Source organism: Mastigoproctus giganteus, chromosome 8, assembly GCF_048544385.1.
Source record: "Mastigoproctus giganteus isolate SK-2022 chromosome 8, ASM4854438v1, whole genome shotgun sequence".
Lineage (NCBI taxonomy): Eukaryota > Metazoa > Arthropoda > Arachnida > Uropygi > Thelyphonidae > Mastigoproctus > Mastigoproctus giganteus.
In genome coordinates this window covers 133,908,668-134,485,383 of record NC_143582.1, presented here as the reverse complement: position 1 = coordinate 134,485,383, position 576,716 = coordinate 133,908,668, and the positions used below count along the sequence as shown (strand labels likewise).

The 576,716-nt window shown below is 38.1% G+C and overlaps 1 protein-coding gene across 1 annotated transcript; it reads left to right on the top strand.

Annotated features, from left to right (window-relative positions):
• Nucleotides 1-102,542: 102,542 nt before the first annotated feature.
• Nucleotides 102,543-550,542, top strand: LOC150081831 (protein CASP-like). Its single transcript, XM_090380333.1, has 8 exons — nucleotides 102,543-102,752; nucleotides 236,094-236,201; nucleotides 350,774-350,882; nucleotides 369,871-369,937; nucleotides 384,438-384,486; nucleotides 510,427-510,591; nucleotides 542,766-542,840; nucleotides 550,300-550,542. The coding sequence occupies exons 2-8, from the start codon at nucleotides 236,187-236,189 to the stop codon at nucleotides 550,540-550,542; spliced, it is 723 nt and encodes a 240-aa protein (XP_090236459.1). The 5' UTR covers nucleotides 102,543-102,752; nucleotides 236,094-236,186.
• Nucleotides 550,543-576,716: the final 26,174 nt, after the last annotated feature.

Below are 576,716 nucleotides of genomic sequence, written 5' to 3'. Positions count from 1 at the left end.
AGAATATTTTCACCCCTAGTATTTTCTCTAACATACTGGTACAAATAATAATCAATTAGTTTCTTTAAAAATCTTGTTCCCACTGATGAGTTTTCCTCCCACTTATTCCAATCAATTAGGAGCAGATCGAAGTCACCCATAATAAGACATTCACGCCAAGTGTATGGATACCTCATTTTCACTGTTAAAAAAAGAATTCCAGAACGAGGAGCCATAAATTCAAATTACAGGGGAAGAAGCTTAGACTAGATTATAGAAAGTTTTCTTTCAGCCAGCGAGTTGTTAACTACTGGACCAAATTCCCTCCACGTATAGTTGGGCTAACAGTTCAAAGAAATTCACAGGTCAACTGGATAGTTACCTGCGTGAGGAGGGAAGGTCATAATTTGTATTTCTTATCTATTTTTTTGGCCAGTGCAGCAAAAGCCTGTAACTTCCTATATGGTTATACTAATACTAAACATTGTTCCTCTTTCCAGCATAAATAGCCCTAGAAAATGCCCTGTAGTTTTTTGATTCAGTCATGACTTCGCAGTAATGTGCAGGCACAGATTCTTCAAGTTGTTAATGTGTTTCAAGTCTCCATACACCAGGAATAAGCAATTCACGTCCTCAATTTATAACATTGACTCATCAGCTTTCCTGGTCTGCTTCTAAACTATAGTTGCAACAAGTGTACTGACCAATTGCTCTCCACGAAAGAAATGTCCACGTCCATCTAAAGTGAATCCCTTATAGCTTTCTTTCGTATGTTAGCAGTTTAAAACATAGCAATTCGAGTGTTTCATTTGTACTTGTCGAAGTCTAATTTCAATAAGTATCATCTTTGAACTTCCTTCTCAACCTTCAACTCATGCACGGTACTGAGTTGTTATTATTGGTTTTTAGGAGCATCTGCGACTAAGGCCATGTTGCTCCGTGTATACTGTCTGTAAATTGCGTCTGTTCTGAGGCCGATTTTCTGTTTGCTGGAAGAAAAACGCGAGTTTCCGGGAGAAAAAACCATGCTATCCTCGCCCCGTTTTGAAAATGGCTCATAAAAATTCTTCCCGTCATCGACAGGATTCGAACTCAGGTCTTTTCTACTCGGTGTTGGGAGGGTGGCAATCCTACCAACTGTGCTACCCACGAGGGCATTGTACTAAGTACTATAGGTTCTAATACCTCTCGTATTTGAGACTTTCATAAAAAAAAAAGTTAATTTAAATAAAAGAAATTTCAGAAAAAGATAAACGCCGATTGGCGAAGAACTGGAGGTAGGAAGGAATTTTTGGACTTGGACTTCATGAATAGTTACGTTTAATTAACAGTTCATACTTTAATTTTGCACAGTTAAATACTTTACCACAGTTAAATGAGAGGAATATTACTGGAAGCTTGTGTGCTCGAAGGAAGGCGAAATTTGTTCACCAAATCAGCTATGCAAAAGTTGGGTTTATTTAAAATAATTGCTTTTAAAATGTCTAAAGGTGTAAGGAATTTGTGTGCATTTTTAAATTTTTTTATTAAATTTAATAAAAATTGAAATAAAATTAATTCTTACAAAAATTCAGTTTTAGATAAATATTTTAGAAACCGATTGGTATTTGAGTTCCCCTACGTTCATTCTAAGTATGCACAGACTTTCTGTACTCAAAGCCATTCTTATAATCCTAGTGATTTAAAATTTCATTTCCTCACGATCCTCTTCCGGATATCGCTGCATCCTGGAGAAAAATTAGCGTAGCATTACAAAATAGGATAACACAGAAAAGCTTATTTCTAACTGGTGCAGCAAATCTTAGAAAGGGCGACTGCCTAAAAGTGGTAAATCAATTAACGAGGATGAATGTAATAAAGATCGGCTATTAGCTTGAAAACAAAAGAAGATAATGAGACTACAAGCAATCCATTTCGTTACAGCGATATGCTTTTCAGGGGCGTGAAGAAGGACGCGCGCTGTTTGATAACACACCCTTCCATCTCACTTAATACACTACAGTTCATTGCCGGTATAGAGAGGTTGTCGAGTAATTGGTTGCAAACCGTATTAATTGTACTGTAAAGTTTCACCTCTTCGGTCAATAACGCTTGAATATTTTAAATAAGTGAAATATTAATCGCACTCGCTGGGAAACACTCCGAAGACAAAAGTGCATCTGTAAATCTTACCAAATTTACCCTTCATTCCATTACGCCTGCAGTTTTTATCTCTACACTGCTTCTGTGGGAAACAGCACGTGCTCTTGTTCACAGATTTATGTGATACTCTGAACGTCCCCCTTCCCCCAACTCGCACGCACACGTACATATCAACCATATCGACGTGTTTGTTGGAATCCAATTAACGACCTTTACCGTATTATTCTTGGCACAGCTGAGAAGGCTTCCCCGTCTGCTAACAGCACTGCTATAACAAATCGAAATACGAGAATTTAATAAAAATCTTTTTATTTTTTTTCTCTTTTTGACTTTATGGTCCTTTTGCAAAAGTTCTTCCAAAAGCTTACTTCTGCCGTAAGTTGTCATTTTGATAAATAATTACATAACAGTCAGCTCTGTGTTGTTATAGGTTTAGTTTAAACCACTTGGGCTTGAATCATCTTGTCGCACATGTATTGAATAATTCAAGAAGTTTTATAATAACTGTTCTTCGAGATTAAGCCTTTTACGCACATTCCCTTTGAGGTTCGATTAATCTGCTTATTCAAGTCATGTATGTAAATATACTCGGCACTTCGGTCTGTTAAAAAAAATAATAAGAAGAATTGCAGCAGTAATGTATATTCTGAAGTATGTCCTAAGAACAATAAATGCTATTAGAGCTACTTCTAGTATTTAAACAATGGCCAGTCTCAAGTCTTATTTTCATAAACAGCGAATTGCAGAATGTAATACTTTGTTTCAGATTTCGTGTCATTAGCGTGTAATTATTAATTGTAAATAATTTACACAACTGACTGAAATATCTGCGTGATTTAGAAGAATAGGAGTAGTAGTAGTATAGTTTTAGGAGCTTAAAGTAATAAGAAATAAGAAGTAAAAGTAATAAGAAGAGAGATACGGGTTACTACGTAACCCGTATCTCTCTTCTCCATTGGCTGAATAAATATCATTAGGAGGAAAATCATTTTAATGTATAGAAAGATAATAATTATTGATTGATTTTCGTATTTAATTATTAAACGTAAATACGAACGTAAAAATAAAAATTAGTTTCTAGGTTCATATTTAACTTCTATTTTGAAAAATGCCTAATCAGTGGAAAAGAACTGGCCTTGCGGCCTGTAATCCGCTTGCGCGACAACGGCTGGATTAAGCCATACAAATTACTTGCACCATTAAAGGGATTCGAACTCGGGCATTTACCACCTGGAGTGGAAGTGTGATTATTATGAACATGAAGATAAATAATGCTCAGTGGCCGCTAACCGATGATTGCCAATGGAGATTCTACTGTTAATAATGTAATTTACTCTTTTCTTAAGAAAAGAAATTTTATAAGCATGTTTATCATGAAGTTCATAATTCGGCAACATGTGGCATAAATAGGATACGGCGAATGTGACGAGGCTACAGGATAAAATTTAAGGTAGGCACCGAATGAAGTAGGGAAAAGACTCAATTTTACTGAATTTGTAATTCTTTACAGCAATTGTTATTTTTTAAAAATATATATTATAAAAGCTAAAGTGCTATTAGTAGTAGTAGAGGCATGTGATGCAAGAAAGCAAGCTTATGTAGCTTCAGCCAAAAAAAAAAAAAAAAAAAAAAAAAAACATGTCACACATCCATTCCATCTAAAAGCTTGTTCAGTTCCTCCTTGAATTTATTTAAGCTATCAACTTCCACAACGACAGATGGAAGTTTGTTTCCAGCAATCAACTACCCACTGGCTAAAGAAAAATTTCCGCACATCTATTCTACAACTGTCTTTCCTCAATTTGAATTTATGCCCCCTCAGGTTCGTAATCTGAGAAAGAGGAAGAATCCCATCAGAATTGAGCCTGCTCAACCCATTCAAGGCCTTGTACGCCTCAATCAGATTATCTCAGACGTGCCTAGTCTCCAGACGCTGTAATTTGTAGAACTTAAACCTTTCTTGGTAAGAGGATCCCTTAATCCCCCCTCGCCAATCTTGTAGCCCTTCTCTGTATTCGCTCAAGCAAGTCTACATCCTTCATAAAATGAGACCACCAGACCTGTATGCTGTACTCAAGGCGTGGCCTAGCCATTGCCTTATACAAAGGGACAATCACCTCCTTTCCCCTACCAGCAAAATTCCTGTATATCATTGACAACACCCCATGACCTGCTCTGGCTCCTGTGTGCATTGCTCAGAAAACTTCACATCTGAGTGCACAATTACTCCCAGGTCACTTTCATTTTCTACCACTACCACTCTAAGTGTAGTTACTACTCAGTTGGTACGTTACCCATATGCATTAATTTGCATTTGTCAATGTTAAAATTCAGTTACCACTTCTCAGCCCATCTACTCAACTTTTCTAGATCCTGTTGCAGTAGCACACTGCCAATACTGTCATTAATAACCCTCCAACTTTAGTATCATCTGCAAACATCGATATTAAGCCTGATATGCCTTCATCAATATCATTGATAAATATACAAAACAACAGTGGGCCCAACACCAAACCCTGGGGTACTCCATTAATAACATTAGTCCACGCAGAGCAGCGTCTATTGATTACCACTCCCTGTCTTCCCCCACTCAATCGCCCTTTTATCTATTGTAGCAACTTGCCTTTAATACCATTAAGGGCAAGTTGGGATAATAATTTATCCCTTAATACCATTAAGGGCTACTCATAATTTATCCCAAATACTCGGGATAAATTATTATCCCGAGTATTTGGGATAATAATTTATTGATCATTTTAATTTTTGTTTTATTTTATAATTTAATTTCAAAATGAAATTCTTTAAATATGATACAATTATAATATAAAATTACTTTAACTGGAAACTAAAATTAATTTCAACTTTTATTAAATTCTTTAATTTAATAATGTAAATTAAATTATAATTCGTTATTCGAATCAAAAATTAAATGTGAAGAAACAACATCATTTGATGTGGCCATCGGCGCCAGCAATCCTAGTTCTTGTGCTAACTTTAATCTGACACGTGCTGAGTGAGAATGACAAAAGACAAATGAGGGTGGGGGAGGAGAAATAAGGGAGAACAGTGAGAGCCATACCAGAAAAAATTGTAAGCTATAACCATGAAATTATAACACGACGGTATAATACTTTCACTAAAACGCAGAAAATAAATACACTATGACCAAAAAATTGTCATCCAACTACCACAAATATTTATTATTAGCAAATGTTTAAGACAGCTCTATTCTTTTATTCTGTTTAAAAATCATTAATAAAAGAAATACTAATATAGCACACATTTTAGTGATAAATAGTCCAAAAAATTAACAGTATAATCAACTTATAGAATCTAAAACTGATTATAACTTTGGGCGATTATTATACCTAGGGTGATTAGTCCACAAATTTTGTCAGCACTACTTACCTTGTCAACAACTAAATGACGTCATTACAGAAAATCGATGTTTTGTATACTGACACAAATTGCTAAAGCGAAACACGTATACAGTTACATTAAATAATAAATGTTATATAGACTGCGAATAATAAAATCCATTTGACTAATAAATATGAATAATGCTTTCTCTTATAACATGACATACACAACGTATGAATTTTAAAATAAATACATAACGGGTCACTCATAAATTAGGTTGCATTTTTTTTTATTATTATTTTTCGATTTTTCGGTAGCTCGTAACATCGCAGTAACATCTTTGACCAATACCCATTATTACGCAATGAAATTCAGTACTAAAATGAATTAAAACGAAGATTCTATTTACTTGAATTTCCGATAATAATTAAATATTCTTGTAACGTTCGTAAAACCACATATTAAGTGAGCAAAGGCATCATAACTTGTCATCTTCCATACAAGTTGCGTAATTTGTAAATGGTTTCAAAATAAATAAATTACAATTAAGCAGTAAATTGATAATCCACCAATTTCACATTAATTTCTTCATTCACTTCTATAACTTATTTCTGTTCACTGAAAATACAAGTCGAAATTAATAACCTTACCTTAACCTTCTGAATGCGACTTCCTCAATATTCCATAACTTCTTGAATGATGTCAGTGTTCTACAGTTAACAAACTAGGCCTTCAAGTCTTGACTTAATCTGAATCATTCTACCTGAGAAATAATTACTGGCAAATTAATTTACTTATCTCGAAGTCGCTTTGCACTTGTCTTTGATTTATACTAAACACACAAAGTTAGCCAATCATTTCTGTTGACAGCATATAAATGCGTCCAATATTCAAATGTAAAGTTAAATTTAAGAACGTACGAATTCTCTGAAGATTAATTATAATACAGTCCTACTAAATAATATGTCAATAAACATCAAAATATAAACTAGTTACACGTACTTATGATAAAAAAAACGTTTACACAGAAGCGAAACACCAGACGACAACATACTAATAACAACTATAAAACCTAGATGGAGCACTAATAGCATAGCTCTCAGAGATTAAATAAATGAATATATTTAAAACAGTTATTAAATAAGTACGCACACAATATCGCTATTAAAATAGGAACAATAAATACGTGTTATTGTATTTATCGTCCTCATTTAAATAAAAAAATTGGACTCCATCAAAATTCACCTGATTTGATGACAAGCATACAAGTACTGGATTATAAGTCACATTATACTTTATGTCATCTAATAATATCAATTCAGAGCTTTCCTTCGCCAATTTATCATGCTCAGAAAATGAAATTTCTTGAATTTCTGTTTATCTGTTAATATTTATTGCACAGTACAAGGATAATGACTATGTAATAAATAAATATAAAATATATACGTATTTGTCAGTGCATTTACCATATTCGCAATCAAATAATGTATTAATTTGTTGCTGTATACAAAAATATATTGTTTTTGAATACGACAACAAATTTATTAATTCAGTATAGGTATCCATTTACGAAAATAATTTAGTTTTTTCTTTCGGATTCTGCAAGTGAAATCCGAAGAAATGTATCAATAGGTAAAGAATACGTATTCCGATTGCTTCGTGATAAAAGCGATAGTGCGTGAAGTACTGAATCGCCCACTGCTAAATTTATGACATTTGAACCCTCGTGGGTAGCGCAGTGGTTTCTGTCATTGTTGATTTTGCTATTGGAGTTCCTAGCGAAAGTACAGCTTAAGTCATACTGTGCCTCCAATGGTTGCACATGTAATTGCTATCATTCCATTCTGTGTGGAAAAGGGCTGTCTTAACGGGAGACGTTATTTGTCACACAGTGCGGAGTTAATCGATCTCCGCGAGGTTGCAGGTCCCTCCAACCCCCTGAAACTCATGTTTTTTTTTTATTGAAAACAGATAAACAAATCAGAGAATATACTCAATTTATGGACATAAAAACGCATGGGTGCATAAGATTGCAGGTTGTATTCGAGTAAATCTAAATTGACCTCTCTCTCTCTCTCTCTCTCTCTCTCTCTCTCTCTCTCTCTCTCTCTCTCTCTCTCTCTCACCCCTCTACTTCATCTCCATCACTAGATGAGGTGGAAGCTGTTCTCTAACGTGTTGGTAGCTATTGACAAACAGCGGTAAGGTTAGATTAGCAAAATTCTCGTGGTAGCACAGCACATATAAGCATAAGGTTGTGTTAGTTTTGTTAGAATAACATTAAGACGCTCACTGCATACCACCCTGGTGTGTAAGTCATGTAGCAGGGGCTGTGCCACAGCTGAAGTAAGCTGAGCTGCCCAGGGTGGTACAGTACAGTTAGCAAGAAATTGAGTGTGTGAAACGAATGCTGAATGAATGGAAGTGTGTGAGTCAGAGTGAAAGAATGCACATCTATATATTTATAAAAATAATTATATCATTTATCAATTATTAAATTCTATGTTAATCTATATTTATGAATACTCTCATCATAATTTAAGTTACCCTACATACCATTGCATTCCCCTGTGTGAAAGAGAATTGGTACTTGAAAAAAAAAATTACATAACTCAAAAAAATTATAAAACGAAAATGTAATAAAAAATCATTAAATAGTATGAATGAAAGCCGAGTGATTGAGTGTAATAAATTGTGTCTTCTCTACCTCGCCTTAACTGGACAGACTGATGGGCATATGGCCCTTTGCTCATCCATGCAGACACCATGCCATGGCTTCTTAGCCGGCGTGGTGTGGAATGCTGACATTGGTCAGCAGGGTTGGACTGCTGGCCAGTGTGGAACAGAGTCCTTTACAGGCGCTCCAACATTGGGACTCCTTTCCCTGTGATCTTTCACTCTTACCACCTGAGGTGGTTGTTCTCTCTTTCCCCTACCCCCACCCTGGATGGCATCCTTTCCCCCTTCGCCTGGTGGGTAAACCCACTGTCAGCTTTCACTTCCCGCCCCTGGAACAGGATGGGTATCCTGTCCTAGGGAGCCCCCTTGCCATCCTCCCATTCAACCAGCCGGGCGCGTTAACTACTGCTCCTCTCTATCCTTCTACCATCTAACCCACCCACTTCTTATCACACCTCTACTCTTTCCCAAATTTAACTTTTTTTTTTTTTTTCTTTATACTGGTCTCTCTCTCTCTGCCTTGGCTACCTCAGGGTTTGTCCAGCCAGTACTTCACGCTTTCTATTGCCCAGCCCGTCTCCTCGTGACACTGGACGGTAAACAGAGGCGTTTGAGTCAAAATACAAGCTCCTAGGCTAAGAAGCAGGATGAACAACCCAAACAACATAACCCACATTAATGCTGCACGAACACGCACTAACCTACGTAAATCTGGCCTTTACAGAGTGTAATCGTCAAATCGCTAGACGCGGAGTGGAAGAACCCCCGGCGCCGCATTACAATTAACACTATACACAATAGCACATATGACCAAAGTCCTCCCCAACACAAATGGAAATGCCAGGGTTTGAATCCTGTCAATGACTCAAAGAATTTTTATGGGCCTTTTCACAACGTGGCTGAGTTTGTCGGTCTCAGGCGTGGGTAGCATGGTTTATCTTCCCGGAAACTCGAATTTTTCGTCGAGCAAACAGAGAATCGACCACAGAACACATAATTTACAGACAATATACACGGAGCAATATGGCCTTAGGCGCTAATGCATCTAAAACTCTACTACAATAACAATAATAACTGTGCTACCCCGAGGATTTGCTAAGAGGGCAGCCTCCGCTTACCCTAATGATGGAGATGAAGTTGTAAAGAGGGGTGTCAGTGTGAGAGAGAGAGAGAGAGAGAGAGAGAGAGAGATGTCATTTTAGAGTTACTCAAATACAACCTTATGCACCCATGTGTTTTATGTTCTAAATTATGATATTAGGGTCACCCGTAAATGATTACATCTACTAGTATATTTTTTTTTTTCTGTAAACTGCGTGTGTTCTCTGGTCGATTTGCCTGTTTTGCTGGACGAAAATACACAAGTTTCTGGGCGAAAAAAAACTTTGCTATCTACGCCTGAGACCGACTAACTCAGCCACGGAGTGAAAAAAGCCCATTAAAGTTCCTCGCGTCATCGACAGGATTCGATCCTGGGCTTTTTCCACCCGGTGTGGGGAAACGGGTGACGATACCACTGTGCTACACGTGCAAACTGTGTTTTTTGTTTATAAATTTTGTGTATTCTCTGATTTGTTTGTCTGTTTTCAATAAAAAAACATGAGTTTCAGTGGGTCGGAAGGATCTGCAGTCCTCGCCGAGATCGACTAACTCTGCCGCTGTGTGACAAATAACTTCCCTCGTTGAGATGGGACTAGTGGCATAGTTTTGGGTAAGGCTCCACCTGTGGTTTCCCATATCTGCGCCATCAGTACTCCTGTGATGAATACAGAACCCTCTGTAAAAGCCAGAAAAGTGTGGTGCGTTGCATTTGTAGTTTAGCGTTGGGTTCTGCTGTTATGTGATAGCCGCAGAGCCCCTAGTGGGACTCCACGTTGCCCGCCACAACCACTGGGAGGTGAGCCAGGCTGCCCACAGTAATCTGGCTGCTCTCCATCAGGGGTCGCCTGAACTTCCTGAAGGAGAACAAAAAAAGAAAAAAAAAAGCATGAGTGAGGGAGATAGCTGAAGGATGGGAGTTAAAAGGGAGGATGAGGAGGAAGAAGGGAGGAGGAAAAATTCATCTTCCAGATGAAGTACGTAAGGAGGAAGCGAGGATTGGATACCCCTGGTGTTGGAATTCCACCCAGAGCCAGGGAAAGAGAAGAAAGCTTGCAGGGTTAGAGTACCCTGAAAAGAGGTGTGCCATTTCGCCTGACCCACCATATGGTATGCAGGTACCATGCATCCCACACCCGAAGGTGTTAGCAGTAGCACGAGACCTACTGTACAGTAGGTCTCGTGCTGCTGCTAGAGACCTACTATACAGTATGCAAGTGCATGTGTGCATTATAGCCATAGTAGCTTATGCATCGTCAAACATTCATAGCAACAACAACAACAACAACAACAACAACACAACAATAGAAACAGCAAGTGCATGCAATAATCGTACCCCGGATGGGGTTAGCGGATCCCGCACCGGATACTGGTGCTAGCAGCAAATCCTACCTCTATTGAGGTTAGCGTTAGTTATATTCTAAACAGGGAGGGGATCACTGAGTTCCCGCACCGGTGGTTCGGTGCCAGCAGAAATTCCTACCTCTAATTAGGTTGGCAGCGTAGTATACAAGGTAGTCTCTTGATACACGGTAGAGAGAATCATATCCAGGAAGTTCACGTCTGAGATTAGGTTGTTATCTTCGATATGAAATATTTCTGAGTAGTGTGTCATATCCAGGAAGTTTCTTATTTTGATCTTCAGTGGGTGGTGTTTGAGCGCCTAACCCGTGTAGCAGTGAAGACAGACTGCGCAAACTCAGTGAAGGTGGCATAGTGCTGCTCGTCCATTATAATCAGGTGCTCACAATGCCGGAGATTATCTTGAATTTTAGTGGCAAACCTTATCTGGAACGCTTCATATTCATGACAGTCGTACATTACGTGATCCCACGTTTCTTCACTTCCCCAGTGACACAGTGGATTATCCTTTGTGGATAATCTCCAGCATGGAGGCCTGGTGCGTACCAGAGAGGATGCTTTGGACTAGTGAGGTTCACAGAGGGAATAAACGTTTTGATTATTAGTCCTTTATTGGTGGTGTCCCATGTCTCTTGCCAGGTCCTGTACATAATTTCAGTGATTCTCTTCCTTTCCTGTTTGGGGTTGTTATCAAGGTTAAGAGCGATGCCTGCTGTTTCGGTGGGAATACTGTTCTTCAACCTTTGATATAATCCTCTTCTTGTTACTTCTAGGCGTAGGGGTATACATCCAGCTAGCACCTTTAGAGCTGGAGTGTTAACTGTACAGCATGCCCTAGTTACAGCAAGGAGCATAGAACGCTGTATTGAGTCCAGTTTACGGCAATTTCGGTTGAGGGAGGCCCTAGTACACCATACTGAGGTTTCATATTAAACTACTAAGACAAATACGGCATTATAAATGAGGGCCAGAGCCCGGCGCTTAAGGCCCCAGTCTGCACGACTTATACGGATGACATAGCCGAATATTTTTTTTGATTTTCGCTGACGAATACTTCAGGTGAGAGTGGAAATTCAGCTTTATATTTAAGACGATACCTACATACTGGATTTTTGGGTATAATCTTATGGAGGTGTTGTCAGTTTTGATAACCGGTGGTCTTCGTAGTTGAAGGTTGAGCAATATAGATTTTGTTTTCTCTCCTGAGATCTTTAGTCGGTGAATGGGACACTAATGCATCCCCCTTTTTATATAACACGAATGTTATATAAAAAAAATAATATATTTTTTTATATAACAACAAATTTAATACATGATTTGATTGCGAATATGGTAAATGCACTGACACTGTATATCTTTTACCTTTATTTATTACATAGTCATTATCCTTATATTGTACAATAAATATTAATAATTATACAGAAATTCAAGAAATTTCATTTTCTGAGCATGATAAATCGGCGAAGGAAAGTTCTGAATTAATATTATTTCATGGCATAAAGCATAATATGACTTATAACCCAGTATTGTATGCTTTCATCAAAGCAGGTGAATTTTCATGAATGTGGGAACCAATTCGTTATTTAAATTCGATATTATGGGTGTACTTATTTAATAAGTGTTTTAAATATATTCATTTATTTTATCTTTGAGATATGTTATTGCTATTAGTGCTCCATCTAGGTTTTACAGTTGTTATTAGTATGCTGTCGTTTGTGTAGTCGTCTGGTGTTTCGTTTCCGTGTAAACGTTTTTTTTTTTTTATCATAAGTACGTAACTAGTTTCTATTTTGAAGTTTATTGACATATTATTTAGTAGGACTGTGTTATTATTAATCTTCAGAGAATTCGTACGTTCTTTTTACATTTGAATTTAACTTTAACTTTATATTTGAATATTGGACGCATTTATATGCTGTCAACAGAAACGATTGACTAACTTTGTGTGTTTAGTATAAATCAAAGACAAGTGCAAAGCGACTTCGAGATAAGTAAATTAATTTGGCAGTAATTATTTCTCGGGTAGAATGATTCAGATTAAGTTAAGACCTGAAGGCCTAGTTTGTTAACTGTAGAACACCGACATCATTCAAGAAGTTATGGAATATCGAGAAGTCGTACTCACAGTTCAAGGTAAGGTTATTATTTTCAGTGAACAGAAATAAGTTATAGAAGTGAATGAAGAAATTAATGTGATATGGCGCGTGTTGGTGGATTATCAATTTACTGCTTAATTTTAATATATTTTTTTTTATTTTGAAACCATTTTAAATAGTGCAACGTGTGTGGAAGATGACAAGTTATGATGTCTTTGCGCACGTAATAAGTGGTTTTAGGAATATATAATTATTATCCATAACCAAAGTAACCATCTCAGCTTTAATTCATTTCAGTATTGAATTTCGTTGCATAATAACGTGGATTTGTCAAATGCGGGGGTACCGTAAAAAAAACGGATAACCCAATTTATGAGTGGCCCCTTATGTTATTTATTTTAAAATTCATATGATGTGTACGTGATGTTATAAGAGAAAGGGTAGTTCATATTTATTAGTTAAATGGATTTTATTATTCGCAGTCTATATAACATTTATTATCTGATGTAACTGTATGTGTTTCGGTTTAGCGATTTGTGTCAGTACACAAAACACTGATTTTCTGTAATGACGTCATTTAGTTGTTGACAAGGTAAGTAAGTGGTGCTGACAAACTTTGTGGACTAATCACCCAAAGTTTATAATCAGTATTAGATTCTATAAGTTGACATCACGGAATTGTGGACTATATTTGAATGAAATATGTATATTAGTATTTTTATTTTTTATTAATAAATTTTTAAACAGGATAAAAATTATGAAGCTGTGGCAAACGTTTGCTAATAATAAATACTTGTTTGGATGACTTTGTTTTGGCCGTAGTATATTTATTTTCTATGTTTTAATTAAACGTATACATCGTTATATAATTCAATGGTTGTAGCTTAGAAATTCTTCCGGTATGGCTCTCACTGTTTTTCTCTTATTTCCCCTCCCCCCCATTTGTCTTTTGTCATTCTCATTCAGCATGTGCCAGATTACAGTAGGATTGCTGGCGCCGATGGCCACATATCAAAATTGTGTCGTTTCTTCCCGTTTAATTTTCTATTCGAATAACGTATTATAATTTAATTTGCAGTATTAAATTAATTAATAATGTAACTGTATGTTAAATTAATTTTAGTTTCTAATTATAATAGTTTACATTATAATTTTATTACATTTAATAAAATTTCATTTTGAAATTAAATTATAAAAAAACTCAAATTAAAATGATTAATAAATTATTATCCCAAATACTTATATAATAATTTAAAAAATAACAATTGCAGCAAAGAGTTACAATTTCATTTATTTTGAGTCTTCCTTACTTCATTCGGTGACTACCTTAAATTGATTCCTGTGGACTCGTCACATTCGCCGTATCGAACTTATGGCTAATGATAATAATAATACTGTTTGACAGTTGCCAGTCTTAATAATATTTATTAATAAATGCTATGGCTGTAGATATATTTTTAAGGTTTCTAATGTTATTTTGATTTTAACTAACCACGTTTTTTCTGATTCTGAACCAACGAAATATGGGGAGGACACATTCACCTCCATGTGATACTGAATGAAAATTGGAAAAACTTCAGTCTCGATCCCACTTAATTAGCAGCTTCCGTGATCAATCATAATGCATGGTTCCCCTTATATCCCAGGCAGTTCTAAACTTTACAATGTATGTAGACACGATATACATGTTGACGTCGTCATCTGGGATCCGTCAGATTCATAACCTGGTAAACCAAATGAGTAGATTTTAGTTTAGCGTTGTCTTTATTTATTTGTTAAGTGTTGTGGATTATTTATCAAGTCCATGTGTAAAATTAGTGTTGTGTGTGTGTGCAGGAAATTATAATAATATACCAAAGTTTCACGTGTTCAAGATGTTCAGTTAAGAGTTTAAAAAAAAAAAAAGTGCAGTACCTCAATCCGTCTAACATATTTCGGGGTAAAGATTTAATTTTATGTTTTGCATGAAATCAAAAGCATAATATTCTGAATAAATACAATTTTTATACATTTCCATATAATACAGAATTATATCAAATTATAGCTTAAAACTGAAATATTCTTTAATTCGTTTCATTCCATTCTCATGTAACGTTTTGAGTTTAAAATTTAATGAAATTTCTCGAAATTAAATTTCTCCTTTACTATAAATAATTCATGGAGTAAAAATAAACATACAGTTAATATTCTTTAATAAAGGTATGGGTGAATTAGTTTCCTTTCATCATTTTGGAAATTTTAATAGCAGCAACTTGAAGTGCTAACTCCAGGTCAAGTTATTACTGATCCATATGCAAATATTTTAAACAGTATTTCTGGCCGTTGTATTTTTTAGGAAACTAAATTCGTTATTAAATTTTTTTTTTTTTTCAATATACATGTATGCATTCGTATAAATACGTGTGTGTGTTGGCACACGGGAAGAATGGCAACAAGCAGTGAGAAAGTCTTTAATGGAGAAGAAACAACTCAATTGTAAGTATAAAGTAATTCTGTGCATCTCTATGCACGATAGTCTGGTAAAAAGCAATTAAAATAATGAAAACTTAAAATTTATTAAAACTCAAAATAATTCCGATGATTGGTTGCTCAAATAGTGGGCACTAGACTTAACAGAAGTATTTTGGTCATTTTGACTAGATTTAATATATGACAGGCAGTGTTAGGTGGGTCGTAAAACTGCTAGCCGCAGGCAAAGGTGAAAGTGATCGTTTCACTGCTTCTATTGGAATGAGCAGCAGCCTGGAAACAAAGGTGCTGGGAATTTCAAGAACTGCTGAGAGACATCATGGAAGAAGTACATACGTAGATTGTGTTAGGGTAACTAAGAGTAGGAACAGAGTGCATGTACACCAATGCTAGGAGTACAGTAAATAAATTCCATGGAGTTGAAGCGCAGGTCAAAAGATCAAATGCAGACATTATTGGGATATCAGAGACGTGGTGTTACACGGACATAAGGGATGCAGAATTCGAATATGGGGATTGCAATTGTATTGAAGGGATAGACAGGCAGTGATCACAGTGTACTGATGTGGGATTTACTCAAAGATGTAACTACAATCAGAGGTAAAGGGAAGGGTTTTTGCTCTCGGAAAGATGACTACAGTGATTTTAAATTCATCATGGAAGAAGTTGGGACCAACCGACGATGTTATCAACAGCAAATTCTAAATGGGAAACATTTAAGAAAGTAATCTTGGAGGCTAATAGGCTTTTCATACCAGCCAAGAAACACTGTTCAAGGTTCAGGCCTAAATGGATGTCAGATGAACTAATGAGACTCGTCGCAGAGAAAATAATGCATGGGATGCATGCTTATGGTAGATATAAGCTAGTCTGTAATCAAGTCACAAAGGAGGTTAGGCAAGCGAAGGCAGATTACGAGAAAGCTTTGGCAAAGGATACAAAGAAAAAGAAATACAAAGACTCCTTTACTTATGTAAAGAAGGAAGACGCTTCAGATTAGTTCACTCGATGTCAATGGTTCGACTGTTCATGATCCTGCTCAGATGGCTGACAAGCTGTATGAGTATTTTGCATGAGGAATTCTGTGGGGAAGTGGAAATGATTTTGTAATAACTGAGAGAAAAGTGGAGGAGAAATTGTTGAAGTTCAACATAAGAAAGGCACCGGGGATGGATGGAATCTATCTAGTTATATTAAAGGAGGCGACAAAGGAAGTAAGTAAACCCTTAGTCATAATTATGACAGTATCGTTTCCGCACAACTATTCTTCTGCAATCATCCTTCCTTCCTTCGAATTTATGCTCCCCTCAGTCAGATCACCTCGCAGGTGCTTAGTCTCCAGACGCTGCAGATTGCAGAATTGAAGCCTTTCTTAGTAAGCGCATTCTTTTGTTCCCCTCACCAATCTTCTTGTCCTTTTCTGTACCCTTTTCAGCAACTCTACGTCCATCTTAAAATGAAGCCTCCAGACCCGTGTACAGTACCCACAATGACTGTTGCCTTGTAGAATGGGATAATCAGTTCCTTATCCCTACTAGCAAAATTCCCGTTATCATTGACAAAAGCACATGAGCTGTCTTGACAGCCTCTGTGCATTGCTCAGAGAACATATCTGACTGCGCAACTATCTAGGGTGTTTTTCATTTTCCTCTACCCTGGGTGTAGAACCACACAGTTGGTATGTTAATCTGGGATTACTGCTCCCCATATGCAGTTCCTAGCATTTTTCAGTGTTAAAACTGCAGTTGCCATTTCTCAGCTCATCCGACTACTTTTTCTAATCTTGTTGCAGTAAGCATACCTTGATTACTGTCATTAACCAACCTGCCAAATTTTGTATCATTTGCAAACTTAGACATTAAGCCTTATATACCTTCATCAATATCGTTAATAAATACAGAAAAGAACAATGGACCTGTACGAAACCCTTGGGGAGGGAACTCCATTAATAACATTAATTCACGAAGAGCAGTGTCGTTGATAACCAATCCCTGTCATCACCTACTGAACCATCCCTTTATCCTTAGCAGTAACTTGCTTTAGCAAACTTTCCTGAAATCCAAGTAGTATGTGATATCAAAATTATTTTTTGTATCCAGTTCCTGTGTTACTGCATCACAGTATTCAGCCAGATTTGTCACATAAGATCGCCCCTTAAGAAATCTATGCTGTGTCTGAAGTATAATTGCACTCATGTCTAGATGGTCCTGGATTACTTCTTTACTAAGTGACGCCATTATTTTCCCTTAAAAAAGAAGTAAGGCTAACAGGTCTGTAGCTGGTGGGGGTAGCACAGTTGGTAGAATCGCCGTCCTCCCCACACCGGGTGGAAAAGACCTGAGTTCCAGTTCTGTCGATTACGTGAGGAATTTTTATTGGCCTTTTTCACAATGGGGCTAAGTTAGCCGTCTCAAGCGAGAGTAGCATGATTTTTTCCTCCCGGAAACTCGGAGTTTTATGTCCAGGAAAGAGAAAATCGACCTCAGTATTTACTAAGACTAGATTTCTCAGTATATATTGTCTTTAAATTGCGAACACACAATTTACAGACAGTACTTACGGAGCAATATGGCCTTAGTCGCTGATGCTCCTAAAATCCTACTATAACAAAAACAACAAGTCTGTAATTACTCATGTCAACCTTTGATCCCCTTTGTGAATTGGGGATACATTCGCACATCTCCAATCAACAAGACCTCTCCTGAATTCGAAGATGCTCTCATAATTGTGGCTAAATTTTTAGTCTACGCTTGCGTACACATATCTTTGCATAGTACTCAGAATGCTGCTTTAACTGGTAAATTTGTATTAATACCTACCCTGTGTGTTAAATTTGCCTTATGTTGTTATCAAGAAAAAGAGAATGTTGTTATCAAGTGGCAAAGGAGTGTTTTTAGTTTCATGAATCGTGTATATGAATTTGCGTATATAACAATGTATATATATTTAATGTGAAAAAATTAAAAACTTTTTTTTTGTTCTTGTTTTGATAACAACTGTTTTTAAAATCTACTAGCATTTTTCCGATTGCGGTTAGATTTTGTATCTTTAACTGAAATAAATGATAAAGTATTCGACATTAAAATATTAATTAATATATTAATTTTTTTACCCTATATTCGTTGCTACAACATATAATGTACCTTATGAATGAAGCAAAAACAATTTATTCAATATCGAATACAGTATATAGAAAAAATATGAGAGAAGTCAAAAATTAAATTCATAAGCATGACTTCGTCTGGCCTTTCAGTAGCTGACGTCACAGACATATGTTAAGGCTCTGTATATCTAAGTGCCGCTAGTTGAGTCCCTTGTGAGAAGAGCATCATCACTTTGTAAGAAAATGAAGTCGGAGCTACGACACTCAAACGAAGTCTGTATTCGTTTCAAGTCGCGTGCTTTGCGTTTTTCTTTTTTGCTAGTCAAGGTTCTTCAGTGCAGCTGTTCTTCGTGATACCTTCCTTGGACCATCAGACTATCGCCATGATTGTGGGCCATCTTCTGGATGTTAAAGGAATTAGAACGTATTCCGTGTTCTCTCCAGATGAGAACAAACCTAGGATCAGTTTAAGCCCGAATCTTGACTTCTCTGAAAGAGGGCATCGACCCATTGATCATCTCACATACTGTGCTGCCGCATTATTAGGTCACCTACCTAGTAGCGTGTTGAGCCCCTTTAGCCTTCAAAACAGCCTGAATTCATCTAGGCATGGACTGAACAAGATGCATGCTGAACCCTGGAGGCAATGCAGGAATGGAGTGCCATGCAGACATGAGTGTGTCACGCAGTTCCTTGAGATTCGACGGAAGTGTAGGCCTGCAGCGAACAGCCCTTTCCAGCTCATCCCAAAGATGTTCAATAGGATTGAGATCCGTGCACTGAGCGGGCCACTGCAGCAAAGAAAAGTCATTGTCATGTTCCTGGAACCATTCCATAGTGATTTGGGCTTTCTGCACCGGAGCATTATCCTGCTGGAAGTAACCATCTGACTGAGGATAAACTGTCAACATGACCGTATGCACTTGGTCAGCAACGATGTTTAGGTATGATGTGGCATTCAGACGTGAATCTATGGGTATTAATGGACCCAACGTATGCCAAGAAAACATTCCCCACACCATAACACTGCCCCCACCACCTTGCACAGTTGTCGTCAGGCATGACGGGTCCATGGATTCATATTGTTTTCGCCAAATTCTGAACCTTCCATCAACATGATGCACCAGGAACTTCGACTAGTCAGATCAAGCAACTGTTTTACAATCCTCGATAGTCCAGTGCTGGTATTGCTGTACCTACAGGAGGCGTGCTCTCTTGTTCTTCATTGATAACAAAGGTACGCGATGTGGTCGTCGACTGTTGTAGCCCATTCGCGACAAAGTGCGACTAATGGTCCGTTGCGATATTTTGTTCTGCGCACCAAGGTTGTATTCTGACGTGATGTGCGACATTATGGTCCATCTGTTTGCTTGCACAATTCTAGCCATCCTCCTCTGACCTCTCACAGGAGTGCCGTGGAAAGGATGATTCTCGATACACCCTTGAAACTGTAGTGCGTGAAAAGTTAAGAACTGCCGTTTCAGAGATACTTTGTCCAGCAAGTCTTGCACCTACTACCATGCCACGTTCGAAGTCCGTTAGATCACTCCTTTCCCCATTCTTGCTACGGTTTGTACGCTTAACTGATACTAGAAAGGTTGTTCTGCTGCATTTATATCCACAACTGTGGTTATATGACTTGCGACGTTGTGGGACAAACTATTCGTGTGCACTGCAGGGGTGTACCTAATAAAGTGGCAGCACAGTGTAGTTTACCTTTCTTGAAGCCTCTACAATTTGCCTTGAACTCTCTTTTCTTTTCTGTGGCCTCATAGAAATAGATAGATAGAGACCTGGCTGTCGTTTCCCTGGCGTCTTCCTGTTAAGGTCGGACAGCGATCGTTCTAATATTTGTAATTCTTGGTCGACCTTATTATTTCTGATATTGCCATAACCATTCCTTTTTTTTTTTTTTTTTTTTTTTTTTGACGCCGTAATAAATAAATGCGATGCCCTTTCGTTCTTCCACACTGTGTGGAAGAGAGGTTAAGCTCAAATCCCTTCTTGCTAGGAAAAACCTTTGTAGCCTTTTTCGTACCGTGGCCGAGTTAGTTAGTCACCGGATATATTAAGTTTTTCGTCCCGTAAGAATGAAACCAGTCAAATCAACAATAAAACATACAGTTTACAGGCAGTATATATTGAACGTCCATGGTCTTGGTTTCCTCAGTGCATATTTTACAAAAATTAACACAACCGTCGTATTGAGATATGTGTAGGGGCAGTCATGTGGGGTGATTAGCGTATGCAAAGTTGTCAATTAAATTGGCGACGAACTGGAAATTCGGGACAACCATGAAAATGTGAGAGAAAATAGCAAAAACATTTAAAATAAAATAAAAGTATAAAATCCTAGTTTAGGTAAAAATGTTTGGCCATGAGCCCAAAATGTAAGATTCTAATGAAAGAACTATTGAGCCAGTTGTTGTCATTAAGTTTTAGACGTATAAGTCATTTAGATTCTATTGCACCGTTATATTATATTATATTATATTATATTATATTATATTATATTTTGTCTGTACAAGTTCGCGTGTGTTTACGGCCATTTTCTTGATCATGGAATACTGAATATTCCATGGTCTCAAATACACCCTACCCTATCCACGGTAGGGTGGATTTAAGACTTTTGCAGAGTCAGTAGTTGTTTTGAACAAAAGTAACACAGAGAGAGAAAAAGAAAACGCCGTTTTTCTGTTGCAGCGGAAGTAATATTTGTGATATGCTTATGCCAAAAAGAGATTAGAAGTCAAGGAGATCTCTTATAGAGGTATGCGATCTTGTCTAGAAATCTGAGTGTCATCAAACGTGAACACAGGGGCAATATACTCTTGTTTTTTAAGAGAAGTAAGACAGAATTGAAGTTAAATTTTCTTGCCCCATTGGAAAATTATCTGGAGATTGGGATTTAAGGAATTGGCAGTGGCCAGTGGGGGAGTTGAAGATGTTTGTGCCGAGCAAGGTTTCTGAAACCGGAAGGTGGAGTGCAGTATGCTATCATCAGCAGAACTACGGGTAAGATTTCCAGTCAGTGGAAGAGGGTCATTAATATACAAGAGGAAAAGAGTGGGGGAATACGATTGAACATCATCATTAGTGGAGAAGTTAGAAAACAGAGCCGTCTACCAACATCCGCATCGAGTGGTTAGATAGAGAAAATTGGCTACCTAATTTGCAAAAAACAAATGACAATCCATAAGATGGGAGCTTGTTCAGAAGATCAAAGGCCTTGGAAATATTAAGAGAAATTTGTCGAGTCTCGTCAAACTTTTCCATCTAATTTCTCCAAAGAAGAGTGAAATAAGCCGTAATAAGTGACATAAATCCATATTGACGATTTGATGAGATGGAAGGTTTCCAGGTAGTGTAAAAGTTGGTGAGTTTTGGAGTTCTCCATTATTTTGGAAAGAGCAGTGTTAAGTGCAATGGGACGGTAACTGGAAGGAAGGGATTTGTCACTGTTTATAGGAATTGGCTGGATATTAGGAGGTTTCATATAGAAGAAAAGCACCAATGGAATCAGAAAATATAAAAAGGCCGCAGAATAGGAACAAAGTGGGGATAATAGGTTTTGAGAACAAGTGATGAAATGTAATCAAGACCTGCAGCTTTCTTGGAATCAAGACTGCTCGGAATTGTTCCAACATCCTTCTGTCGCAAACCCACAGGTAGCATTGAGTGCAGTGTGTTTGGTATGGTACGACATCATCAATACAAGATTTTTGGAAGTAAAGTAAAATGAAGTAGTATCTTTTGCCTAGGGTGCAAAAGAACTATCAAGTTGTAACAGAGGTGGAAGTGTAGGTTGACAGAAATCAATAGTTTTGGCAAGAAAAGAGAGGGTTTGATTACCATTTGGGCAAGTAGAAAGTTTTTTCTATTCTTAGCATGTTCAGAATTTAATTTGGTCTCATTGGTTTTTTACAATTGTTGTGAACTTTAGCGCAAGCAGAAAATGGAGCCGTACATTCGGATACAAGCTAATTGCGATATACTGTTCTACATTTTTATATCGACGGCCTTAGTACATTTATTAGAAGACAAAGATTAGCTTGGAACGCAAAATAAAGGTTTTATTTCTACAAAAATTTAGCGTTCCTGTAATGCCAAACAACACGAAGAGATTAGAGACAGTCGGGTTTCAAAGAAAGGAAGTTAAAATGTTTACAATAATTGGTTGAGTTAAGAGAACGATAGAGGCAACATCTACGACAGAATGGAGAAAAGATATTTTAAGCCAGAAGAGATCAAAACGAGGAGATTGCAATTTCTCTGACAAGGAATATCAGAGTGGACCTGTGCACAAATAGACAAAATGAAAACCAATAAATAGCCTATTAGAAAAAGTAAGTGGGACGTATAAGGTTGTAGATGTAAATACACAACATTGAGATTGTGACTGAGACCATGTATATTTGTATTTGTGAAATCGTTTGTTTGTTGTAAGGTTTTAAGCGTATCAGCAACTTAGATCATATTGCGCAGTAAATATAATATAATTTGCGTGTGTGACACGTCGTCTACTGCCTATCGTAATGTTTAGAGTTCTGTATAAACCTAGCAGTTCCTTTATTCTCAAGAAAGCGGTCGATTCGCAATTAGTTATCAGATTATGATGGAGTCGTTTTTTTAAGTAATAGTATTTAAAGCTTTCGCTATATTCATCTTGGTGGTTAAATATCCTTGGCTTCAATCATGTTAGTGTAAAAGGACTTTTTTGTGCAGAGGATTTTGATGAAGCCTTTGTCATTAGGGGATTTTGTTATTTGGGATATAATTTTGTAAAAATATTCGCTGAGTTCTAGTGGGGGATTGGAGAAATCTGCCAATTAGACAACATTAAGTTGAATAGTAGTATGGCCTACGTAGCCAAATGGTCAGGAGCGGGAGTGCAGTGGCACACGCTCTTTGAGTAGACCGGGGTTCAAGCCCCTGACTGCTAAATACGGTCGATCTGCCAACTCGCACTGGACCAGCGTGGAAAATTATGGTCCATTTCCTTCAGCATGAATTGTTGAGGAGGCTTCCATCCTGCAGTGGGTTGATAATGGCTGCAATTTACTCTATTTTACTTTTCTATGGCAAAATTAATTCACTGGGTAGAATTGCAGCTTCGTCTTTAAGTTAACCTTCCTTATAGATCATCTTGATTTATCCAAAGCGGCTGGGACTTGTGAATGTTCTGATAGTGTTTCGTGCCTTTGCCCTCATCTAATTTCTTCGATCTCTTCTTCGAAATCTAGTGATTATATTGACCTTATTCGCGAGGTTTATCGAGGGCTGGTCCATTCTTATACGTACATATGTTAATCTTTAATAGCCAAAATAAAAACACACGGACACATAATGGCTTCACTCGTACAGAACTTCCAGTGGAGTTTACGGAAATAAATTTCTCATACAAGCCGTGCAAAATCTCTTGCACACTTTTATTAAAAATAATATTTTGTTTAAAAACTGTTTGCAAATCTTTTGATAAAGTTGATCAGTTTCCGCGCTTTGTTATTTTTATTAATAAACAATCTCGTTTATTATTTCTTCAATTTCTCATTCACCTTTCCTTTCACTTTTCCTGTTAAAAAAGCCTTTAGGCTTTTTTTTTTAACAGGAAAAAGCCTTTCTGAAAAAAAAACCACGCTTTTTTTTCGTTCACAAGGTCAGTAACTTCTGCTGTTTGTCCATCTTCCGTGTTTTCGGTTTTAATCAGTCTTTTAATTAAAACATTATGAAATGGCGATCGTCCTTCCCTCCATACAAAGCTCAGTCCTATCATGAATTGCCAAAGGTCGTGGACAGCTGTCACAAGTTGAGTGAATTTATTTTAACTAGGTTTTTATTCCATCCCATTATGTATCCAGTTAATAACATTGAAAGAACTAGTGGTTTTCTTATGTTTAATTAACAAAGAAGTAGTGCCTTAATTAGCTTTGACTCAATAGTATCATAGTTTGTTGTTCGGTTCCTTTCATCCCCTATTTTATTGAAGTCCATTCAATCTTTGCTTTCATTGGGCAGAATTGCAGCTTCGGAAGATATTTCATTGTCATGTCAGTACCTATGATCTAATCCATGGAGTTCTCTTTTTTATGTCATTCTCGTAATGTGCCTAAGTTAATTCTTATAAGCAGTTTAGCTGAGTATTTAAAAATGCCATATTCCTTCAGAGGTTATGATTAAATGGTGAAAATTAAAAGACTTGTGTCATCGTCTCTACCTTTTCAACACAATTAATGCAGCGAACACAGTTTTTCGTCTTTTAAGGCGAATTCCTTTAAACTTAATTTGAAAACATTTGCAGCAAATATGTCCTGAGCAGGGCTCCCACTCACAAATTTTAAAAAAAACTTAGATTGCAACTTAAATAAACCCAAAAAAACCCTAGTTTTCATCATATAGTATAGCAACACAAATAAGATAAAACTTACCACGCAAAAATATCTTTTATTTAATTGTAATCAGAATTTTCACCCCATTTAGTTCCCTCCACATTTATTTTTTGAAGTTCTTTCATTTTTTTCAAACGTTCTTCGTATCTTTTATGACAAGTTCCTTGTATGACTTCTTTTACCAATTCTGATTTAGGTTTCCATGTATAGCAATTTTGATTAGATCTATTTATCGCCTGTTTTGCCATTAGTCGATTTTTCACAGTTTCTGGTTTAAGGGAGTTTGTGGCTTTTGTTTTTATATGGTTTACCTGGGAGAAGATTCTTTCTACGCTTGCCGAAGAGTGAGGTTAAATAGTTAGACTGGTCATAAAGTTAGATAAAATCTCATATTTAGAATTATTGAAGCCATCTTTTACATTACGTAACAGATACCAAAACTCAGGGATGGTTTTGTAAGAGAGAGAGATCTAAATCTTGATTTAAACGAAATGATCTCCATTCATCATCTAGAAGATCTAGTTTGTCTTCAGAAACAAGGTGAGGGAACTGCATTGCTAAATGGAAAATTGAGGATGGCGATTTGGCACGATCATGTATCACTGCTGGGTCAAGAACATTGAGACTGGCGATAATTCCATCGTCATTTAGAGGAAATCTTTTTCTGATTTCCATACAAAGTTCAACAAGAAATTTTAAACAATCATTTTTAAACCTGCTTTCACTGTCACCAAGTGCTGTTGAATTTAATAAGGCCATACAATGGCCTCCCAAATATATTTTATTCAGAGGCTTATGATTTATTGCATTGCTTGAATCAATTTCAACCAGCTTGCACGAAGTAATGACTTCTTTTATGAAAAACTAAGAATATTTCTCCAGTACATATCCTAAAAACAACAACATATGCTTAGTTCCTTTGGTGATCATAGTATTGTAAATATTCCCTGCACCATCGATTTTGTCAATTTTTAATTGAGACTGAAAATAAAGAACTAACGCATTCCACTGCTCAATAATAATTTTTATTGCATTGCCACGGGATAACCAACGTGTTTGTGCTAATTTGGGGATTTTATGCTTAGCAGTATCTACAACATCTTGAATCATTTCGAACTCGTTTAATCATTTACTACTACGGGAAAAATAACAAGAGATATCTTTTATAAATATTTCTAGATATGATGGTAGTACCTTGACTGAATGACTAGCACATAATGCAAAAGAATGGCAAACACATCCCATTATAAATACTGATGGTACATCCTTTTTTAGCAATGGCTGGAACCCACTCTTAGTACCCATCATAGTGGCACAATTATCACTTCCAAAGCCAACGAGATTACTTATTTGAATGTTTTTTCTATGAAAAGATCTTTTACAGCTTGATAAAGCCCTTCTGAAGTACCATTTTCGACACAAACAGTGTCAAGTAACACATCTAAAACATCAAGTTTTTGAATATCAAAATATCTAACAACAACAGCTAGAACTTGCGATAAAGATAAATCTGTACTTTCATCTATTATCATTGAAAACTTGTTGTTTCTGCATATGTTAGAAATGTATGTTTTTTCATGATAGGCTATCCCATCTTGTATAAGATAAGAGACTTTGGTTGCCTTCATCTGAACTTGTTTTGCAATATTGCTATCATGAAATGCTTTCTTACATGCTTCTGTAAGGTGATCACATTGCGCAAATGGAATATTATGCTCAGAAATGAGTGCAGCGATTGTTAACTCTGCCTTTGCTACTTCTTCTTTCTCCGTAGGTTTACATTTTGTGAAGAACGTGTCTAACATTGAACTTGTCTTAGCAATATTTGCACTTTTTTTATGTTTAACTGTATTTTTATGCGCTAGTAACATTGATTTATTGGCATTCTTTAATTTCATTTCACAACAAATACAGTAAGACGCACCTTTTTCATTACTGTCTTCTTTCAACCGATCCTTTAATTCCGGATCTTCTAACCATTCATTTCTAAAATTTTGTGTATACCACCATTTACTCATCTTTCTCTGTGGGGAACTAGTTTCAGCCATTGTGGGCAATTTGTGGGTATGGCTAGTTAGCAGTTATCTTATTTAAAATGTCCTATAAAATAAAAAAATAAATCACTAATCCATTAACATAAAATAGAAATAGTCACTGCAATTTAAATTTATTATATCACTGTATGTAGTACATGCATAAATATAAAAATCACACCAAATAATGCAATAATACCACGAACGATCACGAAAGACTGTGCAGTAAAGATCGCCTTCCACCTGCTCAATAGGCTGTGCATACATGTTAGTACCACGAACGAAAACCATAGTGTAGAACCCTGTGAAAACTTTGAAATCCTTTTACATTTGTAGTATTTTGTACAAGCACTTGAGATATTACAAATTATGATCAGTATTGTTAGAATATATAATTAAGAAAATTGTAAACTGTTATTAAATGTATTAAATTTTATTGTATTTACAAGAAATAAAAATAAATTTGGACTGAAAAATTAAAAATTACCGGAAAAACGCAGATGTTGAGATATTTTTGTGAAAAAAACCTATCACCCCAGATGACAATCAAAAAACCCAGATCTGTGTGGAAAAACCCAGGCGTGCCCTGGTCCTGGGTATCACGTTTGTATACGAGAATTTTGGTACTCTAAGAACCATAAACTTCTCTTCGAGAAAATATAATTTTAAACGTATGCTAATCAGTTTTTACTGTATTTAATTGAAAAACCATCGTAAATTGAAGACAAACATCTTAATTTTTAAGAAGCAGTTTATCCCTGGGGTTCTCAAAGTTTGCGATACTGCGACCCCCTAAAATGATAAATGAATTTGCAACGCCCCCATAAATAAAACTAATGATTTGATTCGAACCGAATTCAGCAAATGTACAGATTGAACTGTTTTTCTCTGATAAAAGTGTTATATATTCAAAATGAAAGGAAATAAAGATTTAGTGAGTTCTTCGTACACACTTAAGTACTATAAATGTTATTGTTATTCAGATTATATATGGAAATACTGAGTAAATCATTACCCCAGTTTTGATAGTTTTATTTTATGCTCTATTGACTGCATGTAATCTCCTGTGTTAGACTTTTAAGGAATATTAATCGCTCCCTTAAATTCTTAAATCGATGGAAAACAGGATAAATGTGGGTGACCATCTTCTTTCTCTATTAATGTCATAAGAATATCTAATTATAGTTCCAGTAATTACTTACATTGCACATTAGATAGCATGTCGACCGAAGAAGTGTCGCCTGACTTCCTGGTTTTCATGCCTAATGTGTTGCTGTAGGTCGGAAATTGTTGGCAATTATGCGATTCATTACATTAAATAAATATGTCTCTTGTGGCGATTATTATGTGACTTTCTTCCGTCCTTTTGCAAGGACAATGGTAGCCGGCACTTAGGATGTCTCATTTTAAACACAAAAAATAATAAAATAAAATAAATTTTCAGTTTTCAGCCCGGGAGGCTAGAGGAAATCACAAGATAGAGAAAATACAAAAACATCTCTGCATTTATCAGTCATGGGTGCTTGAAATACGGTGAACTCAAACGTGTGTACGAATGCACGCTCGCATTTAAACTCGGCTACGGCCGCCCCTTGCCCATCTGTAGGATATTTTTAAAACCTTGGCTGTTGCAATCGTACAAATTTTCCTGATTATTTAAGGTTACTTTATGGTTCGTCGTAAATTTTAGCAGTTTCTCCCAAAATCTCTATAAAGTACAGTTATTTGCATTTATATTCTAACATTTAATTGTGGAGTACAGATGGAGATGAAATCACTGGATTAGGTAAAAAAATCATGTACAGGTTGCAGCATATTTAAATAGTTAATATTTAATGACCTGCTTGTTTATTTTAATGTTAATTGTTCGATCAAAATAATGTTGTTTTAATATTGTTCGATCAAAATAATTGCTGGTTTACTTACCCGTTATCCAGTGTAGAAAAGCACATCGAGTGGTTAAACTTTTTGATTCACACGTAGCTCAGCTTTTCCCTGGATGGGGGAGGAAGTTATGCCAATTTTGTCGCAGTGTGGAGTACACTTATATAGAAAAGATTAGGAAAAAACTTCAAAAAGAAATAAACACTTTCAGATGTTCATTAAGCACTGCCCGTGCATATTAGACATCAAATTCTCAAATTTTAAACGATAGATACTGACAGTCGTTAACTCATTTATGTTGATAGCAATGACTAATAGCATATACATCTAAAAATTAACAATTGCAAATAAAACTTTGTACCAACGCATACAAACCAGTATCAAAAACATTATACAAAAATATAAACAATTAAAAATAAAACTATCTGCATTGTAAATATCGTTTAAGTAGCATAACAGTAAAATTACTTAAGTTTAATGCTCAAATATGCGATACCTTTTAAAATTAATAACAGCTACAGAACGTAGTTCTAAAACATGAAGCTAACTTATTCCAAGCCTGTTATCAAAATCGTTGAAATGTAAATTAAATAGCTCAAACTGAACTATCTAAAATCTAAACTAAAATGAACTATCTAAACACAAATAGAGCCTGCAATTTGAATTCACTTCTGCTATTAAAATATCCACTTGTTGCTTATCAATCAGCTTTATTGAATAAAATCAAGAGCTAGAAGGAAAATAATTAGTATGAAGGAGAGGCAAAGAAAAAGTGGAGTAAGACAGAAATAAAAACAAAGGTTAAGGGCAGGAGAGTAGGAGGATCAATGAAATTATTTACAAAGTTCTAAATAAAATAAAAACCATGACATTTGCACCGAGACAGAGAGAAAGTAAACGAAACAGAGCACGAAGAGAAATGATATTAATTCAGTGAAATACTATTTGATTCCTGTAACAAAATTTGAATATATTAAGTAATTTTTTGCGAGATGTACGTAATTGACGACGACGCATAAACTAATTAACTCTGACTGAAATTTATATAAACGAGTAAAGGAGGGGGAGGCGGAATTTTTATGGTCTTTTTTAGGCGTGTTTGGCATATATGCCTAAAGTGCCTATTGTCTTCGTCATGTCCGTCGTCCGCATGTAACAACGAAAATTCACGAAATTCAACGAAAATTTTATGAAAATTCATCCACTAGGATGAATTTTCATAACATTTTTATGTTTGGCTCTTTTAGTAGGAAAATATGTCGATCCACCTCAAATATTAACCTCGGATTAATAGAAATCTGGAAATTATTTCTTTGTCCGTCCACATATAATGACTTGACGCTCAGTGGATAGATTTTCATGACGTTTAATATTTAGCTCTGTTTGAGAAACTTGTTGAGTCCTCCCAAATTGCATTAAAATCAGACCAATAGAAATCCGGCAATTCTGTTCTTTATTTTCATTAATATTACATAAGTATCCGTATACTGAATATTAGCTGAGGCACTGGATATAATATTTGTTATCTTGCGCTGATTGGAGGAATGAATGGCCAATACGGGGGATGCGCAGGAACGAAATTCTCTAGGTTCGCACATAAGTCGTTGCTTTTGCTCTTTCTTTGATCACCAATTATAATGGTAACATTTGCAAACGCCTGAAATGTAACGCACTGCGTACATTAGTTAAACGTATTCCACACCATGATGGCGAAGTTAGTCGGTCTTGGGTGAGGGCATAGTTCATCTCCGCCTTGGTACAGTGATGATACGGAACTATGTAGAATGGACAGAAATGGGTGTAATGTTGTGTGTGTGTGTGTGTGTTTAGTTATTTCTGGCCACTCTGCCGCCAGGAAGGCGATCACCTGGAAAGCCTGCCCAGTGCCTGTCTGCACCACGATGAGGTGGGCCGCAACTGGCCCACCTCTTCGTGATGTGGGAAAGCTCTGTTTCGTCGAACTGCTTAATGAATGATACCGACTGACTTAGCCACATTGTGAAAAAACCCATAAAAATTCCTGGGAGGAATTTTTATGGGCCTTTTCCTCGAAACTCAGGTCCTTTCCAGCCGGTGTGGGAAGGATGGTGATCTTACCAAATGTGCCACCCACGAGGGCGATTAATATAGGTGAAAATCATTCCACATTGACTAAGTGATTCGTAGAAAACTTTTATTAAGAAGATATGTTTTTTTTAGCTAGTAGTAAGTGATACCACTGCATTGTCCCTATTTATTGCAATTTGTGTAGAGGATTTTCTCTTCTGAAGAAGGAAGACGCAAAATTTTGAAGCATTTAAAAGCATCTTTGTTATTCATGAATTTTTGTTCATCTCCAAGGGAATTGGTTCCAAAACTTGAAATCTGTGGAGAAACAAGGACGGTGGTAAATTATATGCTTACAGTCTTCAATACCACTGCATATACGCAGATGAGCAGTTACAAGGACAATGTGAAAAAACTTACAATTTGTGGAGCCATGGCCAGTTAACAGAAACGATGATGCTTAGTGGAACCAATTCTTGGTTGTAAAGGTGGTGGCATCAGAGAAAAAAAAGAATAGGTGACATGTCCTTTGATACTGTTATATCAGCGAGTTTTCCAGATGCTGAGGCACTCGTTCCAGCATCTGAATTTTTTACTCTTGATGTCAGCATTTAAATCAAGTTTAATTCCAAGGAAGTCAGTGGGAATTCTATTTTTTATTCTAATAAACCTTTATGAACCAGATGAAAGTCCAGATGCATGTGTCCAATCAGGATCTGAAGCGCAGTAGTAGAAACTGTTCTGCAAGCCGTAGAAATTGCGAGTAACATTTTTGGTTCGGAAAGTGGATTTGTTTGTCCTGTGGAGCCACGCACCAGCACCGTACATGGCCTTAAGGGCAAAAACAGCATTGTAATAAAGTTGGACTGTTCTGTGATTAAGCGCCCTGTTCTGTTTACAAATCCTAATTAGGGAGCCTGTAATATTTTATATCATTAAAAAAATATATATATATTTTTTGATTATTTATATGTAAAATAAAATTGAGTCTGTCATCTACTGTAATGCCCAAATACTTAATTTCAGGAACCAACGGATCAATCATAAAAGCAGTCAACCTCAGGACTTAAGCTTTAGAAAAAAGACGAAGCTGTGAATTTCTGAAATTGTTTTTTTTTTTGTTTTGTTTAAATCCTGGACTTCATTTTGGGAAAAGGAAGTAGGGATGGTTTGGGATTATTCTTCCAGAGATTGTGTCTGTAGTTTGTTTACCTCTGTTTTAGAATACTGTCTCATTCGCATTGTAACTGAAACTTCCAGTTTTAAAAGAAACACTGAATTAGACGAATCCATGGGTCAACTGGCAGTTCAATATACATTAGAAAATCAGCGATGTATATTAGCTTTCTGGTTCCGTTACAAAACAATACTCAAAATTACCAGATCCATGTAATACACCTTTAGGATAATTTTTTTAAAAAATTTCTTTCATTCCATCGTTAGTTCACTTCACATGTAAGAGGGCCTCTGCCTTTCGCTGTGAAGTGGATGCGCGCCTGTCTGCTCTGATTGATTAGCAACAGTTGCTCTTTAACACCGGAAGTCTTCAATGTAATCACGTTCAGATCAGTTGGGTTGTAAGGAGCCGGCATGACTACGCTGTGGCATTTCCTACAGGGCTCTAACACTTAAAATCGCACCAAAAATACTGACGGAATTACACTCGGAAGGAACAGATAAAAAAAAAATAATTCAAAGAGGAAATGGAAAAGTTAAAGAATGCTTTATAAATTAGGTTTTTGACATCTTTTCAGATCTAAACTATTATCTTCTTCTTCCTAAATTATCTTCTAGCGTACAAAATTAACAAATTTATTCGATGGACAAAGGCTAAAGTCAATTATTTATATGGAATAAAAAACTGCTTGTCTTTTAGAAGCCATATTTTCATCCATCCCAAAATACTGTTTAGCACTCGATCTTGACATCTCCATATACTTTCATCTTCGACTAAATTACTAACTTAGAGATTTATAACTTCTGATATCACAAAAATTTTAAGGCCCTTGATGCACTGACTGTAAAGCGTGTAAGATTTCACGACAAACACTTCCTTGGTATGAAGAGTGGGAGAAAAAGGGTGAAGGACCTGTTGCAAAGACGGTGCTTGCATCAGCTGGCTAATAAGCATCGTGATACTTTAAACCCACAACCTTATGTTTTGAGGTAGCCATTATGCGTGTAGATAAAACTGGGAGAGAGGAACCCGATAGTATCGAAGGATAAATCCAGACAGGTCTGAAATAAATTCGTAGGCTGACATGGAGATTATTAAAATGATTCGCTAACGTCCCCGGCATCTATTATGGTTGAGCCAAGGACCTACTTGACATGTTATGAGAGGGTTTGGAAAATCTTCACTGAATCATTTTGAAAGGGGTTGGAAAACTTTTCAGATATGTTATGCTATTTAACAAAATATATAACATAATTAACAGGGTTCGTGACTGTGGTTGTGTACGTCATCAAGGTATCCTTTCTTTTAAGTAGGCGCGTACCGGTACAGAACAAAAATTGTCCTGTTTGACTGCACTTTTCAGTTCTCGAGTTTGCAGTTTATGGAAATTAATAATGGTTGATATTAACGCGCAGCTAGATACTTTTTTTCAGTGGAAAAGTTATTATATTGAATTAATCGAGGACAGTCGTACTATGTTATTTTATTTCTTCCAGCGTATCCAACTCGTTATATTTCCTGCAAGAAAAATGTAAGGTATTCTTTATAGTTTTCATTATTTCTAATTAATTTAGAAATAATGAAAACTATAAAGTGAAAAAATAAATAAATAAAATTCATCAAAATCAAACTTGAAATTTTCAGTTTCTTCATTACCATTTCTTCCTGTTTGTTTGACTAGTAAAAACTTTATAGCTTACGTATGTCTGCTGCAGCTGAACTTTGAATGCTGATATAATAGTTAGCGCTTTGCTAACTGGTGAAGAAAGTTGAATTCTGCAGAGATTAAAATAAACATTTAACAATGATAAATACGTATAAGTTCACTTGCAACATACATATTTAGCACTGTTACATATGGTTACTTTCGGAAGTGGAAGACTTTAATAGGCAGTCAAATAAATTCTATTGAATGGATGTTTCAAACTTCGAATTACGATGAATCGCAAAGCATATATTTAATAGTTTAATGAGGTTATTCTACCTGAATAATAATTACCATCATCTACAGTAGAGTGACTAGATTTTCGAGAATGAAAATCAGGACAAAACGCAACTCTGAAGAAGAAAAATCGGAATATTTTCAGGACACATTTATAGAAAAGCCGGAGTGATCTAACTTTTACCTCCTTGTATTTTATAGGGCACTTTAAGATTAGCAACGCTAATATTATTTCGTAAAACAGTACACAAAAAGATCTGTAAAATTATCAGTTAACAATAGATAAGAACTCAAAAAGATCCAAATGCAGGTACAGGTATCGTGTATTAGGTATATAAGAACGCAAACATCAAAACAAAAATGTGTAAGGCTTGTGTAACTGTGAGGACTAAACAGATAAAGGGAAAGCGGGGGGGGGGACACTAGAGAAGTCCATGTTGCTTGTTTTACGACAAAGCCACCCGAAAGCCACAGTTTTGAGAGTGGGATGAGGTGATTTGCTTACTTAGGAATGCTAGAAGCGATGAAATTTAATGTTGATCTCTATTTAGCGGAATTTTAATTAGACTAATTCCTGTCATTGGCTGTTTTCTCTCCCTTGTAGATTAGCGCCTGCCATTTGTATTTATGTAATACAGCTTTAGGCTTGTTGATTCATTCTGGTTATTCTTACTTATGTAAGATCTTACTTATATAATATTATTCTTTCTTATATAATAATCTTTACAAGTGTTTCAAATGGTGGAACCCTGAATTAGACAACCAGAGAAAAGCAGCAGTACATCATGCCCACAAGGCATTCCAGAGGTCTCGTGCTTCACTACCTCTCCCTGAAATTGACGCTGCCAGAGAAACCTACAGATTGCTCAGAAATGCCTACACAGATAATATCAGAAAATCCAAGAAAAAAGTCCTGCCAGGAATTGGTTTCCTGGGGAGTGGTATACTGTATCGTGACCAACAAACTCCCCAAGGGAGAAGTCCTGTGTTCATCATTGAAACCAAATGGTTCAGTCACCTTAACTTGGGAAGAATCCGTCAACAATACGTTGGACTTCATCTTTCCTAATGACAGCGACCCCGTGTCTGCTAATCACCAGTGTATTTTTACCAGGAACGAGGAATATGCAACCAATCAAACTGAAGCGCCCTTTTTATTAGACGAACTTCAAACTGCTCTGCACAAAACCAAAGACAAAACTCCTGGAAATGATCTTCTTGAGGTGGATGTCTTAAAGTTTGCTAAAAGATTTCCTCACCACCTACTAGCTGCCTTCATCAATTGTCTTGAGTCTGGATACTTTCCCAAAATCTGGAAGGGGCCAATATAAAACTTATCAACAAAGGTCCTGAAAAACCTCCAGAAATTCCAAACTCTTACACACCAATTGCCTTGCTTCCTGTCCTCTCCAAACTACTTGAAAGGCTTCTACACACTCGCATGGAAAGACACTACACAGAATCAAACCTGGGATACTCCCGCCAAGTCGGATTCAAACATGGAACTAGTACGGAGGATGCTCTTCAGTATCTCATCGCTTCGGCGAAAAATAGTCCTGTGTATTACTCCCTCGCCATCACAGCGGATTTTGCTGGTGCTTTTGATTGCCTGTGTTGACCAAGCATCCTCAGGAGGCTTAGACATGCCAAAACTCCTCTCAACCTTTACAGATGCATTTCCACATACCTCAGTCAGCCCAAGATCATGCTCACCTCCAAGTACCAGCAAGTCTCCAGGCTGGTCACCCGGGGTTGTCCTCAGGGCTCTGTTCTTGGACATTCTTCTGGTCCATTGCTGACGAGTTCCTGGAAATGGACCTTGAGCGTGCTGTGTCTTTGGCCTTTGCAGACGACCTAGTCTGTTATCTGTGTTTGTTCTCGAGCCCATTTGGAAGTCAATGCCAAATCTGGCCCTCAGAAAGCTCCAGAGCTGGGCCTCCACACACCAACTCACTATTTCTGGTGAGAAAACCTTGAGCAAAAAGTCTGTTTTGCTCAAGGTATAGTTTCAACTAACCAGATCATCAACCATAAAAATTAATGGTGCACCCATAAAATTGTTCCCTGAAATAAAGTACTTCGGCTTCAACCTCGATATGAAGTTGGCATTTTACCCGCATCTCGTTCATGTCGCAACCAAAATTGGGAAATACACGGCACTGATTGCCAGAATTAGTAGGCCAGACTGGGGCCTTAAACGACGGGCACTTGCACTAATTTATGAAACCATCTTCTTGCCAACTGTCTGCTACTGTGCGGCAGTGTGATGTATCGGAGGCAACATTCAGCGAAACAAAGCTAAGTTGGTTTATATTCAGAGAGTTATGCTCCTCACAGTTACTAGAGCCTGTCGCACTGTTAGTACTCCGGCCCTTCAAGTCCTTGCAGGATATCGACCCCTGTATCTTGAGGTGATCAAGAGAGGCCTATTTCAAAGACTAAAGAGAGGCATCCTCCTTAACATCCACCTTGATCTGGCCAACGATCCCAAAGAGAGAGAAAATGTATTGCAAACAACTCGTCGACATTTGGCAAGACGCATGGGATAACATAAGCAAAGGAGCTATTACTAAACTTTTCCTACCTTCTGTTGCTCAAACTTACCCAAAGTCTCCTCCCTGGTTTTCACCGGTCCTACAAGTAACTTTCTTACTTACTGGACACGGACTCCTCAGGAAAAAATTAACAAATCTGGGCATCGAACAAAATGCACTTTGCACGTACGGACAACCTGAAAGCTGGGAGAATGTAATATACTACTGTCCTTATTATGAGGATTACAGAACAAGACTGATCACAAATACACCCGGAAACCTACACCATCAGGAAATCTATTTCTGCAAGATGAGCTCTATTATCGTGCCCTTACCTAGTTTGCTCAATAAACCTTCCAACTCAGACGTATTAATCAGACAACAATCGCCTAGGCAACAGTTCGACAGTAGTACAAAAAAGGGAATCCACCTAAACGCACTGCAAACCCCTACGGGGTAGGATTAACTAATGCCTCTGCCGTGGTACGATGCGCTGCAAACCCCATCCGAGGTAGGATTAACTTCAAACCCTGCTGACACCTTCGGGTGTGGGATGACTTTGCACCTGTATACTTGGAAGGTGGGTCAGGTGCTACAAACACCTTCGGGTGTAAACGCCATATGGCACCTCTTTGCAGGGTAACTGTTACCTACCTTGCAATCTTTTTTTCTTTCCTTGGCCCTGGGTGAGTGGGCTCCCCAGGCCAGGGGCTTCAACCTTCATTCCCTTCCTACTTCCATCATCTGGAGAACGCCTTCTTTCCACTGCCGCCTTCTTCCTTCCCACTTTAACTTCCCCCTCTTTAGCTATCTCCCTCGTTTTCTTCTTCTTTTTTTTTAATTTGGTGTCTGTCAGGGGCTCAGGCGACCCTGACAGAGGCCAGCCAGAGTATTATGGGCAGCTTGGCTCACCTCCCAGTGGTGGTGGCGTGCAACATGGGGGTCCCATTAGGGGTCCTGCTGCCAAGAAACGAGTGACATAACAACAGAACATAGCACTACTCTGTCACAAACCAGATACTACACTTTTTCTGGCTTTTACAGAGATCCTGTAATTCTTCACAAAGTACCATGGCGCAGATGTGGGAAACCACCGGTGGTTTCCCACATCTGCACACACTATGCCACTATGTTTCAAAGAGAATTCAACGGCGCATGTAGACTTAATATGATACAAATTTGCTATTTTCAATGTGTTGACATTACATGTGGTAATTGCTTTTCTAGTTTCGATAACTGATGCATTTGAAAGCTTAAATAAATCGAAATGTAACATTTTGTGGGAACTATTAATTTTTTTCAGGTCGAAAAAGAGTTAAATCTTTTTTCTGTGCAAAGTTTGTGTTGTTGTTGGCTGTGCAATTTTTGGTATCTTTCTGTACGAAGAATTTCTGTATATAATCATTCATTCTTGACTTGCATCCAAATATAGAGAAACTGGAAAAGGCCTTTAGTGTGTGTGAAGGAGCCAAACTTAGTACAAAATATTGCTCTGGAGCGAACTGTACAGAATCCGAACCTGTACTGTTTCTGTGTCATGTGGCTGTTTTCTGATGTTTGGACACAAAAGTTTGCTACAAAAGTGGACCTTGCATTGTCTATAGTTTTTTAGCTGTCATTATGTGTCCGTTCACAGGTATGCTTACCTTCCATTTAGACAGCCCCCCCCCCCCTGGTGCAAGTTTCCCCGTGTAGTCTTCCTGGGAGACTTCTTCAAGTTGGGTGGTTAATTTTTACGCCACGGTCAACAGTATTGTGTCGGGTTTAATAACAGTTCCTTTCCCTCCCTCTTAATTAACTTTATGAAGTACTGGTGGGAGTGATGTTATTCCGAACTTACTGAGGCATGAGCTGTTTTCCGCAAAACTTGAAACACACACACACGTATGTACGTACGTACGTGTGTGCGTATTACATAGTTAGTGGGGCTTGTTGCATATGTTAAGGTAATGAGATGCACATGCGACAAAAAATCTCCAGGTGTCGTGTTTTCCGCTATTATTGTTTTATTATCCACTGGTTGACAGTGCTACCGTAGTAATTAAACCGAGGCGTGTAGGGTCACAAGGGCATTAGATCCATCTTTTCTTCTAGGGAGAAAAAGATTAAAAAAAGAAAGAAATTATAATTTCCTTTTTGAGAATGAAGTTAAAAAAAAGAATGAATGCGGCTATTACAAAACTGAGTTTGATGTAGACGACTTAAATTATCAAACCGTTAATTTATTATTTTGAATAATTCAGATTAATCGTCGCCGCTGAAGGGTCAGTGCAGTATATGGGTGGTGAGCGGGCATCCTCCGTTCGTGCATGTGAAATCCGTAGCCCAAGAGATCGAAAAGATTTTTGATGATCGAGTCCACAAAAACACACACATGTTGTTAGCCGAGTTCTAGATATGGTTGCTGTAAAGGTAAACTTGTTGATGTTATTCCATTTCACAATTTGAATTATAATTACAAGCTTTAAATAAATTTCCAGTTTTACTGAAACCAAAGAATTTACATTTTGCTGTTTAAGAAGGAAATTGGTAAAACGATAAAGCCTGCTTCTTTACGTGGATAATAATAATAGTAATTATTCGCAATAATTATAATTAAAAGTATCTTAAGTTTGGGGTTATTTCAAAAATTGCAGTAAAAGGATCCGTGCGTCCAGGCGGAACGTGGGAATTAAGCGAGACGCGGTGGAATGTTAGACTGGTTTGTGTGACAGTGAACTTAAGTTTCCAGGAGTAGTCATGTCTCGGGTCGTTTGAGTGATAGCCATGAAGGTGCACGTGGCACTTGATGAACGTTTCAACACATCTACTACCTTTTAACTTTCGTTCGTGCTTATACGAATGTCTCGGACAGGAGAAACGCCTATCGACTTGTTTCTAATCCTTGGTTGGGTGTCTGAAAATTTTCCATATTTTATACACGCTATCATGTAATGTCGTGATAGCCATGTTTCTGGTTAAGTTTCCACACACACAATTAATGCGCACATACAAACGAGTGCTGATTTTGATAGGAACATACAGTTTCTGTGGATAACTGGCATTGAACAAAAACTTCCTAAATTTCCAACTTACCAACCCAGTCTCAATGTGATATGCCCCTAATGAACCCAGTACATACATGCTGTTTAATAAAATAAACATAGAAAAAAGTTACTTGCAAACATTGCTGCTGCGATAACTGTCGGCTAGTGTTACGCTTATCGGAGTATACACTATGTTACCAGATGTATAGGAACACTAAAAGAAAAGAGAGTGGTTTGTAAGTTTTAATACGGCTTTTGGTACTAATTCGGATAAAACAAAACATTTATTGTACAAACAAAGATAATTTGCATATGCATATATGATGTCCATGTGTCTTATAACAAACATATAAGACACGTGGTGTATACATACGCATATACACACGCACAATGAAGCGAAACCTTCAACTTTCCAACCAATAACTTCCCCGTCTCTCTTTTTCACTCTTCTATTTTATCACTTCCTTTCACTCCTTTAAATTCTCTTAAATCAATATTACAATGTGAGACTAGATTAGTGATTGTGTTGAATTCGGTTAGTGATTGTGTTGAATTACACCAGTATGTTATCTTAAAATGACAATCAATATACACTCATGAACCAAAACATTATGGCCACCTGCATATTAGTGTCTTGGGCCGTATTTCGCCGTGATAACCGCTTACACCCGGCGTGGCACCGACTCCACGACACCGCGGATGGTTCTCAGGTATCCTGGACCAGCTGGACCAGGAGGAAGTCTCGCAGTTGGGCAACGGAACGAGGCACTAGCATGGACCGGGAAATGCTGCGTTCCACCGCATCCCACAAATATTCGATGGGATTGATGTTGGGGGAATTTGGTGGCCAAGGGAGCACACGAAATGCTTGGACATGATGCTGGCCTCGTGACACGGGGCTTTGTCTTGTTGAAAGAGTCCAGTGCCATCTAGATACATAGTTACCTATAAGGGAAAACTAGGTTCGAAACGATGCCGCGATAGGATCTGGCGTCAAGGACATAGACATGTGTATATTAGAACGTCCGTTCAAATCCGCCTCGTGTCCATGTTAGTTGAACAGACTCTATAAAATAGGCCTATTTTATCAGTGTGTGTGTGTGTTGTGTGGTGCTGGCCTCTTGGCTACCCAGAAGCAGCAATCACTAGATGAGAAAAAAAAAAAAAAAAAAAAGCTGTGGTGTGGTGGCCAACTCCGGAGTTAAAATAAATTAATTTAAAAAATAATAAAATAATATATATATACACTGTATATATAAATAAAAATAATAAAATAATAATATATAAAATAATAGTAAATAAAATGAAATAAACTCTCAACTATGTCTGAACACTGCTTTTGAGAATTCTTGAAAAAGATCCAAATTCTTTTGATCAGCCAAAAATAATCCTTCCTGGCTTGGTATCAGATCCTCCATTATTCCTCGAATTTGAATTCTTAAGTTCTCATAAATAGCACAATCATAAATTATATGGTCCCAACTTTCCTGAGCACCACAAAAACATAAATCAGTGACCGACAAACCCCAGGCAAACAACTTAGCATTAAGTGATCCTTGTCTCGTCATTAAAAATAAGGATTCCAAACTCGGTGTAAACCATTTTGTAATCTGTCCACTGTTTAAAAATGTGACTTCAGGTATAAAACGACAGGTAGCTCGCCCGTCCAGCCTCAACATTATCCCACCTATGCTGCCACAATTTAAAGATTTCATTCAAACATATGTTCAGGCGGCGAGGATGTGTTCAATGGGGACAAAGGGACTCAGTGGTGTTCACGAAAATACCTGTTCACTTTCTCGTCCTGAAATACGTACCCGTCCAGCGGCATGATGGAGCTGGAACCTTGATTCATTAAACCAGAAGACTTTTTCCCAGTTGTCCAATGTCTGGGAATGGTGCTCCCGTGTGCACACTGCAGGCGGAGGTGTGGATGACAGTAGGTCAACTTGGTCCCATGAATAGGTTGTCTACCCTGTATGCTTATCCTTAAGCGAATTCGCTGGATGATTTGCTCGGAAACTTTTCTTTGAGCGCCCTGATGATTGTAGTCTGTTGTCCCGGACAGCACGTGCCAACCGCCGTTCACTTCGCCTGTCAATCAGTGGTGGTCTCCCCATCTCGGCACTTTGGATGGTTGTGTGTCCATCTTCGGACCGTTCCCGCCACACTCTTCACTATGGCGGTCATCAAACCACCGACAGTGCCTGCGGTTGCTGACATGCTGGGCCCCGCGCCTTCCTAGGACTGCAAATCATTCCCCGTTCAAACTCCGTCAGGTGTTTGAACTGACATGCTGGGCCCCGCACCTTCCTAGGACTGCAAATCATTCCCCGTTCAAACTCCGTCAGGTGTTTGAACGGGGAATGATTTGCAGTTCTAGGAAGGCGCGGGGCCCAGCATGTCAGCAACCGACAGTGCCTGCGGTTGCTGACATGCTGGGCCCCGCGCCGTTAAGTGTGCTAGTCTGCATTTAAAACTAAAAACGCAGGATAATAGCACTGGTCTCTATAATGTGCGATCATATCACAGTAATTGTGTGGAAGTGGCATAACTACCTTACTCCTAGGTCCGCCACCGCTGAGGACACCCAAGGGTCTGGGGGGTGGGCCCAGAATGTAGTTTCGTTGCTATTGTGTGGTGAAAACATCTTTCATTAGATTAACTAAATATTATGTAAGATTTTAGAAGACATATATACGCAAGATTTTCCATATTGTAAAATCTGAAAAAGGTAACACGTTTGCTTTGTGTATCACATGTAGTTGTGATTTTTTTTTTTCAATTTCAAGCGGCGGGAAACGCGACGTAACCAGATATTTAGAAATAAATAAGCATAAGTACAACGTGCAGTGCATAGAAAGAAATGCAAAAATAGATGAAACATTTCACTGTGATCAATGTTTATTTGCATCTTTTATCGTGTGAACATAAATAAACATTTATTGAGTTGCGGTGATCATGCTGGCTCGTGTTGAAATACAAGGGGCGGACAAAATAATGGAAACACCTGTGTCTCCATTATTTTGTCCACCCCCTGTATTTCAGGTATGCCCTAATATGATGTGGGTCACCCTTTGCTATAAAGAAGCTTGTGGAATAGATTTATATTAATCTTGAACTGTCTTAAGAGGAATATTGGAGCATTCTTCTTGCAAGAACGTTTAAGCTCCTTGAGTGATGAAGGTGGAGGAAATCTACTTCTCACTCTCCTCTCCAAATATGCCCTCAGTGGCTCAATAATGTTTAAGTCAGGTGATTGTGCAGGCCAATGGTGATGCATTTTATGCCTCTCAAACCATGATTGGACACATCTGGCTGTGTGTATTGGAGCATTATCATCTTAAAACTTGGCACGGTTTGTGGGAAACAATTTTTGGACCACTTGATTAACCTGGTTGCTCAGAATATCAAGGTTATTCGCTCGTTCAGGGTGATGGCAGGACCTAAAGAATACAAAGATATTGCTGCCCAACCTATTGTTGATCCTCCTCCATGTTTGACGGTTGGCACAATACAGTCAAAATGATGAGCTTCCTTTGCCATTCACCAAACGTAAACTTTCCCTGAAGTTCTGAGGATAGAAATTGTGTGAATGATGATTCTTCTGAAAATATGATGTTTCCAAATTATCAAGTGTCCAGTTTTTGTGCCTCCTTACACCATTGCATGCTGTTTGGCAATAGCGGCTCTGCCATAAATTTCAGTTTCATAAAGCTGAAATTTTCCATCGAACTGTTCTGCTGGAAAATGGATTGCTGAGACTCGCATTAAGTTCTGCAGTTGTTTTTGAAGCAGTAATTTTAATGTTTTAGGGCTACAATGATTTCAGTGTCTTGGTAGTCTCTTTCAGTCATCTTCGATTTTTTTTCCATACTTAATGAATGCAGACATCAATTTCGATACAGGTGCTCTGGATACATTAAACAAATAAGCAGTTTTAGTCACCGATGCTCCTGCTAAACGTGCATCAAAAATTTGACCTCTTTGAAATTCAGACAGTTCAATCATTTTTTTTTTCATGTTCCTTTCTGTATCACCTCTAAATGAATACCAGCTTTTATCGTCTTTCCTTCACAGTACTAGCAAGAAAAAAAATCATCACCGCATGTTCATAAGTACGTCATATATCCAATACAAAAACTACTAATTTCATATCAGGTGTTTCAATTATTTTTGTCCTCCCCCCTCGTATGTTCCCGATAGTGAAATAGAAAAAAAAATCGTTGTGAAAGAACAACAACAGGCATTGTTAATTGACCACTGGAAGTAACGGTAAAAATGGGCTATTTTCGATTGCTACATATTGCAGTAATCAAAGTGATTCCAAGCTATAATCCCATTGTGGTGACTTTTTTTTTTTTTTTTTTTTTTGTAATTAAAAAATATCATATCGTCAGACTGAAAGCCGCTTGTTCTGAATGCCAGCATTGGAAAGTTACAAAGTACAGCATTGGGCATCTTCTTTTGAACAATCTGAAAGCATGTAGGATTCCTTAAAAAAACTGTCTATGACTTAATGTTGGTAATGCGTCTGTTATTCTAGGCCCAAGAAAAAGGAGATTGAACATTTGGTGGTAACAAGCTGTCCTTGTCATCTTATTATTTTGTGTGCTAAAAAGTGCGCTGCATGCCTTTCTGTGAAAGTGGATGAACACTTGGTGGACATTTAATACTATCTAGAAGTGTTGAAAGGAAAGACAGGTTTAACCAATTTTTAAAGTGGTAAATGCCCTTAAGTAAAATTTGAAGCATCATGGGTACACGTTGGCTGTCGAAATAGACTGGTAGAACAATAGCAACAGTGAAGCTCATACTTACTAATATCCTCTGGTTCATATCCAAGTCCACTGCATGATCCGAAAAAAGACAAATTAATGAAATCCCAAGAAAATGAACTCAATTTGCAAACTTCTGGTAAATGCAATCCTAAACAGGCCAAGCAAGATAGTTCTAGGCATGTTATCCTCACACATGCAGAAAGTGTTCACGTTCCTCTTTTCTAGCTTGAATAAAGTAAGTGCTTGTTTCTTCTAAACGTTGCGGCAACGTTTGAAATCCGAATATAGCCCTTCAGTCCAACATCCATGCCCTGAGGTCGTTGCTCTTAGATATGTTGAAAAATATTAGGCGCAAATTTATTACACTAATCGTTTTCAGATCCTCCGCTTCCATTTTGGAAGTTGATTACCATAGTAGACCAAACCAAAAGAACGATTCTGTTTAGTCGTAGGCATTCTTACTGCCATGGTCATTGAGAGTCTAAAACAAAAGGAGAAGATCCTGTTCTGTTTTTTTTGATGAGAAAGTACTTTATTGCTGTATGTGATTACATGTCGCACAATAACTGCCATTGAAAAATGAAGATGTTCTTATAAATGCCGAGAAAGCACAACTTTCAATTGACAATGCATCATTTTCAAATGTTCAAGTTTTTGTATACAAGTTTCCAGTAGTTTTGGTGTTGTTAAAGACAAAGAAATATATGCTTTGCAACTTCAATTCTGTCAGTTTCGGTTTTTTTTGTCAGGTTTTTTTTTGTGATCTTAACATTAGTAGTCGAGTGATAATGACACTCGGTGTGTATTTTTGATCTCCGTAGCCGAGTGGTCAAACGAGGGGATACAAAGGTGCACGCGATTTGATTATATTCTCTCCGTATTGTGAACTCCTCTGACCTTATGTGGTCGTCTCGGAGTGAAACAGAAAATGTATTTTTTTACTTTATTTATGTTCGCTCTTCCGTATGGCGTTTAGCTGTACGAAGGCGGTTTGTGCTGTGAAAGGTCACACAGTGAAGTGATTAAAATTTAATTTAATTTAAACTTTTATGTAAAATAAAACAACGATAGAACTTTTTAATTTTATGAAATAAAACCTGACAAATCACCATATTTTAAGAGTTAATTTGACCGTTTTGTTTATTTCATAGGAAATAAACAAAACTGTCAACCTCGGATAAAATTTTAAAAAAAATTGCGATCCTCCATGAAAAGTTTAAGAACCTCTATGCTAACTAAATCGAGCCTGGATTTATAGGTAGGCAACTGCCTACGGAGCCAAATAAGTTTCGTAGTTTCTTAGGGCTTGCCTAGCTAAACCGAGAGATGGCAGTAGTGCTGGCTGGTGTTGTAACTGCTGATGTACTAGCCTGTTCCCTAATGAGAAATATCATATACATGTACTGTATATGAATAATTGGCGTACTGTGACTTTTGTTGCCGGTTCGCCATTAAACCATAAACTAAATCAAGTATATGAATTTAAAAAAAAAAAACACTTGTGCGTGTGTGTGTATATATAATACGTGTTTAACGTTTGTGCGCACATAAATTTTAAAGCCTTTCCTGTGCCAAGTCCATATGAGCAACAGGACTTGCATCTGTCGGTTTTAGATGGTTTTGAATCGACTTTAACTTAAAAAAAATGTTTCAGTGGGCGTGATCCTGTTATTCGTAATGGGCGTGTTATTCTGTATTCGTAATGAAGATCATGTTCTCATATTCAGATGGTCCTAAGCCTAAAAGGGACTTGGGGGGGGGGGGAGGCACTTAAAGTAACTAAATTGTGTCAAACACGGAACGAATCAAATAATGCAGGTTTGATTGGCTGGCTGTTCGTAATCAGTTCTCATGATTCTCCCTTAAGGGTATCTCTGCAGAGATACCCTTAAGGGAGAGAGGGAGATTGTATGAGCTATTTTTCGGAAATTTATTCTAAATATTCGTATTTGTTTACTTTAATATTGAAAATTCTGTTGATTGTATACACATGTGCGTAAATTATTTAATTCCTACCATCACAAATGCTCTCATAGCTGTCTAGGGGTGATATATCAATTAATAAACTGATTTAATACAAACGATAATTATTATATTTATTATTGTTGTTACTGCATATTAGTATTACTGTAGCCCACATAAATCGAAGTCTTTCGGGAAAGTACAGCCGCCCTTTTGCCGATCTCACCTTGCGAGTTGCCTATCTTTGGGTCCTTTCAAGAAAAATGAGTTACCAAGTATGGTAACTCATTTTTCAGATGAGTTACCATACTTGGACACAGTATTAGAAATGCGGTCTTACAATTGCCTTACACAGTGGGATTATGATCTCCCTATCTGTAAGAATAGTATTCGATAAATAATCGTTTGGACAATATGGGTTTCCTGGCTCCAGTTTGCACTGCTCAGAGAACTTATATTGTAACTCCCAGATATCTTTCTTCCTCTACTGTTTTTAATTCAATCTCACCAAGTGTAAGGGGTGCTATTCCCCCAACCTTGCGTTTTTCTGCATTAAAACATAGCTGCCACTTTTCTGACCATTCTTGAAGCCTTTTCAAGTCACCCTGTAGGAGCATTGCGTGGTACTGATCGTTAACAACTCTCCCAATCTTTACATCGTCTGTAAATTTTGATATCACGCTCTCTATCTCTTCGTCGACGTTATTTATGAAAATCAGAAAAATAGTGGTACAAGAATTGATCCTGGGGACCCATTTCTGCCGTTACACTAATCTGAAGAATATCCATTAATCACAACCTTCTGCCTTGCAGCCACCCTGCGATTCATCTTAAGATCTTTCCAGTAATCCCAACATGTTCCAGCTTATATAGTAACCATTCAAGGGAACTGAGTTAAATGCCTTGCCAAAATCCAAATTCCCTACATCCAGCTCACGAGTAACTACGTAAAAATAACTTTTCAGGTTAGTTAAACACATCACACCTTCTATTCTCGCATCGATGTTGTTTATGAAAATCAGAAACAACAGTGGTCCAAAAACCGAGCCTTAAGGAACCCCCACTTCCGATGTTGTACTGATCAGAAGAATATTCGTTAATATTCGTTAATATTCGTTAAGAAGAATATTCTACACGGCAGGAGACAACTCTGTCTCCTGCCGTGTAGCCATTCTGCGATCCATGTTAAAATCTTTCCTATAATTATTCAGAATATAAATAATCTCCCATGAGGGACTGAGGAAATGCCTTTCTAATATCCTAGTAAACTATGTCGAAATTATTCTTACATCTAGCTCATGAGTAACTGTGTCGAAATAGCTACCGGGCCAGTTTTTCGATTGTCCTTTAAGAAAACCATGTTTTGTGTTCTTCAGAATGCCATTTCTATCTAAATGTTCTTGAATTGCACTCTTAATAATTTCCTCCAAGATTTTCTCTACTGTTGAAGTTAGACTAACCGGCCTGTATTTACTGACTTCATTCTTGGAATCTCATTTATTGCATTGCCAATAATTCAATGATGACCTCATAATTAATCTCAATGATTCACTACACGCTCTGGCCGCCTCCCTCAAAATTACTGGGTATATGTAATCAACTTCAAGAGCCTTACTTGCCTTTGGACTCCAAATGTTTTCTAATAAACAGTCAGATGTTATTTCTGAATCACTAATTTCATATGTCTTAGGGTGATGGGTCTTTCGTCAGTGAACACCGATGCTAAGTACCTATTGAATTCATCAGCAACATCAGCTGGGTTATCTAAGACTTCCCCACACCCAGTACACACTTTGATCTTAGCCAAAAGGCCGAGAAGCGATATACCCAGTACACAGGAGTCCAATCTGATTCGTTTTATTCTTTGTATTCACATACATGAAAAAGTCCTTGTCTCCATTTTCTCTCTCTCTCTCTCTCTCTCTCTCTCTCTCTCTCTCTCTCTCTCTCTCTCTCTCTCTCTTAGCCACTGCTTTCTCATACTCAGCCTTAGCCTCTCGAACCTTATCTGTGGTACTATTGCAGATCAACTTATAGCTGGTATAGGCTTCGGTTCTTTTCATAGCTCTGTAACTTTTCCGTGCTATCTTTTTCTGCTATTAGATCACTGGATAAAAGAATAACACTCCCGTGCTATTCCTGTTTTATTAGACCGGCAGTATTCGTCAGATGGACGAATACGAAGCTATATTTCTTTAATGGAATATATGTCTTCATGGCTTCTGAGACTATTGCTTTAAACGTATTCCATAATTCAAATGTATTCGACCTCTCTCTACAATTTGTCCAGTTAATAGATGCCATGCAGTACTTTAAATGTCATAACTCTCCCCTTTTCTGAAATTAAAGCCCTTGCCTTTAACTACTGCAACGTCTTTTGACTGCGTGATCATAACTGCCAGTAGTTCTTGTACTGTAAGCCCTATGATGTAATCGAATTCGCGAGTAATGATGAGGTCTAGAATATACAGTGTGTATATATATATATATATATATATATATATATATATATATATATATATTTTTTTTTTTATCATGCTGGTACAAATATCAAATAAACTAGATAATAATCATATAGTTTATTTGTAATCTCTTTCTGGCTGAGTGCACAGTGCGTTCGGAAATTTGTAACTGTATACCGAAGGGGCATACTCCAGGACTTCTCTTCTTAGCAGAGGTGTACATATGAAAGTGAACAGTTTTTCATCCTTCTGGATGAAAAACCGTTCTACGCGAATGTGCGTCAAGCAGAGTATACTTGTTATGGCAGGCGGTATAACAGCGCTGCAATAGATCGTGCATTTGCGTTCTACAGGTAATACTCACAACATGCATACCACACATGATATATATACTAAACTAGGGGTCAACCCTTAAATATTTTCTGTGTATATTTCGGAAAATTACTTGGGGAGTACTGTCATATTATCATATTAACAAGAGTATTTATTATATTTTGCGGATTCAAGAACTATATACATGGTATCCACAAATCTCCTTTGCAAACTATGTGATGTCAATGTGTGAATAGGATACAAGATAATATGTGGAAAAGGTACAAATTTGAAACCACTTCCACGTGATATAGGATATCTTCAAGTTTTTTTACCCATCGAGAAATGTGCGCGTAGTAGATGCCAGCGTAATCGCAAAGCTATAATGATAGCAGAATGCAGAATTTACCAACAAAATTCCATCTCTTGCTTTTGTCCTTAATTGACAGCTTCTGTGAGCTGTAGTTTTTATGATTTCAACCTCAGACGCTGCGTAAAAAGTCACTGTTAACCTGAACGTGTTAAGTCATGACTGGTACGCCGTATGGAGTTTCTTGGGTTTTATATAAAACCTCCTCGAACCACTGCGCCCTCACTGACTTTTATTTGGCCACCATCTTGGCCGAGATGATAGCACAATCATCCTGGCAGGCATCCTTTATGAATTTTCCGTACCATTACAAAACTGTAAGCCTACTCGGCGGCTGCTCCAAGATTAACTCGGTGACTTCTTTTATACCCTGTTCGAAATTTACAGTTTAAAAGGGTTCGAAAGTTTGCGACCGCTTAACAGAGGTGGCAAACTCTTGCTCATTGAATCAAGGGGCGAATATGCTGGCATTTACGCAGCTCGCACATTTTCCGGTTGGTGAATAAAAACGTGAAGATATTCCAATCACCCGGAAGTAGTTTCAGGTTGTTATCGTATACCCTATTCAGTAACGTTTTAGTTTTGCAAAGGAGGTTTGTAGACCTGCTTTAGCACATGAATTCGGCACATGACTTGCATACCTTTTGTACTTTTACCATTGACCACTCACTCAACTACGGTCGAGCTTTTGAGAAAATATGCATACAGCAAATAAAATTAAAGTACAAATTCACACATCCTGTAACTTTGGGCAATCCTTCTCCTGGATCTGAAAGTTGTATCGCCTTTTCTGACGTGATACTGCATTTCCCTCTCTGTTTTTACTTTGCATGCATCAATGATATTCCAAATTAATTTTTTTTATCCCATTGTACCATTATTTGTGTGAGAAAATCGCTCCCGATTTACAAATGATTTCTGAGGTCCGCATGGTACAGTATGTCCCTCACAGAAGGACTAATTACAGGATGGAGAGATGCGACCTCGGCCTAGGTTTGAAGCTCAGCAGGTGTCTACGTCCCACACTAAATAACGTAATTCATATTAAGGGGGTGAGATGATCCATTGTTCTATTTGGTACCTAGTCCCGCTAGTTTCTGGTAATACTGCTGGATTGCGCTAAGCTTTTAAATACAAATTTAAGCTAATTATTAAAGTGTGTCGAGTCATAAACTGTATTCACCTGATTTACTTAAAATTCATTTTTCATTAAAACTCGGAAAAGAGTAAGAAAGCTTTAGCTGTTTAACATATGGAGACTTGAAGGAGTAGTGGATGCCCTGTAATAAGCGAAGTTTACAAATTTTAAGTGGTAATGTTTAAAAAATAAATTTTGGTTTCAGCAAATCCCATTTCTTTCTGTTTAGATAAATCTCAAAGCACTTCAGGACATTTATCGTTTCTTATTGTTTAGATATTTGTTAAATATAAGAACTAAGAGCAGAAATTTCTTCTAAATTAGTGAAACTCTTTCTCGAATAATTAGATAATAAAATGTTTTAAAACACTAATTCGGAAGAGATATTTAGAACTGTTTCATATTATAATTGCGGCGAAATTTTCAACGAAAGTGACATAAATGTTAATTTAAATAAACTTAAGCTAAAATTGCCTAAAATATTAAATAATTAATTCTCGAGACAAAAAAATATTACCTTGGCTGAAACAGTAAGAAGAAAAGTATAAAAAATACATCATCGTTCTGCCAGTGAACTTGAAGCCAACCATCACGTGAAATACACGCAAAAAAAAACGTAACTTATTTAATTACGTCATCTGAGGTTGATTATTATAAAGAGCTACTCAGATAAACAGGCAAAAAAAAAAAAAAAAAAAATTAAATAAGCATTGCTGGATGTGAAGCGCCAGAAAATAAAGAATTATGTGTGGAGTCGGAAAATTCTGTGATAATTTAGAAATAATTGGATTGTTTATAAAAATCGAGCTCCAAAAAGGCTTGAAGTTAGCATCGTTTCTTCTGCATTACAGTACAGTAATATGTTGAACGAAAACTCTGGGGAAAAACATTGAAAATTAAGTTTTAGTTTATATTTTCAAATTAGCAGGCTTTAGTTTTCATTCATACCAAAATGCCTTGGTCGTGTGCGATATGAATTTGCTCGCAGTTCTGAATTATTCTCTCGCTTTAAAATAGAAATCTGACTTGTTCCGTTTGCTGAATAAATTAAGGTTGCGAACACAGCACCTTTGAAGGGAAGATAATAATAATAATAAAAAAAAGAATTTTTCCATAGAATAATAAAATGGTGCGCTTTTTAAAATTACCTAGGTAAATATTTTTTTTTCTTAAAGCGAATAAAAAAAACTTCCACAGTGGCTAGCGTTGTAGGTAGGGAATTTCACACGAAGTGGTTGAATGTGTATGACGTCACAACTCCAGGCTCGGGTACAACGCACTTTTAACTCCTCAAAATGCATATTATTTCATCTGTTGCCACGTTATATCACAATTAGATATAGGCCCTGCTGAAATGAATTCTATCGATGATTCTGTACCAACAGTTTTTCAAAAATATAATACCGATTGTATTTTGCTGTACTTAGTGTAATGCTGATAATTTTGGTTCTTATCACGTCTAATGAAAGATCTTAGAAGCAACAGCGAATTTGAAGCAAATTACGCTGCTATGCGACCGCATGATTTTACTTATAATCAGTCGATTATACTCGCGTGTTTGGTTTTGGCATGTAAATTATTGAAAAAGTGCAATATTGTAAAACGCTTCAAGTAATTAACAAATTTAATCGACAATAATTATTGTACAAAGATTTTTTATTTATTTAAATAAATATTATCATTAATGACGTGCGTAGAAGTGAACATGATGCTTATGGCGAAATTCCCAGCCTACTTTTATAGTGTCTGATGTCCTTGATTTTTTTTTTTTTTTTTTTTTTGTAAAAATCTGTGTATTGATTTTAGTTAAAATTGCTGATTTGTTAACAATTGCTTTATACACGTATTCCGTTCAGCTTCATTGATTCGTAATGGCATTAACGTAACTCCTGGTTGGAATTTCTCCCCCGCCCCTCCATTTTTTTTTTTTTTTTTTCTTTTTTCACTTCGTGGAATTGTCTTTTGTTGTTTGTTCATAGAAGTGTAACTCTTAGTCGCTCTCAGCTGGTAGAATGAACGATATAGTAGTTAACGAGACATCTGAGCTGCTCTGGAAAAGTTACAGGACTGCCGGGTAATTATTAGCGAAGTGCAGGATGTTCTGTGTGTGTGAATTATGATATATAGATGACAACTGACAAAGGTTAGGCCTGGTTTATATCAAGGCGGACAGCAACGAGCCCTCAGGTAGAAATGGAAATAGTATTTTACTTTCCCTCGTGACGAGAGCTTGATGAAGATTTCGCCCTCCTTTGACCCAGCTCCATTCATGACGCGAAGTAGAAGTGTATGGGCAATAATAAGACGGCCGTCAAGTTGTGGGCGGAAGGTAACGCCATTCTAGCGAAAGCATAATTCAGGGTTTGAGGCGTTCACGAGGCCAGGTCGTGACTGCAGATGGTGATGCCTCTGCTCCCCACTGTCTGTGTCACTGATGGTAATTATATCTGAGAGTTCGATGCCACTTTGAATTCAAGATGGACGTGAGTTTCTTGTACGGCTATTTACAACACAGTTTCTGCTCCACCGATAATTCTGGGATCCCCTAGTAGCCGATTAGGAGAAGTAGATCACGAACCCGGCCTCCCGATGTCTGATAGCATCATATATTTTCCTCCAAAAGGGATTAGCAATGCGGACTGTGTGGGAGACGATGGATTTTCTCCTCTGCGGGAGATATGAAAGCGCGTATCGGTCTTATCTACACTATTGTGCCAAAAGGAGTTGAAAAAACTCAAACGCGGATCAGATCCACAATTCACATTTATGATTGGCCGCATTCAGGGCCTTGAAAAAGTTAAAATATCAATATGGGAATTGCGTTCATCACGTTTGTCACGTTCTTCGGGAACACCTTTTGTTAGATGGCTACTGCACGCAGTATACGAAATACCGAGAAAGATAACTTTCAGAACGTGCCCATCCGTTAAAACTCGGCGTGTTGAATAATTTATGGCATCTGATAAACCAAATGACTTAATTCGCTGCTCCCCTCAAGTAAACTCTCTATTAAGATTTGAGGACGCAGTGGAAGAAGAGTAAATTGGTCGGTTAAAAATATAGGAATTTGGTAAAGACATCGTGAACTATCCATAATGTGCATGTAATAAATCAGGACTGGTATTAATCCATATAAAATTACGAGTGCTTACGAATATTCGTAGCGTATCTTTTGATTTAGATCAGAAGTAATCGTGGGCCGTACAAACTGTTCTAGAAGGGCTCGCGGGCCTTACAAGTATGCATACAGCACACTAATGGCATGCTGGGAGAAATCTATTAAATATTTTAATGCGTTTGCCCTTGCGAAAAAATATGGTCTTCATGATAATCAACATTTGTGATGGCTCGTTTAGTTATGAATTTTATTTAAATCATGCATTTCCTTTCATTATCACTAATTATCATTATTTCATGTACGTTGAGCCCTATTAACCCTGAAAATGTTGACATCATTTGGGGGGGGGCGCACGACAAACGTTAGAGGCTGCCTGTGGGCCTCGAGTTTGAAATGCCTGATTTAGATGATTAATCATGCATATTATGAAATATTAAACTATAATAGAACCAAAATTTAAAAAAAAAAAGATGTGGGCGTTTCTTAAAACTTTGTTTTGTTTGAGCTGAATAAGATATTTCCCACTATTCTTATAGCTGTGTAATTAAACAATTCATGCTGTACTCCAAGACTCGTTCTGGAGGGCTGTTTGTAAAGTGACATATTTTCTGGACCCTGTCTTCGCTATTAGCGAAATCCTTTATGCATGAAGGCATGTGTGCCAATTTCTTTGCTCTTATTACGAGATTTCTTTGCCAACTTCTTTGCTGTTATGACTTTAGGCAACTAAAATGGCTGTCCTACTTGAAACCTGGTTAAATGAAATGCGTGTAATTATCCTATTTCTGCATGCCAGAGGAACTAAGCCCACAGGAATTCATCAGCAGTTGCTAGCTGTTTATGGTCCAACAGTCCTGTCCAAGAAACAAATCTGTTTTTGGTGCATTCAGACACCCATATTGTCTTATGCATATTAGTGGTTACCTAGAGTTCGGATTTCAGTTATCGTGCATTCGAATGAATAAACGTACCGCTCAACTCGTCAGAAAGAGGCCGTGGGCCACTGGCGTTTCCCACGGGGCCTTTCAGTTAATTTTTCAGTTAATAGTAAAAATATAATGCATAAACTTAATAGGAAGTTGGAGAGGGCGCACCAAAAAATCTCTCACAGGGCGCTGATAGACCTGGGATCGGTTTTGTTGGTTACACAGTTAGGGAAGGAAATACATGCCATAAACCACACAGTCTGGCCTTGTTCTTTGATTTTTCATCTTCTCGTGCCTCCTTTGAAATTCGCTAATGAAGGTTAAGTTAAACGGTGCATTGAAAACGAGTTTAATGTAAATTTTCCCGATAAGCGTATCTGTCGAAAAGTAGTACACTATTGTGCCTTCATCTGTGTCTTTTTCGTAATCCTTGATTACATGGTTTCATAAAATCTAATACCTTATTTTCAAACAGCCCTTTTACATATAAAATCTATAGTTAGAAATTAAACGCTCTAAAAAGATGCTTTAAACGAGGTCGAGTCGAGCAGTCTGGAAGGAAAGAATATGGCTAACTATATCAGTTCTTACGAATCATTGAATTTACTCGCTTTTAAACATGATCAACGATTGGAAGATGACCCTCTTGCCAGTATAAGTAGGATTTTTTTTCATTTCAATTCAGGTTCGCGCCTCTCTTTTTAAATGTAGATGTAGTTCCATACTAATCTAAAGAAACAGATGACAAAACTCGTCAAGTTGCGCAACCTTTGTCGCATAGTTTTACAGCACAGGGCAGCTGGTAAAAAGTTAATGATCTGTCAATAAATTATTCCGTATTTGCACTTTAGTAGGTCGAAAATTTTAAATTCTTTTACTAAAATGGAATTTTATTTTTCTAAATGATTTTTAGAATAAAATTGAGTATTAGTAAGATCAATACGATAGATGTTTTGGCCTAGTGGATTTACTCTCTATAAATGCAGAAACTGTGCTCCTTTGGATATCATATTGTGTATAATCATTACCTAGCAATTGAAAAAAATGTTTCTTGTCTTTTGGTCTAAGTGAAATAATCAAAAATCGTGTCATCTCACTTACTCCAAAAAGAAGGCTCCTTTCCTAATATCCCCAATATTTTTGGACAAATAATTCCAAAAGCTATTGTGTTATCAAGATTGGAAATATTGGGAATAAAAAAAAGGAAATATTCTTTATTAGAAAAATTAGAATTTTTTTTAAAAGTTTTAAGAAGGTTTTAAGTTTTTTTACTAAAAAAAAGAAATTTAAAACTTAAACTTAAAACCTCCTCTCTAAAAAGAACCTGGCTATTACGGCAAAAAGCTGGTGCATATTAACAATTCGACTATTATTCAAAAATAGATTATGGCGTTTGTTTACTCCTCCATTCTTTATGGGTATGCAATTTGGTCTGGTGCCGCTCATTCCAATCTGAAACCTACCAATTGGGTATGAGCTCCTCGAATGGGCTAATCTTAAATAAGGTTTCATTTACGTATATTTAGAATTCAACTGAGCCAAATCTTTGGGGTTTTCCTGACCTTAGGCGTCTTATCAATGTATGAGCTTTATTTTCCTTCACTAAACTATATAAACAGCATTGGCTCCCGCCTTCTACGAGAAAGACAACCCCGTAGAAGGTGAGAGTCAGTTGTGAAGGTGTGGAACAAAATTGACTAGCATATTCCGCCCTCAAAATACCCGGTCCGATTCACGTACAAATAAACATTTATTATTATTTTTTTTATAATTAGTAATAGTATTAGTAGTGGCATATGATGCAAGAAAGAAAGCTTATAAAGCAAACACCCCTTTCCACATCACCTGTCCATCCTCTCCAATAATTTGTCTAGTTCTTCCTTGAATTTATTCAAACTTGAATTTATTCGAACTGTCCTCTTCCACAGCAAGAGATGGAAGTTTGATCCAACAATCAACCACCTGCTGGCCGAAGGCAAATCTCTGCACAATTGTACTGCAGCATTAGAAGTACAGTGAACCATAGATTTAACGTACATCGGTTTAATGGGCTACAGGACCCTGTGAAGTAATTGCCGTTATCTGAAATGTTTCATGATAAAGCCAGAGAGCCAGGATTTTCCTCACTCCCATCTTCGAATGGGACAGACATCAACAGGGAGTCATTTACACTTCCACAGGGTATCCGAAGACTGTGGTATTTGGAGAGACTATGCGGATATATATATATATATATATATATATATATATATATATATCTTTCGTGTTCAAAGGACAGGCTTTTTCCATATGCTCCATTAAATCGAGGTTTTACTATATCTCCGTGTAGGTTGCTGATGACCGAAAAACTTATTAAAGCCTTTTGATGTCCGGCTACTTAATAGGAAAATTTTCCTGAGATTTGACATCATGGAAACAGAAACAAATCTGTGTAGGACGCACCCAATTTACAGACAGGATATTGATACTCCAAGGCTCGATTTGCCATGGAGCCGATTAAAAAACAAACAAAACAACAGTAACTCCCATTTAGAAATGTGCGGTTGCTTCCAACTAATAAGAACTGTTAGTTCATCTGGTCATTTGTCGGATATTGGGTTTTAATTGCGACCTGCTGGCAACCCTCTGTTATGCATAATCACATTTCCTGCGACTTCTGCAGTTATCAAATGTTTATTAAGAACATGGGAATTGTTGGAAATGGTGTCGTCGTAGGATGTTTACTGAACAAACATTACACTGTGAAACGTACTACCATTGGAGCAACTGGTAGCAGCATTGTGATGTTTTCGGTTGTTTAAACGTTTGGGAGGAAGACATTCGATGTGATTATCTGCGTGGAAATAGTCCCAACGGTCCTGCAGAAATTAGATATTTGTAATTACACGTGATTGGTGAGTTTTCCTTACAACATTCGGGCTGCTGCTGCAAGATGGCGTGTGTGTCCTCTTCCATTAGCGACCAGTGGAATAATATGCAGAACAACAAAAGAGTGATCGGTGATTTATAAAGATGGATAATGTAGCGGAATTATGCCTCTTTGCGAAGGGCTGTTAAGTAACATAAATAACATTTCAGAGCCACAAGTGACGCTCTGCCATAAATAATCACACAGGGTTTCTAGAGAATTCGGTAAATGTCTAACGACAACCGTAAACGGAGGCAGTTGATATCTTCTGCTGCTGTGCGGGAGGACATATATTTATCGAGCAAACAGCCAAATAATATATCTTTGCTTACGGAAATATTTGTGAAGTTTTACCTGCGACAATTTTACCTGCAGAATTAGGAAGCGAGTTGGTAGACCGTGATGCCGTTAATGAAAAATTATAACTGTTGTATCAGTGACATTCAACATATTACTGCTATTGCATCTTTATTATCGCAAATCACACTTCACTGAAATGAAAGAAGCCTTTGATGACTTAAATCATTTGATACATTAGCAGAATCTGTTTATTTACATACTCTTTGTGGGACTTGACAACGTACTAGGGCGATCCAGTTATTGCGCAGCTTGGATGGAAGCGAGTATTACTCGCCCCAAACTTCCATTCAAAATTATAAAGAAATTACAGAACAAAATTATAAACAGGTTCAAAGTTGTAAACAGACAACTGGCGTATATGTGCATCTTGACTTTTAGATAGCATGATGGTGCTCACAGTGACAGTCATGGCTAGTGCCATGTTAAGTTTAAAGCGACTGCCTTCTAGCCAGAGAAAAACGGGCAGCCTGGCTACCTCCTAGTGGTGTGTGCGGGCAACGTGGGGTTCCACTAGCGGCCCCGCGGCCAAATGCCAGGACACACAACAGAACCCAACACAAAACTACACATTCAACACACAGTACTTTTCTGGCATTTTCAGGCGTACTGTATCTCTTCACAGCGTACATATGCCGGCGCAGATGTGGGAATCCACAGGCAGCGCCTAACACTATACACTATGCCCTCTAGTTGCCAACTCTCAGTGGTGGCAAAATGTATAGGATTAGTGGGAATTTTCATGTCGTTAGAAAGGGTGGAATATTTTCTTGTTTTTATCCTGGTGCTTAAGTCTTGACACCGCTCGAGCACGCCCATTATATCTTGATGCGGTTTCTTAAATAGTAAAGCACACCAGCATAAAAGTATCATCATTCATGACAGATTGAAATACAGGGAGAGTTGCGCTTGGGACCCAGATGCCTTGATGACCATCGGAAAAATTTCGAATGGAAACGAAATAAAATGAATTTATGCAGATGAAGGGAAACGCTTAATTTGACAGAATTGTGACGGTGGAATGATGCACTGTGAACTGACGGACAAAAAATGCAGTGTTCACCATAAACTTTCCCCATCACCATGATGGGTAGATGTTCTCAACGTCTAAAGCGTGGAAAGATCAAGCTCATGCTGTTCTTAGATTTGTAAAGTCATTGCTTGTCGTGTGAATTTGCGCTAAGGTAAATAGGGCTGTGAGCCGTAAATGTATTGCCGGATGTATTTAAGGTCGGTGTGCTGATTCTGCGGGATGAAAAACTAGAGTTCCGGACACAAAACTGCAATCGTGCTCTAATTTTAAACAGCTAACTAGTTTCGCCTTCGGTAGTTCATAAAAATATTATCAGACCTGAAAATTCTCATATATTTAGTCTTCTTTAAGGATAATGAGCATGTAGAGGGGCGGGGGAGTGGATATTAGAAGGTAGGATGTTTAACATGGAAGCTTGAACAAGCGGCATCCGGGAGTCATTTCTCGGGGAAGCGAGAGGAATACTGGCCTTTCATATTTAGGAGTTAGGGGCGATAAAGTGAACACTGAAACCTTTTATAAAACTTAATCTGTACTATCTATCTTTCTAAAATTTCTTTGATAAAGAGCTTTTTTTTTAATTCACCGAACTCTTGTTTGCTTTTTAAGCCATCGTGGTTGGCATGGTGGCCTACGATCACTATTCTTCCTTTGCACCACGTAAGACCATTCATGACTGACTGCACATGCTCGAAATCTAGACGCCAATTCCCAAAGCCATGTAATGGAAAATGTTACAATAAAATCAGCATTATCCTTGGTGATGTGCAATTAGCATGTGACGAAGTAGACACAATAAGGAACCTCTCTCATATGCACAGAATAACATTTCTTATGCCAAAATTCACGCATTGACGTGTTTAGGAATGGATATATCAGAAGTATACTAAGTTATGTTTGGAAGTTAAATGATTTTGCGATAAACTGGGAGGAAATTGGAAGATATTGATGTTAAAAGTGATTGATGCCAGAAGATCTGATTGAAGGTTTAAAACTTCAAATAGAGTGAATAAACTAAATGCTGATTGCATCTTTACTCTTTCTCGGACATGCATAAGGGGACATAAACCTAAATTGAAAAAAGATGGTTGTAGGATAGATGTGCGAAAATTTTCTCTCAGTTCAAAGAGCAATACATATGACCATCCTTACGTATCACTCTTTGATTAAATTTACTTAAAAGTACTTAAGGTTGACAGTGAAAACAAACTTCCATTCATTATTGTACTGTAGAAGTATAGTTCAAAGAAATTTTACGAAAGAATTAAACACATGGAGGGGATGGACAGATGAGGTGGGTGGTGTCTTTGGCTGATGCTGTATCGGCTTGCTTCCTTTGCATCATTTGCCATTGCTAATACTAATATGAACATTCTGTACAGTAACTGTTTATGACACGTAGGCAGATAAATGGCATAGGTAACTTATAGGAGGGAGAAAACTCAAAATTACCGTCTACGGGCTTATTCAACTATATCACAGCAGATGGCACGGAATGGCGGCCCATTGATGCTACAATAAGTCTATATATCTTACAGATGTGACAACTATAGAATACAACCTGTGTTTTATCTCAACGCTCTCTTCTTATATGTATTGAGTGGCCACTTCATTAGGGTAGGTACATTTACCTTTTTCATGACCTTTTTCTGAGCTCTCAATCAGTTACAGCATCGCGTATTTGTACCATGCGATATAAAACAATGGACACATACGTAGGGATTGTATTGTATTGTGTTGTGTTGTGTTGTGTTGTCTCTGTATAGGAGGCCCGGGAGGTGGGAGGCTCCATTCCGTGGTTTCACTGAGAAGCGTTTCTTAGCCAAGCCGGTTAGGTGTGTTATGTAATATCGTGTATTAGTACTGTGTTGTGTTGTTTGTATCGTATGACTGGCCACTTTAGAACCAGTGAGCAAGCGATCACTTGGAAGGCTGCTCCCTGGTTCCTCATGCTTATTCAGGTGGAGTCAGGCTAGGCTGACATCTCTGGCCTATGCCTCACAGTGAGGAGCGCTTGAAAATACCATTGAAAGGAATGGGAAATTGTGTGGGCTGTGTGATGAAACAGTGGGGAATAGACGAAAGCAGCCCAGAAATGCTGTAGAAACTGTAGGATGAAGTACAAGACACAGATTAGAGAGTGGATTGTGGGAATGCAGAGGAGTTATTGAGTTTTAGGCGTATCGGCGACTTAAACCATATAATATAAATATCTTTAAACCATATACATATAAATTTATACGTATACCGTATACATATCAATTTACCATATACATAAACCAAATACGTATAAATTTAAAAAGCTGAACAGCTTTATACGTTAGTGCAGTTGTAATATTTCTGTTCGTGCAAGTCAGAGTAATAAAGTAGCAATTATGGGACGTAGTAAAGATATCATGGAGTTTCAAAAGGGCATGATTATGGGAGCTTGCATCGGGTGCTTCCATATCAAATCAAATTATTATTTCAGGGTTCCCGTAATTGAATATATTAACCCGTATTTGTATCTATAAATTGCGTGTGTTCTATGGTCGATTTTGTCTGTTTTGCTGGACGAAAAAAACCCAGTTTCTGGGGAGAAAAAAACTTTGCTATCTACGCCCAACTAATTCAGCCACGGAGTGAAAAAAGCCCATTAAAGTTCCTCGAGTCATCGATTTGAACCCGAGCCTTTTCCAGCCGGTGTGGGGAGGACGGTAACGATACCACTCCCCGCGCAGACGGTGCTTCCTTATCAGAATAGGCACGTGTTATCGGTTGCTCAAGGCCCACGCTTGTTAAGATGTACAAAGTAAGGTATGGAACAGGTCAAACCGCCTTCCGCTGAAAGAACTGTAAAGGATTATGCAAGGTATGTTCATGATAAGCGAAGGGTGCAGCGCGTTGTACGGGCTCAATGTTGGCAGGTCACTGTGCGACAATTGACATTGCAGTGCAAAGTAGAGAATGCAAGAACAATGTCCCAAATGAAGATGCGCCGCACACGCAGACGTATGGGTTTCTCAGCAGACGACCCAAAAACACCTATGTCCCAAATGACTATGTTCCCCGCACTCAGACTTATGGGGGTCCACAGCAGACGACCCAAGAGACACCTTCCCTCATCGTCGATAGAGCGAATGCTGTCGTGTCAGCAGTACGCTAGTTGGACACTAGACAACTGAAAACGAATATGCTAGGCGAATGAGTCCAAATACTTGGCAACACGCCGCGGACACTTTCATGTGTGGCGCAAGCAACACGAGTCCATGACTATCGTGTACGGTGCCCACTGTCCAGGCAGGTGGCGATGGTTGCTTAATATGGGCAAGTTTTTCTGGCAAGAACTAGACCTGGTACGTATGGGCTAGCATTTCACTGTTCAGGTCTGCATGCAGCTCTTAGGAGATCATGTGCGTGCACCCTGCCATGTTGGATTTTTTCTTGAACAGAAACAAGCCCATTATCATTTTCCAAGACCATAATGCGCCATGTCGTCAGGGCCGCATTGTGCACGAGTGATTCGAGGAAAACAGTAAAAATATTACCTACTTGACTGGCCTCCAAATTCGCTTGACCTCAACCCAACTTGAACAGCTGCGAGAGGTTGTGGAACGGGAAGTGAGGCATATGGACATGCAACCGTCATCTGTTTTGACAATGTGGAAAGCCTTGCAAGCAGCATGACTGCAGATTCCTATGGACGTTTTCAGATATCTAGTGGAGTCAATGCCTAGGCGATTAGCGCTGTTATCCGTGCGAACGGCGGCCCAACATGGTATTAGGCTGGTGGTCATAATTTAGTGATCACTCAATGTGTGTGTATTATGCGCGTAAATTGCGTGTGTTTTGTGGTCGATTTATCTATTTGCTGAAGCCACCCACGCCTGAGACCAACTAACTCGGCCACATTATGAAAAGAGGCCAATAAAAATTCCTCACATCATCGACAGGATTCGAGTTCGGATCCCCTCGATGACGTGAGCAGTTTTCTTCTAGCTTTTTCCCTTGCATACCCTCATGCTACCCGCGAGGACAGGCAGGGAAGAAAAGCTAGGGTAGGGGTGATTGAAATAAAGGATAGGGGAGGACAGTAGCTTGTTATATGGCTTCCTCAAAGAAGAAGAAGGTTGATATGTAGAGCTGTTGTATGTATACGATTCAGTGAGAGAAGGGGCGAATCGAAAGATAATTAAAAAATGTGTCTTTAACCGCTAATCGAAATGAAAGTCCTCAAAAAACGTCATCGACAAGTCAGCTGTTGTTCTCAAAATATGGACTCCGGAGTTGCTTTTTTTTTTTTTTAACATTATCAAATTTATTTCTTATTTTCTCTCTTACGAAAACTCTAACCGAAGTAGAAAAGTGAGGACGTTTCAGGTTTGGTTATAGATGAGGTAGTCAAGCAGAATGAGTCGCGATGAACAACAAATGTTTTATAACCAAAGAATCGGAAAGAATTATCTTAATAGCGCCAATGGCTGCAGTATCCAAAGCATCGACATTGATTTTTTTTTTTTTATGAAATCGCAAGTTTTGGCATAAAGCGCACCACATAACCGCGTTCTCGTCAAAATAGGTGCAAGAAGAGGAAGGACAGGTCGCATATCTTTGTAAATATCTATGCGTGTAGGTGCTTTTACATTTTTTTTTTTTTTTTTTTTTTTATACAAGAAACAATTCTCTCGAATTGTTTCGTCAGTCTTAAGTTAAGCAAATAATGTGGATCGGGTTTGGATAGAAAACTTGTAATGCAGAAACTGCTTTTATCATACATTCACGAGCAGCATTACAAATAAAAAAGCTGACTTTTTCTTCATTGGTCGATTCACGATCTGGACATAATAATTGAAACTATCATTCGCATATCTTGCAAATGAGAAGCAATTAACTCTTTAGAGAACCTTTTAAGCAACCAAATACGGACGAGAAGTTTCTGCTTATCAAACGTGCAATATAACAGCCACAGGATGTACCATTTCATCGATGGACGTGCAGATGAACTGTTGTTCAGTATCAAATATCACTGAAATAATTCTTCCTCACAGTAGATTTACTGGAATGTTGTGCAGTATGGTCTAAGTAGCCATTGCACTTAAAACCCCATCAACAACAACAACAACAACGACTGGAATGTTTTGATATTTACTAGCGATCGGATTATACATTGGTCGGCACCAATTTCCCTCCCTGAAATAATTTCGACGGATTCTCGTAGGAAATATGTTCAAAAACTCAGATGTGCTTAAAAAGTTCTCATCATCTTCAGCTTTCAAATATCGTAGGTTAATGACCGAAAACCAAGACCTGTAGTTGGTTTAATCATCTTTTCCATCAATTTTATCTATTTATTTTTTTAAAGCATTCGGGAGCTTTCTATAACATTCCAGAATGTTCCGGAACGTTCTAGAATATTGTTAAGTGTGGAAGGAAGATCGGGATGTTTCTGGAAGGGTCTAGAACGTTCGACGGAGTTGAGTCTTCTTGGAACTTCTCTACCGATATATATACGAGTGGATTCCGCACCAAGCAAGCATTTTCGTATTTCAAAAAATATGTTTCAGAGAGCGAGTGTGGTGAACAAGTGTTTTGTAAATAAATGTTGTGTGCATAAGTATGTAAATCGTGAGCTGTATTTAAATTAGAAATAAAAATCTGCAGTTTCTTAATTGTGTCCTTATGTGCGAGTACCTCAAACCATACATGAAATATGTCGCGTTCTTGCCGAAATTAGCCTGATAGCTTTTGCTACATTTGCGGAGAAGCGGTATTAAAATCGCAGCGTAAGCCCACTGTCACAACTTGTGAGAAAAGACTATGAACTCTATTTTGGATGTGAGATCAAGATAAAGTATGCACTCCAAAGATTTCCTGTAGCTCATGTTCAAGGACTTAGAGGTAGTCATAAATCGATGCCTTTTGCTATTTCGGTGATATGGCGGGAGCCTCGAGACCACATAATCGATTGTTACTTTTTCATGACCAATATCTGTTTTTTTTTCTGGGAAATCCAAGCATAAAGTAGGGTATCCCAACATACTTTCTGCTCTAAGACCGGTTCCTCACGATGATACGATGCCAGTGCCAAAGCCACCAGAAACTTATGGGCTAGACTGATTCAGGATCGGAAAAGGGGTCTCCAGAAGATGAGAGACTTATAAGGACTCATTATATACTGCAAAGCCGCATCTAATCACTCAGGCAGAGTTGAACGATTTTGTCAGAGATTTGGACCTCTCCAAAACCCAGGTTAAATTACTAGGATCATGACTTCAGCAGTGGAATCGTCTTGAAAAGGGTGTCAAGGTATCTTTTTTATAGGAAAAGGAAATCTAACGTAACGACCTATTACTCCATGGATGGTGCTTTGGTTTATTGTAAAAATGTCCAGGAATCAATGAAAGAGTTACATCTGGAGCACGTCCCCAAGCAGTGGAGGTTATTCATTGATTTATCCAAGGTCAGTTTGAAAGCAGTTTTACTCCATAACGGAAATAAGTATCCGTCTATACCATTGGTCCATGCAGTTTACATGAAGGAAACGTACAAGGTTTGCAAAATATATGTTATCAAGAATACAAATGGAACATCTGTGCCGACCGAACAGTGGTAGCTTTTCTAACTGGGTTGCAAGGTAGATACACTAAATATTGCTGCTTTTTATGCGAGTGGGACAGCCGAGCGAAGGATTGCCACTACACGGTAAAAAAATAGCTAGACTGTTCAGAAACTACACCCGGCCAGAAAAAATGTAGCACATCCTCCTTTGGTGGATAAGCCAAAAATCTGTTTACCTCCTTTGCATGTCAAGCTATGTTTGATAAATAGATTTGTGAAAGCGATGGACAAAAAAGGAGAAGGATTTTCTTGTTTGAGGCAAAAGTTTCCTCGTATCAGTGTGGCCAAGAAAAAAGAGGGAATGTTTGTGTATCCTGAAATTAAACTGCTATTCCAAGATGAGGAATTCACTAAAAATTAAATGCTACAGCAATAAGAGCCTGGAAGGCATTCGAAAACGTCTGCCGAAACTTTTTAGGCAATGAGAAATCACAAAATTACAGTGAAATTGTGGATGAGTTAATTTTACAGAGAGTTTGGATGCAACGTGTCGTTAAAGCTTCATTTCCTACGTTCCCACTTAGACTATTTCCTGAAAACTTGGGAGCGGTCTCCGATGAACACGGTGAAAAGTTTCAAAGATCTTTTTCAAATGGAAAAAAGATACCAGGGAAAATGGAATCCGGAACGGATTCCATTTTCTCTGGTATCTTTTTTCAGAATTTTTGGCAGACTACTGTTTGAATCTCGTACGGGAGACACCAATGACGATTATTAAAGGGCAAAAAACGAAAAAATAAGTGTTTTGTTATCAGATATACATTTTTGTAAATAGAATAAGGTTAAAAGACCCATTGTTCAATGTTTAGTACTGTAATGTTATATTTTCTTAAAATATGACATCTCTTTTTAATGGAAACTTAGTGTTTCACTTTAATACCTTCTTCTTTAAAATTGGTGGGCGTTACAGCAGTATGGTTGCCATGTTTGAATTCATCACGATCTGCAAGAATCACCTTGAATTTTAACAGGGAGCAAAAAATAAAATGGCTTTTTTTACCCGACTATTATATAATCCGATATCTAGCAACAACAAATACAACACGTGATTAAAAGTATACTCATATTTCTTTTAATGCCTGGCATAGACTTCAAATGGAAACAACTTTATGGTACCTCAAAATTCAAAAATATCTCTGACAAAGTTATCAGCCTTCACTCAACTTTGTATATTTTAAAGAAGTTGTTTCGCTGTTATGTTCTACTAATTTTATTTAATTTTACTCATCGTGATCTTTTATTGATAAAATATGATTTGTTACTTTAACTCTGGGACCAGCATTTGACATCATGTTATAAATAATTACCATTCACCAAGGTAGGGGTAGGTACACGTCGATTAGACTGTGAAGCCTGCTTAGTGTTATCACCTCCGAAGATTGTAGTAAAGCTGGCAAATTAATAAACATGAAATAATAAACATGAAACGTGAAAGAAAGAATCTCGAGTAACTCGGAAGTTAACATCTGTTGATTTTCTCACTCGCGCGCGCTGCCATGCTTTTCGAACACTTCCGAACTTTTCCCTTAAACTAAGTTGCCTCGTATATTTTTCTGATACTCTTGATAATGATTATAACTTTCATTTAATACAGTTTCGTGACAGCGTAATAACATTATACGCGAAAATCAGACTGCACTTATTTGTGATAAAACGTATCCAGTTGACCAGTTTAAGAAATAAACCATTCATTCCACTTATCATTATACCTTTTTGGTTGACGTCACTTTTTATTGAAGTCTCTTTCCTAAATTGATATTAAGACATTCGTAAAGTGATTTGATCCTCAATGCCCCAGGACAAGATGGACGGGGGGGATAGTTGTCGCGATGTACCATAATAAACGAATTGCATAAAATATGTGGTCAAACAGAAACAGGAAGTAAGCTTGTTATGATCGCAAAGGGGATTTCAGAGTTTGTTTAGCTGAAAAAGTGATTATCAGAAATAGAATTTGAGAACTGCAGTAATGTATAATAATTTTTATACCTAATTGGAAATAACTGTTAAAAAAAAGATTAATTTTGTGCTTCATTATCCACCAGAGCTGAGTTTCTTCCTGAAGTGCAGAAAAATTAGAAGGTATTATTGAAAGCCAAGAGGAGAATGAAAACTTTATCTTAATTTATTTATTATTAAATAATTAAGTGGTAAATATTAGCTAAAATATAAAAAAATGCTGATTCTGAAATGAACTCAGTCTAAATTTTTGTTTTAACTGACAAAGCAGCAGTTTTGCGTCCTTTGTACTTTGTTTCGATTTGGTTTTGATGGAGTCCACTGCACTGATGCTCTAGCCAGCCTAATGTACACAACTGCTTCCGTATATATATTGTTGTTTTCCCTGCTCCCACTAGAGAACTCCCCCCCCCCTTTACTCTCACCAACGTCTTCACTGAAATTAGCTCATTATCAGTTTTTTATAAGAAATTAGAGTTTGTTATTTTTTCTTATAAAGATACTAAGAAAGAGGGGAAAGAAGTGTGCCATGTTTTCGTAAATAATTTCATTGTGGGGCAAAATTCCGGAGTTCTTTTCAGCGTAGTTCGATTTATAAGTAATACTTCTACTTTATCCTCTTTCTGCCGTTGTTTCTTAATTAAATTTTCCTTGATTTGGAGGAGCTAATTTATACAAATTTCTATTTCTCACCGAGTGATGTCCTCAATTACTTGAGGTTTTTATTATCTAGTCCTAATTCTTTCCCCAATACAAATATTGCATCCCTAAGGCCACATTTTAAACACGCTCCATTAGTTTTTCTGCATCAGTATTTTCTAACCGAATTAATGGTGCAAATCTGGATAAAGAATTTTAAGAAACAACGTTTTTATTTCATGTTGAATAATTACGCGGTTTTGTTTTTGTTGTAACGCGTCTATTGGTTTATCAGCACCAACTGTGTACGTGGTGATACTGCTTTTCTTTCAATATCTAGTTAATAAGAATATTTCTTACTTTCTTAAAGCTATTAATTCGGTAAAAATTATAAGCTGCGCAATTACTGTTTTTTCTTTCTCTCACATTACCTACTTGCTCGGTGAAGTATGCCTGCTTGTTTATTTAATACATATTCACCATAGGGAAATGATTTTTTTTTTACAGTGTATGATGATAACTGAAATGCTATAGAGTGACTGTACAGATGATATATACAATCTGATACAACATAAAAGTAAATTTTGACATGCAGTCCTTTGTTTCCATACCCGTCTCTAGGAGAAGATTTTTTCTCTCTATTAGTCGGTCGAGGGACGGTCTTTTCCCTCTTAGAAATGAGAGGAGTAGTTCAGTTCATTGACCACAACACAATACGTTCACCAGAGGCGGAGGAGGAGGAGATATGTTCGTCCTCCGTGACGTGTTGCACTTTCGCCACTTGTTACTCGTTTGTAGAGGTTTTGGTTCGGATCCCATTGGAAACTGGAGAAATTTTTAAATTCCCCATCAGTCGGGTCTGTAGTTAGCCGGTCTTAGTTACAGGGAGTAAGATTTTCCTCCAGAGTTTTTATATTATAATAATTTCAACAACAAATACGATGTTTACTGGATCCATTGTTTTTTTGTGGTTTCAACCACGCCAGTCGACATGATTCAGATGACCACATTTATGAATTTCTGCTGTTTCAGTGATAAAAAGTAAATTGTTTGTTTATACTCTGGACGGCTCTATGTGCCGTCCAGAGTATACACAAACACGGCCCCTCCCCGTGGAAACTGGTTTTTTTATCCATAAAAAAAATCTAGCAAATACTGTGGAGAAGGTCTGTGTTCAAATTCCGTCTAGATGGGAGGAATTTTTATGCATTTTTTCACAGTTTACGACTAAGTCTTTCTTGGGCAAAGATTGCACCACTATTCTTTCTGAAAATAGCGGTCTTTTATCCAGCAAAACAGACAAATCGACCAAAAATACATGGGCAATTTACAGATAACCTCATAATGAATTTTATAGATAGTTAATTCCTTTAATACATACAGTTAATTCTTCTAATGTCTGGTTCCCCAACTAGAAATAAACCATTGAAACGATTCAAAGATTAGATTTATAAAATATACATACGTTTGAAATGTATTTGACGTGCTTATGCTTTGAAAAAGGTACAACCTTCATTTAAAAATATTTTATTTTATTTGTTTTAAAAAAATTAATTTCTACATCAAAGCAAACAATTTACTATAGTAAATTGACTTCAAAATTCCCCCTTCTATGAATAAACTTACACCACTTTTGTTATCCCACAATTTAAAACTAATTTTCATTGATACGATATCTTTATTTAACAAATAACCATGATTTAGATGTTTTAGGTGCTAATACGCTGTACTTACTTTAAAAAGAAGCAATTTCTAAACTACTGGTAAATTGTTTTGATGCTTCAATGTACACTATTACTGAATTATATATATCTACCTTCCATGACGTTACCCTTCGAAGTGATCCCGTTGTACTGTTGTTATACCTTATCGGGCGATTCTGCCATTTCAAGAATCACTTCTGGAATCCGTGTTTCGTTATCTCTTGCACTGCTGTTTCCATTTTTGTGGGATTTCTATCAGAATGTCAAAGGAGAGAGATTTAGTTTGTCTTCCATTAAGTTTAAATTTGGGACAAAACAAAAAGTCTCTTGTTGCCAGAGGCGGACTGGGTCAAAAATTCTTACCGGGGAAAACAAATAGAATGTATCGGAGGTCAGAACATAATATTGATAATCACATCGGCCTCCGGCCCACCGGGGTTTCCCCGGTAAGTCTTATGACCAGTCCGCCTCTGCTTGTTGGAAATTTGGTCATATCCAGCAAGTTCCTAAAAAGGGTGACAAATCCTTCCCATATAACTATTGCTCCATTGCATTTACCTCTATTCTCTCCAGAGTAACGGAGAAATCCAATAACCGCCACCTCCTGAGTTATCTCGAAACCTTCTATCTTCTGATCAACGACCAATATATTTTTCGTCAGTGTCGATTTTCTGGTAATGTATTGGCCTACGTTACACATCTGTAGAAAAATTCAAATGAAACGTGTGGTGTGTTGCTCTTGATATTTCTAAGGCTTTTTACGTATTTGGCATAAAGGCCTTGGAAGACTGCAGGCTTTCTGTCTTCTAACTTCTCCACTAACGTTGGTGTTCCCCCAAAGTTCAGTTCTTTCTCCTACTCTTTTCATCTTGTATATTAATAACCTCCCACTGACAACAAATACTATCCATACGTTTGCTGATGATAGCACATTGCATTCCACCTTTCAGTTTGAGAAACCATGGCCTGCACAAACAGCTTTAATTTCCACCACCAATTCCTTAGATACTGATCCCCAGGTAATTCACCAGTGGTGCAAAGAAAAATTCAGGCTTGTCGTATATCTCGCAAGAAATAGTCTACTGCTTCTATTCTTATCTTTGGTGACACAGATTTCTAGACAAGATCACAGATCTCTATTAGGGATTACTCTGATTTCGAATCTCTCTTGGGATATGCACATCACAAATATTGCTTCCTTCTTCTTAAAAAAACTGAGTTTCCCTTTTTGCTTCCAACTTTACTTTTATTCTAAACAATCATTGATTCTGTACAAATCTCAAATCCTCGTACCATGGAATATCGTTTCCACACCTGGGGTGGTGCCCCAAAACCTTCTCTCAGGCTTCTAGACTCCATTCAGAAGAGGGAAGTCACGTTAGTCAGTGACTTATCTCTTACAAAGTCTCTCCACTCCAATCCACTCTCAGATGTTCTGTTCCTGCTGCAAGCATTTTGAGTAGATACTTCCATAGACACTGTTCTTTTGAATTGATATCTCTCTGATTCGCCAACTCTCTTCGAAATCAGTTTAAATACGTGCTGCAGCCAGTCAGCACCTATTTATTCTTTTTCTTCCTCATTTATCCCTCAGCTTCTGTTTTCTGGAAAAACATTTATTCACATATATCTTCTGAAAATTAGTCTACAGAAATTCAAGTCGATGTCAACATCAGTCATATTCAGTGTTCTCAGCCTTCACTGCATGCATGGTACTAATTATTGTAGGTTCTAATACTTTTCGTGTTGGGGGTTTCATAAAAAAATCTCAGTGCACTGCATCCGAAGATTACGGAAGGTGGGAGACCAGTGGACCATGTTGTTCTTTCCCATAAATTGTTGCATAAGGAGGGTGCTGGCGGGTACGTTTTTTGTGCTTAATTTGCTACGATGCAGAAACTAATTCCCAACACAATTTTCGTGTGAGCCTGAAAGCGTCCTATAGATATGCTGCAGACCCCTTTATAAACTTTCTGGTTAACATTCTGATCTTTTTGAATTCGTTCTTTCAAATCCCCCATCCTAATAAAACACAGAAAACACACACTTTTCTCATTTGGAGACGTAAAATAACACTGAAGAAAACTACAAGAGTGTTCTGTGCGGTTTGGGGAACAATTCTATACTATCATATATGTTGCCACAAGGGGAATTCGGAAACTTCCAGATGGCACCTCTTGTATAAAGTTTACTAATGAGCTTTCGTTCTTTACTCATTCTACAAATTGATATTGGACACAATTGAAAAACAAAAATTATAATTTATTCCTCATTCCATAATTTATGTATTTTGAATTGAAAATTGATTATAAGGTTCGCTGATATAATTACAGTAATAACCAAACATTTTATTATTGACAGCAATCGCTCGATGTTCACCGAAGATTACCATTCAAAAACCAGTTGGATTAATGAACTTACTTGCCTAAGAGTGGTAAATTACTTTCTGGTCAACCAGTTTTTCCAGTATTTTGCTGGTCTTTATTACTTCTATAATAGCCTCTTGGTAAAGAAATAATATTAGCACCGAGAACAAACAGGTTGCTTAATAACATTTTAAATGGGCCCCCGTTCATAAATATCCGTTACAAGACAGGATCACTGTTAAACTTGTTATATTAAGCGATTGAATTTATGGTTACGTAATTAAATTTATGGCCAACGCTGACTTACACGAGCTGCGGGAACATTCCACGTGCAATTTCTAAGAAGTCATTGTTTGTTTTTTTGTAGCCTGTTGTATACGTGGATGATTTGTGTCTTTTAAGCTATTGAGGGAAGGTGGACGCAATATTTTCCAAGTATTATTAGCGGTATGAGTGTTCTTCCATCGACATTTAATATTTTGATGACTTCATAGAAACATATGCACGGAAATAATAGCTCTCAAGATCTTATTTCATAAATTATTTAGCGTTTAATTTATATTTAAATCAGTATTTAATGTTGCAGTAAGTAAGGAGTTTAAATAGAGACATCTAATAGCAGCTGTATTTGCTGAATACAAAACAGCTGCTACTCAAGGTTCTTTTCTCTGCAGAATGCATTAACTCTAGACGACTTATGCGCACTTAAAAGGTCACACTGTTTGAAGACAACACCAAATTTAATATCGAACCCAGTTCGGAGGGAATAATTAAAATGAAATAAATTAACTCTGCATTTTGAATATAAATGTTCGAAGTACTGATCTGATCAGTTCATAAATCAAAGCGTGTTTTGTCGAAGACTGAATCAGTAAGTAAATTTAAGTATAACTTCCACAAGGTGTTTGGAAAACATAGTAATAGACTGATTTTCTATGTAATGACTTTATGCCTTTGCGCATTTATTGCAGCGATATATTTTTGATTCCATCAGAGAAGAAAAGAGATATAAAGAATGTAGGCGATTATTCTGCAGTTTGAACTGTCGTATAATTCTTGAATTTGTGTCCCCCTAACTGCTCCAAACGTGTGAAAATATCAGGCTCTAGATCAGAATATGGCGGATGTGTTCAGAGGTCTGAACTTTTGGCTCCCGAATGCTCTCCAACATTGGTCTTATAACGTGGGTACGTTAAAGATCAATTGTCCTAATGTAAGATAACTTCCTCTGTTAGAGAACTAGGTCTTAATAATCTAATTGCTGGATAACATTCAGTTGATCACAAGTTTCATCCCAGTTCATGCGTTGACCATTTTGAATAAGTTCATTAATACCGTATTTTGAACCATATTAGGTGTCTTTGCTCTGACTGGCCTATCTATCCGGTGTTCAGCTGTTTTACTTGAGTGATCTTTGCTGAAGAGCTTATTCCAGTTGCACATGCTTTTCGTTTGGATACGATTATCATAATGCTGTTCACGCATTATACGAGAATAGTAGATTTAATTTAATTTAAGTAACTGGGACTAATAGGGAGAAGGGATAATCCAAATTAGTGAAAATTCCGAATTATAGAATAATTATATGTTAATACTTTCCAGTCATAGTTCATAAAAACAATCAAATTTATTCCCAACCCAGCAAAATATGATAATTTAGATGGTATTTGGTCATATATATCACGAAAAGAAAAAGAAACGTAAGAAAATCTTTATATTTAAAAGCAAAATTGAACATAGAGAATTCGGATCAGATGGAACATGAAAGTTACCACAACATTTTTAACTATAAATTTTAATGAATGTGTTAAACTTTTTAACTGCTAATATGACCCTATTGTATTATCATTTCATAATTCCATCGCTCATTTCTCTTAGAAAGTTCCCATCCATCCCATACTGGGTGGAAAAGGCCTAAGTTCGAATCCCATCAAATGACACGAGGAATTTTTACACGCGCAAACACACATATGCACATAATAAATTGTTTTTGGTACGTATTTTGATTTTCGTAATGAACTACACTGGAACTCAACAAAGATTTGGGGCTGACTGAAAATTAACAACAAATTATTAACAACAGGCAAATTTAACAACAGTTGAAGTGACAGCGCAATTTAACCGGTGGTTGTTATGATCCATGTTGATGGATTGAGTTGTATTATGCCATTACCGCTCAACTACTGTATTGGTTTGCTTCCCAGAAGTTCGCACTTCTTCTCGATCCCACTAGATTCCCATTAATACGAGTGCACATGCTCCCCTCAAGTGACTTTGATTACGTATTTCTCCTCCTTGCTTAGTCAGTTGACCCTGATGTGTTTCTTAAATTGACCAAACGACCCTCATGGGGGTATTATGCCACATTCCCCTTGCTGCTGCGGCGGACATGCTGGCACTACCTAATTCTAATGGACGACTTAGTTATCACTGACCAGTTAATTTATGGTTGCCGCAGAGGTATTTGTATCGTTCCAGGCTGGCGCTGCTGTATAATGAGGAACACAAAGGTTACACTTGCAGGATTTACTGGTATTTCTGCAGACGAAGACAGAAAGTGACCATAACTGTTCTCATTATATGAGGAAACAATTTGCACGCCCAAATTAGACAAGAAAATTCCATGAATGTTAATATTAAAGCGGCAGGAAATCTTTAAGACAGAAGAAGTGTTTCCACAAATTTAGTTTCTACTGTATGTGTGCGAGGAACTTCAACGCACCCTCTCCGGTTCTTCTCTCTCTCTCTCTCTCTCTCTCTCTCTCTCTCTCTCTAATGAGATGATGCGAGATAAAATACAAGTTAAATTAATTTTCTCGCTACGAATATCTAATTGTAGGAAAACCTAAGTAAATTTTCCAGTATTCACCATACTTTTAATGGCATATTGGTACATGTATAGAAGCAAACTGGGCAGTCACACAAGCACGCATTTATTTTATTTTATAGAGCGATATATGTTGCAATACGTGAGAGTGCAGGTATATTTATTTATTCAAGTTTAAATCGGTTAATATAAAACAAATAATCAATGCTTCTAATATTAGGATAAACTTCACCTCGAACACCGCTTGCTTTAATTGAAACCCATCTCCCCCCCCCCACCAAAGATGCATCTTCGGGGGATTGGGTTCAGTTTAAACGTTTTTTCTTTGTTTCCTTTTTTCCCCTACTTCATCTTAACGAATTAAACGAGGCGCCTGATATCATCTTAAAGAATATCTCTTCGTGTGGTTTCAAGTTGCATTAAAACTACTATTATTTGGACTGATTAAGGCATTGCTCTTATTGTTGTCCCACCATATTCCAGACGTGCGCATTAATAAGGGAAAATCTGGCAGGCCAGGACAGCATTTTGACATTGCAGAGTAATTGACAGCATTTTGACATTGCAGAGTAATTGACAGCATTAGCAGTATTGGAATAAAGAGTTTGTAATTGTTAGAGAAATGGGTGAAGGACGGATCTTAGTACATTTTCAAATTTGTGAAGCCTAAGCACATACTTCTGTTTTTGTAATTTAACTTACTGTGCACAATATTTGCCTGTTTTATTTGGCCTCTTTAACTAGAAAATACCTTTTTTATTCATGAATTTTTAAGAGAACACATTTCCATATTAAACGAATTTTCGGTTATCTGAGGTTCTCCGTCCTATTTCGGATACACTTATAAACTCCTCAAGTCCTATGCTACTTTCCAGTATATAAAAAACGAAAATTTAATTAATGTCTTTAATGCGCTACTGAAGATGAAATTACGTAATGAATAAATCAAAAATCTGAACCCTTCACCAGAGACCGACTAACTCGGCCACGCTGTGAACAAAAAAATCCATAAAAGTTCCTCTCATTGTTGATAGGATTCGAACCCAGACCTTTCCATCCGCTGTGGGGAGGACGGTGATTATATACACTGTGAGTACGCCCGAGGGCAGATGCATAAAAAAACTTGAAATAAAAATACACCCCTTCCCATCAGAATATCCTCCCCACAGCGGATGGAAAAGGTCTGGGTTCGAATCCCGTAATATAGTGAATTGTATCACAGGTCACTAACCATCTTGGAGTGATGGCTGCCACTCAAATTATGCGCTCTGTTAATCAAATGCTTTTATGTTTACAGTCCGATTTAAATTACACGCAAACATGGGGGGGAAAGAATACTAGAGTAATCGGACAAAGGAACTGTGATTACAATTCACTATATTAGAACAAAGTTGTTGCTAATTACACTGTAAGCAACACCCACTCATTTAAAACCTTTGTTTTGATAGTCTACTCCACATAAACTTTATACACTACGACCAATTTTCATTATTTTCCATAATGTAATATTCAATATTACATCGTGAAAAATATTTTTATTTTGATCTGTTTTCATGAATAGTCTTTATTACTCACTATGTTCAAATAAATGGAAGGTGAACTCCATTAGTTCTACAAGGCTGGCTAGAAATTCAACGTACCAATATTTGCTTTTGTCCCCTTCAAAGTAGTTCCCTCGGATGGCTCTTCCTGAAAACATTCTCTTCCTCCAAAGACCCCAAAGATTCTTCAGATATAATATTTTATATTGAGATTATATCATTTGGATGTCTTCTCAATATAAAATAAGTGCACCTTCGCAGATTTCTCAGCTGTCATAGCCTATTTTATTTATTAGTGATTATTTTATTTTATAACATTTCCATTAAATAGGAGTAATAAGGGACATTTTCTAATCTTGTCAACTTTCAGCATCGCACGCCTCTGCTATCACCTTAAAGTCTCTCTCTCCCCATGGGTAGTCAGCCAGTTCGTCTCACTTTCCATTCTTTCCCGCTGAGAGTGTCTCGTTCTTGAAGGAGGGAAGTGGCCGGACTTCTCATTTCTGTAACAGCATTCGTATATCCTTTTCTTTATAGCGATTCTCTGTGGTTTTTGGCTGCCTACCTGACGCTGACCTTCCTCCTTGTTGATCCCAGCTTGGGACCGGCACAAACAGGAATCAATCACATTTTGCGTCTTTATTAAGTCCCACGTATTTCTTGTCCCTATATTTGCAGATTGTTTTTTTCGCTTCCTTTTTTGGGACACTCCCACATGAGTGTGTATATGCCTCACTCCCATCTCTTTCCATGCATTTTCATTTCGGCATTATTCCAATCATTTCCCATCCTTTTATCTTTATCATATCTGCTCGCCACTGTGGTTATAATCACACCGGTGGAAAAGGACTGTGTTCGAGTCTATTCTATTACGCCATGAATTTTTATAGTTTTTCTTCACGTCGTTGAGTCAGTCGGTCTCAGACGAGGGTTCCATAGTCCCCCCCCCTGAAACTCGGGTTTTTCGTCCAGCAAACAGATGAAAGATGCACGAAATTATGGACACGATATACTGATGGCTCGTGGCCTTAGTTGCTTTGTCGTTAAACACACTCACACATTATTACATCATTTATGCTCTCTTTAGCTTTTTTTCCTTTTCCCACATATTTCTCATTGTCCAAATCGTCCCCACATACCACTACAGTCTAATTAGTGTGTGTCGTTCAATTTGAATATTTTACTTTCATCGGCGCCTTCTTGTCATCCATCAATCATTCAGCCTGCCTTGATCCTACTCTCAAATCACTCTCGCAAGTTCTCCTCTGTACTGTCGTTCTTCTTCTCCCCTGAGCATTTAAAACATAAACCGTTCCACTCCTTTTATCGGTCCTCCATAACTGTCCTTAAAAATTATTTTCTATTTCCCCTCCCCTTATTCTTCATAAGCTCTGCTCTCCCAATATAAATCTTTCGCTGTCTCCCATTTCTGGGCTTTATTGCCACTTTGCAGACCTCTTCCTGGTTCCATCTCATTTTCATTGGTTCCTTATCCATTGTGATGTCTGTTTTTGTATTTTATTAAAGTGACGTCACAGAGTCTTTCTTGTAAGTTGTTCGAAAAGTAGAAAATAAAATCCGCTTTTTGATTCTAAGAACGAATTTTTTTCATTGTTCTCATCACATGCACTTCTCTCCACCCTTCTTTTTAGCTTTTCTCGCCGCTCGGTTTCTTTGGTAATTTATTTTATTCCGCCAACTTTTCTTCTTCTTGGTCTTTCCTCTGTTTTTCTGCATGCGTCCAGGACTATCTTCTCTTCGTACCTTACCATACTTCAAGACTAGAGTTTCCTTTACATTATTATTAAACACGTCATCCATGATCAACCAGTGTAAAAGGCTGATCATTTAATTCGCAGAAAGAACCCGCCTTATTAATAATCATCGTCGCTCACGCCTTTTCAAAATAACCTGCCTCGAAGTGTATGCACCTGCGCCATTGATGAATCCACTTGAAGAACCAGTCCCGGAAGCGATTTTTGATAAGTCTTTTGGCCATTGTGACCACAGATTCTCGACCTTCTTTAATGCTCCTGTGCCATGTGAAAATTTCAGTTTTCTTTAATAACAAACTTTCTCAGTAGACCTTTGACGTTTTTCTCGCAGTCTTTACAGCACTTCCAAACACAACGAGTAAGAAAAGGTTGCTGTCTCCAAACTTCTCTTATGTGCAGCTCACAAAACTGTTCATACTAATAGGTCGTTACTTGGGCCATTTTACAACTAAGAGACACTACCAGTCTCTTAACTTGTAACTGTGTCAGCCGTACTCTTCGATATACGATCCTCTGTCAGCTATTCGAAACTTAAGCGGTTGTACAGTGGTGATACCATTCCTTGAATAAAAACCATAAGCCTGTGCATATATCTGTTCGGTAACTAATTCTCCGTTTGACGCTCCAATATGCCGCTTATCTTCTGTTATTTTCTTTAAATTTCAGTTCTCTTGCTGTGTGTCCTTCATCTTCACTCTGATTGACTTTGTTCAAGGTTATTGTTATCTGGTTTTTAGGAGCATTAGCAACTAAGGCCATATTGCTCCGGGAATATGCGGTGGTCATTCCCTGACCTTTCCGCATCCTCCGTATTTGGTGGTGACGGGCTCGAACCCCGGTCTAATCAAGAAGCGTGTGCTACGCACTGCTGCTCCTTCCCACCTGGCTACGGAGGCGCCCTGTTCAAGGTCAATCAGAGAAAGAGACCATGAGAGTCATTTGGTCTGGATCTCAAGCTCCAAAGAAGGCTTCAAATGGCCTAATGCTAAAGAGCGCCACAATATCAGATTTCGGCGTCAGGGTGGTACAATTTTTATTTGGAAGCTTATTTGGATTGTTCACGCAACTCGTGGTTGCGTGAACAATTCAAATATATTTTGTCCATTTGCGGTTATTATGTTATGGCGAAACAACGGCTGGAATTAGCATACATCATTTGCGAATAAATGTACAGTATATGCCCTATAGTTTGGATTTAAATTATGTCACCGAAATAAAAGTTGATCCCATCTATAAAGTGTGGAGGGCTTGCTTTGTGGAAAGATGGTAAAAAGAAAGTCATGACATTTGCCATTCCCATAGCGCCGAGGGATCATGTTAGCGACTGCTATTTTTGTTCCATAAATGTATCAGGTTATAAGCTGTTAAGCCAGTACTCAGGGACCAGAACTACTGGTGGTACCGGTAGTTCTTTGTGTAGACAACTCTGGACCACAGCTGTTTATACAAAGTTAACTCGACGATCTAGTGAGAGGTTTAAATCTATCCAAAGGGTCTGCAGAGCTTTTAGGGTCAAGACCTAAATCCAGAATTTGCTGTCCCCAGAAACAGAAAATCATGGTGCAGACATCATGAAAAAGAAACGGTTCCCATTTTTCCGAAGAAGGCTCAACGATATATTGCCTAAACATTCCTGCAATTACTTTTTGGAATTTTTCTACCGACAAACAAAATTACAAATTATTTTTTGGAATTTTCTACCGACAAACAAAACAAGAATAGTATTAGTATTAGTATTAGTAACGGCCGTATGGTGCAAGAAAGCCTATGGCTTATGCTGCACCAGCCAAAAAAAAAATCCGAACAAAACAATGATAAAAACAAAAAATAAATAAAATAAATAACTAAATAATAATAATTAATAAATAAAAAAAATAAATAATAAAATGAAATAAAAAGGAAATTAATCCTATCATCCTATGCGCTTCCCTTACCCGAAAGTACTATCCAGATGACCTTTGAATTTCCCCAAACTGTCGGCCTCTACCACCCATGAAGGCAACTTATTCCAGTAATTTATAACTCGCTGGCTAAAATAAAACTTCCTGCAGTCCAATCTAAACATTTCCCCCCGTAACTTGAATTTATGTCCCCTAGTTCTAGCATCATTTATAATCTTGAAAATTTTGTCCTCATTCATTTTACTGATGCCTCTCAGAGCCTTAAACACCTCAATCAAATCTCCTCTAAGGTGTCTAGTTTCCAAACTCTGCAACCCACATATTCGAAGTCTTTCTTCATAAGGACGCCCTTTTGCCGATCTCACCAGGCGAGTTACCCTTCTTTGCACCCTTTCAAGAAGCTCGATGTCTTTCTTTAGGTGCGGTCTCCATACTTGAACACAGTATTCCAAGTGTGGTCTAACATAAGCCTTATATAATGGGACTATCACGTCCCTATCTCTACTTGCAAAAGTTCGATAGATCATCGATAGGACACCATGGGCCTTCCTTGCAACCTGTTTACAATGCTCAGAGAATTTAAAAACCACCAAGTGAATAAGTTATTTTAGGATTACTGTTTCCCAGGTGTAATACCTTACACTTTGTTGGATTAAAGCACAGCTGCCATTTTTCTGACCATTCTTGAAGTCTATCTAGGTCTCTCTGAAGAAGCTCAGCTTGACAGTGATCATTAACTACTCTACCAATTTTAACATCATCTGCAAATGTAGACATCACGCCCTCTATCCCTTCATCAATGTCGTTTATGAAAATTAAAAACAACAGTGGTCCTAATACTGATCCTTGGGGAACCCCACTTCTTACATCAACCCAATCTGAGGAATAGCCATTTATCACAACCCTCTGCCTCCTGCCCTGAAGCCATCCTTCTATCCATCTAAGGATTTTCCCAGTGATTCCAACCTGTTCCAGCTTATAAAGCAACCGCTCATGTGGGACTGAGTCAAAAGCTTTGCTGAAATCTAAATAAACAATGTCGAAATTATTCCCTAAATCCAGCTCGTGAGTGACCCTTTCGAAATAGTGAACCAGATTTGTTAAACATGATTTTCCCTTTACAAAACCATGCTGAGTATCCTTGAGAATTTCAATTCTATCCAAATGATCCTGAATTCCACCCTTGATCATTGCCTCCATGATTTTCCCTACTACTGAAGTCAGACTGACAGATCGATAATTTCCAACTTCACTTTTAGAGCCACCCTTATGTATGGGAGATACATTTGCACTTTTCCAATCCAAGGGAATCTCCCCAGTGTCTAGTGATGCTCGCATAATTAGCCTCAGTGGTTCAATGCACTCGCTTGCCGCCTCTCTTAAGATTATAGGGTATATTCCATCAACTCCAGGAACCTTACTGGTCTGTAGGCTCGAAAGTTTTTTCATTAAATAATCTTGCGAAATTTCAATATCATTAATTACATATTTTTTAACTTCGCTCCCACAATTTCCCATTGCCACAAAAGGCTTTTCATTTGTAAATATCGATGCAAAATAACTGTTGAGTTCATCTGCAACGGCAGCTGGTGTATTTATTACTATCCCCTTTCCCTTACGTAAACGTCCGATCTGGTTTGTCCTGCTCTTCTTGGCATTTATATATGTGAAGAATTCTTTATCCCCCCTCTTTGCTCTGTTTGCTAGTGATTTCTCATAAACTGCCTTTGCCTGTCGAACCTTTTCTGTGGCTCTGTTACACATCACCTTGTAGCTGTTATAGAATATAATGGACACAAGTATTCATCCATTCCTGTAGATTATTCAGCACACTTAAAAGAAAACTACGAAAATGTTAAGCTAATTGGTAGAAGGATCATGGTTGCCTAGTTTTTATGGCTAATTCAGAAGAACAGTGCCCATGGAAGTATCTGTAGAAAAGGCATGCAGCAGAAACAGTACGTCTGTGAGACAGAGAGTGGAGAGACTCTGTTAGAGAGGAATCATTAATTAACCTAAATGCCCTCTTCTGAATGGAATCTAGAAGCCTGAGAGAGGTTTTGGGGGCACCGCCCCAATTGTGGGAACAATATTACATGGTAGGGCGGTTTTGCGATTTGTACAGAGTGAACAGCTGTTTGGAAGAAAAAAACAACGCCGAGAGCGAAAGAGAAAACAAATTTTTTTGATGCAGAGGAAGCAATATTTGTAATGTCCTTTATGCTAAGAGAGATTAGAAGACAGGATAATCCCCAAAAGAGATATATAAACTTGCCTAGAAATCGGAATGTCACCAATGATAAGCATAGGAACAGATCCTTTTTGCTAGATATAAGACAAGACTAAGTTTCAGAAGGATTGAAATCAACTAAGTTGTCTTTACCCCACTGGAGAATTACCTGGAGAATGGCATTTAAAGAACTGCGGATATTCGAGGGTAGCGGATATTCGAGAAGTTGAAGCTGGTTGAGCAGGACAAGGTTTCTCAAAATGGAAAATGGAATGTAATGTGCTATCATCGACAAAACTATGGATAGGATTTCCAGTCAATGGAAGAAGGACATTAACATACAAGAGGAAAAGAGTAGGGGAAAGAACCGAACCTTGGGGGGATACCAGCATTAGTGGAGAAATTAGAAGACAGAGAACCATCTACCATCACCCTCAGTGAGCGATCAGAGAGAAAACTGGATAACCAATTACAAAAAACAGTTGGCAAACCATAACATGGAAGCTTGTTTAGAAGACCTTTATGCTAAACACGATCGAAAGTCTTTGAGTTGTCAAGAGCAACTGCTTGTGTTTCACCGAACTTTTCCATTGAATTTGTCCATAAATGGGTAATCTAAGCCAGAATATCACCAGTAGATCGACACTGACGGAACCCATACTGGAAATCCTTGATCAGACGGAAGGTTTCTAGGTAGTTTGAGTTGGCTGTTAATTGATTTCTCCATTACTTTAGAAAGAGTAGAAGTAATTGTAATGGGGCGATAATTGGATGGGAGGGATTTGTCATCCTTCTTAGGAACTGGCTGGATATTAGCAAATTTCCAAGCAGAAGGAAAAAAAAAACCTTTGTAATATGAAAGGCGGCAAAGAATAGGAGTAAGTTCAGGAGCACAGGTTTTGAGAACACCATCAAGACCAGAGGCTTTCTTAGCATCAAGATTCGTCAAAATGCTTCTGACATCCTTTTGCTGGAAGACCGCAGGAGGCATTAAATGTTGCGAATGGTGGGAGGTGTTTTATAAAGATCATTAATACATGAGTTGGAACAAAAATGGGATGTTAGTAGGTCAGCTTTATCCTTGACTGAAGTGACAACAGAACCATTTGATTTTCACAGAGAAGTGGGAGCAGAGATGGGCAAAAGTTGCGATCAATAGCTTTGGCAAGAGACCAGAATGCTCGGCTACCAGAAAAACGGCTACTCGGTTTTCTACCCTTATCCTGTTTAAAACCTAGTTTGGACTGATTAATAACTGCTTCACAATTGTTGCGAACTTTGGTGTAGGCAGAAAATGAAACTGAAGAATTGGAAACAAGCCAATTACGATATGCAACATTCTTCTCTTGAACAGCCCTAGCACATTTATTGGAAATCCAAGGTTTAGATAAAGGACAAGATTTTAAAGTGGATTGTGGGATAAAGGATTCCATTCCTACAAGAATAATTTCACTGACACGATCTGAGCAAACGTTGATATCAGAAGTTTTGAAACAGTAATCCGACCAAGGAAAAGAAATCTTGCAGGTCATCCCATTTTGCATTCTTGTAATGCCACACAACACCAGGTTCGGAATAGCTATGAGATAAAGGCTCAGATAATCACCAAGATATTATCTGAGGTGCCTAAAGATCCACTCACTTCGACCGTGTACTTGGGTTGTTTGTGAGAAAAAGATCAAGCGTGATGTCTGTATGGTTAGGATTGTCCGGTATTCTTGTAGGTAAATGAACAATCTGTGCAAGGTCATTAGTAATTAATTGCAAAACCCTCAGCATCTCGACCAGCTGGGTCTGTGTGACTAGAAAACGGAAGCCAGCTGGAGTTGTGAACATTAAAATCACCAAGGAAAATAACCTCACTGTTAGGAAAGTTGGACTGGAGAAAGTCAAGTTGCAAAGAGAGGAAGTCAAAGAGCTCCAAGTGATTAATGGAGTTGGGAAAACGGTAGAAACAGATAAATAGATAAATAAATTTGATAGAGAGAAGAGAGATAGATAAATTTGACAGAATGAGGTAGAGAGATTTTAAGCCTCTCCTCGAAAAGAGGAGATTCCGAATTATCAAGTCTCTTCCAGGGAATTATCGGAACGAACATATGCGCAAGTACCACCTTTGAGGCGAAAGGAATCATACAGGGGGATAATTTGGGCAACTGAGATGAGTAGTAGTTGAATCAACCGATAACTGAGATTCTGTCTGAAAAAGTACATGAGGTTTGGCAGACTGCAAGTGGAAATGGACATCGTTGAGATTAGAATTGAGACCACCTATATTTGTGAAATGAACTAGGAAGTGTTTGGGAGGTTTAGATCTTTTCGCAGATAAGCGTACTTTTTTGGATATGGCGTACACATGATAACAATATACTCAGATCCTTGACATAACGTGGCCTCGACAATGCCCCGCGCATACACACTACTCCGACTCCCTCCAGTCACTATCTGGCAGAGTAGAAGTAGCAAGATTATAGACTAGCTGATTCAGAAGCCTCCTAGAGAGTTACCAATAGGTTTGGTCCGGTGTACTAACTAGTGGCCGGCCTGCGAATACCGTTTTAGAGCTGTACCCTCGAGATGTAAGGAAGAGTAGATCTCGCCATGATGTCCATCATAACCTCAAAAGTCATCAGTTGGGTTGACCGGAACTTAGCTCTGGAGACGAAACATGGGTTCCACCACTTCAAGCCTCCAATAAGCAAAGTGGTGGTATTGCATCGGTTGATGAGAGTCATCTACCACCTAGTATTGCCTGTTAACACAGAGGGGTGGCATTCCTCCATGTGGTGTGGGCGTCGCACCTAGACTCCTGCTTACGTTTGTTCACACATGGGTGGTCATCCACAGCGTGCTTGTGCATGGAGGTTATACTCAGGATTACTAACAGTCCCACCATCGTGAAGGTGTAACGTCAGGAGTGGGGTCCCCCCAAGGATTGCTTCTTGGATCACTGTTGTTTCGAATTTCCATAAACGACAGCGACGAAGGGATAAAGTTGTGACGTCAAAATTTCAAGACGACGTAAAAATATGCAGAGTCGTTAAAGATCAGTGCCAAGCAGCACTCCAGGGTGACTTGAACAAACTTCAAAAATGGTCAGAAAAGAGGCAGCTGTGTTTTAGTGCAGAAAAATTGAAGGTCTCACACTTGGGGGATAGAAATCCCAAAATAAATTATGAATTTAAAACAGTAGAGGAAGAGCCCTCTTGGGTAGCATAGTTAGTAGGGTCGTTGTCCTTCCTATACCGGTTGGAAAAGACCTGAGTTTGAGTTGAAGAATTTTTATGGGCCTTTTTTCACGTGGCTGGGTTAGTCGGTCTCTCAGGCGAGGTTAGTATGTTTTTTTTTTCCCTCCCGGAAACTCGAATTTTTCTTCAAGCAAACAGAAAATCGATCATAGAACACACGCAATTTACAGACAGTATATACGGAGCAATATGGCCTTAGTCGCTGATACTCCTAAAATCCTACTAAAACAACAGTAGAGGAAGAAAGGTAATTCAGATTTACGATACGGGCAGATATGAAGTTTTCTGAGCAGTGAACAGTCAGTCGAAGAAAGCCCTCGGTGTCCTATCGATGATTTATCGAGCATCATCCTGTAGAGATAGGGAGGTCATAATCTTACTGTATAAGGCAATTATAAGACCACATTTGGAACACTGTGTTCAAGCATGGAGATATCATGGAGCTTCTTTAAAGGGACCAAAGAAGGGCAACGCGTATGATGAGATCTGCAAAAGGGCGACCATATATCTCTGTAGCCCACATAATCGGAGGAAAGACTCCGATTATGTGGGCTACAAAGCTTGGCAACTGGGCACATCGAAGGTGACCTGATTGAGGTTTATAAGACTCTGAGATGGGTAATTACAGGGGCTGAAGCTTAGACTACATTGTAGGAAGATTTATTTTATCCAGAGAGTTGTTGATTGCTGGAACAAGTAGTCTTCGCAAGTTGTTCAGGCTGACAGTTTGAATAAATTCACAGGTTAACTGGATAGTTACCTTATGCGAGAATAAGTGAAATTATAAATGAGAAATACAATTTTTTTTTTTACTTTTTGACATCCAAAACTTCAGTTTTTTTTTTATATCTGTGTCATACACTGAAATATTATGATCCTATATTAATTATCCTGTGGTCCTGTAGAAAGCAGATGTGAGAATAAAAGAGGGAAAATCCATAATACAATCTAGGAATAGACAGTATTTGGCTTGTAATACTCCCACACCCACTTTTACTTGTTATTAGATGTTCATATTTCTTTGAAAGGCGTTCTTCTTTTGTGATACGTCACTCGATGCCTCTGACAACTGTAATACAGTACTGTACTTGTATTTTTCCCTTTTACTACTGCCCTTCATTGATTTTAACACCACGTTTAACAGTTATGGAAGTCAGTTTAAGTCTTTGCTACAATTTCCGACTAATCACTCAGTCAGTATTTTCTAGGAATTCTTCTGTGTGTTGTCATAGCCTACCGCGTGAAGCATTTTAAGCACCCTCACCTCAAAACAATACTTGCTGCTGTTAAGCGTCCAGTTAGCCTTTTGTCTCCAACTATTCTCTATTTTGCCTCTTTCTAATTCTCTGAGCTACCTTGCTAGTATTCTAGCATTCCCCTTGTCAACTTGAAATTACTTTGAGGGTTATAGGATACCACCCATTTGGGTATATAACTTAAAACATAAAACGAACAGATGAATCGGACAAAAAAAGTATAAGGTCATACTGGGAAAATGTTTGTGTCTATAATTCTGTCCAGACATGACAGGAATATACGATGAAAGCCTTGTGGATTAATTTTAGACTAGTGAGACTGTGCAAGGTTTATGGGGAGAATTGTTTTCAGCTTAGCCTGCTGTAGTTAATAGAAGAAATTTGTTTTGTAAAGATGGAATTCATTTATACAGAGGCGCAAGGGTTTTTGCCATTGTCATTTAGAATGACTTAGGGGTCCAGGGAAACTACCAGTTCCAGGGGTTAAGATGTCAGCGGGTTAATGATATGTGCTGAAACCACACTTGCATTCTCCTTATGAGTATTTGTTAGACCTATAATTACCTTATACACAGAAAGAAGTATTGAAAAAGGTGCAGAATCCACCACTAGTCACACAGCAACGGAAAAGAATTATTTAGGCAAATATAAGCAATTTTTCAGGGTTCTAAAAAGCCAAAAAAATAGAAAATTTTGTTTGTTTTTATTCCAGGAGTATTGTAAATGAATTTGAGCTTTTGATTAGATCAGTCAATGCTGATATAATCGGACTAACAGAGACAGTGCCATCTAGAGATAGTGGATAAAAAAATTGATTATGGATGAACATAGTGCTCAGAAGGGATAGATAGGATCAAACTTGAGTAACAGAAGCTAGATCTCATAAAGTTTATTTTCGGGCAGCGTGTTGTAGGTAATCGGTATGAATTTCTTGCCATATTGGTTGAAGCGGAGAGTTTGATAAAGCTCCGAGCAGAAATGGATAAAAACTTCTTTTTTTTTTTTTTGGCGATGAGGAAGATATGACCGATAGAGAAATATTTTCTCTCTTTTTTGATGATTTTTTCGAGGTCGCAGAAAAGGTCCTTTTCTTTATATTATGTAGCCTTTACAATACTAATACTAATTGATGCCAAAGAACAATTGATTTGGAGCGAATATTTTTTATATCAAATAACACACTAGTTATTTCCTGTGTTCCAAATTTATCCCCCATGCATGATAAGTACCCTGCAAATAAAAAAATATATGAATATCGAAGGGAAGCTCGTGCTTCTCTTTGTAAATAAATAAATAAACTTGTTTAGAAACCCATATCAAATGTTACTCCGTCATTTAGTATGTGTCCTATTGGCAGTATAGTGGTTTTGTCACTGGTCATTCGTTTAGAGTGGTCTAGGTTCAATTCCTGTTGACGACTAGAGGACTAGAATTTTCTAAATTCTTCTTCAATTGATGCTCTACAAACATAGTAGTAGTAGAGGCGTGTAATACAAGAAAGCAAGCGTATGAGCCAAAAAAAAAAAAAAAATCACACATTCATTCCCTCTAAAAATTTGTCTAGGTCCTCCTTGAATTTATTTAAGCAATCAACTTCCACAACGACAGATGGGAGTTTGTTCTAGCAATCAACTACCCGCTGGCTAAAGGCAAATTTCCGCACATCTATTCTACAACTGTCTTTCCTCAATTTGAAGTTATGTCCCCTCGGGTTCGTAATCTGAGCAATCGGAAGAATCCCATCAGAATTCAGCGTGCTCAACCCATTCAAGGCCTTATACACCTCATTCAGATGACCTCGCAGGTGCCTAGTTTCCAGCCGCTGCAATTTGCAGAATTAAGCCTTTCTTGGTAAGTGGACCCCTTCGTTCCCCTCACCAATCTGGTTGCCCTTCTCTGTACACGCTCAAGAAACTCTAGATCCTTCCTAAAATGAGGCCTCTAGACCTATACGCAGTACTCAAGGCGTAGGCTGACCATTGCCTTATACAAAGGATAATCACTTCCTTTTCCCTGCTAGCAAAATTGCTGTATATCTTTGACAATACCCCATGACCTGCTCTAGCAACTTGTCTGCAATGCTCAGAAAACTTTCATATCTTACTGCACAATTACCCACAGGTCTTTTACATTTTCCTCTACTCTGAGTGCAGTACCACAATTTTGGTACATTACTCTGGAGTTACTTCTACCCATATGCAGAACTGTGCATTTGTCAATGTTAAACTTCAGTTGCCACTTCTCAGCCCATCTGCCCAACCTTTCTCGCTCCTGTTACAGTAGAACACTGCCATTACTGTCATTAACAACCCTGCCAACCTCTGTATCATCTGCAAACTTCGACATTAAACCTGATATACCTTCATCAATATCATTGATAAATATACAAAACAACAGCGGGCCCAACACCGAAACCCTGAGGGGACTCCACTAATAACATTAGTCCACGAAGAGCAGCGACCATTGACTACCTCTCTCCTATCCTTTTATCCATAGCAGCAATTTGCCTCCAGTACCACACTGCTCCAGTTTGTGCATCAGTCTTCCATGTGCAACAGTGTCAAAAGCTTTCCTGAAATCCAAGTATATGATATCATAATTATTTTTTTCATTCAGTTCCTTTGTAACCACATCATAGTATGCAATCAAATTTGCCAGCCAAGACTTTCCCTTAACAAACCCATGCTGTGTCTGAATTATTACTGCTGTCTTGTCTAGATGATCCTGCAATGCTTCTTTAACCAGTTACCCCATTATTTTCCCCAGAAGTCAAACTAACAGATCTGCAATTACATAATACACTAATACGAATATAAATTACTTTGGCAGCCGTATAATTATGAATATTGAACTTCATAGGAAACGCTGTATATGCTGGCACAGTGTAGTATAGTATAGTACAGCGGCTAGAAATTTCTCTTAAATGTTGCGACCACAGGTGTAACAGAAAGAGGGAGTAGCAGAAGTGTGTAAGATATGGTGTAGTTCAATGACTGCCATAGTTCCAGAATTTTTCCCTCAAGGGTTGTATCCTTGGTCTCAAGTGTAAGAGACTGAAATAAGAGACAGCATGGATTCGTACAAGCTATATTTTAATAGCGTTGATATTTATGCTTGCTCTCCCTACTTAGCAAACTGAACTTGCTGCTTGGCAACCCAATAGAAAAGGCATTCGGATTCAATACCATTTTTCAGATAATTTTCGATATTCATAAAAGAAATACAGATGTTAATAAATAGATAAATCGGCATTTCTCTTACAATTTCAAAATTATGAATTCTTTTAACCCAAACTTGTCCAAATTGGAAACAACAACAACAACAAAAAAAAAAATGTTGGAATTTGGAGTTTCCAGTTATTTAACAGTAATATTTGGAATGTAATGAATTTCTTCGAACTAAACTGTTAGAAAAAATAAAAAAATAAGCCTACCCACTTGTGAGTACACTTATTTTGTGGTTGATGATTATTTCAGAATGAATTTCTAGAGAGAGAGGAAGGAATTAATAATAATATCAAAATTCTTTACCTCCTACATATTACACTAGAAACAGTGTGGGGGGGGGTCTATTTGGATCTCTTCCTATAGGAAAAAGGCATGGGTGCCGAGCACGCGTGGTAGATGGTTTTATGTGAAATATCCTTGGGGGCACCTACAATGGATTTATGATAACTGAAATAAGAGACGTTTGATTGTAGCAATTTGTTAAATAGTATGATTGCAATAATAAATGTATTTGTTACATGATTGATTGCAACATTAGATGTATTTGTTATATGATTAATTGCAACAATAGATGTATTTGTCATATGACTGTAACAATACAAAATTTGTCAACAGTTTCTTTGTTGAAGTCAAGGGAAAAGAAATTCCGCTATGTGACGTCACTTCCGTTACGCATTTTTCGTTACCGATCAGATTTACGATCCTCGAGGATCTATCACATAAAAAAAAAATAATAATAATAAAAAAAAATCCAGAAAATATAAAAATGCAGAAAAAGGCTCTTATATAAATTCTAGTATGTTTTAATTTTCCAAAGGTTTAAATTGCAGTGCTACACTGCTGATTCTAAATAATTTAATTAAATATATATTAAGAAGGCCAAAATTTCTGAGACTGCACAAACGATAATTTTGTATAAAGGCTGGATGTGAGGGGAAGAACACTGGTGGACGCTTGCACTGACATTTCTGGGGGTTGGATCTCTCTCTCTCTCTCTCTCTCTCTCTCTCTCTCTCTCTCTCTCCCTCTCCCTCCCCGAAACTGCATGAAGTTCTTTAAAAAATTTGTAAAGCCTTTTCCATCTCTGATTTGGATATTTCCTCACATGAATTATACGTTATTCTTAGCTGGTGCTTGTACTTCACACTGCATCTAATTGAGAATGTTTTATTCGATGCTAATTTTATTGACCAAGACGTCTGTAATGATCAATAAAATTAGCATCGATAAAAAGAATTTTATGACAAATCATTCAAGATAAGTCCCCATGGGACTCTACACTTTATACGCGTCTTTTAATAGTTAAACGCGTTCTTGAAATTCTTCCAAAGTTTTCTCTTATTAGATGTATATCTCATTACTGATTTCTTCTGGATGGTTTTGATGTCGTTTCCCTTTCATCTTCATTTTTAATTTCAGAAAGAGAAATAAATCAGCCGGAGCCAAATCTGGCTGATGTGGGAAGGGATTCATCTCAGTAATTTCTTTTTCCAAAAGAATCTTCGAAAAATGAAGGCAGAATGCGCATATGCATTGTTGTGCAACAAAACCCATTTCTGCTTTTCATGAACGTCTAGTTGCATCGTATAATGCCATTATCCTCAATCTCATTCCTTCAGCAATGGCGTAGAAAAAAAAACAAAAAAAAAAAAAAAACGGAAGGTCCAGCAAAATTGATCAAGATGCCTTCTTTAAGAGTAAATAGGGGCCCACTGTACTGCAAGATCCGTGGGTCATTCCTCTACGCCACTGCTAATAAACTAGTCGACTTCTTGTTAGAATTACGAAGAACTTCATTTACTGGACATTTATTTAAATCAACTTGCTATAAACCAAAGGAAAAAAACCAGTTTCAGAATGTCATTTTTGTCGTTTTGACTTCTTATAAATATTATAATGAGCTGCCTTACATTAAACAAACAAAACGTTTTGCCATTATTGTTAATAACCATAACCATAGATTGTAACGTATCGGTCTTTCATCTTATTTTATATTGCGCTGCAGCTTCTTTCTCATGTCCTCTGTTTAGAGCGCGGTGTTTAAGGGAATATTGGATGTAAGCCAAGGACGTACAGTTATGTGTGATTTTAAAGACCAACAGGAAATTAGATTATTCAAATTAATATTAATTTGAATAATCTAATTTCCTTATTCACACCATATTGGATACGAAATAATCTTTAGGGGTTGGGATAATAGTTAACGTCTCGATCCCCAAGGATTATTTCAGACAAGGATCATTATGGACTATGGTCCACATCACTTAATGCTTATGCCGACCAACTGAAGAAACTAAACACAAACCCGAAATAAGCTAGTTTATAGTAGAAAATTCAGATAATATTGAATAAATTAAGAATTAAAATTTCCACGTACTAAAAACTGATAAAAAAAACAAATGAGTAAAAGCGATAAAAGAATGAATGTACGTGTATTCTGTTTTGGTGGTATTTAGTTCTGCTATCTCATTTTTCTGAATGTCATAAACACTATCAAATCGTTTTAAATCTCAATTTCAACTTGGGAAACAGAAAAAAGTCTGCTGGAGCAACTCAGGGGAATAAGAAAGGTGGTTGAGTACTGCAGTCTTCTTGTGATCCAAAAACATCTGCAAGTTGATCGCTGTGTGAGAAGGAAGGCTCATTGCCATTCAACAAACGCCAACCAAAATTTTCAAATTTGGCCGCACGAGCTTGATCCTCGCTAGTAAATGTTTCGGTAACACTCTAGTAATAGTCACTGGTAAGAGTCCTTTCTGTAATGAATTCCTTATGGATTGTCGCTTTGTGATAGAAGAATACGATCAGCATGGTTTCCATATGTTATTTCTGGAAACAAATAATTTTTGGTTTTGTGAGCTTCGTGATTGCCATTCTGCACTTTGTTTTCGGTCTCACAAATCATACTGGGAACGCCAACTCTCATCCTCAGTAATAATATTGTCTGGGAAACCAAGCTCACTATTTGTTTGAACAAAATCTTTGTAAGCATCCAATAGTCGGAGTTTTTCCTCATCACGCAAACAGTGTGGAACGAACCGCGCAATTTTTTCTTTTCCCGAGGCCTGTGGTAATTATGGACCTAAAAGATTCCTTATTCACATTTAACTCATTTGCTAAGGTTAATTGTTCTTAGTGTTAAATGGGCGGTCACTTGATAGTAAATCGCGCATTTTTTCCACCAATTCTGAGCTGTAGATCGTTGTCGGTCGTCCACTTCGACAATCGTTTGCTACATTCTCTCTCTCTCGGCCCTCTTTAAATTGCTTAAGCCATCGAAATGTTTGAGCTCGTGAAGAGCCTAATCCCCCATAAGTTGTTCGTAACATTTCGTACGTTTCAGTGGAACTTCCACCCAGCTTTACAAAACTTGGTGATTGATCCGTTGTTCCATTCTTTGGTTTTTGACGGTGACATTAGACACTGTGCACAAAGAACGTCAGTATAAAAAAGCCGCTTAAGGCCAACTGGTTTGAGGTGGCGAGACTGCCAAGGTCACACTTCTGTACTTCTCTAGCGCCCTCTTGGGGAGCAAGGTATATATATACTGTATTTAAAAATTCAATCGCATTACTTTTTAGCCTCACTGTGTATAACAGGTAAATGTATGACGAGAGGCAGATGAGGCGCATAGATTGGACATGTGAGATGCAGTGAGTGCAAAGCCTTTAAACTTTAAACGCTTTTTGAATTGTTATGACAAAAACCAACAGCGCTATTACATTCAGAAATGCAGTGGTTTCGTGGGCCAGGGCTCCAAAATCATCGGTGGAACCTAATAATATGACACTTTTTATTTTGTACGGTGGCCGGCCGTAAGGGTTTGAATTACAGGAGCAAACAGCAGAGGGACTTTGGTTCAAATTTTATCTTGTTGGGAGGGATTTTATGGCCATATTTACACTTCCTGAATTAGTTGGTTCCCTAGAAATGATTGTATGTTTTTTAACTCACGGAAATTCAGGTTTTTCATCCTTAAAAACAGGCAGACCATAGAATACACACAGTTTATAGATATATAGATCTTCTGTATTTATAGATGTTATTCTGATCCCAATTCACTTTAAATAAATTCTAAATGTTTTAGTTTTCTTCAGATGATATAGTGATTTTTAAAGAAATGGCATTAAATGTAACCTGTTTTTCAAACCACGTACTAGCTATTTGCCATCCCAATGTTGCTTTCGCTTCCTATCACCGCTAGTCAGTCAGGCGTGTAACAGTTCAGAAGTTTCAAGATAAAGGTAAACTAACAAAGAAACAGAATAAGAAAAAAATTCGTATCATATACTTAGATTTCAGAAAAGCTGCTGACACTGTTCCACATGAAAGACTGCTCTACGAATCGGAGCAGTGTGGCATTTTAGAGGCAAATTACTGCTATGGGTAGGGGGATGGTTGAGTGGCAGAAAGCAGAGAATGTTATTAATGGGCACTTTCCTTCTTGGACTAATGTTATTAGTGGAGTCCCTCAGGGTACAATGCTGGGCAGCCTGTTTTCAGTGTTAACTATATTGATGAAGGCGTATCAGCTTTAATGATATCTAAGTTTGCTGTTGATATAAAAGCTGGCATTGCGGTTAATAACAGCGTATAGTACTTCAAGAGGCTTTAGGCAGATGGGTTGAGAAGAGGCAAGTGAAGTTTAACATTGGTAAATTTAAAGTACTTCGCTTGGGTAACAGTAATCCCAGAATATATATTTTGGGTGGTACCACACTCAAAATGATAGATAACGAAAGAGACCTAGGGGTAATGTACAGTCCTACATGAATTTCTCTGAGCACTGCAACCGGCTGCTAGACAGCTTTTGGAGGGTCTGTGAATAATATTTAGGAACTTTGCAAGAAGTGATTATCCCATTGTATAAGGGAATGGTTAGGCCACGTCTTGAGTACTGCATACAGGTCTGAAAGCTTCATTTTAGGAAGGATGTGTGTCTATTGGAACCGATGCAGAGAATAGCAGCAAGATTAGTCATGGTCACAAAGGGATATTCTTACCAAGAAACACTTCTGTTCTGCAAATTGCCGCACCTGGAAACCAGGTACCTGCGGGGAGAACCGAATGAAGTTGTTGAAGGATTTAAATGTATTGAATAAATTAATGATGCATATGTACTAAGCAATGTCATGGATTGAGCGAACTAAATGTCAATGGCATCCTTACTCTTTTTCGGATGATACACATAGGGAAAAATAAATTAAAATTGTAAAAGTACAGTTGCAGAATACAAATCTGAAAGGCTTAGATTATTAGAGGAGATGGGCAGATGATCGGCTTTCTTTTCAGTTGATGCTACAGAAGCCTGCTTCATTGTGTCATTTGCCACTACTAATACATTAAAGTTCCAACCCGTGTGGATTCTCTGGCTACCTAAACTATCCTCGTGGGTAGCACTGTTGGTATAATCGCCGTTCTCCCCACACCAGGTGGAAAAGACCTGAGTTTGAATCCAGTCAATGATACAAAAAAAAAAAAAAAAAAAAAAGAAGTAATTTTTTGGGTCTTTTTCAAAATGTGGCTGAGTTTGCCTCTCAGGCGAGAGTAGCATGGTTTTTTCTCCCGAAAACTGGTTTTTAGTCATCAAACAGCAAATCGACCACAGAACACTTAATTTGCAGACGAATTATACACTGGTGTGCAAAACTTAAGGACCAGTCAGGTTTTCACCTGTAGCTTCTCATAGGAGTGGCCAGGATATGGGAAAAACATACCAAAGGAACCTCGTGAGGTACAGAAATAATGAAGGAAACAACATCGACACAATAAGGGAAACAAAACGGTACAGGGGATTTTATTCAAAAATGGCAACATAGCACTGGCTGCCATGACGCAGAAACATCAATACTTAGAACAATGTTGTTGATAAGTTCTTGCGGTAATATCGTCCATTCCTCTGTCAGCGCCACCTTCAGCTGGTGAACATTTTCTGGTGGGTGTGGACGTGCCGCTAGGTGTATCCCCAGAACGTCCTATATGTGTTCGATGGGATTTAGATCGGAAAAAAAAGGGGCAGGCCAAGCCATACGAACAATGTCCTCGCGTTCCTTGCATTCAGGTACAACCACTACTGTCGTCTCAGGCGCTGAACCAAAACTTTTCTTTCACTGAAATCAGCCGTCTTCTATATCATACGCCTTACTTGAGGTAATTGTAATGGATTTCTCGTGGGCTGAAGCACTACGTTACTACCTTTATGTTAAAATATATATATATATATATATTAAAGTTCCAAACGTCACTTTAACAGTTGAAGTATACTGAACAAAAATCAATTCACAGTTTAAGGCGAAATACCAGGATTCATAAAAGCTATCGCTCTACCGAAGAATTCCGATACTGGTTCTAGACTGACAGAATATCATGGGAGCACTTGCGATACCTTTATATTTATGCAAGCTATGTGCAGCATTTCCGGAAGTCTTGGTATCCCTGAATTGTCATATTTTTTAAAAGAAAGATTCCTTAAAAGTATCGGGCGTTATAGTGACAACGCTGCTCAGGTTCCGGTCAGGTGTTTGGCAGCTGTTTTAAAACGACGACGAAGCACCATGGAAGAGTTGTAGATTATTGTTTGCTTTTTTCATATTTTATTTTCTGAAATCCATCTGGAGATGAATCTCAGAAAGCCACCTATTCACTATCAAAGATCCATATTGATACTCAGTGATTATAACTTGATGATAATACTTCAGCGGTCGTATCATACCAGCTATTAATGTTACATAAATGGATTTAAAAAACTCTAAAGTTGCAGAAATAAAACTTTGTGTGTGTGTGTGTATGAGTTTGTCAGGCGTCAAGATAACTATGGTTCAGGCCGTTTGCTGGAAGAAAGACTTCATCCAAGAGCGACAAATAAGGCTACATTGTGGGAAAAAATAAAAATTTTGTCGGTTGTGACGGGATTTGAACCGAGGTGTTTTCACACAGTGTGCTAACTATATGAAAACCCCTGATCACACGGTTTGGTAACCATTGTGCCAGCCGCGAGATTTATTCTGCAATACCATTAGGTATGAAAACTTCCTAGATATTTTAACAGACTTCTAAACAGGTTACTGATCTATCATGGTTTCTTGAATTGAATATAATATCTGTGTTCGGCTCATTCAGAAATGAGCCGAATCGGACAAGATGAAGAAAAAGGAACCCTCGCTTTTGAGCGTTATGCTGTGCCAACCAGTTTGCGTGATATGGACGTTGAAATATGTACTCAGCATGCGTTAATGCAGTTTTTAAGTGCATAAGGTGAACGACCACTGAGCATTTAATGGTCCTCTGAAGAAGGAACCCAGAGGTTTCAGCTTTTACACGGACGGTGAAGTAAGGGGCTCATTACATATTGGGCCCTCGTGGGTAGCACAGTTGGTAGAATCGCGGTCCTTCCTACACCGGTTGGAAAAGATCGGAGTTCGAACTCCGTCGATGACGAGAGGAATGTTTTCGGGCCTTTTTCACAACGTGACTGATTTAGTCTTGGACAATGGTGGCATTGTTTTTTCCTCCCGGAGACTCAGGTTTTTTTCGTCCAGAAAACAGAAAATCGGCCACAGAACACATGCAACTTAGTATACAAGGAGCAATGTGGCCATAGTCGCTGATGCTCCTAAAACTCTACAACAACATCACATTTGTTTCACTAACTGCCAGGGGAGTTATACACCGAGGCATGTTTCGCCTGGTGACGACAGAGTTGTGGATACTTGCTTACTTTTAATAAGATACCGTCTGAACTGTTCATTCCAAATGCTGTTGCATTTGAATGACCTCTTATAAACTGACAATCCTCGCGACAGTCAGAGCTAATATCGTAAATGTAATGAAACCTGTTCTGTGCATGATATATTGGACATGTTGCTTTTCACTGTACCGCCAAATAAAATAATAGTTTTAGTATGCGCGATAGTAAGAAAGTTTATTTCTTTTATATATATACAGGGTATCTCAAAAATATTGGTACAAACGTTTAGGGGAGGTAGTAGTAGTAGTGGCATGTGATGCAAGAAAGCATGTGTACGAGCTTATGCAGCATCAGCCAAAAAAAAAAAAAAAAAAATCACACCATTCCCTCCAAATGCCTGTCCAGTTCCTTCTTAAATTTATTCAACCTATCAACTTCCACAACGACAGATGGAAGTTTGTTCCAGCAATTAACCACCCGCTGGCTAAAGGCAGATTTCCGCATATCTATTCTACATCAGTCCTTTCTTAATTTGAATTTGTGCCTCCTTAGGGTCGTAATCTGAACAAGTGGAAGGATCCCATCAGAATTCAGCGTGCTCAATCCATTCAAGCCCTTATACACCTCAATCAGATCACCGAGCAGGTGCCTAGTCTCCAGCCACTGCAATTTGCAGAACTTAAGCCTCTCTTGGTAAGAGGATCCCTTCATTCCCCTCACCAATCTTGTTGCCCTTCTCTGTACACACTCAAGCAAATCTATATCCTTCCTAAAATGATTCCTCCTGACCTGTATGCAGTACTCAAGTCATGGCCTGACCAATGCCTTATACAGAGGGACAATCACCTCCTTTTCCCTGCTAGCAAAATTCCTATATATCATTGACAAAACCCCATGACCTGCCCTGGTAGCCTGTCTGCATTGCTCAGAAAACTTCATATCTGACTGCACAACATCTAATATCTGACAGGTAGGTAACATCTAAAGGAATGTGAATCGCATAGGAACCCATACCCGGAAACGTCACCGTAAGTCGGTACACGGCGCTGTTCATCAGTTCGCGAGAGGGAAAATTTCTGGTTTACATATTCAAGCAGAGTCGCCGCACGAAGAGCATGTATCGATATACGAACTGTGAGCTGCCAGACATGCACCTAGTGTCTGGATTAGCAGAGGGCCCACACGGTGTGCGCCCCCATGCGGCATAACATCGCTTCGCAATAAATGTGTGGGCAGGTATGGTCGTTGACTGCTTAGTCGGCCCATACCTGTTACTATCCCGCATGAACTCCGCTAAATATCGGATCTTTCTTGAACAAGTTCTACCAGGGTTACTTGACGATGTTCCAGCAAATGTGAGACGCATGAAATGCATCCATCTCTTACTCCATTGTTAATATTATGTCAAATAAATGTTTGCCACTAATTACTGTCTTGTGTCATTTCTGCTTCTTGTGCCTCTGCTACTACTTTCCCTTGACGTTTCCGGTTATGGGTTCCTCTGCGATTCACATTCCTTTAGATGTTACCTACTTCCCCTAAACCAATATTTTTGAGCCACCCTGTATATTTTAACAACTATTCAAAAAATGGACCTGAGTAGTCGTAGGTCTCTTGCACTGTCCAGTGCCCACTTTGATTTCATTAGAGAAGAGTGAACTCCTCTTACACACATACACACTTCATATTGAAAGCAAGAAAATCAACTGAACAGGACTGTGCCAAAGCATGGGCAAATTGGGACTAAAAAAGTTAAATGAATTTCGATTTGTAGGAAGCGCAGTATTGTTAAAAGTGTGAATTGTTTTTCCCAAGTGCCTTTCTGCTAGGGGCGCAAAATTGAAAGAAAATTTTCAGTTGTAGGGACACAATATGAACTGTTTTCTTAATTATCTAAGCACGGTTGGTCAAGTGAGTTGGGGAGTAATTGATGTGGCAAGTCAAGAAAGAAAACCTTGCACAGTTTGGTGCATGAAATGTGTTCATATCAATCTGTCAGATTCATAGGTATCTTTCAAACTTCACCTCCTGCAGCTTTGAAGGCTTACTTCAAATTTTAAAAAAATCTGTTTATATTTTGGAGCTTTTATAATAGAACTAAAGATGCCTACATCTACCATCACATTACATCGTGCAGATTTTAGTACATGAGGTGCAGAACTTTCAGTAGCACACCGGGTACTTAGCGTAATTTGAGGAAACTGTGAATATCTTGCGATTTTGTAGACGAGTTGAAATGCGTCTTACTACTGCTGATGTCCATGTCATTGCAGACCGTGCCTGCTGGATATGTTGCACAATTGTTGCTTGATTGAAATTCAGGTTGGTTGGTTTCTGCTGATAGTTAGTTGTCTAGCAACACGTGTTTTTCTTAGCGTGTCCATAAAATTAACAGAACACGTAGAAAACATGGTGTCACTCTTGCAGCTTGCGATGAAGCGGGACAAAATTTGGTAGTGTGGTGTACCATAGAATAACAATGAAATGAGGAGACAAGTATAAGTGACATTTATAGGAGTTGTATAAAAATTACCAAAGAGGTCAGATTACAGAAGTCGATACAAATACTCGAAAATATGGTCACATGACATCAGTACGTCGTATGATCCCGTCTAACGGTTAAAGAGGCTTGGCAACGGTGACCATGCTCGATATAAGAGTGTCTATAAGATTCTTGTGACAACAAACCCCATTTTTCGACCAGCCGCAGACCTTAGCTCATCAGATGACCGAGGAGCTGGCTGTTGGTGTGCAATGTGACACCCAAGGGCGTCCCACACATGTCGATCAGATTTAAGTGTGATGATCGTGCTGGCCACGGCAGTCCCTGGATACCTTCATTTTCAAGATATTCCTCCATCACTTCAGCTCTATGTGCAGTGGTGTTGTCGTGCATGAAAAGAAAATCTGGGTCAATCACAAAAATCGCACAGATGGGTTCGATGATCTGTTCTCAGTACCTCTGCGCGGTTACAGTACCTTATCATAAACATAAAGAAGGGTGAGCCCATTGATCATTATTTCGCCCCACACGAGAACACTGCCTCCACCTTAAGTGTCCCTTTCTGTGATGTTGAAGGGCTGGTATCGCACTTCTCGTTGTGTCCAGGCGAAATAACGTCTGGAATCTGTCCGTAGTCTAAAACGGGACTCATCAGAGAACAGAACTGTACTCCATTTGTCAGGACTCCAAGTCCCTTGTTCGTGGCACTAGGTTCGACGAGCTCTGCGATGGTTTGGGGTTCATGGGACACACACCACTGGCTTCCTTGCGTATAGGCTACTTGAGTTGGGCCTTCTTAACACAGTTAAATTGTAAATGTTTTCACCTGTGGCTGCAGCAACCACAAGAGATAGTTGATAACAGGACATCTTATTGGTACCGCCTTGCTGTTAGACCAGATGGCGGTCTGTTCTGGTTGACGCAACATGTTCGTCCAGTATGATCAGCAGGCACGGTCTTCAGTGACATGGATATCAGCTGTTGCAAGACGCATTTCATCCGGTCTAGACGTAGCCCTCGGGCGACCTTGGTCAGCTCTTCTTGTAATGGTTTCTGTCTCCTGAAACTGCTTCCATAATGCGAAGACGACACTAAGTAACACATTAAACCAAAGTGCCACCTCCTACGACTACCCTTCTTCAAGTTGTCCGACGGCCCGTGACCTCAAAGAATCGTCTAAACGACGATTACTTGCTATCCTGAGTACTGGAGATGTGGCTATCCCACTGAGCAAAAAAAAAAAAAAAAAAAACGCAAATGAAATGATGTGGTCCCAACCCCTGTTTTTATAGGCATGTATAATTTGCATAATGTGCGGCTTTGTAAGGTGGTAGATTGGTTTCTGTTGGATACTCGGAATTTGCAAGCTAGGATGCCTATTATAATGAATATTCGGCGACTCTGTTGTCAATAAATATTCACGAAAAACATTTTGTGCTGTTAATTTTGTCAAGTAGTGTACTTCGTTCGCCTGTTGATCTGCTGTTCGTGAACTATTCCTGCATTATTAATAAGCAAATGTCTATAAATTCTAGATGTGAAATTGGGCAGAAGAGGTATTTCCAGTAATTTATAATAACCATTACGACTTCTATTTCTTTAGAGGAAGAAAAATAAAAATACTAAAAAATTGTGGGCCGGATTGCATAACGGGCTTCTCTTGATCCTTAGCAGTATTTTATGCTACATCAAGAGCGACTCCTCTTAATACAAGTAATGAGTTCTCGCTCGTGCTTACTTTCTCAGACATCCATTCATATCGAAATCGTCATTGAATATGGGCATCTCGACAAAGCTGGAATGCGCGTCTCTTCCTTCCCCTTCCTCCCACCTTTATTTTTTGATTTTAACTGCTCTGTCTACAAGCTACCATAAATAAAACCACCCTCGTTTATTATTCTGGCCACTTTCATTGCTGTCTGAATGAAATTAACTGCCTTTCCTCCAAAGAACACTCTAATATTTCTACCAGACTCAGTGGAGAATAATTATTTTATCAATCTATTAAGGGTTCACGAGGCTCAGTTCCAAATTGCAAATTCAAACATGCATTGTTTATATCCCCCCCTCCCCGTCCCCATTCTCCCTCTCTTCAATTTTCTCTCCATTCTCCCCACCTCCGTCATATGTCTGTCTCCGCCGTCAAGCTAGCCAGCTGACCGTGCCGCACTTCCGTAGCTTTATGGTCATTCATGCTCCATCAGTAACAGCCCAGTCTGCACAGCGTGGAACCCTCCGCACTCTGTTACTGTAGCTGTTGCGCATGCGCACAATACTCCGATGCACGGCTCAACTGCCTCGCTATGTCACGTGGCTAGCGCCTGGGTTTGGGGTGTTACGATAGAACATAATTAGGACGCGTGTCAAACAGGGAAGGTTGTCTATGGTAACTACAGGAAACACATTAATGATGTTCGTCAGAAGACAGCTCTAAATAAAGGCCGCTACTTCTCGGAGGATAGAGGTCCCAGCTAGGAAACTGTACATTGATATCTATCCTTTCTCGCGCCGCACGCCCACATGCTGTAGATCGCTGAGAAGCATCGTAGTTTAGGCGGCTGGAGACAGGAAGTTAACGGTCGTGGGTCCGGTCTTGTTTTTTTCAGATAGGTAAGAGTATTTGTGTTCTTTTACTTCAACACTTAAGTGTAACGTGGGGTGGGGCTTGCATGGTCTTTTTGGTGTCCTCGGCACAGCGGCATACACATGTGAGCGAACGTGCGTATTGTGTCACCGTGTGTGTTTGCGTGGTGTATGTGCGTGCTGCCCCCTGTCTAGATAAATCTATGAATATATCCAGCGTTCATTGAGGGTACGTGCCTCGTATCCTTAGATTTCGAGGCAGTTTCGTTGTTCTTTCTGTCTTTCTCTCTGTCCCTTATCTTTGTTGGCGAAGGAGTTTGGTTCCGAGTCGATCCTCGAACGTCGAATTACGTTAGGTGGTCGAGGCAAAAGGCATGGCGTCATCGGAAACTTTTCTCGTGCTTGCCGAACTTAGAGCAGTGTAACTTTTGCAATATAATCGAAACCTAAGCGATTATAAACACTGAAATTTTTTTTCTTCTGTTTATTTTCTGGGAAGTGCAGTTTGAAGGGTTTCTCGAGTACTTCGGTTACGCTCTGGGGTTGGGGAAGAGTTCGATATACTCTTTTATCAGTGAGCATTGTTGATATCTTCTGGTACTCCCTGCTGACAAAGATCCTCCATTAATAGTGGACTTCCTGGAGCTGAAAATTATTTTTCTAGAGATATATAACTCTCAAGAATAGACATATACTTGTCAGTGTTCTATTTTTCTCCTTTAAAATAAGATATAATTATAAGAAAAACCTAAGAATTGAGGTAAGCATCGTGAGATCTTAGAAACTGGATCCAAGAAATCTGAAAACAATAGAAACAAACCCAGATGATTTTCTGTTTGAAATCTAAACAGACATTTCGCAAAGCGCACTTTCGATTGCTGTGTTTATTTATCTGTAGAAGCAGGTCCTCCCCCTAAGCTGGAAAGTTTTGCACAAATCTCGTCTTCGGTCATAACTTTTCTAAGACTTAAGGCAACTCTTTGCTCCTTGTCAAAAGCAATGAAATAATTAAAAAAACCTTTATGTACTGTAGATGAACTTTATTCGAAACAGATACTGCGGTTTCAGTTCAAAAACTACACCTTTTTTGTATCTCATTAAAATAAAGATTATACGTTTTCTAGTCTTCTGAACAAACTATAAAAATACTCTGCTGAACAATGCACGTGAACACATTGCCAGGAACTTGTAAACTAATATAATTTGGATTCTGCAGATGAAAATAGAGTGCTTTTGATGAACAATATTACTCCCGCAGTCTTAATAATACTTAAATAGCATAAAATGTGCTGATGTCACTATGATGTCACGGCATGCGTTTTGTGACATAACAAATACAGCACACGTGAGTGGGTGGGATATCACCAGGTACACAACACGTGATATGCGCACTGACAGAAGTTCACAACACGTGATGGATTATGGTAATAATAAATACGCACTGTTGACTTCATTTGGTGTAAATTTTGAATACGCAGTGGTTCTATGAAAATATTCAGATCACATTACACATGATTATATCAAGTACATGTGAAAGATTTCTCAAATCAGTTGAGATGTAAAAATTCAACACCCGTGGCTATCAGCTCATCGTACGACATCATATTAATTGTACAGTTTGTAAAATATGGTACGATAACTGAAAATTAAATGATATTCTATAAACAAGAAACAGAATTTGAAATATTTGTGTAATGAAGGGAACCTTTGCTACTGATCCTCCGTTCGCATGTTTTATACATTTTTTCAGTAAGAGTAACTTGGTTCTTTTTGACTTAGATCAAGAGTAAACATTGGGTAAAAAATGGCAGCATGTACTGCTTAATGAATTCATAACATGACGTGCAGGTTACTGTCAACGCAGCATTAAGAATTGAGCATGAGGTTTGTTCAATCATCGATCATAAAACCTAGAAAATGAAGATCTCTGATGTCCACTTTTATGACCAAGCTACCGCAATATTTTACCGAAATAAACGTGTAGGATTCAGAAGTGTAAAAAATATGCAAATAGTAAAAATAATGGAGTTTTATTATTATTATTATTTTGAGGCCTGTTGCTTGATAGTGTTTTAATAACTTGAATTATTAGCATTTAATGGCTGACATGTTATTTGAGTTACTTTAAGCGAGTAATAGTCAGGAATAAAGATCGCATACGATGCTTTTCTCTCCATTTTGGTTTATGGTCAGGTGAAGTTTAGTGTAGTGTCCTTCTATATCACTGTCAACAGATTAAGGTGATTGGTCTTTTTAAATTGTCCTTGCGAATTCTTTAAATGCAGACAACATTTTCCTGGGGCTTTAGTCTAGAAAAGCCGTATTTTGGAGCAACAGTTGTTGGAACAGTGGAGCCCCCATGCACATGCTGCTACCTGTAGCTACAGATGTCGCAGGACAGTAAAGGGGTTGGTCATGTACTTAGATTACCTGTGAATAACAGCGGTTGAAAAAATTCGGCCAATGTATGGTTAATTTTTGGTAATTTTTTAATTCTATTCGTCGTCCTCCACCTGCTGCATTTTATTATGAAATATTTATAGTTTAATTACGCAGAACTAGTCAGTACTTGTTATTTGGGGGGGGGGAAGTTGTCACATTAAACAGAACTCTCTCTCTCTGTCCATAGTATAATATTTGTGGGACGCGAATTTCTTTGTTGTGGAAAGAAAAGTTAAAATCGTGAACTTAATTCCATTTGCCGGATTGATGGCAGGCCAACATTCCAGCAACAGTAGACGGAGATGACTCGAAAATAAAGGACCCAGTCCTTTTATTTGCAAGCTTATGCCCCACATTGCACGTGCATCGATTATTAATCTGCCTTCAGCAACAAACAGAATAGTCGAATCTCGTTCCTTCTGTTATTCTTCCTCTTTTATGGTTCATTTTTCTAACCTTCTTATAACAATTTATTGAATTTTTCTTAAGACGCACAAACGTTTTTAGCAAAGGCATCTCATTCTTGCCCCCTTCCCTTTCCCCAACGTCTCATTATATTAAATGTTCGTTACTTAAGTGTCAAGTGAATTTTGTGTACTCATTAAGATACATTAGTTTCTTGATTTGCAATTCGGGGTCGCGTATTTTGTTCGGTTTTACTCAGAGCGCGTCAATAGACGGTATTTATTCAAGGAAGGGAACTGAACACACACACACACACATCCATCCCTTCTCTTATGTCCTCTTACAAAATAGGTTTCAAATTTTCATTTCATGCTACGATTGATTTTATGCTAAGAAGACCAAAATATTGCTTAGCTATTATCATTCAGTACCCCAAATGGATTCTCATTTTCGCTGTTTTTTAACGTTTGCTGTGGTGACGCTCTTTTTTTCTCCTGTTCGAGTCAATTAGTGTCCTTTACAAATAAAAGTTAAGTAAGATATATCTAAATATTTACATAAGAATCAGAAGCCAAGATAAGTGTGTAATGAGTAGAAGGAACAGAATTACAAATGACTGGATGAGAGATGTGGCACAAAAATGCAGTAAAGAAACTTATTGGTTTTCGTCGATTTCCATTAAAAACTCGAAGATTGGCTACTCTGTAGTTTGTAGTCATTGATGTAGAATTTTCTTCAAGGAAACCAGCGTGCTCTTTATTTTTTTGCGATCTCTATAATGTGTATTTTGATGATAGTGATATTTTTTCTTGATGGCTGTTTATTCTTACTATGTTCTTATTTTACAAGTAGCTTTATAGCTTAAAGTTTTAATCTTAAAACATTATACGTATTACATATATTAAATTTTTCAAATGAAACCTTATTTACTTTAACCGTACCTTTTTTTTTTTTTTACAGTTCATTTCGAAACTTAGGCATTATTCTTGAGCAGTGCGACTTCTCACCTTCTTTTCGGATTTGTTTTTTGCCATTCCGAATTCTGATTGGGACCTTAGTTGTCCTTTCTATTTGTTGGTTTATTTTACTAAAAGCACTTCTTCTTTCCTTTCTTCATATGCGGTGTATGTACCGATACACATTATTGCACCCCCCCTTACCTTTATATTTTTGAGATGGGATTCATTTCAAAAATGCAATGTTATATGAACATCTTGGGATTTTAGGCAATTGTTACATATTTACTTGCCCCCGAGTGACTCTCCTTTCTTAGTTAGAATGCATTTCTTCCTGTAAACATGTAGCGCGTTGCGAGGTCTGAGTAGTCGGTGTCTTCCCTTTGGTACACGATGCTATGGCTGCCTGTTTAATGTCCTTGTCTCGCATATCATTCCATGCTATTCCATGTATGATGATGGGTTCCGTATACACTCTCTCTAGTGTATAAATATGGAAAATAAAGCAATCGTCCGTTTGTTCGTGTTGTGGCTGACCCCTCTATCATGCATCTGTGCAGTTGGAAAGAATAGATTATTAGAGGGGGAAAGCGGAGCACCTCGTTTGGGCATCATAATGTTTTCTTACTTGCAGTCTTTCTTTTACATTCAGATTAGTCGGGAAACTTTCTGCATAATGCTACGACCCATCAGTATAGTGAGATGGAATAAATGTCACGAGGCCACCTGCCAATACAAAGTTCCTTTCCCACAAGCAGAGTAACCTACGGGCATCTTCCCAAGCTGGAGAGAAAGAGAGAGGCGCTGTTTCTACAGTAAATTACTGTAACTGAATACTTAATTACAGCCGAGTAATTATGCATATTACATGTTTACGTGTCTTTACATCATTGTCCACTAAAATGAGGTTTTTGCATGAAAGAATTTGGGCACTTGGCGTCTCATGCAGCTACTCAGCATCAACCTAATGCCTTATGTGCACTGCTGCGACCATATTATTATTGCTGTTTCTTCTGAACTGCTGTTGTGCTTTTTATATTCCGAGTTTCTTTTCCATTTTTTGTTTCTTTGCTTTGGAGCTTCGGCACATGCATTTCAGCTCTTCCCTTCCCTTTCCATCCTTCCCTTAAGTGTTAAGTTCAACAAAAGCTGAAATTGAGTAGACATCAAATTAAATGAATTAAGTTTAGTTTTTATTTACAATTAACTATATTTCTGAAGCCTTTTTTTATGGGAGGTGTTAAGTGACCAATTTACGAAGGTAGCGCTTAGTTTTAGTCATTAAAGAAAATATATTCTGCATTTTGTCTGATGGTCCTCTATTAGCATATATAATGCTTGCGCTGCTTATATACAAGTTCTAATATATTTTTCTATAAAGTAGCGCTACTATTTCGTGAGGTCGTAGTGTATGATCGCACGAAACTATTGGAAAATTGCAGTGGGACTCGCAGAAATTTTCCATATTATTTCGGGAATTATTGTATACCAAAGAAAATACAGCGATTTCCAATAGGCAATCTGTTGGATGTTGGACACCAGTTGTAAGACAAGTTCTGGAGATCTTTATCTCATCAGCTGGAGGTGAAGGCCTCGTAGACCAATTCTAAGTCGAAAAATAAGTTGAATTGTTGTTTCCCATTAACAACAAACTTCCATCAGTCTTGAAAGATGAGTTTAAATGATTATACGAATAACTTGATATATAGTTCGTATAATCCTAATTATACGAATAACTTTGGTCAAAGGACACGATGAGAAGCTATCATACGAGGAGGTATCAACTTTAGAACAAAGAACGATTAATGTGAAGTCTTTGATCGCAAAGGTCAGCAAATTGAAGAGTATGTGATCTAAGATTAGTCCCAAATGATCATGATGTATTAAATTACATGTGATATTTAATTGATGATTCAATTAAATATCACATGATCCAATGCTTTGCTACCCTCCTGCATGTATAAGGTATAGATTCTTCCGGTATTGAGTACTAAGAAATTCTGGGATCAAATGATAACAATTTATTTGTTTTTGTTTTTTTTTAATGTCTTTGATAATGATGCTTTCGTTTTCAAGTAATTTTTTGAGAGAGAGAAAGGTTCTGAACGTAGATAATTTAAAATATAAGTTATTGCTATAAACCGTTCTAATAACTGAAATAAACTAATAGCTTGGAGCTTAAGAGATACATAACAATTCATTTTCAGCGAAACTGAGCCTTTAACTTCTAATAGTTGATTTTCCAATAGCAAGAAAACATTGTACGCGTTTTTTATGTATTTGTCTACCTTCACTTCCAAAATATGGACTTTTGGCTAAATAAATTTTACTTCAGATACTTGGACAGCAATTAGAATGATTGAGCACGGTTTTGATCTCCTAGTTTTCGTTGATTTGTAACAGTCAGAGCTTCTAGAGAGCCACGGCCAGCACGGATGTGATCGATTACTTCTTCTGATTGCTTCTGTAGAAGAAGAAATCTGAAGAAGAATTCTGTAGCCTCTGCGAAACGTTTATACAATTGTTATCCAGAATGGAGTCCTGTGCTGGAAATTGTTATAATGAAATGATTATTATAATATTTATAATTATGAGAATCAAGTCATAGGTAGTTTTAACCTTTATCTCGTTAATAATGTCTTTTATTTATGTAGACCACATCATTTCCTATGAAGTGTCAAAAATTAACTGTTATAATGGTGAATTCGTAGTGTCGATAACATATACCCTTTTTCTGACATTCGTGGTAGCAAAACGCGTTTATTTACAAAGACAGTAGTGCGGGACAGTGAAATAAATACAAGAAATTGTTACTCTCAATTTAGATTTAGCAACCGCAACGTTTATAAGTAGTACAGAAGTTACCTAAACCATATAATTTCTATCTGCACATATTTTTTATATGTGCAGATAGAAATTGATGTCGCATCGTGGGACGAGTGAAATCTGAGTGTTATTTATAGATATCAGTGGTACCATTCAAGTAAGAAGGGATAAAAATATCAGATTATAAAATTTGTTTTGCAAATTGTTGTAAATTATACGGGATAATTATACGATAGCTTTTCAGTTCAGATATTTATTACTACTTTATTTTTCATACGGGAAAGCGATGAAGAGAAATAATTCGTTTACAGATTCGTTGTGGGCTCCGAAGGTGATTCGGCAGATAATCCAGCGAAATTTCGATTTATTTCACACTTCATGGTGTATATTGGAAGTTATTTCTCTGATAGCGATAACGATCCTATTCATTGGTGGGTTGCGGTAATAAGCTGTATCCTTGGTGAAAAACCAAAGGTGATAAACTGTATCTTTGATGAAATTATAGTTGTCATATTGTGGGGCAAAGGAACTAGGCAGTGAGGAGTCAGTGTACTGTGTCAGTAAAATTGCGTGTGTTCTATGTTCGGTTTGCCTGTTTCACTGAATGAACAATAATAATATACACACACGTCATTGTCTTCCGAGACCGACTAACTTGGCCACGGTTGAAACAGCTCCTAAAATTTCCGCCTGTTGAGAAGGATTCGAACCCAGACAGTTTGCACACGCTGTAGAACCGCAAAAGGTTTTAACAGACTTCGATGCCAGCAACTAGCTTAATTCATCAAAGGTACATATTTAATTTTGGAGACCCATCATACATAAAATCATCATGATTAGATTCATATAAGATGATGACGTGTTTCTTTGTTTGTGGACCCTCCTGATTGTATAACGGATGGATTCTTCCGGCACTGAGTACAAAAATTCTAGGATCAAATGGTAACAATTCATTTTTTAAATCTCTTTGATTATGAATAATTAAACAAATTATTTCTTTAAAAATTGTCACTTGAATATTTTATCATTTCTTCGTCACAACTGACAATTAACCTTCTTAAATATCGCAGGAAAGATATGGACACAACAGCAGAAGTTCGCGCAAGGTATCCGTTTTTCAGGCTAGTGTTCACATATAAGAAGTCTCTCCCTAATTTATATTTAATTTCCCTTTTCATTGGCGAACGTAGTGAAGACGTTTTACTATTCAGTGGGGACCCATGGGGATGTGTGCGAATATCCCGAAGAGCAGCGATTCTGAGTCGCTGCTCCTCTGTATTTCAAGGGTCGTTCGTTTATATATTTTTAAATTTTATTTTATTGTTTTTCTGTGCCTCATCTTTGCAGTAACAGAAGAAAATTAACCTATAAGAAGAAGAAGAAGAAGAAAATTTATTTATCTTGTACTGTTATCGTAAAGCTTATCCTATTAGATCGTATTTATTAAGTAGTGATTAATTATAATTTGTCTATAGGAAACCTTTGTATACTGGACCGAGAGTTCTTCAGATAACTGGAAATTCGTTTAAATTTCAAACAGTTCCATTTGTAGCCTCGGCTGTTATTGAGGTATACGTTAAATGTGTCAAGCGATGTTCAATTATTAATATGAGTATTAAATTTATTTTTGAAATCTTAGTTATGCTTGAATGCATATTTGCATAGATCAAAAAGTAACTGTAACCAAATAGAAAATTGCTGTGCACATACAAAATAGATATTCTGCAATAAATTTCATTACTGCGAGTCTATAGTTAAAGAATCTGCTTGGTTTTCTTTTCGAGATCACGATTGCTTCTTCGCTGCTGTGTTCCGCCACCTCTTGAACAACGAAAGGATCAGGCCGCGTGTGCCTCCTGTTGCTGTTCTGCGCAGTGAAGGGTGTTCGCTGTGACTCATTTCGTCCCTTCCATCCGCGTTTGATGATTTAGCCTGATATAACCGTTACTTGGAAATCGCGCGTGATTATGAATTTCAGTAATTTCTGTAGTACGGATTTCAGCAGTGTTCATTCAGAATCAATGCCATAATTGTAAAAATTAATATAGTTTAGCAAGTCGAATCTACCAAAATTTGTATTATGAATAATTTGAAAGAGCAGAAAATGCTCGGTAAAGCCTTTGCAAGTGGCTACATTTAAGAAATTTTCCTTTGACAATTGTATCAGGCGTTTTATCAGCAGTTGTATCAGAAATGCGTTGATTAAGAAGTATATGATATCATGTTTTAAGAACTTTTTTGAGTGGTCTTCTCTATCCAGAAATTGGCCAAGAAAATACCAAAATGTGTCCACGTCTAGAAGACTGGCCTGTTTTTTGAGTTTATGCTTCTGGGTCAAACAAGTCAACACTGCTACATTTTTACATTTTACATTTATTTATACACACAATTCTATATACATTCTCAAGATTTATATACATCCATTTATATATACATGATACAAGATTTATATACAATTTATATACATTCTCACATATATATCCATTCGCGACATGTATACAGATAAAGTGTATTTGTAAGTTATTAGCGGCTTCCAGGGTTTCCCCTATATCCGCCGTTTGTTAGGCTTTTTGCCAAGTTGCCGGCTTAGAAAAGAACTTAAAAGAGCATCAAAATTTCACGTATATATTTAACACAAAACAAAAAAAAAAAAAAAAAAAAAATGCATCTGATAGATGAAATATGTAATTAGGTGTGCATTAGTGTTGTGTTTGCGTTGTGTGTTAGCCGGCACCTGGCATTTAGCAGTAGGGGGCTGTGGCAGGTTTGTGTCACAGCCCCTCACTCCCATCCCTAGCCACATGGAGGCAGCCAGGATCTACTGTATCTTAAGAGGACACGGACTGATCCGGTCCTGTGGTTAAGTTTTTGGACGTCTGATGTCCCATCAAGTTAATCCTGTGTGGCCGGGTAATGCATCACGGAAGGTCCCCTCAGAATTACCAGGGCACACTTTTTTGGTTTTATTTCCCCTTAGATATGAAATAAAATAAAATAAAATAAAATAAATAAAACAATTAAAATAAAGTAAAGTAAAATAAAATAAATAAAACAATTAAAATAAAGTAAAGTAAAATAAAATAAGATAATTAACATAAATAAAATAAAGTAAAATATATTAAAATAAAATAAATAAAATAAAATAAACTATAATAATATAAGGACTATCATTTACTTTTCGATATCCCTATACCCCATCTCTCACAGGGCTCAGTCCTGGCCAAGAGTGGGAGGGATGTACTATTCCATCTCTTGCAGGGCTCAATCCTGACCAAGAGTGGGAATGAGGGGACAAAGTTTCTTCTCTTCCCCTTCCCTTCTTCTTTGTTGTTGTTCATGTCTCAATCTTTGCTTGTTGTCCATGTCATACTATTGTGACCTGGGAATTTCACCCCATTACCTCTGCTCACTTGATGTGCCTTTGGCTTTGGCAATGTTAGGGTTAACTGGCCTTATTGTGCCTGGTACTGTTGATGTGAGGTACAAAGTTTTCAGCCCTTGGTGTAATTTGTGATGTCAGTGTTGCAGTCAACCTGCTTTGTTCTCATTGGCACTTAACTACTTGCAGGGTGAGCTGTCTGAGGCATGGGCACTGGGAATGTGATTCAGTGACCTGCCCCTTGATTTTATTCTGTCTCTCTTCTTCCCCTTTTCCTTCTACTCTCTTTCCTTCCCTTTCCTCCCTTCTTGTTGTCTTCTATGCCTCAATCATTCCTTCTTGTTCTTGCAGTGCTACTGTGATCTGGGACAAATATTCACTACTTCCTATGCCTACCAGATGAGCCTTGGGCCCAGGCACTGGCAGGGTTAACTGGTCTTAGTGAGCTTGGCACTAATAGTTTGTGGTTCATACTGTGATCTAGGACACTTATTCACTACTACCATGATCTAGGACAATTATTCACTGCTTCCTATACCTACCAGATGTGCCCTAGGCCCAGGCACTGACAGGGTTAACTGGTCTGAGTGAGCCTGGTACTGATAATTTGTGGTACATATAAGGTTTATGACCGTTGTTGAGGTTCCCTAAGAAGATACTATTGTAGTCAACATGTATTTTCTTAATGGTGCTAAACTACTTGTGTGGTAAGTGCACCGTGTTGTCTGAAACATGGGCACTGAGGATGTTGTTCAGTACCATGCCCTTGAATTTATTTTTGTTGTTTTCCATGTTGCAATCATTACTTCTTGTTATTGTCATATTTCTGTGGCATAGGGTATACTCTCCATTTCCCTTACTCACTTGTTGTGTCTTAGACTTTTGCCATGTTGGGGTTGACTGGTCTTTTGTTCCTGGTACATGTACAGTTTATGTCCATTGTTATGACTATCTGAAATGACAGTGCTGCAGTCAGCATGTATTCCTTTTTATTGTGGTATTTTTAGCATGGGTACTGAGAATATATATCAGTCCCTTTCCGTAGGTTAGTCTCCATCCATGCTGTGTCCTCTCTCCCAATTTTAGTTATGGGCTTGTGTGTTGCCTCTTGCTTTACTCCGGCATACCGAGGAGGGTTCTTCTTCTTTTGAATGCACTTGTTGCAAAGTTTACTAATGCTTGAAAGTTATCTGGTGATTCCAGCACTTTGGGGAAATCCTCAGTGTGATACACTTCTGTTACAAGCTGGAATGGTTGTCTCAGGTCTGTGTAGTTTATGCATTCGAGCATTATATGTTGTACGGTTTCCAGTGACCCGCATCTGCAGTTGGGGGAATCAGCCAGCCCCAGAGCATGCAGTCTTGCATTTATGCTTCCATGACCCGACAGGAGGAAGGTAGTATATAAATCTGGGCTCAACCAGGGTTTATTGTTTTTATTTATTTCCTGTGCCAGGGGGATGAACTGGTATGTTGTTCTCCCTTTGGTGTCTTCTCTCCATTCTCTTTGCCAGTCTGTAATGAACATTTCTCTTAATCTTCTTTTTTCTTCCTTATCTGTCTCATTTGGATCTGTTGTATATTCTCCTAGGGAATGTGGGGTTCCTTGTCTTCTATAGTATTTTAGATATACCTGTATAATTTCGTATGTTATTGGTATTTTACCACATATTATCTGGAGTGCTGATGTAGAGATGGTTCTACATGCTCTGGAGGAGGCCAGCAGGAAAATTCTCTGTGCCTGCATTAAGTATTTTTTTACTAGGCTGTGTTTAATGCTGGGTGCCCAAGCACCTGCTCCGTAGCATATAATGGGTAGGAATAGACATTTGTAATACATTGCCAGTGTAGATGATTTTATGTTCCACTTTTTCCGGGCAATTCTCAATAATTTTCCTGTTAATTGTTGGGTTTTATTTCTTAGATATTTTGCGTGCTCTACAAAGTTTAGTTTCTCATCTAGTATGACTCCTGAATACTTGTAAGTGGATTCCCTACCTATACTCTGTTCATTGATTTTTATTAATGGGGGTCTGTTTCTGTTGAGTTTTCCCTTAAAAAGGACTTGTTTTGTTTTTTCTGCAGACAATTCTAGTTTGTTTGTTGCACACCAGGAGATTAGATCATTTAAGGCCTCTCTTGCTCTGGTTTCCAGCTCAAGCCGTGAGTTACCCTGTAGGAGCAGAACAAGGTCGTCTGCATACCCTATTTTAGTTATTTGGGGGAAATCTTTTGCGAGCCACTCATCAAGGACCATGTTCCAGCAAACTGGGCCAAGAACAGATCCCTGTGGGCAGCCGCGGGTCACCGGTCTTGTTACGGAGCATGCTCCACTTGAGACCACAAGGTGCCTGTTTGAGAAGTAGTCTGTAATTAGACGATAGATCGGAATTGAGACCTCTGCCTCTCGAAACCTTGCCAGCACACTTTGCCACCATAAGGTGTCAAAGGCACCTTTAAAGTCTACAAAGAGACCTAGGACATATTTAAATTCCGATGAAGTGATAGTATTAAGAACTTGTTTGATAGCTCCCACAGCTGACTTGCCAGGGGTGAAGCCGAATTGGCAGTGTGAGGAAAGATTTTTTTTGGTATAGTATTGTAGGAATCTGCCTACTATTAGTTTTTCTAGGACTTTGCCTATGACAGGAAGTAGGGCAATGGGGCGGTAGGAGGAAGCTAAGTTGGGGGGCTTATCAGGGTGTTTAATGAGGACTTTAAGGTTTGCTGTTTTCCAGGGGGCAGGGAAGGTGCCCTCATGTAGACATGTGTTGAAGAGGATTTCCAGTACTGTGCTATTTGTTTTCCACAGTCTCTTCATTATTGCTACCTCTATCAGATCTAATCCTGGGCATTTTCCATCTGTGAAGGAGAGTATTGCTGCATTTATTTCCTCATGTGTGAAGTCATCCTCTCTATCTGTTGCTTTGTAAGTCAGGTGCTGAATTCGGATGGTTGTCTGTGTGGGGCTCTCAGGGTTTGTTATGTCCTGCTTTATTAACCCATCCAGGATTTCATTTATTGACTGTTCCCATGTCAGTGTTTCATTGTTTGGGGAGCTTCGCTACACTGAAGTTATAAGACAGCGGCTCGACATCATATGAAGGCCGTCTGTATTGTGGAATGTTTGAGTGGCAGTGTCCAGGGCGCACCGCTGGATTTATAGAATCACAAGTTACAATCGTGAAATTAAGATATCAAGACAACCGTGTACATCTTAAGGATGTAGTATGAAGTTTACCCAGACGATAGCGCATCTGGGAATTTTATCCAAGTTGAAAAATATAATATTTGATGGAATTATATCAAACACTGTGCGCAAGACTGTTATTACAAGACACAATTATATCGACTTTGTAAAGAAATACGCATCTGTTTTTCTTGAATTTGGTTAAGGCTGCGAAACACTGAGGGGTTTCATAACTCAAGCGTTTAATAGGGAATATGATCACTCCCTAACAGCTAAACAGCTTTCGTGTCTATAAGGCTGATGATAAGATCCTGCTGTGATTAATCCAATTCTCTACCAGAATAGATCTTAGCAAATGGAGAAGGATGTGAGAGGGATTTTATGTGCCCGAAATTATTTCCCTCTGTCAGAGTTAAGTCTACAGGTCTGGTTGGCTATTCCATCCGAAGAATATCCTCAAATTTATGGAATTCGTTCACCAGTCAGTTGAGCAAGCGGAAATGCATTCTTGTCCATGAAAATAAATTGAAGGACTTAGGGTACTCCATAAGAAGCCGCACATAGATTTAAAGGTCTTGTCCTCATATCTTTGAGTTCTGAAGATCCCTTTTTTCTGATATTAGAGCTACAGGAGTGTGTTTGTTTTTCTTCTTCTTCTTCTTCTTCTCTCTCTCTAAAAGTCCCATTACACGAATGCAGATTTACAGTTGAATGGTATTCTAATAAGTATGTTAAGAAAAGTCAATAAAAGATAGGACTTTTGTTTTGAAAAGTTACAGGACAGTTAGAAGTGAGTAGCAGCATGAGTTAGGTATGAAGATTCTTACTCATTTCTGTTGGTACCCATCCGATTCCGAAAAGTAAATATTGCTTACATCAACTTCTTATCCATGAAGTATGTAACCTTTGTTTTTCTGTCGAAACATTGAAACAGAGCAACACATTGATCGTTCGTTCAATTAATCTGCTATCAGTTGTTATGGCAGACCATAACAAGGCCATAGCAGACTTGACTGCCTGCTGTAACACGTTCAGATGCATTACACAGGTATTTAGTAGGGTTTAGACTCGGAAACTGGAGGGGAAAGCGAAAACGTTAATGAATTTATTATCATGATGATAATTCGGATAACTATCACTATCGCTCTTTGGTGGTAAAAGTCAGACATTGCAGAGTCTAAGCTGGTAACCTTTTAAGCATAAGGTTTTTTTTTGTTCCTTCAGACATACTAGAGAACCAATTCTATGATCAGAATGCTGCCTAACCTATATCTTGATTATCAGAATGCGTGTGTACTATGGTTTGTCAAATCTCGCTCATAAGACAGTTTCCTATGGAAATATTTAAAGCAAAAGTGTGTTTCGAAGTATGCGCATCTTTGGAGAAGTGACGGTGGTCGTAGACCGTGAAGTCTGTTCCAGAGCCCAGAATATCCCTTTAGTGTGCGGAAATACGCCACTTGCCTACGGCAAGTGATTGTACACAAAGAAGAGTGAAGTGGGCATGTTCTAATCACATCACAGTCCCGCATCACTGCGGGACTGTGATGTGATTAGAACATAGTTGTCTATGGAAGCGTGGAACCTACAGGGAAATACGTATAACACTTTGAGAAATGCTTGAAAAACAATTTGCTTTCTGAAACTTTGTTAAATAATCTCAGTTTCACTCACATACAAAAATAAACCTACAGTTCAGATTAGACGAACATATTCTGTATATTCTTATATTATTTTCGGGGGGTGCGTGGGTGGGGGTAATGCATGCATGCATAACTTTCCCTAATTGAAGTTGGCCTTCAGTGTGTGTGTGTGTGTGTGTGTCGTAAGAGTTTGACATAATGGGCTAGGTTTACTGCTGCATGAGAAAAAGTTAAGTTCTGATGAAGAGGACCCATTGGACTCTGTCAAAAGTTCGCAAAATATTAACGCGTGCTTTGCTTGTCTGGAAGACGCTGAATTCTGTATAAAGGATAAATGAAGTTCTTCGCCATTACTTGCAAACTTTGAGCGGTCAGACTTTTAATTAAGATCATTGGAAAGTCGAGTGAGTGAGATCTGATTCACGGCGTGTATTTTGAAAGGAAACTAAAGACAGGTGGAAAGGTGTCTTCCGAGGAAGTAATCACGGCTTATGTGAGATGTCGTAAATGCCAGAAACAGTTCTTGCACTAAGGAGACCGCCGCCTTCCTTAAAATTATCTCCATGTTTGACACAAGTATGCAAGCTGCTCTCTCTTTCTACAGGAGTCGTGTAAAAATTCCACAGAATCTTCAGTTACAGCTTCAACAATATTACGAATATTTTTTCACTAACAGGCATAACATCAGTGTCTTTGAATGTCTAGTGTCAACGATGTAATTACTGTAGCACGTGACATACACCGCATGACTCAACAACCACCTTCCGCTATCATAATAATAATAAAAAAAAAAAGAAAGAAACTCGACTGTCCCTCAGAACGCGAAGAAAGTGAAGCTTATACGACCAGCTGTCAGTGACACCTACACGTCGGGTACCCTGTATCGACTGAGAAAGCTAATATGTTTGATGGCAAGGTGTGTGTATCACATGACTCCACTTTTTCTTCGCCATGCCATCTTACCGCATAAAGTATAAGATAACCCACACTCTTTTAGAACATAGTACCTAATGTTCGCTTTGAAAAATATTGAAATAACTATAGATGTCGCCAAAAGCAGTTTCGCCATGAAGACAGTTTTCAGAAATAGGAAACTTTGTGTGATAGTTTGCAATATTTCATTACGCCGTAAAATATCTGTAGTTTTATCCGTTACTTGTTTTATTAGTTAAAGTTATAAAAAGGATACAAAGTGCATTTCAATATTTTCCGTTAATGAGGGATTTGAATACCAGTTACTTTACAGCTTTTCTCCCAAAATTTGAAATATCTTATATTAATTTGTGTAATATGATGTCGCCCAACCCCTCCAGTAGAAGCCAGCGCCTGAATAATTTTTAATATAAAAAGAATTGTTATATATTTTTTCTATTATTAAACTCACGTACACACCCGATTTGTACAGACTTATAACAAACACCAGCAGAATTACTAATAAAATTCACGTTGATAAAAAATAACTATTGAAATTCTAAAATTATGATAGAAAAATAGGTTTAGTAAAGACATTTTACCACGTGAAGTATTTTAATTAGTTTATTGGAACGAGAAGACAATTATTATAACAGATCCAAACAATCTCAACAACCAAATTGGCTGTTTCGAATGTCTATGTTGAATTACGTCTTTGGGACTGGATTTTTTTGTTCTGAAATATATACAAAGAGATGTTTTTTTTTTTTTTTTTTCATATTCTCTGTATCTTGTGAACTCCTTTGACCTTGTGGTCGTTCCGGCCTACAAACAGAAAATTTATTCATTTATTTATATGCAAAGAGATCCAAAGATACAAATTTTAAGAGTTTTTTTTTTTTTTTTTTTTTTTTTTTTTTTTTTTTACAATGAGATACTAAATTCATTATACAAAGAAAGGTTAACGTATGTTTTTGAAACATGAATACAGTTAAGATTTGTTTAGTTGGAACAAATCAATAGAGAAATCCGAAACGTAGTCAATTTTTTTGTTTGTTTGTTGGGACTGTTAGGGTCTGTTGTAATAATTGTGCTCTCGTTCCAAAAAAACTAATTAAATTATTCATGTTTTAAGTGTCTTTATTAAACCTACTTAATAGTAATTCTTTGGCCAATATACTGATCACCATCAGGTTAGTTTTCAGAAATTGGAAAAGTTGTGTGATAGTCTGCCTTATAGACTTTTAAATATAATGCTAAAAATTAAAACTTGAAAATTAGATTCACACGATTCTAATTTGGCATGATTTCTGAAAGGAATTGTAATTATTGGTCCCATTATGATTTGGAGAACCGTAAAGACTCTCGGTGATTCATATCCAGTAAAAAAACAAAATAAACAAGCTCATATAAGATAAATTAGTCTCGACTATTTTCGTTTTACATTCCACATTATCAAATGCTTCTGTTGTTATTATTTGTATAGCACGTACGATTATTTTGGTACGGTCTCGCTACAGACATAATACACACGCACAGCATAAGGTCATATTGTTCCATTGTGTATTATGTCTGTATAAGAGTGTGTTCACGAGCCAAGTTGCATGCTGTGGAGGCTGAAAAACCAGGAATAATTCACGTGAGAAAACCCCTAATCCTGAGATCGGTTAACTACAGCCCCAATTCAAGAGTTCTTTAGAAATTCCACCAGTGTCCGGCGAGATTCAAAGCAATACCTCTCCAAACGAATGACAAATGGTGAACCACTATGCTGTCAGGGAGGATTCAATTGCTTCTATGTGTCGAATCTGATTTTTATGACAGCGCTTTGCTTTCTCAATGTAACCCATTTATAATGTTTCTAACCTAAAACCACTTTCTTTATAATGTCTATCTTTATCGCTTCTATCTTCTCCTATATAATCGGTCCCGCTTGTTATTATCACTAGTTATTATCATTAGCAGATCATTGTAATCAAGTATGGAGTTTCAAAAGCAAATATATAAAACATGTAATTTTCTTTGCATAACGTAATAATTTCAGACACCGTGATAAAGATTTAAACACATCTACTGATAAATCCCGATAAGCCCTTCTTGGAAATAAATGTGGAACTCCTTGAACCTTAGGTTTAATCTGTGCAGCAGTCTGTTTTTCTCTTATGAAAAAAAATATGGTAAATAAATCGTTTCATTGTCATTTTAGGCCTATACAATCTGTGTTGGTTTAAAAATTGGCCCTTGAACTGGTGTGGTTCATGATTGTTTGTATTTTAGGCATAGTTAAGTAGTCAACTGTGTGTAGTTCACGTTGCAACTTCCAAGGGGTGTTACCAGAATATTTCTGGGAAAAGAGGGAAAGATCTACGTTATGAAAACTCGTGTTTCTGTAGTACAAAGTTATAATGTTTAAAATCCAGGTGGAGGCTAAAAGAGACGCCTTTAAAATCGATTACAAAATATTGTTAACACGCGTTTAATTATTAAAAATAAAATAAATAATAAATGTTTTTAATTACGGTACTATTAGTTTTTAAATAATCTATATATATATATATATATTGTGTGCGCGCGCACGCTCGCTCGCTCGTTCATATTGCATTTCGTGTGCATGCCTATGTGTTTTTCTGTAGTAAAAGTTATTAAAATCCAGGTGGAGGCTAAAAGAGACGCCTTTAAAATTGATTACAAAATATTGTTAACACGCGTTTAATTATTAAAAATAAAATAAATGTTTTTAATTACTATTCGTTTTTAGATAATCTCTGTGTATATATATATTGTGTGTGGGCGCACGCTCGCTCGTTCATATTGCATTTCGTGTGCATGCATATGTGTTGAAATATGATAATACGATGTATTTTTCCAGACATAAGATCCAACGATATGGTCTGATCACTAAAGATTAAAGTAACAAAGTCCTCTGACATGAGAATGGAGGACTACAGTGGGAGATCAGTACTAAGTCATTTTTATTCATTATGATAATCGATGTACTCAGTGAGGGAATTATAAGATAAAAAAAAAAAAAAAAAAAACATCCAGGGAATTGCTGTCTGTAGATGCCCTAGTCATTACGGCAGAGAGAGCGAGCGGGTGAACCACAAAAAAATGTAGATTTGAGAAGTGGCAGGGAAACTGGAGAGAGGAGGCCAACAGATTACTATTGGGTAAACAGAGACTGGTTGTGAGTTGGAAAAAAGAGAAGGAAAGATAATGTCTTCGAAAGATTGACATGACAAAGAGAGCATGTGCAACGGTTTAGATACGTATAGACGAAAAGTAGTTGAGGGGTTGATGGTTAAGGAAAAAGAGTGAGATTCGCTGAAATGAAGAGAAAGAGGGTGGCTCTGATAAGGGATTCTGAAAACCAGAAATTCTTAATTAATCAAATATTTTTGATAAAAACATTCTATGAAATGATAATAGTAAATTTCGATGGTTCAACTTAAGAGGCCAGAAGCAAAACGCAAAGGAAAATTAAGAGAAATTTCTTGGATTTAACCTTCCAGAAATAATGAGTTTTCAGAATATTTCGCGTTATTTAAAATTTTAAATATCTTGCCATTTACTGAAGATCACATGGAGATGAACTTTCTGCAGAACCCTCCCCCTTAGAATTAAAGAACTAAATGCAGTGAAGCGCACATTTTATTTCATGAAAAACTAACGAATTTAAACATCGCTTGATAAAGATATACTGAGCATGCGGCATGACATAACCAGCGGTAGCCATAGTTTGCATATGGTTTATAATGGTCTAGTTGGTGGCCGCAGGTCGTCAGCGGGACATTTAGTTAATAGTTTAATCGTCGTGAGGTTATGCTGTGAAAGCCGAAATCTGTCCCGTTTTCTATATATAAATTATATCGCTGGATTGTACGCTATGTTAGTGACACGTGGGTGACGCTGGCTCTTCATAAATATGATCGATTGTACGTCTTTAAATGACGTATTAGTAATAGCATTACAAATAATAAATTATTATTAATATACGTACGATATAAACGAACCACACTCGCTGTTGGCTTAACATTAATGCTCTTCCTTGTCATGTCGTATTATATGACATTGTATGCATTTCGCTGTCTTCGTGGTTCGTTTTCCATTCCAGTGATTCTCCATAGCATTCTGTAATGCGCTTCTGAACCCTAAATCTTTCTTTCTGTCGCTATTGAGTATTTTACATTTCTTTTTATTTCTTCTCGTAGTAAGCACAACATTGAGTGTACAAGGGGAGGGGTGAATACAAAAAAAAAAATTGTATTCACCCAGAAGTAGTTGTGATAGAATGTTGGAACACCGTGTATATTTCAGTATAGTCACCAGACAAAATGACACGTTTTTGCAGCCTCTCAATACGCTCCCGCAGACCAGTTTAAGTAGAAGTCCTCTGACTGTCCTTCAAACCACGACTCGGCAGCAGAAATCACCTCATCATCAGCAGCAAAGTGCTTTCCACGAAGAAAGGACTTTAGGACAGGAAAGAGGAAGAAATCCGGGGGAACAAGCATGCTGCCACAATATTTCAACCCCCCCCCCCATTCGTGAGCACATATCATTGCAGTATGCAAGGAATGTGCAGGGACATTATTATGGAGCAGGCGCACAGCTTTTCCCCTCTTATCTTTCATAGCAGCAGTATTGAAGAGGTTGTAATAGTACTTCACCGTCAGCCTTTTTGAAAAGTAATGTTAGCATTACACCATACTGCCTCTCCCCCCCCCCCTCCAAAAAAAAACCTGACAGCATCACTTTGCCAGCACTTGGTGCACGTTTGCCTTTTGGGGGAGCGGTGATTCTGCATGCTTCCATTGTTCTGTCATTTGTTTAGTTTCGTGATGGATCCAAATTTTATCCATGGTGACTAGCCGTGAAAAAATGCCTCTTGTTTTTTCTGGCACACATCGACATTTCATGTGCACGTTGTGCTTCCTTTTTCTTCTGGTAAGGGCTCAGAAGTCTGGAGAACACATCTAGCAGACACTTTATTCATAGGCAACTCTTGATGGGTGATGTTCTCCAAGAGTCCCTATACTAATTTGGAACTCTGCACCTTGTTCTTTGACGCTAATACGGCGATCCTCCAGGACACTCTTCTGTTACAGCAATTGCTGGGCGTCCTGGGATTTCTTCATCATGCACGGAGGTTGAATTTTTTATACCAATGTGCAAAGCAACACATTGTAACCTGGGCAATCTTCTCCATAAACACCTAAAACATTCAGTTTATTCGTGGACTGTTTTGGGTATTTTCCTTTTCAGAGAGAGCAACCGAATCACTGATCTGAATTCTACTTTATCCATTATGACACTTCACTTCATTCAAAGTTGCAAAGAAAAAACATGAATTGTCAGATCGAAACCAAAATTTGTATGGTTGCTATAGAGATATCATGGTATCAAACAAAAAAAAAAAAAAATCATCTTTCTATCACAGCTACTTCTGGGTGAATACAAATCTTTTTTGCCCCTCACCCACGTATGATTCTAAACAATGCAGAACCTCGGAATTCTCTGTGTTCGCGTGAAAATCTCTCATCCACTGCCAGTCTTAAACTTGTAGCGCGGTTTGCCATAACTACAGTCCTACTACTACAGTGACTGCTTATCGGCCAAATGCGTTTGAATTTCTCATGGTTCTAGCTCACGTAACTGCTAAATAGGTGCCGTTCTTTATTTTGTCTAACTTAGCTGCTCTAACCCCATCTAGTGGCCCTGGACTATAAACAGCAAATGCGTATTTATTTATTTATTTTATCCACATTTATATGATGTAAACATATAGGAAAAACAAATTGGTTGCTGTTGTATTATATGCACCATTCAAGAAATAGGTCTTTAAAACAGCTTTTCAACATGACATAACCAACGTTATTGACTTTACGTAACTTTTGGTTGATACTAAACCGACAGTATAAATTGCTTTTATTAAAATAAAAGCACCAATATATAAAAACCCCAGATCCCATTTTGTCTTTCGGCTGATCATTTTTATTACTCAGTAAGAAGGATGCGAAAGTGAACTTCTTATATAAAATGGTAGCCTAGATTGTTCAGTGTGGGTCAAATTAAATTTCGTTGTAGGTATTTTACGCTATTCTGCGTTGAAATGGGAAGGAATATTTTGGAAAACACATATTAGATGTGATATAATATAAGAAAGTTTTCATTTCAGTATGATGTCTTAGAGTCAAGCTGCTGGCTCTTGCAGAGAAAATTTCAGCTGTTGTGTCGGACTCTTTAGATTAGTGGTTCAAAAATATTTTATTTGTCACCTATTGAAACCTAAGAGTAGTTGACATCTGCTTTGAGTTAACAGAGCATAGTTTTGCGCTGTTGGATCAAACAGGAATTTTTATAGGAACTTGTAAGTTGACTTTGCCAGTTCCCGTATGAACGGGTGATGCAGTACACAGATACGACACAGAACATAGACATAGCAATTAAATAGGATATGACATTTAAAATAGCCGTTGGGTTAACTGCTGTAGAGTTTCGATTCAGACCAGCACCGGATGACATCTTCACAATGAAGATTGTTACAAATCATGCCGTATCTGAGTTGCTCATATCTCTACTTGGTTCTAATAGGAATCATTATAGCATCTGGTCGTTTAACAGAGAGTTACAATTACAACATCGCGTCACAACTTGCGTTGCAACTGTAGGTTGCTGGAATGTGTAGCCTTTCATTTATCTAGAATGCTTGGTCCTTCGTGGCAGTATAGTGGTTTCTCTCCTTGTCACTCGTTTTGAGAGGTCTGGGTTGAGTCCCGACTGTGGGAATTTCTAAAGATCTCTTTAATTGGGGCTTGAATTATTCCAAGTTTTTTTAGTTCGCAATGCAGACAGCTCAATGGCGCAATATTGACTTGGTTGCTGATGCGCCTAAAAACCTTCTGAAAATCTGTCACCAACCACGCTCTTGGGGATCAAGTAACAACTGTTGAAATAGTTCTGTTTCTTGTGTTAGAGTATGTAGCACACATTACAGGTTGCACTCAATAATAAACGGCATTTTTCGAAGGGGAAGTGCTGTTTATTGGAAATGCAATCCCGGAAAACTCTTGGGGGAAGTGTCGTGATTTGAGGGAGAACGTACAAGGATTTTTCTTACAAATTTACGTATTTTGCAACCAACTTTTAAAGCAAATGCATGTTTTGATAATTTTAGCGTAGATTTGACACTGTATCGATGCATTTTAGCCTTAAAACACAGCCCAGTTTAGAGATACGGTACGACACGACGAGTGTTTTGATTTGCTTTGGCCGTAATCCTCGCAACAGCACATTATAGAATATAATTATATCAGCATTGCATTTGATTATTTCTGGTGCCAGGAAATAATCATGGTTAACCGATGTGTCGTGTGCAGTTTGGTCAATCCAGGAAATACTCATATTAAAACCGGATGGTTTGTAGCTTTTAGTGACGACATAGTGATACATATGAAGATTTCAGTAAAGCTTTAACAGCGTTTATTCGATCTGTCAAGTAAAATGGATGAAACTGCATTACTAGTTGTGTAAAGGGAAATTATTAACAATCAATAATGGTCAGCTCCTGTTAGTATCTGTGTAATACTTCTTGATGGTGCGTTGAGATATTCAATGTATGACAACCAGTGTTTATCTAGATACGTGTGCAGTGTTCCTATTGTATAGCAACTGTTTATCCTTTTTTTCCCTCTTGTTCAAATCTGTAAAAGAGAATTGTGATCGAAACTCGTGATGGTGGTTGCCTTCTTCCTGAACTTTCTGCATGTTAGTTTTGTTTGTATAACTAGTCGTGATGGAAAACCATGCCTGAATCCAATAAAGCAGTGAAACCCGATAGAGGATCAACTCAAAGTGTGTGTGCATTTAATTATTTTCCAAGCTTTGGTCTGTGCTGACGAATTTCAGCGTATATGGATAGTTATTTAATTAAATAAGAGTTCAAATACCCGCTATCTGGCCCTGTTCTCTCAAAGTCATATGTATACTCCTTGGGCAAGAACAGAAACGCTGTATTTGGTGTAAAGTGATTACTCGGAAGAACCAATATAAGCAGGGGTATGGCGTTCATATATTGCACAGAGGAAAGTCACCAGGCAATATTGGGCAGTTGATGATTCTCATCATCCGGTGCAATACCACCTTTGCATACTGGAGACTTGAAGGGACGAAACCCATATAGTCTGCAGACAAAAGTTCTGGTAACTCCTATTTCTTCCAGTCATGCACTATGAATGATTGATGTCTTTTGCGGTTATGATGGACCTGGTGAGATCCAATATTCCTTATATTTCGAGGGTATAGCTCTAAAGTGATTTCGAGAGATAGTCCATCCAGCGTATAATCTCGTTGCATCTACTTTTTTAGATAGTGACTGGAGGAAGTTGAAGTAGTGTGTATGTAGGTGGCATTGTCGAGGCCAGTGCTTTCTACATAAACAACTGCATCCTACTCTTGTTAAACCAAGCTGATCAGACCAAGTATGCAAATATATTTTTTCAGCTTTGGAATCGATTTGAGACATTGCAGTGAGTGGATGCGCAATTTTCACAAGGCAGTGGTTTATGGCTCGATTCTCATAACGACAGATGTGTGTTTCGTGACCACGTTGTGAAGGTTAGCTATTGTACCGTGTATTTCCTCTACTTACAGTAAAGATTTGTTTGTTTATTTATCATCAAGACACGTTCAAGAGTTCAAAATTAAAAGAACAGTTGCATTTATTTTGAAATAATACACCGCGAATAATCAAAAGGGAGGGTAGGATTACTTTTTCTCTGAAAACGAACGTTGAATTTTATAAGTTGACAAAAAGAACAGAGTCGGAACACGAACTTGAAGAGGTAACTGCAGATTATAATGCACTTTAGTTGGCGGTGGTTGCTCTGTTTTATAAAGTGGCTAAGAATCCGATGTGTTAACACCTGCAATTTTGGCCATTTCCTTCATTTCATTTGTGCTCGCTGTTAAAATAATCTTCCCCGTGATTCGCTCTAATGTTTATATTGGTTTTTCTTGCTCTTCTCCTTTCATATTACCTCCTGATAGAAACAAATGCAGATCGTGAGTCTGTATACAAATTAAGCATTTTCGTGTAAGGAAGCCCAAATGATAAAACAAGAGAATGCCTCTTAAAAACCGAACCCTATTCCAGATTCATTACAATTGTAATTACTGCTTTTGGTGTTCGTGATTGCACCTTACACGCAGCCCGTAGGAGAAAGGCACATAATGGGATGCTATTCTTCATTTCGATCGTGAACTAATAATAATAAATCACACACTGCACTGCACGCGGCAGGGCGAGAGATCTCCCGTACAAAAGTGGTCTGATTTTTTTAAATGAACAAGCTGGCACTTGAACAATATTTAATCTTTCCGAAAATAGCATATTGTTTTCGTGTTCGGTGTCACGACATGTGTTCGTTAGTTGACACCGGCTTCTATTTCATAGTGCGGGATCAGAGATGGGACTATTAACGCCTTTGTATGACCTGTCTTTGGAAAAAGGATGCAGGAGGAGCTCTCCACCTCGAGTAAAGTACCCCATTAGTTTCCCATGTTAACCATTCTTCGCTGTTTGTGCAAGGATAGTCGGAGGATCCCTTCAAGCTTGTAAACAATGCCTACGAACGTATAACCAACCCAGCCCCCCCCCCCCCGAGTGTCTCTTGATAGAACCTGCGACTAGTTTATCACCAGTAGTGGTGCGTGCTAAAATCGACGAATGTGTTCGAAAGAGATGAGTACGAAAATAAAAGATGACGGATTCGCCATCTTACATTTTTGTACAAGATGACCTCGGGTTTTTTTAATAATGTTTATATTGGAATGACAGGATTTCTCTCATTTTGGACCAAATAGTGGGCAGTAGAGTAGAATATTTAATCAGCGATAAAACAAGAATATTATTTTAAAAATGGTAAAAAGGCTCCTAACTACAGAAATCGGCTCATAAGCTATTTCTGGAGTGAAGATTGAAAGTACCAGCTTGAGAGTACAATGTTGGACTCTCAAACCATTAAGTTTCTGGTTATTGAATAGTAAATCGGTTGAAATCCCATTTATTGAAAACATCTACAGCGGCACCTAACAATGGAATGTAACGGAAGTTTAGCAATCACGTGACACTAGCCAAGCGACTGGTGAGACATGTGATTGCTGAATAGCTGGTCGAGGTTCGATTCTAGCTGCTATCCTTAAGGGGATTTTCCCAGGGGCATTCAGCATTGAGTTTGGCGGTTTCAAACCGTAGTCGTGAGGTTTTTCACCGGGATTGACTCCGGTTTTCCCCTCACAACAGGCAAACCACCCTTCGCGACGAGGGGTACACGAAAATTTGATAGGAATAGGGACTCGAGTAGACTAAACCCCGCAGCGTTTTCGCTGCAGACTTTACTCTTGAGGGAAGGGGGTTAGTGGGACAACCGCGCTCCCATCATAAGGTGGGTTGCGGGCAGTCTATTTAACAGACACATTCTGTTCCTTGAAAGAATGCTTTGCTTTCACTAAGGCACTAATTTTAGCTGCAGCTAAAATCCATTGATTAAAATGCGAATGATTAATGATGAATGAATGAAAAAAATAAATAAAAATAAATAAATAAGAAAGAAACAATAATGATTGTTGGAATTCTATTGGTGTGATTCTAATGAAACGCAGGAAGGGTCGACAAATCTTTCTTACAGACAGAGTGAAATATAAAATTTCCTTAAAATCCATCCACTGGGAAGAGTTATTACATGCAGACGGACGGACCAAGAAATAATAATTGTAGCATTCCTATTTTAGTCCGATTTTAATATTTTGAATGCTGAACAAATCTTTCTAAAAGGTCCAAATATAAATTTCGTGAAAATCCGTCTTGAGAGTTGAGTTACGTGCTTGGGGGCGTGGGGAGGGCAATCGGTGTGTTATGCATATATGTCAACGTTCTTCGAAACGGGACCATATTTTACAAATCGGGCAGTTAATTGCATTCTTAAGGTAAGTGTACTGGCTTGTATTTATTTTTGACGTGAAAACATTTACAGCGGTACCTAACAATGGAGTGTAACGGAAGGTATTTCCGTTACACTTCCTTCACAATATTTCCAACAATGCAAATGTTTTGGTAAAATATTTGTATTGTTGCAATCATACTTCCTGCAGTAGAAACTGCAGAAAGTATGATTGTGACGTTATACTATTCTAGAAATGGATTTCGCTAATCGCTTCCAAGCCAAGTGTGTTTTCACATAAAGCATCTTTCGTTCGTACAGGGTACACACCGCTTTCATTTTTCAACCTAGTCAACACACTTTCTGGGACGATCCACACTAACTTTCATAACCCGCTCAAATAAAATTCAGATTTTGACTTAAATCAATTGTTGACTGCATCCATCGGGGCATTGTGACTGTCGAATTTCTTCCTTTTCCGACGGAGCCAAATCCGATGAGCAGGGCGGATGTTGTAATAGACTGAACGTACAGTCACGCAGTGTTGTCGAGTCACAAACGCTGTTTGCACCAGTGCATTGTCTTAATGCAAGGTGACCTTTGGCCATGTTCTCCGCCTGTTGAGTTGCAATTTCTTCCGGAAACGTTTCAGTGGATTAGAATAATACTCGACATTGATAGTGGCACTTCGTTCCAGAAAATCAACCGTGATCAGTCCTCTTGCATCCTATAAGACGGATGTCATGACTTTCCTAGCCGGCTTATGCCCTGGAAACTTTTTTAGGAGGGGGGAGAGGGATGTTTCGATTGTTCTTTTGTTATAGGGTCGAATTGTTGCATCCATGCTTCGTCCATAATGCCCTCAAAACTGAGCTTCATTAGCTTAAAAATTCTGCATAATCTCGACATCTCATTCTTTCCCGCTTCTGATCTGCTTTAGAGACCCACCACGAAGAAACGTTCTTCATTCCTAAAACATTCAGACAAAACTGCGTGACTGGAAAACTGTCTAATGTTGTCTCGATGTGCTTCAATGTTATTCTGCGGTGTTGCATGATCAGGTCATGGATAGCATCCACATTCGTAGGTGCCGGCATGTTCAGGCCTCCAGCACTGTTTCGTCAACTTTTAAATTCTGCAACTCAGTTTTTTCTACCGTGGCTTATGAAGGATAAAATTTCCTTAATGTTTGCTGCATGTCTTCACGAATTTCTTTCAGCAGCATTCTCTTTAAATGAAGCTTCTCAATGACTGCACTGTGCTTGATTCTCTCAACAGTCGCCATCTTCATTCACCTTCCACACTTCAACGCCCTCTGTAAAGAAGAATATATTTACAAACCTGAAATTTTCTGTGAACACAAAAGAAGAGTCACAGCACAGATTGGTAATATTGTCTTTCGCGTTGTTTTTAGCCCAATATAGATCACGTTGCGATCTATATTGAGCTGAAAACTTTGTATGTCACTCAGATAACAGAAACTTTTCATGGAGCAGAAATCACAGAATATAGAAAAGTGGGGAAGTAAGGAATACCGAATAGTGCAGTTGAACTCTAATGCCTTCTTCCCCATTGTGCTAACCGCGTTCATCTGTGGAAAGCAACTGGCTAGCGTAAACCTACCTGCAGCAGTGTTTTTTAGCGGCGGTTTCGTTTCGATCTATCTCAGCTGGTGTCGGGGAGCATTCATCCATTGTCACAGATTTGTCCAGCTGTGTGACCGATCAATAATTGCCGAAGTTATAGAGATGTGAATTTTGTAGAGGGTGGTCGTGTTTTTTTCTTACTTGCTGACGGCCTTCTGTATAGGACTGACCAGGACACTATAATAAAGATTGACCGAGTAGTCCTTAAAACCAATTCTAGAACTTAAGTCCTTTCTTATTGCTACCTGTTTGTAATTGAAATGGCAGGGATGAAAAAACACACACGTGCACGCAAAACTCTAACCATTTACAGCGTGTTAGTTGATAATGAAATGCTTTAGTTTAATTTAATGATTTTAGGTCATTAATTATATCGTTGACGATGAAAATAAGTGGACCTAATTAAAGAGTGAATGCTGATTTGTAGTGATAAACTCCTCTGGCCTTGATAGCCAGCCCTGTGTAGTTATTTATTATTTAGCAGAAAGATAGTCTTATATCAAGGTAGGATTTTATCGTAATATTTGGTTAGTATTTAATCATAAATACTTCTGCTTTTTAAATTCGCGGAAGATATTAGAAAACAGCAAGGAATTTAAAATCAAAATAATAAACATTTAAGAAACATTCAAAAAGAAAAAAATATAATAAAAGCAAAGGCATTAGCCTTATTTTTAGACTATTCTGTCCTGGAACTAGTTAGTGCATGCTTATGACTTCTCTGACACTGTACGCAATTGGTAACAATGATAGCAGTCTTCTTCAGTGGTAGCTTTTGTAGAAAACTGAACCTTCAGGAAGTTACCACATGCACCATTTAGCTGTAATTTCACAAAACTTCTCCAATTAGTGCTCTTTAGATATCCATTATCTTTTGTTTTATGATTTAAAAAAAGAAAACTTTCAGCATAAATTATGTTTTGTGACTCTTTCCTAAGTCCTTTAAAACTTCAATTTTCTTTATTGAGCCGTGCGGCAGGAAATGAGAATCAAGACTCGTAGTGTAAGAATTTCGTGGTTAATTCATTTCATTTCTGGAATGATGTCCTCGAACCCAGGATGGGTTATTTACCATCCACAACGAGGAAATGGTTGATTACTGAAAAGATTTATGGATTGCATTTGATATGAAGCTGGAACAGACCATAAATAGTATAACTGGTTAAAAGATTTAATAATGATTTCAGCTGCCAAAATTATTAGTTATTCTCATCATTATTTTCTTATTAGCCTACGAGATAATTATTCAAGGTACATTAATAATTTTCTCAAGGTATTTAGAGTAAAAATTTTTCCACGATTTCTAAATAACATTTGAATTCCGTAATGAAACTTTATAGTAAGTTATTTTGGAACTATCTTTGAAGACAACATGTGTCATCTGAACTCCTTTCTTGAATAATCTGTTGAGTCCTCGTGGTAGAATTGTGGTTTTGCTACTTGTCACTCTATTTTGGTTCGAGTCCCTTCGATAATTGGTGAATTTCTAAAGGTCTGTTCATTCGGTGCTGTAGCTAGCCAATCTTAGGTGGCGAGCTTTTCCCCATCAGATTTTTCAACCCTCATAACGGAACAATATTGTCTGAGTAGCTGATACTCCCAAACATCAACAACAACATAATCAGTAAAGATTTTGATTTGTTAAATATTCACCTTTACACTATTAAAATTTCGCCTGTCCTTATTAAAATCAGCTTTCTTTTGTCTTCGTGGGTTAATTCATCAAATATGTTTTATAATATTACAATATTCCATGATGTGAGATAACCAGTTTATTTTGCGATAATAAAATTACACCAAAACCTTTTGAAAAAAAATACAAAAAACAAGTTTTCAGTGAAGTTATTGCAATGATCTGTTTATCCAATTTGATGCTGTTCTGACCTCTAATAAAGAAGGTTATATAACTGAAATTGCTGAAGCATCATGTGATAGATACTTCAGATATCTATTCTATTACAGTTTCTACGATAGCATTAAATTCTGGCGGGTTAATAAGGTCGATACTTTGCCTAAAAGTTTCAATAATTCCCGTCTTGATCACTTAATGAATGGGATAAAATTCTTCAGGAAAGTTTTGCGTAGTTTGTTGACATATCCATTCTATCAAAGAATGGATATGTCCAAATGGATAAGATAATTTTTTATCTTATCCACTCTGGGATGACCACATAAGGCCAGAAGGTGTTATCTGATTGTGTTAACAGTTTGAAGTTAATGATTGGTCCATGCACCGTCTAAGAGAGAAATCTGTTGTTTTAGTGTTCATATATACTTGCTGAAAACCTGCTTGCGTTGCAGTAGATATAACTTATACAAGTACAATAGTTCGTAGCAGGTTTCGAAGCCAAGGTTATCCAAAATTATAGTATTTATTTTCCATATATCCTCTTTTGATGCAAATCCGGAAAGTGGCATTTTCATTTCTTTATTTCAATTACTGTGATGAACCTGATGATATAAGTTTCATGTGTGTGTCGGCTGAAGAACATAAATTTATTATGGCAATTTCCTGTATATCTTTTAATAAAACCAGCTGCCTTCCTGTTTGTGTTTTTAATGCGAGTCTTGAAGTGGCACACAAAGAACATCCCCCTCCCCCTACAAGTCCTTGAATTAAAAGAGTAATTTTTGTAATGCGAGTTCCTTCAATGTTATTTGGCGTGCAAATATTCCATTTGAGTGAATGATAGTGGAAAGCAGCGTTACACTTTTAATGGTCAGGATAAGAACATTAAAATTACATTCCTCGTAGGATCTCGTATTAATAAAATATTTCAGGTTATCAGCATATATGGCATGTAGTTTTGGTTTTTTTGACACCGATTGACATCGTTGAAGTAAATAAGTGCTGAATCGGGTTCGGCATCTAGGATACTTCAGTATAGTGGGAGAGGAGGGCCGCTTAGTGCACCGTTATCATAGTATTGACGTTTTGTTGTTGATATCAGATAGAATACACGATTTAAAGATATCATGTATTGACAAGAAACTTAGTCAAATCCAACTTCCATAAGGATCCCGTGAGTATTTGAGAGGAATTTTGAACATTCTATTGTTTAAGACCATGAATATCGTCAATATATATCACTGTTTGGATTCTAGGCTGGTGTTTAGGGACCTTGAAATGAACTAACTGCATTCCCGAATGAAAAAGTTTCTTGAGAATTTCCACCTATAAATTGGAAACAAACGGTGGCAACTCAGTGACAATACGCTTTCCACCTTCTTCCACGGAAGTGAGATTAATATGAGGAGCGAATGGGTTGTCAAATATTTCTCAAAAAAAAATCGAGATGTTCTCCTCATCACTCTTACTTCGAGACCAGATGAATCTTTGCGTAAATAAATATTATATTATCCATTTGTGCGCTCCAAGAAGAAGTTAAGAGATTTAATAAATTTCGAATTTAATTCTTTTGCTGAAGTTTTAAGGAGTCAAAAGTTTAAACAAAATTCCTTTTGTGATTATGTGAAACGCCGCCATTTTTATAGTTTTTATGGTAATCACGTTGGTCAAGTGTTGTTTTTTGAAGTACCCCTGCCAGGATTGCCCCGTCGTGTACAAATGAAAATCGTGAGACTGAGAAGAGTCTGATCACTTCCCACATTTAGGTGTACATGCTCAGAGCGTGCTATTCCATCTGACAAATGCAGGTTTCGCCGCTGCTATTGTGTATAAAAATGTCAACAGCCCGGATAATACGACATGACAGGATTAAATCTTCTGGGACTTCCTGGAGAGATTAAAGATAAAAGGTAATCTATCTGGTGATTTATTACTTTGCGGTATTAAGCCGGATTTAATCAGATTAAGCGTTTTTAGGATACACGTAGCTTCGTGCATGGAATTCGCCTTCAAACAGCTGCTTGTATTTCAACTTCCGATAACTTATGATATCCTATTGTAAGTGCCGCCTTTAAGAGAAAAATCCAAAGATAAGAGGGCTTTGACAACAGCTTTTCGCCGCATGTACTTTCACCCAAGAATGCGTCGCTCTCTCTCTCTCACTTTCCCCTTCGTAAGTTTACACCCCATGTGCATGTGACGCTGTTACAAATGAAGCAGTCGTCAAAAAATGAGATTTAAACGTTGATGGAATGAAGCAGTTATGTTGGCCGACGGGAGGCTTGGCCTACGAGATGCGGAGATTAGAGTGGCAGCGGTTTCTCTAAGGCGGCGGTGCCTTTCTAAACGACCAGACCACCAAATTAAATGGACCGTAGCTGAGCGATACCGGCTGGTTCGGTCCATTCCGTCTCTCCTTTTCTCAATTCACGCTGTCTGTGTGTCGTAACCGGGCAACGGCGGCCTTTGTTGCGCCTTGACAGCATAAGCGACCTTTGATTCCCCGTGTCACTCTGACCCAGTGAGCAGCTACGCCGGCACAGCGCCGATGTTGTTTTTATCCAACGATTCGTCGGGCATCACGGTAAATTAACTGTGAAGATTATTACTGCTTTAATGGCGATATTGAGCGTTTGCGATGACATGCAGCGAAGGCATTTCCTGTGACGATTGGCGTTTTTTGCCTCATATCTAGCTTTTGGCTTGCCTCTCGAGATGCGATAACGTGACTCAGCTCGTGCTGTGCACAAACCATGTGACCTTTTTTATTGCGACTCCTTCTAATGGCAGATGTCTCGCAATCGGCAGGCGATCACGTTTCTGCCCCAAATTACCGGCTCCAGAAATAACGGAACGGGTTACCGGTGGCTGCCTTATGGCCTTGCTGCAAGAACACGATATATTTAGGGCTAATGATTGAAGATGGCAGAAAAACGCAAACACACAAACGCACGCACGCACAAACGCTTCAACATCTGAGCCGAGGCTTTGCTTGAGAGACGTAATGGTTAAATATTTTTATGTGTTTGGCTGCTGTCGAGAAGAACTTCTAGGCGGTGGAAGGAATGTTTAGCGTGTCCACAACGGTCACTGAGCACCCCCCCCCACCTTTGGGAGTGTGTTGTATTAGAGGCGTTTCCTTTAGGCCTATTTTTGACCTTTGCTTATTGAAGGGTTTTTTTTTTTTTTTTTTTTTGGCTTTAATTTGAAATAAGTAAATCGTGGAAGATTTGTTGTCGTGAAATCAATTCGGATTTGTTTTTCGAATAGATTTCATAAACGTGCGCCAGATTCGTATAATAAAGTTTTTTATATACTTTAAGTAAGATTCGATGAGCAAGTTTTAATTTTATTAAGAATGTGCGCGACAGAGAGAATTCGAAATTAAATTAAATGTGTATAAGTGATATTTGTTTCACCAGCAAACATACGCTTCAGTAGAGAGGTGGATGCAGATACACATTTGTTTATAAATGTGTTTATTCTAGGCCGTGCGTAGTGATGGGATGAAAAACTCAAAATATCCTACGAAGGAAAAACCTACACTCCCGCCTGAGACCGGCTGTCTGCAGTGGTGAGGGGAGAAGGCTTTTAAGAAATGCTTCTATCGTTGACAGAACTTGAACCGAAAATTTTTCTGACGAGTGGTGAAGCTAATATTCTGCTACAGAGAGCATATTGCTAATTGATAGCCGATTTGGCTTCCATTTTTTATTTTCATAAACAGCTCTGCATGAAGTGAATACTGCAATGTTTCATTAGTCTGTGTTTCTAAGGGTTATTGATCAGATTAACAGATGATAACATACCACGAAGTGAGGTGCAATCTGCCCGCTGTAGTGCTTAAGTGTTTTTCTTTATTATTTTTATTATTATTAATTTATTTGTTTCTTTAGAAGTTCTTTAGTGCTAAATTTAGAAAGAGAAACATGACCTGCTTTGCATTTATACGTATACTACTAGCATATGCAAAATTTTGATTTTTTCTTTTCGATAAACCCTCCATTTTACAGACTAATAGGAGGAAGGAAGTGACGTATTTTCGAATGTCCGTTAAAACAGAAGTTATTTTTCGAGACAATTTTGTACCTCACATAATTAAAAACGTAAACTTATATTATTTTACTCTGTATGTGTTAGAAACACAGATAAAGTTTAAAACTGTAAAAACATGCTTTTGTTTTCCTTGATTTTATTGACTGATATGGTGTATAATGAGTAGAAGATCGTGTTGGTTCTGGTCAAATTTTGTTGTCGTCCGTTAAAACGAAATATCCCTAAAATCGAGGATTTACTGTGCTATAAATACGACAGTTTCATAAGTCCTCCCCTTTTTTATTTTTGGAAATGCTGAAAATGAAGTGTGTGTCCTCTTAGATTCATTTTCGATGAGAGTGCACTGAAGACATCAAAAGACTTGTACGAGGGCATTGTCCCACCTCATGAATTGTTTCCCCTGCTCCTTGAATACATTTATTGGATTTGAGTGATGAAAAAACTATCAAAAGTAAAATTATAATGAAGCCATTTAAAATATTCCTGGAGCAAAAAGAAAGGCAAAAATGGCAAAATATTTTCATGGTGGGGTAGTGAAATTATAACAGCTTCAAACTTCCTGCGCGTTTATAATAAACATAGTTATATGCGAGGGGCGTTTGAAAGGGTAGCGATACAACGTTAAAAAAATCTCTGTACTTATGCATAATACTATAAACAGTAAACCACCAAGTTTCATGAAGTTTCAATAACGTTTTTTTTTTTTTTTGTTTAATTACAGGTCCTGAAGTTATCAAAATTGTGCAAATGAGGAACTGTGGGGGGTGGATAAAATGTTATTTTTTGTGGGGGAATAGAAGTTCTCTGTTATTATTATTATAATTCCTGTTTCTGGTTAATTAATTATAATTTCTGTAATTAATAAATCTCTTTGAACTTTCAGATCCACCTCTCTTAACTTTGTATTTCCCCGTTTATTTTCCCCCTAATTTACACCCTCCCACATTAACACCTGACTTGTATACTGCACAGAAGATCACAGATTCTGGGGGAATAGAAGTTCGTGTATGTCTCCTCTGGACTGGCTGAGTATTCAGAATGACTCATACTACACTTGGTAAACATATACAATATTGTTTATTCACAGTATATACATTAAAAGAATACATCATCGTTTGGGGATTATGTTAATTAATAGCATTATACGTGTGCTAAGATGTATTGTTAATTAATAGCATTCATATATCTTCATGTCTTTCTGCCTTTTCTTCTTCTGGTTTAGGTTACATCTCATAACATTCTCTTGCCTTCTAACAATTGAATTTCCCAACTGGGATTACAGCAGTGAGCATAACACCTATATGTGTATTTTCCTAGATTTATAAATCCCCGCTATAATCTTTCTATAATTATCCCTTCCAAAATAATTACATGTGCATAGAACATAGTCTCAACTTAAAACATACAAGTCTCGAGTACATACATCTAAATCTTCCTTGCTTAATAAACTTATCTTTGTGATGAAGTACATATATCTATATCTTATGAACTTTTTCCTTCCTTTTATGCTAAACAATACCAAATCTACTATCAACTAAATAATATCAACTAAATAAAGACATTTCCTAAAGTCCTTTCCCTCAATTCAAGCTTAAAACTATTATCTAGTACTTACATAACAGCTTAGGGGATCACTCTTTACACAACCTTTTTCTCACTCAGGGGCGGCCATCATCATCAATATAGGGCATCATCAGACTCCTACTGGAATTAGTCATCGGCTAAGGAACTGCTGCTCATCTACAAGAACTCACTCTTTCTCCATAAATGGGTTGCTCTGGCCTGCTTTGGGCGTCTGGTTAGCTCGACGATACTGGGGTGCATATTAAATTTATCAGGACTCTCCTTACTGCTCTATTGAGAAGCCAGACTGTATAACTCTCCTTATCTTTCTATAGCGGGACTTTTCGATCCTTCTCACTCAGCTCCAGCTTATGTGTTTCCACCTTTCATTGGGCATCTCCTTCCTATTTCTACGTTGCGGCTGACCTCTCCCAGGACTTGCCTAACGAATTGTCTTTGCGACAAACTGCTTCAATTTCCACTACCACATTCCAGCGATTCTCCCGGCACTTCTCGGGATTTCTTTCCGGCCGCACATCACTCAGGCACACCCACAGGAACTCTCAAACTTCCCAAAACTGCCCAAACTGTCAAAAACTCCCCCTCTTTTTCTTGTTCCATCTCCTTTTGTTTCAGCCACCCCTTCTATTCTGATCCAATCGCAGTTCGTTCTTCATCATCTCTATATTCTCATTTGCTCTCTCCCACTTCCTCCGTTTTCTTGGCCCTTCCCTTTCCTGGGGAAACATCCGAGTTCTCGAAATTTCTGGAAGCTTCGATGAACTTCCGGAAGTCTAGAAATTTCTAGATATTTCTTTGTGATCATTCCGAATCACTTACCGCTATTAGTCCACTCTGTTTTTTCTCTACCGCTCCTTGAAATCAGTAAGTGCTCAAGGAGCCGGTTTGTTTTATCTAGCAGCTAGCCATTTCTACATGGTGTATGCAGCATCCAGGGTTCCCTCCACCCTTTTAGTCTTTAAAATTCTTCCTCTCCACAAGGGGGAGTCGGTTCCCTTGTTCTTTTCTTCCAAAGAGTTGCCCACCTTCTGTTTATACCGACTTGAACTGCCCTTACGTTGCTCCCATTGTACTTTTGTGCCTTGTCCAGCTACCCCTCGTTGTTACGCTAATCCTCCCCTACTTAACTGTATGGTACAGAGCGATCGCAGTCTAAGCTGAAAATCATCCTATGTAAATAATATTATTTAATATATACATATATTTTCTTGTTATGTTATAATATTTATAACATAACATTCCTTAGGATAAGTGTAAGAATTGGGTTCTTACAGAACGATGGACTCAATCAGTCGCCGTGCAGTCATTCATTATTTGAGGGGAAAAACAGGGACTAATGCCTTTGGCATTAGTTCCTTTGGTATGGTTACAACATTTGAGGAGGATGCCTCTTCCTACTCCATGAAGTAGGGAGCAGAATTTATACGAGAGAGGGGAGGGTCTAAAAGATGCTCCACGCTGTGGAAGACCTGCACTGGCCATCGCTCCAGAAGTTGTAGACAGTGTGCATGATCTAACGATAAATGGTCGACGAGTGACAGGTCGGTACATTGCCAGCGCCTTGGGCATCTCATCTGAATATGTGTACCATATAATAACAGAGTTTCTCACTATGAAAAAGTTGTCAGCACGATGGGTCCCAAAGATGTTCACAGCAGATCAAAAACGCACACAAGAGTTTCTTGACAGCAGATCAAAAACGCATGTGAGTTGTCAAGTCAAGTGAACATTTGCATAATTTTCAAACAGATCCAGCAAATTTCCTTGCAAGGTTTGTGAATGAGATGTGGATCCGTCACTCTCAGCGAGAGACAAATCAGTCCAAACAGTGGGAAGCCAGTTCTCCTCCTGCTCCAAGGAAAGCCAGGTTGGTTCCTTCTGCTGGCAGGGTGATGGCATCAGTTTTTGGAACGCTCATTGAGTATTGCTATTGGATTTCTTTCAGAAAGGTTAGACAATCAACAGGGGCATATTGCACAGACCTTGTGAGGCGTTTGGGTGAAAATATCAGACAAATGTCGAGGAAAACTTAGCAAAGGAATCTCTTTCCACCTGCACAAGATTCCTTTCGCGACTACTCACAAGTCTGCCATTGTCATGGTTGCACTGCATGAGTGCGGCTTTGAAATCTTGGACGATCCCCTATATTCACCTGATTTAGTGCTATCGGACTTTCATCTGTTTCCTAATTTGAAAAAATACCTGGCTGGCATGCATTTTTCCACCCACAGTAACGCCATTGCTGCAGTGGAGGTCCAAGAAAAAATTTTCTTCACAGCTGAAATCAACGCATTGCAGCATCAGTTGCAAAAGAGTATTGACTTCAAATGGGGCTATGTTAAAAAGTAACATGTTACCAGACTCCTCAAATAAACCTTTCATATCCAGGCCACGAACTTTTCAAACACCCCTCGCAAGAATTGATAATTTGGATGGGAATAGGATAGACAAATTAATGTAATCAACACCGCAAAAAGAAATAAGTTAAAACACGGCTGAAATTAATAGAGCAGAATTTTTTCGAATAAGTTTAACATTTTCAAACGTGTGTAAATCTCAGAAATAGACTTTCATCATCACGCTCCTACACCTACTTTATAGCTATACGTGATAATATCTGCAAGATTAAAATAATTTTGAAGAAACGTGTAAAACTAATTGTCTATCCAGCTGTAGCAGTAATATAAAATAGATACCGTTAATTAGGATAATGTTTTGTCCTAATAACCGTCATAGTTAAATTCAATTAGTCCAACTTATAATAACCATTTTACAACCAGAAATATACCCGCTATCCCAATAGGGGTTTGCGGATTTTACCCTAACCATGTACGACTGTTTTTAAATTTTGATGAGAGTTGCTGGATGCTTATCAGTCATCAGCGAATTTCAGTGCCCGAAATAGTCAAGGCCTTTTCAGGCATTTATGGATTACGCCACAAATGGTGGAAATATTAACCAAGGATGCATTTAAGCCGACTTGAAACTGATAGGCATGACGTGTAATACTTTTGTATATATCGTACACTGCGAATCTGTGGACATGTTGTAGTTAAAAGGAGCAATAACAGTAGCCTGTTATTGCTCTGTTATCACGTTCTCATTTTTAAATCTTTAGACACGTTCAGGGGAAATATTCACAACAAATTAATTAGTAAGTATAACTGAAAAGTTGAAATTTAGATATGTACCCTTCTGAAAACTGGCAATGCAAATAAAGTAAATACGATAAAATACCAAAGTTTTTCTTCAAAATCATCTAACGATTTGTTTTTTTAATTTTACGAAAACTGTTTTTATTTTATTTTATTTTTTCAAGGAGGAGCACTGTTTCTTTCAGGGTCAGCGATGAGAATATGAACGGTGTTTGAGAACCGCTGTCTTAGGGTCTTCTCAGCCGGTTGTATTATTCTCTTGTTTTTAAGAAGTCAGTAATTTAATTAGTAAGGTTTTAACCTCCTCCACGTTGATTTTAATGATCCGATTTAGGGCCTTATACATTCACCCCTTCCCCAAGATGTCTAGTTACCAAACTTTTTTAGTTCTCACCTTTAAACGGTTCTCCTTAATAGACATCGATTAGTACTGCTCACCAATCTGGTCGTGTGCTTTGAACCCTCTAAATGCTCTGCGTCTTCTTGTTGTGTAAACTACGATTGTTGACATGCCCGTGTGCGTGATTTGTGGAAACGAGGTGAACTTAGAATAACTGCCTGGGAAAAACTGGCACTCTCTCTTTTGTCTGCGACGGAAACGATTTTAGGCCTTCCAAATGGATAGCAAGTGACAAAGCCATTACGGCATGGAAGCTCCTTCTTTTGCAGCAGTTTAATCTAGCTCAGTTCATAGAAAACAAGTCTTTCAGTCTGTCCTGTTCTACTGTAATAATTATTTCTCCGTATAATGATTATTGGCACTAGATGGATTCATTGACAACATTCATATTAGTCTTTGCATCTGCGCAAAAAAAAAAAAAAAAAAAAAAAAATGGGGCAGCGGAGCGGGGGGAGGGAACACTATTCATATAATTCCCGTTGTCAAAAAGCACCTCACCTATTCTTCCTTGAATTTTACCGAACTCTCTGCCTTGACCACCCTTGCGGGTAACTTATTGCAACATTCCACAACGCGCTGCCCGATGATATTCACTGTAGTCGAGAATATTTCCCCTCATTCATTGTACTAAACTCCCTCTCCCCTCAAGGCCTTATACTCTTCTGTCAAATTCCCCTTCCCCTTAGGTGTCTAGTTGCTGAGTTCTGCAGACCAGATTTTCTAAGCCGTTTAGGGATGATGCTTACTGCTCTTCACTAATCTAGTGGCTCTTCTTTGGACCTTCTCCTGAAGTTCTACACCACTCTTTCGATGTGTTGTCCTCCAGATCTGGATACGGATACAATATTCCAAGTTATTTTTAGACCAAAAGGTTTAACCTTTTAGTTCTTACTTTACCGAAGATATTTTTTTTCCTCTGTTTGCATTCAACTATTTTTTGAAACGCCATGCTGAGTATTTTTTCATGCTCATCTCTGAGTTAGGTTTATTTGTTTCCCATCCCTTCATTACATTCTTCGATTTTATCCACGTTAAACAGGCAAATTGCGCCTAAAAACACGAGAGCCTGTAGTCCGAAAATATTAATATTAAAAGGCTAAACGTAGTATTTCACAATTTCTCTGAGCGGGGCATTCCTAAAACAGCCTGATTTTCCAAAATAAATAAATAAAGGATGTTATTTTAGCACTTGTGACGAATATGAACTTCTCCATTATTTTATGTTATAAAAAATGCTTCTGAAATGAACGATTTAGGTATAGATTTAGGGCTTTGTCACTGCAAATGCTCCTTTACGCGAAAAGAATACATTTTACGACTGCAAAGGTATACTGCTTATAAACACTTGTAAAGTGCATTAGAAAGGTTACAACAGCTATCGATCCAGTGATTCATTTTCATCCACTACGAAAGTACTGCTGCGAATCTTTTCCTCTCAGTTCAGCTTAAAACCGAAGGCAACGTTTCTAAAGAATGGATGATACTCTCTTTCGGTTTTATTAATAAAGTGAGTGTTGGAAATGGTAGAATTGAAATCCACCACGTTAAGGATAAGGGATCACGCGAAAGAAATTTGTAATCAGAAGACATTACTCTGGGCAATGGTAAGTGTGTCAGCGACAAAGCTGTCCGCAGTATATTGTGCGAGGACACAGGTGTAGGAAGCAAGCTCAATGCGAACACACCATTCTCTGATTTCCCCAGAGGATAGCTGAACGCTCTTGACCACTGTCGTATGTCGTGCCGCTGGGAGAATGTGTCTGAGAGAGGATGGTCCAACCATGCTATTAAAGTTCTAGAGAAGCGTCAGGTGGAAGGTCGTTGTCACAGACCACTGCTATACCCACGAGCAGAAAGTTATACATAGGAATTATGGGACAGCAAGGAGCGTCGGTCAAGAGAAGAGCTGTTCATTCCAACACGTCCATTTGTTCTTGTTTTTCTTTGAGTTCCCCCCTCCCCTTTCATGAATGTATGTGTATGGCACAAAAAAAGTTTTTGTTATTTTTTGTCGTATTTTTTTTACAAAACGTGTAGTAGCAGTTGTTTCTATTAGGACAGTAGGGAATTCTTCATGTTTAATCGCACGTAAAACTCTCACTCCACTTAGTAAATTTCTTTAGAGATTTCCATAGAGGATTCTGTACGCAAATACTTCGTTTATAGATAACGCATTAAGATTTATTATTTCTCCCATCACATTCCAGGATATCTTCTGAACACTTGCTTCCAGCTTTATATTATTCTTTATTCCAAATCCTAGTGTTATCATTCCCAGATTGTCTCTAAATAAATAAATAAATTGTTTCGGGACGACCACATAAGGACAGAAGAGTTCAAAAGATAGATAGAGACAAGGATATTACCGTATTTAGTAGTTATGCGGTCTGGAACCGCGGCCACTCAAAGTGCGTGTCCCGATTGACTCTTTGGCTACCTATCTTCTGTCCTCTGTATGCCCTTTTAATTTCAGAATCCCGTTAGTGAGCAGATTTTTCACTGTCCACCTGTTTGGAAATATCCTCTTTCGAACCCCATCAGTGATACATGGAGACTGATTGTATGCTTCAGGCGGAGATCGAGAATTACCATTTCTGTCATCTGAAAAACAGAGAACCCGACATTATAACTCGTGCAGTTTTCTCGTGTGATACACATGAGAAAATTGCATATATTCATGACTTGTCTCACCTTAGCACCTAAGTTTTTAATTTCATCTAGGCATTAGGACCTTGCGTTTAGGATCTTCTTTACTTGTTTCGGTCATTGACAACTGTGATCATCATTAACTGTACCCGTCTTGGTTTGGTAATTATCTGCTGGTAAAGAGTTTAGCTCATCGCAGGCCGATTTGAGTCCGTCCTATACCACAAAAGTAACTCCATTATTCCGACCACAAAGGGTAAATAAAAGTATTGCATGATATGCAAGGTTCCACTGATTGGCATTTTTCCCTCATCTTCCAAATTGGGGACGGTAAAATTCGAAATGGCCACACCATTTAGCTCTTTGTACTGTATAGGATGCCATTTAGATGGAATCGGCAATCGAAATAGTTGACATCTAGATAATCCGTTCTTATGCTTCTTTTTTAACTTCTATAAGCACAAGTGTTCTCTCTTAGTAAAAAAAAAAAAAAAAACACGTCGCATATGAAAAAAAAAATAATAATGGCATTAAAACACTGACATTATCAGCTTGCGGTTTTTGCCAGTGCGAAGGGCACTCGAATTTTTCTTCCTACTCGAATGAAATTCCCATGGGCGTCCTCCGGCGCTGTTATATGTCGCGACAATTCGGAAACTGACGGTAGGGTTGGCACACAAACGGGCGCGTCTTGTTTTTAGCTAATATTCTACATTCGTTCCTGTTATTACTAATGTGTTGCCTTTGTAGTGAGGGGTAAATATTTGTTGAGATAGTCATTATCTCTGCGATCTATCAAGATGGCTAAATTTTTGCCTTTTTTTTTTTTTTTTTTTTTTTAAGCAGATGTAAGTTTTATCACAGCTTGAATTTTCAAGAAATTGAATGTATGAGAGAGGGGATTAGGTTACCCTGACGGATTTTTAATTCGGTCCGCCATCTTGTTATAAGATGGCGGCCATAAAAATTATAGGCACCACTTCACTTGACATTCCGATACAAACCAAATTTTTTTCATACATGAGGTAGTTTTACTCTTGATGAAAGTATTTTTATTTATGCACGCCATCTTGTTTCAAGATGGCGGACATGCAGTTAAACGCATTGCCAGTTTAGAATGTATTTTTGTCTTCAGTCCTATAGTCATAATTTTTACCAAGGGGTTCTTGAGTATCCTGAGGATCTTGTTTCAAGATAGCGGACTGAGTTTTAATTTATTTTGGCACATCTCTCACAGCATTACGGCGAATAACTGTCTTAAATAAATGAAGATTAAGATAATTGTAATTTAATCGTTAATTGGGATGGATATCAAGATCTGCCTTCATTTAAATTGATTTAGTTATCCTGTTCAAATGGTTACTTGTGATCAGTCAGCTAATTACTCTGATTTACTTTGAGCATACAGTAGATTCGCAATTAATCTGGGTGGGAAATAAATTTTCCCAGATAATTCACATCAGTAAAGAAAAAATTGTAAATGAAACAAAATCGTAAATTTGTAGCCGAGTGGTCAACACGAGTTTTCAGAACTGCACGCTCTTTGCGTACCCATGGTTCGAGCTCGTGTGACTACTAAATACGGCAATGTTCTCGCATATTTCTCTCTTGTGAATTCTTCTGACCTTATGTGGTCGTCCTAGGGTATAAAGAGAAAATTAATTTATTTATAAAATATACTACAGCTTAGAAAGATCTGACGTAAAATTTAATACGTAGATACTTTGTTGAAAAATAAAAACAGTGAACTTTTGGAGTTTTATCTGAGTTAAACCTTCCTGTGAATGGTACTACTTTAGTTTCGAAGAGAGCAGCGTCTCTTTTATACAATTCTACACAACTGTGTAGAATTAAAAGTAATTTTTTTGCTTTTCTTTGTTCCTAAACCTCACAGCCCCAACTGGTTATTGTAAGTTAGTCTTTGCAGTCCCAAGCGGGATCAAGAATTCTGTTTTAAATTTGTTTCTTCATATTTAGCTACATCATTTATACGAGCAGTTTTAACACTGCTTATATGACATATTTGCTGCGTTTTTAGTTTAAGAGAATCGAAGAAACAGTTTCTCTCATACCTGGATAAAGATTGGCCAATTATTACTTTCACTTGAATGACGCTACTTCGATCTTTTGATTTAAAGGTAGTACAGGATTAAAGTGTTTGAATTGTGCTCATTTAAGATTATGTCAGTATATTGGATCCAAGAACAATAATAGCGTCAGTTTGATCACCCGCATGATCGGCCGTCAACAGCATCGTTGACGGTGTTCATGCGTGTTTGTAGAGAATCTATTCCGTTGTAGTTTGGTATCGAGACAACAGTACCTTCTATTGTCCCTTTGTCCTCAGCTACCTTCCTCTCCACACAGCGTTCATAATTTCATAGTAAAGTAAAGTAATTTACTCTTCAAAATGTCTTATTATTCATTTTAAGTCAGCAAATCACAAACAAGAAGCTAAAACGTGCCCATATTTTAGATAATCGCGCTTTTTTTTTTCTTTTTTTTTTTCTTCTTTTTTTTTTTTTCTTCTTTTTTTTTTTTTTTTGCAATTATATAAAATGAAAAGCCAAGGCTTTGACACCAAGCTGAATAACTATATTACTGGCCGCTTTTTTTCATTCCTCTTTTATTGACGAAATTCGATGTTTCTCAAGACACAAAAGTGAAGCAAAGGCCATACAAAATGGCTCTGTATTTTCGTGTGTCCAACCACACTTTCCGTTTTCGTTTAAACAACGCTTTCCTCCTGAACATTACAATTAACGTCAATAGTTTCTGTCCTGAAGTTTTGACAGAGAAAGCGATAGGGGGAATTATAGAGAAAAAGAACTCTCCTTGCCGTTTTGCTTCTCCAGCAATCTCACAGCCATGTAAATCATCTGATGAATTCCCATTAGTTTCAGGGTCTTTCTTCACACATTCCAGTTATGCTCCACGGTCACTATGCTTCTTCCTCCTCGAATACACTCCTCCTCCTCCTGTTTAATTTACCCTCGCAGCTTTAGATAACTCCCTCTGTCTTCGAAACGTGTCTGAGGATAGAAAGGCGAATTAAGGATAATTGTTTTTATTTTAGAAATGTCTTTCTTTCTTTCCTGCGTGTGTATGTATTACTCGTGCAGATCGTAACGGTGGTGATGGGAGAGGGGATAGCTTTGTTGTTTCCGAATGGAATTATCAAGCTTTGGGTGAATTCAATTGTATCATCTGCTCCTTGATTCAGCATGCCATGTGAGTCCTCTGCGAAACTGACGTGACTGTGCGGTCTCAAATTTACATTATTAAGTTGATATGAAGGTTGTTCATTCCTGTGAAGAACTTTCTTACCAAGTGTATGTATGACACAAAGAAACTAAGGACACATAACTTTCCACATTTCTTCCTCGCCATCTATCCTGGAAAGGAAGAAAAATGCGTGAAACACCCTTTAAAAAGCCAAGAAATGACATGCACATGGCCAACAGTGTCCAATGTGCATGTCGCTGTTGGTTGCAAATCGCATATCAGTCACTAGGTTAGAAAGAATCATTTGATGGATGGTCCAGAATCTTCAATAGTAACAATGGCATGTCACCACAAGTTTGGGCCCTGGTGCAACTTAATATCTATGTTTTTTGTATGTTTCTCTTTTCATTTTGGATGAAGTTTGGCCTTACGGCTCCATGGGCGCATTTGCACAGTCTTCGCTAATACACCACTGGCCGTAACAATGACAATGGTGGCTTGTGCGGGATAACACCTTCATGCAGCAGCTCAGGCTATTTGGGACGAATGGCGATCCGTAACCGATCCAGCTTATGAGAGCAGTATTTTATCATAGGACAATCTGGTTAAGGAAATCACAAGTGACAGCGACATGTCCTTGAAACAATGTCTTCGCTGATGGCGTTCCTTTGAATTTCTTTGCTGGTTGGAGATAATGGATGTTTCAACGTCATAGATGCTTTCTTCATTTGTGATGTCAGTTTTCTGAATGAGCCGCGTCCCTTCACGTTGGTAATGCTTTCAGTATATGTGAAGTCCACCCGATGAGCTTTGTCATCATCATCTGAGAGTTGCTTTTACACTCAGCGTTCACATTTTTCTGCAGCGATTTCTAAACCTTTTTGACACTACAAATTATCCCCGTGCCAAAAAGAAAAAAAACAAACAAAAAAATCCTCTGTTTCGGATCAAATAGATGTAAACAAGAGGTAGAGGTAGAGAGAGAGAGAGAGAGAGATGTGCGGTACTAAGCACAAGAGAACGAAAGCGCTTGACTCACCGGCCCCGAGTAGTCAAGCACGTGGAGAAATAAATGACGCAACCTTTTAATGTAGCAATCAATAATTGTATATGAATCAATCAATTACATCAATTGAAAGGAAATAAGAATGAAGAAAATGATATGAGGAAAATATGGCGACGTCCTTTGGGACATGACGCGACACCCACTTTGTAAAGCTCCGCTGCAGTCCAAGGTAATGAAAGATGCTGCGCATACTTCCCAGTGAGATGTTAAGCTCTTCGGCGATGCCCCCTGAGTTTAATGCGTTTGCGCAGCAAACATTGGCATCCTTAGTGTTCGTTCTTGAACTCCCTGGTTGCTGTTCGTTTTGAAAATTTGTTCCGCCGTCAGCAAAGACATTTTACCAAACCTGTTTCCGTGAAAGAGCGCTGGATCCGTACACATCCATCAGTTAGCAATGAATTTCCGGCCCTTAACATGCAGAAATTAGGTCACGCTGCACACTTCAACTTTTGATCATGTTTCCAGTAGCTCTGTCATCTTTTAACTGACGGTCCGGCGATACAAAGTGTACGGTGCCGTCTCGTGGTTCTATGAGGAAATTGGACCATGTACTCGTTCCCTTTACATTGTAAACATTCTTTTTCATGTGCAACGAATTGATACCTTATTATTTATTTATTTTTTGAAACACCCTCGTAGCTGGACATAATACAGTATTTCAGTTTGGCATGAAGTGTTGAGTTATATTAGCTAATCAAATAATATCAAGAGATGTTTAAATTTGAACTGATCGGAGATTCTTTCAAGGTTTAATGTTCCATTCATACTTCTATTTGTATTAATTAGAAATGGGCTGATATACATGCAGGTATGTAAAAGAAATACATGCAATCATCAGGTGCGTATGTTAATCAGAAATTTGTGGGATGCTTCCATTACCCAAGTAATGAAGCCGAAATATACAAGTTTGGTGAGCCATCGCCTTTACATATCTCAGCGTTATATAGTTATTGTTTTAGCTTTATTGGGCTTTATTTTGATCTGACCATGATGCAATTCAACTTGACGTTATGGATTCATGAATCGATGTTATGCAGATTACCTGAAAGGTAGCTTACCATTTATTACAGGATTTATTACTCGTGGCCAAAGAACTCTATATCAGCTAATTAGCGGATGTAAAATTCTTTGGTCCAATTTGTAATGCATCATAAGCACAGGATTTACGTGTATGTCTGAATCCTTTGCATATATTGACTTTACATTCAGCTGGTTTGCGATAATACAAATTAGATGTAAATAAACAAATAAATAAAAACAACTTGCGGGATAGAATACAGATAGTTTTTAAAAAAATTCTGGATAAAAACTAGGACAGCCACAACGAAGGAAACAGGTTTAGCGATTCGTCAACGAGCATGTCAGCAGAACTCCAGCTAACAGAATGACAGAGACAAACGATTAGACAGATCTAATTGCGTTTTGAAATGAGAGTATCACTGGACCTTTAATTTTTAAGTAACAGTGTAGCAATTAAGGTATGCCGCACCCTTATAATTAAATCACGAAATTTAATTAATAATAAGCTTGTTAATATTAATGGACAAAAACGTAAACGGCTTGCTGATGAAACCCACACCGATTGACGCATTAAATTTCGATCTACTAAGAATAGAGGTGTAACAGCTCACTCTCCCCTGTCCTTTGTGATAGTACAGCGATTTTGATATTCGCATTCAACGTGTTTTATGGAATAAAAAGTATACTTTCAGGCAACGTACTGATTGGTTGTTTCACACGGTGAGTTCCCCCGCTTTCTGACTGGAAACCCAAAAGTAACATTGGAATGCCCCGTTATATCTGCCTTCGGAGTGGACGAAATAGTATATTATTTAGTTATCCATTCAGTTAAAAGCGTTGGAGGTGGCAAATTCTGGTGTCGAACTCAGTCTTATCTATTATTAAGTAACCTTTATGATCTGGTCTTCATTTTGGATCTCCAGTGGGGAGTAGTAATCTTTAGAGCCTTATATAAATAGCTAGGGAAATTTTTTTGCTAAATTAGCAGTGGAATGCAAGAGCAAGTCAAATGAAAACAATTATTTTGGTATAACACACGTTCGAGTCAGACTTATTGTTGATAGAAGTTTGATAAATTATTTTCCGTAGCCGCACAGTGGATTAGACTGCCACATACTTCACCACAACTTTAGCTGTGGCGAAGCTGGTCTGTGTGAAATGAGTATGCGCATTTTAAAAATATGATAGTATGTGTTGTGTCCACAAAAGTTGAGATGCGACGTGTTATATGATTTTTAGTAGCCGAAGTTAAAAACAAGCGCAAGACAAAAGCCATGTATGGTTGTGGGTGGTATGTACTTGGCTAAAGATCGCGTCCAGAAGTGAGTGCAGAAGGAAGCCCATAAAATATCTAGCAGCACCGTTGGCATGCGGACATGGTGAGAGAATTTATGCTGAAAGAGTTCACAGCGAACAGCTCGCGAGACTGCAAGTTTCTGAAGAATAGTCAGCTAGTTCAGAAGCAAATGGCGCAAATTTGTTGGTGTCCGTTTGAAACTCTCTTTCTCTATGGAGGTCATCCTCCGTGGTAGCTTAGTCTGCAGGGTACGTCTCCGTGCACACTCGTTTGGGGAGGTGTGGATTCGATTCTCGTCGACTGGAGGAATTTCTGGAATCATATTCATTGAGGCTGTAGTTAATCGATGGAGTAGAGTTCACCCCCCCTTCAGTTATTCCGGGATTTTCAGCCCGCACAACGGGCTGAAAATCCCGGAATCATTCGAGGGACACGACACGCACTTCCACAAACAAATGCACAGAAACGGATATGAGCGACAAGCTCCGGTGCCGTTAAAATTATAATTTGAATTTGGCTTGGAGTTCATCCCATATTTTCCCCAGAATTCGTACTAAGCGACTGCCACCTGCTTGTCACCCGCTTTCGAGGACGTTCCACTGACTGTCCTTGAAAGCGGCATTCAATGGAACCTGTTTGCAAACTGACCACCAGGTGCATTGTGGGGAGAAGTGGTTCAGTGACCAGCTTTTTTAATTTATTTTTTTTAACCAACAGTAGCATTTGAGCATTGGTAAATCGTTGAAAGAGATATGTGAAGATTGGAGGGCGGGAGGAGTATTACAAAAATTACATTAAAATCAATTGAATGATCAATCGAAAATCAATACAGTAGTCCAACGACCATAAGGCATGAAATACTTTGTGCAATTTTTGTCGTTAGATTTATATAATAGGCTTAGTTTATTGCCCAAAGCTTTTAATTTTGAAAATGATCGGTTAATATTAATGTGACTCAAAACTTCCTTGATTACGTCGAGGCTCACCTTTAGATCCGTAACGTCATTACAACGTTTGAATGTACAGGTAGGCTTAATCATAGGTTTGACATAATCGGGCAAGTTTTAGACTGCATCAATATTAATTGAATTCCTTTAATTTAATCACGAAATATTGGGCCATTGATAACTGAGTGAAGTGTGTGGTTGCTTGCAGCAACGACTGTGCAATATTATAAATAAATATCTGTTTTCTTGATTTTCAAGAAGAAAAATTACACATTTTTCCATGCGAATCTGCTCTGTACTTCAGGGGCAGAGAGCCTTACGTGAATCATAAATACTTTTTTAACAGGCTTATTCCCATTATCAAAATTACGAATTAAAAAAATTAGAAAAATCCAATAAGTACGATGAACTAGTAAGAAAACAAAGAGAAGGAAAACGACGCAATAAATAATGTACAGTATTTGAAAGGATAGTGACACATTCCAGCTGATATACAGACTAAGGAAAGTTGAACGTAACTTTCACACAAAAGTATTTAACACAACTCAATAAGCGCGCTTAAGGTCACAAATGGCTTTATATACATACACACAAGTAGATGTTGTATATACATACATTGCTTTTCATAACACAGCATAAGCATATCCACTAATATTATAGGTACTAAGTAACCTAACAGAAGGAATCGGGGTCAAAAATCCAGAATGCATTCTCAGAGTGAAAAAAGTGGCGAATTAAAATGCATATTTTTGATATTGTAGTTTTGTTTAATGCATTTATAACTCCTAACTTTAAGGCATAGTAGTTGATCGCGTAACGTGGAGATCTCGCGTAATCATCTCACTGCATTCTGCTTATTGGAAGTGTTAAGATTTCGAATGTGTGTGGTGTAAGACGTCTTACTAATTTCACTTTCCAGATGCGTCACTCACGACAAGGAGCTTCTTGAGTGGTGTTCGTTTAAACGTCTCATATTGCTCGGCGATATCATTGGCTACGTGAATCCCCCCGAAGGAAGGCCACTGTTCATTAAGTTAACTTTGAACTTTCTGCCCTCCCGTGATATGTGCTCGTTTAGGCGGTTGAAATGATTGTGCGGTGTAAAATGAGTGCCCTGCGAGTCTTCAATGGAAATGGGACTTGGGATGAAAAGCGAAGTTTTTTGTTTTTTACTTTGTTTCCGTTTAATTCTGTGATTTGTGTGTGACGTTCATAACGAAACGAGCCTGTTAGTGATAGCAGTATTAAAGTTAGGCAAAAGTACTTCGTTTTGTTCCATTTAAGAGCAAACTGCTTCGCTCATTTCAAAAAATTGGTAAATTTAAGCGCTCTGTGTGATAGCATTAGATTTTAGGCCAACTTTAATATTAATAAAATACGTTATTGCATGCAATTTTTTGCTCTTTTAGAACAGTTTATATATTATAATTTAACGTGCTTATACAATGTTTTCATATTAACAGATGAGTTCATGTTCCGATGACGTTTCATAAGGTTGAAGGGCCCATACGGACATCCTGGCTGGCTGGCTGGCTTCTGTGAGGGTGTAACAGTAGGAGTTAAAAATACCAGTTTAAAATTGCCCGTTTTGGAACGCGGTACCAAGCCTCGGGTTTATCCGCTGTTTAAAAGTATTCCTTGATATTTGAACGGCGGAGACAGATTAAAGGAGATAATTGCAAACGCTATTAATTACGAAAGACTGTTTAGTGATTATGATCTGTTGCTATAACGCCTGGAAACCGTTTACTCACTGGTGTAATCCCAGCGTGTTGTTTCGGAGTAGTAGGTGTAGTGCAGGATATGGCCATATTCACTTAACACAAGTGCTGCTATAATTCACGAGGAACATTCATGCTTCCTTTTGCTATTACCCCACGTCTCCTCCCGCCCCTAGGTACCTATAAAAGAGCCGCGGGCGGAGAGCCCTCCCCAGACACCGCTCCATGTTGTTGATGGCCATCATTGTGCCACCGCTACCCTCCAGTGTCCATTTGAGCTGACCCACGGCTCATGCACTCTCTTCTTCATTCGGCCATCCGACTCAAATTTGCTTCCCCACTTTATTGCGGAGTTAGCCGCGACCACTACCCTCCCTCCCCCATTCACCGCTGGCTTTAATGTTCTCTTCAGTATTGCCCGCTCCATCAGACAACGAGCTGAGCTCGCTGCGGGTGCTCCTTTCAATTGTTACTGCGCCGGAATATTTGCACTATATATAGGGGTGATGCCGAAATATTGCCGCTCTTCATCAACTCCCATACCTTTGTTAATGTAGTCGCGGCGAGGAAAAATAGAGATGAGAGTGAATCACATAACAGTGGGAAAACAGTGTTGGCCTCTTGACGTATCACGAATTATTTATTCATTGCTTGGGTTAACATTTCTTTCAACTTGGCTTAGCCGAACGTTGCCACTCAGCATATTTTCTTTCCATCCCCGCGTGTTACTACATCCGCATTCATTTTACCCTCCCTATCCACTCTCGCCTTCGTTCCTCCCCCCTCCCCCTTCCTGCTGCAAGCTTTTATAATTTTTGTCATCGCCATTTAACCCCAATTTAAAATTAATGGCGAAACGTTGAATACTCATGCGCACGTTCAAAGTACCTCACGTGTAACTTTTTTTTCTCCACCCTGTTCAATGAATGTCAACACAAAGAAAATTAACGGAAAGCTTACACTGTGTTGACCCCCGTACGATACGTCGGCACAATCGGCAAGTATATATATATGTTTTTTTTTTTTTTAATTTCCGTTGTTCGTCAGCCGAAATAATTACTTTTTTCTGTTATTTCTTACATACTTCTTAGTTGTCAGCATAAAGTCATTTCCACCTTCCTCTCCCTCGTTTCCGTAGTGACGACCAAACACTTCGTAGTCTTCATTATTAGTAATCACTGCGGCATTATCGGTACGGTCTCAGCGCGTGAAGCACACGGCGACGGCTCAAGTGTCCTCAACAGGCACAATCGTCCTCTATAACAGCGACACCTAATTGCTGTACCATAAACGGAGACGCTTGGCAGGTGTAGGTGGCGTCGAGAAGTTCACTAGCCGTCTCTGTACAACTGAAGCTCTCCTGAAACTACCCCTCCCCTTCCGCCTATAACGCCGATGTTGGCCTCGTGTTTACGAATTTGGGTTCATCTTTATTTGGACACACACACACAGACCGTAACGTGGACTACTCTTTGCAAACAGATCTTCGAGAAACCTTTGGGATATTTAAAGCTCTGCACTCGAGATCGGACAGTCCTTGAACTGGCCATATTAAATACACAAATAGCCGGTTGTTCAACTGGAAATTCATTTTAAATACAGTACAGTACTTAAAAAAAAGTACCTTTTATGAATGATGTGTTGAATGGAGAAAAAATTATCAGGAGAGAAAAATTCAAAAGGCAACTTCAATTTTGGTTTCAGAATCTCGTCGCATTTGCTTAAACTGCTGCTAGGTCAATGGTTCCCTGAGTTCATTGGCTGCTAGAACTGTAGGAAAAAACAGTGGCACTACATGAGTGTGCGAGCAAACAAAGCTGATTTCCCACGTTAATAATCTAATGGAACCGGACAAGCATTTTCCAGACTGCATCAGGCCGATCAATTACCATAATATCGATCTTTCTTTACCTTTGAAAGAGTTAAGCAACAACTAACGACCTTATTAATTAATGTACCTTTATATAGTGACGGCATCACTACTCTGTTGATCCGTCTTATATTTAGATCACAAGGTGACACCATTGTCTGTCTTAATTGTGTAATCAATTGTACAATACAACGAACTAACGAATCAAATGCAAACATTTGTTGGGATTAGCGGGAACATTGTGTTGCTCAGACATAAGCGATGCTGAATTTGAATATAGGGAGCACAATGTGTACAGACAGGACAGGAGGTGGAGTAATGCTCTTAGTTAAGAAGAATATTAAATCTAAGGCGGTGCATCCAGTCGACATGGGTGACCAGTGCAAGGTTCAGTCACAGTTGAGTGTGATTATAAGCACTGGGAATACAAAAATTAGAGCAGGAGAGTGTTGTAGGTCTAATGACTGTGATGAGTGTACCAAACAGCTATACGTAGAAATAGCGTGGGCCAGTAAATCAGATTGTTTCATAATGGGGGATTTTAACTTTCCAAATTTGACTGTAATTTGTGGCTTGGTCACTCACACACTGGCAAGACTTTTGTAGATTTCTTGGATGATTATTTTCTACAGCAGCATGTTAGAAAGGCAACAAAAGGAAGCAGTACTCTTAATCTGGTTATCGGCAACAATTCTTAGTGCATTAAGAATCTGCAGGTGAAAGACCAACTGGATGGCAGCGATCACTGTGTACTAATGTGGAATTTACTTAAAGATGTAACTACGATCGGGATAAATGGAAGAGATTTTGCTTTCGTAAGGCCTTTACCCTTGACATCACTTGTCTTTGCAGTTTAACATTGACAAATGCCCTTGCATTTGTCAATGTTAAATCTAGAGTAACTTATCAACTGTGTGGTATACTACACTAAGGGTAGCAGAAAATGAAAGTCTTGTGCAGTCAGATATGAAATTCTCTGAGCAGTGTAGACATGCAGCTAAGACAGCTTATGGGGTTTTGTTAATGATACCCAGAAGTTTTGCTATTAGGGATAAGGAGGTGATTATCCCCTTGTACAAGGCCATGGTTAGGCCGCACCTTGAGTACTGTATACAGGTCTGGAGGCCTCACTTTAGGAAGGATGTAGGTCTGCTGGAACGAGTGTAGAGAGGGACAACCAGATTGATGAAGGGAACAAACAGGTTCTCTTACCTAAAGACTTCAGTTCTGCAAATTGCAGTGTCTGGTGACTAGGCACCCGCCGAGAGATGTCGTTGAGGTGTTTAAGGCTTTGAATGGATAGAGTAAGCTAAATGTTACTGGCACTCGTCCTCTTGCTGAGATTACACACGTGAGGCATAAATTCAAGTTGAGGAGGGATGGTTGCAGGATGTGCAAAAGTGTGCCTTCAGCCAGCGGTTGATGGAACAGGCTTCCATCTGCATTGTGGAAGTGGATGATCTGAATAAATTCAAGGAAGAACTAGGCAAATTCTTGGAGGGATATAGATGGGTGAAGTGTGTGTGTGTGTGTGTTTTGAACCTGGTGTTTAGAAATCTCTAGTACATTTTCTCTATCAGAATGGTAGTAGACTTAACATTCTGCCAGTTCACTTTAATTCAGTGGCTCTAACTTAACTAGTGGGTCGCTATATCATGGCATGGAGGATGTTGTCGTTGTTACATTATAAATTATAAACACAAAATATAATTTCGCATTGGCACGAGGATAACGTCTGATGGCAAGTAAGGGATTTGCGGAATGTTCGTAGATTTTGGTTTACTCAACAAGGGACCGCAAGAAGTACGTTTGGAAACACCTGCTCTGATTAATGGTAATCTTTTGTCATTTGCTTTGTTACGATATATAATGTTATGTGAAGGAATCTCATCTAAAAACAGTGGCCTTCTCTTTAATATCCTTCCTTGCACTTCATAACCAAAGGGGAATTTCTGCGGTCGGTGTTCACCTATGAAATGAAACTCTGGTGTTGACAAAATACCTCTCAGTCCTCTTTGCAATTTTGCATCTGTTGTTTTTAGGGTGGTAGAAGTAGGGCACTAGACTGTATCAACTAATCGCTTTGTCATATCACACATAACAACACACTAGTAATTAAGAGCAATTTATCCGCGACGCTTTTAAAAACTGTTATCTTCCCTTAGCGCTGAAGGCTGTGGAGGAAAGTGATCCTCCTGACCGTGTCCCCTCTCGTATACCGGTTCTGCTATTGAGAAACATTCTCTTTTGTACGCACTTAGCGCTCTCTCTTTCTTGCCGATAATGAACCGTAATATTAGGTGTTGGGAAATGCCCCACCACATAAGCATATAGTGTATAGCCTAATTTCATTATTTGATGTTTCACGAAGTTTGAAATTTTGTATTGTTGGCTAAAAGTCTTCACTGAGATTAAAACTTCAACTGTCCAACAGGTTATCATTCAAGCTACGACGCCTTTTTGAAAAAAGGATTTTTTTTTATTTTAGCTGCTCTTCTTGGAGGCTGGCCGTAACCCTTTCAGCATATCTATACAAAGTTACTCACCTCACGTTCCATTCTACAGTACGTCACTAAATGTGTTGCCCATGACAACAAAAATTGTAAATGTATCTGGCTCTAAATTATTTTAAGTTAGGGTTAATACCTGAGGTTAATGAGCTTTTTCCTGGTGTCAGACACACGTGATTTTTCCCAACTGAGTTCTGAAAAAAAAAAATGATACCGAGCTCTGTTGCTGGTTGTCTTCTCTCTTGCACCCAACACTTCCAACTCACGAGAAAGGCAGAGCTTAGCAATTTAAATCCAAACGTGAACTCGTTCGTTTGGATTTAAAGGGTGTTGTTGTTGTAGGCTAAACTAGCAGTAATCATTTAACATCTGAGAGACTGTCTTTGCAGAATACTCCAGACCATAATCAGTAAATGCCATGTATCAAACTGTAAGTATCGCCGAAAACAGGTATTAAATCACATTTATGAAGTCATCACAATTTATGAAGCAGACTGAATAATAATAATAGTGATGCAGCATGTCGAAATCAAGTTTCACTTGAAACGAATAAAAAGGAGTCAGCATTTTGTTTTATTATAAGAATACCTACTGTCCATTGACCAGGAGCAGTTAATATTTCTTTATAATTTTAATGAGGTTTTAAACGTTTGGATGAACTTTAATAGAGTAGACATAAGAACTTGGAGCTATTGAGATATTCTGATCTTTTTATTAACCGCATCATGCAAACTTTATTCTGCAAATTTTCTTATTTTTTTATTTAAAAACTAATATTAAGTTCAGTTATAGCAGAAAGCGGGGGGTGACTGTTGATATTCTTATATAAAAGGCCATCGCAAAACGTTTGAAATATCTTTTCTCTCAAGTTTGCTGCGCGTACTTTCAGCCGATTGAATAATTCATCTTTTTTTTTTTTTCAAAACGGGAGAGAGCAGTCAACAAAAAAAAAAAAAAAAAAGACTACTGAATGCAAAAAATGACAGATTCCCTTACCTCGAATCGGACTCTTTTATTTGTATGTTCTGGAAAAGACTGGGTTTAGTAGATGCATCTTTAGACTTAGCAGGTACGTCCTGTAAGGTTAATTTGAATACGAAGAAACTGATTTTCTGTTTATTAGCGTTTTGAAACATTGGTTGGCGGATATTGGCTGGCACCGCCTAACCACAACACATACATTGGCATTCAGTAACATGTCGAATGTCTAATAGCTTCCATTTAACGATAATGTGATATAATCATTTGGAATAGCGCGACAGTCGCTACATAATTAATATAATCGAAATATTGTTTACCATATTGCGTGCACAATCCATAAACTTGAGTGAATTTTTTTTATTTTCAAACACTCTTCCTATATATATGAAAACGCGAGCTTTTTATTAGCAAATGCATGAGAATGTACGCGATTCACAGAAGGTAGAGTGATGCTTCACGACCTTAGGTTTTCCTGATGCTCATGCTGATAAATCCATCCCAAATCAGAAGAGGCTTGAGGTGAAAATATCAGCCTTCAGTAACTTCATTTTTACTCCCGCAACACAGACCTCAGTGTTGCACTGCTGTCCTTAATAATTTGTTTGGTATCGTCGAAGTTCGGACTGTATCCTTCTGGCCTGCCATGAAGCCTCATGCGTGCATACCGCATTGCTAAGATTTAATAAAGATTAATTAATACTGGTGATGGACGTTGGTTTTGAAAACCAGAATTTTTTTGGATATCCAATTCAGCACGAGTTATATTATGTAGAAGAGAGGCGAGATCAGTTTTGAAATACGTTTCTGGTGATGAGCGCGAATAGCAATATAACCCTTAATCGGAGTTAGCTCGAGAATGGACAGAGATATAGACAGAAAAGAGGGATCATATTCGAATTGGGTGTGATGCTGCTTTACGGTGGTGAGAGGAATTTTATCAATCTCGTCCTCTCTTTCTGCAGTGTCGATGCTTCCATCTGTTTGATAGAGTGCGTTGCTGGTGCAGCTGGGATATGAAGTATTTATCAATCAACAGCAGAACGGTTATTGTACGTTATCTCTCCGTCCAACTGCACTTAGCCTCGTCGTCTTCTGCTTTGTTGCACTCTCGGGTCTCCTTTCCTCCTTTCTATTACGTCATTCTAGTAAGCATGCTTACGGCGGAGCAGACAACTTTCTGGACCCGTTCTGCTATTATTTTTTGACTTCGTTTATAATATAGTTTCTCCTGCCTTCCTTTCCTTCCCCTCCCACCTCCTCATATGGATGCTATTTAAAAAAAAGAGGGGCAGAATGTGTCCCTCCAAAAGTTCCAAGAAGATCTCCATTCATTTTGGGAATGATCATTAAATTAAGTATTTCTAATTTGAACGAACCTTTTATTTTTTTATCTTTGAAGTCTTTCACTCTTTCTTCTTGCGGTGTTTTATAGACCAATACCAATTGGGCAGGTTTTTTCCCTTCAAGGAGCTTTAGATCACTAACAGCTTTTCCCTAGTTAAATATCGTTGTGTTCTGTATTAACTTAAAATTTTTCATTCCTCTAACCTTCCTGACTGATTTATTTTCACAATGTATCCCATCTGCTTAATTAACTTCTCCTTCCTTACTGCATCTTATACTTTCATATTGCAATATTCTATCAGTACCATCCCTCTCATCTCCATTAGCATTTTCATATCTTCGTTCCATCTGTTCCTTCGCCCTCGTAGCACATCCTTTCCACACCGGGTGGAAAAGACCTGAGTTTGAGTCTCGTCGTTGACAGGAGGAATTTTTATGGGCCTTTTTCAGAACGTGGCTAAGTTAGTCGATCTCAGGCGAGGTAACGTGGTTTTTCCGTCCCTGAAAAACGGGATTTTCGTTCAACAAACAGGCAAATCGACTACAGAAAACACACGCAATTTTACAGACATATATACGGTTCAATATGGTCTGAGTTGTTGATGCGCCTAAAACCTTATAACAGCAATAACAATCTGTCCTCACCTCGCAATCAGAATCAGTGATTCTGCTCCATACTTCATTCACTTTAAATTTTGTTTTCAGTATCGCTCCTCCACTCTGGACAACCAAATTTTCTCTATATTCTATACGAACACAATTTTTCGTATCAAAACAACATAAATCTTAAAGAAAGGTCCCAGTCTGTTTACAAAAGCGAAAGAATGTATAAGAATATCTTATTCTCCTTCTTTTACCTTCGCCTTCTTCCCACGTTTATATGGGGTCGGCGTTTCCGTCCATAATTCTTTTCCTCCATGCCTCCCTATCCTGGGCTTCCCCTCTCCTCCATCCTCTCTCTTTTAAATTCTCTGCCGCCTTGTCCTTCCATCTCAGCTTAGGTCTTCCCCTCTTCCCTATCACCTCCAACTTTTTGCACCTCTTCCCCACATACTCCTCACTTCTTCGTTCCACATGTTCAAGCCACCTCAACCTAGATTCCTGCATTTTTTTACTCAGAGGCCCCCCACCTTGACCGTACCTCTGATGTAGTCATTTCTTATCCTGTCCTTCCTCATCACACCACACATCCATCTTAGCATCCTCATCTCCGCCACTTCCATCTTCTTCTCCTGGGCCCTTGTAATCGCCCATGCCCCAGCACCGTACATCAATGCAGGTCTAACCACAGTTTTGTACAATCTTCCCTTCATTCTGAAACTTACTTTCTTATCACACAACATCCCACTCATCTTTCTCCAGTTCAACCATCCACATTGCACTCTATGCTGTATTTCTGCACTCAATCCTCCACCCCCTCAACGTTCGATCTAAGATACTTAAATTGCGAAACTGATGGTAACTTTTCCACCTGCAGTTTTATAGAACTCTCATCTTCTCCATTCAATGCCATATATTCTGTATTTGTTCTGCTTATCCTCATGCCTCTCTCTTCCAACACTTTGCTCCATTCCTCCAATTTCTTCTCTACCTTTCTTTGGGATGGTTCGCACAGTACGATATCGTCCGCGAAGAGCATACTCCATGGTGCTCTACTCTTCACATCTCTCACCAACACATCCATTACCAGATCGAACAGATATAGGCTGAGAGCTGATCCCTTGTGCAGTCCAACTACTACAGAAAACCCCCTCAGTCATACCTACGCTACTCTTAACCTGAGTCACCGCTCCCTTGTACATTTCCTTCACAAGCCTTGCGTACTTTTCTGATGCACCCATCTCCCTCATGCATCTCCATACGTCTTGTCTGTGCACTCTATCATATGCTTTTTCCAGGTCTATGAATACCATGTGCAACTCTACTTCCATCTCCCTGTACCTTTCCATCACCTGCCTTAAAGCAAAGATCGCATCTGTTGTTCCTCTTCCCGGCATGAAACCGAACTGTTCCTCTCCTATTTCTATCTCCTGCCTTTTCCTTCCTTCCACAATTCTTTCCCAGATCTTCATCGAATGAGACATTAACTTTATTCCCCTGCAGTTCCCACATTCCTGCACATCGCCCTTTCCTTTATAGATTGGCACAAGTATACTTTCCCTCCACTCATCTGATATTCTCTCCTGCTGCCAGTTTTTCCATAAGGTCCCATAAGATATTGATCCCTTCTTCGCCCATACTTCTACTGGTATCTGATCAGCACCTACTGCTTTCTCCCTATTCATTTTTCTGAGTGCACTTTCCACTTCTTTCCTGCTTACGTCTTGCACCACTCTTTCATTTGCCTCTCCATCCTCGCATAATGCTCTTGGGTTTTCCTCATTTAATAACTTCTTAAAATAATCTTTCCTTAACCTTCTCCTGTATCACCACTCCCCTCTCATCTTTTATCAGTTTTATTGATGGGAAGTCCTTTGATGCCTTTTCTCTCGCCTTGGCTATTCTCATCAACTGCCTATTCCCATCTTTCCTTTCCAGTTCTCCATAGGCCTCATCCACTGCCTTCGCCTTTGCTATTTCCACACCTTTTTGCCTCCTTATTTGCTAATATAAGTTATTTAAATCTCTGAAAATTTCTTAGTATTTTTATGAAACTTCTGAATATTTTTAAAGACATATACAACCATAATTTTATTTATTTATTATTTTTCTTTTATGGACAGTTGAAAGTACTGTCCACCATCCCTTTCGATGACACGAGAAAGTGAAAAACTGCATCTCTGGTCTCGGAAACTAATGTGTAGCTTCTAAAAGAGACAAACCGCCTAAAAACACGTGTAATTGACAGACAACTCTGACGCGTCATGGCTTGTCCCATCTTACACCAATCATAAATATCCATTTATTGTTCCATTTTGTCCTTAAAAGGAACTTGCTGAATGTAAAGAGGCAATCATATGTTACAATCCATGACTGATTCTCTTTCCATCCGCCATGGTCAGTTTTTCTAATGTTAATTTCTCCTTCTTTCTATTCGCTTCTGTAACTTCTTAGATTGGCTGTAGTTAGAGGATAGCTGGTCAAAGTACAGCCCATTGTTGAATAATTGCCGTGAAATCGGCTACCATAAAAACAGCGAGGTTGTAAACTCCACTCTGCCTGTAATAAAGTGGAGTATACAAAGAATTTTGAACACCATTTCTAACAACCATTGTGCCATTATAATCGAGTACATTTACAGTATATTTCTACGGACAAAAATGGTCATACTCTGACTTGAGCCAGAAGAGTTGATTTTCATTGTAAATGTTTTTTGCATCCTCTTTATTTATATGCCCGGTAATTAACAAAATCAGCGTACATATTTTTTGGCTACGTATGGACTCGATGTTGCAGCATGTGTATCCGTGTCATTCTATGTTACCCTGGCCTTCTACAGGTATGCCCACAGTACCTACTGAGATAGTATCCTTGATGAAGCTCCTGTATTTTTTATAATATTAACCTTCACGTCTTGAATGTTCTGTAGTTATATTTCCAGGGTTAATAAAAAAGTCACATTTCTGTTGGAGAATATAATATAAATTCTGGTTTAGACGCAATGCGGTTTGATGTCTATACTGCATAAGATCGAGGAGTAAGTTATTAGCATCACTTTAGACTTCTACATAACCTTAGTTGCGGATAAAAGGCGCTCGTGTTTGCAGCTCATAAGCATATTTTTTATTATTATTTTTAATAATTCAAGTTTGTTATCTACAGTTCCACCTTCAGTACGTGCTCAGCCAATTTCATACTTCTTTGCCCAGGTGGTTAACGTAGTGTTCATGTACACTGTTTTCCAAGTTTCCATTCTCTTTATGGAGTTTTCTCTTTAATTAATATATTAATTTATTTTAGAAAACGTAATGAAAGTTTTATTTGAGAAGCATAAAGCAGATACTTCTTTGAGATGCAACTTAAATAAACATTTTCCTTAATAAATTTTCTCTTGATAGTTTTCTTTTTTGGCTTTTTAGAAACCGGCTGTCATGAGGTATTTGGGTATGGTTTTAGGTACGTCAGCGACTTGCCGTATAGAATATTTCTGTAAATTTCGTGTATTCTATGATCGGTTTGCTGGACGAAAAACTCGAGTTTTTGGGAGAGGAAAACTATGCTACCCTCGCCTGAGACAGACTAATTCAACCACGTTGTGAAAAAGGCCCATAAAATTTCCTCATGTCTTCGATGGGTTTCGAACTGAGATCTTTTTCACCCGGTGGGGAGGACGGTGGTTCCACCAACTGTGATACCCACGAGGGCGAAAGACATTTGCGACAGAACAGATAACAGTATAAAAAGCACTTTAACAGTTATAGATTTCATAAAGTTCTAGATGGATCTGTTCTTTTCTAACAAAATTATTGCTTTTATCTTTAATTTCATGGCCTTCTGAATACACTAAACGAGACTTTAATCACCAAGAAGCAAAGCAGCAGATTGGTAAGATGATCGAGTGACTTCCTTGCTGAGATCATACTTTCACTGATTCAGAGTCCTTGTTCATTCTCTGCGTTAATTATTACACAAAGGTTGAGGAGGAGTTTGGGTTCGATTCTCGTTGCCCGACTGAAATAGAGTACTTTCCGTTGGGAATTAGGAACCTTTTAATTAGGTCTTTCATACGGCGACCGACCTTAGAGATCCATATTTCTTAGAGATATAAGAAATTTGGATTTCCACAACAAACAGATGCCTCACGAGTAGCACAATTGAGAGAATCGTGTCCTCCCAATACGGGATGGAAAAGGCCTAGGTTCGAAATCATGAAGATGCAAGGAATTTATGGGTTTTCCACAACATGGCCGAGTTAGTCGTTCTCAGGCGAGGGTTGCGTGGTTTTTTCTTCCTGAAACGTGGGTTTTTCGTCTGTAAAACTTCAGATATAATATATACAGCGCAATATGGTCTCTTAGATCTAAGTATATGATGCGCCTAAAACCCAACAACAACAGTAACAAGTATCTGAACATAGAATACACATAATTTACAGACATGGTACATTGACACCTCATGGGCTAAGCGCTTTCTGGAAAGGATCCAACCCAATTCACAGTCTTTATAATATTCCAGTCGTGCAATAATATAGAGTTGAAGAAAAGAAGTCTTTTTGAGATATTAAATCTAAGGAAGTTTTTCTTGGAAAATTACCCGGCAGTGCCACATTAGATCCCACTTTCAGTACCTAAACGATATAAAAAAATAAATAAATAAATAAACAAAGAAAGAAAAGTGGACATTTAGCTAAGAAAATATTCCTCTCGATTCATCGCATTATTATATAGTTCCTCCGCAAGATATTTGAATAATTTAAATTTTTTTTAAAAAATAAAGCTGTAAAGTAAACTAATCTGTAGTATTCAAAAAAAAAAAAAAAAAAACTTATTATCAACCGATGAGTACAATTGAAACAAGCTTTATTGGCGTTGGCACGTAGTATTAGAATTCGATTCCTTATCACGTGTTAGTGATATGAATCAGGGAAGACTTAATACTGTCCTCGGAAAGGAGCATCTTGCATAATGAAAACCATGCCGTTAGAAATCAAAATGAAATTAAGTTTTAAATTTCTCTCTCGAAGTTCCACAGCCACGTGACTATATTACAGTCTGGGGAGGCAACGAGGACATTAATACTGTGAAATGGCGCTTGCAGCGCATTCACATTTTAGGAACTGAGAAAATGTATTCGCTTTTCCTTCGCCTGATTCAACTCCTCTCGCCAAAACTGGAAATACAGAAATTAAAGCAATTTCCCAGAAGCCTCCAGTATACATGTTTAATATGTAACCCTCCGTAAAAATCAAATAAAAAACGCAAATGAAATAGAACGCTGTGGTTGTACTTAACCATGCACCAAACACACACACACACATACCTTGTAATATAGAGGCAGTCTGGCCTTTGTAATGTAACATTATCAATCATCGTTAACCTCGTCACCAGCTCCCTTTTTGCTTATCAGCGAGACTAGGGAATTAGTTGAACATGTTCGTCTTGTTCGCAACAGTCACACACGACTGGGAGGTCGACTGTAGGGGAAGGGGAGGGGAGGGGGGACTCGCAATAGACTGAAGATGGGGATGCGGCTTCCTGACAGGGAAGGAGCGATTTAGCAGGTGGGTGGAAGACCAACTGTGCTAGGTAAACGATCTGTGTTTACAGTTGTAACAATTACTGCTTTTGCACCCATCAACCCAGACATTTATTGCACAAGTGTAGCAAGATGCTCTCCGTGGGTCAATAATGTCCATTTTTTGTTTTAATGGTGGTCTCGATAACAAAAGGGGAAGGAGGACGCCAGATTTGAAGATTGTAATTTCCAAGAAAGGCACGTGAAGTGCAGTTGCTTCAAAGAATAGAAGTATAAGGAATGAACGATAATGAAGAAAACATTTTGGACAAATTAGGTTTTGATGTACTGCGCTATTTATAGCAATGTTTTGTGTAGTGTCACTAGAATTCAAATAAAAAAAGCAAATAAACACCATTCATCTCTCTCTCTCTGTGTTCATCAATTAGTCATTGCCCATTTGGACGCACGAGGATGTTAGAATTTCAGCGTGAAGGCTTCTTTCGTCAAGTCGTATAGACTTTCCACGTTTGAAGCTTAAAACTCCTGTCATTAATAAAAATCCACTAATTGTTTGGCTCTACACGAACTACGAATTTGAATTAAAATTTCCAACTTGAGGTTGCTTTTTTTAATAACTTAAAGTGGCTATATCTTTGAGAAACTTTTCACAAATTATTTTAGAGAAAGACATTCAAATTTTGGCGTTCGCATTGCTGGTTGCGATGCACCTTTCGGTATTTTTAGCGTTGAATGAAACTTGGCAGCAAACTTAGCGGGGAAGAATAGAGAAATGGAAGATGTGTTCACGCTGGAGGCGACTCATTCATCTTCCAGTTAATTATATGTTTTGCGCTCCTTTCTAATTAGATTTTTGAACCCAGAAGAGGTCGCATATAAATCTGATTCAAACGCGCTTAAATATCTCTTTAATAATTTTGACCCTGGTCTATTTGGGCATAGATTATAAGAGCCTTTCGGCATCACTCTGATCTGTCACCCTTTCCTTGGCGAAACGATTCGTATAGGATTTGGAGGAAAAGAACTTGGGTAAGCAGGCGATATATTTTCAAACGCATTTCCAAAACTGATGTGTGCTATGATTTTGCTTTCAGGATTTATCACCATTATTACTTTGGATTCATTTTCGTCCAGTAAATTATTGTTGTGTGATGTAGTAGTAGAAGTGGCATGTTATGCAAGAAAGGAAGCTTATGTAGATCAGCCCCCCCACAAAAAAACAACATTTCACACATCCATTCCCTCTAAAACTTTGTCCAGTTACTCCTTGAATTTATTTAATTTAAGTTATCACCTTCCACAACGACAGATGGAAGTTTGTTCCAGCAATCAACTACTCGCCTAGATAAAGGCAAATTTCTGCCCATCTATTTTATAACTGTCTTTCCTCAGCATGAATTTGTCACCTCAGGTTCGTAATCTAAGCAAAAGGAAGATTCCCATCTGCATTGAGCCTGCTCAACCCATTCAAGGTCTTATACATCTCAATCAGATCACCTCGTAGGTGCCTAGTCTGCAGGCGCTGCAATTTGCAGAACTTAAGCCTTTCTTGGTAAGATGGCCCCTTCGTTCCCCTCACCAGTCTTGTTGCCCTTCTCTGTGCTCGCTCAAGAAACTCTACATCCTTCCTAAAATGAGGCCTCCAGACCTGTACACAGTACTCAAGGCGTGACCTGACCATTGCCTTATACAAAGGGATAATCATCTCCTTTTCCCTACTAGAACAATTCATGTACAGTTTATTATTGACAATACACATGACCTGCTCTAGCAGCTTGTTTGCATTGCTCAGAAAACTTCATATCTGACTGCACAATTACTCCCAGGTGTTTTCATTTTCTACCACCCTAAGAAGGTTGCTATAAGATGTATAATATTTTTACATGTTATTTACTGAAGACATTTCATCATCCAGTTTGAACATTCGGTGGGAATCAAAATAGCCTACATATTCTATATTTTGAGTAAAGTACAGTTATACTTGTATTATTCTCCCGCAACAGTTGTACATCTGTGTGGGGCAAGGGTTGCCTTTTCGTTAGCTCCATTGAAGTTTGCTTTATTTGAACTGATAGTAAAGGCCACCATACTGAGGCATTTATGCCACTGAGCCCTACAGACGAAAAGCCTAGTCCAGTTGCAGGCTGTCATGGGTGGAAATATGAGGATGAGTACTGCTGGTTCAGAATTATATTGCGGGAGAGTGTACTGCTTGTATGCGCTTACGGTGATGCTCTGCAGAAGCCTGATAGCGTTCACAGTAAGAGGAGCAACGAATAGCGTTTCTATCAGTGCAAGTGTTCCACGGTTCTGCGTGCACCACCATTCATGACAGACTCAAAGTGATGGATAAAATGGGCAGCAGTGACTGAGTCTGCGACATTTGCATTATAATTGATGGAAATGCATTTTGTACTTTTTTTTTTTTTTTTTTATGAAAACCCCAAACACGAAAGGTATCAAAAACCTATAGTACTTAGTACCGTACATGGGTTGAAGGAGAAGTATGGGGGGGAAGGGGATGCCGGAAACTTTGCTCTAGAGACTAAACATGGGTTTCACCACTTCAAGTCTCCAATAAGCAAAGTGGTGGTATTTCACCGGTTGATGAAAGTCATCTACCACCTGACTGCATCGTGACTGTTGGTGAAACATGATGGATAAGGGCGGGGAGGTCAGAATTTCGATAGGATTGAGCGGATCACGCTTATGCTGTTCTTTGACTGTCTGGATCCTTGGCGATTTCATCTGTTTGGTGAAACAGTCACTTCGTTTGAATACTTAAGCATTCTTCAGACTGATCTTCAGTGTGACATCAGAAACAATGACCTGGACGTTTGAATAGCGTAACATTTTGTTTACGCTATCACAGATTCTTGAAATCTGTAGTAACTCCTCAGAGGCTCCATTGGGAAGCGCACAATTACCCTCCGTATAGGTCAGACGTGCTGCGACTTTCACGTGTTTGAGAACTAAAAAGTGGTTTAGCCAGCAGTCGATTGGTTACTGATCGCTGATGAAATGATTTTTATTTTTATCTGATTCGCTATCATACTAACATTCGTTCATACAAGGCGGTTTTTAATATCCCTATATTCCCGGCAATCTTTATATTTTTTAATCTGAGAAAGTACCGTAGAAATGTTCGTCGATTTGTGCAAGACGTAACGGAATTCATCAAAGGTGGAATTAACAGCTTATACTGTAATTGGAAAGATTCACCAATTCTGGCACGCTTAGAAATCCTGACTAGCACCGAATATTTTGGCAGGTCGTGAGTGTGTGTGTGCACGCGCGCGCTGCGTACATGCATGCGCTCCGTTCGGTATCGACGAGTCCCACTCTACTAAGTTTTATTCCTTCAGTGTTATCTTGTTTTTGTAATAGTCCCTCTTTCTGTCTGCAACTTAAGTTTTTTTTTTTATTTATTTATTTTCTTTAATCAGAGCTCTGCAATCTTTGTGCGCACCGTCACTCTCGGCTACTTAGATATATATTTTTTTTCTTAATCTACCATGTGGCTCTTGCTCTCCTCCGTAATTCGAAGCTCGAGCTGCTGCTTCTCTAATAATTCTCTTGTTGGTTCCAGTTTTCTTTAATTCTGCTATATTAGAAAAATTTCTGATTTCATCTCGTATTGCTGTGTTCTATACGTTTGCTAAATTTCACTGTGTACGCATCCTACATAATCTTCTGCTATAATCCCTTTGTAACTCGTTCACTCCTATCATCTAATTTTTTTTCCTTCTGTTTTTCATTTCTGCGCTCAAAACGATCTTCTGTTTGCTGCTGTGTCACAGCAACAGCAATTTGGTAACTCCTGCGATTTTGTTCCTCAAATTAGTCACTCCTAGAATTTATTTCGAAAAGAGAACACGGAAAGACTTCTTATTTCTTTGGCGTTTGACTTTTTATATTTCCGCAAGCCACTGGAGAGTCCCGACTCGCAAGTGCTGTCCACCCGTTTGAACGCTACGTTCAACTCTCTGTACACGACAAGAATGTTTTCTAATCTAGCTCTGAGATAGCGATTTACACCAGGTGTTGGGTCCCCAAAGTGTGGATACAATTCCCGCTGGGATTCCAGGGCTCTAGAAAATATTTTATTTATTTTTCCGTAAAATATATACACGAAAATACAAAAATGTTTAATTTGTTCTAGACATCGTAAGAGATCTAATAAAATTATTTTAAAAACTCGCGCCTTGAAGCTCGGTTACCACAACGAAGGAACAAGTTTTATATATTGTTGTTTGAAATTTCTTTTCTTTTTTTTTTTTTTTTTTTTTTTGTGGGGTGTCAGGCTATTTATATAAAGTAGGTAAAGATTTTTCCCACGAAAGTTTGGAAAAGACCAAAGATGGTAAAATATCTATTCAAATGGTTTAAAGCAAATGAAATTTTATAATAAATATGGAAATGTTTTCAATCAACTACCGGTTGCAAATTTATTTCTCTTCCAGCCCTGTTGCTTCAGAAAATTTTCTTGTGTCTCAATTATCATAGGAGCACATTTCAGACTTGTTTCACTTACAATCACTAATTTAAAAGCGCCCGCTATATAGTGTGTTTAGGGTCAAACGGCACCAGGGGTTTCCCCCATCTCCGAGTAGTATACATTGTGGTGTGATACAGAACACTGTAAAGGCCAGAGGTTTAAAAGTGTGTGAATATTGTGGTGTGTAATGTTTTGTACCGTTGTTCATCTGGTCTTTTAGCCGTTGGGTCTCAAATGAGACCCACCGTTGCCCACACTATACCTCGTGGAGGCAGACCAGGTACACCAGTATTTTAGAAATTTACTATTTGCTCTGGCAGGTCCTGCCACCTAATTTCCTGATATTTCAGTGGCAAGGACCTAAAAAAACAAGTGTGGGAGAGAAACACTAGAAATTGGGTCAGGCCGAAAGCGATATAAGTTATGCTGGGTAGAGTTTTTATATATATATATATATATTTTTTTTTTTTTTTTCTTTTTTTAGTGTGGGGCTTGTGTAGTCTTGACAAGGGTTAAACGCTAGTCACAAGATAGCTAGAGAGGGAAGGGAGACTGAAGCCTGGGGGGGGGTGAATGACAGAAATATGAGGTCAATAGTGAAGATAACTCCAAAAGTCGGTGGAGCAGGCCCATGCCTCACCAGATGAAGATAGGGGATGGCAGGGGGGAGGGCACAGAGTAACCATCCCCCTGCCAAGGGAAGGGAAGGGATGGAAAGTGAACCGAGTGAGGGTACCCGGTTCAGATCGCCTAATGATGTTTCGGCAGCAAACTGCACAATGTCTTTGTCAGGTCTTCGTATGCCATTCCTGGGACATGTTGTCCCGTCCGTGTGAGTGGTCAAGTTCAAATAATGACTCCAGGTTAAGCCAGTGGTCAGATCCAGGTTAAGTTAATGATTAGTTGTTCTTCAGATTGTAGCTGTTAGGTTTTTGTTTGGTTGACACATCTTAGGATCTTTATTGTGGATGACGAGTGGTTAGTTTGTGGGAAAATTCCAGCTAAGGTTGTGGGTATGTTCTTCTTCTAGTAAAAAGATCCTGCGCAAACTGCGTTAAGACTTTATAATTGTCCTCGCTCTCCAGGAGATATTGTTCTTGGTTTATTGGCGAGAAACGTATTCTGGTTTATTAAGAGACAGCGGAGGTCTTCGTATATTTGGCAGTGGTGCATGAGGTGCTCCCACGTCTCTGGCTGTCCACAGTGGCAGAGAGGGGTGTCACTCAAACCGAAACTGGAGAGTTTTGCTCTTATTGCGCCGTGAGTAGGTAAGATGTCAGCAGTCCCGGTGAAAACCAGTTTAGGCTTTTGGGAAACACTAGTTGATTATCGGGTATGAATTTTCGGGTGACTTCCCCTTTTGTCGAAGTCGTCCAGGCCTGCTGTAGGTGGGTGAGAAGGCGTTTTTTTCTCGAGTTTACGATTGTTCACCGGATCAGTTGTGTCGTCTGGGCAGGTGATTGCTCTGCCTTTGGATAGTTGATAAAGCAACCCACAGCGGACGATCTCCAGATCCAGGGGGAGAGCGCCCAAGAGGATCTGGAGGGCGTGGGTGCTTACAGTACAGCAGGTTCTCGAGATTGTCAGTAGGACTGAACGTTGAATGGTCTCTAGCTTCCTTTTGTTTATTGCTGTTACCACCTTGTGGAACCAGATTCCTGATGCGTATGTTATTGCTGGTAAGAAGACTGCCTTATAGAAGCGGGCTAGGGTCCTCTTCTTAAGCCCCCAGTCGCGACGAGTGACTCTAGCTATTAGTGTGGTGCATTTTTTGATTTTGCTTCGAGGTAAGTAAGATGGAGTGTGAATGACAGATTTTTATCCAGCAGAATACCAAGATATTTAAGTTCGGTGGAAAGCTTAATTGTTATTTCCTGAATCTTTATCTGGGGAGGCCTTCTGATATTGAGAGAACCTTTAAGCAGGATGGAGCAGGTTTTTGTTGGGGATATTTTTAAGTGGTTTTGGGTGGCCCAGCCTTGTAGGATATTTATAGCATGTTTTGCAGAGATCTCTAGTTGAGCTCTTGAGTCTGCCGCCAGCATCAGGATCAGATCATCCACGTAGGCCTGTGACCTCACATCACCAAGGTCGAGGTTTAGAAAGCTGTCGAGCACAACGTTCCAGAGAAGTGGGCCAAGTACTGAGTCTTGTGGGCATCCTTTATAGACTGAGCAGTACGGAGCACTGACGGTTACTGTTCTGTTTGCGAGATTGGTTTTTATACAATTGTACAAATTAGCTGGTAGTTTTGCTTTCCGGAGTCTGCCGAGGACGCTTGGCCACCAGAGGGAGTCAGACGCCTCGGCAAAATCCACTGAAATGACAAGGAAGTATTTATGGCTGGTAATGGTAGCTGCTTTGACGATATTCTCTGGCGTCCACCTTGGAGCATTCCCTTCTAAAGTCGTATTGGTTTTCAGAGTGAAGGCCAGCCTTGGAGTAATGAATTTCTATTCTATTGCTTGGAAGATGTTCTAGGAGTTTGCTTAGTATGGATAGAAGAGCGATGGGCCGGTATGACTCCGGAAGTTCTTGTGGTTTTGTTGGATTCTTGAGAATAAGCCTTAATTTTGCAGATCTCCATACTGCTGGGAAATGGCCTGCTTCAAGGCAATGGTTAAAGAGGTTTAAGATCTCATTTGGGATGGTTTCAACAGCCTTCTTTACGATCTCGGGCTCCAGCATATCTTCTCCTGGAGATTTCTTGTTTTTTATTTTTGCTGCAGCGGTGTCCAGTTCTTCCTTGGTGAAGCTGTCTTCCACTTGGGCCGTGGTGTATGTGCTGTTTTCCTCACATAGTAGTATTTGCTCTGGGGTGCTTGGTGGCGTGCGCCTCCGTAGCCAGGTGGGAAGGAGCAGCAGTGCATATCACACGCTTCTTGATTAGACCGGGGTTCGAGCCCGTCACCACCAAATACGGAGGATGCGGAAAGGTCAGGGAATGACCACCGCATATTCACGGAGCAATATGGCCTTAGTTGCTAATGCTCCTAAAAACCAAACAAACAACAAAAAACTTGGTGGCGTGTGTGGAACATGGCGTCAAGGGTGTTATTTATAGATTCGGACCATGTCTTTGTATACGTGCCTTGTGGCTTCTTGGTGGCTGGGATGACTTCTCCCCTTTGGAGATTGTTTGTGATCATCACTCTGTAGACCACTTCCCATGGAGCAGAATTTCTAACTGTGGAGACTAGGTGCTCCCAGGAGCGCTTCTTCCTTTGTTTAATCAGGGCTGTGTATTCATTTCTTGCCGTTCTGTGCTGCTGCTTGAGATCCTCTCTACTTCCGCTTCCGGCTATGTCCGTCTTGCGCGTTAAAATTTTTCTGTCGGGTGTAAACCTCCCGTCGCAGTTGTTGGAGCTCTGGACACCCCCAAGGTACGGCTCCAAGAGAAGGTTTCTTCCTTTTAATAGAGTTAATTGAACTTTCAGCGACTAGGCTTATAATTGCTTTTTGGTGCTGGTCCGCGTCCAGTCCAACTGTGCTGAGAGAGTGGGCGGCCATGATCAGTGAATCTTTAAATTGCTGCCAGTTTGCCTTGTCAGTTGCAAATCTATGCAGAGTTTGCCTTATAATTGGTTGTCGGCTTACTGATCGGTGCAGTTGGAAAGTTATTACACGGTGGTCTGAAGTGGTCCAGCTTTCTCTAACTGTCCACGATGAAAGGTGTCGTGCAACGGATCTTGTGGCCAGGGTCATATCAATTATGGCTTCCCACATTGTACTAGAGAAGGTCGGTAGGTTATTTGGTTGGTTGAGAATTGAGAAAGAACTGTTTGAGAGATATTCTTCCAGTCTTTGTCCGTTGTTTGTGCCTCGTCTATCTTGAGTTTCACTGAACCACGCTGGCGACCTGCAGTTTACGTCGGCGGCAACGATGATTTTCGCATTTGGGAATTCCAGAGAGATGCTTTGTAAGTATCTAATAATCAGGAGAATATCCTCCCCCGGCCGAGAGTAAAGAGAAACTGCGTAAAATTCCCCCAAAGGGGTGATGATATGGGCACAGGCTGCCCAGGGAAGGCAGTAATGTGGTATTTTGGTGACAGTGAGATCAGGGTTTCTGACCAGAATAGCCGCCCATGTGGTCTCCCCGTCCATTTGAACGATCTTATAAGTCAACGGATACCCTCTGACTGCCTTACTATGCGAATATGGCTCTTGAAGAAAGAGGATATCGAGGTTCTCCTCAACTGCGCTGCAACTGCTTTAGCTCGCCCTGTGTATTTTTATCCATCATTGTGAATTATCATTACGTTGTAGACTTGATTCGTGTAGTCGCAGGATGAAAAAATTATGCAGGAGCACGTTCCAGTTCCAGCATGTGCTGCATTGTTGTCATCGCTCAGCTTATTTGAGCATGCGCATTGAAAGCGCATAACTTCTTTGGCGCCTTCGAAATTAAGTACAATTATAGGTATGTTCTGTTTACAGACTTTGGTTATCGCACAAATGTAGAAAAAAATAATAATAAATTTCTTATTTTAAGTTGAAATTCGTTAAGAGGTCGGTTAGTTCGAAATAATAATTCTAAACGAGGATTTGAGTGAACATGGGTTCGAGAAATTAACTATTTCGGAATCGGAAAATTAATTTTGGTTTTGACAACTGATTGTATCAAATTAAATGATTACCGGACCATATTCTACAAACATTTGCCGCTAGTAATTTAACGATAAAAACAATAATAAAAAAGAACCACGAAGCTCTAGAAATGCGTAGTTTAACCGAAGCGTGCATGTGTGGGTGGACATCAGCAAAGTTTCATAAATACGTTATGATGGGTTGACCGATAACAAGTACAGTAACGTATTCTCTGCATAATGTGATTGTTGCAGAGAGGTTTGGTGAAATGCGTTTATGTTGTCAAGCGCCAATTTTCATTCTGTCCATGCATTACGCTTTCCATCAGTCATTAGCTCCGTCTGTGTCTACTATTTTTTTTCCCTCGGAGTACTTCTCCCTTCGTTCGTGCCGCATTATCTCCTTCACATATGTGTCGTCGTATTAAGTCCGGACGATGTCATACCTGATGTATGGAGAGTGATAAAATCAACATACGAATGTCTATGAGAAGTCCGAGGTACTGAGTCCATTAGAAACACCGAAATACTTATAATATTTTACACTTTATATCAGCTTTCTTGCAAATAAAGAATAAATCTGGAAGTTGCAACACGCGTAGTGATTGTAATATCCTAACAGTTAAAGTTTGCGTAGGAAAACTAACACATGCATTCGACAGTTCTAAAAGGATTCTAAGAGGGATATAAATGGTTGGTACAGGCGATAACTGTGTAAGTCGAGCGTATGGAAATGTTCAGAACTCCGAGAATATAAGGAACTACAGGGAAATCAATAAGTAGTTTCATGAATTATGAAAAAACTCGATTTCTACAACAGTGTCGCGTGAGGCAAACGGTAGGCACCACACGGAAATAACTACGGTGTGGTATTATGGAGGGCGAAAAAGCGGCACGAACTTCATGTATAATCAAGTGGCTGTCTTGCACATTATCACTGAGAGGACTCATCTGACAACATCTGATTTACTGGTAATGGCATACAACTGGTATTGTATTTAGTCAGATTCGATGTGCAGCTTTCTTTTTTTTTTTTTTTTTTTTTACATGCATAGCAGATGACTCGCTTTTCACGCGCAGTACGCAAAAGTGTAATTAAAGCAGTTTAGTTAAAAGCTTCGCTGCGAAATACCTTTAATTAACTGCATTATAATACGCTGAATTATGCGACTTCTCTTTTTACCTTTACATACTTCTCAAAGGTGTTCCAACTTCGTGATTTTAAATAACGGGAGGAAGAGTAAGATGTTAATTTTAATTCTCCTCTATATATTTCCTTTTTAATTGTAGTTACAATTATACGGAGAGAGAGAGAGGATAGAGAAAAACCCAAATTTCTTCTATAAATGTCGTGGCAGCGCCACCCTTCTCATCGTTTGGAATTGATTCTCACCGAAAAAAAATTCTTTATTCTTTCTAAAGGCCTTTTGGAGTCAAGGCTGTGGTTATAAAGTCTCAGACAGAGGTGTATAGTCCTTGAGAAAAATCCAACCCAAATATTTTTATTTCCTTTTCTTTATTTGAGCAAACAGTGGATGTCAAGTGTTAGTAGGTCGGACTGGTGTCATCGCTGTAATCAGCAGAAGCAATCTTTAATTTTAAGTGGATAACAGGGTTTTAATTTTGGCTTTACTCGAAGGACTGATGGAACCTTAACTTGGTCTGTATAGGTTTAAACGTCCGTTTTGAAAAACAATTTAAAAAAAAAACAAACTATAATTACTGTAATGTACCTGTTTTCCCTTGTGTGGCTTTGCACCCGGTGCTTGAAACCAATATTTATCGATTATAATAAATTACAATTAGTAGCTTTTGCTCAGTTTCCAACTTTCAGATATTTCTCGGCGTTTTTTGTGGCAGTCATATTTTGGATACATCCATAATTCAGAATATAAAACCATCCATAATTTCAGAATATTTTCACAAGGAAGATTGTCACACAATCTTACACATGTGACAATTATTATTTACATGTTTTATGATTATGTAAGAATAGGTGACTAGCGTATTTACAATGGGCGTTTAATAGTCAGGACCACTGCGTCGAATGCACTTAAATGCTGTGAGGTACGCTATATAAACCTTATCGGTCCCTCCTGAAAAGACCTTGGTCAATCTCATGCAAAATTGAAAAGTTTTTAAGAGTTCCATCTCACAAACAACAAACCAGCTCTTAGAATAAGTGCAAATTTAATAGACCAGATACACTTTATACTCCATAGCCTGAGTTGCCTTGAAACTAATCTAAAACAGTCTAGTTCTAGCCGGTTTTTCGGAGTGTGTTCAAATAAATGAATATTTTAAGGATAGAGGACTTGGATTAAATGAGAGTACAAGTCATGAAATGCGCACCTCAAGTTACAAATCTTAAATATAGGGTGGGCCAAGACTTATGTATATTTTATGACTCCGTTTCTTTTATTTTCGTTTTCGAATGACGATTAATTGGAATTTTTAACATCACAGAAACTTGGGATTGTCGGAAAAACCACCTGTTTTTTTTTTTCGACAACCCCAAGCTTAATTTTAAATGCACAATATTAATTTGAGGGAAACTTGCGACTTCGAGATACACTCGAATAAAGTATATTTAGGGGGACTGAATAGAAGAAAAGCAAAGAAACGAAGTGCCACAATGAAAAATATTGTTCTGTCAAAATGTTCTTGTTTATACTCTGGTATGAACAATTTTACCATAGTATAATGTGACCTGCTGTAATATGTCTAACTGCAGAATAGAACGAACAAAACGGTCATCAACAGTTGCCATGGAAGCGGGATGCCCAGGACAGTGCAGTTTACAATAAATCGTCAATAAAAACTTTAATCGTATTTAGCAGTCACCGGCTTGAACTCTGGTCCACTCAAAGGGCGCGTGCTACTGCACTTTCGCTCTTGACCATTCGGCTACGTCAATGCTGTGTTCTGGTTAATGGTCATCGAGCAGGTCATTTTCCATAAATGACTTCCCAGATTCGCCAAGCGAGTGATGCTAAACAAAACTTCAAAGTATATTTTACTTCTTGTACAATTTTAATCTTTCAGCTGCAGTGTCCTATTTTATCGTAAAATCAATTTGTAACATTGGTCCACCGTGTATAAAACTTCGGATTTTTCACGAAATTTCCTTCTCAGGCGATAACAGGATAATTTAGAATTAAGTACCTAAAGATCGGTTGCTTTGTAAAATATTTGATGCAGGATTCCCCACCCCCTTTTTGACGTTCAGTTAAATAAGATGTGCGCATGCTTATGTACCTCAAAGTACAGCACCTGCACATCCTTATTACGTTACTGTTATACACTCGCCAGTATAATGTGACTCGCTGTAATATGTCTAACTGCAGAATAGAGCGAACAAAACAGGCATCAACAGTTGCCATGGAAGCTGGCTGCCCAGGAAATAAAAGTAATTGAATAAGTGAAGCCAACGATTATTTCATTCCGTTGTATAGAGCTGTGCCGTAGTCGGTCCTCAGGCCATCGGTCCGCGTATTTGTGTAGAGTGTGTGTGTGTGTGTGTGTATGTATGTGTAAGTGCGTGCATGCATGCATTTCGAGCGTTGCTGTTTTATCTCACCAGTACATGTACAACGGGTGAATCAGTGGAAAATAACGTTTAAAGAAATATGAAACCAAGACGACATTATCTATTTGTAATGATTTATTGCCGGTTTTTAGAGCAGCCCTTTGGAAGCAGTTATAACGAGAGTGCATTTATCTTGTTTGTATTGAGAGGAAGGGGGTTAATCTGGAGACCTCGATGAACAGGTAATTGCCCGTGGCTTTTTTACCTCTGCTTCTCACGTGCACATCCTAGATCTGTCAGAAGGTAAGGCTGGAGACGTTTTCATAATTGACAAAAACAAAATAAATGATGGCGGTAATAACGTGTTTCTGGAAAGTGATTTCATGGTTGTGAAGAGTGATTTTTTTTTTTTTGTTTTTTTTTCTTCCCTTTTCACTCCTTTCTTGTCTGATCGGTTAACTCTATCGAAGCAAGTGGGAAACGATACGGACTGCGTTGATTACTGCGGCATTTTTACGCCCTCCCGAACGAGACAGACAATGTGATATACTATCGCGAATGTAGAATTTTCAGACAGTCTCGTCGGCTTCTTTGTATTATGCATGATGTCACTGACGCAGGTAGGCAAACAGAAAGAGGACTGGCAACAAATCCTGTGAAACGCTTGTATGTGCGCGCACGTACGCGCTTATCCTTTCAAACTGGTGTCGCATACCAATGTAGTAAACGTTGGGGTACGTATCTAATTGGGCAGCGATGATAGGTGTGTACATAACTGGTAGTGTCATCGTAAGAATGAGCAGTAGTGGGTGGTGGTACCAAGTTAAGCCGCATCTCGACCCGATCCTCCCATCCCCCGCTCTAGGCACTGATGGTTGTTATAATTCTTGCAGTGATGTAGGCGTTGTAATGATGTGGCGTTGTCAAATACTACGTAATATTGGTAACGCGGTGATATTTTAGTATATGAGTTAAATACACAATTTGGTTTCAGTTGTGCGTGTACGAGTTTGTTGGCGTCTTGTGTGACTTCCAGGCAACTGGATGCAATCGCAGAAATCATACATTTAACGCTGTTCCTTAATGTAGTCGATATTGAAAAAAAAAAAAAAAAAAAAAAAAAATACCTATTTGTCTTCGTATAAATTGATCCCTGCTATCTCTTCACATGATAAGTTCGCTTCCTTATATTGATTATGACATTTTAATACTAATATGCTGTTAATTGGGCCCCCGTCGATCCTTCAAATTTTCCTCTTCTTTCATTTAACCATTATACCCACTGGCGAACGGGCAGGGTTCATATTATGGATCCACTGAAAGTAGATATTCACTTAAGACTGAATTCATAAGTTCATAAATTTGTGTGGTAAATTTAGCGGAATATTGCTGCTTTCTCCTATCTGGTTATTTGTCCATCTGTCTCTCAGTGGATTCAAGAATAGGACAGTGCGAATTAGATTTTTTCTCTCGCTTTCAGAACAGTTAAGTAGCGGAATGAAAAAGTTTCTTCTCCTAAATGGATAGTCGTAAACAAAACTATTTGTTGTTTCAGTGACCATCTTCACAATCCCTCTCCAACCGCATTAGTGTCATTATTCGCTTCAGAAACATCTGTCACGATCGCTTTAGTCGACGGTGTGGGGAATTATTTCCTTCATTTTCAGCTATTCTGATATTATCGCCCAGTTAATTTGCAGTTAGTCATGCGCTGTACAGGTCGCTGCCACATTCTGTTAACTAGAAAAATATATAAAGAATGCGTTTTGTCCCATCATAGTTCAGTTTATACAAAATGTGGTGCTCGTGGAACTTCTAATGTCGTGAAAGCTGTTCTGCTTCGTGACAAACAATAACATGATTGATGGTAAGGACTGTAGGGTTGTGGCTAGTATTGACAACTACCCACGCAACTTAATCTATATTCCATTATGTTATGCGATTGCCATGCGGAAAAGCGTCCTTTAGAACATGGCAAATTTAATGATAGGCATGGGAATAAAACTGAAGTATAATCTGAAGTGAATTTTTACGACGAAACAAATCATTTGAAATAGAGAATTGACAGAATGCAACGGATGTGGTTCTCTGCATGAGTGGCCAAGAGGAAGTACTTCATATGAGGAAACTCAATTTCTTTGAATATTTCAGACAGCTTAGAAAAAGATCAGTACATGAGAGATTTAAAGATAATTTTTGAATGTTGAATAATTTACATGATTGACTACCTTGTGTGAATTAACAAATAGAAATAAAAACGATCAAGATTTTCTTTCGAGCTGTTAAGTTTTAAAATTCTTCAATCGGGGAAATTCTAGTCTTCCATTATAATTAACCAACAATACCATAGTTGAGAAAAGAGAACCTATAGTATATTTAGCAGTTTGGTTTGCTTAATCAAGGGGCATTTTATGGTTGCTGCACTCAAGAGATAAGTTGTGCATATTGTTAACAGATAACCGATATCCGCCTCAGTCATTATTACAATATGAATTGCCTGAGAAGCTGAGAGTTTTGCAAAATTCAAGGAAGAATTGTATAGGCACATTTTGACTAAGTCAGTAATATAAGAGGTTCTTTAATCCGTCGAATCAAGCATTTTAAAAGCTCCCGTCGAATCGAGCCTTTTAAAAATATTTGTTGAGCCAATCCAAATTTAATTAAAATTGGACAAATAGAAATCCGGCAATTAATATTTCTTCTTTTTTTTTGTACAAATTATATGGGGAAAAAATAAATTCATATTTAAATATAGTTTTAATGTAGTATTGTTAACTTTAGGCTGTCCGTGCACGCTTCGCGTGTACTGTTATGTGAATGTGGTGTCGCTTGTGACTTGATACGTATACAGAAAGAAAAAGAGACTTAATAGTACTGTATATGGGAGAGATTAATAAATATTATACAGCGGTAATTAAACAGAACCGGTTTACGTTCTCTAAAGAACGTAAAACTGTGCAGTTTTTTTTGTTTTTTTTTTCAACGTTCTGTAAAATTATAACCTTAGTAATTAATTGATAAGGAGATAAATATATTTACTTTTCATTTATACTAATCATACCAAAATAAAAAAAAAATCAATTAATTTTAGAAAAAAAATCGAACGCAGCTGAAATATAACGTATTGTGTACATTTAATTAACTTGTTTTTAGAATAAGTTCGCTTCCTTACATCATTATGCTCTTTTAATACTAATACTAACATGCTCTTCATTTGCTACTGTGCAAATATTGCGAATGTGAAAAGTGATTGAAGAATGCTTCATTCACTCTTGTGGAAGGGGAAGGCGGCAGTGTTTTTCTCAGATGATCGTGGAAAACTCTGGATGAAATGGGACCAAATAGTACCATCTAATGAAAATTACGTGGGTACTTTTTGCTAGAGGAAGCTCTAATACTGATTTTATAGATGGCAACTTGAATGTTATTATGCCACACAAGCGAAGGGTCAATAAAGTAAGAAAAACGATTGGTTAGTAAGATTTGGGAATCATAATGCGCAATGTTTATGTAAACAGTGATGTATTTCTGTAGCCAGAATTAGTGAGAACCCATTGTCTACGTGTAGTCTGTACATCTCTACTGTCACTGTATTATTGAAAATGTCTTGATAATTCTTTAACTAAATACTTGTTCAGTGAAGCTAAACTCAAGCATATTTCGAAATTTAATAATGCTTGTCATGATGGCGCTTGTAAAATGTTGAAAACTTATCTAATTTTTTTCACAACAAACTCCATCATTTCATGTCTTCTCTTTCACAAGATATTAAGTTTGAAAATAACGCAATTCTTTTTCGATGATTTCTTTTTACTAGGGCAGCGCTTGGTTATATACATGATATTTCCTGTATTTCGAATGTCGCATTGTCGAGCAGGGATGTACTAAAGGCCTCAAATTTATGGTAGTTATTTTAATATCCAGCTTAAAGTTTGCCACCAACCTTAATTATTGAATCAGAACACTGTTTCATGATATCGGAAAGATTAATAATGCAGTCATTTTAATTATTATCATTTGTCACTCCAGAGACTCGGCCTAATTTATCAGATTCTGAAGTTTGGTATCTACCTTTTATATATTTTTCCTCATTTGTGAAACATTAATTTTAAATTACTCGGAGAACTCTGTTATCTTGTCAAAATCTACCCTTTCTTTCCTGTTTCCAGCAGGTGTCGCTGCTGATTTCTTAAACAGGATGTCATCTTATCGCATTTCCGTTGCTGCGTATCATTTATCACAGTTATCGAGGTGATCTGAGGTTTACGTACAGCTTCTGTGCATAGCGATGCCATCCACCCAGTAACCGACTTCATTTACATATCTTCGGTTTTACCGTAAAGCACACGAGCTTATTGTGTGAGCTTATTTACTTCAAAACCACCGTTTTGTTTTGATAGATTTTGCTTGTTTGTCTTTTACTTTTCCTGCTTGCTACGACGTTGTTGTCGGAGCACGCAGTGCGTTCTCCGGTGATTTGGCGCGATTTATGAATACGTAAGTCGATTGATCGCTCGCTGTTTCGGGTTTATTTAGCAGAAATCACGACTGCCTGCGAATTATATTTGTGACGATATGCTGACAATTACAGCTACCACCACCACACATGTGTCATGAAATCTTATGATGGAAGACGCGTCGAGTGTAGCTGCTATCAAGGTTGTAAGTGAGGTGTGTGTGTATATGTGTATTCAGCTCCAAAGCAACAAAGGCAATGAGGCATTAGTCAATGTATTGCGTTTGTAACTGAGTGAATTCATCAGTTGGTTTGCTGGACAAACAACCAGAGTTTGAGAGATAAAACCATGCGGTCTTCGCCTGGGACCGACTAACTCAGCCACGATGTTAAAAAAAAAAAAAAAAACCCATAAAAATTGCTCTCTTCATTGATGAGATTCGAACTCGGGCCTTTTCCACCCGGTATTGGAGGGAGGCGGTGATTATGTCTACTGTGGTCAAGATGACAGTATGTCGTGAGCTCTCTTTGAATTTGCATTTCATTTTTCTGCATTATTTACAACATTCCGTGTCTATCAACAGTTTTCTCTACCGCTAGTGTCGTCTTTGCAACATTTAATTTCACGTTTCTCTCTGATGAATTTTCTGTTAAGATATATGAATTTAGATGCAGGTTTCCTTCCCATCCAATCATTATACGAGTAGTTTTTGAAAAGTTCTTAGACTGGCCGCACTGTGACACCGTTAAGAAGCTTTTGAGTAACAGGCTAGTGATAGGAGTATCGTCGCGTTAGTAACGTACGAGTTACTATTAAACTTTGTTTCCAATCACGTGGAAAGTAATGTTCGTTTCACGATGCCGGATGTGAAAAATATTTCTTGTTTTAAGACACTGATTGAATTCTCTGTGAAACAGAAAAGGTCAGCTGAAGCTTGTTTCGTAAGTTTTTATATAGGGAATAAACTGTTACTAGTAGGCACTCCTATTCAGGTAGTGGAAGATGACGAATAAAGATGGTTGGGAAGAAGGATTAACTTCCAGCAGCTGTGCCATTGTAGAGTAACTCCTTGCATCACTGGAACAGTCAATTCTCTCTACCATTATTTATTTATTGTATGAAGCGGTACCTGCCAAAACTTAGACTGGCAACACCGCTAGTCAGTTTACATAATTACACCCCCCCCTGCATTGCCCAATTGTGGGATGGAGGACCTTAAAAAGACAAAAAAGCAAGTGAAACAATAATAAGTAGAAAAGGAGATACGCATACATATAGGAGACAATTCAAGGTCCAGGTTAAGGCATCCAAGTGTAATCCAAAGCCTGCCGAAAGTAGAACTACCAGCACAAGGAGCTCGAGTTCTTCTAGAATCATTAATTAGTACAAGGAACTGGAGCTCCTCAGCGTCCGAACCAGTACTCTGAGTTGTCAGTGAAAATCACAGCAATGCTGACAGCACTATGACTACTAAGGGACACCAAAGAGAAAGCCGAAGATCTCTCTACCGCTAGACATGTATAGTATCATATGTAGGGTGGCTCCCAAAAGCCAGTTCAACTCTGCCATAGTACACTGTGATGATACAGAAACTCTGCAGAAAGGCCAGAGGTGTGCGTAATGCTAGGTTTGTGCTGTGCATATGTTGTTTAGTTGTTTCTGGCCACTTTTGCTACCAGGAAGCAACAAGCACCGGGCAGGTGCGTCCTGATACCCGTCTACGCCACGAGGAGGGCCAGTTGAGCGCAAACCGCAGCAAACCTCTAGTGTCACGTATTGAATATTCAAACCATTCAAACAATGGGAAAATAAAATAAAAGTAAGGAATTGATAGCAAACTATCAAAAAATCTGGAAAAAAATATAAAGATAATAAATAAATAAAATAAAATTAAAAAATCCTGCACCAGTGCAAGACTGGTGACAGCGATAAGAAACACAATAGAAGAAGGAATCGCAGTAAAAGGAGGAGGAAGAATAAAAAGTAAACACTTGATAGACAGACAAAAGGAAAAGACATGAACTAAAAGGGGTTTGAAGGAAGAGATAAAGACTCCACACCTGTGTCAGCAGATTATCCCGCCTGTGAGGTCAGCATGCGATGGAAGACCGGAAAATAGTAATCATTCAGCATTGTAGAAGTAAGATTAGGAACTGTCCAAATCGAAGGTCGTGGTGAAGATGGGCACTTGAACTGAAGATGGCTTTAGTGACGATGGTTGTGGTATCACGAAATGGCGGCAATGGAGGTGATGGTCTGAACTGGAGGTAGAGCTGGAATAAGAGTAGTTCCAGGAATTGAAGAACTAGTGATGAGTTGTCCACGTCTGTTGAAGGCCTTATATACAAAATGTTGCAGAAGATAACGTTTTTCTTTGCAGTCCAATAGAGATTACTCATTTCCTGGAGAAAATAGTTGACACACAGCAGACAGAGACTGACGAAGATCCAAGTAATATGGACATAGTGTTTAGAGTAAGGCGCCACCTGTGATCTCCCACAACTGCGCCAAGTAATATGGACAGGTGAAAAGAACATGCTGCCACAGTTAGAGGGCAGAATCAGACAGTTTAAACTTAGCAAGTTTAGCGCGAAGGGAACCATGGCCAGTTAGAAGCAAGGTATGGAGACTCGGACTGAACCATTTTAGAACAGACTTTTGTAAGGCAAAGGATACAGATGGTATAAACTTTCTTATGACCATACATTTGGTAGAAGAAGAAGACCATCGATCTTGCCAGAGTACTAGGTGGTTCAGGCAACGGTTTTTTTTGGTTTAGGATCACAGTGGATATTAACAGTTATGTCTAAAAATTCAACGGTAATGGCATGCATAAGATAATAGCAAAACCGTCAATAAGCGATTTGGAGGTCCAGAGGTAGGCAGCCATTTAAAACCGGTAGCGTTCCTTTTGCACTGTCGAGACAGTGCAACAGGAACGACTCATCATTAAGAGCATACGTCTTTGGATAGAGGAGAGTTTCTTTTGGATAGAAACCTTCTTAGTATACCAAAACCAGGCGCCAGCACCATAGGTACAAATCGGAACAAACATCACTTTGTGCAAAAGACTGATGCCTCTCGGAGACTTTCTTGCCCTGCACCGAATTTCAGTGCTGTTCGAGGATTCGTTCACTGTCTGGAAACCATCAGAGTTGCGCACTTTGATTATGACTCCCTGTTTACCGTATTTGTGTGCTCTGCTCGCGCAAGCTAAATGAAAGCCATCCCATGGCGACAGTGGACTAGATTTCAGTAACTAAGAAAATTAAAAATTTTGTACTTCAGAGAAAGACTAATGGTACTTTACAAAATTAATATCTTTTCTAGACAGACAAAAATCTCACTAAAGCAATTCAAATGCCACTAAATTCAAGTGTTCAAAAAATTAAGTATACGAGAATACTAGACAGAAATTTTGAAGAAAATTCATTAAATTTAAGGGTAGAGCAAAAACAGGACGAGAAGAATTGAAGGAATTAATTTTCTAAATAATGAATTGCTCAATAGAATAACAGATAACGATGAAGAAGAAGAAATGGTACAAGACTGACCGTTTGGAATAATCACATTGCAAATGACAAAAAAAAAAAAAAAAAAAAACAATTTAAAACTAAATTTAGGGATTCCAAAAGAAAATACTGTAGTACAAAGCAATTACTATTTCTAGAGTAGAATCTTCAGTAAACCGAAACGTGATATTCGCGGAGGATTTTGCATATATACCTACGGTATATTTAATAGGGTTGCAAAGAAATACCAAGGTATTTCTTTGCAACTCTATTAAATATTCCGTAGTTGCAATTCTTGCTGTTAAGTACAAAAGCCATGTTATGTTTATCGTGATACATGAGATGGAATAGTGAGTATCAATAACTTGGGCGATGACATAATTCTTCTAGCATCAAGACTGACCGTTTGGAATAATCACATTGCAAATGACAAAAAAAAAAAAAAAAAAAAACAATTTAAAACTAAATTTAGGGATTCCAAAAGAAAATACTGTAGTACAAAGCAATTACTATTTCTAGAGTAGAATCTTCAGTAAACCGAAACGTGATATTCGCGGAGGATTTTGCATATATACCTACGGTATATTTAATAGGGTTGCAAAGAAATACCAAGGTATTTCTTTGCAACTCTATTAAATATTCCGTAGTTGCAATTCTTGCTGTTAAGTACAAAAGCCATGTTATGTTTATCGTGATACATGAGATGGAATAGTGAGTATCAATAACTTGGGCGATGACATAATTCTTCTAGCATGGACTAACCCGTAAATGTCACACCATGATAATCGAACCACTTTCTTTATTATCTCTTATTTATTATTTTATGAAGTATCCATTAACTGAAAGAGCATACTGCCTATTTGGCAGAGTTCATGCTCGAACCTGGTATATACAGAAGTTATCTGCATTTTACCACGAGGATGTTTGGTTTGCTGTTCCACAAACGAAACAGTTGTATTTCTCCTACTGCATAAGAACTGTCCGGAAAGCTAGCCGACTTTATAGGGGTGTAGCGAAGATTAAAAATAATAATAATCTCGTTCAATCTTATAGCAAACTGAAGTTTAAATTAGTGGTGAAATTATATCCTGTTCATTTACACGAATTCCGAGAATTTCAAGAAAAGGAAATATTTTTAATATAGTAGTGGGAAGTGCAAGCTTTTGCAGCATCTTTTACAAGCATTATTATTCTGATTTTGGATAATTTATTTTTCACTTGGCTCTTAGTTTACCTTGGGTCTTTTTTATATATTTTCATTTTATGCCTATTGGTTATAGTAATAAAAAAAAATAAATAAAAATTGGAGCTGATATTTAATTAGAATATTGCTGCATTCTCAAAAATGAATTATACTGAATCGGCCATGTTAATTAGTGGAACAGAAACTGTAGCTGTAATAACGTGTTATTGCTTTCCGAAAGGAGAGAGAGAGAGAGAGAGAGACCGTTATTCTAAGTATTTCACAGAAACTTCATAAGTGAAAATTAGCATATCTGAAAAGGAATCTTCGCTTTATTGGCTACTAAGAATCTTATCGCAGATTAGAACAAAGTAGTCAAAGTAAAATTAAATCAAATACTAATCACTTCATTATTTAGGCTCTTGGATGTGGGAGAATTAGTTCGGAAGGTGCTGCTGATAAATGTGGATTAAAACTTTTAGATATGCACCAAACGAGATGGCTGAATCAGGCGTGATTTCGCAGGTCAATCAGAAAAATGCCTTAATTCAGTTAATCCTTTCCTGCCTTGGTGAAATAACGTATGCGCTCTAATAAATAAGACTGAAACTCAGCGCGCATAGTTCTATAGTGTTACCGCTTAGCGAACCATCAATGTTTTGAAGCCATCGCAGTTATCGTTTCTGTAGAACGATGCATGGGTTTGCTACCAGAAATAAGTCAGCAAATGTGAACGGACAGTATTAACTTATTTGAATAGAATAAAATTGATTTTGAGGTTAAAGCTCTTAGCAATTTATTATGTACTGGAAATTTTCTTTTAGCAAAGTAAGACTCTACTACAATGATATATTACCGTATTTACCCGCGGATTTTTCCCCTCTTTTTGGAAATGAACTCAAGGGAACATATCGGCTGATTTCACCTTTTCATGGCAGCACAATGTGAGATCTTTTTGCTTATTCAGTGATTTCACTGTCCCTTACACGGTCACGTAACTCCTACATACTACAATGAGAAGAAATTCAATAGCAAATAAGCTCTCTGTTGCTTTAAGCAAGTTGCGCTCACAAAACTGGTATTCTTTCTTTCACTGATCAGTAGTAGTAGTGGTGGCATGTGATGCAAGAAAGCAAGTGTATGAGCTTATGCAGCATCAGCCAAAAAAAAAAAAAAAAATTTACCAAACAATTCCCTCTAAATTTTTGTGCAGTTCCTCCTTAAATTTATTTAACCTATGAACTTCCACAACGACAGATGGAAGTTTGTTCCAGCAATTAACCACCCGCTGGCTAAAGGCAAATTTCTGCACATCTATTCTGCATTTGTCTTTCCTCAATTTCAATTTATGCCCCCTTAGGTTCGTAATCTGAACAAGTGGAAGAATCCCATCAGAATTCAGCGTGCTCAACCCATTCAAGGCCTTATACACCTCAATCAGATCACCTCGCAGGTCCCTAGTCTCCAGCCGCTGCAATTTATAGAACTTAAGCCTCTCTTGGTAAGAGGATCCCTTCATTCCTCTAACCAATCTTGTTACCCTTCTCTGTACACGCTCAAGCAAATCTACATCCTTCCTAAAATGAGGCCTCCAGACCTGTACGCAGTACTCAAGGCGTGGCCTGACCATTGTCTTATACAGAGGGACAATCGCCTCCTTTTCCCTGCTAGCAAAATTCCTGTATATCATTGACAAAACCCCATGACCTGCCCTGACAGCCTGTCTGCATTGCTCAAAAAAATTCATATCTGACTGCACAATTACTCCCAGGTCTTTTTCATTTTCTACCACCTTAAGTGTAGTACCACACAGTTGGTACGTTTCTCTGGGGTTACTTCTACCCATATGCAGTACTTTGCATTTGTCAAGGTTAAACTTCAGTTGCCACTTCTCAGCCCATCTGCCCAAATTATCTAGATCCTGTTGCAGTAGCACACTGCCATTACTGTCATTAACAACCCTGCCAACCTTTGTATCATCTGCAAACGTGGACACTAAGCCTGATATACCTTCATCAATGTCATTGATAAATAAACAAAACAACAGAGGACCCAACACCGAACCCTGTGGGACTCCACTAATAATATTAGTCCACGAAAAGCAGCACTCATTGATTACCACCCTCTGTCTTCTCCCACTCAACCATCCTTTTATCCATTGTAGCAACTTACCCTTAATACCATTCTGCTCCAATTTGTACAATAGTCTTCCATGCGCAACAGTGTCAAAAGCTTTCCCGAAATCCAAGTTTTTTTTTTGGTCTCCATTGCACCTGAAATTGGTAAATTATTATACACATTATAATTGATGCATAATTTTTGAAAGCAATGCTTTTAATAACTCAGACAAGTAAATTAGTCATATAAAACGCTCTAAAATATAATCTAATAAATAAAATACATTTATGTGTTGTCTGCTGACATGACAAATTGACAAATTTGTTCCGTGAATAACTGTTCCAATAATAATGAAATAAATATTGCCTCTACCAACGAGACAGGCAAATTAAGTAAAGTTTATTAAAAATAAATTAAGTACAGGAACGCCGATAGATAAAATAAAATATAAAAATAAATACACTATGTACAAATTAAAACTGAAATTATATGCAGCCAATAAATATACAAAAAAAAAAAAAAAAAAATCTTTGGATTGGAAGAGGTTAGCAAAATACATACATTTGTAGAATAGTCTGACTGTGACATTGAGCTACATCAGCACAATCATAAGGAAGTATGATTTATTGGGCGTACAAGTTATGTGATCGAAACAAGCTAATATTCGTAAAATCGGACAGAGGCTAAACTATTGTGCTTTTCTCTTGTAGAGAATCTGAGTCCTCATTTTATATTTAAATTGATTTAAATATAAAATCAATTTATATTTAAATTGATTTTAAATATTATAGCTATTTTGCACTGATGAGTTTTTATTTACATTAGCAATTGCTGAGTTGGAAGTTTAAAGTTTTATGTGAGTTTACAGTTTTTAAGGAAGGAAAAAAAAAAAAAAAGAAAAAAGAATGAAAGAATTATAAAATTAAAAAATACAAAAATATATTTTTAGTTGTGTTTACTAACAAGAATCACAATCGTTTGCAGTTAAATGCTTTTACGTTTGCCATTAAACAAGAGTTTACTGATAGCAAGTAGAGATCAGCCTCCCCAGGCCAGGAGCGGTGACTTTTCAGGCGTAGGGGGCACGACAAAGGATAAATTAAGAATAAAATTATAGATTAAAGATTTTAAGCGCGGATGAGCTGTTGCTCAGGTAGCGCATTATACAAATAGTGCAGGTGTTAGTGATGATGATGATGTGACATCACAACCTTAATTCCTTAGTATGATTGCAACAATACAAATATTTAACCACAACATTTGCTTTTCCGTTACATTCCCGTAACACTTCCGTTACATTCCATTGTTAGATGCCGCTGTAGATGTTTTCACATCAAAAATAATAGACAAATTATTAATATAAAGAAAATAAAAACTATAAAAAATACATGAAAATAAAAGCGGTATCGGTGATTACATGATCATGTATTTCAGCATGAAGTGGCTATATTCGCCGGGCTGATTTCGCCAATTCAGCCATCGATGAGCGTTATTGGTGAGAGCAGCATTTTAATTACAATCCGCGACCCAATATTGAAATGCTAGACCGCGCCCATGATTCTCCATGACCGTGCCAGAGTTTGACGGTTGAGTATTTCGTTGCTCCCCTTCCTTTCCTGCTTTTCCTTTCCTTTCTTTTTTGCCGCACACGATCCACCCCTGTTGTTGTTAACTCATGTGTAGGGCTATACCTCTTCATAATATAAGGACTTGTTATCGTATATCTTGTTTAAGTTGATAAAGAGGCTCATCGTCTTTAAAAAGGTTTTTCGTGCTTGTTTTATCGCTTTTATTTTCTTTATATTAATAGTTTTGTCCTTTAGTATTTTTTGTATATTTATTGGCTGTATATAATTTCAGTTTTAATTTATACATAGTGTATTTATTTTTATATTATTTTATCTATCGGCATCCGTGTACTTAATTTATTTTCAAAAGCTGTACACTTACTTTGACTGTCTCTTCGGCAGAGGCAATATTTATTTCATTATGACTATTCCTGACGCTCAAGGCCTCTTTAATGTTCCAATAATATTTAATAAAATTAAATAAAAAATACTTTAGCAGCTATGAACGAGAGAGAGAGATTGCTATCGTATGACCAGAGAGAGGCTTATCGTTCACCTGTTTCGTGCTTTGTGGTATTTCGTGGGATGGGCTGTAGAAAGCAACCAGTTTATTTTTGATCGGAAGTCTTTAGTTATGAAGTCCAATAATACCTCATAATCTGTTCTGATGCTATCACTTCAGAACAATTTCCTTCTTTTCGTTCTTGACCTACTTCTCATTCTTTCAGTCCCAGAGATCGATGTACTTAGTCAATACATGAATTTAAAATAGCTTTCATTTGTTTCACGTTCCTCGGGTACACTTTCGCGTGCATAGTTGTTGGTCAGATGATGAGTTGATTTTATGCCGATGGTAATTTTTGCACTGGTTATCTTATCTAGTAGGCCAAGCCGATAGATTCAGCAGACTGCTTTTTGGTTTCCAAAGGAAAGTATTGGGTCAAAGTAATCACTATACGATGGCTTCTTATCGTAATATTCTGTATATTTTTTCTTATTGCAGATTAACGAATTCATATAACATCCGTTTTAAATTTAAGCCTCCTATGGAACAAGGCAATAATGTAGCGTGAAAAGAAATATTACCGACCTCTTGGTCCAGTTATAATATTACATAAATGTTTATGTATAATGAACTTTTTAGTTTCCGTGTTCAACTTATTATCATTTTATTTCTCTGGTTAATCTCCCAAGTACGGCTTCAGACACACACGTGGGCAAAACTAAAAAAAAAAAAAAAAAAAAATTACTAATCTGCTTACAGAATTGCACAAAACGGAATAATTAATTAGACAAGCTATTAATATGTAAATGAACTTAAAAGTTCAAAATGGTTTGTTCTGTGCCTTAAGCTCGCATACATATCTTTTCCTCCAGATAAGCAACAGTTTTAAAGAAGGCGATAATTTGCTTAAAATAGTTTCTTATTTGTTCACCCGAAAAATAGTTTCAGTAATAATAGCTCGTTTAAACGCAGACTCCGCACACGCGCGCGCGCGCGCGCGCACATACAGACATTCGCTCGCACGAGCGTCACAAAAGTCGCGCTCCATGCTTTCGGCGGGCTGACGCCTTTCAGGAGTAACGTGTCAGTAACTGTTCTTCTTCCCCCCCCCCCCCTCCGCGCGCTCTTCGGGACTACAGCGTATAGCCTACAGCGGTGGTTTCAAAATTGCAGTATGCGTATCCCTGCAGTTACTCACGCTGTGGGGGTGGTGGTTTGGGGGGCGAGAAATATTCAATAATGATGGACGAGATACGTTGTCGTTCAGATGGACAAATGTGAGCATAATTTTTGGACAGTGTATTTGGGTGTGTGGGGCATGGTAATTGGGCAGCAGGTTATATTAACTTGGATACCTTTCTTCGGATAAGTGGTTTCAACATGAGAAAAGTTATATCTTAGCTGTTAGATTATATGGTAAATCTTTATTTGTCCTACCAAATTTAAAATATAGGTGTACATTGGTAAGTAGCAAATTCCCTTCGCGGCAGAAAATGCCAGGGGATTATCATAAAATGCGAATAAAATAATGCCTAAAATATACAAGAAAGGTTAAATATACACGAAAAGATGAAATATAAACTGCATTACTCTTCACTACATTTCTGTCTAGAGTCCTGGCAATTGTAATACAAAAGTTCATCTTAACATCACATCCACTGATCAACTTGTGCGAGATATACACTATTCAACTGCGTACACACAGTTCTTGACAGAAATTCACACAACTACTAGGCAACAGTAGCCTCAGCGAACCACACTGCGGTTTGTTTCCTATATTTCGAATCTTCTATGAGTCTTAGTAGGTCAATTCCGATATGTGTTAGGCACTGAATTGATTCTAACGCACTGGCGGGTATAAACCTGTCAGCCATCTTCAGTCTGTTGGTCTTCATTCTCAAGGATTTTGTGCCTCTTAATGCAGATGGCGGGATGTGCCACTCACAAAGCTGCGAGAAGCATGGTGATGATATCGTGCCAGTCATCATTTTGATTGTGGTTATTAATCGTTTCCAGGCAATGATGTCTGGTAAATGGTGCAGTTTAAGCTGCTCAGAGAGCTGTGTGATTCTTAACTGTTGAGGGAGATGGTGCTTATGGTTTTCCCACTTCAGCAGCCACAATTCACTCGCATATATTCTCCTAATGTGGGTAGGGGTGGCTGACGCCCACAATTCGGCGCCACACAAAATGGCCGAATACACTGTGGTTCTTAAATATCGTGCGGTTGTTGTAGTCTGTTTCACGTGCAAGAGGTGCTGTTTTGTTGCTCAACGTAAGTAGTTCATTTTCTTTACAATCAGGTCAATATGAGACTTGAACTTAAGTTTCGTATCAAATGTTACTCCCAGATCTCTATGCAATCTCAACAACTGGGATAGGTTTGCCATTAAGTTTCGGGTGTACGAGCATAGGCAATTGTTTTAGCGAGTACACCATGATTACAGTCTTCTGTGGATTTAGTGCCAAGCCAAATTTGTCTAAGTACACGAATAAGTTCAGAAACGTATAATTAATCTGTTCACACAATGCACTATTGGTCATGGATCGTTGGATGGATGTTAGGATCTTAATATCGTCCGCATAAGTGCATACATTATCCCTACCCTTGCAGAACAGGATCATCATGGCGGTAAAGAGGAGTCCAGAGAAGACTCCACCCTGTGGAACTCCTGCATGGAGTTGGCATTGGAGGATCTGACTATCTGTATGGTAATAAATGGACCGACAAGTAAGTAGGGCCTGTAGGAACTTCAGCAAATTTCCTTTTATTTGGAAGGCGTATTGGAGCAGATGAAGTAAGGCATGTACATCCAGACTATCGAAGGCTGCTTTTATATCGGCATAAATTATTGCAATTTCCTTTCTGGCTTGGAAAGCATTTAGTATCGCGGCTTGAAATGTCAGGAGGTTACTAATTGTTGATCTTGCAGTTATTGAATAATGAACTTGTTGAGGCTGCCCAGCCAGTATCTGATTCGACAACTTTGGCAATAGAGCTTTCTCCAGTACTTTTAACAGGGTAGATGCAGTAGATATTGGCCTATAGTGCTCCACGAGGTTAGGCTTTGTAATTTTCGGCATTGGAATGTTAGCGTACTTATTCTAGTTCTCAGGGAAAACTCGGCAAGCAAGGATAGAGCTATAAATTGCTTGGAGTGGTTCAATTAGGTAAGGGCTGAGACACTTTACCATGAAGTGGGGGACTCCATCAACTCCAGCTGTCTTAATTGCCCTGAGGGAGTTAATACTGTCTATTAGTGCTTCTTTAGTGATAAGAACAGGCTCCATCTCATTGTCAACTAATTGATCCGACTCAGACTCCCTGACTTGACACTCATGATATATGCTGGAGAATCTGCTGATGTGGTCCATCCACGCTTCTTTGTCAAGCCCCTGATTTGTGTCACTTTTATGTGTGCAATGAGGTAGCTTTCCCCTCCCTGTCAAGTGTCTCTTTCATGTAGCGGTTGATTGCTCTAGAATTTTCCCTATTAAATATTGCTCTGGCCCTCGAGTAATTAATTCTGTTTTGTTTATCATTAGACAGTTTCCATTTTCTGTGCAGAGTTTGCTTTAGTTTAAACAATGCAATTTGGCTAGAGTTCTACCAGGTTTTCGATTTTGATGATATCCTTACTGCTTTGGAAGCCGCAAATTCTATAATAGAGTTGATCCAACTGGTTAGACATTCCCACGGGATACAGCTGGCAGCAAATAATCATTTATTTGGGTCCAGAAAGGCTGGCGAAGTGACAAGCTGGTTCTTAATTTTTTCCTTGGGATTGAAGTCCACATACGGTAGCATTATGAGCATTGCAATTGGGCTATGATCGAATGGAAAGAACATTTCGGGGGGGGGGTACATCAATTATACATTTACCAGAAGACAGAATTAGGTCAAGTCTATTTTCACCTCTTGTAGGTTGGTCATTGATAAGAGAGATGGGGCATGCCGCATGGCTGTAGTTTATTTAACATGGTGTCCAGTAGATTGAGCTGTGGTGGAAGGTTGAAATCTCCACATGCTATATGGTGGCTGACACATGTAATTTGTTGAGAAGCGAGTCTACTACATTATTTATCATTTCTAGACTAGGGACAGGTGGAATGTAAACGACTGCTATATCTAAGAGTGCTGAGTGGACTTTTAAAGTGACAAGTAATGCCTCATAAAGCTCTGAATCCGAGTAGGCGACCGAGATTATTTGAAGTGCTATGTCACGTACAAACAGGGCTACTCCTCCACCTCTCGCTACAGATCTGGATTTGAAGTAGGCATTGTATCCAGCAGCGTCATCAGCGACTAGAGACTCTTAATGTGGCTGGAGCCAGGTCTCGGTGAGACATAATATCAGCAGACCGTGACAAGAGCATTTGTTCCAATGTGTCCAACTTGTTTCGTATGCTCCTAACATTCTGATAAAAAATCTTCCCTATGGATAATGGTTTTATCTGTGTCCTAGTAGGTCTTCTACGGGGTATAGTCTTACTTTGTATCATGTGTCAGGTGACTATTGTAGAAATTCGATTGACATCTGACTGGCGATCCGGTAGAGGTTCATTATCCTGTGTAACTGACGGGGTGCGTATATTCTGCGATAGCCTGGTTTCCTTCCTTTGGCGTCATACTTGTGAGTTTGTGGTTGGCTTACTGGGATATATATGATCTGTCTGTTCAGTCCAGTAGTGTACAGCCGTCGCTCACGGCCAAACAGGTCACTCTGTGAATACATGGAGTTGACTTGAAATAAAATGTATATTATTAAAATATTGTTGAAATAAGATTAAAAGTACACTGCTTAAATCATATCATCTATTATAGAATGCAAGTTTTACTATTGATGACATATGCGCAGTTCAAAACCGAATTGGTGCTGTTGCGGTACTATGAGTTTGAAAATAAACGGAAGTGGCATGTCGTGGTTCCAACTTCTTACAGCAGATGGTGGTACAGAGATTGTCCAGTAGGCTGACAGATTGCAAGTAACAACTAGTTTCGTTAGCAGCGTTACCGTTCCCTGTCACGATTTTGCAATGGAGCAAAGAAAGAATATCAAATTTTGCTCTAAATTGGAAAATCTGTAACAGAAATTTATGAAATGCTAAAAAACTGTTTATGGTGATGAAACGTTAAGTCGTACCAGTTTGTTTGAATGGTACCAGCAGTTCAAAGACGGACGTGAGGATGTTCGCGATGACCAAGAAGTGGGCGTCCGTCAACCTCTCGAAATGAGGACAGAGTTGCAAAAGTTCGGGGAACTGTGGCAACAGATCGTCGTGTGACCCTCAGAATGATGGCTTTGGATAGGAATAAGGAGACGATTCGTCATCTTCTGCATGAAGATTTAGGGAAAGGAAGGTTCGGGCACTGTGTGTGGTACAGCCTCACGGATGAGCAGAAGCAACGAAGAGTGTCATCATGTGAAGACTTTATCCAGAGAGAGACATCTTCGTATGTCTTTCGAGTTCAAAGGACAATCGGATTTAACGGACAGGCTTTTTTCCATATAGCTCGTTAAATCGAGGTTTTACCATATCTCCGCGTAGTGTCCGGAAAGGTTGCTGATGACCGAAAGACTTAACCACACTTGTAGATCACCCTAATTTCCTGGACTGTATTGTCACTGGAGATGATTGTTGGGTGTTTCAGTGCGGCCCCGAGACGAAGCGTCAGATCATGCAGTGCACTTCAAAATCATCACCAAGGATTAAAAAGTTTCGTTAACAGAAATCTAGGAGCAAGATTTTTGACAAGCAGAGTGTGATTCACAAGGAATTGTACTTGAAGGGAATAGAATCAATATTGCACTCTGCATATACAGGTGCTTCAAAGACTATTGAAACTCGTTTCCTGGAGATGGACGCAATTTCGTGAGAAAGGCAGCTCGTTCTTGTTGTAGGACAATGCCTCTGCCCATTCTACACTTGTTGTGAAGATATTTCTGATGAAATGTGGCATTGTAGAGATCAACCACCCATTCTACTCTCTTGGCCTAGCACCAGTAGACTTCATCCTCTTTCCCAAGGTGAAAACTGCCCTCTAAGGAAAGATTTCAGGATGCTGAGGCCATAAAGAAAAAACGCAACCGCCGAACTGACCATCCTCTCTTTGGATGCCTTTGCTGACTCTTTTCAGAAACTTTTAGAAAGGTGTAATAAGTGTATTCAAATAAAAATAAAATCATTTCTGAGCTCCTTCGCTTTGTGTTCTTTTTATTGCCCCGGTCCGGGAACGTTATTGCCATATCTCATATACAAGTAAAACATGTGGAACTGTTCTGCGATTCCAGTTTAGTTTTGTGCGTCGTCAATAGTTCAGTATGCCAAGTTCTCTTTTACTTAAGTTCGTCAGCTTAACATTTTTCTTATCAGTCTTCGAAGAAATAGATATGTTCTTTAATGCAATAAAAAAAAAAGAATGAGGAGGTCGCTACGAAGATGCGAATTTGGCTTCTTTTAACACATATTTTTTGCTCGTTTAAATAAACTGAATCTCAGATTATTTAGAAAGTCAGTTATATGTCAGAATCTGTAAAATTAACATTGTTTAATTAATATCTTTGTTTTTGTACACCTTCCTAGCCAGCGCGTGCGTCAGTGGTCGGGGGGGGGGGGGGGTGAATCCCATTTTGAAATAAACAGATAATAAGTAGAAATACTTTTCCTTTTCCTAATATTCAGTCTATTTTAATACAAGAGGAATGAGTGAATAGATTGCCGGTCATATTAAACAGCTATAACAGAAATTTCAGTTATGTTTTTCGTTCGACTTTTTCGAGCAAGACAAATGTTGTTCAGAATTTTCCCTTTTTCAGATTGCTTTGCCGTGGTTGTAAAAGTTTACGTATTGCGATATACCAATCTTTGATTGAAGTACATGAAATAAGTACGAAAATTAATTAATTTATTTAAAATTACAACGCTCCCATCCTAAGAAAAATATCCATTTCCAATTAGGATTGGAAATTAATATTTCATTTCATACAAAGACGAAGATATAAAAGTAACTAATTAGTTATCAACTAAAACCCTCATAACGGCAGTCGGATTCTGCATTAATTTTTCGTACTTATTTCATGTTTTAATGTATGAAACTATTAGATGTTAAATAATTATAAGAATTATGAAATCTTCAAATGGTTTCAGTAAGTAGATATTTTTTTTTCGTGTATTAAGTTTTGTTATCATAACAGGATAGCAGTTCCTTCATGGTAATGAGAATTTGCCCCTCTTAGGAATTCATATTCACCGGATAATCCTCGCGGATAGCACGACGATTATGAACGATGTCTAGAAGAATGAACGTGGAAGTATAGAAGAATTCCATGATCGGAACCATCGTGGAATTCTTCTTGGCCTCTTCAGTGATGGAGCTGTATTTGGTCGCTCTCAAGTGGTGGGAGTAGGGTCCTCCCCAAACAACAACAGTAACCCTGCATGATGGGGTTGTATTCTATAACATCTATAATTAACCAATACTTATTTTACTACTGAATTTTTAACATGTATTTCGTGGGTTCAATTATTGCTAGTGGATTTAGAGCGTGAAATAGGTTTTATGAATCGCAGTAAAATATTCCTTGATTAATTAGAAAGGAACAATAAGTTGTAAAAAGTAATGTATTTTTCCATTTCGATCAACTAAATACTGGATTATCCTCGCGGATTGCACGATGATTATGAATGATGTCTAGAAGAATGAACGTGGAAGTCTAGAAGGATTTCACGATCGTAACCATCATGGAATTCTTCTTGGCCTCTTCAGTGGTGAGGATTAGATGTCCTGTAATAAGGTAGCCTTAGATGTTTTGAACTTGTTAATTTGCGATCTAATCCATTATTAAATGACGTTAATGTAACCATATTTATCCTTTTAAACTGTGTATGTAGTCTCTTTAAGTAAATTTACATTTGATGATGTTTTTTGTATGAGAAAAAATCTTTCATCATGAGCTTTTTTTAATTACAAGTTCATTTTTTTCCCCTCCGGATTACTTCATTTTATTGCGATTTCTTTGGGTAAAATTATCATATAACCGACTTAGTTTCATTGTTTTAATATTTCGGCAATGCGATTCCTTCGCGTCAACAAGGGCTAGCATTAACTCGAAATATTTTTGACATACCATAAGAGGGAAGGTCTATTGTTAATCGTAAATAATAAGATAATCATAAAAGAGCCTTGAAGTCAAGGTTGCGTCAGGTCAGGTCGTGTCTCATTTACGTACACCTCTTGAGACGTGGATCGCAAAGATTTCTGAAGCCTGCGCAGGTCGTGGGTACTTCAAAATAAACACATTCGGTCATGATGCGACATGGGCTAACGAAGTGTAAGGCTTTTCTCTTGAGATCATCGTCTGGAGCGCTGCGATTTATTGACTGTGTGTGTGTTACGGTATAATTGTTCATCACTGAGGCTAATAACGTTGGATATTTCTAAGACAATAGTACAAGGCCACGTATATATGCCCCATACAATATGGGGTCGTGGTAAATTCCCTCTGCCACTCTGTGGTAATGATACAAGGGTTGTTCATATGTCTGAATATCATTACTATTATTATTCGTAGTCGGTGGTGTTCTCTGGCTGTTCTGATCTCGCCAGACTGAGCCCTTTAGCTGGCCAGATAGAATCTTATTCACTAAGTATGGTGGAGTCGACGCGTTCCGCGGCATATGTAATAGCATTGTCCCCCGGCACGGGTTATCTTCTGTTGCCATACATAATAGGGCTATTTGGATGCGATTAGCCGTGTTTGAATTACAGTTTACACCGCCAGGAAATGGAGGCACGACACACATCCCCACACAGCGACTCCTTTATCACGAACGTGAACTGTAATTTCCCCTCTTTTCTTGGAAATGATTTTACTTCCGGTTTATTGATTGTGACAGGAGATAGCACATCCAGAAACTGTAGAAACTGGTGTAATTCTCTCTCGTAGTGGAAACACATAATAACGACTGTTCTGTGTGGGATTCCCTTTGTCCACACACACACACATACACATGGTGTGTGTGTACACGGACCAGCTTTCTAGATAGGGACACACACACACACACTCGCTGATCTTTCACCCTCTGATCCGGAGAACGATACTGACTGCCGTACTCTTGAAGCGATATTTCCGACGTCTCGCTGTCCGTGTCCGCATAAATAGGAAAGGAAGCGGGATTAATTGTGCCAGTCTAGTTTATCAAACTCAGTTACATTCATGTCGTAATGAAAGTCTATCCAAGTGCTGGCCGAACAGCACAATCACTCTATCCACAGAAAGGAGTCTGTAAGCTAGAATCCCTTCTGCACTATTTCCAGTTTGTTAATGTTTAGGTTCTGTGTGTGAGGAGGGGGGGGGAGAAAGAGACACGTTTCTCTGTGGGCCACTTTATTCATTGTTCAGTATGTGACGTTACATTTTGACTGGAACTTATCCGGAACCTATACTTCCGATATGGAGATTCCAGAATCTGTGTTCTAAGACTAGGAAGTCCAAGTGAGGGCCTTCTGTTTAAAATTCATTGTAAAAGAAAGTCTTCTCAGTTGAACATCAAGTCCTTATAAGTTTAGTTTGAAGTTGTATGTTTAGTGGAACTCTTAGTCATTGAGGATTCAAAAAAAAAAAATCTTTCTTTTACGTTAATCGCACTGATCCCTGTTCTTGTCTTGTGTTGCTCACCAAACGGGTGAACTACTCCATCCCTTATCTTTATCCCCGTCTTTTCATTCCCCTTTTATGTATTCCGCACATTTCAGTGCATAATATTACCGAGTGGGGAATATTATTATGCCACGCACTTGAATACGAGCAGTAATCACCATATTTATACGCATTATACAATTTTTTGTTTATTTTGGGTGAATCTGCACAGATCTAAGATGAACTGTCAATTCTTGCCAGATTTTCCTTTAGTTTCCCAGTGAACAAATTTGCATTGGGCATGATTTAGATCATTCCACGTGGCTGGTGAATTCTGTGCAGAGAGAGAGAGAGAGAGAGAAGATCTAAATTTTCAATTCTTTTTCACTAATTATAAGATATTCTCTACCAGTATGACCTTATTTAGAATATTTATATACGTGACGCGTCATCTCTATGAGAGAAGGTAGAATTGGAACATAGTTCACTGTAGTTGACAAGAAGACTTTATCCTTGTTATCTCCAATTGCAGCGTCATTCTCCAGTTTCATTCAAAATTACTTCGGAACGTTTTTTCATTAATTCAAGCTTACTGAAAAAAAAAAGTCCAATTATTACGATAATAATGACATAAGGTCTCTATTTATAGTGTACGAATTGCATTGATAAGGAAAGTTGAGCGCCTCCTGGGTACCACGTACTCATAATGAGTGGTTTTAAATTCCTTATGAAAATATTTTCTCAGAATAAGTGATTGAAATTGTCATCGGAATTTTCATAATTTTCAATGTATGGGAGTCAGGGGTGGAAGGACGAAAAATAAAATAAAATAAATTAGCAAATTAAAATTTCCAAGTACAGTAAAATATGACGCTTCGCATTCTGCAATTATTTAAAATTCGACAGATTTTACAAACAGATCGATAATTTAAAACCCGGAAATGTTAAGAAAGCAGTCCGGCACTATAAGATGCTTGTATTTCCATCTCCTTTAAATTGTTTTGTGGCCGGTAAGATTTTAACTACATAGATAATGCAATGTCCTTAATTCTTAAGAAGAACAAACTTGTCTTTGCAATGAGTACTACTTTCAAAAAGATGGTCTTGCCAAATCGGCCATTTAGGAAATTTGAAACTGCTGTGACGGCCTGTGTCAGGTTTAACTGGTCCCTCATCAGAAAGCAGGTGGTCTTAAGTGGCCACAGAAAAAGCAGTTGTAAAATTTTTTGGTGTGAGCTGCCATGCGATATTGTTGCCACTGGAGACCTCATATTTGGTAAGGAACCAGTTAATTTTGAAACAGGTTGTCATAGCAGTGTCTCATCTTTTATAAAAATGGCCAGTTAACCTTATGGTCAGTCCCTCTGTTTGAAAGTAGTGCAATACTGTGGAAAATCTTAACAAAGGCAAGTTTATTCTGCTATGAGAATTATGACCATTGTATTATCAACGAAATTTAAATCTTCTTTGTGCAAAAACAGATGAAAGAAGAAGGTAGTCCTGCAAACATCTTATAATTTCTCCAAGGCCGTATAGTTTTAGTTATAACTTTGAATATCTCTCTTTTATTGCTATCACTTATTCAATATACTTCTTAACGCAGTGCGAACTGCCCTTAAAAATTACAGATATATGGACGGTCATTTAGGGATTGCTTGGGTGGTGACCAATTTGACGTCACTTTAGAACAGGAAGGAGAAATTGAAAATGCCCACTGTGAAAAATTTGTTCTTCATTAAATCTGGAAAATCTCTTAAATAGCGACTTGCTGAGTGCACAAGCAATGAATTTAATTTCACACAACCAAGTCAGGTGTATGACTAAAGTACAGAGAAAACAGCAGGCAACTCAAGGTCACTCGTTTGGCTACCCACTCCGTATTAACGCTATGGAAAAGAAGGCCGAGTGAGGGATCTTTACCGCCGGTTGTTTTTCTCTCTGCTGTAGTTATAATTGCGGTAAAGCGATCTGTATTTACACACGCAAGAAATCGATTGAATTTCTCCATACATTATTAAAAGCAAAGTATCATGTAAACTGATAAACACGCCTCATTATAATAATTATTTCTTAGAAGAAGAGTAAATTTTTTTCTTACTTTCCATTGCAGAATTGCTTTTTTTGTCTGAAGCACATCCATTGATATGCTAACAACATTTGCTGTGACTATGCTAATTGCCATTTCTTTGCGTTTAACAAATTGAACTGTGGTTTACATTTTAAATAGTAGATTAAAGTGTTAATATTCAGTGAATTTCTTTAAAACTGCTCCTCTGAAACTGTTGCACTAGATTCCAGAAAATTTGCTATAAATTCCATAAAATTTTAAAATCTGGCACCTCTCAATCCTAGAGGGTATCGGATTGTTTTTTTTTTTTTTTTTTTTTTTTCTGTTAAGTTATGCAACTTAAAGGAACCACCCTGTTTTATCTTTCTTGGGTTATCCGAAGTATGAAAGCGACTGTTAAGATATGATTTAAAATAGATTTTAACAGGAATGTTTTGTATACAGCACTTCCATTACAGTCAGGCAAAAACAGGTTAATGTCTCGGAGACTAATTCTTCTAGTTAGGGATCGCATCACGGTAATTTAGGAACGATAATGGGGGCTCTCTTCATTTTACAAAATACGAGAGTCATTTCTTAATAACTTCTTATGACGTGTTGGATATTAACCAGATTTGAGTGTCCCCAGAAACCCCCTTTTAAAGCGTTGATAGTTACCAATTAAAACAAGCTGCGGCTTCACCAAATGTGCTTGTCTGCCTACATGCCGGGGTTCCTTGATGAATTGCCGTCGCCTGCAGAGTGCGGGGTGTGTGTGTGTGTGTGTTCAAGCCTCCCTGATCCGCAGGGAATTCTCGCACATGGCGTAACCACTGGCTAAAAACGCGTGAATGTTTACACGCGCATTGAAACTTCAGTCATCTTCCTCGGACCATTCTCATCTACTCCCGGGCCAACTTCGCGTGCCGCTCGTACCGCAGAAATGAGGCGGTAAGGGAAGGAGGAGGAAGAAGAAGAAGAAGTGGGGTTTTAAAGTTGTTCGGAGAGAAATGAGTGGCGGTGCAGTTAGTGTACTGAACGTTATTTATGGACCGTACGTGTATTACGTATTTTAACTGAGATTTTCAAACTTTCTTGACGTTTGATTGAAAACATCCCATTCTTCCAGGAACTTGGCAGGGGATTATGTCGCGGATGCACGGAAAGTTCTGCGTTGTGTGTGCCGCCGCCGCTTCGAAGCAACGTTTAAAAATGTAACCGCGCAGAAATGCATGCCGTTTGCGGTGATTGAAAGTTTACCAAAAAGTACAATACGGAGGACACTTTTGGAAGTATTTTATTAAAAAACACGATGGAGTTTCCAAGAGCGTTTTAAGTTCGTATAAGGAAAGTTGCACAGTTGGTGTGGTGTGCTTTTTGAAATATAATTCAGTGTAATAATCGCAAAATTCAATTGTCAGTGAATGCTGCAGTTTGAATAGCCGCTTTCTTATTAAAAACCAGTTTTGATATAATAACGAATTCTGTACTCGAGGAGAGGAGTCTTCTCTGGTATTACCGATAGGGTTAATTGAATGTATAATCTCTCTTTTTCCATAATAAAACACATTAGTTCAACCAAAAGCCTTCAACCTTGATCTATTATAAAACAATTTTATATATATCAAAAAATGAAATGCCCACACATGCCCCTCGTGGGTAGCGCAGTTAGTGGGATCGCCGTCCTCCCCACACCGGGTGGAAAAGATCTGAGTTAGAGTCCTGCCGATGACGTGAGGAATTTAATGGACCTTTTTTCACAACGTGGTTGAGCTAATCGCTCAACAATCGTCCAACAAACAGAAATGGTACTCGCTTTCCAACCTGCCTATGAAAAGAATCGGCGGGAATCCTTTTATACAAAATAAATGGATAAAAAAATATATTATTTTTTTTAATAAATTTCTAAATTCATCCTTTCTAAGTCGCCAAAAGTTTTCTAAACATTTTACTTCATTGATTTTGTTAATTTCTGCTCTGTGTGGTATACACCTAATTGCCTTATCCACCAATTGCCTTTCACCAAATTGTCACGTACAGCGAATTGTCGTGAACTCTTAAACCTTTAACTCCCTCAAAAAATTCCTCTTTCAAGACGTAATCCTGCCCTCCCCCGTTTAAAAAACCGCACTGTCTTATTTTATAGATTTCCTTAACTTCACTCAAAATTCTTGAGGACAGAATCCACTCTGTTTTCGGTATACGAATTTAAAAAATGCTTATAATTCCTACGTTGTAAAGAGCAGGGTGGAATGTGATGAATATACTATGTAATGTAATACAGTTCCTGTATGAATATTGATAATGAATGATGAAAACATACAGTCTGCGCGGGTGACGGTTTTAGAAGTTGCTCCTTGGAATCATTCTTATACTCCTAATTTATGCTTTTTTTATTATTCTTTCAAAAACTAGGATTGCTATTGAAACAGCGGTACACTATACATAATTAAACTTCATTAATAAACGGCATGTGACAGTCGATTCTCACCTGCACGGTCACAAGTTGAACTACACTCAACTGAGTCCACTTGCACAATCGATGAATATGTTAATCTGATGAGACACTCAGCAGGATATAAAGGTGTTGCACAAACTGCATATTCGAATAAACTATATCAATCTGTAGCGCGTGAAGATTTGCACGTTATTTATGCGTGGTACAGAAGCTGATTACCACCCATTTATGATAAACTAATCAGCCTGCACTTTCAGTGGATGCATTTATGGAAATGCTTAAAAAAGAGGAAGTAAGAAAAACACAGAACTTGAGGTGGGACGTCTGGACCTCTGTGTCGTTATTAACACTGAGAATTCATTAATGGGACGTTTTCTATTTCAATAAGATAACTCAAACTATAAGGTGACTGCCCTAAGGTACCTGTATCCTGGATAACAGATCCTACATCATCACCCCAGTACGGCTAAAAATTCAATTCCCATTCGAAGAAGGCTCATTGGTGGTATGTACGCAAGCTAAACCTTTACAACCTTTACATCGCCACTGATCTGTCACGGAGGCTTTAGTGATCACAGTAAATATGTTCCGATTTTAAATAACTTGATTTTATCTGAATAATATTAAGCCATTGGTTAACTTAAAATAGTTCGCTTCTTCAGTCTTGGAAATCCACGAACTATAAAGTACATTATAGTTAAGTACGGCATGCATTAGCTAAAATGTACGCAGTGCTTTACATTTCCGGCTCGTAAGCAAATCCTGATTTGTAACGGGGGGGAAGCAACGACTTTTCTGTATATCTGCCACGCTGCCCATTCATTTCTCCAACCAGCACATCCACAACAAACATCCAGTGCTTCAGCTACTCGTATTATATATGGATAGCCTATATGACATGTATGAAAAAAAAAATAAAATAAAATAAAATCCATCCACTGGGAGTCGAGTTGTTACATGCGGACGGACTGAAATGGTGGACAACAGGCGCATTATGCCTATATGCTAACGCGATTAAAAATTAGTGAATAAAAAAGGTTAACGACAAATTTTCATAAATAGCGCGGTGGATTTCAACGTTTTTGTAAACTTATTCGTAGTGCCCGTAGTTGTGAACTCTTTTCACATGTTTATTCTTTCTTTCGTGCACTTTTTCCTGGGTATCACTTAATTTAGCTACAACACATGCAGAACAGAAGATTGATAACTCTTAGTATGTTCTTTTTAACATAAAAGGCCCTAAGAGCGAGTTAAATTGAAGGATTAATGACACTGTGTCGAGTTAAATGTTACTACAGGTAGCAACAATTTCTAAAAATGTATCCGAGACTGCGATGAGTGACGAACTGGCTGGAGATGCTTAATAAAATAATTATTTAATTAAAATATAAACGTGTCTGTACATAAGTTACATATGATATTTAATTTAAAGTGAATTAAGTTGATATCCGTAATTAAACAGTAGTCTTGTATACGGCACAATCAATAACACTAACGATGACACTTGGAACAGCCACTTTCTTTGTGGGTTGTTATTAAAGTTCAGAGAAGCTGAGTTTCCTGTTTCCTTCAGGTGCGACTCTGGGATCAGCTGATGTGCAGGGTAATAGATGAAATAATAACAGGCTGACTTTCTGTTGTAATTCGTCCAGCACCAATTTTAATTCATGCTTCCTGCTTAGCGCATTTATTGGGAAATTATTATAGCCATTGCGTAATTAATCAGAATTTTTTTTTAAATTAATCAGAAAAAAACGAGCGCGTAATTTCATTCTGGCCTTAAATGATATTAAGATTACGGAGTTATGATTCAGTGTACATCATTATTGTAAAGAACACTTAAAAACTGTATGGATTTTGTTAGTAGCACCCGGCTGGCAGTGGCGCCGTGCTTGTTATTGTGGTCCCGCTTTAGTAATGAGTTCTGAGAACCACCTCCTTGCATTGTCAGCTTGACATCTTCATTCATTCAGAACGGATACAGAATTTCGCGACCAGTGGGGCTACTGAACTTAAACGGTAAGAAAAATAATCACGGTACAATCATTACTTTTGCGATGAAGCAAAATCTTTTAAGTAGTAGTACAAGTTGACCTAACCTGGCGTACCGCCTGGTAACATTTAAATGACTTCTAATATTTACCAGCGCAAATTCTCAAGTATCTTTCGATAGTCAAATTTGAAAAAATTATCTTATTTCAAAATAAAATATAGGCTTAACAGGCCTCCGTAGCTGAGTGGTCAAGCGGAGGAGTACAAGAGTGCCATGGTGACCGTGGTTCAAGCTCGTGTGACTACTAAACACGGTTAAGGTTCTTGTTATTCTTTCTGTCTTGTAAATCCTTTGATCTTATGCAGTAGTCCCAGAGTATAAAGAGAAATCTTATGCACATTTTTGTACGTTGTAAATAATAACAGAGGTCAATTTGAATTGGATTCGATAGCTTAAAACAAAACAAAGAAAAATGGTTGCGCATCACTTCTTTAAAAGAAGAATCGTAAGAGTTTGAGACATGGCGGGATGGTTGGGGGAGGGAGGGATGTGTACTGAAGATGATCCCAAAGTTACCGAACAGCAAAAGTTATGGTCTTATGCCATTGCATCTTCACTTAGGTCTAAGTGAAGAAACAGAATAAATAAAATAAACGTTCTATTTATACTCTGAGATGACCATATAGGGTCAGAAGAGTTTGCAGGATTACAAGAATATTATCGTATTTTATGTGATTTCACGTGGATTCGAATTCTCGGTGCTGCAAACTGTACCTTAAGTGACCGCTCGGTTGCGGCCGTGCCGTGTATGATGATATTGATGCTGAGGATATTAAGAATGGATTGGGACAAGAGAATGTGGGAGAAGGATTAATAGAAACTGTTCTGTGAAAGATTATTTTTTATTATTCAGTTGTTTAAGAGCCCATATGTTCAAAACGACATTTTAAATTGGTATTGAGGATATTTTCTTCTCATAATACTGCTAGATACACAGAATAATAGATATCTAATTATAGTTGTCTATAACTATAGTTCGTTTATACAAATTATAGCGTTTTTCAAATAAGGTTTGTGATTCCTTATAAAATCAAATCTCCGTGTGCAGCCGAAGTTTTCAGAGATTAAAAGTGCTGTAGTTTCCTGGGTATGTGTTTTTACAGCCAGCCTGATGTTCCTTCACCAATTTCAAACAGTTAATCTTCAGTCATTTCTTACAAAAGTTCGCACTTGAGACACGCTTTCTCCTTTAGTGGAGGGCCGCCCAGATCGTGGATCATTTTCGGCAGCGTCCTATCCTCTTTGAAAACGACGGTGCCAATCTAAAATGTCTGTACGGCTCATTGCAGAGTCACCATATGCTATTTTAAGATCAGATTCTTTATTTGCGGTTTTTCCGATTTTTTAACATAAAATTTAACTCACACACGCACACTCTTCAGTTCACTCCGACATTTTTTTGGATTAGACACGTCTAAACACATTATGCTTTGCCGCAATGCTCTGTTATTTTAACCTTGGACAACAAGTAAAATCCGGATACTTTTTTTGAACGAACCTCCTGTACTGGCTCGATGAGATTCTCTATGACTTCTCAGCTAGCACAATCATAATCGTTGTTCCCCTTCCACACTGTGTGGAAAGAACTTTTACGGTTATTTTATTTTGGACCGTAGCGAATTAGTTGGTCTTACCTTCAAAACCTAGCCCATCTTGCGTTTCGAAAGCAAATGAGCATATTCATATTCTGTTTCATTCAATCCTTCACTTATATCATAACGAAGTGAGTTACACTTAAAAATTTAAATATTAAGCCAAGGAAAGTTATTAAAAGATTAAATTCCATAGAGTAATAAAATACAAACGGAAGAGCCTTAAAGAAGAGTCCTGTAGACCAGAACTAGAAATAACAGACGCCCTTTCTTTCTGTTTTCCTATTTTTGTCTAAAGAGGTACGGGGTTGGCCGCGAATCATGCTACACTTTGAAGCGAAGACGTCTTTTATGAGATTAATTCCAATTGATTTGTTTGTTTTCGGTTGAAGAATAATGATCGAATTACTGTTGACACCTACGATTTGCCAGATTGGATAAAATTTTGGAGCTCTATTTCTCGAGGGATTCCGTTATATGAATGCGAATTCGAGAGATGCACCCAGCAGGTAGTCAATGATATACTCCTTCACAGAAGGAAGTGTATATATCGAAGAACTTCAGGTGCTTCCATAAACCTCAACTTGTTGAGAAATTCGAACACTGCAGATTATGGGAACCGATTACACTATTGTAAAGCAACGATAAACATCTTGCGAAGAGAGTAGAAATGCCGAAACGTCGCCCTTCATGTCCATGCTCATTTCGATTTGAATAGCAAATTCAGCAAGCCGAATAGAGGATGAAGAAAATCCTCTGATTATTTGAAAAGGACAGATGCAGGAAATTTGTGCTTGTTGACTGAATAAGTGATCTTGTCTTTTTTAAGAGATTGGTGGCGTAGTTACGATGAGTGAAGCTCATTGTCAAAGAATGTCGTAACAGTCTTCTCCCCCCACTAAGACTTTTCATTAAAAAAGATTCCTGTACTCACTACATAAATAAACATTTTTCTTTTTATACACTCCAGGATCAGAGAAATTTACGAAATAGACAGAATACAAGAACAGTACTGTATTTAGCAGTAACGAGGCTGCAATCACGGTCAACTGAAATGCATGTACTGCTTACCTTCATTTGATCACTCGGCTTGTTTTCCAACGAAGTTTAGCAGAAATTCAGTGAAAGGCTAATTTCAAGGAATAGTTTGCGCCAATTCTTTTTGTTTTATTTTTTTTAGTAGTTTACTATGGGGTTTTTATAAAGCTTGCATATACAAAAGCAAACCAAACAATTCAGAAAAGCTGAAAGAAATAATCCAACTATTTAAATAATGCAAATTAACAACAAAACGCGTACCGATTTTCATAGTGAACAACGTTCTGATTCAAGTCAGTGCACATCTCATACAAGTCGCTTTCCATCAAGGACTTTGCAGTTTGCCTATCAAATAACACTAAATGAATTTCCAAATTAAATTTGTGTGATTTGAATATTACAACCACAAAATATTTAATTTTATTATAAATCAGCTTGTGAGATAATTGGTGGCAAAGAATTTAGCGGTGTTGATGAAAAGAAAGATGGTATGAAATTTTGGTTTAAAAATCGGACGACAGAGGTTTACGAAAGCGCTTTTGTGTCTTGGAAAGAATGTACAGTATTGATACTATTCACTCAGTGCTTGGTTGCTGTATAATTATGTTTACTTAGTATGATAATTGTAGCCCTTAAATAAAGAGTATTACGATCCAACAGGATTTACATTTGTGATCAATCCTTGTATGCTACATCTTTTTCTGTTTAAATTGTTTGGAAGATTCTACTGAATCAGCTTATTAGAGTGATGATAAGAATGCGAAACACGTAAAGGAAGCTAATAAATAGTGGATTTCCCACTTCTCATGCGTGTTTAGGTTAATATCTTCAGATAATTTTGCTTTGTTCCGCCATTGGCATAGTCAGGTTTTTTAGTTGTTCTTATTTCGTCCTAACACTGCATGAGGTCGTAGTTCAAAATAATTAGAACAGAGTTACAGCACGGTACTGTTGGTTCCACTTAATCCTTTTTCCGTATACGCTTGGTACCGATCCTCCCCACAGTAGTGCAGTACTGTTATTCATTGATCCTTTTGAAGTGTTTCAAATAAACTGCAAAGTTTTCCGACGAATCGAACGATTGAAAAATCAAACAAGTGATCGGTTCACTTTAGTCAAGGAAGACTGGCATGGGGTTTGTCATTTTGCTTTTGAGCTCAGAAGCGTACAGCCGGTCGAAATTTGTAGTAAATGTGTGTTCATTAAGATGAAGTCTTGATGAGTCAGTGGAAACCCTACGAATTAGTGAATAAATTCAAAAACGACATCGAATTCGTCGCCCTCATCCGTTCATTCTGTGCTGAATGACAGAGGAGAATCGGATTGATTTCTAACTTCGCCCTCCATACTCACAGATAGTACCGTGCGATTTTCGACTTTACTCGTTACTTAAAGAAACACTTGGAGGATCACTTTTCATCAAATGAAGAGGTCAAAACAGCAGTTCATGCGTGACTCCGAGATTAGCATAAGAAGTCTTTTCTTGAGGAATCCTATTATTGAATTGGTTCTGGAGGAAATGTTGAAGACCCAGATGGAAGACTGGAATATGTTTTTGTGTGATTAATACAGCTAGATTTTATTTTTATTAGATAATAATTTTCCCCAATTCATCTGCAGCAGTTTCACTGTGCTGTGCATTCCTACAAAATATATCTGATATATTATCCCATTCGTACGGAATGAATTAGCATGCTTCTGCAACGTGGTTCGCTAAGGTAGTTGGGCCTTTTAACTCTATACATTTTCTGAAAAATATTACCTTATCCTGAAATTAACCTGTTTACTAATGAGAAATGGGAATGGTTGGCTGCTCAGTTGGCGTGCTAACGGGAGTCGAAAAACCCCTCTTATTTTTAGTACCTTTTGCATTTTAAAGACTTCTGAGGTTGAGGACCCGGCGAAGATGATTTAGGCATGGCTTTCATTGTGTGGGTTCATAACTAAACTCATGTTTCTGTCAATAGAACTATCAGATTCCATTTACAGAAACAATTCAGGTGTGGATTTTTGCAGGATCTATTCCATATCACACTTTACTCTTTCAGTAAACCAGGGAGAATGGATAATAGTTGTTCTTGGTACATTCAGTACCAACTTAAAAATCTGTGCAGATTACATTATTCACATAGGGTAAAAAGTAGGGAATTGGAGGACAATAAGGTTTTATCAAGTAATCTATTACTTGATGTTAAAATTGAGACCAGTTCTACAGGACTAGTCTTAATTTTAACATCTCCTTTTTCTCCTCACTCTTCTTCCCGAACTAAACGTGTTTATGACAAGTAAAATCAACTGGATGTCATTATTAATGGTATTTAACATATTCTAACATTTATTATCATGGAAAAGACCAATTTAGCAAAATGTGTGACAAGAATTAATTTTTAAAAGCAACGTGAGAAGAGAGGCTTCTTGACTACAATTATCCTGTATAATCACGGTTTTAGCGACCATTATCTTTGATTATATGAACATGTGCATCTTCAGTATTCGGGCAAAGCTGATCAAACTACTCCAGTTCTTACGCGCACAATTTAATTTGGAAAAAATTATCTATCAGAAGAGCTCATCAGAAATGTTCTAATGGATCCATTGTGGTCGCTGCAAACTTTGGGTCCAAGGATTGAATTGAAGCAAAGGGAAACTGCTCCCTTATTTGTGGAAGACGGGTAGCTGCAGAAGCAAAATAAAAATTTAAGTCTTTTACGTTTCACGTAATAGAAAACGTATCCCTCACAGAGCATATGAGTTTATATAGTACTTCATCCAAAATGTCACAAAGTGCAAACAATCTATTCCATCAGCTGAATCAAATGACTACGTTTAGAATGATGTAGTAGTTTGAGTTTTTTAATTTTTGTAATTTTTTTCATATAATATATAGTATGGATATGTTCAATTATTTGATAATACTTCAATGCACATTTTTGTAACAATTTTATTGGCATTTAAAGCATAGTTATTACATTCATAATTGATGATTTTAAGGGTGAACATGGATATTAGATCGCCCACTCCCCCTTTTCACTCTCATCAATCGAAAAAGCATTCTATAGCCACATCCGGCACATTTTACTGTGGATGGTCTTCTGGATCCAGAGGATTGCCCATACACATTAGATATCTCCTGCGCCATCTGGAGATTATTCATAACTTTATTAACAGAACTTATTTGCAACTTTATGGAAAGCGATTTCGAGGAAGACGCATTCGCAAGTTAGAAAAGAAAGTTTTCTAATTTTACAACTTCCTAAAATATGAATTTAAATTCGCACAACAGAAGAAACTATTTTCCTAAAAATAAATGTTGTTGGCTACGTGCAGACCGCTTGAAACAATCTTATTTATCTTAAACCGTGCGTGTCCTTGTCCTTAAATATGTAGTACCCTTACAGATGACTAAGGCACCTGGTGCTGTCACAGTCACAGAAAACAGCACGCTTCTGGTGTCCTAATGGAAAACGTGTGGTTACCTTACCAGCCCTAAACAGAACAATACAAAAATACTTTTCAGTTATCATAAAGCTCTGATTGTATATTGATATGGCTGCAGTACGTGAATTTCTCATGATATAAATTAATAGAATAAATTTCAAAGACAACACTTTTAATTTTTGATTTCTTTCTGGCTACAGTCTACATTCGAGTTCTCGACATTTTTTTCGGTTTCCCCCGAATTTTCCAGATGAAACTTTACTATACTTACCGCAGATAAGCTATAAGACATTTCTACCATTCCGCAATTTATGTATTTGAATCCAGGTCGCGTGCATAGTAACAGGACAGTTTATCTGTTTGTGAAAGAATCCTAGAGGATAATCTCCTGCATGGTGTGAGTCCGACATTCAGCGAATTTGGATCGCTAAGTTGTTCCGCCCAAACATTGCTTAAGATATAATCAGATAACATTTCAAATGTATGAGACAGAACTTCCATTTTTCTCTCTTCATTTCTCTAACGTGGGAATTTCTCATTATCTTGCAGCAACATTACACCTTTTTTCGATTCGCCAATGTTGGTTAAATTAGTTTGAAATAGTTTGGTGCAATAAAAGCATGGACCAAACTATTCAAATTGTTGATGGTTAACGTTCATCAGTGTCAATCCGATTTAATTGCAAAGATTCACCAATGAAATTATGGTATTCATATTCCACCACATGCAAAGCATTATCTTTTGTCAGAACAAGTTTTTTTTTTTTTCTGCTAGGTAATTGCGTTTGCGGAGAATTGTTTACTGCTTTTTACGATGGATTTTTCTATTCAGCACCTACATTTCATCTCCTTCACGATTCGTTCCAGATATGGTTTATGAGCTTGCCTTGCCCCGAGAGAGGAACAAATGGAGATTCCCTGCTTACGGTTGTTATCTTCATAAGAGTAGTAGGCGGTAACTTTTCACAAGCTTGCGACGATACGTACAAACATTCCTATGTACTGTAGGCAAATTCTATGCTGTAATCCTGACATTCGCTTTCACCAAAGCTGATGTCCTCGCTGTTGTACAGTGGTTACCGTCCTCTGTACATCGGGTTGAAAAGGTCCGGCTTCGAATCCCTTCAGTGAAGCGAGGAACTTTCATCAGCTTTTTTCACTCCATGCTGAGTTAGTCGTTCTCAGGCGAGGATAGTGAGGTCCCCTTCCTCGGGAAAAAACAGTGAAACTGGCCAGAGAACACGCGGAATTTATGGACGTAATACACATGGGGTATATGAGGTTTTTCTCCGTATACCATGTCTTCTAAGTAGGTTTAGTGAAAACACTTAACCCTTGAAGTATTGGAACGAGAGGACGATTATTACAATAGATCCTAACATTCCCAACAACCAAATAAATTGGCTTAGTTTCGGATTTCTGCGTCTAAATCCGTCTTTCTGCCTAGATTTTTTGTTTTGTTTAGGAAAAGTTTATAACTCTATCATGGAAGACACTACCTCTTTTAATTAGTGACATGTCTTCAATAATTGATCTCAGTCGTCGACCCAAAGACATCAGTAATTGTGAATTAAAGAACGGGGTAAAGTAAGACTGATAGTTCCCAAAGTGGAATTTTGTTTTCAGATATTCAAGGAATTTTTTCCCATATAATACAAAAATGTTTTCGCTGCATCAGCAGCTCTTTTGAACTGGTTTTGAACTTATAACGTATGCGGAGATAATTCACAAATGAATATTATTCACGCTCATTGTGTTTATTAAGAACCCTACTTATTTCTTCTGTTCTGCAAGAAAACAGCATGGAAAACATATCTTTCATCTGGTTTCATCTTAAATCTGATTATTATAAGCAAAAGAGTTTTCTAAATAAATGTATCTCTGGACTACTGACATGGGACGGAAGCTTAGCCTTACAACGACAGTTTAATAGAACAAAGACCAAAACAAAATCCGGCATATGGGCCATCAAGCAGGAACTCGTAGGAACATGTTCTGTTCTGATGGCTCAACACATTCTGAAGTGCCTAATTCCAGTCCCGATACCTTGGTCATTTGGACCTCTGCTCCCACTAACTGAACAAGTTTCTGGGGCTTGAATACTGGATTTTCAAGCAGATGATAGAATTGCTGGGAAACCATCCATTATCTCCAAGTTCATGACGCTGTCTAACCTCAACATCACTCCATGGAAACGCGTCAGCTTCAAAAACAACCTAAGAACGCTGACTCAACTCCAACATCAAGAATACATGATGTAGTGACCTTTACACAGAAAGAGCCCTCTAGCACAGGCCAACTACTTCGTAGTAGCCTCAATAACCTCCAGTGCCTAGCGAGGATATTCCTAAACATTAAACCGGAAGTCTAAAATGCCCAAGAAGTCGACTCATGCTTGTTTTGCGACGACAAATTCGACAGAAAGAATACCTTACAAAAACAAAATAATAATAAATAAAAAAAAATAAATAAATAATATATATATATATATAAGAATGCAACCATAACAGGCAAAAGTGAATAAATATTACGAGCTCGAGAACAAATGTAAGCGCAGTTCCACCCGTGTGATTTTGTTACCTGCTGCAGAATGGGTCATTAAATACGCCTAACACGGAAAGAGGTAATATACAGTATAAAACCAGTTTACAAACTGAAGTTAGCTAAGACACTTGTAAAATTTGTAAATAACAGACAGGAACATTTAATGGAAATTAACGCGTGAATGCGGCAAAGAAAAACTACTGTATACTCGTGCGAGCTCTTCTATACAAACTTGTTCAGTTTACGCAGATGCAATCTTAAATATGCCAATTTAGTCCAAAGTATGTATATATAATTTCTGTTGTAAATGGCACATCACACTCTCACTTATTGTACTCGTTGTCTAAGCCAGCTGGCTACAGAATGGGAAATACAGAAACCGAATAAGCCAATATTAATAACAATAAAATAATGTTTGCATTTTCAGATAGTTCATTATCTCTCTGTCGGTATACGACTTGAAAGTGGTTTAATTATCGGTTAATTTTTCTGTTTTAACTGTCAATATCTTACCCTACCACCACTTGTGTGACGCCACCCCTCTCGTTATACGATTCCAGCAATTTCGCCCTTATAATTCACTATATAATAACGCAACATCCAGACGAGTAGCAAAGAATACCACGCTCGCATGACTTCATATTTTAATACGTAATCATTCGTCATATGTGCGAAACCCCACAGTGAAATGCAATGTAAATAATGTAATGTGGTATATTATTAACCCTCTGTGAGTAAATAATGAAATATTCGATTACGAAGCCGAACTACTATTAATTAGTTATACCGAAAGCTAACCAAGACATTTAGCAGCGTTTGTTATTTATTGACGCAAGTCAACACAAATAAAAGAGTGGCTGTGTTAGAGCTGCATGCTTGGGAACAGATTCGGAACAGTTGCCGATTATCCTTCTGTGTGTGCAGAGTAAAAGATGCCTATTAGAACCGAAGCGGATCTACACTTTCCATTCCGAATTTTGCTCCTTTTGTACACCTAAAGGAAGTTGTCTATCGCCAAGATTTGAACATAACATCGATAAACGGAGAGCGCTCGCTCTTTAAAATTTTCGCTGGTTTTCTTAGTACCCTTACCTAATTTATAACCTTTGACCTCCGTGCTTAGTGTGATTTTTATCTCCGAGCAGGGGACACGATCGTTATAACCACGCATATCTCTCTCTCTCTCTCCTTGCGTAAGGATAAACTTACTTACCAAGAGTTGCTACTTTTCCTCCTACACTTTCCTCCAAGGTTTCCGTAATGTACCGTCTGAGGGAGTGCTCTTTACCAAGCGTGCATGATAGCGAGGATAAGATTGCTGGTGTTTCATCAGCTTTCAGTTGTAAAGGGAACCTTAAAAGCGGGCAAATAACCCTAAGTAAGTATTTCTGGAGGCTGATGGACTGTGGTTCAAAGTTTTTGTTTATCTTGCATTCGTAAATCAGATCTTTCCAGTCAGACCTGTGGCTTCTCTTGATTACATCTGACTTCGTGTAAATAGCACCTGGCATTACTTTGCCGTGGTCCCCCCCTCTTGATAATGCATTGCCAATCGGCCTCAAAAATACTACTCTGCGAAGTGACGGGTTCATTCCGAAGACGTTTCTTAGTGTTGTGTAAGAAATCAGCGTAAAATTTAAAATGAAACAAGTTATGTTACCAAACGTAACAGAAGACCAACAGATTATTTTCTTCATTCGCGCTTGGAGGACAGAAATCGTCTGCCAAGCTAAATAAATGACAACTAAACAAGCTAAATAAATAACGAACTAAGTTTCCACAAAATTATTTCTGCTCAATTCATCTTTAAATATATTTAGATTTTTCTTAGACTTGCTATATGGAATTTGTTATTTATTAAGGAGTTTACTTATTGATACAAATTTATAATATAATATAGCGTGTAATTTTGCGATGTTTAAATAAATTAAACTTAATCCTTATGTTGTCTGGGAATTTGCTCTAGTTTTAGTTGCTAGAAACAGAGAAAATTGTCAACCACTTTTCTTTATAAAGCTATATTATAAAGGAAGCTACAAGAATGATAAAAAGATTGCATATTAACACTGATAATTAGGCAATGTTTAAAATTGGGTAAATAACCTTGAGTAAGTGTTTTTGGAGGCTGATGGACTGTTTTGTTTTGTTTTTTTTTTTCAAGTAGAAAGGAATTAATATAATAAGCGAAATTTTATGCTAATGCGCAAAACTACAGGTGAACTTTTCTGGAAAACACAAAAACAAATTCTCGATAAGATTATTTAGTGGAGACGGAAGATAAAAATTATTTTTTTTTGTGCATACATTCCAATGCAGCTGTTCAATAAGTGGCATATAAATGTCCCACTTATTCAACAGCAAATTTATCGCATTTCAAGTAACGAATTTTAATCTATTACTCAAAAATCTATAAGAAAGCTTCGAATATAAAATTCTATAAATTTATATTGGCAGGTGCACAGACAATATATTAAGAACATTGATGCCTTAAATATTGTCAGCATATTCAAACAAAATTCAACTTCGAGATGGGCAGAACTGCCACAGATTTCCAAAGCGGACATATTATTACTGTCGTTGCTGCTTGGGAATACAAAAAATCACAAGATTGTTCAGGGCTAACGCTATTCTTAATTTAAATTTAATTTAATTTCATAATTTAAGCTTGTAAGGAAATAACTGAGGTTTTTCTGTAACGTCTTCTTGAAGTGAATGCCTTGTCTTTCCTCTCTTTATATTCCCTTCCCCTCCCCAAGGACCGCTCTACATAAAGCAGCTTTATAGAACAGCGAGGTCGAATTGCCGATTTACTGTTGAAAAATTGCGGATTCTTTCAGCCGAGGCCACACGAACCCACATCTGCATGAACAGCGCTTAGGGGACTGAGAAATTTCGCATCTGTCACACCCTCCATAAGTGTTTTAGTCAACAATCGGAAGGAGACTCCATTGGTGTTTGAGTTGATTATTAGACTGCAGAGGATTGGAAATATTGGCCTGATGAATCCCATACACCCTTTAGTACAGATGGCAAGACTATAATATGGAGCAACCGCACGAGATGTTGTGTATGGCTCCTACCGTACTACATTCTGGGAGGCGGAGTAATTGTATGTGCAATATTCTCATGGCATGAATTGGATTCACTGATGTGTAAGGAAAGGGGAGGAGAGAAATTGCATATTTAAAAAATTTATCAGATCACGTGCATGCCTTTTTAGTGCTTCATTTTTTTTTAAAACTCTGATGAAGATAACCATCGCACCAGATCTGTAGTGATTTCTACGAATGTAATAAATTCAATTCCATTGAGGATCTGTGGGCAGATTCGAACATAGTATATAGAAAGACAGTCTACTACTCTCACTGCTGAAAGAATTAGAGAAATTTTTGCCACTGAAGTTAAAATTACATTAAATATCTTTGGGAAGCTAGCTGAATCGTAGAATTCCAGCTGTAAGTCAGGCACATGGGTCTCATGCAAAATAAAGCGGTTTCTAATATTATGGCATTGCAGTGTGTATCTCGTAACTGTTAACATTGATGTGGTCCTTCTTCTTGATACCGTTAGTAAGTAATATACTGAAAATATAACTGACGTTCTAAGAAAAAGAATTTTTTGATCTTTTTTATAAGAAAGGTCACCAGTCTTTCATCAGTCTTTTCCATCCATCTATTAAAATCACAGTAGCCAGTCTTTAAATATGAAAAAAAATCGCATATTAGCTTTCCTCTCAGTATACGAAATGGTTCAGAGTTTAATTTCTTAAGCATTTCTTAAGACAAAATTATTTGTCTAATTTCTTATAAAGAAAAGTTCGAAAGAAAATCTCAAGTTGCGCAACAGTTATTTGTTCAGTTCAGTTTGCTTCTGAAACGAATCCTGCCTAACAAGAGTCACATTATCAGCATTTCATTACTAGGCCATTAGTTAAGTTGTTATTAAGGGAGAAACGATGCGCGTAATAGCAGTTGTTTGGAATTCAGCTTCTTAAATCGTTTTCCTACGCGAAACTCAATGAAGTCGCTACTTTTCATGGTCCTTACCGAACGAGATTTGTATTCTGCTTAGAAACTTGCCAGCTGACAGAAATGACATGCAAACGATTATTTTTGATTATAGACGAGGATGTCTATACGTGCGCTGTTTGCTGGCGATGACAAAGAATTAAAGCAAGATCTGCCCGCTCCTTACAATACTGTTGGAGTAAGCAAAGAAATGACAACGTGATGGTTACCGTGATGAACAGCGTCCCTTCATTTTTTCCCTCCTAATAATCCAGGGAAGCGTCTGATAATTGTGTGTGTAAGGCGCAGTACGGGGGTGGAGGGAGGAAGGAGCGTACCGTATAAAAGTATGTTTTAGATTATACTGACACTAGTTTCGCATAACGCCTTGCAGTGGACATGTGGCAGGGATGAAAACAAACAAATGGAAACGCAATAACCTGTAGCCAATGTAGACGGGGTTCGGTGATTACATCGATGCTGATTATGTACTCGGCATTCGGTACCCAGCCAACGTCCAAACAGGTCGGAGATAATGATGGGGAAACATGAAAACTTGAGACGAGTACTCCATTCGACTCTTTGTTATTCAATATGTCTATTATACATGAGGAAAGCTCTTCTTTGTGTACGACAGAACTTTGCAGAGATTTTTTGCATGAGTTACCATTTTTAATGCAAACCATCGAGCAAGCATGAATAATCTTATGTAGCGGCACGTACGGGCAGATGAAAATAACTGTTCTTTGTGGTTCTCCGGACGTACGCAGGGAAGGTAATTGAAGCTGGGCCATGACAATAGTTTAATCTTTTCCTTTGCTCACGTGTAAGGAATTCTAGGCCTCAACGTTGCTATTATGGCGCCATTTTAATATACATGCAGGAGAAGGCTCCTTATCGGTTTTGCTGGAGCTGCCCATTCCAAACTTCTCCCCCAAGTGTTTAAAAGACAAGCTATAATAAAGGCTTAGAGGCAAGCAGAGCATAAAGATAATATAATAAAAATGTACCATCTGTACATCGCTTCCATAGCCTACTAATAAAGGAGGTAAGAATGTTCGGTTTAATAAAATAGAGTAGCGAGACGCCATTGAAGCCTTTAAGTAAAACCTTATACGTCTCACTAATGATGGGGTTTTTAGATGGTTTTTATCTACGCCTGCATGTAGAAAGGCAAGGGACAGATAGATCTCCAAGATATCTGTCTAATACGCGCGGCCCTCGCAGCGTATTAACACAGCCATAAGAAAACACCGGAGTAGCTACTAATCTGTGCTATATTATGGTGGCAATTTGTGTTTGTTTCAGGCAATCCGTATTGTTTGAACTGTCGAAGTCAAATGAAAAGCTTTCTTAAGAGCTGAAAAATGCTCTTAGCTTTTCTTTTTTTTTTTCCAGAAAACTCTTGAGCATCATTTACTGAGTTGCTATTATGAGGAGATTTCTCGCTTTCCCAGTTTTAATTTTTCATTTCGGTTATTATTCTTCCTTCTTGATTCTGAACAAGCAGGAGAGGTGGGATCACATTCTACTGCCTTCTCCAAATAAATAAAGATAGAGCCTACCAGCTGTCACGTTGTGTTTTGCAGCAAAGTACTTGCTATCCACTGTTCACTAATCTCCTACAGGAAGCCAAATTTCCTTTCTTTTGAAATTCCAGACGCATTTCTCTATTTGCAGCTGCGTACTCTTCGGATCATACGATTTACACCTCAGCTTGCTTATCTTTTCTATCAACAGTGACTTGATTTCATCAGATAACAAACTCGGGAAGGGAAGAGAGAGAGAGAGAATGCTATATATATAAAATTTAGGTGCGCATGCGAATCCATGAAATGACAAAACATGATGATATAACAATCAACATCTCTCTTTGCACTTTTTCGGTGCTCGCCAGGCTGTTTATTTGAATTAGTGCAATGCCAAGGCAATTCATTGTGATTATCCAGGGTACTTCAGATGACAGATCAATGTTCTTACAAAAAAATGCAATATATGTATATTTTTTTTCTATTCGGATTAATGTATTATGACTTGACAGAACCTTAGTAAGTATTCTTAAGCCTGATTTATTAAAAAGTGAGTCTAACCACTACTATTAATATATTTAAACTTTCTCAAGCCACGAAGTTAAATTCTTTTTAAAGCTCTTTTATGTTAAAGTTGGTTTTAAGCTCAGCAACCGAATCAAATGGAGTCTGAAGTCTGAAGTCTCTAATCCAGGCTAGGTGGATGGCTGATTTCATGAAGTTCAGTCAGAACACTGTTCTCATAGTAACTTGAACTTTGCATGACTCGATCGTAGAGCTATTAACTACATATTTCTCTAGATATCTCAGAATTTATTATTCAGACTTGAAAAAGTTATAATAAAAATATATTTCTAAGAACAAATTCACTATAAGAGGTTCCGAATCTCTTCGAATTGTCGTCCGGAGTATCTGTATCTGGAAGTAAATAAAATTCGGCAAAGGTGGTCTTAGTGGCGAGTAATTCATCTCTTTCAGCTGTTTTATAGATTCGTACGTTTTTTATCTACTGTTATAAATCCTCGCATTTTGAAAGAAACGGCTGTAGTAGGTGGTGGAGATTTTACACTTCTATCTTGCTATTCAAAAACAGGGCCATATCTGGTGAGGATTTTTTAACTGCATTAGCTTATATGCATAATATCTGTTGTCTTCACCATATCTGTCCGTCCGCATGTAACAACACAACTCTCAGTGAGCGGATTTTCATATTTTATTTTTAGGCTTCTTAGAAAGCTTTGTCTATCCATCCGAAATTTAATTAAAATATGACTAATAGAAATTCGACGATTATTTCTTTGTCCGCCGTCTGTTTGTCCGTCCGCATGTAATAACTTGACTCTCAGTGGCGTCATTAGATTTTATATTTGGTTCTTTTGGAAAAATTTGTCGAGCCTTCCCAAATTTCATTAAAATCAGACTAATAGAAATCCAGCAGTCATTATTTTATAAATATATATATCTAGAAGAATGAATGCGCAATATGACGGATGCGCAGAAACGAAATTTTATCGGTACGCGTATAAAAAGTCGTTGTTTTTTGCATAAATCACGAATTATTGCTAATAAATAAATAAATAAATTTTCTGTTTATACTCCGGGACGACCAAACGGTCAGAGGAGTTCACAAGATAGATAGAATACAAGAAACAGCACCGTATTCAGCAGTCACGGGCTTGAACCCCGGTCACTCAAGGCACGTGTACTTATGCACCCGCGCGCCTGACCACTAGGCTACGGCAACGTGCCTGAAATTTAACGTATTTCTTAAAAACAAACAATCCCCCCCCTGAAGTCTGTGACAAATGTACTTCTGCATAGGACCCGTCCATTGGGGAGTTTTTGATGATGATTGGGATTGACCTTCGTCCACCATTTTAGTTACACGAAGAAATTTTCGATAATGAAATTATGCGAACTGGTGTAAATTAATTTCCTCTTTATGTGGCGAAAAAGAGACACCACCAATCGAAATATTACCTTTTGTTTTGTCTTCTTGCTGTATAAATGCTACATCATGTTCTTTAGTTTGAATCAAGAAGTTATAAGAATTATTAAACCATACAAACAGAGAAAAATAAGAATTGCATGTCCCTGCACCATTTTATTCTGTAAATCACCAAATTTGGAATTGATTCCAATCCTTTATTATTATTAATTTGAAACGTAGGACGCTTTAACAAGACAAACCAGAATTCAATACATTAAATGAAAATGAGTCATTAAACGCATTATTTTTCTGCCTGTTGCTTATTAAAATAAAAGAAAATCCTTTTCTGATAATTCTAGGTACAATCCGCAATTCTTCGTTAACAAGAAGGGGATTTCTTCAGTGGAGCAATAGAAAAGGCAGAAAAAAATTACACGGAGTTAAAGATGGTTACGGATGCTTTACATGGCACAAACACAGGTGTAAATAGCAATAGAAGGGGAACTTTGAAGATATTTTACGACTCGGGGGATCCCTTAACCCCTCCCCCATATAATAAACAGCCGTTTCATTATATCCGGGATGTGTGTGTGTGCTCTTCATCCTTTATATACTCGACCAGTTTTCTATAGAGAAAGACCGTAAAATTCCATTCCGATTCAATATTTTACTGAAACCAGTCTCGGAATTCGAATCTCTCATCTGATAGGCGTCTTTATTTCCCAGAGCGATGTTTGTTTTGCCTTCATGGCTGACGTGCCATTCTCCGAATGTTCAGGTACCACAAGGTTTAAATTCCATGAACCCCGAGTTCTCTCTCCGTCATTGCCGATAGACAATCCCTCGAACGACACTTTAGGTGGGTCTGGAGCGCGAGCTTGTGGCGATTACGTCAAGAACAATGTAAGGCTGCTGAATGTGTCGGCATACCACCTCAAAGAGACTTACGCTCCTCGTGGCAGCCCGGGGCTACAGGATCGTGTATAAAAATTTGCTCGTGTGTGTGTGTGTGTGTGTATTAGTTTGAACTTGCAAGATATGCAATCAGGCGTCGTCATTTAATCGTTTGTTGAGAAAGCACGCCGCCCGTGCAATTAGAACATCTCTAAGCTGTACACAATAACGCCCGAGGGCGGAATTAAGAAACATTATCCCAGAAATGGCTCTCGAAACAAAGGCGCTCATGGTTTGCGTCTGTGTCGGCGACCTCTCTCGTGGCGGCTGATGTTCCCCATGGGGTCATAGGTCAGTAAAACCGCCTGCGTTGTTTGTTCGAAAAATTACCTCGAGTAGCAGAAAGCCATGTGTCCTTATAACAGCTGCCTGCGTCGGTTCGGTGTAAGTTGGCTTCCGTACGAGCGGCGGTCGTTGGATGTCTCACGGTGGACTTTATTAATCACCGCTGATCGAGGAGTCAGCACCACGGAGTTGTGCGCTGTCATTAATGATAGAATTAGACGGCGGTGCTGCAGCTGCTGCTGCTGCTGCGTGGCTGTTCGTTGTGGTAAGAACACGGCAAGAAACTCGGTTTCATCAGTCGGGTAACGAATGACACTTTTAACGCTGCGATTGAACTTTATAATAGCGCTTCGCCCGAAGTCGTGGAGTTGCCGAACTTTGGGCTAATCTCTATCGGAAAATGATCAGAAGGTTGATAAAGTGACGCAACTTAAAGGTGCTTTCTTCTCTCTAACGCCTCACCTAAGTAAGGCGTTTATTAAGTCATGGCTTAGAGGGGTTCGTTGGGAGGGAGGGGAGAAAGAAGCTCTTCACGCAGATTACATCGGACTTACAGGTGCTGTAAGTGTAATGTGCAGCACCACCATCCATGACTTTTGCAAATTTTTCTGAAAGATTGTTTTCTTTCTGAAAAACATTTTTTTTTTAAATAAGGAATTTAATCTTTATATTTAAATGTTTATTTGCGGTACAAGATATGAATTCCTGATGTATTTGATTGCGTTTTTGCGTATATTTTATTATTTCTAATTTTATATCTTACAAGAAAACTTCTCCTTTTCCAACCAAGATTTCCACCCGATTTGACCACATAAGTACTGGATAAGGCAACTAACTGCTGAGTAGTCAAACGCAAGTTGTATGCGCGTTTCAGTTGGTTGCGGTTAAAACCAGCTGATAAATACGATGTGTTCCTGTATTCCCTTTATCTTGTGAACTATTTGTAAGAATTCAGTATAACTCAATCCACCAAGAGTCTCGACTATTGGACACTCAGGAAGAGTACACAGCACTAACTAACTTTGCAATAACTGTTTTCCTTCTTGTGATTGACATTCACAAGAAGGAAAACAATTATCGCAATGCAACCTTATCCTCGGGAGGACAATAACACCCAATAGATATATCACAAACCAAATGTCATGGACGAAGTAAAAATAAAGGAGAGACACAGAAGAGTCAAAGCAAAGAGCAAAAGAATAAAATCTCAGCATGAAGAAATAGACACGCCATTTGAAACTCAAGAGACCTGCTCAGGGATACTCCTCCTGGGAGAGACCAAAGCAAGAATCCTGAGGCCGACCATCTGTGACTCGATACAAACGCGCTACAACGAAGTTCCTGAAAATGATGAACTAGAGTGCCATCTGGCTATCAAATCTCGCACCTGCGAGATTTCTTTAAAATCCTAATCCCTGGTGGGGGGAGACACACGCTTCTGGAAAAACGGGGGGGGGTCACCTTCCCTATCGACCCCTCTGCTTCCTATTTCACCCCCAGCCTTTTGCCTCCCCATCCAAATCTGTCATCTCACACAGCGATTAGCCCTACATCAAAATTCTAAGCCACACCAAAAATCTTGCCCGACCCAATTAGGCATTATCAAAACCTTCAGCACTAAAATCCCAAACAGTGTTCTTAAAACAAAAACCCAAATTCGCAATAAAACATCCTCGCGACTATTTATTTTTCTAATTTTTATTTTATTTATTTTGGTCCTGCCACTGAAATCCCAGGAAAGTAGGTGGCAGGACCTGCCAGAGTACTGATTCAATCACTGGTAACACCCAGCCGGCCTCCCCGTGGCTTAGTTAGCCCGGGGGCTAACAGGCCGGATGAACAATGGGCACTACGTAGTCCCACACACTTTTAAATCTCTGGCTTGACCGATACAGAGAACATACGCGGAGATGGGAGAAATCCCAGGAACCGTTAGACCCCCAAAATACCAATACTGTGACCCTGTATCTTAGTCCTGAGTATGAACAGAAAATTTAGCCGCGTGGTCAAGCGAAAGAGTACAAATACGATTTTGAGTGACAGCGGTTCAACCCCACGTGACTCATATACGGTGATGGATTTTATATTCTCTTTCTTGTGACCTCCTCTGAATATAAGTAGAAAAACTGGCTGCCCCGGAATATAAGCAGAAAATTAATTTTTATTTTATATAGGCGTATAAAAATCTGGGAAAAAAATTGCCATTACTGACTGCAAAGAGTAATTTCAGTGAAGTTCGCTAACATTACTGACTGCCAAGAATCCATTCTGTTGTGCATTATTTTGTCACTCAGGTTTCAGAATTTTTAAGGCCCTCTTATACAGAGCTAAACTGGTACTGGTGCAGTTTCTTCTCTGAGATTCCTTGAACTTACAGCACGATCTTCAGTTTTATTATAGATATAACAGATTTCGCATATGGAGTTCCTTCTTCGCTCCACCGATCAGGCAGTTTGAACAAAAACAACACTGAAACAGCTGTTAGGTTAGTGAATTGCTCCCTTGTTTATAGGATGAAAGTTACCCTTTTTTGAAAAAGAAGTACTGCTTTTCATAATCTTGCCGTTCATGTAATAAATTATGACGTCAAGGCCTTTAATGTACGATGCCCTTAACGATTATAGAACAGACGCTGGTTTAATCGAAACAATTTTCTTTCCATGTGGTTGTGCAAATTTCGTTTTGATTTTTGCTAGAATTTGGGCCCAGCATATCTCTTAAGCTTTAAGTTACCCTGCAGTTCTGTCGAAGTATTTAAAGGGAAATTAAATCTAATCTTACTGGGCTGTCTTTGAATAAATAGATTCATATACAACTTAAAAGGGCTAGCAGCCTCGCTGCAGCCAGAAGGATCTGGTGTGCAAATTTCTTGATAAACCCGACTTCCGACATTTTCAGGTAGTTACCCCTTCCGTTGCCTTTTATTCTTCAACTGCTCAATTTCCTTAATTCAATTTAAAAAAGAACACGCTGTCTTCATTTGGAAGGCAATCATTAAATTGTTTAATGCCAATGAAGTCAGGTCTTGGTGTTAGAAGTCTTCTCCCGAACAGGCAACGTTAAGTGTTTGTGAAATATTAGCTGACCAATAATTGCGGGGGTCATTCCACTTAATGAAACAAGTGTCGCTTTATTTCTGTCTTTGAAAAAGACAAAATATACGACTGGCCAGCACAGGAAATGTGTATCACATCCAGATAGGTTTAAGCAATGATCTTTCGGATAAGAAAGAAAGAATGTTTATATTTCTGGAGTGTAGGACTCTTACGAATAGCCAACATCTTGTTTTAGTAAAGTGTTATAAATAACTAAATACCTTAAACGTCACGTGTATAGAAACGTTAAAATGTATGACGCAGACAACTGTTACAACCCGCTGTGCCGTTGATAAGGTGTAGCAAACAGATGATGTCAGGGAAATAACTCTTTTGCTTCTCAGAATTTTTTTTTTCCCGTGTTCATATTGGGCAAATATAAATTACCAGCTGCTAGTGTTAATCAGTTAATGAAGTCTCGATTTCTAGGCTACGTGAATTGACTAGATGAGTGAAATAGATCACAGTACTGCTCCTAGATTTGTCAGCCGTAGTGGGCACATTTATAATAAGGATTATTTTTTGGAAAACATATATAAGAATTAAGGCTAGTGAGCCCCAGACTGCGGAAAATTTCAACTGACATAAGTTCATTGGTGTCAAATGACATGAGTTAAAACTTGAAATATTAAAATTTAATAACTTCACCATCATATATGCGACTGATAATTTAATGTATGAATGCTGCAAATATTTGGTAAAAAATCAAATAGAATACCTAGTGCAGCTCGTGGCTAAGTACAGGGTTATTAAAATTAAAGTATCCCTATGTAGAGGGCTCTGGAGCGAATTCTAAGGCTCGTACTGAAGAGAAATTTGGACAACAGGTACAATAAAGAATGCGCCCGCCATTTATTGAAAAAAGTTACAAAATTTGTCACTATGTGGCGCTGTGGCAATACAAATCACTTTAACAACGCTACAATTGTTTAATGTGCCCTCCATTTTGGTCAACAACAGTTTCCATTCAAAGAACAGCATTTTCTACAGCAGAACGTAACTTGTGAACTGGAATAGCCAGCACGTGACGTCTAATACTGTCCTTCAGACCTGCCAGAGTTTGACATCCTTCCCGATACACCTGGTTCTTCAAAAAACCCCACAACCAGAAGTCTCATGGTGTGAGGTCCGGTGATCGGGGTGGCCAAGATATCTGGAAACAACGGCTGATGATCCGTTCGTCTGTAAAGTGTTGCCTTAGCAATCTTTGGACACAACGATGGATGTGGGGTGGCGTATCATCTTGCGTGAATATGGTATCCTGAAGGCACCCACGTTGTTGCAGCTCTGGTATTGTGTAAGTTACTTGCATAATCGTAACTAAGATGGTTACGCGCCATACAGTGATACAGCGCCATACGGTGACAAATTTTGTAACAAATTTTTTTTTTCCCAATAAATGGCGAGCCCATTCTTTATTGTACCTGTTGTCCAAATTTCTCTCCAGTACGAGCCTCAGAACCCGCTCCAGCGCTCTCTACATAGGGATACTTTAATTTTCACAACCCTGTACATTATTGCATACACCATGTCGAAGTGAATGCCGTATTTCACAATAGGGACACGTGTCGTTATTTGGGCGCCATCAAAATGTTTGTATTTAATCAAAACAAAAATGTCTGATTAAAACTGAAAAAAAGTAATCTTTTTGGCTCCACGTTTGTTTCCTGTTAGCCGATGAGCATCGGCTGATAGTTACAATGTTTATGAGTTAAAAAATCATAAATATCGTAACACGTTAGCCAACTCATAAATGAATTGTAGTTTTCCTGGAGTTGATGCAGATATTTCGATTTTTTCCAAGTTGTTCAAATACAAACCTGGTGAAAGGGGCTCTGCAGAGCAAAGTGGCCATTTTATTTGTGTCAGAATCAGGATCACTTCACGAAGATTTAATGTCATAATGGATGACGTATTTTTTTTTTTTTTTTTTTTTTCTGAAAAGCATAATTAAGTCCTAGCTCTCATTGGTTAAAAGTTCTCCGATAGTAACTTTTTTTCCGGATGAACATAGAAATCACTTGCATTTCTCCTGAAAAGGGAGGTGGGGGGGGGAGTCTTTTATGTTTTCTTTACATTCCAAAACCTTCTCTTTGACTTATAGTCTGTCAACTATCCTTCTACAAAACAAAATGTAACAAAAGATTTAGAGATAGTAGGCTATCGCGCACAATGGATTCGTCCCCAGTAAAGAAGTACAAGATTTGTTTGAGCCCTACTCTTTAGTCTGTCCGCTTTTACCGTGACTCCATTAACTCAAGTACTTACTGTGTCGTTGGAAAAGGTTTAACAAGATCCTTCTAATTACACTAATTATCCCTGTGCTTAGTTACAGTAATTTGCATTTCTTTGATGAAAAGAACATCTTTGAACCACGTAAATCGATTCAACTTTCTATGTGAGTGTAAGTAGACCTTAAGTAATCTTCCAGACGAAATGGGCTAAAGTAACATAACACGTGTTTTCTTCATTTTTCAGTTAAATCAAGGCACGAGGTGCAGCTTTCGAGTACAAGGTTGAAATACTTGGACTGCACTAGCAAATAGTCAAGTGTGCAGAGGTGAGGAGACAACAGTAACAGTACAGCACAACCCTGCCAGACAGATAAGCAATTATACGCCCAAACCGGAAGTTTTGATAAAATGGAAATACTCGTATATAGCCTACGTCACTAACCCTCACCATCTCAAGAGATGCCCTCTCGAAAACACGAATGTTATTAGATTGCATAGCAACCTCTTAGTCTTAGGCCAAAATTTCAGTCAACTTAAGCAATTCTTGCTTTGGATAAGAATTTTGACCGATCCAACATCAATTTTCAGTCTTTTTATTCTTTCAAATTTATTCTTTTTATTCTTTCAAAGTCAGCATTATGCAGGAGAAACTAAGTAAGCTTAAAATAAAGCCTCCACTTTGAGAAAAGTAACTCTTTATTCAACTTTTTTATTCTAGAGGGTGGGAATAGAAAGGATTATTGCCATACATTTCAAGTAAGATGCCTTGATAGCTGTTTCGTTGGTACTGCGATCTCACCAGAGCATGCAACCTTGGCAAAAATAGTTGCTGCCAGGATGCCATCAACCCGTTAACCATCCAGCGCGCGATAAAAGGAAAGCGAGGTTTTGTTGGAATAGAGACAGAGGAATTTTGGAACACATGCCATATGCAGATATGATATGTTGTTACCTCATGGACTTACTTTAATCCATCACTTGCAATATTTGAGCTTGGAAGAGGTTGCTTAAACATGAAATATGACAGTGAAGTACGCAAACTCCTCTGACCCAATGTGTCCGTACCTGAAAACAGATAGAAATTTTTTTTAATTTGTTTTATTTAAGATTTAAAAGGCGAATTCATTGCAATCAGATCTCGGTAAATTATAGTCCCCCTGCTAATTTCTTTATAAAGTTTTTTTCCCCTCTGATATTAATTTGTTGGAATGCATTTCTGTTTAAAATTTTATTTTTCCCTAATTTACTGATTAAGTTTGCGTTCCATTATTTGAAACTTCCTGTTATGTATTATAAGAGTCAAAGAATTCTGTTTGTTATTCAGCTTTATGTCCAATAGAAGGTCCATGACTTTCTGCTACTCGTAATAGTCTAATCTGTGCTTAACGTATTAAAAAAAAATGAGACACAAAATCGACATTGTTTCGCCAAATAATGACTGCCGAAAGGATTATTACAAATATTCTTTATGTAGAGTATCAAACATGACTAAGAATTCAATTGAAATCCACATTTTAATCTACCTGTTCGCATCCACTGGAAATCAGTATTACAAATTTAAAAATTGGAAGCTTTTACTCTAAAAAAAAAAAAAAAAAAAAAAAATTTTTTCCCCCCTTCTCCTCCTGCAATGCTGACAATGAAATTTTACTCGCTGCTGCTGCTGCTTCTTCTTCCGTTGCCATGGGAACTGAGAAAGGATAGAATAATACTGTAGTGGATGTGAGGATTTTTAGGGAAATAATTTCGGAGACGTGGAAACACTTTTTTTAAATCTCAGTATTTCTGAATGTAACAGTGTGGTACAGCGGTTTTTTAATAACGTGCGCGCGCGCACTAACACGATAGGGGAGTGGGGGGGGAGAGATTCATGGGATGTTAGTTTAGTGCGGCGAGCTCTCTTCACCAACAGTGTTTGAACATTAAAGTTCGATACAGAACTGTTTAGACTCCGGGATGGCCAGCAGGATCAGAGGAGTTAGCTCTTGCACGTAATTCGTTCTTGTCTTGAACCTCAAGTACAAGGATATGTTCCACTTAGCCCTTAAATTGAAAATAACTTTATAATGACATTTAAGTTTTGTTTTTTGTTTCTTTAATCGTGTCTTAGACTACCTTTTATTTCCACGCTGCACTTATAATCATCCTGTAAGATATAATTTATGTTTTTAACAATTTGTATCTAATAATTAAGTACACGTGTCACGTATTTTAACAGTTAAGTATACAAAAGTATGGCAGGGGAATTCCACGAATTACTTTATGCGCAAGTTAAAAGTGAACTTACTGGTGTTTGCTTTTATCTCCTTCAATATTGGGCATTTCTATATGAAGCTATTTATTCTCTTCTGCTGCGAAGATTGCAGTTATTTCTGGAACTCATTACTGGTATCGATTTCAGCACCTCCACATACGCCGGACTTCCTCCAAAGATACCCAAACTGTGCCCCTTTCAGCAAAGTTTTGATATTTGGAAATAGAAAGAAGTCAGATGGAACCAAATCTGGAGGAAGGAAAGATGTTCCGTCTGAGGGATTCGTTTTTATTCAGAAATGGCTTTACTGATAACGCATTATGAAACTGATCGTTGTTGGCGAAACAATTTCTGATGTAAAAAAAACAGATCCTTCATGGAACATCTCCATACTCACCCAGTTTGTCATCGTCTGAATTCTTTGTATTCCCAAATATCAAAATTCGCTGACAGGACACCTTGCGAGTATGGGATGGGGGTTGTCAGTGTACGTCAAAGTTGCTGAAATCAATATCAGTAAATAGTTAAAGAAATGATTCCCAATATAGAGCTGCCCACAGGTACTTCTACACTGGTAAGTTAAAATTGAACTTACTTTTAACGTCATATCTGGAACTACCTGGTCACACCTTGTATACTTATATAGGCGTGAATTGCAAATTTTTCGTATTTGAACTGCACAGTTGTGTATTTATTGACGTTTATTGTACTGCGTTTCGCACATTTAGTATCACTCTGTGCGATCTTCAATGTTTCATCTTCGTACTTAACCAATTCTGGAGTATCTCAAGGTGCAATTTTTTCTCCTACTCTCTTTCTTTCGTGTATGGAAATATAAATGCGGGCAACAAAATTTCCAACAACTCGTCTTTGTGGTAAAACTAAAGAGCACGGGGACTGTTAACCACGTAAAAAAGATGTACTTTTTTACGTGGTTACCACGTAAAAAAGGTGTAAGGAAAAGAAAGTTATGAAGTACTAAAACAGTTCACACTGTCAAAGATGCTTCCAGGTCGCTCAACAAAGCGTGTTCTCGAGAATAGTGCGTGAGTCAGTCAGTCAGTCAAGTGGCTTGACTTTTAATGGACATAAAACGGTTTTATAATTTTCGCTAAGGTAAATAATGATATGAGGCGCATTGTACTTTGTAAATAAGTTGCATGTGGTCCGCGATATTGCATTTTTTTTTTTGTGCGGATGTCAAGAATATTCATGACATTCATTAATGTCATGAATTTCTTCAAGAGATCCGGAACACCTGTGGGCTTTTTCATGCGAGAATTCCTTGAAAATATGGACTGTTTTTAAACCTCGAACACGGCTGGATTTCTGGAAGATGTATATCTTCTTCCAGAAATCCAGTAGATGGGTAGAAGATATAGATGGGTGGGTCAAAAATGTAAAGGCAATTTGCACTTTAGATAGTGGTAACAGACAGAACACGCTCTTGTGGACATCAAGCGAACAATACATAGGTAGATTTAAAGCGCACTGGGTTGCAGTACGTTTTGCCTATCTCGCGTTGTTGCAGTCTAAACACCAAGCATTGCTGAAGTTTAGGCTCTGGTTCAAGAAAAATATGGATTACCGTCGATGATATTTTGCTATTCTTTCGCGCCGAGGCCCGCTCCTAAAAGTGGTTGTTTTGCATCATAACGCGTGACCTCATACGGCATCAGCGACCGTTGAAATCTTACCAAAATTGGAATTCGAATCGGATGGTGGCTAATTATGCTTTCTTATTTCTTATTGACTAATACTTTTGCTGTACGATAGAGGTCGCTTAAACACAATAAGTGTAAAATATAATGTCATATTTTCGGACCACTTAATGGTGCTCGCGTAACTCTGGTAAAGTGTTACGTGAGCACCGATTATCAAATGAAGTAAAAGGCGCAGTGCATATTGAGGTCCGGGCATAAGCGAATATGATTTTCGTGGACGGCATTAGTAAGGTGGATCTCTGCAGTAAGGGACTGGAGAAGCTGGACATTGTTTATTACGTATATTAGGACATTATGAACAATACATTAGTGACATGTGATAGTAGCGCATCGATTTATATCTTAATATGATGTCTGCATACTGCATATTAATTAAGCATATTAATGATAATAAAAGCTTTATTATATATTTATAAAATGTTTTTTTGTTGTTTTATAATCAGTGTCTTCTGTGCTGTACGAAAAATTCCGAAGAGGAGGAGGAATGACAGCTTTCATCCCAGCTAAAACATAAGCGACTGTAATTTCACCTAGCGATGAACCGTAACAAGGTACAATTACAATTCTTTTCTTTTGTTTTATTTCTCAAACATTTATAATTTATTGACGCCTCATCTTACATTCTAAATTTGTACACACATTTAGTGTTCACTGTAGTTAGTTATTCAGTTTTAAAGCATTTGTTTATCAAATTAACTGCAGAAATCACGAAGCCAACTACTGCTTCTCTTAAGTTTTAATAAATGTGCCAGTATCTTTGGAGTTTGTATTTACGTTCCAAACAGTATCCAGTAATACATTCCACTTATAGATGCATAACAAATACTGACTCCTTCTGAACTAGTTGTTTTGTTAGGCTTGATTTATCTCATACGATTTATTGCCAAATTCCAGGTCGGCCACGACCTTATGGTAATACACAAATCCTGCTCCTGCAGCTGGCCTGTCATTAATTGAGCTCTTGTATGGCTGTGTTACGATGAAGTTGTTAGCACTTCTTATTGAATTATGCTGTCTTAGCCCCGAAGTGTTAAAAGATCATGGTATGCTTGGTTCTAGTTGCATTGGCATTAAACTTTCAAGCGAATTCCTCTTGGATGCAAGCAGTTCGTGTTCTTTTGCGTTAAACCCTGTTTGTTTTCCAACCTTGTCAGATGGCATCAGTATCTTTCTCTTATTAACATCGGATCTTTGCTATTATTTTGGTCTACTATGGTTATTTAGCAAAGAAGTATAGAAATTGTGGAATTATTAAAAATAAGAAGTACGAAAACTCAAACCTGATGAATACTGTCATCTGAACTCTAAAGTTACAAGCGTGCTATCATATTATTCGCGTGATCTCTCTCTCTGTCACCTCTTTTGTTTGTACGACTTCAAAATTCTTTTAACATTTCTCAGCTCTGTATTGGAACATTTACAGAGGACCGCAGTGACTTTATTATTGCTCGTGCCTGCAAATAAGCTGACAGATTTTACACGTGTGGCTGCTTGTTGATTTTTTGTTCGTGATAGAGAGAGAAACTGTTAGATAACTCGGATAACACATCTGTCCGAGCTACAGGATGCCGACAAATTAAAGACAGTTAGGGGAGTATACAAAGGCGAATAGTTGTTTTAAATTGTGAACAGAGCCGGTCGCCGTCAGCCTCCAAATATTAAAGTCTAAATGTCAGAAAGTAAGTGACAGTATTTGCGAACCCGCACGCGCACGCACACACACACTACAATTGCTGCCTTTGCAAAATTACAAACCTTATGACGGAAGGCATAATAACTTTCTTCAATTTCCAAGACGTCATTTTGTGCCGCATTCACTTCTTGCGTTTTGTACAGGGACACGTTCATTTTCGAGGGAGTTGTTATTCTGTTCTGTCTCTATGGAAACTGGCGCGGGGTTCTTTATTAAAAGGCTGTTAGTCATTTGTGACAGAGGTTATTAACAAGGAAACGTTTCACTTACCTGAAGTCTTGTAATAGGTTTGAACCTGATGGCGAGACAGGATTTTATGTACACATAATCAGTTTCTGTTTCAGGGCCAGGGAGAGATAATACAGCTGTCGAATAGCGAGACCGTGTTGAGCGTGCCAAGGGTTCGACGCTGCCGTTATGCCACACACACTTTTACATACCGACTGGGGGAATTATGGGGGGAGTGAGAATGGAACTGAATAATGGAAAACATTATGTAAATTTTAAAGAACTGCTTGAACACCTAAGTGTTTGTAATGTTCGCTGTCTGTCGCATTAGCACATTTCGTTGGTGACAACTTACTGTAGTTTGCATATTTATTCATAAACTCCTGCAACAAGGAAATCTCTTCCAGTAATCCCCATGTAAATATTGTCTCCTCGGAACTAACGCAAACTTGATAACAGTCTCAGATTAATATAATATTACCGTTTCACCTCCTTTCTTCCTGCCATGCTTCTAAGCAGTCTACTTCGTGCGATATAAGTCCGTGAGAAGGACGAAAAGAGAGGCCTGGGGGTCGTTACATTTCGTACACCGGAAAGTTGAAGGAATTTTGGCTTACTAGTTCTGACCAATTATCGAAAGGCTCTCTTAGACAGAAAGCAGTTCATCAAAAGGACAAGCGCCGTTTGCCTTCAACTGCTCCTGTGAGGGCAAATCGGAGTTTGTTTTTTCTCAAATTTTCACTATTTCAGTTTGGTTCTGAGTTACTGGTACTCAACACCGTGAAAACGTTGTTCAACATGGCTTCCAAGGTATAAAAATGTCGTGTGACCATATTACACCATTGTGTATTATGTCTGTACAAGTGCGTTTACGGAAGATTTTACACGTTGTCCGAATAGTGGTCAGGAGTAGTGCTGTCCAACTTTATTTTTTTTTAATCAATGAGAATCATTGAAATATTAGAACTACGTTTGGGCTTTATAAAGTATATGAATGAAATGCATATGGGACTTCAATAGTTATGGGTTGAAAGTCATGGACCAGGGCATACCCTAACGTGTATATAAAAAACACACATTTGTTTTGTTTTTTTTTTCGAAACAAATTCCCTCATTAGACAGAATCCAGTTCATATTTTCTGAAGCTGCATCTGTACATTACTCCAGTACAGAGGCGCGAAGGCCGCAGCAAACTCTTCGATGACCAGTTTCAGCTGGCTCTCAAAGAGTTTTGAAGATTAAACTCTGATGAACAGAGCAGGCCATTCAAGAGTAGAAGTTCCCCAATCTTCTAACGTTTCGAGAGCAGTCTGACCAGCTGACTGTTTTCATTGAATCGCTTTTGCAACGGCTGCCCATTTGGAAAGATTTAGAACGACATGTGAAACTAATTAAGGCTAATTTGAAGCGAGAGGGGCTGACTTTGCTGGTATCTTCCAGAAAAGGTGAGATATCAGCAAAGTCGTGATGCAATTTACAGATATTATATACTGATTTGTCTCATGACCTCATTTACTTTTACTCTAATCCAAAAATCCAGTGCAGTATTCTGATTGGACTGGGGTTGGACATTATCATGCACAAACATAAGGAACTCCACATCTTCGCTGATTCACTTCTGACGACTGAACATTGCCTTTATAAGAAGTAATATTCAAGTTTTCTCTCTCAAGTTTTCTAGCCCAATTCCAGATTACCCTTTAAATATTATGGTTCGCTTCTGGGAATATTTACTCTACATGCCGAAGATAAGCGGAAGGGGCTTCAGGGTAGTGGAATCGACAATCAGAGGAGTAGCGAAATCGGGTTTCTCCAAAGGTCACTGATGTCCATTGAGCATATGTGAAGTATGAACAAACTGGAGACAAGTTGTGTGGTTTCTGAACTGAATTGTCTTCTCATAGGTGTCACTACATTTTTACGACATACTTTGGGAACTCCGAATAGTAGTGGAGCATAAGTCATGCTTGGTATACTTGTCGTTTGTTGGTATGCATGTTAATCGTTACTTTGTGGATTTTGATGCTTTTTAATTTTAATGCGCGATTACAACCTGCTGTCAAAGTAATTTAGTGGTCTGGGAGTCGCAATGGACCTAGGTCATATAAGGTTTCAGAGACATCCTGGGTGTCTTTTCTACCGCAAAGCTTGCTGAAGGTGCCTTAATTTCAAGTCTCTTGTCTGTTTCTTTTGTAGTGTCACAAGCATCTCCTCTTTGGAATGGAGTTGTTCCATACCCAGACAGCGAAACATTTTTCCATATACAATAGAATCTTGAGATGTTAATCAAAACCTAATCGGTCGTATATGGCATTGCTGATATCTGTTCCAGTCTTAATGCAGATTCCACGCTGTGATATCATTTTCATACATAAAGGAAGTAGTGCTTTTCCAATATATTCCGTTGTTATTATTATTTCGGTGGAGGTTGTGGATGCTTGCCTGCCTTATAGTTCGGTAAGCCAGCAAAAGTTTACAATTCTGAATTCTTACATTTTCAGTTGATTGAAGTATTCGAACCATTGTTTCCATCTTGCATTTTGTAGATCTGCATTGAAGATATTGTTTTAGGCAATTGTATCGTAACCGTGAAAGCCGTTTGAAAGTGACATACACTCATTCTGAGTGTAGAGAGAAATTTTCAAATTTGCCACGCTGTCTTTATAAAGAAAATAGTTTGACTCAACATTATCACGTGATCTGCATCTACCTGCAAATGTTTGTGGGTTTTGTTTTTTGATGTGCAACGGTTAAGTCAATATTGTTCTTTCATCATTTTTCCAATTGAAGATATTCCTTAACATTTATCATCATTTCTGTTGTTCCTGCAGGACTCTTGTTTAAATAAACGATACTTTCTCAGATCTTTTCTTTGCGCTTTCAAAAAAAAATAAATAAAACTAAACGATAAACTAATAGCAAAGCATCACCTACAACGTCGTTGCTTTTGAAAGATAAACTGATTCTAAAACTGTCAATATTTTTCCAGTTTGCAAATGATGACATTTCTTTCTCGTATTAATCGTCTAAGGTACTTTGTGCGCGATTTTTATGTTTAAAATTCATAAATGCAAAAGAATAATTTGCAACGCTGTAAATAATTATTGATTAAATCAAGTGAAAAAGATTTGCTTTTGTTTTTTTTTCATGTTTCGGTTTGTGCCATGTGAAACTGGTGATAAATAAAACACGTCCTCTGAGTTTACAGATATCATGTTTTATTTTTGATATCTATATATGGTTGAATGGCGTTGACATTGATGTGGAATCTATAAAACTTAAAAGTTCAAGAGAAATTAATTTCTGGATGCAGCACAATTCCTCAGAGAATAGTTAAATAGATTCCAAACAGACAAAAAAAAATTCCTCTAGTATTTTCCGATTTGTCAGATATTTTAAAGCCATGAAATCAGTAATAAAATAAAATAATACCAAATAAACGAAAAACCTAAATCTTTAAATGCTTTTTGCAAGGATTATTTTATATGAGCTTCATTCAGCCAAGCAGTAATGATTTATATATACTAAATCCCAAGGTTTTCCTTTTGTCTCTTCTTCTCCCTTAAAGAAGAAACATAAGCGTTGGATCTGGCTATTACTGCTGAGAATCGCCTCGGATTGCAAAGTATTCTCTTGATATCACAAAGAATAACCCCCGGGGACTCACATCTGGTGAGTATGGGCTTGGCACACCCAGGGTCCTGAGCTGGATATCATCATTCTTCTCTTTCTTGGTGATTCCTTTCTACTTCTCTCTCTCTCTCTCTCAGGGTAACTTGGGAATTTTTTTTTCGCTGGTGCGGTATAAGCCTCGGGCTTCCTTGCACCATATGGCTAATAATAATAATAATAATAATAATAACTTGATGTCAGCTGCTTATATCAGGAAGTCATCAAATGAGGCAGGAAAGGGTTTCAAGGCTGTTGCCAAAAGAGTACACCACCTTGTAGAATACCTTTAGGATATCTTCTCGGGTAGCTCGGTGGCTATCATTGGCCTCCACACACTGGGTGAAAAAGGCCCTGGTAAAAATCTCGTCAATTACGCGACGAATTTTTATGGCTTTTTTTTTTGGGAAAAAAAAGGCTCAGTCGAGGATAGCAAAGTTTCTATCCAGGAAACTGGAATTTTTCATCCAGAAAAACAGGCAAACCAACCAGAGAACACGCGCAGTTTACGGACATGATACACGTGGGAGGAGGGAGTTGTTCTCGAATTGAAATAACGTTCAGGAGCCGTCCTAAATAATACCCCCCTCCCCCCAGCGATTACTACCTTTGTACGAAGATTGTGTGTTGTGATGAGCTTCCTCTTGGAAAGTAGTGTGTATTTGCGTTTCTGGGTGGCTCATTGGCTAAATGCCCATCTCCACCTTGTCCTCTATGTTGGTACAGAAACTGTACAGCTTGAAAAATTTAAATGTTTGAGTGTTTTGTGTCAGGCCACTTTTTCACCAGGGAGCAGCTAACAGCTGGGAAACTGCTGCCTGGTACCCAATCCACCAGGATCCAGGCCCGGGTCTTTTATCACATGTGATGTGCGAATAAGCACTAAATCCCGCACCCACTGGAGGTAGAGCAATACCAGTGGGTGTTCATGGAAAGTAGTGACTGAAATATAGTGATTGGTGGGTGGGTGAGTTGGTTTAGTGTATAATGGCGCATTGACAGCTAAGAAATAGTGATAAGCTCGCCAGAGAATCTAAAATGTTTATTTAAGATTTGCATATAGAAAGGATACAAGTTTTATCAAACGCTCCCTTGACATCTAGGAAAATGATGTTAAGCTGACTTTTATTACTAATGGAATATTGTTTATAAATAATGTTTTCTGGAGTTTGGTAGTAGTCAAGCATCCCTGGAGTACTGTGTGAAGGTGTGCAGGTCTGGATGAAGAATAGCGTTTTCAAAAATCTTCTGAAAAGTGTATCTCAGATATAAGCCTATAATTTTTGTAGCACCTTTGGATGCAGGTGCGACATAATATGAAACCCATTTAGACGGAATCTCACCGTCGCTGATAATGTTTCTGTATGTTTTCAAAAAGGGGTCATGGATATGAATGCTGCACACTTTAGCCATAAACTGGGGAAAGTCATGTGGTACTACAGTGGGCTCATTTGGGCATCGATTACCTTAATAAGATCCTGCTTACTTAAAATGATTGTACCCACAAGTGTCTTATAGATATGTGAAGACTCAAGAATTTGGGGGGAGGCGGACAGGATGCTCTAAATGATCAACTGAAGAATTCACCCATTCCTCAAACATGTCTTCCCCATCAGTTTCCCTTTATGATGACGGGCACAGATCCTTGACATGTAGACTTGTAACAGTTACCTTATGTAGTACGGCACCTGAACGAAAGTTCAACTCCGCCTTGGTACACTGTGATGATAACAGAACTCTGTAAAAGGCCAGAAATGTGTATAATGTTATGTTTGTGCAGTGTGTGAGAGTCCTCGATTTTCTTCTGATCCAGTCGTGAGGGGTTTTCTTTTTGCTCTGAGAAGAAGGTATCTTTTTGGGTACATAGAGACTCTGCTGGTCAAAGTAGTCGTCCAACGAATAATAGTCTGATTTTTTGAGCACTTGTTTATCAAAGTGGCTTTCAACTTAACTTATTGACATTTTTGTTATTTAATTGTTTATGAGTATAGCGCCACAAGTCTGCACCGTTGTGTGCGGATGGATACTCGAATACTATTTATTAGTAGGACTTGCCTCTTCCTACAGTGTAAGTTGTATGGTGTCACTCTGATACAAGAAACATTTGGGCTTAAGTAATCACTTTTTCCTGAACTCTTACCCCATTGCAAAAGGAGTCAAGAGATGCCAGGCATTCTTCGTGCTTTCTCTGCTGCGTAAGACGTGTTGGCCAGATGATAGCGGGTAAAGAGAACCTTTCTTTTCGCGAAACGAAATGAGGGAGGGTTGCACGTGTTACTAACGAGATAATTACCCGTTGTTCAATGATAAGAGGAAATATCTTAATATCTTCCTTTAGCAGTACATGTTCAAGTCGAGTTGAAACACCATTGCCGAGTAGATACGTCTTATGGATATAAGAATTCTGTAGTAGTGTAATTTTATTGGAGTATGTCTATAAAATTCGGTGCAGAATCTTAGATTGTCTCTTAAATTTGTTACTTAGAAAAAGTTTTTTGGAAAAGTTGAAGCGAGGTATTTTTACAAAATTTTGAATATGTAATTAATGGTTATAGACATTTTGGATCAGAATTATTTCAAAAACATAAACGATAGAATTTATATAAACTTCAAGGCCGACATTTGTGTAAGGATAAGGATTACAGAATGATTGTATCAATAAAGAATCCGAAACTCGAACAACTAAAAAAAAAAAAAAAAAAAAGAGGACGAATTGAAAGTAAGAGTAGAGTAAAATCCCTTTACAACGAACTTCTCTGGAGTGCACGAATGATTTCGTTGTATCGAAATTTCATTCTAATAAAGATTGTACTTGTTTAAAACGAACTTCATAGACTACATTAATAAAGGACTTTATTAATAAAGGATTAATAAAGAATTATCGCGAAAGATGGCCAAAAATCTTTCTAACGAATGAATCAGTCATCATGTACCATCTACATCTTGGAGGTTGAAAGCCATCAGACACCAGTAGTTTCTTTGACGAATCAATAGAAGAAAAAATTCTCATGAGATTGGAACAGGCAACCAGATTTGATTTTCTGTTGCGAATAATAATGAAATAATGGTGCTTAATTTCTATCATAGTTGGAATTGTGACGGTTCTCAAAGGATACTGATCGTTCCTTGGAATAGTAAATGTGAATACAAATTTTAATTGATTATGTCAAAAATTATTTGAATCAAATTTTGTGCCCCGTACGAGCTATGGTTTAAACATTACAGAAAAGTGTTAAAATAACTGTTCGCTCACCAAAAAAGAGGCACTCCCTCTGAAATGACTGACTGTATGCCATTTTTTGTTTTTGACTATTTTGTGTATACACAAAGTCTGGGAATTCCGTCGAAGAGAGCACAAGATGGAGTCCTAGTGGTAAAATAAGGCTTGCTGAATCCTGGGAATGCTAATTATCACCTTCCAGCCCAAAGAAGTGAGCCAAGCGAACTGTGTACAAAGGCTGGCATCATACCACTTAGCATTAAACCCCCATCTCTTTCCCTTACCGACGACTTGCATCAAGGTGTCGTAAATCTATTGCATTTTCTCACTGCTGCCAGTTGGGTTCCAGCAGGTGCTTATGTAGCTAATTCTTAGAATATGCAGAAACACCGGGCGAGGGTAGATTTATTTAAACTGTTTAAAAGTTGTTATTCAAATAGCTATTACTTGTAGTGTGTTCGTTCTCCGTCACAAATATAAAATTCCCCTCTTTCTACCGGAAACTCGTTCATCAGCCTGAGTGTTCTACTCTCCCCTCGCTGGGAAATTCGTCATGTAGGCTTCAGAATGATAAGTTACCATTCCTGCTAACAAAATGCTCTAGTTTACCACTGCAGTTGCGTGCTCCATTATCTCCCGCCGTTCCTCTCATGTCGAATTCCTGTGATCCCAGTATTCTGCTCTATTAATAATCACCGTGGCATGCAGCCTTACAATACAAGCTGGAAGGAGCTGGCTTTTTAAGATGCTGCTTATGCTTTAAACGTTGAAGACTGCTACGTATTATAGTAGAAGTACATGCCCTGTGTGTGCTATGAAAAATGCCTGTCAAAACAGAAGTGCAGTTTTGTTCGTGCTAAACAAGCGTTCCACTTTGTATCCTTCAAGTCTACATTTCTTTAAGATGATATCGGATGCTTGAAAACTGCGTATCTCTATGGTAAACCTGCTCGTAATGTCCAGTATGCGAATGATGTAGCGAACGGCTCACAATGCACATCCGCCTGTCATTTAGCTCACCTGGGCGAGTTCAGAAGTTCAACATTACTACTAGGCCAATGTCTCTGTCCTACCCCCCCCCTCTCTCTCTCTCTCTCTCTCTCTCTCTCTCTCTCTCTCTCTCTCTCTCTCTGATACCGTCTGGTGTATCTGAGGCATGATCTCGTCGCTCACGTCGCCCAAGAAATAATCTGGGAATAGCAGCGGAGTTGTATAAACAATGTGAATATCCCGCATGAATCTCTTCTGGTTTTTGCGTTTTCGTGTCTAGTCTTGATTTGAGGTTGCTGTTGATTCCGAAGTTTGCTGCTTATTTACAGTTAGCCACAGATGCATCTTTTTGTTTTTTATAACATTAATTTATGGAGGTGTTATTAACACTTGGAAACTCTTCCCTCACAAAATAAGAATAAAAAGACTTACGTTAATTAATTGCACTGTGCGAAAACCTGTTAACTGGATTAATATTTCAGCTCATAATCTTGATAAGATGTTTTAACACTGGGCTTAAACTTAATCTAATTTCACGTTACTTGGAACTTATAATTCAATTTGAAAAGTGCAGTGTGCAGACTTGACGGTAGTGAAGCCTGGAGTCTAGTGTTTTAGATCCGATATTAGATTAACATTTGCAATTTTATAACAAAAAGAGGCTTATCTTGTGTATCTCTGAGTTTGTAATAATAATAAAACCAATTAATTGTAATAGGTTTATTGTAATCTGTTAATTTGTAAATACTTAGTATGGTAAATAATTAAAATTAAAACATAATATTTTCCGTATTCCAAACAGCAAATTCAAGCAGAATAAAACAATCAGTAGTGGTATTGTAACTGCTAGAATAATTTCCATGATGTGGGAATTCTGATGGTTAAATTTAAGATTTCTGGACAAAAGTGCCAGCAAGTCTGGGATCCTGTGAGAAATTTATGTGCAATGCAGAAAACTATTTCATCCTCTTGTATTTTTAAAAAAAAATATTTCTGGACAAATTTTGTTAGTCACAGTTCTTCAAGAAGTTGCAATTCAGATGCTATATCCCAGAATTTAGCTCAGACTAACTGATATTAAGGGACTAATTTATATTACAAGAGTGTTTTGATAACCTTGTTAATATGGAGACAAGGCGAGATAAAGAATACCCCTATTGCTCGATATAAATCAACTGCATCACTCACCAGCAAATCCATTGGAGAGGAATTAGTTTCAGTTAATCTTTGGTAGAACAAAAACATTTCAATATTCGTAGCCTTTGTAGGATGAGAAGTAATTAAACAAGTATCTTTTACAGTTATGCATTCAGACTCCACTTTATTAGGTACACTTGCCTAGTATCATATATGGATCCTCTTTGTTTTCGACAGCAGTGATTCGACTAGACGTGCGTTACATCTTACAATTGCTCGATATTATCAGCAAGTCCCAATTCGGCGAGATACCGGTAAACCTAGCATTAATTCGTCTTCTTTTTGGAAAAGTTTTTTATTAAATCACAAAACGTGCTCCATAGGGTTAAGTCTCTTCCCCCTTTCTATTTGTAAACAAATTAGTGGCTTCAAGAATTTTTAACCAAAGCGAAGGAGGACCATTGGATGTTTTGCTCGTTAATTTGTCATATCAGGAATATTTTGATGTTGTAATTTTTCATTGCGATCGAATACACACGAGATATCTCTCTACAGACTTTTTAAAATCTTCCCTGTATTTGCTTTCTGTTGTTATTTATTCAACCTTGTAGACAAAATGTGTCTCGTGTAACCAACGTAAACAAAGCAATTATGCAGAAGAAAAGCTTTTTCAAAAAAAATCTGAATAATAATAATAATGTAATTGGCGATGACTTTTTATGAACCGACTTGAATGAAATTTAACCATGTTTTTATGTAGCCTAATTAATTTGTGATTGTAAACAGTTATTAGATGCAAGTTTATTTAGATGCTTAATTTATTATTTATTTATTTCTAAGACGGCACGTTGAAGTTGTTTTAATTTTGTACTGTTATAAATTAGCCAGTCTATAACTTGCAATGGAATGAAGGAATAAAAAAAAAAATAATTTAGTTGAATTTTTGAGAAACTGAAATTTTATTCTAGTTGGATAATAAACATACGAGTTTGTATGCTCCTCCAACGTGCATTGGAACACTAATTGAGTTTAAACATTTTTCATTTACTGCCCCGAAAATTTTTATCGTATTTAGTATGATTTAGTATCTTATTTCGAAAAAACTTCCTATAAGATTTTGGTATGTGGAGACTGGAATTTTGCTCCACTTTTCTTGTCAGGCTGGTAGTCTCTGCATGAATGAGGACATCTTGTTCTTGTTTTCAGTTGTTGTTCCAGACCATCCCGGAGGAGTTCACTTGGAATTCTGGGCTGGAATTGAAATTATGGTGTATCTACACCGATATTATGGAACTTTCGTCACTCGTTCTTCACAAAACACTTATTACATCGACACTTGTTACAAAACACTTGTGTTTTGTAACAATACACCCACCCCCTCCCGCTCTCCAAAGAATCATCACAATGCGGGTAGGGCAGAATTTTTCCGAATATAATAATAACTTGAAGAAAGCTGCAATCACGGTTTCATCAGTGACAACGGACTGACTAAGTGGAAACCACGTAAAGCAGGCCCACATCCAGGGCTCGGAATAAACTGGAGGGCATCGGAAAGCTGTTGTGGTTCGTTGTACGCATTGGTACTCCCTATCTACCCATACCATCAGATCTCAGCCAACGAATTTTATTTATTGTTGGTGCAATACTAACAGTGAAGTTCGCTGATATATTGGGACTGCGCCATACCATGTGTGCTTATCTGATGCGTAGATAGTACAGAGTGTTCCCCACCCCCACATCGCCTTCATGTCTTGTCATAGCTGCAATGTCCAGTCCTTTCATTCTCTACACCAGGGCGGACGGTAACATACATTGCTGGGGATCTACTTCAGTTTACGAGCAGCCATGGTAACCAACCCATTCTGTAAAGAGTTTTTATTATAGTTGTTGACCCTACACTAATATCAGTTCTGTCAACTATCTATAAGTTAACTCATTAAGGTTGCCTTTGCGATTTATTCTCATTGTAAGTTTAAAAACCGTTAACGTGCTCTTGGAATCATTTATAGTTGTATTACCTGCCTTGGGATGAATGGTCGCTATCTTGTATAAGCGCGATGTTCCCAACAGTTTATTTTGGGTGCTCTACTCTTTCTACTATCTGGTGGTGGACATTTTCTCTTCTCTCTATGGTGCTGCCATCTGCCTGTCGTGGACCCCTGAAATTAACCGTTATTTCCCATGGATAAGATCTTTCAGTCAGTACCTGTTGGAGGATAGTATTCATTATAATTTGTGAATATAATTTAAAATATATATTAATATAAAAGCAAATTTGACGTTGCACTCATTTGAAACAATTCGTGTATACAATAATAAAAAAACAAAATTAGCGTCAATTTATTCGAGATTCAGCAAATAACGTTACGAACTCATCACTGCAGCTTGATCTAAGACCACAATGGATATTGCTAGGCCTAATAGACTTCGCGAAGGTTTTATCTAATGTAGAGAAATGATATTTTCCACTTACCACTAATTTCATACCTTCGTAGCTATGGCAGTGGTCGCCATTATGATCTCGATCTGTTCGAGTTCCATCGAGAGGGGAGAAATTTTTACGATCCCTTTTCTCGTTCCAGTATTGTTAAAAACTGTTTTAATAAAAGGGCTGTAATGTGAGGGTTTTTTTTTTTTTTTTCGGATGATAAATTTTTAAACCTTACTTTTATTTTACGATTTAGTAGATTCTATTTATATTAAACAGATAATTTACTCCTAGATTATGCAGCCGACCTTCACCAAAATATTACATTAAGTAATTAAAATAAAAGTTCGCTTTAAAGCCGCTTCATGCCCATGAAGGTTAATATGCACATAAATAATTAGACTTTCGCCCATTTGTTGTTAAGACTGTTATCAGTCCAAACTTCACAAAAAAAAAAAGAAATCTTTTTTTTTTTTTTTTTTTTTATAATTAAATATTTTTGTTTTATTTTAAGTACATAACGGGGCCAGCTCTAATTGTAATGTATGTCAGCAATTCACTCAAATACGCACAAATCGTAATGCTGGTAATGAACAGCAAAGATTACATTCCAACTAGGTAAGACCAAAGAAAAATGTCATATTGGCATTTTGAATTAAAAAGAAATTCAGTTAAGGAAGGGATTTTAACTAATTATTGTTTGCATTCCTGAAGTACTGTATGTAAAATAATATTATCAATTCCAAATAGCATTTATATCTATGTTTAAAATCAGAATACAAGTATAATTACATAGGAATTATATACTTATAGGAATTACATTTATAATATGGTTTAAGAGCCAAATTCTATAAGCATACATGTAAACGACATATATATATACTCGTGATCGATACAATACATGACTAAAATAATTACAAAGCAAAGCTGTTTAAAAAGGAAAATTATCATACATTTTCCTATTTGAACAGCATTGTCATGCTGAAGCATCCAATCATCAATATGGATATTAGAACGTCTCCGGCTGTTAAGTTTTGAAGAACCTTAAGTTTAATAGCAATGCTGAAAAATGCTATAACCTATTTTGTCAGTAGATGTCATCGCCATTTTTCCGTGTTTGCTCAATAGATTATAATGGTATAACCATGTTTGCTCTTATAATCTTTTTCAAGAAGTCATCACCAAATTCAGCTACCATTTTGAGCTCAGCTTGAAGAGAGTGCTTTTAAAAAATGGAAACATCTATCATTTTGCCTCGGTAGTATATGCTGAAAATACACAGGTGCTTTTTTTTAAAAGTATTTCCTGTGATAAATACTTGTGGAATAATTGTGGTAACCTGAAAGTGGACTCTAGTCTAGCTGTACTCCAAGTAACCAGCACTTAGAGTATAATATTAGTAATGGCCGCATGGTGCAAGAAGGTCTATGGCTTATGCTGCACTGGCAAAAAAAAAAAAAAAAAAAAAAAAAAAGAATAAAAGAATGATAAAAAATAATAAAATAAATAAATAATAATAATTAGTAAAAGAAAACGAAATTAAACCTATCATCCTATGCGCTTCCCTGACCCGAAGGTACTGTCCAGATGACCTTTGAATTTCCCCAAACTGTCGGCCTCTACCACCCATGAAGGCAACTTATTCCAGTAATTTATAACTCGCTGGCTAAAATAAAACTTCCTGCAGTCCAATCTAAACATTTCCCCCCCGTAACTTGAATTTATGTCCCCTAGGTCTAGCATCATTTATAATCTTGAAAATTTCGTCCTCATTCATTTTACTGATGCCTCTCAGAGCCTTAAACACCTCAATCAAATCTCCTCTAAGGTGTCTAGTTTCCAAACTCTGCAACCCACATATTCGAAGTCTTTCTTCATAAGGACGCCCTTTTGCCCATCTCACCAGGCGAGTTACCCTTCTTTGCACCCTTTCAAGAAGCTCGATGTCTTTCTTTAGGTGCGGTCTCCATACTTGAACACAGTATTCCAAGTGTGGTCTAACATAGGCCTTATATAATGGGATTATCACGTTCCTATCTCTACTTGCAAAAGTTCGATAGATGATTGATAGGACACCATGGGCCTTCCTTGCAACCTGTTTACAATGCTCAGAGAATTTCATGTCTGATCGTATCGTAACACCCAAGTCCCTTTCCTCCAGTACTGGGTTTAGTTGAACTCCACCAAGTGAATAAGTTTTTTTGGGATTACTGTTTCCCAGGTGTAATATTTAGTGGCACAACATAAATAGCAATGCTGAAAAATGCTATAACTTATAACTTTGTCAATAGATGGCATCGCCATTTTTTTCCGCTGTTTGCTCAATAGATTATAATGGTATAACCATGTTTGCAATGTACGGCTTTTTTGTACGACTCGTAAATTCTAGGGTAGGAAAAATGTGTCTCTAGTACAAACAGATTTTTTTTAGCTTCCCCTTCATATTAAACAAGGAGTAAAATATTTACGAAGGCCGTGAATAAAGCAGTGGTGAATTTTCATATTTAAAGAATAAATTCGAGAGAAGAAATGAATCTAAAATCAAAGGTGTTTTTGTTGACCTACAAAATAAAAACCTATATACAGAATAGTTCATTTAACTGTTTTAAAATATAGTTAGGGAAGAAATATAGTAATAATCTTAATGTTTTAAAATAGTCATGCCAACATATTAGGCAGTGTTTGGGCAGTGAATTGTGGTGGTATTGCCAAAGATATGCTGAAAATCTTTAAAATGAGCTGAAATACGTATTTAATGATACATGTCCTACATCGCATTTAGATTTTAACCATAAGATAAGTGAATATTCTTTTATAATTAGTAAAGAACGTTACGTGGTGCTTTCCGTAAAACTTTCTATCTCTCTCAGTAACCGCTCTTATACCACGTGAGTTTTTTTAGTTAGTTTATTTAGCCTATCTAATTGTATAGTGCATACAGTCAGTAGGCTAAATAAACTAACTATAAAACCCATGTGGTCTAAGAGTGTTTATTTAAAGAGAAAATTTCATTAATATTCTTTATTGCAGTGTTAATATTCTTTAAGTTAATATTCTTTAAGCTTTATTTCATTAATATTCTTTATTTTATACACACCTATCAGTGATGAACATAGCGTGAGGTTTCGTCAACATTATTTGATAATGGAAACGATCCACCAGGAAAGGTGGAATAAAAATTTGCTAGCCAACTGTTGGAGTTTGATCAGAGAAGCTCCAGCTATAAAGAGGGGGAGGGAGGCACAAAAGTTCGTATTTAATTTGTTCATCATCATCAGCCATTTTCAATCCACTGCTGGATGAAGGCCTCTCCAGCAACTTTCCAGTTCCTTCTGTTTTAAGCACTGGCCATCCATTTACTACCCACAAACTCATTAATTTTATCTATCCATCTCCGCCTTTGTCTTCCAGGTTTTCTTCTAGCTCCTCTTGGGTACCATTCTGTTATTTTCTTAGTCCATCTGTCATCATGTCTTCGAGCTATGTGTCCTGCCCAAGACCGTTTTAGTTCTTTAGTTTTGATAAGAATGTCCTTTACTTGAGTTTGCTGCCTAATCCATGTGTTTCTCTTCTTATCTAACAGTCTGATTCTCAATACAATTCGTTCCACTATTCGCTGTGTAGTTCTCAGCTTCTCTTCCATTCTTTTGGTGAGTGCCCAAGTTCCACTTCCATAAGTCATGGTGGGGAGCATACTTTGGTTCATTATTTTACGTTTCAGACAAATTGGGATATTGCTCCTCAGTATGTGACTATATTTCCTAAATGCTATCCATCCAAAATTTATTCATAAAAATTTATTCCAGCCATTTATCATTATTACAGCTAATAACTTGTCCTTTTAATTTGTTACATTATTAATTACAATAAAATTTTATTCTTATACAAACCTTTCATTTTCTTTTAGCCCTCGTGGGTAGCACAGTTGGTATAATCACCGTTCTTCCCACACTGCATGGAAAAGACCTGAGTTCGAATCTCGTCAATGACGCGAGAAACTTTTATGGGCCTTTTTCGCAATGTGGCTGAAACAGTCGGTCTTAGACTGAGGATAGCATAGCTTTTTCTCTTCGAGTTTTTCGTCCAGCAAGCATCGACCACAGAACACGCGGAATTTACGGACATATTATATAGGGCGCAATATGGTCAAAGTTGCTGATGCGCCTAAAAAATCCTACAACAACTTTCCTTTAAAATGGTGGGTGCAATAATATTTTAAAACTCACATTTCGAAAATCGTCTGTTTTGCTTTACAGAAGAATAAGAAATTTCTATCCTCTTAGCTAGCTCATTGGTGAGGAAAATGCCTGGATTTGAATGTCTTCAAGGAGGGAGGAATTTTTATGGGCCCTGCTTAGCATTGTGACCTAGTTGGTGAGATGATCGCACGATCCCCCTCCCCGCAACTGAGGTTTTTTTTTTTTTTATCCAAAAAGCATTGCAAACTGACCATACGTCAGAATACACTGATGCCTCATTGTCCATCTTTTTTATTCTTTGTTTATTCGTTTATTACTCGATGTTTTAAAGTAATTCTTTCAGATAACATGCTTAGCCAATCATTACGTTCAGCTAGTTATTTACTTTACGTAGAATGATGTAATTTCACGAAAATTTTATGAAGTTACTTGTAATAACATTCATGCATGGAGGTTTCCATCAAACCATACACAAAGTCCTTTATCAAGGTAACCCTTTGGATCAGCGCGTCATCTAAAGCGTATGGGGGTGTTGTTAAAAAAACAAAAAAAAAAAAAAAAAGACTGCTCTCTTTCTCTCTCCTTCTGCAATCCGCGTGTCTTAAACTTTATGTTTAACTTTAATCTTTGCTCGATAGACCAGCCGTAAATCTCTCTAGAGCGAGCTGCAACTGTTTGCAATCCTTGACATCTGTGACCTTAGTATCGAACTTTATGTCATCAGAATAACCGCATTCCCTTCTGACGAACGAACGTGACCTGTTAACATATAGTCGCATTTTTAATATTTCTCAAGAAAAGTATCAAAATAGGCCTGGTTATTGTTCCTTATACGGGCATTGTAGTGCGCATCATCACACCTAGCAGCTGATATTTTCTAGACCTGGTTCCTTAATGGAATCCTCGATGTGTCCTTTGTGCGTGGTTATAAAGTGAAATGCGTGTCGAGCATAAATGGGTTGTCAAATCTTTGCATTGTATTTATTAGTTGCACTGAGTCAATGAAAGAATCTACATTTCTTCCAGTTTTCTTTCTTTCTTTTTTTTTTTTTTGTGGAATTGGCGTTAATATTCCCCAGTACACTTTATCCTACAGTGTATTTACTAGATAATGCATTTACTAATGAGTTGGGAATTTTTACCATTTCTATTGGAAAAATCCCCTTCAGCGATGTACCCAAACAGATGGGGAAGGAGGGAAACTCAGCCGAATAATTATTCCTAAAGTATCACACATTGGACTGGATAAGCCTATTACTTCGTTATTTGAAATAGGGACGATTGTGATTATTCACTGCAAGTGATATTAATATAGAGAAAGACACAACTGAACTCACGTGAAAATGTGTAATAAGTTTATTGAAACGGTTACAAGAAAGCTATATAACCACTATAATACAAGTACTTCAAGACGACCTTTCGAAACTCTACTGAAAATGTCAAGTTTGGAGAGCAGAATGGTACCGGCACGAAAGGGATTGAATATAGTATCATTTTACGCTGCCTTGCTCTGCTTATTTGAGATTGCTGGCGTTGTACTATTTTATTTCATGTTATTCGCTTTCTGTACATTCTTCTCTTTTGTCATTTAGTGATTTTGTTCTAAAACTAATTAATTCTTTTATCATTGATTTCTGTCTCTCTCTTAATGCCGATCGATTTTAATTATTGTATTCTGCACCTAGCCATACACCAACACATCTTGGATTGTATTTAGTGGTGATGAAAATCGGTTATGATTTTCATCGCCACTCGGTGTTTTCACCTGTCCACTCTTCCCCGATGCAGGTTACCATTCTTTTTTGGGGGCTCTTAAGACGAAATGCTTATTCTAAATAGTTTCGTTTCATTTGAACTATTAATTAAGAACAGACTTGAGAATAGGAACTTTCATCTGCTGCATAAGCGAAATGTACAAAATTCGAGCGACGTTATTGGAGTGTGCGTGCGTGCGCGCTCTCTTTGTTGGGCTGGGGACTACTAAGTTTTCTCATTGCGAAGCTACAATAGTTGTAATGAATTGATAATCAATGGGATCTCGAATGTCACTTCATTTTCATAGGTAAATATCCTTTATAAAAAGAATATTTTAACTGTATGGGTCACCACCAACTTCTTAATGGCGTCATATTACAAATAGATACTTCAGAAAGTGTTATTTGTTTGTAGTACAATATCCAAACAACTCGTTGTGGCTGCCTAACATTTCGAAAAATTAATACCAGCTATCCAGATCTTAGTCTTTATCGGTTTTCACTTGGCCTGTCTATTTAATTTTTTAGCAAGAAACGCATACAAATGCAACTCATTATTTGTTTAGTAGATTCAGAAATAGAAGAGTCGCTTCTTACACCCTAATTTATCATTCGTTAAATTAATTAATTGGTTGTATGGGTGCGTGGGCCACATTTCTATGATGTTTGTGTTCTGTGTGGATTCTATTCAGTTAAATTGATATGATTTCTTAGTCCATTTTGCCAAAAGACATGAGAGCATAGAATGTCACTAATCTTTCTTTCTGTGCTTGATAAAATAATTTCATGAAGCTGACTTTTCGACAGATTCATGAAATTATTTACAGGTTAGAGTTAGAGGACTATTGCTCTAGGGTAATAGTCATCTAACCTGTGTGTGTGTGGTTTCTAATTTTGCAAACTATTTCTGGGAGGAGTACTCAACCATTTCATTTAGGACATTGGGATACTTAAGGGAGGTGTCGTGTTTCTTTAGATCGTCCAGTAGGCTATATAGCCGTGCTTCTACTGTAAATGGTCGGCAGATCAAGCCAAACCAGCCCTCATACAGATTTGGTTGTTTTAAATTTGTAAGTGAATGACGGCAGTTAAAATCGTGCTTTGAGATACAGGAGTAGTATCATGTTGCACTTTTTATTATCCCGAATATGACCAGGGATATCTTTCCGACATTTCTTTGGGAGCTGGGCTATTTTAGCTATGCCTTATGCTTGTTTGGTTGTCATAGTTTCTGGGTATTCCCAAAGTCAAATCTGTTGGTTAGTCCATCATCCGTCTTACCCTCTTCTATTTATTTATTTATTAACAAGAAAACTGGTTCCAGTTTTCTTGTTATTCGATGTCTAGATTGTTTTATGATCTAGCCACAAGACCCGCTATCAGAATCTTCATATTACTCTATGTTAGTAGTATCCAAAATAAGTTCTGTTTTTCTTGGCAACGCGAGAAATACCCTAATATTTCATCTTCGTCCGTGCTTATGATATAAGATCTCACGAAGAGGACATAAAAGATTTTAAGTTTTTGAATATCCATTTGCAGATGTTGGAGAAAAGTCCGATCCTTCTTGAACTCATCGAACTTCATACCAAAACATGTGCCAGAGGCAAATATAGTGACTATGAAAATATGCGCCTGCTTTCCTGCAATGCACCACTTCTTGATGGTTTTCCTGAAAGGAGAGAACATGAAATGCGAGAACACGAATAGCCACGTTATTGGCCTCTACCTATATTTGTGAACAAATGTTTTCACAAATACACAAATCAACAAGATCAAATTTATGCTAAGACAAGTTATAAAATTGCCTGGTACCCGCAGTTAGTTTTGCAGGGCTCATTACAGCTCCCTATCTAGCTCTAGTTACATTAATTGAGCTTTTATGTTATTTTATTTTTCATGGAACCTAGATTTCTATAATGATTACTGTTATACCACGTGAATATTAAGATAGCTAAATAAACTATTAACTACAAAATCGCTATATATTAAGATAATGTTTCGGGAACCTTGCCGGAACCCATCCTCAGACCAGGCATAGGTTGTTGCCAGCTTCCTGCTTGAAGAATGTCTCAATTTCGACTGTCGTTCTCTATTAACTAAATCACTATACATTAAGGTAACGTTTCGGAAATCTTACCGGAACCCGTCCTCAGACTATACATAGGCTGTTCCCAGCCTCCTGCTTGCAGGGGGGACTGGCAACAACCTCCAGTGCAGTGGGAATTGAGACATTCGGCAAGCAGGAGGTTGGCAACAACCTCTGTCTGGTCTGAGGACGGGTTCCGGTAAGGTTCCCGAAACGTTATCTTAATGTATAGTGATTTAGTTAGTAGTTTATTTAGCTACCTTAATATTCACGTTATATGAATGGTCATTATAGAAATCTAGATTCCATGGAAAATCACCTTGTCCTCAAGTAACCTCCTCCTCCAACTATATTTATTTTATTTTACTATTATTATTTTATTTTATAATTTATTTTGAAATTAATCCTGTGTGGGTAGTTGCTTTATAATTCGTTTTGCTACAAATTTGTGTTTCGAGCTTCATCATGTGGAAGTTTCTCCCCCCAAAGCACATACAGTATAACGATATTTTATCTAGGGCGTGTATATGTAGCTGTTTTATCTTCAGATTTATAAATGTGTTACTGTAAATCAAATATTAGATCATTACTAACAGTACTTACCTTTGTTGAATTAGAGGATTTATATTACAGAATTTGTATCACATCAAGAAAAATGCTGGTAATAAACGGCTTCAAGTTTTATGTCCGTATAACAGCGATTAAAATTTATGCTTGTACCGCTGCTGTAAACTCAATTATAATTTTGCTGTAGTTGATAAACAGTTACATTTTGGGAAATGTTTGATTCTGTATTGGCCTGTTAATGCCCTTATGAGTGTTAATATAGTACTAAGACTTAGTCTAATGGTCAGCGCGGAAATGCAGTAGCACGTTGTCCGTTGTTTAAGCGCACGTGGCTGCTAAATATGGTTAATAATTGTATTATTTCAAAATGATACGCGCTTCTGGCCTCTTTGGTCGTGCCTGACCGTTCACAGAGCATTTTATTTTTTATTTATTTATGTATACATATTTTATATGTATTTCTGGCTACTAGAAATACTTTGCGCTTCCATAAACCATGGTAATGTTGTGGCTTCTTGATAAGATAATACGTATCTTAGTTTATGACTATTTATTCATTTATATTTTATTTTGTACGGTGTTAGTTGTAATTCATTTAACCTCATATTATAACATAAATTTTTACTTAAGTAACCGCGCCTTGATTCTCTAAAAGTGTATTTTATTATACATATAAAAATAAACTCTAATAGACAGTAAAGAAAATAATAGAGGAAAGTAAAATGGAAAAAAGAAAATCAGTATAGCAGACATCGGTGGCTGCAAAGCATTATATAATACAGCAACAAACTATTCGTCACTTACTTGCCGTACGACTGACATATTCTTCATTTATATTTAATTTGTATAGACATGTATCCATAGCTATATAGGTATATACCTATGCGCTATATACATACTAATTGAGTAATGTACGCTATATATTACTGAATTAGTATATCATAAAATCAGTTTCGTTGATAAATCTATTTTTAGTTACTGATTTTTTAAAATATTTTATCTGATTATTGTCTAGCATTAAATATGATGTGCAACCGCTTGGCTAACTTCAGGATACTTTGTACAAGTTTTGAACTTTTTTTGCAACATATACAGTATTTATGGATAGCTCTAGTTAATTCAACCAGCGGAATGAGTTATGCCTTCAGTTATCTACTGCGTGTTTCCTATTTTTCTAAACGAAATGATAGATTACATAATCTTTCTTTCTTTCTTTCCCATTTTTTGAAGAATGCCTTATGTACTCGAACCCAACTTTCAATACAGCATACTACGAAGGTGTTTATCTTTTTTTTTTTTTTTTTTTTTTTTTTTTTCTGTCTGGAAAGAGAAAGTCCTTGATGGTGACAGAAAATTAATAAATTAAAAACGAATTTAGACGTTTGATTTTACATTTCAGTAGTGCTTACGTAATACTGGTTATTCGAGTGAGTAAGTCGGTGTTATCCGAAAAGTCCCTTGGATAATGAGGGAGTACTGCACGCTTTGTGTTGCAGGAATCTGAATTAGAAGGAACATAGCTTCTGTTTCATTCTGATTATGTCACAGCACATTTAATTTCACCTTTAAACAGAACACATCCGGTGCCTCTTGCAGGACGGTGTACATTGTAATGAGCTGTAATGAGGGTTAGATTTCCCTAGAAAAGTAATCAGTAGTTGTGGTGAAGAGATAATTTTACGCAAGGCTAGTCAACCTTTGAGGTGCACTTACTTCTCGTACATTATTTGTCCGAAAAGCGAAGGCAACACCCAGGAAACACGATGCTTATTTCTCATATCTGCTGCTTTCATATTTTCTTAAGATACCATCCGAATATGTGGTACGAAGGTAAGATTGAATTGACCTACTGATCGTGCAGAATGTTTTGCGAATATCTGTTTTCAAAATGTATTGTGTAATCCCTGAAAAATGATTAGACCTGGCGTTACGGTAGATCGTGCCCCCCGACGAATAACTTGTAATGAGTTTTAATTTTTTGTATTTCCGATCATCTTCGCTTTAATTGGTTGCTATAAATGTATTTTTAGTACTGCCTGTCATTCACTTTCAACCGTTATACTAATTTATTATTATTTTTTTCAATGCACACCACCTGTGAAAGTTATTAACTCGCTGCCGTATAGTAAGCTTAAATTCAGGAATATTTAAAAAAAAAAGTAACTGTCATTATGATAAATTATTAGGATTTCACGTTCCGAATACTTATTCCCTAAAAGACAATTTATTTCACTGTATTTTGTATTCAGCTCATCAATGGAATGCTGGAACAGACCGCCATTAATAGACTAGAACCCTGTTATTTCAAACAATTAAGCGTGTACTGTGGTTCCCAAAAGCACGTCATTTGCAGAAGTGCGATTAGTATATTGTATGTAGATCCTTGTTATTATGAATATGCAGCGGTGGTTGCATAGCAAAACCTTCACCGTCACAGGCTGGAGTAGCAGACACATGCACAAATGATCACAGTTAAAAAGAGAATTTAAAGACGTGTCTTGTCATCTACATCAAGATTTAAGCTTCATGATTTAGAAGACGCTTGTCTTAATATTTAGTTTTAGCCTTCTAGACGATAGTTAGAAGGGATTAATATTAAAGAACTAGTAATTTTAAATTAATTAAAAATATTATTTATTGCTGCTGGTTAATACACAGTCTTGCAGAAATAATTACCGCAACCTAGAAGCTAGGGGATTGGCTTAGAAATATAAGAAAACTGTTTAGAAATATAAAATTCACAGAGTAAAATTAAATATGTCAATTTACGAGGTATTACATAGAATTACAAGGGATCCTTAATCAGAAAGCCACGCAAAATTATTATTATCATCATTATTACAATTAGTACAAAGATATTAGGATTCAGACATTCCATCAGCATCCATCTCACTGTGACGTCAATATCTGATCAATGAAAAACCTAACGAACATCCAACAAAGATTGAGTCTTCACAGAACGAAGGTTGGATATGAGCATGGCATTGGTTTAAGGCAAAACAGTATCATCTTGGAATTGGGTCACTTCTTTCATATTTGCTTTGTGAGAGTTAACTTCGGCCCAAATTGTGGAAGATAGTTGGCGAGAAAAAGCGGCTTTTTATTTGGTTGGCTATGGTTTCCAACGTTATACACTATATTCAGCCTCATCATTCTTAGAATATTTTAAACTGAATACGGTATGTCAAATACAAGCTAGTGATATTCGCGTCTATAAAGAGGGCAATAATGTATGCCAGTGAAAAGGTGGACATAGATTAAAAGAGTTTCCGAGAGGAGAGAAGGGGAATACTCCAAGCAGCAGGGGGGGGGGATTATATTAAGCAGAAAAGTTCGATCTTGAAAATTATCTAAGGACCGCAGAACTAATCGAAACTTAAGAATTTTTTTTTCCCCCAGTAAGTGGCTATTGTCCTTTTGCTTTAATAATCAGGGAAATCTCACCATCGATGTATCAATACAGACAGACAATCACACATACGCGCTCGTATATTAATAACTCTGTTTGCTTCATCCGTCGCTATGAATGGAAAAAAATAAGGCTGCACGATTTATTCTACTTTTCATTTAATGTCAAGAACCAAGATATTCTTATTTGTTGAATGCTTTTTACAATTTTACTTCTTCCAGCTTCAAGACAATCAAGCTGCTTAATGCTAGTCGTCACTCATTGTCCAAAGCAGTGATCCTTTGCAATAACTTTTATTGCGCATTCTAAATGCGATTTGTCAGACCCACTTGTTGAGTCCCAATAAGAGCTAAATTAATTGACTACTTCCTGGAAAGCCACAAAAATTCGTCTAGACATTATCCTAAACTTTCTTCACCTCCTTAAATGTTCTGTTACCCTTCAAGTCCGTTTTATTGTGGTTATAATTGAATTCCATTCCCACATATCATAGATTTAGTTGCGAATTTTTGTTCTTTCGCGGCTTGGATGCTATTTCCGTCACCTTTGCTCTGTGATCTTGAAAATTATCTAAGGACCGCAGGACTAATCGATGCCTTCTGCACCGCTAGCTGTCATCGCTTACACATTCCATTATCAAGCAGATGCATGCCTATGCAGGGCTAACATTGATCACTTCCACGTTAACCCCACTGTGCTTTATAACACTGTTGGTGGGCACCTCACATTCTGCACCCCAAGACTTCCGAAGCTTAATTTCTCAGTTCCAGGGTCTCTGAACATTAATGAATTCCTAAGGAGGAGACTTTTATTTACCGCTCTCTCATTATGACTATTCATATCCTTGATAAACACCGTACTGTCGAACACAGAGAGAGAGAGAGAGAGAGAGAGAGAGAGAGAGAGAGAGAGAGAGAGAGAGAGAGAGAGAGAGAGAGAAAACGCTCCTCATTCTCCGTTATAATTTTACCATCGCATCATTTTATACTTGTTGATGTGAAAACATCTATAGCGGCACCTAACAATGGAATATAACGGAAGTTTAGCAATCACCTGACACTAGTCGCGTGACTGGTGAGACATGTAATGTGAAATACGAAAATTAAAGCGATAGATACGGGGCCACCATGGTAGCCTTGTGGCAACGTTGCCGGCTTGCTGAATAGCTAGTCGAGTGTCGATTCCAGCTGCTACCCTTATGATTTTCCTAGGGGTTTTCCATTTACAATTGAGTTTGGTGGTCTCAAACCGTGGTCGTGAGGTTTTTCACCGGGATGACTCCAGTTTACCCCTCACAACAGACAAACCGCCCTTCGCGACGAGGGGTACACGAAAATTTAATTGGGCTAGTGAGGCGTGTAGACTAAACTCCGCAGCGTTTTCACTGCAGACTTTACTCTTGAGGGAAAGGATTAGTGGGGCAGCCGCACCACCATCATAATGTGGGTTGCGGGCAGTCTATTTAACAGACATGTTCTGCTCCTTAAAAGAATGCATTATACACTAATTTCAGCTGCAGCTCAAATCCATCGATTGAAATGCGAATAATTACGCTGTTCAGCAAAAATCAATTGCTGGGATTTGCACCTGCTGCAAAATATAAGTTCATTACAAAAAACAAACAAAAAAAAAAAAAAACAGGTAGTAAAAATGCGCAGAACATTTAATTTAAAAAAAAAAAAATATATATATATATATATATATATATAATAATAATAATAATAACTGCTGGAATTCTATTGGTGGGATTTTAATGAAAAGCAGGAAGGGTCGACAAATTTTTCTTACAGACAGAGCGAAATATAAAATTTCCTTAAAATCCATCCACTGGGAAGAGTTATTGCATGCAGACGGATGGACCAAGAAATAATAATTGTAGCATTTCTATTAGTCCGATTTTAATGATATTTTGAATGCTCAACAAATCTTTCTAAAAGGTCCAAATATAAATTTCGTGAAAATCCGATCTGAGAGTTGAATTGCTAGCGTGGTGATGGCAATAGGCGTATTATGCATATATGCTAACGTTCTTCAAAACGGGTCCATATTTTACATATTGGGCAGTTAATTGCATTGTTAAGGTCCGTATGCTTACTTTTATTTATTTTTTTTTTATGTAAAAACATCTATAGCGACACCAAACAATGGAGTGTAACGGAAATACCTTCCGTTACACTTCCGTTACGTATTTCCACAACATTTGCATTGTTGAAAATTTTTTATTTGTCAAATATTTGTATTGTTGCAATCATTCTTAATTATATAATTCTGATGTGAGCCCGTGGCCCTGACGGGACAGTTGCAACTTCACTTGCGTCTATGTACATCTAGTTACAGCAAAGCTTTTCTCTCTCTCTCTCTGCGGTAGTAACTGCAAGAAGTATGACTGCGACGCTGTACTATTCTACAAATGGATTTCGTTAATCTCTTCCAAGGCAAGGATATTTTCACATAAAACATCGTTCTTGCGTACAGGGTACATACGTTTTAATTTTTAAATTTTTTTTAAACACCTGTTGTTCAAATGCTTTTATTAAGAGTATGCCAGGGATTTCATCTTAGTCATTTTAGGTATGATTTTTATCCTTTGAAGTTCAGCACAAAATTATGGAGTAACAGTAGTGATTACGACAAAAATTAAAACAGATTAGCTGACCCGGATAGAAGAGGGGAGCCATGTACCTCCAGTATCACCGAAGAGTTCCCTAAATGCACCAGAGAACTTCGTTGTTATTAGAAGGATAAATGCTAGCTAATTTCGGTAAAGATTTTGAGTTTTTGTTTGTTCGTTTGTGCATCATAGCAGATCCACTCTGGATTAATCGTTATTTTAGACTTGCTGACTATAAAAAGATTCCATCGAAATCCGATTTCTCAAGTGTAATGGAAAATATGAAGAATGAACTACATCGTAATGGTTAGACCATTACTTCTCGCATAGATAGACATAATATAATATAAGTATAGTCCAAAAGATGCAAAGAAGATAAGCATTTGCTGCAACAGCTATAAAAAATCTATATGACCTATAGATTGCCTTCATGTCTCCTACTTGCATCCTTAAAATCGTTGATGGGGATTTAAGGGCTCCTCTGTTCAACCGTATGTTGTCTCTTTGAATAAAATTTCTCATGCCCCTCCCGGCCCGATCCTGAATCAAGCCCGAGATATGAATGCCTCCTGAAATAGATATGATCCCTGACATGTCAATAGGCATTTGAGTCCATAGTCATTTTCCAGTTTTATTATGCTTCAGTGCATCAACCCTCTTTGTCAGAGATCCATCTCGTTTCTTAATGCGTGGACTTTTAAGATTAGATCGTCACACTGTCCATTTCACAACTGAGTCATCAGTTACACTAGATGTGCAAACGTGACCTTGGAATACATAACTTCTGTGCAGTGTTAGCTTCTGTTGTATCTGTTCAATAAGAATCCCAAATTTTCTTTAAGAATATACCTCCATTACACATGTGTGACTGTCCGAACAGTGATGATACATAAAAAGCAATATTTATTGTGTTTTTTATTTCCTTCTCTATTCATAATTATTGAAACTGTGGCAAATAAATCTTGATTATTAGGCTGGTTGAATGTAGGTTCTCCTAATGTCTGATCCTCTCTTCGAGCATCATCAGCTATTATTTGATAAAATATTATAATAAAAGAAAAGGGCTAATAATCGGAAAAATTTGTAAAGTGTATATTTAAACATAGCAAAAATTATTAAACATTATCTCGCAAAATCTTTTGATGTTTAGTTAATCAAGGAAATATCTATTGTGTTTAAAATCTTTCTCTCTCTGTCCATGGATTCAAGAGCGTGTATGTAAACAGCTCAACCTATGCAAACACACCTATTCAGAGCGAAGACATATTGCTGCGTTTAATGGATGCACTCTTCATTACAATGAAAGGGCCATAAAATAACAACAAGATACACACAATGTATGCATTACCTGGCCTCAGGAAGATATTACTAATGCCCTTATTGTACGTGCCATGAATTCCGATAACTTACTGTAAACACATAAGCTTCAGAAGTGAGTAACGTTCCAGTGGACTGGGAGAAGATGCTCGGTAAAGAAATATCACCGGTAGATTATCTGGTTGATCTGAATGGCCTTGGTATGGCTCGTTGAACCATCAGCTCTGCTGCGAGCTCTGTGGGAATATCAACTACTGAAGAATATTCGCGCTACTCTTTCAGAGAACCTGCCTTACCTCACCATGTAATATTTTAGAGTTAATACACGGTGTTTTAAGAGACCAAGTAAATCGCATTTGAGGTTTCTTGTATTTGAAATGTAACATCGAGGATTCTTAAAATAGCCAGAATCGTACGTATAACGGCTTTATAAAAATGGTTGGCCTAATTTGGTAAGACACTGATATTTATGATGTAATGGTCCACACGTAATCCTTTTAAGAATTTTTCAGCTTAAATACCTGGACTATCTTTCTCTCCCCCCTCCCCATTTTTGTTCTTTGTCACTGCGTTGTCAGTAAACCATCCTAATCTTATTAAATGGTACGTCGACTATTCATTCTCCCATCTTCATCGGAATTTACGACTAAATACCTACTCAGACTTGCAGATGAGAGAGGTACGCTTTAAATTCCTCACTGACTGCTAGTGATTGTGATGTTAGGAATATTCGAGTATCTGATCTCTTAGAAGAGGGATTATCCTTGACAACTCACCGATTGTTTCCATGCGAACACGTAAACGTTAATTCGTAAACAAGGTTGTGGTCCGCGCAGTTTCATTGGATGACCATATTTTCCCCTCTAGTAGATAGCGTGTGCAACCATCATTCCAGTGGAGATTTGTCTACTCAATAGCTTGCACCCCATTTGTTAAAGCTATATCCGCTCTTTTTCCCACTCCATTTAAAGATATTTACCCTAGGGGTTAAGATTTGGGGTGGGGGGAAGAAAACCGGATAGAAAAACCGTGATGGAAATTCGGACAAAATGTGTATCTTACAAGTCGCCATATTAGATTTAATTGTTAAGGTTATACTACAAACTTCATTAACTATTTTAATATTGAAAAACCACGTAGTTGGAAAGAAGAAAGCAATATTTGCCGAAACTTGGAAACAATAATACTGCTAAGTAATTTAAAACTCGAAATGAAGAGTTTTAATTGGGGAATCGATTAAATTATTATTTATAATGCAGCATATACGATCTCGTATTATTGTACTTAAGAAAAAGGTTTTACAGATTAAATATTTGTAACATTTCTTGTACAACAGCACAGGAATGATAAAGGAAAACTTTACCTCTGTTAATTATTGTACACAAATGTATTTGTCAGTTTCGTATTGGATATCCTCCTGTGGATTAATATAAATGCTTAATCGATAAGTAAACTTGTTATATACTACAAAAATCGGGCTATGCTATGGCGATGAAACATATAAAACTATTATTATGGCTTTATGCAAACTATCCTCTATAAAAAAATTCATTCAATATAAAGTATTCTTTATAGCTTTTATCTATACGTTTACTATTTTAATTTATTCTCATTGAAAGAATCGTTGTGCCAGAATGGAAGAACAATGAGTAAACCTAGATTCTGCTTAAATCTGAGTGAAAAGGGCAACCACGATACACTGACCTGCTGCATCGAACCTGCGCCAACGCAGCTTTATCAGATTCATTTACCATTTGAGTAGTGTAATTGCTTTTAGGATGTAAGGGAGGCAATGCAATATGATCTTAAGTTCGACATCCTGTCCTCATCACGCAGTGTTAAAAGTTCTGAGATTTTGAGAGACAACCGCCACATCACTCTGCGAGGGTTAACAGATGCACTGAATATTAACTCATTTTGACAAAATTGTGGTTATTATAAAATGGTTCCTCATGCAGATATCCAGCCGCCGCACATTTAAGCGTGATTGCCATGTTTTTACAGAAAAAAAAAAAATATTTTTTTTTCTGATGTTTCTTACTCACCAAATCTGTTCTTCGTTTCCTTGAAGTTAATAGATTATGGTATATCTTTGTACATTATAAATAAATATATTTTCTGTCTGTACTTCGGATGGTCACATAGGATCAGGTGAATTTGTAAGGTAGAGAATATAAGAGCATTACCGTATTTAGTGGTCATGTGGGCTCGAGCGGCGATCAAGCCAAAGGAGCGTGTTGTTCTACACCCGCGCTAATCACTTGGCTATGTCAGGCCTTTATAAGTAGTCAGAGCTAAAAGTTTTGGTGTAGAGTTAGCCAACCATATGTAGTGCAGGTCCTGTCTACGGTAATTTCAACCATCAAAAGGTATTTTTTCATAGTGAACTTGGTATAAAATTCCAATAATAATGATAATGGCATTCCATGACAAAGACATCACAAACCAGCGAAGTACAGACCAATCACCTGTCTCCCAACAATGTACAAGAATCTGACCAGCTGCATAACTAAGAAGCTATCAGACCACTTGGAGAGCCAGAACATCATAGCCGAGCAGCAGAAGGAATGTAAGCAGATGAGAAATTGACCATTGACGCGGTTATGGAGCAAGCTTACAAGAAGCATGTAAGGCAAGGCCTTCGACTCCGTGCCCCATAGCTGGCTGATAGAGACACTGAAGATTTACAATGTCAACCTGATACTGATATTCCTATAAGCAAATGGCTAAATGAAGGACCACTATCAAGGTCGAGGATCAGACTGATCCTCATCAGAAAAGAAATCATCCAGGGAGAGATGCCCTGAACCGACTGTGGTTCTGTCAGGCATCCACAATGCTGAACAGCAGCAAGTACGAATATACTCTCAAAGAAGGAAGGAACAACCTGTACGCACCCTCTCCCACCTAATGTACATGGATGACATCAAGCTCTACGGGGAAAGGGAAACCAAGAATCAACTCTAACAGCTACTTCGGATCAACGAAGAGATCAGCCCTGATATCAGGATGCAATTTGGTTTAAAAAAATGCAACATCCGTAGATTGTATCAGGGAAATTCAGTTGGTGGCAACTCCCAGCTGAATACCTGTGAAGAGATTGAAGACATTATAGAGGGAGAGACCTATAAATATCTGAGTATAATACAGGCTCACCAGTCAGAATATAAGATCAAGGCCCGCTTGGCTGGGAAATACCATCAGAGCTGAAGAGCCAGCTAAAATGAAAGCTGAATGGTGGGAACATGGTCAGAGCCATAAACACCTACGCAGTCCCATTACTAACGTGCTCTTTTGGGACCATAGATTGTACCAAAACCGATCTGGAGGAGATTATGAGCTCGACCAGGATAATAATGACCAAGTGCCATCACCTCCACCCGAATTCGGCTATCGAGAGACTGATCATAGCCCGGAAAGAAGGGGGGGGGGGTTAACTGACCTCATTGAACAGCAGAAGGTGATCAAGAACCTGCGGAATTACTTCCAGGAAAACACAGCGCCAATATACCAAGCCATAAGAAAGACAATCGGAACACGCCGTTCAACCTTAAAATGTCCGTGTGAGCAGACCCCGCTCACACGGACATTTTTTTTTTTCATTTATTTGTACACAATATTTTATATACAAAACTTACAGAGAAGATTTATGTACAATTTTATACACATTTACAGTCTCATTATACATATATATGATGTCATGTTACTTCCTAGTGCATTGCGTGCGCGTGTCCAGGTATCAAGGGTGGCAAATCCTAGGCAAAAGCCCATCTCCACCTCGTTTATCTGCGATGGCGTAGAACCTCAACGAAACTGGCCCGAAAAAGTGTTATTGTATACGATGTTAGTGGCAGGCCACTTCATCAGGAGCAGCCAATACAAGGGCAGCGCTGCCTGGCGACCGGCACGAGGAGTCGGGTCCGGGTATACTATCTCTGTACGCGCCGAAATGCACAAGTCCCACACCTACCGAAAACAGTGCAATACTGGTCTGGATACTGTGTAGTCTTGGTGGGTGCAAGGCATTCCTTTGGTTATATAATAGGCTATTCCTGGACATCATACGTACTGGAATAGCCTATTATATAACCAAAGGAATGCCTTGCACCCACCAAGACTACACAGTGGATAACAATGCAACCCACAAGGCTGAAAAGAACAGGCTGCAGAAATACCTAAAAGAAACCTGGCAATACCGCTGGACAAACACAACAAAAGGGAACATCACCAAAAAGTTCATCCCGGACGTAGACAGAGTATACCCCATTCTTCCAACCTGGCTGCAACCCGGACTTTACACGACCTACCTCCTTACGGGTCATGGGGCTTTCAATGCAAAGCTTACAGCATTGGGAATAGTGGAGGATCCGCGTTGTACTTGCGGGGAACAAGAAAGCTGGGTGCACATTATGTTTGAGTGTGTCCAATACGAAGACCTTAGATGCAGACTAATAACTAGAGTTCACTATTTACCGAGGGATCTCGAGTCACATCTACTAGATACACAAGAAGAATATTTAGCCTTAACTGATTTTGCCCAGGGATTATTTAGCAGGCGCCAAACACTAGCCGCCATATACCGAAGACCTTAACGGAATGAGACAAAACAAAACTGCAAATAGCTGCGAGACGACACAGAGGAACCGACTATACAGACCTTGGACTGACTACAAAATGCACTAGGAAAAGACAAGTGACAATAGATTGTCGAACTACAAGAGTCATGATTACCGCCAATAGAAGCGAAAAAACACCTTTAAATAGTCGTGACATCAGAACAAAGGGACACTGCCCCAAGTCCTTGCAGCATAGACCCACTACATAATGACAAAAGGTAGTGTAAGGACTAGCAAACATCACGGAAGGGATAAAACCCCATAATGACAGTCAGTAGACTTGATTATGACCCCAAGATAATGACCAGAAAATAAGCCCCAGACCACATGCAGTCTGAAAGGATGACATCCAGATTTAATCCCCTATTAGTGTCCCACCTAGATGAGACTCAACGGCCAATTTTTTAGGGCCTGCAAACTGATGGAGACGACATACGTGGCACTCTCCCGCCGGAACAGCCTATTGGCGACCCAAATCCGCACTCTCTTGAGCGGATCTTTCTTTCCAAACTCCTGGGGAGGAGAGGCTTGCCTCTCCTTGCCTCCCCAATTTTTTCACTCTGGTGGGGCACGGGCATGCCTCACTACCTGCAGGGGCCATCTACTCTGTCGGCCCCTTATTTCCAATTTCTTCCCCCCAGTCTTCATCCTCCCCCCAAACTTTTGTCTTGCACAGCGTTTAGCCCTACATGTCAAAATCAAAAGAGAACATCAAAATTCTTGCCCGAACCTATTTGGTTTTTAAAACTCACTTTCACCGCACAGCCCCACGTCGCGCAATATTAATACTAACTTGTATCACTAATATCAACCTCGATTTTTTTTTTTTTTTTTTTTTTTGGTCCTAGCCACTAAAATCCCAGGAAAGTAAGTGGCAAGACCAGCCAGAGTACAAATATTGGTAACACCCGGCCGGCCTCCCTGTGGCAGGTATTGGTAACGTCGGGTCTCACTAGGGGCCCGGCGGCTAACAGGCCGGACGAACAATGGGCACAACAAACTACACAGTACATATCCCACACACTTTTAAATCTCTGGCTTGTCCGATACAGAGAACATACGCGGAGATGGGAGAAATCCCAGGTGCCGTCAGACCCCGAACATACCTAATACCTAATACCTAATACTGGTCTGGCTTCTTCAACAGGGGTCTGGAGGTTAAACGGCCAGAAGAACAACGGTACACGACATTACACATCTCAAGATCAATACACTTTTAAATCTCTGGCCTTTACAGCGAACTGTATCAATCACAATGAAAACTACGCGGAGATGGGGGAACCCCCTGGTGCCGTTTGACCCTAAACACACTTTACACTATACTGGCGAGAGGGCCCCCACCCCTCCTTTCCTTCTGGTGAGGCATGGGCATGCCTCACTGATCTACTGGGGTCGCCTACTCTATTGTCCCCATATTTCTGCCTTACCCCCCAATCTACAGTCTCCCCCCCCTCTAACTTTACGCAAGCGTATGCCCCCACACCAAAACCATAAACAACTCCAAATTAACTACGCCCACTTTTGGCCTTTTTACATCTAAGCGATATTATCCCACGCAATTGAAGATACATGTATATGCGCATGTTATATACAGTATATATACACTGTGTTCAAAGAAAGTGCATCACCTAGGAATTTCACATTTCTAACCCTTTCTCGCGATGGTATGTTACCTTAATGACTAGCATCACAAATAGAAATATAAAAAAAAGATATTTATTAATAGTTAAGGCAAAGCTAAGTAATATTTGACAGGTGCTCTGAAAATATTCCAAAATGAGCATTTGCAACCTTTTATACAACAGTTTTAATAAACACGACAATTATGGCTGAAATGTTATCAGAAGCGCCCTCACTTTGCTTCAGTTTATCATTTTAAATGGAAAACAAAATGAAAAGGTCACCAGGTGCAAACTAATATTTAGTTGAACCGCCTCTGGCCCTGATGACAGCAGCACACCGTCGAAGCATTGACAAGATCAATTTCTGAAGATAATCAACTGATAGTTCGTGGTTCCAAACACGAATTATGGCTTCCTCAAGTTCACGAAGGGTCTTTGGTTTCTTTTTGGCAACTGCAAATTCCACACGATGCCAACAGTTCTTCCGTAGGATTCAGGTCTGGGCTGTTTCCTGGCCAGCTAAGAGTTGTAATGGACCGTTCTTCCAACCACTTTTTCACATGTAACAAATGTAAACACATTACTGTCGAACCTCTAATGCAGAAATGAATGCTAAAGTAACTACAGAAGTGCCTACTTACACTTTTCGTCCCCCGATGACAAGGAGAAGAATCGTCCTGAAAGATAGTTACTTAGCAGGTGGAAATGGTCTCTAATTGGTTTTTTGTGTGAGGAGAGGTCTTCTTCTTAGGCCGACGGGCTACAAATCCATTTTTGAAGAGGCGTCTTCTGACTGTTACTGCACTTGCTATCACTCCTGTATGTTCCTCCCATTCTCTTTTCAGCTCAGACAGAGAAGCTTTACGGTTTTTAAGACATGAGCACTTCAAAACGAACGCGGTCCTGTTTCTCCCAGTAGGGACTCTTTTGCGTCCGGTCCTTTTTTCTTATCAGCAGAACCAGTATTCTTCAGTTTGGAAAGAAATCTACTCGCTGTCGACTGATTACAAGACACTCTATAAGCAATATGACGGGAAGAACATCCTTCCTCACGTACGGCAACAATAGCACTCTTTCTTCGTGGCGTGAACTGCACGTAACTCGCCATCCTGGCACAAGCAAGAAATGAATGCAACTCGTATATAGCTTATGAAACTCTTATACAAATTTTTTGTATATAGCTGAAAGTAACAGCTGATGCAATATTACGTCATCACCTACGCGTGTCAATCTTATGTGATGCAATCTGTAAGAAATATTGCCACATATAATTATTGCCATATATACGTTATTCGGACGACAATTACAATTTTTCAGGAAATTAGGAGGCAGGGCCTGCCAGAGTAAAATTAGAGTCTGCTCCACGGGGCGTCAGTGGAACAATGTTGGGCCTCAGCAGGGGTCCAGCGGCTAAACGACCAGATGTACAACTGTACACGACATAACACAAATCCAATACCCATACGCCTTTAAATCTCTGACTTTCCCAGAAAACAGCACACCCAAAATGTAAGTAGCGCGGAGATGGGGGGGAACCCCTGGTGCCGCTACACATCAACACACTTTACTGGTGGGTGCCAGCTGCCCCCCCCGGTTGCCAAGACCTGGGAGCAAGCAAAAAATAAAAATAAATAAATAAATAAATGAAAAAATTGTACCCGTGGAGAAACCTCCACTATTAAAGAAACAAAAATAGATATATATACGTGAGATGCATGGCTGACGTAAGTGTAAGTGTTTTTAGGGTCAAGCGGCACCTGGGGTTCCCCCCATCTCCGCGTAGTTTACGTTGTGGTGTATTACAGTACACTGTAAATGCCAGAGATTTAAAAGTGTATGGATCTTGGATCGTGTAATGTCGTGTACCGTTGTTCTTCTGGCCATTTAGCCGCTGGACCCCTGTTGGGATCCAACGTTGCCCCACTTACGCCCCGTGGAGGCAGGCCAGGAACTCCGTAGACTTAGTTTACTCTGGCAGGTCCTGCCGCTTAGTTTCCTGAGATTTCGGCGGCTAGGACCAAAAAAAAAAAAAAAAAAAACTTTGGGTGGCATATTCCAATGGTCATCAAGAAAATAAAATAAAGTGATTTTTATTATTTGCGTTGACGTGGGGATATTATCGCTTTAATTTTTTAGGCCGAATGCTGGGCGTATGGCGGTTTTGATGTATTAATTTTGATGTGTGGGACTTCGCTAGCGTGAAGATAGAGGGGAAGGAGGCAGAAGACTGGGGGGAAAAGGCAGAAGTATGGAGCCAATAGAGAAGGCGGCCCCAGTTTCAGTGGGGCATGCCCATGCCCCACCAGAGAGGAAACAGGGGATGGCGAGAAGGGGGGACCGTGTGGCCGTCCCCTCCTCCCGGGGAGTTAGGAATTATAGGTGAAGAGGGCTAGAGTGCCCTCTTCAGGTCTCCAATATGGCCTTTGTCTCACGTCTGTTTCTCTTCATTGTCACTCATGGGGCAAGCTGCATCCTTGTGTTCCTCTTTCATTGGTTCAGCATCCTTCTCTGATGCATATTCCAATGGTCATCGATCATTGGTTGATATCCCCGTCCTTAGTTTCCCGTATTCCTTGGTGTCCATATTTGGTTTCATTACTCCTGTTGGCCTTGGTGGATGGCTATTTGTAGTTTTCTTCTGGAGAAGACGTCCTGGGCAAAGCGACTAAAGGCCGCAAATTCTTCTGGTGTGTCCAGGAGATGATGTTCCTGGGTGTTAGGGATGTATTTAATTTTCGTGATCATTTGACATCTGATGTCTTCGTATATTTCACACTGATGCATAATGTGATGCCATGTTTCTAGTTCGCCGCAGAGACAGTGTGATTCCTCGATTATGCCCTTGGCATTTAATTTGGCCTTGAAAGGCCCGTGGCCGGTGAGTAGAAAAGTAGTGTTTAGGCCTGGGTACAGCCATGCGGGAGCCTTGGGATACAGCTTGGTTACTTGGGGAATAAATTTTTTTGTTACCGCTCCTTTTTCTCCGTCTGTCCATCTTCTCTGCCAAATTTGTACAAGGTGGTCCACTATTTTTTGTTTCTCGTTTTTCCTGTTATTGGTGATATCAATGGTAAGACTGTTGTAGGTGGTTTGGGTTCCTTTGGCTAGTAGATACATAAGTCCGCAGCGGGTTACCTCTAAATCCAAGGGTAGGGTCCCCGCAAGGACCTGTAGGGCACTCGTACTAACCGTGTTACATGCTCTTGTTATTGTTAATAATATGTTGCGTTGGATCGTGCCCAGTATCCTTTTATTCGCTGCTGTTTCTGCTTTCTTGTACCATATGGGAGATCCATATGTTATTATCGGGATGAAGATGGCTTTATAATACAGGGACAGGGTTCTCCTGTTTAGCCCCCAGTCCCTGCGTGTAACTCTGGCAACGAGCGCTGTGTATTTCCGCAGTTTCTCTTTTAGATAGATTAGGTGCGGTTTAAATGATAAGTTCTGATCGATGATCAGTCCCAGATATTTAATTTGCGTTGACAGTTTGATTGTTTGTCCTGCCAGCTTGATTTGTGGTGGTCTTCTAAGGTTTAACCTCCCTCTCAATAGTACTGAGTTCGTCTTCGTTGGCGAGATTGTTAAGGTGTGTAGTTTTGCCCAGTTCTGCAAGGTTTCAAGGGCTTGGTTTCCAAGCGTTTCAAGGTTCTGTCTGGAATCCGCCGCGACCGTCAGTACGAGGTCGTCTGCGAAGGCCTGGGCCTCCACCTCCCCCAGGTCCATGGTGAGGAACTCGTCAAACACTATATTCCACAGGAGCGGCCCCAGGACAGATCCCTGAGGGCAGCCCCTGCGGACCGGCCAGGTCAACTTCTTGTAGGGCGTTATTACTTGGACGTTTCTGTCCGAGAGATAAGTTTTGATGCTCCTGTACAAATTGCTTGGTGTTCTCGCTGCCCTGAGCCTGCAAAGGACGCTCGGCCACCAGAGGGTGTCGAACGGCCCAGCAAAGTCGACGGCTATGACAAGGAAATATTTCCTGGTACACTGCATCGCTTTGGTGATTAGGCCTTGGACGGCATCTATGGTCGAAGATCCCGATTTGAAGCCGTATTGCTTGGGTGAATTCAGGTTTGCCTCATTATAGTGGTTGTGGATCCTTTTATGTAATAATCTTTCGTAAAGCTTGCTTAGTGTCGACAATAAGGCTATGGGTCTATATGAATTGGGATTTTCCTGGTGTCTGTTTCGATTTTTGAGGATCAGTTTTAGATTGGCCGTCCTCCAGCTGGTGGGGAACTGGCCCTCTTTGATACAGGTGTTGTACAGTCGGAGCAGGAGGTCCGGCATAACCTCCGCTGCTTTCTTGACCATTTCCGGCTCGATGAGATCGGGGCCAGGGCACTTTTTGTTCCTGGTTTGTGATACCGCTTCTTGTAGTTCGTTGGCTGTGAAAGGGGGTTCTAGTTGTTGGGTCTCATATTCTTCGTTTGCTTGGCAGATGGCTTTCTGGTCCTCTGTTAGTATGCCTGGTGGGTCTTGGATTAGATTGCTGAGTATATTCTTTATTGAGTCCTGCCATGTTGCAGTGAGTGTTCCTTGCGCCGTCTTTGTTGCGGTCATCACTTCGCCTCTGGGGAGTTTGTTTGTGGTGATTTTATACACCACTCCCCAGGGTTCAGTATTTCCTGTTACTTGGACAAGTCGTTCCCAGGATGTTTTCTTGTTTTTCTTAATAGTTTCTGTATAAAAGTTTCGGATCTGTCTATATTGTTGTCTCAGTTCTGCAACTTCCGCCTGGGGCATGGCTGACGAATGGGAGACGAATGGGAGGCTCTTCCGAAACCGGTAGGATTCATGTTCGCCATCCAAATTCACGTAATCAACACTTGAACTACAGGAAATACATCGCCAAGGACCCAGCAGTGACAGTGACATATATTGCCACCTTGCCCTAGAAACAATCCAGCACATCACCGCGGAATGCAGGGTGATCACACAGGCGGAGTACACTCACAGACACTACCAGGTAGCCAGGATATACGCCAGAAGTTAGCACAAAAATACCATTTGATCAAAGAAAGTGTACGTATTACAAGTACGTATCTCAGGCCGTACTAGAAATCCCTATTTACAAACTATACTGGGACTGTGCCATAATAACGGACAAGACGGTCTGCATAACAGACTGGACATAACCCCCGTTGACAAGAAGGAAATGGCTACCTACCCAATCGGCATAGCGGTGCCCAACACCAGAAACCTCCAGAAAAGTAGGAGGAATAGATTAGAAAATACACAGACCTAAGACAGGAAGTCAAAGAAACGTGGTATATGGAACAAGTAATGGCCACCTCGATCACCGTAGTCAACCACTGGCAACGTGCCAAAGAGCCTCCAAAATAACCTGGCAGCAATAGGCCTCCCAAAAAACACTTACATGGAACTCCAGAAAACCACGATCCTGAACATGTCTAGGATAGTAACAGAGTTTCTTGATTGATAATAGTAACCGGACATAACAACTATCCCTCGCACCTCATACTCATCGCGGAATGGGAGAAACCCATTAGGAGAAGAAATTTTATAGTAATAATACAGGGTTAATTATTTTGCTGGTATGTGTTTCACAGTATTCTAGAATATTCTTTTAATTATATTATCACTCTTCAGTAGTTTTGAAAACAATGAGAAATAGCATTGGTATTTGTTTTTATTACAACAAAAACTTGATATTTGCAGTGAATTCAATCTTCAGAAAGTGAAGTTTGCATTCTGAAAAAAAAAGGGTATTTTTGGTCTATGTCTTGATTCATTCAATTATCATTTGGTCCATCATCAAAAGTCAAGGAGACTCAAAAATAGACAAGTATACACTGTACATTTAACCAAACAGACAAGTATACACTGTACATTTAACCAAACAGACAAGTATACACTGTACATTTAACCAAATAGACAGCATACAATACATGTTTGCCATGATCCCTCTGATTAACTAAGTGCTTCAGAGAGTGAGTTGAAAACAAGTGAACAGCTCTGTGTTTGCAATGTACTTATGGTATTATTGTGTATAATATCGCATTCCAAGCTTTACGAACAATTACAGCTAAGAAGTATAATCAAAAGTCGTATACCCTACTGGAATATTTCAAGGATACATAATCCTTCTAATATCATTTTTTCAAATAAAACTGATTGCACTTATAGTCCGCAACAATCGACTGGTATTATCTGCAATTTTCGGTTTCTACTCCAGGATGACGACCACATAAGTAAAAGTAAAAGTAAAGTGCAGCCATTATCAACCCACTGCAGGATGGAAGCCTCCTCAACAATTCATGTTGAGGGAAATGGACCATAATCTGCCACGCTGGTCCAGTGCGGGTTGGCAGATCGACCGTATTCAGCAGTCAGGGGCTTGAACCCCGGTCTACTCAAAGAGCGTGTGCTACTGCACTCCCGCTCCTGCCCACTCGGCTACGACGACCACAGGGGTAGATTTATTTACAAGATAGATAGAATAAAAGAATAGCGCCGTATTCAGCTGTCATATGCGCTTTATGTGAGAAAACTGTCAACTCAAATACGGATACAGTTGTACACTCGCGTTTGATCACTCGGATACGGTAACCTCAATCGATGTACTCAGTCCAGTGGTCAGTGAAAAAAATGTGTTCAAACCCACGTGATGTACCCAAATTTGTTAATATCCTTGTCTGTATTTTGCGAACTTTTTTTTTGATTTCATGTGGCTTCATGAGTCATCAGCATGTGCTTGGAAATGGCTTGTATACTGTGGTAGTTTCGCCTCTTTGGATGGTTGAAGTTACCGTGGTTTTTTACCCTCAAACTGCGAAAAGGGTTTCGTGATTTTCCACTCGGAAATTACCCAATCCTTTTCCACATAGTGCAGAAGTACAGCCATCGTAACCACTCAGTGAGGACTGCTGTATCTTATGTATATCCTTTATCAACAGGTTCTGGTTGCAAATTTAATATAAAATATAGAGAAGTGGTTCGGTATTTGTTGAATCGCATTAACAGTTATGTTAATGATTATGATATAAGATGTACAGGTGACAGGATGACCGTACTACATGTAGGAAAGGGCGGGGAATGTCACGGGGCTATCGATGTATGTACGGCTGGAAAGATATTTTCATGCAGGTATGTACCATGTGATGGCCAATGATTCAGATTTGCGATGCATCCCGCGGGAGTATCTTATGATCTACAGCACGTGACAGATTACTTAGTAGCGGAGAATGAAATCCTGCTACAGTTCTAATCAGAAGTAATTAGCAATGTCCATTAACTTATGGATATTTCAAGCTTCTGGTCATGCGATGATATCGGAATAATTTTATCGTGTGCAGGTCTGTGCTCAGTTGGTGTGTCCGTCTTGAATGTTTCACTAACGTTGCCCTGTGACGTGACTGGAACCCCGAGTCCGATATTTTGCAGTCGGGCCACGAGCTGACAGCACGGAGTTGTAGCATGTGATGGATGGCTGAGGTTACTGATAATAAATTCACTGATAAGGAAGATTATACATTCAGGCCAGGCGACGACAGTAGCTTCCACTAATTTCATCCTTCATCAGGGATATCAGTTAGTCTACATCGGCTTCTAAAATACTGCGTCTGTAATAGTAATCGAAAATTTCATCCATTTCTTGAATTTGGTGAAATGTCACGATTTTTAGACAGTTATTAAAACACGAAAATATCTGCGTGTAATTATTCTTACTGCGTGATTTGAAGTTAATTTGGTACTTTCTTTCCAAGTATTTGGGTTAGCGTGAAAGCTTTCATGATCGGAATGTGTAAAAAGATGCTATTTTCTGATGTCCCTGGAGAACTCCATATTTACAAAGACGGATTGTAATATTTCTTAAATGTTCGTTAAGTTCGTCAGCAATGGGAAAGACGTTCACGAAGGATTTTCCAGTGATTTCATTTGACTGTTGCGATTAACTGTTTTCGAAAGTTTCTCAGAATAGCCCAACCACTTTCCGCAGTGCTGCATTTGTAATAAGACCACTTCAAATATCCTTAAAAGAAGAGTACATACTGTAAGTATCAGTGGGTAATCTTGAATTTTTGCTGCTCAGTTGAATTGATGATTAAACTGGCTTAGCCTTCATCTTTTGTTGATTTTTGCATTTGATGATAATAACACTATAGTTGGAATTTTTTAAATTATTTATTTAATTTATGCAGCACATAACAAGCAAAACACTATTATAATATACCACAGATATCGATATATATTTAGGTTAGGCGTCTGTTAATCTGCAAAGAAACATACGTCTATGAAGCGTCAATATATTGTATCTATAATTGCTTAAATTCTTCGTTCGGTTTGCTGTCGAAAAAGATGTTTCCAGGGGAGAGAGAGGAAGAGAAAGAAATAAATAAATAAACCCTTTGCCTAAGACCGATGAACTCGTCCACTTTGTGGGGGGGTAAAAGCCCATAAAAATTCCTCACGTCATCGACGGGATTTGTACACAGCTTTTTTTCCCACTGCGCTATCTGCGAGGGCATATATATTTGGTTTTTAGTATCTTATTGTGCAATCTCCTGTCATTTTAAAGAACAGCATACATTGCGTGTTTTATTGATATATTAAACTCCTGTTATATTTTAAAGCGACTTTCAGTACAGTAGCCGGGGTCTTGTCAAGACTCATTGTTTGATTTACCTGGGTCGTCAGGACACTTCAATTATGTGAGAGAAAATTTTTGTTTAATATTAACAGCAAGGAAACGTGTCCGAAAACCACTCAGAGACGTAATGAGGCCTTGTGCTGATATCACTTTTTTTTTTCTTCTTTTCTCATCTTTTACATTCCTACATTCGTTAATTATGTGAATCGAGAGAAAGAGAGATGAAAAATCCCATCTTGAAGTGATTCTTGGCATTTTGTTGACCGTTGACTCACTCGATGCATGGACGCATTTAAGAAAAGGTGTCCAGAAGAAACCAGGTTTCCGGTATCGGAAACTGATTGTTACACAAACACGCGAATTCTTCTGCTTAAAATTCTCTTGCTGTTCTTGAAGATAATTTTAAAGTCTGAAAATTCGTTTCGTTAATTTACAATCGCCGTGTCCCCTTTATTTCAGTTCAGTTCATTCTTTTATAATTTACAGTGATTAAATCCTTTCCAAGACGTGTGCACTTTTTTATATCGCATAAACATAGTTCAAGATGAAAATTTACCGATACAACAAAGTCACAAATAGTTATTAAAGTTTATTTGTAGTGACATCCAACCATCTCTCAGGTGGTGACGTCGAATTAAAAAAATAAATAGCAATTATACGTTTCCATAAAAAATAAACGTTTCCATTAAAAATAAATGGCTATTTATTTTTAATGGCATACCAAGGCAGCTCGTTGTGAAAATATCTCAACCTGAGATGTAAATGCCATATTTAAGGGCTTTTTTCCTTTTATGTGTTACAATAAAATGATTTACATCCTTCTAAATAAGTATTTTGTGCTTTTAAATGGGATTAAAGCATTTTTTAACAGTCGTATAAAAGCATCCTGGCTTTTTCTAGACTGGGATTGGTCGCATGTAGTCAGTTTGCTCTCGTAGTATTATCCTCTTGTGGAAAAAGACGAACTTAGAAGCTGAAATTATGCATTGCGAAATAAGTAATAAATTATTTAAAGAAAGTAGAGGTGTCAAATACTATCGTTGACACCTTTGGAAAGGAAAAGAACCATCAACATCAGATAAAAGCGGCACTGCAGTTCATTTTCGCATAATTAACTTTATGGCGTACATTGCTCTGCTAAGGATTACTGTAGGTGCATACTGCGCGTGTATGCGCTCGCGGTTCTTCCTCTTTCACAGATGTTGAAATGAAATTAGGTTATTGTGGAACAGTAATTTATCTCTGTTTCGAGTTATAGTATGAAATTGCTGCTGTATACCTTATATAGCTGCATACTTAGATTTATGCAACTTGAGAGAAATTTTATGAAGTTATTGATTTCATGAAATTTTATGAAAAAAAAAAAAAAAGGGCGCATAGGTGCTTTCGGTATAGTGTCCTTGATTTGGGCTCCGAAAAAAAGATATCTAAAGTGTGGATTATTAAAGGTTTCCCAATAGTATTATATACTGGTGGATAGTTAAAAGAAGATGCATGAACAGATGATCTTCGTTATACATGCAACAAATGAACGGTAACTACGCTGCTCGACAAAATTAACAAAAAACGTAGAAAACTTGAAAAACTTGTTTGACTCTTGCAGTTTGCGATGCGGGACAAAATTTGGTATGATGGTGTATCATAGAATAAAGATGAAATGAGGAGACAACGAGAAACTTTGGACAAGTATAAGGGACATTTATAGAGGTTGTATAAAAATTAGCAAAAAGGTCACATTACACAAGTCGATACAAGATGCTCGAATGTATGGTCACATGCTATCAGTAGTGCGTATGATCTCCAACGTCCAAACAGGACAACAACGGTGAACCATGCTCAATACAAGGGTGTCTATAATATTCTGTAGCAGAAAACTCCGTCCTTCCACCAGCGCTCACCATGTGACTGAATAGTTTGCCATCGGCGTTCACTGCGACGCCCAAGGGCGTCCCCACACATGTTCGATCAGATTTAAGTCTGGTAATAGTGCTAGCCGCATTTGTCAGGGCTCTAAGTCACATGTTCATGGCACTAGTTTCGACGAGCTTTGCGTGGTTTGGGGTTAATGTAATACAAACCAGTGGCTTCCTACCGTAAAGTCCACTTGAATTGAGCCTTCTTAACACAGTCCGGTTGGAAATGATGGTGTACCATGTTACACCTGTGGCCGCAGCATCCATAGTGCCGAGACGACACAGCGTGACACATTAAGCCAACGTGCCATCATCTCCTCCTGCGACTGCTCGGCTTTTAAGTCATCCAACTGCCCGCCATCTTAAAGAATCATCTAAACGACGATGACTTGCCATCTTGAGTACTTTAGATATGACTGTCCCACTGAGTAAGCCAAAAAAGAGGAATGAAATGATGTGGCCGCAACCCATGTTTGTATAGGCATGAATAATCTGGATAATGTGCGGCTCTGTAAAGTGGTAGATCGATTTGCATGCCAGAATGCCTATGATATCAAATATTCCCCTTCGGCGACACTGTTCACTGTAAAATATTCATGAAAAACATTTTGCTGTGTTAATTTTGTCGAGCAGTGTATTATTTTAACATTTTATGGTTACCACCGCATATTTATCCCATTACTGAGAAGGCTAAGAATTATAAGAATTGTTCTTTTGTGTAAGGGCTAATCGTGAAAACATTAAGCTAGCAAGTAGGTCGCAGCACTGAGTAGGGTAAATACCTTAGATAGATAAAACCACCTAAAACAAGTAGCTAAGACCAAAGACAGCAGGATTAACTGCAGACCTGGAGTAGAGCCTTTCCAAATTTAGACAAATATCTTAATTGCAACTTTAAGTGAAATTTCGTCTTAACTAATTGGCTGGTGTAGAATTAAGGTAAAATAAAAGATTGCAAACTAATGTAACCTCTCGAATGACACAGGAATGTGTTATCTGTCACCAGAACTCTGAGACCATCGTTAAGTGCAGTTCATGTAGATGTAATTTTTGTACAGCTCGCCTTGGACCATCATTTAAAAAATTAAATAAGGAAAGAGGACTAAAACGGTATTAAGGTTTTCCTCGTGACAGCGCCAGAACCAGCACGAAACTGGATCTGACAGAAGAACTACTAACATCTGAAGGCGAGCGAGGCAGTCAAATTACCAGATAAACCAGAAGAGTGGACAAATAACAATTTTGGAAATGGCAACCCCAAAATACCTTATACACTTGGTGAGGTCGAATTAAAAACACTACAGGAAGAAAGGGATCTGGGAGATACAATACGGGCAGATATTGAAGTTTTCTGAGCGAGTAAACAGGTGAAGCGGAAAGCCCAAGTGTCCTATTGATGATTTATCGAATAATATCTTGTAGATATAGTAAGGTCATGATCTCACTGTACAAGGCAATTGTAAGACAGTATTTGGAATATTGTGTCCAAGTATGGAGGCCTCATCTACAAAAAGACGTTGAACTTCTTGAAAGGGTCCAAAGAAGTGCAGCTCGCATAGTGAGATCGACAAAAGGGCGACCTTACGAGGAAAGATTTCGATTATGTGGGGATTAGCTACCGAGCTTGGCAACCAGGCACTTTAGAGAGGACCTGGTTGAGGTTTATATAAGGCTCTGAGAAGGGTTAGTAAAATAAATGAAGGCAGAATTTTCACTGTTATAAAGAATTCCAGAACTAGGGACCAGAAATTTTAATTACAGGAGAAGATGTTTAGTTTAGATTGTAGGACGTTTTCTTTTAGCCAGCAAGTTGTTGATTACTGAAACAGGTTTCTTTCGCAGGTAGTTGAGGCTGACAGTTTGAAGAAATTCAAACGTCAACTAAATAGTTATCCACGTGAGGAGGAAAGCGCATAATTTATATTTCTTATCTACTTTCTTTTTTGGGGGAGACGGCGGTCAGAAACGTTGGCTACCGTGCACTATAGGGCTAAAATTAATACTAATACTAAAAAATAATAAATAAATAAAACAGGAGACATTTGCCAAAAGTAAAATCCAACCACAGCAGATAACTGTTTTGATCCCTGATCAAGGCAATGGCGACAATAACTGCCAACCGATCTATGAGGGAGTTAATAAATACTCGCCTTCAGTAATCACTTTTCTCAACCGACAGAGCGGTATTTACCTCACATTTCTGAGCTCATGTGTGTCGCTCCACCACGATGCAACTGTAACTCTCTCTCTCTCTCACTGGGGAGATACGCTTACTTCAAGGAGTATAAGCGGATGTAAGCAGAAATTCAACAAATGAGATACTGTATCGAAGAACTCAACCTAACAACGTACAGCCGGTGAACGGATATCTTTACTCTACAAAGTAAAATCGACTCGAAATCCACTGGAAGATGAGGGGGGTGACCAATTCTCAACTTCATCTTGAGGTGCTCTTCTCCAAACGGGGGCTCTTCCTACGTTTCTTGCAAGAATCAGTCAACATGACGTGTGCACTCCTCAGAAACCTCACGGTTCCAGAAATCAGGATAAAGCAGTAGATATATACCTAATTGGCACTCCAGTACAGGTGATAATGGATACCTACAATCTAGCAACCTTGTCCTCTACGGACAGAAGATAGCTCGACAGATTCTTCCTCACAGGACAATCTTGGACAAAGTATTTCAAGTGATGGCAACCAGATGCGTCTACAACAAAATCAGCATTGCAAGGGCGAATCAGTTAACGAACACTGGGTACTTTGTTCCCCAAACATAAATCGCAGGTTCCCTATGCGCAGGTTGCAGCCATGAAGTTGAGAGGCAAAGTGGAAAACGCCCGCAGTCAGATGTCAAGATCAATAAATGAAATAATTAATCCACAAAGGTGCTAGAAAGACCAGCAAACACGATTGAGCATGATAGATACATCAATCCTGAGAGAGCATCAATTCGTTGGAAACGGAACAGTGAGGGTGGTACCCCTCCAGCCGAGGCCCAACATTCTGGACAACATTTTCGCCGTTCGAACACGGAGTAAAATGTTTTCATGTCCAAAAACTAAATCCTTCAACAAAAGGGGTCGGATATCAAGTTCCTGTCTGCTTTGGAATATGGAGTACAGTTGGAAGTGAGATCTTTGAGATGAGACACTCAAATTATTCCTGTTTCGTCATTTTATGCGCCCCCAGACAAATAACGTATTGTGTTAGACCTCGAGCGGCCAGGGACTCTGGTCAAACAAACTCAAACGCTTCGCAAACAACTATTCGTCTCTCTCTCTCTCTCTCTCTCTCTCTCAGTATGGCTCAGCCACATGTGCTTTAATGTCATTGAAGCATTTTTGATTAGTTGCTGAACCATTTTGTTCCATTCATCGCTCCTTGTTGTTAGTATGGAAATTGGGCTCATTTTCAAACAGGTGATAAACGCTTGGTGCGAGATGTGGGAATGATTCTCATGGGCATGTTTTTCATATCGTAGATGCCATCGCACATGTGGTATGGCATAGCCCATTGTTGCGGCGAAAACGAAACCCTTATACAAAACTGTTGTTACTGATGGCTGGTTTCAGACCGTACTTCAGAAATCTGCAATACCCCCCCCTCTCTCTCTCTCTCTCTCTCTCTCTCTCTCTCTCTCTCTCTCTCTCTCTCTCTCTCTCTCTCGCGCTTTTCACCGTGTTCCTTTCGGCAGGAAGTTTGTCATTATGAAGCCATTTATGCCCAAAAAACAGCCAACATTATCTTTCCAGCTGCGGAGTGCCTGAAACATTTTGGGCTTCGGCGATAAAGGATGGCGCTAGCACCCTTTAGTAGTTTTGCTTACCAAGGGTGGTTGCTTAATTTTAGTTTGAGAACGATGAGTTTTCTTACAGTGCGTGCAAGAAATTTACTTCTCTCGATGTTAGCTGCTGGGCAACCCAATGGAGTTGGTATGTTTCTTCTGGCTGGTGAGGCAAGTATCATCCAAATTGTACAGACAGTTTTGTATCCACTTACGAAAGCGATCTTCGGATAGGTGAGCATCTTAATGACCATCATTCTACTGGTTGTTCGCTCGTTTCCACCTTGAGTTGGTGAAATTATATAACTCCTTACATCACCACCTTGGTCTATGACTTGACACGTCTTTTTAAAACTTTCATGTGAGCATGCGCATTCTGCTATAACTGTCTCCTTTCACACGCATTGCGGGTAAACGTTTTGATAATACTGTAGAGAAAAAAATTCTCGTGGGAGAACGCACGTCATTGCAAAACAACTTTTACCTTTTGATCGACCCGCAACTTTTCAATTAATTTTGAACAGCGAAGCTCAGGCAATGAATTAGAAGGCTCTTATAATTGCTGAAGGAATTCATTTGACATATAAGCATAATGGTCGTACTAAATATATTGTTAAATTGACCTCTCGCAGTATTGACATATTTATTTAATGAGAATAATATTTTACTTTTAAAACAGGTTTTTGAGAGCCCCATTTCTGTCTATAACAAAGAAACGTAAAGCGAATTTAGCCTTCCAACGTGCTTTCTTTTTTCGTCCGTTTATGTGTGTATCCGAACAAGGAAAAAAATCTTGTGTAATTCCAGGTAATTTAGTTTTTCTGCATTCACGTGACCCTGACCATCAGAGAAGATATAGTAACGCACGTAGCGTGTATTTTGCCTTATTTATTATCCGTTAATCAGGCGGTTCTGTCCATTAGAAGAGCTAGTGAGCAATACACGTGTTATTGCAGGTACTGATAGTTCTTTTTCGCTGAGAAAATTCCTTTTCTATGTGGTCAGCGGAGTTGAACCACTAATGACGTACTATACAGACTGTGGCGACCAAGTTCTCCGTTGCTTACACGCCGTGCTGAATGTCATGATAATCAAAAAGCGATTGCAAGATGAATAAGACATGATGCAAGCACTGACTTAAACTGCCGCTAGGAACCATTTACTCATCAGCGCAAATGAACCAGAGTTGAACAGTGACTGCAGCTGTTTAATTATATATAAAAGTGAGCTCCATCCTGCAGACCTTGTCTGTCAACTGAAGTTCGTACAACTCGAACGGCGGGTCCTCTATCGTGACGCCAATAATTTACGTTTATTCACACTGGAATGCATTTTTGACCTACGCATCTCTTTCTCTTCTCTCCTTCTGCTTTTTTGCCCCCTAGTACAAAGGTTAGAACGAAGGGTCATACAAAGCGTTAGGGCCTTTGTACTGACCCTAAAATATGAACAGGTTGCTTGGTAAAAACGGCCTATAAAGTTTCCGGTTTCCTTTCATGCTCAAGATGAAAGCACTTCAACTGTTTTCAATTTTTTCTTGTCATTCATTTTTCTAAACAAATGCGTTATAGATAAATATGTGCTCCACATAATGGAAATGGTTTCAAAATTTGCTTAGTATAATAGCCAAATGGGGAGGGGGGGGTGCTGCCACAGGCTCAGTTGGGTATACACCCAACTGTTGTTAAGAAAAATCGTTGTGTACGTTGATGACGACAGCGATCAGATATTTCATTTCTGGAAGTACTGTAGAAGGATAGTGGCCGTGTTACTTACCAGTAGTTTGAGAAGACCCGAGTTCGATTCAGCGCAGTTTGCATCCATGAGAATATTCAAATAACACAAATCAAAATTATATACCACTGATTATAAAATACAATATAAACTCAATTATACTTTTTGAATTCATCCTAATTTATTTCATTGAATAGCACATTAGCCAAAAAAGTATCTATACAAATAAATGTAAATATTAAATATTGTTTTCATCCCGTCGAAAAATTGATGCATTTTTATGAGCCTTTTTCACAGTGTGGACGAGTTAGTTGGTCTCAGGCGAGGGTACCATGGATTTTTCCATAGGAAAATCAACCAAGAACACACTCAATTTACAGATAATATTTACTGTGCAATATGGCCTAAGTCGCTGATGCGCCTAAAATCCTTTAACAAACAGACCTACACAATTCGATCATGTCCAGGGAGATTCTAACAGTGTTGGAGGGAAACATCCCATTAAGGCATTTAACCTGTTCCCTGATCGCTGTAACGTGATTTGTCTGTGGCTTTGGGGGGTCTGTTTGTGGCCAGGTGATTAAATTAAACCGGGGTTCGAGCCCGTCACCACCAAATACGGAGGATGCGGAAAAGGTCTGGGAATGACCCCCGCATATCCCGGAGCAATATGGCCTTAGTCGCTAATGCTCCTAAAAACCAAATCACAAACAAACAGGTGATTAAAGAAGATCTCTTGGCGAGAATTAGAATTTTCATCCTGTCTGTGAAGAGTTTCGACAAGATAAGTTGTGGTGTTTAGTTTGATTATGGTAAATTGCCACGGGGTGTTCCAATCCAGGTTGGTATGTAGAATACTTCTTGAGATTGTAAACCGCTGAATCGTTATTTTTGTAAGGTAACAACAATTCGTCCACTTCAGAATCCAGTAACTCACATCGAGGAATTCCCTGAGATTACCGGCGAGAGCAGAGGCTCAGACAGGAGAAGCATTTAAGGCGACTAGGGAAATCATATCTTACTTTGAAAGAGGGACACCAGAGAGCTTAGAGTAACGAACCCCTAGGCTGCCAAAACTGAATCCATTGTCCTATAAAGGTTTAAAGGAGAAATAAATCTTTAAGGTCAGTTTTCTAATATCCTTGTCTGATCACTTTTATAACATGCGAAGAGATGCTTTCTTTTTTCAGGGAATGTAACACTCAAGGCCATAAGAAAAAATTCAAATTTTTAGGGCAGAGTCAATATCATATTTACAATAGGTAAGTTTAGCGTGTGTCTGTCGGCGAACATGTAGCTTTCGCCAGAGCTTTTCCATAAGATGTGTGGAAAAGGATGAGATGTCGCTCTCAGATGAGGGTCGAAAGACTTTCATCCAGCAAAACCGACCACAGAAAATACACGCAATTTAAAAATAAAATATTTAAAATATTTTATTTAAAATATTTTAAATATTTAAAATGGTTGCCATAACGTAAAAAATGGTTGCCCCTGGTTGCCATAACGTAAAATATAAGAGTAGATAAAGTGGAGTCGAATCTTGCTTCTCCCAATTTCTCTCTCGCCCGTTCTGAATATACTTATGTTTTGCACGTGACGTCTGCGAGTGGAGAATTTGAGAAGTGCGTCGCTGTCATGGTACAGCTGACAGAATTCATTATACATTCAGTAATCATCGAATGACGATATCCGGTTAGAATTATCAGATTTCATGCTGGATTGGTGAGGTATCACTTAAAGTATAACGATGGTAATTCATTTTTGTATCCATGCACAGTTTTATTGTAAATTAAATTTTCAGGACTTTTTTTTTTATAAAATAAGTATTTAGCAAACTTAAATTTATGAAAAATATCAATATCTTTAAATGGCTGTTTTAGTGGTTATTGACGCTCATCGGTGGAAGTTCGACGTCCCTTCAGCTAATTCTTTAAAAAAATGGAGGCAATGCAAGTGCCACGAATTTAAATTCACAACAGATAGGCAAAGACCTCGTTCTTGTTTATGCTCTGGCCACCAGGTCAGAGGAGTTCACAATAAATCATGAATTACAATCATTAATCGTATTTAGTAGTGACGCGGCTTGACTATGTTACTACTAAATATATATCTTTATTGCAATCAGCGAAAATAAGTAAATATCAATACAAATAAATTTAAATATTAAATATTGTTTTTATTCTGTCGATAAATTGATGCATTTTTTATGGGCCTTTTTCACATCGTTGCTGAGTTAGTTGGTCTCGGGCGAGGGTACCATGGATTTTTCCATAGGCAAATTGACCACAGAACATACTAAATTTACAGATTATATATACTGTACTATAAATACTCAAAGAGCGTGTGCTATTGCACTCTCGCTCCTGACTACTCGGCTACATCAGGACTCGAAGACCTCTTCTAAGTTCATTTTCTTAATTTAAAAATTTATTGTATGTGGGGTGGTACATGTTCGAAATTTTATACGTTCGAAAAGACACCACAGAAAAGACTTTTGAAACTCTGTCCGTGGTCGCCGTTCTGAGTGCAATCGGAAATTGATTCAAAATAATTGGAGTTAAAATGCGTAAAAATTGAATGCGCTAAATTAGGCTGCGGTTCTGAGATTGCTTGTTTTTTTTTTTCCCCGATGTGGATTACAAAATAAAAATGTCACACGCTCATCCAATGTTTTATATAAAATGGGCTCCTTTTCTTTCTTTTCTTTTTTTTTTATCCTTGTCAGAGTCGAAAACCTCAAATCGCACATGAAAGTGGTTGTGAATGAGAGTAAGAGAAAACCTAATCTTACCTCAAGACAGATATTCCTTGAAACTTCAGATCCAAAACGATTATAGTCGTAATGATTTGTGGCGTATGTTTGCAGGCGAGTTGCAGCTGATCGTTAATAACAAAATTAACAAAATTAAACTAATAACAGAACTAAACTTGATGGACTCATGCATCGAGTCTAGTTTTGTTATTAATTCTTGATTTTGAAAATCTTTTGCCTTTTATGATCTTTCACCCTACACGTCTTTAAGATTTTCATATCCTTCTGCTAAGAAGCAGTTGTCAAATTATCTGACAGATATATTTTTATTATATTATATTATATTTAGTTTCGACAATATTCCTAAGTGTTGGAACATGTCGCGCAGCCGGGTTTACCTTTTCAGTCTTGCCCGCAGTGTCGAATCCAATCATTGCTTCTTTATTGTAACCTAATTCATTTACTTTATCAAAATTTTAGAAAACATTATGACAACTTTATTGCTCGTATATCAGCCCGTGTTGTTGCAAGATTACAGTGGCATAGGACCGGTGTTCGTACTCTTGTATTCCTCAGAAAAGATTTTGATTTCTGAACATTGGGGCTTTTATAGGTTTATTCGTATCATGGCAAGTGAGTTCACATTCGCGTCTTCCTTACAAGAAAGACGCGAATCCCTGCATTGGGGGGGGGGGCGATTCACTTCTGATATGGGTCGGCATTATTCTATTCGCCCCTCCTGGTGACTACCCTCATGAGCAAAAGGCATCTTTGCAGTGGACATGTGTGTATATGTAAAGGGCGGCTCCTAGAACGTTTGTTCAACTCCGCCTCGTACCTCTGTGAAGAACAGTATCACTACAAATGGGCCAGATGTGTGTGACGTAGGTTTATGTGTATTATGTGTGTGTGTTCTGTTGTTATGTTCTGGCCTCTTGGCTACCCAGAAGTATCAGCCACCTGGACAGATGATTCTGGGTACTCGTCCACACCGCAGGAAGGTGGGCCAGTCCATGTAAAGTACGTACTGTCTCAAGAGAGACTCTGACTCACCTGATATTGCCAGAAGGTAGGTCAGGATCCTCTGGGGGGCCCATTCCAGAGGGGAAAAAAAACGACCACCCATGGTGCTGGATATAGAAAAGGCATCTTCGCAGTATTAACAAAACTGGCAGAGTACTCATAAAAATAATACAGGCATATGGGATCAGCATATACCTGTGCGATGCAAGGGATAATCGCCTTGCGAGCGATGCCCTAGAAACACCGATCTCTCTTCACTCTTTCCACTCGGTTACGGTCGTTCTCGTGTATCTTGAATTTAAATAAAGAAGGATCCTGCCATTTATTGTAACGATCCATACTTATTTTAAAACTTCTACAACCACTGATCTTTGTCTTGCCTCACTCTCACTTTTTAAGTTGGGAGATGTTTTGCACCTCCCTTACTTCCTTTCCCCAAAATAAAAAGACTATTTTTGAGCAATCGTGCACATGCATTTAATTATATTTCTTTAAAACTATATTTAAAGAAATATAATTAAGCTTATATTTAAAAATCGCACTTTGGAGTTTCTCATATAGATTATTAGCATTAATGCATGCTTATAGATGTGCTCGTAAAGCTGGGCGTTGATTGAGAACGGCTTTTTGAATATGAACAAGTCGCGAATTTCAACAGGTTTCTTCCTTCTGCCTTTCAGCTTTTATTAGGTTTTAATGACAGCTCGAAGACATTCATTTATATGACATCTTCTTGGGCAAGCATTTTCTCTTTTTCCTTAGTACCCAATGAAGTTGGGTACTAAGGAAAAAGACATTTCGGACAGAAGTCGCCATCAGCAGAAATAGCTTTTTTAGCAGCCGTATTATACGTTCTTTAAAATACTGCTGTAAACTTCGAAATGTTCGCCTACATTTTAAAAATTATATTATGAGATTTTGGACGGGAGGAATGTGCATTTTCATTATGGAATATATCACATGCAGGTTCGAGACGCCCATGATGCAGTTAATTTTAACCTTTGCAAAGACACGACTGATTTTTGTATAATAAAATTTATCACAGTGGATTCGTCATTGAAATCGATTTAACCAAACGGTAGGTACCTGGAACCAGCAACCACTTGGGACAGCGATCAACTAATTTATGTTCTGTTTCTTAGCCTGGTGTCAGTAAAGTCGTCTGTGATGATTTTATAATATAGATAATGTTTCCCCCGAATTGTAGATATTGCACAATCTTTTGGTAAAGTTCTTTTGGCGTTCTTACGTTGTACAGGTTCTGTATTTAACAGCAGGACCTGAGTATATTTCCATAAGGCAATCTTTGTGTCGTAATACAAAATGAATATAGCAGAAGCAGATATAGCTATTAATTTGTAATGCAGCATCACTGTCTGCATCAGCAGTTTAGGTGGGGGGGTCAGGCATCTCTCTCTCTCTCTCTCTCACAGCCCAGAGAGAGAGAGAGAAAGAGAGAGAGAGATGCCAAAAGTTTCTTAGAAAATTAAGAGAATAATATATTTCAGGTATATATAAATTATAAACTCGTCTTAATAGTACGTTTATTGTACCTGCGTACAATAAACGATTTTATAAGTTTTTTTAAGCATCGTAAAAGACAATCTTTGTTCAGAAAAAAGCCTTTCACTTCAGATTAATGGCCTCTTGTCAAAAGCGTACGCTATTACGCTTATTCTATCTAGATATGCTCGAAGCTTGAGTTATAATTTTATAAGTGTGGGACAGATTGTTAAAACTGATTGAATCGAGGTTATTAAAGCAGTATTTATTGACTTGTAAACATGGATGAACGGTGTTATAGACTTTCTTATGCTTCTGTAGGCGTTTACTGGAAGCGTATCTAAATGTGGGATAAACGGAATATTAACTGTTAGCGGGTGTATTCCGGTCCCGCGCTTTAAGTTATTAACGTAAATGAAACTGACGCTTCGAGTGAATCCACAATTTTGTCTAAGATTCAGTGCCCATTGCAAAATTTCCCAACGTCCCTTTCTTGATAAGCGGATGGCAACGTTGTAGCAATTATATTTCTTGTCCCGAATTATTGTATAAATTGGTGTGCTGGTTAAATTATGAGGAAGAATCTGACTTAAGTGGTAGCAAGGTGCATGCAAATTAACTGTGTTATTTTTTGACAGTCCAACTTTTTTTGGGGATTCAAAATTTTCTAAATCCAAATCTGTACGTAAACTACTTATTCTGCTTTTAGGAGGCATTCTCGCTACTTAAAAAAGTGTTTGAAATTTTCTGGGATATCTGCTCTTTATCTACTAAAGTGACAAAATATTAGGCATCCACTATATATAGGTGGCGAAAACATAATCAGTACAGCGGAAATACACGAAATAGTTATGTAATCTAATTACCCAATTTTGATTCTGCGTGCATAGTCCGCTAATTACAAATGCTCTTTTCATTTAAAGTGTCATATCGCTGGGGTTGCTTATAAAATATATAACTCCTTCCTATGAACTTGCATTTAATAGGAAGGTAGGGATTTCTATTGATGTCTGCTCACTTCTCCACTTCTTTTCTTTTTTATTTCTCATTGGCACGCACGCGATGTCTGTGGAAAAAGACGGCGATTCAATTCACGTGCTGTAGCGCTTACCTGCCCAGTATGTGTTAATGGACTTTTTCTTTTTTTTTGGCCCGCGATTATGGTGTGTTTAATTATTCCTTCCTTGCTTTATTTTTTTTCTTGTTTAGAATTTTTTTCCAGTTTTATTAGCTGCACTATTTGTGTTGGTTTTTTCAGTGTTAACTAGCTACGACTGCTTCTGAAGGCACTATCTAGTGAAGTCTTACTTACAGAGTGCAGTTTCTAGTATCTCTCCCTTGCGCATCCTTTGACTCCCGACTATAGTGTTCATTTCATCTTCAGCCACTGTTACTTAATTATCTTACTTAAGAAAACGTGGCAAAAACACAAGATTCCACCTACCAATACTAGGTGGAAATAGAATTAGACACGAGTGTATTTGCTAGTCTTATACATGGGCTTCGAAGATCTTTCAATGGTTTTTACCAACTACTGATTAACGATGTGCTCTGTGAGTTCCTCCATTTGGGATCGGAAGCTTAATATTCCTCCTTGGGTTCTGGAATGTTTAATTTATAACTGAGACATGACTTAGTTATAAAATGACTCTTAATCGCCTGAATATTTTAACTTCTTTTGATAATTTACAAATATTCCAGGTTCTGTTCAGTTAATTTTGAAACAGATAGCCAATTCTGAGATCTGCATTATAAGTGTAGATCTCACAAAGTGATCGAACACTTGCATGTTTCAAAGAATCTTTTATTGATACACTATTTAATAACGTTTTGGTCCACCTTGTCTTTAATTACATGTGGTATTCTCGTTGGCATGCTCTTAAAACCAAATTTTGATAACTGGGAAGCGGTATTTTATCTCATCCCTTTAACGCAGTGGTAAATCCTGCAGCTGATTAGTGGCGTGTCCCGAAGCTGTTCATCCAAGAGATGCCCATTGTGGTAAGGGCAAGGCATTAAATATTTTGCACAATCATGTCTTCAAAGGAACCAGTACATGCTGGGCGGTATTATATGGTGTATTGTCTTGCATGCTGGAACGGAAAGTACTCCATATGCTGCCACATTGTAGAAGAGCGAAATTGCCCGGATGTCATTCATTGCACCAGGAACTACGACTAATGGTCTAAACCACTAAGAAGAACACCATACGGAGATAGCACTCTAATCAAACTTCACTGTTTCACACCTTTTGAAGTTTGTATGTTCCACTCTGTTAAATAATGCTTCCCCAGCATCTTCCAGATCAAACGTGTACCCACCCGATCCGTGTATCACGATTCTCCATTGCAGAATACAGCTTGTTAACGTCCCATGAATATGATGGGTTTTGTACCAGGGACCTGCGTACTGCTTGTTGAGCGCTTTGATTTTTTTCTTTCAGTTTATACGGTTTACTCGAAAATTCACGCCGACCGGACTAGCCGAGTGGGTAAAGTACCTGCCCGGCAACCCAAAGGTCGCGGGTTCGATTCTCGCCTCGGGCTTGGATCAAAGTACTGCAAAAACCTTGGGAGGTGCAATATGGCCACAGAAGCCGATGCGCCAACAACTACCAAATCAAAAAAAAAAAAAAAATCGAAAATTCACTCCTGTAGAAGCATCATGACGTTTTCATTTGGTGATTGCATCAGCAACTGTTGATCTCGGGGGTTGTAGTTATCTGCAGTGGCACGAACAGATTGTTGACTAAAGTAAAGAGAAAAACAATCATAATTACAATAGAATTCCATAAACGACAACATAAATTAGGACAGTGGTCCCCCAAACAGTTGTCCCCGAGAGCTGTGGTGCCCGCCAAGGCTTTTTTGGCTGTCCGCGTTTTTATGGAAAGAGTTTAAAAATGAAGGCCGTTAGTATGAGTATGAGTACATTACGATTATAAATTTACAACTGGAGATTCTGGACTTCGAAACGACGTTGTTCTGGCATCATACGCAACACATAAGAGAATCTGGTTGACCGAAAAGTTTCCTTCCTTAAAAAGTGCAGTATACAAAATAAAATTATTTGTTTCCACTTATTTGCGTTATGTTTCAGACACGGTCATTATAAAACTAAAAGCACAGATGTCGACTTGCCAAAGCCCATCTACACGATCGCGAGGAGGAATGTAATCCTACTCACAAATTTGAAAAGTTGGATGAAATCCAGATGATCCCACTTGGGTAATAATAATTTTACTTATAAACTACATAATTTTTATTGTATGGTTTTGTGTTTTGGTTCATATTTTTATATGGATATGGATACTTTTTGTGCCTACGGGCCCGCCTCTCTCTCAAACTCTCAACTGTACCTGTAGGGCAGTTTCTTTGAAACAAAGAATATATATATATATATATATATATATATATATATATATATATATATATATATGGTATATCATGGAGTATAGATTTAGACCACTGCTTGACTTTTTTTTTTCTGAGATGCAGACTTGGCGCATCATGGCCATATGACCCCAGGGGCTCACATCTGGTGAATATGGGCTTTGCACATCCAGGGTCCTGAGCTGGATATCATCATTCTTCTCTCTCTCTGTCTCTCGCTGGTGCAGCATAAACCTCGGGCTTCCTTGCACCATATGGCTAATAATAATAAAAAGAAAACATGGCTCATGCACCATAAAAACAAAAATCAAATTTCTTAGATGAAGGAGTTTATTTATGCATGGGTTAATGTACACACACAATTCCTACTACCAAGGTAATTTTAATGCATCGTTTTAATTATAAATCATATTATGAATACCTTCACAACGAGTTGCCATGGCATTGCACTACCTCGAATAAGTAACGCTTTACCTATTGTTACTTATTCTTGGCGGTACGACCACCTGGACGGCACCGTTTCAAGGCATTCTGCCCTCCTCCTCTTCGGTGGGTGGGTGGGTGGGTGGGTGTCTATTGATGCAAAAGTGACAACCCAGTTATGAAGTGTAACTCCATAATATGAGAGATGCCTGATGGTGTGCATTGACCCATGCATAAGTAAACTCCTTCATGCTCTGAGGCATTTAGCCAAGAAATATCTTTTAGATTAACCCAAGTATGGTTTAATTTAAAAGCAACTGTGGTGGTACCCGCTGAGAATAAGTAACATTAGTCTTCTCCACAGGTGAAGCGTTACTTATTCGAGGTAGTGCAATACCATGGTAACTCGTTGTGAAGGTATTCACAATATAAGGTGTAATTACAATGATGCGTTACAATGACCTTGGTAGCAGAAATGATGTGTGTGTGCGCATTAGCCATGCATAATTTTAAACTCCATCTTTTAAATTTCTTAGATGTTTTTTAGACTAATAGCAGAAAAATATACTGTCACTTAATTACTGTCAAATCCACTGAGAATGCATTCAGAATGCTAATATAAATAACAGCACTTTTATTCTGTTGCAAAACTTTAGTGAAATTTCTTTGTTTGCTCATTCAAAGTTCAATATTCTCAGGAACTTTCTGGCTTATGTAGGAATAACTACTGTCATCCGACTTGTCAGCCACCTTGTTTCAAGATGGTATGCTATCAGTTTAGTATTACCCAGTACTTACGCGCATCGGGGACATACACAGACGTAGTAATCTCATAAGCCCGGTTTCTATTTTTAGAAAGTACTCTAAAAGTAGCCAATGTTCAGTAAGCTTTTTCGTTATGATTAACTAGCTGAATTATCTGGAGTTACGTTCATGTAAATCACTTCGAACTGCGAGTCCTCTGTGGAATTCCATTCATTAAAGAACTCTGCTTTATATTTTCTTTCTGTATTGGCTCCCTCACCGGGATTCATATACTTTGCCAATAAGTATCGATAAACCAGAAATGTACTTTCACATTGATAGTGTCTCCATCAGTTTTTACCGAAAGGCGGCCCCCTTTAAAGATGACAATAGATTAGCAAGAGTGGTGGACTAAATAATTCTCATTGAGGACACATCAAGTTCATTGTTTATTATGAGACCTCACCTATCTGAAGAAATTATTGCGAGAAAACAATTGCAGAGCAAAAGTTATGAAGTTGAGTGAATTGCACCAGTAACTTGATTTCCCTCAATGCAACTTTTGATTCTTCGATCCCGAATTGGTTTATATTCTTTGCTCCCTCCTTCCGTCCCTATACAGAAGAGATCTAGCTTATTCTCTATTATATCTTAAATTATAATATATCTGTTCGGCCACATGGAGAAAGTACACAGAATTTACTACAGAATTAATTAACATATGCAGTTGTCCTTTAACAGAGAAAGAACTTTAAACTGCATAATTTGAGTTGGAATGAATAAAATAAAATTATTGTAAACTGCCTAATTTCAAATGAAGTACATTTGTACTTCCAATTTAAATTAGATAGTTTCAAAGAAAACGTGTTATATGCCATTAAGTTTTAAACTTATAACAAGAGCATTAGTGATGCATCTTATTAGAAATAAACTTTACATAGTGCATATATTCACACATTTCTTGTTCCAGTTATATGACGAAACTTATCCGCGAAACTTATCGTTTGTTGGTTTTGAGAATTACATTAAATTGTGTATAGCGAGCACGCCTTCAACAGACTGCTTCGCAGTTGTTGATCAAAAAAAAAAGTACTGGAAAGTATTTATAACTTTGTTCGACAACATGAGGAACAATTTCTCGTATCTGTAAGAATCCCGGTGAGAGGGGACGAGGAGTAAGTAGAGGGAAGGTGATAATTTTATATTAATATGTTTAAACTAAGGTTGATGGCATTAGTAAGTACACTGGAAATTCTTTGGCATTCATAGGTCATTGGGACAAGTCTTATTTCGATAAGAGTGGTAGGCCATTTTTCACTGTCCAAAAACAACGTGGAATCTCTTCTGTGCCCACTGTGGAATTTCCTACTCTTACGCTAACTAATAATTTCTGCGTCCTGTGCGGTGTCTGACTTTTCAGATATCCGCCAGATAATAGATTCATTGCACTGGCCGTGTTGTTAGAGCGGATTGCAGTTATGGAATAAATATTTGTACCCCCCTCCCTCTTCTGCCGAGTCATATGAGCAATGTTTGTCATTACAACCGGATGTTAGTATGTCTGCTGTAACAGATGTACTGTAAGTGCCTCATAAAGAGAGTCGAATAACTACCACTTCTGAAATGGAGACGTAATGGAACTTGGTTCATCTCTGACCAAACGGAAAACTTAAGTGGGGTCAGAAGAGCACAGACTTTTTGGTAATCACAGGTTTTTTTATTGTTATTTCTATAATTTCAGGTTTATATATATATATATTTGCCTGGAGTAAATGAATGCAATAAATATTAATAAATAAAAAAGGGGAAAAATCAGAAATACAGGATTTTGAGGGTCTGATTTGTTATCTGATATTGTCTTTCCCTTTATATTTTACTCTTGTATGGTGACACTTTTTTTAAGACTTCAGATCACGAACTTATTATTTATTTGTTCACCTCTGTTCTGCTATTAAAAAATAGACTTATATTTTAATAGAGAACACATGTCTTACCATACTGGACGTAATTCTAAACTTATGACTCTCAACGATAGATTATATTTCTGCTAAACATAATACAGTATTTAAGAAACGAAAGAGATTGCACGGATTTTTGTGTTAAATCAGTGAAATTTATGTATTGGATCATATAGCGCTGTGCTTTGCAGTGAAATAAATGCTAGAGAATAAATAAAAATAGATATTAGAATATTATTAGCTATTATAATTAGATAGATATTGGAATAGAACACTGTAGCTCTTGAAAAGGGTAGTTTATTTAGGCGAACTTCTAGACTACTGTTTTTCACTTAAAAGGTCACTGAATATTACCTCATATTTTAAGGATTATTTTTAATCGTATTTTAGTGACCCTTTCCGATTGCATTCCTAGCTCATATTTGTATGCGTCTAGACTCAGGGGAAAGATGGTTGTGATAATTGTACTGGGGCATGGTAGGAGGTGGTTTATCAAGATCATCAATACGCGAGTTAGAAGAAAAGTAGGATACAAGCAGGTCAGCTTTATCTTTGGCTGAAGTGGGAACAGAACTATCTGGTTTTGACAGAGGTGGGAATAGAGATGGGTAAAAGTTGCAACCGATATCTTTGGCAAGAGACCAGAATGCTCGACTACCATCTGGACAAGAAGCAAGTTTTCTACTTGTAGCCTGTTCGAAATATAGTTTGGACTGATTAATAATTGCTTTACAATTGTTGCGCGCTTTCATGCAGGCAGAAAATTAGCACATTTATTTGAATATGTGCCAAATAAATGTGCTAAGGCACATTTATTTGAAAACCAAGGTATAGATAAAGGACGAGATGTTAAGATGTAGTGTAGAATAAAGGATTTCATCCCTACAAGAATAATTTTACTGACATGATCTAAGCAAACGTTGACATCAGAAGATTTGAAACAGTAAACCCACCACGAAGAAGAACTAAACAAGTTTCGCAGGCCATCCTATTTTGCATTCTTGTTATGCCAAACAACACGAGTTTGGGAAGGGCCACGACAGAACGGCTCCATTAGAGAAGAGACCATCACCAAGTTGTGATCTGAGGTACTTAGAGGATCACTCACCTCGACCGTGTACTTAGAAGGGTTGTTTGTGAGAAAAAGATCAAGCGTGTTAGCTGCATGGCTAGGATTGACTGGTATTCTGGTAGGTAAATGAATAATCTGTGCGAGGTCATTACTAATTGCAAAAGCCCGTGCATTTCTATCAGCTGGATCCGTTTTATGTGACTATAAAACTCCAGCTAGCTTCCGTTTTATAGTCAGAGTAACGGTAAAAATTACTCTGACTATAAAACGGAAGCTATATGGAGTTGTGAACATTAAAATCACCAAGTAAAATTACCTCACTGTTAGGAAAGTTGGATTGGAGAAAGTCAAGTTTCAAAGAGGAAGTCCGAGTGATTAGTGGAGTTGGAGAACGATGGAGGCAACAGATGAATTTGACAGAATATGGTACAGATATTTTAAGCCAAAGAAGACCCAAACGAGGAGATTCCAAATTACTAGGCCTCTGACAGGGAATATCAGAACTGACATAGGCGCAAGTACCACCTTTGAAGCGAAAGGAATCATGCAGCGAATAATTTTGACAACTGAGATTGATTGGCAGTGGTTGAATCAACTGATAATTAGGATTATGTCAAAAAGAGTACATGGTTGTTTGTTTGTTTGTTTGTTTGTTATTTAGGAGCATTAGCACTCAGGCCATATTGCTCCGGAATATGCGGTGGTCATTCCCTAACCTTTCCGCATCCTCCGTATTTGGTGGTGACGGGCTCGAACCCCGGTCTAATCAAGAAGCGTGTGCTATGCACTGCTGCTCCTACCCACCTGGCCACGGAGGCGCCTGAGTACATGGAGTTTGGCAGACTATAAGTGGAAATGGACATCATTCGGATTGGAACTGAGACCACGTATATTTGTGAAATGAACGAGGAAGTGTTCGGGAGGTTTAGATCTTTTTGCAGATGTTTATTCTGTTAGTTTGACAATTCATGATATATTCTGTTGTAAGAAAAGTTGGGAGGACATGCTGTGTGAAGTAATGAAATTCTTGGATATGGTGTACACATGGCAAGAATGTATGGAGCTCCTTGACATAACGTGACCTCAACAATGCCAACCCCCAACATATACACTACTCGGACTCTCTCCAATCACTATCTGGGGAGAGTAGAGGCAGTGAGATTATACACTAGCTGGTCTGGAAGCCTCTTACAGAGTGACCAACAGGTTTGGTCCAGTGAACTATCTAGCAGCCGGCCTGCGAAAACCGTTTTCGAGCTGTACTCTCAAAATTTAAGAAAGATTGTATCTCGTCAGGGTGTCCATCATAACCTCAAAAGACATCAGTCATACTGCATGACGAAAAATATTGAGGGAGGTTGCCCGAGCTTTGCTTTAGAGACTAAACACGGGTTCCACCATTTAATAAGTAATGGTGGTGGTATTGCACCGGTTGATGAGAGTCATCCACCACCTAGTATTGCCTGGTGACACAGGGGGCGGCATTCCTCTGTGTGGTGTAAGTTCCACTCTCGACTCCTGCTTACGTTGGTTCGCACCTAGGTGATCACCTTCAGTGTGCTAGGTGCCGTATTTCAGGACTTGTTTATGGGGGTTATATACCCAGGATTAATAACAGTCCAATTATCGTGAAGGTGCAAGAAAGAGGATTTGGCTGTCAGAGAACGACCGGACTTTTAAACTCCCAGGTAGCAAGCCCAGTTTGACATACCTGAAAGAATGTCTGTGACAGCCTCAAGCACCAATCATTGCAGTTATAAGTTTTACTTTCTTGTAAATGTGAACTTTCTGTTCGTGTTACCCTACAGCGTCACTGTGGCTAATTCCATTTTTGCTGCGTTGGCAGATCCCTCTATTAAATGGTCATCAAAGTGTACATAATGCTGGTATGCATTATATTAGACCAGCATCTGCATTAGTACGCACAGCGGTATCGCAATTGGCGGTCACTTAAATTCTTACCTTGTATTTTTTTTTTATTTATTGCGAATTATTGATAACATGAGAGGGGAACTGTTTTTGGTAACAGTTTTAACATTATCCATGTTTGATTCGTTGATAAACTTATCAACTCCTACCTTCTGTCTGGGTTATCAATGAATATCAGAAACACCAAGGGACCCAACAGTTAACTCTGTAGCACTCCATTTTTGGCATTGTTCATCCATTATAATTCAATTCTTATCCAGACATTTCAGCATTAAATCCTTGATAATGAACTCTATAAATCTCGCTGATCTTTAATCCAAAAAATGCTCCCATTATTATGGGCAACGATTTTAAGAGCTTATTCATTTATTAAATATAAATGGATAGGTCGTCTAAGCTCTTGACGCCCTCAGAAACAAAAATCTGAGTGATTTGGTTTGTGTTCAGTGTGGATGGGAGGAAAGCATACTACTGTCTGATTGGATTCAAAAATACAGTACACGTAAAATGCATATGAAATAAATAAGAAGTAAATAGAAAATATGACACAGATTACAATGCGTGAATTAAACCCAGAGTTTAATTGCTGTTGAAATATTTTGAAAGTGTAAGGGATTCTAAAAAAAGTGGACGAATTACTATGCTTTCTTTGGCACATTATTTTTTTATCTTATTTTTGGTACCTGCCTGTCCTTAGCTCATCGAGCATTGAACTCATCCGAATCACAAGCTAGTTTCTGGAATTCCCTTTCCTTTTAACTTTTTAGTCAATGACAAAAACTGTAGAAATATTTACTTTAGATGCATACTATTACGCACTCTTTTGAATAATTCGGAAAGGTGGCTTACGAAGACTAATATGAGCGGCAAAAAACATTTTCCGCGAATTTTTATGATATTAAATGAAAATAAACAAAGACTACAGAAATACTTGGCAAACATGCATCATCCATTGAAACAGTGCGTATTTATTTTACTCTTCAATAATAAAAATGTAGCCATAGTAATCTTGCTGTTGATTAAATACCGCAGCCGAAGAAGCTAACGGAATTATTGGCCCATAATTACTGGCCCTGGATCACGTTTTCCTCTATTTACATAGGCACACGAAGAAGGAAAACCTGTTGCGATTTCCATCCCAAAGCTAAAGGTAGTGGTAATTGTAGTTGCGCGTGGAGATCTGTGTTGTATCAGAAGTGGCATGTAACCATGAAAATTGTGCTTTAATGGAACAAAGAGGGGGGTTTCGTTCCACAGATTGGTAGCTGTTTAGCCAGTCTAAGATCGTAATTACAGAAAGTTTAGGTCTCGGAGAAACTTGGCTTTTCGGCTTCCGTGTAAATTGTTTCAAATCTATAAAGACGGTATTTGGAAAAAATAAGTATCTTATCGTTTCTGAAAGAAATATTAAGATATGGAATCTCTTAATATTTGAAGCTTTGAATGATTAGCATCTTGAATTTTTATTTTTACAGAAAGTATCAGCGCACCTTAAATAAATGCAAAAATGCTCTTTAATAAACAAAACAGAGGAATGGATATAATCTATATCAGTAATCTAAATAAAACATTGCTTTTTCCATTGTCTACCACCACCATTTGTCTTTACTAGCAACAGATAACCGACTAGTTGTAAGTCTTTGGAATTCCTTGCAAGTCCTTTGGAATCGTTTGCCAGTCGGTCAACATTAATACAAGTATTTATGCAAGATGATAACATTGAGTAGCAAATGGTTTTTGCCACTTTCATTCAGAAAACCCCCTCACAATATTAACAGGATGTCCGAAAATTAATTATAAGCTTTTTCTTTAAATGAATGATGATATAACTGTTTATATTTTCCACACCATGATTTAAGTTGTGAAGGAATTGCTTGGATCTCATTACAAAGCTGATTTTTCTGCTCTTTTGTTTCGACACGTCTGCCGATTTTTTTTTATAAGGCAGTAATATAAGATTCTTAAGTAATCACTTAGCAGCATGTCTTAAGTGATTACTTTATTCCTGTGATTAATGAATTGATGGAGTAATTATTGAAGCAGTTCTCGTTACTGACATCATTACCTAAGTTTGTCCCAGTACTGTTTATTATTGGTTTATAATATATAAGAAAATTAGCCCCAAATAAAAAAATAACGACAAAAACGATAACTTGTAACAAATTTTCAATAATCTTAGATTTTTAACACGCGTGCAAAAAGGAGCTTGACACGCGTCTACTTAAGCCGAGTTAAAGTGCGCTATTCAGAAATTTTCAAAACTGCTACTTCATTAAGAAAATTACTATAAGCTCCACCCAAGATTTTATCTTATCCTGCTCTTCTTTGACTTCTGTGGATAATGTGTTGAGCAGGAGATAAAGAGCTTCTTGAGGAACGTCTTGAAGGTTCTCTGTCAGTAACGTACAAGGTTTATATTAAACTCTGCTTTGTATAACAGCAAATAGGGTGCGTTAATTAAGGCTAAAAGGTTTGCAACCCATTATAATAGCACTGGCATATCATAATTCAGTCACATTGGAGTCTTGTTAATGTGAATATTCAATTTAATGCGAAATCTTTTTCTACATTTTTATGCCTTCACGAGAGTTCCCATCCTTTGGTTAGTTTTTTCATACCTCTATGCTGAATGAAATTATTGTGCCAGTCCCACAAGTGTGAATGCACTTTGTGGGAGGAGTATAATGTAAGGGAGAAAGGCAATATACTCTGTGCCTTGCACACTCTTTTAGTAGACCGGGGGTTCAAGCCCCTGACTGCTAAACACGGTTGATCTGTCAACCCGCACTGGACCAGCGTGGCAGATTATGGTACATTTCCTTAAAATGTATCATTGAGGAGGCGTCCATCCTGCAGTGGGTTGATAATGGCTGCAGTTTACCTTTTATCCAACCAATTATAATTATATTCGAATAGGTTTTATAAACTATTGCAGTTATTTCGGCCATTGTCATGCTGATTAGAACATGCTTAATCGTATATGCGAACACAAACGTGCTTAATCGTATATGCGCCTCCGCACTTATCTGTAGATATAATGAAGCTTCTAATAAACGTAATTTAAAACTATGATTAGTGTTCTGACTGATCTTCCAAAGAGATTTCTTCAATCTTAGCCGAAGAACAAAAATTAACTGACCTGTACGACCAATAATATGATGAAAGAGTCTTATAAGAGGTTCTTATAACTTCTTAAACAAAGTCACATTTACTCCGAAATTTTGGTATCTGGTTTTTACAGAGCTTTTCGGAAATTGAATTCATTCAAACATTGTATTATGATCGGATTTAGCACAGTTCGAAAAAAAAAAAAAAATAGATAATTTCATATTTATGAAAACTTTGTGGCATACCAAAGGCTTCTATGTAGGGTAAGGGTGATCAGGACTAATTTTCCATATGAAGAAAGTTTGTTGGGGGGTAAGTTTCATCCTATGAATTATTTTGAGTTTGAGTTTTCCAACCTCTTAACGCTTGTATACAAATAATACCCCATAAAGACCATAGAAAGTATGGTCTTTATTGAATGAACTGGCGCATTGTAAAGTGGTCGATGTGCGAAAAGCCCTCAGAACAACACCCTTTCAAGCAAGTACTTCCTCATTTTTAATAAATATGTCCAAATGTTTAGTGCTCGATATACGAAATATAAAGTTTTATAATAGTTTTAAAGTTACGCTTTCGCTTTTTTTGCGGATTTATAATAGCGGCCATTTCTGTTGCCAAGCTAAGTTCCAAAAACGTAGCCGATTTCTATACTCTTGCCTGGAATCACGTTTCATCTTTATTAATTTCATCTTCATAAAGTTTTTATGAAAATAGGACCAACTTGTTTACCAATTTTTATTAAAATATCTTCTATTATGTATAAAAATCGAAAAACTTGAAATAACAGTTAAGAAATATTTTATTTTTCAAACCTAAATTTAAAAAAATCTTAAAATACTTTGTGGCGTGTTTTTTTAATATTAAACCTTACATTGTCATTGCTAGTTTAAAAAAAAATAACAAAAACTGTTGTCATTCGCTGTGATTCCAAACTTTTAGGCGGAGTGTATGTTTTTAAGCTAAATATCAGTAAATGAAACTATTTTTTTTATTTGTCAGAGAAAAAGTTTTGAGGCCTCGCTATGAAATATGGGATAATAAAAGTATAGTAGGATGCAACTGCCAAAAGAGCGAAATCTCTTAATTTGCACCCCCCCCCCCCGTTTCTCACCATTCGGAAGAAAAGGAGGTTTGGAAATATCTGGGTTCGAATCCCTATCAATGATAAGGAACTTATTTAAAGCAAAATGCACTGCCGCTTTTCGAGTCACATTTTCATAATTCAAGTTGAAAACAAATACCATGGCCTGTAGGTTTCAGTTGCTTTTTTATTTTCTTTAACTCTATTTTATATTAAATAATATAAAAATATTCAAAAATAAAGGTGGTTAGTTTTTAAGTGGTTTAATGAAATCCGTTTCTTGGATGGGTGGATCAGGACTAATGCCCAGCGTATAAACATTTATTTATTATTATTTTTTTTTAAAGTCAAATGATAAGAAGTCTTAGATGTCTATCAGGCGACCAAAAACATTCGTGCAGTATTTTCTGAGTTAATATTTTGACAAAGAAAAAATATATGGAAGCCATTGAAGATAGCGGATTATCTGTCGATGCACTTAGAAATTAAAATTGACAACAAATCAGTTGATGACTAATAAAGCGGTTAAAATAATGAAAAGTTATCGAAAGATGATTGCTCTAATTACAGTTATTCCACAATGTTTAAAACTGGCCTGTTATTCACCTAATACGAGTATTAGGATTTTGTTGACAACTTAATAAAGCGGTTAAAATAATGAAAAGTTATCGAAAGATGATTGCTCTAATTACAGTTATTCCACAATGTTTAAAACTGGCCTGTTATTCACCTAATACGAGTATTAGGATTTTGTTGACAACTTTTGTTATAAAGAGATTTTCTCCTTTCCCCTTTTTCATTCGGTTCTAATTTTGTGCATGAACTGAAAATGGTTCAAGCACGAAATACTTACATGCATTTAATACTGTAATTATAATTATTTTTAAATCATTTATGTACAGAGACTGCTCAACCGTCGTAACATCACTATCAAGTGAAATAATGAACAAAATTACATTACTTTTAATACCCTTCAAACTGAAAAGTAGGTTTTCACGTACGGAAGATTGCGAAATCACTTATAAAATTCGCCTATTAAAACATAAACCAATCCTATTATAAAGAAAAGCATTTTATTTATAAGACACTATAGACGAAATCTATCAACAGCAGTGCTTCGCCTGTTGAACTACGAGACCGACGAATTTGAAAAGTCCGTCGACCTTCCTTATCTAGACTGGATGCAAGTTAATATTGTGGAGGATCAGGGCCTGTCCTTAAGGGATTCTCCGCATATATCCCCAGTAATCAATAGATTTCTTTAATGCGTCGACAAGAATAAGAAATAATTTCTGATTAGAGCATTTATTTTTGTTTTCCACCAGGGAGTGCGAAGTGGTTACACAGGGAAGAGCCACCTAAAAGAAAAGATTGCGACCATAACTGAGACAAGAGTAAGGATAGGGCCATTGTTTTGGGATTGTTTAAAATAACCTTCGAAGATATCCCTATAGGTCTTATGAACATGAAAGGCGTGTTCAATGCATCCATAATCCTATCTGAGCAATACTGGAATTATCAACCAATCTTCGAGAATAAACTGGCGCGTTCAGTGCTTGTAACCGTCTACCGCAGAATTGAGACCCCTGGGAAAAGGTATTACGGAATAATTGAATTTGTTTTTCTTCACATTCTGTGCGTTTAGCATCTATCCCTACTTTTTAATCTGTAACAAGAATATTATTATTAAATTCTGTTGGTACTCCGATAGTGCTGCGTAGGACTAAAGAAGTTACCATCTGCGCAAGGTTGACTGCCAAAGATTCGTCACCTCCCAAGAATACAGAACCAAATTTCTAGTCATTCAGGTGTAACGTAAACCGTGCAGCATCATTTTAATTCAGTATTTTCAATAACAGCGTGGCCGTTCAGAATGAACCAATTGGAACAAGAGAACAGCTAATCTCCCTTCAAACAAGCAACTATGAACTCAATAGACAATGCGGAATACACGTACAGAAACTGCAATATCAGTTTCGCAATTTGTAAAATACTTCAACGTTACATCAAACATTGAATCGTGTCCATTGACCAATGTGTTAAACAGGTTTCTGTCCCCCCCCATATAATACTGATTTTACAACCATATTTGCTCCTAGTCATGTGCTGTGGAGGTCGTTGCTCTTAAAATGCAATAAGGGTTATTTATTTACAGTAGTCAAGAGATCTTCTAAACGACAATAAACTGCGTATTTTGTAGAATCTTACAGATTCAAACACACGCAATTCTGTACCTGTTTAATGACCATTTGGCCACAGTTCGGCTGCACCTGCGTTGATATTGTTTTACAAACTGTATTGGATTTTATTTAAGCTCATCATAAGTTTTAAGTAGGTAATCTGATACATGTTCATGAATAATGAGATTATCTGTCCGCACGTTAAACACGTGCAGACGCCCCCGCCCCCATTTGAAAAGCTTGTGAATCCAAGTAGCGATGGAAGGGCTGAAAGTAGCCGCTTTCTGTGTTTTATTTTAGGAATGTGAGTATTGTGTCATTTGGGTGGCAGAATGTGAATCAACTTTTCAATCTTCCAAAAATCAACACATTTCCAAACCTTCCTTTCACCACTCTGTCGTAGAAATGACCTGGGGGGTCGTACATCTCTCGGAGATTATCTTGCCACATTCTGAGCAGGTATATTACCGCATTGATACACCCACTGGCTAAAGACGGGTTCCCTTTAACGACAGATGCACTTAAGTTAGGCAACTTTCTTTTTTTTGAACGGTGGCAGAGAATGATTTGTCTTAGACATCCAATCTCCTCCTCCTCTGGCACGAAAAGGGAGCGGGTTCCTTGGATAAAAAAAACAAAAGAACATTTCCGAAGATACTGCACAGCATCGGAGTAGTTTACTAGACAACAGCCTTGGGAATCACAAATAGCAACCACCGACAGTGGTACCAAAACTCCTACTAGACACGCATGCCGCGGTGGGGAGGGTCGGACAACAGACAAAGTTCCAGCCAAGATGGTAGTGTTCTTTGCGTGTGGCATTCGCACCGAATCATTCGCACAGACAAACCGACATCCATTGTAAATAGCAGTCGATGGGGGGAAGTTACTAGTAAGCTCGTCCCTCCCTTCCTCCCCTTTCCCGTATGTGGTTAACAAACAGATTGCTGTGTTAGCTTTTCTGCGGTGCTTCTCTGAAGGGCCAGGAAGAATCATTCACAGGGCCTTATGACGGGCCGTACGCCGAAGAACAAATATTTTTCCGCCCGTTCTTGAGACGGCGGCAGGAAGGCATTAAGTTTACGGGGTCTGCTATTTACACCAGTACAGTCTAGTACACGCGAAGGGTGGCGTGACTCGCTTGCTGAAGTGAGGCGGGTCAAGGCACGTCTTGTCCGTACTTTCAGAAGGTATTATTGACTAGAAGTGGCCTGTTGACCGGAGAGGGCGCGGCAGAGCGAGCCCAGTAGAAGAGAGAGAGAGGGGGGGGGGGCAAAAAAAGGAAAGAAGAAAAAAAAAAAAAAAAAGCTACGGTCCCCGACAACCATTACACGTAACCTCGACCCACCTGTGGCAACGGCCGCTCGCGTAATTTACGAGGGAGAGGATTACGGTCTTACCACCTAGGTGGCGGGCAGCACAAAGGTGGAAGGATTTTATGCCCCGATTTGAGCAGACGACTTAATGTGCAGCTCGCAGGCGCGCGCTCGCGCGGCGCCTTTGTTCGACTGGCAATGTTTCTCATGCATTATCTCACTTGTTTCGCATCTTGAGCTGACCGACAAACAGTTCTACCTCAAGGGAACAAAAGATGACGGAGAAAAGAGAGAACAGACAAGGTTGCTGGTAAGTTTCTTTTCTTTCTTTCTTCCTTTTTTTTTTTTTTTTGTGATTGCTCCGCTAAATTTCGTCTCTTTATATTTGCCGGAGCACTTTTTCTCTTTCGGTTTTTTTCCTGGCGCGGAACTGATGGCAGATACAGGTGGCAGTGACCAGGAAAAACAGAAGCTTTAATGTACGGACCAAATAAAAACAAATCCGAAGCAATCCCATTACATTTAAATACGATTGAAGAAGACTTTGCCAAGAAATTTGAATAATTTCTGTTATCTAAGTCGTTTGATAACACCAATCAGTTACTCGCTTCTTGTAGAAATGAAACGCTCCACGTGTTAGAACCGGAAGCTTGACTTCTCTTCGACCCGCAGTTTATTTGATGATATTTCGAAGTCATCTGGAAGTGGTGACTGACTGCAAGGCGAGCCGGCAACTGGTATTACCGTACTCTACGACGAGAACTTCAGTTCCCACTGCTTTCAGCCCTGCAAAATGTCAATGAATCTTTGTTCTTTTATAGAAGTTAAGACAATATAAACTTCTCGATATTGTCTTTGTTTCATTTTTTCCCCTTTTACGTCAAATGTTGGATGTTGTACAAGTCGCTGTTCATTCCCCTAAGCAAATACTTCGATTAGACTTTGTAGTAGTGACGATTTCCCTTACTATCCTATTCTTAAATTGCCACAATACTATTCTTAAATTGCCACAGACTATATCGGGAAGAAATTGCAGAATATGAATCTCATTTCAAAAGATTGCGCTCTCCAAGTGACATCCTGGCCTGCTACCTATCGATTTAGTGATGAGATCACTATTGTTTGCATTAGGCAAAACGTTATTGTACTTATATTCACCATTATCAACGAAACACATTATTCTTAATATTTCTATTTGCCCATGCTTTATCCATAAGTGAATTTTCCCGAATAGTTGATATAATTTTTGAACTTGACTTCATATTCTTTATCGAAGATGTTGTTGGTAATGAAATTCCAGGAGCTAAACGAAGTAGGAATTGGGAATTACGCTGAACCACATATTATAGAAGGACGAAGTAATTTCATACGCTTGTCATGTCTTCCAGTAATCTTAAATGCTATGAAAACGTAATGTTTTGAAGGGTAGTTGTGTGAAAAAAGGAGAAACGTGACAGAACCTGTTGCATTAGTAACAAGCGGTTTACCACTGAGAGGGCTATCTAAGTGGTTTTCGACTTCGTGTGATAACACTTCCATCTGCACTTGATCCGCTAGATAGTGGCACTTCTCCCCAATACCCGAACGAAGTTGTAAAGCAGAAGAAATTCATTCATACATTTCAATGTCCTACGAAGATTTGTTGCACTAGTTATATATATAGGAATTCTCTTAGGTTCGTCAGGAAGATTCATTGTACAGACGAAGTCTCTATTCCACTACCAATTTTCAAGATATTTATAGCTTTCGTGTATCTTTGTCTCCGAGAGCGAAACATTTGGATTAAACTGAAAGATAGGATAAATTCTCTGAAAATCAAAATCTTCCGTTATGGGATTAGACATATCGTTGTAGAGATTCTTTAAACCATGCAAGTATTTACTTTGTTTGCATATTGTTTTCACTTTTAGTGGGCAGTATTACCCGAATATAAAATGAAAATTTGTTTGTACAACTCCCACTTCAAGTTTTAGAAATATTTTCCCTGAAAAGATATGGAAATTGGCCTGCAGAGTTTGTTGTATCAACGTTTAAGAAGTGACATCAAACGGCACCAGAATGTTCATTTGTGCAACAGTTTTTGATTTGATGTTTGTTCCAGCGTAAATTGTTGTTGCTCTGAAGACATTCCAGAATTTCTCATGTTGGATTTTGCAGCGAACCTTTCTTTAGCGACTCTTTCCACAAGTTAAGTTTCTCGATATCTTTTGATATTGCTCCGAGAATGCACTTCCTATTCTTTCGACACCGGTAACATTAGGAAGCTGTACGCGAAACTGACGGATTTCCCTCGTCCAGTTTCCGTTCTCTTTATCTTAGGTGACACACCCACAATTTTTGATAGTTTCTTCCCACATCCTTTTGTTTTTCTAGAAAGCCCCGAAGACTTCGATGCTTTTAATTTAAGCACCAACCCATTGTGTACCACGCTTTCAGCTTGACTGAATCTTTTAAATTGAAGTACCGTATCCGTAAGTTTTGCGAGAGCGACTTGCCTTCCCTCTTCCCACCTTTTTACAAAGGCCATTTTCTCAATGGATTAATAATTCCAAATGTTGACTTTAAAGCCATTGGCTTCAAAAACCCTTTCGTGAAGTGGCTCAGTTATCGATTTGTATTTTATTATCTGCTTTCTAACGATACGTGTTCTCCATTAGTTTCATCCATTTTTATCTACAGAACCTATGCATATCTTTTTTTTTCTAATTAAATTTAAACTTTTATCGTTAATTGGCACAGCAGTTCTCGATTAAATCTCTCAATCAGCCTTAGTAGGATTAATTAGCATTAAAAGTAATCCAGCGAGGGATGTATTTTATATACGATTCTACATTTCAATGTACCGATCAGTAAGAAAGTATCCGAAATATTACTTTTATAGTTCAGATCACTGGACTGTCAGCTGAATCCCAAGCCATACTGGAGTACCAGGAAACGAAATTGCAGATGCTGCTGCCAAGCATCCATCCAGCACAGCCCCATCTTAAGATACTTAAGTTTCCTAAATGCCGAAATCGAATTTGACAGATTAATCACAACGCCAGTAAGTTGACTGCAAAATTTCATACTGGTTTTGTGAAAAACCATAATGGCACAGTTTAGTTGAGTCGAATTAACCTCACTTTGAAAAGAGAGGTGAGAGTAATTAAAATATACATCTGAAGGTTGTGGGAGTGGAAAACAAACTCGTTTTATAATTGTGTTTTAGTTGCCGCCGTGACATACTTTTTGCGCGCAGGTATGTCATTTAGACAACTAAGAGTTTGTCAGAAAGAACTTGATTCTTACTTAATTGCAGTCTAAGAAGAAGTTCGTGAATATCTTCTAATTTCATTCCTAAACCCTTTCAATTAGTCTAATGCAAATACATAAGTATTTTCTGTCCATTTATCCTATGCAATAATAAGGAATACTCGAGGATGCTACTGAAAACTTCGTAAGATATGTGATCGGGCCATTTTTCTTATTTTAAGCATGCTTTTTTAAGATCATAGCTTGAGCATCCATGTGACTAAACAAATTATTCTCTTTTCTTTAGAGTTCGACTCGTAACTCTTTCATCTTGGGTTACTAGCGGGTAGAATAAGGCATGTTCAAAGTTGTTTGGGCTTCGATCATCGTATTATGGGCTGAAATTGATAATAAAAACATCGTGTTAAAAAGGAATGAAATAGTATTTATTTATTTAATATTTAATAAATACTTATTAAATTTATTCATTTTGGTTTCTATTTCAAGTATTACTGATGAGGAATATAATGACAAATATTGATAGAACAGCTTATGAAATTGTCAGGATTGGGCACGCTTTGAGAAGCACATAATTTTATAGTGGTTGAAGTGAACAAAACAGGGCAGTGTCTATCACACTTCACGGTATAATTTGTTAGCGTCAGTTAAGATGTTGAAATACTGTGGGGTTGTATTTTATTTCATTCATTTTAAAGCTGAAAAAAATTGCACAATTTTATTGAGTTGGTGATTATAGTTATAATGCTTTGATAACTTACCTAAAAGGCCTTGGAGCTAATAGTAGCCACAATGACCACAGTGGTTACGACTACTATTTTGAAAAGACTTTCACAACGTTTTGAAAAGACCTTGTTTCTATTTTCCTGTCTTGATGGAAGGAACTTTTATAAGCGTTTATTCACACCATGTTCGAGTTACTCGGTCTCGAGCGAGGATGGTATGGTTTTCGTTTCCTTGAAACTCGGATTTTCATCGTGAAAACAAAAAAAGGGCTAACCGCCACAATGCACGCAGTTTGCAGACATGATATGATACTGACTGCTCATTGCCTTAACTACTTTGGGACTGATGCTAAATCAACAAACGAATGAACTTGGGTAATTATCGGTAAGCCAAGTATATTATTAGTTTAAATTTTAGCCTAATTTTAAAAGTTTAAAATTTAATCTTGTAGTTTACACATTAACAAAGAATAGTTGATATACTCTATTTCGAATAGGCTGCTGTTATTTTGTTTATTTATTTTTTTTAGCCATCGTCAGTAAACAACCTTGGTAGTTTTATGATGTTGCCTGGAACCTTAGTTTTTAATAACTAGTTGTCCGTTGACACCAAGCGTAGATTCATTAATTCATACTGAATTACATATATTAGGTTTCTGGCTGTATATTTCTTGTTTTATGAAATGTAGTTTGTAGATCAGGTAAGGGTGGGGGTGAGAACTTTCACAGCTTAGGCTAATGGCTGGGTATCTCATTACTTTAAAAGAAAACTCACTGAAAATATTCGGGTGAAGATGCTAACAAGTATCAGCCCCAATCTTCCTTTCATCCTGGAATTGTCGCCCTTCACCTCCGCTGTCGTGGTATTCGAGCTGGCACTTACATCTTTCTAAACATTTTTTAAATGGTAAAAATGTACGACGCAACTTAGTCTACCAAAGGAGACAAAATTTGGCTCGATATGCATGGCAAGTGTTGACATCTCTAAAGTAAGGATTAAAAAAAACCGCTTGTAGAAAGTAGCTTGTCTTGCTCATCTTAATTGAGAGTGGCAAAAATTGGGCTTCCCGGGTTGGTGAGTGTTGTATAGCAGTCTTGTGCACGAACTAAATCTCAGAATACTTGTAAATGTAATACGTGGCCAGCAGCGATTCACACTACAGGTCTATAATGATGAAATTCGTAGAAATGAATTATATTAACAGCAGAATTTGTGATGTGTGTAAATATTGCTATTAACAAGTCACCATGCGTGCGCGCATAATCGTAACTGTATTATGTTTAGTAGAAGTATGTTTTTACTGGCCGATTTGTATGTTGTGCTGCCTAAAAACCCTAAGAACTCACGCACGGAGGAAACCTTATAGCCTCTCCTGAGATGGGTTAACTACCGCCTCGAACAACGAGAACTTTAGAAATTCCTCAAGTTTTCGACGGGAATCGAACCCAGACTTCTTCAAACGAGTGGCGGACGGCGATCTGTTGTGCAGACTAGGAGAGATTGGAATTAGTTAAGCATATGAGATTATTATCGAAGTGTGAGCGCTTATAATTTATTCTTGGCTAGTGATGATCTCCATTAATAAATACTGCAGTGAACTCACCATCCTGATATCTTGGCAAACTTAGTACATCATAATTGAGCAGCCTGGATACCAACACAGTCCAAACTGAGCATGTGGTATTCATCAGATTTCTTCAATATAGAAAATAGAAATCTTAGATATGAATGATGTCTAAGATTTCTATCTTAGGCATCATTCATATCTAAAATTATCCATATCTGTCTATTTTCTGGCAAGCCAGCACCTTTAAGATAGAAGCATACTGTCTATCTCACGAAAACTGGACTGTTTACAGCCTCTTTCAGATTCAGACATTCCTTACAATAGGTACCAATTCAAATATTATTGTTGTCTTCAGTCACCAAAAACGAAAGAAAAGATTTCTCTCTCTCTCTCTCTCTTATAAATTTTAATATCTCGTTTTAACATATCTTTAAATATAACATATCCATTTTTAACGTATCTTTACTACTGTGTGTTTTCAATTTGATAGAGTGATCAAATTTTAAAATATCTGAGTTTAATTTCCGTAACCCTGTATAATAACTATATTGGCTAGTTGTCCAAAATGATATCATAATAACTAACTTTCTCATTAAGGAAATACCAAGCCACTCGGAAGTGAAATCACTTGAGATATTATTTTAGGTCTCTCTTCAGAATAAACTTTAATCACTGTGTTAGTGTAGCTTAAAAGATAAATTTATCTTATAAATTAAGTCTTAAGAGTTTTAAGATCACCTGAAAGTGGATTTATTTTGCCCCTATTCCGGAAAAGCGATATGCTAATTTTGAATAATTCTCTCAACTGATAGACCTGCTTTTATGTTTCTCCGAGTGGTTGGCCTTGAGAGAGAGAGAGAGAGAGAGAGAGAGAGAGAGAGAGAGAGAGAGAGAGAGAGAGAGAGAGAGAGAGAGAGAGAGAGAGAGACCCAAGCGTATAGATGATTCCATGGAAGGTTCTGTGGTGGGGAAGCTTGAAGGATCCTTCGGGGTGGCCATTTACGGGAGCTTAAAAGCATTTTCATCAAGCAAAATAGTATATGTTGTGGTAGCACGTGGGACTTTGTAAGTGTCACAGAGAGATGAAAAAATATCTAGAATAGGAGAAAGCACAAACTTGAAAAGAAGATCGGTCTCAGTAACTTAATTTATATGCAGGCCTGGTTGATAACTATGCGAGTTTTTTTGTTCAAATTTACAACTCGAAGTAAACGTGACGCCAATATTTCTAACTTCTGATATGTGTGCGATAGTGACCATGATGTCATAAAATGGATAGTGTCCAAAGAGACTACTGTGGTCAAGAGAAAAATGGAGAGTGTCAATTTCAAGAGAGGGGACTATAATGGAGTGAGCTATTTCTTGGGCTCTGTTAGCTGGCGAGAACTGTATGCTGACGGATACGAGTTCATTGTGGGAAGTATTTAAGAGATTTATCCTTGAATATTTCCCATAATAAACCTGGAGGAAATTACCATTACATTTTATTTCAGTGCAGAAGTTTCGCAAAAGAAAGATATCCAAGTGGATGATCGGAGAGGTCAAGGTTTCATTAAGGCGCCTCCGTAGCCAGGTGGGCAGGAGCAGCAGTGGGTAGCACACGCTTCTTGATTAGACCGGGGTTCGAACCCGTGACCACCAAATACGGAGGATGTGGAAAGGTCAGGGAATGACCACCGCATATCCCCGGAGCAATATGGTCTTAGTTGCTAATGCTCCTAAAAACCAAATAACAAACAAGTTTCACTGAGCTAAAGAAAAAAGCATGAGGTAGTGATAGATTATCACGAGAAACTGATTTATATGCGTATATGTATCAAAACTACTGATGGGCTAAGACAGGCATAAGCCGCTTACGAGAAATTATTAGCAAAGAGGGCTAAAAATTGAAACACTTTCTTTTCGTATGAATACAAAACGGATGAAAGTAAATCAGATTGGTCCCTTAATCACCCGAAAAAGTCATAGAAAGCCCAGCAGAAGTGGAAAATGAGTTGAATAGGTACTTTGCAACCATCTTTACAGTTGAAATATGATTAGATCCACGAGAGGTCAATGACAGAGAGTAATGCCGTAAACTAAGTGATATATGAAATGAGTGCATCGTCCTCCTGTTAAAACCACTTAAACTCGTGAAGGCAGTGTGACTGCTGTGATGGGTCAAATCATGGAGTCCCTGATTAGCTATAGAACACAGGATCATCTCAGGAGTGGTATCCTTGATGGATCACAGCGTGGATTCGTGAAGGGGTAGCCTAGTCTGACCACTCTAGTTGATTATTATGAAAAAGTCATAAAAAGTTGGATGTAAGAAACAACTTGGACATTATTTACCTTGACTTCACTGAGGCTCTTGATGCCGTCGTGGGTAGCACAGTTGGTAGGATTGCCGTTCTGCCCACACCGAGTGGAAAAGACTTGAGTTCAAATCCCGTAGATCACGTGAGGAATTTTATGTGCCTTTTTCACAAAGTGGCTGAGTTAGTCGGTCTCAGGCGAGTGTAACACTGCTTGCTACCAATGTAGTAAGTGGAATCTTTCAGGGATCAGTGTTGGGACCACTTCTATTTCCCCTCTTCTTTAATGATAATGATGAGAGAGTGCAATGGAAATCATCAACGTTTGTTAGTGATTTAAAGGTAGGAAGGGTAGTTAAGGAGCAGGCCATTTGGCTTCAAAATTACTTAGATGGGGTGCACAAATGGCAACCCAAGTTTAATACTTCTAAACTTGAGGTTCGCATAGAAATTCAGGAGTTACAAACTGGTGGAGTAATTAAGAGTTATCTAGGATGGAAAAGACGTAGGGATTACGATTCAGTCAGATTAAATTTTCTACGCAGTATAAACAGGCGGTTAGGAAGGCAAATTGTGTCGTGTGTGATATATATATAGGACCCTTGCAAGTAGCAAAAAGGATGTTGTTATTCCTTTGTATAAGTTAATGGTGAGGACCGCATTTAGAATATTGTGTTCAGGCCTGAAAGCAACACTTATAGAAAGACAGAATTTCTAGAATGGGTTCAGAGAAGGGTAATCAGATTGGCAAGGGATAATAATCGATTTCCATATGAAGAATGGCTTAGAAAGTGAAGGCTGCAAAGTTTGAGAACTAGACATCTTGGGGGGGGGGGGGAATTCAATCAATAGAATGAATGAGGGAGGTATATTTTCGCTGACAAATTAGAGAAGAACCAAGAGTGAAAATACAAAATTTTGTATCTGCCCTCCTAGAAGGCTGGATCTTGTAAAGTTTACAAGATCCAGCCTTCTACGATTTGACTGAATTGCCTGCAATAGCTACCGAGGTTGAGTTTGATAAATTTCAAAGAGGAATTGCATGGGTACTTTTTGGTGACGAGGAAAGTATAAATGACAGGTTTTTTTTTTTTTTTTTTTTTTTTTGACAGATGCAGGAAACCCCTTCTTCATTGCAATAGTCAGTTTGCGCTTATAGCTCTTAAACTATGTGGACGTTGGAGGACGTTGGATTTTAATTGTATGATGAGTAGTGTTAATGGGAAGAATAATTAAACATTTGAAAAAATCGCTGATGGAGAGAGTAAAAAGAAAGGGAAGGCCGGGAAATCTCCTCTGAGACTGGTAAAATGATTAGATATAGCTGCTTTAAGAATGAGGCCACGGCAGCGAATTGATGCTGTTTCCTTTATTTGAATCTTTGCGCAAATTCATTTTAGGGCTCTTAAATTATAAAGTAAAAGCTTAGTTTTGAAAGGCAAGAATAAAATTTATAACGTAGCCATTCATACTATTCTGTTCAAATTTTACTTAATTGCTATAAACCTTCTACACAAACTGTTCTATAATAATTTCCAGAGTTCAATAAATATTAATGTGACCCGAAATATGTTTATGCCTCGACAACTGTACTTTGAGAAAAGTGCTGCGTCTCTCTGAATGTCCTTGTAAATTGATCCCTTTCAGAGTAAAAAGCTATTGTGAATGAAGAAAACACATTCTGCAGGAGAAGAGCTGGTGATGTGGAACGGAACATTTTCATGCTGAATATCTCCTTCGACTGCTAACTACTGAGAAAGTACACATCTCCAGATGTTTCATTAGGTGTACGCTGTCTTCACATTGTTCAGACTACAATGACTCCACTCATTACCTGCCCTACTAAAGACCTGATTAGTGCCACGGCTCTACACTGTTTACCAATGTCTTGGAAGCGACTTATCCTTCTCCTAATTATGCCGAATCGCTAGAGTCCTCGGCATCACTGATAGCTTGACGAGGTGGCTTGAATGGAAGTAACCTGGGATGATTTTTCAATATAAAATGGCTTGGATTTAGGCATTGTAGTATCAAAGTTCTGGTTTTCGGAGCTCTAAATGGTATCTAAAGTTAAACTGTCGCAGATGCTAAATATTGTTATAAGTCAGGGGCGGTATTAAGTATAGAAAAAGTTTCCAGGAGAGTAAGAAAAGAAGCAGCTTCGTTAAAATGGATCGTTGATATTTTCGGCCATATAACATGCAAAGCAGGAAGGTCTAGCATCATGAGATAACTCGAGACACCATAAGTACCAGAACGACTTTATATCTATTTTTCTAAAAGGTGTAACGCAAAAAGTTGCCACAGTTAAAAAATAAAATGGGTCTATCTCACAATAAGTAGAATAGGTTTATATGATAGTCATTCAGGCCTAAAACATGTTTTCCCTTTTATTATTTGTAGCGAGAACATATCCTCGCTGAGCACATCAGAAATAGACTCGAAGTTAGAAAACTAAACTTCCTATTTTAGAGGGAAAAAATTATTTTTTTCTTAAAAATTCATGTTCCGATTAAACCTCATGAACCTTATAAAGAGTATGGAAGATGAGAGGTATTTTGATTTGATGAATATTTAAGGAATATTGATCAATATCCATATATATTCCCATCTTATTCTTATCAGCAAACAGTGTTTGGTAATTATGATGGATCAAGTACTGCATGCACTTTTCTCCAGTTTTTCTCCCAAAAATTATAGCTAAAATGCCCGTTATTCCTAAATGTAAACCTAGTAATATAGGAGAAGATAGTTTTGGTGACACATGCTCACTAGGGGGAGGGTTTAATCAAGTTGATTCGAGTTCAAGTATTTCGTATATCATCTCTCAAGGTGATAGCATCTTCAATACATGGGTATTTAGAATGCTGCCTGTTGAAAGTACCAAATAAATGCTCAGTTGTGGGAGAAATTCATATTTAATAGTCCAAAGTAAATACTCTCTTTTTTTAACACAATAACGAATACTGGGCCGTTACGAGTTAATTGTTATCATCTTGTAAGTAGGACGAATCTACGAGTATTTTGTAGATGCTGTTCGTTAGAGCAAAGGGGGGTGCAAGGGTTTTTGGCAGTATCATTGAGGATACCTTAATAATTCAGGGATACTGCTATTTAGGGAAGAGAAAGGTAATATAGACAGGCGTTTAATATCCATCAAAATAATGCTCACACACACACACACACACACACACACTCCAAGAATTCTTGTTTGTTGCCAAAACAGCCGACGTTGGCAAGATGTTCTAACGGAAGCAGTGTCTCAAATGAGCGGAAAGATAATAAGCCAAGGAATCAGTCAGGATAGTAAGGCCTGACGTAGCCCAGTGGTCAGGAGCGAGAGTGCATAACGCGTTCCTTGAGTGGACCGGGGTTCAAGCCCGTGACTACTAAATACGATAAATATTTGTATTGACGATTTATTGTAAACTCTACTGACTTGGTTGTCGTGCCGGAGTATAAACAGCAATTTTTTTTTTTTTTTAAAACTATAGAAGAATACTTAAGTCTTAACTGTGTTTACAGTATTGTCAGGTGTGTTGTCAATGAAACAGGACTAACAGAAACGAGTGCCACGCTGAAATTGACTAGTTCCACTATGGTGTATATAATATATTTAGGAAGAATAGGGAAGGTAGACGGGGTGATGGGGTGGGGGGGGGGTCATGCTTCTTATCGAAAGCAGCCTGAGCGCGAAAAGTGCTTTTCTGAGTCAGAAGTTACGCCTGTGAGCATAGACTCTGTGTGGTGTGAGTTGGAAGCAAAAGTATAATGAGAGTGAGAGTAATCTACGGACCAGAAGATTGTGAAAAGTATTACGAGAGTCTCTACATGCAGATGGAATGGACAAGAAAATGTGTGTGTGTCTTATTATGGATGACTTCAATCTTCCTTCAATCTTCCCCTGACTGATTTGGAAGAAGTGGGAGTGGAAACTTGCCATAGGGAACAAAATTTTTAAATAAACTAGATGATTATTATTTGTGGCAGCATGTTAGAAGGGTAAGAATATTCTAGACCTCATCATTACTCACGAATCAACTGACGTTACAGGGCGTATAGTACAGGAATCATTAGTAGATAGTGATCACGCAATTGGAAGATGAAGAAAGATGTTAAAGGTAAAGACGCGGGTTTTAAATTCAGGGAAAAGGGGACTGTGACAGTTTAAGCTCTATATGGCATCTCTTAATTGGACGAATTGCAGAGGGAGGGCAAATACATTAGAATTATGGAATACCTTTAAAGTAATAATCACAGAAGCCATGGACCCATGTATACACCATCTACAGTGAAGTTATCTGTTCTTCAAAACAATTTGATATAAAAAAATTAAATAACAAATATAGTAATGTTTTTATCTTTATATTCAGTACTCGCAAATAAATTTGACTACTGGTTCGTAGCATAATATTCTCCAAGTGGTAATAAAATTTGTTCAGAAAGGATAAAAATAAACTTGAACTTGGTTCAATTTTAGGCACTTCGAGACATTTGGATGCAAATAGTTTAAGACACTGACGAGTACATTAAAATTATAAAAAAAAATAAAGTGATTAATATTTAAAAAAAACGACAAGTTAATACTCTTTGGATTATTTTGAAAAAAATTACGCAGGTGAGACGTAGTAGTAGCTATGATATTAAAAGATTTCATTACTGCATTTAGATTGTCCGTGTTTAAATTTGAATAAGCTCTCCATGTCCACAAGATTAGATGGAAGGTTATTCCAGTAGCTGAATTATGCTTTGACTACGAATATTTTCATTTAATTTGCTGTTATCCTTTCTTAATTTAACTCTATCCCCTTAAGTAATTGTTGAGAAAGAGAAAAGATGGTTTAAAAGATCAGCTTACTTGCTCATTTAAAAACGTAAAATTACGGTCAGTGCATAGATATTAGGTTTCAGACTTTAACTTTTAAAACTCCCTGTAAATATTTTTTGCCCCTGACTGATCCTGTTGCTCTTTCCATTCTTCCCGAAATGCTAGTTTCCAAACTAGTATACAACACGTGATATTTTTATGGTGGCCCTAAACATTAAAATATTCTCGAAACCTGTTGCACTATTTGTGAATTAAGAAGCCAAAATAAACTTGCTGGCATTGAATTTCTGCAAATGTAATTTTATTTTTTTTTTTTTTTGGAAATACTCGTAAAAGAGGAGGGACGATAATTCGGAGAACAGAAATTGAATTGTGAGTTTGGGGTTGATTTGTGAGGTGATGCTGACTGATTTATAAGAAGAAAGGTGGAATTATTGATGCCATTTAAAAAATGAATGAAAATGAATTAAATTCGTTTATATAGAAAACTTGAATGTCTCTATAACGAAACATAACGAAACAGGCCTACGCGCTCTGGATTCATTGAGGAATTTTATTGTGGCTTAAACACAGAGCGTACAGATAAAGTAGAAATATATATGAGCTTTCGGCTATATGGTAGCCTTCGTCAGAATTAAAATACATGAATGGCAGTTGGAATGAAGATGTGCACTGCCAGGTGCGTGAGACGCGAGGTTAATTGTTTGTTGACGTCTGTGGCTGTGACGCATGATGACGTGGCCAGCGCTTGTCCAATGACAGAACTACTGACTCTGTGATCGGGTTGACTTGGCAACCACTGTTCCTGTTTAAGGATTTATCCGAAGATTTTATATTTAATGATTCCAACCAGGTACGCTTTAGGTAATGGTGGGATCTGTCTACCACCACGACATCGCGGTGTGGGTCGATGTCGTGGTGGGTTGTCCAGACATGTTCGGCGATAGCTGAGTGTTCTATATCCGCTAAACGGATCGCTCTTTTGTGCTCCGAGAGACGTTTCTCGAGTCGACGTCCAGTCTCTCCGAAGTAGCAGCTAGTGCAGTCACGGCAAGAGATGCGGTAGACTAAACCGCTCTGCAGAAGGGTGGGGACAGGTGTTTTCACGTTGGAAATGAAAGAACGCAGTTTCCTGCCTGGGAGCTGGATGCACTTTATTCCGTGCGTTCTCAGGATTCTACCGATCTGTTGTGACAGGTTGGGGTAGTATGGGATGAATGCCCTTGTGGATGGCTCGTCACTGTTGGTGTTGTAGCTGGTCGTCACGATGTCACGTGTCTGTAGATCACACCTGTCGAGGACGTCAATGGGGTAGCCACACCTCGTAAGGTCTACTTTGACCCTAGTCACCTCTTTGCGTCTTTCATCAGCGGAGCTGGAGTGTGTCCAGGCGCGAGTAAGCAAGGTTCGGGCCGTGGAGAGGAGGTGGCCTCGCGCGTGTGCTGACCGGAAGTTGGTAAACTGGCCAGCACACATGGGCTTACGATAAACTGTAGTCCTCAGGTATGTGCCCTCACGTCGGACAAGTGTGTCTAAGTATGGTAAAGAGTTGTTCGACTCCAGCTCAATCGTGAATTTTATGAAGGGCGATAGTGAGTTGAGGTATGATAGAAGTCGCTGACCTGAGTCTCTAGGGATGACCACGAACACATCGTCAACATAGCGACACCAAAAGGCGATGTGATCAGGTGCGTGTGCAAACGCACGTCCCTCTAACTCCTCCATCACGATGTTTGCTGTGACTGAGCTGACCGGGGAACCCATGGCCGTGCCATGTATCTGCTGGTAGACTGAGTCATTAAATATGATCGCACCCCCTGTTAAGCACAGTCTGAGGGCGGTGGAAATGTCATCGGGTGTGAGACCAGTTCTTTCGTTGAGGGTTCTATCATTGTCCAAGAGTTGTTTTGCACAAGAAATGGCAAGTTCCACAGGGATGGAGGTAAAGAGCGATATGACGTCGAACGATGCCATAACTTGATTCTGCGAGATGGATACAGTGCGAATCCTCTTTATGAATTCAACACTGTTGGAAACGGTGTGGGTGGTCCTGCCAACCAGAGGAGAAAGAAGTCTCGAGACAAATTTAGACAGCTCGTAAGTCGGTGATCCACAGCAGGATACAATTGGTCTCAGTGGTGTGTCTTCTTTGTGCACTTTCGGTAGGCCGTAAAACCGTGGGATCTGACATCCGGAAGCACGGAGGTGATTACGGGTTGACTGTGTGATCTTTCCTAGACAGATCCCACCATTACCTAAAGCGTACCTGGTTGGAATCATTAAATATAAAATCTTCGGATAAATCCTTAAACAGGAACAGTGGTTGCCAAGTCAACCCGATCACAGAGTCAGTAGTTCTGTCATTGGACAAGCGCTGGCCACGTCATCATGCGTCACAGCCACAGACGTCAACAAACAATTAACCTCGCGTCTCACGCACCTGGCAGTGCACATCTTCATTCCAACTGCCATTCATGTATTTTAATTCTGACGAAGGCTACCATATAGCCGAAAGCTCATATATATTTCTACTTTATCTGTACGCTCTGTGTTTAAGCCACAATAAAATTCCTCAATGAATCCAGAGCGCGTAGGCCTGTTTCGTTATGTTCGTACTATTCTTGGCCAACCAGCATACGACATGGTCGTGAGACTACAGAAAGATTTTATCTTCATAGCCCGTAGTAGACAACACCTGAGGTTTGCACATAGGTGCAAAGCTAACGAGATTATACCGAAAGGGTTTCGCTACAAACAACCGTTTTCTAATGAGCGCATGAGACGTGCCTGTCGGAACTTCGGCCTCAAAACCCTACGTATATGGATCGGCTGCCTCCATCATGACATACAACGTGCTTCAGCGAGCAAGGCAACCCTACTAGCCGACCTTAAGACTCTGATTCCCGATCCCGTTTACACCGATGTGGTCAACACTTTATGTCACCAGGCCATCAGAGAATCAGATCTTTATTGTACCCGACAGAAACGTAAGTTTTGTAATTTGATTAATGAATCCCGTCAATTGCGCAGCCAATGTAATACCCCTCTCACTAATTCCACGGACTTCGTATTGAACCTAAGCAGCAAACAGTTATCTGCGGACCAAGTAAACTTATTGACTCTTGGCATGACGTTTGCCGTTCTTCCTAAGCACCCGCCGATCACCGACATCGCCTTAGGTGTGGAAGCCAGCTTATCACGCCTCCCAGAAGATGTAGCCAACACAATCCGCTTGAAGACTGCAGCAGTTCTACACCGTGCTCGCCCCGCCTCTTCTAACCTCAACCGTACACAGTTCTCTGCCCTCAAGGCATTGAAACAGGATTCGTCCATCGTCATTCTACCGGCAGACAAAGGCCGCCGTACGGTTGTAATGGATCGCACTGATTACATGGCGAAAGCGCTACTACTTTTACGGGATACTACTGTATACAAACCCCTGACCATCAACCCCAACAGAGTTTTAGAACGATGGGAATCAGAGGTGAATATCCTCGTCAACAGTTGGCTGAAACAAGGGAAGATCACACAGTCAACCCGTAATCACCTCCGTGCTTCCGGATGTCAGATCCCACGGTTTTACGGCCTACCGAAAGTGCACAAAGAAGACACACCACTGAGACCAATTGTATCCTGCTGTGGATCACCGACTTACGAGCTGTCTAAATTTGTCTCGAGACTTCTTTCTCCTCTGGTTGGCAGGACCACCCACACCGTTTCCAACAGTGTTGAATTCATAAAGAGGATTCGCACTGTATCCATCTCGCAGAATCAAGTTATGGCATCGTTCGACGTCATATCGCTCTTTACCTCCATCCCTGTGGAACTTGCCATTTCTTGTGCAAAACAACTCTTGGACAATGATAGAACCCTCAACGAAAGAACTGGTCTCACACCCGATGACATTTCCACCGCCCTCAGACTGTGCTTAACAGGGGGTGCGATCATATTTAATGACTCAGTCTACCAGCAGATACATGGCACGGCCATGGGTTCCCCGGTCAGCTCAGTCACAGCAAACATCGTGATGGAGGAGTTAGAGGGACGTGCGTTTGCACACGCACCTGATCACATCGCCTTTTGGTGTCGCTATGTTGACGATGTGTTCGTGGTCATCCCTAGAGACTCAGGTCAGCGACTTCTATCATACCTCAACTCACTATCGCCCTTCATAAAATTCACGATTGAGCTGGAGTCGAACAACTCTTTACCATACTTAGACACACTTGTCCGACGTGAGGGCACATACCTGAGGACTACAGTTTATCGTAAGCCCATGTGTGCTGGCCAGTTTACCAACTTCCGGTCAGCACACGCGCGAGGCCACCTCCTCTCCACGGCCCGAACCTTGCTTACTCGCGCCTGGACACACTCCAGCTCCGCTGATGAAAGACGCAAAGAGGTGACTAGGGTCAAAGTAGACCTTACGAGGTGTGGCTACCCCATTGACGTCCTCGACAGGTGTGATCTACAGACACGTGACATCGTGACGACCAGCTACAACACCAACAGTGACGAGCCATCCACAAGGGCATTCATCCCATACTACCCCAACCTGTCACAACAGATCGGTAGAATCCTGAGAACGCACGGAATAAAGTGCATCCAGCTCCCAGGCAGGAAACTGCGTTCTTTCATTTCCAACGTGAAAACACCTGTCCCCACCCTTCTGCAGAGCGGTTTAGTCTACCGCATCTCTTGCCGTGACTGCACTAGCTGCTACTTCGGAGAGACTGGACGTCGACTCGAGAAACGTCTCTCGGAGCACAAAAGAGCGATCCGTTTAGCGGATATAGAACACTCAGCTATCGCCGAACATGTCTGGACAACCCACCACGACATCGACCCACACCGCGATGTCGTGGTGGTAGACAGATCCCACCATTACCTAAAGCGTACCTGGTTGGAATCATTAAATATAAAATCTTCGGATAAATCCTTAAACAGGAACAGTGGTTGCCAAGTCAACCCGATCACAGAGTCAGTAGTTCTGTCATTGGACAAGCGCTGGCCACGTCATCATGCGTCACAGCCACAGACGTCAACAAACAATTAACCTCGCGTCTCACGCACCTGGCAGTGCACATCTTCATTCCAACTGCCATTCATGTATTTTAATTCTGACGAAGGCTACCATATAGCCGAAAGCTCATATATATTTCTACTTTATCTGTACGCTCTGTGTTTAAGCCACAATAAAATTCCTCATTGAATGTCTCTGTAATAGGGAAAGAACAGGGATTGCTGGTTAACTTGAAGAGATCTTTTAGATGACTGATTCTCAGGAATTCTCGCCATATATGGAAAGAATATTCCATAATAAAGCGAATTTGAGATAGTACAGAGTTAACAGATTCTCAGAATAAAATAAAAAGTTTTTTTTAGATACAGATGAATTCACATTTTTGATATGATTATTATACAAAAGGTTACGGTTAAACCAAGTAAATGCGTTGTTTAAGATGAATTAAGTGCAGCAGATCCTGTGTTGCAAGAAATGGTACCATTGAAGTCCTCTGCTGGTCTATTTGATGATTTTATGCTTCACAGCCGAAATGGAGGTGTCAACATCAGTCCATAGATATTCATGTATCCGTATCGTTCAACAAGTATGCAGAAACCTATGTCTTGGGTCAGAACTTCAATTACAAGTCGGCACACACAAAAGAGGAACTGCGAATGGGGCCTTTACACATTGTAACAATACCAAGAATAATAAGAAACAGAAATCAACAAGCTAAATAGGATTTGCTAAATGCCAACCCCCGGTTAATGTCTTCAATCGTTTTGTAAGAAATGCCAGCAGTATACATGCCTCCCCTTGCATCAGAATTGCGCAGACCAAACTATGGTCTTCATTTATATTCCTCAGGTAACACCGAATAAATATACTAAAGAATTATAATACTGCGAAGCACTACATTTTGCACTTATTCAAGCAGGATGACTATAAGATCTATGCTGCGACCATGAAACGGGCTGAAGGTTGGGTGATATATAGTAGAATCACACAATATATTCGAATACTGTTAATTTCGACAGTTATACTCATATGACACAAAATCTACGCTAAGCTCAGTTTGCTCAAGGGTAACAGATATTTGATCATTTTTCTAAATCGTGTATAAAAATGGTTGTAAACCTTATCAAAAAACATAAGATGCAACCGTGCACTAAAAAGCGATAGAGGATTCCCAACGCATCCAATTTTTGAAGCGGTAGACCATAAGCATGGTGAACGATGGATAACTTCAGGTAATACACATGCACAAGTCTTCCCCTCCTTCATTAACAGTTTCTTCACAGCCTCCTTGGCTATGGAGCAACCATTAGTGAAGGGAAAGAGGTGTCCATTCCGGACCGTTTCGAATTTAACACAGCCCAGAATGAGCACACGGACCATAGAAGATTGGTCGACTCCGAAAAATGCGAAGTGTTTATTACATTTTAGCTCAATTTTAATTAGAAATACTTAAAAGTTACAGAATTCCGAAAAGTTTGTTCAATACATTTTCTGGTCATTTTTCACTGATATTTTCTTTTTCTTTGTTTTTTTTTTTTTTTTACACGGCCCTTCGTTATGTTTTTTTCACTAACAGAACTTTCGCCGTTCACTTCTCTAAAGGCTTTTCGATAAATTGCCACTTCATATTTAAAAAAATATATATATATATTACAGAAAGAAGTATTCAACAGAAAATTGAGTCTATATCTTTAAAACAATCAACTTTCTCTGCAGACCGGCAGAATTATTGACACTCACCAAATTCCAGTCTATTTCTGTTCTTCTTTCTTTTAGTGTAAGAACAGCTATTTGTGTAGCTAATCCTATTTTATACGACTATTTTAAGATAGTTGTCCTCCATCACTAGGAAGGTTATTGTTTCTTTACAGAGAGATATCAATTAGCATAATTCAATAAATAGTCAAAAAGAAAAACACAACCTTGGATTTATGGGCTAAGGATTCTTAGCTTTTACCGGTTAATTACTTTATATCAGAAACTTTATTCGGTTGTGAGGAGGCTGTTTTCAAACCCTTCTATACATAATAAAATCCTGTAAAATTCTTTTATAATCGTACGGTTTAATAATTAATTTTAATGCACTAAGAGATGCTGACTTTTTTTCTATTTTTTTTCACTTTTTACCTGTATTTCTTACTGTTAAAAATGGGTGAAAGGGAAGTGATAATTATATCGGTCAAGTATGGCATATTCAGAGACAGAAGAGAAGCAGTTTAGAGGACGGGACCTGCTTGACGATTTTTTATGTTTTTTGAAAAAAAAATCCTTATGGTCTGCATTCCTGAATAATATTTTTTCATTAAAGATTAATTTATCCACTTAGACACTTCTCTCAAGTTCTTGATACCCCACCACTTTCCTATTTCACTATTGATTATAGACAGTCTTAACTTTTTTTCTTTTCTTGATAGGTAATGCGTGTCTCAAGGGACTTCGGTCTTTTCAATAATTCCACAAGGATAAATTACATACCCTGTAGGGTATGTAATCTGAACATTTATCTCTTTTCAGTTGGATAAAGTATCGAGGTGCATCAACCACTTTGTTGCATCCCAACTTATTCCCTTTAAAGTTGCTACAGTACATCCAGTTGTAAATCTGATCTCTATTAAGAAGCGAGAGATTGCTCATTGGGTTTCCATTTCGATCTCTGGGGAAGTACTTGTTTATTATTTCAAAATAAATTTGTAGCGTTTTTTATACGATTATAGCGATTACTTGTCAACTGTTTCCTGGAAGGTATCAGGGAAACATTTGACAAATAATCGCTGTTATTCTGTCTTTCAGTTTTCTGGCAAAGCTTTTTGAAAAGAACATTTTTATGAATAATTTTCTTGATACGAATAACAGAAACAGAAAGCAAACCTCATCAGTAAGTCATGCGCTAATACGATGCAAAAGAGGTAAAAAGCTGCTTTAAGGACAACTCATGCGTTTCTCTTACGTTATCCATTTCCTCATATTTTGATAAATCTATACTTAGCACTCTTGTATTTACTTCTTTAGGGACTCGAAATTAACAGTAAACTGTGCACACAGTGCCACAAGAGCAAAGTAAAAAGTTGGGTGATTTACATAGCAAAAGAAAGTTTAGAAATGGAGCAATATTACATTAAACGATGCTACAAGTGTACGCACAAAGAGACCCCATTCGCAAAAAAAAAAAGGGGGTAAAAAAACATTTGGCTTCTAATGATGGAATTAGATATTTTAATAGTAGGAGCAGTAAATTACTTGCGAGGTGCCGGCTGTAAGCCTCTGAACTCTACAAAAACTATTCGAAACAAAATGAAAGGAAAAGAAATGTTAAAAGGAAGATGATATCTGAATATTATTACTCATAATGCACAGCTAATTTAAATGTAAAACAACGCTACGATGCGAACAAACATAAACATTAATTTCAGCAAAGGTCACATGTGACACACACACACAGCTTAAATACATATACGGAAAAAATGCATAAGTTTCTTGTTGAAATTTATGGAGAACCAGAAAACATATTTAGAAAATTATTTTCATTTAAAATTGGAGACAGGAGGACGAGAATTTTATAGCTGGATGAAGTACAGAAGTTACGTTCCAATTTAATACGGAGAGCAGAATTGGCACAACGAAACTTTCATTGCTTATGGTCTAGTTCATTACAATCTGATTAAACACAATTTAATCAGTTACCGGTCGCTATTAAACGAAGAAAAGTAATAACAACGGATTTAAATCTTTTAAAGTAATAAGCACAACGTACACTTTAACATAGTTTTAATTTTTAACGAAGTCAGCGGACAAAACGTATTTAATTGACGATATGATTGGGAGGGGCAAGCCATCTGTACTGGGGTCAAAAGGTTATGTTTAGAAAAGATGGAAAATGTATTATAGTAGGGAGATGAGAAAAGGGTGTTGTCTCTCCTCAGTACCGTGTACTGTTCAATATATATATGTAGACGTATATAATATAGATTTACAGTGATATTGGGCTGTACTTGGTGCAAGAGGGATTAGAGAATACGCTGGAAATACTGAAGAGAAGTTGTGAAGAATACGAAATGAGAACGAATATTGAAAGACAAAGTTATGGCAGCAAGAGATGGAAGGGAAATAATTATTAAAATGGAGGATGTGTGCAATATGTAAGATAGCATTTGAGAAGGGAAAGAAAATATTTACGGGGAGAATGGATAGTGACCGGTGAGTGGAGAGTCAAGCATTATGGGACTGAGACATGGGCAATGGGAATGCAAGAAACTGGGTTTTGGAGGTAGGGGGTGGAAGAGGCTTGAAAGGGGGAATTGATAGATAGGACTAGAAATGGGGAAATATCAAAAAAAAAAAAAAGGGTAGGAGAAAGTAGACACGTGATAAAAGTTACGAGGAAATCGAAGAAAAACTGAATTGAGCATGTACTGTGTACACCTAAATCTGATTTAAATAAAAGTTTAAAAAAAAATACTGGAGTAGGGATTTTAAGGGACGAAATTGATGGGAAGACAATCGAAAGAGAGGAACTGGAGTGTTTAATGATTTGATAGAGATTGATGGATGTCGTGGCTAGGGAGAGGGAGACACATAAATGTGATTGAGTCTTAGTTATAATGAGCCTGTCAGAGAATGTACTCGTATGATGATAATGATACGACACATTTATTCAGGTGGTAGGAACAGAGCAGCATATGCGCTCTGCTTGTAATAAAAATTAAGTTGTGATAAAGTATCGCAAAAAAAAAAAAAAATTCCCCAGCATGTGATGCTAATCGAACCCTAGACATACTGACCTAGACATACTGTGGCGCTGGTACTGCCGGATAATAATATATTTTTAATAGGAATTACGTCTGTTTTGTTTTTTTTTTTTTTTACAGAACATAAAAAACGGCACTAGCTCTAATATAAGACACTAATCTGTCTAACTGTGAAGCTGCAACTACGAGTTGCCCCCATGTTGCTTTGTTAATAACACTGAGAGAGAGAGAGGTCCGTGGTCCTCCTCCGCCCTCCATACGGCCGTTCTCGGTGCTTATTGATACTTCATTGATGGAAGAATATGCATCATCAGTATACATCATCCGATAACCCAGTGATGATCAACGCAAGGAGGAGATGCCAAGAGGTGCAAAAACATGTTTTAAAATGTAAGTTGATTATGCTCTGAGGCTGCCAATAAGTTTACTATAGACCCATATAAAATGGATCTACACGCTTTTTATTGAGCAGACAAAAAATACAGTTTATTGTAAAGGCATTGATCTCAAAATGTGAAGCTACTACCACAAAGTTGCTCCATGTATATTGTAAATTTAGCTCACTTTTGAAACATATTTTGTTATCTCTCACCTTAGGTATAATCATCACTTGGTTGACAGATGCTGTAATGATGAGATATCAACAACCACCAAAATGGCTCCCAAGGAAGTGACAGCACATTATTAATAAGTAATTATTAAGGGATTCAACATTTACCTAGAATGTTGTAGAATCACGTTTTTCATCAGTTGTCTAACCTCGAAGAAGTGATTTTCTAGTTAGATGGTCTCCCCGATACTGGGGAAGGAGGCTCGACCTTACCTTGATGCAACATTTCCAGATCGCTTTATTGGTGGGGGATCCAATACTTTGCCATTCACTATACAGAAGCAACAGATCAATGATTCTATTGCAACAATCGACGTGGGCATGCTTGAGCGAAACTGAGGGTGGGGGGAGAGACTGAATATCGCCTAGATATTCTGCGGATGACAAGAGGTGTTCATCCAGAAATTGACTAATCATGACAATGAGTGAACATAAATTGTCCTTCCCAAAGTAAGACTCTGCAAGAATGTCCTGGAATGTATTCAATCGCATGACTTAACCCTGAATGAAATCAGAGAAAAATTTGGGTTCATTTTGAAGTCCTCAAGTAATGGAAAACGACTGTATATCTGATACAGTTCGGCAGTCTTTTTTCCTTAACTTAAAGGTCCTTGATTGTAAACTATTTTAGGCGATTCGCAAATAAGGTTGCTAAGCGCCCGGGTTTGATTCGGACAGTCTTTGAGCTTACTGTCTGGTAAACAAATTGAGCAAATACCGAACATGTATATTATAATTTTATGCGTTTATTAGTTTAATTTTAGTTAATTTTTTTCTCGCGTTTTAATACATATTTTATTTTGCTATCGTTGTTTATGTAGAATGGTTTTCCATAATCTTTATAATTCTCTCGTAGCCAGAATGATAAAGTTTCAACGAAATTTTAATTATTATGGACGAATAGAAATAACAGTTTCCGATGAATCTGTATGAAGTAACTTTTTTTTTAAATTTTGAATATAGTTTCAGTTTAGTTCCATTGTATTTTAGATTAGTATTTCTTACTATTATCTACCTCTTCCCCCTTCGAAGAGAACTGTTTTTATGTTTGGAACTTTCCTCGTATGTGACCGGTGTTTATGGGAACCATCCGAACAAGCTTATCTATTTTGAAATATATAAACCACAGCTTCCAGTTTTACGCCTTTGGGCCAAACCGGATGCTGTGGATATGTGAAACCGATAGTTATTCGATGTTTCCTGAGGAGGTTTGGTAGCCCTACTTGCAAATGCGTAAAGCACCTGTTCTTCTCCATTCACTTCCCGCTTTCTGTCTGTCTGTCCACACGCATGTAACAGCTCCATTTATCCAGTGGAGTTTGAAAAAAAAAAAACCTATTCGTTAGATTTTAATGAAATTTTGTATTAATCGACCAATCTTTCTAAAAGATCGAATTATAAAATTTCATGAAACTCTGCCTATTAAAAGTCAAGTTGTTAAATGCCGAATGACCATTATGAACATGAACACACATTAGTCGTTTTACACATTTGCGAACGCGCGTACAAATGGGGAACATATCTGATCCACTGACATGTTTTTTCAAATGAAGAAAGCTCATTGTTCAATAACATATTTGTAGAAATTGAAGTGAACATTAAATTAAATCAAATTAAACTATTATTTAAAGGTACTGCAGCTTGTCGTTCATATAGATGCGTGTATATTATCTGTAGAAGAGCAGTTCACTGGTCATTTGCATATTGTTCGGGCTAAAAAACCTAGATATTCACGGAGAAAAAATCTACTCTCTTCATCTCAGATCGGTTAATTACAGCTAAGTTGAAGAGGACTTTAGAAATTCTTCCTCTAGTCGTCGAGGTAATCGAACTCAGACCAATCCAAACAGACGGCGATGTATCGTGCCTACTAATCTGCTACCGAGGGACACATTAAATTGAATGTAGACGCTAAGAGTAATTGTGCTCCCAAATATTTAATGTGAAAGTATGAAAAGGGTTTAAAACATTTATCAGTTATAGAAACGATCTTTATAGCTCCCAGTGTCTGATAGGTAATGTGGTAAACTGCTCGGCTGGAGACCGAAATAGAGTGTACATAGACCAAAATGTTGGAGTCCCGTGCGAACTAAAGTTTTTGCTATTTTATAATCTAAGCAATTCTTTTGAATTCCATGTAAGAAGATTGGTTTCGATTCATGCTCAAGGACAGACAGACAGTCAGTCAGAGTAATGTTGGCAACCTATTTCGTTTATTCTCTCATATCTAAAAAGCTATTAATAAGCATGAACTAGGCTCCCCCCGAAATTACGAATAATCATTTAAAGACGGGAGGAGAAAGAGACCTAGTTCGTATGGTCCTTTTGCGACTGCGAGTAATCTTAAAGAGAAACCTTTCACGTACCGAGATCAACGGGAGTAGAACTGATTGTAAAATACCTCGATTTTTCCCCCATCAAGCCAAAGGTAGAAGCTGGACACATGATCCTTCCTCTTTAGGGAGAATAAAGAAAGGTAGAACACCTTTGTTTGTTTGTTTATCCTTCATTGGTCTCAGGATTGGTGAAAACCTTTCCTTTCTCAAGGCAGGCAAAATTTTGTATTACTCTGCGGTCCGGTTCACTCCCGCCCCGAATATTTATTATTAATTACAGAGGGAGGGCCCAGACTGTGTCCTGTGTCTGAATTACTTCCTGTGCCAACGCTGATATTCTAGCAGGTGCTTGATCATATTTTACGGGAATCTATAGCCAAATATATATGAAAATGTAGAAATAAATTAACTTTTCTAGGAAATAATGCTGCAACATTATTGACTCCCCCAAATAATACATCAGTTGTAAAATACTAATATACAGTTATATTGACTAAATTATCGAAACTTAATGAATATTTTAAAAATGTATTGTTTAAATTGTAAAGTAACACATATGATATTCATTTGAAGACTTTAATCGTACAATTGAACCTAATTGAAACTTATTTTGATCCCGGTATTGAAAGAACCCTCTGAGTCAGGGATGCGATGCATATTAAGTTCTATGAAACACTGACTAATAACTAACTCCTGAAAATAGGATTGCGTACAATTAAAGTTTAAATACTTAAAACAGTGGGAAAATATTCCAGGGGAATTACTGTTTTTAGGGTAACTTGTTATTTTATACACCCACTGTCTCATACCTTAAAGTAAGATATAGCACAAAATTTAATTAATGTGAAACCGAAAGGGATGACTTAAAAAATTTTGATGAAATTAGTTTCAGAAAAGGATGGTTGGGATATCTACAGATTTCCAAAGACCTTTCAATCGGGAATGTATGGAGTATTTTGCAATCGGGTCACTTGGAGGGGGTAGGATAAGGCACATTATGAAAACAGGATTTTCCAGAGAAAGTCCAACAAAAATAGAAAAGAATTTTTTGCCTATGTGAACGATAAAAATTAAATGAATGAACCGTATTTCTATACTATAAAAGAGTAACGGGATCAGTACAGACGACCCCAAATGGTTGAGTTGAATAGGTTCTTTACATCTATGCTCACACGAGAGCACAGATGATAAGAATATAATTTCTACAATTTTAAATAGGTTCTTGTGCAAATTAATAAACTTGTATGAATTATTATCCAACTGTTCGACATTAAATGAATTTGCGACAGAGAATAAAGCTGTAGATGACAATGGCAGTTATTAGGTCTAAAAGAAAAGCAGCGCAAAGAGTTGTTTTTATCTTTCCAATTGTGCTGGAAGAAGCGACTAAGGAGGTCACTAAACCTTTATCTATAATAATAGTAGCGTTATTTGACTCAGGTTAAGTTCCAGAATATTGGAAATGTGCAAATATCTCTTCTCTGCACAAAGGGTGGGGTATTCTAAAAGTTTCATGTATATGTAACTTCTGGGAGCAAGAAAACAGGGTAACTTTTATAATAATGATACGTATCATAAGAGTGAACATGGTTTTGTTAAGAGAAGATCTTGTTTGACCAATCTGGTAAAGTTTTGTGGAGTATAGAAAATTTCAAAGGAACTGGATGCATTGAATAACTGATACAATTTAAGATACTGTGTGAAAAGTATCTTAGATTTAAAATACTTTGACACAACGTCACGTGAACATCTTTTTCATAAATTGGAGAATTTTGGGTAAGTTTCTACAGCTAATAAGCTGTTGGTTAACTGGTCGAAAAGAGTGTTTTTAAACGGTTTCTAATGTCTTTGGTGAAGTCTCTCAGGGTATTCTGCATTAGTAGGTTACTTTTAATTTTCTTTGATAATTATCTTGGTATTTCAAGTTTTGTGCCAATATTTGTTGATGGATATTACGGTGGGCAAGTTGTTAAAGTTGCTGCAACAAGATTTAGATATGATATGCAACTTGTGTAAAAATCTAAAATTAGCGTTAAGCTTTAATGCTAGTAAATAGAATGTTCTGCATCTAGTCACAGTAAACGCTCAACAAAAAAGGGAGGGGGGAAAGCGTTAATGGAGTTCAAGAACAAGAGGTAATTATCCAAGTTTACAGATCAGTGTTCAGATTTGAATGCTGTATGTGTAGCTTTTAGGGATTCATTTCAGGAAAGATACCGACTTTTCCTGAAAGAACACAAAGGAGGGGGAACAAGACTAGTAGATGCAAAGGGATAAGACTCCAGAAATCTCTGCAAGCTACAAATTTTCAAAATTGATCCTCTGCGCGGGTTTTTGATTGCTTGTTTAGAGTTAAAAGGTTTGAGCAAACTTAATGATGGAGGCAAATTTTATTTTATAAAGATTATACAAACAAGGGGACATATATTCATATTAAGGAAAGACAATTGTAAACCCGCATTTAAGAAAATTTGCCTTAAGTCAAAGACTAATCAGGTGTTGGAACAAGTTATCACCCGGTCTTGAAGTCGAAGCGTCTACATAAATCTTAAAGAGATTTATGAAAGTATTTTAGAGTAGATAAATTATGAAATTAATGGAAAGTGCAACATAAGATTTGCTTCTTGCATCATTCGGCTATTTTAATACTAATTTGCATATACAGAAATATATAAAAGTTTTTGCCACTGTAAAAGAACTATTGACAGTTAAGCCAAGTTAGCTGTGGATCTTTAGTCTCGTCATTTTCAGATTTTACATTTTCCCAAAGGTCGAAATGTAAAAGTAAAATTTTCCGGTGGACTTCGGTCCATTCTGAACAGTGCATTTCCTCAAAAACAAAGATGTGATTTCTTTACTATTCTCCGTATTTTTCTGTTACCCTTCACAGCTAATCTAGTCACGATTTCACGGTAGAAGACTGCAGTTTTAACCTGATTCAGCTCTTATACAAAGTTCTATGGTAACATATTGTTACCATAGAACTAATTTGCTTCCGATGATTGAGAACGATTTTCTCATTAGTGCCAATTTAGCTTAATGGAGGTATCAGATTAAAACGAGCCTTAATGTGCCGTAAAACCAGCAACAGTTTAAATGAATGCCGGCTTGTTTCACAGTTAAAACAATAATTATATATGGTATCATGTTCGGAAAACTCCATTTTTAAATCGTTTCACGTTTTCTGCTTTTTTGTATCATGTGCTTTGATTATTATTTGTAAATTCGCTACAAGCAAACATGCAATATTATCTTTGGTTGCAGCCTAATACATAGTTTTGCCTGTCCTGTGAACACCGGAATCTTGATATGGGTGTCTAGAAATTTCCCCCATGGCCTGTTGCTATGAATCGTTTTGCTGTGATTGTTACACCATTTGTACCCTCACCGCAACAAAATTTTTCTATTTGTTAGATAAATTTTCTTCCATTACCTTCTCTATGACCAGCCTTAACTATGGAAAAGTTGATGCTGCAGTTTGATCCTGTTGGATCTTCAGTTGCAACGAACTGGTTAATCAGAACACTACATTTCATAGTCTTTGACTTATCAGCCCTTGAGTAGTAAAACTGTTTCACGACAATGAGTGGTAACTATTATTAATGCCAGTATAGTCCGCAGCCCAGAACTTTCCTTAGAGCAGCGTGGCGTTAATGATCTTTCATTGCTATGCGTGGAGTAGTGGACATATAACGTGGTGGTAGATGGGATCATCAAAACACATAATTTGAACGCGTGTCCGAAACGGAAATCGTTAAAACACTAGATCAAGAGCTTTGTGAAGGGGATCAGTGCAAACAGAAGAGAACTCTTGATTTCCGAGAAATAAGTACTTCTTGATTCAACATTTAAAAGAAAGAACATAGCATTTGAAGCGAACGTGTTAAGTAATAAAATGTGCGAAACATAAGTTCGGTTGATTAACTGTAATCCACTTCTTGGTCGGACAGTAACTCCTATAAAAGATTCCGTAAGGGACAGAAATATAAAGTTATCTTCCAGCTCGTTTATTGATTGGAATTCCTCCTTGGTCACGTGCTGATGACTTACTTACAATGAAGTTCTCACCAGTTTCCTGATTGATCGCACAGTAAGTGCTCTCTTGGTTAAGCTGCCGTTAATCAGACAGTTGCCAACTACTCGCAGCTAGCCAGCCGACACACACAAACTTAATATGTCCTACTCACCCGGTAGACAATTGGTCCGATTAGAAAAATATTATTTTTTCTTGTGTCAGTTTATTTCTTAAATGAATGGAAGTGTCACATGGATTAATAGCTGATCAAAGTCGCACTCCTTAGATTTGGTCAAATAATTGCCATTCGTATTAAAAATGCGAGTGGAAATGTTACTGGATTTGTATATAAGAATGAATACATATCCAAGATGGAATAACTTTCGTATAGCTTGTCATTATTCTCTCTCTCGCTCTCTCTCTCTCTCAATATAATACGTACATAATTATCAGCTAACGTTAACTTGAAGTTCATCGCAACAGATGTTTGCTAAAGTATCCTTAAACTTGATTATTGCATCGTTCTGAAGAAAGCCTTGCTATGGTATAACAAGGATCTCCTCAAACCGTGAAGTCTCAAATAAGTAAACATAACATTTTGAGGGAGCAGGGAGTGTTAACCTTTGGAACTTTACTCCCCTCGAAAAATAGAGGAACCCATTCTTATAAGTCGCGGCAGTTTTACAGTTAGGTGAGGCTGTGTATGTGTCTACATTAGAAGGAAGGTGGGGGGGGGTCTCCAGAAATTTCTGTCGTCACAGTCGCCAAGACGCCGGAATGAATGACGGCTCATGAACGGTGTCGGTAGGCGCTGCAATGGTTGAATGAAGTTAACTCAGAGCCTGTGTTTACAATGCATACTTCACTTGTGAGTGAGTAGCTCACAGTGAGTGTAAACTTCCAGAATGTATGACAACTGCTGTGCTTCACTTGCCATGTTCCCTTCTAATGGGCTAAAATATTTTACAGGAAACTTTCAACAAGTTGGCTGCCAACTAAAAATTTAAACTCATTGAGGCTTAATTCATATACGGTTTCACCAAAACGGCGTTTCCTCGATGAGATATACTCAAATAAACGTGGAACCAAGCATGCAGCTGGAGTTATCGGTCGCCAGTTTAACTCGAAGTTATTAAAACTGATTGCGAAGATTAGCAAGTACACTAGACGAAATTTCCGTTGACTACTTGTGTCCTACCGATTTGACCTAAAACGTTGTAGTCATTACTCTTCATACTATTGTAACGTATTCCAGATTCCATTCTCGGTCAATCTGACTTGATAATGATGCTCAGATTACAAAGATATTCTTCCAGGCACTTTATCTTTCCAGTTAGCAAACACGACAACTTTTTGTAATACTAACTCTCCTAGCGCAAACGTTAAACAGGGGTCAAAAACTGAATAAAGAGAAACTTTCGGCTGAAACACATTGTACCCCGTGTGAACTCCTTTTCAGTACAATTTAATAAGGTACCATCAAAAAACTAACTATGGTTAAGAAAAATTTCCTACTAACAATTTATGATAATTTAATTTTAGATATTTTCTTAATTTCATAGACTTAGACCGTGCTTCGTTTAGACGGGATGTTTGAATGAAGTGAGCATTTAAATATTTGCTGAAGAAAATTCAGTATGATTTAGGATCTATAATGAATTACAATTTGGGGTTCCTCCATAATTGTGGTATACACACTCTTAAGGATGCGGGTGGGAAGCAAAGCAGCTCAGTGGAATAGTATTTTAATATCCCTCTTGATTATCCTAATTCACAAACCAGAATGAAGCATATTTCGAACACAGCCAGTTTTGTTTTATTTTATTTTGAAATTATTGTGGATACCAATTAAAACTATTATATTTTATTTAGCTTTTATTGTCATTCAGGGGTTAGCAAAGATTTGTTGTTTGACATATGTGAAATGAAAAGAAGCCTTACATGAAGCAGTTTTCTAGTAAAGATAAACAAATATTCAAAGCCTTTCAATATAAAAAGTCTGACTGCTTATTGCTTCTAGGTTTTCTATTACTATCGTGCACATTTATAGCTGTGAGGAGTCTGTTATAAATCGTTAGCCGTTTTCTTTCCCGTCGTATTCTTGGAACAGATAATAAAGCTTACATTTCTGACGGATATAATGGAAGTTCTTCATAATGGCTAGCACAGATTTAAGTCAGCGTTTAAAATTCCAAAGAATCATTGAACGTCTTTTGTGCTATTTCGCCCGTTATTAAAGTTTGAAAAGTGTGCTCTATTATTGGAGAATATTTGTGAGGGAGCTGTAACTGATCATGGGGTTCATAAGAGGATGAATCAGTTAAATTTATGAATGATGATTACATTCATTAGAATTACAAAATTCATCGATACGCTACAAAAAACATTTATAGGATGTTTGGATAATAATACTTGTGCATGTAGATCGTACATGGTCTCATGTAAATATAAATAAGATTTACCTGAAATATAAACTGCATACATCGGTCAGGATCTGATTATATATTGTATTTCCTTAGTGACCTTTCTTCCATTGGATAAAATCGTTGCTTTACTGCACTACATTAACTCCAACAAAAGATACTAGCACAATTGGGAAGGGGGTAGAGGTTATAGAGGCTCGGCAATCTGTGTTTCTTAGGATTTCTAAATGGTCGTTTTGAATATTGGGAAACTCAGGGTATAAGATGTTATTGAGTTGTCTGTAAAACTCATTCGTGTATTCTAAAGCTGCTGTTCTCTTGAGGGTTGAAGAACCGTAAAAAATTGAAGGGAGGAACTCTCTACTTTCTCCTAAAACAGGCTCAGACCTTTTGAAAAGGCCTTAAGCTCCTTTATCACTGAGTGATAAGCAAGACCACTGAGGAAAAAAAAAAAAGTTGCATACCTCTAAAAATTCCCATAATGATCGCAGATTAGAGTGAGAGTGTGTGAAATATTATTATTTATTTATTTATTATTATTATTGTTAATTCAGTGTTATATATCTTCTAAGAGAAACTGGAGGGGAAGGATAATATTAAGATTGCGGCGGGGTTGATATTCGATAGATGGAGACATCTAAGGCGACCAGGACGGTGTCTGAAAATTGCAAATACTCACCGGTTTTGCGAAGTAAAAATACCGAATTTCTTAAACAGAAACCCTACACCTCCGCTATTTGACAAGACCTTGTTTAGGAGGACCGTGCCTTTCAATCCGGACTTTTATACGAATGGCGAAGAACGGTGGTAGTCAATGTGCTAACCGCAGGGGCTATCGTCCTGATCAGCGTTTCGCAAACTGGGTCCGTGTCCGTAGACCAGTTCCAGGGGAAGGTCCTCGAAACGTTCAGAAGATATCAAGTAATATGTGTTTATTTTCTTAAAATATATTCTGATAGAATCACAATGAATTTCGTTATAGAACATTACTAATTTTCGATACGATTAGTATATATAATTGTATACATATTTCAAATTATTCGTTCTATGCATAGCAAATTGATAAAGTTATTATATATCTGTATAAAAATAAGAATAAAGTTGAGTTGTTTCACGCATTAATCTTTGAATTTTCTTTTCAGAAAACCCAGTGTTCATACTGGGTTTGGATTTTTGAAGGGGGTCCGTAAATCACAGTAGTTTAGGAACCGTTGGTCCTGATGACCCCTATTGCGGTCTAGCGATTTGAATTTAACGCGAACTTTCCATGCGTGTTAAGTGGCCAAATCGCTTGCCGTTTACAGACAATCGCATTAGGAAATTGAGTGGTATAAACCAGATAAGGAATATAAGATAATATATATATTATAAACTATATTATATAGTTAATTACATTTCCAGGTTTGTGCTATCCGGGCAACAGAACCAGAGCACTTTAAATTAACCTGTAATTTAGTGGTATAACATTGATATCATTTACCAGCACGCTGACTACTCGAATTACTGATGACCTTTCAAGGTCGTCCGTAATCGAGTGATGACCTGATGCCCTTGGTGATTAACAGTTCTGTACAGTAACGAATTTCATTCACTGAGGATGACGTTATAAACTCAGTTTTAAAGCCATTTTTGTTCAGCAGGTGTTTTAAGTTTGGGCTGTTATTAACATTTATAACTTCAGCACTCACTGTATGGTGTGAGATAGTTGGAAACAAAGGTATAATGCGAGTAGGAGTAATCTACAGACCAGGTGATTGTGAAGATTATGACGAAAGCCTCTACATGCAAAGGGAATGGGCAAGTAAGCGTCAATGTCTTATTATGGGTGATTTCAATTTGCCTCTAATTGATTGGAGAAAATGGGAAGGAAACTCGACATGGGGAACAAAATTTTTAAATCAACTAGATGACTGTTATTTGTATCAACATGCCAGGGAAAGTACTAGAGAAAAGAATATCCTAGACCTCATCATCACCCATGAATCAGATGACATAACAGGGCTGACAGTAGAGGAACAGTAGCAGGAAGTTCTACGGTGGATGATGAAGAGAGAGGTAGCAGTAGTAAAAGGCAAAGGGATGGGTTTTAATTTCAGAAAAGGAAATTACGATGCCTTAAGGTACTACATGGCCTCTATTAACTGAGTAGATATCGCACAGAGAACGAATACAATTGAACTGCGCTTTTAAAACATTAATCACAGACGCCTTGAATGCATATTTACTATTTAAAAAATACTCCACGTGGAGGGTTCCAAGTTGGATGAATAGTGAAGTTGCCACATTACTTGAGCAGAAAAAGGTGGCATGGAAAGGTTACAGAGCAATAAAAAGTACTGAAGCCTATAACAGCTACAAGATGATCTGTAATAGAGCCACAGAAAAGGTTCGACAGGCAAAGGCAGTTTATGAGAAATCGCTAGCAAACAGAGCAAAGAGGTGGTGGGGGGGGGGGATAAGGAATCCTTCACATATATAAATGCTAAGAAGAGCAGGACAAACCAGATCGGACCTTTACCTAAGGGAAAGGGGATAGTATTAAATACACTAGCTTTCGTTGCAGATGAACTCAACTGAGTTCATCTGCAGCAAAAGTGCATCGATATTTACAAATGAAAAACCTTTTGTGGCAATGGGAAATTGTGGGAGCGAAATTAAAAAATATGTAATTAATGATATTGAAATTTCGCAAGATTATTTAATGAAAAAACTTTCGAGCCTACAGGCCAGTAAGGCTCCTGGAGTTCATGGAAGATACCTTATAATCTTAAGGGAGGCGGTAAATGAGTGCATTGAACCATTGAGGCTAATTATGCAAGCATCACTAGACTCTGGGGAAATTCCGTTGGATTGGAAAAGTGCAAATGTATCTCCCATACATAAGGGTGGTTCTAAGAGTAAAGTGGGAAATTATCGACCTGTCAGTCTGACTTTAGTGGTAGGGAAAATCATGGAGGCAATGATCAAGGGTGGAATTCAGGATCATTTGGATAGAATTGAAATTCTCAAGGATATTCAGCATGGTTTTGTATAGGAAAATCATGTGTAACAAATCTGGTTCGCTATTTTGAAAGGGTCACTCATGAGCTGGATTTAGGGAATAATTTCGACATTGTTTATTTAGATTTCAGCAAAGCTTTTGACTCAGTCCCACATGAGCAGTTGCTTTATAAGCTGGAACAGGTTGGAATCACTGGGAAAATCCTTGGATGGATAGCAGGATGGCTTCAGGGTAGGAGGCAGAGGGTTGTGATAAATGGCCATTCCTCAGATTAGGTTGATGTAAGAAGTGGGGTTCCCCAAGGATCAGTATTAGGACCACTGTTGTTTTTAATTTTCATAAACGACATTGATGAAGGGATAGAGGGCGTGATGTCTAAATTTGCAGATGATGTTAAAATTGGTAGAGTAGTTAATGATCACTGTCAAGCTGAGCTTCTTCAGAGAGACCTAGATAGGCTTTAGGAATGGTCAGAAAAATGGCAGCTATGCTTTAATCCAACAAAGTGTAAGGTATTACACCTGGGAAACAGTAATCCCAAAATAACTTATTCACTTGGTGGAGTTCAACTAAACCCAGTACTGGAGGAAAGGGACTTGGATGTTAGGATAGGGTCAGACACGAAATTCTCTGAGCATTGTAAACAGGTTGCAAGGAAGGCCCATGGTGTCCTATCGATGATCTGTCGAACTTTTGCAAGTAGAGATAGGAACGTGATAATCCCATTATGTAAGGCTTTTGTTAGACCACACTTGGAATACTGTGTTCAAGTATGGAGACCGCACCTAAAGAAAGACATCGAGCTTCTTGAAAGGGTGCAAAGACGGGTAACTCGCCTGGTGAGATCGGCAAAAGGGCGTCCTTATGAAGAAAGACTTCGAATATGTGGGTTGCAGAGTTTGGAAACTAGACACCTTAGAGAAGATTTGATTGAGGTGTTTAAGGCTCTGAGAGGCATCAGTAAAATGAATGAGGACGAAATTTTCAAGATTATAAATGATGCTAGAACTAGGGGACATAAATTCAAGTTACGAAGTGAGATGTTTAGTTTGGACTGCAGGAAGTTTTATTTTAGCCAGCGAGTTATAAATTACTGGAATAAGTTGCGTACATGGGTGGTAGAGGCTGACAGTTTGGGGAAATTCAAAGGTCACCTGGATAGTATCTTCGGGTCAGGGAAGCGCATAGGATGACAGGTTTAATTTCCTTTTCTTTTATTAATTATTACTTTTTTATCATTGTTTTACTCTTTTTTTTTTTTTTTTTTTTTTTTTTTTTGGGCTGGTGCAGCAGCATAAGCCATAGGCTTTCTTTCACCATGCGGCAATTACTAATACTAATAACAGCACTATGTTAAAGAATTTAAAAAAAAAAAAGTTCTGTTTATCTGCATTTCGCAGTGTTTCTTTGCGAATCAATAGTTTGCATAGCATCAATGGTTTGCCCAGAATTGCGAACCAGATAAATTTAACCATCATAACGTCATCCCACCTTCCTTGGTATCTCTTCTCCATTGATTTCCTACTGTACTGGTGGAATCTCTTCCCATGTTTCTTCATTAACATCATCCATATTTGGCCTGAAGAAATCCAGACGAGAGGGCAAGTAATAGAAGGTGATTGACATTCTGCGCTTCATTTTGCTCATTTTCAATCTTAATGTTACCAAGGAAGCCATTTGCTACACCGCGAACGGCTACCAAACATTTCGCTCACTATCAGTTATTTAATGTTACAGTTCTTGTGAAACTAGCAACTACTTAACTTGTGGACCAGTAAATATTCCACCCTTAATTTTTTTTATCAGACATTTTGGGAAACGTGGACTGTATATATGCTTCAAGGTGCCGTTTTAATTACTCTGCTTTAGCAAATTGTTTGATCAGTCCTAGTTAGATTTTGGAGCGGAGGAAGCAAGATATGTTTTTTTTTTTTTAGAATCAATGAATTGTTTACTACATTATGTGCTACGCTGCAACCCAATTCTGGTAGCTCATTCTCTTCTCCTGTAGTGCTAATCTACTGGTCTGCTGTCCTAGAGGCAGAAAAACAAGGGAACTTAGTCGTAAATTCAGAAGGAACCTCATTATGAAGTTCCCACAGACATTCCATTTATAATGATCATATTTGATCTTCTTTGTAACATATGTTTCACATTTCTATGGTCTTCTTTAATATCAACAGAGTCGTAATAGGAATCTATGAGTGTTGCTTCTTGTTGCGAAGCAATACAATTTTCAAACTTTCACTCCAACTGTCTATTAAAGGGGCCACTCTTCTTGATCGTGACTAATACCGGTGTCTTCATTAAGGATTCTGAAACAGTGTCAAAACATGCATAAGTGACGTGGTATCACGAAACTGACCATGTGATATTGACCTGCAATTACCACAGGAGACGCGAGGTGTTCGTAACTTGTCTTGGTCACCCATAGGCATTCCAAAATTAGCTTCGTATGCGCTGAAAAACGTAGTGCCACTCATTGACGATGTTACGCTTCATCTTCTTCGCGACTTATGTAATATTTGCAAACAGAGCCAAAAGATAACTTACACCTTCGTTTAGTATTTAGAAAACTACAAAAAACCCCTTATTATACGCGAATACTACAGGCCTTTCTTATATCACAGTACTGGTACACGCTTTTGTAATGCATATAAATGTGCAAGAACATAAAACCTTTAATTGTCGCCGAAACATCAATACTAAAAGCGAATGGCAATCAATGGTTCAGCACATATAAGAAACAGTTAATTACAAACAAACATTTCTGTTACATCGTGTATATTGCTGCTTTTCTTCATTACCATCTTTTCTGCTTTATTTATATTTTAACTATAAATCCTTTCAATCTTATTCGTGAACCTTGTCCTGTGTAAAATATTAATCAGATATCATTTTGTTGTGAACTGACTTTATTCCTGAATTATCTTTTCGTCTTACGGCTAGAGGAAAGGAGGAATGTCTAGATGTTCTTTTTCGAGGCATTCAAAGAGAACATTTTCCCTAATACGCACTAGTGGCAAGTAACACACAACTAACTGCATTGCAACTTGCAGTTGTTTTTTGCAATTGCCTTGGCACTAATCGAAAGTAAATCCACCACATATCCCTGCATGATTGTTGTACTTGCCTGCATTTTGCAGTACTGTATTCTATTATATTTAAAGTGTGCGCCGCGGCGCCCTAGGGCACTGCAGCGAACTCACAGGGGTACCGCGGGATATTTTAAATTTTCCAGGGAAACACAGCGATGATCGACATCTGTCGGACACCGCGCGAACTACTAGCTCGAGGTAGTTCACAGTTTCAACGTTACTTAAGTCGTTTGGACCTAACTACTTAATAAACGGAACTGTTAGGTATTTATTTTGGCCTAGGGGAGTTGTGAACCGAGACAGGTTGGGAACCTCTGATATATGGAATCGTTACATTGATGGCATCATTATTATCGAGAGAGGCACTACGAAACAGCTGTTGGATCACGCCAATAGCATCATACTGTCCTACAATTTTATAGCAGGGATAAAGGAATCACGCCAGATATCAATAAGCAAGAACAGATAGCAGCGTGATCTTTATAGAAAACTGGTGTATACCAACAGAACTCTAATCTGCATTAAAGTAAAAACCATTCATCTGCTTGGGTATTCGGAAATATAGCGAGAATCTAACAAACAACGACTATGAAACCTGAAAATATACGCAGGATTAGAAGAAAGCCGGCAAAATACTACTATCCTATTAACTTGATCAACTGGTATCAGCAGCTATCAGTGGGGGATACGAGCGAAAAGGTCGTGTTATGGCGAAAACATCTTTCTTATTCTGTATTAATACAGCGTAGGCCATCTTCAAGGCCGGTGAGGGGGTTACGATTCATTCTGGACTGCGTGAAACACGACAGATGGTGAATTCTAAGCTGAACAGTATACTGGCGTGTCTGTGTTGGGGAGGGAGAAGGAACTGCGGGCGGTTACGAATACATCGCGCAGTTTTTCTCAAATCTTCATGAAATATTTCAGTCCGCCACGGAGCGTATAAAAGGATGGACAGCTGATATATCGAGGCACATTATGGTGTGCTTTCTTTTTAATGATGAATATGAGCGTACAATTGTATTATTGTATCATTTAGATTGTACTGTATATTGTTTTAGATTACCATTGAACTAAAACAGATGGCTTTCAACTATTTCACTATAAACACAACTGCTTATCGTGACATTCAAAAAGTACAGTGTCTAGCATGTCATAAGTGGAATACAGATATTTCTAGTCGCTCAAATTTTTAAACTTTACATTAATTTTCCGTTTTTTCCATTCTCTCAGTATCCAAAATTCAATTGACATTCCATTAAGTTAATAAGTCTGAGTCAAGTTTAAGCTATTTTAATTATTAAAAATATCGTTACAATATTCTCATTTGTTCCTCTTGTTTAACACATTCCATTCCTCTAACGGCTGAAACTGCAACGTCAAAACTTTGTAAATCTATTTCTTTATCCCAGAAATGTTCAGTAATAACAGTTCTAAGCTGCTTTATTAAAGTTTTCTTCATATACATATGCAGAAATTATAATTATTACATGCAGAAATAAATAGTACTTGTTATATTAGTCGTATTTATTCATTCATTCAGTTTTCATCGTTCTTCTCCTGCCTTTCTCGTGCATTTGCCATGCTCTTGATATTTCCGACTGCCCTCCCTTTATCTGTGGGAAATTGTTTCTCGGACAACTGATTGTTTTTATTTTCTCTGCCACACCTGCTTCTACTTTATTATTGCCTTTTCCTTTTTAACTTATAAGATTACTTTTTGTCTGTCTCTGATCGAGTGTTTTTAATTTATTCTCAGGTTTCTGCGAGTATGTCTAGAGCCCCCTCCCTCTTCCCTTCCAGGTAAGCATACTTCAGAATAACGGGAAGAAAATTGATTTTTTTTTCACCTTTTCACTTCGCCTTTTCAGCTCCATGTTTATTTTTATAGGATTCTTTGTGTCTGATAAAAAGTAATTCTGTCTAGTGAAATCCATTTATATCGTGTATTATTTTCTCCTCTGGTCTTTTATATTGCTTCGAGTTTTTGTTTTCCAGTTGTACATTCTGGTATTTTCTAAGGAATCTCGTCATGAAATACAAGACAAGTATTTTGCTGTATTTGAAACTATAATGCGCATTCTCTTATTTGTTTTGTTCGTTATTCACTTGCGCGTGGTTAATATACAAACATAAGGTGAATATTAATCACACAATTTGAAAGGGTGAAAAGCATTTCACCCTTTAAAATTCTGTGATTATTTTCATTAACCTTGCACGTAGTTTCCAAGAAATTGTATTCAGGGCATTAGCTAGGTTACGAATTAAATCTCGGTTGTCCCACATCAGTCTTCCTAGATGTTATAGTCAGAGTTTTTATGATTTGTATTTGATGGCATCGGGCCAGACCTGTGTTTATTACTAAGATCAAAGGGAACACGGCGAGGTCCTCGATTCAGGGAGCCCAAACTCTAAATTAACGAAGCTCATTTTTATACGAAGTGTTTGAAAATTTCTGAGACTGGTCGCAGTTGGACGAGACAAAAATATTTTGTATTTCTCTTGTGTACGTGTGGCCGATGACAATTAATAGTTTCACCGATGGTTACGTTTACTGAAAATGGGAGAACATGCTTGATGCTTCATTCCTCCATTTCTATGAAGCGTTTTCATTACATAGTATTGTTAAATGCTTCATTCCTCCATTTCTATGAAGCGTTTTTGTTACCTAGTATTATTAAAAGGCAATGTACTTTTTCTTGTACTTCTCTCTCGGAAGTTATAGGACTACTTTCTAACATGTAAACGCCAATTCCGTTAAGTGACCCGTTTGTATCCACAGCCTCTTTAAATAAACACTCTTAATCTGCTAAAACAGGCCACATCTGGAGTTGTGTTTATGTGTGGTGGTTTTCGATATTTATTCAAAGTTAAATTCTACAATTTAAGCTTGTTTGCTTTCTCTCACAAACCAAATGAGTTAAAACTTATTAAAAATACGATTGCATACTCTAAATGGACTAATTATAAATTATTATAATTTGGGCATTACAAACACGCTGATTCAACATATCAAAGTTTGTATTTTTATGTTGATTTAGATTAAATTGTTTACTAATATACAGCTTGACGTGTACATTTACTTCTTACATATTTATTATACGTGTTATTATTTCCTCTCCTTAGAGAAATTGTAGTCCAAACAAGAGTGGCGGACAGCATCTTCAGTATTCCAAAACTGCCGTTGTTGACAAGCTGGAGGAAGCAGAAAGTAAGCTCACCGAACTCCAAAGTGGTGAGTCAATATTTTTTTAAGTATTTTCATCATTCCCTGACAAAAACTGGTAAAGTTTGGTCTCATAGTAAGAGTCACTCCTATTCGGTTTGCGTATAATAGCTTTTGTCATGGGATGATTAAAAGCTTAATTTTTACACGCATTTCTTTGTGAAGAAACAGAATAAACTTAAGTTATTAGAATATAAATCTGTAACACCGAGACATTTCTGACTGTTGCCCATGAGAAAATAAAATCTGGATTACTGGATTGAACTATTCACTATCCGAGGTACAAAATGAGTAAAGGGATGAATGGCAGTGCAAAATGAATCTTGGAATGCAGAACATATTTTTTTTTTTGCTTCGTTTTAACTTTTAAATTCTGTATACTGATTCCAGATTATTCATATTTTACATTTTCTGATGATACGTTTTGGTACTAAAATTATACAATGATGTTAATTATACAAAGACCTACAGCTGATACGATTGATTTAAGATGACTCTGTGCTGTGGCTTACACCATGGCCGGTAACATTTTGAAACTCACATTCTCCTAAAATATCATAATGAAAGACCCTCGTCGTGTAAATCGTCTCTTGCTGTTGCTGCTCATTAATGTGATCACGCGTGGCTGCTTTCATTTTGATCGACAATTGACTTAATTTTCAGTAATAAACATTTCTCTTCTCCGAAACCAGTCTGGAAAACAAGGCAGAGTTGCACCATAGAGGGGTGTGGTTAGCATTATGGTTGTGCAACTCTTTATCGAACTCTTTCAGTACTATTCATGGATTGCAGAAAGTATAAATGACTGAATATATACACTAAACGATCACAGAATTATGACCACCTACCTAATACCATATTGTGTGCCACCTTTCGCACGGATAACAGCCGTTATTCGCTTAAGCATTGACTCCATTAGAAGGCGTTCATAGGGATCTGCAGCCATGCTGCCTGCAAGGCTTTCCACAGTGTTGGAATAGATGATGGTTGCTGGTCAATACGCCTCACTTCCCTTTCCAAAACATCCCATAGCTTTTCAATAGGATTAAGGTCAGGTGGATTTGGAGGCCAATCAAGATGAGTGATAATTTCACTGTGTCCTTCGAACCACTCGTGCACAGTGCTGGCCAATGACATGGCGTCTTGGAAGATTCCGTTTTTGTCTGGGAGAAAATGCAACGTGGCAGGGTTCCCATGGTCTCCTAAGAGTTGCCGGTAGACCTCATCAGTGAAAGGTTGGTCCATACGCACCAGGAGAACCCTAGTTCTTGCCAGCAAAACAAGTCCCATATTAAGAAACCACTATCACCTGCCTGGATAGGGGGCACTGTGCACGAGGGGTCCATAGTTTGTGCAACACACGAATGCGTTCGTCGGCGTGCTGTGCAAGGCATTTGGATTCATCCGACCAACATACTCATGTCCAGTGTCCAACCAGCGTGTTGTTGACACTACAGCATTCGCCGTCGACGATAATCAGCGGTGAGGAGAGGATGCCTTTTGGGTCGTCTGCTGTGGAACATCATAGATCTGAGTATACGGCGCATCGTCATTTTGCATATTGTTCTTGCATTGCAAGTCAAAAGGCAGGTCAGCTGTTGCACGGTGACCTGCCGTTGAACTCGTACAACCGGCAACCTTCGCTCACCACGAATATCCACCTTGCGTAATCATTTATAGTTCTGTAGGCGGGTGGTAATTTTACCCGTTTGATACCATTCTGTGTACACCTTAACCACAGTAGGCCGTGAGGAACCCACAAGACGTTCCATTTCCGATATGGAAGCACCTGACGCACGAGCTCCCACAATTATGTCCTTTAGAAACTCCGTGATATCTTTACTACATCCCATTCCTGCTATTTTATTACTTTGACTTGCACGACCAGATGCAGATTACCACTGCTCTAGCGTAAGAAGCTGTTCGGCTTTTTGTATGCAGCAATAGTCCATTATAGCAATAGTGCATTACAGATGGGGTGGTCACAAATCAGTGATCACTGGGTGTAGATGCCCTCGTTCCTATCTCGCATGTTACTCGGAAATAGTTACGTGAAATGTATGACATCGTAAGCATTCTTTAATTTTTGGAAACAACCGATTTTTTAAAATATTTTCCATGCATTATGTGTGGGGGGGGGGATGAAGAGAAAATTGAGACCTGAAAGGTCAACCGTGGTTGTGTTACATAAAATATGATGTTGTCAACTCCTTTCCTGCTGGAATACATTCTGTGGAAAACTTTAGTAGGTTCAAAGGTCCCATATATTTATTTTTTTATTATTATTTTATTTGAATCAGAAAACTACTGCAGAATAAGCTGCGAAGTTTCGTCTATCTGGTGGTATGCGCACTTTCGCTTCTCATACGAGAATTCTACGAAGATTATTCATTTTTATTTATATAAAAAGCAATTTACTCATATGCCATAATGGGAACTCTTCAAAAAGTAGTGGCTACTTTCCTTGTACTCATGAGTCGGAAGATATGGAGTGTAATATGCACGAGATAGGAGACGGGCTGTTATAGTTTTGTAGATGTACAAGAATGCAAAGTTGTTTCTGTGGACAAAGAAGTGTAAGTGCGCGCTGCAGGTGTTCTGACCTATATTTTTAGAATCAAGATCAGCGCTCTTGGAAGATTGAAGTCGCACCGAGGCGAAACGCAGAGGAAAGTTTCTTTCGACTTAAACGTCAGTCCAGTAAATATGACACTCAAGTTGTCGTCCAGATAATTCATGCAAGAACAGGAAAGGCGGTGGTGATTATTATGTACGTATGGAATGTAACTTTTTTTCATGCTGTTCTACATCCTAAATGCCGCTTGCTGCTAGTTGTTCCCAGAGATGATTTGTATCCAGCAAAATGAGCAAAACGTCTTTTCTTTCTGGAGTCAATGCCGGTCATTCTGCACGACAATGCAAAATGTCACGTGCATATTGCTGTTCGGGCGGTGCTACAACGGTGGCAATAGGAAACCCTTGAGCATCTTCTCCAGTCCCCTTCCCCCAGACAACATGAGTCCTGACAGTCATTTGTACCAGAAGATGAAGGGGCTATTCAGAAGTCAACGCTTTGGGACAGCATAAGAACTGCGAGCGGTAGATTTGCTCCCTAACTACTCTTTAACGAAACCAGGCTGCCGATGGCATGTTTGGGATCGAGGGAGTAACAAAACATTTTGTAATAGCACTATGAAACATTTGATATGCTTCGAAATTTCATCCTGTCTGGCAACCACATACCCTTTCAAAGAATAAATATGGGGGGGGAGAAAATCAACAATTATTGTTATTCTACAAGTATGTTTATCCAGATGGCTGTCCGATTGCCTCGATTAATACTTCTACGACTTTGCTTGTTGTCAGTCGTGCATAAAAGAGGCACTCAGGTAAAAATTCATTCAACACCGAGATAACTCGTGGGGGACGACACTGGGTATATCAATGCCAGATAAAGATTTTTTTTCTTAACCAAGGTAATTACTATAGCAATTTATATAACATATGATTGAAGTTTTTTATTCATAATATACACACACTGGCCAAAAAAAAAATACGCCCTTTGTATTGAGACAGTCAGACAGCCTGTGCAAAGAAAACTGTTACGTGCGGTGATAGCGTGCTGCCTCGTTTTAGAAGACGTGTTTCCTCATTCTGACTTCAGATTGCTGAAATCAGAATGAGGAAACACGTGATATATCAGACTTTGAAAATGGTCTTATCGTGGGTGCACTCTTAGCATGGAGCACGATTCAAGAAACGAAAGATATAACTGGTTTCTGAAAAGTATCCATCTCAAAGGGTTTTAATGACTGGAAAGCAAGCGGTTTATCCACATCTCAAAGGCGTAAATGTGGCAGAAAAAAACAATACTTTTTAAGAGCGAAGTCTTCGTATTTTGAGGAGGACTCTACGGAAAAATAGGATATCTAGTGTGGAGTAAATAATATCTGATTTGAACCAAGCCCAGACCTGCCTTATTTCAACCCGTACCACGCGCAGGGGCGCCTCCGTAGCCAGGTGGGAAGGAGCAGCAGTGCGTAGCACACGCTTCTTGATTAGACCGGGGTTCGAACCCGTCACCACCAAATACGGAGGATGCGGAAAGGTCAAGGGAATGACCACCGCATATTCCTGGAGCAATATGGCCTTAGTTGCTAATGCTCCTAAAAACCAAATAACAAACAAACAAACCACGCGCAGGGAATTGAAGAAATTGAGTATTGGCAGTCGCCTGCCTATTCAGAAGCAGTTGTTAAAGAAAAACAGAAAACTTCGCTTGCAATGGTGCTGAAATCATCGTGATTGGACAGGAAACAATGTAAGATGTTTGTTTTGTGCTGATGATAGGCAGAGAGTGTGGTGAGAACCTCGCAGAGCGATGGACTTTTCTTTCCTTGTTAAGATATTCGATGTTCTGTTAATACCAGTGGAAGATCAAATGTCATCCAGAGAATACTTGAATTTTGTATCAGATCTATTGCAACCTGCAATGATACTGGTTTTATGGATGACTGACAAGGCATCATGCCAGAATCGTGCAAGAATGGTTTAGAGAACATTACACGGATTTCTACCATCTTCCCTGAACCCTCCCCCCCCGACATCTGATCCCAATCTTATTGAGAATGCGTAGGATATGTCAGAGAGCTATTTGGCAGCAACTAAGGCCTCTAAAACTTTTTCGCAGCTACACAATGTTTTTGATGGTAGAATGGTTACAATTAGACTAAAACGCCTTATAGTATCCATGCCGCGCCGCACACTTGCGGTTCTTCGAAACAAAGGCGGCCCGATTCCATACAGAATAAGGATTCGTATTTTTTTGGCCAGTGTGTATACATTTATATGCTTATTTATGGCAAGCACTGAGGGTTTTTTTTTTTTTTTCAAATTACTGCAAATATAGATGCATGTCCTTTCTTCATTAAATGGGCGAGTGTTACACATGCCGAACGTGCGAAATATACTAAGCGGCCAGTTTATTACGTACACTTAGGCACACCTACGCTTTTCATGAAATGCAGCTTTCAATAATAGAATCACCTGTTCATACAATTTGATAAAAAGCAGATAAGCAGGGATGCTGCGTGTGATGTGACATGGCAGTAGCTACTAAACGTTGGTATGAGTATATTAGAAGCTGCAACTCTGTTGGGACATCCGTGTATGGAACAATACACTGTATGTCCTACATAATGTATCGAACAGTCTCGATACACACTGTGTAGGTGTGTTGAGATTGTTCAAATAACATTCAGCCAACAGCGATCCTGTGGTCGGAAACAGCTCGTTGATGCAAGAGACCAAAGGAGGCTGTCAAGATTTATACAGAAATGCAATGGTCAGTCAAATAAAATCCAGTACGACAGTGGTCACCAAACAGGATTCCAGTACGCATAACTCGTAACTTGATACAGATGGACTATCGCAGCTGATGACTGGAGTAGAATGCCCATCCTGCCTGGAGTTGACAAGTGGCAACGGGGTTACCGACCAGGCGAAGGCAGGGGTACCACCCAGGTTGGGGGAAGGGGTGGGGTAGTGAGAAGGTACGGTTATATTGAGTTCAGGAACGCCAACACTGGACGGTGGAGGATTAGAAAAACGTTGCATTGTCTAATGAATCGAGGTGCCTGATGTTTCACGCTGACCAGAATATGTCGAAAACAGCATGAGTCTATAGATTCACCCTACTAGCTGTCAACAGTGCAGGCTGGTGGTGGCGTTTTTAATGGTGGGAGAGCGTTTTCGTAGTGCACATTGCCCCTCCACCCTTTGATACCCTGATGCTACTTGATACCCGGAAAACACGTTATCTGGAATTTGTTTCTGGCCAGGCATATATTTTTATGACTTCAGGGCATATATCTGCGATTGGGTTCTTCCAACTGGATAATAACACAATTGTATAGAACTGGTTCCATTAGTGAGTGAAGGTGGAGTTGGGTTTCTGGTCCATAAAGATTTTAAAAACAACATTTTGGAATTCAAAAGTACATCACCAAGAGTGTCAAGACTAATACTCAAGATTTCTAAGAGATACAAGCTAAAGATTATAATGATTTATGCACCAACATCGAGCCATGATGATGAAGAGGTTGAAGAAATGTACACTGAAATTGAGAGTCTTCTAGATGAGCAGAAAACCCACTACACTATTATTATGGGGGACTTCAATGCTAAGGTTGGAAAAAGGCAAAACAGCGCAGAAAGAGGAACTATAGGAAATTTTGGAATTGGTGAAAGAAATAAAAGAGGTGAAAGACTTGTGGAATTTGCAGAATCTCAAGGACTGTCAGTAATGAACACTTTTTTTCAAGAAAAGGGTGAACAGAAAGTGGACATGGAAGAGTCCAAGTGGATTAACAACTAATGAAATCGACTTCATCCTCACTAACAGAAGATATATTGTGAGTGATGTTACCGTCCTGAATAAGGTAAATGTTGGAAGTGATCACAGAATGGTAAGATGTACACTTGATATAGATGTAGGAAAGGAAAGGAAAAAACTGACTGGAGTAAATAATACAAAGGTCTTTGAAATAACAGAGGAGGAGAAAAAGCAGTATGTACTGGAACTTAAGAACAAGTTTGAGCTTCTGCAGACTGCTCAGGACCAAGATATCGACGAGGAATATTACAACTTTCTGAAAGTGATAAAGTCCAAGAAACCTCTAGGGAAACAGAAATCCAAAGAAGAAAAAATTAGTCAAGAAACACTTGTCATGATGAACCAAAGACGACTAATGAAGAGCAAGAAAAACACTGACAGGGAGAAAATTGAGTATACTGAGTTATGCAAAGCCATTAGAAAGAGACTCAGAGAGGACATAAGAAGATTTAACACAAGAAAAGTAGAACAAGCATTAAGGGAAAACAAAGGATTTAAATCAGCAGCCATGAGCAGTAATACAGAAAGACAAATGATACTGAAACTGAAGAATAGCGATGGTGTACTTATAAACAGCAGAGAAGGCATAATTCAAATAGCAGAAGACTACTATAGAGAATTATACAAGGAGCGAGGGAATGATACCAGCAGTGGGGAAGATGGATTGCAAAGTAGCAACACATACGACATACCTGATATTCTTCCTGATGAGGTAGAACATGCATTGAAGAAAATGAAGAATCGGAAAGCCCCGGGGGAAGATGAAGTTACTGTAGAGTTGTTAAAATTGGGAGGAAGAGACATAACACAAAAACTGGCAAGGCTCTTCACAAAGTGCATTAGAAAAGGTGTGATGCCTAAGCAGTGGAATAATGCAATCATAGTTTTGCTGCATAAGAACGGAGATAAATCAGAAATTGGAAATTATAGACCAATTAGCTTGTTATCCCATATCTACAAGTTGTTCACAAGGGTCATTACTAACAGATTAGAAAGAATACTGGATGAGAATCAACCGAAAGAGCAAGCTGGCTTTAGGACAGGATTCTCAACTATGGATCACCTTCACGTAATATCACAGCTAATGGAGAAAGCAAATGAATATAAAACACCATTATGCCTGGCATTTGTGGATTATGAAAAGGCATTTGACTCCATACAGCATAAGGCAATGTTTCGGGCACTGGAAAGACAAGGCATAGATACTCCATATATTATGATTTTGAAGAAAATATATGAGAGTGCTACATCCTTTATTAGACTAGACAAAGACAGTAGCAAATTTAAAATCGAGAAAGGAGTTCGACAAGGAGACACAATATCTCCGAAGCTGTTTACTGCTGCGCTTGAGGAAGCTTTCAGAAGATTAGACTGGTCGCAGAAAGGAGTCAATGTGAACGGAGAGTACCTAAACCATTTACGATTTGCAGATGACATTGTGGTCATAAGCCACGATCCCAAAGAATTAGAGGAAAATCTTAATCAGTTATGCATAGTTAGTAAGGATTTTGGACTAAAAATGAATATGGCTAAAACAAAAGTAATGATGAACAAGTATGCCACGGAAAGGGAAATAATGATTGAAGGAGCAGTAATTGAAAAGGTGGAGTCATATACTTATCTGGGACAAGTTATTAGCTGTAATAATGATAAATGGCTGGAAGTCAAGAGAAGAATAAATTTTGGATGGATAGCATTCAGGAAATATAGTCACATACTGAAGAGCAATATCCCAGTTTGTCTGAAACGTAAAATAATGAATCAATGTATACTCCCCACCATGACTTATGGAAGTGAAACTTGGGCACTCACCAAAAGAATGGAAGAGAAGCTAAGAACTACACAGCGAAGAATGGAACGAATTATATTGGGAATCAGACTGTTAGATAAGAAGAGAAACACATGGATTAGGCAGCAAACTCAAGTAAAGGACATTCTTATCAAAACTAAAGAACTAAAATGGTCTTGGGCAGGACACATAGCTCGAAGACATGATGACAGATGGACTAAGAAAATAACAGAATGGTACCCAAGAGGAGCCACAAGAAAACCTGGAAGACAAAGGCGGAGATGGATAGATGAAATTCATGAGTTTTTGAGTAGTAAATGGATGGCCAGTGCTCAAAACAGAAGGAACTGGAAAGTTGCTGGAGAGGCCTTCATCCTGCAGTGGATTGAAAATGGCTGATGATGATGATGATGGTTCCATTAATGAGTGAATTCAGCCTTCTTCGGTGGCCACCAATTCACCAGATCTCAATTAATTTGACCACCTGTGGGATGAGGTGGGACGAGCTCTTCGGAATAGAGATCCACAATCATTCCGGGAAGCAATTGAGTCAACATGGCCAACGTCCTTATGGCACGCTCTCGTTGAGTTCAAGTTGTGACGAATCCACGCTGTTCTGAATGCGAGAACGGGGATCTACTCCCTATTAGGTACGTGTACCTAACACCGTGGCAATTCAAAGTAAAACAGTTATTTCTGCATTTCAAAACCATTCACTGCTCTATTATACAGCATCGTAAATTACTGCTACCAGTCTGCGCAGCTTCACTAAATCTTAAACGGGTTCCAACGTTGTTACCGTTTGTTTTCTTCATCGCTGTCATCTGTAATAAGTATTTATAGATTGGCTCTCAAAATCGTGCATCAATAATAATTCTAATAAACTTTCACATCGCATTTACTAGAAATAAAACCCTTTCTAACTTTTATTGGAGTGTTGGAAATTAATCTTTAAGGTGAAGACAGATTGGCAATGAAAGAAGCTTTCCATGTTTTGTACCGCTAAATTTAGCAAAATGCATGTAGTCTGCATGACCCGACATTCTTTTCATTAAGTGTATTTTTTATTTAGTTTTTTTTTTTTGTTGTTGTTATTTCTTTCTAAAACTAGGCTAATGCGTCTACTCTTTTTATTTTATTTTATTTATTTTTATTTTTTGAGAAAAGGGAACAAAATCAGTTTCAGATATAAGGAAGCCGTGATTTCCTAGCCTACATTTTTGATTTTCTAGGGGATGGGTGGGAGGAGTAAGTTGCATTGTAAATTTTTTTAAATTAAAAGGAATTTTTAGATATTGTTTTTCAGTAATGAGTTATGAAATGCAACTGCTATAGAATAAGAAAAGTCTCAGTTTGTTTTTTTATGGTTTCTTTCAATATACTGTGCACTAAATGGTCACTTCACTTCTGAATTTGAAGTAGCATCTAATGTTGGAATTTTCGATTTTTCTCAGCAACTTTCGAGGATATTGCCCTAAAACACTCGTGCCAATTTGAATAATCTACGAGAACACTTGTTTCGATTTCTCTTAATAACTTTCGCATAAAACAACTCAGTATTGAGTTGCTTTATGCGAAAGTTACTCTGAAATACAACTCGATACAACTCTGAAAAAAAATTCCTTTTCGGAAATTAGAATGATTACTTTTTGCCCTAAATATTTGTTTGATTTTGAAATTTATCACCTAGAAATCTCACACATATTGTGAATATTTCTCATCACTGGGTCGTGAGGTTTTTACTTAAGTGTGCTTACATACCCACCCCAGTCAGGATGGAAACAACAGTTTGAGTAAGAGCATGCATTTTCAAATAAGGCTTTCGCCCTGAATATTTATTTGGTGCCGTTCAGTGGTTATCTTTGTCGTGAATGTTGATGCAGCCATCATCATTTGAAACCTATTTTTCTCTAACCTTCAGCTTTGTTTTTAAAATATTTTTCCATTAGTCGCCGATTACTATGTTTGTACTTCAGATGAATAGTTTTTTCGTGCGCATTTCTGCATTCGTGGTCTTCGAGTCCGTCTTTCTTCATTCCTGGTGATCAGAGGACCCAGGACATGCCAGTCCCAAAACCATAACACCATCACCTCCAGCCTGCCAAACACCAGCAGTTATCCAAATGCTATGGCCTCATTTCTTTCTCCAAATACAGATACGACCATCAGTATGATAGAGCTGGAAACCGAATTTATCAGACCAAGCGACAGATTTCCATATGTCGGTGGTCCAGTGTTGGTTCTGAAGTGCCCATTCAAGATGCAGTTCCTTATGTCTCACAGTGAGCATGGGTACACGTGAAGGCTCTTCATTGCCATTCCCTATAAGAGCTAATATCCAGAGCAAGTCTGTGGATATTTCTTGTTATTCCCACGTTGTACTGGGTGGTTAGCTGTGCTGCGTCGCTGATGTGTTACGAGACGAGACAGAAGACTTGACACTCACCACGGGCGTCGATCACATGTGGCTGTCTCACGTATGACCTTTGGTTGGTTATTTGACCAGTGTTGAGCCAATCGAGGTAGACTCGTGACACCATAGAACTGGAGCACTTAACTATGCTGGCAGTTTTCGAGACACTGGAACCTGCACGTCTTGCCCCAAGATCTCCACGCCGATCCATTCTTCCTCGCAGACACTCAAAAATTGATGGCCACGTGTGCGAACTACAACCTTATGTCAGCCATATAAAGCCGTTCCCAACTTTCAGCCTTCGTCAGCGTCACGTACCGGTCCGTTCCTACACAAGACGGTGTTACTAATGCAAAGGAAACACTGTATAAAATGTTAGTAACAATTCTACCATTGATGAAATTCATGAATCAAGAATATTCACTGCAGTAAATATTCTTGATTCCAAGGAAGAAGAAGAATATCCCATAACAGATCATGCGAAAACACGAGGCAGACCTTAAGTATATTCTGGATGTAAATCCAAACTGGCCAAACTAACGGTTCCTCTTTCCCTTCCAATTCTCTTCTGTGTAACAGCGCCCCATCGCGTGTATTTTCAGAAAATTCCAGTCTACAAAAATGGAAGTCAAGTGTCAAGAATTATCGCCCACCTTCTCGGCCTTCAGCCCATGCATGATACTAAAGTATTAAAGGTTCTGCATACGTTCCTGTTTGGAGTCGCTATAAAAAAAATAACAATAAATAAATCCCCAGAAAAAAAAAAAGAAAGAAAGAAAGAAAAAAAAAAAGAAAAATTGGAGATGTAAGATATAAACTGATTTTCATAAAAAAAATCAAATACTGCCGTATTCTATGGCCGTTTGTTTTTAAATTTCTGTTTAAAACCACGGAAACTTTCAGTTTGGTAAATGTGAATACTCTGGACATTGACTTGATTGTTCGCTGCTTGAATACCAAGCACCGTTCCTTCAGGATTACTTGAACAGACCGCAAGAATGGTCATAAAAGTGGCAACTATGTTTTAATGTAGCAAAATGCAAAGTCCTATACTTGGAAAATAGCAGTCCCAAAATAAATTATGCACTTGGTGGGATTGAATTAAAAACAGTAAAGGAAGATGGGGTATGGGAGTTACAATATGGGCAGATAGGAGTTTTCTAAGCAGTGTAAATCCACGAAAGCCCATGGTGTCCTATCGATTATTTATCGAAGATCATCCTGTAAAGATATGGAGGTCATAGGCCACTCTATATGGCAATTGTAGGACCACATTTGGAATGTTGTGTTCAGATATGGCGACCTCATCTGAAAAAAGACATTGAGCTTCTTGAAAGAGTCCAAAGATGGGCAACTCACATGATGGGATCGGCAAAAGGGCGTCCACATGAGGAAAGACTCCATATATGTGGGCTACAGAGCTTGGCAACCAGGCACCTCAGAGGTAACCGATTGAGGTTTTTAAGGCTCTGAGAGGGGTTAGTAAAATGAAGAAAGGTAGAATTTTCACTGTTATAGAGAATTCCAAAACTCGGGGGCAAAAATTCAAATTACAGGGGAAGAGGTTTAGGCTAGATTGTAGGAAGTTTTCTTTTAGCCAGTGATTGCTGGAAAAGGTTGTCTTCATAGATAGTTGAGGCCGACAGTTTGAATAAATTCAGAGGTCAACTGGATAGTTACCTATGTGAGGAGGGCAGCAAATAATTTGTATTTTCTTGTCTACTCTTCTTATTTATTATTTTTTTTCCCTGCCGGTGAAGCAAAAGCTTATTGCTTCCTTGCACTATGTGGCTATTACCATCAACGTGTGCAATATACTTTAGGAAAGCTAAAATACTACATGATTGTTAATCATTATGAGATAATCAATTGCGACTACACATAATCTCAATCAGTCTCAATCTAGCATAAATAATTAAGTAATTTATTATTGAACTGCTAAAATTTGAAAACTTGAAACACCTCAATGCTCAATTCTGGCTGCATTTCAAGAACTCGCTGTTTCCCGTCTTCAGACTTGTTCGGTTGGAACATTGGTGTGAGGTACAATTTTCCAGAAAGTTTTACAAAAGTCTGTTAATAATGTAATTATGTTACATAATTAATTAATTAAAGTTGTTGTGAGGCGCAATATGGCCCTCGCGCCAGAAATACCAATACAAATTAAAGTTGTAGAAGTTAAGGTGTATTAGTAAAAGTTGTAGAGTTACAGTTGCTTCGTTTCAACATTGGTTTGCAAAATAATTCTTTTATGGGTAATTTGATAAGATTCGACATTGTTATGAATCTTAATTACAATATTTTACACTATATATTATATAATATCCAATTTACGAGGACATCCAATGTATAAGAATTACAGCATTTTTACAAAGACTATTAGTGTATCGTAATTAATTTATTAATTCATGTAGTTTAGGTAGAATCCCTAGAGTTAATTTCTATGCTGTTAAGTTGGAAAAGCTAACCTGTGTATGCACTCCGAAGTGGAGTTTTCTGGAAAGTACTTGGAGTGGTCTGAGAGAGAGTTAATATATAAATAGGGTTGATTTTGGTGGCCTGGCCAGTGGCAAAGTTTTATATGCGTCTGTTCATAGAAACTGTCTCATCTGTTGTACTCTCAAGTCCACCGGACCAATGGTCTCTTCTCCAGTGGAGTCCCCCCCCCTCTCTCTCTCTCTCATGGCAGTTTTCATCCTTTTCTTGTTTGGTATTAAAGTAATGAAAAATGGGAGGAGCAGCATGATTTCTGTTCTTCTTTTCACTGGTTGGATTACTGTTTTAAATCTTTTGATACCAACGCTTGTTCAGGTCTTGTCAGAAAAATACTTGATCATGCTAATTCTACCCTAAAATCTAATCTTATCCTTCATCAAAACGTTGCTTTTCTACTAAACATACTAAGGCTGTTCAAGATAAGATGTACCAGCTTCAGGGTTGCTTATAAAAGGAAGCTTCGATGCATTTAATGGAAATTTCCATTTTCCACACGTCATAATCTTGAAATCGTATTCCAGAAAGAATACTTAAAGGTGAAATGCGGTTTGTGTAAGAAATAGTGTATGAAGAAACAACCCCCCCTTCCCCCCAATTCCAGCCAGAATTTGTACGATCTAGGCAGAAAACTGGCTCGCATGCTGGGGGGGGGGGCTCTTTGATCGCTTGTCTGCTATCAAAACAATTTCTGGCAACCATTAGCATGGCTTTCCAAAATACCTAAATTTATCCATAAAAATCGAGTGTTTCAATTCTGGCATTAATAATCTTTCTTCTAAATGGGTTTTTTTTTTTCTGCGGCGCCAGCGCTTACTTTAAGGATTTCCTTGTAATGATATTAAAATAAGATTGGTGGCCTTTCTCAGAGTATTTCAGAATTCCGCATCCATTGGCAGAAAATACTATTTATTACGAAGAAATGCTGGTGCGAGGATGCGGGAGTTTTTTGCCACTTTTTCAATGGCATGCAAATATTCGGCTGTGGCAGACCGCAGTGCAGTATAAGGGCAGTGTGAGGGGGTTTCCCTGACTGCACAGATGATGAAGTGCAGAAACAAAGAACTCAAAACGGGAGCAACTAAGAATGAGGTAATTAAAAAATAGATGTTTTTACCACTGGAGTAATCTTTGTTAGGCCTGAAAGTAATTCAGAAACATGACTAGTAGGCTCGGTGGCCTGAAAGTCGTAAATCACAACGTACTGGGGGCCCCGTGAAATTATTAAACTGGCCGTCTGCTAAGGAAGACACAAACGAAGTCATTAGGAAAGCAAAACAATTAACAGTGTCTTTCGACGCCCGGCAAAAAACTGACAAATGATAACGGCGGCAGCTTCATCAGTAACAATGAAGTCACCCACAAAAAAAGAACGTTCTGAAAAACGGATAACTGTTCCACGTGAAGTAAGACAAGAGGCATTAGACACGCGCTTGTAGGAACGCAGTGGAGAGGAAAAGCCAGAAATGGCATTATCCAAAATTGTGAATGTGATCTGATTGTCTGGTAGCCCTTTGAATGCACTAACATGACAATATATTAGCAAAAATATTAATGGCAGGTAGGAGTGCTTTTCAAAGACAAATGATCCCCGCATAGAGGAGTAAAATATTCAGGTTAACGGAGCTGTAATAAAAAAGACCACACTCCTCCATCCTTTACAACACGCAAACTGCTAGCTTTGTCGATATTGTTAGCCACTTCTTTGAAACAAACTCCTAACATTTCGCTGGCGAATTCGTCATCGCAGGCTGCGTTGGGAGTGAGCTCATGTTAGTAATGAAATGAAATGTGCCAGGAAATTTTATTTTTTACCCAGGATAGATATGAAGTAGCATTAATTTAAAACAACCGAGTGATGGAAAAGAGTCTGAACTCTTGAAGGAATTTTTTCCCAACTCCGGTTAAGTGTCTTCCTTCATTGTATACGCGATCCATTGAAAAGTAGCCAAAATATCTCTTAATATTATTATGTTTAGATTTTTCCACTCGAGATCTGATGGTTGGCTGAGTTCGAATTCTTTATGAAAACAGAAAATAAGTTTCAGCAATAGTTGAGTTTATTAAAGTTGAATTTATTAAATGGCTTCATTAATAGGTGTGAAAGTAAGTTCGCTTTAGCTTTAATATAAAAATCTGGATTTGGGCAATTCGTTTAGTAATATGCATATCTCTCGTGACCTATTTAAATCCATCACGGGCGCACTCCCCTGTGGTTCAGTTCACTCTTAAAGAGGGCATTGCTTTTATTACTGAGGCCTTGGCGAGTTTTTTTTTTAATAAATGTACCCTGGAACAATTATTTTCAGAATAACTCAGCTCATACAGTCCTCAAAGGGTCGGCTCTCCCCCAGAGTTATTCTTCGAATTGTATCCCATTTCTCCACTGGTATTCTAGAACTTCTTCAAAAGTGTTACCACGTGTATTAATGATCCATATTCATCAAAAGCAAGGAATTCTGCAGTGAGATACATTTTGAACTTAGAGGCCGATTCAAACTCAACGTGGACGTTTCGATTACTTCATTGCCAATAACATGGCCAATCTTCATTTTCTTTTCAGTGCTATCTTAAAATACTGTATAATCTTTGTAAATCTCAGGTAATTCCCAGATTTCCTACACATAAAAAGCTACATTGCTGTGTTTTATATTATGTAACTTAAACATCTTGACGGTCTGTACAAAGCATCCTTGCAGTACGGTTAGTCACAGGGTCCTTATTCGTGTCTTAGACTCTTGTGGCATCCTTAAATAGTTCAGATTTAAGTTAATAAAGGTAGGATCATAATTAACTGATGTTAAGCAAGATGAAAATCGCATTGTGAGAATCGATTTTTTCCCGGTCGTGAAGATGAAGGTGAAGATCATGGTCATACGCAGTGATCAACTCCAGTTAATAGCTTATTGTGATTGGATTGCGTATTCTTCCCGACCAGACTAATCGATTTTCAGATATGCTGTTTCAAAGAAAGAAGTATAATTGTTAAAAGAAACCTAAGAGTAGCAGCTCAAATATGGGACCACTAATTTTGGACATTCAAACTAAAGCGAAAAACATATTGGAGGGTGGAGAGAGAGTCATAATAAAGACAAAAAATTTGAAATAGCATTTCTTTCCCCTGTTCGACCGATTCTTTTGTATAATCTCTGTTAGTGTATTAAACGGTGTGGTATATTCGGTAGTATGTATTTCATGATGATTGCGAGATACTACCACATACCCATCGGTAGTAAATAGGGTTGGCTTTAAGCATGATAGAGTGAACATTATTGTAAGACCCAAAAGATAATGATAATTACCTGTGTGGAGAAGAAAGGCAAAAAAGTCCGCATTCTTTTCCGCCCCTAAATCACTGCTGCGAGAGGTATGAAAGAAAGTAGCACACTCCAGTTTCGCGTGTCATGAGGTTTATCATACGTGGTATAGAACGGGAGTTGAAAAACTGACTCTTCACATTCACCATTTTATCGCAAGGGCAGAATTCGTAAAGAAACAATGAAAAAAAAAACCAAACAAACACATTTATATTAAATTCACTTTATATACGCTCCAACGGCTACATGGGGTCAGAGGAGTTTACAAGCTAGAGAAAATACAAGAACATCACCGAGCTCAAACCACGGTCAACTCAAACACGTTCTACTATGACCTGGCGTTTGACCTATTGGTTACAGTGGCCTCTCGTATTTTGTTTTATATTTGTGTAGGACAAGAGTTCAGTAACTTTGCAATACCGGAACTCCAGTATCATGTTCAAATAATGAATTAGCTTCGACCCTTCCCGAATGAGGAAGACTAATTTCGCTACTTTACCCACCGTAGAGGGTAAAGTAGCGAAATATGAGACTTTCTTTTTTTTTCCACAATCTCCATGACAGCAAATTGTAAGAATTATATTTAACTGGCAAACTTTGAATATGATTTTGTAAAAAGAAAAAATTATGATCAAAACAGTAAAAAAAACTCACATTCAGTGGGGGAGAAGAAAAAAAAATTGTGCCGAGCACGCATAGCAGAAGTTAAGTGAAACTTCTTTAGAATCTTTTGAAACGGTTATTATTTCAATCTTACAGTGGTTTATATTTTACAATTTATTACAGATCTCTCCTTTGTACTCAATAGAGGTGGTTTCGGTGGTCGCATTACAACCCTCACGATTAGTCTTCGGCAAGTTGAATTATAAATTTTTTTCCGTCGAAATTTTTTATGAAATACGGTAAAGAATGACGAAAGAAATGTTTTGGTTTTTAAACTTTTAAAATCGGACTTCTAGAAGCTGAGATATAGCGATTTAAAACGTAAACGCGACACAATGCGAGTTACGCCGTAGCCGCACTGTAGGGGTAATGATTGCATCATGCGTCTCTGCTACGTACAGCGTACGTTATTTCGTGTCGCATTTGTCACTCCACGGACGCAAGTTACTCCCATGTGAAAATTGCCTGGGGCTCGCCTAAAGTTTCACTTCAAAAGGTGGATCCAAATATGAAACTCTATAAATCGTGTTCAAAATAGGTCTCCCCCTCCTTTGTTTGACTGTCTTGTTTTTCCACAAGTGGTCAAACAGACTTGCGACTTGGCTCCATAATCTTCATGGGCCACCAAAAGTTTTAGACACAGAAATTGTATTGCTGTCCTGCGAATAGAATCAGCCTCAACGTTGTCATAATTTATTTCATTAGAACTGTAGTGGAGAAACATAGACTGTGACATTTTTTCCACGTCGTTGTTCACATTTCCCAGAATTAATTTTTAATCTGAACCTGTGGTTTGTGACATTTATAAACTTTCTGCTTTGCATAAAATCAAATGCTCCTAATGTAAGATTCAAAGGGGTATCATATTAGGATATGATACCCCTCAGAATACCCCTGGCATTCTGAACCGGGTGCCCTAACTCGGTTCTTAAACCCTCTTCTTCTGGTAGGGAGGGGACTGGTTTCTGTCCCCCCCCCTTTTTTTTTTCTCCTGGTGGAGCCAGTCCCCACTGACCTTTCTGGGGTTGCCTTCCCTATCATCCCCCATACTTCTATCTGTCCCCCCCCAATTCAGTCTTCAGCCCTACTCTAACTGAACCCTTTTTTTTTTTTGTCCTTTCCACTGAAATCTTAGGAAATTAGGTGGCAGGGCCCGCCCGGAAACCCCCTGGGGCCGTTAGACAAAGAACACTTTACCTTTACTTTACCGTAATACTGACATTCCGCAAGAAACAGGTTAACCACAAATATTCATATTGCATAGTTTTACTTAAACTTAGATGGATCGATGAATACGTTTCGGACACAAACAACGAATTCAGCGTGGCCTCAAAATGGCGCTAGGCACAGTTTGCTTTGGTTACCTACTCCTTCATTTTAATTTTTAATTGTTAATTAAAAAATTATTTTTATAAAGTTCAGCATTTCCTAAGCCACTCTTTAAGTGATTTTTACTGTCTTTTAAGTCTGGTGCTGGAATGGAGTTATTGTTATATCAGATCACACTATGAGCTGTATCCCATATTTCTGTGGTCAGTTCACTAGAGCAAACCTTGCATATTTTCCCGACTGGCTGGCTCAGCTATCATCTGAAAATCTCTCTAAAGGCTCCTGCTGTCGGCCACTGGAATCAAATCTCGATATTTCCTAAAAGGAGGCACGTAGCTAGACATTGCAGTACACGCAAGGCGTTAGGTTTATCTTGAGTTAAGCCAAACAGCAACCCATATTGCAATCATTGTTATGCGAGAAGTGTACAATGTACGGATTTGTCATCCGTAAACAGTCCTTTTTATTCTATAAGCGATGTAGTACAGTATTCTGTAAACTCTGTACGTGCCTAATAATTTGAACTGCGATATGTAAATATTTTTATATCCCTGTCTCGTGATGATTTTCTACACTTTTGTTATCGATTTATTTTTTAGCCTTGGAGAAGACGCAGTTCGAATTATTTCATCATGCAAGTAGATACGGCGATAATCTTCTTGACAAGTAAGTACTCAATCTCTTTCTTCAAGTATTTACTAATTATATGAACATGAACTTCCATTCGCAATATTTTAAGAAAGTACGCCAGAGCAATTTCCACAGTCAAATACTGTACTTATCCAGGAAATAGCGAGGGAGCGTAATAAAGTTGTTAGGCGGAATTGTACTAAACATTGTATCTTTTAGCATAGCATCTCCCTTAAATTAACGCATTTATTCGCCCCTTCCCTTTAAAATATACTACAAAGATCTCACTTGGTCCGAACTAATGCAACAAACTGTTTCTGATAACGTGAAAGATTAGCTTGAATACCTCTAATGTTACACAGTATATTTGATCGTGATAGGAGTGATTCCTTTCCCTTCCTAAATATTCAGGGATGGGTCACTCCTGTCGCTGTCAAGAGACAATGACATTCTTCTGCAATCACGGACGTTTTCTTAATAAGAATGCCTGTGCCGATGCCTTTATCGTTAGCAGTGCTTTCTATTGAATTATGTATCTAAACTTGATACCATGAGTGCACCATACCATCTGTTAAAATTTTTATCACACTATCTTTGTAATGACTGGTATTCGGAGACGATCATTGTATGATAATTGTTTTTCTCTTGCAAAAGAGCTTTCACAATACATGATTCTTTCAGGTCTGAGGTCAGTTACGACGATATGAAATTTTAAAAACTAGGCATTCCAAGTAATAAGCCGCACATGAACGAAATTGCACTGAAAAGCAAATCAGAGTTTAATTACCGAAAGATTTTGTTCCAGGCATTAATCCATAAATATCGTTAATTACAAAGATTTAGGTATTTCTAGGATCAATAAGTTCTAGATATCCGACATCTTGGTGATAATTTTGAAGGGTGTGTTGGGGAGGATTGATTAGACATGCACAAGAATTTTTTCCACTTGCAAATTTGGTTCTTCCATTACCCAACGTTACATCAGATTGACTGGTTCTGCTCATAGTGCAGTGTCTTTAATGTTGTGCCAACTGGAGGCTCACTGTAAACTCCTCACTTTGGTATCTGAGGTAGATAACAGTAGCGATGCTTATGTCACCTTATTATGTACCTCAACATGATACCATAAGTCTGCATATTGCCTAAGGTTGCTATATGGTACATGAATGATTTCAGATATTCCCAATAAAATCAGCAGACACAGTTCATGTCTGCCATCCACCTTTGCATTATAATGGTTTTGTCACTTGCTTTGGAGAGTTCTGGTTTGGAAGCCGTTAGAAACAATCTTGAATGTCTCTTTATTCGAAACTGCTTTCGACTATAAAAACTAGAGCAGTATGCCTGTATAGTGGGATGCGCCAAAAATTTCCAAAACCAGGCATACCTTACCATTGTTTACCCATCGAAGTTTCGATCAAACTTAAAACATAATCACTCAAGTTATTGCCGTTTTCTGAAATAATAATTATGCTATTGAGATAAGAGTACAAATTATCCTGATAATTTGTACGTCCAAAGAACTCTGAAATCCTGGAAAATGGGCAGTTTAAGACAGTTTAAATGTCGCTGCCATAAGAGTGGATAGTGTTCAACCAGTCCTCTTCTAGTCTTATCTGCTCCACCTAGTGATTCTGTTGCCGGATGTGTTGAAGGAAATGGAAAACTTAAGCAGTTAGGTAAAACGAAAAGATTCTTCTAGCTGTGCTTTTCTGTAGGTGCAAATCAAGAAGTGAATCTTCGGTATTTAGCTTGAAACTTAAGAACTCAAGTATGATAAATTCAGCCATCTTCTTTCCTGGAATTACCAGTATTAATTTCTGATAACAGAGACCTGCGAATTTAAACTTTTTTTAAAAGTTTTGATTCAAATAAGATTATCCATAGTTCAGGTATGATGATTTCGAAAGTGGTCTTGTTGTTTGGCTTGTAACGAAAAAAATTTTATAGATTGGGAAGAAAGAAAACAAAATTACAATTTTAGCATAAGGAACATTTTGCCTCATAATACAAAATAATAATAATAATTCTTATTATTATTATGCTTGCAAAGGAAATATTAAAAAAAAACTTAAAAAGAAGAATATTGATTTGAAATGAATACGTATTATCTGTCCCTACATTCTTTGTGAAACGTACGTCATTCATTCTGAAAGTTTTTATTGCCTTGCTTATGCGTTACTTCTAGAGCCGCCATTATAACATCTGACAGTAATCAGTTGTTATGCAGCTGATCTACCCTCCCCGATACGTACCTCCTCTCCATTTCCTTGGTATCTTTATGGAATGGTTCGTCGCTAACAGCTCCGAGATGTTCATGGAAATAGCCCACATGTAAGTGTAAGAAACGTAGTTTCAAGCTCATATTGCAAACGAACTCCGAATTTATTGAGTAATACTGTTCAGTGTTTTTGGTGGCTGGCATCGTTTGTTTGTTTGTTTGTTATTTGGTTTTTAGGAGCATTAACAACTAAGGCCATATTGTTCCTAGTGGCTGGCATCATGCTGCATGACTACCTTTTATTATATTCTTCCTGTGGAAATAAATCATTCTGTTTCAACTAACACACTCTTTAGGTAGGCAAAATTGGATAATGCTGCAGTGTTATCAGTTTCTATTTCACCACACATTTCCAAGTTATGGGATATTCAATCCATATTCCCTTAAATCAGCGATTACTATACTGTGACCACGTACCTAATACCGTGTTGGGCTACCGTTCGCACGGATAACAGCCATTGTTCGCCTAGGCATTGACTCCACCAGATGTTTGAAGTTAACTGTAGGAACTGCAGTCATGCTGCTAAGGCTTTTCACAGTGTCGAAATGAATGACAGTTGTATGTGTGCACATCCACTTCAATTCCAAAACATCCCACAGGTGTTTGTAGGCCCAAACAAAATGGGTGATACATCACTGTGTTCCTCGAATCACTCGTGCACAGTGCAGGCCAGATGGCACTGCACATTATCGCCTTGAAGATCCCGTTTCTGTCTAGGAGAAAATGCAACATGGCAGAGAGTACACATGGTCTCCTATGAGCAGCCAGTAGACCGCCACATATTAAGCAACCAGCATCCGTGCACGATGGTTCCATGGGCTTGTGTTGCTTGCGCCACACATTAAGGCGTCCTTCGGCTTGTTTCACTAGGTATTTGGTCCCATCCGACCAGTACACTCATTTCCAGTCTTCCAGTGTCCAACCAGCGTTTGTTGACACCACAGTATTCGCCGTCGACTATGACTAACGGTGAGGAGAGGGTGTCTCTTCCTTCGGTAGTCTGCTGTGGAACCTCATACGGCTGAGTGTGAGGTTCGTATTCATTTCGAATATTGTTCTTGATTCCCCATATTGTATTTCGATGTCAACTATCGCACAGTGACCTGCCGTTGAGCTCGTATAACACACTGCGACCTTCGGTAACCGCAAACATCCACCTAGCGTAATCCTTTACAGTTCTGTCGGCGGGAGGTAGTTTGATCCATTCTTTATATATCTTAACCACAAAGGGTCGTGAGCAACCGACAAGACGTGCTGTTTCCGATATGGAAGCACACCCGATGCACGAGCTTCTACAGTTATGCCCTTTCGAAACTCTGATATCGTTACTACATCCCATTACTTTATCACTTTGAGTTGCACGACCAGATGCAAATTACCACTGCTCTAGCTTACAAAGCTTTTATACTACGAGCCATCCGGCATAGTACATTATGGATGGGGTGGTTACAGTTCAGTGTTCACTGAGTGTATATATTTATTTATTCTGTTGCGCAGAACCTTTTGCAGTGCACAGAAATATCTAAATTGCTTCTAACGTCTTCAAAAATTAGTGGAAAGGTAAAAGCCATAAAAACTACCATTGATACATATTTTATAGATTTCTCACAAATGCCCCCAAATATTCTGATTGAGGTCAGCCAAAATCCGTCTTGTGGACACAAAAAAAAAAAAAAAAGAGGTTTATGATACTCAACGTTTATTTCAGACTAGAGTCACTCATAGTTGCAATAAAATTAGTGGTAGTGAAACAAGAACACGTGATAAAGTCACGTTGTCTACCATATCGTGATGATAACTGCACTGTGCGCATCTGTTTGTAAACTTATGACTACTAAACCTATGCGTACTTCCTAAGGAATGTCGTTAAACCAGATGTGCACTATCAAACGTCTTATGAAGGAACAGAAAGAGAAAAATATACAAGTAATAAAAAAAGAATAAAGCACTGCGTTTTTGTTTTTGTTTTTTTACTTAAATGAAAGCATGTCCCTCAATTTTAAAGCCATGAAGGGAGTTCATGGAAAATTCCTCTTGCGCTTCAGTGTAAAGAAATATAAAAGATTTTCAAGAATATTTCAACAAGTGAGTTTTACTCACATCGCGTTAATTGCTTATTTTTAATTAATTTCCTCTCGTTTTATTTTTGTCCAAGTATTTTCTCCTCTTGGTCATGCGTGAATAATTCTCCATAAGTGTAGGAAAGATAACATTTTATTGCTCACGAAAGCACCGATGTCCTCGGAACAGATTATTTTTTAATAGCAAGCCACTGAGAATGAGTTGTGCCACGGAGAAATCTGTTCTGTTATATGTATTTGCGTACGAACATACTTTTGTTCACTGTTATCAAAAATGAAGCTTTGTGGCAATAGTTTGGACAGCGGGTGCCAAAAAAAGCAAAATTCCCATCCTTATAAATTAAATATTCGTTGTAAATAAGATAATTGAATTTAAATTATAAAATCGCAAGAAATAACACAGGCTAACCAAGAATTCGCTCATTTTTTTCGTTAGATCATTCAGAAGATATGAAATAGAACAATGCCATGCCTAAAGATTTAGTGAAAGTTTGTTTCCCCTTTAAAAATATCTATTCAGTCAGTAAACTTAAATTTGTGATCTTTAATAAACATCCACATGATTAACCAGCATTAAATTAGCATCCTCATTCAGCTTGAATAGGAGTGCACAACGTAATGTTGCACATTCATAGAAGCAAGTATTGTATAACATTAAAAACCTAAATTATAGTTCTTTCTCTCTCCTGATTGAACATTGCAAATCATTGTTGAAAATGGTACGTTTTTCTAAGAATTGTTAAAGATATTAACATCACATGCTATATATATGTTATGTCTTAAATTTTATTCACCTGTCCACGAGAATGTTTAATTAATTAAGTCATAATGATGTTTTTTTCTTAGTCGTAATTACGAGTGGTTATCAAAACGTTTGTGACCTTAGAAATAATAGCCATAGAAAGGTAAAACTTGACAAAAACTTTAATCCTTTTTTATGTACTCTCCATGTATAGTAACACATTTCTCCCATCTATGGATCAGTTGTTTAATGCCTTGATCATAGAAGTCCGCAATTTTTGATGACTTCCTGAGACGAATTAACGTATTTGACATATCTTTAGTCTCCGGATCATACTGGTACACCCAGAATTCGTCATCTGTCACCAACCGATCAAAAACGTTCTCAACATCGGCATTACACAAATCCAAACAGTTGGAGAGAACATTGCATTTGACATTGCTTCTGCAAAGGGGTCAGCAATCTTGGAACCTATCGTGCGGAGACCTTAGACATGTACAGATGGTCATATAAAATGCTGTGGGCAGACCTATAACTAATTCCCAGTGCATTTGTGATGAAATGAATTGTCACACACCAGCTACTAAACCCTTGCAACCGTCTCACTGTCTGTAGATGTTGATGGCCTTCCTTCTCTTGGCTCATCAAAGACACTTGTACTCCCGTTTCCACTTTTTTACAGTCACAGGATCGACAATTCTGCCCATACATAGCTTTCATTTCTTCGTCAATTTCTGAGCTTTCTTGCCCTGCAAATTCAGGAACTTGATCACTGCTCGATACTCCACTTTGTCAACCATAGCGTCCTTCCTCAGATTCCTGCCTCCACCTCGGGTGTACGATCACCTACGGGAATGAAATTTCTCATGCTAGTTATTGAATATGTAGACAACTTATATTAAAAATGGCATCTTCCTGCTAATGTTTTATCTAGGTCAGGGTACGAACGTTTTGATAACCCCTCATGTTTTTTTTTTCTATGCTAAATGACGCTTTTTTCTTTTTTACATCTAGTAATATTAGCCACACAAAACGTTTGGTAACCCTGATGTAGTAATAAAGCACACTGGACCTTAATATTTGTCATTTGAAATGGTATAAATAAATTTCAAAGAATGTTGGCGCACTGTAAAATAATTAAAAATTAACCTCATATTGACTGAAAGAAAATAATTAGAAGTGTGATGCTATTCATATGCAGCAGAACCTTTCGCATCTGAAGAATTCTTGATCACTAGGTTGGGAGCGGGTCTGTGTGTGTAAAACAGGCGCGAGGCTCTGTGCAACTCATATTTTTAAGAGTCCCACCTCATTTGATCTTATTTGTTAACCACCTGAGGATAAGGAATAAAGTATCCTTAAAATCTTCCATAACATAATTTTCTTTGAAGCTAGTGAAATAAATTTGTAAATTGAGCTCTCGTGAGACCAGTTATTCCCCTATGATCCTTTCATTCCTTACATCGAGCACATACAAAGACGTTCCCATGGCAATATCATGACCCATTCCTGTATCCGCAAACATCAAACAAGCAGTACATTTCATAAGGCTGTGATTCAGAGGACAACCTCCCCTCAGCCGAGGCGTGATCGTCGTCTCCCTCGAGCCATGGCACTCCCACTAGCTTGAGCCTTTTGCTTTGCTACTCTAGTCTGAGGCATGATTTCGGTTCAAATTCACTATAATTAAAAATGCTACGTTAAACTTATATCCTTATGCGTAGTAACACTATTATGCTGTGAATTTTACCTTATTGAATATATTGTATATATATTTCAATATCGAGTTTAAAGGTATATGTATATGCATTCCGTATCTCCTTCGTTTAAGTTATATGTATTACGCTATAACGTACGTTTGTAAATTCTAAGTAGATTAATAGATTATAAATTTAACTATCTATCGCCAAGCTACGTGATTCGGACTCTCGAGTGACCCATTTGCGATACTATATCTATGCCAAATCGCCGATATTAAAAGTTCTACGAATATTAATGACGAATATTAATGGCTACGTAATAAAGTTAAATTATTAAAACACGTATAGTTTATAAGACTTCTGATACTGATTACACTGCTTCAAATCACGTAGAAACTTCCAGTATCTGCTATATCAATACTAAAACAGTGTGGGCAAAATTTGAACGTTCTTATCTATATAACACAGTGCCGGCAGAAGTCGACTGTGGTTTTTAAGCAATTACAAGGGCTAAGTAAAGAACAAATACACCAAATTAACCAGGAAATCACAAACAAATACTACACTACTAATTTTAAATCAGAAATTTGAGAAAAACAATTTAAAATCAATAAATAAAGTTCCACTTAGCGGCTCCCCAAAAAAACGTCTAATCAGATTATATCAAGAACCACACAATATTCGTCAGATTTACTGTTTACAGTAGGACATGTTTAAGTTTTCATTTTTAGTTTTGTCATAACGGATAAAAATTTTTGTTAAATATATACCTGTCATGAAAATCTGAGTTCGTGGATTGTTCAGATTCGGAATAAGGAAAATAGCTTGAATCAAAAAACTTTAATTATACAAAATATTTCCAAACAAACTTGATAATTCGTTAACCCGATTAATGAAAAAATATTAAAACCCTATATACACACATTCAGAAAGAAATAAACTTTCTTGAACTACTGCTATAGAAAATTCTAGAACTTTTGTAACCAACTTTTTGGATCGTTCAATAAAAATTGCAAAGTGGGAATACATTGTAAGACACTTCAAAAAGTGTTTATTTTAGTGTTTACTGATCTCATCGTTTTGTGATTTCAATCGAATTTGTTGTCTAGATATTTTAACTAAAATCAGTATAAGTATAACATGTCAGGATAGTCTCTCTCTTTCTCTCTTGGTGTTTCACCTTTGAGTTTGTTTCGTCTGTTTTCTTGCACAGATTGTCGCGTGTATGCCGCCAGCTGAAGGCGGTTCATTTCTAATGCTCAAAGGTATAGGAAATGCGACGATCTTAAGTCATAACTTACTAATATCCCCAGTTGGTTTGTGTTTTATGCAGTAAAGTTCGAAATTATGATCCATTTAAAGCTGTCTCAATTTGACGATCTGCGTTTTCACCGCCCCACCCCACCAACATTCATTAAATGGAAGTATGGACGACGTAGAGTAATACCGCTCCTTTCGAATTAAATGCGCAATACAAAGTCTTAAAGTTATGAATTATTCCTACATCAGTAATGATTAGCATCTTTAGGAGCTTTTAGTTTTCTACAAATGAGTATAAATTAATGAATGCAACCCAAGTTATCGATTACGACATCTTGTTTAGGGTAACTTTTTTTTTTGTCAGTCCATATTCTTAGGACATTATATAACCATTCAGCATTGCTTATTTAAAAAAAATCATAATGATTCAACAACGACAAGTCGGGCCATTTCTGAAGAATGACTGGCATATCCTCCCCCTAAGAATAAACTAATCCTAAAATATTGGTCCAGAGGACAGAGTTTTACGTGCAGTACTACTTTTTTTTTTAATTCCTCTCTCCATAATCTATAAACTATTCTTGGGTTTCTAGATCCGAAATGCAGTTCTTTGCATTTGGTATGGTAGCATTAAACTTTAGGTTTCATTTTTCAGACATCATCATCATGAACTTGGTCCGGCTTTGGTCTTTTAAGACCTGTTCCGTTGTAGCTCTTGGAGTTGGTCTTGATCTCGCCATCGTTGTCTTGGTCGACCAACATCTCTCTTGCCTGTAGGTTTGTAGTTAAAGGCTAATTTTGGGATCCGGTCTGGGTTCATTCTTTCTATGTGGCTGATCCATTTTTCCTGATACCGTTTTATGTCATTTACTATGTTATCTACTTTTAATTTCTCGCAGATATCTAAATTTCTTTGGTGGTTTAATCTTGTAAAGCCTAATAATGGTCTTAAAAATCTCATTTGTGCTGCTTCTAGTTTGTGTGCATCTTAATCTTTCATTTTTCAGAAAATACTCGCAATCATTCTAAATCCTTTTTAAGTAGAAAAGCCTGGTTTTGATCTTTAACCACCTTCTCAACCGTTAGCAAATTTTGACAACTCCTGTATTCCCTTTAAGAAAAGATTACCATTTAAAAAAAGAAGAATCAATATAGAGGGACCCCTATCTCCTATCCTTTAACCAACCACTAATTTACTGATGGATCTTCCCTGATTATCCCTACCAGCTGTAATTTATACAATAATATTTTTTAAGGAAACCTATCAAAAACCTTAGTAAAATCCAGATTTATAATGTCAAAATTGTTTCTCACATCCAGCTGCTTTATAACCTCATAGTAATTTGCTAGATTAGTAAGGCAAGACCTTTCCTTCCCGAAACCATGTTGAAACGCGTTTAAGACATACCATTCTTGTTCCATAGTCTTACCACCAGAGAAGTTAAAATTCTACTCTATAATTGGACATTATTTCTTTATCTGCCTTATGTATTGGGGAGAAATTGGCATTTTTCTAGTGATGATTTCATTAACACCACTAATTTTTCGATGCGGTTACTTGCTGCTATTTTCAGTATATACTATCCATCTATCCCCGATGATTTGCACTCTCTCAGCCTCAGAAACTTTAGAGATATCATTGTGTCACTTATTTTGCAGCGGTTAATCTCGGCTTCACTAATCCCCTTTGATACTAGTGTGGTTTCAGTAATAAAGATTATTGAAATATACTTTTCCATTCGATCGCCATTTCGGCAGCTCGTTTGTCGATTATACCACTCTTTTTATATTGCCAGGGGGGCTATCAAATTTATTTGCATTCATATGAGTAGAACTCCTTTTCCCTGTCCTTAGCCCTCATTGCCAACGATTTTTCATAATCAGCTTTTAATTACACAGTCACTTTATAATTGTCGTGTGAATGGAAGTTACTGCCGATAGCCGGTAACTAACTGTCCCATGCTTTTGGAAATCAAGCCCCTTCGCTTTTATTAAATATCAGCTTATATTTATCGTATGAAGTGGTGTCACACGATAGCCGGTAACTGTCCCATGCTTTTTTCTTTTGCTTAGTTAAGTTCTTTATTTTTTCTCCCGCTATGTGTTCTCTTGTCATCCATATCAAATAATTTGACTTAATAGAGCTCAGGAAGTACCTGAGTCCACCGCATTGTCCTTTCCTGTAATTAAAGCCCTGGCGTTTTCCTTTGACCGTCAAAGTTTCCCTGTATCCTATTTGTTTACATTATGAGTACTTCCCGCTATCACTATCTTAATAACAAGCAACTGATCATTGGTGAGAACTACGTTAAGGATATGTTACCACTATGTGCATTCTTCAACGTATTGAAATAAACTGTAGTCGTCTAATTGATTCAAGTAAATTTCTCCCGCTATGTGTACTGCATGTCCATGATTTCCAGTACATAAGATGAAAATTAAAATCACCATCAGGATACACTCGCTTTTTCTTGCCTATTAAAGTTGCCTAAAGAATTTTTCGTTTGGCTTGTAACAACCCCTCTCCCCACACATACAATCATCTTTCCTTTACCACTAGTCATCGACTCGCACCACACACACACTCATCATCTGCTTGGGCATGATCAGGCTCTGGGAATCTGATCAAGTCTTGTTGCTTTTAAACAGCATAACCCTCCTCAATCCTTCGGTGTGCCTCACAGGTAGTACAGTTGGTATAACCACCGCTCTCCCCGCAGCAGGTAGAAAAGCCTGAGTTTGAATTCAGTCCTGTCAACAACGCGAGGAATTTTCGTGGGCCTTCTTCACAGCATAGCTCAGTTAGTCGGTCTTAGGTGGGAGTAGCATCTCTCTCGGAAACTCTGGTTTTTCGTCCAGAAATAGGCAAATTAGCCAGAGAGCATACGCAGTTTGCAGACAATATATACAACGCAATATGGTTTCAGTCATTGATTCGCTTGAAACCTAACAACAACAACACTCCTTCGCTTTTGTCTGTCTCTTTTGAACACAGTACTCCCCGTAATGATTTTGGTCATCCTCTGTTTTGAGATTGCACCATGTTTCAGTTATTCCTATAATTTGAGCGCTAATGCTCAGATTATAGGAATAACCAAGAACGCTCATTTTATTTACAACGCTCCTACCATTACTACACAGACAAGTTAAGTTTTGTATTTTTTTTTCCTAACCTAATACGTCCCTTAGTTATTTACCTAAGGCTTTCTCTGTAGCATATAAATACTGGAGGTTTCTCTGTAGCATATAAATACTGGAGGTCTAATTACTGGGTCTCTGATAAGACACAAACACGGTTTCCATGTTTGTGTATTACCAGAACTTCCTTATCCCATCCCCATTATCAGTTTCCCTGAACCCTTAAGGCCTCCTCTGTAGCATCAGCAAGGGTCTACTGATGTCAACAGTCAGTACTGATGCTATAGAGGGAAACATAACCCCCCATATTCAAGCGAATTCCATCATTACAGAATAAATCGCCTTCTATTAATTAGGAGAACATAATACTTTCGGAGAACAGTTATAGACTAGAGCTCTCATTTATCAATATTCAACAGTGATCCTCTTCGATTTACATTTGGTAAATATTTAAGTGAAGTCTTTTCTGCAGCTATAAAGAATACATATAGATCGAAGATAAATGTTGAGCTGGGGATGAGAATTTTCTGGAAATTATACAGATCTAAACAGCATCACTGTTTTCATTAGTGAGATTCGTTGGCCATAAAGATTACAACATAATTGTAGTGCAAAGCATCATTTTGTACTTGGCGAAAGAAAAAAACTAAGTTTACTGTAAATATTATGTATTGTACTGTAAAAAAAATCGCCACGAGTGCACTAAGTATTACACCGCAAATAAGCAGCACTTCTTCATGAAAGGAAGCAGTGTACGCCATGAAATTTCATAGTTACTCAAGCCGCGTTGTTTGTATTCACATGTGGTAATATACAGTACAACAAAATACATTGGTGTTCTTGTACCCTTCTGTTTTGTATATTCCTCCGACCCTATATGGTCGTCCTAGTGTATAAAATAGAAAAATGATCTCACTTATATTTATACTTGTATTTATATTTTTCACTTATTTGCTAAATCAATCATATTTCGCATATCGAAATGATATTCAAACCCGTGATAACTAAATACGGTGCTGTTCCTTGTATTCTCTCTACAATGTGAACTCCTCTGACCATGTGGTCGTCCCGGAGTATAAACAGAAAATTAATTTAAATTTATTATTTACTATATGGATTAGAAAAACAATTTATTCTCGATCATAATGACCTGGCATTATCATTGAGAAGACTGCATACTACATTTAAGTTTATAAAATGTATTATATGAAAAAGTCATGGTGACTTAGAGAATTCTCTGTGATAATAACACACTGAAATCTCCTATGTTCTTAGTACATAAGGGGAGTGGAGACGAGAAAAAAAAATTATTTTGAAAACTTTACATATGACTGTTTTGTATTGGACAGCTTCATTCTAATTACTTGATCAGTATTGAGATATATAATATTTATTTAAAATAACAGTATGGCGCTTAAAACGACCAACTTTGAAGATCAAAGCCATCATAACGCACCTTTTAAACAGGGTTGGAGTTCTATTAGTGATGGCTCTAGCTTGAATGGGCGAAGAGCGAGAAGGACGTAAAATGATAGCGAATAATGATAAATAACGAGTCATTAGAAGTTACAACAGACTGTCTGCGATCTGTGGGAAAGTATAATAATCATTTAACAGAGTAGAGAAACTAAGGCACTTTAAAATAAGAGTGATCCATATACCTCTGCTATTATATGGCACCTTACTGCTTGATGATGTTTTAAAGCATCAAACCACGATGCTAAGGTCAAAGGCAGAACGAGGAGTGCGAAAAGCTTCCAGACTAGTGAAAGGCAGAGTTGAGTTTAATATAAAAAAATAAACTTAATGTCACTATTAATCTCTGTGATATTGGAACAACACGGCCACCTGATATGTCTCATGTGACGTGAGGAGTGGAGACAGCGTGCCCTTCAGGTCAATAAAAAACGTTGCGTGACTACGTTGTTCGAATTACCCCAGGGTAATTGATGACGGGAAGGTTCTTATGAAGTGAGAATTCTATTCCCAGTTGAGAATGTTCCAGAAATTAACGTGAACCTTCCTCCTAGAACACCCATCGTAATTCACAACCATCTTGACAACGGAGGTCACACCTTTCTTAGCGAAGTCTTTATCTTAAACGGAGTCGGCACAATTTCTCCGCATACAAGAAATCAAAAATGCACCACAATAAGGATGTAGAGCTCCAGTTGCTGAAAGGCGTTTTCTGTATACACAATTCTGAAACCTAAATTTAAAGAAAGTTTCTCTTGGGTGCTACGCCAATGAGAAAAGAGTAAGGAAAAAAGTCAACATTTTTTCTGCAGTTTCTCATTGGCAGAAGAATAACATTTTCATTTGAGATTGTTGTTTAGGAAATGAAGTTAAGTAAATGTATTTTTCATATGCTAAGAATCATATGAATATTTTAACGTATTAAAAAAAAATAGCAAACAGAAATATAGACGAAGTTAAGAATAAGTTTGGAAATTCTGGGTATGCCAAAAAGATATCTTATGCCTGTTAGATGTACCCTTGTTGTTCCAAGAACGACATCTTCATCACACTGGAACAAGAACACAGCGAAAGATTGAATAGGTAACAAAAACTTCGAAAAAGAGGAGGGGTGGGCTGCTGTTTTCCAGTTTACCGAGAAATTATTTGCACAGTTTAAATTTCCAAGTCAGTATTATGTCCGTATTTATTAATATTATATTTACGTGGTGTTATTTATGATATTAAAATGAACTGTTCAAAGCATTTTCCATAATTTGTATTTTTTTTTTCGATAAAGCTGACATATGCAGCACTTTTTAGCTGTTTTTCTAATACTGGTTTGCTGCAGGCTAACAGAGAAGGAATGGCCCATTTCTCGAAATATATTGGATTCGTAATAAATATATGTATAGTATTGTTATTGTGTAATTTTCACTATACTTTAGAGAATTAATTTGTAATAATTTATGAATTAGGAGCTAAGATTTCGCTGACGCGTGGATGTTAAACGCGCAGTATATTTGAATAAATAAATCCATATTTCATCGACCATTCGAATTTTTTACTTCTAAGCATTGCATTGTACTCCTTGCTTAATGAAATAAGACAAAACCTAGTATTAGTTTTGTCTTATTTCGCATAGCACTGCGATTAATTGGGAATAGGTAAAACGAATTGAACTCGTTCCCTTAATTATGACTCTGCAGTAATCAATTTCCTTTCTAAAACCGTTTTCAACTGACATGCAATAGGAAAACTTTCTTAATGTTCTAAAAATTTTAGTTCTTTCAATAATTTTTACTTAATTGCTTTCTTAAGACTCTCCCTTAACTGCTACAATTTTCTTCTAATCCTTTTTTTGTGTGTCTATTTCAGATCAGGCACAATGGACGGCATCATGAACGAGTTGGAACAAGCCAACCAGGTGAGTACAAAACAGTAATGTCTCAGAAACTTTCCCGAACACCGCTCTCTCTCTTCGGTGCCGTCTCTGCGCGTGCGTCCCAGGCTTGGCAATTACCTTGGCGCTGTTTAGCCAGGAACAGTGACAAATGTTCCCGCTCATCTGCATGCGTGATATGAGATCGTTTGTAGGTCCCCTAACTAGCTGGTGATCGGTCATGTGTGTCTGGTTTCTGGAGGTGCTTCTTAGTACTTAAAGGTTCTCGGCTCGCGTCCCAACTCCTGATGATGGTCCGTAATCGTTCATCGTACGTCGGAACGGCAGGGTTTGTAATTTTTCTCTTTGAATCGTACATACAGAAGCGCTAAGAAACTGCAAATTCAAGTATACAATAATTTAAATTTTATGTTATCCAATATTTGTAGCTCTCCTTTTAAGCAAAACACAACTATTGGTCTTCTTCTTCTTCTTCTCGCTAACGCTGATCCCGAAATAGCGTGAGCGAAATAATTTTATGATTTTCGCTTAAACTGTTTGTGTTTGCTGTCCATCGTCCACGCCAACCGCCGTAGATCAAACCGTAAAGGTAGGCAGCATTCCACATTACCAATGTGCTCACGCAGCTGTCATGACAACATGACCATCTCACTTCACATTGCTATGCAGCGAGTTTCAGACATGTTAATGTCGTGAGCTTTGTGTGTATCGTTAAAAAAAAAAAACTGCCAATAAAAGAAAATAATAATAAAGTAAATAAATGTATACACATGGAAACAACAAAATTGCCACCTTTTTGATTTTTTTAATCTCAAACGTTTGTTTAGATGGGCTCCATATTTCACGATAGAGATTTAGAAGTGTAAAAGATATAATATATTTGGAATTTTATAACAAATTTCATTGTATACGGTGCATTCACTCTCGTCTTTTTTTTTTTTAAAAAGATATATATATATATAGAGGGAGCTATTCTCAGTATGATGCATGCATCGGATGTTGAATATTCCATTCACTTTGCAACAAGTTAAGCTTTTTCTCTGGGCGACTCGTAACTGACAGACAAAAGAATGTTGTTGCTAGGGGAGAACGAGAGGATGACGGGCCATCCTTCTTGATATCAACAGCCACATACTGAGGGGTAATGTCCTTAGTTTTCTAGATTTGTATGATTAAAAAATGTGGAAGGTTGGGAGAGGAGGACTAACCAACGATGCTTGAGATACTCTTCCTTCAACATCTCTTCACTTATCACAAACTAAAAATCTCTGTTCGAAATAGACTCACAACTAATGACGGTACGAGACAGGAAGTTATTTATTACGCAGTTCTTTATATGAATGAAAGCAGGAACGAATTCCTTGACTGAGGTGGGGGGGGGGACCTCTTTAAATTCCTGTTCATAAATTTCAGTGTAGCGCAACAGGTACATATACAATGATAAGACTTTGCCAGCGGTTATTAGAGAATAAACAGAAATAGTAAGAATATATTTTGTAAAGTACCTAGTAAAAACTCTTAAGGTAACTTATCTGGATTAGAATTAGGCGTTATTATGTTAAGTTACCTTGTTATTTGAAATTATTTCGACTTTAGTGACGGTGTTGAAGGTAACGAAAAGACAGTTAAGCCTTACCGTCTTTTCGCTCAGACTGAATCTTATACGTAGACTCCTTGGTGTTAGATTTGGACTCCTTGGTGGGTTAGAATAAGTTGATTGCCAGAATGACTCTTTTTAAAACGTATTTGATCTTTTATTTATTTCACTGTTAATATTGTCATTCGGTAGATGATATGGCATTAGGTTGTGACATGCTGGACTGTATATTTTGTAATTATGAATAACTTTCATAAAAACACGTGCGGGATTGTACCATCTGCAAGAATATCTCTAATGTCGTGCAATGATCCAAGTAGATGGGGGTCATTTTACACATATAGATGATTACAATGGGTTGAAATTAAAAGTTGAGTGTACGCATCTTAATGAATTTACTTGTTTTTTTTTTTTTTTTCTGTTTCCAGTTATTATCCAGGCATGTGAATGTGGTGTGTTAAAGGAAACTAAATATGTAGTGATATTTTTGGATTAATGCTTCATTATATGAATCAAGTGAATATGTCATGTACGTCGATTTTATGATCAACCTCCTTCATAAGGGAACCATTTATACAATTGCACATTCGGTTAAACTTAAACTTCTTAATAAAATTAAATATGAAGGACCTAATTGCTACTTTGTGGTAACTGGGAGATTCTATATCACAAATTCGTTGCTAAATCACAAATCAGATTACGCTGAAAGAGTAAGTTTCTTATATGAATGGGACAGCACCGCACGGAGTCAGTATTAAACAAGGAAGCAATTGCTACTCAGAAACATCCTTACACGAAAGTCCTATTTCCTCCACTTCATATCAAATTAGGATTAAGCAGTTTGTAAAGGCTTCAAACAAAGATACACAATCTTTGCAATCAGTTTCCAACTTAATCTGATGAAAAACTTGAAGTCATTTTCGTTATGCCATAGATTAGAAAGTTAACTTCAGACTGGTAATTTGAAGTGAAAATTGTCATATTTGAGGGGAGGGGGAAGCGTTGATTGATTTTAGAAATGTTCACAACTTCTTAAAGAACAAGAGAGAGATGCCAGTTATGTCATCTCATTATGTGAATAATTATACAAATTTGTATTTATCCGCTTAAGTAGCATTCAGGCAGTTTCCTTCCACACAATTCCTTATATATTATTCAAAAAATTTCAATTATTTACAAATGCAAATTTCAGTTTAATATAAACATTGTCGTTATCAAGTTTTTTTTTTTTTTTTTTTTTAGTTGAAGCTTTTCATCCCTCGAAGTAGGCAGACCGAGCATAAAATACACAATTCATAGAAAATATATTGATATTGTAGTAGAGGGTTTTAGGAGCATCAGCGACTAAGCCACATTGGTCCGTATATACTGTCTGCAAATTGCGTGTGTTCTGTGGTCGATTTTCTGTTTGCTGGACGAAAAACCCCGAGTTTCCGGGGGGGGGGGCATGCTCTCTCGCCTGAGATCGATTAACTCAGTCACTTTGTGCAAAAGGCCCATAATCGATGAGACTCGAACTCAGCTCTTTTCTACCCGGTGTGGGGAGGACGGCGATTCTACCAACTGTGCTACCCACGAGGGCTATACTGAAATCTCATGGCCTCGGCACAAAATTATAAACACCCCACTCTTGTATTTACTTGACTCAGAATGCATTTTATAGGCTACGTTATTTTATTTAAACCAACGAGTCCCAACTCGGTGCCGCGAAGTTAGGAAAACTTCGCGGCATTACAGATGAATGATTATATACTATTTTTGCTACGACTGGTGCACTTGTATTCACCATGATGGGTGAATCTCGCAGGATTCATCCATTACGGCAGTAAATTTCATGGAGCTGCACAATATTCCCCCACCTGTGTAATACATACCTGGTTAATTCAGCATCCACATTATATTCATGAATATTCCGATTGACAATGGGAAGGGAAGTATTATTCCCTAATTAGTAATGTGGAAAGAGTGCCAAGATATAAAAGATTCAGCGTATAGCAGAAGAATGCATGATGTTGAAAATAGTTCCTTATGACTGAACGTCTAATCGTTAAATTCCTTGTCCACGAGAGAGAGAGAGAGAGAGAGAGAGAGAGAGAGAGAGAGAGAGAGAGAGAGAGACAAGCAGCTGAAATTCATAGTATGTAAAGGTGTAACAGGCGATTACTATGCGAAATGCATGAAAAGTGTGGTTAAGAGCAACAGCAGCTCACACTGCAGGAGACTGAGCTTCAGGAAGCATTTCTGGTGGCCATGTGCCCATTATTCTTCACATATATCTGAAAATACAAACCTGCTGTCCAGATGAGTGCTAAAGAACTGAATGGTAAACAGAAGGTTTACCATTCTGTAAATTACCATTTGGAAATGGTAATTAGTTTACCATTGGAAACTAAAATACAAAAAAAACCAATCAACTGGATCTGGGCCCACAGGAATATATGTCTGCGTATGGTGCACCCGAGAGAGCTGTTGTAATAGAAAAGGGATACCCTAAAATTCTGCAAAAGGGTCTTCTCGTAACCTTTTGACAAAACTTGAAAAAGTGGTTTCACTCTACACCACTTGGTAGGGTCCAATACGTGACAATTTTCCTTGTGTATAATCATATTGGACATCGCTTCCTCTATTCACCATATTTTTTTTTTTTTTTTTTTGATTCGGTATAGCCTGTGATATGCTATTAATCTCCGAAAATAAGAATATCCTGTGTTTGTTCATTGTTTGAGCACTAAGGCAGCTTGGTCTTGGCTTCACAAGTCCAATACTGGAACTCGAAAACCAATGAATACATCGTTGAAAAATGTATATTTGAAATATTTCAAAGTATCCTATCTGTATTTTTTTTTATATTCTGGAATTTTGTCTCAAAATAAAAATTTGCTTATGATCACCACTTTCTGAAAGCGTCACAGAGATTTGTCTGTTTTGAAGATGGGTTATTTTCTGGACAGATTTCACGCTGAAAAATTTAGTGCGACTTCTAACAAAATTTTTAAATGTGAAAAGGAATAAATTTTCATTTCAAGACCTAAACTAGATGTCTCCAATAAAGCTAGATTTGCTTCTTATGTTTTTCTTTCGCTCCCTCTAGTTTTCTCTAATCTCTTTCACTTAGAATAGTAGAAGAGGGGACCTCTCTAGATGATCCCACATCTGGAGTTGTCTCATCAGAATTCCTCTGAAAGTTGACTTTATCCAAAATAAAGTCAGGTTAATCATTGTTCCTTCCTTCTTTCACTCACTCCACTTTCGATCAAGCATACATACAGTTTCTACTTCATAACTAACCATTCACAATTTAACTCGGACTTGCTGAAATAAGCTTCATTCATTTCTGTTTTGATCCTCTGCAACAAATTTTCTCCTTTGTTTCCCAAAATTTATAATTTGAAGTTCAAAAGCAACGCTAATAAGTTTCTGTTGACCCAGCTGTCGGCACTCGAGGTTTCAACAACCTTTCATGTTCGATACTGTCATAAAAAAGGTATTAAATCATTTCCTGCCATTATCTGATTTTTTTTGTTAAAATCATTTTGAATCTTCTTCAGCAGACCAGAAAATTGTTGAATAATTACATTGTCATTTGGTTCTAATCTTTCTTAAGAAATGTTCTTCTGTATTAGGGGTTATGGTAACTTTTTTTTACGCGATGTTAGATGAGCCATAGAGATGTACAGTTTATAAAAGCTGTATTAAGAAAATTCGTTTCCATAACATAATTTCTTACGTGAATTTGGGTGATATAATCAGAATACAATGAATATATTAACTAATGAAGTCATCCGTTTTACATTATTAGCTAATTTTGAGATTTATGACCAAAATTAGCTACAAATCTGTAACGAATTATATAAGATACTGTTATTTATTTCCATTTGTTCCCTTAAATTATTATGCGTTTCGAAATCATCGAAATCATTGAAATCATTGAAAATAGTTTTCGAAATCATTGAATGTTCCAGTGGCTATAACATCGGGAAATAATTTATTGTATTTAAAATTTTTACGTCGTTGTGTTTAATTGGAACAAAATTCGATTGTATGCAGCACACAGTTTGTTCGGAAAATATTTATCCAAGTTCTTTCTGCAAATAGACTGCCTTCGAAAAGGTAACTTACAACGGGTACTCACCACTGGGGGTCCAACATTCAGAACGCACATTTGCAGACGCATCACAGCCTGATCTGTTTTGTGTAATCTACTCAATCATACTAATTGCGCACTCATTTTTGCTAACATATAAAAAGTAACGCTGACTGTTATACTCATCGTGCAAACCTCCGCAGATCTGTTATGCTGCTGCAATATGTTCTGATTATATGGAACTATTAGATGATCCATCTACACTACCTCAAAGTCTAATTAGCCACAATAGCTTATTAACTTTATCTTTTTTTTCTCATTCAATTGCATGTCTGCTCATTTCAATTGACGGTTTTCTTAGCCTGAAACTCTTATCACATTTTATTACAAAATTTCTGTCACAAGTAAATAAGCTGCAATAAACTTATTTAGGTCATTCCAAGCTCAGATAATTGTTGATTAAAGTTGTCCACAGGACATTAAAAGCCACAGTGTTGTCATCAATCCACTGACCATATTCCAGAACAGGTGGAGCGCATTTTGTTAATAATATTGATATCGTTAGCGATGACATCTCATTTTCAATTAAACCTGACAGCAGAACGCAGTTTGCTTTATCACAGTTGTAATTAACGGAAACTCTAGTACGGCGTAAATGCAATAGCATATTATCTTGTTATTATTATTATTATTGTTATTGTTATTATTAACAGCTACAAAACAGCAAACAACGTGCCTGAGGGTGCAGCTACAAAGAATTATTACATAGCTTCAAAAAGCTTGGAGTATACATTTCCCAAAGTAAAGAAAAAAGTATATGTACAGATAAAATAAACTAAATAAATAAAAGGACTCATCCGTCCTATTTAAGTGAACAGGCAGAGCACTGGTATTTCTTCACACACAATCAGAGTCTTAGAACTTAAAAGAAGAGTCTATTTTAAGTCAGGTACCGGATGAGGTTAGCAATTTCAGTTGCCTCTTGAAGTGTCCGGGGGTACCAAATATCTCAATATTTGCTTTGTTCATTGATCTTGCAGTCCTGTTGTAGAAGTTGTAGTATCCATAATTTGTTCTCGCATAGGATGGTTTCAGTAGTGGATGGTTTCTTAGCGCTCTTGTCGGAGCGTTGAAATTTATTTGTGAGACGAGATGAGGGCAATTCAGAGTACCATTTATTAGTTGGTTAAGTAGGAGTAAATCGGCTTTATCTCTTCTTTTTTCCAGCGTTTCGAGTCCAAAGAATACACACCACTCTTGGTAGGATTTCTCATAGTATTCAAGGCCACTTTTAAAGCAAACGTACTGGATTGCTCTCTTTTGAATATTTTCAATTTCTAATTTTTGGTACGCAACATGTGGGGACCAGACCTGTGAGGCAAATTCTAGGGCTGGCCTAACATAGATTTTGTAAAGAAAGATGAAAAGTGCCAACTGATTGAAGTCTCGGTTAATTCTTTTCAGGAAACCTAGTTTTTTGCTAGCTGCCTTTACAATGTTAGAGACATGGACATCAAAGGAAAATGATTCTTTAATAAAGATACCTAAATTTTTGGCTGTACTAACTTTTTTGATTGCCTTGTTGTTGATACAATAAGAAAAATTAAGTTTGTTTTTCTTGTGTGCATTAGCAAAGCTCATCAGCTCACACTTGTTTTCATTGACTGCCATTTTGTTCTCCTTCAGCCACTGAATAACTCGTTGAAGAGCTTCGTTTAGGATGATGCAGTCATTGGTACTGCGAATTACTTTATAGATTTTTATGTCGTCTGCAAATACGTTGATCTTGATTTGGTAGGCTCCAAGGGTGCTTGGCAGGTCGTTGATGTAGATAAGAAATAATAGCGGGCCTAAGGATGAACCCTGTGGGACACCAATTTCAGGACTGAAAGGATATGAGGTTTGACCTTTAAATGTCACGGACATTTCTCTACCTTCCAAGTAGTTTTCAATCCAGTTTAGTGCTTGTCCTCTGAGACCATAGTGATGCAGTTTGTTGATTAGTCTCTGATGGACTACCTTGTCGAAGGCTTTGCTTAAGTCAAGGAAGATGGAGTCGACTTGTTTTCCTTCGTCAAGCGCCTGGGATATGTTCGAAACAAACGAGATCATATCTGTGCAGGTGGAACGACCCTTGATAAATCCGTGAGAGTAATCTGACAAATTAAGTTTCATAAAGTTAAATAGCTGCTTCATTACAATGGATTCAATTATCTTTGAGAGTGTATTCAATTGACAAACTGGTCTGTAATTGTTGGGTGAGGATGGGTCTCCTTTTTTGTAAAGAGGGGTAACAATGGCCTTTTTCAGTTGAACTGGATAGATTCCACTCAGTTGCCATGGGGCTTGATATTTACAAAGTGTTCTGCGTTCGCATTCATATGCTTGCCCTCAGCCACCGAGCCAAATGGTTGAAATCATCTTTTTCTCTGGTGAGGCATCAGTCCTTATCAAAATAGTTGCAAGGGTCGGTGGACCATTGAACCTAAAAACCTATTAATTGGTGTGGGAAGGATCTTTTGTCTTATTTACAATCTGAAAGCAAACAGTTTCTTTTTAACCCCCCCCCCCCCAAGAGACTGAAACGAAAGTGTCTATTATCTGGCAGGCTTTATCGGAAAATCTAGGTTTAACCAGTATCATCATCATTGCCTCGGTATTGCACTACAATGATCGGCATCCTTTTTTTTTTTTTTTTAATGGAAAATGGGCTTGCGATCGCCTTATCTTATGTCCTCCTGTCTCTGTTGCGAACCAGACCAAATTTATAGTTAGTCAGTTGCCATGGGGCTTGATATTTACAAAGTGTTCTGCGTTCGCATTCATATGCTTGCCCTCAGCCACCGAGCCAAATGGTTGAAATCATCTTTTTCTCTGGTGAGGCATCAGTCCTTATCAAAATAGTTGCAAGGGTCGGTGGACCATTGCAACTAATTTGATATTGCAAGTTCTTTCTTTAAAAGACTTTTTTTGTTGTTTACGCAGATGAAAGTTGCTAATGTTCCGGTTTTATTGAGCATTAAAAATAAAATAGCTTTGAAATATGAAAAATAGGTGGATTTTTTCCCCATCCCCCTCTCTCGTATTTTTGTAGCCTGCCTGCCTGGTTTAAACCGGTGTTTCTCAACTTTTTTTTTTAAATTATCGTCCCCTAAAGGGCTTTTTTGGACATTTTTTTCCCTAATCGTCCCCCATGAAAATTTAAACAAGAAAATACTTTGTTTACTCGTTCTATTCAGGCTCAGGGATACTCTTTATAGCTAAGAAGCCTGATGCTTCTTAGCCAAAAGTTCAATGTTCGGTATGATTTTAGCAAATCTTATATTTGCATTCTTCGTTACATTTTAATTCAATGAATCCTTCTTGAATTTCTTTACTAGCAGACCTGGAATCACATCCAATTGGATCTAACATCCATGGCTTCCCTTCAAAAGAAAATAAATCTGAAAATTATATTTCATTTCACCTTTTAAACAACACAAATGATCTGAATAATTCTTGAGATCATTCTCGGTGATAGATTCGTTGATTTCAGCTAACTCTTGAATACCATGAAATTTTTTTCTCATTAAATTTCTTTTAAATGTGTAATTAATTTCCCTTGAAGTTGAAGTGATACTTCATTAAGTTTTCGAAAAATTCAAGCCATATTGTTGTTTTTGTGTTTGTTGATCTCCTTTGCTAAATCTGTCTTCTTCGTTTTCTAAAAAACTAATTATCGTATCAAAAAGGTTTACAAACAGTATCTTGTTAGACAGTTTCCTTTAGAAAACCATCTGACTTCTTATGTAAAAGAAGCCTCACATACTGTTCTTTATTATCAATACAAAATTTTCTGAAAAAAGTGATCATATTTGCTATTTGACTTTATTTTATTGATGGTTTTAATAACTATACTGAAAGATTAATAAAGAACTGGACTAATATTTTTTGCAACCAGATGCTGTCGGTGCACAATGTAGTGTATTTCAAGAACTTCGGGACATACTTCCTTTAGGTGGGCTATGTTTTTCAACCTTTATGTCTTCCAACCATGGCGGTAGCACTATCAGTGGCACAGGATACTAAATTTTTCAATGGTACTTGTGTTTCATCAAACTTATTTTTTTATAGCAGCAAAAATAGATACTCCAGTACAGTCAGTTTCTATAGATTTTACAAACATCTCTCCTTGCAATTTACAATCATCGTCGAAATAACGAACGTATGCGATTAGAAGGGCCTTATTGTCAGTAACTGTGGATTCATCAATCTGAATAGAAAATTTTCTCGTTTTTAGTTTGTCAATTAGCTGCTCTTCCATGTTAAATGACATCTCTTCAGTTCAGCTTCGAATTGAATCGTTGCTCAATGGCAAGCAATGCTTTTAAAATACTGGAAGGATTTTGATGCATCACTGTTGAAATTAGTCTCTAATGCGAGTTGTATAACAGCCTCAGCAACTGTATGAACACTACCAGTTTTTGCATGATTTCTGCAATTTTATAAGATACAATCTTTCCACCATTTGTTTGTGTGTTCTTAAATAAGGAAGTAACGGGTTACCTTGTTTAAAATTCTGTTTTAAAATTTTAAAATATTCGATACGTTTACCAACTTTATCAGGATGTTTCCTTTTTAAGTGGTCTAAAAGTCTTGATGGTTTCATAGCCTCGTTTGAAAAAGAACTATTACACACAAGATGCATAGGTTACCTTGAGCCGAATGGGCTTTCAATAAAACCATAAGCTAGATATTCATCCAGATACCGTCGACACTTTCTTTTCAGCATTTTACCACATGATCGATGATGGGTTGAATAACTGGAAAGAATTAATAATAAAATATAAACTATTTTTGTTTAACTCTCATAGCCCATCACTCTCCAAAGCACTGTAGATCAAAAATAAACAACTTTAGCATTAACGGAGGCATATAATACAAGAAAGCAAGCTTATATAGCATCAGCAAAAAAAAAAAAAAACCTTCCCATTTTACCCATCCATCCATCCACTCCAAATGTTTATTTAGTTCTGCCTTGAACTTATTTAAGTTGTTGACCTCCACTACAACAGATAGAAGTTTGTTCCAACTATCAACCACCCGCTGGCTAAAGGCAAATTTCTGCACATCTGTTCTACGATTGTTTCCTCAATTTGAATTTATGTACCCTCAGGTGAGTAATCTGAGCAAGAGGAAGAATCTCATCAGCACTGAGCCTGCTCAAACCATTCAAGGCCTTATATATCTCAATTAGATCACCCTGCAGGTGCCTCCTCCGGACGCTGCAATTTCTAAAATGAGGCCTCCAGACATGTATGCAGTACTCAAGGTATGGCCTGACCATTGCCTTATACAAGGGAAAAATCACCTCCTTATCCCTGCTAGCAAAATTCCTGTGTATCATTGACAAGACACCATGAACTACTCTTGCAGCCTGTCTGCACTGCTCAGAAAACTTCATATCTGACTGCACAATTACCCCATTTCATTCTCCACTACCCTGAGTGTACTACTTCCCATTTGGTATTTTACTCTGGGGTTACTGCTACTTATATGCAGTACTTTACATTTGTTAATGTTAAACTTCAGTTGCCACCTCTCAGCCCATCTGCTCAATTTTTCTAGATCCTCTTTCAGTAGCACACTGCCATTACTGTCATTAACAACCCTGCCAACCATCGTATCATCTGCAATCATTTTCTGTATTTATCAAAGCATTGATAAATACAGAAAACAAAAATGGACCCAACACCAAATCCTGGGGACTCCACTAATAACATCAGTCCAAGATCAGTATCCACTGATTACCGATCTCTGTCTTCTTCCACTCAACCATCCTTTTATTCCATTGTAGCAACTTGCCCTTAATGCCATACTGCTCCAATTTATACAGTTGTCTTCCATGTGCAACAGTATTAAGTGTGCAACTTCCACAAAGAAACAATAAATCAATACTAATTGTCTCTTGGAAATTAGAAACAATAGACAGAAACATTTCCTCATCACATCCGTGCCTCATATATTGACCACTGAAACAAAAGAATAAATAAATAAACTACGCCCACCAAGCTGTCGGAAAGACATAAACGCCAAGGATTGCTGAGACATTACCTCTGAAAGCACTTAGCCAAATTTAATGCCTATGAAAAGCAAAGGTGGTTGAATTAAATCACTCCCACTATCTTCCTTTTATCAAAATTTCTCACTCACTCCTAATATAATATACCTACATGTTAAAAATCAGTTGTCTCAGGGGAAAAGAAAACCCAATGAGAGAGAAATTAAATATTAAGGAATAAGATGTCGTCGGGTAAGGTTGAACTTTGGAGGGCCACAAACCACCATTGTAATACCCATGATTTTTACGCCCCCTTGAGAACCTCTGGTTTAAACTAACAGCAACTTGACATCATACAACACGAATTGTCTCGCTATTAAACAAATCGCATCGCCGGAAGTTTAATCTGTTGAGGGACCAGTAAATTCCGAACAGGCTGTCATAGCAGCGTTGTGGTCATCTCTTAAATGAATGGCAAGTTAACCTTTCGACAATACAATTGTTTAAAAGAAACACAAGTAGCATGGAAATTCTAGTAACATGATGTTGTGAGCATTAAGACTATTTTATGTGCAGTTTTAAATCCTGCTATCCACAAAAACACGGAAGGATACTGAGTGGAATCATCCCTCCCACATTAAATAAAAATATCAAAGGAATTAGCTCTTATAATTTTGTTCTGAAATTAAATGGATTTAAATATAACTGTTAGCCTTTCTCCTCAATGTACAAGAATAAGAAACTTAAAATAGTTTTAAATTACGAGAGTTCTTCCTTGAAAATGTCTTAGAATTTACGTTAAGTCTTTTTGCGTTTTAACACTTCTCTTCAAAAATAAAAGTATTATTCTAGTCTTTTCCCCTTCCCCTCTGTCAACTGTCGTTGTACAAACAGTATATTTTAACAGAGTCAGGGAGAGCGAGCAGTAAACAAAAGAATTCGGCAATCCCCGAACCATTGTCAGTTTCCCATTCCATTAGGTTTTCATTTTTTCAAATTCAGACTTTCTGGGTAAAGTTGATTTGCAATATTTTCACTATAAATATTTCAAATCAACATTTCTGGGTCTTTTAAATTTATTACGCTTTCATCTTGCTGGCTCATTCTGCTATCTAGTGTTTGAGTTTGTATTTAATATCACCAATTGGCTTATTCTATTGTTCTGGTGTCTTCACATACGACAAGTGTCCATTAATCATCCACAGTTGATGCGTAATCCTGCAGAACTGTATTGTCATCAGTTCGTTGCTTTCCTCAAGTTCACGACATCTAACCTTGCGAAACCAGTGATCAATTAGTATGCAATAAATCGCATCAAAAATGTTCAACAAATTTGTGCGTAATTTTACAACTCGGCCTTCCTACATTTGTGTTAACCATTTTCTATCTGATGGGCGAAAAGCAACTAATCATTACTAACTCTGATCTTTCCGTACTGATAATCAGATTTCCATATTAAGAGACAGTATAATCTCGGTTGCTATTATGAAGGAAGCAGCTTTAAACTTTGATAATCTGGAAATAAAGATTTGTAGGAAGTTTTGAAATCGAACAACGTCAGAAAATATAGTTCTCTATTAAATTATACGTGTAGTTCTCATTCATCACGTTCTCTCTTCAGCTTCATCAATGTTTTATAAAATATTTCTTAATAGCATTTGCATTCTTCGTGAAAAATAATTTATTAATGTTTATAGGTTTCTTAAGCTGTGTGAAGTAATTTTCCTACTTTGCATTTCTATATGAATCTTTGTTGTGTGAGGATGTCTTCATACATTAACGCTGTTGAATTTTCCGGCCCTTATACTTGAACTTAATTTAAGAAAATCAGGAAAATCAATCTCGGTTGCTATTATGAAGGAAGCAGCTTTAAACTTTGATAATCTGGAAATAAAGATTTGTAGGAAGTTTTGAAATCGAACAACGTCAGAAAATATAGTTCTCTATTAAATTATACGTGTAGTTCTCATTCATCACGTTCTCTCTTCAGCTTCATCAATGTTTTATAAAATATTTCTTTTTCTTAATAGCATTTGCATTCTTCGTGAAAAATAATTTATTAATGTTTATAGGTTTCTTAAGCTGTGTGAAGTAATTTTCCTACTTTGCATTTCTATATGAATCTTTGTTGTGTGAGGATGTCTTCATACATTAACGCTGTTGAATTTTCCGGCCCTTATACTTGAACTTAATTTAAGAAAATCAGGAAAATCAATACTCCAGATTTTTGTTTGCTTATTTTTGCCCGGTTATGATAAGTATTGTATTTCTTGTTGTAAAATAAATATGAAACAGAGGGGATTCTTCATGTTTAACTTTTTATCCAGCAGTCTCTCCTTACAGAATGAGAGTATGAGATAATTTCCTCACTCTCAGCATACATAGTAATGCAAAAATAAAATTAAACAAAAACAACAACACAACCCTAGACGGAGAAAGACAAACTATATTTTTCTAAAGTGACAGGATTTTCCTTCACGGAAACATTTTATTCGTACAGCGAACATATTATCAGGTTGCTAGATATTTCTAGGATTGTTTCCCTTTACTTTTCCATTTAGAGTACATTTTGAAATATTAAATTGTCTTGCTAGTATTGCGAACAGTAATTCTGCAGACTTTATACCATGGATGTCTTCTATCTCATGCTTAAGTGATCCGTCTTTTCCATGTGCGAAAAAATGGCAAAGCTGTTCTAGGAGACTTATTGTCTTCTTGTACTTTATAGTTTATTTAAAAGAACATTTATAAAATTTCATTGCATAGCATATCTGCGTACCTCAGAAATACGAACTGCTTTTGTTCATGGCCGTTTTTTCATTACAAAGTTTTAAACATAGTTTGGCGTCTATTGACACCTCATTTCAACTAACGTCGAAATTACACATAAGCCATCGAATAGTAATGGTGTACCAACTTAGAGGCCCATTTTATTGAATGTTGGTAGGCACTGCAGCTGCAGAACTGCAGCTCCCACAGGTTTTTAAATCTAAATATACAGTTACTGGAGTTAATATGAAATTTTGTGAAGAACAATGCAACGCAATGAATATTTTTGTTAACAGGTCCCGCATACAGTATATTCATCCTCTATTTCCAATTATCAAAAAAAAAATAAATAAATAAAATAAAAATAGTTCCTTTATTTAATACAAGTATTAAAGAGAGCCCAGGCCATCCAAGCCCAACCATAGCCTAAGGCTTCTGGTTCATGGGAAAAAACTATTTCCAATGATCATTTCAATAATAAATGAATAAAAACACTAAATCGTTTTCAACTTTGAAGTTTAACTGTAGGCGGAACTATGCGCTAGACAGTTCCACATTTTGCTCCCAGTGGTTGAGTCAATGCCTGGTCTGTGGATTCCCATTGGCAACTTACTAATACGCATTTTTTAGAGGACAAAACGAGTTAAAGGACCTGCGGCATGAGCAGTGCCTATTTGATCGTTTACCGTGAAGGATATGTCTACATGTCTTATAACCAAGGCAATTTAATGTAACTTTAAGAAGCAGCACACCACCATACATCAGAGTCACGAGCCACCACTGGTTTTTGACATATAAGAGATATTTTGTCGCATAATAGCTATCAATTCTTTGTTCAAACATGAGGCTTATACATTTGTTATTTCTTTAGAAAAACATTCATTCATTTATTAAGACTAACCTGAATGGTGTAACATAAAATCCTTATATAAAACGTGTTGATCTCAGATTTTGTATATTCTGTTTTCAATCTTCCTGTATAAGAAATGTCTTCGAGCAAAGTTACTTATTGGATAAAAGAACAATCCCTAACTATGAAATGTATTTAAATAAACTGATACGTGTCTTCTTGAAACTTTCACATATTTACAAAATAGACATTCTGATAGTTTGGATGTATGAATACACGTTGGGTCAATCATTTTAAATTCAACGACGATTGACTTAGGACAATCCTTTTTGAATTAAAAAAAAGGAAAGAAAACTAAACTTTTATAACTGTAGTGCTAACAGCATCACACCTACTCAATATCTTTCAGTGAAGTCATTTTTTTTTTTTTTTACAAATTAAAAATAAAGGTTAAAAATAAGTTCGGGTTTAGCTCTCAGCGGTTAGTTTGTTTAATCAGTAAATTCCCTTCCCTATGACGTCTTTTTATTTATCTCTCTCATGTCACTCTGGTCAATATTTCTATCAAAATAATTAAGGAATAGTTAGGAGGTGGAAAGAACCGCCTTCATGTGAATCACGTGTATCTGACTTAAGAAAAATACATTATTGAACACTTTTATCCACTACATTGCTGTTTCACCTGTTATCGTTGGCTTATAATATCTTTACGCACAGTTCCAGTTAGTCATTTGTGCAAACGCATCAATTACTTAATTTCATATTTAAAAATTAACTCATTAAATTGTGATTAATTACAAACTTGATTCCTTGACTTTTCGAATGACATATGATTTCCCTTTATGAGGCCTTAATGAGGCCAATGCTGTGTTTGTTTGTTATTTGGTTTTTAGGAGCATTAGCAACTAAGGCCATATTGCTCCGGGGATATGCGGTGGTCATTCCCTGACCTTTCTGCATCCTCCGTATTTGGTGGGCACGGGCTCGAACCCCGGTCTAATCAAGAAGCGTGTGCTACGCACTGCCACTCCTGCCCACCTGGCTACGGAGGCGCCCCAACACATATTCAAGAACGGTTTTTATAATGTATAATAGATTGAGCGAGTTTTCGATGTTCTGGCTATTATTAAATCGTATATCAATATTAAGCTATTTCTTGACCTAGTTAAATACTGCATGCAGTTTCCGTAATGGAATGGTACCTCTAATAACTGCATCACGAAGCTTCACCTTGGGTATTGCTAAGAAATAGTGCAGTATCGATACCTCTTCCATTCGAAAATCATTATTACCTTTATTTGTAGTAGGCTACCGTTTGGAAGTGGTCATGACTCATCAGAGAGTGCAATAGACCCCAAAATAATAGAACAGCGTAGATTTAAGGCTGTATTAATGAAAGATGCGTAACCTTCCCGTCATTCATTGCATTATTTACCTCGCATTATTTACCTCGCAGGTTGTTTACTTAGTAAACAATGTAGGGCATGACGATAATCGCTTATAAATACCGAAACCATCAAAAAAAAGAACAATGGGACAAAACTTGGCTTTAACATCAAGAGACGCTGTTTCTAATTGAGCGAAATCAGCCTATAAAAGCGCACACGTTAAGGTTCTGAAAATCAGTTACTTCTCAAAAAGGGATGCGTTTTTTTCTTATTTCGGGATTAATCAACGAGAAAATGAGATTTTTGAGAACATCAGGCTGCATAGGTTTTTCTCTCACCGTGCCATTTAGAAAGCTTATTATTGAAGTTCTTAACAAAGTTTAAGAATTTTAATAATAACAGAATTGAAGTCCTTTATTGCGAAGGTATAATCAATAGATGTGTACTAGGTAGGAAGAGGGTTGTTATTTTTATCTAGTGGAAATCTTATTTCTGTTTATAAAAAGAAAAAAAAAAAAAAAAAACAGGAGAGTAGGAGTACGAAATTTCTGAACTTGTCTTCCATTAAACTGTTTTTATTTTTAGATTAAAGTAAAAATCTAATACTAGATATAACTATGTATGGCTTTCATGGCTGCAGACAAAATATACTGACAGATTATTAAAATGTATGCGATATTTCGGGGAAGAACGCAATCTTTAGATGTCGAAAACTTTTAATTAGAAATAATGAGGAATAAAATTAATTTGGATATACTAATTTATGTGAATTTGTTGTTTACAAAAGTACACAACGAATAAAGTTGCTTATACCTATTACTAGGAATACAGGCGATTAAAACATTAGTTCTGGAAACATAATTTGGTTGCGAAAATCTTCCTTTAAAGCAGTCAGCACCGGGTATAATTTTACTCAGATTTTTACAAGTGACTAAAGAAAACAAATTTTCAAATAAACAGTAACACTGTACAACATTAGAGCATGATGTATAAAATATCTAACATCGGTCAGGTTAGTATTAGGGTAGCTAAGGAAACGGGAGATTAACCAACGCGAAAACGAGATTTGTGAGAACAGCAGGTTACAGACCTTATGGAAGACATATTGAATGGACCAAAAGTACAGCGTACAGTAAACTCTCGAGCGCTAGAGGTAGGACTTGGAAAGACCACTCTAATAGACTGCATGAAGACAGATGGCCGAAACTGATCCTGCCATATCAACTGCGCAGTGAAATAGCACATGGAAGACTTATTTGGTATGGCGTTTCTGCAGACTTAAATACACTTTAGGCCTATTATTCATGTAAAGGTTTGGGTCGCTTCCGAAGGCAATACTATTTTATTGAAATTGTCATTTTCATTACTTTTTAAATGTCCGCTCAATTAATTCCATAATTCAGTCATAATATGCTCATCAGAAGTTATAATTCTGCTCGCTTGCAAAGAGTTTTACACAGCAATTGCTCTCTCCAAAATTTCATTAGTAGCCAAAGAAACCTAGAAAATCATCTGATAGTGGTGTTTTATACCCCTGCTTGCTCGCTCACTCTTTCTCTCTCTCTCTCTCTCAACGTATAGTTTATCAGAATTGGCTATCACATGATGGAGTTACAGCGCCACCTGTCGTTCCAGCCCGATGAGTAAGATGTACGAAGTTGGTCACTTCGCAAAAGGAACGATTGCTAATACTCTTTCGTCCTTTTATCTTTAAAAGATGCGCAAAAGATTATTTAAAAGTACGACCTGATCTGGCTAGACGGTATTCCAGGATATTCTGGAATTTATTAGCATAGGGAAAATATCCAGCAATAAATGTAGTTCGGTTAGCTAGAAACTGTTAAGAAAGGGCGGAATAACAAGACAAAAGGGATTCATAAATATTGATCTACAAAGATGGCATATAAGAGATATTGGTGAACAGCCACCTAGATGAGTACAGCACAACAGTATGCGAGTGATCAAGTACAACGTACAGAAAAGTGGTGTGCATAAACAACTCTGTCTCCTAAGAAAGAGACACGAGTGGGCAGATCGTTAACAGTGAAGGAAGGAAAACTTTGAAGATTGACGCTTGCCCTGGACAAATTGCCCGCACACAGAAGATTTCTGTAATCAGGAAGCTGATGGGGCTGGCCAGTGTTTTTGGAAGGCTGAAATATGACTGGACAGGATCCTGATTCCACATACGGTCGATTAAGTGATGGAAGTCTTCAAACACTGGTTTCAGAACTTCTATCACCGACAACAACCAAAAGACAGTGAGCAAGGTATTAAATTTCTGGTGTTCAGATTGAATAAATGCCTTAACTATAGTAGATTATTTTGAAGAGTAAAGTACCAGCTATTGTTAAAAAAAAAATTCTCGTTTTCATTTTACTCGCTCTGATAAATCGTGTGGTCAATGTATTATAGGAAGGATGCATATCGTTTTAAACTTATATGGCAGAGGTTACGGTGACCATGCTTATCCGAACTTTTGTCACATTGCATTTTATCGATCTATCCATGTATATGTAAATAAAGATATCCACAGATGCTTGAAAAACAAGTTTTCACAATGGCAGTATCATTTCATTCCATATGAACGCTAGTATTTGCTGCCAGATGCTTATTTTTTGCTAAATTAGCTTCAGCGTTTTCGCACATAACAGAACTACAAAACAGACCGGATGTGATAAACTACAACAAAAAGCAAAGGCTCCCATTGGAGAGGATCTCTTCCTCGTCCTACGCTAATTTAATTGCTTTAGTTAATTTCACGGTTCCTTAACGTTAAGAAGGGAGAAAGCAGATATCCTGTATATATTTCTTTCCCTATCCATTCATCCATGAGAGCTCGGCTTCTAGTTTTAACTCTGTGAATAATTACATCCCGCTGCTTGGTTTCATTATATTATGTTTTAATATGTACAAAATTGTTTTTGTTTGTTCCACCAAGTGGAGCAAAATTCGTAGTCGAGTGGTCAGTTTCCGTTAGCGAGATCCCTATTTGTTCTGCACGATTCGAACAAATGTAAATTTATCTGGTGCTATAATTATAAATTTGCGATATATAAATTTATCTGGCAGTTATTGATGTCCTCTGTAAGAGTATAATAGTTCCGTTACTCATTTGTAGAGGTCTGGGTTCGAATCGCGGCGGAATTCTTAAAGGCCTCTAGTCGGTGATGGAGTTAGCTGGCCTCAGGTGGTGAGAGTAAGGCTTACCTGGTGAGATATACCGGTTTTTGAGCCTAGACAAAATGCAAATTGGCGCGTGAATAGACTTGTACGAACATCACGCGCTAGCACAATATGGCCTAAGATGATGAAGCACCATAAAAGTCACGGCCACTGTGGCCGTGATATATACACAGTCCTGTGATATATATACAGTCCTGTGGTATAAACAACAGTTTAAAATAAGAACTGAAAGGCAAATCTCTGCTTCCTCCACGATCATCAGACTATTAATAAGACTTTTTCTCTTTATTTCCACAGAGTTTTTCATAAGAGTTGTTCAATTTATTCATTATTGCCATCCCACATCCATTTTTTTGTGCTGCAGTTTCGAAGAATTAGACCTAGTGCTGGATGCACAATAACATTCGATATTATATGTCAAATGCATTCTGTATTTCAGCATATATTTCAGTCTCCATGTTGAATTGTGACGGGATCGCTTTTATGTTAATACCTTTCTGGAAAAGTCCCTGTTCCCGTCCCATGATGACCGCGAGAAAAAATCTGAAAAACCTAACAAACTCGAGTCCTGTAAATGACATTACCTTGGCCTTCTCAAGCTGGGCAACAGTGCTGAGTTTTTTTTTTTTTTTTAAAACGGACCTTGACACGTAGTTTATGGATCACAGAAGAGTGTTATGCTTTGAGTTCTTTTGGCTCTAATTCGAATGAATACTAATTCAACAACATTTCCACAGCCTGATGGTTAGCGTGAAAGTACAGAATTACCTATCACGCTATATGTTGGGAGTTTCACACGTGATGTGTGAAATGCATACATCATTCAAATTGTAGTTCACGTGATACCACAAAATACCCTGGATATTTCTGTAGTCTATCTCATGAACACTCGTGATTCTACAGGATGGTTATCTAGTATCATCAAGATTGTCAGTGTTCTGCCAAGGGCAGATAATTGCACACAGCTTGACAACCACATCTCAAACTATTCAATAACCACTTCTCCATATTTCCCATCGTCAGCCCCCCACCCTCCTTCATCTTACATATCCATCACTTTTTCTCAATTCATCAATAAGGTTTCCTCAATCTCCTTCTGGGCTTCTTCCCCTTAAACCTTTCCCTCCATCACATCCTTCATTAAATTATTCATTTCACAACACATGTCCAAAAATTTCACTTCCGCGTTTGATTATTTTAGTATAAATAAAAATGATTTATTTATTAATATCAGTGAAAATGAAACGAATAGCGGCGGTAAATTTTTATTGCGTCGACACCTGAGTTGTACACCAAACTCCAAATTACTGACGAAACAGGAATGTAATAAAAGTTAAAATTTACTATATTTCGCTATTTTGATGCCAAGGTATTTAATAGTAAACATCAAGAATTTCGAGCCAAATGCACTCTGACTTGGGGCGTACCATGAGGAGATATTTTGTAGCCTGTAATATTTTGTTGTCTGTAAGGAAAGATTTCTCACGCTTGGCGTCAATACACATGCCAACTCCCAGCTTTGTGATCTACAAGCATGCTTCTGAAAGAGGTTTGCATCTGAACAGGTCATCACAGCTGACCATAATTAATAAGAAGAGAAAGCATCAAATAGATTTACTCATTAATGGATTGCAGATAAAGAAAGACGGCTGTCATACTGGCCTGGGAGTGACGATGACCTCACCTTTCAAGAGCACTTTCAACACACCAGAATCAAATCTTCAGCTGCCATATGAGCAGCAAAACAGGAAATATGAGATTTTTAACAGCTGGTGACCCAATACATCCAAAAATATCTCGTTTCCTTTTATGCCTCTATAATTTGGTCCCCTTTACCAAACGTTACCTATTTAAGCTCAGACTCTAAGGAAGTTTCTGGGTTTAGAACACTGGATGCTCCGGTGGATGAATAGGATTGTCGGGAACCCCTTACAATATTAAGAGCTATATTCTATGCACATTTGAATGTAGCTCCTTGGATTCATTCTGATCACCATACACCATCTACCCCTTTTCTCAGCTTCCTACTAGAAGTTTAGCTGCCCCTCATTTGAGAACTTTGTGCTCATACTATCCTTAATACAGATGGATTAAAGCAACTATTCCCTGCTAACACCCTGGAACGTTTTCGACACTTAAAAATTCGACTAAAACAACTACTGGCATGACAATATATATATAGGAATCTTATTGAATTTGAATTGTAGACAAAACCTCCAAATGTAATGAAGAAACAAAGAAAAATGATATGCCAAGAAAAGAATCCATCTTCCTAAGAATTCTGTATAGAACATTGTTTAAGATAAGTAAAAATTTGAAGACATTTAAATTATTGATTAAGAGTGTACGATAGATTTAATTCTTGTGAGTAAATTAATTAATTATATTGCGTATAAATCTGTGTGTATAAAATTATAGCTGTTTATGGCTGTTTTTTGAATATAGCTGGATAAGTGTAACATCCTCCTATATAAATTTCTCTACAGGGAGTGTTTGATCAATAAACGGGTAATAGTAACTCATCGGTAGCGGATTGTGTGCTTGTCTTATCAGTATATTGGAAACTCAACACTTTTGTCATAACATCGATTAAATTTAGAAAACTTGCTCTTCTCCATAACCAGATTCAAATATTCAGTGAACTATTAAGTAGATATAAAACACCCGAGAAAGATAGTAGTCAAGCGAAACATTTTATTAGCATTAACTTCTACTATTCTTGCCCTGCAACAACCAAATTATGCTGATCCTAACATTAACTTAAAATTCACTCGTTTATATGAACACGATCACTGTTAATTTTCGCTTACACCTCTTTCAAAACATGTCATGTAAAATGTTTGCTTTCGCCACACGTTATTTTCACTTTCTGTAGGTTAGAATGCTATTGTCACAAGGCGGCAATATTCACAATTTTCCATTTAAAAAGGGGTCCCTTTTCGATAGGATCTGGCAGAATTTAAAAGGACGTGTTTCATTCTTTGTTAATCCTCGACTAAGTATTAAGCACATTAGTTATTTATAACGTTATCGTCCGCCCGTGGACAAGATTGGAGATTTCCAATTCAGCGAAAGCTTCTGTTTCTCCTAATTAGATTTCTACTGCAGAACAGCAAGGCCCGACCAGAATCAGCTTTTTGGTTTTCTAATTAAATTGGATAACAGTTATTCAGAAGTTATTTTTATTTAATAGAGTACAATTATATTCCTAACTTCACAATCCAACAGACATTTCCTTGCAGAAATTCAACTGAACATATCCTGCAACCATATCTCGTTCAATCAGAGTGGCCAATTGAATTTTAATCTAAGTATTGCGGGTCGTCAGTCTTTTAATAATCTCCCTTCTCCTTGTGGAGCTGTATTTAATTAAAAAAGAAAACGGGTTACTGCTTTGTCGTTTAAGGCATTTCTTTAGCGCTACACTTTCCTCATCTCATATTTCATTTTCCACCAGATATTTTTTGATAAACAATTTTGCTTTGTTATTTTCAAATATTTCCTGTTAGAGTGATTGTTCGGTCATTTGTAACGTCTGTTTTATTAATATTTTATTAGTATTCATTTCAAATATTGTCGTTTTTGATGTTTTATTTCCTCTCTTTTATTCTGCCCGAATGCATTAAAGTGTAATGTCCGTTTTAACTAGAGGTTCTCCGCGAATGAAGTATGCATTTCAATTATTGAAGAAAAACCTTTCTTGGGGTGTAATATGATTACTTAAATATTTTACGGCAGTAACACCAGTTGATTTCTTCACTGGCCCAAGTTTGTCGTATGACTCTTTCTTTTACCAATTCAGAAAGATTCAGGTTTGAATTCCGTCCTTAGCGCGAGGAACTTGTGGCCCTTTTTTTTTTTAGAGGAATCGAATTAGCCTTCGCGGAGGTGTATAGCTTAAAAGTCCCGCAGATTTTTCCCCCGAAAGCAGAAAATCTTTTTCAACACATGGGCTTCCTGGGAGTTGGGGATCAAGGGGAGGTGGATAATCACTGAATTTTGAAAAAAGCCTTTCATTTTCACTTCTTCAGTTTTCAGAACATGAGTATTTCTATTAAAATTGATCACCCGCGCCCTGAAATTTAGAAAAAGTATATATATATATATATATATATTTTTTTTTATTAATCTTTCCCCCTTCCCCCCATTAAACTATGTGCATGATGTACCGATCATCTGTGGAGCGAGATGAATGAGTTGTTCGGCGATCTGACCCCTTTCAATCTGTAGAAACTGCGGGATGCGATCGAACACGTGCTTGCATGGGCCAGCGCCTTTGCGGAACGCTTACGATAGTCTGTGCTCCACGACTTAAGGCTATTCTGAAGGGCTAAAGGACATGCTACTCGCTGTTAGGCTTGGTGTACCTGATAAATTTTTCCGCTCAGTGTACATAAATAAAATTTGTTTAATTCGGATCGACAAAAGATTTTCAATGTTTTATTGGTCCCTGGAAAGAGGTTTTAGTCTAAATTCATATTCCTTACATATATATGTATCCATCTGAAAGATATTTCTTGGCTAAATGGCTAAGAGTATGAAGGAGTTTGTTTATGCACTGTAATGCACACACATCATTTCTACTAGCCAGGTAGTTTTAATGCATCGTTTTAATTATATCTCGTGAATACTTTCACAAAGAGTTTCCATCGTATTGCACCACCTCGAATCAGTAAGGCTCCACCTACGAAGACTGTTGTTACTTATTCTCGGCGGATACGACCACACAGACACCACCGTTTTTTGGCTTCTCTTCTCCTTAGGCATTTAGCCAAGAAATATCTTTTAGATTAAACCACGCACACACCATCAGGTATCTCTCATATATTGGAGTTATACTTCATAACTAGGTTGTTATTATTGCAACAACAGGGTACCTACCTACCCACCCACCGAAGAGGGCCAAAAATTCCTGAAACGGTGCCGTCTGGGTGTAGTATCCGCCGAGAATAAGTAACGTTAATCTTCTCCATAGGTGAAGCCTTGCCGACCGGGCTGGCCGGGTTTTGAATTTTATGTTAAAATTGGACTAAGTATTACCATTTAGATTTTATGATTTCTAAATTTAACCTAACCAGCTGCTTTTTTTGCAAAGGAAACGGTTGTATCCCTTCCTCGGTCTAGTCTAAAAACATCGTCAGTGTACTTCTGAAATAAAAGTACACTGGAAATGGAAAGTACTTTGAGATTTTATTTGAAGGAAAAAAACCAACATTACGGTTGTGTTGATGGTAGCTTTTCAAAAAGCGCGTTTAGCTGTGTCGAACAGCTAGCTGTACAAGGGCATTTGTGAGTCGCGTCTCCTCTTTGCAAATAATAACAAAAGAAATAACATTCAAAAGAATTATTTAAAAAATCCTGTGGTAGAAAGCATTAGTTTCTTAAAATAAAAGTTTAACGGAGAAAAACAAATAAGAAACAGATGCGCAATAATAAGTTCATTATAAGAAAATAAAAGGATAAATGAAAAGTGAGTGGATATTTAGGTGCTTAACTTCGCAATTTTGGAGTTTGTTTTTCAAGATTAATTAATTAAATCAGTTTTTGTCAAACTATTCAGATTGGTGTCATGGAAAAAATCATTTCCATTTTGAGATCAGCATATTCCTGGTTGGTTAGTTGTTGGGTTTTAGGAGTATCGGCGACTAAGGCCATGCTGCTTCGTTTATATTTTCTTGCGTATGTTCTGAGGTCGATTTTCTTTTTGCTGGACGAAAAACCGGAGTTTCCGGGAGAAAAAACAATGATACCCTCCCATAATTTCTGATAGTGATGTAATATGTGATCCCAAGGCTCGTCAGAACCACAAAAGCAATTCAGTTAAAATATCCCCAGCTATTTTAGTTTTGCGAAAATGGACCCATGGGCAGTTTAAAGTACATTAAAAACCATAGCCAGATTAGCATTAGTAGAAGCATATGATACAAGAATGCAAGCTTATACAGCATCAGCCAAAAAAAAAAAAACATGTTCCCAATTCACCCAGCCATTCGCTCCAAATGTTCATCTAGTTCTGCCTTGAATTTATTTAAGATGTTAACTTCTACAACGACAGATGGAAGTTTGTACCAGCAATGAACCACCCGCTCGCTAAAGGCAAATTTCCGCACATCTATTCTGCAATTTGAATTTATGTCCCCTCAGGCGATTAATCTGGCAGGCGAAAGAATTTCATCAGCATTGAGCTTGCCCAGACCATTCAAGGCCTTTATACACCACAATAGGATCACCTCACAAGTGCCTAGTCACAAGACACTGTAATTTGCAAAATTAAACCTTTATTCGTAAGAGCAGCCCCTTGTTCCATTCACTAATCTTGTTGCCCTTCTCTGTACTCATTCCAGCAGCTGTACATCCTTCCTAAAATGAGGCCTCCAGGCCAGTATACAGTATACGAGGTGTGGCCTGACCATTGCCTTATACACAGGGATAATTACCTTCTTATCCTTGCTAGAAAAAGTCCTGTATATCATTGACAAGACACCATGAGCTACTGTTGCCGACTGTCTGCACTGTTCAGAAAACTTCATATCTGACTGAACAATTTCCCCCAGGTCCTTTTCATTCTCTATCACCCCGAGTGTAGTTCCACAGAGTTGATACGTTGCTCTGGGGTTACTGCTACCCACATGCAGTACTTTACATTTGTTAATGTTAAACTTCAGTTGCCACCTCTCAGTCCATCTGCTCAACTTTTCTAGATCCTGTTGCAGCAGTGTACTGTCATTAACAACCCTGCCCACCTTCTTATCGTCTGCACACTTAGACTTAAGCCTGATATACCTTCATTGATAAATGTAGAAAACAACAATGGGCCCAACACGGACTCCTGGGGGACCCACTAATAATATTAATCCATGAAGAGCAGTGCCCATTGATTACCACTCTCTGTCTTCTCCCACTCAACCATCCCTTTATCCATAGCAGCAATTTGCCCTTAATGCCATACTGCTCCAATTTGTATAGCAGTCTTCCATGTGCAACAGATCCAAATATATGATATCAAAATTATTTTTTGCATCCAGTTCCTTTGTGACCACATCAGAATATCCATTAAAATTGGCCAGACAAGACTTTCCCTTAATAAACTCATGCTGTGTCCGAACATCTAGTCTTGTCTAGATGATCCTGCAGTGCTTCTTTAACCAGTGCCTCCATTAATTTCCTCGGAACAGAAATTAAACTAAGAGGTTTGTAATTACTTGTCAACCTTTGATCATCCTTTGTGAATTGGAGTCACATTTGCACATCTCCAGTCCATGGGTACCTCCCCTGAGTCCAAGGAAGCTCTCATAATTATGGCTAATTATGAGAGCTTCCTTTGCTTACTTCCTTTGCTGCCTCCTTTAATATAACTGGATAGATCCACCTACCCCAGGTGCCTTTCTTATGTTTATCTTCAAAAATTTCTCCTCCACTTTGCTCTTAGTTAATACAGAATCATTTAGATCATTGCCATAGTTTAATACACCTCTGGCATTCTCCTCCCGGAATAACTTCTCATGTGTAAATGTAGATTCAAAATACTGATTCAGTTTGTTAGCTACGAGAGCAGGATCCTCAACAGTCGAACCTTCGATATCAAGTGGACCAATCTGATTCATCCCCTTCTTTCTAGAGTTTACATAACCCTTTGCTCTTTTTCTTTGCATCCTTTGCCAAAGATTTCTTGTAATCTGCCTTTGCCTGCCTAACTTCATTTGTGACTTAATTAGAGATCAAGGCGTCTGCCACCTGTTTACGAACTTTTTACGCACCCCAGTTTCAAGGGTGTATCGAGAATGGTGCAACGAACAGAAAACATCCTCTCAACGGCACTCCTTTGACGACTAGTCGCACTTTGTCGTGAATCGGCTACAACAGCCGACGGCCACATCGTGCACCTTTGTTATCAATGAAGAACAAGAGAACACGCCTCCTGGGGACACAGCAACACCAGCACTGGACTATCAAGAATTGGAAAACAGTTGCTTGATCTGACGATTCGAAGTTCCCTGGTGCATCATGTTGATGGAAGGCTCAGAATTTGGCGAAAATAACATGAATGCATGGACCCGTCATATCTGACGACTACTGTGCAAGGTGGTGGGGGCAGTGTTATGGTGTGGGGAATATTTTATCGGCACACCTTGGGTCCATTGATACCCATAGATTCACGCCTGAATGCTAAATCGTACCTAAACGTCGTTGCTGACCAAATGCATCCGTTCATGTTGACAGTCAGATGGTTACTTCCAGCAGGATAATGAGCCCGGATCACTACGAAATGGTTCCAGGCACATGACAATGACTTCTTTGCTGCAATGACCTGCTGAGTCCGCCGTTCTCAATCCAATTGAACGTCTTTGGGATGAGCTGGAAAGGGCTGTTCGCTGCAGGCCTACACCTCCGTCGAATCTCAAGGAACTGCGTGACACACTCATGTCTGTATAGTACTCCATTCCTGCACAACGTTTGCAGCATCTTGTTCAATCCATGCCTAGACAAATTCAGGTTGTTTTGAAGGCTAAAGGAGGCTCAAAATTACTCAACACGCTACTAGGTAGGTGTACCTAATAAAGTGGCAGCACAGTGTATGTATCCCATGGATTTTTCTTCTCTGACACATGTCTCATTAGTTCATTTGACATCCATTTAGGCCTAAACCTTGAACAACAACATTTAGAATTTGCTGTTGGTAACATCATCAGTTGGTTCCACTGTATAAAATTTTAAAAATTCTTTCAGACCACTATAGTCACCTTTATGAAAGCAAAAACCCTTGCCTTTACCCCATGATGGTAGTTACCTCTTTGAGTAAATCCCACATCAGCACACTGTGATCATTGCCACCTAGTGGTCCCTTTATCTGCACATTCTTAATGCATGAAGAATCATTACTGCTAATCAGATCAAGAGTGTTACTCCCTCTGGTTGCCTCTCTAACATGCTGCTGTAGAAAACAATCATCCAATAAATCCACAAAAGCCTTGCTAGCGTGCGAATGACCAACCCACAAGTTCCAGTCAATATATGCAAAATTGAAATCCCCAGTATAAGGCAATCTGATTTACTGGCCCACTCTATTTCTCTGTACAGTTGTTCATTATACTCATCAGAATCATTAGGTCCATAACACACTCTTACTCTCAATTTTGCTTTCCCAGTGCTTATGTCACACCAAACTGACTCAACACTGCACTGTCTATCCATGTTCTCTGGATGCACTTCCTTAGATTTTGTGTTTCTTAACTAATAGCATAACCCCTCCTTCCTTTCCATACTGTCTATCCTTTCTGTACACATTGTACTCCCCAAATTCCAACTCTGCATTCCTTATATCAGTTTGATACTGCGTCTCTGATATCCCAAAGTTATCTGCCTTTGATGTCTTAGTCAGCACCTCAAATTCATCAAATTTATTTACCAAACTCCTAGCATTGATGTACACTCAAGTATACATGGACCTGTTCTTGCTCTTAGTTACCCTAACACAGCCCATGTATTTACTTGTTCCGCGATGACTTCCAGCAGTCTCTGAAATCGCCGGCATCTTGTTTTCCAGGCTGCTGTTCTTTCTAATAGAAGCAGTGCAAGAATCATTTTCACCTCTGCTAGCGGCTACTGTTAATCTATTAGTCCGTGTATCCCCTCAAGCTACAGTTTTCCGACCCACCTAACACTGCCTCGATAGCTTCAGCAAATATTCTTGCACCCTTTCTTTAAGTATATCCCATCTCTGTAAAAACACTCTCTCCTGTTAACAAGCATAGACCAGGCTGAGAAAAAATTCTACCCCATGAGCCTTGCACAATCTCTTCAGGGCCAAATTGATCGACAAGGCTCTCATCGTATACTCCCTCCTATCCTGTCTGGGCAGAATTGCAGACACCTTCAAATTGAACCTTGACTCGCGGTTTTTATTTTTTTTTTTTTTCGACATTGACCTGTAATTGTTAAGTAATTCTGCCGTTCTCCTACTCTTAATATCATTAGTGCCAACGTGTACAACAATATCATCTTTTGTGCCCTTAAAAGATGATATCTCCTCTACAAAGTCTCTCAACTACATCAACTTTTGCCCCTAGCAGACATACGCTGGTCCTGTTCCACCTATCCTTTTTGCACAATATATTTCCCGTTTCCCTGACAATAGAGTCACCGACAACTGCTAATTCCTGTGGGACCAGCGCGTTTTGCCTTTGGGGATTGTCACTGTGTTGTCTGATGTTCAAGTGCAAGCTCTGGCGTTGATGTGGACAGCTGAGAACTTGATGAGCCCTCAATTTAAGTCCTTCGAGGGCATCTACCCTGTTCTTCAAGCGCTCATAAAGGCCCATAACAACGCTGAGTTGGCGCCTCATTTCCTCACACTCCTTACATCGAGCACACACAAAGACATTCCCCTTGCCAATATCACGTCTCGTTCCTGATAGTCCACAAACGTCAAACAAGCAGTACATTTCAAAAGGCTGTGATTCAGAGGACAACTCCACTCTCAGTTCTCCCCTGAGCCACAGCACTCCCACTGCCTTGAGCCTTTTGTTTTGCTGCTTTCGTCTGAGGCTTGATTTCGATTCAATTTTAATACAATTCAAATATAAATTTAACACAATTAAAAATATTACACTAGACTTCTATCCCAATGCAGAAATAACACTATACATTATATATATATTTCAGTATCGAGTTTTATCTCCTTCCGAGTTAGGTTATATTAATTTCGTATCTCCTATCGTTTTTTTATATGTACTAAGTTAAAACGTTACGTTTTTAAAATCTAAGTAGCTATGATAGATAATAAATTTAACTATCTATTGGTTCGAACCACGTGGTTGGAACTCTCACGCTAGATTAGCAGCATTTCTTACAAGCGAAGGGAAAAAAAAAACCTGAGTAATGTGCCCTTTGATTGGCGCTCCAACGTGTTCCTCACTTCACCATTAGATGTTTCCAGATTCTCATCTTTTCTTTCTTCAGATCATTTGTAACCATCTGCAGATCATTACTATAATTAATACCACTCATATATCAATAAATAATATAATTTATTAAGGGTAGCATAGTTTTTTTTCTCCCGGAAACTCGGGTTTTTCGTCCATCAAACAGAAAATCGACCACAGAACACACTCATTTACAAACAATATACATGGAACAACATCGCCTCCTTAGTCGCTGATGCCCCTAAAACCCTACTTCAACAACAACTCTGAAGCCATACAGAAGCTGTTCAAATTAATATTAGGATAAAAGTAGTCATACAGGAGACGTAAAGTTTACCCTTTATACCTCATTCTGTCCTTATTATTTTGGAAATCATAGCCATAAACTTCCTTTTTCGAAATAACGGGACTGATTTTTTGATGACACTTAATAACCCATCTAGTTAGATGTCCAGATATTTAATTTTTATTAATGATGGTAAACTAATAACCTTTATTCTTGCCATTGATAGTCTATTTCTCGTCGATCAAAAGCACTGGCAATCATGTTTACATTCGGAAAGTCCTTTCGGAGTCAGTGTTCCAAAACTAGGTCCCTCATGAGTTGATCAAAGACTGAACCCTGAGAATATTCTTTTGCTGCCTCATGCACAAGACTGCCAACATATGAATATATGCACAGTATTCTATTTCTGAAGTGTTCCTGCAACACTGAAAGTTGCAGATGAATTTCGATAGATGGATCATTGTGAGCACACTATTCCAGTTTATGGAATCAAATGCATCAGTGAAACTACAGCCGGAAACTCGGATACCGATCAAGTATTTACTTGCACGATCCTTAGTGAAAGCCAGCTGTGACTGAAGAACCTTTTCAGTAATAATTGTCTAGGGATATCATGTGAATCTGATCCTCATCCATCCTTGCGCCTAGCACTCGTGGATAGCCCACCCGGTAGGATCGCCGTCCTCTCCACACCGACTGGAAAAGACCTGAGTTCGAGTCTCGTCGATGACGTGAGGAATTTTTGTGGGTCTTTTTTTCACAACGTGGCTGAATTAGTCTGTCTCAAACGAGGGTAGCATGGTTTTTTCTTTCGGAAACTCGGGCTTTTCGTCCAGCAAAACATAAAAATTGACCACGGAACACACGCAAGCAATTTACAGATAGTATACATGGAGCAATATGGCCTTGGTCGCTGATTCTTCTAAAACTCAACAACAACCGCCGACCGGGCTAGCCGGGTGGGTAAAGTGCCTGCCTGGCAACCCAAAGGTCACGGTTTCGAATCCCGCCTCAGGCTTGGATCAAAGTACTGCAAAAACCTTGGGAGGTGCATTATGGCCACAGAAGCCGATGCGCCAACAACTACCAAAAAAAAAAAAAAAAGAATAACAACCTTGTGCTTATTATTCGGTCAAGGATGGCCATTGTTAAATCCCTTCATGTTGTACTTTCCATCTGCCCTTAGCTAGTATCATCATAAACAAGATTCTTGGTTGCCCTCACTTTGCCAATTGTGATTTTGTGTACTTCCCAAAAGATCTTAATTTCCTGTAGTTCTGTTTCCCAAGTTTCAGATTTTCTCTTGGCCGTCGTAGGAACATGCTGCTTATGACGATTTGAAAATTTCATTATGCTGTAATTTTTCCGGTGCGCTCATTGGAGGATTAAATGAACAATATGACGGATGTGCAGAAAAAGAAATGTTCTCGGTTTGGGCCAAAAAGAAACGAGTTTTATAATCATTTTGAGAGCTTGTTGTTATCAGTTTACTAAATATACCAGTCGTTACTATTTTGCTTATTTATTAATCACACGCGAAACCCGAAATATATTATCTTTGAATTCTAAAATCCAAGAGGAAACAAAATACGTTGCAAAAGCATTCATTATTGCATACTGCGTACGTTGCTATTTTTTTATTTAATTAAATCACAGAAGATAGAGAAGTACTTGTTGCATTTCAATTTTATTAAAAATCAAGAAGGAAGTAAAGTATTGCAAACATTTTTTTTCATATACTATTTATTAATGAATTGGTAACAAGATAATTTAGTTATAATTAGTTATTAGTTCAATTAATTTAGTTAATACGTGTTGTAAATTAATTATTTACTGTTCACTTTTGTCAATCATACAAAAATGCAGGCAGTTTAAGAAATAAAAATCCAACGCACCCGGAATGTAAAAACGCTTAACTTCTGTTATGTGTTACAGTTGTACTGAGCAGTGTGGGCGAATGAGAAACGTTGCATTATTAAGTAAAGAAAATCTGTGTTATAATAATGAATTGAAGTATTCTAGATAATAAATGTTGGAAGCATTTCTGCATTAACTGTTTAGATATCCTAAATGGAATTTTATACTACAGTATACCATGTAATAATCTTAGCACTGCTCTGTTGTGAACTCTCGTATTAAAGAAACGAATTGGTAAAGTCGATCGAATGTCGAGTTTGTCAGAAATGATTTCTTCATATAATTACATATTCTGCTTAGATCTTGGCGATTTATCAGTATTAATAATATTGATTTTCAGCGGTATTTGCTTGACGAGTGATTATTGTTTAGGATCTCTAAAAATTTTCAGATAACGAGTTTTTCGGTCAGCGGCATTTTTTGCTGCTTTATTCGCTAACAGTTTTGACTACTGCAGATATACACACACACACACACACACACACACACACACACACACACACACACACACACACACACACACTATACAGAACCCTACCAATTCTTTATTCGTTATCTAATAAAATATCGTAGTAATTTATTGAATTAACTTTTCCCTTTGTGCGATGCGTGTCTGAGTTTTAGTTATGTTAAAATATTAAGATTTAAGCATCGATTAGATGACATCACAGACTCTATCAAACAGCTCATATAGTCTTAACATATATGGAAGCAAACCCCCCAAAAGATAAGAAGAGGACAAAAGCAGTACAAATGTTAATTTTTAGCAGCTTTGCAATCAAGGGATTCTTTTTCTGGTGGCCAGCTGTCATCTATACAGTAGCATGTTGTTGTTATCAGCGATCCTTTATACAGATCTTTGCGGGAAGACTGGCAGCTCCACTGCTCCCAGACAGTTACAGGAAGTGCTCACATTTTCTGAATTACAGCAATTTGAACCTCGCTGTCAGAGGAAGGCAAACACTTATCTCTCTTGTTGCCGACAAAAGTAAACGGAAAAGAATAATTTGTTTTATGGTTCTCTCGCAGTTAATCCACGAAAGAAAGAAAGAAAGAGAAAGCGAGAGAGAGAGAGGTGGGTGTTGAAGTCAACATGTTTTCCACTAGAGCGCCTAAAAAACAGGCAGTGATCTTTGCCTGATCTGACGATGGCCCTATCAACCGCTTGCCCCGCTACGGTCAGCGGGAGGTTGTGGTCCTGCGATACCGCCATCCAGGGAGAGTTAACCCGCTCGTGTGGAAACATCGGACGTTCTTTCTCTACAGTAATCATAAATGGCAAGGTTGAGATGGTAGCGTACAGAGAGGGTGGCAGTGAGGCAGAAAATTGCGAGCAGCAGAGACACAAAGTGCAACGTTCATTACGGCACGCGCACGCCTTATCTCGGCGTTCAAGCCCTCCAATACCTCGGTAATGAATACTTCAATTACACTTTTCATAACTCGCCCTCCTCATTGGCTTTGTTTGTGGTCCGCTCTGTAATCTCTGACAACAGGACGGAGCTCCACCAAAGGGTCACCTCTGAGCACGCGCTCGGAATGTCAGCTGTATCGCGAAATACGTTCAGAGAAGTAGGGTTTTCGAATGTTATCGATAATTATGCCCAGATACATTAATTTTGGAATGTGCATGAACGACTCTGAAAATAGCCGTCGTTATGTGTCTGGGTTGTAGAGTCCGCGCATAAAGCAGCACTTAAAGACCCCGTGGTCAATTTTCGATTTAGAAAATGCCAGGAGAAGGGAAGCATTTGTGCATAACAAAGATAAGTGTGCTTTTATAACTAGCGTCTTGCTACAGGTGCTTGTTGGAAGGCTCGTAGATTTGAGCCACATTAGCCAGCTTTAGTAATGTAGTGGAGCCACTTTATGAAGTCACCAAGGAAAGCGAAACAAATGAACGTCATTAACCGTGTTTTTCTGGAAACTACACATGCTCTGTGAGAGTAACTGTTGAATAGAAACAAAACTAAGTTCCTCCCAACTATATTGAAGGAAACCTATTTGTCAGCAGGGAACGAGGTCTATCGCGTAGAAATAGCAAGGGTTTAGCTATGAAAGTTGCTGTGAAAGAAAATAAAATTGTACAGAGAGAGAGAGAGAGACCTTTTCTCTTGGTTCGAAATTGCAGGGAACAGGAATGATACATATTAGAATTTATCATAGTCAAGCACGGATCTACATCGCGAAAATTGAAACAACTCTAACTAGGATGTCTGTTACAGTGCCAAGAATATAAAAATGAATTGAACTGTATTTTCTTAAAAGTTTATGAAAAAGTAAACATCGACTTAAATCATTATTATGTTAATCAGAACTTCTGCCAGAAAGGCTCTCATGATATTTTTGCATTCCATATCAGTTAAGAAGCAGATATTTCTTTCTTTCTAATACAGATTGAGTCAAAATTCGCGAAACTCAATTTAGAATTACTGATATTTGAATTCCGCGAATTGTGGATCGCCCTGTGTTATAATTAATGTTGTAATGCTGCTATAAGCTTTCTTACTTGTAATAATTAATATGTTATAGATAATAATTATTACAATTAATTATTACAGTTAATGCATAATATATTAATATGTTATGCATTATTGCATAAAAAACATTTTAAACTTATTTCAAGATTAAAATAGTAAAATAATATGTATGTACGATACATATTACACTTTCTTAAGAGGAAATTTCATCTGGTTTCTACGCTAATTTAAGGAGGAACTCGGTGAATAAGTTCGCTAGTTGTCATCAGACCCGTTCTCAGAAGAATCTAAATGACGTAGTTACTAATGCAGAAAACGCAGTGCAATATACAATGTAATATATATGAATTGTATATGTTAATAAGGTAGCCTAGAACTGGATAAATATGTCTTTTGAAGCGTTGAGGATCTAAAATTTCCACTTTCAGAATCAGTTGGTGGGAAATTACAAAATTCCAGCATGATGTTTGGGAACAAACATTTGATTTGAAAGTAGTAACAATTGCTTTCAATTTTAAAGCGTCTTATCATATTTCTTAGATCATAAGACCTTATTTTGACCTTTAAAATACAACTGAATATCTTAATATATCACCAGAGAAACGTGTTGATATTAGTAATACGTTGCTTTGGGAACCGTGTTAACAAGAAGAACACGTAATGCCATTGTCACTTTTTTCAATGATATAAAAGTGGGAAAAAAACTAACACTTCGAAATAGCGAAATCATTTGGGGGGGGATGAATTTCTCTTTCTATCACTTCATTCATATGATCATCAGTCATGATATTTAGCCACACAGCAATAGTTCGTTTGTGGCAATTATATATAAACTTTGTTTTATATGTTATTGATAATACATGCGAATTTAAAAAAATGTGTAAGAATAACTTTCTGGATAATAACTGCTAGCCTTCTTTGGCCACTTCAAAGCCTTGACTTTTGTCTGCTATGAAATGAATTAGAATGTCACTTCAAAGTTGAACTTTAACAATTTCAAAATAGGACAAACACATAGCACATCGTAATAGAAGTTGGATAAGTTAAGAATGACAGTATCGAGTCTTAACTTGTTTAGAATCCGCCATAAAACCTTCGATCATCCTCATTGGTATACGCTTAATTTATGTACTTCTTCTTTATCTTCGCCTTCTTCCCACGTTTATATGGGGTCGGCGTTTCCATCCTTAATTCTTTTCCTCCATTCCTCCCTATCCTGGGCTTCCTCTCTCTTTTAAATCCTCTGCCACCTTAGCCTTCCATCTCAGCTTAGGTCTCCCCTCTTCCTCTTCCCTATCACTTCCAACTTTTCGCACCTCTTCCCCACATACTCCTCACTTCTTCGTTCCACATATCCAAGCCACCTCAACCTAGATTCCTGCATTTTTTTATTCAGAGGCCCACCTTTACCGTACCTCTGATGTAGTCATTTCTTATCCTGTCCTTACTCGTCACACCACACATCCATCTTAGCATCCTCATCTCCGCCACTTCCATCTTCTTCTCCTGGGCCCGTGTAATCGCCCATGTCTCAGCACCGTACATCAATGCGGATCTAACCACAGTTTATACAATCTTCCCTTCATTCTGCAACTTACTTTCTTATCACACAGCACCCACTTATCTTTCTCCAGTTCAACCATCCACATTGCACACTATGCTGTATTTCTGCACTCAATCCTCCATCCCTCTCAACGTTCGATCCAAGATACTTAAATTTCGAAACTGATGGTAGCTTTTCCTCCTTCAGTTTTATAGAACCCTCATCTTCTCCATCAATGCCATATATTCTGTCTTTGTTCTGCTTATCCTCATGCCCCTCTCTTCCAAAGCTTTCCTCCATTCCTCCAATTTCTTCTCTACCTTTCCTTGGGATGGTTCGCACAGTACTATATCGTCCGCGAACAGCATACTCCATGGTGCTCTACTCTGGAACACCTGTAACAGGGTGCATGAATGGATTTTTGGCTCTCGCAGCCATAAAATCTTCCCTTAGGATATGAGAGCGCGTTAAACAGTAAAAGAAAGAGGTCATGAAGAAAAATGTGCCTACGAACAGTAAAGCTGCTGTTAATAAGGAGTCCTTAAAACTTAAGAGGAACAGTGAGATTCATCCCTGTTCAGACTGAATTGGAGTCTCACTGGAAGTAGTAATGCAAATAAGGGAAACCGGCAGTTGTGGGATACATAATAAAAACTCTGCTGTGCTACCGGAAAGTCACTCTGGGCAGAGAATGTCCGTTAAATATTCTTCAAGAAAATTAACTGGTAAATTGTAGTTGTCCCTTAAAATAGTCTCCATCCCTGCTTAGTATCATTTTGGCTAAATGATGCAAGGAAGCAGACTTTCCCCCCCCCCCCTCTGCATACTCATGTAATATAGGAACTTCGCCTACTAGACTTTGTAAGATCAGGCGCGTATTGTGACTGTCCTAAATGTAGGACAGTTAACCTACAGTGTAAAGAAACATATCCTATCCGAGCTGCTGTGCAATGGACTTTTGTAGGGATAAAACAGGTGGTATACAATTGTATGCTATACTCTTATGTATGAGGCGCGATTCACCTCACCAGATTTGTGGAAGCATAAACAAAACTGAATCAGTCTCAGACACAGGCTCTCTTCTGGAAAAGAAAAGCTTTTGCGGCAAACCGATTTAGTGACAATTCCAGATGCTTTGAACATATGAAAATATTCTATTACGATTCAAGGAAATTACAAATTATTCATGAGCCTTCTGCTCTCCCCCTTTATTTTATTGCGAGCGGCTTGTTTCACTTCAACACGTGGTTTGGTTAGCATCATCGCCTAAAAACCTATTAGCTTTAACGTCACATTTGGTAATTCGTGTAATACCAATAAGAGGACGAATCCACTTGGGTAATTATAGTAAAGCCTGATAAAAGCTGTGTACCCCGCCAAGAAAGCTAGGTTGAGCTAAAATTTGTTCTGATTGCAATGTCTAAGAAATAATTGGTCTCACGTTTACCTGATATTATTAGTAAGAAATTACTCTTGTTTATTATACTAATAATTGGTCAAAAGTTGCATCATCTCACTAATATCATCGTACCAAATTTCAGCTATAGCTCTTACAGTTTGTACAGCGCAATATGGATCACCGTGCACACTTATGCATTAAACTGGCAACGTGTGATATTCACAATATCGTAGTTCTCGTTCGTTTGTACGTTTCTACTTTATAAAGCAGCAAAATGCAAGGTTTTACACTTGGGGAATAGCAATCCAAAATAAATTATACACTTGGTGAGATTGAATTAAAAACAGAAAGGTATCTGAGGATTTCGATACGGCTAGATATGAAGTGATATGAAGTTTTCTGAGCAGGTGGCTAGGAAAGCCCATGGTGTCCTTTCGATAATTTGTCGAACAATAGTCTGTAGAGATAGAGAGGCCAAAATCCCACTGCAAAGGCAATCCTAAGACCGCATTTGGAATACTGTGTCCAAGGATAGAGACCTCATCTGAAAAAAAGATATTGAGCTTCTTGAAAGGGTCCAAAGAGGGGAAACTAGCATGGCGAGATCGGCAAAAGAACGACCGAGGAAAGACCTCAATTACGTGGGTTATGGGAGCTTGGCAACGAACACCTTAGAGGAGGTCCTGATTTAAGTTTATAAAGCTCTGAAAGGGATTAGTAAAACGAATGTTCACTGTTATAAAGAATTCCAGAACTAGGGACCATAAATTCAAATTACGGGGAAAGAGGTTTAGACTAGATTGTAGGAAGATTTCTTTTATCCAGCGAGTTGTTGATTACTGGAACAAGTTGCCTCCGCAGGTAGTTGAGGTTGACAATTTGAAGACATTCAAAGGTCGACTGATAGTTACCGACGTAAGGAGAGGAGAGAAGCGCATAATTTGTATTTTCTTATCTACCTTTTTTTTTTTTTTTTTTTTTTTTTCCATTGCATCAAAAGCCTGTATCAAGAAAACCACAGGCTTTTTCCATTTTATATTATATATTTCTTTAAATTATTCTGCACGCGCTATCGGCCCAACGCAGCTGAGTAGTCAAAAATAAAGTACAGTAGTACTTCAGCCATAGTTGCAATCCAACATAACTGCTTAATACGGTTAATGCGACTATTATCAAAATCACCACATAGGTTGGAAGAGTTTCCGACCTATGTGTTGATTGGTTGTTATAGCGAAGAGTATTACCGCGGGCCGCGGCATTTTGAAGGTTAGTCCTCCTTCAAAATATGACAGTAATATACTCCGATGTAGTCACGTATGTTTTAATATGCCACTCATTCCTCTGGAATGATCTGTAGCTGTTTTACTACTTTTTGGCAGGGTTTGTTATATGCGTCTCTTCCCCCCCCCCACTACCTCAAGCATACAATCGGATTTAAATGGGGGGAAGTACTACACGAGAGGTCAGAATCAATTTTATTTTGTGCAAATCTTCTGTTTTTGTGCTTCTCTCCCCCTCCTCCCCCACGTGTGAACCGGGAGTGGGGGATAATTTAGTTCACAAGATACAGCCAACAGAGGCTTTGTGCCGCGGAGACAATGCAGACACCCTGTGCTTGGTGCCCTTATCTCGACACTGTTGCTCCGTCACGTTGCCGAGTGGGGGGGGGGCGTGATTACATTAGATGCTTCAATTTTGTTATACAGCTCGCAAGGATCTCCTCCATAACAGAAACTGGTAAAGGTATTCCGTGGTTGTGATGCTGTATCCAGTTTAGGATTCGAAACATTTTATTTTATTTCAAAATCAGTGGTATCATCTCCAATTATTTTAGTTCATTATTTTTTGCATTACTTTTTTTTTTTTTTTTTTTTTTGCTGTAAAGTAATGTATATTACAAAAATTATAAACGCATCAAAATTGAGACACAACTTTTAAAATCTGGGCGTATTCGACAGATTTCAGAGATAATACTACTGTAGGATTAGTTAGTGTAATTACACAAATGCATATGGTATGTTTAGTAAAAAAAAAATTTTTTTTTCTTCTGAATAAAAAAAAAATCGATTTTTTTAAAAAAATTGTTTCTTCAGTTTTAATTGATATCGTAGAGAAATTTCAACAAGGTTAGAATTTCTTTTTAAGGAGACCACATCAATTTTTAAACAGGTCCAGCCTTTTTGCATTTCCCCCATTCGTACTGATTTAGTTTTAAATACTTTTTCGTACCTTTATTTTTTTTATTTTTATTTTAAAACTAAGGCTTTTGCTTCGAGAACTTCGCTTTAGAAGTGAATAAATAGTTCAACAGCATTAGATCAGAACTGTTTCAACGGAACACCCTTGAATGTGTGCAAAATACTGTATGGAAAAATCTGTATGAACTTTGTATTGCTCATTCATTTTCAGTAAAAATCCTTTGCCTTCATAACTATAAATAATTCGAATTATTTATATCAGAGGAATACGTATTCAGTACAGCTCGCAAGGTATATATCGAGTATATTTTATATACAGTTATATATCGAGTATATTTTATTTTTATTTTAAATCGCGTATGATAAAGTGATAACTTTGGATAGAACATTTTTCGGAAAGCAGTCAAAAAATACTGGAAGATAATACCAAATACTATCTGATAGCCGAAGAAGTAGTAGTGATATCTCTTGCCATAAATGTGTGAAATGATTTTTAAAACCTACTTATTCATGATGTAAATCCCCTCCCCTCCAAAGCACTTCTGTCTAGCATCACTTTTGAATTGTGTATACAGATTGTGTATTGTGAATTTATGTGAAAGATCATTAACAATATTATTTGTATGTTTCATAAACGATTTTATGTTGGAACTGGATTAAGGATATTTGGTGTGTTTAATTCTTCCCTTGAACTTCGCATGTCGGAGTGTTTTAGTAAATCTCATACATTTATTAAGATCTTAATACATGTGTGATAAATGTACATAATATCGTTATAAGACGGATTTCATTTTTTTCCGTCTTTTTAAAGGTAGGAATGCTCCCTACCCCTCTCGGTTAGAACAGTAACTACTACTACTCTCCTTCCAAGCAGTGTTGGGCCTTAAAATTAAAAGTATGAATGAGTTTAAAATGACAATTATTTTAATTGTCATTTTACCTATAATAATTGTTATTTCAATTGTTATTTTACCTATAACAATAGCTACTGCTTTTATACATTGAAAGACGAGATGCACAAATGGAAGGATAAGGTATTGTAGTGACCCGTGGATGTCAATTTGCGGTGCCAAACTCCCTCATCAAAAATTTTTTTAAAAAATTTTAAACTTTCGAAAATTTTTGAAGCTGAAATCTTTACGAATTTCAGATACTTGGGTGCACGGAAAATTGGGCCATTATTGCTGCAGCTCGTTTTCTGGTGCCCAGCCCAACGAAGAGTTCCTAACGCCAAGCGAAGTGAATCAGCAGCAGTAGAATGCGCGCTTTACTGTGCAGATGGCGACGTACCTTCCGCACCAATGCAACTCTTGATCAGCACAGTGATTTCTCAGTCTGTTGACTAACACAGCCAAGTACACGATATTAATGATACGCTCCTAGATTCTCGTACAGTTCAGGTGTTTAGAACCACAGCAGCGCCTTCCTCACATATTTAACTGGGTAAATTAAGTAATCTTAGAAATGAGGCTTCCCTAATTAGAGACACTATCATATGTTGGTGGCACTTGCAACCCTTTATTGCCCAAATTAATGGGTAGTGCACGCCGAACGTGGCATTGATGTGGTAGTTACAAGTGCTATTTCTTGATTAACCCTTTCTAGCGGTGAATGTGGCTAATGTAATTAGTATTCAGTTGCAGCGGAAACCCAACGATGGCTTTCCAGATCGCGAGCCACGCCGCTAAGGAAATCCGACCACACTGTATAAATTTATGACGACATCTACGGAATACGTCAGTAGCAGCGAGCATTAAAAGTTGCAGCACACATCCGTCTAGTGAACAAAGCCGCCTCCATCATCGCCAAAGTCCGGCATTCACCATTAACCAGATACGTTTACCTAACAACGTATAGATTCCGGTTCATTTTGTCAACGTCGTATTTACCGCAATCACAACAGACACCGTTATTAACGCGTTTCCTATTCTATTGGTTCTGAGGACATATTGCCGAGCATGGAATACCTTTTGTGTGAATTAAGAAAATGTGCTTTAGATAATTTCCTTTTGTCTCGTTGTAAATCATATTGGTTACCCTATTAGTAAGCAGTGAACTGGCCGCTTCGAACAATGCCTCTGTTCACACTAATACCGCTTGTCCACAACGTTGCATTTAAACTGTACATAGAGATAAGACCATATTCCTTCTCTTAAAGTTTACTTGCATTTCACAGAACGTAAAGAAGGAAGTATCTCAAATAAAGTTTGTTTAAATGAACGTTTCCGGTTAAAACTCTTACCTCTGGGTTTGATGGACAGATAAGAACTTGTGGAACGATACATTTTTGCCTTTTGATTCACGATGTAATAAACAATTTAACTGCAAACTGATATTAAATTTAATTAGTGCCTTCTATAGAAATTGTTTCGTTGAAATGTGACAAGGTTCCGCGAAGGATGATTGACGACGAGCTCCGCCTTTGTAGCACCTTTTTAAAATTAAAAAAAAAAAAAAAAAAGAAAATTAAAAAAAAAAAAAAAAAAAGAAGCGTTTTCGTTCTTTGTAGAAAACAATGCTTTTGAAGTTTAAAACTCGGCCGTCCTAAGACAACGCACACTTCGGATTCGAGTAAAAGTATGTTTAATGTGCTTTCTTTAATGTGTGTTTAATGTAACTTCGCATTCGAGTAAAAGTATGCTTAATTACCTAAGTGGAATAGTTAGCGGGTCAAATATCGCTAGTCGTCTCATTTGACAAACCGGTTGTTCACTGCTATTATATATAGTAAATGGTTTTATCCAGAACAGAATAAATATTTAAGTAGGCATTTATTCAGTATATCTATGTCTACGTTATGGTTATATCTATTTAATGATTATATCGTGGTGCCATCTGGTAGCACTTAAATCAACTGTTTCCGCCTTATTGCTTTGGAAGATCAAGGATTGAGAAACATAGCACTAATTACAAATTGAATAGTTGTTGGATAATTGATTCATGACTAAGAAACTTCTCGATCTGCTTGTTCGTTTTGCAGTAACTAGTGATATCAATAATCCAATGTTCTACCCGCTAATGAATATTCTTTTAAGGAGAATTCCTTCTTTATAATTTTTTATCGATTTCCCTTAGCTTTTTGAACTGGAGGGGAGGCAATCAGCTGCCGTGGAATTGAAACCTTTTTAACACTTTTCTTGTAACGCGCTAAGTGTCTTATTTTGCATAAACGGAAACGTGCATGCTAGTAATCCATTCATAAAACATGGAGGTTGACAGTTTACTGAAATATTGAGTTTGGGTGTTTATAACCTTTATCACAGATAGGAGCGGATAACTGGAAAAAGTTAAGCGGAAGTTTCATTTAATTTGATAAAGAGAGAAGGAAAAAAAACCTTTGTGACCGCTTGCGATTTACTGATAATGTGAAGATTACCGGTTGTTATTTCGAAATATAAGCCCAATGGCAATGTACTATCAATGCTCTGTTAATATAAATTGTAACTGAAATCAAATTAATTGCGAAACGCTCTTCTGATTTGTTATTATTTGTGCACAGGTAAAGAACCATTCGGTGGAAGACCTTGAGCCTTTGGTCAACCGTTCGCGAACTGTTGATTCAAGGTTGGTAGGTTGGTTTTAATTAAGACATAGTCCGATGCGAAGCTTCATTCAAAAATTCAGTTTTAAAATTATACTAAATTAGTTATTGTAAGCAGTAAGTTATATTTCAGGCGTGTTAGCAAATAGTAATAATTCATGATTTATATTATTTAAAAAAAAAAAAAAATATATATGCGAGAAATGAGAAAATTTCGTTTCTACGCATCCACCACATTGTCTATTCAATTAGCGCATGGAAACAAACAAACATTGTTCTTCAGCTACAATATACGGTACATGGATAGCCTATACGATATGTAATAAAAAAAAATAATAATAACTAAGTAATAATCCTGATTTCTATTGGTCTGATTTTAATGAAATTTAGCAAAACTCAAGAAATAGTTCTAAAAGAGCAAAAAATAATATTTCATGAAAATCCATTCACAGGAATCGAGTTATAACATGCAGAAAATAAATAAATTATAATTGCTGGATTTTTATTAGTCAGATTTCAATGAAATGGCTTGACAATTTAAAAGCCTCAAATGTAAAATTTCATGATAATCCGTCCACTGGTCGTCGAGTTGTTACATGCGGACGGACGGACGGACACGGTGAAGAAATGAGGAGCATTATGTATATATGCTAACGCCTAAAAACTCCCCAAAATCCGATAAAGACTCAAAAATAGTTGCAGTCGAACCTCCGTCTGCATTGTTCTCGGGAATCGAGTCGAAATCCGGAAATCTCGGCACCCCACGAAAAAATCTTTTTGATCTCCCTCTTCCAACGTTATTGATTAGTACATAATCATTCATTAGAATTTCTTATTTACTAAATATTTTTGTAAGCTTCCTCTGTTTATTATTTTAATTAAATTTTAGCGTTATAACTTTAACAACTGCGAAATTTTTCCATTTCTTTCTGTGTAGTTTAATAAGCATTCATTTCCGGTTTTATTTCTCTTTTATAATCTTGCCATTTTATATCTTGTTTATCTGAAGTTATCATCCGAAGGTTTCTTTCTGATAGAACGAATGATAACAGTAGAAGTACTTATAATCGTGTTTTCCACACAGTGTGGAAAAGGGCTGGATTCAAATGAGATTTCGATGAGAGGAAATTTTATACATTTTTTTTTCTTTCATTTACTTTTTTTTTATAATTTTTTTTATGGCTGAATTAGTGTTTCTCCGAGTGAAGTTTGCATTGTTATTTCCGTAATATCGGGTTTTTCATCCCATAAAATAGGCAGATACACGCAACCTACTCACGCTGGCAACTCACCCTTTGTACCTCAGCACAGTTTAGAGTAACCAAGTCTTTCCATTCTATTTCTTAGTTTCTTCATTCCATTTTTCTTCCGTTCTTTTCACAAAAAGCAATCAGTCTATTTGACGCTTCGGAATTCTGTCTTCTTACAGTGTCAGATGTTCTGTTCGTTCTCGTTTTAAATAACTCTCAGCATATAATTTTATGCCGGATAAATTCTGTTTTTACCTTTCTCTTTCTACTTCATTTCTTTGCTCTTCCGCCCATGCATTTTTTCATGCTCATGTGCTCCTTTCACATGCATCCCACTTTGGGGCATCGCCTCATAGGTTATTTCTTAACGTATTAAACGTAAACATACTTTTTACCATATTATATATTCCTTATGTTAAATGAATATGATTTCCTTAACCGTATTCATTTAGTAATAAATTATTCAATCTATAAAGATAGATTTATATTTCTTTCCCATCCAACATTGTTGTAAAACACAGGAAAATGAAGTAATAACATGATTGAACGCATAGTTCATTGTATTGTTCAAATAAACGAACAGTTCAATTAAATAATCACTCTAAACCACATGTAAGTAATAGTGCTGGAACTCCATAAAAAATACTAATTAACGAACCACCCAAATTAATTAAACGAAGAAAACCTAACTTCGCGCAGAAAGATCCCATGTGTTCATGTGGTTGGTGCGAGGCTGCGACCCATGTTAAACAAAAAGAATCTGAATCGGGGATTCAACCATAAGACAAAAGCAGGCTCCCACATAAGAGACACTGAAATCATAAAATAAAATAAGAGAGAATAGCGGTATCACAGCATAATTTCTTCAGAAAGCACCCACACCTGCCAAAGCCCAAAAAGTCGTATTACCATGGTGAACTGCTAAAACGCAGCCAAACGTCCACTTACACGTCCCTTACACTTACGGTAAACCAAAACAAAAGGAAAATTAAAAAAAAAAAAAAAAAAGGCTGAACAAATCTCAGAGAAACATGAATTCATTTTCCTACTTGAAGATATTCTACGTTATAAATCCTAACAGTTGGTGCTCTTTTAATTACTACGACTGAAGAAAGATAAGCTGACATGGAAATCATTGACCTGCATTTTTATATTTATTTGTTACGCTTAAATTTATTCTCCACTGATCCTCTTTCACACCAAATTTTCAAACATTCTTGCCTTCTATTTTCACGATTTCATTCAATGCAGTATCGATACTTGCTTTATATCCCAAAATCTTTAAACAGGGCCATAGTGATATCTAGGGCACCAGGGGTATAGTTTGTTTTGGGGAGCCCGTTTCTTTTGATAAACTGTTATCTCTCTATACATTAAAAAGTTTTCCTCCTAATGATATTATTCGAGCCAATGGGAAAAAGAGGGCGGGGCAATTACGTCAGTACAAATGCAATTAATTGTTGACAACTGCCTCCATAACGTTCACCAACCTCGTGCACGCGCTTCCCTGTATAACATTTGATGTTCCATTGTAACGTTTTTTGTATATTAATGAATATCGTATACAGTATTTGTAAATATTTCAGTATTTCAGTCCTGCTCTTTCGGATGCAATAATATTCCTCATGCATTATGGAACCCGAAGCAAAAGGCCTTTTCCTAAGCGACCTATGTAAACGCAGGTACATAATTACATAGTGATATTTATTCGACCTTGAGAATTCCGAGCACTACAAATGCACAGGTAAATAATTACATAGGTCATTTATTAGATTTCGATCAGTGAGTATCGACAGGTGTGTATTTTACGTACAAAAGATTTGACTTACTCCGTATATCTCTACATTTTACGTAGAAAGCGTAAGCGAGCGGGAGGCGAAACCCCCTAGTAACCATTAAAGAAAAAACGTTATAGGGGAGTCATCTCCCTTTTCCATAGCCTTGTCTTTAAAATCCACAAAAATTGTACCCTCACACGTTCCCATTTAAAAAAAAAAAAAAAATGCGAGGATGGGAAGGTGTAAATTAATCTTGTGGCTGGGTAGCCCTGCATATACCGTGGCTTCTTTTCGTTATCCTCCTAGTACTCCGTGACAGGCTAAAGCAGGGAGAAAACAACAGGCAGCTCAAGGTCACTCCACGCTGATATTGTGAAAGGAAGGCATAATGAGTGGCCTTGAACGGCTTATTGTTTTTTCTCCTTGCTATTAGCGGTGAGAGTCGCCCACTCGACCCATTTGGAGAACTCGTCGGAGACGGAAGAATTCTTGAATGTATCTTCAGTAGGGGCTGAGGTTAGCCGATCTTAGGCGGAGCGACTAGAATTCTTCCTGTAGTTTAATTCTACTAGGTTTTCCAGCCTGCTCAACGTGCGTATCGGTGTGTGAACGCACTTCTACAGCCATAATACACTGGCAAAATATAGCAGTCTAAGACGCTCGTGCACCTTAAAAGCACCGCCAACAACTACCCCCCCCCCGCATCATTCGGAAGGCACACTGTGGTTAGAATATATTGGTTATTCTAGCCACCGAGATGGATAGACTCTTGTTTCATCAGTAAACTTCGTGAAAAGAGAGGATTTTTGTGCAGAATTCCGATCATTATGCCACTTTATGCTAGGAATATCTCGCGTGCCCTTTGGGATGGATGCCATTAAAAAAAAAAAAAAAAATCCCATACAAAAGCTTCAAGGTAAGACTCAAATCAGTTAAGATTGTTGATTCCCACCTTCCCCCAGCCGATCCATGTATGGTATAACTTAATATTTTTGCTGACTACATTAAGGAGTTTTATGCTAAGAGCTTGAAATAACGAAAATAATAATAATAATAATAATTTTACGTTTATAAAATAAATTTAATATAAGTGAATGAACAAATTCTCAAATAAAGTGGTGAATTCTAACGTTGCCTGCCTGTTTGCAGTCGCAAAAAAGTAAATTCTGTTTACTTATTTATTTATTTTTTTTAGATTTTTATATAGATATCTAAAATTGTTTCAATCACTCCTACGTATATGTCATCTTTGACATTCATAATATATAATGTCATAACTGCCTAAAACTGAAAGTCGATCTTGCTTAATTTTGCCCTTTATTAGATTGTATAGTGAGTTCTGATAGTCATATAATTTTCTCTCTCTCTCTCTCTCATGCTGTGGTTATAAGCTTGATTGAGAGAATAGTATGGCTATCAAGGATCATGATGATAACTTGCGCTAATAAATCTTACTCCTCTGTTCTAGTGTCGGAGTGAAATTTGTTATCACAAGAGGTTTACCTTAGTTGGAGGATTCTCAGAGTATGTCGACATGCCCCAATTCCGCCTCCCCAATGCATCCTGGACATGCTCATTCGGATTCAGACCCAGTAATCTGAGTAGCCACTCCACCCAAAGAACATCATCACTTTGAAGGAATTCCTCGACAAGCTGAATCTTATTGGAAGAGCATTACTGAATTTATAACAACGAATTCAGGACCTCTGACAACTCTGAAAGGTCGTCCATCACATCACTTTCTCCCTTTATCACTCGGTTGGAAAGGTATGAGTTCGAGTCCTGTTTAAGATTGTAGGAATTTTTAAAGACCTCTTTAAGTCAAGTTGTGCTAACTGGTTTCAGTTGGCGGGAGTATTCTTCCCCGCGACTTATTTCGGATTCTTCGGTACGTACAACATGCAAATTTGTCCGTGAATACTCCTATAAACATAATACAGTGGCAATTGCACTTGCGGGGGGCTGGAGAGCCGGTAACACCTCATGTATGACTGCAGGCTCTATGAAGACCTGCGTAGTGTTCATAGTGCCTGCGTTGTTTTATTCACCAGAATCCACTACTTACTATAGGATACTATAGTATGTAGTGGAGAATACCTTACTATAGAATACCTGGCCTGCTTCCACGGGGCTGAGTGTGGACAACGTTGGGCCTCAGCAGGGGTCCAGCGGCTAAATGGCCAGAAGAACAACGGTACACGACACTACACTCATACAATATCCATACACTTTTAAATCTCTGGTCTTTCCAGTGAACTGGCACACCTACAATGAAAGCAACGCGGAGATGGGGGAAACCCCTGGTGCCGCTTGACACTAAATACACTCTACACTTACTATAGGGACAGAACATCACCTCCTAGACACGAAGGAGGAGTATCAAGCCTTCTCGGATTACGCACAGGCACTGTTCGCGAGGAGGAGAAACCGATTGGACACAACCCACTACCATTATAACCAAAGAACATCTGTTCTACAGCTCGCTTGGACTGGAACACCAGAAATGACCCACCCCCAAGAATTAGAAAACTCAGCTAACAAACTATACCAAAATAGACTAACATGGACGGGACCCATGTCCCATGAATGACAAATGGAGATGACTACCAAACTTAGACATCCCACCAGCTGGATCTATGTGAACAAGACACATTCCTGGGAGCTGGAAGGCTTAGAAAATAAACCACACTAATGTAAAAGACTAACATGGACGGGACCCAGGTCCCAATTATGACAACTCGGGCATGACACCAGATTGGACACCACCAACAGGGTTATTGTATAATTTTCCTGCAGACGCTTGTTGGCGATAGCACCGGGCTCCCTTGCCTGGTGCCTTTCCACCCACTCCTCCTGCGCAGGTGGTAAGACGGTTCCCCTCGGCGCCCCCTACTTTCTCCTGGTGAGGCTTGGGCCTGCCTCACTGACTTCTGGGGTTGCCTACACTATCGTCCCCATATTTCTACCTTAACCCCGCCCCAGCCTTCTATCTTTATGCCAGCGAATGCCCCCCCCCCCACCACACACAAAAACTTAATTATGTCAAAATTACCGTTCGCCCATTTTTTTTCGGCCTTTATTATGCAAGCGTTATCCCTCTCACCTAACGATCATCAAAACTGACGATAATGTATATATATATGTATCGCATATATATGGATCTGTCTGTACGTACGTGAATATAAAAGAGCGCGCGCGTTTTTTTTTTTTTTTTAGGTCCTACCCACTGAAATCTCCGGAAATTAGGTGGCAGGACCTGCCAGAGTGAAATTAAAACTACTGGGTTCATGGTCTGCCTCCACGAGGCGAAGGTGGGGCAACGTTGGGCCTCAGCAGGGGTCCAGCGGCTAAACGACCAGATGAACAACGGTACATGACACTACACATATACAATATCCATACACTTTTAAACCTCTGGCATTTCCAGCAAACTGGTAGGGTACACCCACAATAAAAACTGCGCGGAGATGAGGAAAACCCCTGGTGCTGTCTGGCACTAAATACATCTAATACAGTGGCACAATGTGGCCTAAGATTAAGATGCTAATGTGCAGAAAAACTGACCAAAACAGTTACCTCTGAAAAGCCCCACGTTGGGGATTCCTTCCTATGAGTTATCAAGGTTCATCCCTTTGAGATGCAAAGTTCGGTGTGGCCTTTCATCATGATGCATCCCCATGCGACTGGATGCCGACTGGTTTGGGAGAGGAGAGAGATGAAATTATAGATTCAGAAGAGCAGCACCTATGAAAATTTTCTTCCCTGCAAGAATAACATCATTAACACTATCTGAGTAAAATTTAAGACCGGAAGATTTAAAATAATAATCCACCCAAGGAAAGGAAGAACGTAAAGCATTCTGTTTGGCATTTTTCTAATGCCAAACGACGCGTGGCTGAGAATGGCCATGAGAAAGAGGCTCTATTCGAGAAGAGACCGTCACCAAGTTGTTATTAGATGTATGGGTGGTAGAGGCCGACAGTTTGGGGAAATTCAAAGGTCATCTGGATAGTACTTTCGGGTAAGGGAAGCGCATAGGATGATAGGATTAATTTCCTTTTTATTTAATTTTTAATTTCATTTTATTATTTTTATTTATTTATTAATTATTATTATTTATTTATTTAATTTTTGTTTTTATCATTGTTTTGTTCGGATTTTTTTTTTTTTTTTTTTTTTTGGCTGGTGCAGCATAAGCCATAGGCTTTCTTGCACCATACGGCCGTTACTAATACTAATACTAATACTAATCTAGAAGAAAATTAATACCAATTGTATTCCTTGAAGGCCTGTTGCGAAGCAAAAATAAAGCAAGAAAATAATTTTTGGTCAGTCGCGAGCAAAAAGTAATTGGAAGAAACAATTATTGTGTTTAAAACTTCACAGAGTTACAGGACACTATAAAATGTTATAATGCATGATATAAGCCATAAATATATACTGAAGATCCACAAAGAGATATGGCATTAATTGAAAGGAGGGTTTCAGTTGAGAACATTAACCAATAGCTGGAAATATGCATCAGGAAAAATTAGAGATAATTTAGCCGGTGAATTAACTAAGCATCATTTTGGTCGAATTTTAGTTGACTGGCTTTCACGAGAGGGTGTATTCACTTGTCCTTCATTAGTGCTGGAGTTTATGAGAATGCTACAAAGAGAGAGAGAGAGAGAGAGAGAGAGAGAGAGAGAGAGACTTTCAACGTTTGCTGGAATCTATCTTCAAGATTCCAGAATTAGGACTGTCGGTTTTGCCATTAAACTTTTTTGACAATAGTTTTGACCTAGCTGCTCTTGGCCAAAAATCTGAGGATCAATCACAACTACTGAAATTTTTTTCTGTTCTCTCTCTCCCCGTCAGCCGTTGAAGTTTGCGAAATTGGAGGTGAGAATGCTTACTCTTAAGAAGTAAACTGTAATTTTGTTTTGATGTGTAGTTTGTGTAGCGAGAATAGCATTGGATAGTAATGAATATTATGTTATGTTTATCTGGATTGAGACCTAACTTATATCCGCAAATTATAAATGCCATAAGTAATCCCTCTTCCCTTTCGTCGAACAAACTTTGCCCAAAATTTATATCAATACACAAGCTTGCTAGAATAAAATTAAATAAAAGCTAGCTAGCTAAAAACGAAAGCTCATTATAACTTGCCACTTTTTCCCTCCTTTAAAATAGATACATCAATGAAAACTTTTTTCCTCCCATATAGGCCTAGTATTATGTTTATTTGTCCCTTAAAACTCATTTCCATGGGTCAGGTTTTTAATCCACACCTTTTAGCGAGATTGCTATGGTGTTGTGTTAATAAACCATAGAAATCTCTTCATAGGTTCTCTAAAAGTTCTGCATAGAACTCTATTTGTCATAATAATCAAATACTGCACGTTCAAAACTACTAAAAAAATTATTGTGATAATGACCCATGCCTTTAACATATGTTACTTTTAAAGGTGTGAGTCATTATTAGGCCCCAACTATTCAGTAGAGGCCTAATAATGCAGTATTTCGTGGTTTTGAAACTATTCTGATCTGGTTTGAAATTATATTTTTAAAAATCGTCTCTGACTATATGCAGAGGGAAAACCTTTAGTATTTTCTAATTAATATAACTGTATGCAAACAATTGGCTTATATATATAAAGTTAGTAATCATAAAATTCGGTATTATATTAAACAATCATTAGATTTCCACATTACCCTGATGTTCTCTTTCTTAGGAAGAACTTAGTACATATCTCTAAGGAACATCTACATTAGATGTGCAAGAATGTTTTTGTAGCGGGCCAGACATCAGAATTTTTAATTAAAAGGGGCCATCATGACTGAGAGTGAAGTGAACTGAAAAGCGTACTTCCGTTTCTATCTTCTTTTTATTGAAAAAATAAATAAATAATATTATCTGTTTTCTTAAAATTTATGAAAGAATGCCGAAGAATAATATTTAATAAGAAACTAAAGTCTAATATATTCTTATTAAAGCAGAAATTACATTTAATGCTTCATAAAATTAAAGATTGTTGTGTCACGTTTAAGGAATGTTTAAAATACTAAATTTGTATTTAGTGTTTCATAATGTAGTTGGATTTTTCAATTTTTTCTTGAATGCAACTACCGGTTCTTCACAACAGTATTACCTTTCAATTTTATTGTTGTTTTAACCCTGCGACAGAATTTAATTTAATTTAAGATGCAACAGTATTTAATTTCGTAAATCATTATTTGATTGCACCACTTTTAATTTAGATTTTTAGTGAAAAATTAAATTTAGTTAGTTCATAATGAGTCTCTTGACTATCTCGTTTCTTTATGGGACGAACTTGAATTATCGGTTTTAGCACAGCTGTAGAAATAACAGGTTTTAATACAATGCTTTAGATGTGTTTAAGTTTTTTCCGTCTTTATAATTATGTAATTATTACTCTCTCAATTTCTTATCCACAAATACCATGTATAACCAAGCCTTATACATTTTCAGATATAACAGCATAAACATTCGAAGGTTTTATTACTTCTGGTTAATGTAACCTATGTTTCTTTCGATTGATGTACACTCTTTTGGCCAGCGTGCCACCTGGCTGGATGTGTATACAAATACGTAGTCATTTAATCTTATCAATTAACCCTCGATTTCTATCGGTATGTCTGTTGACCTAATTAAGTAAACTGATGCCGCTAAAATTCTATCTGTTACGCACATAAAATGTGCTTGTTTGTAAATCGTAAAACGGAAACCTAATTTTTAATATACTATTTATACGCATATGACATCAGAGTAATGAAAGCAAGTATCCCTCATCAGTAAGAGACGTCATCTCACAAACGGCGAACTGCCAAGGCATCAAACAGCAATCCTCTTCCGTCTGTAACAGTACTACAATAAAGCTTACTTCCCAAAGCTTCCCCATCTACTGAGTACACTAAATACCCTAGTTAATAATTTTTGTAATCTTTTCCCATCCATCATCACGACGCTGTTACCTCTGTGGCCAGCCGATTAATGTAAGAACAGAGGTCTAGCACTTAAGTAAAGTCATAAAATATGTCCCGATACATCCTTTTACGGCTTTTGTGACGAAGACAAAAGTACACTTTAATGCCTGGATTCTCACGTAATGTATTTTTATGTAGTGTTAATACTCCCAAATCCTAGCAAACTTTGTTTTTAGCTGGCGGAGGTGTCGTGCAAGATTTAATTTCAACAGACACACATATGTTTAGCGTTGTTAAAGAACTCCATTCCATTTATTCAGTCGAGAGAGCTAATTCGCGGATATCCCTGTTGTGTGCGACATCTGCCGTGTCATTGCCATCCGCGCTAAACTAGAGACTTTTAACTCCGCCATCTCACCTCGCCGGGGATATGCAAACTTTGTAGCCTTGTTCAGTGTCGGTGCCAAGAAGTCCGGCAAGTTTGTCCACTGGTTAGTACCTATGTCCGAGCCAGTGTCGTGTGACGGCATGCTCACCAAAGCGTGTCTCGCGCTCGGCACACTTTGTGTTGGGAGCATTAGGACTGGAGGTATAGGACTAACGCGTCATTAATTTCGACGACAGCACTAACCCTTGCCAGGGTGATGTGGCAGGATCAAGCCACAGACTTCCTGAACTGAGGCTGCTCTGCTTTGGATGCTGCAGAGATTATCATTAATCAGACAGTTTCTGCTCCATTATAAGCAAATGGGTTTTAATTTGCCATTGTTTAGAGCAACTGGAGTATCTTGTTGTTGGAACAGTTCATGCGTTACAGATTTATGTACGCTTTTATACTGGGCCGCTCATGAATATTCATTAAGGGCCTTAATAACTCGTAGTAATAACTATTAACTCTGAAACTTTTCCAGGAGAAAAGACCGCAGTTGTGACTTGGCGGTTCCGCTTGCTGCTGCTAATGGTAATTAATTTCTCACTCTAAACTTTCCACATCTCACAGACGATTCTCGTCTGCATTGTCCTCGGGAATCGAGGGCTGCAGTTTGATATCAGTAGAGGCACATCAGCGATTTCATAGCCCGCTGATACAGATGGCTCAGTGTCCCGCGGAAGACAGAGGTGGAAGAGCCAAAAGGTTAGATTGTGTTAGGATATGTGTAATTCCCTTTTATTGGTACACTAGCTGTTAATGGCTGACCATCTGTTACCGCTGTTCATGGTAAAAGCACCAGAACGCTATCACTTTACCAACATAATTCTCGTTATTATTGAGCAATTATTATTATTATTATTATTATTATTATTAAGGATAAATCAAAATATTGCACACAACTGCATAAATTCTTTCTGAAATCCGATTTTAATTTTATTTATTTTAGTGTTGCGCACAATGATATTTTTGTTTAATTTGTTTAAATACAGCTTGTATTTAAATAAACATTTAATGGTAGCATATATTTAACTAAATTAATTCGGTTAAATTTAAATAACTGCTAGAGGCCTCGTGTTAAATAACTCAAGGTCTCTAGTTATCGTTTGTTAAAAAGAGAGAGAGAGAGAAAGAAAGAAAGAAAAGTGGTCTCCTGCATAAGTTATTTAAAAAAATCGAAAGAATTGAATGATCGTTTAATAATAATATGATACAGAAGATTGCATTTTTTGTGAAAATCTTATTTTTTAAATACAAAATAATTCAGTAAGTTTTGAATTTCGAATTTTAAATTGCAAATTTTTCAAATTCAGACTTTTATGAAAAACAAATGATATTGCATAATGTTCATCCCGTTTCTGTTTATTGACGCAAATGCTCATTTAATTGCATCAGATTTTTTAAAACTAGTTCTGTTTTTAAGGGATTGGAGCATTGATTGTAAAGGAGGGTGGTTTGAGAAGGGTGTTTATTGAAATAATTATTACATTTACATTAACAAGTTCCTTTTCACTATTTTTTGGAGTAATGTTTGTTGATAATATATTCAGTGACTGAATTGGTTGTGCTATTCATTGTTGCTATTCCTGTTTTAGGCAAGTTTTATTTTAGCCAGCGCAGCGAGTTATAAATTACTGGAATAAGTTACCTACATGGGTGGTAGAGGCTGACAGTCTGGAGAAATTCAAAGGTCAGCTGGATAATTACTAAGGGAGGAGGGAAATGCATAAGTTGTCCATTTCCTTTCCTCTTATTAATTATTATTATTCTTTTTTTTTTTTAATTTTCTTCTTATTATTATTAATTTGTTTTTATTCTTATTATTTTATTTTATGTATTTATTATTATTATTTAACTATTTATTTTTTTTTGGCTGGTGCAGCATAAGCCATAGGCTTCCTTGTACCATGTGGCCATTACTAATACTATTTGATGTAATTTTTTTTTTTTTTTTTTTCAAGACAAGTTTTTTTATTTGGAAATGTAATTTGCATATTTTTAAATTATATTTTCGAAAATGAAAAAAATTCATGTATAAATTCATTATCCAAAATTATTATTATTTATTTTAGATATTTGTTTTGTTTAATTTTAATATATTCCAGATGGGATGTTCATTAAACTCTTTGGACTTATTCGTTTATATATAAAATTAGCCTCCTCTCCAGGCTGCTCAGATTAATTTCTGAAAATGCACGAGAGTAATATTCGTAAGTTTATTTTCTGATGTAGAATCTACTCACTTAAAATTTAAAATTATTGGCTTATGTCCTGCCTATTTAACCAGGCAACTAATCGTATATCCTGCTCTAAGGCAAGGTAAATTATTTACTAAATTAATTATTTACCAGGCATTAATTATTAACCAGGCAAGTAATCGTAGATTCTGCTCTAAAACTGCATAATAAAATAAATTTTTCTCTTAGTCTAAAAACAAAACGATTAAAATCTCGATTATACATAACTTCACCATTTCGAATTGTGAATTTCGACTTTTGACATTTCCATTAATAGATAAGTGACACCGGAATTAGTAATAGGAATTGTTTCTAAAAATAGGTAATTTATCATAAATTGTTTAGTAATTTTATTTCTTACACACAACATTTTTATTAATCAGATACAATTATACCAGATTATTTCACTTTATCTCTCATATGTATATAATTGTCGGTGTTTGCGTTCTTGCTGTCATCTTGTAATCAATGATAGAACTGTGTGCATGTCTCATCTTTGGACAGAAAGTTGCATTCAAACTGTTTTTTTTTTTATTCAGTTATTAAAAAGGAATACGTAAGATAACGTGCCGCATCATAGCCTTAGTTGCTAATGCGCCAATAAAATCTAAACCAAACCAAACCGTAAGCTAACTCAGCAATTTTATGCCAGCGAATAATTTTTAGAAACCCTTTAATCACATAATTTTTAGAAACCCTTCTGTTTTCCTAAGGTGATCGTTATAACACGGTAAAATGCATATTGCTATCCCCCCCCCAAAAAATAGAAGAATTTTTTATAGTTGGTTTAGTAGGATTTAACGTATTCTTTGCAGAATAAAATTTCTTTTTTTTTTTTTCATCTCGTTTTTTCTAATAGCATTTTGGAACAAAACGTTACAAATTCAGATGAAATTCCGTCTGTTTATTCCCAATAGCCTAGAAGCATACTAATCACTTTGATTGATTGATTTGTATTCGGTAATTTGTAGGGGAATTTGCGCTATAATTAATGATAATAAAACATTTAAAATTAAAATTTCGTGTCATCAGGATAATAATAGTATAACAGCAAGCTATTAATTCTATGTAGAATAAGAGATACACCAAGAACCGCTTTCAGAAATCAGCTAGAAGGTTTATAAAACTCATCGGAGGTGTGGGGGGGGTCGAAATATATATCCCAGAGTACACCCTCCAGAGTTCTTCTCCTCACACTTTTTAAATAGAACTTTTCTCCTCCCAGAAATTGATTCCGTAGATGCTGTGAAAGGACAATAGATTGAAATTAGCGCAACAGCATGCTTAATTTCATATTATAATGTATGTATAATTACACGCGTTACTGATGTATCTTAAAAAATAAAATTTCTGTTCATACTCTGGGACGGTCACATTGATCAGAAGAATCTGCAATATAGAAATACAGGAACGGTAGCCGACCGGGCTAGCCGAGTGGGTAAAGTACCTGCCCGGCAACCCAAAGGTCGCGGGTTCGATTCTCGCCTCGGGCTTGGATCAAAGTACTGCAAAAACCTTGGGAGGTGCAATATGGCCACAGAAGCCGATGCGCCAACAACTACCAAATCAAAAAAAAAAAAAAAAAAAAACAGGAACGGTACTATATTTAGCGATCATGTGGGCGCGAACAACGGTCAGCTCAAACACGTGTATTACTGTACCTAACCGACGGCTGTTTTGATGCTACCCATTCAAATTTCATAGTAATGCTATTGGAGTACGTAATTTATTATTCTGATTGTCTTTTAAATTTTCTGCAATTTTTTTAGCACAGGAAGTGTAAAAATGTACTCTTGTAAATTTAATCTTTTTAAATACTGCGGTGGATAATATAAAACAGGAACATTACCATTGACTCTGAAAGGCCTGGCTCAGGGATTTTTTTTTTTCTCTCAATTTTTGTGGCTAGTGCGCCCCCAGTGGCAAATATATTTTCAGCTCAGTTGGCTGTCAGTGTGCTGTGCCCTTAAGACAAGGAACTAACAACTGTCGGAAAGCCAGTAATTTTGAGGGAGGCCGCCAGGGAGTGTATTGAACCATTGCAATTAATTATGAGAGCATCTTTGGATTGGAGAATTGCCCAAGTATCACCAATACATAAAGGCGGTTTTAAGGTTAGTTCGGTTAGTCTGATTTCAAGTGGTAGGGAAAATCTTAAAAAGCAATCATTAAGAGAGTTAAATCTAGGGGCATAGATAGATAGATATGGCATTCTGAATAACACACAACATGGTTTTGTTAAGGGAAAATTATGTTTAACTAATTTAGTAAGTTATTTTGACACAGTTACTCATGAGCCGGATGTAGGGAACAATTTCGACATCGTTTATTTGGATTTTAGCAAAGAATTTGACTCAGTCCTTCATGAGAGGTTACTGTATAAGTTGTAACATGTTGGGATTACTGGAAAATTCTAAGATGAATTGTTAGGTGGCTGCAGGGCAGAGGGTTGTGATTAATGAATATTCTTCAGATTGGTAAAGTCAGGAATGAAGTACCTCAAGGATCGGTTCTTGGACTACTGTTGTTTCTGATTTTTATAAGCATTATCAACGATGGGATAAAAGGCTTGATATCAAAGTTTGCGGACGACGTAAAGATTGGTAGAGTAGTTAATGATCAGTACCAAGCAGCGCTCCTTCAGGATGACTTGAATAGGATGCAAGGATAGTCAGAAAAGTGGCGGCTATATTTTAATGCAGCAAAATGCAAGGCACTTGGGGAAGCAACCCCAAAATAAATTATACACTTGGTGGGGTCGAATTAAAAATAGTAGAGGAAGAAATGGATCTGGGAGTTAAAATACGGGCAGTTATCAAGTTTTCTGAGCGGTGTAAACAGACAGCCAGGAAAGCCCATGGTGTCCTATTGATGATTTATCGAACATTATCCTGTAGAAATATGGCGGACATAGTCCCACTGTATAAGGCAATTGTAAGACCTCATTTGGAATAGTGTATTCAAGTATAAAGACTTCATCTGAAAAAAGACACTGGACTTCTTGAAAGGCCCAAACACGGGCACTCCATGATGAAATCGGCAAATGGGCGACCATACGAGGGAAGAAAAGACTCCGATTATGTGAACTATAGAGCTTGGCAACCAGTGACCACAGAGGTGACCTGATTAAGGCTTATAAGCTCTGAGGTGGGGGATGGGGTAATAAAATAATGAATGAAGGCGGTTTTGTTATTGTTATAGATAATTCCAGAACTCTGGGGAATTTTCGAGGGAAGAAGTTAGAATAGATTGTTGGAAGTTTTCTTTCGGCCAGCCAGTCGTTGATTGCTGGAACAGGTTGCTTTCGCAGGCACTTAAGCAGACAGTTTGAATAAATTTAAAGGTCAATGGATAACTATATATTACCTATGTGAAGAGGGAAGCAAATAATTTGTATTTTCTTATCTTTTCGTGTGTTTTTTTTTTTTTTTTTTTTTGGCCGGTCTAGCAAAAGCCTGGGGCTTATTTGCGCTATATGGCTGTTACTATTACAATCCTGAATATGTATCCCGACTATTCCACTCGCATAAAACAAACCAGTAGGCCTAGAAGAAGAGCCACGATTCATTTATTTCAAATATAATAACATTGATATCCATTTGCCGGAAAATATTTTGTGTCGCTGTTATAGTGCGTTAAAGCCCAATTTTTCCTTTGTTTGTTTCTTAAGTGTACCTAAATCTAACGAGGTATTTTTATTACAGAACTTGATTAATCAACGGCTAATTTGACATATTTTCGTTTTATTGACCCATCAAGAGATTGCCATTTTGGATTTGTATAGAAACTGCTAAAATAAGAAATAAAACGTGAAAACTCATCAGATATCAAAGGAAACTTTTTTAACAAAGTCAAAAGCGAGAAAAGGCTGAAAATCAGAGCAAATAAAAATCATTTCATATATTTCCAATGAAAAATAGAACAGGATTTCAGAAAACTTAACGCAGCGTTAAATTTAAAATATAAAATAATCAGTGAGAACTTAAGACAACAGTGCGAAGCAATATTCTAATGAAACAATCCAACAGAAATTTACTAATTTTGTGCAAGTCCGTTTGTCAGTTCATTTTTGTTTTACAGGAAAAAGGCTGAAATAGCATTAAAGCAGTCGTATTTTATTCCAAAAGAGTTTTGGACCCAGAAGACTCTTCAGAAGGAAATGGCTTAAGAAAATTAGTGAAGTGACTGATTAATATAGGCACAGATTGTGAAAGGCAAAATTGGCGACGTTTTAGCATATGTAGTACCACTACCGGATAAACTTCACAAAATAATGGGAAAACATCAGAAATTTAATTTTGGAAGAGCAATTTAGCTATGATGACTAACTCACAACCGAAAAAAGTTCTTCCAAGTCATTCACGGAAGTCGAACCCTTTTCCATTAAGGCAGGTTTAATTTTCTGGAAAACGATACGAAATTAATGAGTACGCAGAATATTGAATTCCGTGTGTGTGTGAGAGAGAGAGAGAGAGAGAGAGAGAGAGAGAGAGAGAGAGAGAGAGAGAGAGAGAGAGAGAGAGAGAATTTTGTTTGTCCCAGTTGCATTTTAGATGAAAAAGTTATTCACCTTTTTCTAGATAATATAAATTGATTTCTAAATAAAAATTTAGATTTAAATTATTTTATTTTATTCATCCATATTTATTGAGTTACTTTTGAAAAAGTGTACACCGAAAGGGTGCATACGCAGTCATTTTAAAATATCGATATTAATATACAAAGATTGCGATAAAAATGCAGGTAGGTATAAATTTCGTTAAGATTTATCATTTTGAAATCTGACTTTTCAGTAAAAATGACGGTAGTATAGTAAATTTTAATGCATTATTTTACATGGTCCAAGAATAATGAAAAACGTAAACCGACATCAGAAGTATTTGGGAAAAAAAATAATAAAATTTTAAAAAAAAATGTGGCACTAAAGGAAAAGGTTGAATTTGAGACGTCCGACGCATGTGTTTGGCTTTCACGACTTCTCTATCAAAGATAAAGACAAACACGATCGCCGGAATTTAAAAGAAAGGCTTTTAGCTACGCAGGCGGTTTTTAGCTTAGTTAATAGCTATTTGCGGGTTTCATTTGGAATAAAAGTCGTTAATTCGCAAGACGTTTGTTGTCTCAGACTGCGATGTTATCACCCCAAATTTTACCTCCACCCTGACAGTCAAAACCGTCAGAGTGGAGGTAAAATTTGGGGTGATAGCATCGCAGGTTGTTTTGACGGTTATTGTCATCTCCTGTAGTGACTGTACACTCCTCAGTAGCTTTCTGGTTACTACTTAAACAATATGCGATGTCAAATTAGTGTTTAAATTACCAAATTAAGAGACCAAAGTGCTAAATCAGCTATTTATTTTATTTTTAATACCAGTGAAAATGTCTCCTCGCCAGCTGGGCTCAACGCTACCTCTATATATAATTAAGATTCCAGAATATTGTTCTGATAATATTTTAAACTGAATGTGGCCAGGAAACAGTTCTCATGTTATAAAAATAAAAATTCAAAAACTCCGAAGCGGTTGTTTCACAAAAGTACATAATTACATATATATATATATATTTTTATTTTTTATTTTTTTTTTTTTGCAATATTTTTATATCTTGCAAAATGCAGTAGTAAAAAAAATTGGATGGCAGTTTTACATCATAAAATAGCAGACAGATTTGAAGGAAAGAAAAGATTTAGTTAATAAATTATTGTAGCATTTTCTGCTACAGTAGATTCCACAACTTCGTCTAATAAGCTTTAATTTCCTACGCGGTACTCGCAGGTGTTTAATTTCTATTACAACAAATACAGTAGCTTGAGAGACGTGATAAAAAAGTGATGAAGGCATATTTCACGGTATGGGCACAGTAGAGTTTGAAGTTGTGTACGGTGTAGTTTAGTTCATTTACTGCTGGGAGAAAGTGAACGGTCGAATGTTGTATCTGACAGTTTGATATTTAATGAAATTAGGATAAATATAGAGTTAATACTGATTTAGATTAAATCAGGGATAACTGAGGCTTTGTGTATAAATTGTAATGCACGTTCTTAAGGCCGAGGTTATCTTTTTATTGCGGTTTCGCGATGGAAAAATCCTAGCACTTCTACCTGAAACTTATTAACTTTCAGTACCGAGTGAGAAAAAAAAAAAACCAACTTACAAATGTTTGTTCTATTCAATACCAAAAAAGACACAGGATATGCACACTGCGCTTTTACTTGGATTACATTTGGAATGAATTCTAATTCTTGGGTTTTACTTGGAATGAATGCTTGTGCCAATGGTTCTGATTGCTGATGATGTGTTTGGAGTACGTTTTGCTTTCTTTAGCTTTGCAAGGCGAGCATTGTTCTATCACAGAATTCATTGTATTGACGAATTATTCTCTCCTGTGCAGATGACCAGGAAATTATAATAATAATGTTAATCATTTAAGAGTAGCATTTTCCTTTTCTTGAGATTGATTTTTCCGTTATCTTTATGCAGAATTCTAGCTATCTTCTGGACTGACTTTTGCAGATTTGGAAGGAGTTATTTAATAATTTATTTTCCCCACTTAAATTGCAACATAAGACTTCCATCTGGGCATATGACGGGAGCTTTTTTTTTTTTTTTTTTTCTTTTTTGATATTTCAGAGAAGGTGGGGGGGGACACAGGTTCAAATTAAGGGAAGACGATAGTATACTGAACGAAATAAAATTTCCTTTAGTGAAAAGGGAATCAACTATTGGAACAAGTTACCATCCAACCTTGTAAAGGCAGATATATTATGTAGATTTTAAAAGTATTAGAAAAATATTTGGAAGAAGTAGGTAATATATAAAACTAAGGGAGACAAGCATTTCAGATACTAGGTAAACAAGGAAGCCAATACCCTCTTAAAAAACTTAGCAATGTTTTTGAGCATCGGCTTCAACCAACAAATCACTTCAATTAGTGCTTTTCCAGAGTAAACCAAACATGGCACCGTGAATGGGTTGCGCTGTTAGAAGAAATTTACATTGTTCTGTAGTTTATAATTTTGGAGGAACTCGCATGGAATTTATGGCATATTCTGCAAGGTGGAAACGGTTGAAATTTCATTCTGACAATTAATATTAACTGCTGAAACAGTGGAGTACGATTTAGTATCATAATGTCTTTATTTAAAATTCTGTTTGCTTGAATTAATCCTCAGTCAGCCTATTTGCTTGCTTCTGATTGTAAGCAACCACGCTATCTCTGGACGGGAAGGTATAAAGTGGGTACCCGTAATTCCATCCACAGAATTTACTTCACCGGATGTTGTTTTCTCCCGCGTACAACATAACTGTAACAGAAATGAAAATCACCCAGCATTTAAAGTGATTCTTATGAGCCTAGAATGTATATAATTCTCTCTCTCTCTCTCTCTCTCTCTCTCTCTCTCTCTCTCTCTCTCTCTCTCTCTCTCTCTCTCCTGTGCAAAGTGTCAACCATACCGTAGACCTTAAGGAATAACTTCAGCTTCCAGCCGTACATTCATTGTTTTTTTTCCTCGGAAGGTAGTTTTCTTTTATTCTCTAAAAGCAAAATACCATCACTTTTAGTTTGTCGCGTGTTGGACCACACGTAAATCTTTTACATGCGTTTACATTATAAACGCGTGAACTATGCCATTTGATTTTATATAATGTACACGCTCTTGCAGCTGTCGATTTTCTTCCTTTTTCTCCCCCTCTAATTGGAGTGTAAACCTACATTTTCTGGTCATGAATGGTGCTGAGAATGTGAGTTAGGCTAACAAAATTTAACTCTTATGCTGTCTCAGCTATCAGAAATGTACAATATTTCTGCATACATCACTTTTGGTTCATTACTTCATATACAGAAATACCAGCAATCGCAGACGAAGGCTATTCGGATGTTATTGTTGTTGTTATTTGGTTTTTAGGAGCATTAGCAACTAAGGCCATATTGCTCCGGGAATATGCGGTGGTCATTCCCTGACCTTTCCACATCCTCCGTATTTGGTGGTGACGGGCTCGAACCCCGGTCTAATCAAGAAGCGTGTGCTACGCACTTCTGCTCCTTCCCACCTGGCTACGGAGGCGCCCAGGCTATTCGGATCATCAGCTGTAGAGGTCAAAGACGGATTGCAGCTACGAGGAGAATGATATCATTTTCGATCCACAACCGATTAGTGAAAATAATGATCATATGACAAATCCCTTAAAACGCTTAATCTTTTATACAATTGTGGTAATTGAAACTTTTGGATACTTTGAACTAGTACCGTATCCAGCTACCATCGTAAGGGAGGGGCATGACGACCAGGTTTTTGAGTGTTTTTAATTTAGATAGACCTAGAAACACTTATACGCATGGTTATAGTGCTACCGAAGCCAACATTGCCATGACTTTATCAAGTCAAAAATTTGGCTCGGTACCACCAGGGCTGTTAAACTCTCTCTTTTATCAATATAAGGACCCGTTGTTGAGTGCTGCCTGGCTTTCAGGGTAATCATCCTCCATTCTTTTTACATTCCGCTGAATATTAATTTTTCTGGTAAGCATGAGGTGATTTGCATATTTCAGAAGCGATTTTCTTTACTCATAAGTTCATACACAGTTCTGTTCATTGATAATATTATGCATTCCCATACCAAACTTGATTGCCTAGTATCAGTTATTTTGTACTGTTTCCCTTTTTGTCATCGATACCTAACTTTTATCTGTAGGTGTATGGTACGAGTATAACACGTTATGATAAAATAAATAACCAAATAACATAAATATTTTGGTAGGAACCGTTAAAATTAATTCTTAATCGCATTTATTCTCTAAATAAATGAAGCAATTTTCGGTTGGCTTAACCCTAATTATTTGCCCTTCAGAAATGCGGCTGTAGTGAGGGTTAGCTACCGTGGTCGTTTACCATGCAAATTGACAATGGTCAATCATTAGAGTGACAGGCGGTGGTCAATTACGACGGTGTTAAACACCTCCGTCAATGGCTATACTGGCAGACAATGAATGGTGAACTGCTCCCAGAAAGACTATGCACCAGGAAACACCGAACTATTTCCAGCAGCCAGACATTTACCTGTGTATCATAGTGATTCAGTTTATTGTTCAAATTGAATTTCACCTCTGCAATGGTTTTACAGTTTTTACGCTCGTAAGTGTGTTAGAATAAATATTGTATGCTGAATCGACAAATAATTCCATTTTATCCATCACTTAGGGTTCTGTGCCTTTAGACATGCACGTTTATTTAACGTTTACTTGCACTCATGCTTTGTAGATTATGCCATTTATTTTTGTTTTCACACTGTTAGGTTTTTATTTTTTTACCAAGATCTTTTTAGTCGTGCTATCCGGTCGTTTACTTAACAACTAATGAACTTCTAGAGAAAGATTTTTCATTAAATGTTATATCTCGGTACCTCTTTTATCGAGCCATTCAAAATTTTATTAAAATCGAGCTATGTATATAAAGTGCTTAGCATCATAATACACAGCCATTTCTGAATAAACAGAAAATTTTTAAGGTGGCATCGTTTTAGGTTATATCTCATATTGTGAATACCTTCACAACGAGTTGCCATGATATTGCACTACTTCGAATAAGTAACGCTTCACCTAAGGAGAAGACTAGTGTTACTTATTCTCAGATAGGTACCACCACCCAGACAGCACTGTTTCAGGGCTATTTGGCCCTTCGTCAGTGAGTGGGTAGGTACCCAAGTGATGCAATGATGGCAAAAACAGTTATGAAGTTTAACTCCACAATATGAGAGATGCCTGATGGTGTATGATGTATTTAGACTAAGGCGCATTTAGGGCTAGAGCCTCAAGCTGCGAACAAATTTAGACTATGTATATAAAGTGCTTAGCATCATAATACACAGCCAAGCACTTTATATACATAGTCTAAATTTGTTCGCAGCTTGAGGCTCTAGCCCTAAATGCGCCTTAGTCTAAATACATCATACACCATCAGGCATCTCTCATATTGTGGAGTTAAACTTCATAACTGTTTTTGCCATCATTGCATCACTTGGGTACCTACCCACTCACTGACGAAGGGCCAAATAGCCCTGAAACAGTGCTGTCTGGGTGGTGGTACCTATCTGAGAATAAGTAACACTAGTCTTCTCCTTAGGTGAAGCGTTACTTATTCGAAGTAGTGCAATATCATGGCAACTCGTTGTGAAGGTATTCACAATATGAGATATAACCTAAAACGATGCCACCTTAAAAAAATTTTCTGTTTATTCAGAAATGGCTGTGTATTATGATGCTAAGCACTTTATATACATAGTCTAAATTTGTTCGCAGCTTGAGGCTCTAGCCCTAAATGCGCCTTAGTCTAAAATCGAGCTATTAATTGAATTTCCTATTGAATTCAAACTTACACACTTGTTTCAAAAGGTATCGGATCTATTTTGCTTATTTTTAAGTTTTAGCCATTTTTCGTCTGGATATTTGTTATATTTCAGCTGAAATATTTGAATCAGACAAGTATTACCAATTTCTAATTTAAATTTTTATCAAATCAACTGCTTTTTTTCTTAGTAGGAAAGGTCTTTCCCCGTCTTCGGTTTATTCCGAAAACGTTATAGTGTGTATTTCTGTAACGTAAACTAATTTTATTTGAACAATACAAAACAAACAACGGTTTGGTGTGTTTATTTTGTTTCGCTTTTCAGTACACAGTGGGTCGGCGGCACCCATAACCTATTGCGGCTAATGATTACCTGATGATCTTGGTGGAGACGTTTCTGGCACCTCCCTCGTTGAAGTCGACGGTGATTTGTGCCACCGTAGTGGCACAAATCACCGCCAATTTCTCCCACTTCAGAGGTGGGAGAAATAACCAAGAAGATTATTCCAGCTGCAGACTTTGCTATTTCTAAAACGGTTTCTTTGTGGTTTTGTCCTTCAATGTTTACCAGCTACGTGCTGACCGTACATGGGTCCTTTCGAGATAAACTGTGTTCTCGTGGCTTGGAGCCGGATCCGTGGTGTTCTTGCGGAGACCTGGCTGCATACACTGTTCTATTGTCCATATTATGATGTTGAAAGGCGTCGTCTTTACGAACAGATTCCTGACCTTGCCGAGAACAATGTGCAGGAGCTTGTGAATGGGATGTCCAACTTTCAGGCACTGCAAGTTTTTGCTACTGTAGTGTTTTCCAGAAGCTAAATCATAAGGAACCTTTCAGATGTTGAGCTGGCTGCTTATAATGCGAGTATTGTTTGATCGCATCTGGGCTTGGGAGCTTCAGAGACCTGGAAGCTATTCGTCAGGTTTGGGTCTCCTAAGCATGTACCACTACGGTGTTTTTTTTTTTTTTTTTTTGTCCAGTTCTTGGGTTTGGGCGGCTCAAGACTGGACAGCTGGCATCCAATAGTATTGCACTTCCTCTGTTGGGTGTGGAATTGTGCTTTGGCACTACAGCTAATAATAGTAGAAACAGGTCCGGCTCCACGTGCCGGGGATGGGCATCAGATTGCAGCTGTTGATGTTTGCTGCTTTCTGATGGCAAAGTGACCTGACATTAACAACACACTACACACATAAACATTTCTTCAATACATTTTAATCTTTCCTATACAATTTTTTTTTTTTTTTTGTTTGTCGGTTTTGATTGTTTAAAATTGTAACTATCTCAAAATTTCTCTTGTTTTGGATATTCTATTTCCTAGCTATCTCATCTATCAGGCCCACTCTACAGATTTTCTGTATTAAAAACGAGTTAGGTGGAGATGGGCATATGCCTGGGAACCACCCCGACACATTATACACACACGCCCACAGCGCTGTCCACTATGAGATGTTATTCCGGAAATGGCGTATTCCCGATACACTCTTGATATTGTCGAACGGGGATAGTGCAACTTCTGTACCACCTCCGCGACTGTGACCCATGCGTCAGGCACCAACTATCATTCCTCTTTCAAAGTCAGTTAACTCACGACTGACATCGAATTACCGTCTACGTGAATGCAGTGTGCCAATATACCTGCTAAGCAGTGGGTTCGTCCACTAGCGAGAGGAGCGACAGCGTCGCGTTGCCCAAGAACCAGGTATCCAATGAATTCTGTCCTTTCAGCGTTACTACCTTATATATTAGTGATAGAGCTTTATTCTTTAGGTCCCAATCCGCTCTACCACTCCGCCTTATCATTGCAGTGTATGTTTAGAGTTTAGCTGACAGGTATTTTAAGTGGGAGTGGAAGGAAAAGTTAGCGTCTAGATATATACCCGGGTACTTGATTTCTGTGTAGAGTCGGATCGGGATGTTGTTATTTCGTGGGTAGAACAGTTGGTAGTTGAGTTAGCGTCAGGATGTTGTGTGCTACCATTAATTGTTTCCATGGGATAGGGAATACAGTAGGAAGTTTAATACGCTCAGTGATCACTGAATTATGACCACCTATCTAATACTGCGTTGGGCCTTCGTTTTCACTGATAATCTTTCCCACCTGGTGTGGAGAGGACGGTGACGATACCACAGGGCTGCCCTGATGAGATGCACCAGCACCTCACCTCACCTCATCAGGGCAGCACATGGTCTCTTAGGAGACCACAAGAAACCATGCCAGGGTGCATATGGTTTCTTAGGAGACCATGTGCACCCTGCCATGTTTCATTTTTTCCCGGACAGAAACGGGATCTTCCAAGACGATAATGAGCTGTGCTATCGGGCCTACGCTGTGCGTAAGTGGTTCGAGGAACACAGTGAAGATATCATCCATACTGATTGGACTCGAAATTCTGACCTGAATCGAATTTGAACACCTGTGGGATGTTTTGAAACGGGATAACGTGTACGAACAAGGCCCGGGTTCGAATCCCGTCCATGACGTGATTAGCTTTCATGGGCTACTTTTCACTCAGTGGCTGAGTTAGTTGGTCTCAGATGTAGATAGCAAGATTCCCCTCCTTCGGAAAAACTGGGTTTTTCGTCCAGCAAACAGGCAAATCGACCTTAGAACAGACGCAATTTACAGACACAATATACATGGGTAGTTGAGGTAACTTTCTAGGTGACCCTAATATAATGGGGTTTTTTTTAAAGACCTCATCCGTGTAACGTTGGTCCTTACGCACCAGGGGTCCTAGTTCTTGCCAGAAAAAGGGGCTCCATATTAAGCAACCATTGCCACCTGACTAGATAGTGGGCACCATGCACGATGGGTCCATGGATTCATTGCTTGCGCCACTCACGAAGGCGTCCGTAGGCGTGTTACACCAGACATTTTGTCTCATCCGACCAGCAAACTGGTTTCCAGTTCTCCAATATTCAACCAGCGTGTTGTTAATACCAGAGCATTCGCCGTTGACGATGATCAGTGGGCATCCCTTGGATAGTCTGGTGTGGAATCCCATATCTGAGTGTGCCTCACATCGTTGTTTTGAATATTCTTATTGCATTCCCCATATTGCATTGCGATGTCAACTGCCGCACAGCGCAGCACGTATTCAGAGGGAGGCAGAGGGGCATATTCTCCCCCTTAACCATGCGTATAAGTGTTCCTAGGTCTATCTAAAAAAACAACACACTCAAAAATTTGGTCGTCATGCCCCATTACGATGATACCTGGATACGATAGTGGCACAGTGTGGAACTGAACTCGTAAAACGCGCTGCATCCTGAGCGAAGAATACTATTCTTTGTACACCTTAACCACAGTGGGTCGTGAGCAACCGACAAGACGTGCAGTTTCCAATATGGAAGCATCCCACGCATGCGCTCCCACAATCATGCCCTTTTGAAACTCCGTAATATCTTTACGGAGTTTCAAAATCTCTCTCCCATAATCCGTAATATCTCTCTACCATAACTGAGAGAGAGAGAGAGAGAGAGAGAGAGAGAGAGAGAGAGAGAGAGAGAGAGAGAACAAAAATCTTTATTCCAACTAAATGAATACAATGTACATATAAGTGAAGTTGCAATTGTCACGGCCAAAGGCCAGGGGCTCACATCAGAATAGATGATTAGTTATTTGCACAGTGATATAAAAATTGAAAAAAAAAATGTAACATGTTATTACTTCATTATTACCAAATATCACCATTTTCATTACCAGAATACCAAATGATTTATCTTCATTACCAAGCAAATTTTTAATTACCAAATTGGCAGTTTGGTAATAAAAAATGCCAGTTGGCAACTCTGACTGACTCATCGTCGCGCGCTGAACCTGCTGCTTTGCTTAGTTACTGCCTGTGGCCTGTGCTTCAAGCAGCTCATTGAATTTGAATCATGTGACATGTCTCAACCTGGCAGCTACTAGTTAGTTAGCAGTTAATATCGATCGTGTGCAGTTTAAACTTTCAACGGTGCAGTGTTCATTCTTTTTCCCTTCAATGCAATTTTTGTATCATTATTATCAACCCATTGCAGGATGGAAGCCTCCTCAATAATTCATGTTGAGGGAAATGGACCACAATCTGCCACGCTGGTCCAGTGCGGGTTGGCAAATCGACTGTATTTATCAATCAGGGGCTTGAACCCCGGTCTACTCAAAGAGCGTGTGCTACTGCATTCTCGCTCCTGACCACTGGGTTGCATGATTCATAGCATTATATTTGAAATTCAAAATCTTTTGTCTGGCAATATTTCATAAAGAACTCTTAAAAAATAAAGTTCAAAATGCATAAAATGTCGTTCCACTTTACTGTGCCGTGTTTTTTTTTTTTTTTTTTTTTGTTTGTTTGTTTTAGTTAGTTGGCGCATCGGCTTCTGTGGCCATAATGCACCTCCCAAGGTTTTTGCAGTACTCTGATCCAAGCCCGAGACGGGATTCTAACCCGCGACCTTTGGGTTGCCAGGCAGGAACTTTACTCACCCGGCTAGCCCGGTCGGCTTTACTGTGCCGTGGCTGGTCACGTCGTCTGCACCTGCAAGCATTGAAGATGTCAGCTCAGGTAAGCGCAAAACAGCTGAGGAGAAAGAAGCATGCTCTTCTGCAGGTAAACGATAGGGAACACTACTAAAGTATTTTGTCAATATGGAACAAAGAAACATTATTTGAATTTGCTAAGATGACACTGATTAGACTTTTCAACGAAGACAAATCTTCATCAACCCCCAACTCTTCACAATCAATAGATGAAGAAAATCAAGAAATTGCGCAACCCATGAGCCCTGTGACATTGAGAAAAAAGTTAGAAGCAGTGATTCAATCTAAGACAAAACTTGTGCAATATTCAACTTTTTTTCAGGTTCACAAACAGTATTTAGATCTGGTTTTGAAGAAAGAATTGCAATTATTCAAGGCAACTGGGGACTGAGCTTCCAACATTATGCATTTAGTTGATTCACTAAAAACTATTCCACCGACCTCTTTTGAATCAGACAGAGCATTTTCTGCAGTCGGTTTATTTATCACAAAGTAAATTGTTTAATTTTTAAATATATAAACATAAACAGTCGATTTTTCTAATTTTATACAACCATTCCCGGGATCTCGGGAATCAGTAAAATTTCCGGGAAATGCCAGGATAAAAAAAAAAAAAAACTATATTTGAGAAGCCCTAGTCTGTACTTAGCCATAGTTCTTATGGCTTTTGAGCTGCTTACATTTCGGTATCGGCTTAAAATAGTAAGTGCTCCATATAGATGGGAGTTTCCGTTGCTAAAGATTTGGTTGCAGGTATGAAGCAGAAGGTCGACAATATCAGTGCGGTAGACTTTGAGAATGAGTAGGGTAAAGCTCTCAGGGCTGACCACTGCTTTCTAGGGAGTTCATTTGTCACATCAATGAGATTGCTCTTATTATGGTAATATTTTGTAAAGTAATATTTTGTTTGCCAGGCCGCCGTAGCCTAGTGGTCAGGCGCGTGGGTGTATAAGTACACAGTGCCTTGAGTGACCGGGGTTCAAGCCCGTGACTACTGAATACGGTGCTGTTTCTTTTATTCTATCTATCTTGTGAACTCCCCTGACCGTTAGGTCGCCCCGGAGTATAAACAGAAAATGTATTTATTATTTTAAGAAAAGACGGACTAGCTATACTGTGGCGATTGGTTAAAAGGTTGATTTAGTTCACTCTGGAAAAACTGATTCATTTATTTTGATTTTTCTGTGACATTTGTTTTGATTCCCCTTGAGAAAATTAAAAAATAAAATGTCACGGAAAATGTCAATTCCTTGAGGAGGTTTAATATTACTTCCTTGTGTGCTGTTCCTTTTTTTTTTTTTTTTTTTTTTTCACCTGCGAAAGTTTGCCCTTTGTTTCTTGCAAGCGACGAGGTTCGCCTGGGTTGTACCTTTTCCTCCAGTGTCTGTATGCTTTCTGCTTTCCCAAGAAGCTTTTTGTCTTGAAATTAAACCAGGGCGTGATCCTTTGGTGACGTGAACGTTCTTTGAACTCCTTTGCAATCGCGATATGGCAGAATTCTACCGCTAAGGCAATAGCTTTTTTCAGGGAGTTTTGAAAAGAGTCCTGTCCATCCTAAAGCAGAGAGTGAGAGAGAGACGTTGAGGATGGCTTCAAGCTTAATGAACTTAGGTGAGAGGATTGTTTTCTTTTCTCTTCTATCAATTCGATGATTGAAACCTGATCTTGTTGTGCTGTCCCGTACGAACTTAAAGCAGATCGGATTATGGTCAGACTAGAATCTAAAAATTGGTGAGATGGAACCGAGGTTGTGAAATAGTAGGTTCTAGGAGGTGTTCTCGCCTAGTGTGCAAAATAATTGTGTGAGCTGTAAGGTGGCTTCGAGATCTCTTCAAACTTCTTCATGTTTTGGGATTGATATTTTGAAAATCCCTTATCACAATGGGTGGGATGCTTGGGAAGAGGTTGGTAGCTATCCACTTATTTGCAATTCTGTCCTTGACTCTTCTGTGTGGTATGCCGATAAGGAAACAAGACGGACCTGAATTTGAATCGCATTCATTGAAAGGGAAGAGCAAATATCTTTGAAACTTTGTTTCGTTGTGGCCGATGTTGTTAACAGGTAGGTCTACTGGCTGGGCGATTGCTGCTGCTGCTGCTGCTGCTGCTGCTGCTGCTGCTGCTGCTCTCTCTCTCTCTCTCTCTCTCTCTCTCTCTCTCTCTCTCTCTCTCTCTCTCTCTCTCTCGTGGCTGAGTTAGTCAGTCTCAGGCGAGAGTAGCATGGTTTTGCTTCCTAAAATTCGGGTTTTTTGCCTAGCAAACCGAGCATAGAACACACAAGCAATTTACGGACATATATACGGCGCAATATGGTCTACGTTCTGATCTGCCAAAAAAACTACAACATAGTTGCCTAGGAATTTGTACGGTGTGGGTTGTAAGAGCATATCTAGTTGATTTGTGTTAACCAGCCACATTTCAATGATGCATAAGAACTCAAATTCGGTCAGAAATAGTAATGATTATAGAATTGCCAATTTGTTAACTATACTGCATACATTCTGTATTATAAATCTATCTGTGGCAGTTGTTAGCATTTCTATTGACTAGCTGCGCTTTTATAGTGTTGGTGATTTTCCTTTATGGTTGAGTTTTCCAATTTTTCTTGAGGAAGAGTTTGACCAAGATACCTGGATTCAACCACTAAATGTCTGTCAGGTGGACTGGAGATTATAAAGGATGAATAAGTCGGCTGTCTAGCTGTAACTTTTCTTAGTTGAGTACAGCTCCCATATTCAATCTCAAATAAGCTCCAGCTGCTTGACGCTGTAGTTGGTGGTGTTGGCCTAGAAAAAAAAAAAAAGACCCTGTCATATTAGGATTACCAAAGTCTTATATGCCCATGTATATTCTGTGCACAGATTGTCTGTGCTCCCTAGTTGATTTACCTACTTTGCTGAACGAAAAACGTGTAGTTCCGGGGAACGAGGATTAGGATCTTTCTATCCACTCCCGAGGAGGGAAAAAAACAAAACGCTGATAAAAAGATCCTCGCGTTATTAATGGGATTTGAATCCTGGCTTTTTCCACCCGGGGGAGAGAGGGGGGGAGGGAGGGCGGTGATTATAACCACTGTGCTGTTTATGATCACCGCACAGCAGACGCTAACCTCAAGACAAATACTCTTTCTCGTCTCTGAGTTCCCGTGCCATTGCAAGAAGCCTGGTCGTGGCGAGAAATGGAAACGGTTGGAGACACAAATTCGATTAAATCCCTTAGTGGAGGCTTGCCTCCACTAAGGGATTTAATCGAATATACAACACTATCAGGACCTGGTATCACTTTTTGTCTGAGTTCAACCATGCCTTTCCTCTGGCTGGGAGACTCGGCTGCTACCACACCTAAAAAAAATTAGGCTTCTTGTGGATTAGTTCAGTATCTAGTACCTGTCTACCTACCTGTGGCAATTCCATATTCCGCTCGTCATCTATTGGTTTCGAAGGAGAGGAGTGATGGCTTTGTTTCGACTGTTTAGAGAGTATATTAATGCGGTTGGTTGTTGTTGGGTTTTAGCAGCGTCGGCGACTAAGGCCGTGTTGATCCGTGTACATTATCTGTAAATTGCGTGTGTTCTGGTTGCGTGATTTTCTGTTTGCTTGACGAAAAATCCGAGTTTCCAGGAGAATACACCATGCTACTCTCACCTGAGACCGACTGCTCAACCATGTTGTGAGAAAAGGCCCATAAAAATTCCTCCCGTCTTTTCCACCCGGTGTGGGGAGGACGGCGATCCTACCCACCAGAGCTTATTGATGCGAGACTTGACGGCAGCAGGAACGATAATTTAATAGTTTCAGGAATTAATTACTACCTCACAATTTTCTTAGGTTGGTAGAATGGGGTTTTCGAAGATTTTAATCATCAACAAGATGTCACTATGTCTGAGATTACACTATTTGAGCTGTAGATGTGATGTTTGGCATTTATTGCTTGATATTTGACTTGAACCATGCGCTGCCTCTGAATATATCTGTTTTATAATGAATAGTTTTTCGGAAGGGGATGCAGCTTTAAGGCTTGAGTAAAGTGCTTTTTGTCTAACGGCCCAGGGGTTCCCCCCTCCATCTTCGCGTTGTGTACTCTGTTTGTATAAGTTTGTGCTATAGCATCATGTTTATATGCCAACTACTAAGTAGTTACAAAATTGGCATCATTTAAGTATATCTCATATTGTGAATGCTTTCACAACGAATTGCCATGGTATTGCACTACCTCGAATAAGTAACGCTTCTCTAATAGAGAAAACTACTGTTACTTATTCTCGGCAGATACTACTACCCAGACGGCACCATGGCAACTCGTTGTGAAGGCATTCACAATGAGATATACTTAAATGATGCCAGTTTTGTAACTACTTAATAGTTGGCTATGTATAAACATGATGCTACAGTACAAACCTATATTTAACTTCTTCGTAACCTAAGGCTATTGGCCTGAACAAACTATACAGGGTGTCTCCAAAATATTGGTACAAACGTTTAGGGGGGGAGGTAGGTAACATCTAAAGGGATGTGAATCACATAGAAACCCGTAACCGGAAACGTCACGGGGAAGTAGCAGCAGAGGCACAAGAAGCAGAAATGACACAAGACAGTAATTAGTGGCAAATATTTATTTGACATAATATTAACAATGGAGTACGAGATGGATGCATTTCATGATGCTACAACAGATGCTCAAAGGTTCCACCATGAGACGTGATGCATGCGTGACACCAACGCAGCATGGATTGGCGGACACGGTCGAACACACCTGGAGTTTCTTTGACAATAGCAGCAGCACAGACGAGTCTCGCCACGAGATCCATTTCCGTCTCCACAGGCGATTCATACACGATAGATCTGAGGGGCCCCCACAGAAAGAAATCAAGGCTTGATAAATCAGGTGTTGGGGTCAGGCAACAGATCCACCACTGCCAATCCATCGACGCCCAAAACGCCTGTTCAAATGGTCACGAACACACCTTCCATAATGGGCAGGCGCCCCGTCATGTTGAAACCAAATGTTGCGTCTCACATTTGTTGGAACATCGTCAAGTAACCCTGGTAGAACTTGTTCAAGAAAGATCCGATATTTAGCGGAGTTCATGCGGGATAGTAACAGGTATGGGCCGACTAAGCAGTCACCGACCATACCTGCTCACACATTTATTGCAAAGCTATGTTGTGCCGCATGGGGGCGCACACCATAGGGGGCCCTCTGCTAATCCATACACTAGGTGCATGTCTGCCAGCTCACAGTTCGTATATCGTTGCTTGCTCTTCGTGCGGCGACTACTGCTTGAATGAGTAAACCAGAAATTTTCCCTCTCGCGAACTGATGAACAGCGCTGTGTACCGACTTACGGTGACGTTTCCGGTTATGGGTTCCTATGCGATTCACATTCCTTTAGATGTTACCTACCTCCCCTAAACGTTTGTACCAATATGTTTGAGACACCTTGTATACTCTGTGTAACACGGAGGTTTTCAAAAAGTGTAAAGTGTATGGTTGTGTCGCGTCATGTTATGTTGTTCCTCTGACTTTTTAGCCTTTGGGCCCCTAGTGAGGACCTCCCCGTTGCCCACACTTTGCCCCGAGGAGGAAGGTCAGGCAGTAGAGGTATCGGTTATTTACTCTGGAAGGCCCTGCCATCTATAAAAAAAATAAATATATTTTATACTTATTTAAAAAAAAAAAAAAAATATATATATATATATATATATATTTTATAAAAATTTAAAATAAATGAGCGTTGGGAGTTAAGCTAAAGCTGAATAACAGTTTAAGTTAAGGTATAGAATTTAGACATCAGTTAAAGTTAAGTTTAGTAAAGGGCGTACGCAGTAGGCTTGATAGGCTGGAGTCATTTGTCAGTTGAGTGTGCTTCCTTCCCAAGTCGCCACCGGGGTTCTCACCCATATGCGACTTAGTCTCATTCATACCTTTTCTACCAAATCAGTAGGTTGTTTAATTTAACACAAAAGAAAATAAATAAGAAGACCCTACCGGTCAACTCAAACAACAATAATTGTTAATTCGACCTTTAGCCTTTTGGTGCGGATGGAAAATCACTCCCCCCCACAATTTACCGTCCCCACTACGGGGAGGTAGGTCTACTTTTAGCATTCGGCATCGCCTCAACTCTTGACAAGCCTTAAACAAAATATGTCATTATACAATTCTTGGTATTATACAAATCTGGGTGTTGACAATACAAATCTTAAATCACTGCTATGACTAAAATAGCCACCTGTCACAGACAGGTACTGGCTACAATCACACTCAGTGTTGGAGTTGCCAGAGGGAGAGCAACCTCACCCAATCCGCAACCCAGATCTTTTCAGCCTTTCTTTCAATCATTCAATTGAATTTACTTATAGCACTGCAGGCAACCACCCTGCAGTGCTATAAGGTAAGTTTAGGTAAGGTGGCGTACGCTGTAGGCTTGATAGGCTGGAGTCATTGTCATTTGAGTGAGCTCCTTCCAAGTTACCTCCCGGGTTCTCACCCATATGCAACTTATTTCTCATTCGTATTTTTTTTTGCTACCAATTCAGTAGGTTTAATTTCTATAAAAACACAAAGATCACTGTAGGTCAACCCAAAACAACAAACTTTGTTAGTTGTTAGTTTGTTACATAAATTTGACCATTTATCCTCTCAGTAGGAATGGTCTATCACACCCCCACCACGAGTTTCCGTCTCCCCACCGCGAGGAGGTAGGTCTCTACAATGTAGTATTACACATTGCTTTACTCCTTTTATACGTTATTTTGACAAACTGTGAAGTGCACAAATGCACTTCTACTCATAAAAAGTTCCTTTAAATTATCTTCTGGTAGAGCGAGCGTCCCTCGCTCCAGTCGAAACCTTATGTTCACATAATACGGACAATGAAGTACCATATGCAACCCAGTCTCTGCCATTCCACACGCACATTCCTCCATTGGGGACAACCCCAAATGGAATAACCTTGTTTTCAGGCCATGTCCCGTGAGGACAGCACAAGCTGCCAACCCTAGCCGAAGCCAAGAGTGTCGCTCCCGGCTCACAATCCGGACAGAAGGCATAAAGGCATAGAGATGTCATCCTTTCTCAGAATTAATCCATTGGTTTTTCCCAAATGGTCTTTAATTCATCATCTATACACCTTCGTTCCGCCGACAGATCAAGCACATCAGCCCCTGGCCCCACCGGGCACGACCTGACACCAAAAACCACTCTGGAGATCTTCCTCCTCAGAGCAAAGTTAAGACAATATCTGGCTACAACCAGCTCTGCTGGCATTTTCCCAGTCAGGACACATAGGGCATCTGTAGCAACTGTTCTGCATGCTCTTGTAATCCCTAGGAGAGCAAACCTCTGTGCTGAGGACAATATCCGTCGGAGATGTTGAATGTTCAATGTGCGATTGAACATTCAACATCTTGTTGAATGTTCAATCGCACCTCCCCAAGCCCCGGCCGCGTAAGTCAGGATTGCGGTAAAGATATTGTCGTAAAGGAGATGGAGGGCGCTCCCCTTTATACCCCAATCTACGCGTGTAACTCTCCGGAGCTTGACATACAACCTTTTCACTTTGTTCCTGATATAGTTTGCATGAGCCATAAAGGACATGAACTCTCCCAAGAACACACCCAAGTATGTCACTTGCCTAGCCACTCTGAGGGAAAAACCTCCAGAACGACACACAGGCAGCCGAGTGCAGCTAAGGCATCCCCTTAGGTGGACGGCCACTGACTTTTCATCCGAAACTCGTAGCTTATGCAGATCCACCCAACTCAACAGATGCGCCAAAGAGGCTTCAGCTCTCTGTTCCAGAGTTCTTCGGGAATTCCCACTTACTAGGATCACTAGATCATCAGCATAAGCCATGGTCTCAGTTCCTTCAACTCGTTGCAAATTGAGGTACTCGTCCAGCGCCCAATTCCATAGGGTTGGCCCCAGAACTGAACCTTGAGGACATCCTCTGGTTATTTTCTTAACACACTTGGTGTAAGAAGTTTTAACTATTACCTGCCTTTGCTAAAAATAGTCCTTCAGAAGGCGATAAAGATTTCCTGGACAGAGAGACGCTCTAGCCCTGCGGAGACACTACCCCACCACAGGGAATCGAACGCCCCCCCTCAAGTCCATAAACAAGCCCAGGACATATCGATTAGGCTGTTCATTTGTCCATTTCATTAGACAATTTAAGGCGTCCTCCGAAGAGGAGCCTGCCTTAAACCCAAATTGACTGCTGGCTGCCAGCTCCTGCGCCCCATAGCGGGCCACCAGGTGCACAAGAACCAGCCGCTCCAGCAACTTACCAAATACAGGCAACAAGGCTATTGGCCGATACGAACGAGCCTCGTCCATGGGCCTCTCAGGACTCTTGAAGAAAACCCTCAATACCGCCCTCTTCCAGACAGAAGAAAATACTACTTCAGATAGGCAGAAATTAAACATATTCAGCACAATGTCAGGACTTGCCTGGCACACGTTTCATCACTGCTGTTTCAATTTGATCCAGTCCCGGAGCTTTCCCATCTTTGGTCAGCTGTACCACGCTTTCTAGCTCAATGGGAGAGAAGGGGAAACTCGCTCTCTTCAGTACAATACAAGTCATTCTGTTGTACTATTTCTAATTGTTCACTATTGTTTAAAGATTCCTCTATAAACAAGTTGTCTAGCAAACATGAGACGGAGTATCCCTCTCTGATGCCACCAATGCTGACATCATGTCTCCACTATAGATTTTGTCAGTAATTAGTTTATAGACCAGGAATCAGCAGACCCCCTCTCACTTACAAAGGCCTGCCAAGATGCCTTCTTTAATTCATTGATTTTCTTGGAGTAATAATTCCTTTTGTTTATATATTGTCTTTTAAGTTCATCGGCTAGTCCTCGAGAGAAATTCCTGTCTCTCGCTGAAAACGTTTACGTGCACACTGTACACCACGTCTCAAGTTTGTCAGCTCGGCAGTCCACCAGGGCACCACTCGTTGAGGGCTTCGCCTTTTCCTTAAACAGACACTCGACACATGTTGCAACACTGCTATGACTAAGCTGGCTCTTCCTGTCACAGACAGGGTACACCATTTATCACATTCAGATATTGCTGCATGCCAGAGGGCGAGAAACCTCACCCAATCCACATCCTGTATTCACCATCTTCCAATATCATTCAGATCAACAGGATCCAGATCAAATACTACAAGTTTTAGTTTCGACCTCAGAGTTTTTTTCTATCTCTAAACCCATCTCCTTAAGCTTTGCACAGTTAATCTTTTTAAGATCCCCTTCTGTAGCAACTTTAAGAGCGACCCGCCGGTCACGAATTAGTTTCACTCCAATGACTTTTGTATCTTTAATTGCTGGTCGCAAGGTCCTAATAAGCTCTGACGTCACTTCGTCGCTTGTTTTATATTCCTGCGTCACAGCTTTAATTATCACAGTTTTAGACTTCTGTTGATATTCCTGTGTTACTCTCGCAACATCAGAAAAAGTCTAGCCGTTGGTTGAGTTTCAAAAGCTTTAGCTTCCAGCTTAGCCTTCAGCGTCGCTGTTTCCAATATCTTATCCTGAAGCACGCCCTTCGCGCTCCCACAAGGATAACACTTCAACGATGACTCTATCTGGCAAACTATGCCCCAAAATCAAGGTGTGCAGACTTTGCTTAATTTCTCGAAGTTCCTCAAATCCACTCTGGGGAGGCATCTCTTCGGCATATCGAAGTTCCTCAATTCCACTCTGGGGAAATATCTCTTCGACTTCTCTGTGACCAGGATCTGACGGTGCTTGTTCTTCAGCAACACGTTCTCCCTCAGTAGCCACTTCTAGTACTTTAGCCCTAATTGGTCTCTTAGCACATACACTTTCACCATCCGCCTTCTTCACTGGCTTAGCCTGTGGTTTAGGTCTTTTTTCTTTAGACTTCTTCTTTCATTGGTCTTCCGAAGGAAGCATGGATTCACCGTGGGCTTTTGCCGCCAAGTCCTCTAACACCACTACCGGTGTACCACGTGGTGGTACGGATTCAGGAATAATATCTTCTTCCTCTTCTAACTCTCCCGTCTGGAGATCAGAATATAATACCATTCTGGTAGCCATCCAGCAACCAACAATATTAATACAATTTAACAACAATTAATCAACTGTTATTATGTTAGTAAAGAATGAGTGGGAGCTCAAACAAGTATATAATATAATCAAAGCCAAAATATCAAAAGAACACTCACGGAATTTTGATCACCAATCCTAAAACGCTTACTCTGCCAGTTGAGGTTGCCCCCAGCTGCTCGGCGCAGACCACTTGAAGGTAGAGTTCTTCAAAGTGGTTGATCAACAGGGGAAAAAATAACTCAACTTACTAGTGACTTGTAATAGACGCACAATACTCACTATTCAAACACCAACTGTAAATCAAAGCACTTTGGCACCTGGGCCTGATAGGCTGGAGTAGAGGAACAGAGGAAAAGACTGGAGGCTGAGGGGGGACAGGTAGAGATATAGGGACAATAGGGAAGGTGACCGCAGAATGTTAGTGGGAACGAGCCCCACTAGTGGAAAGAGGGGGAAACAGAAACCGGTCTTCTCCTCCCCCTGCCTAGGGATGGGGATTTAAAGGGAACCGGGTTTGAGTACCCGGTTCAGATTGCCAAATGGTGTGTCGGCAGCGGAGCTGCGATATGTCTTCGTCGGTGATCGCTGTCAGGTCCATGTGAGTGTCGAATCCGGTAGAAAGTCAACCATGGGACGTAAGTCTCGTCCGTAGTAATGGTCACTTCATTTTCGCAGTCCGATGACAGAGGACCCTATCTCTGGGTTGGTTCCGAAGACAGGGTATGTCTCTATACTCGGTGTTCTTACCTCCTAAGTAAGGTTTTCTGTCTCTGGAATAAGTCATTGGCAAAGGAGGTGAAGGCTGAGTTATTCTTCACGGTGTCAAGAACATAGTGTTCCATATTCTTTGGGAGATAATGGATTCTCATCATGAGGATGCATGTGACGTCTTCAAAGATGTCGCAGTGGTAGAGCAGATGCTCCCAAATCTCAGGCCACAGCGGCAGTTTGAATCCACTACAATCCTGAACTCCGCCAGTTTTGCTCTGAAATACCCGTGCTCGGTGAAAAGAAAGGAGTCATGGAGTCCCTAGGAAAACCATGTAGGCAGCTCCTCGTAGATTCTTGAGCTTGCTGGGATGAATTTTTTGGTGGCCAGGCCCTTTGGAGGTGAAGGGCGCGTGTTCACGCTTTTGTCGCTATTTCAGTGGGAAAATTTTTATCAGAACTTAGATTATCCATTATTATTATTATCTTTATTTTCTCCTAAGAGACACCCGCTTACAGCTATTAACCAGGGGGGTGTACATTCATATATACAAATATAAGTTATATACATAACTTATATATTTATAATTTATACAAATCATCGTCTTTATAAATTATACAAGTTATACATTTTCTAAATTATACATTGTCTAATTAATTATATTATACATATCATTGCCTTATTTTACATGGCAGCCTTATAGAAAGAGAGTACAAGTATAATTTGCAATTTTACAATTAATTAGAGAATGTTCACATCTACAACACTATTTACAGCGAGAAAACAGAAAGACAAGATGTCTAATATAAAAATAACAGGAACACCAGTGCGGAGCAAAAACAGTCCTGACCAGTTCGTTCTTCATTTCCTGCATTCTCTTTTGTTTTCATATGTGGGCATCACTCAACATTTTATAGGTGGAGTAATGCATTTTGAAATACTTCAGTCCTATATCTCTTCTCTGCGCAAAGCCTTTCAGGGTCTGCTTGAAGATCATTGAACATCTTTATGGTGTTCCAAGGAAAAAATCGCCGAAGGCTTTCCAGCTGCGGCGACGGGAATTCAGCTTGAATTTAGAATAACCCTTAGAGCATGTTGGGGTCCCAAAGCCAGTGGGCTCCGAGGGTTTCGGCATGAACGCTTTGGGTCATTGGGAAATAATGGAGGATCCGTCGTGGCATTAGAAGCACCGTTGCAGGTAGTGGTTCTTTGAAACTGTGGTTGGAGTATGTGTAAAGTGTGTTTAGGGTCTAATAGCACCAGGGCCTTCCCCCTTCTCCGCGAAGTATACATTGTCGTGTGTTACAGTACGCTGTAAAGCCCAGAGATTTAAAAATGTATGGATATTGTGGGGAATAGTGTCTTGTATCGTTGTTCATATGGCCATTTAGCCGCTGGACCCCTGCCGAGGCCCAACGTTGCCCACACTAATCCTGTGGAGGTAGACCAGGTACACCAGTTCCTTTTAGATAAGTACTCTGGCAGGTCTTACCACCTAGTTTCCTGATATTTCAACGGCTAGGACCTATTTGTAAAAAAAAAAGAAAAAAAAAAAGTGATTAGACGCTTTTAGAGTTGAGATGCCGAGAGAGTTTGCGCATTAATTTGGATGCTTTATATTTTGGTTATGTGGGACATTCGCTCTTGATTTAAACAGAGTAGGGGGGACTGAAGACTGGGGGGGGGTTAAAGTAAGTAGGAGGTCGATAGGGAAGATGACCTCTGGGAAGATCAGTGGGCTAGGCCCATGCCCCACCAGGAGGAAGAAAATAGGGGGAGAGTGGGAGGGAACAGTTGGTTCCCTCCCCCTCAGTTGGTGGAAAGAAAGTATCATGCAAAGGAGCATTGGAATTGGATCGCCAGTGGGCGCCTTGGCAGCATAGTTGCAAGAGGAAGTCATATCAGGTAGTCCAGATTCTTTTAGTCCAATCTGGTGTGTTGGAAGATAGTCCCATCCAGTGGGTCATATCAGGTAGTCCGATCTGCTGAGTTGATTTTATCAGTCTAATCCAGTGTATCGCCTGACTGTACTGTTCTGGTGTCATACTTGTAGCACCCAGGTCCAGTCAGTGTATGGTCATGTCTCTGTCTTATTGTTTTGTTGGTCACGTTTCGTGGTTTCAGTTCAGTGTCGTGTTGAAGACAGGGCCCACTCCTTTGGCTGTCCTTGTTCTGTTAGGTTGGGGTTGGAGTATGACCTCTGGATGGATGTGCCATGGAGAAATTTTCTAAAAAAAAAAAAGGGGGGGCTTGCTGCAACTTTGGTAGACTTTTTGTTTACCCGCGCCTAATTTCTACTGAAGGTTCTCTTCCTCTTGTTGGTATGTGTTATTTCTAGTTTTCTCGTTTTTTTTTTTTTTTTTTTTTTTAACACTTAAGGCATGGCACGACAGTCAGAAGAGGAATTTATTCATTCTGTTTACCAGTTTTACCTTCAGTGTGCGTTGGCAATGTATCTGCAGATGGGAAACCAGACGGTTGGGATACTGGGTTCTTGAGAACGACTAATTGGATTCTGTTCAACGACTGGTATTTCCTTAGACTTCTTTTGTAGAGGAGACGGACTTCCACTTAGATCTCGCACAATCTCTTGGTTTTGGCCTTTGAGTAAGGCCTGGATTTTATTCCTCTGACATGAGGGACAATAATTGCGTATTTGATGGTCGTGAATAATTTGTAACAACTCTCTGAAGTTCAAGTACATTAGTTAAAATTCGAGTTCTCCAAATTTTCATGGCTCAGTTTTATTGAAAATATCAAACAAGATTAGCTTAATCGCTTTGTTCCCTTGATGTAGGAATAAAACAGTCCTTCAATTCGTCAATGTGCTTTTGAGACGTGACCGAACATGCTGACTGTGTTTGAGATTAGAGAGAGATAGGTAGTTGTTTTTCGCCGTCGAGTGTCCAGTTGATCTCAGTATGTTTAATCAGCGAGGGCAATTGGATTTAGGTGCCGAGGAATTTTTCACAAGATCATTGGGCTGTTGTATTCCTAGCCGTGAAGCAGCAGTAAGGTTCGCTGAGCGTTGTTGGGCTAAGGCCAGGTTTTCAGTTTTGTCTGTGAAGAGCTTTAAATGAATTTCAACCAAATGAATGACCTCTGTATTAGATTCCATGGTCCTTTCATTCTGTTTGTGTTGTGTTCGTGGCAATCAGAATGATTGTTATAGAACAGGTACTACACACGGATGTACGTTTATAATCTTTTTCGTAATTTTTTGCAGGAAGGAGTTGTTGTTTTTGTTTTGGTTTTTAGGAGCATTAGCAACGAAGGCCATATTGCTCCGGGGATATGCGGTGGTCATTCCCTTGACCTTTCCGCATCCTCTGTATTTGGTGGTGACGGGCTCGAACCCCGGTCTAATCGAGAAGCGTGTGCTACGCACTGTTGCTCCTTCCCACCTGGCAGGAAGGAGTATAGGGACTGCAAGGTACACATACGTTTGCTCTACATATTACGACATAAGATGCTTAGTATAGGAGATAGATAGGCTGCATGAAATATTCATGCTAGCCGCTTCTATTTTACTTGTTTAACATACCAAGTCAGTGGATAGGGCTGCTAATAAGGGGCAATTCAATCCAAAAATAGACTGTATTATTGTACTCTTTTATTACATCGAAATATTGTGATGTCAAATATTGTGAAGAAATTAGGCGCCAACTCACAGAGCTGATGAGCGTTTATGAGAGTTTGAAGAGTAGAGTATATGCCCTCGAAGGAATTAAAATGGGGGAGATGAAGCTCTCAGCTACCCAACTCAATGCCAGAGCGCACTCTTGTACATCAGACAACGCAGCGGCAATCTTCAAGGCAAAATACGTTGGTCCCGCAGGAGCTAGTTATTGTCAGGAAACGTGAAATATGTTGTGCAAGAAGGATAGGGGGGAACAGGACCTGGGTGCGTCTGCCAGTGGCCATTGACCACTCTGCTAACTCATGTATCATCTGCAAATTTAGACATTAAGCTTGATATGACTTCAGTATCATTAATAAATACTGTAAACAGCAAGGGACCGAGCACTGAACCCTGGGAGACTCTACTAATAACATTAGCCCCAAGAGAGCATTGGCCACTGATAATTACTCTGTCTTCTACCACTCAACTATTCCTTTATCCATAGCGGTAACTTGCCCTTATACCTCGAATTTGTACAGTAGCCCTTCGTGTGGAAGTGTCAAAAGCTTTATTGAAATCCAAATATATGATGCCAAAATTATTATTTCCTTTGTTACTGCATCATAATAGCTAATCGGGTTGGCAAGAATGGACCCTCCCCTCACCTTTATCAAACCCATGCCAGATTTCCTGGGCGCCTCCGTACCCAGATGGGAAGGAGCAACAGTGTGTAGCACACGCTTCTTGATTAGACCGGGGTTCGAGCCCGTCACCACCAAATACGGAGGATGCGGAAAGGTCAGAGAATGACCACCGCATATCCCGGAGCAATATGGCCTTAGTTGCTAATGCTCCTAAAAACCAAATAACAAAATAACAACAGCCGTGATTTTCATATAGTTCTATTCCTTTTAAGATGCTTTACTTCTTTAAGATTACTTCTTTAACAACTGTCTCCGTAATTTTCTCTGGAGCAGCAGTTAAGCTGTTTATAATTACCGAATTCACTCTTTGATCCCCATTGTGAATAGGAAAGACATTTGCACACTTCCAATCTATAAGAACCTCCACTAAATCCAAGTATGCTCTCATAATTATGGTCAAGGATTTGCTTACCTCTTTTGCGGCTTCTTTTAGGATATATTGAATCAGTCCCAGTACCTATTATATTCTTAGCTACAGCAATTTCTGTTATATTTTCTTCTCAGTTCTAATAAAATCATTCATCTTCCGTTATAATTATATGGGCATCTTATTGGACTGTTTTCTCAAAAATCTTGGTCGTGTCAGCAAAGAAAAAGGACAAAATCTTTCAATAAGATATCAAGGCAGGGGAGAGGAGAGGAGATAACAATAAAGGAGGAATGTTAACATGATGACTGGTTACTGAAAAGAGACGCATTGCCGGGAAATGTTCCCTTAATTACATCTGTCAGTTTTATTCTTCTATTTCACAAATGAAATTAAAATTGACCTTCAATCACAGATAAGGTCAATTTTGCAGCTAAGGCCATTATGGCCTTAGCTGCCAATGCACCATTAAAAACCAAATCAATCATAGACACATTTCAAATTCTTGGTTATAATATAATGAATACAGTATTCGTAATAATTGTGGTCACTCTGGCGGTACTGCTTCTGCCTCCCCGTGGCGGGGCCGGTAACCTGGGAGAAGAAATCCACTCTCCCGGGGCTAAAAGGAGCAAGGATGGAGAACAGTATGTATCCACCTTTAGAGCCATTGAGCTCAAGACGAGACACAAATGACAATGAAAATGACTTCTCTCAGCCCAAGAGGTTGAGAACAACCCCTCAAGAGGAGATACCATCGTTCATCATTCTGCACTCTTTCTCAGACCAGCCTCCGAGTAAGTTATCACCATTCCTTGTTCACAAATGTATTGAGTCTGCTGCAGATTCACCAACAACGTAAGGCGACTCCAGTCCGGGGATATTCTGGTAGAGACCATGAAATCCCAACATTTGGCGGACAACCAGTAAAAGTTACTCTCTATGCCGCTCTAAACTCCTCGAAGGGAGTAATCGCTGAATGGCGCTTATTAAATTTATCAGAGGAGGAAATAGTTCAAGAACTTCGTGAAGAAAAAGTCATCCAAGCAAAGAGAATCCTGACACGGAAAGACGGTATTCTTATTCTCACAAGGAGTATAATCCTCACCTTTAACTCTCCTATCCTACCAACATCTGTTTAAGCAGGCTATCTTCATTGCCGTGTCCGTACTTACATCTGGAACCCAATCAAGCGCTATAAGTGCCAAAAATACGGACACTCCCAAGCTGCATGTACAGGTGAGGCAATATGTTCTAATTGTGGATCAAAGGAGCACAGGAGCATAATCAATCTGAATGTACTACTACTTCTCATTGCCCAAACTGTAAGGGTAATCATCCGGCCAAAATATGCACATTATGGAAGCAAGGGAAAAAATCCAAAAATATAAAGTCGAGAATAAAGTCACATACTCAGAGACGAGAAGACAAATACTCAAAACTGAACCAAAGCGTACATATGCCATGGCTGTTAAAAAAATTCAGTCAGTAGGTATCCAAACAGATGTTACAGTTCCTCGAAATATATCCATTACTGATTGGGCAAGTTCCATGTTCTCTGCTTCCAAACAGTGTCCTTCACAACAAAAAACTGAAGAAGCCAGTAACACCCAATTACCATTCCAGCCGACGTGTTTCCAACAGCAGAACCAAAAGTGGCAGAAACTAAGAAACTGAATCCACTAGTTTCAAGGGGAATGGATGTTGACCAACGCAATGATCCAGATGATGGTATATTAGAACTTCATGCGACCGATGAGTTGTACGTCACACGTCCCTACTTTCCAAAGAAAGACAAAGCGAAATTGGATCGACGCAAACAAGTCATAACTGAAAAGTAGTCAGAAACAAAAAAAAAAAAAAAAAAAACCGCTTAATGGAAAGACTCCTCTAATTTAATGGTTAAAGGTTTTCGCAATACAAAAGATGATTTATATGATCTCATCGACCGCTATGAGCAAGCAGGCATATCCCTACAGGAAACTTACTTAAATGCACAAGTGTGTCCTTCCATTAAAAATTACACCATCTTCAGACGAGACAGGAGCATTGACTCGCCAGCCCGTGGAGAAGTGGCGATTCTTTTTAGAAACAACGTTCCATCGAAACATATTGCTCTTCAGTCCCCTTTAGAAGCAGTGGCAGTGCAATTGCCATCCCTCTTAATGTAGCATCAATCTATATCCCTCCTAATTTCTTCTTCTCTTCAGAAGACCTAGAAAAACTAATAGACCAGCTACCATCTCCGTTCTGCTTGCTCGGAGACTTCAATACACATCACTCGTTGTGGGGATCCCCAACAATTGACAAGAGATTAAGCTAATAGAATCCTTTCTTGATGCTTATCAACTCACCATTTTGAACACTGGTGAGCCTAACTGTATTCATTTTTCGACAGAATTCATAAGTACAATAGACCTTTCAATCTGTTTTTCCTCCATATATACAATTATGGAGTGGTCTGTTCTTGAAAACCCACTAAACAGTGATCATCTGCCGATTTTCTGCAAGCTCCAAAAACGGGCAAACTCCCCTTCATCACGTCGCTCCATTTGGAAATTTGGTAGGCACACTGGAATGAATACGCCTCTTATGTCCAATTAGATGATAAAATAATCCAATCCCAGCCCATAGACAATGTCACAGATCATATAACTGATCAAATATTACAAACTGCTACCACTGCAATACCAAAATCTTTACCGGGAAAATCTAAACACAATAATTAAAGGCGGAATCAAGATTGTATACTTGCCAAACATGAAAAAAAAAAAAAAAAATAGAGCCTGGAATTTATTTCGAAAATTCCCCACAACTAGTAACCTAATTAACTTCAAAAGACAGAAAGCCAAGTTCCGCCAAATAAGACAAAAAAACAAAGAAAGATGCCTGGATTAACTTTTCCTCAAGTATAAACAAGGACACGGACAGCAGATTCATCTGGAGTAAAATACAGACGCTTAATGGCAAATGTGTTCAGTCCCCAGCTACAATGCTAAATTGGGAAGGGAAGAGGTTGTCATCACCGGGAGAAATAGCAAATGCCTTATCGGAAATATTTGTCCATATATCAGCAAAATCCACCTACAACCGAACCTTTCAGATAATTTAAGAATCTGCGGAACAGCATAAGATTAATTTTTCTACAATAATTTCACACCCATACAACCAGCCATTCACATCAACAGAACTTTTAGGGGCACTCAATAAAACATTCAGTAGTGCTGCTGGTCCAGATGGGATCTACTACATAAGGTTAAAACAGTTTAACAGCAGTGCAAAAAGAACATTGTTAAACTAATATTCTTAGAAAATGCTTACCCAATCTTCTGGCGTTAAAAACATTTCAAAGTTAATTTAAGAACTACATTACAACTAAATTCCAAAACTCAATAGTTCTAGCCTTCCCAAAGTGCGGAAAGGATCGTACCTTTCACATAACTACAGGCTGAATTCACTGGTTTAGGCAAAGTCCTGGAAAAAATGGTTCTCAGGCGGCTAACTTGCTAACAACTTGCTATATAGTAATCGGGTTTCGAAAGAACCGTTCCACGTTAGATGTAATGATAAAAGCAGACGGAAATATCCGCAATACCTTCATAAGGGGACAACATCTGGTCATGATTAATCACGATATTGAGGAAGCTTTCGATACCACCTGGCGATATGATATACTTCAAGGTCTTCATTCTTTCAGCTTGAGAGGTCATCTACAGCAATTTATACAAAACTTCCTACGCTACAGAACGTTTCAGATCAGTTACATGAATAATTTATCCAAATCATTTGAACAAGAGGAGGGTGTACCGCAGGGTTCCATTCTCAGTGCAACATTATTTGCAATTAGAATTACAAACATGACACGAGATGTACATGTTTGCCGACGACCTCATTATCTCTTGTCAATCCCAAACTATGAACATCATTGAAAGGCAGCTTCAGATCTCCATTGCTAAAATAGAATCATATGGGCATTAGGAATGGTTACTCCCTAGCAGAAAAGAAATCCACTGCAATTCAGTTTTGTAAAAAACGAAAACTACACCCGGATCCAGAGATATTTTTAAAAATCAGCCTGATACCTGTCACCAAATTTTCATTTGTTAGGGTTATATTTAGATAAACTAAATTTTGCTTCCCATATAGCCTAACTTCGAACTACTTGTCTTAAAAAACTGAACATCCTAAGAGCTGTTTCTGCCATGTCATGGGGTGCTGACAAAAGCTCCCTCGTACACCTCTGCAGAACCTTAATCCAGTCACGCATGGATTATAGTGCACCTATCTATGACTCGGCAAGGAATAGCTCCCTATTACATCTGAACACCATCCGGCATTGTGCCCTCAGGATAGCTTTGGGAGCCTTCAGAACATCTCCGGTTCACAGCCTGTATATTGAGGCAAATGAACCTCCTTTGCATCTCTGGAGAAAATCCTTATTGTGTAATTACGCAGCAAAAATTAAAAGCATGCCATCTCACCCCAGCTGGAAATACCTGTTTGATCTTCAATATGCCATGTTATATCACAATAAACCTAAGGAAAACCGCTCCGCAGGGTTTCGACTGCAAGAGCTCATGCTCAGTTGGGAAATTAAATTTCAGAACATATTCCAAGACCTTGCTACTCCTGAAACTCCCTAAACTGAATACTCACCTCTCTGCGACAATTTATTTTTAAGATGGGGAAAATCCTCTCTGGCAAACATCAACTTTCAACAGCTCCATAAAACTCATTCGTTGGAAAACTCAGATAAAATACCTATCTATACTGATGGCTCCAAAACAGATGCAGCCGTAGGTGCTGCAGCAGTTTCTTCCACCTTCTCAGTCACTGCGTCTCTTCCTACGGAATGCAGTATCTATACTGCAGACTTATTTGCAATAAAACTAGCTATAGACAAATTACACAACAGCCATATCAAGCAATCTGTAATATATACAGATTCCTTAAGCGCAATCACTGCCATTCAATCTTCCTTTTCGTCCTCTCATTCCATTCTTAAAGAAATAGGATCTAAGTTATTTTACTATCAAACAGCCAACCAGAAGGTTACCTTCTGCTGGATACCCGGTCATGTCGGCATCCCAGGTAATGAACACGCGGATGACGCCCCTAAACATCCTGACTCAGGCTCTTCCAGTCAACTAAAAGTGCCCTACACCGACTACAAATCCATCATTAAAACAACATGTAGGAAACAATGGTCTCACCTCTGAAAAACTCAAATAAATAATAAACTTCTGCAGATAAAAAAAAGAGCCAAAACTATGGACACCTAGAATCAGGAGAAGCAGGCGACAAGAAGTCATTCGCATCCAACTCATTTGTATTTGGTTATGGGAGAGAACCCTCTTCAGTCTCATTGAATGTCCCCAACATTCAACTATCAGAAAATCAAGCATGATCTCCCTATCCCACTTGCAGAAACCGTTAACCTTATTACATATTCTTGGCAATGAAGCAAATTTCGAGAAACTGTTTACTTATTTGAAACACATAAATCTTTATAATAGCCTGTATCACAATAACATGCGAAATTTGTGATAATCAAATATTGAACAGGCACAATATGACCCAAGAGTCCCTTGTGCCCTCCCCCTCCTCAAAAAAAAAAAAAAAAAAAAAACAAATACAACAACGACAGCTTTAGATTTAATGTGCTTCTTAACTAGAGCATAATCCCTTCCTTCCCGCTTATCCTTTCTGTGTACGTTGTCGATCTGGGTGACCAGGTATCCCCCGCTCCCTGGCCGCAAAGTCGCTAGGTGCCGGCACTCAACATTCAACGGAACCGCACTCACACACAACATACTCACACTCTCACATGCCGTCAGCTTTGGCATATGCCCTACAGACGAAACCGCTGCGTATAGGAGGAACCCTGGAGACCGCCTGAAAAACAAGAATACTTTGTACTCTTCGTCTTCAAACTCTGCATCCCTTATATCTGAGTGGGACCATGTCTTCTAGACCTTCTAGAGTGGGCCGGTGAATCAGAATGTCTTATAATGGGGGATTTTAACTTTCAGATATTGAGTGGAATCCTTCTTATACTCCGGGAGGCTACATAGGAGTTTACAAGATAGAGAATACAAGAACATTACCGAATTTAGCCAACCAAAGTTAAACCGAAAAGTGTATACTACTGAAAACGTCTCACGCGAGGTTTCGTTAAAATCTGCTTTGAAGAGTTATGCACTTTTAAATTTGGTTGTAGTGTAGTTCTTAAATTAACTTTGAAATGTTTTTAAATGATTTATGACTTTTATGGAAACTTGTTATGAATATTTTCTGCTTTTTTTATGTTTGAGGACGGCAATAAAATCATTTTTTTTTTTTTAAGCTTTCGTCTATACTTTAAAGTTTCGATGTTGACTTTTAGGCTTTTATGTTACTACCGAGGCAAAAAATCAATAAAAGTATTCTCTTTTTACAATACAACCCTCCTTGGAACCCGACAGTATTTAAGATACGTCTGTCCGAACATCGTTCTGTTTACCTGATAGCCCGTGCCCTAAACCGCTCCGCGGAGTAAAGTAACCGCGTGAGTGGATATATTAAAAGAAGTGTATCAGTGATGAAAATGCAGCTGACTGCCATACTCTTGTAATGGTTATACATTAGAGCCCTATCGATATATATATCGGATATCAATTCAGCCTGCAAGGTCTGTATTGGATACTACATTAAATCGGTCGCAGTTTTCCAAATTCGATAAGTTCAATATGTTGGCCGTTAAGCATGCACCACGGAATGCATAAAAGTGTTTGGTAAAACGACATCCTTTCCATTCATCTCTTGACGCGCTCCGCAACAATGGATGGAATTAATCGTAATCATAACTTTTAGTTCCTTTCCCCATTACTTTATTGCAATAACGAAAAACTAATTCTCATATAATCACATTCTGGATGAGGCGAATGTGGGTGCATTTTGATATTCGATAGAGGAGAAGAATCATTCTGAAGTTTATCGTCTGCTTATTGTACTTGCCAGTCAGTGGTTTTTCAGAACTTGACATTAGCAGTTTTTAACTGTCTGGAATTTGAAACAAGGTTGCAGCTGTTAAAAACTATCCAACGCGACTTAAATTAATATGTAACACAATGAATCGCAATCATGATTTTCAAAAAAGCCATTCATCCTTTGGAATAAATAATATTCACAAAATGTTTAGTCTTCTCAAAACACACAAAGATGCACGCAACTGGCAAAAAGAGAATTAGTTAATTATATTTTGTTGCCTGGTCATTCATAATTAATTAACTAATAATAAAGTGTATTAACTTCACTGCACTTACATCAACATAATATTCGCTCAACTTTTTGTAATATATTTTACTCATTCCCTTTTGGATTCTAATAAAAATTCAAATGCAACACGTATTTCACGAAAATCATCCATTAATTTTTTTTTAAATAAATCATCCCTATTTTATTAAAAAAATATATCAATACGTGCATCAGATCATATGCTGTCAAAACTTTCGTAATATACGTACTGTACTTATTTCTTTCTAAATTTAAATAAAACCTGCAATATAACATATTTTACGTTACTGCTGTGATTAATATAATAAACAAATAGTAATAATTCACGATTTATGTATTTAGTAAACTGATAACAAAAAATGAGATCCTAAAAAAAAAAAGCAATTGCCTTTTATGATCGTACGAGAATTTTGTTTATGTGCATCAGTTATATTTGATATTCATTACGCCGATAAGAGCAAGGGAACAAACTTGTATCTAGTGCTGTAGCTGCAATATACGGTATATTAATCTATGTGATATGAATTTAAAAAAAGAAATAATGACCAGATTTATATTAAATTTGGGATACATCGAGAAATCTTCCTAAATGAGCTAAATATTGAAATACTGTATCATGAAAATCCCACCATTTTGAGTCGAGTTGTTACATGAAGACAAAGGCACTTTATGATGTACAGGGTTTTTCAATTAAATCACACCGGGGTCTAACCTAGCTTAGTTTTAAGTTCAGGCTATTTATCGTCTGGACCTTTTTTTTTTTTGTGATATTTGGGCTGAAATTTTTGAATTTGGACTATTACCGTTTAGATTTTACGATTTATAAGTTTAAATTTTGCCTAATCAACTACATTTTTCTCAGTGGAAAAGTTGTTCCTCGGCCTGGGTTTATTCTAAAAATGCCAACTATGTACTTTTGAACTAGTCTGTAATCAAGTCACAAAGAAGGTCAGGCAGGCAAGCAAGCAAAGACAGATTACGAGAAATCTTTGCCGAAAGATACAAAGAAAAACAGCAAGGACTTCTTTACTTATGCAAACACTAGAAGCAAGTGGATGAATCAGATTGGTCAATTGGATATCGATGGTTTGACTGTTGATAATCCTATAACGTTACTGACACAAACTCAATGAGTTTTTTTCATCTACATTTAAACAGGAGGAATGCTTTAGTGAAAGAGTTGCTGGAAATTTAAAAACTCTCTAACAGGAGTTAAATTATTTTGTAATAACTGAGAGGAAAGAGGAAGAGAAGTTGTTGAAATTAAACATAAGAAAGGCACCTGGGGCGGATGGGATCTATCCAGTTATATTAAGGGGAAGCCTTGTCTGACCAATTTGATTGGATACTACGATGTGGTCACAAAAGGAATTGGATGCAAAAATAATTTTGATATCATATAATTAGATTTCAGGAAATATTTTAATACTGTTGTACATAAAAGACTGCTGTACAAATTGGAGTAGTGTGGCATTAAGGGTAAGTTGCTGCTAGAGATAAAGAGATAATTGAGTCGGAGAAGACACAGAGTCGTAATCAGTGGACGTTGCTCTTCGTGGACTAATGTTATTAGTGGAGTCCCCAGGGTTCGAAGTTGGCCCATTGTTGTTTTCTTTATTTATCAATGATATTGATGAAGGCATATTAGGCTTAATATCCAAGTTTGTAGGGTGGTTAATGACAGTAATGAGAGTATGCTACTGGAACAGGATTTAGAAAAGTTAGGCTGATTGGCTGAGAAATGGCAATTGAAGTTTAACATCGATAAATGTAATACTGCATATGAGTAGCAGTAACTAAACAAAACTTACGAACTGTGTGGTACTAACTCAGAGTATTGGAAAAATGAAAGACCCAGGAGTAACTGTGCAGTCAGATATGAAATTCTCTGAGACAATGCAGAAAGGCTACCAGAACTAAGGAGGCGATTATCCTGTGGTATAAGGCAATGGTCAGGCGAATCTTGAGCACTGAGTACAGGTCTGGAGGCCTCATTTTAGGAAGGATGTGGAGCTGCTGAAACAAGTACAGAGAAGGGCAACGAGATTGGTGAGGAGAACGAAGAGTGCTCTTACCATGAAAGACTTCAATTCTGCAAATTGGATCGGATCTCTCCCCCCCCCTAATTGTTTCTGAGCATTGAACTCTGTGAAGTGAACAGCCTATTATCCATCACGCACGTATTCCACTTCCAGTAACACACCTTCATTCAGCATACCAGCATTCCTTTTCATAGCTTTCCATCGGCGCTTAGACTTCTGTGACAAATTTACGTATAACTCTTACCAAATGCCATTTCAAAAGCGTCAGGAATTTTAAAATGTCCTTGATGTTTCCGCTCATATACCACATTATGTGCTTCCCATATGCATATACAGGGTGTTTCAATTAAAACGCACCTGGATCTATCGCGATTAGTTTTAGATTCGGCTATTTGTCGTCTGAACCTTTTTTTTTTTTTTTTTTTTTTTTTTTTTTTTTTTTGTCATATATAGGTTTAAATTGTTGAAAGATAATACTTAGTCCAATATTAAATTGGACTAAGTATTATCCTTTAGATTTTATGGTTTCTAAATTTAAATTTTGCCTAATAAAATGCTTTCCTCTCAATGGGAAAGTTGTTCCCCGTCCTTGGTTTAGTCTAAAAATACCAACGATGTACTTCCGAAACGAAAATAAATCCATTTTATTTGAAGAAAAAAAAAGAAAAAAAATGTACAATTACCCTTGTATGTGAAGTTCGCTTTTGGTAAAAGCGTTTAGCTGTATCAAAAGCGACCATCACATGCAAGTGTTGTGTTCGTTCATTCTCGAACAGACGGCTAGCTGTACAAAGGCAATTATGTGTCCTGTCTCCACTTGCCAATAATGCCAAAAGAAATAACATTCAAAAGAATTACTTTAAAAAAAATTTGGGATGAAAGTAGCAATTTCCTGAAAAAGAAGTTAAAGAAAAAAATTCATTATCACTAAATAAAAATTAGGAATAAATAAAATGGGAGTGAATATTTCGGTGCTTAACCTTAAGGATTTTAGCCGTTTGTTATCAAAGATCACTTATCGGTAACAGCATTGTACAGCTGCTGCTATTATTTCCACAAGTGAAAAGTAACGATGTAACCAACTCAACAACGGCAGATTCAAATAATTTTAATCGTATATCAAACCAGCAAATACATGATGTGGCTTTGCCGCAATACAAGCTTGTAACCTTCGTAATAAATAAGAACGAACATTCTTTAGAATAACGCTATATTTTTCTTCGCATGCATTACATATTCTCCCCCTTTGAGATCCTCTGAATTTTCAGTGTGCGTGTGTTTCGCACACTTTTGCTTTAAAGAAACCCCAAAAGGAAAAAGTATAAATGGGAAAAGAAGGTGGTGGCCAAACACATTACCTCCGTGTCCTCTACACTGGCCTTTAAATATGCTTTAAAGCATATTTAAGTCTACACTGGACTTAAATATGAGTAGTACCTATTGTTGCACTGGAATCATTTTGTGCGGCAGGGCGCCATCATGCTGGAACCAAATATGTTGTCAGACTTCGATGTTTACGGAACTCTTTGCTCTGCGCAGTCAAATGCATTAAGACTAAGTATTTCGTATTATTTTATCCCAATCAGCGTGCCGTCAAGAAAAACGCGGCTGACAGCTTCACCTCACCAAATGCCATACCACAAATTAACGGACTATCTCACCTGATTGCTGTATTTCTGCAACAGTATGAGTTTCGACAGATTCCTGCCCAGCTGCAGGAAATGTTCTTGTTGGCGAAGCAATTTCGAGGTGAAGGTGGCCTGGTCAGTTCACAGGATATTGTAAGTAAACTGGAATTTTCTACTACTTTGGTTAAGAGAAAATTACAGAAAATTACGCAGTTGTGCATGACACCTTCGTATGCAAACCTTGTTGTAAAAACAACTGATAGGGACGCAGTTTGTTTTTTCGAAGGAGCCTACAAATTCGCCTATGCTTGATCCCACATGCTGAAGAACTTCCCGGACGCTGCTGGTCGGATATGACAGGGAGAATTTCATTTTTTCTTGAACCTGTTCCAAATTCTGAACACATCTGCATCCTTTTCCTGTGCATCACGCTTTCAGTTAGCACCAAGCAACTCGCATTAGTATTAGTAAAAGCACATGATGCAAGAAAGCAATCTTATATAGCATCATCCAAAAAAAAAAAAAAAACACTTCTCATTTCACCCATCCACTCGCTCCAAATGTTTGTTTACTTCTGCCTTGAATTTATTTAAGCTATCAACTTCTACAACTACAGATGGAAGTTTGTTTCAGCAATAAACCACCCCTGGCTAAAGACAAACTTCCGCACATCTTTTCTACAACTTTCTTTCCTCAATTTGAATTTATGCCCTCTCAGGTATTTATTTTGAGCAAGAGGAAGAATCCCATCAGCATTGAGCATGCTGAAACCATTCAAAGCTTTATACACCTCAATCAGATCACCTAGCAGGTGCCTAGTCTCCAGACATTGTAATTTGCAAAACTTAAGCCTTTTTTCGTAAGAGCAATCGTTTGTTCCATTCACTAATCTTGTTGTCATTCTCTGTATTCATTCCAGCAGCTCTACATTCTTCTAAAAATGGGCCTCCAGACTTGTATACAGCACCCAAGGTGTGTCCTGACCATTGCCTTATACAAGGGAATACTCACCACCTCCTTATCCCTGCTAGAAAAATTCCTGTATATCATTGACAAGACACCATGAGCTACTCTTGCAGACCGTCTGCACTGCTCAGAAAACTTCATATCTGCCTCCACAATTACCCTCAGGTCCTTTTCATTCTCTACCACTGTCAGTATATACCATACAGTTCTTATGTTACTCTAGGGTTATTGCTTCCCGTATGCAGTACTTTACATTTGTCAATGTTAAATTTCAGTAATAACATTAGTCCACGAAGAGCAGTGTCCATTGATTACAACTCTCTGTCGTCTCCCTCTTAACCATTCTTTATCCTTAGCAGCAATTTTCCTCCAGTGCCACACTGCTCCAATTGGTGCAGCAGTCTTCCATGTGCAACAGTATCAAAAGCCTTTCATAGATCCAAATATATGATATCAAAATTATTTTTGCATCCAGTTACTTTGTGACCACATCATAGTATCCAATCAAATTGGTCAGACAAGACTTCCCCTTAACAAACTCATTCTGTGCCCGGGCTATAACTGAAGTCTTGTCTAGATGATCCTGCAGTGCTTCTTTAACCAGTGCCTTCATAATTTCCCTGGAACAGAAGTTAAACTAACAGGTCTGTAATTACTTTTCGCCCTTTGATTCTCCTTTGTGAATTGGGGTCACATTTGCACATCTCCAGTCCATGGGTACCTTCCCTGAGTCCAAGGAAGCTCTCATAATTATGGCTAAGGGTTTGCTTACTTTCTTTTCTGTCTCCTTTAATATAACTGGATAGATCTCATCCACCCCAGGTGCCTTTCTTATTTTTTCTTCAACAATTTCTCCTCCACTTTGCTCTCATTTATTACAAAATCATCTAGCTCACTGCCGGAGTTTAACTCACCTCTGGCATTCACCTACCTGAATAACTCCTCATATGTGAATGTAGATGCAAAATACTCATTTTTTTTTTTGTTAGCTACCTGAGCAGGATCATCAACAGTTGAACCATCGATATCAAGTGGACCAATCTGATTCATCCCCTTCCTTCTAGAGTTTACATAAGTAAAGAATCCTTTTGCTGTTTTTTGCATCCTTTGCCAAAGATTTCTCGTAATCCGCCTTTGCCTGCCTAACCTCCTTTGTGACTTGGTTACAGACCAGCTTATACTATCATAGGCTTCCATGTTACCCATTAATTTGTATATATCCCATGCATTTTTCTTCTCTGCCATATGTCTCATTAGTTCATCTGACATCCATTTAGGCCTAAACCTTGAACAATATTTCTTAGTTGGTATGTAAAGCCTAGTAGCTTCCAAGATAAGTTCTTTGAATGCTTCCCATTTTGAATTTGCTGTTGGTAACATCATCAGTTGGTCCCACTGTATAGAATTTAAATACTGTCTCAGGCCTCCATAGTCGCCAAAGCAAAACCTCTTCCCTTTACCCCTGATGGTCGTTACCTCTTTCAGTAAATCCCGCTTCAGCACACTGTGATCACTGCCACATAGTGGATCCTTTATCTGCAGATTCTTAATGCATGAAGAATCACTATTGATAATCAAATCAAGAGTACTACTCCCTCTAGTTGCCTCCCGAACATGCTGATGTAGAAAACAATCATCCAATAAATCCACAAAAGCCTTGCTAGCGTGTGAGTGACCAACCCACAAATTCCATTCAATATCTGGGAAATTAAAATCCCCCATTATAAGACACTCTGATTTACTGGCCCACTCCTCTTTACTCCATTTCTCTGTACAGTTTCTTATTCTCATCAGAATCATTAGGTAGAGAAGAAAAATTCATGGGATACATAATTGTGGTATGTGATATTTGTAGCTCTGGTGATGTCTCTCGGAAAATAATATTGCTAGTGTTTTAGCATTTCGCGAAGCACTCTCCATACAGCAATACCATCTCTCATGAATCGGTTTTGGATAACATATTTTCAGACGGTTTTACAAAAATGCATGCGAATAAACAAACACCAAGAAGTTGCACTTCTAATGAATTTCGCGACACTGTCCATTCTGTTTTTGTTGAGTTAGGCCAACACTAAAATTATCCGGGCTGTTTATCCCTATTACGGGTGAACGACGTGGATGGAATGCTTGTCGTTTCTCCATGTTGATATGTCCAGTCTAATTTTTACAAGCCAGCTGGCCAGACCTGATGCTCTCTGTTATATTTTGGTGTTTCCTTCACCCAACATCAATGCAAACGTTTATAGTATTTAGTAGTCACGAGCTTGAACCCCAGTTCATTCAAAGAGTGCGTGCCACTGCACTCTCGATCCTGACCACTCGGCTACGTCGTAGCCCTAGAGCTCGGCCAACGCTGTGATTTGTACTTCCGCTGCGCAGTGTATTTTGGATTTTTCTGCATCAATTGAAGGGTCAGTTCGTGACCATATTTGCATAAAATTCTGTACTGCAAGGTATTTGTCATTTAGTGGGTCAGCGAGAAGATGGCAAGTCATGGGACGTTGAAACCGCACACCGAACATTTAAAACAGACGCTGGCTCTTTATTTTGTACTATGGTTTATACTTGCTTTCGAAACTATCAGTTAAATTATTTCTTGATGTGCGAATCTTTCCTATAAACTAGGGGTGGCCAACTTAATTTGTGATGCGATATACTTTTTTACTTCAAAATGTGCCGCGATCTACCATCTCACTTATTTCATTACACATGGTTAAAAAAATTAATCAACACATATTGAAAAATTTCGTTTATAAATTTTAAAATTAAATACAATTAAGAATTCTTAATTTAAATTCATACGTATTTAAATTTTTAATTTATGCGAAGTTTGTCTTCGTGTCATCTGCCAAGCTTTAAAAATCGGGGATATACTGTGATAAAGCCAACCGTAAAGAATGTTCTTTATGCAATCAAAGAATCGCTCTAATCCGTAAGATTAGAGCGATTCTTTGTTTCAAATACGAACAGGCCGATTCACATAGATATGTGGAACCAAAACAGGAATTTAAAACTTCACTGCATTTTATTACACTTCGGTACTTTTCTCGGCAAAATATTTCCAAAAGCCTTTTTCTGATGACCTGGCTTTTAGGAAGATATCGTTTCGCAATGAAAATTTCTGAAATTTTTGAAATATTTGAAAAATGAAATTTTCAAATAATATTTGCTCAATGTGAAAAATCTCAGCGATTTTATCTGCAATTTGTTTCTTATCTAAGTCGACATTAAATGTATAAGAAATACATTGAACAATGTCTTCGACTATTTTAAAATCACTGAATCTGGTTTTAAAATCATCCACAACTTTCTCAATTTCAGAAATATAATTCTCACTATTAAATTCAAAAAGAGGATATTTTTGCAAATGATCTTGCATATTTGCAAAATGATCGAATTTTTTTTTCTTTGAGATCCTTAGCCATTGCCAAAAATTGATATATATATATATAGGGTGATTCACTACTAGTGCGACAAACTTGCAGGAGGTGTAGGGGGCACAAAGACGAATCGGAATCACATAGCATTGCAGGGTCCGAAATGCCTTCGTCATGCAGTAGAGGACGTTGAACGGGAGGTCGCGTGAACAGCGATCCCGCTGGAAGTCAGCATTTGCGAACCGGTTCCCGAGGCAGTAGGATGGACGAGTATTCAAACGTTGAACTGGCCGACATGCACCTCGCGTATGGAGCTGCGGACTGTAACGGGCGCGCCGCTCTACGCTTGTACCAGGAACGTTTCCCGCACAGGCGTGCTCCTCATCATACGATTTTCGCACGTGTGCACAAAGGTTACGTGAGACTGGTTGTTTCACGAGAGGTACCATGAATCGAGAGCGAACGACGAGGAGGCCAGACAATGAGGAGAATGTCCTACGTCTTGCAGAAGGCAATCCGAGTACGAGTACTCGAGCGATAGGCTAACGATTGGGTATTTCCCAATCCACTGTATGGAGGATACTGTCAACAAACCAAATGAGTTCAGACCATCTGCAATGCGTCCATTCATTGGAGCCTGCGGATTATCCACTCCGGAGGACTTTTGCTACTTGGTTTCTTCAACAGAAACGGTTCGCAAATGCTGACTTCCAGCGGGATCGCTGTTCACGCGACCTCCCGTTCAACGTCCTCTACCGCATGACGAAGGCATTTCGGACCCTGCAATGCTATGTGATTCCGATTCGTTTTTGTGCCCCCTACACCTCCTGCAAGTTTATCGCACTGGTAGTGAATCACCCTGTGTATATATATATATATATATATATATGCAGAAATACGACTAATCATGTCACCCATATTTTTATTTTTTTCCTAGTAATTACAAATTCAGATCACTTAATTTACTTGTAAAATCTGCCAAAAAAGCCAGATCACGCAACCACTCTGTATCTTGTAGCTGCTGATAATCATCTCCCCTCTGATCAACATTTTTTTTTTTATTTCATTCAGCAAATTTCGAAATCTCTGTAGAAACTTACTCCGACTCAGCCACCTCACATCTGTGTGTAATATCAGATCTGGTTCTTTTTCATCGAGTTGCATTTTGAAAAGTCTCCTTTGAAGAGATTGTCCTCTGATGGAATTCACGATTTTGAAAGCTGTGTCCATAACTTTTAGTATTTAATCTTTTGCTGGCTAACACTTGTTGGTGGATGATACAGAGGTAACTCAAAAAATCTGGGAATTCATTATCCTTTTGGCACAATACGATGAATCCGTTAAGATGCCCCGTTAAGTAAGTGTGTTTAGGGTTAAGCGGCATCGGGGGGTTCCCCTATCTCTGCGTAGTTTACATTGTGGTGTGTTAGAGTACGCTGTAAATGCCAGAGATTTAAAAGTGCGTGGGTCTTGGATCGTTTAATGTCGTATACCGTTGTCCTTCTGGTCATTTAGCCGCTGAACCCCAGTTGGGGCCCAACGTTGCCCTACTTACGCCCCGTGGAGACAAACCAGGAACTCAGTAGCTTATATATACTCTGACAGATCCTGCCACCTAATTTTCTGGATTTCGGTGGCTAGGACCTAAAAAAGATGCCCCGTTATTGCTTTAGCTCCATCTGTTGTTATTGATATAAGCTTAAATAGTGGTAATTTAATTTTTTCGATAAAATGTTTGAATGGTAAGGCGCCACCTGTGGTTTCTTACATGTGTGCCATCAGTACTCTTGTGATGTATACAGAACTGTAAAAGCCAGAAAAAGTGTAGTGTGTTGTATGTGAAAAGTTTTGTGTTGGGTTATGTTGTAATGTTCTAGCTTCTTAGCCGCAGGGCCCCTAGTGGAACTCCACGTTGCCCTTCATCACCACTGGGAGGTGAGCCAGGTTTCCACAGTACAGTACTGTACTCTGGCTGCTCTCCGTTAGGAAGCCTGAGCTTCCTAACGGAGGGGAAAAAATGGTGAGATTGAGTGGGGAAGATAGTACAAGAAGTGGAATCAAAGTGGGGAGGAGGATGAGGAAGGAAGGTTATCCTCCAGCGGAGCAAAGAGGTGAGAAGGAGAAGTGGGAATCATCCCTGGCATTGGGAGCCCACCCATTGCCAGGGTAGGAAAGACAGTTTGCAGAACAAGGTAGGTCTGAAAAGGAGAGCGCCATATTATACCACATCTGGCAAGCCAGATTTCAGCTGCACCCGACCAACCCAAAGGTATTCAGGGGCAAAAAAAAAAAAAAAAAAAAAAACGAAGAATTAGTGTCATCAGTTGGGTTTTCCTGGAATTGGTAATGTGTGCCTCAAGTGGGTAGAACGCCTTCTCTAGAATACATCTTGGGCGAACTCAGTGAGAGCTATATAGAAATTTTCTTCCGTGAGAAAAAGGTGCTCAGAATTTCGGGGATTTGCCTGTATCTTAACGAGAAATTGAGCTGTAGCACTGTCTCCTGTAGATTCATCCAGTTGTAAAGAAAAGGACACAAAAATAGTAATATGAGCATGCAATTATTCGCTCACATTTTTACTCATTTTTTCAATGCGTCGCATCACAGTATTTCGAGATAACTGCAGATCTTAGAGCACTTTTAATTTCATTTTTGTTCTTAAAATTTTCAAAAAGAGAATCTGTTATTTCTAAAAATGCGTCTTTGATGAATTGACCATCAGGAAATTGTTTGTATTTTTTTGCAAGAAGATGACTCACTTTAAATGATGTTACAGTTACTGCTTTAGATTGTAAAATTCATGAAAGAATTTCGTTGTGCGAATAATCTGGATTTAAGTTCTTTTAATTTATTTTTCTAAGGTCACTATTAGGCGGAAAAATCCGATTGGTATTTACCATGGAGTGCGTAGAAGTGGCTTTCAAAAATTTCCTTTTTTGGGTATAGCCACGGAAGCATTGCAAATCAAACAACATTTTTCTTTTATCCTTATAAAAAAAGTATTTTAGTTCCCTCTCTTGATGAAAATGATATGTTTTATTCATTTTAAATCAAAGGGTATAAATTAACGTATAAGTACTGTCCAGTTATTAATATTAAGTAAGCTAAATAAGAATTCGAGACACATGCTATGCTCTCCACAACGTAACTGTGTGAATTTTCACTAGAAAAGCCTAATGGCTGTGCGGCAAGAGTAGTCACGTGGCTGGACGGATTTGTAATAATCTTATGCAGTGGGGCGCATAATAATAATAACATTTAAAATTTGACTAATTTTTTTTATATATATACGAGGGGATATCAAAAAGTTCGCATCCTCACCTAGATAAAAACATCAGTAGGAAGATGCTGTTTTTAATATAAGTTGTCTGCATAATAACTAGCATGTGAAATTTCATTCCCATAGGTGATCGTACACCAGAGGCAGGAATCTGAGGAAGGACGCTATGGTTGACAAAGTGGAGTATCGAGCAGTGATCAAGTTCCTGCATTTGCAGGGCAAGAAAGCTCAGGAAATTGACGAAGAAATGAAAGCTGGGTATGGGCAGAATTGTTCATCCTATGACACTATAAAAACAGTGGAAACGGGAGTTCCAGTACGGTCGTACAAATGTCTTTGACGAGTCAAGAGAAGGAAGGCCATCAACATCCACAGACAGTGAGACGGTTGCAAGGGTTGAGCAGCTGGTGCTGAGAGACAGACGTGTGGCAAATCACTTAATCGCAAATACAGTGGGAATTAGTTATGGGTCTGCCCGCAGCATGATAGGCCGCCGTAGCCTAGTGGTCTGGCGCGGGGGTGCGTGCCTTGAGTGACCGGGGTTCAAACCCGTGACTACTGAATAAATAAATTTTCTGTTTATACTCCGGGACGACCAAACGGTCAGAGGAGTTCACAAGATAGACAGAATACAAGAAACAGCACCGTATTCAGTAGTCACGGGCTTGAACCCCGGTCACTCAAGGCACGTGTACTTATGCACCCGCGCCTGACCACTAGGCTACGGCGGCATAGTGTTGTTTCTTGTATTCTGTCTATCTTGTGAACTCCTCTGACCGTTTGGTCGTCCCGGAGTATAAACAGATTATTATTATTATTATTATATTTTACATGAACATCTGCATATGTCGTCTAAGATCTCCACACGATGGGTTCCAAGATTGCTGACGCCTTTGCAGAAGCAATGTTGAATATAATGTTCTAGCCAACTGTTGGTTATATTTATTATTTTTTGTTTTTAGCAGCATTAGCAACTAAGGCCATATTGCTCCGAGGATATGCGATGGTCATTCCCTGACGGGCTGCTCGGGCACGGACTCGAACCCCGGTCTAATCAAGAAGCATGTGCTACGCACTGCTGCTCCTGCCCACCTGGCTACGGAGGCGCCACCAACTGTTGGATTTGTGCTACTGCAGCATCCTATTCTCCTGACCTAGCACCGTCAGACCTTGTTTCGAGAAATGAAGAAACCATTGCGTGGACGCGGCTTTGATTAGTCTCAGGAAGTCATCAATGAGTGGAATCGTGGTTTCAGGCAAAAATGTGTTACTAAACATGGAGAGTACATAAAAAAGGATTAAAGTTTTTGTAAAGTTTCACCTTTCTAGGGCTATTATTTCTACGTAAGGGTACGAACGTTTTGATACCCCTTCGTATATTTAAAATTCGTCGTGATCGACCGAAATGAAAGCCGCGATCGATTTGTTGGCCACCCCCTGCTACAAACAACATAGAAACGCTGTAAGAATATTTGTGTAGTGTTTATCTGTGTTTTGTTATAAGATTATTTGAATCTTCCGTTATTGTTGTTAGCCCGTCTTTCATATGTGGATATAATAGCATCAACACCTTAAACATTACTAATAACCGATCTTTGATAATAATAAAAAAAAAAAAAAGGTAAACTGCAGCCATTATCAATCCACTGCAGGAAGGATTGCCTTCTCAACGGTTCGTGTTGAGGGAAATAGACCATAATCTGCCAGCTGGTTCAGTGCGGGTTGGCAGATCGACCGTATTTAACAGTCACGGGCTTGAACCCCGGTCTATTTAAAGAGGTGTGCTGCTGCTGCTGCACACTTTCGCCCCTGACCACTTGACTACGGTGGCCTACAGAGATCTTTGATAACAAATGGCTAAAATTGCAAAGTTAGGCATCGAAATATCGACTCCTATTTTATTTATTTATAATTTTTTTTTAATTCCTGACAATGATTTTATTATTGTGCATTTGTTTTAATTTTTTTATTTTTACTTAAACTTCTATTTCAGGAAACTGCCCTTGTTCAGCTAGCTGTTCGAAACGGCTAAACCCTTCTATCAAAATCGATCATCACATATAAGCGTTGCGTTCGTATATATATATATATTTTTTTTTTTTTTTTCAAATAAAATTGATTATGTTCGTTTCAGAAGTACACAGTTGGTGGTTTTATACCAAACCGAGAACGGGGAACAACTTTCCCATTGAGAAGAAAGCATTTTATTAGGCAAAATCTAAATTTAGAAAACGTAAAATCTAAAGGGTATACTTAGCCCAATTTAAACACATCAAATCAATTTTAACAATTTCTGCCCAGATATGACAAAAAAAAATAATAAATAATCTCTGACTCTTCTGAAATGGCATGTGATAAGAGTTATATGTAAATTTGTCATAGAAGTCCAAGTACTGATTGAAAGCTATGAAAAGGAATGCTGCAGAAGGTGTGTTATAGGAAGTGGAATGAGTGTTGAGTGAGAGGCCGTTCACTTTTGAGAAAAATTGAATTTGGGTTGCAGCACTTCACACAAGGTGAATTCAAGATTTATGCGGAGTTAATTGCTCAGAAACAATTAGAGAGAGAGAGAGAGAGAGCAAAGGTTAATAAAACTGTTAATACAAGTGAAAAAGTTTCGTGTCTTCTAAGAGATTGAGAAATTCGTGGTTCGAATTCTGGGTTTGTTGAAGATAAGTGAAACAGGCTTTTTTTTTTTTTAAGCCAAATAATTTCTCTCCGTTGGAGGAATATTCTAAATACCGGCCTTCAGATAATTTTTTTAAGGAACTGGAGGTAAACATGGGATTACATTTGTTTTGGTTTTACTTTGGCAGTTCCCGTTTTACGAGTTCCCGGATTTACCAGTTTTTTTTTTTTTTTTTTTCTCTAGTATCAAAAAAATCGAAAATATGAACATTAATTGCAAAAAATGAATGTTAAAACATTCATAAATACCGCATTTCAAACCACGCTCGTAGCTATACGATACAGTGTACCCCCGCTTTACGGTAAATCCGTTCCATAGACAACATCGTATCATGAAAATATCGTAATGTCAACCCAATAACACATTGTTTTTTTTTTTTTTTTTTTTTTGGTAATTCGTTCCGCGACCTCGGAAGTTGAAATTTTCGCTATATAACTCTCTAAAAAAGTCGTTTTTATAGTTTAAATTGTATTAGTTACCAATTGAAATGATTAAAATGCACTACACTTTCATCGTTATCATATGTTCTATTATTAGAACCAATTTTGAACGCCTTTGTGATATTTTTCTAAAGCACATTTCTAGAGGTCACGACCATAAAATAATAAAAACAATTTGCACTATCCGGTTTATTGGGCTTTTCTGTTACTGCCAGCAATTATAAACGGGTAGTAAACTCAATGTTATTGCATTTGTGAAAATACCGATAGCTGGAGTTGTTTGTTTTTTTTTTACGTTATTATGGTGAAATGTGTTTCTCCTTTACTGAACTCCTCAATCGTATAAAAAACATAAATAAATTTTCAGAATCTTCTCTTCATTCGTTTTTTTAAGCTTCGTAAACTTGTTACTCCGCGCAAATCGTGTTAGTTGCAATTTGTGCGTTCCATTAAAAAATGCTTATGCATGCTATTGAAATTTATAAAGAAAAGTGAAGTTATCTTGGAAATAAACGCCTCGCGAAGCATTTCTGAAGAAGACGACTCCTTGTGAACAGATCAACGAGTGCCGAGCCAATAATGAGTGATCAGCGAGTGTGCATTTAGTCAGATCAGATGTTTGGGTTGTTCCTATTTTGTGTTGACAATAGGGTGCTCTGTCTTGTTAAGAGGGCTTGTGCAAACTTGGTAATAGTCAATGGTGATGGTGAAGAATAAACATTCTTTAACATTTGTAAGTCTTAAATAATTTCTCTATTATTATAATTTGCTTGATTTTACAGGCGACGTTTTAATTTCTTCGGAAAAATCAATCGTTATTTAAACATAAACTAATTAGCTAACTAATTTCATTGTGAATGTAACCCCTATTTTTAACATTATGTCTATGGGAAATAAATTTTCGCTTTACGAGCGAGCGCTAGGAACGAATTAACTCGTGAAGTCTGGAACTGCTTATTATGTTATCTTCAAAATTATGGACAGAATTTCCACTCATTAAACTGATATGCAGAAATAGGTGTAAGAACAGAACCCTATTTGCTGCACTACAGCATTAGTTGAAATGCTTGAGGTCATCCAGACATCTACCGGGAAGAATGAAGGTAGATGGCTGCCGGCCAGAAAGAAAATTCACTGGTCATTTGCGAAAGGTAGCTTTTAGGAGGAGAATTATATAAATTTGTATTTCATAAATTAAAAGACATTATTATAGAGGTTCACCAAAGTGAAGACCGAAAAAAAAAATCAAAATTTAGGAATATAAAATCTAGCTCACAATTTATATCAAAATTGAAAGTAAAACTATTACTATTTTAACCAACATGATTATTCAAGGTGTGAGAACTACACACCTAGAACATGTGACTTCAGAGTAAAAACTAAAAACTGAACTTTTGAATACCAAGTAACACTTTCAGCTGCCGATCAGTAATACTCTCAGCTTGGACCACTCTCCCATATTCACCAGATGCTACTTCTGTTGAGTATGGGGGATGATCCAAGATTTCACAGCCATGGCAGCGACAGACTTATGAGCAGGCGCGTTGACTAAGTGGAACAAGACTTCTCTGCTGAGTTTTCCTCGCCCTTTGTCCCTTGATGTTTTCACATAAACACCTCACAAGGTATGTGTAATGTGTCCCTGTGACTGTCTGGCCTTTCTGCAGGTAACCCACTAGTAACAGTCCACCAGTATCCCAAAAAACCGGTGCCATCACAATGCCAGCAGCAGCAGCAGGAATCGACTTTGCTTTCTTTGGAGTAGAGAAGAATTGTGTTAGCATGAGAATTAGCAGTGGCAAATGATGCAAGAAAGAAAGTTATACAGCAGCAGCAAAAAAAAAAAAAAAAAAAAAAAAAAAAAACACAACAAAAAAACCGAAACTTCCCATTTCACCTATTCCCTCCAATAGTTTGTCTAATTCTTCCTTGAATTTATTTAATCTATCATCTTCCACAACATCAGATGGAAGTTTGTTCCAGCAATCAACTACCCACTGGCTAAAAGCAAACTTCCGCACATCTATTCTGCAACCGTCCTTGGTCAGTTTGAATTTGTGCTCCCCTCATGTGTGTGGTCTGAGCAAGAAGAAGAATCCCATCAGCATTAAGCTCGTTCTATCCATTCAAAACCGTAAATAACTCAATCAGATCACCGCGCAGGTGCTAGTCTGCAGATCAGAGCCGCCGCAAGTGAGTAGGCGAGGAAGCGTCGCTTACGGGCGGTAGGTCAGGAGGGCGCAAAATTTTATTTTGACATATACAAGATGGACCTCTTTTTAACCAGCTTCTTCCGAAATTTTCTATTTGACGTTATTTTTTGAATTCCCCTTGGTAATTACATTTAAAATAGTTTCCGTAGAACGAAAAAAATTTCCATAAAACGAACGGATTACGAGTGACTTAACTGAGAACGCATTGTTCGAACCTCTGGTCTCCAGGCAGTTAGTTTGGCTCTTAATTCGTGCTACTGGCGCCTCCGTAGCCAGAGGCAGGAGCAGCAGTGCGTAGCACACGCTTCTTGATCAGACCGGGGTTCGAGCCCGTGACCACCAAATACGGAGGATGCGGAAAGGTCAGGAAATGACCACTGCATATCCCCGGAGCAATATGGCCTTAGTTGCTAATGCTCCTAAAAACTAAATAACAAACAAACAATTCGTGCTACTAAGCAAGAATTAGAAGAAATGAAGAAAAAGAAACGGGAAAAGGGCATTTTTTTAAACAGCTGATAAAAATTATCACCACATACAACCACTGACTCTTCTCGTCCGTACAGTACTAGACAATTTCATGTGCATTAACAACGAGAATTGTTCATGCATGTTAACAGAAATGCTCCTTTTCTTTCTTTCCTTTTTTTTTTGTTTTGGCGGCTGCTGTCTTCACACCATGCTAATATAAAGAGTTCCTGATACTAACAACGCATACAATTACTACAAAGAAACATCAAATAGTAAAGAAACAACTTGAAAACAAACAAAAAAAGCCTCATCTCATCAGCCCCTCATGCCGGCTGGTATACTTCATCAAATATCCACATTGAAAACGCTTGTATTCCGAAGTGTAATTGGTGTATCACTCATACACCAATTACACTCTTACATCCACCCTTTGGCAAACGGAATAACACGCAATAGCCGAGGTAGCAGAGCAGCACGACGACGACTAAACAACAGCACGATAATTTCACATTTCACGCTAAAATCATGAAGCAAATTTATATCCCATCAAGTAATTAAAAACGGAAAATGTAAATTGCGCATTACCAGTAATCAACCAATCACAAAACTCGACCGGACAATCACTCCGTTCTTCAGCCATGCCAGCAACGGAGATACCATGTTCTGTAGTTTAGCCAGAATAAGATATGCAGGGTGTCCCAAAAAGGTGTAATCAATTTTAAATGCTTGTAACAAATGTAATTTTAATGATAGAAACACAAAACCTGCGCTAAATGTGACAAAAACAGTTGAAGTTTTACTGACATTCAACATGTGCACCACTTGTCACACGAACAAAAAGGTGTAACGAATTTTAAATGAGCAATGCAAAAATGTTGGAGAAAATGGAACAAGATGAACGTGTAATGACACGGATTTGTTTCACGGACGAGTGCACATTTCATGTTTTGGGAAAGGTGAATAAGCAAAATGTCAGAATTTGGGGTACTGAAAACCCATACTGCGCGCAGGAGTATCAGCGAGATAGCCGAAAGGTGAATGTGTGTGGTGTGGTGTGGTGTGGTGTGGTATCATAGTTGATCGTGTTATTGGACCCTTTTTCTTTTAAGAAGCGACTGCGAGAGCGGATAATTACCAGGACATGCTTTGTGCGTATCCTCAATTGGATGAAATGCCAAATAGGGTTATTTCCAAACAGGATGGAGCGCCGCCACATTGGGCTTTGAGTGTGAGGAGGTCTCTTGATGACAAGTTTCCTGGCCTTTGGATTGGGCGTGATGGTCCCATTGCGTGGCCACCACGTTCACCAGATTTATTCCCTTGTGATTTCTTATGGGGATTCATCAAAGACCCCTGTTGCAGACATCGCAGACTTAAAGCGCAGGATTACAAATGCATTTACCATGATTAAGCGTGACATCCTTGAAAAAACATGGGATGAATTTTATTACCGATTTAATATTGTTCGTGTGACAAGTGGTGCACATGTTGAATGTCAGTAAAAACTTCAACTGTTTTTCTCACATTTAGCGCAGGTTTTGTGTTTCTATCATTAAAATTACATTCGTTACAAACATTTAAAATTGGTTACACCTTTTTGGGACATCCTGTATAATACTAATTTTCGCAAAGCAAATGTACCGCGTTCAGGAATCTTCAAAATACTGTAATTATATGAAAATGACAATGGTACTGAAACAATTGCTAAATTTGATTTAGTTATGGCAGAACATATTCCTCATATTCAGAAATCTGAATTTAAAAATATCGTGCATTATTTGGGTGATCAAATACAAAATAAAGTTATTGAAACAATTTCACAAAGTATTACAGATAAAATACTAGCGAAGCTAAATATTTTGCTATGATTTTACCATAATCACTGAAGACAAAATAAAGATATGGATACAAGGAATAGTTCTAAATTAATAGCCTTAAAAATAACATCTTATAAGTTTCTTTGTTCATTTATAATTTGGCATGATATTTTAAATAAAATTAATCCGGTAAGTAAAATTCTCAAAAAAAAAAGAGAAAAAAAAAAGGTTTCTGACACACATGAAGCTCATGAGTCTCTACGAAATATCACGGAATATTTTAAAGAAAATAGAACAGAGGAAGCAGTTCAAAAAATTCTCGATTCGGCTAATTATATGGCTACTATCATTGCCATTGAAGCTTCGTTTCCAGAAGTAGGCACTGTAAGAAAAAGATTGAAAAAACATCTATTCAGGATCCGCAACATAATTTCAAATTTAATTTTTTCTTACAAATTATGGACACAATAATTTTCTTGTTAACTTTAAGGTTTACAAATATGAAAGAACGTGTAGAAATATTTAAAATGTTTTATAACATTTTTGAATTAAAAAAAAATGGTCAGATGATTTATTAAATCATTGCAAAGATTTACATATTAATTGACATTGATGTAATGAGTCCAATATTGATGGTTTAGCATTATCTGAAGAATTTTGAGTACTTCAAATTTATATTAAAGACAATATTACTCCATTTGACTCCATTTGAAGTTTTACAATATATTTTTAAAAACGATTTTACAGATACTTTTCCAAATGTAGCAGATGCATTAAGAATTTTTCTAACTTTACCAGTTTCAGTTGCCTTAGGTGAACGGAGTTTTTCAAAATTAAAATTAATCAAAAATTATTTACGATCGACGATGTCTCAACAACGAATCTCTAATTTGGCAATAATTTCAATAGAAAATGGTCTTTTGGAACAAATAAACATAAATGAATTAATTAATAAATTCGCACATCTTGGAGCAAGGAAACATAAATTTGAATACTTTTTAGCATTATAATTTTCCTTTTAATTTTTGTGGGTAAGATTAACTGTGATTTATAATTTAATAATTTTTTTATTTTTGTTTGTTTCATTATATTACATGTGAGATATGTTGTAATTCTTTTCTTCTTTTTCAATAAATTAATAATAATTATTTACGGCTTTTTTATTTTTAATTCCAAATATTTTGGGGCGGCAAATATGATTTCGCTTACTGGCGGCTCATAGGGTCGTAGCGGCCCTGCTCCATATGCTGCAATTTGCAGAACTGAAGCCTTTCTTGGTAAGAGCATTCCTCTGTACTCGACCCAGCAGCTCCACATCCTTCCAAAAATGAAGCCTCCAGACCTGGACTCAATACTCAAGATTCGTCTTACCATTGCCTTATACGACGGGATAATCACCTCCTTATCTCTGCTAGCAAAATTCCTGTATATCATTGACAAGACCCCACGGGCTGTCCTGACAGCCTTTCTGCACTGTCTCAAAAAATTTCATATCTGACGCAGTTACTCCTGGGTCTTTTTCATTTTCCAATACCGTAGTTGCAGGACTACAAATTCCGTACGTTATTTTGGGGTTACTGCTACCCATATGCAGTTATCAATGTTAAACTTCAGTTGCCATTTCTCAGCCCATCAGGCTAACTTTTCTAGATCCTGTTGCAGTAGCATACTCTCATTAACCACCCTACCAATCCTTGTATCATCTACAAACGTGGATATTAAGCCTGATATGTCTTCATCGATATCATTGAAAAATAAAGAAAACAAAAATGGGCCCAATATCCAATCCTGGGGGAACTCCGCTATTAACATTAGTACACGAAGAGCAGTGTCCATTGGTTACCATTCTCTGTTGTCTCCCACTCAACTATCCTTTTATCCATTGTAGCAACTTGCCCCTAATGTTACACTGCTCCAATTTGTACTACACAGTCTTTTATGCAAAGTATCAAACGCTTTCCTGAAATCTAATTATATGATATCAAATTTTTTTTGCATCCAGTTCCTTTGTGACCAAATCGTAGTATCCAATCAAATTGGTTAAACAAGATTTTCCCCTTAACAAACCCATGCTAAAGTATAATTGCGGACTTGTTTAGATGATTCTGCATTACTTCTTTTAACAGTGACTCGATTATTTTCCCTGGAAAAGAAGATAAACTAACAACAGGATTACTCGTGTCACCCTGTGATCCCGCATTTGGATTGGTGATACTTTCGCGCATCTACATTCAGTGAGGACCTCCCCTGAATCCAATGATGCTCTAATAGTTTGGCTAAGGGGTTGCTTACTTCCTTCGCTGCCTCTCTTTATATAATTCCTTTTATATAATCTCCCTTAATAATCCACCCCAAGTGCCTTTCTTATGTTTAACTTCAACAATTTATTTTCTGCTTTCCTCCCAGTTATTACAAAATCATATAGCTTCCTGTTAGAGTTTTTAAACTTCCAGAACTCCTTCCCTAAAGAATTCCTCCTATGTGAATGTAGATGAAAAATACTCAATCAGTTTGTGAGCAACCTGAACAGGATCAACAGTCAAACGTTCGATATGAACGTAAGTAAATAATTCTTTGCTATTTTTCTTTGTATTCTTCGGCAAAGATTTCTCGTAATCTGCCTTCGCTTGACTGACCTCCCTTGTGACTTGATTACAGACAAGTTTGTCTTCCAAAGGTTTCTGTGTCACCCGTTAATTTATATGTATCCCATGCATTTTATTTCTCTGCCACGAGTTTCATCAGTTCATTTGACATCCATTTAGGCCTATATCTGAACAGTATTTCTTATATGATATGATTAATTCCTTGAACGCTTCTAAAATTTCCTGATGGTAAATCACCAGTTGGTCCCACTCTATGGAATTTAAAAACTGTCTGAAATTTGCCCTTAATGCCACACTGCTCTAATTTGTACAGCAGTCTTTTATGTACAACAGTATCAAACCCTTTCCTGAAACCTAAGCATATTATATCAAAAGTATTTATTTAACTTAATTATTAGCAAAATAATAACAAAATTATTTGATAATTTATTAAATTATCAAAATTATCAAACCAAAACCCCCCTTACTTTACCATTGATGGTAAATACACTGTGATCACTGCCGCCTAGTGATTCCTTTGTGTGCAGATTCTTAAAGCATGAAATACTCACTGTTGATAATCAGATCAAGAATATTGCTCCCTCCTGTTGCTTCTTTAACATGCTTCTGTAGAAAGCAGTCATCCAGTAAATCCACAAAAGTCTTGCTAGTGTGTGAATTACCAACCTTCAAGTTCTAGTCAATATCTGGAAGTTAAAATCCCCCATTAGAAGCTATTTTGATTTACTGTCCACTCCATTTCTCTGCACGGTTGTTCGTTGTGCTCATCAGAGTCATTGGGCCTATAACACACTTATACTCTCATTTTTGCTTTCCCAGTGCTTATTTCACACTAAACTAACTCAACCTTGCTCTGTCAATCCCTGTCAACTGGATGCATTTCCTTCATTTTATGTGCTTTTTAACTAAGAGCACAACCTCCTCCCCCCCTTTCTCCTATTCGATCTGTCTTTTCAGTATACGTTGTACTCCCCATGTTCAAATTCTGCAGTCCTTATATCTGAGTGACTTGTTGAGGATATCCCAACAAAGTCTGCATTTGATGTCTGGACCAGCACTTTAAATTCGTCAAATTTATTTACTATGCTCCTACCATTGGTGTACTTGCTAGTATACATGCACTTACTCTTAATTATTCTTTCGTGATGACTCGAAGCAGTCCTGTAAATTCCCATCACCTTGTGTCTAAGGCTGCTGCTCGTTCCAAATGATTATTAAGAATCATTTTCACCTCTGCCTGCGACTATTGTTAATTTATTAGTCAATGTGTCTCTCTCTCTCTCTCCAGGCTGGAAGTTTTCCGACCCACATAACACTGACTGTGGAAAATCTACCCCACTAGCCTTGCACATTCTCTCCAGGGCCGAATTCATTTACAAGGCTCTCAACATATACTCCCTCCTATCGTGCCTGGGCAGAATTGCAGACACTTTTAAATTCATTCCTGACTCACAAATGTTTTTCAACATTGCCCTGTACTAAAGTAGGTCTGCAGATCTCCTGCTCTTAATGTCATTAGTGCCAACGTGTATCACGTTTTTTGCCCTTAAAAGGTGATATCTGCTCTACAAGACATCAAGTTTTGCCACTTGCAGACATACCCTAGACCCATTCCACCTATCCTTTTTGCATATAGTGTACAGATTATTTGGATAGGGGGCGCCACCGGTAGTTTCCCACTACTGCGCCATAAGTACTTTTGTGAACTGTACGTTAGGCAAGTGAAGGCAGATTACGAGAAATCTTTGGCAAAGGATGCTAAGAAAAACAGCAAGGACTTCTTTACTTATATAAACTCTAAAAGGAAGGGGATGAATCTGATTGGTCCACTTGACATCGATGGTTCGACTGTTGATGATCCTGCTCAGATAGCAAACAACCTGAATGGTATTTTGCATCTACATTCACACATGGGGAGTTATTACGGGAGGAAAATGCCAAAAGTTTATAAAACTGTAACAGGGTGCTTAATGATTTTGTAATAACTGAGAGCAAAGTGGAGGAGAAATTGTTGAAGTTAAACATTTAAAAAATCGAAAATTCGAATCACTTAGGTTGGCTTTCTTGCATCATATGCCACTACTAATGCTAAATCCTCTGATCTTGTGCCTGTCCCGAAGTATATTAGAAAGTTTATTTTAAATATTATAATGTCATTCATGCACTTTGCGTTCATGAATAGCTATCATAGTCTGCTCTTTTATTTATTTTATAAAAAAATAAATATTAATGCTATCACTTGTAATTTTTGATCGGTACAAAACAGTGGCGAAACTACTAGGCTACCACCGCCGGATGGGGCGACGGTTGATTTGGATTTGGTTTACTTGTTAAAGACCTCATGTGGGGAAAGCCAGGATTTATAGTACCGCACTACGAAAAAAAAAAAAAAAAACTGTGATGTAGCTGCCTTTAAAAAAAAAAAAATGTTAATTTCATTAACAGCGGAATTGATGCTCTCTCCTTGAAGATTTCTTCTCGAAGTTTTGAATATATTCATAAGCTTTTAGCTAACACTATTCTTTACAACTTCTCACTTTTATTTCTGATAGTCCAATGGTATTAATGCTATTAATACCGTTTAACTATTTCTTTGTTTGTTGGAATAGATAAAACAGGATAAGATAGGCTTTCTTTTTTTCTTTTTTTGTCAGTGTAAACTCTCGCTGTTATCACACTGGTTTCGATAGTTGTCTTTCTACACAAATTAGAAAAAGGCGTGGATTCGAATTCAGTCAATACAGGAAATTTTTTTTCTTTCTCTCTTCCTCGTACTATGGACGAGTTGCTGCTCTAAGGCGAGTATTGCACATTCTCCCCCCCTCCTCGCTCTCTCTCCTCAAATTGTGAAAAACGCAACTTGACCATAATTTCTCAGAAATTCTATGGTTTCCTTTACAGAGGATAAGAGGATAAAGATAAGAGGCCCTGGCACCTCTTATCCTTAGTTGCATTGGCACAAATACATTGACAATTTTTAATATTTACTAATATAATACCAGTAATTAATATAATGTTAATCTAATGTTAGCATTAATACTAACACTAGGTTAACACTATATTAATCACCAAATCATGTATTAGAAATCAGGATGTTGTTATTTGGTTTTTAGGAGCATTAGCAACTAAGGCCATATTGCTCCGGGAATATGTGGTAGTTATTCCCTGACCTTTCCGCATCCTCTGTATTTGGTGCTCACGGGCTCGAACCCTGGTCTAATCAAGAAGCGTGTGCTACGCACTGCTGCTCCTGCCCACCTGCAGAAATCAGGAATTCCACCTACTGGACAATATACAGGAGTATACGGAATTTGCCAATTTTGCTCAGGAGCTCTTTGTAAAACGAAGAAACAATTCTAACATACATCCCGAAGAGCCATCACTGGATAGTGAATAATATACACCCAACTGCTGGTACCAAGACCTAACAATTGTGACAAACACCTGGATGCGATTAAATACTTTGATGTTACTAAAACCCCTGAACAAGATACACACTGAGAACCTCCATTTGCGACAAATACCTGAACATGATTTAGCCATTGAGGGGACTTGGTCTCCCAACTATGACCTGCACACCTTCAATTGTGACAGTTACCTGGACGTTACGAAATCACAGAAGAGGACTTTGCCTCTCGACCGTGACTTGTGCACCAAGTGGCGATCAATACCAGACTCTTGTTTGGTATCTTTTGACTCCCATCCCCTTGCCCCACTCGCCCAGTGGAGTTTACTCCACTTAATAAATTTGGAGACGCCTTCCTCTACGCCTCCATATTCCTCACTATTTTCCCCCTCCTCCACTTGCCTTCATATTTCCCAATCTCTATCTTTTATTTTTATTTATTTATTTTTTTAGGTCCTGTCACTAAAAGCTCAGGCAATTAGGTGGCAAGACCTGCCAGAGGATAATGGGTAGCCTGGCTTACCTTCTAGCGATGTGTACGGGCAACGTGGGGATTCCATTATGTACCCCGGGGCCAAAATCCAGAACCGAACAACAGAACCCAACATGATACTTCTCACATACCACACACAATACTTTGTTTGACTTTTACAGAGTAATGTATACTTCACAAGAGTACCTATGGCGCAGTTAGCATTAGTAGATGCATATGATGGAAGAAAGAAAGCTTATACAACATCAGCAAAAAAAAAAAAAAAAAAGGTTGTGAGAAACCACAGGTGGCGCTTCCTTCCCAAACACTATGCACACTGACACTAGGCGGTAGATGACTCTCATCAACCGGTGCAATACCACCACTTCGCTTATTGGAGGCTTGAAGTGGTGAAACCCATGTTTATCCTCCCTTCTCATCTGCTGCAACCCATGCACGACACTAAGCACTGTGCACTGTAAGTTTTGATAACATTCGTGTTTGCGGTTTTCATAAAAAAAAATATTTATGCATCATGTCTTTCACGTTCGCTGCTTATTGCCGACTATTTTTTTTTTTTTTTTGTTGTTTATAATCATATACTGTATTACCAAATACACCTTTAAGGGCTTTGTTTGGCCTGCGGCTAATAAAAAACTAATATCGAAGCAGTGCCAGTCATTATTATAATCATAATAGCGTTTAAATATAATTCCATGTGACAAAATGTGCACTTGTTTAGATTTTTTTTTGTAAATCACTGCATCTTTTAAGCGAAATTTAATAGAGATACGGTTTCCAAAATTAAATTCAAACACTAAAAAAAAAATACAAAGTAGGAAATGAAACTTTCATAAAAGTAAGCAGAGTTTGGGTAAATGGAAATTGATAGCGATGACAATGGCATTGAAATTTTAAGTTATGTTTTTTCACTTAATCTTAATCACAGAATTTTCCTCGAATGTTTTGTGTATTTACCGACCTATTTCCCCCCCCCCCCTAAAATGCTTCCCTTATAAAAATACATTATGGAAAAATAAAATCCATTTTCACTTATTTAAATATTAACTTTATTGCTACCTTAGAAGTTCTTCAAAATTGAAAGAGTTCAATAGAGATAAGTTGAAGGATTCATTACTCCTATACATTAAGATGGAATGTCAGAATTTTGGCACTGTGAAATAATTTTCACCCAAATTATTGTATTGAGTTTTAAGTTTAATTTCATAATGCTATATTTATTTCTTAACTTAAAGGGGTAATACTGCTAAAATTAATTGTATACAAAATAAAGCTACACTCTTCATAAAGACATATGGGAACAAGAGAAAGGTTGTTTGTCCGATTAAACGTGGCGCATTAATCTTTTGTACTGGAAAGCTATAATAAACGGTTTGCCTCGGTTTTGTACTCAGATAATTAACTGTTTTCACAACTCATTGAAGGAAAGCTAGGCCTCCCCCCACTCCCATGAGTGCAGCACCTCAAAAACCAGTTGTGATCGAACTTGGATTATGAGAGATGCCAAAAAGGTGCTTGAAGAAAACATTGATAACACTGGCCAACAACCTTTTTTTTTTTTATTTATTATATTTGGCGGTCCCTGCAAACTTGTCGCAACCCCACGGCGTGTAAACAAAATCATTCAAATAAAAGCCAGTTAAAAAAAAATAAGATAGTTTCTTATCGAGAATGTATTACTCAGATTATAGAGTCCAATGAAGTTCAAGCTGCTTCCTGGATATAGTCACTGTTATAGTTCAAGAGATACCATTAGGTTTACGTTACGACAACAAAACCCATAGAACGGAACACTGGCCAACAACAACAAAAAGGAGGAAAAACCTTTAGGAATCAATTTATTTTAAAATCTGAAAAAAGTTACAGATTCTTAAAAGAAACCTCCGTGCGAAGATATACTGAAATTTTAGCACTTAATGAATGAGCAGTTTAAAATATCATACAGTAATACATACCGTAAAAATGAGTCTTATTCATTTTAAAATAATTTAATCAAACATAGAAGGAAATTTCCTGGGCAATACGTATAATGTATTCTGTTTCCTTAGAAGTACTTGACACTCAGAGAGTTTGTCTTATAGTCCAGTTGGCTTTTCCTCTTAAGAAACCAACTCCCATCATGGCAGCATCCCAGCAACTTTGGTACTTCTTTTACATCACGTATGTATATCCTGATGAAATCATTCTCCTTGCTCATCACTTACATCTCCCAATTTTTGAGGGAAAAAGCTGAGATGGGAATGAAGAAAATGAATTTTCAAAGACATTCGGCAGCCCATATCTTTATTCAAAGATTCATAATTATCTTTTTCCCTTCTAAGAAATACTTGAAACGATCGATAAGCTGATTAGTGTTCTGTAGCTTTTTTTAAATTTCATTTGAGGAGTGTGAGGCCCAACGACAATTCGTTCTTTAATTTTTGCTCTGTTAAACTGGGAAACACTTCCCTTATGTAGTAGAATCCACTTCCTCCTTTATCCAGATCTTAACAAAATTTTTCATTAATCCAAGCTTTATATGTACCAGTGGAAGAACCTTACTTGGTTCGACCAGTGGAACATATTTTATACTACTTCGCCGTGGTAAAAATTCCTCCCTCTTTTCCCACCGCTGCACAAATTCCTCCCTCTTTTCTCAGTTGCATGGCTCTCCCGTAAACACACAGTAGAAGACAACAATATTTTGTGAAACCTTCCTCTACACCAATGAGTAACCCAAATACCTGAAGATCACCACTGATATTCCAAACAAAGCCATGGTACTTGATTTCACTCAGGATCTTAGACATACTTTGATATGTTTCTTTCAGGCCAACAGCATGAAGTTTTTCTGTAAGATGGGAATGCATTCCCATCGTGCAGAAAAACTACTTTTAAACTTAATAAATATACGCTATTCATTAGGAATTTGTGTTCAATGCTCAGTTTGTTCAGAAGACCACTGATATCTTTACAGAAACACATACCATCTTCCATAACAAAATATTTTGAAAACACTTTGTGACATTTTTGATATATTGTAATTTTAGTTCCTGCTTAAAGTAACTTCCACTATTGTAACCTAAACCAAGGAGTTTTGCTTGCTTTTTAGATAAGTTTAAATCACCTAAGCCGTTCAACTTTTCTTGCTTAATTAAGTTCAGCGCTTCATAATTTTCTGGTTAGTAGTCAAATCTGTTCAGCAAAGACTGCAACTAAAGAATCATCCTTGTATTCTTCACTGTTTCCTTTGTTCCATAACAGTCTCTATTATAGAGATATGTTAGGCTATCTGATACCGTACTTGCTTTTTCTGGACTTACATGATATTTTTGTTATGCAGAAATAACAACGGTCAATGTGGTTGCGTGGTTCTCGCCACACCACAGGAGCAGCAAAAGCATTCTTTTTAATACTTGCAACCAAAGTACAAAGAATATGCACGTTTATAACACTAGATTTTTCTTACTCTGAGTTTTTGGTGTAAATCGTCGACACACACACACACACACGAAGCAGAAATTGTCAGAGTGATTCAGACACTTCCTTTGCTTTTGCTTAAAGGTTTTAAAAATACAATTCTAAGCAAAACACTGAAGAAACAAACAATATGCAGATAAATTTCTTCTCAACTGTCTTTCCGTTACTGAAAGAGAGAGAGGTGGAAGGCAGATAGAAAAGGTTGAACGTGTTAGCCTTCCCCATCTAATAAGCTCATGCAAACATTATTATTTGCAAGCAATACAACAGATCAGCGAAATATTTATGGCCCAAAGTTATAGTAGGGTATACGTATTATGAGTAAACACATAAACCTATATACAGAGTGATTCAGAAGGAATAGTAAATATTTTGGGAGGTTATAGTATCGATTATTCTGAGTAAAAAAGTTCATATAAAGATGCGTCCAATTCTCAGTGGATAAGGAGATACGGCTGTTTGAAACTGAAGCGCACCAAGCCATTATGGGAGGTATTAAAGAACGATAAATTACGTATTGTTTGTATTTATTGACTTTTTGAATGATACAAAACACAAATAATTGACAAATATTTACAATTCACAATAAATGTTCGAAAATCCCACCGCCAATCTTAATGCACTTTGCAACTCTTGTGGTAATATGACGTGTTGTTCTTCTGAGATCGTCATGGCGTTCCTTTATGAGGGTAGCAGTATCCAAAATGCGAGCGAGCAATTCATCTCTTGTATTCACCTTTTCTTTTTATACTGCGCTTTTCATCCAACCTCACAAACAAAAATCTAACGGGGTGAGGTCTGGAGTCCTCGATGGACAATGAACGGGACCACCGCGGCCGAACCATCGTTCAGGGAAAGTTCGATTTAGATATTGTATCGCCACACAGTTATAATGTGCAGGAGCTTCGTCATGCTGAAAGTACATACCAATCCTTGTAGCCAAGGGAACATCTTCCAATAGTAGTGGAAGTTCGTTTTGCAGAAATTCTAGATAAATGGGCCCTGTAAGACGAATTTCTAACACAACAGGCCCAATCAACTGATTGTCGATGATACCACTCTACACGTTTACAGAGAAGCGATGTTGAAATTTTGTTTCTACAGTGGCATGTGGATTTTTGTCTGACAACCTATGAGAGTTACGGGTGTTGTTGATACCGTCACGGGTGAAAGTAGCTTCATCCCTGAACAGTATTAATGGAATTAAGAGATTAGCATTTACCCACCGACAAAATTCCAATCGCTGGGCGTTGTCTCCTGGTTAAAGGTGTTGTACCCGTTGTACAGTATGTGAAATAGATAGAAGCCGTGCTCACGTAATTTTCGCCATACTCTTGTCTTTGGAACACCGATACGTGTAGAAATTCTTCGTGTGCTAATAGTGGTACTACGATCTACCGACTGAATAATATGATCCATTTCATTCACATTTTGTTCATTTGCACGTTCAGAAGAAATATGAGCGCTGGGAACTGTACCAGACTCACGCAGTTTGGTGTAAAAACTAGTAAACGCTCTTGAATCCGGTATTCTGCGATTAGGAAAAAGTCGACGGTATTCTCTACAAGTGGTACTAGCACTTCCACCACACACGCCGTAGACAAACACCATATCGGCATATTGAGCATGTGTGAAGACATTCTTAACAACACTTTTAACACCAACCAGCGTCAGATTTAACTGCTTCTTGGTCACATCTGATTCAGGGATCTGTGCGCGCCGGTTTCAAAGAGCTGTATCTCTGTATCCATTGAGAATTGGACACATGTTTATATGAACTTTTTACTCAGAATAATCGATACTATAACCTCCCAAAATATTTACTATTCCACCTAAATCGCCCTGTATGTATATAAAATGGCATGATGTGAAATTTTAAGAATTATTTTCGAAATCTGTTTATAAAAATTGACTGCAACCGACTGATATATTAGTGGGGATAAAAATTGTTGACCAGTGTAGTTTTAGAGCATTAAGCCTCGCGCTATATCCCCAACGCTACAGACAGACATAATAAAGCTGAATTTGCATGCACTTTTCATAAATATGGATATAAGAACAGCGAATGCTTCTTAATACAGTAAGAATTTTCACTTGTTACTGTCTATCGTTATGAGAAGCGCAAATTTATTATGTATGTGGCTTTCAGAGACAGATGTGATACTCTGTACCCTTAATTTATCAGTCTTCATCACTTGGCATGCATGTAATGAGACGAAATGTTCATGCCATATCTTAAGTTTTAATACACTGACATACTGTTGTTGACATCTGGGTTGCCTCACGAAGGAGTTATAAATCTTCCCTAGGAGATGAACAGTGCGTCTTCAAATGTGCATTTTTATGTGATAGAGTTAAACTTGTGGGAACGTTTTTGGGAGAGGGCGGTTGAGATAGATGTGTTTTCCATATATCATTGGCTCAGCACTGATCGACACGTTAATTAGCAAGGATGGTAACCTATATAGATATTTGGAAAGAGCAGTCAGAAAAGAAACATAAAGTTGAAATAAAATAAAACTAATCACACGCACGTAAATGCAAGTGCTGTACATTTTGTTCAAATACTGTTGTTTCAATTTCAAAGCTATATACTTTTTTATTTTGTACACTAGAGGGCAGCACTAGCAGAGGAGGAGATCTCGCAGCTAAAGGAGCAGCTTACAGCCACAAAGCAGTCGCTCCACTTGGCTGACCAGAAAGCACCTGATGCGGGGAAAGCTATGGATGAGATGACGCACTCATCTTTGGAGTTGGAGTTAGCTACAAAAGAAAGAGAGGTAAGTTCGCAGCGTCCTCCTTCGGAAAATGAGCAAACTTTTTTTTTTTTTTTTTTTTTTTTTTATTAACTGTTTTACAAGTTTCGGTTATTTGAAAATTATTGGCGAGTTAACGAAACTTGAAATATAAATTACAAAATTAACATGTTAATTCCAAATTTAAAAAATATGTTCAAATTTTTAAAAAATTTTTACTATATTAAAATTTTAGTTATACCCAAAGATTAATAATAAGACGGTGTTTAGAGTTTTATTTTATAATAATATTATTAAATTAAGCGTGCGCGTGGATTTGGAGAAAAAATTGAAATTCAACATTTGTGTTTTGCATTATCTGTATTCTAGAAGTTGATTTGTGTGGTTTGATGAGGTAAAAACGAGTTCCCTGAGTGAAACTCTCTGCGCACTAAAAACTCTATACTCTTCAAGTTCAGAAGTGGAGAATTCGTGGACTTTATAGGGAAAGAGTGGAGCAGCAGTTTTTCTGATATGCAGAATTTTTATGTGAACGCTTCTAGTGAGCCAAAATTTCCTTGTAAATATGGCACTCTTTTGTTTATATCGTTTGGTTCCTTCTTGAATACTGTTTTGCGATATGAAACCTGCAATGGATCTAAAGTAAAATCATGCTTTAGATGAAGCAAGACTCGGGACAGTATCATTGAGATATCTGAGGGAAACTTCAAACTTTGTATAATTACTGTATAGCCTTAAATGTTACATACGAGTTAGACGCCCTGAGTATATATGAATATATACGAGTTAGTTGCTTTTGAAGCCGAAATAACAATATAAGAAGGTAGCGCTCTGACCTCCTTAAAAAATATAATGTGTGTGAAGGTGGAAAATAATTTGGCATAAATTTCGCGTTATTCCTTTCAGTGAAGTTCCTCTAACAAAAATAAATAAACAATAAAAAATAATACTCCAAGAGTTGTCATTTTATGGAAACATTTCATTGTTCGTTTAGAAAAAAATTAAACATAAAATATAATGTTTAATTTTTGGCAATGGCAGAAACTCTAAAAGCGTAGTTTGCGCTACGGTTTTAGAGTAGTATACTGTGTTTTTACTTACATTTACATTGACGTCGCTTCAGAAAAATCAAATGTTATATATACACACACTGAATTGGGTTTCCATTGGCAATACCCCCGTGTAGGAATAGTTTGTGATGACACTAGTGAGGGCTCAAAGTCAGGAACTGCTGATATAAAATTGTTGTTCGCACACATGGCGATCGTTTTTTGAATCTGTGAGGAAGAAGGGATTGGCGTGGAGATCTTTCCGGTTCCGAACGTGGAATGATCGTGTGTGTGTGTGCCAGTATCTCGATGACAGCCAACTTGGTTAAGGGCTCCCGTTCTGTTTTGTCGCACGTCTACCACAGCTGGCTCAACAGCAGTTGAACAACCAACGGAAGGTCATACTACAGACAACCACGTGTGGTTTGCGCCTGTGTTGAACTTCGTGTCTCGTCTCGTAACACACAAACGACGCAACACAGTAGCTCAGCAAAGACCACCTAACCACCCAATACAACGTAGAAATATCAAGACTAATATCCACAGTAATACTATACGTCGGAAATTCGCTCGTGTAAGCAATGGCAGTCAACGGTCTTTTTGTATTGTATGTATACATGTCAAGGGTGGCACCCAGACTAATGTGCATCTCCACCTGTATATTCTGTATCAAAAAAAAAAAAAAAGCCTCTTCGCCACCAGGGAGCAGGCACTATCTGAGTGCCTGATACCTGGTGCCCAGTAAAAATCCCGCACCCACCTCATACCGGTCCCAGGCTGCCCAAACTTGAAAGCCAGCAAAAAAAAAAAAAAAAAAAAAAATGATAATAATAATAAAAATTAAATGGAATGAAATTAAAAAATATAATAATAAAAAATAAATAAGTCAATGGTTTTAATGGGTACTGCGAGACACAAGAAACTACCTTGCTTGGGGACACGTCAGCACCAACACTGGACTACTGTCGTGTGGTCTGATGAATCCCGTTTCCAACTCAATCATGTAGATGGGCGTATTCGTATTTGGAGAACGCAACGTGAGGCCACGACATCTGGATACATTGTTTATATTCGGCAGGCTGGAGGTGACGGCCATCGGTGTTATGGTTTATGTGTGTTGGTTTGGGAACTGTTTTCGTGGCATACCCTGTATCCTCTGATCACCGTTATTCAACGGCTCGATGGGAACGCCCACCTTTCTATTGTCGCCGATGAAGTGCACCCCTTCATGATGACAGTATATCCAGACAACTCCAGCGTCTATTAACAAGACAATTCGTAATATATAAGGCCCGGCAGGTTGCTAACTGGTTTCACGAACACGATAATAAATTTTTCGTCTTCTCATGGCCACCCGCTCACCTGATCTCAACCCACGTTTTGGATCTATTGGAAAAGGACATATAATGCTACTACCATCCACCTGACAATGTGCAGGCAGTACTGGAAACATTTTACACCAGTAGCACTATCATAGAACACCCTGCAACACCTTGTGGAGCCAAAACGTTATAACCATCTACCTAATATTGATGTTGGTCCTCCACGTGCAGCCAAAACAGCTCGTACCCGGCAAGGTATAGGCGCTACAAGATTTCTAAATTTGTCCTGTGGTATCTGGTACCAACACGTAACCAGCAGATCCATTAACTCCTGTAAGGTCCGTGGTTGAGACGCCGCAGATCGGAGTTGCTGTTCCAACACAAACCACAGATGCTCGATAGGATTGATGTCTGGAGAATTTGAAGGCCAGGGCAACACCTGGATGTCCATGTTCCACGAACCAGTCTCGAACAATCCGGGCGATGGCATGGCACATTATCCTGCTGAAAGACGGCATCGCCATATCGGATGACCGTTGCCATGAAATGGTGTACCTGGTCAGCAGTGATGATTAGTTACATATGGACATGTGTATATGTAAGGGCGGCACCTAGAACGTTTGTTCAACTCCACCTCGTATCTCTTGAACAGTATCACTACAAATGGGCCAGATATATGAAGGACGTAGGTTTGTCTGTGTGCTGTTCTGGCCTCTTGGCTACCCAGAAGCATCAGTCACATGGACAGATGAATCCAAGTACTATTTAGGTGTAAAGTGTGTTTAGGGTCAAGCGGCACCAGGGGTTTCCTCCCCATCTCCACGTAGTACTGTTTAGGTAGGTGGTAGACGCCAGAATTCCTGGCACATGGATCACTGGACCCAGGGTATCCCAGCAGAACAAAGAATGACACTGCCGCCACCGGCTTGTTTTCGTCCCACGGGGCATCCAGGCGCCATCACTACCCCAGGTAAACGACGCACACGTACTGGCCGATCACATGGTGCAACAGGAAACGTGATTCATCGGACCAGACGACCTTCTTCCAATCACTCAGGGTCCAGTTTCGATGCTCACGTACCCATTGTAGGTGCTGTCGCCGGTGAACCGTGGTTAGCATGGGCACTTGGAGCGGCCTGCGGGTACGCAGCCCCATTTTCAGCAGGGTTCGATGTACTGTGTGTGTTGTGACATATTACTTCCGTCACCAGCATTCCAATTACCGGCGAGTTGCGCCAGAGTCGCCCTTCTTTTGCCATGTACCATCCGGGAGAGCCTTCGCCTACCTCGAGCATCGATGAGTCCGTGGTCATGCGACATTGCCGGCGGTTCGCGGGTTCCCCCTCCACGGACTACTTTCGGTAGGTACTAACCATGGCTGACCGTGAGCATCCCACCAGCCAGCCGTGTCCGTTTCGGATATGCTCTGACCCAGCCGTCTGGCCATTACAATTTGGCCTTTGTCAAACTCGCTTAAGTCCGCTGCCTTTCCCATCTGAAGAACAAGAGTAACACTGATTAACGGAGGTCAGTATCAGGTGGTTTTTATACTGTGTCCCGACCCGCACACGTGCTGTAGTTCACCTGCAGTTGCTTTGATTTGCATAATGACTTGCTTGTCATAATGTTTTGGATCATCGGTGTAAATAAGGAGACGATTCGTCAAATTCTGCATAAAGATTTGGGAAAAAGGAAGGTGTGTGCAAAATTTATGCCACAGAGCCTCAGGGATGAGCAGAAACAACGAAGGGAATCATCCGAATCATCATGCGAAGACTATATCCAGACTTGTCAAGACAATCTTCTTATTTACTTAACTCAATGCCGACCGGGCTAGCCGGGTGGGTAAAGTGCCTGCCTGGCAACCCAAAGTCGCGGGTTCGAATCCCGCCTCGGGCTTGGATCAGAGTACTGCAAAAACCTTGGGAAGTGCATTATGGCCACAGAAGCCGATGCGCCAACAACTACCAAAAAAAAAACTTAATTGTTACTGGAGAAGAGTGTTGGGTGTTGCTTCACAGCATGCAGTGGATTAAGAATCATTACCAAAGCCCAGAGTTTCGTTTACAGAAATCCAGGATCAAGTGGATGCCGATCATGGTTTTCGAAAAAAAAAAAAAAAGTGGGGTGGGGTGGGGTGGGGTGGGGGGTAATTCACAAGGAATTTGTACCTGATGGGTTAAGAAACAGTTCTACGTACACGAAGCGGACGAGGTCGCAATTTCGAGAGAAAGGTATCTAATTCTTGTTGCACGACAATATCGCAGCCCATTACTCACTTGTTGCGATGACATTTCTGACGAAACAATCCATTGTACTGATCACCCATCCACAGGGTGGCCACCCGTCCCGATATTAATTCTTATTGTAATCTAACGGATGTGTTAAAAATTAATTCTAATAATTGTAAACTCCATATTAAGCATTTCAAATTCAAATGCAGTACTTCGTCAGAAAGAGTTTTCACCTTAATGAAAACTGCTTGGCGGAAAGAGAGAAACCGTCTTTTATTAGAAAATTTCGAAGCTGAACTTGTGAAAAAAAACATGTCCTGTTCAGAATTTAAAATTTTTTTAAAATCTTCGGAAGAGAATAAATTTTAAAATTAGCGAAATCTAAAGAAAAATATATAAAATAAAAGTAGTCTTCGTCGCTATTTTTAAAATAACTGTTATAAATAATATTATAGTTTATATAGGACAGATGCATATTAATAACAAATAAATATATGATTGACTGATTAATAAAAAAAATTTATTTTAATTGTAATTTTATATTTTTCTTTTACTTTTTGAAGGAAAAAATGCCATACTACACATTTTGTTTCAAGTTATCCCGCTTAACAATTTTTAAAATATGGCTACCCTGGCCATCCAGCTTACTCTTCCGATCTAGTACCAGCGGACTTCTTCCTCTTTCCCAGATTGAAAACTGTCCTCAAAGGAAAGAGATTTAAGGATGTTGAGAACATATAGCAGTGAAGCTAACGGGAGGCGAAATTGGTCAAGATATTAGGATAGAAATAGACACTTCTGCCCTCATATAACTAAATAGCTCAGAGTAGTAGTTCCCAACCTTTTTTGACTCGCGAACCCATTTCAACATAATATTTTTATCGCAAACCACTAAGCCGATTTATCTGAAATCGTATAATAAAACATTTCCAGTGCTACGCTTTTATAAGCAATATTCTTAATAATATAAACTTTTACTAGCAGTACCCATTGCGAAAATTTCGCAATTGGTAGCAGAGTTTTTCTCTAGCTGTCCTAAAGAAATGTGGTCCGTGTTTTATCGTGAGCAGGTAAGCCAGTACCCGTCGAATCCTTTCTCATTTCTTGTATCTGAGGAAACTTATAAATTTTCTTTTGTTTCACCATGGTTTCTGATTATTCAAATTGTGCACGTTTCGTTACAATTTCACATGTACAAAATGTAGTACAGTCTCTATAATACTTTGAAAACGACATTTTTTATATTGTTGTGCCTTTCGCAGTTAGTAGCACAGTTTTTATTATCTGATATTTTCCCGAAAATTTTTGGATAATTCATTGTCATCTCTATAAAATACTATTGAAAAGGGCAGAATATTAAAAAAATTACACTAAAAATAGTGTAATTGCAGATGCTTCTATTGTACTGGCATCTTGCAGATGCTACTCTTCAGTATCCAACAAATATCAGCCCTGATGTTGAAGTTTCAACCCCCCCCCCCCGGTGCCGCATCTCCATGCGTTTAATGTCCTGTTTAAACCTCTCACCCTGTTTTTCACTTGCACTTCCAAATGTGGAAGTGTAAAAATGTACCGCAACAATCATGTTGCGGCCCAGCTTTTTGAAGTTCGCCATCGTATTTTCAACTGTAGTCTGGCCGGATCTTTATTGTTCATTAAAAAATTCGCAACCACAGATTTGAAATTAATGCATACCTGAATTTCATTTTTAAATTTCATTCTCTCATTAGTATGCGAATTTAAAGTTTTCTCTAGCTTTTCTTTGAGCATTTCCATGAGCCCCCGCACACTCTCTCTCTCTCTCTCTCTCTCTCTCTCAGGGTAATGCGGATTTTTTTTTTTTTTTTTTTGGCTGGTACATCATATGGCTAATAATAATGTAGTGCGTGTTTTGTCGTAAGCAAGTAAGCCAGTACGCGTTCAAACGCCTTCCTTTGTGATTTCTTGTATCTTAGGAAACTTATAAATTTTCTTTGATTTCACCATTTCAGACCCATCCTGAATACAATTCCAGAAACACGACAAGGCGTGTATCTACTTCGCCGCAAGGTGCATTCAACACGACCAATCATAGTAGCATGGTGGTGGACACGTCTTCCTGACTGTGACATAATTCTAAATCCTTAAATCATTACTCACCTTAAAAAAACAAATAAACTAGAAGTTGATAACGATAAAATGATAACTTCTGAAAGTTTTAAACGTATTAAACGTAACGAATGGCAATGAGTGTGTGGGCAAAGTGGGGACATATAGTGAGCGAGCAGTGAATTGGAATCCTAATGTTAGTTATTTCTTTTAAAGTAGGCAATTTCGCAATTTTGGTAGTTTTAGTAGAGTTTTATTGTTATTTTTTTTTTCGGAATAAAAGACAATTGTGCGAACGTGCAAATTGTTAAGCATTTAAATAAAGCATTTAAATAATCAGAAAAAAATGCCTCATCAACAACTGTTTGTTTCACAGTTAACATCTTCCTGTGGCGCCATCTATGAAGTGAATGTTGAACTATTCTCGTTTGTACTACAAAACTGGCCCATTCAATAAAATAAAACTATTTGGAATTTTTAACAACTTTGTGCACACCTAGGAAGAAATAGATTCAATTTGAGACCACTTTCAGCCCAATCGGTTAAGTCTATTGTTCACACTGACTGTTGAAAAAAACACCTTCCCTATTAAATATATAGATTATTAAAAACCTATACACAACCCCGGGGGCTCACATCTGGTGAGTATGGGCTTGGCAAACCCAGGGTCCTGAGCTGGATATCATCATTCTTCTCTTTCTTGGTGGTTCCTTTCTACTTCTCTCTCTCTCTCTCTCTCTCTCTCTCTCTCTCTCTCTCTCTCTCTCTCTCTCTCTCTCAGGGTAACTCGGGAATTTTTTTTTTTTTTTTTTGGCTGGTGCAGCATAAGCCTCAGGCTTCCTTGTACCATATGGCTAATAATAATAATAATAATAACAACAATGTCTTTGAGAATGGAAAACACGACATACAGTAAGATAGTAAACTAATTATAAGGAATTGTGGGAGGTGCGGTTTCTGTCATTAGCAATTCTTTACATTATATTTAACTTTATTCTATATTTGTTTATTATTAATAGTCGAGATTCAGTATCGGGTACAGAGTTCCGACTGCTAGTGATACGGCCATGATTGACAGGTGCTGCCTCCGCCCAGTGTCACGTGATCTCCTTAACAGAAGGAAGCAGCTGGCATGATTGACACCCACTGCGTGCCAGCCGTGTCGTCACGGAATTTTTCCTGATAGCAAAGAATGAGTACCGGCACCTATGTTTTTTACAAAAAAAAGCACTATATATATCTCATAAATACCAAAAAAAACCAAAAAAAAAACCAGATAATTAAATGTCAGAAATTGCATCAAATGCCATGGCATTCAGGTAAACATAGAAATAAATTATGACAGTAATGATAATATGCTACTGCAACAGGATCCAGAAAAGTCGGGCAGATGGGCTGAGAGATGACAACTGAAGTTTAACATTGACAAATACAAAGAACCGCATATGGGTGGCAGAAACTCCAATGTAATGTTCCCACTGTGTGGTACTACACTCAGGGTAGTGGAGAATGAAAAAGACCTCAGTGTAATTGTTCAGTCAGATAAGGAGTTTTCTGAGCAGTGCAGATAGGCTGCACATTGGCAAAACCCCATGATATACAGGAATTTTGCTAGCAGGGATAAGGAGGTGATTATCCCTTTGTATAAGGTCAGGCTGCACCTTAAGTACTGTAACCAGGTCTGGGGACCTCATTTTAGGAAAGATGTAGAGTGTTGGAACACGTACAGAGAAGGGCAACAAGATTGGTGAGAGGATCAAAGGGTTCCTCTTTCCAAGAATTAATTAATTCCATTTATTAGCTATTGATCAGGATTCCATACAGTATAGTGAGGCAACAAATACAAAGAAAAAAAAAGGCTTTAAGTTCTACAAATTTCAGCTTCTGGAGACAAGGCACCTGCGAGGTGATCTGATTGAGGTGTATAAGAGCTTGAATGGTTTGAGCAAGCTTAATGCTGATAGGATTCTTCTTCTTGCTCAGATTACATAGCTGAGGATAATCCACACATCTATTCTACAACTGTCTTTCCTCAATTTGAATATAAATTTAAATTGAGGGAAGACAGTTGTAGAATAGATGTGTGGAAATTTGCCTTTAGCCAGTGGCTAGATGATTACTGAAACAAACTTCCATCTGTTGTTGTGGGAGTTGATAGCTTAAATAAATTCAAGGACGAACGGGACAAACGTTTGGAGCAAGTGGATGGGAAGGGTTTTTTTTTTTTTTTGCTGATGATTTATAAGCTTGCTTTCTTGCATCATATGCCTCTACTAATGCTACTGCTAATGCTGAAACAGATAGACAAATACAGGATGTGATTAAAAATTTGTGAAACTTAAATATCAATAATTTAAATTATTAATTTCCACTGTTAGATCATCCAATTATAATAAACGTCGAAAATGCTTATCATCTTCTTCTTGAATATATACAGACTCTTTTTGTAATATTCAATGACATATTTTATGATGTTTGATGGTGTAAGTGTTTGCAGTTTCATTCTCTATATTGGCTTTCATTTCCTTCCAGTGTGGATGAGATTATTTTTATACACCTTGCTTTTTAACAAGCTTCACAAAGAATAATGGGGGGGGGGATACCCTTTTCTTTTTTTAAGACGATGAATGAAAGTCTCTCTCTCTCTCTCTCTCTCTCTCTCAGTGGTGCCTCCGTAGCCAGGTGGGAAGGAGCAGCACTGCATAGTACACGCTTCTTGATTAGACCGGGGTTCGAGCCCGTCACCACCAAATACGGAGGATGCAGAAAGGTCAAGGAATGACTACCGCATATCCCGGAGCAATATGGCCTTAGTTGCTAATGCTCCAAAAAACAACAACAACAACAACTCTCTCAGCATTTTGACATTTTCACAAGATGTATCATAAGTTGCCCTGTTTTACTGAAACTAACAATAATGTTTGTCGTTGGCAAGCAGTGCAATAAACTGAAGTATAGTAAATCCTGGTATTCATCGATTATGTTCTCGAAGAGAGGTCCATTCACTTGGAGACATGAAACAGCCACATTGCATCCCCCCCCCATTTTGTGTATAATTGCATTCCAAACAGTAAGACATACCGTTTGGAATGCAAGTCTTCTTGTTTTTTAGCATTCGCATTAGTTGCAGCATATGATGCAAGAAAGGAAGCTTATAGAGCATCAGCCAGAAAAAAATAAATGAAAAAAAAAAAAAACATTCCTATTTCACCCATCTGGTCACTCCAAATGTTTGTCTAGTTCAGCCTTAAATTTATTTAAGCTATCAACTTCCACAACAACAGATGGAATTCTGTTCCAGAAATCAACTACCCGCTGTCCAAAACCAACCAAATCATAAGTTGCCCTGTTTTACTGAAACTAACAATAATGTTTGTCGTTGGCAAGCAGTGAAATAAACTGAAGTATAGTAAATCCTGGTATTCATCGATTATGTTCTCGAAGAGAGGTCCATTCACTTGGAGACATGAAACAGCCACATTGCATCCCCCCCCCCCCATTTTGTGTATAATTGCATTCCAAACAGTAAGTCATACCGTTTGGAATGCAAGTCTTCTTGTTTTTTAGCATTCGCATTAGTTGCAGCATATGATGCAAGAAAGGAAGCTTATAGAGCATCAGCCAGAAAAAAATAAATGAAAAAAAAAAAAAACATTCCTATTTCACCCATCTGGTCACTCCAAATGTTTGTCTAGTTCAGCCTTAAATTTATTTAAGCTATCAACTTCCACAACAACAGATGGAATTCTGTTCCAGAAATCAACTACCCGCTGTCCAAAACCAACCAAATCATAAGTTGCCCTGTTTTACTGAAACTAACAATAATGTTTGTCGTTGGCAAGCAGTGAAATAAACTGAAGTATAGTAAATCCTGGTATTCATCGATTATGTTCTCGAAGAGAGGTCCATTCACTTGGAGACATGAAACAGCCACATTGCATCCCCCCCCCCATTTTGTGTATAATTGCATTCCAAACAGTAAGTCATACCGTTTGGAATGCAAGTCTTCTTGTTTTTTAGCATTCGCATTAGTTGCAGCATATGATGCAAGAAAGGAAGCTTATAGAGCATCAGCCAGAAAAAAATAAATGAAAAAAAAAAAAAAACATTCCTATTTCACCCATCTGGTCACTCCAAATGTTTGTCTAGTTCAGCCTTAAATTTATTTAAGCTATCAACTTCCACAACAACAGATGGAAGTCTGTTCCAGCAATCAACTACCCGCTGTCCAAAACCAAACTTCTGCACATCTATTCTGCAACTCTCTTTCCTCAATTTGAATCTATGCCCCCCCTCAGGTTCTTAATCTGAGCAAGCGGAAGTATCCCATCAGCACTGAGCCTGCTCAAACCATTCAAGGCCTCAAATCAGATCACCTCGCAGGTGCCTAGTCTCCCGATGCTGCAACTTAAAGAATTTAAGTCTGACCTGGTAAGAGAACCCCTTTGTTCCACTCATCAATCTTGTTGCTCTTCTCTGTACCCATTCTAGCAACTCTACATCCTTCCTAAAATGAGGCCTCCAGACCTGTGCGCAGTACTCAAAGTGTGGCCTGACCATTGCCTTATTCAAAGGTACAATCACCTTCTTGTCTCTGCTAGCAAAATTCTGGAAGACAGCAATAAATATTTATTTATTGATTAATACTTTTTAAGTGTTACTTTGCACAGCAAGGAAGAACGTCCAATTTTTCTTTTTTTTTGTCATGAATGCTACAGTTTCACAAAAACACATTATTAATCATGAAATTATTGATTTATTTTTTATTAGTGAATTTGGGATTTTTTTTTCTCAAATTTTGTCATTGACAAAATATACTATGTTGAAATGATGAATTGTTAAACTATAAACATTCATTCAGACAGGAATATGTCATGATAACTCTGTCACAAACAGTCCACTATTATTTGTTTCTTTCTCTTCCATATACCCAGTGTACGTTACTGTATAATATCATAGAGTTTGGTGGCCTCTGCATAGCTTAATATGTTATCCATATATACCCCCGGGGGCTTACATCTGGTGAGTATGGGCTTGGCACACCCAGGGTCCTGAGCTGGATATCATCATTCTTCTTTCTTGGTGATTCCCTTCTACTTCTGTCTCTCTCTCTCTCTCTCTCAGGGGTAAGAAATTTTTTTTTTTTTTTTTTTTTTTGGCTGGTGCAGCAAAAGCCTCAGGCTTCCTTGCACCATATGGCTAATTATAATAATAATAATATATATATATATATATGAGAGAGAGAGATTGAAGCCACCCCATCGCATCCCCAGGTAAGCATCTGTTGAAGTAGTGAAAATCAGAAATCTACTATTTTTCTTTAAAATGTATAAAACAGGCACTTTTTTTCAGGACTGTGAAACTGCTACACTTGATTATAGACATTGAAAAATTTTAATAAAATAATAATTGGTTAACAAAATAACTACTTTAACATTGTAAACATAGTGTCTAATGTGATATATAATCATGCCACATATCTTTTAAAGTAAATTGGAATTTGTCTTTGATTTAAATTTGACCATGGCGTGTAATTACAAATACAGAAAAATCACTAGCATCATAACTTGCATGATAAAATGAATGATGACTATATATGTGAGTTAGCATGATTTAATGGATGCAGATCAATGAAACTGTATCGTAGAGGATATGAATACTGTCCAGGATACTGTATTAGGAAGCATACACAATCTTGGATTTAAATTGAAGATTAAATATAAAGCCAATTGTAAAAAGATTAGTAATGAATTGCAGCATATTTTGGAACAAAAGGGGCACTTCATGTCTTGGAAAATATTGCCTAAAATTCCCCTAAGTCATATGGCCCAAATATATACAGGTATGTACACTGATGCTTTTACCTGTACTTGTGGCTAATGAAAGTATATTCAAAATGTCCAGGTGGCCTTCTGAAAATCTTGCTGTTATAGTGGAACTTGGTTGGTTGTCATAGGGTTTTAGGTGCTGTTGCTGCTGCTGCTGTTGTTGTTGTTGATGAGGTTTTTAGTGCAGAGGCTACTAAGGCCTTATTGCACCTATAATACTGCCTGTGTTGGTTTCTGTAGAAGCAGTTAGAAGTGGTTATATAATCCTATTCATTTTAGGAAGGAGAAAAATTCTGTGGGATTTGATTTTTCGCCTATGATATGGCTTAGTGATAAAGGCTCCTTTGTTTGCAAGAGAACTGAATGAGACTAGACAAGCATTATTATACAGAGTACATTCCAGAAGTATATATTTGACTGTGAGTGGTGTGTGACAGTGATTACACTGAAGAGGATCATTTCCTGACAAAAGGAACAGGTGGGCTAAATGAGTATGGCTGATTCGGGTTCTGGCTAGAATTACTTCTTCTTGAAGCTGGAAACCATAATTTTGGTACATGTTTAATTTGAAGGAGCTTATTATGAATTTGTGCTTGCCATTGAAGTACCCACTGACCTTTACATATACAGCAGACTGTCAATTAACTGGGATCAGATTAACCGGGACACTTCAAGACTCCAAATTAAAAAAAAAAAAAAGTCAACCAGAAATCAAAAAATTCAAGTAATAACTAGAATAGGTATAAACAGATATTTTGCAAGTCGTAAATAAGCGACAAGCAGCATTATAAGTCATCATTGGGAGATTAGTGTACCTATTATCTTGCAATCCCTGCTGTCTTCACACCCGAATCTCAAAATAAAAGAAAAAAAAAAAAAAGAGAGACCAAATGTTTAGTTTGATTTAGTGAGTCGCGTCGATTTTTGTGTTCCGTTGCAGTGCAAAAGGACAAATTTTGTTTCGTTATCTATGTCAGGAGTGTCAGAATTTTTTATAGTATTTATTTATTTTTTTTTTGTTTAGAAATCACAAAAATGATGGGTAAATGCAAAAGAATTGCATTTTCAGTTAAACAAAAACTTGAAATTATTCAAAAGTTTGAAAATGATGCATCTGTTAAATCTCTAATGAACCATTATAATGTTGGTGACCAAACCATACGCAACATCAAAAAAATAAAGGGAAGCTATTAGACTTAAAATCGACATCGCAAAAAATAAAGGGAAGCATCGTATTAGACACAAGAGTAAGTTTTTTTTTATCTATCATCATATTTTTTATGTAGATTGCTGAACATTTTTCAATACAGTAAGTCCCAACGCGACTTACGCAACTATGGTTTAACATAAATTTTTTTTCACTCAAATTTTTTTTTTTATTTTTAGGATTGTAAAATTTAAAGCAAGCAAAAATAATAAATAAATAAAATAAGCAATTAATAATGATGATCATGGCACGCACAAGTGAGATACGGAGTAACAAGCAAAAAAATCGGAAAGAAGAGAAGATTCTTACAATTTTTTTATATATATATATATATTTTTTCTTTTATATGACAAGATTTCAGTGAAGGGGACACATTTCACCATAATAACGTAAAAACCCACAAATTCCAGCTATCGGTATTATTGCAAATGCAATAAGATCAAGTTTACTATCTGTTTATAATTAGATGCGCTAACAGAAAAGTCCAGTAACCCGGAAGGTGCAAATTGTTTAATGGAAATCGATTATCCAGGATTTGTTTTTTACCATCTATCCCGGAAAATCAAGAGTCTACTGTACTTTGAATATTAATTTTACAGCCGCAGGGGCCCACATCTGGTGAGAATAGGCTTAGCACACCCAGGGTCCTGAGCTGGTTATCATCATCATCATCATCATCATCATCATCATTCTTCTCTTCTTGGTGATTCCCTTCTACTTCTCTCTCTCTCTCTCTCTCTCTCTCTCTCTCTCTCTCTCTCTCTCTCTCTCTCTCTCTCTCTCTCTCTCTCTCTCTCTCTCTGGGTAACTTGGAAATTTTTTTTTAGCTGATGCAGCATAAGCCTCAGGCTTCCTTGCCCTATATGGCTAGTAATAATAATAATCTGTGAAGGGTATTAGGAAATTCGGTGGGTCTGTGTTGGATGGGTGTTTGGCAGCATCGTCTGAGATTTCGTTTCCTGGTATTCCAGTATGGCCTGGAATCCAGCAGAAGACAACCTTGTGCTAATGCTCTCTGAGACAAATCAACTCTGTTGTGATGAACTATATTAACAAATGAATAGGTGGAGAAGTGTCTTGCATGGTTAATAAAGAACTTTGCAAGTCTGTGATTATGCTCTTTTGGATTGACAGATGGAAAATATTTTCTAGAGCAAGCTTTATGGCATATAATTCAGTGGTGTAACTACTACATTCTGTGGGAAGAAATGATAGCATCAGGGAGTACTGTAGCACCTGATCCACTCTGACTTCGATCCATCAGTATATATTTTAGCAAAGTTGGGGCAACATTGAGTATGTGCAATGTGCAGCTGTTGGATGTTAATATCTGATAGAGAGTGTTTTCGCTATTGGTGGATATTGAATAGGGTTGAGGAAAGATAAAGCACTCTCCCTAGCAGAATCGAAGGCAGGTACACCATAGTCCAGGCATGATCTGATTAGGGATCTATATAAGTGAAGCAAGCTGTAATGATTTTTTTGACAAGCAGTTTGGAATGGATGGTTATCCAAGTGGGATTCAGGATTCATTTTATGTCTGGTGCAGAAGTGAATGGCGATAGATTTCTGACTGGAGAGTCTGTAATTGTTTTGTGTCATCCATGTGTGGATGCAATTAATTGATATTTGCAGTTGTTGCTCAATGTAGTTCATGTTTTAAGCATGACAGGAAATTGTGAAATCATCAGTGTAAAGGTATGAATCAACAGTTTTTGGAAGGATTGCAGTTATATGATTCATTCTAATTGCTAACAGAGTGGCACCGAGAACAGACTCTTGTGGGATTCCTTCTTCTTGGACAAAATTTTTAGAGAGTTCCCCAATAATGAACTTGAAAGGATCTTTGTTGTAGGAAATTTTGGATGAAATATGGCAAATTGCCTCTCAGACCAAGAGAATATAGATCCTCTAAGGTGCTGAAATGCCATGTGGTGTCAAAGGCTTTTTCAATGTCCAGGCAGATCATGACAAGATGTTCCTTTTTGATGAATGCATTTCTGATGTTTGCTTCAGCTTTAATCATGAGATCCAATGATGATCGATGTTTTTGGAATCCAAATTGATTGTTGTTAATCAAGTTTTTGGACTCAAGGAACCAAGTTAGACGTTGATGTATCATTTTCTCGAGGGTTTTGCTCAGACAGCTGGTAAGAGATATTGGCCTGTAGTTTTGAGGAACAGATTAGTCTTTACCGGATTTTGCAATTGCTAGAACATAAGAATGATGTCAGGAACTTGGGAAGGTATGTTCAGAGAAGATTTGATTAAACACATCAGCAGTGAGGATAGTGATTTTTGAGCATTGCATAGTATATCCCATCAGGGCCAGCCGCACTGTTTCTTGTGTTGGTAAGAGATTGCTGCAATTCAAGCATGATAAATGGTTGATTATAAGGCAAAGCACAAATTTCAGTGAAATTCAGTCTGGACTTCTCTGTTAGGGTTTTAATTTTTTGAAATGGTTGATCATAAGCATTTGAAGAAGACAACTGAGAAAATATGATTTCCAGTGCATTTGATATTTCTGTAGGAGTAGAGAGCTCCTGTCCATTCCAGTTCAATAGTGGGGTGGATAAAGGTGGAAATTTACTGTTTAAATATTTTAATTTTTTCCGGATAAATCTAATATCAGTATCTTTATTAACTGTAGAAGTGAATTTAATCCAGCATTCTTTTTTTTTTTTTTTTTTTTTTTTTCGCTTTACTTCTGATTTAGCGAGCTTTTGCTCTAAGATGTTTATAATTAATAGGATTGGAGGTAGTTGGATGTCTGTGGAATAGGTTCCATGCTTTGTTTTTCTCTTGTTTTGCACTGATGCAATCGTCATCCCACCAGTAATTTATTTTTTGTTGATTTCTTACTTGATATTATGGAATTGCAGTGGATGCAGCTGTCAGCATTTCATTTGTGATGTGCTCAGTAATACTGCTGATGAAAGAAGACTGGATGATACAGTTGTCAAATGAGATGTATGTTCTGTATTTTGTCCAGTCAGCCCGTGAAAATTTCCATCCATTTAATTGGATTTTCTGTTGGGAAGGAATAGGATGTCTGAATTTTGCACATTAATGGGTAATGGTCACTACTGTAAGGATCATTTAGAGCTACCCACTCTATACTTGGAAAGAGGATTGGAGAGCAAATGGAAAGGTCTATTGCAGATGTTGAACCTGTAGGGAAATGGATATAGGCAGGAGAGCCAGTGTTTAGTAATGATAAATTCTGTCTGTTGATCAACATTTCGATAAGCTTTCTTCATCTGTTCAAGGTAGGGGAACCCCATAACGGATGGTGCACATTAAAATCACATAGTAAACAAAATGGAGATGGTAACTGCAAAACGAGATCTTTGATTTCCTGAATAGTATATGGATGATTAGGCAGAAGATAAATTGAAACCAGTGTCAGAGTGATACCATTTGCAACACATGTGGCAACAGCTTCTAAGAAGGTTTGCAATGGGATGCATCTGGAGGGAACTCTTGAATTCATGAGTATACTACCCCTCCATGAACACTATTAGTGTCAGCTCTGTCCTGTCTAAATATGGTATAAACCAGAGCTTTGGTGCTCAATACATTCTACGTTGATTTCAATATTTGTAGAAGAATAAGAGAAATTTACCTCAATATTATACGTAGAACACTTCCGTATGATACTCTCCAGAAATTAAAATGAATATAACATTAACGCAAAATGATTACAGTAAAAAAATAAATTGAAAACAATTAAAAATCAATTGAACACAATTAAAAATTATTTAAAAATTAAAAAAAGAAGTTTAACGTAAATTTTGAAAAATGATTTTCCTTCCTGAAGCTGACAATGCTTTTTGACCATATGTCGTGATCACAGGGGTGAAAATTATGGAGTATGTGTGAACATGGATCTTAAATAGAGATTATTTGTCTTTGCACATGCACTTAAAAGACCATGAATTGGAGATTAGATATGGACAGCGAACATTAATAGAATTCTCCTGTAATTTAATTTTGACGGTTTCTACAATTCATAGTCTTGTATAATTACATCGGACATTAAGTATTTTGGCCTCATTGAATAAAAAAGTATGTTTTTTGTTAATAGTTTTGATTGAAAGTGAAACTTGAGGTCTCAAAGGTGTCAAATTCGTTTCATGTAAACACATTGTAAGAGGTGAATTAGTTCATGGATATCATCGATGTTACTGTGAAAACTTCTACAATTCCATTGGATAATGTGTTACATTATTTGGTTTTGTAAGAGGAAGATGAATCGGTCTGCTTTTTACGAGTAGATTGTTTATAACATTCAACTTTTGATTTGTCTTTTCTGTAAAAGGTGGGGCATCCTGAATCATTGCTATTTTCCATATCATCATCTGCATGTAATTCAAGAAGTTCTTCTTCTTTGGTCTTATCATCTGTATCTATGCTTATTGAGTGTGGTTGCTTCACTTCAACAGGATCTGGTTTTTGCAATTTTTCTGCTACTCTACTGTGGGTTAGGTTTTGAGTTGGAATTGTGAATGGTGTATTGTTGCTTTGGTCAACTGACTGTGGTTTAGATGTAAGCTGGGGGTCGATAGTACTGATTGAGCCCAGTCTGCAATCAATTTGTCTAAAGAGAATGACACTTCTGTCTGACATGCTGCTGATTGATAAGTGAGAATAGCCTAAGCATGTGCTCTTTGGCATGCTTAATTTAACTTGTTTTCTATCTTCTTGATACGATACTTTATTTTCAGTCCTATATTGTTTCCCCTAACTTCCATAGATCACGATCTTTAGAGTAATCTGGATGGTTGCCCCCACAATTAGGACACTGCAGAGTTTGTGTCTTGCAGTCTGATTGAGTATGAGTTTTGCGCCCACAGTTTGGATATGTTGCATCTCCACAGCATGTCTGGGAGTGACCAAATTTCTGATATTTGTAGCACCTTAGGAGATTTGGAATAAAGGGCTGAACACGGCAGTTTAAATAAGCTGCTTGGACTGAGGCTGGTAGATTTGATGTATTGAAGGTTAAAATTATGCTACATGTTGGGACTAAAGTGCCATCTTTTCATATCATGATTCTTTTGGCCCGAGTTACATTTTGATCCTTTAGTTCCTGAACTATTTCTTCTTCGGAAATGTTTAATAGATCCATTCACTGATCACTCTCTTGGAAGAATTCAGGGTGTGATGTGGTGTGACTTGAATTGGAATTCTACTTAAAGAAGTGATGTTTGTTGTTGTTGTTGTTGTTGTTTGTTATTTGGTTTTTAGGAGTATTAGCAACTAAGGCCATATTACTCCAGGGATATGCGGTCGTTATTCATTGACCTTTCCGCATTCACCATATTTGGTGGTCATGGGCTCGAACCCCAGTCTAATCAAGAAGTGTGTGCTATGGTACTGCTGCTCCTGGCTACAGAGGCACCTTTAAAGAAGTGTCTTAATAGTAGGTCAGAATGCCTTCAGTGTGAGAGATCTCTATTAGCAAGTCCCCAGAATGGAGATGTTTTGCCATTTTTGATGAATGCTGCTGCATTTTCAGTGCATCATTGTATGAAGAAAGGGAGAGCTTGCTGACAGGTTGAGAAGACAGAGAATGGGTGATCAGGAAAGCTGGACATTCCTGCTTGTTTCCATCCTTTTTTTAGTCTTTTTGACAGTGAGAAGTCATGATCAGTTTCATGGTTGTCATGTTGAGAGCTCTTTGATTCTAATCATGGGTAGTCATTAATGTCCATGTTTACTCCTTTTAGTCCTGGGAGAGGGACTTTCTTCTCCCAGGTTACCAGCCCCACCACATGGAGGCAGGAGTGGTGCCACTAGTGACCAAGCGATTATTGAAGTTAGTAGAGTTGGTTACTATTTAATATATATCAACTAGAAAAAGAAAGATGGATTCCTTTCTGGGTTCTTCTTTCTAACTTTGTAAACAAGGAATCACTTTAAGTAAACAAAACAGAAGAAAATCACACAACAAAAAATAAGACTATATCACTTTTAAAGAGCACTCTATAAATCACAGAGGAAAAAATCACTTGTCACTGTCACTTGGCATTCGGGGCCAGTTTTAGATGCATCATCTTAGACCATATTGCACAATACATATTGTCTGTAAATTGTGTGTTGCTAGAAAGAAACCCCTGAGTTTCTGGGGGGGGGGGGGAACCATGCTACCCATGCCTGAGACTGACTAACTCAGCCACTGAAAAAGGCCTAAAAAATTGCCCACATCACTGGGAGAATTTGAATTTGGGTCCTTTCAGTCCAGTGTGGGGAGATTAGTGATTATACAAATTTTTCTACCCATGTGGGCCTTTTAGTGTTGGGACCTGTGGTAGACGACTTTCATCAACCGGTGAAATACCACCACTTTGCTTATTGGAGGCTTGAAGCGGTGAAACCCATGTTTAGTCTCTAGAGCAAAGTTTCCGGCATCCCTCTCCACCCATACTTCTCCTTCAACCCATGCACGGTACTAAGTACTATAGGTTTTGATACCTTTCTTGTTTGGGGTTTTCATAAAAAAAAAAAAAAAAAAAAAAAGATATTGCACAAGACAGAGGTCTTAACCAACTGTAAGCATTGGGCATACCAATTATTATGCCTTTAAAGCACCCACATGTGACGAGTTATTTGAGCAGATGGAGCCTCCAAATAATGATTTGACACCAACAAGACCAATACAGTGGCCAAAACTCTCATAGGTGTATAGATTGTTGAAAAATTCATGAGAATTAGTGAAACATGCAAAACAGTTGTCAAGTCTTTCATGTAATACAGAAACAGCAAAGTTCTTGATGGCACAGAACATGACACACTCTTTAAAGAAATTCAAAATTCAGAACATAACACCACTGGAGTTTGATTCAGGAGTGTTGATAGTAGCAATGATGAGTAAATGTTCATTTGCAGTTACATTTTGTTTAGGTTGCCCATTGACTTTCTGATTCAAATATGTGCAAGGAAATATTTCCCCAAAATTTATCTTCTGAAAACTTGGGTGCATCTAATGATCTAGAAAATTCAGTAAGTGGTGATCTGCTATAATTTTATGAATTGCATGTCTGGTCAGTTGGTCAGCTGAAGCATTTCAAGCTTTCTTACTGCTGTGCATAAAAAGACAAGAAATAATGCACATAATATAGAACATTATAATACTAAGGGAATCAGTGACAGGATATACAGGCTCCAGTTAACAACTTTAAGTTTTACTTTTTTTGTGAACATTTCCAAATTTCTTGGAAATGTCTCTTTTCAATAACCAGTCATTGTGCTCACATTCCTCCTTTCATTTTATCTCCTCTCCACTGGCTTGATGTCCCATTGAAAACTTTTTTCTCGTTCTTCATTGATTACCAATATTTTTGGGAAAGCAGTTCAAATAGTATGCTTGTATAATTATAAAACTGGGAGCTAAAAAGAGTGGAAGATATATTGCTGAAGCTAAAAGCAAATAAGGCACCTGGAGTTGGTGGAATCTATCCAGTTTTTTTTATTAATGAAATCCTCCACACACACACACACACACACACACACACACACACACACACACACACACACACACACACACACACACACACACACAAGGTATTAGAACCTATAGTAGTTTGTAGTAGGTTGAAAGTTGAGAAACAAGAAGATACTTTTAACATTAGACTTGAATTTTTGTAGATTGTAATTTTCAGGCAGTAGCTGTGAAGAAAGGTTGTTCAAGAAAAACAGAATTTGAAGGGATAAATGAGGAAGAAGAAGAGTTGATTCCGAGAGCTTTAGGTTGGCCAGTAAATGGATGTTGATTGGTTGCAGCACACATTCAGACTGGTTTGAAAGAGGAAGAGAGAATTACAGATGCCAATTCAGAAGAAAAGTGTCCATGAAAGTATCTAAAGAAGGCAGAGAGAGCTTTGTAAGAGGTGGGTTATTAATTAACCTGACTGTCCTTTTTTTTAAATGGATTCTGGAAGCTTGAGAAAGTTTTTTGGGATACCACCTCAGATGTTGGAACAATATTCCATGGTAGTGGATTTGAGTTATGTACAGATTTGAGTAGTTTTTTTAGAAAAAAAACTAACACTGAGAGCATAATAGAAAATCCAGTTTTTTAGATACATATAAAGCAATATTTGTGATGTGAAAGATTAGAATTCAGGGTAATCCCTATTAGAGATATGTGACCTTGTCTAGAAATCTAAGTATCATGGCAGATAAGTATAGGAACAGTAGTGCATAAGTGACCAATCCACAACTTCCAGTCAATATCCGGGAAGTTAAAATCCCCTATTATAAGACAATTCTGATATACTGGCCCACTCTATTTCTCTGTATAGTTGTTAATTGTACTCATCAGAGTCATTAGGCCTATTACACACTCCTACTCACAACTTCCAGTCAATATCCGGGAAATCCCCTATTATAAGACAATTCTGATATACTGGCCCACTCTATTTCTCTGTATAGTTGTTAATTGTACTCATCAGAGTCATTAGGCCTATTACACACTCCTACTCTCAATTTTGCTTTCCCAGTGCTTATGTCACACCAAACTGACTCAACATTGCACTGTCCACCCATATCAGCTGGATGCACTTCGTTAGATTTTATGTGTTTCTTACAATTTCGGGGCAGAATTGTACCCCCCCCCCCAGAAACTCAGAGTTTCTTTCTAGCAACACACAATTTACAGACAATATGTATTGTGCAATATGGTCTAAGTTGATGCATCTAAAACTGGCCCCGAATGCCAAGCGACAGTGACAAGTGATTTTTTCCTCTGTGATTTATAGAGTGCTCTTTAAAAGTGATATAATCTTACTTTTTGTTGTGACACCATGTCTCTAATATCCCAACAATATTTGCCTTTGATGTCTTCACCAGTACCTCAATTTTATTTATTATACTCCTAGCACTGGTGTACATGCAAGTATACATACACCTATTCTTACTCTTAGTTAACCTAACACAGCCCATATATTTACTTGTTCCATGATAACTCCCAGTAGTCCTGAAAATCCCCTGCACCTTGCTTTCCAGGCTACTGCTCATTCCAATAGAAGAATAGATTAACACTAATGCCTGTGGCTAGTTTTAATCTATTAGTCTGTGAATCCCCCCAAGCTTGCAGTTTTCCTACCCACCTAATACTGCCTCAATAGCATCAGCAAATATTCTTGCACTCTTTCTATTTAAGTATATCCCATCCCTGTAGAAGCAATCTCTCCTGTTAACAAGCACAAACCATGCTGATAAAAATTCTACACCATGAGCCTTGCACAATCTCTCCAGGGCCGAATTGATTGACAAGGCTCTCATCATATCTATTTTGTCCCTCTACTCCCTCCGCATTATCGCCATAGTAGCTTATGCGCCATTAAACGCCCATAACAACAACAACATCTACTCCCTCCTATCTTGTCTGGGCAGAATTACAGACACTTTCAAAATTAACCCTAACTTGGGACTTTTTTTTTCAACATTGACCTGTTTGTTTGTTTGTTATTTGGTTTTTAGGAGCATTAGCAACTAAGGCCATATTGCTGTGGGATATGCGGTGGTCATTCCCTGACCTTTCTGCATCTTCTGTATTTGGTGGTGACGGGCTCGAACCCCGGTCTAATCAAGAAACGTGCTACGCACTGCTGCTCCTTCCCACCTGGCTACGGAGGTGCCACATTGACCTGTACTTGTTAAGTAAGTCCATAGATCTCCTACTCTTAATGCCATTAGTGCCATTGTGTACAACAATATCATCCTTTGTGCCCTTAAAAGATGATATCTGCTCTACAATGGCATCAACCTTTGCCCCTGGCAGACATACCTGGTCCTATTCCACCTATACTTTTTGCGCAATATATTTTCCATCTCCTTGACAATAGAGTCACCAACAATAACTAGCTCCTGTGGGACCAGCGTATTCTGCCCTGAAGATTGCCCCTGTGTTGCCTGATGCACAAGAATGAGCTCTGGCATTGAGTTGGGCAGCTGAGATCTTGATGGGTCCTCCCATATGAAAGAGGAGTCCTAAAGCAGGGAAAGGTATGCATTTCAAGAATAAATATAGTTTGGCAGGAAAGGTGGGACAATTTAGATAAGGGGAGAGTTATGTATGGGTTTTTATCTGATGTCTGTACATTGAAAAAGGTACAGAAATGGTCTGAAGTAGTGGAATAATGTTGATAGCAAGTCATAGGCCAAGAACAAGACTTAATTAATTGGGGTTAGTTCCAAATGAATATTGTAATTGTGGAGAGACAGAAACAAAGGAGCATATTATTTTAAATTGCTCCCTGTACCTAAAAAACCTAAAATTTTCTGAAAGAAAATTTTAGGTTTTTTGAATGTTTTGTGAGTTGAATTTTGTAAAGAGGAATTGATGTTTTCATAGTTTTTATATGCACACATTGTGTGTGTGTTGGGAAGGGGGGAGATTTGTACATAATCCTGGCTTGGCCAAAAGTTTGGAAATGTTTAATTTTTCTTAACTTTCAAAGTTTTATTAAAATAGGACCACTTTGTTTTCCAATTTTTATTAAAATATTTTCTATTATGAATAAAAATCATAAAACAAATAATATTTAAGAAATTTTTAGAATTTCAAGAAGACTCCTGAATGTGGTAGAACATTGTAGGAGATTCTAGAATATTCTAGAAAGGGGAATATTGTTTCAATATCGTAGAAGATTGTAGATGATTCTAGAGTGTTTTTCAATAATGTAAATTGAGGAGTAAGAGCTATAACTTATAAAATTGAACACCTGTCATTTGGAAAGAGGGTTTAGTGTATGTTTTATGATAACATGACAAGGAATAGCTGACCGGGCTAGCCAGGTGGGTAAAGTGCCTGCCTGGCAACCCAAAGGTCGCGGGTTCGAATCCCACCTTGGGCTTGGATCATAGCAAAATGCAAAAACTTTGGGAGGTGCATTATGGGCACAGAAGCCGATGCTCCAACAACTAACAGAAATAAAGAAAGAAAGAAAAGAAAAGGACAAGGAATAAGGAATTGAGTGTTGAAAAAGAAGTACTATTATAATTCTGTGTAAAGAAAGTTATTCCATGAGAAGTATAGGCAAAAAAACTAGATGTTTCATTTAAAGGAATTCAAACTACCATTTGATAACAAGGAGACTGGTACTTTAAAAGCCAAACTACGATTAGGACAGCTACCCACATAACAACATAAGCACAAGATAAGGCCACAACAATGATTTCCAAATGCACTCAATGACTTACTGCATCAGAAATCTGAGCTGAGTTCAATAGGAACAGAGAAACTCCCATGTCTGCATCCACTGTAAAACTTGGTCTTAAACAAGCAGGACTTCATGGTCATATAGCAGTCTGAAAACCATTATTAAACAACTCCAGGGGTTGTTTAATAATGCTTGGCACACCAAGGGTCCTGAGCTGGATATTATTATTATTATCATCATCATTCTTCTCTCTTGGTGATTCCTTTCCACTTCTGACTCTTGTTTTCTCTCCCCCCCCCAGGGTGATTCAGAATTTTTTTTGGCTGGTGCAGCATAAGCCTCAGGCTTCCTTGCCCCATATAACTAATAATAATAATAATAATAATAATAATAACTGTAAAATTGAAAGAAATGGCTTGGGCTAAGAGCCATCAATATTGGACAGTTGAGGAGTGGAAAAACGTATGACAGTTAAAGAGTGGAAAAATGTTGATGGATGGATTCAAATTTAAAATTTTTGGATCCACGCATAGAGTTTGTGTGAGGCAATCAATTGAAGAAAAAAATGGTGCTACATTATTCAGTGCCTAATACTGGAACCACCACAGTCAAGCACTGTGGCGGTTCCATTATGATCTGGGGTTTGCTTCTGTTTTTCTGGAGTGGGTGACATCATCAGAATTGAAAGAATTTTAAGAAAAGAAGGCTATAAAAACATTCTTGTACATAAAGCAATGTCCTCTGGACTTCGACTTTGTGGAAGAGATTTTATATTACAAAGAGCTAAGCTGTGGTGCATGAATTTCTAGCAACTAAACAACAGGAGGAGGGGTATTGCAAATTATGGTGTGGCACCCCATTGCTGATTTAAACCAAGTAGAGCATTTATGGGATTATCTAGACTGTCAAGTCCGTGAAGTCTGCCCATCTACACAAAATTTATGGGGAACCTTTGCATATCACTCGGAATAATGTTAGGCAAGACACTATTATAATTAATTGCCAGAATGTCTCTGCATAAGGCAATGATAAAATCTCGTGGAAGATATTTTGATGAAAAATCAGTATAGTTGTTAATATTAATTATTTTAATATTTTTTGCTCAAAATTTTTGAGTGCTTAATAAAGCATTTTAAAATACTTCGTAATGAGTTGTGTTTTTTATATATTAAACCTTACATTGTCATAGCTAATTTCGAAAAAATTAACAAAAACTGTTGTGATACATTGTGATTCCAAACTTTTAGGTGGAAGTATATATATACTCCCACCTAATATATATATTCAGTGCTTTTTTTTGGGATGGTATGCAACGGTACGGCATACCGGCACCTTTATTAACAGTGATGCATGACATTTGGAAGCAGTGCACTTCGAAATTTGTAATATTCTGTAAATTTTTTTCACATGTTTACCTACTATTCAAATAAGCTTAAAATTATTTAACTAAATTTGCATTTTTTACTGTCTATTATTAAGATATTTTCAATATAAACCTGTATAACCATTTTTATAATTCTAAAGTACTCAGACGGACCTCTGATTAAACGAAGTCCTTTTATAGCGAATTATTTTGAATTCCCCTTGGAAGTTGCGAAGAAATTTTTCATATAGTGAACGGATTAGAAAAGAATTAACTCGGCACGCACTGTTTGCATTTCTGGCCTTTAGGCAATTAGTGCTGCTGCGCAAATTAAGAGAGCTAAACCATTCTACAACTTAGTGGTACCTGGTAAAACCTATCCGACCACCTGTCCCACTAGTCAATAGTGAGCAGATCAAGGTGTATTCCCAATGGGCTCTGGCCCACCTTCTACTGCAGTGGTGTTCAACCTTTTCCCGTACAGGGGCCATATTCAAAAAAATTCAAAGTTAGATTTCTTTAGTGTGTTACATTTTCCATATCTTGTTGCATGTTAAAGTAAAATTGAAAATTAGCATTAGCATTAGTAGAGGCATATGATGCAAGAAAGCAAGCTTATTCAGCATCAGCCAAAAAAAAAAAAAAAACAACCACTACTCCCATTTCACCCCTCCGTTCGTTCGAAATACCTGTCCAGCTGAGCCTTAAATTTATTTAGGCTATCAACTTCAACAACAAGCGATGGGAGTCTATTCCACAAACCAACTGCCCGCTGGCTAAAGGCAAATTTCCGCACATCTATCAGACATCCGTCCTTCCTCAATTTGAATTTATGCCCTCTCAGGTGATTATTCTGAGCAAGAGGAAGAATCCCATCGGCATTGAGCATGCTCAAGCCATTCAAAGCCTTATACACCTCTATCAGATCACCTCGTCGATGCCTAGTCTCCAGGCTCTGTAATTTGCAAAACTTAAGCCTTTCTTCGTAAGAGCAACCCTTTGTTCCATTCACTAATCTTGTTGCCCTTCTCTGTACTCGTTCGAGCAGCTCTACATCCTTCTTGAAATGAGGCCTCCAGACCTGTATACAGTACTCAAGGTGTGGCCTGATCAATGCCTTATACAAGGGAATAATCACATCCTTATCCCTGCTAGAAAAACTCCTGTATATCATTGACAAGACACCATGAGCTACTCTTGCAGCTCGTCTGCACTGCTCAGAGAACCTCATATCTGCCTGCACAATTACCCCCAGGTCCTTTTCATTCTCTACCACTGTCAGCGTAGTACCACAGAGTTGATACATTGATCTGGGGTTACTGTTTCCCATATGTAGTACTTTACATTTGTCAATGTTAAACTTCATTTGCCACCTCTCAGCCCATCTGCTCAACCAAATATTCGAAAATTTTATTAAGTACAATACACAATTACATTTACTGAACAAAACAAAATTAGAAAATGTTTTTGATAATTAACAAAATTTAAAATGCTGTTTTAGTTCACTTTCCTTGCAGGCCTTAGGTTGGACACCTTTGTGAATCAACTGTAAGCACCCCGTTCGAGAATTATAAAAGTGATTTTCTTTTACCCCGACAAATAAAATAATCATCTGTTGTTTTGCCGAAGTGCATTATCCACATTTTTTCGTAAATTTTCCCTATCTCTGTTTATATGGTCACAGTAGCTGAATATCCGAATGACAGACATTTTGAACAGTTTTCAAAAAAATTCAAATTTAAGAACTAGTGACAATACTGATGACAAGAGATGGAAAACGAGAACAACGAAGATATTAATCCTTCTAAACATGAATTGTTGGCATTTGGGGAAAGTGAAATTAGAAAATTGTCAATTAGGCTAGTTAAATGAGAGATACAATGTGTGGATTTTGGGAATACCTGATTGATAAGAAGGTTTCGGAAGAATTGAAGAATTTCATGAACACTCTGAGTATGATACCAATTTCATTGAGTGAATGTGAACGAGGATTTTCACAAATGAATCTGATCGCCAGCCCAACCAGCGCTTCGTTGATGACAAAAACAGTTTCTTCACTACTGTTTCTTAAAATTGTAGGCCCACTGCTGACCTGCTTCGATCCAGCAAAATATGTTGATTCGTGGCTGCTTCAGAAACGTCATTCAGCAACCGACACATAAAGAGGAAGAAAAGAAGTCAGCATAGGACTGGTGTTGGCGACCTGCAGCTCACGAGCTGCATGCATCTCTTTTAATATGTAACTGCAGTTCTCTACAGCTCACATGAAGCACATTTGAAATGGACTTAAAAATCAAGGACATGTGGAGTGCAAGACTAATATGCCTTAAAACTGAAATTGAGCATTTGGAGAGGCAAAAGGCTGCCCTTGCAATTCTACACAAATGGATGGCAATAGATGAGTTTAAAATGCAGACCAAATTGTTTTCGATATGTGGAGTAGCTTGCTGGACCCATATATAAATTTGAAAATATTTGCGTTTGGACTACTCTCAGTTTTTGGTTCGACGTATTTCTGCGAGCAAATATTTTTGAACATGAACTATATTAAAAATAAATCAAGAAATCATCGTCTGAACAATGCAAGCATGTTTAAAGCTCAGCATGTTTAATTACGACATATTCGCATGATGTTGAGAGACTCGCTCAAGAAGTTCATCAGCAAAAGTCGCATTAATTTGTACCTAATTTGATGTTTGTTACGTTTTTTCAGTATTAAATAATAATGTTTCAAAATATATATATTTTTAATATATATATTTTGAAATATTATAAAATAAAATATAATAAATAATATTTCAAAAAATATATATTTTTAATAAATGCCTTCCCACTCTATTCCATTTCTTAAAAAATTCTCGCCCCCCCCCTCTTCTTCCCAGCGTGAGCTGAGGTGAGGCTCTTCGGATTCTCTCTCTCTCTTTTTTTTTTAATTAGATCAAAAATTGCTCTTCACTCTAAAAAGGTTGCTGACCCCTGGCATAGGGTGTCGAATGAGAACAATAAAAATTTGGAATATTCTACAAAAACTTTATGAAATTATTTTTACTTATGTTATTAATTTTTATTTATTTTATTCATATTTTACTTATTTTTTATATACTTCAGTAATAAATTTATGCTTAATAAACTGTGTTAATATACTTAATTTGTTGTTATTCTAAAAACATTACTGCTAAAGTAACAATATCAGGAGAAAAAAAAATTTTTAGATTAATTTTCATATTCTTTTAATTTTCAATTTTTCCTGATAGCAAAGAATGAGTACCAGCACCTATTTTTTTACAAAAAAAGCATATCCTTTTGCACAATAGCTATATATGTGTATACATGTAAATAGGTATGCATAAAGGGACAAATGTGTTGAATTTAAAGTGCAATATAATGCATTGTTAAAAAAAGGTGTTTTGTGTGTAAGAAGCTAGATAACAGAGACCTACAATGGCAGGGACAGAAAACCTGCTATTAGGTTTGATATTGATATCAAGATATAGTTAAGAGTTTAGTGGTCTTCAAATAGGTAAGCAAATTATACATGACCTTAGGCATTTCTTGAAGTAGTTCATCCACACTATGTGCAAAAGGCATTGTTGAAATACAAAATATCCCTAGCATTATGAATTATTTTCTCACTATTCAGTCTAGTTCAATCTCATTCATCATCCATCTGTCTCCTCCTCTTTTCCTTCTTCCTATGGATCCTAATATCTTTTTCTCAGTGCAGAGGAAAGAAATATGAAATATTTCTTTCCTCTTGAGATGTGCCACGGTATGTCAAATTTTCTTCTCTGTATCATGTTTGCCATTTGTAGAACTTTCAGAACTGCTTGATTCTCATGGTTCTCCTTGGCCACTGAATTATAAATCCCTCCAATCTTTTTTTTTTTTTTTTTTTTGTAAATTGCCCAGGTTTCCCCTCCACATAGCAATATAGGCTAAATATAGCATTCCAAAGTTCTTAGTCTTAATCAAATTTCAACTTGCCCTCACACAAGTTAGTTAAATATGATTTTCCCTTTATAAATGCTGTGTTTAATACAAAATTCTTTTTATATATAAATATACCATAATGAACTCTTGATCAATGCCTCCTGCCTCCCTGATTTTCCTTACTACTGAACTCAAACTGATTGGTTGGTAGTTACCCACTTCTTACGTAGAACTGCTTTTATGTATTGGTGATACATTGACAGTTCTGAAATCCAAGGGAATCTCACTGGAGTCCAGTGACACCCTCATAATTAATATTAATGGCTCAATGCACTCTCTTTCCACCTCCCTCAAAATTACTAGCTATATGCCATCAACTCCAGGAGTTTACTCGCCTTTAGGCTATAAAGTTTTCCTAATAAATAATAATCTTGTGATTGTTTCAGTATTGCTAATTTCATTCTTTCCATCTTCGCTTACACAGTTTCCCCTTCACCACAAAAACAGTCTTTCTTCTGTAAATATCAATGCAAAGTACCTGTTAAATTCATCTGCAATCAGCTGGGTTATTTAAGACTTTCCCACACACATTACACAAGGGTCTGAACTGATTTGTTCTTCTCTTCTTTGTGGTTTTTCATTAGTTGTTCAGTTTCATTACATTTAGCATCCAAACTTCTTTTGTCTTTATTAATCTCTTTTTGCATTACTGCATTTACAGTTGTGGGTTTTACTGCATTTACAAAAAATTAGCTAGCAACATGTCCTTTATCTTAAGGGAGTCAACATATTATATAGATATATATTTTTTGGGAGTCACAATCAAGCACTTGAGGGTTAAATCGGGAATACTGAAACACACAACCTTCAACACACAACCCACCCATCCTATAACTGTTTATCACCAAACTTCTGTGAATGTATGTAGCAGTAGTAGTAATAATTAGCAAATGATGCAAAAAAGCATCAACCAGAAAAAAAAAAAAAAAAGAACAGTTCACCCATCCATACCCTCCACTTTCACAACAGATGAAATCCTTAACAAATAGATATTTATTTAAAGTATACCCAGTATAAAATAAAATAAAATAAAATTAATAAAATAAATTAATTTTATATAAATTTATTAATAAAATAAAATTAATAATTAAAAATAAAATAAGTAATGTGTGTGGGAAATATTTTATTTTATTTTATTTTATACTGGGTATACTTTAAATAAATATCTATTTGTTAAACTATGGACCCCAGTACTCCAGGCCCATTTGTCACTAGATGAAATCCTGTTCCAATAATCAACCACCTGCTGGCTGAAGGCAAACTTCTGCACATCTATCCTGCAAACATTGTCGCTCAAATTGAATTTATGCATGCTCATGTGTGCAAATAGTCTCAGCAAGTGGAAGAATACCATAACAATTCAGTTTACTCAATCTAGTCAAGGCTTTAACCACCTCAATCAGATCTCCCCACAGGTGCCTGATCTCAAGGCACTGCAATTTGCAGAACTTAAGCCTTTTTATGTAAGAGTACCCTTTTGTTCCCTTCACTTCTGGCTGTCCTTCTCTGCACCCATTCCAGCAGATCTACATCATTCCTAAAGTGAGGCCTCCAGATCTATATACAGCACTCAAGATGTGACCTAACATGTCCTTATACAAAGGGATAATCACCTACTTATCCCTGCTAGCAAAGTTTCTGTATATCATTGACAAAACTCCATGAGTTCTCCTGGCAGCATGTCTGTACTGCTCAGAGAAGTGTATGATGACTGTGTAATGAATGGGCAAAGTGTATTGTGATTGCCATGCAGCTATTTTACAACTGTAAGAGTATTTGTACTCCATAAATGTTTTACATTTTATGTTCTTATGGTTTATGTTTATTCCAGTGGTCGGTCATGTTTTGATATCTGTTACTATTTCATTTTGCCTAACATAAATGAACATCAGTACTGTTCTTTTTAGTTCAAATTAACTAATGCAGCTTTATTATTATTTATTCAGGTTTCTCATTTAGTGGATGAAATGCAGAGGCTTCAATCCAGCATAAATACATTTAGAGAAATAAGTGCTTGCAAGGTATGTATTGTTCTCATTGCATAGATTGTGTTATAGATTTTAACAAGTATTGTTGGTTATTGGTTATTAATAATAATAAAATAAGTCCTTGTTGTCCACTGGTTCACATATTTTATGCTTCATAATTAGCATTAGTAGTGGATGCAAGAAAACAAGCTTATAGCATCAAAAACCCTTCCCATATCAACTACCCATTCCCTCCAATAATTTATCTAGTTCTCCCTTGAATTTATTCAAACTACTCACCTCCACAATAACAGATGGAAGTTTGTTCCAACAATCAACTACCCACAAAAGTTTGCCTTCTGTGTATCTGTCCTGCAACCATCCTTCCTCAATTTGAATTTATAACCCCCTTGTGTGTTGTCTGAGCAAAAGGATGAATGCCATCAGCATTGGGCTTGCTCAAACCATTCAAAGTCTTAAACACCTCAGTTAGATCACTTTGCAGGTACATAGTCTCCTGATGCTGTGGTTTGCAGAATTGAAGCTGTTCTCAGTAAGACCACCCTTTTGTTCCCTTCATTGATCTCGTTATTAACATTGGCTGACCTATAAGGTCCTAGATCAGTTATCTGACAGCACTGTAATGGTATTGAAATATGAGTTGGTTATCCTATAACATTGTCCAGCGACAGCATACAAATGAGCTGCTTTACAGGAGAGTGAAATTCTAAGTTAATTGGATAGTATTTAGTTTGAATGCTGTATTTTTTTTGTGATTTGGACCCCCATTATGTACAGCTTCTTGATTTTAATACAGCATGTTAGTATCTCTGCATAAATTAAAATTCTATCTCTATTTAAGTTTGTAACTGACTTGCTTGGGAATGAGGAATTATTTGTTTGATATTCCAAATGGCCATGTGAAACTGGCACCATTTTGATGTTTATTGTTATAATTTTCAGAACAGATAACTGTTCTTATGGAATTGTAGTAGTAGTAGTAGTGAAGCTACAAATTTTGGGCCTTTTCTGAGAGGGCCTGTCTTGGGAGCTCAACTTTGTACAGCTATGTCTTTAAATAATTCTAGGTTAGTTAAAGTGTGTTTGTTGATAAACAGTGGAGGCAGTTCATACATATTCTGTATAAACCCAGCCCAGCTTAGCTGAAGTGTCATGTCATTTCTCGTTTTTATTGCTGTACATAAATTAATGTTGTTCCAGTGCAACACATGTTGTGCTCCCAATTTTTGGATTTTTATGTTTCCACAAAATGCATGGCTTCAAAGGATGCTCTTGAAATTAAATTTAGTTTAGTGTATTAGTCAAGCAGTTGAATGGCCAATCTAACATTAACACTAGAACCACCGGCGCCAATCATTTTGACCACTGTGCATAAAAATAGACTTTTAAGTTGTTTTCAATATTTTATTATAAGCATTGATATAAAGTAACTGGCAACAGTACATAGTGTTGTTCTTATGGTAATACATATAAAAGTAATATTTCTGATAGCAAAAATTGATCACAAAACTTTTTTTGTCTAAGAAATAAAGTAAAGTTTAAAAATTAATTTGCACAATTTAAACAAAATTTTTTTTTCAACAGTTTTTTTACACTTTCTGCATACATACTTTTTACACACAATGTACATTTCTGTAGTTTGTTTGCCTTGCATTGCCTAATTTGGCACTGATTCCATTTGAGAGGTTTGACGTGACTGCTATTGTTACTGGTTCGAGTTGCTAATTTCTGTGAAATTATATATTCTTTTCTAAGTTCTTCAGCTAGATTCAATATAAAATCTCATTACTTTCTCTGTCACTTCTTTATAAATAATCCAAGCATTGATTACTTCAAGGTGCAATGTATTATAAAAGATGTGAACCTGATTTTTTTAAAATATTTTTTGTCATTTGATCTGAAACACCAACTCTGTACTCTTTCGTTGTAATATAATACTGTGTCAGGCTTCTTCTTTGGCCTGGCTGCCAAGCAATTTTTAGTGTAACCAAGTGATTCCAAGTGACCTCTATATTGTGTGTGCAAAGCAAATAATTTTCTTTTGGTTTTAAATAGTTTTCATTATTTAGTTGTATTACATAACTTTTTGCACTACAAGAAGTAGGCAAAGTTCCAGAAGCGAAATTCGCCTTTCTCTTTCTTGTTAATAGCACTAACTGAACTAACTCAGCTGCTTGGTTACCCTTGTGCCATTGCCTGAAACCTGGAAAGAAAGGGGCAAAAGGAGCAAAATGATCTCCCTTACAGGACCTAGGGATCCTAACATTGACTACTCATGGTATAGAAGACTAACTCATGCAATAATAAACAGCAAAAAATTGACGCTGTTATAACTCCAGGGGCTTGCATCTGGTGAGTGTGGGCTTGGCACACCCAGTGTCTTGAGCTGGATATTATCATTCTTCTTTTTCTTGGTGATTCCCCTCTCTCTCTCTCTCTCTCTCTCTCTCTCTCTCTCTCTCTCTCTCTCTCTCTCTCTCTCTCTCTCTCTCTCAGGGGTAACTCAGAATTTTGTTTTGTCTGGTGCAGCATAAGCCTCAGGCATAAAGCTAATAATAATAAAAAAAAGAGCTCCAATGCATCTTGTATTGCACCCTACTAAAGAACAGTCTCTAGGTAGTCTCTCGCCTTTTAAAATTCAAAAATACCTAGAAAATCTAATAGGATCGCAAAAAAAAACCGAGCGTCTTAGATCTGGAGACTTGCTCATTGAGGTCTCAGACAAATGCCAATCACAACTGCTCCAAAAAGTCACATCCTTTAGAGGATTATCCATCACTGTTTTCCCTAATGCTACTCTAAACACCTCTATGTGATAGCTGAGTGGGATCTCATAAATCTCTCAGAAGAAGATTGAAAAATGAATCAGAAGACCCAGGTTTGTTTGTTATTTGGTTTTTAGGAGCATTAGCAACTAAGGCCATATTGCTCCGGGATATGCGGTGGTCATTCCCCAACCTTTCCGCATCCTCCATATTTGGTGGTGATGGGCTCGAACCCCGGTCCAATCAAGAAGCGTGTGCTACGCACTGCTGCTGCTCCTTCCCACCTGGCTACGGAGGCGGCAGAAGACCAAGGAATTGTGCATATATACTAAATGAGACAATGCTCAAGTTCCAACTTGGAACAAAATCCTGACATTTGATAGCCCCAAATCTCTAACATCCATCAAAGCAGGGTATTTCAACTGTCAAATAAAACTGTACATTCCTATCCCAACATGCTGTTTTAAATGCCAAAAATTTGGTCACTCCCAAAACATGTGCAGAGGTTTAGCCACTTGTGCTGATTGGGGTCCACACGAGCATATTCACCCAAACTGTAAAGCAGAGTAGCACAAAATTCTCAAATTGTAATAGCCCACATACTGCCTACTCCAGAGATTGCACCCTCTGTAAAAAGGGGAAAAAATGTTAAACAGGTCAAAGCCAAACAAAACATCATGTACCAAGAAGCAAAAAAATTAGTACAGGCTCAATTTAACACCTGACCCACTTTTGTTCAAGTAATTCAGAAGCCAGCTCCAGTAAACTGTGCAAAGACCAACAACGACTGGCACTCAAACAGAAGTAACGTTTCCCCCAAACAGATCAATGTCAGACTGGGCTCTTATCAATTCTGTAAAGTGTGTCCTTATCTAATAAGCTATCTAAGGCAAACAAGGCTGTTAATACACCAATCGCTTTCTGCATACTAATAATTACTCAAAGTACACCAAAAAAAAAAGTGACGATACTACTAAAACTGACTCAATAAGCAGGGAAATAAAATAAAACACTGACCACGAAGAACCAGTTCTTGACTTCTTCCCAGAGGAAGAGATGGAGACAGGGAGACTGTACTTTCTGAAAAGAAAATCTATTCACTATAAGCCAACAGCCCCTCAGGCAGAAACTGAGGACTGCACTACACCCAAATAATGCCCAGTTTCCTTTAATGGAATTGTAGAGGATATTGTAGCAACTTTGCTGACATTCAGACTCTGCTCTCCTTCTTCTCCAGTATAACCCAGTTGCCTTTTGTCTTCAAGAAGCTAACTCAACCACTTCTGTTGCTACCTCACTTAAACATCATAAGGGCTGACATCTGGTGAGTATGGGCTTGGCATACCCAGGGTCCTGAGCTGGATATCATCATTCTTCTCTTTCTTGGTGATTCCCTTCTACTTCTCTCTCTCTCTCTCTCTCTCTCTCTCTCTCTCTCTCTCTCTCTCTCTCTCTCTCTCTCTCTCTCTCTCTCTCTCTCTCTCAGGGTAATTCAGACTTTTTTTTTTTTTTTTGGCTAGTGCAGCATAAGCCTCAGGCTTCCTTGCACCATATGGCTAATAATAATAATCATCTACAGAAAATACTGAGTTTCTCATGTAACCAATTCAGCTCATGGAGGGGTTGCAATTATAGTCAGCTCCAATATTCCTTTCTGACCATTAATGCCGCAGACAAGTCTAGAAGCTGTAGCTGCTCAAATATCCCTTCGTTTTGCTCTTGCCATTGTCTCCTTATATATCTTCCTCCTAACTAAGACATCTCTTGTATCTTGGCTCCCTCCTCCCTTTTACATCCTGGGTGATTTTAACGTACATAATCCTTTATGGGGTAATAGGATACATGACAAATGGGGAAAAATATTAGAAAAGTTTCTTGATAAGTTAAATCCGACACTACTGAATACTGGATTACCCACTTATTTTGAAACATTTCCAAACATTTCATTTTTTGGAAAGTGTGCCCTTATCTAATAAACCATTGAAGGCAAACAAGGGTGCTAATACACAATTCACTGTTCCACATACTAATAATTGGGTAAATCAGCTGAGAAATAGTAGTTGAAGTTTAACATTGACAAATGCAAGGTACTGCACATGGGTAGTAGAAACCTCAGAGTAACTTATCAACTGTGTAACTTATCAAACACTCAGAGTAATGGAGAATGAAAAAGACCTTAGGGTAATTATGCAGTCAGATTCTCTGAGCAGTGCAGACATGCTGCCAGGAGAGCTCATGGAGTTTTGTCAATGATATACAGAAACGTTGTTAGCAGTGATAAGGTGGTAATTATCCCATTATATAAAGGTCACGGTTAAGCTGCATTTTGAGTACAGGACATTCCTGCTTTATGAGTTTTTTTTTTTTTTTGTTTTCCAAGTATTATCAAGTATCAACAAAATCGAAAATATGAACATTAATTGCAAAACATGAATGTTAAACATTCATAAATACTGCAGTTTAAACCACACACGTAGCTATACAACGCAGTGCACCCCACTTTATGATATTAATCCATTCCGGAGACACAGTTACATTTTGAAAATATTGTAAAGTGAGCCCTATATAACACCTTGTTTTTTTATAATTCATCCCAAGACCTTGGAAGTTGAAATTTTCACTATATAACTAAGCTATTTATCTCTCTAAAAGGTCATTTTATAATGTAAATAGTATTAGTTAACAATTCAAATCATTAAAATGCAGTACACTTTCATCATTATCATATGTTCTGTTATAAGAATCAATTTTGAATGCATTTGTGATATTTTTCTAAAGCACATTTCTGGAGGTCAGGACCATAAAACAATGAAAACAATTTGCACTTTCCGGTTTATTGGGCTTTTCTGTCTGTGCAAGCAATTATCAATGGGTAGTAAACTCGATGTTATTGCATTTGCGAAAATACCGATTGCTGAAATTGTGTGGTTTTTTTTTTACGTTATTACGGTGAAATGTGTTTTGCCTTTACTGAAATCTTTAATCATATAAAAAACAAAAATTTTCAGAATCTTCTCTTCGTTTCTTTTTTTTCCTTTTAAGCTTCGTAAACTTGTTACTCTGTGCAAATCGTGTTAGTTGCAATTTGTGTGCGCCGTCAAAAAATGCTTATTTGTGCTATTGCGAAATTTATAAAGAAAAGAGAAGATTATCTTGGAAACAAACACCTCTTGAAACATTTCTGAAGACTACTACTCCTTGTGCAACAAACCAAACAAGTGCCAAGCCAATAATGAGTGATCAACGAGTGTGCATTTAGTCGATGATGATAAAGAATAAACATTCTTTAACATTTGTACGTCATAAATAATTTCTTTATTATTATAATTTGCTTGATTTTACAGGCTGTGTTTTCATTTTTTTGGATAAATTAATCATTGTTTAAACATAAAATAATTAGCTAACTAATTTCATTGTTGAGAATGTAACCCCTGTTTTTAACATTATGTCTATGGGAATTAAATTCCTGCCTTATGAGGGCACGCTAGGAACGAATTAACTATTAAAGTCGAGAACTACCTATACTCTATACAGGTCTGGAGGCCTCACTTTAGGAAAGATGGAATGGGTGCAGAGAAAGGCAACCAGACTGGTGAAGGGAACAAAAGGGTGCTCTTGCCTAGAAAGGCTTCAGTTCTGCAAATTGCAGTGTCTCAAGACCAGGCACCTGCAGGGAGATCTGATTGAGGTGTTTAAAGCCTTGACCAGATTGAGTAAACTGAATGGTTATGGTATTCTCACACTTGCTGAGACTATTTGCACACATGAGGGCGATTAATTGTTGGACCAGGTGTCCATCTGATTTTATGATCAAGTGTCTTTGCCAGTAAATTAGCACTCTTTTTTGATGTAATAAAATCGTTTCCCTATTTTCAGCAGTACATTAACATTCAATTCATTCAGTAAAGAAAGCACTTTACTAGATCAGAAGGAAAAGTAACCTTCTTTCTTTCTTTCTTCCTTCTCTTAGTTTTTCCTTTTTATTACTAACCCACTACCACTTGGTCACAAAGGTAGCACTGCTCCTGCCTCCATGTGGTGGGCCGGTAACCTGGAGGGGGGGGAAGCTCTCTTCCTTCCAGGGCAAAATGGAGCAAACAGTTCCTGGAACCCAGACATCCACTGGGTGCATAGATGAGACTCTGACTGTTTTCACCCTTACAGGGTGAAAACAGTCAGAGCCTGATTTCATTGCAGTTTAATGTCAAAAGACTGACGTAGCCAAAACCAGAACTCCAACCTTCCTTATCATCCACTCAACTGAAGCACAACCAATTGGCAAACTCTCGCTGTTTCTAGTGCAGAAATGCCTAGAAAGCATATGTACCTTATGTACCGCTGTTTCTAGTGCAGAAATGCCCCCAGATAGCATATGTACCTTAAGATTAGGAGACTTATTGGTTGAAGTTACCAATGCTCGACAGTCTGAGCAACTAATAAAACTAAACTTTTGGTGGAACATCTGTCACTGTTTCACCACACATTTCCCTGAACATGGCAAGAGGTGTCATCACTGAATGAGACCTCATGAATGTGTCAGATGAAGAGTCAAAACAAGAAATACAAGATCAAGGAGTCCTCAATGTCAGAAGAATAATTACAAAGAAAGATAGCATACTAGTTCCTACTCAGAGCTTAATAACCCTAAACCACCAACAGCGATCAAAGCAGATTACCTTAACTGCCATGTTAGAGCGTACATTCCAAACCCCTTATGCTGCTACAAGTGCCAGAAGTTTGAGCACTCACAGACCATCTGCAGAGGTGCAGCTGTCTATGCCGCATGTGGATCCACTGTGCACATGAATACTGATTGCACAGCTACAGCACCTAGTTGTCCAACCTGCAGAGAAGCACATCCGGCATTTTCCAACGAGTTCTCCCTTTGGAAACGTGAAAAACACATAGAGCAGTACAAAACTGAACACAGTGTTGCCTATCAAGAGGCAAAAAATCCATACCAATTCTGAATACTAATAAAATGAAAAAACAAGTATCAATTGCAACCCAAATGGTGATAACCATACCTCCAAATAAATTGCCATCTGATTGGGCAAGGTCTGTATTGGTCACCATTCCACTAAACCAAATAGTAAGCAAAAAAAAAAAAAGTAAAGCTATAAATATGCCGCTTACCGTACAACCAGATGCCACCCCGCAGCAAAACACTACAGTACCTACTTCTCCTGATACAAACCAAACAGATTATATGGACTTAGAAGATAGCTCACAGCAAAATGAGCAGGTATTAGAACTATTCACTGATGAGGATATGGACACAGGAAAACCATACTTTCCAAACAAGGGGAAAGGGAAACCTGAGTGAAACAAACCTTCAGCCCCTTGAAAACAAATTCAGGGTTCTACTAAACCCAGATAATGCTTACATTTCTGCAGTGGGACTGTAGAGGATATCGCAGCAATTTAAATGACATCCAAGATCTCCTCACACAATATGATCCTATAACTCTCTGTCTACAAGAAACCAACCTAACATCACATATAACTGTTTCTCTCTGGAACTATACAATTCATCAGAAAGATCGTGTTGTGAACAACCTGAACAATCTAGCACATGGAAGCTTAGTATTGATAATCAACACTTAAATACTCTCCAAACTACTCCCATTAAAAACAAACCTTGAAGCAGTTGCAGTGCAAGTCAACGTTAATTTTGACTTGACTATAGTTTTGCTATACTTGCCACCTAATCAAAATATAAGTTACGACGACTTAGAAGAACTAGTGGTACACCTTCCTCAACCCTACTTCATCCTAGGGGACCTCAATAGTCACCATCCATATGGGGAAATCAGAACGTGGACAAATTATAGAAAAGTTACTTGACCAGCACAATTTAATTACTCTTAATAATGGAGACACTTATATGCATTTACTTACAGGATCTACTTCAACTATTGACGTCTCTCTATGCTCAGCATCCTTATATATTCTCTAATTGCTTTGGATAGTCCATAGCAATGGACTATCCATAGCAATCCACTGGGTAGTGACCATTACCCAGTGATATGCCACATTGATAGAAACATTCCCCACTTTTCTAAGAGAACTGCCAAATGGAACTTTTTCAAAGCAAAATGGGATATATACAAGCAATTAGCAATACTGGAAGAAAAGCAGAAAACGTTCATAAACTTGGCCACAGAATATATATCTAACAAAATACTACAGGCAGCAGACCAAGCAATCCCAAAGCAATCCAACAAAATATCAGCACTCTCAAAATTGTGGTGGAATAATGAATGTAGCAAGGCTAAAAAAGAAAAGAACAGAGCATGAAACATCTTCAGGAAGTTTCCAACAACAGCAAATCTCATTCAGTTCAAACAGGTTCAGGCAAAACCAAAATGTATTAGGCAGACTAGCAAAAGGGAAGCGTGGAGATGTTTTGCCTCCACGTATGTACTCTACACATCATCCACACATCAGCCTTCCCATACTCACTGTAAATGGTTGTTATGTTACAACACCAGTGAAGATTACAAATACATTGGGTAAATCGTTCATGGAAATCTCAGCCATGACATCTTACACACCTCCTTTTCAGGTACGCAAGGCACAGGCTGAGAAACATTTCATCAACTTTGAATCAGCATCTAGTGCTGCATACAATCTCCCCTTCATAATGTCAGAATTGCACAATGCTTTAGCCACCACTAAACTCAGTGCAGCAGGACCAGATGGAATACACTACATCATGATAGCACAACTTACTGAACCAGCCCTTAAGACACTGTTACTTCTTTATAACAGAATTTTCAAAGGGAATACCTTCCCAGACAAATGGCATCACGCTTATGTTTTGGCATTTCCAAAACCAGGAAAAGATCCTACAAATCCACAACATTATTGACCTATTGCACTCACTAGCTGTATGAGCAAGGTCCTGGAGAAAATGATCAATGCCTGCCTAACCTCGTTTCTAGTCCAAATAATGCTTTTTAACCCAATACAATGTGGTTTCCATGAAGGCAGATCCACTCTTGACTTACTCATCAGGGCAGAAATAAACATCTGTGATGCTTTTGTATGAAAAGAACACCATGTCGTGGTTCTCTTTGACATAGAAAAAGTGTTTGACACAGCTTGGAGGTATGGTATAATGCAAAGCCTATACGATCTAGGACTATGTGGGCACCTGCCAGAGTTTATCAGAAACTTCCTCCATCATCGCTCATTTCAAGTTAACAACCAGTTATTTTCCAGTTTTATCCAGCAAGTGGGGGTCCCACGAAGTTCAGTACTATTTAACATAATAATGAACTCTATAATACAGGATCTACCACAAACAGTGTCCACTACTCTGATACCAATGACTTCAGTATCTCCTGCCATTGTGAAAAGTCAGTTGCAGGGTGCAATCTACAAAGTTGTGAAATGGTCCCAAAATAATGGTTTTCGCCTCTTGCCACAAAAGACTGTTGGGATACACTTTTGTAGGAAACTTAACCTACATCCAGACCCAGAACTTCGCCTAGAAAATCAAATCATCCTGATGGTTCGTAGTGTCCACTTTCTTGGTGTGGTTCTTGACCAAAAACGTACCTTCCTTGAACATATAAAAGAGCTCCAGATTACTTGCCTTAAGAGTACTATCTGGCACAAAATGGGGAGTCAACCATTACATGCTATTACATTTGTATCAGGCATTAATACAATCATGTCTTGACTACTGCTCTGTGGTCTACAACTCTGCTAGACCAGATGCCTTACGTTGGCTTGATCCCGTAAACCACAGTTTGCTTCATCTTGCATCAGGGGGATTTCCGTACATCGCCAGTCCAGAACTTATATGCTGAAGCAACTGAAACCTCTTTAGATCTACACAGACAAATACTTCTGTTAAACTACACAGCAAAACTCAAAGGGAAATGAGACAACCCTACTTGGAATGGACTTTTCTCGCCCAAATGGGAGAACCTTTATTCAGCATACCCATCCAAAAACCATTCAACAGGGATATGCCTGTGTTCCCTGCTCAGTGACTGGCAAATTGACCTTGGTATGATACAGCCTACTGCTTCTCGTACAGGCCCACTTTGGATATATCACGTACTGCTGTGTGACTTTTCACTCACATCGTTGGGGAAACACACCTTATCCCAACAGAGCATGCTGCATTGAGAACCCAACACATGGCAATCTACACAGACGGATCTAAAACTGACGCCCATGTTGGTGCAACAGTATTTCCCAACCTTACCATAGCCAAGAAACTCCCCATTGAATGCAGCAGTTACACTGCCGAACTCTCTGCTATCTTCATAGCATTAAATTTCACCTTATCAACAAATATATTGAACAGTGCTATCTATACAGACTCCATTTATGTTATCCAAGCTATACAGTAGAATGAAAATAATGATAACCCCTTACTCATACAGATTTGGAATACCATGACTAAGCTAAATAGGAAGAAACAAGAAGTTGTCTTTTGTTGGATCCCTGGTCATGTTGGAATTTCTGGAAATGAACATGCTGATCTAGCTATGAAAACTGCTACAGATCCTATAGATCAACCTTTTAGTATACCAATCACAGACTACAAGTAAATTATAAAGAAGCAGTGTCTTGAAAAATGACAAATGTGGCAAAGTCAAATTGGGAACAACTACTCCCTATAAAGAGGTTTTCAGTATACGTGAAAACAGGCATGAGGAAGTTGTATTAGCCCGACTACGAATAGGCCATATACGTCTAACACATCTTTATCTTCTTGCAGGCACTGATCCACCACTGTGTACAAACTGCAGCACTCAGCTCACTGTCCAACATGTACTTGTTGATTGCCCCAAAAATACAATAGTGACCGACAAGCTATGTTTACTTCTTTTTCCAGGACGAACATTTCTTTCAATATTGCTGACCTCCTGGCAGATACCCCACACATGGCCAAAATTTTTTCATTCCTTAAATGGATACAACTGTACAACGCAGTGTGAACTTCAACAACATTTATATACATAAACTCTGTGTTTAACATCACCATAGATAGGCACATTATGACCTTGCTGCCCTTGCACTGTAAAGCCCATAAACAAACAACAAGCTTCCTTCTGTTGTGGAAGTGGATGGGGTGAATAAATTCAAGGGAGAACTAGAGAAAGGAGAATTAGCCTCTACTGGTTTAAAAAAATATTCATTAATGGTTCATCCATTTCTGGATCTCTAAAGAATGATATATATATATATATATATGTGTGTGTGTGTGTGTGTGTGTATTTTTTATTTTATTTTTTTTTTTTTCAGATAAAAATAAATCTTTTCATTATAATTAGTTTAAGTTTTCAGTCTATATATAGGGGATGTAATCCCCAACCTGCCTTGTTTTTGAGTAAAATTCATAAAAGGTGGCATTATCCTCAAAATTGTTCCCTTGAAGGGTTCATTAATTTTTCTGATTTTTAAAGGGTATTTAGGGGATTTGCCCCTTCCTTCAATAAATAGAAAAATGAGCTGAGTTAAAAAAAAAAAACAGAATTAAAATATCATTACCTCCCAACCAAGCTGAAAAAAAGATTATTACACCTTTAGGAGAAGAGAATATTATAACTATGCTCTTATTCAAAAATCAGGAAAATGAATGAACACTTTAATAGAACAGTTTTGAAAATGACATTGTTTATGCAACCAATAAACTATATAGAAGCAGAAGCAAAACTGAATTCCTAGCTAACCGTAACAATGTCTAATACCTTCCCCCAGGTGGACTTTGCATTTGGTGGTTTCACTACTGTCTCTTAAGGCTATTGTAGGGATGGGGGGAACTATTGCATTACCAGATTAATACTACTGCTTACAAATGCAACAGTTAAGACCACTCTTGATAAAGTGCATTCTGCTACCTGCACTTTACCAAGATACAAACAAATTAAAGTGATACTTGCCCTCATTCAAAGGAAGAGTAACACAACCTCAATAAATAATAGAAGTTAATTACTGTATGCAGTGCATTACATTTTAGGCACATTGGTTGTTTTTTCTTCTTTTTCTGTGATTAATAGAAGTGAAAAGCAAATATAGCTATTTCCTTATCAATTAATTACTGAGATTATAACTTTATGGAACACTTAGTAAAACTCTACAGTTTTATTAAGTTCAATTTTATCACAACACAACTGTATAATATTTATTACTCTCTTTCTGTATACTCTCTTTTTTTTTAAGTCTCTTTCTATATGTGCACATCTCCTCAAGCGATACCACATCATGAGTCTTACATAACAATACATGCAAAGTGTATATGGACTATCTAATGCTAACAATACTGCATTGAATTTATGAATTTCGTCTTTACATACACATTGTATGATAAAAAGAAATAATACTTGCCACATTTCTGTTCATCTAATATAATGAATGGAATGGCTCAACAAATATTGGTAAAATACTCAAATATAAAATTTCATGAAATCCATCCAATGGAAGTTCAAGTTGTTTCTTGTTAAGAGATGAATGGACATGGCAAAAACAATGAGGCATATATATGCATGTGAACCTTATTATTTATGTGTGTGTGCGTATATACAATGGTGTTCAAAGAAAGTGCATCACCTAGGAATTTCACATTTCTAACCCTTTTTTGCGGTGGCATGTTACATTAATGACTAGCATCACAAATAGAAATATAAACGAAATATATTTATTAATAGTTACAGCAAATCTAAATAATATTTGGCAGGTGCTCTCAAAATATTCCAAAATGAGAATTTGCAACCTTTATACAACAGTTTTGGTAAACACGACAATTATAGCTGAAATGTTATAAGAAGCCCTCAATTTGCTTCAGTTTATCATTTTAAATAATGGAAAACAAAATGAAAAGTTCACCAGGTGCAAACTAATATTTAGTTGAACTGCCTCTGGCCCAGATGACAGCAACACACCATCAAGCCATTGACAAGATCAATTTCTGAAGATAATCAAACATGTGCCCTCAAACATGAATTATGGCTTCCTCAAGTTCACGAAAGGTCTTTGGTTTCTTTCTGGCAACTGCAGATTCCAAATGATTCCAATGGTTCTCTATAGGATTCTGGTCCAGGTTGTTTCCTGGCCAGCTAACAGTTGTAATGGACCATTCTTCCAACCATTTTTTCACCTGTAACAAATGTAAACTCATTACTGTCGAACTTCTAATGCAGAAAGGAAGCTAAAGTGACTACAGAAGTGCCTACTTACATTTTCAGCCAATGACAAGGAGCAGAGTTGTCTTAAAAGATGCAGTTACTTGGCAGGTTTAAATGGTCTCTAATGGTTGGCAGCAATTTGCCTTCCAATATAGCCAGGTATTCATTGGCATTTACGGAACCTTTTATAAATTGAAGGTGCTACGAAATACATCCCCATATTATTTGGTTGGTAGGGAATTTCACTGTAGACACCATACAGTCTGGATGGCATCCTTCACCACATCTACGGCGAATCATTTGTCTACCATCAGAGCCATGCAGGTTCAATTTCTTCTCATCCGAGAAAATAACACTTCCACTGCTTGGGGGTCCACTTGACATGCTCCTTACACCAAATTAATCAGGCCTTTTTCATTTTTTGTGTGAGGAGGGACTTCTTCTTAGGACGACGGACTACAAATCCATTTTTGAAGAGGCGTCTTCTGACAGTTACTGCACTTGCTACCACTCCTGTATATATAATCTTTATTGTGTACAAAAGGATGTATACAATGTACCCTTCATGGCAGGAATGCCAGGGGCTTAACATTGGGTGGTGGACAAAGGCCTTGAGGACGGGGCCCACATCGAAGTTTGGGTTCATCCCCCAGGGCCAACAATATAATAAGTTTCAGTTAAATTATTCACAATATATTCATAAAGATATTATACAGTATTTTTGACATTATATTCAATATTATACAGACATCCTTTTTAAATTTATTATACTGCGACATTACTGTGCAGTTTGCCTGGTTGAGTTTAGGTCATCAAGGATCTCTCTCTCCAGTATTTGCGATCCTTGGCAGATTTGTAGAGGTTGCCGTCGATTGCTTGGACTGTAGTGAGCATCTGCCTGTGGAGAAAATGTTCGCTATGGGCTAGTCTGTTATGGTTGGCTATAAGTGTTGGAGCTGACCTCAGTCCGGGTTGAGGGATTCTCCAGCTGCACAGTTCCCATATGTTTGGCTCAGAGATTATTCCAGTGGTCGTTTTAGCAGTTAGGGTGAGGCGGCTTTCCATTATAAGGTTTGGCAGTCGGGCAAAGTTCAGTGCGGTTGCCATCGCAGTTGTTCTTTGCTGGGTGGACGATGATATTTATGTGTGATCCAATGAAGGAGCCAGTATTCCGGAGGAGTACACATGCTTAATATTCATGGGGGCTGCAGATGCCCATATTTCTGAGGCGTATAACACGATGGAGTATACAGAGGTGTATACGTACCGCCGAGTCACATCCAGATCCTTAACGTGAAGTAGTTGTTGTTTGGTAATCCACCGCATTTTGCAGAATTTTGTTATGAGCTTGTCAATGTGGGGCTTGAAGGTCAGTTTGCAATCGAAAACTACTCCCAAGTCCATATGTGTATTTACCACTGGAAGGAGAATGCCATCTAGAGAAGCTTGGACTTCAGTGGGTTGGTGCTTCAAAGAAAGGACAATTTGGGCTGATTTTGCAGGATTAATAAGTAGTCCAAATCGATGGAGATACGATTCTAAGTCATGTAGCTTTCAATTGATGTTTTCATTAATTTTTGAGATATGTTCCCTGGGTTAATCTGGGGTGTGTAGCTTAATACCGTCAGCATAGCAGATTATGTCTTCTCTTTCTTGAACAAATGGAATAATGACTGCAGTAAATAATGCTCCGGAGAGGACTCTGCCTTGGGGGACTCCCGCCTTGATTTTTCTTGAGATTATATCTTGATCCGTTGTAAGAACAATGATTCTGTCTGATAGCAGGGTTGTTATAAACCACAACATGTCACCTTTTATATGGAACTAATTTTCTAGGAGGTGAACGAGCGAGGGAATGCTGATTGAGTCGAAGGCAGCTTCCAGGTTGACGTAAGTGACGGCAAGTTCTGCTTTAGCTTCTAGTTTTGTTGTTTTTGTTTTGGTTTTTTTTAGGAGCATTAGCAACTAAGGCCATATTGCTCCAGGATATGCGCTGGTCATTCCCTGACCTTTCCGCATCCTCCATATTTGGTGGTGACGGGCTCGAACCCCGGTCTAATCAAGAAGCGTGTGCTATGCACTGCTGCTCCTTCCCACCTGGCTACGGAGGCGCCTTAGCTTCTAGTGCTTGGATGTTAAATTGGTGACTGTGGATCTTCCAGGAATGGCATAGTGAATTTGTGGGGGTTTTTGGGGCAAGATTTGATTGGTGATGGTTGAAAGTAATGCCTTCTCCATAAGTTTCAAGAGGCTGGAAGAGTGAGAGATTGGCCTGAACTGTTTAATGTGGGATGCAGATTGGCATTTAGGATGTGGCCTCACAGCACATCTGTTCCAGAGAGGGGGAAAGTAGTGCTGCGTTAAGACACGGTTAAAAATTGAGAGTAGTGGATCGATGATAAACATGCTGAGACACTTGATCATGAATTGTGGCACGAAGTCAGGGCCTGCAGTTGCGGTGGGTGACAATCCATTTATAGCAGTTATAAGCTGCTTCCTGGTGACGCTAATGGTGGCGAGCATATCCGTTGGGATGTTGTTGACAGGTAAGTTGCCTGGATATGTCGGGGCCACATTGTTCGAGAAATGTGCAATGTGGTCCATCCACAGTTCAAGATCCAGTGTTTTAGGAATTCCTGTGTGCCGAGAGTCATAAAATGGTTTGCCTTTTTGTAGGATTGCTTTTAGATGTTTTTTGATTGCAGATGATTTCTGGCGGTTGAACACTGCCCTTGCTCTGGAGAAGGCAATCCGATCTTGTATAGCACCTGACTCTTTCCATCTCTTATGCAGATTTTGTTTTCCTTGGAAGGTTTTGTTCAGTAGAGGTGTCCACCAAGCTCTTGAACGGGGAGTGATGCAGACAGTCTTTGTTGCTCTATAGTTGGCAATGGTCCGGATCCACCTAGTCATGAAGTCCACAGCCAACTGGAGATTGCAATTGTTGAGATCGTCCCATGGGATGGAGGATGTGGCTTCGAGACATTGTGGTGGATCAATGAATTTGGGGGATGTTATTTCTTTTTTCTTTTTTGGGTCTTGAATATTGAAGTTAGGTGCGGCTAAGTGCAGGAGTATGGCAATGGGTTCGTGATTGGATTGAAAGAGATTGTAAGGGTTGTCTTCTTCGTTGTCTTCACATGGTGCTGAGGAGAATACCAAATCTAAGAGATTGGATTCTCTCGTGTAGTGGCAGTTGAGAAGGCTGATACCCAGTGAATCCATACTGCTAACGAGTGCCCTACTAAGATGTGCGAGAGTAGGTGGCAGAGCCGACCGGGCTAGCCGAGTGGGTAAAGTACCTGCCTGGCAACCCAAAGGTTGCGGGTTCGATTCCCGCCTCGGGCTTGGATAAAAGTACTGCAAAAACCTTGGGAGGTGCAATATGGCCATAGAAGCCGATGCGCCAACAACTACCAAATCAAAAAAAAAAAAAAAAAAATAGGTGGCAGATTGAAATCTCCACAAATAATGTGCTTAGCAGAGGCGTGGAGGTGATTCACTAGCCAATGGATTACATCTTTAATGATATCACTGTTTGGGTCTGGTGGAATATATACTGTTGCTATGTCTATCAAGTAGGTGTTAAGCTTGTGGGACACCATGGCAGCTTCAAATGCAAGTGATTGGAAGTGTTACCACATGCTCTAGAGGAGCAGAGCATGTGGTAACCAGCCTGAGGTGCACAGGCAACGGAGTCCTGCCCATTCCCAAGCCACGTTTCAGCAATACAGAGGACTTCTAGAGTTTTCAACAGTAGAAGCTGTTCGACAGTGTCTAGCTTGTTACAGATACTTCTTACATTTTGAATGACAATTCGAATGGTGGTAGCCTTAGTAATCGGAGTTCGTACGGGTGGCAAGTCTCTTTTTTGGGGCCTGAGGCTTATGCTGCACCAGCCAAAAAAAAAAAAAAAATTGAGTTACCCTAACAGACAGACAGACACAGAGAGAGAGAGAGAGAAGTAGAAGGGAATCACTAAGAAAGAGGAGAAGAATGATGATATCTGGCTCAGGACCCTGGGAGTGCCAAGCCCATACTCACCAGATGTGAGCCCCTGACTTCCATCTGTTTTGGAAGTGGATAGTTTAAATGAATTCAAGGAAGAATTGGACAAACTGCTGGAGCTGAGGGACAGATGATGTAGGAATTTTTTTTTTTTTTTTTTTTTTGGTGATGCTCTATAAGCTTGCTTTCTTGCATCATTTGCCACTACTAATATTGGTCTCTGCTGCTTTGCGCGAGACTATCCGCTAGGTATTCAAAAATTCTTTACCCTTTCTCGCCACATCTTAGTGTTCTATTCCTCCTCCTCATACGATTACCTACAAATTATACGATTTTACAATTATATGACGTATATTTAATTAGATATACGTCATATAATTTTCTTCCACATCTTTCTATTCCTCCTTCTCCTTATACGATTACCTACAAATTATACGATTTTACAATTATATGACATATATTTAATTAAATAATCTTAGCTAGGATGAAAGTGAATTATTATTACTTACCACTGCTTCTAATTCAAGTTCAATAACAATTTGCTAGATGCTATTTATTTATTGGTATGGAGATTTTGAAAAGTTATGTTGTCACTGAATAGATAATTGGACAGTTGTCACCTGAAAATATTGGCTATAATAATCGATCCTCTCAATTTATATTGATGCCTAGGTTTGTTTAATTCTTCTGTAAACCCTTTCTGCTTTTTTTTTTTATAATTTAAATTTTAATTTGGACTGATTGATAGGTGGACATTTTGTTTCCTATAGTAGGTTTGTTCCTATAGTGATTTTAATTGCTATTGCATTTGTTGATGATTTTGGTGGTTTATCGTGGTTCTTGGCATCTGGTCTAGGAAGGGTTTGACGAGAATTCCAGGGGGCCATAGCCTTGAATCCAATACAAAGCTCATAATCTATGGGTGGCAGGTAAGGATGAAAGATGCGTAAGTTGGGTACCTAGTTCTTCTCTGTCTCACATCAATATTTATTCTGTGAAGTTCTGTAAACATGGCCTTAATGCTGCCTGGTTTAATAGTTGGTTCCAGTCGAGAAACAAAGATTTGCCCATGAGTCTAGACTGATGTGATATTGTACGAATGCGAGTGATTCCCCATAGTGGAGTGTTGTGTGCCACCTGTTTTTCCCATTTGTCTTCCACGTTCCATTTTCTGATAGGTTAGCATTAGCATAGGCATTTGATGCAAGAAAGCAAGCTTATGCAGCATCAGCCAAAAAAAAAAAACCCACTTCCACTTTGCCCCTCTGTTCATTCAAAATACCTGTCCAGCTGAGCCTTAAACTTATTTAGGCTATCAACCTCCACTACAAGGGATGGAAGTCTGTTCCACCAACCAACCACCCGCTGGCTAAAGGCAAATTTCCGCACGTCTATCCTACATCTGTCTTTCCTCAATTTGAATTTATGCCCTCTCAGGTGATTATTCTGAGCTAGAGGAAGAATCCCATCAGCATTGAGCATGCTCAAACCATTCAATGCTTTATACACCTCTATCAGATCACCTCGCTGGTGCCTAGTCTCCAGACACTGTAATTTGCAAAACTTAAGCCTTTCTTCGTAAGAGCACCCCTTTGTTCCATTCACTAATCTTGTTGCCCTTCTCTGTAATCGTTCCAGCAGCTCTACATCCTTCTTGAAATGAGGCCTCCAGACCTGTATACAGTACTCTAGGCGTGGCCTGACCATTGCCTTATACAAGGGAATAATCACCTCCTTATCCCTGCTGGAAAAATTCCTGTATATCATTGACAATACTCCATGAGCTACTCTTGCAGCCCGTCTGCACTGCTCAGAGAACTTCATATCTGCCTGCACAACCACCCCCAAGTCCCTTTCATTCTCTACCACTGTCAGTGTAGTACCACAGAGTTGATACGTTGCTCTGGGGTTGCTGTTTCCCATGTGTAGTACTTTACATTTGTCAATGTTAAACTTCATTTGCCACCTCTCAGCCCATCTGCTCAACCTTTCCAGATCCTGTTGCAGCAGCATAGTGTCAGTAGTGTCCTTGACAACCCTGCCAACCTTTGTATCGTCTGCAAACTTGGACATTAAGCTTGATATACCATCATCAATATCATTTATAAATACAGAAAACAATAATGGATCCAACACTGAGCCCTGAGGGACTCCACTAATAACATTAGTCCACGATGAGCAGTGTCCATTGATTACCACTCTCTGTCTTCTCCCCCTCAACCACCCCTTTATCCATAGCAGCAATTTGCCTCCAATGTCACACTGCTCCAATTTGTGTAGCAGTCTTCCATGTGCAACAGTATCAAAAGCCTTTCTAAGATCCAAGTATATAATATCAAAGCTATTTCCTGCATCCAGTTCTTTTGTGACTGCATCATAGTATCCAATCAAATTGGTCAGGCAAGACTTCCCCTTAACAAAACCATGCTGTGTCCGAGCTATAACTGAAGTCTTGTCTAAATGATACTGCAGTGCTTCTTTAACCAGTGCCTCTATTAATTTTCCTGGAACAGAAGTTAAGCTCACAGGTCTATAATTATTTGTGTCGCCCTTTGATCCTCCTTTGTGAATTGGGGTCACATTTGCACATTTCCAGTCTATGGGTACCTCCCCTGAGTCCAAGGAAGCTCTCATAATTATGGCTAAGGGTTTGCTTACTTCCTTTGCTGCCTCCTTTAATATAACTGGATAGATCCCATCCACCCCGGGTGCCTTTCTTGTGTTTACCTTCAACAGTTTCTCCTCCACTTTACTCCCAGTTATTTCAAGATTCTGTAGCTTACTGCTAGAGTTGAATACACCTCTGGCATTCCCCTCGCTGAATAACTCCTCATGTGTGAATGTCGATGCAAAATATTCATTTAGTTTGTTAGCTACCTGAGCAGGATCATCAACAGTTGACCCATCAATATCAAGTGGACCAATCTGATTCATCCCCTTCCTTCTAGAGTTTACTTAAGTAAAGAACTCTTTGCTGTTTTTCTTTGCATCCCTTGCCAAGGATTTCTCGTAATCTGCCTTCGCCTGCCTAACCTCCTTTGTAACTTGGTTGCATATCAACTTGTATCTATCATAGGTTTCTGTGTCATGTGTTAATTTGTAAGTATCCCATGCATTTTTCTTCTCTGCCATATGCCTCATTAGTTCATCTGACATCCATTTTGGCCTAAACCTTGAACAATATTTCTTAGTTGGTATGTAAAGCCTAGTAGCTTACAAGATAAGTTCTTTGAATGCTTCCCATTTTGAATTTGCTGTTGGTAACATCATCAGTTGGTCCCACTGTATAGAATTTAAATACTGTCTCAGTCCATCGTAGTCGCTTTACGGAAGCAATAACCCTTCCCTTTACGCCTAATGGTAGTTACCTCTTTCAGTAAATCCCACTTCAGCACACTGTGATCACTGCCACCTAGTGGTTCATTTATCTGCAGATTCTTAATGCATGAAGAATCACTGCTGATAATCAAATCAAGAGTATTACTCCCTCTAGTTGCCTCCTGAACATGCTGATGTAGAAAACAATCATCCAATAAATCCACAAAAGCCCTGCTAGTGTTGTGAGTGACCAGCCCCCAAATTCCAGTCAATATCTGGGAAATTAAAATCCCCCATTATAAGACTCTCTGATTTACTGGCCCACTCTATTTCTCTGTACAGTTTCTTATTATAGTCATCAGAGTCATTAGGCCTATAGCACACTCCTACTCTCAATTTTGATCTCCCAATGCTTATGTCACACCAAACTGACTCAACACTGCACTGTCCAGCGATGTCGACTGGCTTCACTTCCTTGGTTTTTATGTGTTTCTTAACTAATAGCATAACCCCTCCCCCCTTCCTATCCTGTCTATCCTTTCTGTAGACGTTGTACTCCCCAAATTCCAGTTCTGCATTACTTATATCTGTGTGACACCACGTCTCTGATATCCCAAAAATATCTGTCTTTGATGTTTTGAGCAATACCTCAAATTCATCAAATTTATTTACTAAACTCCTAGCATTGGTGTACACGCAAGTATACCTGCACCTGTTTTTATTCTTAGCTACCCTAACACAACCCATGTGTTTACTTGTACTGCAGTGGCTCCCAGCAGTCTCTGAAATATCATGCATCTTGTTTTTCAGGCTTCTGCTCATTCTAATAGAAGCAGTGCAAGAATCTCTTTCACCTCTGCCATTGGCTACTGTCAATCTATTGGTCTTTGTCTCCCCCCAAACTAGCAGTTTTTCGACCCACCTAACACTGCCTCGATAGCATCAGCAAATATTCTTGCACCCTTTCTATTTAAGTGTATCCCATCCCTGTAGAGGCAATCTCTCCTGTTAACAAGTACAGTCCAGGCTGAAAAAAATTCTACCCCTTGAGCCTTGCACAATCTTTCCAGGGCCGAATTGATTGACAAGGCTCTCATTAGGGCTTGCAAACCGGTTTTATAAACCGGTTAAATCCAGTTTTCGTATTGAGTTGTTAAAACCGAAACCGAGCTTCTAAAACCGGATTCAAATATTTTTTTAGTTAGCCCTCGAATATAGTTTTTTGTTACTCACATTTTCTTTTGTTTGTTCGTTTGTCTGGATCGTTCAACTGCTTTATGTTTTTTATTTTATTTTAAGGTCGAATCTCATGGGCAAGTGGCCCAAATCTAGGAGGGGTACCTTTTATCTTCCCACCTGTATCATGGCACGATGCAGATGCACTCATTTACGACTGAGTGAGTCGGAACGATAGCGTAAAAGAGAATGCTCAACATCTCTCCGTTCCATCTATCTTGTTCGCCAGTCAAGTTATGGAACGCGCCTTATTGATGGTTACCCACTAGAAACAGATTCGCTGAATATTGCATCAAATTTCAATCATAGAAAGTTTTTTGCTTCTTTATTCCTATTAAATTTGCGGACAAATGTTCTCCAAAAAGCAGCTTCACCAAATTTAGCTTTTATGTAATTTTGAAAATACAATAGATTTAATTGGGGCAAAAAAATTGCAAGTAAATAAATAAATTTCTTTCGTGAAAATTTTGAAACTTGCCTCGTTTAGACTCTTCATTCAGTGCTTGCGGGAGTGACACATAGTATTGTGCCTTTGTTATCTTTAATATTTTTATTTAAAATTGTCGGTGATATAAATTCCTACTAATTAATATTTATTACTCTTAATATGTCTAAGATGAAATCAAATTTATGGAATTATTTTGCTCGAAAAGGCAAAGATGAAGCACAATGTTCAAAATGTCAGAAGATAATGAAGTCGTCTGGAGGATGGTAAGAACATTAGAAAACTTTATCGTTAAAAAATCTATGGAAGAAGAGATTTCAAAATTAGCTGCTTTAGATGGATTTTCTTTTAATTCATTTGCCAAGAGTGAGTTTATACAATCAAGCCTTCACCTTCAGAGAAATAAATACGATAAATTACCACCAGCCTCAGTGAATGGAATTAAAAAAATGGTTCTGAATTATTATAAAACTAAGAAAGAAGAACTCATTCAGCATTTCAAAAATTAATTGGTTTTGGGTGCACGGTATTCATTGACTCTAGACGAATATACGTCTATACAAAATAAAAGGTATATGAATATAAATGTGCATTCAAAAGACAATTATTGGTCGTTAGGTCTTATTGAGATTAATGGTTCACTTGATAGTAGAAGAACTGAGCAAATTGTGGATGGACACTTGAAGGAATTTGGTTTGAACTTGGATGAGGATATTGTTGCTTGCACCACCGATGGAGCAGCAATGATGATTAAGTTTGGCAAGCAAATTACGCCTAATCATCAACAATGTATAGCCCATTGTATATATCTGTCAGTTATAGATGTACTTTATGAAAAAGCAATCATTTATGGTGCCACAGTCTCTGAATCTCCCAAAGACAATGAAGAAAATGAAAATAATGAAGAAAGTAGTGATGATGAAGCAGTTGAAGAAAGACAGCAAGGCATGCTTTATCAAACCGACTTTACCGATGAGCTCATTTATTTCTTCAATCCGATGGCCAATATTGCACAAACTATTAACAAAGTCAGAAAAATTTGCAAGCTTTTTCGAAAATTGCCTACCAAAAATGACATATTACAAAATTTTGTTAAAGCAAAATTTAATGGGAGAGAATATAAACTTATATTAGATTGCAAGACTAGATGGGATAGCACATTCTATATGATTGAGAGATTTTTGAAATTGAAAAATTTCATTCCAAATGCTCTGTGCAGTACTGTCAACTGAAGCTGTGTCTAACGATCACTGGAAAACACTTCAATTGCTACGTGAAACTTTGCGACCTGTTGAAATGATTCTGAAGGCTATAACCTCAGAAGATACAGACTTACTTAAAGCAGAATCTTCAATAGAATTTCTGCTTGCTAAGCTTGATACAGCAGAAAACCCATTTACTTTAAAGTTTCACCAAAGCCTTTTGCAGCGTTACAATGCAAGACGAAATTGCCAACTGTGGCTTTGCTGAGATATCTACACAACCCCAAAAAGTTTAGGAAAGAAGATTCGGATTCAAGAATTTTCCAAGTAAGCAAGTTTTGAAAAAAGCATGCTGAAGAGATTTATCAGAGATTATTTGCAAAACATTCCGAAGGAGTCTTAGCGTTGAATGAAGAAACTGAAAATAAACGAACTGTTCTTTTAGAAGAAAACAAAGACTTGTGTAGTTCCGATGTTGGAGATACACTCATGCGAGAGTATGATAGTGTAATAAAGAGATTAACTGAAGAGCCTTCAAAATATCCGAGTGAATTGGAAATCAGCATAGAATTTAAAATTTTGGAGGCAACTAGCAGTAGAAGTGAAAAGCTGGAGAAAGTTTATAGAGCACTGCTGACCATTAAACCAACAAGTGTCCAATCTGAGAGAGTGTTTTCGATCACTGTTCTCTTTAACACAAAAATAAGGTCAAGTCTATCAGGAAAAATGCTTAATATACTGTGTTTTTGAAAGGATCATTTTCAGAAAAAAAGCTGAGCAATAAATAGTAAAGTAATTTCCCCAAGCTGTTTTTTTTTTCACAATTATTTTTATTTATTTATTATTATTTTTTTGTTTACTATACAAGAAGATATTTTTTATTCAAAGGATTTGAATACAATTTGTAATTTTGTATAATCTCAAGCTGGTTACTTTTTTGGAATATTTTAATTTTTTTATTTTTTTTAATATAAGAGGTGATAGATTTTGTTTAAAAGATTTGATTACGATTTGTACAATCTACCCAAGAGAAAATAAATACCTGTGTTATAAGCTTTTAATTATTTTCTCTAAGTCTGAGAAAATCGGTTTTAAAACCGGTTTTAAGAGTAAACTTTGGTTAAACTCGGTTTTGAAATTTCTCGGTTTTATGCAAACCCTAGCTCTCATCATATACTCCCTCCTATCGTGTCTGGGCAGAATTGTAGACACTTTCAAATTCAACCCTAGGTTGAATATATGATCCCAGTTTCTTTTGAGTGAACCTGTTGATCGGCGAGAAGAGACTTGGACAGGGAGTGCATGCAGTTTGTATGCCTTGCTGGTGGGATCTTTTGGATTTTATGATCGTGTTTTTGGCTGGTGATTACTTCTGCAAATGTGGGTATTAATGGACTCTTTCCAGTTTGGATTTTCTGCTCTGACATTTTAGGTCTGGTATTATTTAGGGTCGTACTATAGAGGGGGGCCACCTGAGAGGTCTTTGAGCGGCTATCTCCGGTGATGTTAGATGCAGGTTTGGTAGAGGTATCTTCACTGAAATCTGCATCTTTGCTGTTGAGCTGATTAGTGGATTGTTCTCTTTTGCTATTTTGAAGGTTGGGTTCTATGGTAGAAGGCTGGTTCACTACAGTGAATTTATTTGCAACTACTTGTGCCTTGAGTTGTTGTATTTCTTCAAGTAGGCTTGAGTTTTTGTAAGCATATTCATCTGCATGTTTATGAGCATCACATAATCATCACTTATCTGCAGGCAGTTTTCCCTGTGCATCAAAGTTGTTACCGTTTGGCAGCACTTTGTGGCCGAGGTAGCTACATCATATATGACTCCTCCAGGGCGGCGTGGAATGGCTGTGTGTTGCAACAGAGACGTGGAGGTAGCGCTATCATCTGTGGGAGAATGATTGTCGCCATCGGCGATATGTACCTGCTGATCGGAAGTTTCGGGTGTGGTGCTTCCACTGGGGTGTGGTAGGATGGCTTTATTTTTCTGTGCAGATGATGCAGTTTCAGTTGATGTGTAGGGTATCTCACTACGTTGGGGAGGTGCCCTTGATGTACTGTTGAGGGACTCACTGTCAGGTATTTCCTTGCATAAAAGACATGAAAAATTGCATCTCTGTTGTTTGTTCATCTTTTTTAAATCAATTTTGAGGCATGATCCACAAAACGTAGCACAGCATGTAACACAGATAATGCATAGGTCAGTGTTTAATTTGCATAATTTACATTCGGCTATGGGGAAGACTTCATTTAACTCGGTCATATTTGGACATCTGATGGGAAATGTTTGTGTTTGAAGGTTTAAGAGGCTAAATTGATGGTATTTAGTTCAGGAAGCTTGTCACAGACTTTAGGAATGCAGTTAATCTGTTTCCGGGGGATGGAGCGAATTTCCAGAAATTAGTAATTGACACGTATCGCCAGGGCAGGCAACTGATCACAAGTACTAACCTACAGCAGTGCAGTCTGACCTTGATCTGTAGCCGGCAGTGGTGAGTGGTGCTGGTCAATTGTCAGGGCCTTAATACAGCTTGATCATGTCCAATTATGAGATTCTGTAATATGGAAAGGAACTGCAAATAATAAATACCTGGGTGCCTTGGTCGCCTTGAAATTAGTGCCTTCTTTTTCAGATTCATTTGAGGAGTATAACGATACTAAAATCACCTTATAAACTTAGGCATATCTTTATTAATTTTAATGATTACTGAGAGCAACACACACATACGTGACGTACGGTCTGGCGCCACCTACTAATATTAATGTTTTTCCCATTCTCTTTTCAGCTTAGATGAAGAAGCTTTATGGTTTTTAAGGCATAAGAACTTCAAAATGCGGTCCTGTTTTAGCATAGAGACTCATTTGCATCTGGTTCCTTTTTTCCTATCAGCAGAACCAGTATTCTTGAATTTGGAAAGAAATGATTAGCATTAGTAGAGGCATACAATGCAAGAAAACAAGCTTATGCAGTTATCAGCCAAAAAAAAAAAAAAAAAAAAAAAAAATGCTCCAATTTCACTCCTCTGTTCATTCCAAATACCTGTCCACCTCAGCCTTAAATTTATTTAGGCTATCAACTTCCACAACAAAAGATGGAAGTCTGTTCCACCAATCAACTACCCACTGGCCAAAGCCAAACTTCCTCACATCTATCCTGCAACTGTCTTTCCTCAATTTAAATTTACGTCCTCTCAGGTGATTATTCTGAGCAAGAGGAAGAATCCCATCAGCATTGAGCATGCTCAAACCATTCAAGGCTTTATATACCACAATCAGATCACCTCACAGGTGCCTAGTCTCCAGATGCTGTAATCTGCAAAACTTAAGCCTTTCTTCGTAAGAGCAAGCCTTCATTCTGTTCATTAATCTTGTTGCCCTTCTCTATACTCGTTCCAACAGCTCTACATCCTTCTTAAAATGAGGCATCCAGACCTGTATACAGTACTCAAGATGTGGCCTGATCATTGCCTTGTACAAGGGGATAATCACCTATCCCTGCTAGAAAAAGTCCTGTATATCATTGACAAGACACCATGAGCTACTCTTGGAGACCATCTGCACTGCTCAGAAAACTTCATATCTGCCTGCACAATTACCCCCAGGTCCTTTTCATTCTCTACCACTGTCAGTGTGGTACCACAGATTTGATACGTTACTCTGGGGTTACTGCTTCCCATATGTAGTACTTTACTTTAAATACAAATCTACTCACTTGGCTGATTACAAGACACTATGAGCAATATGATGAGAAGAAAATCCTTCCTCACGTAAAGCAACAATAGCATTCTTTCTTCTTTGCATCACCTGCACATAACTTGCCATCCTGACACAAGCAAGGAATGACTGCAACTCTTGCAGAGTGTGCTTATATAGCTGAAAATAACAGCTGATGCAATATTACGTCATCACCTGTGCATATCAATCTTATCTTATGCAATCTGTAAGAAATATTGCCATATACTTATGCTATTCCGACGACAATTACAATTTTAAGGGGTGATGCACTTTCTTTCAACATCAGTGTGTGAGGCCTGACATAGCCAAGTGGTCAGGGGTGCAAGTGCAGTAGCACATGCTGTTTGAGTGGACCGGGGTTCAAGCCTGTGACTGCTAAATACGATTAACATTTATATTGATTGATTTATTGTAAACTCCACTGACCTGGTGGCCGTGCTGGATTGGAGTGTGAATACAGTAGTATGCGCTCTATGAGTGGACCAGGGTTCAAGCCCATGAATGCTAAATTCGATTAACATTTGTATCGTTGATTTATTCTAAACTCCATTGACCTGGTGGTCTTGCCGGAGTATAAACAAGAACATTTTTTTTTTTATGTGTTTGTAACACACACACACACACACACACACATTACAATGAGCAGTTAAGAAAAATAGAAAAAAATACAATATGAAAATTAAGAAAATAAATATAAAGCTGCAATTTTTAGTCTTGTTACCTATTCTTCTCCCTCCCTGTTTATGTTTAATTTATTATTTTTGCTCAACAGTTTTGCCATGCTACTGGCATTAGTTTTAGCATTAGCATTAGTAGAGGCATTTGATGCAAGAAAGCAAGCTTATGCAGCATCAGCCAAAAAAATAAAATAAATAAATAAATAAAAAATAACCACTTCCACTTCACCCTCTGTTCTTTCGAAATACCTGTCCAGCTGAGCCTTAAACTTATTCAGGCTATCAACCTCCATGACAAGGGATGGAAGTCTGTTCCACCAACCAACCACCTGCTGGCTAAGGGCAAATTTCCTCATGTCTATCCTACATCTGTCTTTCCTCAATTTGAATTTATGCCCTCTCAGGTGATTATTCTGAGCAAGAGGAAGAATCCCATCAGCATTGATCATGCTCAAACCATTCAAGGCTTTATACACCTCTATCAGATCACCTCACTGGTGCCTAGTCTCCAGACACTGTAATTCGCAAACCTTAAGCCTTTCTTCGTAAGAGCACCCCTTTGTTTCATTCACCAATCTTGTTGCCCTTCTCTGTACTCGTTCCAGCATCTCTACATCCTTCTTGAAATGAGGCCTCCAGACCTGTATACAGTACTCTGTGTGGCCTCACCATTGCCTTATACAAAGGAATAATCACCTCCTTATCCCTGCTAGAAAAATTCCTATATATCATCGACAATACACCATGAGCTACTCTTGCAGCCCGTCTGTACTGCTCAGAAAACTTCATATCTGCCTGCACAACCACCCCCAAGTCCCTTTCATTCTCTACCACTATCAGTGTACCACAGACGTGATACGTTGCTCTGGGGTTGCTGTTTCCCATATGTAGTACTTTACATTTGTCAATGTTAAACTTCATTTGCCACCTCTCAGCCCATCTGCTCAACCATTCCAGATCCTGTTGCAGTAGCATAGTGTCAGTAGTGTCCTTGACAACCCTGCCAACCTTCATATCGTCTGCAAACTTGGACATTAAGCTCGATATACCATCATCAATATCATTTATAAATACAGAAAACAATAATGGACCCAATACTGAACCCTTAGGGACTCTACTAATAACATTAGTCCACGATGAGCAGTGTCCATTGATTGCCACTCTCTGTCTTCTCCCCCTCAACCACCCCTTTATCCATAGCAGCAATTTGCCTCCAATGCCACACTGCTCCAATTTGTGCAGCAGTCTTCCATGTGAAACAGTATCAAAAGCCTTTCTAAGATCCAAGTATATAATATCAAAGTTATTCCCTGCATCCAGTTCTTTTGTGAATGCATCATAGTATCCAATCAAATTGGTCAGGCAAGGCTTCCCCTTAACAAAACCATGCTGTGTCTGAGCTATAACTGAAGTCTTGTCTAGATGATCCTGCAGTGCTTCTTTAACCAGTGCCTCCATTAATTTTCCAGGAACAGAAGTTAAACTAACAGGTCTATAATTACTTGTGTCGCCCTTTGATCCTCCTTTGTGAATTGGGGTCACATTTGCACATCTCCAGTCCATGGGTACTTCCCCTGAGTCCAAGGAAGCTCCCATAATTATGGCTAAGGGTTTACTTACTTCCTTTGCTGCCTCCTTTAATATAACTGGATAGATCCCATCCACTCCAGGTGCTTTTCTTGAATTTATCTTCAACAATTTCTCCTCCACTTTACTCTCAGTTATTACAAGATTCTCTACCTTACTGCCAGAATTGAATACACCTCTGGCATTCCCCTCGCTGAATAACTCCTCATGTGTGAATGTCGATGCAAAATATTCATTTAGTGTGTTAGCTACCTGAGCAGGATCATCAACAGTTGACCTATCGATATCAAGTGGACCCATCTGATTCATCCCCTTCCTTCTAGAGTTTACATAAGTAAAGAACTCTTTGCTGTTTTTCTTTGCATCCCTTGCAAAAGATTTCTCATAATCTGCCTTCGCCTGCCTAACCTCCTTTGTAACTTGGTTACAGATCAACTTGTATCTATCATAGGCTGCTGTGTCACGTGTTAATTTGTATGTATCCCATGCATTTTTCTTCTCTGCCATATGTCCCATTAGTTCATCTGACATCCATTTAGGCTATTTATGTATAATATTTCTTAGTTGGTATGTAAAGCCTAGTAGCTTCCAAGATTTCTTTGAATGCTTCCCATTTTGAATTTGCTGTTGGTAACATTATCAGTTGGTCCCACTGTATAGAATTTAAATACTGTCTCAGTCCATTATAGTCGCCTTTCCGAAAGCAATAACCCTTCCCTTTACCCCTAATGGTAGTTACCTCTTTGAGTAAATCCCACTTCAGCACACGGTGATCACTGCCACCTAGTGGTTCCTTTATCTGCAGATTCGTAATGCATATAGAATCACTACTGATAATCAAATCAAGAGTATTACTCACTCTAGTTGCCTCCTGAACATGCTGATGTAGAAAACAATCATCCAATAAATCCACAAAAGCCTTGCTAGTGTGTGAGTGACCAGCCCCCAAATTCCAGTCAATATCTGGGAAATTAAAATCCCCCATTATAAGACTCTCTGATTTACTGGCCCACTATATTTCCCTGTACAGTTTCTTATTATACTCATCAGAGTCATTAGGCCTATAGTACACTCCTACTCTCAATTTTGATCTCCCAATGCTTATGTCACACCAAAATGACTCGACACTGCACTGTCCAGCGATGTCGACTGGCTTCACTTCCTTGGATTTTAATATGTTTCTTAACTAATAGCATAACCCTTCCTCCCTTCCTATCCTGTCTATCCTTTCTGTAGACATTGTACTCCCCAAATTCCAGTTCTGCATTACTTATATCTGTGTGATACCACGTCTCTGATATCCCAACAATATCCGCCTTTGATGCTTTGAGCAATACCTCAAATTCATCAAATTTATTTACCAATCTCCTAGCATTGGTGTACACGCAAGTATACATTCACTTGTTCTTTTTCTTAGCTACCCTAACACAACCCATGTGTTTACTTGTACTGCAATGACTCCCAGCAGTCTCTGAAATATCCTGCATCTTGTTTTTCAGGCTTCTGCTCATTCCAATAGAAGCAGTGCAAGAATCTCTTTCACCTCTGAAAGTGGCTACTGTTAATCTGTTAGTCTTTGTCTCCCCCCAAGCTAGCAGTTTTCCGACCCACCTAACACTGTCTCGAAAACATCAGCAAATATTCTTGCACCCTTTCTATTTAAGTGTATCCCATCCCTGTAGAAGCAGTCTCTCCGATATTTTCTGCAGTTCTGGTCCTCCGTTGATATGGGGCATAATGGTCAGTTCTATTTTTGTTATTTTGGTTTTATTTTATTGTAGGTAGTTTAGTCTCCCTATTTGTGATATTTCATGCAATTTGGAATTGGCACCTTACGAGGGGGGCACTGTTAAATTCTTATATAATTGGCTCTAAATTTTAAAATTGATTTATTATTTTTAATTGGATTTTCTAAATTATTTGGAGATTTTCTGCTACAATTTTTAGTCTTGTTACCTATTCTTCTGCCTCTCTGTTTGTGTTTAATTTATTATTTTTGCTCAACAGTTTTGCCATGCCACTGGCATTAGTTTTAATTTAATATCAGTTATATATATATATATGCTGGGTGGTTAGAAAATAAGTTTCCCCATTCAGGAGACCCTAGTGTCAAAACAGTTAAGAGATAGCACTGTGTAAATCAGTGGATATGTCATTTAGAGTATGGGGAAGCAATTTGTAGAAGAAAAAAAAATTGTTCAAATTTCTGCCACCAGGGGAGAAATTGGCACTGTAAACATAAGATAGAATACTTAACTTAAGATTAGATTTTAATATCAGAACTTAGAAATCTACAGATATTGTTCTATGTGCTTTCCTTCACTTGAGATGACATTCTGAAAACAGAGGACTGCGTGCGACACAGTTTCGCATAGCATCTCACTGGGGATGTTGGCTACATGCTTGCTTTCAAATCAACAAGCATATGTATGCTACTACAGTAAACTCTGTCTTTCAGGTATTCCCATAGCCAGAAATCACAGGGATTGAGATCTGTGATCGGGCTGCCAGAACTGCGGAAAATATCTAGAAATGATATGATCATTTCCGAATGTTGAACGCAGTATTTCCTTCACTTGTCAGCCAACGTGGGGAGGGGCAGCATCTTGCATGAACACTACAGTCTCCAAGCAGTGCTGCCTTTCTTGCAGAGCAGGAATAATGTAATCTCTTAGAAGAGCGCAGTACCATACAATAGTTACTGTACACTTCACGGGGCCATGAGGTATAGAATCTTCAAAGAAAAATGGTCCGATTATAAACTCTGCTGTGAATCCATACCATACTGTAGTGTATGGACTTTGTAGTGGTCTTTCATGCACAGCAGATGGATGAGAAGTTCCCCATATTTGGCATTGCATTTACAGCCCCATGAAGAGTGAAATGTGCCTCATCAGACCACAAGATCATTCGAGCTCATGTATCATCAAGTTCCATACAAGCCAGAAATCGTAGAGCAAAGTCTATTCATTGTTGCTGATCACAAGACTTTAGTTCTTGCACTACATGAATCTTGTACAGGAAGCAGCATAAAATTATTCAAAGCACTCTACGTACAGGAAGGTTCAAGTCTCTTGACATACCACTGGCACTACTGACTGGTAGTGTTTCGCATTCTGACCACTGCATCTGCCACTTCATCCAATACCTCCATTCCGATACATGGTCGTCCCCTGTCTGGAATTACACCTAACTCCCTGGTCGCTTCAAATTTCTTTATTAGTTTTTGAAGATCCACTGATGTCAAAGGTCCTTTATGCAAACCTTTAAGTTTCCAATATTCATGCAGTGCTGCATTAGTATTATTCTGGTTAGAACAGATTTACTAAAAGAGCATGTTCCTTTTTTGTAAGAGCCATAATGGTTATTGATGGTGGTGTTGGCCTTTCTGCTTTTATCTAACAGGATGTCATTTGTGTAATGTCAGGATGTTTATCTAACAGGATGTCATCCTGATAAACATCCTGTTTATCTAACAGGATGTCATTTGTGCAGCCTGTCTTGAAGTAAATAACAACTTTCACTTATGTGCAGTACCGTTTTTCCCCTGGTAGCAGAAATTTGAACTAATTTTTTTTCTTCTACAAATCGCTTTTCCATGCCCTAAATGACATACCCACCGATTTTCACAGTTCTAACTCTAACCGTTTTGACACTAGGGTTTCCCGAATAAGGAAACTTATTTTATAACCACCCAGCATATATAAATATGTGTGTGTGTGTGTATATATATATATATATATACACACACACACACACACATATTTAGACAAATGTTTATAT

Excerpts from the sequence above, each read along its gene's own strand:
- LOC150081831 (XM_090380333.1), top strand. Across the intron at positions 369,938-384,437 it reads GGCGATAATCTTCTTGACAA|ATCAGGCACAATGGACGGCA; the intron begins GTAAGTACTCAA and ends TGTCTATTTCAG. Across the intron at positions 384,487-510,426 it reads AGTTGGAACAAGCCAACCAG|AGGGCAGCACTAGCAGAGGA; the intron begins GTGAGTACAAAA and ends TTTGTACACTAG.